Source organism: Mauremys mutica, chromosome 10, assembly GCF_020497125.1.
Source record: "Mauremys mutica isolate MM-2020 ecotype Southern chromosome 10, ASM2049712v1, whole genome shotgun sequence".
NCBI lineage: Eukaryota > Metazoa > Chordata > Testudines > Geoemydidae > Mauremys > Mauremys mutica.
Window position 1 is genome coordinate 82,032,581 of NC_059081.1, and position 486,535 is coordinate 82,519,115.

General features: G+C 46.6%; 1 protein-coding gene across 4 annotated transcripts; it reads left to right on the forward strand.

Moving 5' to 3' along the window:
• Positions 1 to 102,744: 102,744 nt before the first annotated feature.
• Positions 102,745 to 374,308, forward strand: ADARB1 (adenosine deaminase RNA specific B1). 4 transcript variants are annotated; one of them, XM_045032826.1, is made up of 12 exons: positions 102,745 to 102,876; positions 191,904 to 191,940; positions 216,293 to 216,475; positions 288,497 to 288,571; positions 297,084 to 298,015; positions 318,327 to 318,441; positions 324,890 to 325,058; positions 325,808 to 325,956; positions 326,733 to 326,901; positions 338,921 to 339,102; positions 366,516 to 366,694; positions 370,067 to 374,308. In XM_045032826.1, exons 4-12 carry the CDS (start codon positions 288,544 to 288,546, stop codon positions 370,241 to 370,243), a joined length of 2,100 nt encoding a protein of 699 aa, XP_044888761.1. In that variant the 5' UTR covers positions 102,745 to 102,876; positions 191,904 to 191,940; positions 216,293 to 216,475; positions 288,497 to 288,543; the 3' UTR covers positions 370,244 to 374,308. The 4 variants fall into 4 exon arrangements, with proteins under 4 accessions (XP_044888761.1, XP_044888764.1, XP_044888763.1 ...); XM_045032829.1 differs by having other exon boundaries at positions 370,702 to 374,308; XM_045032828.1 differs by having other exon boundaries at positions 324,890 to 325,013.
• The last annotated feature ends 112,227 nt before the right edge of the window (positions 374,309 to 486,535 follow it).

Below are 486,535 nucleotides of genomic sequence, written 5' to 3' on the forward strand. Positions count from 1 at the left end.
TTTTTTTTTCCTTCTTAGTGGAAAAGTCCAGGTGTGGGGGGGTGGGGGTGGAGGGGGGTGGAATGAAAAGGAAGAGAACGTAGCCATAAGGAACAGAAGCTGCCCTGATCTCCCACCCACTCACTGAAAAGCCAAACGTTGAAGGAAAGTAGAAGAATATTGAAGGGAAATCAAACACATCTTCGCCCTCTTGCTTTTTGCTAGAGGTGGGACCTGAACTAAACGCTCCAAAGCCCAAGGAAGGACAGATCTGGAGCTGAACTTTGCTCCTCGGGCCCATATCTGTTCCTAGCCAACCCATCCAAAAACAGCCAGTCACCATATGCAGTGCCTCTTTTGCTTTATTCCCCAGGACAGAGATCAGTAACTTCTTTAGTCTACTGAGAAGCACAAGGAGAACGTGTTTAAAATAAACTTATTTTTATTCTCCTCAGTGTATCTTGCTGGGCTTGCAAAGAAGAGATCCTGTCCTCCATTTCTTCTGTAACAGCCATTCAATCTTGTCCTTCTGAAAGCTACAATCCTTTCTTGGCTTCCAAACTCCACTTACAAACAGCATGTCCTCTGGGAGCGAGCCGTTGTCTCACTGTGTGTTTACGCCAAATACCCTGACGCAGAGTCCGCAGGAAGGTTCAAGTTTCCAGCTGCCCAGGGCACCACTCTGGGCCATACACTCACCCCGCTAGATAACACAGAATTCAAACCTCTTACTTTAAAGCCAAGAGTGTGACTTATTTCTCAGAGGTGCCAGCATCCATTAGGCAGTAAGGGCTCCTCCTCTGCACTTAGTGGAATTTGTGGAATGAGTTGTCCTCCCGGGGTTGCTGACTGCCCCTGTCCCCTGGTGGTAGCTGCCAGGGCTGCCCTAGGCTCTTGCTCAGATGGTACAAAACATCGCGCTGGGAGAAGCAGAGAGCACTTTTGTCTGGAATCCCTCTCTGGCTGCCTCCGCCTCCATAGTTTCCCTGGCTGCAACTGCTTCTTTGAGCCTCATTTGAAGCCTGCCACATTTGAAACTCCCGGTCCTTTGCCTTCTCTGCTGCTTCCAGTCTGGCCAGCTCTGGCTTTGTAGCTGCCTCACTGGTCGTCATTTTTCTGCTTTCTTGTGCTTATTTCCCTCACCCGAAATAAACAAACAGAAAATAACAAACCTGTGACCTCCTCCCGACTGTTCTTAGCTACTGCACTTAAGCCTCACTTAAAATCACAAATATCAGTGCTTAAAGTGTGGACTCCACTTGGTGTATGTGCAGCTTGTTACTCCCTGCTCACTGCACCACTGTGATGTTCCCCTGGTGCTATCTGGACCGGTGATCTGCGAGGTCACTCCAATCCTTGACTCTGGGAGCCAGTCTCACTCTGCTCTGCTGTGAGAACCCCCACTCCTGGGCTGTTCATGCACAGCCTCTGGTATGTAAGCTGCTCCCAGCACTTTGGGCCAGCTGCTGATTGGATTGTGCAACCAAATGACGCTAGCCAATATCTCCAGTCCCAGACACAACCCTGGAAACTTCCATCTTGCAGTGTCCAGTTATGCCCGCTGGACGCTGCAAGCTTATATATGAGTTCATCTGTTTAACAAATAAATTGATATGTACCAGGCTTGTTATCCCAAGGGGAGCCTCTGAGATGCTTCAAACCAAACACACTGCTTCAGGTAGAATAAACAAACAAATTTATTAACCACAAAAGATAGATTTTAAGTAATTATAACTCAAAGCACAAGAAGTCAGATTAGGTGAAATGAAATAAAAGCAGAACACATTCTAAGCTGCTCATAACACTTTCAATGCCCTTACAAGCTTAGATGCTTCTCACCACAGGCTGGCTGGTCGCCCTTCAGCCAGGCTCTCCCCTTTGATCAGCGCTTCAGTCGCTTGGTGGTGGTGTCTGTAGATTAAGAGAAAGGAAGAACATGGCAAACGTCTCTCCCTTTTATCATGTCCTTTCTTCCTCTTAGCTTTGCCCCCCCACTTCAGGGTCAGGTGAGCATCACCTCATCGCAGTCCCAAACTGACCAAGGGAAGGGGGGGTGACTCACTCGAGAGTCCAACAGACCCTTTGTTGCTGCCTAGGCCAGTGTCCTTTGTTTCTGTGAGGCTGTGATGGGTTTGTCCCATACATGCCCTGATGAGGTGTGAACTGCCCCTCTGCTCCTGGAGAGTTTTGCCTGGGCTTGTTTTAAGCCATGAGGACACATTTTCAGCCTCATAACTATATACCTGAAATTACAACCTATAACATGACTATAACAACAATGCTCAGTGCATCATGAGCCTGCTGCAGACACCCGACATGACAAACTTTGCATTGGATACACACAATCATATAAGAATGAACATGGGGGTGCAGGGTGTTCATGATAATTCTTGGCATTCCTTGGTTAGAGTGGCAGGACCCATGTATCTCCTGGTGACGGAGGAACATTAGCTTCTCCTCCAAATACTGTCAGAAAGCTTGCCTCCAGTGAAGCAACCAACCCCCAAGAGATGCACACTCAGGTCCCCAGGATGGGAGGAGACCCTTGGAAGCGGAAACCCAGACAGTGGGCAGCTAGCCAGACAAGAGTGGCTCCAGGCCAGAACCTCATCATCTCTAACAAGTACCGTAACTTACGTGGAGGTGTTCAAAAAGAAAAATGCAAACTTACTACTCCCATACGGATTACAACTGCCCGACAGACCTACAGCCCAGAGCACAGATGCCCTACAGATGGGCATGCTCCACGACCGAACCAGGGCTGGAGGTGCTCCATGGGTATATCCAGGAAAACCTTGCTAAGAGCTTCATTGGGTGAGCTGCCTGAGGACTGCCAGGGACTTCACAAAACTAGATCTTTGGAGGGCATACAATCTAGTGCACATTAGCCTTGGGGACGAATGAAAGGCTATCCAGGACCAGTGTGTGATTATCTACCTCAGCAATATAGTGGTATTTCCTGAGAAACCAGAACAGTACCACCCCCATGTCTGGTCTGTCCTGGGGAGTCTATGGAAGCATGGGTTGTATGCTAAACTGGAAAAGTCACCTTTCACCAGGCCACCATTGAATTTTTATAGTGCCTTATTTCCCTGGGGATAATGCAGATGGATCTGCAGATGGTGGAAGCCATTCACAACTGGACAGCACCCTGGACCCTCTGGGAACTTTAGCACTTTTTGGACTTTGCAGATTTTTATAGCAGATTCATAGCTTACTTCTCCCAATTAATAATTCCCTTGACTTCCCTCCTCCTCAAAGCCGTGCAATTCACTTAGTTGCCCAAAGCCTTGCTTTTGACCAGCTAATGATGCCTTTCACCAGGCCCCGATCCTGGCACACCCTGACCCAACTGCTCCATTTATAGTGGGAGCAGATGTGTCCAATCTGGCCCTAGTGGCTGTACTCTCGCAGAGACTCAGACCTCAGTCAGTTCTGCACCCTCGTGCATTCTATTCTCAGAAACGCACCCCTGCCGTGATGAACTATGAAATATTGGACAAAGAGCTGATCCCTATATAAACTGCCTTTGAGGAATGTCATCACCACCTTGAGGGAGCTCAGCACCCAGCACAGGTCTTCACTGACCATAAGACCCTCAAGTAGTACCTCAAGCCCGAGTCTTGAACCAGCAGCTTTTAAGATGGGCCTTGTTCTTTTCTTAGTTGTGTTTAGAATTACCTACCATCCAGGAAAGTGAAATGGGAAAGCCAATGCATTATCATGGGAGAGGAAATACTACCGGGGAAGCAAAGAACCAATTTCTGAGCCCCTCTACTTCCTCAAGCCCAGTAACTTTGCTAATGCCACAGTTCGGCAAGACCTGCTCTCCTCTATCCAGTCCTTCCCGAAAGAAGACGCTCTTGCCTGAGGGACACAGTCCATGCCATTTGGGGGTTAAGATGCACACTACAGTGTGGGAAGAGATAACGTACTCTGGCAAGCATATATATCTGCCCCCAAGGCTGGAGGTGCTTCAGCTGTGCTATGACACTCTAATGGCAGGGCACTTTGGCTGCCAAATAGATCTCCCATGTGGTTGCACATTTTTTGTCTGGTGGCCCCACATGCTGAGGTCCAAGTGTATGAGGACTCCTGTGAGTGCTGTGCACGTAGCAAGCCACCCCAAACCAGACCCCTTGGCATCTTAGAACCCTTGGAGACTCCAGCTAGGCTTGGTCTGCCATCAGCCTAGACTTTATTGTGGAACTCCCAACATCTGCTGGCCACACCGTAGTCTTAACGGTTGTGGAGCACCTGACCAAAATGGCCCACTTCATCTCATACAACCAGCTGCCCTCTGCTGAGGCTACCACCCACTCCTTCAAAACGTGGTCCGGCTCCAGAGACTCCCAGACCACACAGTTTCCAATCAAGGCCCACAGTTTACCTCTCATTTCTGGAGCAGTGTGTTTCGGCTACTGGACATCTGCATATCCATCTCCACTGCCTACCGCCCCGAACAGCTGGACAAACTGAATGGGTGAACCAAGCCCTGAAGCAGCACTTGAGGTGTTTTGTAAATTATCATCAAGATAACTGGTCCACCCTCCTGCCATATGCAGAGTCTTTTACAACGCTGACCATGGCTCTATGCCCCTTCTTCACTAATTACGAGTTCCACCCCCTTTCCGCCCAATGTTACCCGCAGCCTCTCTGAACCCTGCCACCACCAACTGGGTTCAACAGATCCATCTCGTTCAGGAAGAGCTCAAGAACCCCTAGAAGAGGTGGTGAAGGCCTACAAAAGGCATGTGGACCATTGGCTACAAAAAGCTCCAGTATTTACAGTAGGCCTGGCTTGCCAGACACCTCCAGACCAGTGACCCTCCTGCAAATTGGACCACCGTTCCTGGTACCCTTCCCAATATGCCAGCAGATTAACCTAGTTATCTTCAAACACGAGCGTCCCCAGTCCCACAAAATACACCCCCTGTTTTCCGCGTCTCCCTTCTGAAGCCCTGCACTGAGAACCCCTTCCCTGACTGAACCACGCTGTCACCTCCACCTGTCGATAGCCAGTGTCACGAGGAATACGTAAGTCATGCCATCCTCAGCCCCTGATGGGCACACAGCCGCCTCTACTGCCTGGTGGACTGGGAAGGCTACGGCCGTGAAGAATGCACATGGGAGTCTGCCTCCCATGTCCACAGCCGGTGGAATTCCGCCAGGCTCCCCCAGACAAGCACCTCCCCAAAGGGGGCCTGAAGGGGGATGGGGATGAAGTTAGACTCTGCAGGTTTAGAACCTGGGGCCATGTGGGTTCTGGGCCACTAATGCCTCCTCATCACCACAGCAGGCGTAGGCTGGGCTCCCCTGGGAGGACCCCGTGAGGCTGGGCTCGGCAAGAAGTACCACCCAGCAGGACCGGAGTGGTGGCCCTCGCAACCCCCTGGTTTGGCCTCGACTTCGCTATTCGATTACTGTCTGTAACTTGGTGCCCAGCCCGCTCTCCTGGTAACCTGGCCCTGCCTGCCTCCTGCTGTCTAACTCTCCGTTTGCCCTCTGGCCCGTCTCTGACTCTTGCTCCGACCGCTCGGTCTGCCCACCCTCATCCTGGTCGTAACAACCACCAAGCAGCCGTCACTTCCTCTTTCCTGCATGCCCAGTGACAGATCCTGCACTGTACTGCTGGGACACAACACAACAATCCCAGGTCAGCAGCCTGAGCTTGGCGAGCCATGCCTTGGGGGACCTCCCTTTGCTCTCCTACCGTGTCTGTGCGGCCTGGTCTCCCGCCGCTGTTCCAGTTAACGGCAGTTCCTTTTCGATGCAGTCACTGGGCTTAATGACCGGATGATGAGGTGTCTGCGGAGAAAAAATTGGCCAGTGGCTCGGTCTGCACTGTCTGGAACACTCCCAAGGTTGTAATGTTCCCAAGCCAGTCTCCTGGACCCCGGGATTATTAATAACACCATGGGCCTCAGGGCAGCAGGAAACACAGCTTGTATTTTGAATACAAAGTTGTATTTAACTGTCTCCATTTCCTTCCTCTCTGAGCTCTGAGGACGGAGGAGCCCCTGGAGTGTAAGGCAGGCCAGGCCTTGCTGCTGTTTATAACATGGGCATTGTGAAGAGTCTCTCAGGGCAGCTCGCCCAGACTGGGGGCCAGGCTGCTGTCTGGATCTCCAGTCTGCCTCCTTGAGGCAATCCCAGGGCCATGGTGCAGTCCAAGCAGCGCAGGCTGCAGCCACTCAGCAGGTCGAGTCCCACCGCAGGCAGGTGATGCCCGGCAGCAGCAGAATTTGGATGCTTACCTACCTTACGCAGCTCTAGGGAGCAGACTCCTGGGACATGTCTACCAGCCTTTTGAGCCTGCATGAGCGAGCTCCCCAGCCTGGGCCGACGGCGGGGCTCGGGCTAGCGCTCTAAAAACAGCTGTGTAGACAGCCCTCCAGGCTGCTCAGCCTGAGCGGTAACTTCCCCGCGCGCTCTACGCTGCTCTCTTTGGAGCGCTAGTGTGAGCCCCACTAGCCCAAGGCTGCCAACCCGGGCTGGGAGACGTGCTCATCCAAGCTTCAAAATGTTGCGTAGACGTACCCTGGGTGAGCCCCTGAATCCACCTCCCCAGCAGGCTCTGTAATGGATCCTTCCCACCAGCCCCCTACCTGGGGATGTCCTCTCCTCCCCACAAAAGGGTGCTGGCCCGTTAACCCAGTCCAGTCTTTGAAGGATGGGCCCATTCCCCACACTGGTCTCTCTTGAGGGCCATACTTCCCCCTACACCCCCAGCTTCCTTCTCTTCCCATTCAAACATGAGAAAAACAAGGCAAAATGGCCTGTGTCAACCCTACCTGCTGCTTGGGCACGGTCCGCTCACCAGAGACCCTGCAGCCTGTACCAGGTCACTTCAAGCCACTCATCAGTGATACAAAGTGAGATCTGCTCTGATGCTTTTGCTGATGTGGAGATAGTGTCGTAAGTCACAGGCTGTACAATGGTGACATTTGCCTGATGCAAAGAATTTTGCCCATTAAATGTTTTCAGCCACTCCAGGAACCCCAAATGAGGCAAGCGTCAAGTGCTTTGACTTTCACAATGACTCTTTGTCAAACAAACAGCAGCTCCAAGTAATTTTGTTCCATAGTTAAGTAAATATAAATTTTCCGATTAAAATCAAACAAGCAGACCCCCCCCCAAACCGCAGAACAGAATATCAAACTTCTCCAGGAGAGTTAAATGGTATTAAGAATGGATTTAGGTCTCTGCTCCTAAATGCTTGAGGATTTTCTTAATATGAAGTAGGGCACATAAAAATATAATCCACGGATTTGCCTCTGCTTAAACAATCATCTCAGAGCAATAATGGGTGAGTCTGTATTCAACATTCAGTTCTACGACACCCTGGCTGAACTGGCTGCAGCTAGAATGTGAGGAGGACCTTGTATCTCTCAGACCGCTCTGTGTATCGACTGTGTGGAAAATCTTCTCTATGCATTTGCTAAAATTGCATTTGCTGTCGGACTCTGCAGTCATTTTCTGTAAATAGAAGATTGTTGTGGTATATAACCAAGAGGACAGGTCCCTGATAAAGAGCAATCTGACTCCCCGGGTAAGCTGGGTGCAGTCAAACCACATGCACTATTTAATCATGCTAAATGTAAGATTGTACAATGAAGAGCAAAGAATGTAGGCCATGCTTGTTAGGATGGGGATTGTCTGCTGGAAAGCACTTATGAGTGATGGTACATAGGCAAGTGACCATGAGACACTGTGGCAAAAAGGGCCAGCATGACCCTTGGCTGTTTAAACTGGTGATTATCGAGTAGGTGTAGGGAGGTGCTATTCCCTCTGCCTGTGGAACGGGTGAGACTGTTACTGGAATACTGTGCCCAGTTTTGGTGTCTATGCTTTTAAAAGCATTTTTCACACTGGCACCTGACAAATCGACTTGGGATGTATTTTGTTTAGTAGGAGGTAAGAGTAATGAACCGTGTCTAGCTTAGGGTTGATCACTCTAAATAACTGTAACAGTTTGCATGACTGATCTCATTTATCAACTGCACCAGCAGCACAGGAAACAATGACAAAGAAAATATTCATAACAGGAAGTTTCTCTAATGAGAACAAATGTCACCATGTACGTGAGCCAATAAGGCGAAGGGTAAATCATGCCAGCATATTTGTCTGCAGGAAGATGGCTGAAGGAACAGATAAACTTTCCAATCCAATGCACATATCCCGTTTCCCCACACTAAATTCAAATAATTGAGACAGAATTAAACTGAAAAGTTTATGCAGGTGCCTTGATCTCATGGTAAATGATGTGCAGAAATTTGGATCTTTATTTAAAAAACACATTTCGTGTGTGTGTGTGTGTGTGTGTGTGTGTGTGTGTGTGTGTGTGTGTGTGTGTGTATCACACCAGCCACTTGGAAACTACTGACTTTCATGTCCACCCTTCCTTCAGTCAGGATGTATACTGACCGCAGGAAGTAAAAAAAGGGAGTTTATTGTGTTTAAAGCTGAAAGAAAGTGCAATATGGCCAACTACAACCTTACTTTGGCTCCGAGATGCAGTGTCTCCAATTCTCCTGATTGTATTGCGGGTCTTGTGATATTTGGTATTTTTCTTCAAGCCCTAGCTCTTGGAGTCATGGGAATATGTATAGCTCTCAATTTTCATTAATAATGCTAAAGTAAGTGTCTAGCCCTCTTTGGGGAGAAAAGCTTGAAACTGGGACCTAAGTGTATGCTAACAGCTCAGAAACTAGAAGGAAATGGAAATGAACCCAAAATGTAATGTTAAAAAACAATCTGATTTTTTTTCTAGGCCTGACTCATGATTCTTGATTGGGTGGAGTTGATGATACTGTAGAGGTATCTATTGGAGCTTTGTCACAAGCCCTGTGTAATAGGAAGCACTTAACTGTTTAACGTTTTCGGTTGGAGAGCATTGAGAGGCTGCTTCCTACTTGAGGAAAGGGGTAGGTAGAGTCCTAGTGGAACTGATGATTTTAATGCTGCTGAGGTGTAATGGAACTGAATAGACTGTGAGTATTTCTGCTGAGGTGCCTATAACCTTGGATAGGAGTCTTTATTATTTTGGTAAAACAAAATAAACAGCTGCATTACCACCGGGGCAGACCTGGTGCCAGACTCCGTCACAACTTGCATCTTGATTTCCGCTGGCCCAGGGCAGGAAGGGGAGAGGAAGAACCTCGTGTTAACCCATTCCCCACCCCTGGCTGCAGGTGGGGGAACATAACAGCCCTGCAGAGTTTGCTCTTCCCTCCACACTGCTACCCTTGCATGGGCGTTCAGCACAGGCCCAGTGTCCGTATCTCCCGAATCATCTGTGGGGAGGTTTCTGTCACAGTCGGCTCTGAGATGTCCCCGTTTGCTCACCAAACCCTGACTCCCTAGTGAAATCTCAAGGCACTAGTGCTTCCATGTGATCCCCAAGGATTGCTGAGCCCTGTCCGTTCCGCCACATAGCCCAGCCCACTTTATATAATTATTCTCACTCGTGCAGAAAAAAATGTTTAACTGCTAAACAGGCTCCATACTGGGTTGCAGTGGGGATAAAGGCATTTCCCACTGTGCCTATTATGTCAGCATGTCTCACACGGCCACACGCTGCATTTGCAGACGAGCTGAGATGTACTCTTATCCCGTGTGGGGAATGTTTCAAGGGAGCGAACACTCCGGAAGCCGGATGTACAAAACGACTGTTTGGCGGCCCTAAAAGACCTGCCGGAGGCTGTGCCAGGCAGCAGACCAGCCTCTATGGAGACATGGGCCAAGATTTTCAAAAATGGGCACCCAAAATTAGGCTCCAAAGATCCTGGCGAGCCTAGCCTTTGGTGCCCGTTTTGGACAATCTTAGTGGCAGGCAGGCTCGGCTTGGGCTGGGAGCTGTGGGTATCCAGCCTGCTCCAGGCAGCACCAGGCCTGCGCTCCAGGACCTTGGGCCTGGTCTACGCTATGCAGCTTTACTGGCAGAAGTCCTACCGGTGCCCTGCTACCCTCACCGCTCCATCACACGTCGCTGCCTGCGACAGGGCAGTGGGCAACCCGTTGCGGGATGCAAAATCTAGCGTGGGCTGGGGGCTGTCATCCAGGCCTGGGAGGTGACTCAGCATGTCCTGCTGGCCAATGGGCAGGATTGAATTGATGGATTCAATACAATGGACTTGCCTGACTGCGGGGCCCGGGTCTGGGGCAAATTGCCCCACTTGCCCCCCCCTCCCGGGCAGCCCTGGCTCTCTGGGACCGGGGGGTGGGGGTGGGGGAGGGGGGCATTTCCACGCTTCCACAAAACCTGCTCTGAGCCAATAAAATGCAATTTCAGGGTAACAAAATGAAAGCGCTTGCAATGGTTTTTAGCAACAATGAAACCGAGAGCTGAGCGTGTTCAATACGTAGCCTGCCTAGATGGAGCTTGGCTGCTTCCTTTTATATCTTGCCTCCAGGCTGAGCGTGCCCAGCAGAGGTGAAGGGGTGTGGCTTCCTCAGCCCGCAATGCGCAGTTAACCCCTGCAGAGGCAGGGCAGGGTAGGTGCACCCTGCCACAGGAATGTTTGGGAAAGTCAAGCTGGGATAACAAGATTTGTGCATATCGTTTTCTATGAATAAATGACAGATTTATACGAGCTTATATTGTCTAGGGGGGTGCTGGGCAGTACAAGGCACACATTTCTGGGGACGTCTGGGACGGGGAGTTTGCTGATGTTGCCCTGCAGTGTCATGCATGGCTCTAGCGCTCAGACAGGATAGCTGGGGGTGATTTACATGCTGGAAGCTAGCTGTGGGCAGACCGGGAGTGGTGGCTCTTACAGCAAAGCAGTGTAAAAGGCACCCCAGGTTGGAGGACTGAGGGGACCCAGCAGCCCAGATTGTACCCTGGGTAATGTCACACCAGTGCACGCAGGCCTGATCCGAGGGAGCAGTACCGGTCGTGGGGCGATGTCACACAAAGAACTGGTTTCACTTCAGTGGCAAAAACCGGAGGGTTTGGCAGCAGGACTTGAAACTGAGCGTGGCCGCATGCCCAGCTGAGCTAAGAGGAGGCAAGGCTTTGTAGTGTAGGACAAGCCTCAGTTTACATGTTTTAAAACCTAAAGGCCAGGCCTACGCTAGGAAAGTTTGTGGTGAAGCCCGGCCAATGAGCAACTTCTAGAATTGCTGCTGGCAGAAGAGTGCTTTTGCCAGGATCGCTTATGCCAGTTCCACGAGTGAAATAAGCTGCACTGTCTAAAGCATTTCTGTGCCGGTGTAACCGTGTCGGAACTAGCGCCGTGACGGGTACAGAAATGTTGCTCAGAAAACCAATCCCTCCCCCCTCCGCCAACAGACATTATTAAATCGACAAACGTTTCTCGTGTAGACCTGACATGTTCTGCTTGGGAAGAAAACCTGGGCCACGTGACCCGAGTGTAGCCAGAGCAGACCTGAGTCTGGAACAGTAGCTTTGAATGGTGGCCCCACTCCTCTCAGCCGGTGTTCTCTCAGGTGCCTAGTGAGGCTAATATTGAAATGTCAGCACTGTTAGCTCTGCTATTCCTCGGGTGAGGAGAGCGCAGAGATCTGCACCATTTACTGAGCGTGACGGCTGACCAGCGGGTGGTGTTCAGGAGAGGCCACCACTCTCCCTCCCCCCAAATCAAGAAGGAGCCTTGCAGAGCCCTTGGCCCTGTTCAAGCCCGAGCCAAGTGAAGCAGAGTCATATTTTGAACATCTGCACAATCCCCTGTGAGCAGCGTCGCACTCTGGGGATGCTTGTGGATGGAGCTTGTTAGTGGGTGGAGTTTGGCAGAGCACCACCACCTACGCCACCCTCCGTCATGGGCTTAAATCTGCTTGGCTTAAACCTGAGGTAAGTCCAGTAGGAAGAGGGCCTGGCGCCTCCCTGCAATCCAGACCCGCGTGCTCCCCTTCCTGAGCAGTGCCTGCTTCCTGAGGCTCTAGGAGGGTGGGGCAGGATGAGAAGCCGTGAGTAACAGCCACTTTCCTGGGTGCCCTGGAGCGTGGGGAGTGTTCGGAGCTGGAGATCTCCCTCTTACGTTGGGGAAGTGATGAGAACCAGTAACCTCCAATCCCACGGACCGGTCAGTGTTAGAGCTGAAAATGCAGTAACCCATTTGAACAAGGAGATAAACATAGGACCGGCCGGACTGGATCGGAGCCAAGGTCCATCTAGCCCAGTGTCCTGTCTGTGCCTGGGGCCAGGCTAAGGAAGTGGGCTAATACGGGCTAACCTGGCCCTCGGGGCTTGTCTGTCCCCAGCCCCTTGGCTACAGGTTGGGTTATAGCCTGAACCACGAGGGTGAATGTCCCTTCCAAACTTCTGTATAAAACTCCTCTCAAATGTAATGTAACGAATGTCACACTGGCCTCTCTGGAGAATCCTGCTCTGATCTTGGCCGCAATGGTGTCTTGCCTCTGGCCCCTCCCACTCCTGCTGCGCGCCTCCCCCCCCACCCCCCCCAGACATAACGCACGTCGGTTACCTGGCTGCTGCCTCGCCATAGCAGTGAGAGAGAGGCTCGTTCGAGCTGCCTAGTCCCTGTCATGCCTCAGTGTTGAGCCCACATCCCAGAAGCACCGGGCACCGGGCGTATCTCTTTGTAATCGATCTTTTCCAATCAATGTATACGGAAAATAGTGCTACTCAGCCAGCTGCGGAGCTCAGCTAGGACAGGTGGCTTGGAACCCTTCTCGCCGGGGCAACCGGGAGAGATCCTTTGTGTCCATTGTTTACGCATACTGCCAAGTTACATTTTGGCTGCAGTAACGTACAGTTACAGGCTGGGATCTGGTCAAATCTCAGAGCAGAGCTGGCCTCGTCACTGCTTGACTGGGAGTCCATGGGAAGCTGAGGGCACTACAGGAATTCAGGAGGTGGCACTGTCCTCTGAGTCAGTACTGAATCAATTCCCCAGCAGGGGCTGCTGTATGGGACACAGTGTCGTAGCATCATAGAATAGCAGGGTTGGAAGAGACCTCAGGAGGTCATCTAGTCCAACCCCCTGCTCAAAGCCTGACCTTAAAAACCTCTAAAGAAGGAGAGTCCTCCACTTCCCTAGGTAACCCATTCCAGTGCTTCACCACCCTCCTAGTGAAATAGTGTTTCCTAATATCCAAATAAGCTTGACCCAGAAATTACTGAGTGAGGTTCTCTGGCCTGTGTTATGCAGGGCACTGGACTAGGTGATCAGTATGGTCCCTTCTGGCCTTGAAATCTGTGAATCAAAGTGAATAGGAAAACCGAGGGCCTGGCCCACGTGGCGGTGTTAAAGATTCGAGGCAGGGGCTTACTGCCAGAGCAGGTGTGTTAGCCCTCAGGCCTTGAGAAATGCCAGCTTGAGTAATGCTACTAGGCCTACCCAAAAGCCGCAAGGCGGTCGTGTGAGTACTGTTAGTCTTCACTTTGCCCTAAGCCGTGGTGTAACGTGGCTGAGTGTGGTCAAACAGCTGGGGCACCTCCCAAAGCTGGCTGCATCGCAAGCCGAGCGATGCCTTCGGGTGTATCCCGGTGCTCCTCGGTGCAGGGGTCTCTGCCACAATCACAGGCCTCCGGCTGAAAGGTGCTGAATGCGCTCGAAAAGAGCCGGACTCCGGAGAGCCCATCTCACCCCGTGCTGCACTGCGGGTAGACGAGCTGTATGGTAGGGTATGGCTGTGAGCGGGGCTGGAGGGCTACGTGGCAGGAATGTATGTATTGTATGAGTGCCCCCCGTGGAGACTGTGGTTTTTAATGCACAATTAGAGCTGGAGAGAGCTTCGCTTCCCTGCCTGGAAGCAAATGGTTACAATAATATCAAGGCTATTCCAAGGAGCAAATGTTCCTTTACACTTTACAGTTATTTCAGGTACGTTATTTCACAGCTCACAGTATTAAGGTTCGTCTGCCACTTTAGTCAGTAAAACAACTTTAGCTCTGCTCAGAACCACAGCCGGGAGTTTGGGAAGACACGAGTGTGGAGGGGTTCCTACAGGCTGGCTGCTGAGCCGTGCAAAGCCCGTCCAGGTCCCTCTGCTCCCAGCCCTTCCCGGGCCCGGACTGCACAAAGGAAGGGGCTTGCGCAGTTCAAAGCTCTTTAAAGCAGTGTGTTGATTAACAGCTTACGCAGCTGGGAAGTACTGCAAGCCCCGAACCACGACCAACACGCTCGAGCGCAGCGTCTGCCTGCCCCCACCCGCCGCCACTCCTCTGGGCAGCAGCTCTGAGCATTGGTGCTGGTTCGACCTTCGCAGGCCGGAGAGCTCAAAGAAAGTTCTAGCAAACACACAGAGGCAATGTCACGCCCACTCCTTGTTCACGTCCCCATCCGCATTGTGCTACGTTCTGGGTCCGTTATTTTAACTGCAGCTGGGGATTTAGAGTCACTTGAACAAGAGGCTGCGTGGGACTGAGGGGCAGCTATGCCACAGCTGCCTCCAAATATGCTGCTACTCACTTGTGTCCCCCTAAATGTAATACAGCCACTGCCCACTGGCCCGGCTCCCGGCCCTTGTTTATGGGTGTAAAACCAGGGCAGCCTGCTAGGCCACGCAGTCCACCCGTCCCTAAGCAGGGCAGCTCAAACGCAAGTTAGCGCTGGGGGAGTGCTCCAGCCTACGGGGGCTCCTGGCATGCCTCCAGGCTCGGGCCCTGCACATGCTGAAGGCGGGCAAAGGCCTGGCTGTCCCAGCCTGTGGATTGGGGGGCTTAGGCAGGAGGCCCAGAGGGAGGCAGCTGTGCCGAGGCCCAGAGGCTACATGGGAACTTTTACTGCGGCAACTTTGGTGCTGGGTGAATGTCGGCGCCCGCAGCGTCAGCCGCGGCGGAGTGGGAGTTCTGGGGCTCGCAGCAGGACGTAGGCACCTCAGTACCTTTGTGGATCCCACCTGTCGTTTTTACCACAGGCCCAGTGCACATATTCCCCAGGGCCCGGCTCTCCCCTTGGGCAGCAGAGATACGGCCAGAGCGGGCTGATCCTTGTGCACAGAGCCCTGAAGCCAGGTCAGCTGGTCACTGCAGGATCCGTGGGTGGCAGAATGAGGCTGTCCCAGCGTCTAGGTCACACCTCCTCCCTGCAGCCAGCTCGGGGGAGAAGAGGTGCGTGCCGGGACAGCTCACATGGCTCTTCCAGTCCTTGCTGTCTCCTGCTGTGGGTAGCACACGCCTAGACAGTCACTCAGGGACACTTTCCAGCACTTGTGCATGAGACATATTCCAGGCACGTTGGAGTCACAACAGTGGCAAACTGGCACCTGCAGTGCGGAGGGCACCAGCCAGCCCTGGCTGGATCTGCCTCCTATCCTGGCACTGCAGCTCTCCCTTGGGCCTGCACTCTTCCAGCGCAAGGAAGGGGAGGCTGACGAACGCAGTGCAGCCCGGTGCTGCATGATGCCAAAGCACCAGAGAGAAAGACCCTGGCAAGTAGGCTGCAGCAAGGAGCCTGTATTCCCCCAGGCTTTGCTGCAGCAGGTTCGCACAGCTACCAGGCCCAGGAGCCGCTGTGCTCTAGGGTTTCCATGCCTGGTCAGGCCTGCTAGTGGAGAAGGGAGGGATGATCCCTCCTGCAGCACCTATGGGCATTAAGAAAGTGTAAAGGTGTATCAGCTCAGGGAGGCAAGTGCCAGCACCGGCTTCCGCTGTCCCCCGGCAGCCTGGTGGCAGAGGCAGCCATGGCAAGAGGAAGGCCACTGCACTTCAGCATGCAGTGCTGTGCAGCCAGCAGGGAGCCTGAGCTGTAATGGGCCTGGGGAGTGTCAGCTAGGACACGGCTGTGACGGGTCCCCCCCCGGGTGCCAGCTGGAACTGGGGTACCACTGAGCCGTCTACCCCACTAGCCTGGGCTCCCTCTCACACTGTGCTGCTGTGAGAAGCTACAGACGCGCTCCCAGGCCTACACTGCCACCAGCATTTACACGGGTAGGGACCCACCCAGGTGCAGTTACATGCAGGATCTCTGACCAGCCACTGCATGAATCAACAGGAGAAAGGCTACAGGCAGGGTAACTCTCAGCTCCCCAGGCACGCACCCCCTCTGGAGTATAAACCCCGAATGATACCGTCTTGCACTGCGCAGGGATTTGTACAATGTCTGCGCATAGAGTTTGCCCCCACCAATGTGGAGAGGAATATGCAACAGCATTTGCCCCTTGAGCTACAATTTCCCAGGCATTTCACTCAAACCCACTGGTTTAGACAAAGCAAAACCAAGTTTATTAACTACCAAAGATAGATTTTAAGTGATTATAAGTGATAGCAAACAGATCAAAGCTGATTACCTAGAAAAAAAACGCATACTAAGTCTAACATACTAGAAAGATTGGAGATGAATTAACAAATTCTCACCCTGACTAATGCTACCAGCAGGCTGCAGATTCTTACGGGGCAGGCTGCACTGGCTTTACAACTTGGAATCCCCAGGTCTTTCATGCTCAGGCTGGAAATCCCTTTAGCCTGGGTCCAGCACTTCCCCCAGTTCAGTTTTTGTTCCTGGGGTGTTTCAAAGAGTCTTCTTGTGTGGGGAGTGAAGAACAACAGATGATGTCAGTCACTGTCTTATAGAGCTTTAGCGTATGGCGGGAACCCTTTGTTTCAAAACTTGTGGCAAAATACTGACATCCCAAGCTGGAGTCCAGAGACATGTGGTCTGGTCCCTTGCTCTTGCAGTGTTATAGCAGCCATTGGTTACAGGCTGGCCAAAATGCCCATTGGAAGGTTAAGCTATTCCACAGTCCATTGTCTTTGCTGATGGGCCATCAGCCATATCTGGCTTCTTCATTGTTGTACCAGAAAGGCTGGTTGTGGGTGTTTTCCAGAATAAGCCCATTTGAAATACAGATCTTGAGTCAATTCATAACTTCAGATACAAAAATGATACATGCATACAAATAGGATAATCGTATTCAGCAAATCATAACCTTTCCAACGACACCTCACACGTCCCGTCTTGAACAATATGCATCATAATTATGCCAGAACCATATTATAATAATATTACTATGACAAATATGGGGTGCAGTGTCACAACGGCTAGTAGGGAGGAGGGTCTCGTTTTAATGATAGCGTAGCTATCTAATCATGTGCCAAGAAACAGCATGGTCTCTGTTCTGGCTATCTCAGAGCCTTCCTGGCTGAACACAGACACACAAACCAGCCCCATTTCTTATGGCCAACCCATCAGCATACTCCAGGCTGGGAGGTCACTTGGTCTGGCTGCTGCGCCCACAGAGAAGTGTTGTGAAATGCTTCTTTTTAATCTCCCCAGCACGCTAGAGCGGCATGCAGCCTGCGAGGCCATGCCAGCCCCGCTACCGAGCATGCCGGCTTCGGGGCCCAGGTGCTGCACAGCAATCCCTGTGCTAATCACAGCAGGCGAAGGCTGCACTAGCAGAGTTCCAGCTAGAGTCAGGGCCTTCCCAGCACGCCGTGCAACCAACCAGGGCCTTGGACAGATGCGACGACTGGGAATGTTTGTTCACTGCAGCGAGGGAAGGGAAACATTCACATGCAGCCGTGTGCCTCGGCCTGGCGCTTGGAGCTGCCTTTGGGGCAGGTTCCACTCCTGTTACTCTGCTTGAGAAGTGCAAAGGGGACGGAAATCACCCTGATGAGGATTGCCCTGGTGGGGAGGGCGGGGAAGGAGGGAAATCAGCACAGTCACATGCACCTCTGTGCCTGCGACCCCTAGCACCAGGGGTGGGGCTGTGGCCTGAGCGCCCTAGCTCATCCTGGGGCTGGGACGGAGAACCAGGGAGCTGTAACTGATTGTGGGTTCTCAGTTATTCATCCTTCCCCCTCTCCTGGGCTGCCATGCTTGTCTGTGGGGGGGACAAGAGCCATCCTTTGCGAGGGGCTCCCCCTAGGCTCAGGTAGAGCCCACTGAGCCCCTCCCCTCCTCCCCCGGGGGCATCCACAGCCCTGCAGGGAAGCAGGCATGGAGCAGCCAGAATGACCCTCTTCTCCCATCCCTGCGAAGCAGATGAAGGGATGGCCGCTACTCTGCGCACTCCTGACTCACTCCAGAGCAATGCCCCCTACGCTCCCTGCAGTAGTGGGGCTGATTCATACACGGCAGCGGAACAGCCTCAAGGTGCAATGCAGACATTTCAATTCATCATCAAATACACATTTTCTTCAACATGCTCACTCCTGACAGCTGCAGTTCAGAGCCTTGAGGGGCTCAGGTTGGATGTACCTGACATTGGTCAAGAGAATCAAAATTAAACAATGGAATTGAAAAGCAGAACATTCAAAACTCAGGACTGTCTCACAGAACGCAGGATTAGACTGTGGAACTCACTGCCACGAGATGGTGAGACCAAGTACTCAAGGCAAGATTCAGAGACTGAATTCTTATATGGATAACAAGAATATCTGGCGTTATAATAGTTATTGCTGACAAAAATTTGTTGAAAGGGAGAGAAAACTCTTGCTTTGGGGCTTAAGGCAATCTCTAACTATTAGGAGACCTTCATGGGGTGGGTGGGGAGATTACCCCACATCTGCCTACTGTGGGGTTTCTTTCACCTTCCTCTGAAGCATCTGGTGCTGGGCACAGTTGGAGATGGGCTGTTGGTAGGGCCCTACCAAATTCACAGCCATGAAGAACGCGTCATAGACTGTGAAATCTGGTATGTCATCATCCCCGCACCGCCCCCGCCCTCCCCCAGTGAAATCTGGTCTTTTGTGTGCTTTTACCCTATACTATATAGATTTCGCGGGGGAGACCATTGTTTCTCAAATTGGGAGTCCTGACCCAAAAGCAGTTGCAGGGGGTGTCACAAGGTTATTTTAGGGGGAGTCATGGTATTGCCACCCTTACTTCTGCGCTGACTTCAGGGCTAGGTGGCTAGCTCTGAGGGCAGCGCCCCACCAGTTGCAGTGCAGAAGTAAGGGTGGCAATACCATACTGTGCCATGCTTACATCTGTGCTGCTGTTGGCGACGGCTCTGCCTTCAGAGCTGGGGTCCCGGCCAGCAGCCGCCGCTCTCCAGCTGCCCAGCTGCCCAGCTCTGAAGGCAGCGCTGCCGCCAGCAGCAGCACAGAAGTAAGGGCAGCAGTACTGCAACCAACCTTGCAAACCCTCCCTGCAACTCCTCTTTGGGTCAAGACCCCTACAATTACAACACTGTGACATTTCAGATTTAAATAGCTCAAATCATGACATTAGCGATTTTAAAAATCCTATGACCGTGAAATTGACCAAAATGAACTGTGAATTTGGTAGGGCCCTCGCTATTGGACTAGCTGGACGCTGGGTCTGATCCAGTCTGGCCACGCCTGTGTCCCCAGGTATATGCTGGGTGTGTGAGTGCTGCCCATTACCCAGTGGTCAGCACACAGCCTCTGCATGGCCTTCTGCAGAGTGTTTGGGGCTCAGAGCAGGAGGCACACAGTGAGGCTGGGTCTCAGGAGACAGCTGGCTCCTACAAACCCCCAGTGGCTGAGCCCACAGCTACAGCCAGGTACCCAGGCAGCCTGCATGCCCAGGTCACGGCCACGTTTTCAAAATCCAAGCACCACCCACGGATGCCCTTGAAGGTGCCCATGATTTCCAGTGTCCAAAGCCAATGGCACAAATTTCATGCTGCAACCCAGAGCTCCCCTGTGATGGGATGCACCAAAAAAGGAGCAGTGAAAGTGGGTCCTCCAGGCCTGCCTAGAGAGCCTGCCTAGAAGCAGCCAATCAGATCCCAGCAGGCTCAGATAAAATGAGCTGCAGGGGCTGAGCAGGTCAGTTCCTGGCTGGGACCAGAAGGGGAGGATGGGCTGGGAGGTTGCAAAGCTCTCCAGGCAGGGAGGCTTGGGAGAGACCCTGCACAAGCAGGGAACAGATGGAGCGGCCCCCAGGGACTGCATCCCTCAGGTAACAAATGAGTCATGGTGATGGGACCCAGTGGGAAGCAGCCCAGGGGATGCAGCAGCAGCAGCAGCAGCAGCCTTGAAGGGAGCAGGACATGGCTGCTACTGACAAGGCTGCTGTGTTGGGACCTGGAGTAGGGGGCAGGCCCAGGTCCCTGCACTGGACAGACTCGTTACTGAAAGCCCGGCTCAGAGAAGGGTCAACCATTGGTTGAGTTTTGTTACGTCCGTTCATCTCTTAGCTGTGGGACTTGGCTGGAGGGCTGAGCCACCATAGACCCACCAAGCGAGGTCAATGGAGCATCAGGAGCAGGGGAAAAGAGACCCCAGCACCACTCACAGCAGACAAGCAGTGCTCACGAGTGTTGCCCCATCACGTGCCCCTAGGATCATCCACCTGCATGTCCACTGAACATCTGCTGGGCACTGTGTGTCCATCCCAGATCTACTGTGGTGCCTGCAAGCCAGCAAAGAGCTTTAGACAACTAGCTCGTTTTCTCTGGAGCCCATCAGGACTGGGAGGCAGGGCTGCAAAGGCAGCGAGTGGCTGTTTCGCAAGCGCAGCTCCCAGAAGTTTGCAGCAGCAGCAGCACCATTTAAACGCTTGCCCTGCTGCTGCCCAGCTGAGTAACTGTGTGCCCCTGTAGCCAGCTCTGCCCTGGCTAAATCCTCAGCAGCCTCCGATTAACACTGAGGTCAGAGTTCTCCAGTGGGCACAGACAGGCCTCGCAAGAGAAACCAGAATCAACCTTCCCTCCGCCCTCCTCCAGAAGGGAGCTCCAGTGACAAGGCGAGCAGGCAGAAATCTAGCTGCTGGCCTGAAATGGTGCTGACAGATTCCTCCCTCTTCTGAAAGCCAGCCAACTGCGAGCTGTGAACATGACAAGCACTCCCTCCTATTTCCTCCCTCGGTCCCAGGGTGTAACCCTCTGTCTGCCCCTGTTTACATTAAATCAAGTAAGTGTGTGTGTGTGTGTTGGGGGTCCTCTGCAGAATTCACCCGCCTGTGTTGGTAGAAACAAGCTCTGGCTGCACCCAGAGCACTTGCTCCTCTCTAGACACCTGGGGGGGGGGGGCGGCACTGCACAGGGTGCTTCTGTCCAGGTGGAGAGAGAAGCAAGTGGCCAAGCAAAGGAACGTCACAGATACTATTTCCAAACAAGTGTCTGTGGAATGGGCTGGGTATTCCTCCAAGGAGACACATAGGCCTCAAATGCGGCTGGATTTGATAGAGAAAAACTGTGCAGATAGCTACTGGAGGGCACGTTTACCCCCGCTCCCCTTCCCTTCTGCGTGTGGTAGTGCTGGACTCGGTTGCCTTTCTGCCCTCGCCTTTGCAGTTCAATCCACCAAGCGTCCAGTGTCTTCTAGTTGTGAGGAGAACGTTCCGCATACGACACAATGCCGGGGTCTCTTCCCGAGCCCCCGGGCGCCAACGTGAAAGACCCACTCCCTGGGGGGGAGGAGCTACCCCCCTCCTCACTAGTGCTGCTCCTAGTGACAACATTTGTAACAGCAACACACTTTGCTGGCGTCAGGTCCTCTGGGGCCTCAGGGAGAGCCTGGGGTCACGGGCTGAGTGTGGCTCTAGCTGGGATGCATCAATACATGGACATTTCCTCCATGCTAGAGCTGCCTCATTCAGTTTGGGGGGAAGCCCCAAAGGGCCTTCCCAGAGAGGCTGCTCCCCATCCATTGTCCCCGGGCCTCGGTCTGACTGTGCAGCAGGCCAAAGGCGAGGCAGTAGGACGATTGGGACTGCAGGGTCCGCAGTGAGTGGCCGATCCCAGTTCAGTCACACCTATTCCCAGAGCCCAGAGCCTCTGTCAGCCCGGTGCTGGGGCCAGCTGCATAACCCCAAAGAGTACGTGCATTTCGGCATGGGGCCATCATGAACGTTCCAGTCTCTGTCTGGGACGTTGTCCTGCATCGCCAAGTGCACCGTCCCAGGGCTGGGATGCCTAGCGGGCATCTGGAATCAGGCTCGTTCCAGCTACACACACACATTGCCAGTTGGCACATTTAACCCCTGACTTTCCTCTCATACTGGGGAGCAGCACAACAGACCCCACAGACTTCACCTGCCTCCCGGAGAGAGGCTGAGCCGTCCCTGGAACTGAGGGAAGGCCAAAGAGGCCATGGAACCCAAGTCCTGCTCTAAAGCCCCTGACGCGGCCTGGGGCCCTGCTTGGCCTGGCTTGGGACGCAGGCCTTCTGCGGCCAGGCGCCGGGGCATTAGTGAGAAAGGGGCGCATGGTCAGAGGCGTCAGAGTGTTCTGCGACAGGCCAAGGTGCCAGTGCTCCGGGGGGTCTTGTGACGTAGGATTCCTGGCGCTTCCCATGACAGCTGGTAAATACCCGTGAACACATTTATATTGGACACACAAACCCCCCAAGAACTCCAAGGGTGGGGGGGCGGCTTTTCTCAGCTGGCTTGTGGGCGTTTGGGCACTGAGCCATTCCTTGTTTTCTGCTCTAACGTTGTGGGTGTGAGGCCGAGTGCGTCTCAGGCGGGGTGTTAACAAGGGTGTGAACGTGCTCCCAACATCCCTGTCTGCTTAGCGAACGCTGTCCCTGCTGCTGGGCCAGAGGAACTTTTCACGTCCACCTGCCTTCACCCGCAGCCTTAGCCGAGCCTCCGCGGCTCAGGGTGTTCCTCGGCCCGAGTCTGGGCTGGCCTGGCTGCAGTGGGTGGGGCTGGGGCCGCTGTACCTAACAGAGCCCTCGCCTCGCTTCTCTTTTCTCGGTGTGTGGCTGGTCGATTGAACAAACCATAGGTGTGTAGGGGGGCCTGAGGACAGCCTGGCTCAGACCTCGTTACTAACATTGTCATTAACGTATCAGTCGCTCCCTCAGAGCTTCACAAAGGAGCCAGTGCTACCAAGTGAACTGTTAAACAGCCCTTCCAGCACATCGCTGGCGGTCACCATTGAACAGGGTAAAAAAAGCCCCCAACAAGCCTTGCCTCGGGGGGCAAAGCAACCTCCAAACAATGCCAGCGCTGGGGCCCAAGGCCTGGCCCCGGGGTAACTAGCTCGGATGTGCGGGGTGCTCTGTGGCAAGCAGCCTCACACCTCCCTAAGTGGCCGGCCTGCGCTGCCCACTCTGTTCGCTGCCAGCAACACACACACAAACCTGGCCTGCTCTGCCTGACCCTGTGCCAGTGCCGCCCCCGCTGTGCCAGGCATGACCTGTGCAGCACTCAGAGCTACCAGCCTGTCCTGCGCCACGGCTGGGTCAGCCCACAGGGGATCCCTTGCTGCTGCTGCCAGGCTCCGCGGGAGAGGCACAGCCTGGCATCTGGCATCTGCAGTGTGACAGTCCCAGAGCGAAGGGGCAGGGATTGTTCAGTGGCAGGGCCCCTTCTGCAGCCCCTGCTGTAGCTCCGTTCACGCCCAGCCCTGGGCTGCACAGACTCATGTACTTGGCTTCCCATTATGATGCTCAGAGGCCTGTGTCCAGCAGCCTTCATGGCAGTGCATAGGTGTAATTTGACATCTATATTTGGGGGAGGCGGCTCCAGTCAGATCAACGGGGCTGTGTGGGGGGAAGGGACAAATTCTGTGCCTACTCACAGGGACACCATTTCGGATTTTCGGGGAAGGGGGCAACTTGAACCATGAGCCCAGGGGCTACTTAGGCAACTGAAAACTCCAGTGTTTTTGCAGATAACAACACAGAAATAGCTGACAGGAGCACTATATCTAATTCCTATATGAAGAAAGAAAATTAAATAAATATTAGACCCACTCATCTCCAGTACTAACATGTTCTGACATCTTGTGGCAGGTCACTTATGGGACACTGGTTAGGTTTAAAATTGTTGTTAGGTGTAAGAAGTATAAACTGTTTAATATGTTGAATTAGTTGTTTAATAAGGTGTTTATGAAGTAAATCACTGGCTTTAAAATAAGATTCAATCTGGAGCATATGAACTATTGACCCCTGGACTCCATCTCTGAGAGGGGACTTGTTTACCATCGGGACACAGGCTCAAACCAGTCAAAACCGGTTTTTCCCGCCAAAACCAGCCCTCAGCGTTCCGTCTCCTCAGCACTTTTCCCACCACAAAAGTGATATAAGGACGTGTTCAGGGCCTGCGCGGGGCCGTCCCCCCCCAGCGACGGCCCATCCACGGTCGGGTCTTCCCAGTTCTCCCGAGCTGGAGAGTGACGAACCCCCTCGGTCCCGCCGTGAGACTGAGGAACAGGAGGCCTGTCACCACCATTCCTGCCGTCCTGCATCCCTGGTGTCCAGCCTCCCACAGGGCCTCCCGGCCAGCGACGAAACCCACCCGTCGTCTGGACTCCCCAGTGCTCCTCCTCAACGGCTCTAAACCAGCCGGAGAGTGGAAGGTCCTGGGCCTCGCGCCGGCCCGTGGGATCCACTGCACCTGCACAGTGGGAAAAGGGTTCTGTGCTGGGGCATCATTTAGTGTTTTCCAGTTTCCAAGGGAGGGTTTATGGGCCTGAGCGTTAAGCTCCCAAAGCCAGTCGCTGTTTCATTGTATTAACTGCGTTTGCATTTTTCCCCTATTCCCCCAGGTTTCTGTACCTTTACCCTGACTACACTTACCTTTGTTTGTGCCAAACCACCTTGTCTCCTCTTTATTTTATTTACACCTCACAAGGAGGGAGGCTAAATCCACTGGTGATAGAGACAGGAGGGAGTCGAGTTTGTATCTTCTGAGAAAAGGGGCTTTTCCTTTCCTATTTCTCCCCTACCATTTCTAACGTTTTCCTTTGAAGCGTTGCTTTGTTCCCTCTGAGGTAACATTGTAATGTATATTCTTACTAAAGTCAGAAGGGACCATCATGATCATCTAGTCGGACCTCCTGCACATTACAGGTGACAGAACCTCACCCACCCACTCCTGTGATAGACCCCAACCTTCTGCTGAGTTACTGAAGTCCTCAAATCATGGTTTAAAGACTTCACGTTACAGAGAATTCACCCTTTACACTAGTTTAAACCTGCAAGGGACCCCAGGCTGCAGAGGACAGTGAAAACCCCTCAGGGTCTCTGCCAGTCTGACCCGGGTGGAAATTCCTCCCTGACCCAAAATATGGCGATCAGTTCGACCCTGAGCATGTGGCAAGACCCACCGGGCAGACACCTGGGAAAGAATTCTCTGAAATAACTCAGAGCCCTCCCCGTCTAGTGTCCCATCTCCAGCTGTTGGGGATTTTTGCTACAGGCAGTAACCATTGGGCCACACGCCATTGTCGGCAGTCCTGTCATATCTTCGCCTCCATAAACTTATCAAACTCAGACTTGAAGCCAGTTAGGTTTTTTGCCCCACTGCTCTCCTTGGGAGGCTGCTCCAGAGCTTCACTCCTCTGATGGTTAGAAACCTTCACCTAATTTCAAGCCTAAACTTATTGATAGCCAGTTTGCATGTATTTGTTCTGGGATCCACATTGATGCTTAACTTAAATAACTCATCTTCCTCCCTGGTATTTATCCCTCTGATGTATCTATACAGATAATCCTATCTCCCCTCAGCCTTCTTTTGATTAGGCTAAATAAGCCGAGCTCTGAGTTTCCTCTCATAAGACAGGTTTTCCATTCCTCAGATCAGCCTAGTGGCTCCCCTCTGCACCTGTTCCCCTTTGTATTCATTGTTTTTAAACATGGGAGACCAGAATTGCACACAACACTCCAGATGAGGTCTCACTGGTCCTTGTGTAATGGTACTAACACGTCCCTGTCTTTACTGGAAATACCTCACTTGCTGCACCCCAGGACTGCATTAGCCTTTTCACGGCCACATCACACTGATGGCTCATAGTCCTCCTGTGATCAACCAATACACCCAGGTCTTTCTCCTCCTCTGTCACTTCCAATTGATAAGTCCCTAGCTTATAGTAAAAACTCTTGTTATTAGTCCCTAAATGCATGACCTTGCACTTCGCACTGTTAAATACCCCATTTCTATTACTCCGGTTTCCAAAGTCATCCAGATTTTCTTGTATGATATTGGCAATACCTCCCAGCTTTGTCATCTGCAAATTTTATTAGCGCACTACTACTTTTCGTGCCACGGTCAATAATAAAAATGTTAAATAATATTGGTCCCAAGTGTGATCCCTGAGGAACTCCACTAGTAACCTCCTTCCAGCCTGACAGTTCACCTTTCAATATGACCCGTTGTTGTCTCCCCTTTAACCAGTTCCTTATCCACCTTTCAGTTCTCATATTAGTTCCCATCTTCTCCAATTTAACTAATAATTTCTCATGTGGAACTGTATCAAATGCCTTACTAACATCCAGGTAGATTTAGATCCTTTGTCTAAAAAATGAGTTATCGTCTCAAAAACGATATTAGTAACTTTGTTACCACTTCTTGAATGCAACAATTGTAGACAAAGCTACAATTACTTTCTATCATTTGGGCTACTTACTTTTTGCAATTCACCAGGCTTGGAACAGATCATTTAACTTTAGAAAACATTCTAACAGCCCTTTCTTGTCTCAATCACCTGTTAATCACTGTGTTTATCAACAAAATTCAGACTCCCTGCCTCAGGGGCGCAAACTGGAAGCAGCGTCTCCTGCAGAACTCATTACGTTGCACACAGGGCCGGTGCAAGGAAGTTTCGCGCCCTAGGCAAAACTTCCACCTTGCGCGCCCCCCCCACCCTGCAGCAGCTCCCCGCCCCCCCCCTGCCCTGAGGTGCCCTCCACCTCCACGGCAGCTCCCCCCTGGGGAGCTGTGCAGCACCTCCCCACCCCAGCTCACCTCTGCTCTGCGTCGTCCCCGAGAACGCCGCCCCCGCTCTAATTCTCCTCCCAGGCTTGCGGCGCCAAACAGCTGATTGGCGCCGCAAGCCTGGGAGGTGGGAGAAGCGAAGCAGCAACTGCGTGGTGGAACCTCCGGGCTGCTGGCGGCGTGCTGACCCAGGGGAACCCCCGGGCTGCTGGCGGCGTGCTGACCCAGGGGAACCCCCGGGCTGCTGGCGGCGTGCTGACCCAGGGGAACCCCCGGGCTGCTGGCGGCGTGCTGACCCAGGGGAACCCCCGGGCTGCTGGTGGTGGCTCAGATTCCCTCACCCTCCCAGTGCAGCGGCTGCTGAAACGCTTTTAAAAAAATTTGAGGGCACCGTTTTTTGGCGCCCCCAAATCTTGGCGCCCTAGGCAACCGCCTAGTTGGCCTAAATGGTAGCACCGGCCCTGATTGCACACTTGGGCTGCCTGACCCTGAGGCTTGTAGTTTGCTTCTCCCAACTCCACCCATGCGCATAGGTACAACCTGCTGGAAATCGGGGTGCCTGCCTCATGTGGCGATGGAACAAACCCTGCCACTGCCAGAGCCACAGTGCTGCCCCCCCATGCCCTGGCTGCCCTCTGAACAGTCACCTCCTACTCCGAGAATCTGCCCACTCCTCGCCCATGAAAGGAATTAATTCCTTTTGCCTCAGCCCCAGTCTTCAGCACGGTCATTTGTGGACGTGCTGCCCCTGTGTTTGTAACAACATCATATCCAAGGTTCATACAAGGGCTTTCACAGTCAGTAGGCATCAGCCATTCCAGCAGGAGGTAAATGGAGAGTCCTGGTTAGGTGTCACCATTCAGGCACTGAGTGTGAATAGCAGCTATGCTAGATTACAGTGCTATTTGTTATCTTACAAATCAAATATTGAAATGCTGCATTATTGAAATGACTAATACACACAATGTAGAATTGAGTTACATGGGGTGGGATATATATTTTCTATGTCTGTCCTTGCAATCAACATCATTTAAATGGCAAACACTTGATACCCAATAATAACATGGAAACAGTAGCATGCAAGTGTGAGCAGCTGTGGGAGGGTGCTGAATAATTAAGGTACTGACTTTTTTTATAAGAGTGCAATGACCTGAGATTAGAAATATCTGGCTTTAGCTCTATGCTTCTGTGACGTTGCACTCCATATGCTTTAGAAAAATAAGTTTATAAGTGTGAATATAATGTAACTGGAATATGCTGCATGCAAAAGGTCTCTTGTACAGTATCATTACAAAGCTTATAATCTACTGAGTGTGTTCATCCTGTTTGTATGAATGTATCATTCTTGTATCTGAAACTAGAAATATGAAGTATTACTCTGAAGTCCTGTTGTAATTATGCAAAGTGTGGGCCATTAATGGTGGCTTGGAATCTAGATGGCTCCCAGTAACCAGGACAATTGGTTGTGAATGGCTCTGTTTACTTTCTGGGTACGTGCCGGCCAGCCTTGGAAGAATGGAGACTAGGGGGACTCATAGGACATGTGACCATGTCACATGATACTGGAATCCATCTTAAACCTGGTGCTTTTCCATTTAGAAGGAGTGGTGGGGACCCAGAGACAAAGGATTCCTGCCTTGTGCCAAAGCTACAAAAGGGGATGGAGCAGGACAAAGCGGGGCCCAGTCATGAGAGAGCCGCTGCTTACCATCTGAGATGTCTGCTGGAACTAACAAGGACTGTACCTGCGAAAGGATCGGGCCCACACTAGGAAGGTGTCTAGTCTGTGAAAGAAGCTTATTGGAACATCTCTGAGGGTGAGCTATTACCTGTAAACAGTTTCTTAATGTATTAGACTTAGACTTGCGTGTTTTGTTTTATTTTGCTTGATGACTTACTTTGTTCTGTCTGTTATTACTTGGAACCACTTAAATCCTACTTTTTATACTTAATAAAATCACTTTTGTTTATTGATAAACCCAGAGTAAGTGATTAATACCCGAGGGAGCAAACAGCTGTGCATATCTCTCTATCAGTGTTATAGAGGGTGGATAATTTTAAGCTTTATACAGAGTAAAACAGATTTATATGGGGTTTGGATCCCATTAGGAACTGGGTGTCTGGGTACTAGAGATAGGTGACCTGCTGAGCTGTTTTCAGTTAAGTCTGCAGTTTTGGGGGTGTGGACCAGATCCTGGGTCTGTGTTGCAGCAGGCTGGCATGTCTGGCTCAACAAGACAGGGTTCTGGACGTCCCAAGCTGGCAGGGAAAATGGGATCAGAGGTAATTTCAGCATGTCAGGTGACAGTACCCAGGGGGTCTCTGTGACCGAACCCATCACACTGGGATCAGAGAGGCCACCACAGGCAAAGAGTCCCCAGGGAGGAAGTCCTGGTGGTCCAGCCCCATACCAGGGTTGAGAGACAGTTGAAAGCTAGCCCGGCTGGGGCTGCAGATGTTAGTAACTAAGGGTCCGGTGATAGACCCTATTGCATTAATTAAGGACTGAGCCCAGGCAGAGGGCTGCAGATAAAGACATTATCAAGGGCACGGAGAAAGGCCTAACCCTCTAAGGAGTCCATGGTGTTTGTGCAGATACAGACTGTGGGTGACTCGGCCAGAGGTCTGAGTCAGTGAAATCTACCTGAGACACTGCCCACAGACAGGGCTGCCCAGAGGATTCAGGGGGCCTGGGGCAAAGCAATTCTGGGGGGCCCATCTATTAAAAAAAAGTTGCAATACTATATTGTCATGGGGGCTCCTGCGGGGCCCAGGGCCTGGGGCAAATTGCCCCACTTGCCCCCTCCCCCCCTCGGGGCCACCCTGCCCACAGGGGCCACAGCAAACAGCACAAGCTAAGAAGAGTGCAGGCGCATGCACACCCGGCCAGCGGCGCTCGCGTGAGGTGAGCAGCACCCAATACAGTTGTATTAGCAGGAATACTGTAAGCACGACACGAGAAGTAATTCTTCCACTGTACTCCGCACTGATTAGGCCTCAACTGGAGTACAGTAACTCCTCACTTAACGCTGTAGTTATGTTCCTGAAAAATGCAACTTTAAGCAAAACGATGTTAAGTGAATCCAATTTCCCCCTAAGAATTGTAAATGTAAATGAGGGGGTTAGGTTCCAGGGAAATTTTTTTCAGGAGACAAAAAACTAATATATATACACACACACACACAATATAAGTTTTAAACAAACAATATAATATTGTACACAGCAATGATGATTGTGTAGCTGGGTTGAGGTGGTGGAGTCAGAGGGTGGGATATTTCCAGGGAATGCCTTACTGCTAAATGATGAACTAGCATTCGGCTGAGCCCTCAAGGGTTAACTGGTTGTTAATGTAGCCTCACTCTACAAGGCAGCAGGAATGGAGGGAGGGGAGAGAGAATAGCAGACAGAGATAGAGACACACACCATGTGTGTGAGAGTGAGAGAGCCACATTTCCCCTTTAAGTAGCTGACCCTACTCTTAAGTACACTGCCTTGTTAATTAGATCAGCTTGCTGAGACCACAGCTGCTGCCTGGAAGCTCCCTCCATCCTGAACCCTGTTGTATGTCCCCCGTGCTCTATGGAAATGGGGTAAGTGGGGTGCAGGAGCAGGGGGAAGGGGGACACCCTGAGAGCCCCCCACTTTGCCCCTCCTCCCATACAGCAAGCAGGAGTCTCAGGAAGCAGCTCCAAGGCAGAGGGCAGAAGCAGCACATGGCAGTAGGGGGAGGGACAGCTGAAAGCAGGCAACTGGTAGCCTGCTGGGCAGCTGCAGCACAGGGAACTTAGGGGAGCGGGGAGCTGACAGGGGGGCTGCCGGTCCACCCTGATTCCAAGCCCCCACCAGCTAGCTCCACTGGGCTGCTCTTCCTGCAAGCAGTGGACAAAGCAGGTGGCTGCCAAACAACATTATCTCTAGCTTGCTTCTTGCTTGCATACAGGGGCGGCTCTAGGAATTTGGCCGCCCCAAGCACGCCGGTCCCGCGGCTCCGGTGGAGCATCCGCAGGCATGCCTGCGGGAGGTCCACCGGAGCCGCGGGAGCAGCGGACCCTCCGCAGTCATGCCTGCGGGAGGTCCATTGGTCCCGCGGCTCCGGTGGACCTCCCGCAGGCGTGACTGCGGAAGGTCCACCGGAGTCGCCTGCCGCCCTCCCGGCAAAATGCCGCCCCAAGCGCGCGCTTGGCGCGCTGGGGTCTGGAGCCGGCCCTGCTTGCATATATATATACCTGCCCCTGGAAATTTCCACTACTTGCATCCGAAGAAGTGGGTATTCACCCACGAAAGCTCATGCTGCAAAACGTCTGTTAGTCTATAAGGTGCCACAGGATTCCAGGGCCGCCCAGAGGGGGGGGCAAAGGGGGCAATTTGCCCCGGGCCCCGGGCTCCGCAGGGGCCCCCAAGAGAAGAGCGGAGGCTCCCGCCTCCGCCCCTCTCCTGGAGCCTCGGCGCATCGAGCGCCGAGTCTCCTGCCGAGCCCCTGAGCCCCGCCCCGAGCCGAGCCGCGGGGGGGGGGGGGGGGGCAGCGGCCGCCGCTCGGCGTGGAGCTCACAGCCCCGCCCCCTCACCACGCGGCTCTGAGCGGGACGAAGCTCAGGCCCCTCCGGAGACGCGCTCCGGTAAGGGGGGGAAGCGGGAGCTGCCGGGGCCGGGGCCGGGGCCGGGGGTGGGAAGCGGGACCCGCCGGGGCCGGGCCGGGCCGGGCCGGGGGGGGGGGGGGAAGGGAAGCGAGACCCGCCGGGGCCGGGCCGGGGGGGGCGGGGGGGGCAGGGGAAGCGAGACCCGCCAGGGCCGGGCCGGGGGGGGGGGGAGGGAAGCGAGACCCGCCAGGGCCGGGCCGGTGGGGGGGGAAGGGAAGCGAGACCCGCCGGGGCCAGGCCAGGGTGGGGTGGGGGGGAAGGGAAGCGAGACCCGCCGGGGCCGGGGGGGGGGAAGGGAAGCGAGACCCGCCGGGGCCGGGGGGGGGGAAGGGACGTGAGACCCGCCGGGGCGGGGCGGGGCCGGGCCGGGGGGGGGTGGAGGGAAGCGGGACCAGCCGGGGCCGGGGTGGGAAGCGGGACGGGCCGGGGCGGGGAGGGGAAAAGGGGACCCGCCGCCGCTGCCGAAGCGCAGCCCGGTCTTCGGCGGCGGGGGGCCCCTTCTGAAGACTTCGGGGCACTTAGGCGGCAGGTCCCGGAACAGAAGGGGCCCCCCGCCGCCGAAGACCCCGGGCCCCCGGAATCCTCTGGGCGGCCCTGCAGGATTCTTTGCTGCTTTTACAGATCCAGACTAACACGGCTACCCCTCAGATACTTAACATTAGAAGGGAGCATTACACAACTTTAAATGAGCATGTTCCCTAATTGATCAGCAACGTAACACCGAAACAACATTAACCGGGACGACTTTAAGTGAGGAGTTATTGTATTGTGTCCAGTTCTGGGTGCCACATTTCAGGAAAGATGTGGCCAAATTGGAGAAAGTCCAGAGGAAAGCAACAGAAATGATGAAAGATCTAGAAAACATGACCTGTGAGAAAACATGACCTATGAAAAATTGGGTGGTTTAGTCTAGAGAAGAAAAGACTGAAAGGGGACATAACAGTTTTCAAGTACATAAAAGGTTGTTACAAGGAGGAGGGGCTTTTTTTTCTCCTTAACCTCATGTGACAAAAAGCAAGGGGCTTAAATTGCAGTCAGGGAGGTTTAGGTTGGACATGAGGAAAAACTTCCTACTGTCAGAGTGGTTAAGCACTGGAATACATTGCCTAGGGAGGTTGTGGAATCTCCATCATTGGAGATTTTTAAGAACAGTTTAGACAAACACCTGTCACGGAGGGTCTAGTTATTATTTAGTCCTGTCTTGAGTGCAGGGGACTGGACTAGATGATCCATCGAGATCCTTTCCAGTCCTACATTTCTATGATTTTTTGGTGACAAAGATGTCCATGGCAACTACTAAACGGTATTTTGTTAATCCATAATTAGGAGACCAAACTCTGCCTGAAGGGAAAGTTAAGATACCCTGTCCTTACAGGGTGTGTTAAAAGTGGTTTGGGAACAAAGTGTGTTGCCTGTAATACTGTAATCTGAACACTGGACTCTTTGATCCCTGTTGATTGTCATGGAGAAAGCATAGGAGGGAGCCTATTAGGAATGCTTAGAAGCAGCTGTTTCTTTTTGCCTCTCATTGTGCAGTTCTTCACATATTGGGTCAAATTCTGCCTTGACTGACACAAGCTGGGGACCCCCACTGGCTTCGACACAGTTACACAGGAGGAATCGGGGGAGAATTTGTCATTTTATAGAGCCTAAAGTCTGCAAAGCACCTAAATGCTCTGTGGTTCCTGACAGGCAGACAGCAGCACTGCTCTGGCTGGGGGACCCGGGCTAGTGGGATTGCAGGGAGAACAGGCTCTGCAGCAGTGGGGCGGGGGAGGGAGGGCTTTCCCTTTTACCGGTATGCTGGAAAGGAGTCCGATGGCCAAACCAAAGCCTGGTAGAGCTCTGTATTGAGAGCAAAGCCCTGGCCCAGGGAGCTAATGAGCTGTGCTGAGAAGTGACTGCCAGAGGGCACTGGCCAGCTTCCAAGCGGGTGTTCATGCCATGAGGAGGCAGGGTCTGAATGAGCTCCCCTGCCCTCCGTTGATGAACTGGGGGAAGAGCCTGCAGGAGCAGGCCGTCTTTGAGCGGCCACACCTACCTGCTTTAGGTGGTGAGCAGACAGGGCTGCTTTGCCAAGGTGATCAGTTCTGGCTGCGGGACGTGGGTTCAAATTCACTTGCTCTTGAACACAGGTACTGAAAGGTGGTTCTCCTTACAGGATGGCTAACGGGCTTCTACCTCGCTCTCTGAGCAGGGGGAGCGATGCCAAGTCCAGCTACAGGGCAGTGGAGGGTAGATGTTCCTGTCCAGTGCTGTGAGTTGTGGGTGGCATTTACCCTTCCCCCGGTAGGTAAAGACGGAGCCGATCAGACACAACTGTGCATCCTTGTGGGCACTAGAGTACAAGCCGCTGAGGAGCAGGTTCCAGGGCTGTGCCTGAGCATGGGTGTGGGGACAGTGATGTGGTCAGAGACAATGCAGAGGGTGCAGCTGCTGGGAGGTCCCTGGCTACCTAGTGAAAGCCCCAAGCCTGGGCTAAGTGGTGGAGCTGCAGAACATGGCATCGCCGCTAGCAGCACAAGCAATGGCAGAGATGAGCAACGGGTGGGTCGCGGTAGGATCGGCAGCAGAAGCATTGCATGACCTCTCCCCCCACCCCGCCGGTGGTGGGAAGAGAACCCAGGGGAGTGAGTGAGGGGCACGGAGCTGTTCTCCTGCAGTTTCCCCTGAGGCCTCCAGAAGCAATGCCTGGGCCTTTAAAAGTGCCCCCATGGGAGGCGTGATGGGCAGGGTGGAGCAGCATTCCCTGCTGCTCAGAACTAGCCCCACCAGCCATCTGGGGAACTGCAAGGGTCGGAGCAGCAGCCGGCAGAGGCAGAGAGGTCTGGGGAACGGATGCCAGGAGGGTTGGGGCTGCAGGTGGGAGTGGTCACATGGGGAAGTGGGAGGAAGTGTTTAGAGATAGGGACACTCAAAGGGTACGTCTACACTGCAGTCAGACATGAGAGTTCTGCTCATGTAGTCACACCCATGTCCGTTTTAATTTAACTGGCATGGCTAAAAATATCCATGAAGACACAGCAGCACGGACCCTGCCACAGGCTGAACAAGCTTGCTGGGCATTTACTTGTGTTGCTAGCCCAGGCCAGGGTCATGACAAGTTAGGAAATGCCGGATTTAAGCCTGGCTGTGCAATCTGCCCCCTTGTGCATCTGCATTATGAGGCAGCCGTTAATTACATGATCACATGCTAGCTTTCCGACCGGCCCCTGCCTCATGCAGTGCACAGGATGGTCCTTTCTTCTGGCATTTCCCCAGGCTGAAGTGCCTGACTCTACAACTTCAATAATGCTGTTAGAACCGAGTTTTCTAGATGCATTAATGACATTGTGCCAAAGTGTGTGTGAATATTTGCACACAACCAAAACCAGGAACAGACTCCTTGACCTCTGTGTCCAAAGACAGCTAACCCAAGGCATGAAATTGTGGATACTCGCAACGAACTGCTTGCACACGAACCTCCAGACCGAGAATAACCAGTACCAATTATTTGGAGAATCATTTCAATGAATGCTACAGTCAAGACCCTCATAAGCTGCTTATGGGAAATTCAAGAAAAGGAGGCAAGGTTTGCTGAATAAATCATTTGCTGCAGACTATTCACTCCTCTCTAAATATAGCTCTGCACTCCCTGCTAATTGCCCTTTGCTATAACACACAGCATTAATTATTGCATTTCTAAAAAATGATGTAATACCTAAATGTAATCTGTGCCATGCAAAACAAAGATTATATGTGTTCCCTGCTCCGAAGCCCTCCTCCTCTAGTGCAGGCCAGAGGAAAAGTCTCAGGAGAACAGCTCCCGGGCAGGAGTGTGGCATTATTGTTGAGGAGAAGACCGATTGCTGGAAGGTGTGAGTTTAAGGAGGGCTCTGGAGAAGGCGAGAGCGGGGGCACTTCACTGATGAGCACTGCGAGGCTGTTCTGGCAGGATGGGAAGCACAGAGCCTGATGGGAATGGGCGCAAGGCAGCACAAGCCTGGGGAAAGCAGAGGAAGGAAGAGAGCCGAGGGAATGAAAGCAGAGCTGCAGGCAGGGGCTGGTAAGTGAGGGTGAGATGCGTGGGTTTGATGCAGTAAGAGGCAGGAAGGTTTACAGAGCAGGAGGTGAAGCTAGGGTTGCCAACTTCCTAATCGCACAAAACCGAACACCCTGCCCCACCCCTGCCCTGAGGCCCGTCCCTGCCCCACCCCTACTCCAAGGCTCCACCCCATGCTCACTCCATCCTTCCTCCCACCCTCACTCACTCACTTTCACTGGGCTGGGGCAGGGGATTGGGGGGCTGGAGAGGTGTGAGGGCTCCGGCTGGGGTTGCTGGGGTGGGGCCAGGGATGAGGGGTTTGGGGTGCAGAAGAGGGCTCTGGGCTGGGGCAGGGAGTTGGGGTGGGGGGGGTATGGGCTCCGGGCTGGGGGTGTGGGCTCTGGGTGGGGCCAGAAATGAGGGGTTCCGGGTGTGGGAGAGGGCTCTGGGCTGGGCCAGGGGGTTGGGGTGGTGGGGGTATGGGCTCCGGGCTGGGGGTGTGGGCTCTGGGTGGGGCCAGAAATGAGGGGTTCAGGGTGTGGGAGAGGGCTATGGGCTGGGCCAGGGGGTTGGAGAGGTGTGAGGGCTCCGGCTGGGAGTGCAGGCTTGGGGCGGGGCCGGGGAGGAGGAGTTTAGGGTGCAGGAGGGGGCTCCCGACTGGGGAAGAGGGTCGCAGTGGGGGCGGGGGAGGGCTGAGGCTGGGTGCGTGGGCTCTGTTAAAATCCTGTTAATTGTCACTGTGTTTCTCAGCATTAAAAAGTGGACAATGAACAGCAAAGGAAAGGTAGACAGAGCAGGACAAGACAGTGGCTGCTGCTAAATACACCCCTGAGGAACGTGAGTCCGGGATTTAGTGGAACTCAGGACCAAGGAGCAGGGCCTTACTCGGTGCCAGTAAGGGTGGCAGAATTGGGCACAATTCTCTCCAGTGTTGCTCCAGTTTCATGCGAGGGTGACTCCCGTTTCCGTCATGCAGCTCTAGCCTAAAAGTTGCCTCGTGTGGTGGCGAATCAAACCCTGATGTTTGTGGCCTGGCCCAGGGTTTGGCATAACTCAGCCAGCAGCTGCAAAGCAATGCTGAGGAATATGGGGCGGCGGGAAGACAGGGTTTTTGAAGAGTGAAAACCAAGTTTTCATGAAAAGGGGAACACAGGAATTTTTCCCAGACATAAGCGCTGCGCAGGGAGAAAGCAGCCAGCCAGATGCTCACACTGGGCAAGCGAAGCAGTAAAAACACTGAAGTGCTTCCTAGAAACAGCCTCAGGTAAGGCTTTAAATGCAAGGTCTCCAGACCCAGGGCCGGCTCCAGACCCCAGCGCGCCAAGGACGCGCTTGGGGCGCTGTCCCAGCGGGAGGGCGGCAGGCGGCTCCGGCGGACCTCCCGCAGGCATGCCTGCGGAAGGTCCGCTGGGACCGCGGCTCTGGTAGACCTCCCGCAGACGTGCCTGCGGAGGGGCCGCTAGTCCTGTGGCTTCAGTGGAGCATCCGCAGGCACGCCTGCGGGAGGTCCACCGGAGCCGCGGGACCAGCGACCGCTAGAGCGCCCCCCGCGGCATGCCGCCCTGCTTGGGGCGGTGGAAATCCTAGAGCCGCCCCTGTCCAGACCTGCCTTGAATGTGGATTGGGAAGAGTCCGTGCAGGTTAGTACGAGAGCAGGGTTCATGCCTGGGGGCAGGAGTGCAGCGAGCGGTCAGCACCGCCGTCCTGCCCTCGCTCGCCAGGCCTGGGGCACAAGCTAGAGGTGGTGACCAAATGAAACTGTTCCCCTCCCAGTGGCCCCAGTCAGAGCCCCTGCTCCCCTCCCACTCCAGTGACAGGCACTCCTACACTGCCCTCTCCCCCAGCGGCCTGCCACTCCAGCAGAGCAGCGTAGAGCCCAGGAGAGAGAAGCAATAGGTTCCCATCTGTAGCTGCACTTATCCGGCCCTCTTTGCCATAACACCGAAGCCCTACACAGTCAGGAATGGGCTTTGTCCTCCCAGCACTCCTGGGCGGTAGGAAGAGCCAGGCCCCTTCTACAGATGGAGAACTGAGGCACAGGGTTGATGAAGTGACTTGCCCAAGGCCACGCAGGGAAACGAGACTGGTAGATACGGTTGCCAACTGTCTAATGGCACAACCCAAACACTCTTGCCCTGCCCCCCTTCCCCAAGGCCACGCCACTTCTCCAAGCCCCACCCCCGCTCAATCCAGCCTCCCCCCTGCATCGCCCACTCTCCCCCACCCTCACTCACGTTCCCTGGGCTGGGGCAGGGGGTTGATGGGTTTGGACTGTAGGAAGTGGCTCCCGGCTCAGCCTGAGGCAGGGGGTTGGGATGTGGGAGGAGGTGAGGGGTTGGGCTATGGGAGGGAGTTTGGGTGTGGGAGGGGGGAGGGGTGCAGGCTCTGGGAGGGAGTTTGGGTGAGGGGTGGGCTCTGGGCTGGGGCAGGGGGTTGGGGTGGGTGGGGGTAGGTGAGGGGTGCAGGCTCTGGGAGGTAGTTTGGTTGCAGGGTGCAGGCTCTGGGCTGGGGCAGGGGGTTGGGGTGTGGGAGGGGGTGAGGGGTGCAGGCTCTGGGAGGGAGTTTGGGGGCAGGAGTGTGGGCTCTGGGCTGGGGCAGGGCAGAGTTAAGGTTACACAGGTTACCTTAATTCCAGCATTTCCTAATTTGTAGAGATTGACTTCACACCCTTAATGGTCTTTTAATGTAGTGTTCTGTATGCAACAGCATTGGAGGGGCCCCTCTCAGGTTAGTATGAAGACCCTTGAAAAACTGTAGAACTAATTATAGATTCCAAATGCTGTCTTTAGAAGTGGATCTGCTTTATGGCCTGTGGTTTGGTTAATGGGAGCTGTCCCTTTAAGACAGAATGGGGCGCTTGATCAGAAGCTAGGTGGAAGTTCTCTCCAGGTTCTCCCTCCCCCCTCCAAGACTTAGCCCACCTCAAAACAACCTTCTGCAGCAGAGTGCAAAGCCATGCCCCATGACCCTTAGCTGTGGCCTGCTGCCATTATTGTCTGGGAATGAGACAGACAAGCCCAGCCCCAGTGACTCTTACCCACAGTGTCTCACTGCAAAGGGAAACTGCTGTGCACCTGATGCCCATCCTGGGTTGTATTCACCGCTGAGAGTTCTCTCTGCCAAGGTAAAACCATGGTGGGGCAATAGCACGACACCCGGACGTCTACCAAGCAACAGGAGGTGTCAGAGACGCGTTAGAGTGCTAGGAGACAAGGGTGTGCTAGATTGTGTCTGCAAAGGGTGGTGCCAGAGCTCAGAGACTGGCTTCCCAGCCTTTCTAACCACGGGTGGAGAGGTCTCCTGGTGGGGAGAAGCGACGGGAGGGCACAGGCTCTTTCAGTTTGATCTGCTCCTCTGGTCCCTCCTTCTCAGGAGTATCTTCTCCTGCCAGAAGAGATGAGGAACTCCCTTCCATGGCACTGACTCAGACCCTGTGGTAGGGAGCCGCTGAGTGCTAAGATCAGCTCACCTAAGCCCTCACTGCCTGCAGCTTCAGCCTGGCACCTAAGGGAAACTAGGAGGGAGGTGAAGCACTGGAATGGGTTCCCTAGGGAGGTGGTGGAATCTCCTTCCTTAGAGGTTTTTAAGTCCTGGCTTGACAAAGCCCTGGCTGGGATGATTTAGTTGGGTTTGGTCCTGCTTTGAGCAGGGGATTGGACTAGATGACCTCCTGAGGTCTCTTCCAAACCTGAGATTCTATGATTCTATGATTCAAGGTCCTTTGGCAATGTGGAGACAGGCCTGGATTTGGCACCGAGATTGTGTTGGTCAATGGGTCTCCTCCTGATGATGGCTGACTGAGGCAGAGCGAGGACTTGAACGTCCTGGTCCTACAGTTCAGGTGAGTGCCCTGCCCAGCAGGCTGTTCTTGAGGGGTGCCCAGTCAGCACTCTACCGTCTGCTTCTGGCTAGGCGTTGCGCCTTTTCCACCGCTCACCAGGCCTTTGTCACCTCAAGGCCAGACTATTGCGACGTGCTCTACATGGGCCTTCCCCTTAAAACCAGTCAGAGATGGGTGCAGGTGCAGAACACGGTGTCTGCAGACTGAGTGGGGTGTCTCGCTGGGAGCGCAACCCCTGTGCTTCGGGATCCACACTGGCTGCTCGTTGGTCTCTGTGGGGAGTTCACAGTGTCAGTTATGGCCCATAAAGCCCTAGCCGGCCTGGGGCTGGCCTGTCTGAGGGATCCCCCTCTCTGCCCAGGCCACATTACCTCAGCAGGGGCACCTGAGCCAGCTCCCACTCCTTCTCAATGAGGGGTGGCTAGCAGGGCCCTCTCTGTGAGGGGTGTGAGACTGGAACGTTCCCCCCACCATGGGCCACAACAGCCCCACTTTGGTGACTTTCCAGGCACACCGCAAAAGCCAGCTGCTCCCGAGAGGGCCGAGTGAGTGATTGTATTATTGCAGCCTTAGGAGCCCTGGTCATGGACCAGACCCTGCTGTGCTCACTGCTGCACAGGGCAGGAGGAGACAGACAGACTGCTGAGGGGGGTTACAAAGGGACAGTACGGCTCAGCAGGATGGGCAGTGGTCTCAGCGCAGCAGCCTAACTGGGATCAAGTTTTTGTCTGCTTGAAGAGGTGATCGGAGTTTCTGTAGGTGGCTGGCTGGCTGGCTGAGATCCTGCTGGTGTGATTGCTTCAGCGCTGCTGGGATTTTACAGGGTTCGTGATGTTATAAATCAAATGAAACCTCATGGGAGGGGAGCTCAAGCAGTGCCTGGGCACTGGCACCACGCTGTTCCCTAGCATTCAGTTATTCCAACGCATAGTAAATAGGTGACTTTTTTCCACGGCGCCTGCTCTGTCCCTGAAATCTGCACTGATGGTACACACAGAGGAGGGGAGCTCATCAGAAACGTCTCATCCCCCCCTCCGCTGTCTGGAATGCATCGTGTTTGATCAACAGAGCTATCATTGTGCCTGAAGCCTGTCTGGTGCGTCTGCAGAATTTTCTGACTGCGTTTGGATTCCCTTCAGAAACGCTGTCCTGCTCTGAACCTCACTGCATCAGCTGTTCAGAACAGGAACCAGACCTCCCCACCCCCAGTCAGGCCATTCCTTCGGTACACCGAGCACAGAAAGATGGAGCGTGTCAGGTCTGCATGAGCCTGGGAAGAGCTCAGCCTGGGACGGTTCCCGGCAGGGTATCTGATCTTGGGTTTGGCTGTGCTGCACCCACGTCTTCCGGCAGTTCTGCGGCGGTGGGGGAGGGAGGAGCTTTCCTCCCCTACCCCATCAGCACGGTTCCCAGAACGGCAGCTCTGGATTTCAGACATTCTAAGGCATGCAAGGGCCATGGTGTCCTCTAGTCCGACCTCCTGCATAGCACAGGCCAGGGAATGTCACCCAGGGACCCCTGCCTTGAGCCCAGAAACCTGCGGCCGAGCTAGACAGTATTTTAAAAGGACATCCAGCCTGGATTGAAAGGCTTCCAGGGACGGATCTCTCCGTGATCCAGTCTAATGGGTAATTACCATCGCCGTTAAGATTTCCAGTTTAAAGCTGTCAAGTTACAACTTCCAGCCACTGATCTTATTCCGCCCTTGGCTGCTAGATTTAGGAGCCTTATCTATTAGAAATCTTCTCCCCATGAAAGTACTTCTAAACCGTGATCAAGTCACCTCATGAACTTCTCTTTGATAGACCAAACAGGCTGAGCTCCCTCAGTCTCAAAGTAAAGCAGGTTTTTCAGACCCTGAATCATTCTGGACTCCTCTCAATTTTGCAACATCTGTTGAGAAGTGTAGACACCAGAACAGGACATAGTGTCCCAGTCTGGTCTCACCAATGCCATATGTGACAGGGTGCTTGCTGGGCCAGCCGGTATGCCTGTCTACCTGGCCTGTTTCCATGGTCCCTCAGTCACAAATACATCCAGGCTCTCAACACATGAGCTGTTATTCCTCAGTTCTCCAGCAAACACAACATGGCAGAGGTATTCCACCGCAGCAGGAGCCTTCCACACAGCTCACCCTCTGAGCTCCTCCCCCTGCTTCCTGTTCCTCCCAGCTACGGCCAATTCATAGAATCATAGAATCTCAGGGTTGGAAGGGACCTCAGGAGGTATCTAGTCCAACCCCCTGCTCAAAGCAGGACCAAACCCAACTAAATCATCCCAGCCAGGGCTTTGTCAAGCCTGACCTTAAAAACCTCTAAGGAAGGAGATTCCACCACCTCCCTAGGTAACCCATTCCAGTTCTTCACCACCCTACTAGTGAAAAAGTTTTTCCTAATGTCCAACCTAAACCTCCCCCACTGCAACTTGAGACCATTGTTCCTTGTTCTGTCATCTTCTACCACTGAGAACAGTCTAGATCCATCCTCTTTGGAACCCCCTTTCAGGTAGTTGAAAGCAGCTATCAAATCCCCCCTCATTCTTCTCTTCTGCAGGCTAAACAATCCCAGTTCCCTCAGCCTCTCCTCATAAGTCATGTGCTCCAGGCCCCTAATCATTTTTGTTGCCCTCCGCTGGACTCTCTCCAATTTTTCCACATCCTTCTTGTAGTGTGGGGCCCAAAACTGGACACAGTACTCCAAATGAGGCCTCACCAATGCTGAGTAGAGGGGAATGATCACATCCCTCGATCTGCTGGAAATGCCCCTACTTATACAACCCAAAATGCCATTAGCCTTCTTGGCAACAAGGGCACACTGTTGACTCATATTCAGCTTTTCATCCACCGTAACCCCTAGGTCCTTTTCTGCAGAACTGCTGCCCAGCCATTCGGTCCCTAGTCTGTAGCAGTGCATGGGATTCTTCCATCCTAAGTGCAGGACTCTGCACTTGTCCTTGTTGAACCTCATCATATTTCTTTTGGCCCAATCCTCTAATTTGTCTAGGTCCCTCTGTATCCTATCCCTATCCTCCAGCGTATCAACCACTCCTCCCAGTTTAGTGTCATCTGCAAACTTGCTAAGGGTGCAGTCCACACCATCCTCCAGATCGTTAATGAAGATATTGAACAAAACCGGCCCCAGCACCGACCCTTGGGGCACTCCACTTGATACCGGCTGCCAACTAGACATGGAACCATTGATCATTACCCGTTGAGCCCGACCATCTAGCCAGTTTTCTATCTACCTTACCGTCCATTCATCCAGCCCATACTTCTTTAACTTGCTGGCAAAAATACTGTGGGAGACTGTATCAAAAGCTTTGCTAAAGTCCAGAAATAGCACATCCACTGCTTTCCCCTCATCCACAGAGCCGGTTATCTCATCATAGAAGGCAATTAGGTTAGTCAGGCATGACTTGCCCTTGGTGAATCCATGCTGACTGTTCCTGATCACTTTCCCCTCCTTTAAGTGGTTCAGAATTGATTCCTTGAGGACCTGTTCCATGATTTTTCCAGGGACTGAGGTGAGACTGACTGGCCTGTAGTTCCCTGGATCTTATCCAGGGAATTGTATCAATAGCCTAGGAACCGCCACCCAGGTGCTCATAATCCTCCAACAGAGAGTGTTTAATTGCTCCCAGCTGAGCCTGCAGCCTTTTCTGTGCTGCAGCAACGTCCGTGGTCAGGGTGCTGCTGCTGTCACCTCATAGGCCTTTCTACTCCGCCTCAGTGCTCTTCTGTTTAGACATCCAAGGAGCATGTTAGCACTTTCTTTCTACAGCGTTGTCCTAAGAGCTCATGTTCGGTTGATTTTGCACAGTAATCCTCTAAATCCATTTCAGAATCCCTGCTTTTCAGGATACAGTTCCCCATCCTGTATGTGTGACCCACAGCCTTTGTTTCTAGACATAGGACCTTGCATTTAGCTGTGTCAAAATGCATGTTGATTGCATTCAGCTTACCAACCAGTTCAGATCACTCATGGGACCAGTTCTTGTCACTATTTACCACCCCACCAATTTTTGTGTCATCTGCAAACTTTATCAGCAATGACTTCATTCTCTTTCAGATTATCAATAAAAATATTGAATATTGAGTTGAGAAGCAGTCCCTGGGAGACTCACTAGAAACATCCTCAACCCGCTGATGATTCCTCATTAACAATTTTGTTTTGAGCTCTATCAGTTAGCCAGTTTTTAAACAACTTAATATGTACCATGCTTATTTTGTGTGGTGCTACTTTTTAACCAGAATGTTGCGCAATCTGAAGTCAAGTGCCTCAAAGATATCAAATTATGTTAAACGAACACATTTGCCTTTATGAACCAAACTTGTAATCTCACTGAGAAACAGTGTTAAGTTGATTTGACAAGACCTATTTTCCATAAAAACCACACTAACAGCCTTTAATTCTTTTTATAGAGGTGTGATAGCACTTCCACATAGGGTTGATTTCAATATTTAATTTAAAACAGGTGTTCCACCTTTGTGTTTAAAAATGAAATCCAGCTTTAATTTAAGCACCACTGCATCTCCATCATATAGTATCCCTCCCCTGCTTTTAAAAGATGATAGTTGCCTCTGAGTAGCAGGTGATATTTGCTAACTCAGACATGCCAGAAAACTGTTAATTGTGGGTCAAATTCAGAAAGTGCACACACAAGGCCCATGAATTGTGTAAATCAAACTGAACTTGTTACAATATGGGTGGCAGTGTTACATGGGTGAATCTAAAGTGGCAGGAAGAACATAACTTTACATTGTTTGGGGATTTTTTTTTACAAATATGATGTAATCTTGTGATTAAAGACGGTGACATGATCTATATATAAAAAGAGTGACGCTGGCATGTTCAGCCTTAAGAAAGGATCAGAAGCCTCTACCATCTTGCACTGTGGAAAAGATGAAGAAGGCAACATCACGCACCTCAGAGCTTTCTGAAGAGATGGAGTCACTACCAGACCAGGCAGCATAGGGACTCACGGAGATGAAAACTAGACAACGTTTCAAAACCTTAGTGTAGACCAGGTGTAGATTTATTTACACCTGGTCTAAATCTGGATAATTATAATTTATTTACACCTGGATAAATCTCTTACCTCTCCATCATCTGGCCACATGTCTGCCTCCGTTTCCCCTCTTCCAGGTGGCAGCCTGCCATCTGATCTGGTGAAGAGCCGAGGGTTTGATTTCTGCCTCACTGTAGCGTCCTCCCTCTTCTGATAAGAAATGAAACAAAGACAGTCCCCAAACAATACTGCCCTCCTTCCCTGTTGGTGCAGGGCCAGGCACTAGTTTAACTTTAACCCTGCTGGTGCAGGGAAGACTCCACCCCGGCTCTAGGTTAGCAGTTTCTGCAGGCTCCTTCAGGCCTGGTAGCTCTGAGTCTGCCCTAGGCCACAGCTTTCACCCCATTAGTAAATGAGTCTGCACCACCCCCATAGGTGCTCCCTTACCCCTCCTCGACTTGAAGCTCCGGTTGTGCATCCTCAGACTTAGCACTGTCCTGACCTCTATCCTCAGGACCATTTCTTACAAAGCTTTTCCAGCTTCCCAATTATACCAGCTCTCTGCAAGGTTTTGTGTAGCCCCAGCTCTAGGCTCCTCCTCAGCTGCCTTTCCTGTGCCACATGCTTCACTTCCTGTCCTCTGGTCCCACGGGTCCCTCCCAACCATCAGCTACCATCAGCTTTTTTTCCATAGCAAGTACAAGCATCTCTTCTTCTACAATGGTTCTTGCTGTGTCATATGACCCTGGGATCACATCTCCCATAATTCCCTGGCTTTAAAAGCCTGAACCCTAGTGAGCCCCAAACTAATGGTCCCCATTCCTAAAGGTCCCCTACAAAGGGCAAGTTGGATTTTAACTCGTGTTAGCTGATCAGAGTCAAACCTAGTCTCTGCCCTGTGGTTCCCCTTTGCAGTGTGTGGGAATTGTGCAGTATCCCTTTAAACAGTTACAAACTCTCCCAAGGGGCCCCTGGGTTTAGAAGCCAGGCAGAACAGCGGTGTGTCTATGTAGCTAGGCCTGGCATGTTGTTAGAACAGTTCTGTGGACATCCCTCTGCCTGGGTGGTACCGTCCTGGTATGCTGTGTGAAGAGCAAAAGGCACAACAAACTTGTGCTAAACGCCAGCCACGCTAGGGTTTGGAAATGTGTTAGCGAGCGCAGTCCCAACACACACCTTCGGGAGCCAGGCACCACATTCAACAGGAAGAGGTGAATACGTGTGGAACAGCAACTTTCCTTGTTAAGTGATATCTGAGCGCTCTGGCATTGCTCATGCTGGGTTCAGTGTGTGTGAAAGGAACCAGTCAGAGGTCGGGAGACTTTTCTTATACGATATTGCTATCGCCTGAACGTGGGAGAGAAATGTTCGTTACAGTATCCTGGCTGTTCAAACCTCCTCAGGATATGCTTTACAGTCCCTTGGGGGACTCTCAGAGAGCAATCTGCCCATTGTCCTACAAGCTTTGTTACACCCCAGTGCTAAATGCTGTAGTTATTGTACTGTAACAACAGTGTCAGCGGTATGGGGTGATAATAGTACAGGCAGGTATTGATTAATATTAGAGCTGGGGCTATAATGACAATAGTTATCTGTCAAACCTTTAAGATGTCCCCAAATCCATTGAAGAGCATGGTCAGTGAATATACGAGAGAGTGTATTACTAGTTCTTCTTCGAGTGATTGCTCATATCCATTCCAGTTAGGTGTGTGCGCGCCGCGTGCACTTTCGTCAGAAGACTTTTACCCTAGCAACCCCAGTGGGTCGGCTGAGCGCCCCCTGGAGTGGCGCCATAACGGCACCGCATATATACCTCAGCCGACCCACCCGACCCTCAGTTCCTTCTTACCGCCCGTGTCGGTCGTTGGAACAGCGGAGTGCAGCTTGTCTGACCTCCGCTTCCCTAGCTTCCTCATAGTTTCTCTGTTAATATTTGTACATAGTTCTTATCTTAGCTTAGGTTTTCTTGTTTTGATAGTTTAAAATCAGTTTAGTGTTAGATAGTTAGCGGGTTCGGGGGTTAGCCCCACCCGCACCCGGGACCGGAGCGTATGCCCGGCTCCCCGGGTTTCAAGCCATGCTCGGCCTGCCGCAGGCCTATGCCTACAGGAGATCCTCATAGCTCCTGTTTGAAGTGCTTAGGAGAGTCGCACTTATCTACTAAGTGCCCAATTTGCAAGGCTTTCAAGCCTCGCACTAAGAGGGAAAGAGACATTAGGCTTAAACAGCTCCTAATGGAGGCAGCCTTAACCCCTCCGGCCGCGGCACCGCCCGCTGTCCCGACGGACTCTCGCAGCGCCGCCACGGCGCCGGGCCACTCTGCGGTGCCACCGAAAGCGCCATCGGCACCGAAACCGGCCCAAAGACGCTCTCTCTCGCCGAAGGCGAAGAAGGGAAAGGCCGCTGCCTCCACGGCACCGCCGGCTCCGAAGCACCAGAGTGCGCCCCGTCCGGACCGCCTGGCACCAAAACCTGCCGCGGCACCGGTTCCTCTGCCGCAGATGCTTCTGCCGGCACCGGCGACTCCGGCCCCTGAGAGGCCGTCGAGCCCGGCACCTGTAACCTCCCCGGCTCCGGCCGCGGTAGAGATGCCACTGCCATCGACTCCGGAGACCTTCGAGGCAGCACGGGACCTCATTGCGCTGACAGAACCGGCTGTGCCACCGCCCCCGGCGCCGCCGGTGCGGGCGCCCCGCTCCATGGGCAAGCCGTCCATGTTTAGGCCACCTGCTGGCACCGACTCTGACTGGCACCGAACCCGTTCCCGTTCTCGACGCCGCTCCCGCTCCCGCTCTCGGCGCCGATCCCGATCTGGCCGTCGATCGCACCGCCGCTCGCAGTCCCGGCACCGCTCAACCACACGGCACCGGTCAGACTCGCGGCACCCGTCGTTCTCTCGCTCTCCAACCCGTCACTCCCGGCACCGATCAAGCTCTCGGTACCGATATGGCCGCCGCTACTCACGGAGTCGCTCCCGGCACCGATCATGGAGATCCCGGTCGACCTCCCGGCACCGCGCCGGTCGCAGGTCCCATTCTCGCTCCTGCTCTCGATACCGAGATGCCTCCTGGCACCGTTCACCACAAAGGCGGGAAATGAGATCTGTGGGCACTTCGGCGCAAGGCTTATCTGCTCCACCTTGGCCCTCTCGACACACTTCGGCCTCTTCACACGCCGACAGCTACTATGTCGATGACCACGACTCTCAGGTCCCTTCGGGAGTTTTCCGGCAATCCCATCCTGCGGAACAGGACCCAGATCAGTGGGGTTATTGGACCCCTTGGGCCTACCACCAAAGCCAAGGCCCTCCTGTGCCTCCTCTGTGCACCGTATCGCATGAGCCACGCGTCCCAGAGGCTACCGTAAGCCGCCCCCCAGTTGACACTGAGGTACCATCCGGTGCAGACGAAGGGACTCAGCCTGCCCAGGAACCTCTGGGGCAGGAACCTTCACAGGGGCCGGATGCTGACCAAGACGCCATCCTGCCCAGCACTTCTTCCTCCTCCTCTCCCCCGGATGAGGCGGTGGCAGGCTCGTCGTCAGCGGGTCCCCCGCCAATTGACTTAAGGGTGCACCAAGAGCTCCTTCGCAGGGTGGCACTGCGAATGGATCTGCAGGCTGAGGAGGTATCGGAAGTCAGTGATCCGATAGTGACCATTTTGTCCGCGGACGCTCCAACCCGCATAGCTCTCCCCTTCATAAGGACTATCCAGGCGAACGCTGATACCTTGTGGCAGACTCCGTCGTCTATTGCGCCCACAGCCCGAGGGATGGAACGCAGATACATGGTCCCTTCCAGGGGATACGAACATTTGTATGTGCACCCTGCCCCCTCGTCCTTAGTGGTGCAGTCAGTCAACGACAAAGAGCGCAACGGCCAGCAAGGCCCGGCTCCTAAGTCGAAGGAGGCCAAGCGCATGGACTTGCTTGGTCGCAAGGTCTACTCTGCCGGTGCCCTACAGATCCGTGTGGCTAACCAGCAGGCCTTGCTAAGCCGCTACGGCCATGACACTTGGGCTGAGGTAGAAAAATACAAAGAGCTCCTGCCTCAGGATTCCCGACAGGAGTTTGCAGCCTTCGTAGAAGAAGGCAAAAAGGTAGCACGCACCTCCTTACAGGCCTCCTTAGACGCGGCTGACTCGGCGGCACGTACTGTAGCCTCGGGTGTTACCATGCGCCGGATCTCTTGGCTCCAGAGTTCGACGCTTCCTCCTGAGGTTCAATATACCATTCAGGACCTTCCTTTTGATTCGAAGGAGCTCTTCTCAGAAAAGACGGACTCCAAGCTTCAAAATCTAAAGGACAACAGGGTTATCATCCGCACTTTGGGGATGCATACTCCGGCTACCCAGAGGCGTCCGTTCCATCCGCAGTTTAACCGCCTTTACTATATGCCTCGCTACAGGCAAGACTCTGGTCGGCGGCGGGGTCGCGGGGGCCGTGGGCGACGGCCTGGCAACCAACCGTCCCAAGGGCGAACCCCCTCTAAACCACCGGGGCCTAAACCATCTTTTTGAAGATGCGCCCGGGGACGGCATACCGGATCTCTCTCCAGATCCCTCCCTACCTTTTTCCAACCGCCTTTCCTATTTCCTCCCGGCGTGGGCCCGGCTGACCACCGATGCCTGGGTCCTGCACACTGTGGAACGTGGTTACCAACTCCAATTCGTTTCACCTCCACCTTCCCACCCTCCTTCCCGGTCCCTCTTCAGGGACCCCTCTCACGAGCAACTCCTCTTACAAGAGGTGCACTCGCTCCTAGCCATCGGAGCGGTCGAGAAGGTTCCGGACGCGGAACGGGGCAAGGGGTTTTATTCCCATTATTTTTTGATCCCCAAGTCCAAAGGAGGCCTTCGACCCATCCTCGACCTGCGAGGCCTCAACGCATACATGCTGAAGTTGAAGTTCCGCATGGTATCCCTCGGGGTCATTATCCCTACTTTGGATCCAGGAGACTGGTATGCCACCCTCGATATGAAGGACGCTTATTTTCATACCGCCATCTTCCCACCGCACAGACGCTTTCTCCGTTTCACAATCGCTCACCTACACTTCCAGTTTGCGGTACTCCCCTTCGGCCTCTCCACGGCCCCAAGGGTGTTCACAAAGTGCATGGCCGTTGTCGCCGCCCACCTCCGTCGACGCGGCATCTCCGTTTTTCCCTACCTGGACGACTGGCTCATCAGGGGGGACTCGCAGGCCACGGTCCAGCAACTTGTCGCAGAGATCAAGGACTTATTCACGCGCCTAGGCCTACTTCTCAACATAGAGAAGTCCACCTTAGTTCCAACTCAGAGGTTGGATTTTATTGGCGCGACCCTGGACTCCTCTCTAGCCAGATCCTTCCTTCCGCAGCTCCGGTTCCAGGCCCTTACGCAGCTAATCCGTGACCTGCAGGCCTCTCGGATGACCTCGGCCCGTGCTTGCCTCCGCCTCCTCGGTCACATGGCGGCTTCCACACACGTCACTCCGTTTGCCAGGCTCTGCCTCCACCCGCTTCAGCTGTGGCTCCACTCCAGATACCGCCCACACAGGGACCCTCTGGATACCCTACTCACCATCCCAGCGGCTGTCCTTCAATCCCTGGATTGGTGGCTGACCCCGTCCCACGTATGTGCGGGGGTCCCATTCCAGGCTCCTCATCCTTCCCTGTCCCTGACAACGGACGCCTCGTCCCTTGGATGGGAAGCCCATCTTGGCGATCTTCGGACTCAAGGCCTTTGGTCGCTGCAGGAATTGAACATGCACATCAACGTCAGGGAGCTCCGGGCAGTACGCCTGGCCTGCCGAGCGTTCCAGACTCGCCTCCACGGCCGTTGTGTCTCGATCTTTACGGACAACACAACGGCCATGTACTATATCAACAAGCAAGGCGGGACCCGCTCATCCCCCCTCTGCGATGAGGTGATGCTACTGTGGGAATTCTGCATAGCCCACTCAATACATCTGGTGGCGTCGTTCCTTCCTGGCGTCAAGAACACCATCGCGGATCGCCTGAGCAGGTCCTTTCTCTGCCACGAGTGGTCGCTGAGAGCAGACATCGCTCATGCCATTTTCCGACAGTGGGGATTTCCCCACGTAGACTTGTTTGCGTCCCGATTGAACCGCAAATGCCAGGAGTTTTGCTCCTTTCAAGGCCGGGCACCGGGCTGTCTGTCGGATGCGTTTCTCCTTCCATGGACTCATCACCTGTTCTACGCCTTTCCTCCATTTCCCCTCATACACAAGGTCCTGCTGAAGCTCCGACGGGACAAGGCACGTCTCATCTTAATTGCGCCAGCGTGGCCCAGGCAACACTGGTTCACCACGCTGCTCCGTCTATCGGTAGCCAGCCCAATTCCTCTGCCGCTTCACCCAGATCTTATAACGCAAGATCACGGCAATCTCCGTCACCCGGACCTGCCGGCCCTCCACCTCACGGCGTGGCTCCTCAGTGGCTAGACCAGACGGAGTTGCGCTGCTCTGCTCCCGTGCAGCACGTTTTATTGAGCAGCAGAAAGCCTTCCACTCGATCTACCTACCTGGCCAAGTGGAAGCGCTTCGCTTGCTGGGCTCAAGCGCGTGACGCTATTCCTTCGGAACTCCCGCTTCCGATGGTCCTTGACTATCTCTGGTCGCTAAAACAACAAGGTCTTGCACTGTCCTCCATCAAAGTGCACTTAGCGGCCATCTCCGCTTTCCACCCCGGTGAGGGGGGATATACGCTGTTCTCTCACCCGCTGACTACTCGCTTCAGAAAGGGCCTTGATCATCTCTACCCCCAGGTGCGTCATCCGACTCCCACCTGGGACCTCAATCTGGTCCTCAACAGGCTCATGTCTCCGCCCTTTGAGCCGCTGGCCACCTGCTCCTTGCTGTACCTCTCATGGAAGACGGTTTTTCTCGTGGCTATCACATCTGCCAGGTGGGTCTCTGAGCTCAAGGTGCTCATGGTGGACCCGCCATACACCGTTTTCCATAAGGACAAGGTACAGCTACGTCTACATCCGGCGTTTCTCCCGAAGGTAGTGTCTGCCTTCCACAATAACCAGGATATCTTCCTGCCAGTTTTCTTTCCAAAGCCTCACGCATCTCCGAGAGAGCAATGACTTCACTCCCTCGATGTTCGCAGGGCGTTGGCTTTCTATGTTGATCGGACAAGACCGTTCCGCAAATCCCCGCAACTGTTTGTGGCAATTGCTGACCGGATGCGAGGTCTTCCTGTCTCATCGCAGCGAATCTCCTCGTGGCTCACAGAGTGCACTCGCACCTGCTATAACTTGGCTAATGTCCCCTTGGGCCATCTCACCGCCCACTCTACCAGGGCTCAGGCGTCCTCCGCTGCCTTTCTGGCGCAAGTACCAATACAAGAGATATGCCGAGCGGCGACCTGGTCGTCCATCCATACTTTCGCCTCACACTACGCCCTGGTCCAACAGTCGAGAGGTGACGCAGCCTTTGGCTCTGCGGTTCTGCATACCGCCACGTCTCACTCCGACCCCACCGCCTAGGTAAGGCTTGGGAATCACCTAACTGGAATGGATATGAGCAATCACTTGAAGAAGAAAAAACGGTTACTTACCTTTGTAACTGTTGTTCTTCGAGATGTGTTGCTCATATCCATTCCACACCCACCCTCCTTCCCCACTGTCGGAGTAGCCGGCAAGAAGGAACTGAGGGTCGGGTGGGTCGGCTGAGGTATATATGCGGTGCCGTTATGGCGCCACTCCAGGGGGCGCTCAGCCGACCCACTGGGGTTGCTAGGGTAAAAGTCTTCTGATGAAAGTGCACGCGGCGCGCACACACCTAACTGGAATGGATATGAGCAACACATCTCGAAGAACAACAGTTACAAAGGTAGGTAACCGTTTTTTCTAGAAACTGGGTGAGTAAAGAAACAAAAATAGCCATCAGCTAGTCTGAAATTTGAATCAATTCTTCCAAGAGTTTCCGTCTCCGAACTCAAAACACAATTACTCATAAGTGCCATGTAACTTATTACTCATAAGTGTCATGTGACTTACTCCTAAGTAGGTCATTGCCTCGAGGTATGCCAGGACCCGCAACGTTAGGAGCTGACATCAACTGCACTTGCAGCTCCCAGGCCTGAGAAACAAGTGGGAACAAGAAAGGGCAGATTCGAGTGCCCTGATGCCATCACTATGTAGGCAGAGGGCCAGGCAGCTCCCCACCATGGAGAGGGGTATGTCAGACTCCAGACCTGGGATTGCTCATTGCCCAGCTGCATCATGTGGATATGAAAAAATTGTGAAAACCAAGCAAGGTACGTTGTGTCCCGGGGGGCTGTGTCCCGGGGGTCAGTCACGGCACTGGAACTCAGTAACGAGGTACTCAGCACATCTGCACCGTAAAGGTATTCGCAGAGGACTGGCTCACCCCTCCGAGCCTTGCCCCAGCATGCAGGAGGCAGAGTGTAAATAGGGCCAATCCAAATTAACCTGAGGTTGCCTGAGAAGCTCTTCAGTGAGACACGTTTGTGTCCTTCTTTGCACCCTCCAGTCTGAGTGCGTTTGCCTTGACAGCTGGAGGGCCTGGGCGGGGAGCGGCGAATGCTGCAGGGGAGGTGTCTGCTACTTGGGTTAGTGCAGGGCCTTGGAAAAGAGCAGATGGAGGTGTCCTGTTGTGCCCCTGCCAGGGCCTTGCTAGATCCACCCCAGTAGGCTGAGTTTATGGGCACAGTGCTCTCAGTCAGCAGAGAGCAGCACAGAGGGTGGGATCCAGGCAGGTTCTTCGTTACCTGATCCCCAGACTGAGGCCCCTAAATCTCAGGTTTTGGTGACTATGTCCCACTTTTGGCTCCACTGGGATCTCCAAAACTCCTTGTAGGTGCCTAAACTCCCTCGGTGCCCATGTTCCTGCCGCTGAGCACGCACACTGCTGCTTCCCTCCAGGCGCCCGGTGCCCATCTCCTACCTATGCCCCAGAGTCATTCACAAACTGAGGGATGACAGGCGTGTGGTAGGCATGCTCAGGGGCCCTCTACCGAGCATCCCTGCAGCCTGCCCCGAGGCATCTGACCCCCAAGAGAGGGGCAGGGCTTACCACACAGCCCGTGCCTCAGCAGCTCCCATTGGCTAGGTTAGGCAGCTCCCCGCCTAGTCTGCTGGCATTTGTGGATGGCATGGTAAGGTTGTCACAATGCTACACAACGCTCTCCTCTGCGTTGTGTAGCAAGCGCTGGTGCCTGACTCAGGCTTTGTGGCTTGCAGGGGTGGTCCTGTGATTTTCTAAGTTAAAAGGTAAGTGTTGCAGGACCGTGCCGAAGGTCCTATGAGGATCCCACCCATCCTGCCCAGCAGCTGACATTGTAGCATGGGTAGAAACCAATGCACTAGAATTGGTGGAGCCCCGTCGCTTAGGTAGGGTTGCTAGGTGTCCGGTTTTGGACTGGAACATCCAGTCAAAAAGGGACCTTGGTGGCTCCGGGCAGCACCACTGACCAGGCTGTTAAAAGCCTCATTGGTGTGAGGCTGGCAGGCTCCCTACCTGGTTCCGCATGGCTTCCGGGAGCAGCCAGCATGTTCTTCCGGCTCCTAGGCGTAGGGGCAGCCATGGGGGCTCCGCACACTGCCCCCACCCCGAGCGCCGGCTCCGCAGCTCCCATTGGCCGGGAATCCATTTAGCTTGCTAAGTTAGGTATTAGTTTGCATTTTATGTTTTCGTCACCAATTCTGACTTTTATGCCTCATTACTTATAATCACTTAACATCTATCTTTCTGTAGTTACACGGAAAAGATAAAGCTATTCCATCATGTGCAATTACAGCAGCCCTCCATAGAGCAGCAGCAGCATTTGAACCCAGCACTTAGAGCCAGAGCCTTACCACACGAGCCATAGGAGGCATTCTAGCAAGTGCTGGCAATGGCAGGCTGTTATTCTCACTCTGCACCAGCCAGCACGAAGGACATAACACACAAGGTTGTTTTATGTCTATTCGCTAGAGAGCAGTAGAATGTTGGGGATTGGGAATCCTGGGCTCCGTTCCTGGCTCAGGTTGGTGGTGCAGTCTAATGGATAGAGCAGTAACCTGAGAATTAGAACTCCTGGCTATTTTTTGTTCCTTAATGATGCTTTGCGTGTCCCCATTGCTCACCCATCTGTGGGTTTCAAAGCAGCTTGCGAAGGTGGATATGCAGGGCTAACACCATGTTATAGGTTGCATCGCAAGGCACCTAGATTTGGTCCTTTCCTTCTGGGCATTGCTGTGATTAAGTGGACAGGACTGAGCTCTGCTGTGCTAGAGGCCTGACTTCTAGACCCAGTTTTGCCAGAAGTGACCTTGTGTAACCTCTCACGCCCTCCCCAGGGCAGGAGGAGGAAGGCGGGGAGAGGGGAGGGATGACACTTGCCGGCCTGTGAATGCTTTGACTTATTTTTCACTAACATTCTTTGGAGCAGCTGCACTGGTTTTGCCCAAAGTTATAAACATAAATGGAGGCTGAGGCTGAGAGCAGCATGGATAATCTCAGCACTAATCCTTGCATTGTGGCACATTTATAAGCAGAGCTGGTTGAAGTTTTTTGAATTCTGTTTCTTAATGTAATTTTTTTGTCAACGTTTTGAATTTTGACTCCCCAAAAAGGCATGAATTTTTCACAAACATTTTCATGAAAAATCCATCCCATTTTTAATCAGCAATATAGATGGCTAAAAAAATCAAATTTCAAAACATGACTGAAAAATAGTGTGAAAATGTTAAATGCCGATGAAAAAGAGGAGCAACTAACCCTCGGCCTAGCGATTGGACTCCGGAGCCTTGGCCTGGATCCCGCATGACGCTGTGCCTGGTGAGCTGTTGCACGTCTCCAGGGTGTGTCTCATGTGGAATTAGCAGCACTCGCTGCTGCATACTGGCTAACCACAGGCAGAACCGTAGTGATGATGCCTATCGTGAAGGTCACCTAACGTTTCACATTATAACCCTGATTTGGAAAACAGAGACAGCTGGACAGCACAGATTGCACCCTCCCCTCGCCGCCATGTGTCAGGAGGATCCTGCATGTTGGGGGATTCCCGGCTGGAGAAAGGTAGGCAGTGACTCCATCGGCACCCTTCCTCTGGGGTTCGACCAGGGAGATGGTGCTTTGTGTCCCACAAGGTGCTCTGTAGGAGCCTGTCACTGGAGGTTGAATCTGTGTCGAATTGAGTCGCTAAAGCTGGGCTGGAGAAGCAGAGCATGCCCCCAGTAGAAGAGCGGTGGATACACAGCTAGCCATTGGCAGCCATAGAAATGAGCTGAGCCCTGCCCCTACGCTCACACCTGTCCCTCTGGATTGTCCAGTTAGCCGTGACCTTGCATCCAGCATTGAGGCCATGTGCCAGGGCAGGGGAGGATGTCTCACAGTGACTGGCACCACACAGGGAGCAGCAGGAGAGGCAGGCCCTCCCTAACGACTGCCAGCTGGTGCTTGTTAGGATGCAAGACAAGAGTCCACGGCCCCTGCGGCTGCTCTGCGTCCCAGCATGCTGCAGTGCACTCTGGAGCGATCCTGTGTGGCTGCGGGGAGAGGAGGGGCACCACAGGCCTTTCCCACCCTTGTGCGCCAGCCCAGCAGAGGGCAGAGTATGGCAGGACAGTAGCCCTCACGGGGTGAAGCATGGCCTGCAGGACTCAGCGGCTGTAACGTGCCCCACTCTGCCTTGCATAGGCTGCCCATACTGCAGGCCCCAGCCCAGGAGGGAGAGCAGCCTCCCCGGCAAGTGGGGGGGGGAATGAGCAGATCCCTCCCCGTGCTGGCCGTCACCGCTGAGATGGAAAGGCCTGGCCTGCCCCCAGGGGCAAGGGGGAGCCAGGCACCGAACTGTGACCGTCTGAGGCACTGGTGGAGTCCCGCGCACTTGTGCTGACTCCACCATTGGGCCCCCGGTTCATGGCCCTAACCATGGCCTCAGGCAGTGGTTTTAGGGCCGGATTCCATGAAAACCCATCTGGTTTCTATGACCGTTTGAACAAAAACATGGAGCCTCCAGATGGCATTTCTGGGAGGACTCACACAGCCCAGACACCAGCTGTTTTCTGTTAACTGGAGCCTGGTGTCTGCTCTAAGCTTCGCACCTGAGGGGCTCTGGGTTCGCACCCTGAGCGGAATGAAGAGGTGGCTCTGTGGCACTGCGGGTTGGGGGCGGGGGGTCCCCGTTACTGAGCTCACTGGGTACTGCAGGAAAATCAGTGGTTGAGCACCACAAAACTAATTAAAAATGGTACAGAAATAAAAAGAGGATTGACAGCAACTAATGTTGTTGAGGAGAACTTTTAAAACCAGGCTGAAATCTTGGCCTAGTCTAGCAAAGTATGCTAGACACTAAGAACAATCAACACTACAACAATCTGTAACCCACTAACACCACCTCCCCAAGCTGCTCCCCACCTTCTTTTCCTCCCTGTGACTGGAGGGGTGGTAAGGGGTGACTTCACCTTGAACGGTCCCTTGAATTATGTGTTAACTACTTATGCTAAACAATTTATTCTGCCTTGTATTTAGCTGTGACACTTTGGGTTAGTTTCCCAGACCTGAGGAAGAGCCGTGTGTGGCTCGAAAGATTCTCTCTCTCACCAAAACAAATTGGTCCAATAAAAGACATTACCTCCCCCTCCTTATCTCACATATATAACCTCTGTATTTATGGAGCAGCAGCAGAAAGTGTAGGGGAAAAAATGGCATCATCATGTGGGACTTCAACCAGAAGGCCACATGATGGACTTTTCATGGTGTCCATAGTAAAATATCCTTGGAGTTTCTGCAAATTATATATAATAATTTTCTAACATCATTAATATTGCACATATATTGAATACAGTATTAGACCTGTATTTCTAATGTGCTTGCTTCTGGGAAACACCAACAAGGTGTTTAGTCTGCACATTGTGAAGGAAGTATTCAAGTTAAGCGGCTCATCAAATGGACACTTAACTCACAAAGCCCATCTACACTGAATGGACGTGAACATTCTATCTGGGGTATAGGTGATGGCTTCTTCTGTGACTTGCCCATGTGACTCCAAACTCCATCTTTTACCTGTGATTTTCCACTAGCAGTGCTGAGGGCTTTGTTTGAAGCAATGAGTTTCCCTCCACATGGAAGAAGCTATAAAAGGCCCTGGAAACATCTCCATTTTGCCTCTTTCCTGCTCAAATCTCTGGACTATGGACTTATACTAATGGGAGCATCCTAACCAAGGGACTGAGGACCTTCCAAGGATTTGAAAGCAACCAGAGACTTGACTTAAGCCAGCAATTTATTCCATCAGTGCTACAAGCCTGAACCAAGAACTTTGCAATTATTGTATGTATTTGATTCCTTTAACCAATTTTAACTCTCACCTTTCTTTTGTAAAAATAAACCTTTGATTTTAGATACTAGAGGATTGGCAACAGTGTGATTATTGGGTAATTCTGAGTTGTATATTGACCTGAATGTGTGGCTGGTCCTTTGGGATCAGAAGAACCTTTTATTTGATTACATTGGTTGTAAAGAACCACTCATCTTTAAGTCTAGTGTTTTTGGTGGTGATACAAGGACTGGAATTCCTAAGAAGTCAGAAAAGCAGTTTCCTTGTTAGCCAGCATGGTGAGACAGAAGTTTACTTTTGTTGCTGGTTTGGTATATCTTATGGAAGATGAGCCACCAGTTTTGGGGTGTGTCTGCCCTATTTCTCAGCAGTTTGTCCTGAAATTGGTATTCTCAGTTGTGACCCACAAAGGCATGGTTACACCTAGGCCACAAAAATCACAAGTGCTTCCTTGCAAAACTTGATTTCATTAAGCATTATAGTCCAGAGCATAGCAACATATATTACTGGTTCTCATCTTCAAAGTGTTTCCTCAAGCCTCCCTGTTTTGAATTGCCTCCTATTGTGCCTTTCTAATAGCTATGGTATCTGGCTGCTCAAAATCAGCAGGCAGGCAATCTGCCTCAGCAGTCCACCCCTGCGCAAACTTTTCACCCTTTTCTTCACAAATATTGTGCAACGTCCACCATGCGGCTATGGCCATGGGAATATTATCCTCATTGAGGTCTAACCTGCCATAAAGGCAGCACCAGCAACCCTTTAATCTGCCAAATACACATTCCGTAGTCATTGTGCACATACTCAGCCTATTGTTGAACAGCTCCTTACTTATCCTTAACACCAGTTTCCTGTGTAACACTTCATGAGCCATGACATTAAGGGGTATGTCGGGTCTCCCGGGATGACTATGGGCATTTCAACATCCCCTGCTGTAAACTTGTGGTCTGGAAAGAAAGCCTCTGTTTGCAGCTTTCTGTACAGGCCTGTGTTCCTGAAGATACGTGCATCATATACCTTTCCGTACCATCCCACATTGACGTCAGCGAAATGCCCATGGTGATCCACAAGCGCCTGCAACACCATGGAGAAATACCCCTTCCTATTGATGTATCACAAGGTGATCCAGTTCCAAAATTTGAATATGCGTGCCATCTATTGCCCCTCTGCCATCCACTATTTCACGCACATTGCCAAGAGTCGCGGTCCTTCACAGCAGGATGCGATTAATGGCCCTGCACACTTGTGTTAACACAGCCTCAACCGTCAACTTCCCAACTCCAAACTGTTTTGCAACCAGTCAGTAGCAGTCTGGAGTTACCAGCAAGCACCATGTGCTTCTCCACCGAGAGGGCAACTCTCATGCTGGTGTCCTTGCACTGCAGGGCTGGGGCAAGCTCAGCATGCAGTTCCAGGAAGGTTGCTTTCCTCATCTGAAAGTTCTGTAGCTGCCGCTCCTCATCCCAGAGCTGCATAACGATCTGATCCCACCATTCAGTGCTAGTTTCCCAAGCCCAAAAGCAATGGTCCACCGTGTTCAGCTGTTCTGTGCATGCCAAAAGTAATCTAATGTTACTGCTTTCCATGCTGGACAGTGCGTCAGGCAACTGTGAATCCTACTGAGATAGAAATTTCACGATTAACTGCGCTGCCATTTGTGATGTGTTACTGACAGCTAGCAGAGCACTGGAGAGCAGTGCGGGATCCATTCTTTCAGACACAGATGGCGGGGTGAGCAGCAAACAAGGGACATTGAAAAATGCCAAGATGGAAGCACATGGAACCTGGACCCATGATGCGCTGCGATCCACTCCGCCTTCCCACGAGACCCAGCAGCAGAAGGTGAGAGACTGACCTGTGGGATAGCTCCCCATAGTGCATTGCTCTCACTGTCAATGCTACTGCCCCAAGTGTGGACGCGCTCTGCCGACAGAGGACAACAGTGTGAACATGCAACAACAGTTTTCTTTTAGCGCTTTTTCATCGTCAACCAAACTTTTGGTGAAAAAACTCTGCCAGTGTAGACATGGCCTAAGAGTTAAGATCATGACAGAGTTTAATAGGGAGATAGTGCTCCTTCCTATGTGCCTGTGTATCTGCCAGCATAGCTAGGTTTATCACTGAAAAGCACAAAGTCAGGTCTACACACAGTTTTTGAACCAATTTAACTATTTTGGTTAGTTTTGCTAAAAATATCGTCTGCAAAATCAGCTGATTTTCATTGCAATTGAAACCTCAATCCTAACCTGTTTTATTTCATCCTTAATTGATTGTGCAATCAGTCACCTACCTGAGACAGCTGGGCCTGGGGAAACTGTGAGAACCACTTGATGAGGAAGAGGAATTATTTAAGCTCAGTACCAATGTGGACACAAGAACAAATGGATATAAACTGGCTACCAGGAAGTTTAGACTTGAAATTAGACGAAGGTTTCTAACCATCAGAGGAGTGAAGTTCTGGAACAGCCTTCCAAGGGGAGTAGTGGGGGCAAAAGACATATCTGGCTTCAAGACTAAGCTTGATAAGTTTATGGAGGGGATGGTATGATGGGATAGCCTAATTTTGGCAATTAATTTGTCTTTGACTACTAGCGGTAAATATGCCCAGTGGTCTGTGATGGGATGTTAGATGGGTTGGGATCTGAGTTACTACAGAGAATTCTATCCTGGGTGCTGGTGGGTGACTCTTGCCCACATGCTCAGGGTTTAGCTGATCGCCATATTTGGGGTCGGGGAGGAATTTTCCTCCAGGGCAGATTGGCAGAGGCCCTGGGGGTTTGTCGCCTTTCTCTGCAGCGTGGGACATGGGTCACTTGCTGGAAGATTCTCTGCACCTTGAAGTCTTTAAACCATGATTTGAGGACTTCAATGGCTCAGACACAGGTTTGTTACAGGAGTGGGTGGGTGAGATTCTGTGGCCTGCGTTGTGCAGGAGGTCAGACTAGATGATCATAATGGTCCCTTCTGACCTTAAAGTCTATGATTCTATGACTTGCTTGACATGGGAAAAAGTGGGGAATATCATGAGAAATGTCGGTGGGTCTTACCAGGCGGCTGTCCCCTTTAAGAAGGAGCAGGGCCCTGTGCACCTGGGATGATTAGCTGCCGCCCCATTGGTTTTAAGGGAAGGCGCCTGGGCCATATAAATGGGGGAGTCAGCCGGGAAGGGAGGTTGGGGAGAGTTGCCTGAGGGGTGCTGCACAGGAGAGACCCTGGGAGTAACAGGAGCAGCAGAGGAGCGCTGGTGGGAAGAGCCAGCAGTGAAGAGAGTTGTTGGTGAGTGCTGGTCACAGCCGGGGAGAGCTTGTGCAGAGGCTGCTGGGCAAATGGCACGAAGCTGAGCCTGAGACAAGAGGGTTGGTGCTGGAGGGTGGATCCCAGGACAAGGAGGGGTAGGACCCACAGCCAGGGAGGCCTGGCTGAGTGGAAGCCTATGAGAAACCACCATGCAGCTGGCCTGAATGGAAGCCGAGCCCAGGGCCTAGGGGGTGGCCCTGGAGGGATATTCCTGGAGCAGGGGTAGAACTTGTGGGTGAGGGGAATGCTGGGGAGCTCTCTTGTCAGAGACCTGACTCGGGGCTCCCGGAGAAGAATTATGGGAAGGAAGTGAACCTGGGAACTCCCTGGAACAGGTGCAATGGAAACTGACTCTTGAGTGGGCAGCCTGCATGCAGTGTCTGTGGGGAGGTGGAGAACTGCTGTGACTGCACCTGTTGCACTCTGGGCTTTTGCAAGGATGGTTTTATCAAAAGGGTTCGGTGGACTATTTAATAGTATCATATCAGTGTAGGGCTGTCAGGAACCTTGAGAGGCTGTGAGGCAAGACCAAGTGAACCTAGACCATCCCTGACAAATGTTTAGCTGACCTGTTCTTCAAAACCTCCACAACCTCCCTTGGAAACCTGTTCCAGTACTTAGTTATGCTCAGAGTTAGAAAGTTTTTCCTAGTATCTAACCTAAATCTCCCTTACTGCAGCTTAAGCCCATTAATGCTTGTCCTATTCTCGGTGGACACGGAGAACCATTGATCGCTGTGCTCTTTGTGGCAGCCCTTAACATATTTGAAGACTGTTATCGGGCCCTCCTTAGCTTTCTCTTCTCAACACTGACCATGCCCAGGGTTTTAACCTTTCCTTACAGGTCGGGTTTTCTAAACCTTTGATCATTTTTGTTGCTCTCCTCGGGATTCTCTCCAATTTGACCCTATCACTTCTAAACTCCCAGAATTGGACCCAGAACTCCCGCTGAGGTCTCACCAGGGCTGAGACCAGCAGGACAGGTACCGTCAATGGCTTACATACAACACCCCTGTTAATACACCCCAGAATGCTATTAGCCTTTTTTGCAACTGCTTCACATTGTTGGCTCACATTGAGTATTTGATCTACTCTACCCTCTGGATCCGTTGCAGCAGTAGTGCTGCCTAGCCAGTTATTCTCCATTCTGTAGTCCTGAATTTGATTTTTAATTTCCTAAGAGCAGTGCTTTCCACTTGTCTGTTCTGAATTTCAGCTTGTTGATTTCAGACCAATTCTCCTCTTTGTCAAGGTCTTTTTGAATTTTAGTCCTGCTGCCAAAGTGCTCACAACCCCCCCAGTTTGGGATGAGATGCAGATTTCAGAAGCACTCTCTTCACTCCAAGACATTCATGGAAATATTATCCAGTGCGTGTTTCCATGACTTGCATATGCCCAAAGGTGGCTTGGAATTGGACACTGGGACCCCATTCCTTTCTGCGGGTGAATGAAGGGGGAAAGCAGCCAGTTGTACTGGCTGTGCCGTGGCCTGCCGCAGGGAGGCACCCCAGGTGGAGGCTGCCCTGCCAATGGCGCCTTCTAGTGAGAGCTGGGGAGGAGACATGGGTATGCTACACGTAGGTCCCAGTGTGCAGGGACCCTGTAGCGAGGCCGTGGGGTCCCCCACAGCCCCGCTGAGGGACAAACCTCCCCCAACCCCGTGGTGGGTGGGGCCACCGGGTCCTGCGCCCGCCCCTCAGAGGTCACGGTGCTGACCCAGAAGTATAAAAGCGGACCTGCAGAGCTCAGTAGAGGCCCAGCCACCGCAGGGGCCAGACGCTTGCGGCCGTGGTGCGCCAGAGCTCCCACCTGGCCAGCCGAGCCTGCCCCGTGCTCGCTACCCCGAGGAGGACTGGCCGGGACCACCCTGCTCCAACCACTCCGAGGTGGAACCGAGCCTGCCCCTCGCCAGCTACCCCGAGGACCCGCTGAGCCTGCCCTCGAACACTTACCCTGAGGAGCCAATGGTGGTCGAGACCGCTGGTGACACCACAACGACACAGGTACTCGATAAGGGGGAGAGTGGAAGTAGCCCGGGGGTAGCCGACCCCAGTCTGGCTGCAGCACTGCCAGAACCAATGTCAGTGTGTTGTGGCCTGGATCCCCACTGACAGCAGTGGGTCTCCGCCACTGCTAGGGCCCCGGGCTGGGACGCAGTGGAGTGGGAGGGCCTGCGTCCCCCTCCCGCCACCCAACTCCTGGGTGGCGGACTCCCCCTTTCCCCTGGCCCTGAAGAGGCCGAAACCTCATATTGCTGCTCAGCCCTGCCTGAAGGCCTGAGCCCATTGACTCTGTGTATGTTGCCCTGCCCTGACCTAAGGGCTGGGCTTATAACCATTGCTGCTCAGCTATACCTGAGGGCCTGAGCATATTGACTCCGGGTCTGTTGCCCCGCCCTGACCGAGGACCGAGCTTCAGGCTATTAGTAGCGAGGCCGTGGGGTCCCCCACAGCCCCGCTGAGGGACAAACCATGGCCGAGCCGCGGTACAGGCCTGTAGGAGAGAGAGCCTAGAAGCTAACTGTAGATGGTAGGAGAGAAGCTTGGGTCCAGGTCCTGCATGGCAGCCTCCTCTGAAATGCTGCTGGTTCCATGCTAGGGTCAATGTGGCAAGGGAAACTTCCAGGCTACAGTGCATGGTCGAGAAGCTGTTGTCAAGAGAAGGCAGTGAGAAGCGTTTGGGGGGAGTGAGAGCCTACACAGAATGGATGGGCTGCACCTTTGCCAAAGTGGAACCAGATGTTGGCCCAAAGACACCTGCTAGGGTTGTCAGTGATAGCTAGGTACCTTTGGGTATGTCACACTGCAAAAGAACAAACCCCACAGCAGCAAGTCTCAGAGCCTCACTCTGACTTGGGCTCATGGGGCTTGCACTACGAGGCTAAGATCGCCGTGTAGACAGTCCTGCTCAGGCTGGAGACCAGCGCTGGGAGGAGAGCCTCAGAGCCTGGATCCAGCCTGAGTGGGAACGTCTGTCCTGCTATTTTTAACCCCATACCAGGAGCCCCACGCGCATGCATCAGTTGGGCCAGGGTCTGAGACTCGGCTGTGGGTTATTTTTTGCAGTGGAGATGTATACTCTGTCTCCTGTAAAGGGTGCACTGAACAGGTCAAGATCACAAAGGGAATTTCTGTTAAACCAACAAGGTGAGAGACTACAGGGCTAATTAAAGCAGGCACATAGTCAAAAATATAGACCACCAATGTCTACATATAAATGTGAGACATATAAAAACAAAGGTAGGGGAACTAGAATGCCTGGTAATGGAAGAGGACCATGACATAATGGGCATTACTAAAACATGGAGGAATGCCAAAACTATGGCGGGATGCCACATTACCTGGCTATGAACTGCACAGGATGGACAGACTGAGTGGAAAGGACGGGGCTGGGAATTAGCACTGTATCGAAAAGCTTCCGTAGACTCTAGCGAGATAAAAATGTTTAACGGCAAGGACCACAGAGTTGACTGTATAAATACAAATCCCAACCTGAACGAATACAAACATTCTCCTACGGTTAGACTGCTCACCCCCAGATCAGGCAAAGGACAGTGCGTGCACAACGCAGCCAGCAGTCAAAGCAGCAGCAAAGTCTAATAAGACAATAATCATGGGAGACTTCAGGTACACACATATAAACTGGTCAAATGTTGCAATGGGACACGGTTCAGAGAAGCCATAAATGGCTGGTTCTTGGAACGGCTACATCTCGGGTGCAGCGCTCTATCGTCCCCAGGCGTAGCAGTCCATGCCCCACGGGCATCGTACACACCCGCCAGTGACTCCAGCTGGGAGTCAAAGCAGGGACAACTGCGCTGGGGAAAGGGACAAAATTGGGCCCAGCTGAGGCCCCCCATCCCTAAGCATCCCCCTGGACCCAGAACTGTGCAGGCCAGGAGGACCCAGGTGGTGCCTTCCCTGCCCCCACCATGTGGCCTTGGGGACATACTGCTGGTGGATCCAGCCAGACTCCAGCCTGGAGCAGCAGCCGAAGCAGGGACCTCTGGACATGGGGAGAACTTGCTGCAGTCTGACTGGCCTGTGCTGGACTGGCCTGTGCTGACTGGCTGTTTGCTCCAACTCCCGCCCCTCAGCCGCTCCCACTCTCTCCACCTCAGCGTCGGCTCCACATCACCTGTTCCTCCTCCCTCTCATCCCCCCACCCTTTCCCTTCAGCTGATCCCTCCTAACTAAACCCACCCAAAGGGGCTGCCATCGCGCTGTTCACTCTGCCGGTGTGTTCTGCGCGTCCCCCACCCTGTCGCTGGCTGGTGTTGGCCCAGTGCCAGCTCTCCGGAGCAGGGGCCGCTGCTGTGCTGTGTCTGGGCGATGCCTGGCACTATGGGGGCCAGGACAATGGCCGGGCCTTAGGCACAACCCTAATAAACCTCACTCATAATGCGGAAATCAACCAACCAAAATGAGGCCTAACTAGTGGACCAACTAATGAAGGGACGGGCTAGTCCATCCATCGCTCCCTTTGGGGGTCCTGAATGCGCAGCCAGTGGAGCGAGCGTCACCATCACATCTGCAGTCCTCAGCGTCTGCTGGGAGCCCAGAGCTTCTTTCACCTACTCCTGAGAGGTGTCCTGGCCACACCGGCCCACCACGAGGGAGCCCGATGACATTGCGACTCCATTGGCTCCAGCTAAGTCCTCAACACTACCTAGGAGGTGAGGCATTGTCACTTTCCCCTGCCCCCAACCACCCAACCCTCCCCTTCTCCTCACTTTATTTCTTCTCTTTCTTCTCCTTCTCCTTTTTCCTTCTGTCCAAAACGAGGCTGGCTTAGCCGGCCAGGGCTGTATATTTTGCAGCACTGCTGTAAGCCTGTGACCAGAAAGGGGCAGCTAAAAGCAATGCCCTAAGCAGCCCAATGCTGGTCTGAGTTTGTCAGGTGTTGGAGTGGCCGATCAAACCGTGAGCTGGGCCTCTGGTGCCCCAGCCGTGATGTTGTAAGCGAGAGTCAGCACGTGCATTTTCGATCTTTGCTGTTCTTTTCTCTCCCCCGTTGTGTGTTCAGCTTGTCTTGTCTCCCCAGGCAATGGGACTGGACTGCAGCAATGACAGCTCCAGCCCATCTCTACTAACTTGTCTTTGCCCCCAAAGTTAGCCCCGTCTCTGATACCGTCTCAGAGGCTGCCAGACCAGGGGCTTTTTCCTTCTAGGAACTCTCCAGTGCAAGGGAAAGGGAAGAAGGGGCGCTGTTACAATGAAATCTTCACCTAACACTTTACATTTCCAAAGCTGACACTGTTTTTTCTTCTTTGCTGTATCTTTAATGCCAGGGTTGTTAATGGCGCGTTTGCTGTGATGCTAAGCAGGCCACGGGCTCTGTGTACAAACCCTCTTTAACACTGTTTCATGTTGGCCAGTGACGGGATCATGTTAACACCCTTGACTCTGTGGGCCCATATTGTCCATCGGAATTAACATGAGAGACAGGCCCTGCCCACAAGCGCTTACAGTTCGGACAGGACGAAGGGTGCGAGGGGACACAGAAGGACAGAGAGTGGAAGGGACCAGCCCCAGGTCACAGAGCAGGTTATTGGCAGAGCCAGCAACAGACCCAGGTGTTCAGAGTCCCAGCCTAATCCTGTACCTATTAGACCTTAATGCCTCCAAGAGCAAAGAAGTCCCCAGTCTCCGTTTCCCGCCTGGCAGCCATCCCTCTGGAACGCTGCATCCCATGGGCAGAGTGAATGCCGAGCCGCATGTGCTGCATTCCAGTGGCAGAACTCACATGTTTCACCCACAAACTCCCCAGGAACTGCCTGTGTCTTCGTCTGGCCAACATTTACTGCTCTCTCTTCTCTGGTCCACCCTTTCAAGCTGGCAGTTTTAACCCCTTGGCTGCACAGATACTGGTTCTGTTCCATGTCATCAAGAGTCGTGGGAGGACACTCAAAGCTTTCCCAAACAAGCATCCCCTCGTTGTGTGTCTGTGGTGCACTGCTGCTGCCAAAGCTGGCTCCACTGCACACAACTGTGCTGCATGCTCTGCTCCAGTACAACAGCGCCTGCCTGTCGGCTATTCCCGGTTTGCAGACCCACACTCACAGCCGTCTGGTTCCAGCCTGCATCTCCCTTCTCTTCTTGTGCTAATGGGCATGACCGGCTGCTCCTTCCCCACAGTGCCCAGGGGTCTCCAATCAGCCACAGCCAGAGGGGCAGCAAGTCCATTTCTGCTCTTCCGCAGGAGTCCACTTCACTGTTGTTCATGGTTTTAATCGGCACACAAGGGGTGGCATCCTGGTGTCGCTGACTTTCCTCCGAGGTACACTGCTGCCTTTACTCTGGCTTTGCTGCTCCCGCGTTAGGCAGGCGCCTGGATCTCCCTATGCTGGGGCGGGCAGCAGAGCCAGCAATCCCCAGGATCTTTCACTCCTTCCTCTGGACCCCACTGAGAGCCCCCCCTGGGGGGATGTCTGTCCTGATCCTCAGTCAGCAGTATATGTGACTGGCGGTTCCAATGATTATTATTGCAATTACAAGCCAAGATAATTAATTCTCAGGCCTGCTTTCCCCTCTTCCACGCTTGGGAAGTGGCTTTCTCAATGCCAAAGTACTATTCCTCCAAAGGCTTTAATACATCGGCTCAAAAGGTTCAGTCCATGCACTAAGACCTCTGCTCTGCACCCAGCTGGGTCTCCATAGGGTACAGCAGTACAGCCCCAACCACCAATGTTTTTATTCTGTATGTTAATTTTAGGATTAACAGGGTCTGGTAGACTTTCCTGTGAATTTCCCAGTGTTTTTATTTTTCCTAGCAAGACATCGATCATTTGGTTTATGTCACTGAAGTGGAATTAAAGAATGTAGTTTTATACTTGCCAATTTTGCTGTTGACTCTAAAATCCCAAATATCTAGTGTTAAAGTCTTGTAGCTGGGATAAGATAAGGAAATGCAGACAGACATTCCCAAAAGCAAAATTACACCAACCAAGAGTTTGCATGAGTACAGCCCAATGGCAAACCATCTCCAAAACAGGACAGAAAAAGAGATTATTATCCTTCTACAGGAGGAAATGTAAAAATAGATTGTTGATTCTACTGCAGGCTTTCATTGCATTCAATTTTTATTTGTGTGTGTGTGTGTGTGTGGCAAACAGCGTAAAAGAACCGAACTCAGAGCAACCAATGAACAGAGAGGGCAGTAGGTGAAACCTTGCTGCTTTACATGTCCCAGCTTCAGACTCCCAGCGAAGCTGTATTCTGTACAGAATACAGTAAGTATGGCAAGAAAGAAACAAAATAGAATGAAATAATATGATGTCTGATAGCAACTTAAAGGAGTTGCTAGTCTAAAAAATAGGCAGGAAAAGGTAAACGCCAAAGAAAAAAAATGTTTATTTTAGCAATATCTAGATAATAGATTTGATACAATAGTATTTATAATCTTTATTTGATTTTTATACGACACTTCTCATCATGGTACATGGGCACATTACAGAAATTGACATGAGGAACGGTTGCCAATTATTTGTTTAAAGTAACTGATACTTAAAGGAACATCATCAACTTACATTTACTTTTTTTTTTTAATGACTGCCTATTTAGAATCTCTGCCCAATCTGCAATGGACCGTCCCTAACTATGGGCTAGACTGCAAAGGGATGAGCTAACCATTAGTTAGGCATCTGTAACTATTATTCATCACATTCTGATTCACTTGACCTGACGTGGTAAAGATTCAGCATGATGTATAAGGAATAAGTCAGGCAGCTGCATCCCTGTGCCCCAGCTCACGTCCCCTACGTGGCTGCCTCACTCAGTGGGGGTCTTGACAACAGCTGGATGAATCAGCTGATTTTTTTTTGGTTTGTCGGCAGGTCCTGAAAACAAAGCCTGTTAGAGTCTAGCTGAATGTGAAAAATGTGTCAAAAAACTCCAGTTTGGGTCAAACAAAGCATTTCTCTGGACCTGAAGCACGTTGTTTCCAGGCGTTTTCTTAGTGGTCTGGAGAAGGAGGGAGCAGCTCCCTTGTAAGCGTTAGCCCAGGAGTTATGGCACTCGCGGGGGAAGTGGGAGATCTGAGTTCACCCGCCCCTACTGTCTGCTGCGGAGACGGGATTGAGCGGATGGAGAGCGCCTTGACCACCGGGCTATGGGTCATTCTGAGGTGGGCATCTCCACTCTTCCACTGTGTATAAATAATTAAGCAGTCACTGGGCCAGAGGGCAGAAGTGAACAGGTCCATCTACCCCCTGCTGCAGGGAGCGACCCTCCTGGCCTGGCTAGATAGACTCCTGCTAGTGAGCTCAAAAGAGCCGTGTGGACGATGAGGCTGCAGCAGCCTGGGCTCTTAATCCCAATGCCCACACTAACGTCAGAAACAACGAGGAGTCCTTGTGGCACTTTAGAGACTAACACATTTATCTGGGCAGAAGCTTTCGTGGGCTAGAACCCACTTCATCAGATGCATGGAGTGTAACAGACAGTAGGGAGGTATAAATACACAGCATATGAAAAGATGGGAGTTGCCTTGCCAAGTGGAGGGTCAGTGCTAACGAGCCAATACAATTAAGGTGGAAGTGGCCTATTCTCAACAGTTGACAAGAAGGGATGGAAATCACTTTTGAAGTGTTAATGAGGCCAATGTAAACAAGGTGGCCCATCTCAAACAGCTGACAAGAAGGTGTGAGTATTTAGCAAGGAGGAAATAATTTTTGTAAAACCAACAAGGATACCAACAAATTGATTTAGTTTCACTTCTTCTTTGGAGACTCCCAGACAGTAAATTACTAATGAAGCTGAAATGGGCAGCAGCAGCTGGAGTTAATGTTGCCTAAGTGTTTCTATTATAGAAACTCTTTGTTCAGTGATGATGACGCCTCCAAACTGTCACTTTGGGGGTGTGTGTGACGTTTTCCATTTCTAGTCTCTGCCGAAGGGTGGAGTTCTGTGGAGGGTTTCTGTGGGTCAGCACTGCCATCTCCAGAAACTCTCCCCAATGCAGAGCAGATTTAGCAGACCAGAGACTCCAGCCCTGTGTATCTGGAGGAGCTGCACTGGGAGGTAGCAGACGCTGATGCATTGCACAACATTTTCCTTTAATTCCTGACACAGGACTGCACTGTCCAGCCACAGGCACTTGTATGTAATGTATTCTGAGCAATGGGAACTCAAGGCTTGGCATTTCCCCACTTAAACTAAACTATAATCTATGATCCCAATGCAGTTACATAAGAACATAAGAACGGCCGTACCGGGTCAGACCAATGGTCCATCTAGCCCAGTATCCTGTCTACCGACAGTGGACAATGCCAGGTGCCCCAGAGGGAGTGAACCTAACAGGCAATGATCAAGTGATCTCTCTCCTGCCATCCATCTCCATCCTCTGACAAACAGAGGCTAGGGACACCATTCTTACCCAGCCTGGCTAATAGCCATTTATGGACTTAGCCACCATGAATTTATCCAGTTCTCTTTTAAACGCTGTTATAGTCCTAGCCTTCACAACCTCCTCAGGTAAGGAGTTCCACAAGTTGACTGTGCGCTGCGTGAAGAAGAACTTCCTTTTATTTGTTTTAAACCTGCTGCCTATTAATTTCATTTGGTGACCCCTAGTTCTTGTATTATGGGAATAAGTAAATAACTTTTCCTTATCCACTTTCTTAACATCACTCATGATTTTATATACCTCTATCATGTCCCCCCTTAGTCTTCTCTTTTCCAAGCTGAAGAGTCCTAGCCTCTTTAATCTCTCCTCATATGGGTCCCTCTCCAAACTCCTAATCATTTTAGTTGCCCTTTTCTGAACCTTTTCTAGTGCCAGTATATCTTTTTTGAGATGAGGAGACCACATCTGTACACAGTATTCGAGATGTGGGTGTATCATTGATTTATATAAGGGCAATAATATAATCTCAGTCTTATTCTCTATCCCCTTTTTAATGATTCCTAACATCCTGTTTGCTTTTTTGACCGCCTCTGCACACTGCGTGGACATCTTCAGAGAACTGTCCACGATGACTCCAAGATCTTTTTCCTGACTCGTTGTAGCTAAATTAGCCCCCATCATGTTGTATGTATAGTTGGGGTTATTTTTTCCAATGTGCATTACTTTACATTTATCCACATTAAATTTCATTTGCCATTTTGTTGCCCAATCACTTAGTTTTGTGAGATCTTTCTGAAGTTCTTCACAGTCTGCTTTGGTCTTAACTATCTTGAGCAGTTTAGTGGCATCTGCAAACTTTGCCACCTCACTGTTTACCCCTTTCTCCAGATCATTTATGAATAAGTTGAATAGGATTGGTCCTAGGACTGACCCTTGGGGAACACCACTAGTTACCCCTCTCCATTCTGAGAATTTACCATTAATTCCTACCCTTTGTTCCCTTAATGAACATAAGCAAACCCTTGCACCTATCTGGATTGAAGTCCGTGCAGATGCACAGGAACACCTGAATGGATCCGACTGCAGGAGTGGGGCCTACCACTTTGCAGAGCTGCAGTCTATAGGAGAGAGAAGATCTGGCTGCTTGCTATATAGAAGGTGGCATTAAATAATCCCCATGCTATGGTAGCTCCCTGAGGTGCACATCCTAAATTCGCAGACGAAGAAGAGGCAGTTATAGAGGTACTGGCCCTTTAAGATCTGGCTGCCAAGGTCACTGCAAGTACCTGGTGAGGCAGAAGCCGTGACTCCAGGGAGAGACTGAGAAGGTTTGTGAAGGGTTTGTCCCTTCGGTAGCCCTGGTAACCGGGAGCTGAGCAGATGGTAGTTACCTCTTCCTGCAGCTGTCAGTGCTGGAGCTCTGTCCCAGGTGCCAACTTCTCAGCTGAGCCAGTAACAATAGACTAGCTATCGAATTTCAGTGTTGAGAGAATAACTGAACTGAGAGTGTTTAATCATCGTTCTGTCAAACAGGGCCATTAATGGGCTGGAGTCTCACGGTGAGAGCCAAAGTCAGGCTCCTTTTACGAGATATTCTAATGATGGGATTTTGATTAAATACGTCTAACGCTGCACATGAATGTACACACACACACACACACACACAGAGTTTGCTGCCGGCGGGGTGTGTGGTTTTCTGAATGGAGCTTTTCAGTGCACAGATTTACAATAACTGAAAATGTTTGAAATGCCCCATTCCTCTAGCGCTGGAAGGACTGAATGATGGCTTTATGATCTACAGATATTGGATCGGCAGATCCTGGCGTTCTGAAGTGGGAGTGATGGATTATGACTTTTTAAATGTGTGTCTGACTCTGTAAATTACTGCCCCCATCCATATATCAATACACTTTTTACAGGTGAAAGGCTGAACATCACATAGCATCCCTCCTTGTAAACTCAAAATAAAGGATCCAGAAAGCTGCTCTAAACACTATTCTGACTCAAGGGCTTTTGCTAATCTGCCCTTCCCCCTCCTTTTCGTCCCTTTGCCAATGGCGGGCTGAAGATTGACAGCCAGGGCTACCAGCAGTGTCTTTGCCTGCCACATTGCAGCTTCCGAACTCTCAAACCTGGCAGGCTCTCAGGCCTGATTGGTCCTGGGGATGAATGCGCTCTGGGCATCTGATAGCACAGGGACGACTTGTTTTGGAAACAATGATAATTAAAAAGCAATCCTCTTTCTTTCCTGCTTGTTCATGGAAAGCACAGCCATCAAGCGTGACGAGATGTGGCAGGCATTTAGGCAAAGCAAGAACGATGAGCAATGATCAGGATGAGTTAACTGCAGGGCGTAAAAAGGTCACAATTAAGCATCCTCTTAAAACCAGAACTGAACATAGTACAGCAGAGCTAAACCCTCTCCTTTAGTTGAAATATCCCCTCCCTTTGAGCTTAGCTGATTTAATTAACAACTCTCTCCAGTGCCGTGCAGGCTGGATATCTCCTTAGCACCAGGAAGGTACTGAGATGTGTGTTTTCAAGGTTTTTTTTAATCACAGTTGGTATTTGCAAGTCTAGTGCCATCTTCCCGAAAAGCAGGGTGAGCTCCATATTTAGGGCTGTTGTATCCATGTGTATATCTCAGTCACCCCAAAGCCTGTAAATGGTTATGATGCAGGGTGTTAGTAAGGGCTTCCCTGCTGAAGAGTAACCTCCTCTGTGACCCAGGCAGAATGAGAGCTCACGAGAAGAGAGTGTGAGTCTCTTGTCAATCTGCTTTTGTAGTGTTTAGGCAGAAAACCAAACAAAATGTTTAGTTTCCACATACAGTAGAGTGTCTGGCCCGGGTGCAGCAAAGCACTGCAGCACATGCCTGCCTTTAGTGCATGAGTCGTCCCACTGGCTGGACTGATTTTTAACCAGCATTAAAACAGGTTGGAAACTAATTTTATGAGCGATGATGGGTAGGGTGTGGGAATGGACCATGAAGTACCGTAAAAGCCAAGACAAATAGTTGGAGGTAGCGAAAAAGGAAGCAAGATGAGTGAGTTCACCATGGGCTTGTCTACACTGTGCATTAGTCTGCACTAGAGGGATATATACATTCTAGGATGTTGCGCACTAGCGGGCCCATGTGGACCCTGCTGGTGTGCACTAAAAGTTCCCTAGTGCACACAAGTGTTTGAAATTTGACCACACAAATAAACACTAGGGAACTTTTAGTGCATGCTGCCAGAGTCCACCTGGACCCGTTAGTGCCCCACATCCTAGTGCAGACTAATGCACCACGTAGACAAGCCCAAATTCTCACATTTCAGCCAGGACTGGGAAATACTCCTGCTTTAGATGGAAACAACAGAAGCACAATGCAATAATCAGTATTTTCTAGGCCTTTACTTGCTTCCGTGTTTTCAGAAAATTGGGGGAGGGGGGTGTTGTTTTTTAAAAAGTCACACTCTGGTTATAAGGAAATCATGACGATGAAAAATCCCATTGAACAAAAGGAAAAATTGGAAGGAATAAAAGTATCCAGTGCTAAGACTATCGGGGCCTGCAGACAATGGACAAAAGGGAAGCAAATCAGCATTACAATGGCACAGCGATGACTAATGAATCTGCAGGCTCACCACTGTGTGCTGCTGCTGGGTGAAAATTCAACCCTAAAAGAAAATCCCGTATTGCAATTCCTACAAGTCAGAGAAACCATAATGAAAAAATCACGTCACAGGACTGTCTCAAGAACAATAATATCAAAGATTAAGAAATCTACCTATCTTGCCTATGCTTATGTAAATATTGGAGGCACTTACATAAGACACTTTGGCTAAGAAGAATGAAGCACATTCAGAAGCTAAAGCACAAGCTTTCTTGACAGAGTAAGGAATGTACTAAGTCACATAGATTACTATTCAGGCTAACATCTCCTGTCTAACATATACTCTTTTTCTATTTGTGTGTCCATTTATGAATGACTGGCAAACATCAGATCTGGTGTGACACTGCACTCACATCAAAGGAACAGAGCTCTGCAGTCATTTCATACTGACATCATGGGCCATCATAGTCACTTCATATTCACATTCCTCTGTGGTCATTTAGAAGAAAGATCACAGTCAGAAAACGCAGGAATCTAGGAATTGCCAGATTGGATCAGGCCCAAGGTCTAGCTAACCCGACAGTGGCCAGTGCCAGATGTTTCAGAGGAAAGTGCAAGAACCCTGAACTCAGCAGATGTGGGATAATCTGCCCCATATGAAAGTCTCATCCTAACCCCTAGTAGATTTATTTAAGCCATAAAGCAGGAGGTTTTTACCTCCCTTCCAAAACTCAGGATATTCTTATTATTTATATAAACACCCAACAACTCTTTGAATCTTGCTAATTTCTTGGCCTCAACAACATCATGTGGCTTTGAGTTCCACAGCTGAATTATGTGTTGTGTGGAAAAAGTATTTTGTTTGATCACTTTCGCTTTTGCCACATTTCAGTTTCACATGCTGTCCCCTTGTGTTTGTGCTGAGACAAGGTGAATGGAAATTCCCAATCTACCTTCTCTAGACCATTCATTCCTTTGTATACTTTTATCATGACTCTTCTTGTTTGTCTCTTCTCTAAGGTAACGATCTTTTCAATCTCTTTTCATATGAGTTTTTCCAGGTCTTTAATCATTCTCATCCCCGGTACCTGAACCACCTCTAATTCTGCAATATCCTTTGAGAGATGGGGTGACCAGTACAGCACTCGGTATTCCACATGACAGCAAATCAGTGGTTTTTACAATGGCCTTATAGTATTTTCTGTATTAGTCTCCATCCCATTCCTTACACATCCTACCGTGTTCTTTGTTTTCTTTGACTACAGCTGCAAATTGAGCCCTGGTTTTCATTGAGCTGTCTACAATGATGCCCAGGTCCTTTTCCTGGTTTATATTCTTAATTTAGAACCCTTTCAGTTGTATGAGTTCAATTTCCCTCCTCAAACTTGCATTACTTTACATTTGTCCTCACTGAATTTCTTCTGCAAATGTGTTACCCATTCACGAAGCTTGGTTAGGTTCCTCTGAAGTTCTTCAGAGTCTTCTCTGGATTTGACTCACCGAAATAATTTGGTGCCATCTGCAAATCTGGCCACCTCACTGCTCACTCCCCTTCACCCCAAGGTGTAGCTGCTTTAGTAGCCTCTTGTGAGGGTCTTTGTCAAGGGGCCTCTTGAAAATTTAAATAAATTGTCAACTGGTTTTCCTATATACATGCATTTATTCACATTGTCAAAAAATGTAATAGATTAGTGAGGTCTGATTTTACTTTGCAGAAACATAGCATACTCTTCCAGGTGTCTTATGATTTTATTTTTACTTATTTGTTCAATCAGTCTATTTGGGACAGGGGTAAGGCTTACTAGTGAATATTTGCCTGGATCAACCTAAAGCCTTTTTAGGATAGCTGCAACATTTACTACCAAATAATTCTCTGGCATTAACAAGAGATTGCACATCTGTGCTAACAGCTCTGCTGTTATGTTTTTAAGCTCCTTCAGAACTCTTGGCTGGGCCTGATGACATTTATAAATATATCAGTTTGTGTCAATACCTCATCTTTGTTACCAGAAAAGAGCCGGCCCAGGGTAGGATTTCCCCAACATCCTTTGTGGTGAAGTATGATAGGTCTGCTAAGCAGAGAAATACAACTCCCATCAGTCTCTCCCCACTGCACAGCCCCATCCTACTGGCCAGGTAAGGGAAAAGGACCTGAATCAGCAAGTGGCCGGGCTCTGTTTGGGGACAATGGCTGCATGGCTAGCCAGGAGTTGCAAGAAAGTTGAAGCAGCAGCTGAATGGCAAGCAGGGAGCTGGAGAGAAGCTGATTTCAGAGCAAATCCTCAGGAACTGTATGCAGAGCTGCATGTAGAACAGGCTGTGACTGTCAGACATTACAGCTGGGTGCAGGTCCAAATGGGTCTTGTGGGAGTAGCAGTGACTGGGCAGGGAGCCAGTGCAGAGGGTCCCCAGGGGAAACACTGAGCCTGGCTTGGAAACCCCCAACACCTTATTTGCTTGAATAGAGACTTGATTGGAGAGAATACCCCAGGCACGAGGTCTGGAGAGTCCTGACTCTTCATCGGACTGCCTCAGAGACCCAAACAAGAACTGTTCTTTCTCACTTTGAACTGTAACTATTTAAGCTTCTATATCTATTGTATTTGCAACCTTTCCTTTTCCGGCCAGGCCTAGTAAAATACCCTTTCCCATGGTCGCCTGTCTGAGTGGTTACTGGGACCCACCAGGGCTAGTGCCTCTAGCTGCTGAAGCACGTACAGTGCTTGCTCCCAAGTCATGATACACCTGGCATGTGTATCACGTGCCCTAGGGACGTGACGTACTCAGCAGCTACAATAATTACAAAAAACAGTTGCAAATTTTTTCAAATCAGTATTTTCTCAGGAAAATGTTCCGTTGGAAATTTTTGACCAGCTCTAATTAGATAGCCTTATCTTAATCTGAAATTGATTGATTGGTTTCGTTATCTGGGATACTGAGGAATTTAAAAAAATCTATAAGCAAGTTTGCCAAGTGAGTGTGCAAATCTGTGGAATCTGGCCATCCTAAATGAGAGGCAATAGATAGTATTCACTGGTTTGATTTTCATTCCCTCTGAAAGCCTGGTGCAGATTCAGAGCAGGTGGTACAAGGAGCAGGGAGGTGAGGTGACTAGGGATGACAGGGGGTAGGGGTTGCTCTGAAAGGGGGGTGTGGTTGAATGGGGCTGGAGAGGAGCAGGGGGAGATTCGGTGCCTGGATAGCAGGGGGATGACAGCCTGTTCTGGGGAGAGGGCTATACTGGGGGGGCTATGTTGGAGGGTAGAGTTCTGGAGTGGGAAAGCCCATCCCTCTGCACCAGGGAATGAGTGCCTGAAAGGCTCCCCCTGGCAGTGCTGCACGCAGAGGCAGCACAGCTGGGGGAGCTGGGGCAGGATGAGGCAGCCTGTGACATGCAGAGACACTGGGACTCAGGGTCTGGTCTCTATACCCCAACCCACCATCACATAGCACTGGTCTCCCTAACACAGCTCCTGTCCCCTCCCCACACACATCTCTTCTTTCCTCCAGGCCCAAGCACATGCTTCCTCCCAACTGCCCCCCATCTACAAGCTTGCCAGAATGAAGCCCCTTTATCCACTAAGTGTGACCTCCTGTCTTTCTTCCTTGATGTAGGACCTTGCTTCTGCCTGTGTTAAAACGCATGTTGTAGGGATGAGCTCTTTCCCAAGCAGTCCAGTTTGCTCTGGATCCACAACCTCACCTCATCGTTACTTGCCACCCCACCAAATGTTGTGTTCTCTGAAAAGGCCACCAGCAATTCATTTATATTTCTTCCAGATCACTACTAAAGGTATTGAACAAAATTAGGCTAAGAACTGATCCCTGCATAAACGCTCTGGAAAGACTCTCATTCACTGATGATTCTCTAACCACAATATTGTGACACTGCATCCCATATTCTTCATAAAGATATTGTTATGATATGATTATGGCATAATTCTGATGTATTTTAAGCAAGATAGGTGATGTGAGATATCATTGGAAAGGTTATGATTGAAGTGGAGGTAAGTGCTGGCCTCAGACTGAAGGGATTTTTAGCCTGTGAATGAAACACCTGGGGATTCCAAGCTGCAAGTTAGTGCAGCTTACTCTTTAAGAGCCTGCAGCCTGCTTGCATCATCATTTAGGGTAAGAATTTGCTATTCATATCCGATCTATGTAGTATATTAAGCTTAGTTTGTGTGTTTTGTTTATTTGCTAGGTAATATGCTTTGATCTGTTTGCTATCCCTTATAATCACTTCAAATCTATCTTTTGTCGTTAATACAGTTGTTTTTGCTTTGTCTAAAACCAGTGTGTGTGGAAATCAACTCGGGTCAGAAAGCTGTTGTATTTTTCCTCTCCACATTGCGGGAGGGAGTGAATTTCATGAGCTTACACTGTACCGTTCTCTCTGCAGTGCAAGATGGTATAATTTGGGTTTACACTCCAGAGAGGAGATGCATGCCGTAGGAACTGGGAGGTGCCCTTGCTGTGCCTCCCCACGCAGAGCTGATCACGGCATCTGTATGTAACTGCAGCTGGGTGTGTCCCTACCTGTATGTCTGCTGGTAAAGGGCAGGCTGGTCACAGCAGCACAGTGTGAGAGGGAGCCCAGGCTGGTGGGTCGGGGGGCTCAGTGGTACCCCAGTTCCAGGTGGCACCCAGGGGGAACCCATCACAATATTTTTAGATAATCAAACAATTTTTAATCCTTCTGCTATGTGCCAAATTGACTTTGTACAGTGCTCATTCTGTAATGAGACTGTTCTGTGCTACAAGTCAAATGCTTTAAAGAAGTCTACGTGTATTATGTTTGCTCACTTACCTTTATTAAACATGGTTGTAATCTATAAAATTACAAGTCTGGCTGATAAAGCTGTTGACATAATATACTTAGACTTCTGTAAGTGTAAGTATCTATATGTAAGATTTGGATATTAGTCGTTTATTACTTGGCTTACTCAAAATCTGATTTCTTCAAATGAGATCTATGCACGAGTTTTCAGTGAGCTTTAACTCTATGGAAAGTTAGAGTCTGTGGCCTGGTCTGTACTATCAGAGTTACATCCACCTAAGTTGACTTGTACTTGCATCCGACGCAGTGGGGATTCACCCACGAAAGCTCGTGCTCCAAAACGTCTGTTAGTCTAGAAGGTGCCACAGGACTCTTTGCTGCTTTTACTTTACTTTTGCATAATTAACATCTAAATTTGTCTCCTGCCAATGTGGGCCACCTGTTACATTGACCCATTGGTTCTGTGTTGTTTGGAGAGGTGGTGTTAAAGTCACCTACTTCTGTCAATGTAGATTCGGTATTACTTGTGTGGACCCTAACGGTCCTCCAGCAGCTGACTCAATGTCTCTGTCCCTGAGATAGCAGCTGCTCCGCTCACGATTTTGAACTCCACTGCTCAGGGGTCACAGATACTGCCCCCCCACTCCTTCAGTAACGCCAAGATGTTTATGAAACGGCTTTTCCTGGCTGCTCACCTTGGCGAGCACACTGTGACAGAACAAAAATGTCCCTGTGTTCACACTCTACACAATATTGTAATAACCTTGGTACAAAGTATGTTTGGTGAGGTAGCATTTGAAAACTCATAATGTGCTGGTCAGTATTGTCCTCATGGGTGGTGGATGACGCTTCCCCTTGGAGAGGCTGGCTCCCACTCCCGCCTCTTCCACCCATGGCTGCCCACGCTCCTCCCCCACTCTGCCCCAGGCCACGCCCCCTCACTACTCCCTGTGTCCTTCCTCAACTTCTCTCTCTCTGCTCACGTCCGCTTGCCTCCCTTCTCCCATCAGAGCTGCACAATTCTCCCCCTGCCCCCTGATTCCCCTCTACTGCCCCATCCTCCATGCAGTGCACCCATTGCTCCTGCTCCCATCCCATCCTGCCTTCCCCCGCCTCCTGCCCCTTCAATCCCCGAACACCTGCTGTGCGGATTGTCCCTGCAAGCGGTAAATGGGGCTGCCCTGCTTCAGAGCACACGGAGTGCAGGATAAGCCCCGGAAACGGAGAAGGCTCAAGAATACCACTTTGAAAAGCAGCCGCAACTTTTCATTTCGATTCAGAGCACGGGGGTTTGGTGGAGGAAATTAATCATCAGCAACACTCTGAGAACCCGCTAGGAGTAATTGTTTCAATTGGTCTCCTCCTTCCCCTACCCCAGTAAAGCCACGCTCCTAAGAGACGTTTTTGTTCGCCTGTGTTGTGCCCCAACCTTCCCCTCCCTCCCTCTCTTTCCCCCTCTTCCCTGTTTAGAAGTGGCGCCCAGCCCATCCGTGGTGCTTACAGAATAAAGGCAGAGACTCTTGATTCTTCACTTGACTTTTAGAACCAGATCAGTGTCCTGTGCTTGGACAGAGGCAGAAGAAAGAGGGAGAGGGGACGTTTGCTTTTCCATTCTTTGGCTTGTTGTGCTAGGATGGATGCCACAGTTCTCCCCTCCATGGGGTACCGTGTTTATCTGAACAGGGAGGTCCCTTTTGTCCTCTTGAACGATCTTGATGAAATGCTCATGGAGATACTCTGCAAGTCTCTCCCAAACATTGCTAGAGATAACAGCCTAGGTTCTTCCTCTGCAATGGGAGACATTCCCACACCACTCCATGATGAGCTCTGCTGGCACCATCCCAGGAACCAGGCTAGCAGCATATGGGCCAGGACAGCTATGAGGCGCCAGGAGCAGCAGAGGTCTCTGGGCCTTTGTTGCACTGAGGAGTGACGTATCACCCCAAATCACTGCTGCCAGTAAAGCTATTGCCGATATGCACTGCATTTCCCTTACATCCAGACCTAGAAGCATCCAGCAGCTAAACCTCCCATGCAACAATCCCCCGATCCCTGTGCTTCTCCATATTCACCATGGCTTGTGCTGTCACGCGGTGCTCCAAACTGAAACTGCCAATTAGCATTTTTTACTAAAGATCTTTATGGGAACAATGTAAGGGAGTTGGAGACTTTTCTTTCCCTTTCTGTTATGACTGTAAATCTAGCAGTGTATTTGTCTGTTTTTATCAGCATCCTCTGACTTGGTGGCCTTGAGACATGCTCCCTCCACATACCAGGTGAATGCCTGACCCAAATCAGGTGACGATGGAAGTGGACCAGGGAGGATATGTTCTCCGAGAGCGTCTAGTCGTCTCTAGCTGCTGACTCTGAACACAGGGCTTGGAGGGGCCGAATGGCCAAGAGCAGGATGAAGGATCAGGAATGGAGAGATGAGATGCTAGAAGAGAGGCAAAGGGCCAGAGGTGCACCAGGACACAATGGCTTTGCTCAGGCAACACCCACAGATGGTGCAGAACATTACTGAGCTAAATCCCCATACATAGCAGCCTTTCCCATCCATGGAAAACTCCGTGATCACTGCTCCTTATGGCCCCCAGCATCACAGACAGCAGCCTGGCATGAGCCCTTCCCTACCATTCCATACGAGGGTTTTATTGCTTGAGAATTAGAGCATATTTATGTCTTAGTTTGTGCCAAGCAGACATGCCACATTGCAAGCACCACCCCACCCCCAAAGTTCATGATGGGCATTGTCATAAACAGATCAGGGTTAAGGTCTCTTTTACCTGTAAAGGGTTAACAAGCTCAGTAACCTGATGAACACCTGACCAGAGGACCAATCAAGGGACAGGATAATTTCAAATCTCTGTGGAGGGAAGGCTTTGTCTGTGTTCTTTGTTTGAGGAGTGTGCTCTCTTTGGATCTAAGAGAGGCCAGACATGTCTCCAAGTTCTCCTGGAGTATTTCCTACTATCCAGTATAGTGAGTATTAGTTAAAAAGGCGGACTAGTCTTATAATTTAATTTCTGTATTTGCAATTGTGTGTTTGCTGAAGGAAATTCTTTATTTCTGTTGCTGTTACTTTGATTATGCTGAGGAGGAGGGAGGGGAAGTCTCTCCAGTTTTTATAAGTTAGAACCTGTATTTTTGCATCCTGGTAATACAGAGAGAGTGTACTTTTTTTTCTTTCTTTAATAAAATCTTTTCTTTTTTAGAACTTGATTGATTTCTTCCCTTGTTTGGATTTTCAGGGGAAGGGGAGGGGGAAAAAGTGAATCCCTCTTTCTTTGATTCAAGGAGTTTGAATCCAGGTTTCTCTCCTAAGCACTAGGAGAGGGGAGGAGGGAAATGGATTATTTCCCTGTGTTGAGATTCAAGGTGTTTGAATCTGTGTTCCCCAGGGGAAGTTTTTGGGGGAACAGGGAGTGTGTCAGACACTTAAAAACTGACTGGTGGCAGCGAGAACCAGATCTAAACTAGGATTTTAGTTTAGAGGAGTCCATGCAGGTCCCCATCTTGTGAACCCTAAAGTTCAAAGTGGGGAATAAACCTATGACAGGCATCAATAATCCCCACCCCCACAGTTAAGATCTGTACACCTGACAGCACAGGGCGCACATGCGTCACACAACAGTACTATGGCTGACTGTTCCAATGATATTTTAAGTCCTCCCTCAATTGTATCACTCCATGGTTGGCTCTTCTAACAGCCCTTGTGTCTGGCAGTTTAAATTCAGCAGAGAGCCAGTCCACCCCCACCCCCTGCCTGCCCGCCAGTAGCCATTCCCCTTTGCTTCACAAATGGACAACAGGCTGCAATAATGACAGGACCGTGCTCCTGGGGGCGAGTAGGAGCCTGAGGTTTGTGCTGGGGAATGGTAGTACCGGCCTGTGGGCTCCCTCGCTGCACTAGGGTGCTGATGTCGCTCCCCACCGGAGAGCACGCACACAATGCCAGAAGAAGATGGGGCTGTAGGAATGAGAGTGAGAACAGAAGCTAGTAGGGATGCTGGAGAGGCCCAGGAGGCTGACTGTCGTCTCCACATGGCCATCCACTGCAGCAGCAGGACAGGCTGAAATCATGGGACAGAGGAATTTTTGCATTGATCCCACTGAACATAACTTAGCTGATATTTTGGCAGAACCAATCTCCAGGAATCCACATCAGGCACAATCAGAATAGTGGATACACTCAGAAACCCAGGCTGAGCAGCAGCCTGACTCAGTGAAAAATACACAGGGAGCAACATTCACCAGATTAGGTGAAAGCCATAATTCCATTTTATTCTCCCCACCCGCCATGTCCCTGTGCTCTGACTGTCCATCCCTCAGGTCCTGCTATCTCATTCTCTCCAGTAATGCCTAAACCCGTGGTCTCAACCTATTTACCACTGTGAGCCACACATGCCGCTCTCTGTGTTATGTGGGCTGCACCCACACAATAGATATGCTACCTGTATGGCCCGTGTCACATGGGCCACAGCCGTGTGCTGATTTGGCTGCAGGCGGCCTGCGGGCGGAGAACCGCTGCTTCTCTCTACCTTTACCTCTTTTCCCACTTTTTCAATCACTCCATTCCTCCACCTTGTCTTAGTCCACATTTCTTCTCTACCCTCTGCTCCTCAATCCATATTTCCTCGCTCGCCTGTTCTTCCCCTGGGGCTAAGTGGTGCAGTGCCCTCGTCTCTGGGGATTTATGTTTGAATCCTTCCCAGGTCGCAAATAAAACTGTGTTCCCTTGTCTCCCAGGCCTCAATTTGTACATGTCAGAAAACCCACACACAATTCGGCTCGCCTGGCAAGCTGCCCGAATGAGAGCCAGGACTGGAGGAGCAAGAGGCTCTGCAGGTTACCACAGCAGAGCTAGCGAGGTGTTTAGACTAACAGGGTGTGCTGCGGGTCAGGATTGCAGTGCACTTTCAGAGCTGTATGGAGAAGGAAAATGTGTGGGCAGTTACTTGCCTGAGTCTAGCAAATGCTACTGATTCTTCAGTGCCATCATGAGTGCTAAGGTCAGTGGACATATTTTTAAATAGAAACATAAAAGCCTTCCCAGTACTCTGCCATACCCAGCAGAAGAGCCTTGTCCCATTTGCAAGCTCAGCCTGCTTCACTCAACTGCCCCATGATTTTCTGAAGGAGGAACTGCTGAGCTGGCGGACAGGAGCCTGTCTCTGTCTGTTATCTGTTCGAGCTGGGGAAAGGGAGTAAAGACCCTGGCAAGGCAGGTGTGATCAGGGTGATGTTTACTGGAGATAGGGGCCAGGGTTTTTATTTAGGTCTCTCATTTGTTTTGAATTCCCATTGAGGGTCTGGAAGAGGAAGAGACCGGTAGAGACTTAGATAAAAAGCGCTCAGGCAACCTCAATGCTGGTGGTCCCTGACTTCTGAATGTTTGCCTTTGCAACCAGCTAACGGTCCTTCAAAGCAGGGGTTTGAAAATGTCATTTCCTAGGTGGTTGTAAAAATGCAAAGATAAATTTCATTTTGTGCAACTGTAAAACTTCTCTGTCTCTCCTGTTGGAGCTGTTCCACCTGGTATAAATAACTAAATATTAACTAGGGCTCCCATCTTGGGAGATGGTTCAAGCCCCTACTTCAAAGGAGGGATTTAAACCTGGCTCTCCTACCACCTAGAGGAGTATCCTAACCACTCCTCGTGGTTTGGGGGTGGTGTAGCGCCTCTCACATAAAAAAAAAAATCAAAAGTTCTGACGCAGAACAAAAACAAATTCTGAAACATCAGAATTTTCCACACAACGGAACTCTTGTTTTCTGCACAGCCCTACCTAGGGCAGATGTTCTGGGCACAGGCAAAGCAGCAGCAGCTACTTTCTCTATCAAAATACCCTTGGGCCTGGCGCCCTAAGCTGATTTGCACTGGACTGTGAGACAGGAGCCAGCGAAGTCAAGTCTCATCTCTGCTACTGTCGGGGGAATATTTCTGTGTTCTGCACAACTCGTTTGCAAAGGGAATTCTGTAGGAAATGTCAGTTATCTAAATACCCAGGGTCATTGTAGGGGGGCAGCTGCCCCACTCCTGCAGAACAAGGGTTAAAAGCAGCCCTGGGGAAAGGCAGTGAGAGCAGCTGAGGGAGTCGCTGACCACAGGCGTGGCCAGCTCGGTCAGGGCCCAGCTGGCCCTGAAAAGGGGGTTGGAGGGCTAGGCGCTGAAGGAGTCTCACTCTAGGGCTGGAGTAGGAAGGGCCTGGCTGGCTGAGAGCGAGGGACCTGGGGCGGGGCGGGGCTGGGCCGGGCAGGGCAGGGCGGGGCGGGGCTGGGGTTAGGCAAGAGGAGCTGGGAAGCTCCAGTCTGGCAACTCCCCAGGCGGAGGCCTTGTTAGAGGCCCAGGGAGGTCCCGGGGCTGCAGAGGGGCAGCCTGGGGATGGGCAGAGGCAGCTGGCCCAACCCCCTGCCGACGAGGAGTGGCCATGACAGACTGCACTCGGCCCCGGTGAGCGGGGGCTAGATGGTGACTGGCAGTAGCCACTGAGGCAAGGTGGGGTTAGAGGGTTGCGGGTTCCCCTGGGAGGGGAGACCCAGAGTCTGGGGGCACTGCTGGGGCAGAACCCTGAGATAAAGGGCACTGGGGTCTGGGAGGGACACGGGGACCTGAGGCAGGCGAACCACCGGCCAGCAGAGGGCGCTCCGAGGCTGGAAAAGAGCTAATTCCCAGATGACCAGCAGGAGGCGCCGGTGAGTCTCGACCCTGCTACAGTCATGCACACTAGTGGTGTAAATAGTTACACTAGTGCATGTGCACATCGCCTTGCACATAATGAAGAGAAGGGGGCTGGCTTAAGGCAGTAGCACTGGTGAATTCAGTGTGCAGATTCCTACCAAGTCTAGACATGTGTCTAACCGCTTCACTGCCCCAACATACTGCCTATCACTGTGCTCTTCTAGAGACTCCATGGGACAATTCTCTTCAAAGGAAATGGAGAGGCAAAAATAATTGTCTGTGCCCCTGTGTGGCCGACGATGTCTCCCTCCTGTAGTGAAGTATGAGAGGTTATGTGCAGCTGAGGTGGGAGAAGAGCTGCTAGTTTCTTACATTACAATTAAATACCAAGGAGTCATCTCTCTTTTGCTAGCAGACACTTTGACTGGGATGGAATGAGGTTATCACAAGGGGCTGAAAACTGAGGTTTAGCTTCCCTAGCATGGAAACAAGGCAGAGAGGCTGTTGAGTATTCGAGCCCATCTGCATGACAATGAAACAACAGATGCGTCTTTTCTTAATCCGTTACAACACTGCTCCATTGTGTGGTGTAGATGGGACCTAGCCATGCTAGAACCGTACTCAGGCTTCAGCACCATTAGGGAATGTGGTCGAGATTCTGTCTGCGGGAAACAGTGGAACTGTGTCCATGCTGCAGTTAGATCAGAGGACGATCACTGTTGTAAGGAAACCTGACAACTGTCGCTCTACTGCTAAACGTTACGACTGACGTAGCTGGCTCCCAAAACTATCTAAGACTTAACATCTTCACCTCCCTCTGTTCATGGTCAGGAAAGCAACCGTTCAAGGTTCAGCCTTTTTTTAAATCAAAGTGGCCTCCAGAAAAAAGAAGAATGTTAACCCCTGACATTTCTAATATTAAAAAGCTCCATTCTCACTTTATTTTTTACTCAGATGGGGAATCATATTTCTGAGACCACGGACACATCATTAATGAGCAGCAAAGGACACAAGGATATTTTCTGACATGCAGTTTACCTTTAAATTCTAGAGTCCCTACACTCTTCCATTTTTCCCACAGACTATGCCTTTGGCTTGATGTCTGCGAGGGAGACACGGGGAAAATCTTGCAGGCTACACAATGGAGACGATCACATCAGCAGTTCCTAGACCTGCAGGTACATCAGCTTTGCTCATAGAACTTCCCTCCTCCGGTGTGTGAGCAGGAATCCCTGGGGACCCTGGCCTTCCCAGATCAAGGGCTTGGATATGGATTCCCAGGAAGTAATGGGAATGGTGGGGGCTGTGGGAATGAGCTTGGAATGACTCCTGTGCTCCAGCCTGGCTTCCTGCCATGGGGAAGAGCAGAGCTGCCTTATCCTGGCTGGAAAGGAAAGGCAAAGGCATTCACTCACTGAGCCACTTCAGAAAGCAAAGACACAGACAGAGGAACAGCTCCCGACATCCTGCTGCAGCAGCTGCCTCTGGATGGGAGAAGGAGAGGGGCTGCTTGGAGCTGAGGCAGTGCCACTTCAAACTGTCAGCTCCACACCAGATGGGAGTGAGTTGCTGGAGTTCCCCATTGCCTGGGTTCCTCCAAGGCAGGCTAGGCAAAAGCTGCTTGGTGTGTGCTGCTGGAGGGGATGCGCCCATTGGGTTGGATCCAAAGCTCTGCAAAATCAATGGAAGAGGCACTTGTGGTGTTTCTGTGAGAAGTGCTCTCCATATTTAGAAATGGAAAAGGTGATGCAGCCCACCCCCTGCCACGGCATGACTGTGCCCTAGTGTCTGTCAATCTCTCCATGCCTGATGCAGTAAGACACCCGCCAGACTGTTCTGCTGTCTCTAACAGCTCACTTCCCCCCTAAGACCAGGAACATTACAGTAACTCTTAAAGAGCCCCATTGCACCAGGCACTATACACACAGGGCAAGAGTCTTTGCCCCCAACAAAATTAGAGTCTAAATGGACAAGCGAGACATCGAGGAGTGAACTGACTTGTCGAGGCTCAGTAGCACGGCCAGGTATGGAACCCAGGTCTCCTAGGCCACAGGTGAGCACCCTAACCACAAGCTCACCCTGGCATGCTGCAGCTAGGCGGAGTGCGGAAAGATGCACAGAGGGTGCCGTACGCGGGTATAAATGAGTGCAATGTGCAATGTGCAAGGCAGCAGAGAATCAGGTCACTCTACTCCAGAAGGCAAGCGATGACCTCACAGAGCCATTCATATCCCCCATTAGTCAATACTGAAGGCTTGGGGAAAGTAAGTCTATGTAAATATATGCACCAGTGCTTGGTGCAAAGTCGTCTACAGCTGAACTTTATTTCAATCATCCTTCTTACAGTAACAGTTAAACTGAAAATAGAGCTGGAGCCAAGCACTGCCTTAATGAAGACAGTTGTCTGGTGCGGAGCTCGCAGATCAGCCTGCACGGGTACAGTCTGAAATCATCACTACCTACTTACGGGCAGGTCAATCCACCACACCTGTGAGAGATGCACAGGCTGCGGGAGGAGTTAAAAGGAGCAGACCCACCCACTGCCAGGCAGGCCAGGGAAGAGGAAGGATCTTTACTGGGCAGCTCCTGAGGGCGGGCAGGCAGGAGCTCTGGAGAGGAGCTGCAGGCAGGTCCCTCCAGGAGGGAAGGGAGACACTCTCCCTCCCAGACGAACTCAGTTGGTTTGTGTTAATTCCCTGGTTTGGCTTAGGGACTGCCCCAGCAGGGGAGAGCCTTGGCTCTGACTTGGCTGCAGGGTCAAGGCACAGGAGCAGGCAGCTGCCACCCCAAGAGAGAGAACGGCCACGAGGAGGCACCCAATGGGGAGCTGACCCCCTTGCTACAGGCCGTGAGCAATAGCGGGGTGGGATGTGGCCCAGGGAGGGCAGCCTTAAAGTGCTCCTGGGTGTCAGACCTTTGATAGCCATCACAGGGCCCTGGCCTGGAGCCTGCTGGAGTGGGAGGGCCCCGGCTCCCTTACCAAACCACCCCTCCGCACCTCCAAGGGACAACCCCCCCGTCCACTAGGCAATGCTTCCTGTGAGCTCAAACAGTCACCGTGCAAAATAAGTGTGATGCAAATTTTGATTGCACAAGTGCTGCCATTTGGATGGAGATTAGGGTTGCCAACTTCTAATCGCACAAAACCGAACACCCTTCCTTGAGGCCCCGCCTCGGCCCTGCCCCTTCTCCAAGGCCCTGACCCTGCTCACTCCATCCCCCTCCCTCCAACTGAATTGGCTCTTTAGCACTGACCCCTCCCCCCTTGGTAAGGCAACTCCAATCTTTTCATGTGCTGTGTATTTATACCTGCTACTGTATTTTTTACTCCATGTATCTGATGAAGTGGGTTTTAGCCCACAAAAGCTTATGCCCAAATAAATGTGTTAGTCTCAAAGGGGACTTAGGCTCATAACTGCAATGCTTAATGGGCAGGTGCCCTTCTGCTTAGTGGAATCCATAGCTGCAAGTTTGGAATCCTAGAAGATCAGGGCTGGAAGAGACCTCAGGAGGTCATCTAGTCCAACCACCTGCTCAAAGCAGGACCAACCCCAACTAAATCATCCCAGCCAGGGCTTTGTCATGCCGGGCCTTAAAAACTTCTAAGGATGGAGATTCCACCACCTCCCTAGGTAACCCATTCCAGTGCTTCACCTCCCTCCTAGTGAAATAGTGTTTCCTAATATCCAACCTAGACCTCCCCCACTGCAACTTGAGACCATTGCTTCTTGTTCTGCCATCTGCCACCACTAAGCTCCATCCTCTTTGGAACCCCCCTTCAGGTAGTTGAAGGCTGCTATCAATCCCCCAGATGTGGCCTCACCAGTGCCGAATAGAGGAGAATAATCACTTTCCTCAATCTGCTGGCTACTCTCCTACTAATGCAGCCCAATATGCCATTAGCCTTCTTGGCAACAAGGGCACACTGCTGACTCATATCCAGCTTCTTGGCCACTATAATCCCCAGGTCCTTTTCTGCAGAACTGCCGCTTAGCAAGTCGGTCGCCAGCCTGTAGCAGTGCATGGGATTCTTCGGTTCTAAGAACAGGACTCTGCACTTGTCTTTGTTGAACCTCATCAGGTTTCTTTTGGCCCAATCCTCCAATTTGTCTAGGTCACTCTGGACCTATCACTACTCTCCAGCATATCTACCTCTTCTCCCAGTTTAGTGTCATCTGTGAACTTGCTGAGGGTGCAGTCCATCCCATCATCTAGATCAGGGATCTCAAACTCGTATCACCCCGAGGGTCACATGAGGACTAGTACATTGGCCCAAGGGCCGCATCACTGACACCTTTTCATACAAAGATACAAAAGCCCCTGGCCCTGCCCCCACTCCACCCCTTCCATGAAGCCCCACCCCCATTCCAACCCTTTCCCCAAAGTCCCTGCCCCAACTCTGCCCCCTCTTTGCCGCTGCCTCCCCTGAGTGCACCACATCCCTGCTCCCCCCCTCTCCGAAAAGTCCTAAGCGCTGCCAAACAGCTGTTTGGTGGTAGGACGCGCTGGGCGGTAGGCGGAGGAGTGGGGATGCAGGGCGTGCGGGGGGTGAGGGGAGCTATAGCAGGCTGCAGGAAATAACTCCGCAGGCCGCATGCTGTGTGTTTGAGACCCCTGATCTAGTTCATTAATGAAGATGTTGTACAAAATGGGCCCCAGGACCAAACCCTGGGGCACTCCACTTGATACCGGCTGCCAACTAGACATCGAGCCGTTGATCACTGCCCATTGAGTCTGACAATCTAGCCAGCTTTCTATCCACCGTATAGCTAGGTGCCCAGGCTCCCTGTAACAGTGCCTGGGCAGAGTTAGGAGCCTAACAGCGGGAGTCACAGAAACCAGCGCGCTGAGCGGGGAGATGCTAAGCTAGCCAGGGTAAAATGCAGGGAGGGAGTTAGGTACCTGTTGAGGCACAAAATACATAGCCAGTGAAACTTGAGTGTGGGTCTCCCAGGTGAGTGCCTTACCTGCTGGACATGCTCACGCTGTTTGTGGCCCAATAAGGAGTCAGTATTTCATACAAAGTAAAATGGAGTTAGGCACCTAACTTCCTGGGAGAAGTGGGACTCAGGCCACCCCTCCCACCCTGCATTTCATGCCTGGCTAGCTTAGGCGACTTCCTGCTCAACTTGCCGGCTTCTGCAAATCCCAGTCTCGGGCACATAATGCTGCCCATCCATTGTATAGGGAGCCTGTGTACTTAGCTGTGTCTTTAGGCACCTAAATACATTTGAAAATCTAGGCCCCCGTCTCCAACTGTCAGTTTTCAGCAAGAGGGTCGGAAATGCCAATGGTGTGAAAAGCATTGGGCCTAATCCTACAAGGCCTACATAGGACTCCCAATTGACTTCAGTTCTTGTAGGACTAGGCTCTTGGGTGTTGGGGGTGAGAGCTCCTCCTCACGTGAGCTTTTCTGGGGGTGGGGGGAGCCCTAATAGACATGTTCAGAGTAGGGCAACCACACATCCCAAATTGGGCGGGACAGTCCCGAAATGCAGAGTTCAAGTCCTGGTCCCGGCCTGAATGACTCCAGGACAGGATTGGTCCTGGATTCCTGAGGTGCTGCTCCACACTTGCCCAAGGCTCAGGAGACGCGCCAGCCTCTTCCCCGTGGGGAGGGCTGTGGTTGGCTTTAGCCCTCTTGGCCACAAGGCCCTGTCCCCTGCTCCTGCTCTCTGGGGTTGCCGTCCTTACGGGTTTTCTGGGGACAGTCTGGCTTTTGGCTTCTGTGTCTGGGTGCTAAGTCCTCTTCCCTCCAAGGCCCCATCCCTTGGCTAGGCTGGAAGCAAGAGCCGGTCTGTGGTAAGAGCTGCCCAGGGAGCCCAGGCTGCTGTGGGGAGCCCCAGAACCTCCACCTGCCCTGGGGGCAGGGATATGGGCCAAGGGCTGCTCTCAGGCATCCTGGTCCCCCGTCCAGGGTAGGTGGAAGGTCTGGGGCTCCCTAGGGTTGCCCCCTGCCCTGTCCCTTCCTGAGGCCCTGCCCCCACTCCCTCCAGCCCCCCTCCCTCCATCGCTTGCTCTCCCCCACCCTTGCTCATTTGCACTGCATGGCTGTGGCATAGGAAACTGCTGCCTGTAGGAATGTGCTACTCCCGGTGCACTGCGCATGCTCAGTCACATCTGCTGAAGCCACTGCCCTTCACCCTGCCCTTGTTAGCCATACGATTCTGCAGGCTGCTTTCTACAGGGGTTAAAAAGCGGCAAAGGGGGCGAATCAGAGCAGGCGGGTGGCCAGGGACTGAGCAGGGGGCAAAAATTGACTGGCAGGGGGGTCAAGCAGCTGGAGGCAGGGTTAGGAGAGGGGCTGAAGGCAGGGGGGAAAGTAAAATACAGCTCTTACCGGTACGGGTCCCACTCTCCCGCCACCCCCGGAAGGGGCGGGGCCTCAGGCAGAAGGGGCGGGGTCAGGGATGGAAGTAAGTTACATTCCTTACCAGTACAGTCCAAACACAAGCAACCCACCTCTCCTACGTACTTCATGGATCCCTCCCATTGCATGATTTAGATATAGAAAATAAAGCTACTATTACTACTCTCAGTACTGTCTGTAATAAAACTTTACTATTGGAATAAGCCTGAAAAACTGAAAACTCACTGTCACATTTTTCTCCTTGTCCTCTGTCGTCGTCCTCCAGCCAGGCTGCCCAACGCGGCTAGGCTCCGCGTTCTCCCAACCCCCACACTCAGCAGGGGCTTCAGGGGCTCCCCTCTAGCTTGTAGCAGGGGGACTGGCTGAGGGAGAAGCCTCCCCAGGTAGCCTGCTGCCTGCATAGGAACAGTTTAAACTTAGCTGTTCACTCTGTGGTCTGAACCACAGGATTTGGGGCTGTTTCTGGCATCCTTGTTAATTTCACTCAGGGTTGTTGAGGGGGAGGTGACCAAAGCTGGGGCAGTTCTTTTCTGCCTTCTGGATGAGTACTGAATATAAATGAACTATAAAGTATCTACCGAGATGGGACGGATCTAAGTAGTGAGGCTGGTGGATTCCTTTTGCTGCTAAGTTCAGAGAAGACAATCACCGTTCTCTCTTGTATGTCTACTGTTGAAACCACTTGGGTCATTAAACAATGCCATCCAGGCATCTGCTACAACAGTAATAGATCTCTGTCCAGCAATGGAAGCTACACTTGGATCAAGAGCTAACCATTGAAAATGTACTGGAAGAAACAAAGACTTCCGTTCAGAAGTTGACTAATTAGGGCACTTATATTAACTCCTTAAATGAAGAAGACAAGAAGAGTTTGTTACGGCAGCTCAAAATAAAGTACACTGACTTGATTCTTACATCTCTACAACTACTACTTTTGGATTCCAACAGCCTCTATGTAGCTTTTACAGATGCCTGTCTTATAAAACACCAACAATTGAGTGGAGTGAGGCACTGCCAGCAATGGGGCTGCCATATGATCAGGACAGAATAGAGAATTTGAACAGAGTAGAATATCGTACAATGAACCAATGTAGATTTGATTTCAACTTCTTCTTTATCGTCACTGATGGTTCGACCCAATTTTTGTTCTGTTTCCTGGGATGAAAGAAGTAGGAATTCATCTCTTGCTACTCCCAGTCACAACAGCTACCGTTGAACGTTCTTTTTCATCATTGACTAGAATTTTGTGTTCTGAAAGAAGTCGCCTTCTGCCTGATCATGAGCACGATGTGAAGGACTGGAAGTACCTGACACATGAGAAGCCACCAAAATGAATGCACTGCATTCGAGAAATTCATTAACAGAGTTGTGCAAAATTACAACAAGAAACCAAGAAGGATGTAGGTATAGTGCTTCATAGTAGGCTTGTGTAGCCAACTTTAATTTGTGTGATGATTTAAAAACACGAGTTAAATCTAATAAAATGGTCATGAAACATTTTTCAATGTTTACTATGGTGCCGTACAGCCCACCTTTGCCCTCACGCCTCATGGATCCTCCCCCCCAGCCCCCTGTATTTTTTAACACACCCTCCCTAATTTCAATGTCTGTGGAAAACACGGCAGTGAAATATATTTTCTGTGCGATACATGTTAATATCACATTCTGTCAGCAGCAGGATTCAGCATCAATTCTCCTCCTAATGTAAACAACAGGGTAGGGTGGTATATTTTGCTAGGCTGCTTCGCTGGCTCATTTGTTCGTGGGAGAAGCCTGAAGCTCTGAAGAGCTATTCACCTCACCGAAAACACCACGTCAGCTTTTTAATAGAACTCCATGCCTCCCCATCAAGGTTTGTCTGAGTTTGAGATCCTCAGTAGCAACAGTTATAATCATCCTATGCCATGATTTATAGAGATCATGAGCACTTTACCGACGGCAGGCTCAGCTATGGCTCTAAAGCTTGAGCAGTGGTGTGGAGGAGGAGAAGGTGGCACATCTTCAGGCAGTGGTGGTAGGAGGGGTGTTTGTGCTGGTGGAGGCCGGGGAAGCCCTGGGGCCACCGGGAGCACTGTGGAGTGAGGGTTGCCCTCATGAGTACAGAATACTCAGAGTAGCAGCACACACTCCCCACAGTGCCTGGCTCCTCTGGAGTGCTCAGTACAGCTGGCAGGGCCTCCTGCCCCTACCTGTTTGCCATCAGGGTATTTAGGCAGCAGCAATATGCATGGGAGTGTTTGGGGGAGGGAAAGGACATTTTGACCCTCTTCTCACCTCCACCACCACTAATGCCTCTGTGTGGTGGCAGCCATATTTTGACCCTGTAATAAATAGATAGGAACTGCTTCTGCCAGGAAAAATTCCAGGTGAGCATAGATGGCCCTCAGTAAGGGAAACAGGAAATGAAAAATAGTTCCCTCTCCTTTTTACCCCCCCCAAAGAATAACATAGAGCTGCATGGAGACAAACCCATCTGACTCATCTTTACCCTACAGACTTCAAAATCTCTTTCTGAACAAGCTCTTGCTTCTCCGATGAGATATTACCCCCAGGAGCTTGCTGGAATCTATGCTCCCTTTGATCAGAAACCTCTCTCGGTCAAGGCAACAGGACAAGTGCATTGCTGCCTGTGCCTGCCTGCTGAGTTGATGAACTGTAATGGTCAGAGATCGCACCAGCATAGAAGTATATTGAAGGCGAACCCTAAGGGAATTAAGGCAGGGTCATTTGGAAGCTGAAGACTTTATGCTTCCATCCCACACCACTGTCGAGTTTTAGCAAATTAGGACAAGTCAGCAAATAAGAACAACCTTATGCTCTTGGTGGTGAAAATAACACAGCAGGGCACAGATTATCCAACAAGTTCTTGGAATGTACTGGAGACAATTTTTTATTTCAGAAGGTGGAGAAATCTACTAGGGGAGAGGGTGTTCTAGATTTGATTTTGACAAATAGGGAGGAACTGGTTGAGAATTTGAAAGTGGAAGGCAGGCTGAGTGAAAGTGATCATGAAATGATAGTGTTCATGATTCTAAGGAATGGTAGAAGGGAGAACAGCACAATAAAGACAGTAGATTTCAAGAAGGCGACTTTAGCAAACTCAGAGAGTTGGTAGGTAAGATCCCTTGGGAAGCAAGTCTAAGGGGAAAACCAATTGAAGACAGTTGGCAGTTTTTCAAAGAGACATTATTAAGGGCATGAGCAAATTATCCCACTGCGCAGGAAAGATAGGAAGTCGGGCAAGAGGCCAGCCTGGCTTAACCAAGAGATCTTCAATGATCTAAAACTCAAAAAAGAGTCCTACAAAAAGTGGAAACTAGGTCAAATTACAAAGGATTAATATTAACAAATAACACAAGTATCTAGGGACAAAATTAGAAAGGCCAAGGCACAAAACGAGGGATCAAACTAGCTAGAGACATAAAGGGTAACAAGAAAACATTCTACAAATACATTAGAAGCAAGAGGAAGACCAAGGACAGGGTAAGCCCATTACTCAATGAGGAGGGAAAAACAATAACAGAAAATGTGGAAACGGCCGAGGTGCTTAATGACTTCTTTGTTTCAGTTTTCACCAAGAAGGTTGGTAGTGTTTGGACATCTAACATAGTGAATGCCAGTGAAAATGAGGTAGGATTACAGACTAAAATAGGAAAAGAACAAATAAAAAATGACTTAGACAAATTACATGTCTTCAGGTCACCAGGGCCTGATGAAATGCATCCTAGAATACTCAAGGAGCTGACTGAGGAGATATCTGAGCCACTAGCCATTATCTTTGAAAAGTCATGAAAGACGGGAGAGATTCCAGAAGACTGGAAAAGGGCAAATATAGTGCCCATCTATAAAAAGGGAAATAAAGACAACCCAAGGAATTACAGACCAGTCAGTTATCTTCTGTACCCAGAAAGATAATGGAGCAAATAATTAAGCAATCAGTCTGCAAACATCTAGAAGAAAATAAGATAAGTAACAGTCAGCATGGATTTGTCAAGAACAAATCATGTTAAACCAACCTGATAACTTTCTTTGACAGGGTAACAAGCCTTGTGTATAGGGGGGAAGTGGTAGATGTGGTATATCTTGACTTTAGTAAGGCTTTTGATACTGTCTCGCATTCCCGTCTCATAAATAAATGAAGGAAATGCAGCTTAGATGGAGCTACTATAAGGTGGGTGCAAAACTGGTTGGAAAACCATTCCCAGAGAGTAGTTATCAGTGGTTCACGGTCATGCTGGAAGGGCATAACAAGTGGGGTCCTGCAGGGATAGGTTCTGGGTGGGGTTCTGTTCAATATCTTCATCAATGATTTAGATAATGGCATAGAGAGTACACTTATAAAGTTTATGGATGGTACCAAGCTGGGAGGAGTTGCAAGTGCTTTGGAGGATAGGATTACAATTCAAAATGATCTGGACAAACTGGAGAAATGGTCTGAAGTACATAGGATGGAATTCAATAAGGACAAATGCAAAGTGCTTCATTTAGGAAGGAACAATCAGTTGCACACATACAAAATGGGCAATGACTGCCTAGGAAGAAGTGCTGTGGAAAGGGATCTGGGGGTCATAATGGATCACAAACTAAATATCAGTTAACAGTGTAGCACGGTTGCAAAAAGAGCAATCATTCTGGGATGTCTTAGCAGGAGTATTGTAAGCAAGACACGAGAAGTCATTCTTTCGCTCTACTCCACGTTGATTAGGCCTCAATTGGAGTATTGTACCCAGTTCAGGGCGCCACATTTCAGTAGAGATGTGGACAAATTGGAGAAAGTCCAGAGAAGAGCAACAAAAATGATGAAAGGTCTAGAAAATATGACCTATGAGTGAAGACTGAAAAAATTGGGTTTGTTTAGTCTGGAAAAGAGAAGACTGAGAGGGGACATGATAACAGTTTTCAAGTACATAAAAGGTTGTTACAAGGAGGTGGGAGAAGAATTGTTCTTAACCGCTGAGGACAGGACAAGAAGCGATGGGCTTAAATTGAAGCAAGGGAGGTTTAGGTTGGACATTAGGAAAAACTCATCGGGGATGGTCTAGATAATACTTAGTCCTGCCATGAGTGCAAGGAACAACAAAAGAGTGCAGGGGACAAACTGCTATCTGTAGGAATTTGCTACATCAGATAGCAGTTTTTTATAATAGCAGCTTCTTACAATCCATTGCACATGAGTAACTGCTACAGGCAGCACATTCCTACAGGGAGCAGTTTCCTATACTACAGGAGAGCAACAGCTCCTGCTACTCACCTCACAGCACAGGTGGGGAAAGTGACTGGTTCAGGCCATACAGGCAAAGCAGGGGCTCCAGCTGGGGACCTGGTGCTGAGCAGCTCAGCAGCGTCAGGACGTAGGTGGTTGTGAGCATGCCCACTATCAAATTTAGGGGACTTTACCGGTTGAAATGCTCACGTGGCTAGGATGCAGCTCAGCAGGGGGTTTTGAGGATCTAAACTTTGATCATGGATAGCTAAGGTGGCCTTTAGGCACCTAAATCCCTTTGGGTCCCTTTGTTGACCAGTTCAGGTGCTTCTGATGATCCCTGAAGGCCCCGTCTGTATCTGTAGCCACCTATATATATTTATGGATGTGGCCCTAGATACTATTGTAAACAGTTTCCATAATATTAAGTTAAAAACAGAAGTCTTTGCTATATAACTATTTAGTTTAACTATTGAAAAGTTAAAGTTTTTGTGGTTGCTAAAGGGGTACTGCCAACTTTAATCGCATGCAGCCAAAATTTCTTTTTTCCTACTGTTGGTTCAAGAAATAACAATTTCTGTAACTGAGACTTGAGAAAGAAAAATATTTTTTCTCTGTTTTGCAGTATTTATTTTGTTCGTTTGACAGCATTTCCTGTATAGTCCATCTTTTCTTCCTGTTTGACTGGATTTTAATACAGCAACAGGGGGACAGACAAGCATTTAAAAATGCAACTGTAATGCCATAAATATTGGCAGGAACGGCAATTATCTGAAACTACTTTTGACTTATCAATACGAGTAGGAATCAAGTTAACAATATTCCATTAAACTGGGTTGGAAACTATTTTTTAAATATATATTAATTTTATAATTCTTTTAGGTTTGTTCTTGTTTCAATTTTCATACATAAAGAATTATTTGTCAGTTTAAAACAATAGTTTTGCCTGATTTCCTCCATGATCCATTTTCTTTACATTTTGCTTTTCTGTTTTGTACTGTAGTCTGTACTGTGGTTATATTCTGGATCATAGAAATGCAAGTCTAATATTCTTCTGATAAAACACTCTTTAGAGTGATTACGCCCTGTGAACAGCCTCAGCAGGAATCAGGGTAATTTACTCCTGTGTTTAAGAAAAAATACCAATATGATCTGAACCTCAAATACTCTTTCCTTTGATATGCTTGATAGTGAATTCACTGTACTGACAGTTAGTGATGTTTGCCCTAAGGGGCTAAGAGTTCACTGCTGCAGAAAGGCTAGAGATAGTGGGGCTGACTATACTCACTGGAGAAATAGCAGTTGCAATAAAGGTTAAATTGGAATATGAGTGAAGCATCTTGAAGACTGCAGGAGTTAGTGAAGGGGGAGGGATAGCTCAGTGGTTTGAGCATTGGCGTATTAAACTCAGGCTTGTGAGTTCAACCCTGGAGGGGCCATTTAGGGGAGCTGGGGCAAAAATGTATCAGGGGATTAGTCCTGCTCTGAGCAGCAGGTTGGACTAGATGACCTACTGAGGTCCCTTCCAACCCTGATATTCTATGGTTATTGTATCTATGATGTTAATGAGCTATATTAACAAAAGATAGAGTCCAAGATGCAAAGATTTGAGCTGAAAATAAGGAAACAGACCAAAAAATCTACAGCAAGTGGATTTTCCCCATGAAGTAGACACTATGGAATGGCTGATCAAGAGTGATAGTAACAATAAATAGCAAAACCATGTTCAAGAAAAAGAAATAACAGATACTTCACAGAAAATAGTATTACGTGGTCCAGCCACTGTTTAGACAGACTGCTGAGCTGGTCTGACCACTTCCTAAGCCTCCTTTCGTTTCCTGTTCTATCAGGATATTAGGCTACTGTTTGCAATGTATCTAGGCTTTTAGTGCAGTAATGGCCTTAGGTTTCAGTGGAGGAAGGAACTACAGTTTAGCATAATTTAAGGATTATGTTCTAGCAAAATATATAGACTCCTCAGCTAATTTTGAAATCCATCTTAAGTCTCCTCTGCTGTTACAGATGTAATCTCTTAAAGAACATTGCTGACTGTCTAAGGGTAGGTCCATACTTACCGGCCGGGTCGACGCGGAGAGTTCGACTTCTCGGAGTTCGAACTATCGCATCTAATCTAGACGCGATAGTTCGAACTCCGGACGTGCTCCCGTCGACTCCGGAACTCCACCACCGTGAACGGCGGTGGCGGAGTCGACGGGGGAGCTGCGGACTTCGATCCCGCGGCGTCTGAACAGGTAGGAAATTCGAACTAAGGTAGTTCGACTTCAGCTACGCTATTCACGTAGCTGAAGTCGCGTACCTTAGTTCAACCCCCCCCCAGTGTAGACCAGGCCTTAGAACATTACATTTTGTAGGATCCTATGGTCCATATATTTTCTGACTCTCCCAGAAAATTCCCCGATATTTTCTAAATTGGACCTTTATCATGGACTAATACATTCTTTATTTAGCTAGCCTTATTTTGGCAAATGACTTACTCTGAAGTATCTTTTTAAACTGTGCAATTTAAATTTAAATTTTCTAAAGCTCAAACTCATTGGCCATAAAATAGCTAGTTCCCAACAGATGGTTTGGGCCAAATTTACCTAGCAGAGTCACTGGAGTTACACCAAGGATGAATTTGGCCCCAAAAATTTAAAGTTTGCATGAATAGTCTCCTGGAGAACTAGTTAAAATGACAACTTTATCTTTTTCATGAGGAAAAACTGAATATGTTTAATGTCATTCATCTTTAAAGTAATGCAAATGAGGGAAACAAGATCTCTTTTCTTAAGTTCTACATCATAAAAGAGTAAATAACATAATACTCCTTCCATTTCACTAATATTTCAGGAGGATGTTAAACAGCAGCTACAAAAGTTACACATTTTTTAAATAAGCGGGTCTGGAGCACGTGCATCCAAGAATTTAAAAAGAGCTGGCCGAGGAGATCACAGGACTGTTAATGTTGATTCTTTCAATAAGTTTTGAGACACTGGGAAAGTTCCAGAAGACTGGAAGAAAGCTAGCATTGTGCCAATATTTTAAAAGGGAAAATGGGATGATCCTTGTAATTATAAGCCTATAAGTCTCATGTTGGTCCTGGGCAAGTTAATGGAGTGGCTGATATGGGACTTAATAAAAAGTTAAAGGAGGGTAATGTAATTAATGCCAATTAACATGGCTTTATAAAAAATAGATCCTGATGAATTAACTTGATATCTTTTTATTGATGAGATTACAAGTGTGGTTGGTAGAGGTAATAATGTTGGTGTGAATATACTTAGACTTCTGTAAGGTGTTTGACTTGATAATGTGTAACCCACATACTTTCTGGGTGTGGTGTTCTGTCCCATTTAGTGGCACCGAGGCGATAAAGAGATTAATAAGTTTGCTCTACAGCCTTAGCTAACAATCATATATAGCTTTTAGCTCACACAGTAGAAGCTCATGCACTAAGCTCCAGAGGTCCCAGGTTTGATCCTTCCTGCCAATGACCGAGGTGTGTCGGCGTTACAAGTGGGGACTCGTCCAGGATTTCAACTGGGAAGTCTCTGAAGCTCAGGACGCGGCGCCTCAGCTAGGGGAAGTATGTAACACGCCTCCTGGGTATGGTGTTCTGTCCCATGGAGGGGGAGGGAGGGAGAGCAAGAGCAATCAGTGTGCTCTACAACCTGGCGGCTTTTAGTTCATGCAGTAGAGGCTCATGCACTCAGGTCCTAGGTTTGATCCCACCCAATGACTGGGGTCTGTTGGTATTACAAATGCACAATGTTTTGCTTAAAAAACTAGAATGGTATTAAATTAATATGACATACATTAAATAGATTAAAAGCTGGCTACCTGCTAGATCTCAATGTAACTGTAAACAAGGAAACAATATTAAGCGGGTGTGTTTCTAGTGGGGTCCCACAGGGATTGAGTCTTAGTCCTAGACTATTTAACATTTTTATCAATGACCTGGAAGAAAACATAAAATCACTACTGAGAAAGTTTGCTGATGAAAAATTGTGGGAGTAGTAAATAATGCTGGGTCACTGACACAAAGTGATCTGGATCGTTTGGTAACTTAGGTGCAAGCAAACAATATGCGTTTTAATATGGCTGAATGTATACAGCTAGGAAAAAAGAATGTAGGCCTGACTTAGAGGCAGGGGCGGCTCTAGGATTCGGGGCGCCCCAAGCAGGGCGGCGCGCCGTGGGGGGCGCTCTGGCGGTCGCGGATCCCGCGGCTCCGGTGCACCTCCCGCAGACGTGCCTGTGGAGGGTCCGCTGGCCTCACGGCTCCGGTGGACCTCCTGCAGGCACGGGTCCCAGTGGACCTTCCGCAGGCATGCCTGCGGGAGGTCCGCCGGAGCCGCCTGCCGCCCTCCCGCTGGGACGCCGCCCCAAGCGCGCGCTTGGCGCGCTGGGGTCTGGAGCCGGCCCTGCTTAGAGGAGGGGGGATTCTATCCTGGGAAACAGTGACTGTGAGAAAGATTTGGGGGGTCATGGTGGATAATCAGCTGAACATGAGCTCCCAGCTGGCCCCAGGAAGGGGATTCCCCACCCTCTATGTATTTTGTCTCTTTACTCTGAAGCATCAGAGATGGCTACAGAGATGGGGAGGGCCAGGGTGCTGAGATGGTGTAACCCACACCCCCCCGGGTGTGGTGCTCTGTCCCATCTAGTGGCACCAAGACTTTTAGCTCATACTGTAGAGGCTCACGCACTAAGCTCCAGACAGTGGCGTAGCCAGGTTTTCAGTGTTGCACCGGCCGGCAAACGCATCTTCCGTGCCGGCCTGCAGCCCCACAGCTCCTCCGGCTATGTGGTTGGCAGCGCTGCTTCCGCGCCGGGCTGCTGCCCCGTGGCTCCTCTGGCCGTGTGGGTGGCAGCGCCGGCCGGCAGTCGCCGCTTCCGCAGTGGGCTGCCGCTGCCGCCCCGCGGCTCCTCCAGCTGTGTGGGTGGCAGTGCCGGCCGGCAGGCTCCGCTTCTGCACTGGGCTGCCGCCCCGCGGCTCCTCCGGCTGTGTGGCCGGCAGTGCTTGGCTCTCAGGTGCTTGGCTGGTTGGTTCTTGTTTGCATGCTCAAGGTCTAACTGATACATAGGGTCAGGAAGGACTTTTCCCCCAGGTCAGATTGCCAGTCACCGTGGGGGGTTTCCAACTTCCTCTGCGGGGTGGGGGTGGGTCACTTGCCAAGTTTAGGTGGGTGTATCTCACTTAATCATTTCCCTGCTAATGCATGGGCCTAGGTCTCTCCTATTTAGTCCCTGTGGCACATAATTCTTTAGCCTCTTGTGGCCTGTTATTCCTTGTTCCAATTTCAGGCAGTGGTGTAGTGTGCCGGTGCCGAGTGCTACCTGTGACCTGTGGTCTACAGGTGCTCAGACCAGATGATCTTATGGTCCCTGCTGGCCTTAAATGCAGTGACTATTTGTGGGACTAGTGACAAAAGCGGTGGCTGCTAGTGAAAGTTTGAGCAAGCAGTGTAAAAACGGCAGCAGAGCTGTTTAACACCCCACCCATCGCAGACCCGGCCGGGGGAAACGAACGCCAGGCCCCGTCAGTGTGCAGCAAGCCGGGAGGCGAGGCCCTGACCCCCTTGCAACCGGGCACACGCTGCAAGCGATAGGTTAAACCCCCCCCCCCCGGTAACGGCACCGACATGCACAGCGACCCCGCTGCACGAGCACGAACCCCGGTCCGGGGCGGGGGGGGGACCCTGCACCCAGGACATGACCCCCGGCCCCAGCCCGCAAGGGGGCCCCGCAGCCGCGGGCGGGAGCAGCAGGGCAGGGGCCTGTCGCGAGCCGCACCGGCCCGAGCGCCCCGCGGCGCCTGCACCTGCCGCCCACCCCGCTTCCCGCTGGCGCTGGGGCACGCGCCCCGCGCTCCCGAGCCACTCTGCAGAGCCTCGCAGCCGGGCGAGGACGGGGAAAGGGCGCGTGCACGGCTCCGTGCCTCCCTCCAATCAGCGGCCGGGTTCCTCCCTCTGACTCCGCCCCTCGGGTCGCACGGCGGCCTCTCTAGCTTCGGCGCGCGCGCCAAGGCCTTCCCCCAGCCCCCGCCCATGCCCGCTGCGGCCCAATTGGCCGGCGGCCCTGGGTGGCGCGCGGAGTCTGAGGCTGGCGCGTGAACGCGCAGCCGGCGCGTTGGCGGGCTCGCGCCTGCGGGGCTGTGGAGCAGCGCGCGCGCGCGCGGGGCCGGTCGGCCTGAGCCGAGCAGCGCCGTAGCCGCTGCCGCCCGCGCTCCGTGTCGGCTGAGGGGAGCGCGAGGCCGCCGCCGGCCGGCCAGTGGCGGAGCGCGGGGAGCCCTAGGAGCCGCGGCCAGGTGAGGGGCGGCCCTGGCGGGGCTCGCGGCTGCTCTCTCGCCCCCGCCCCGCCCCGCCCCGCCGGGACCTGTCCAGGTCCTGACGCTCCGTGCCCGGGCCGCCCGCCAGCCTCCCTCCCGCGGGCGCCGAGGGGATGGGGGCTGCGGCGAGCCGGGGCGGCGGGCTCCCGGCGGGGAGCGGGTGGGCGCGGGGCTGCGCGGGCCTGGGTCCGGGGCTGGGGCGGCGGTGGCGGCGGCGCGGGGAGCCGCGCGGCTGCAGGTGCGGGGCCGCCGGTCTCGTTTCCCTGGGCACCGAGGGGTGCGGGGGGCCCCGCGCTGAGGGGCCGGTCCGGCCGGCGGCTCGCGGCTGAGGCTGGCCGCTCCCCGCATCGCCCCCAGCCGCAGGACGGTCTGTCCGGAGAGCGGGACGCGCTGGAAGCGGCGGTCTGGATTCAAAGCGGCCGAGGAAGCCGCCTGCAGCCCTGGGCTCTCTGGGGAGGGGGAGGGAGGCTGCGAATTGCTCAATCCATGGAGCAAGTTGGCTGGAGGGTCCGGCTCGCTGGGCTGTCGCCTGACGGTGTCTGGTTTGCGTGGCTCGTTCTGGGGCTAGTTCTCAAACAAGGCTGATGGCTTTGGGCCTGAAGGTAACTGATTGTTTTCGGGTGGGTGTTAGCGCGACCCCCTAGCCAGCCAGCTGCACGGTGACTGCAGGCAGCTGCACCGAGGACCGTTCATAGTGTCCGTTTCTATCTCCCTACCATTCCTGGCATCTGGTTTTGTGCTATGCTAGTTAAACTCGACTTGTATTAGTTCTCGCAATTTACATCATAGGTAATTGCCTTTAAAATCAATTCTGTAACTATACTCACTTCTCTCCACTAAACGTATCCATCGCTAAAGCTACAGTTTGGATTTGGTTTCTTGGTACTTAACTAAAAGGCAGTTTAGGAGCCTAACATGCAAACATACCAATGGCTCTGTTTTGGGATTAGAAAATAGTATCATTCAGTCACATTTCTAACACTGATTTAAATACAAAGGATCGAAATGGGTTTAAAGCATTCCATGTTCACTAAAATTACCTTTTGAAATTTATCCTTTAAAAAAGTTGATGAAATACTATAAAAACTGACCAGGATAATCTAATCTTTAAATGTAGTTCATTGATGCGTGAGTACAATATTTTCATGCTTAATCTTCCACGGTGCAATGGTCTTAAGGAGTGGGTATGGTGAGGGGCTTCCCCACTTTAAAATGTATTTTTTTTCAGCAGTGGGCTCTTGCATTCCCTAACTGTAGATTTATTTAGAGTTGTTTATGCATAGGCACTAGTTGCTCAGGGTTTGTCTACACTGCGAAGTTGTCAACAGAACTTTTTTCTTTCACGGGTACTTAAAAAAGCCCACCCTCCCTGTGAAGAACAAAAGTTTTGCCGATGCAAGTGGCAATGTGAACGCGGCTTTGTCGGCAGGAGCACTATCCTGCTGACAAAGCTGCTGCTCGTGAGGCTAGAAGTATTTTGTTGGCAAAAGTGCCGACAAAGTACCGAAAAAGAGCGTTTACACACGCTGAGTTTTAGTGACAAAGCTGTGTTGACACAGCCGTGTTGCTAAAAGCTGCGTGGTGTAGACAAGCCCTCAGAGTGGTATTACTCTAGCAAACTCAAATTCAAGAAACTAATAGAATTGAGGGATCCTGTCTGTAAAGAGCAACAATTAGAGAGGGATGGAGGGGCTGACTGAAGAAGATGCAAGCACAGACATACATCTCAACCAGCAGACAATAGTGATGTAAAGAGAAGCACAATGCCCTGTAGAGTAGTTGGTGATGGGGCATGTGGTTTAACTAATTACAGAACTGAAAACCAGGACTACCAAGAAGATTTATGCTGTGCAATTTGAAATGTGATTAAGGTATTTGAGCATTGGGCTAAATTAAATAAATTCCTTAAATTACTTGTAATTTCAGAATTTCATTGGGGTATACAATGTTTCTTTTGGAGTGGCCCAAAAGGGGTGAGAGCATCACAACATTTTAGTTATTAACAAGTATATGTTCTCCTAGTGGCTGAGATCATAGAATATCAGGGTTGGAAGGGATCTCAGGAGGTCATCTAGTCCAATGCCCTGCTCAAAGCAGGACCAATCCCCAGACAAATTTTTGCCCTAGATCCCTATGTGGTCCCCTCAAGGATTGAGAAACAAGCACATGCGTAGTAGAGGATGGTTTCGATCCATTGACCTCTGGGTTATGGGCCCAGCACACTTCCACTGTGCCACTATGCTATGATTCTATTCTGTGAGATAGTTGTACCTAAATGCTTAATTACACTTTTGCATACCTAATGGTCAAAGAACCTTTAAGTTTCTACTTTTCCAGTTCTATAATCTTAAAATTGTAAAATAGTTTAGTGCTACAAATTCAAGGTTTACTATGTGGTTTGAATGTCAGCTGATGTAAGAAACTATATTTCTAAAATCTTTGGAGAAAATTAAATAACCCAACAAAGTACCGTGGTGAAGGAGGAAAAGGAAGTCTTTTTATTACTGCTAAATATGTTTTTTAGAACTAACTTCACAAGTCTGCATTGGGAATTTTATTGTCACAATGAGTGCTCTGAATTTGTGATGTCTCAGGATAACTGAAGTGTGCCACCAGCAGGCTGCTGCATGTTGACTTCCAGCTGCATAGATTTAATTTATATATTACAAATTATAGTCTACAAACCTCAAGGACACTCCTTACTAAAAAAGGGAATAAAATCTATTCTAACTATCATCAGCTTATTAATTTTTTCATTTGATTTCTGAAATATTGTGGTTAAAGAAATTAATTATGCTGGTATGTTAACATTTACAGTGAGGTGTATTTGTAGTCCTACCTAATATACATGGTATTATTCTACAGTTATTAATTGCTTAATGTAATTGCTCTTCTTTACACCCTTACAGTAAAGTTTTATGTTCTGAACAACCATGTTTTCAAAGTAAATATAGTGGACTTGAAAAGATTAGCTTGTAAGCTTCTTGGGATAGGGAGAGTGAAATGTATGGAGCTGGTTGTAACACTTAACAAATACCAGCTATTACTAGACAGTAAAGTGTTCTGTTTCTTTGCGGAATAAGTATGGCAGATGCAAAACAAACTTCCCCATTCTGTCCAACTTGCGTTGTACTTCTGTTCTAGAGATTTCTAAGAACACTTATGGTGCAGAGGGCAAATTAGTCATCTTGGACATTAATTGATTGCCCTCTTAGGCCTTGTCTACACTACAGGGGAAATTCGATCTAAGCTACGCAATTCGAGTTACGTGAATAGCATAACTCAGATCAATGTAGCTTAGATCTACTTACTGCAGGGACCACACTACGCAATGTTGATGGGAGACGCTCTACCGTCGACTCCCCCTACTCTTCTCGATCCGGTGGAGTACAGGAGTCAATGGGAGAGCGATCTGCGATCGATTGTAGTGGGTCTTCAGTAGACCCGCAAAATTGACCACCGATGCATCGATCACTGCTCGTCGATCTCCTGGTAAGTGTAGACAAGCCCTTAGAGATCAGCAAGAGGCCTGACTCAAAATGTTTAATAAATACCAATCTGTCCGGATAAAAAAGATTTTAAAAACATCCCATTTTTAATTTAAAAATTGTTTGCTTCAGTTATTAAATGAAAGCAGATTTTTATTTGCATGTTTATTTACTTTCTTTCCATTTTGTAGTTTTAAATTGCTAAACTGAGCTTTGTACTTTAGTTCCCTAGAATTTCATATTTTACATGGAGGTATCACATTTAAAATGTTCATTATGCTGGAAGAGAAAAGTCCAGGGCCTCATTAACATAGTTATTATAGAATCATAGATTATTAGGGTTGAAACGGACCTCAAGGGATCATCTAGTCCAACCCCCTGCTCAAAGCAGGACCAATCCCCAAATGGCCACCTCAAGGATTGAACTCACAACCCTGGGTTTAGTAGGCCAATGTTCAGACCACTGAGCTATCCCTCCAGTTGCAAAATAGTGAAGAAAATAGCCTATGCTGTATTTTCAGTCAGCGTCGGCTGCTGATATATCAGGCTTCTACAAATCAAGAAAGTTGAATTGCTTCATCCAAGCTATGCTTCTTCATCTGAGTTTGAAGTCAGTGAGCCTTGTGCCACTAGTTTTAGTTCTTCAGAAAAGTCCACCTTTAGGTGCTTAAATATTCTGTTTTTTGAAAATGTTGGCCTCTTTATAAGAAGTAGTTCACAATAACTGTTGATTTATGGAAAAACTAAAATTTTCATTGTTAGCACTATTGTACTTTTATTTTGATTTGACAAAGATTCGCCGCCACTAAGAAGTTTTTAATAAAAATACAATTTTAGCCTGTTATGCACTGAATGTTAGGAAGATACAGGTATTTAACTTTAAGCACATTGATAGCCCCACTGAAATCAGTGGGGCTAATCATGTGAGTAAAATTACATATCTGCTTAAATATTTGCAAGATCAGAGCTTCAGTTGTAAGTATTTTGTTTTTTTTTCTTGTGGCAACCCAATAAATTCAAATAAGATACACCCTCAGTAGTATGTCTTTATATGCTTAGTTAATTATAAATTAGTTTTAAAAAGGTTCAGCCTCAATTAAATCAAAGATTTTAAAAAAGTTGTTTTTATATTGCTTCACCCTGATCATTAGATAACTCATAAGTACTGGTCTCATCTGGATGTGAACCGCTGACCTAGAGGTGCAAAGTTCTATGAACAGTTGCTGATCCTTGAAATGTTCACTTCATAGAAGGTATATTTTAATAACTTTTTGGAGTTAGTTGCTGTGTGACTAGCTGAGATCTATTCCCTGTCAGTTTTTCAGACTTTATGCTGTCAGGAGAGCTGTTGCTAGAAAGGTTCTGAATTGCTGTATCCATTTCTACTAATAATTTCTACCTACTCTTCAAAATTTCATTTTTAATATCTTGGACTCCTGTTTGGTATTGTTTTCTTTTGGAGAGAAGTGTATGTGTTTATAGAGTAATTACTGTCGAATAAAGAGCACCATGGCTGCTCTTTGAGGTGAAATGGCATCTTGCTTTGTTCTCTGATTGGTTAAAACAAGCTACATGGATTTTCCTAACATGGGTTTGCCATCTGTTTCTCTGGCCTGTGTACACTTAGGTTTCATTATTTCTGGAGTATTTGGTTGGGTCTAGTTGGATTTTAAATTGGCTTCATTTTTTTTTTGGCAGGCCAAGCTGTTACATTTTAATTTGGGTAAAATCTGTTTGTTAAAGGGTTTTTTGTATTTAAAATTCTTTGAACCGTAGCTAAAGTAAGTTAACATAAGCAGTATACCCATTTGGCTTTTCAGTTCTCTCTCAACTTAATTATTATGGCAGATAAAAACTAATTGTTTGACGCTGCTTTTTCTCCAGACCAGTTTTAGATGATAGGAAATGTTTTAAAGGTTTGAAGTCAAAACTGCCATTGTGATGGTATCAGATACTGAATCAAAACAATATTTTTTGTGGAATTCCTCACAATGTTGCTGCAAGTGGTGTTCAAATGTATGTAATTAGAAACAAATCACTTTCCATTGGGGCAAGCGAATAAATGTAGTAGTTAGCTCAGGGTCTCTTATTAACATTTCATCATTTTTGCATATATTTGAACTTCTATTTCCATCCCTGAGCATTTCTTGATTTTTTTTTTTTAAATTACATGACAAGAACAAAGCTAAAATAGATCAGGATTTTTCAACCTTTCCCCCCCACGTACAGCCCCCAAAAGAGCTGCTATTTGCTTCCAGGTTCCTAATCCCACAGTACTTTGTAGCTGCATGCATCCTACACCCTTTTTAGATTGGTTTCAGAGTGGTAGCCGTGTTAGTCTCTATCAGCAAAAACAAGAAGGAGTTCTTGTGGCACCTTAGAGACTAACACATTTATTTGGGCATAAGCTTTTGTGGGCTAGAACCCACTTCATCAGATGCATGGAGTGGAAAATACAGTAGCAGGTGTGTGTGTGTGTCTATATATAGATAGATAGATAGATAGTACATGAAAAGATGGGAGTTGCCTTACCAAGTGGGGGGTTAGTCTAACGAGACAATTCAATTAACAGTAGAATACCAAGGGAGGAAAAATCACTTTTGTAGTGGTAATGAGGTTGGCCCATTTCAAACAGTTTACAAGAAGGTTTGAGTAACAATAGGGGGAAATTAGTATGGTAAAATTAGTTTTTGTAATGACCCATCCACTCCCACCCAGTTTTTATTCAGGCCTAATTTGATGGTGTCCAGTTTGCAAATTAATTCCAGTTCTGCAGTTTCACATTGGAGTCTGTTTTTGATTTTTTTGTTGTTGAAGAATTGCCACTATTAAGTCTGTTATTGAGTGACCAGGGAGGTTGAAATGTTCTCCTACTGGGTTTTTGAATGTTATAATTCCTGATGTCAGGTTTGTGTCCATTTATTCTTTTGCATAGAGACTGTCCGGTTTGGTCAACGTACCTGGCAGAGGAGAATTGCTGGCACATGATGGCATATATCACATTGGTAGATGTGCAGGTGAACAAACCGCTGATGGTGTGGCTGATGTGGTTAGGTCCCTTGAATAGATATGTGGACAGAGTTGGCAACGGAGTTTGGTTCCTGGGTTAGTGGTTTTTATTGCGTGGTGTGTAGTTGCTGGTGAGTATTTGCTTCAGGTTGGAGGGCTGTCTGTAAGCGAGGACTGGCTGTCTCCCAATGTCGGTGAGAGTAAGGAATCGTCCTTCAGGATAGGTTGTAGATCCTTGATGATGTGCTGGAGAGGTTCTAGTTGGGGGCTGTAGGTGACGGCTAGTGGCGTTCTGTTACTTTCTTTGTTGGGCCTGTCTTGTAATAGGTGACTTCTGGGTAGCCTTCAGGCTCTGTCAATCTGTTTCTTAACTTCAGCAGGTGGGTATTGTAGTTTTAAGAATGCTTGATAAAGATCCTGTAGGTGTTTGTCTCTGAGGGATTGGAGCAAATGCGGTTGTATCTTAGAGGTTGGTTGCAGACAGTGGATCGTGTGATGTGGTCAGGATGGAAGCTGGAGGCATGTATGTAAGTATTGCAGTCAGTAGTTTCCTGTACAGGGTGGTGTTTATGTGACCGTCGCTTATTAGCACTGAAGTGTCTAGGAAGTGGATCTCTTGTGTGGACTGGTCTAGGCTGAGGTTGATGGTGGGGTGGAAATTGTTGAAATCCTGGTGGAATTCCTCAAGGGCCTCCTTCCCATGGGTACAGATGATGAATATATCATCAATGTAGCGCAAGTAGAGTAGGGGTCGTAGCGGATGAGAGCCGAGGAAGCTTTGTTCTAAGTCAGCCATAAAGATGTTGGCATACTGTGGGGCCATGCGGGTACCCATAGCAGTCCCTCTGACTTGAAGGTATAAATTGTCCCCAAATCTGAAATAGTTGTGGGTGAGGACAAAGTGACAAAGTTCAGCCAACTGGGTTTGCCGTGACATTATCGGAGACACTATTCAGCCTCATCAACCTCAGCCTGGACCAGTCCATACAAGAGATCCACTTCCTAGACACTGCAGTGCTAATAAGCAATGGTCACATAAACACCACCCTATACCAGAAACCTACTGACCACTATACATTCCTACATGCCTCCAGCTTTCATCCAGACCACATTTTTCATTCAGCTGAGTGCTATAAGCAAAGGAACCATGTCATCTTAAACTTGTCAAAAGCATGAAATAGATGTGTGTCGTTTTGAGCAGTGTCAGTCATAAAGTTGGATGAAGTCTTTAAAAGCAAAACTGTTGTTTGAGCTGTGCTTTCCATTAGCTCTTCATCTAGGTGCTAAATAGCAAAGATAAGAGACATTCCACGCACATGATTCTAAGCTAGTCTTTTTATTTTTCTGCTAGCAACTTTGAAGGCTCAACTAGCACCAGAGCCAATGTGATGCACCTAGCATGCACCATGTTGGAATTTCCCGTTAGCTTTGAGGCTACTGAAGAAGCATAGAGATGAGGCTTGGGGGGGCTCTGGGCAGGGGATAGATGACATAGTGGTAAAAATGCATGAGCAATGTCTACTACTACCCCTGATTGAGGGCTTGTCTACACTATCATGTGGGTTCGATCTAAGATACGCAACTTCAGCTACGTGAATAGTGTCACTGAAGTTGACGTACTTAGATCTACTTACCATGGTGTCTTCACTGCGGTAAGTCGACAGCTGAAACTCTCCTATTGACTCTGCTTGCGCTCCTCGTGCTGGTGGAGCACTGGAGTCGATGGGAGAGTGCTCAGCGGTCGATTATCGTGTTTATACTAGACATGATAAATTGACCCCTGCTGGATCGATCGCTGCCTGCTGAGCCGGAAGATAGTGTAGACAAGCCCTTAGTTTTACCAGTAGTGATTAAAGGATTCCATTTTTCATAGTGTAAACAGGACCTAATGGTTTGAGTTAAGTATGTGGTACAATTTTGCTTACTTGAAAACACAGTAACACATTTGTCATGCTGTTTGGCCCCCTATGACCTTGCTTCTTCTTTAATCAGTAGACTGATCTACAGTACAACCTCAGAGTTATGAACTGATCGGTCAACTACACACCTTATTTGGAACCAGAAATATGCAATCAGGCAGCAGCAGAGACCCCCGATCTCCCCCAAAAAGTGCAAATACAGTACAGTACTGTGTTAAACATAAACTATTAAAAAAAAAAAGGAAAGTTTAAGAAAAAAGATTTGATAAAGTAAGGAAACTGTTTCTGTGCTGGTTTCCTTTCAATTAAGATGGTTAAAAACTGCATTTTTCTTCTGCATAGTAAAGTTTCAAAGCTGTATTAAGTCCTTGTTCAGTTGTAAACTTTTGAAAGAACAACCAGAACGTTTTATTGAGACTACGTAACTCTGAAATGTTCATAACTAACAACCTCCATTCCTGAGGTGTTCATAACTCTGAGGTTCTACTGTAGATGTTAAAATGTGTCATGTGACAGGCTGTAGTGTCAATATGGGAGCTGGCTACACTTTTGGGGATGGAAGCAGGCCAACGTTTGGGAAGCAGAACATGTTTAGAATAATTAATGATGAAATACCTTTTTAAAACTAATTGTTTATCTAGCGCTCACTTGTAGTGCTAGCTACCTACCTCTGAAAATATGCAGACCTCCTGTGTAATGAATCTTTTACATAAACAGTCATGTCTTGAATGACAGTTGATATTTTTGGAATGTTACTTACGTACTGTTGCAAACTTTTGTGATTTTTATGACGAGTAATATGATGTAGCCTCTGCTGTAGACTGTCTTGCCATGGTGAGACGCTTTCGCCATCACAATTTTGAGAAACAACCAGATTGAGAGAGACTTCTCCAACAATTCCCTGCTAGCCCAGAGATCATGAGTTCTCGTCCTAGTTCTTCCATGGACTGATGTTAATATTTTTGTATACCCTTATGAGAATATGGCTCAAACTGCTGTCTGGTGGGTATAACTGTAATTAGCCTATTTCAGAGATAAGATAGCTAAGAGCTTGCACAAGGTCACTACAGACACGGGAACAGAACCCCAGTTCCTAATATAACAGAGCAAATTTACCATACCGTCTTTGAGACTAGGGGAATCTGTAACGCATGCTAACATAGTTTACATGTTAACTAAGACAAGAGATCAGATTCTTCAGTTCAAGTGGTAGAGGTTCATGCTTTTACATCTAGAGGGCCTGAGTTCGTTCCCCAGAGATTACCAAAATAGGGGCATTGTTACATTTAGTTATGCTATCTGTAACTACAAGACCACAGTCTGCTTCTGGAACAGGCTGAGAACTTGATTTGATAAGCTTATTTTTCAAAAACAAGCCTCATTCTCAAAGATGTAACATTAACAATTATGGGGAGTGAATGTCTTAAAGCTTTGATAATGAACTGTAGAGGCTTTTGCCTGTCTGTCACCAGTTTTGAATCCTGCCGAGTTCAATCAGGATGAATTGTCCTTATCTAATGGAATTTTGGTAGCCCATGTATGAAATAGTTTGTGTTTCCTGAAACAGGGAAAGAGCGAGAGCTAAGGCTTGGAGCAGAGATACTATGGATCAGAGCTGTTTGCAAAAGGATGGATGAGGATTGAAGTTCCACTTTAGAGAACTTTATGATCCGGTCTACAAAAATTCCTTCAGCGATCCTGCTTCTGCCACTTGAGTTATGATTTTTCTATGTTGAGGGGCTTTGGCAAAAAAGTTAAATGTATTTTGGGGATTAACAACCATGTAATGACTTTTTTCCCTGTTTTAAGGAGATTATGTTTATGCCTTTCTTCCTTTCTGGAGTGGTCCATTCTAAGGTCATTCTTTTCAAGGGATTTTTCAATACAACAGTCAGCTTTGTCCTTTCCAACCCACGTCCCTTTAGAGAGATGAATGAGCTGAGAGTTTGGATCTGATATTTGTAGGAACATTGATAAAATTCAGGTATGTCCTCAGTGCACTCATTCAGGAAGGGATAGTAGGAATAATCAGAATCTGAATACTTTAAGAGTGAGTGGAAAATGGGTGATGAGTTTGGGGACCAGTTGCAGTGTCCGACTCGGAATTTCACACAGGTTTGTGCTTTTTGTTTTGAAAGTCTTGAAGTTGTGAGAACAATTTTCTGTGGTTTATAACTAAGTCAAATCTGGATAGACTTTCACAGGGAAAGTAAATGGCATCTCTCTGACTTCAGGACAGTCCTTCCAAATTTCAGCTACTTACTCCAACCACAGATACGCTAGAGTTGTTACATTTTCTATCTGATTTTTATTTTTCACTATATTAATGTAACTTTGCCAACCTAATTTTTGCAAAGGGCTGAACTGATTTAAGCTTGAGCAAAAAGGTGGGGGGAAATATCTAATCTGAGGCAGACACCAAACATGGAAAACTTCTGCTCATGCCGTTTGACAGTTGTTATATGTTTTAGTTACAGGTATTTTTAGTAAAAGTCATGGACAGGTCACAGGCAATAAACAAAAATTCATGGCCCGTGACCTGTCCATGACTAGTACTATATACCCCTGACTAAATCTTGGGGGAGGGTGTGTGGGGTGGTGGGATGGCAGGCTCCTTACCTGGCTTCATGCTTCCCCAGAAGCAGCATCCTCCCCCTCCCTCTGCTCCTAGGTGTAGACGTGGCCAGGCAGCTCTCTGTACAGCCTCTGCCCTAAGTGCCGGCTCCACAGCCCCCATTGGCCAGGAACCGCAGGGGCAGCTCCTGCAGGTGGAGGCAGTGTGCAGAGCCCCTGGCTGTGCCGCTGCTTGGAGCCGAGGGATGTTGCTGCCCAGAGCCCTCACCCCTTCCCATGCCCCAGCCCTGAGCCCCCTCACACACCCAAACTCCTGCTGCTGTTGGGGGAGGGAGGTGTGGTGGCCTGAGACTGCCCCAGCAGCAGCCAGTGCGGCTAGCCTGGGGGCTGCTCAGGCGGCCCACAGACCAGCTTCACTGGCCACTGCAGAAGTCATGGAAAGTCACAGAATCTGTGACAATCTCACAGCCTTAGTTATAAGCAACTGAAAATGGGGTTTAAAATGGAAGGTCCCTTCCAGTTCTAGGAGATTGGTATATCTCCAATTTTATATATATATATATATATATAAACTAAACAATTTAACTTATGTAAACTTAGTTCACTTGTTGACTCTCACACACTAGTCATGCATTTTTCTAATTTAAACAAATAATTTCCCTTACAGTTTTGCAAAACACATTTTCCCAATCCATTTTTTAATCATGAAAACAGTGCAGTTTTGTAAAAGCTCTTTCCCCTAGCAATACCTGTTGGGTCAGTTCAGGTGTCCCCTGGAGTCTCGCCTCCATGGTGCTGAATATAGGGCACTGCCGACCCGCCACCACTTCAGTTACTTCTTACTGCCTGTGATAGTTAGCTGGAACGCTTGTTCTTTCTTGCTTCAGCAAGCTTCTCTCCTTAGCAGTCTTCAGACTTCTCCTGTAACTAGTTAAATTAGTAGTTAGTAATAGTAGTGGTTAGTGTATAGTTAGATTTTTATAGGATATTGTTTAGGGGTACTCCTTGGTCCCCGGGGTTTAAACCGTGTGCAGTGTGTGAAACCTATGCCCAGGGGTGACCCCCACACTTCCTGCTTAAAGTGCCTGGGGGAAGTGCATCAAAAAGACTGTTGTAAAATCTGCAGGGGATTTCGCCCCAGGACCCAAAAGGAGAGAGATCAGTGGTTGAACATATTCCTCATGGAAGCTGCCCTCCATCCCCACTCAGACCTGGGGTCAGCTGAGCTGACGCCGAGCACCTCAGTACGTAATGCTCTGGTCTTGATGAGAGAAGTTTCAGCACTGAGGAAGGACTCAGACACCCTCGGCACTGAGAGAGTTCCCTGCACAGGGGTTCCGTGCAGGGCAGTGCGCGCCACTGTTCCCAGTCTCCCATGCCCCCAAAAAAGAAGCATGATGAGGGCGCTCACCCATGCCGGCACGGAAAGATTCCGGCACATTGAGACCTGTTTTGGGCCACGTAAACATGGCACCGCCTAGTCGGACTCCGTCGACTCCTGCCCCACCAAGGGACCAGTTGAGTCCAGGCCTCCAAGACTCCCCTCTCTGGGAAGGTCGCGAACAGGTGTTGGAGTTGCCATCACACCGGAGACGTTTGTGGTGGCCAGAGAGCTCATTGCCTTTGCAGCACTGCCTTCTCCAGCTAGGTGAGACAGCACTGAGCTCTGCAGCAGTGGCACCCGCGAGACCTTCGGTGCTGTCCTGAGGCAAGCCAGTGATGGTATGCGGAGGTTGCCATCCCCTCAGCGCTGGTTACTGGCACCTTCTAGCAGCAGACGGGCAGGGGAGCCACATTGGTCCCCACGCTCCTGGCACCGCTTCATGGAACCGGTGGGCACTGCTCCCCCATGGTCCTCCCACAGTGAGTCCTCCCAATCAGAGTTGGAGGCGGATTCCTTTCGGTCCTAGTGAAGCAGACATAGACCGGCGTGCAGACGCTCCAGGTCGGACTGGGAGAGGCAGCAATTCCACCCAATGCTGTGGCCTGTGCAATGGCAGGCTCCAACCCTGTGGGCCTTTTTGGATTCCCTGGGCATTCTACCAAAGCCAGGGGTCCCAGTCTAGGAGATCGGCGTTGGTGGCCTCAGAATCCTGCACGCCTCCTCCATACACCTCGGCATAGGCCCAGTCGCCCCATGCTGCACCGGTTGCTCTATCGGAAGACCCGGCATCACGCCATCTCCTCAGTGCCAAAGGCCAGGAACAAGAGCCAGTCCCTGTCAGAGCCTCATCCGCATCTTCACCAGACGAGTCAGTGGCTGGAACCTCCACGGCTCCTGCAGTGGAGGACAATAGGGTCCTCCAACAGCTCCTAAGCAGGGTGGCCCAGAACCTGGGCATCCAAGTTGAGAAGGTCGCAGAGACATCAGATCCCATGGTGGATATCCTGTCCCCCTTGGGCCCCTCTCAGGTTGCCCTACCGGTCATAAAGACTATACAGGAGACCACCAAGATGCTGTGGCAGACCCCTGCCTCCCTGCCACTGACAGTGAAGAGGACAGAGAAAGTATTTTGTTCCCTCTAAGGGGTTTTAATATTTTTACACTCACTTCCCCCTGCCAGATTCCCTAGTGGTAGTGGCGGTAAATGAGCGGGCACGCCAAGGACACTAGGCCCATCACCCAAAAAACGTGATGCAAAAAAGTTGGACCTCCTTGAGAGGAAAACTTACTCTACTGGGGGCTCCAGCTTCAAATCTCAAGCCACCAGGCAGTCCTCAGTAGATACAGCTTTAACTCTTGCAGGACTATGTCTAAATCTACAGAGCTTCTGCCACAAGAGTCTAGGGCAGAGTTTTCTGCATTGGTGGAGGGGAGGGCAAACTGATTGTGAGGGTGTTGCTACAGGCAGCCCTGGATGTGGCTGATTGGGCCGTCTGCACCATGGTTTCAGCGGTGGTCATGATGGGGAGCCCCTGGCTTTAGGCATCAGGGCTCCCGTATGTGGTCTAACAGACTCTCCAGGACCTCCCTTTTGAGGGGTTTTTAGTTTGGGGTGTACATTTAAATTGAGCCTCTATTATGGTGTCTTCAAAAAGTTTCCATGGAGATTGCAGGGATTTAACTTTTGGCACTGTACTTTTTAATTTCTGTTTCACTAACTTCCTCATTTTTGTGTAGTCCCCCTTTCTGAAATTAAATGCTACAGTGTTGGGCTGCTGTGGAGTTTTCCCCACTATAGGGATGTTTAAATTTAATTATAGTATGGTCACGATTACCAAGCGGTCCAGCCATATGCACCTTTTGGACCAGATCATGTGCTCCACTTGTGGGTTCCAGGACTAGCTGCTCCAAGAAGCAGTCATTTAAGGTGTCAAGAAACTTCGTCTTTGCATCCCATCCTGAGGTGACATGTTCCCAGTCAATATGGGGATAATTGAAATCTCCTAGTATTATTAAGTTTATTTTTATAGCCTCTCTAATCTCTCTGAGTATTTCACAGTCACTATCTCCATCCTGGATGGGTGGTCGGTAGTATATCCCTGCTGCTATATTCTTGCTGTTGAAGTATGGAATTACTATCCATAGAGATTATATGGTAGAGTTTGGTTCATTTAAGATTTTTACTTCATTTGACTCTCTGCTTTCTTTCACATTTAGTGCCACTCCCACACCAGCACAACCTGTTCTGTCCTTCTGATATATTGTATACCCCGATGTTACTGTGTCCCATTGATTATACTCATTCCACCAAGTTTCTGTGATGCCTATTATATCAATATCCTCATTTAATATGAGGCACTCTAGTTCACCCATCTTATTATTTAGACTTCTAGCATTTGTATATAAGCAATTAAAAAATTGTCACTTTTCAGCTGTCTGCCATTTTGTGATGTAATTGAATGGGACTCCTTTTTCATTTGACTGTTTCTCATCCGATCCTATCCTTATTTTATCTTCCATCCTGTCCTCCTTACTAGGACATAGATAATCTGCATTAATAGATCCTCCCCTAAGGGATGTCTCTGTCCAAACTATGTGCTCCTCCATACCTGTTGGCTTTCTCCCAGCCCCTTAGTTTTAAAGCGGCTCTATGACCTTTTTAATTTTAAGTCGCATCCAAAGTTAAACAGTGTTAAACATGGTCTGGGGTTTGGTATACAGAGACCCCAGCCTGCTTATCACAGTATCAAACACACCATTACAAATCTTTTTAACCTTTTATTACAGATACAGAAGAGAGGGAAGAATCGTTTTTGAAATGTAAAATATGAAATAGGGCTTCATTTTAACATTGCTTGTTCCCTTTCCCTTTAGCTATGGCTAGTTTTTAGAAGGAGAATCCCACTGTTGTTTGACAGTCTCGTAAACGGTATCAAAGAGGGCAATAATTATCTCAGGTGGTGTTTGGGATTCAGCTAGATCTGGAATGGATGACTATGTCATGTGGGTCCTTCCCTCTGGCACGTTCTGGTCAGGACATTTTTCAGGATCGAGACAACGAAGGTCCCAGGAAACAGTGGGAGTGAAGGCAGACATGATTGTGAAGTTCACTTCAGTAGCCTTCCTGTTTGTCTGTTCTTCTTAAAATTTCCTCACAAAATCTTTCTTTTAAGGACCCATTATTTTATCCACCAGTTAGGCCTAATATTGGACGTACCAATTTTGGATCAATAACTTCTGGTTCCACATCTGCTGTTTTTAACAAGCGTAATTTCAACACAGTCCTTGAATCATATCATCTTGCCTCTTTGTTTAGATCAGTTCAGTTATTCTGTCTCCCTTTTGTATCTTTCCTCATCAACATTATTTGTTACAGGTTATGAACTTTTACATACTTTTTACAGTTGAGTTCATGATCTAGGTAAATTTGAGGACCAGTTGTCACAACAGGACCAACTAAGAAAAGAGACATAAGTTGCTTCATTCTCCCTTGTCTGAGGCCCAAGATGAGTCCCTTTGGCACCCTGAAAGACTCATTACGAAGCTGTGGTGCTGGTGAAGAAGCAGCTTCACGCAGCCTCCACCTTTTAAACCACAGTTTGAGGCTTTTGATACGGGCATGAGCTTTTTCAATACTGATGTCTTCAGCACCCTCTATTAGTAGGGTGACCAGATGTCTCGATTTTATAGGGACAGTCCTGATTTTTGGGTCTTTCTTATATAGGCTCCTATTACCCCCCACCCTGATTTTTCACATTTGCTGTCTGGTCACCCTATCTACTAGTGCTGTCAGTTTCCCACATGTTGCTCATGGCAGCAAGGTTCATGATACCAAGTGATCTCAAGGTATCAGCACTGAGTCACCCCCCTCAGTACTGGCCACTAGCCTGACTTCAGTACCGAGTACCTCTGCAGCTCAGAAAAGGAACTCCTGTGCCGCATCCTGGGGCCCATGTAAAAGCTGCCTTTGCTACTTCTACTTCTCAGCTTCAGAACATAATGGAGAGAATTTGCCTGAGTACTCTCCAGAACCCCACTCTGTTTATGACCCCTATACCTCTGGTAGGGATTCTCGGTCTGTTACCATCACCGCAGACACGGGGGATTTAGAGGATCAGAATTCTTGGTACTCACCCCCAGCTCCTTTTATCTATGATACCTTAGCTTGGCCATATTAGGCCCCATGGAGACTGCAACTCACAAAGCTCATTTTGACTGCCCACTTCAGAACCTGGTCTCCATCTCCAGTAAGCTACGTTAGGGTGTAGCAACATCATCTGCTCCAGGGGTCACACATTGAGTCTCATCAGCAGCCATCTGATGAGGAGCACCAACAGACAGCAACTAGAATGAGTTCTGCAATTTCCTCTTCATCGTCAGATGAAGTCATAGTCTTTCTGCACTATCCCATCCTGATGAGTACAGAACTTTTCTAGATCTACTCGCTAGGTTGGCTGACACTTGAGAAATCCTTATTGAGGTAGTGCAGAAGAAGCCCCATAAGCTTCTAGAAATTCTCCACTCTTCAGTACCAGAGAGACTGGCCATGCCACTCGACAATGGCCTGCTAGAGCCAGTATAAACCCCCAGGGCAGACAATAGCATTGATTCCACCTATATCCAAGCAAGCTGGCGATACCAGCTGCCTCAGTTTGGTTTGGAGTATTTTCACACACCTGCTTCCTGGCCCTCTGGTTGTGACAGCTGCCCCCAAAGATCAAGACTATACTCAAGAAGAGAGAGCCTAAACTCCTGGACTTGTTTGGAAGTGTTACGCTTCTGCTAGCTTCAGCTCAGAACTATCAGCTATCAGGTGGTGTTGTCCATGTATAATTATCTTACTTGTCATAAGGTGACTGAGTTTGTAAAGAAGCTCCTACAAGAATCCAGGGATGAGTTTTAATTTTTCATATCGGAAGGATAACTGATGGCATTTACCCCCATTCCAGCAGCAATACCAAGTCATTAATAAAAATATTGACTAGTACCAGGCCCAGAACTGACTCCTGTAGGACCCATTAGATATGCCCTCCCAGTTTGATAGTGAACCATTGATAACTACTCTTTGAGTACCATCTTTCAACCAGTTGTGGAACCACTTTATAGCAATTTTATGGAGACCACATTTCCCTAGTTTGTTTATGAGAATGTCATGTGGAACTGTGACAAAAGCCTGAATAAAATCAAGATATATATTACATCTACTGCTTCCCACCTATCTATTAGGCCAGTAAACCTGTCAGAGAAGGAAATTAGTTTGATTTGGCATGATTTGTTCTTGACAAATCCATGTTGGCAATTCTTCATTACTCTTGTTATCTTCCAGGTGCCTAATGATTAAACAAAAAGGATTGTTTAATGCTGGTAATTTGTTCCAGTATTTTTCCAGTTATCAAAGTTAGGCTGACAGGTCTCTAATTCCCCAGGTCCTCTTTGTTCCCCAGATTAAAGATAACAACAGTACTACGTTTTCCCTTCTCCAGTCTCCTGGGACCTCACCTGTCCTGCATGAGTTCTCAAAGATAATTGCTAATGATTCTAAGATTGCTTCAGCTAGTTCCATAAATACTCTAGAATTAATTGTATCAGGCCATGGGTGGCTTGTTTATCAATGTGGAGGAAGATATGCACAGCTTTTTGCACCCCCTCCCCCAAGTTATGAATTGCCCAAACTGAGTTTATAGAAAACAAAAATGAGTTTATTATTACAAATAATTGATTGTAAGTGATAAGGGATAGCAAACAGATCAAAGTAGATTACTGAGCAAATAAAGCAAACGCGCAAACGAAGCTTAATACACTAAAGAAACTGGCTACAAGTAGTAATTTCTCACCCTAAATGTGGTTTTAAGCAGGTTGCAGAGATTCTTGAAGACAAACTTCTGCGTGCAGCTTAGAATTCCAGATATTCCTTTCACAGGCCAGACACCTTCGAGCCTGGGTCCAGTTCTTCCCCAATTCAGTCTTAGGTGTTTTTAGCAGTCATCTTGGACAGGGATCCAGTAAAGAAGTGACCTTGATTAACTGACTCCCAAGCCTTAAATAGGATTTACATATGGTGGGAATCCTTTGTTTCCCAGTTTGTTTCCACCCCTTTTGTGGAAAAATACTAGCAGGCCAAGATGGGGGTCTAATACGAAGTGACATGATCCTGCAGTGTCAAAGCAGCATCATAGACAATCAGGGTTGGAAGGGACCTCAGGAGGCTATCTAGTCCAAGCCCCTGCTCAAAGCAGGACCAGTCCCCAGACAGATTTTTGCCCTAGATCCCTAAAGGCTCCCCTCAAGGATTGAACTCACAACCCTGGGTTAAGCAGGCCAATGTTCAAACCACTGAGCGATCCCTCCTAGGAAGTGTCTCAGGAAGGTGGCAGATTAGCATGTTCAAAGACCTATTGTTCTCCCTAATGGTTTGACTAACCAGCCAGACTGATTGCATTTTGTCTGGTGGGTGTTCCCCAGGTGCAACACTTTTGCAATTGATATATAGTCAATATTCCTAACTTCAGATACAGAAATGATACATGCATACAAATAGGATAATCACATTCAATAAACCATAACATTTTCAGTGATCTCTCATGCCGCATCTTGCATAAAACATATCTTAGTTATGCCATATTCATATCATAACTATCTCATATTTACGTGGCCCCAAATGCTCAGTTATGTGGCCCAAAACAGGTCTCAATGTGCCGGAGTATTCCTCATATTACTCATTTTCCACCTCAGTTGGAGACTGCTTATTTTATTTGCTGGAGGTCTGGAAACTCATCACTTTGGACCATGAGATCCTGAAAAATCATCAAGGTGGGATATTTGATACAGTTCCAGAGCGGCCTTTTTCTCCTTCACCACTCCTGTACAGGGACTTCTCCAATGAGAGTCTGCTACAGCAGGGGATGTTCTCACTTCTGATTCTTAGACCAATAGAAGAAGCTCCACTTCAATGCAGGGGGAAGCATTTCTATTGCCGTTTTCTCATTTCCAGAAGAAAGGAGGATGGTGCCCAATTGTGGACTTAAAGAAGACTCAGTACCTTCATTCACTGATTCTGGTTCAGGATGGTACATGGCTGCCTCCTAGATCTACAGGACAGGCTTGTGGCTCTTAACCTTTAGGATGTATTTTTTTAATATGATCACACATCTGCTCAAAGGAAATATCTAAGATTGCAGGTGAGGAACTCCCATTTTCAGTGGAGTCCTATTAGATTATCTGATAACCTGAACAAGAGTCTTCAGAAAATGTCTGTCATTAGTGGTGCAGAGCTAAGAAGAAAGGGAGTTCAAGTTTATCTGTACCTTGATAGTTTGCTCATTCAAGGAAACTCATTTTGGCAGCTTCTGAATTCCATTCATCCAGCTCTTCACCATTAGGAGTGAGGATCAACAAAGAGAAAATTTCCTTAATGTCAACCCACAGCATAGAATCAATGGGCGCCGTCCTAGTCTTGAACAAATGAGAGCATGCCTCCCTCAAAGCAGATTTGAAGTCATGGCATATCTCAAAAATCAATTTTAAAACCATCCTCAAGCATCCATAAGAATGTCTGAATGCTCAGGTACATGGCCTTCTGCATGTACATAATTCAGCAAGCCAGATTTCACTTCTGTTGCATGCCAGAATGGTTGCAATGTCTGCCTTCCAAGCAGGCACCACTTAGACATGATAGTACAAATTCCTCAGGTGTTCTTCTTATTAAATTGTTGGAATGACCTTGTGACAAGGTTGGGACTCACCACCGCAGTGCCTCCTGCTGGACGTCCTTGGGAATTAGCTCAGTCCAGTGGAGCGCTCTCTCTCGGTGGTGTCCCGCTCGTTGTCTTGCCCTTGGTTGGCGTCTGAGCCCGCGTCGCTGTCCACTCATGGTGTCCTCTTCGGGGCCACTGCCCTCCGGCAGTGCCCCTTAGTCCATCTACACCCCCCTCTGGGGGTCTGTGCTGATCAGCAGTCTCTCTATGCCCCAGCCACCACGTCCAACCCCCCACCCCCCAAAGTCTAATCCCTCCTGTCAGGGATCTGGCGTAGTTTGTGATGGCCACGCCCCATGGCTGATGGCTCGGTGTACTGCAAGGGAGGGGGGGAGACTCAGGCCCGCCCTTTACTCTGGGTACCGGCCCAGGGACCCTCTGGGAGCAGCCTCGCTGTCCTCCTTCTCTCCCTTCGTCTGTCCACTTCCCTGGGCCGCTTCCCCTTCAGTCCCTCGCACCCGCTAGGCCTTTCCCCTAGCGGGAGGGATAGCTCAGTGGTTTGAGCATTAGCCTGCTAAACCCAGGGTTGTGAGCTCAATCCTTGAGGGGGCCACTTAGGGATCTGGGCAAAAATTGGTCTTGCTAGTGAAGGCAGGGGGCTGGACTCGATGACCTTTCAAGGTCCCTTCCAGTTCTAGGAGATTGGTATATCTCCAATTATTACCTTATTACCCCTCAGGGCCTGCAGCCTGGCAGACACCGAGCTGGAGTTCCCTTCTGCTCCCCCGTGCCTGCCCAGCACTGCGCTGTCCCTGGTGCTAGTCTCCCCGCTCTGGAGACAGACCTTCCCCTCTCAAAGGCCTGGGACAGACTGCCTGCTGCTGTTCTGGGCAGCCTTTATATATGGCTGAGCCCAGCCCTGATTGGCTATCTCCAGTCTGGGCCCCGATTGGCTCCCAATAAGCCCTTTTTCTATTGGCTGTCCATCTGCGCAGGCCCACTGGCCTGCTGCAGCCTAAATTCTCAGGGAGTGGGGCAGCTGCCCCACTACAGACCATGATCACGTAGGCAAGGAAGTACCATGTGTACCACCTCTGCCCATGAAAACTTCAGTAACATGCTTCCAACCGTGGGTGGGCAGCACACTTAAGCAATCAAATTCAAGGATGTTGGTGTCTCAGAAGCATTTACATATAATTAAGGATCCAATTTCATCATGGATTCTGTGATTTTAACAGACCTCTTAGACTATTTTGGCTGTCAGCCCGCCCTGCAGCGGGCAGTGGGGCTTCCATGAATTTTTCTTTATTGCCTGTGACCTGTCTGTGACTTTGTCACAGTTATTTTTAGTAAATCTTAACATTACATATAACGTATTAGAGCTAAGATGATTCGATTACTCTGTATGACATTTTCCCCATGATTCGGGATATGACAATTCACATTGAGAGACAATACCATCATGACTGTGCTGGTTCTTGAGATATCCAAGACTGAGTCATCTTATTCCTTGCCACCAGCGTGAGAGTCTTGTGTGTGCTTAGCTGGGTGTCACCTTCTAACACCATCAGCCTGTTAGCCCCACAAGCACTCTGCCCTTGGCTGTGCTGGCCCGTTCCTTGCAATTTAGCGATAAGTGAACCACAGTCCCCAAGTCCCTTTGAAGTATTCCTTTGTGATATCCAGCCCCTAACATTGGCTACTTACAGAACTACCAGGTCCACTGTTCCCAAATGCACAGAACATACCAGCTTGTAAGATTCAACTCAGGATCAGCTCTTTACTTAACAACACACCACTTTGCTGTATGTATAGCAAAAACAAGAATAAGTTTATCATCGCTTGAATCTTTGATAGTGAATAAGACTGAAAAAAAAGATTACATATAAAACAAAATCATAACATGCTAGTGCATGGTATGTGTTTACTTCCCAGGTGCAGGAAGAGGAGGTGTCATCTTTGCCTCCTAGATAGACTCCCTAAGTTAATTGTCTTTCTCATAAAAAGGATAACCTACCCATGGCTCGGTTTTTTCCAGTGTGCTGCTTCGCTATTGTCTTCACATCTCTTTAACATTTGACTTAGTATGTAAATAACCATCCGTTGTGTTAGTTTACAATGTATACTTTACATTGACAGAGGTTCACATTTTTTACCTTCCGTCTAGAGGAAAACCTGTTTTATATCTTTGCTGGTAACTAATACCTTGATATACAGACTTAAGGGGGGGCACCCTGACCCCCCATACTAAGGAAAAGCATGGGACCCACCACAGTAGCGTCAGTCATTTGCCACAAAAGGTACCCTGTTTAGGCAAAAAGAGCATTGTCATAGGCAAATGTGGTGCCTATTTCCTCATTCTCAGAATAACAGGACTTGATGCCTGCTGTTGACATGAGGCTCCTTCCTCAGAGACAAGCATTTTCATGGGGTCATTGAAGTCCATTACCAGATGGTAAATTGCAAGGGAATATATCATCATGTACAATATGCAGATTTGCCCTTAGTATAATGCATTTACAGATTCCCTTTATTTTCCTATTCTGGGGCATTTTACCAATGCCATGCAATGTTTTTCAGCTTGGTGTTGATAAAGCATCATTGGTGCCCTGTCAAGTGTTCTAATATCATGGAAGAGTTGGTAATACCATGTAAACACGATGTGATTACTAGAAACAAGCCTTCATTAGTTTTCATGAAGTTTTACACATTAAGTAAATTCTCATTCTAATGTTAATATATACTTTTGATCTAGGGTCATCTAATTACAGGCTATACATAAAGTAATGCGATTGTAAAGAACAAGTTAAAGGTAAGTGAACTATTCCTTTGAACTATAACAAAAAGTGAATTGGCCTGATCGCATTACAGTGCCTTTTGACACGTCCTAGATTCCTATTAGCATGCAAGTGAATTAGCTGGCAATCTGCTAGACAGCATCACAGATGTATTTGCAAACTGATGCAACCTGATCATCGAAGCTTAGCAACGAGTTAAACAGAACCCCAAGGATTCTTTGACAAATTCAGTGGAAGGCAGAAACATCATTGGCTAGCTCTTCTCAAAGTGTTTCCTGTTTCTGACCAGCATCACTTCCATCTTGCCTGTGTTCAGCTTCAGCTAGTTGTTTTTTATCCAAGACCTAATTTCCTGTTGGCATTCAGACATTGAAGAAATGGCAGTTTTTGTATCCATTGAGAATAAGGTATAGAGTTGAGTGTCATTTGTTGCAAAGCCCTTGGTGTCCCACTGTCTCACCCAGTGCCATCATGTAGATATTGAAGAGAAGCAGGGATAGTATGGATCCCTGTGGGATGCTGCACATGATGGACCTGAGGAAGGAGCAATCTAATTTCTGCTGTATAGGAACGATTGGAGCCACTGCTGTGCTGGGCTGTCAACCCCTTGTGATGTTATGTAGGTGTCAGTAGTACCTTGTGTGTCCCCTCTGTCAAAGGCCGCAGGTCCAACAATATGAGAATTGTAATCTTAATTGTGCCCATGACCATGAGGTCATCTTTTTATTGCCACTTAGGGCTGTCTCTGTGCTATGCCCCGGTCTGAACCCTGATTGTGAGGATTCAAGGATCTTGAATGATGTCACAGGTTGGGCCTTTGTTTAAATTAGGTTGTCAGTTTATCCAGGAACAGAACTCTGGAGATGAGATGGTAGTTGGAGAATTGGCTTCTTGAAGATTGCATTTTTGAGGAGTTTGGTAGGAGTCCTTCTCTGAAGGCAACATTGATTATTTCCATCAGTAATGGGTATATTTGTTCTTCACTGGCTTGTATAAGCCATGAGAGAACATGGATCAGTGTCACAGGTTCTGACTTGATAAATTATATTCATTATGTGTGACGGTGCCAAAATCAGTCAGGATGGTGGGACAGATTTGTTGGTTGATTTTATCAGTGAAGTATGCTGACAGCTGTTCAGTGGTTAGTGTTTGGGTCTGCTGTCTGGGCTGTGAATCTGCAACTTAATGCCCTGACTTTTTTGGAAAACATAACTGTGACATCTTAATATAGCTGTCTGAAATAACAATCAGAATTAAATGGTAGTTACACAATATTGCACCCACTAATTACATGATACAGCCAAGTGGACATTTAGTTGGCATCCAGATAGAATGCTCAGGCATTGTTCAAATTGAAAATAACTTGGTAAGCAATTGGAAGAGTGGCAATAGCGATTATAAAAATACCAGCCAGAGGGTGCCAGAATATCTGTGGTAGTTAGGACAAAGCGGTTTGAACAGATCAGGCCTGCTGATGGTGGCAGGAGGAGCGACAGACTGTGGAGTCTGAGGGGAAGAAAGGAGGGGGCAACGGAGACAAAGTAATGGCTGTAGGAGCTCTCCATGGTACCCTGGGATGAGAGAGAGATTCTGCTCAGTATTCTTGAAATGGGATTTGAATCCTAGTATTATAAAATTAAAAACTGGCAAATCTTAAAATGAAAATAGAAGTCCAATTTGCATAATGGCAAATATATAGACAACTCTAGCTTTGCTCTAAAATCCTTTGATCAAATTATAGCCCTGAAATCCAGTTGACTGATTCATAAATACATATTGTGAGATATACAGGGCACTCACTTATATAATTATTTAAGGCATGGTAGAACTCCTCTTCTTCCTGCAAAGACTTTTTTGGTAATTGAACAGAAATGCAAGAGGAAGGAATAGGAAATGAACTTATCTTACTCTTTTGTGCAACAGCTTATAAAAGCCGGTTATATTCACAGCAGTGCTGCTTAGTTATTGTGACTCATAAGTATTAATAATTGTACACCAGAAATAAGTCCTTTGAGCAAATTAGAACTTAGTTTGGCTTTTAGATGATTATTTCATTCTTTTCATCCTGATGGTGTGCTACTTGTGTTTCTAAGAGCCTTCTCATTCTTCAGAAAGGGATGAACTCTTGATAGTAAGCCTTTTTAAAGAATTATCCTTGATTGCATGTGCCACATTCTGAGTAGCTTGGTTTGCTTTATAATATTTTCTCACATTCTGAAACAATATCTGGGCAGTTAGAAAACAGTAAGCATTCAAATAGTCAACTTAAATATCATTCATGGTTCCCAGTCCACTTGTTTTAATCTTTACAACATCATTGACATTAAACACTTAAATTTTTTCATGACACAGAAGCTTAAATGAAATAAGTTTTTAAAATTTTATTTTACTACTTGGTGAAATGTTGAAAGGGTGAGAGGAGTTGATAGACATACATTCGTGGATTTTCCTCAGACTTTATTAAATGTAAAAGGCTACATTAATGAATCCTTAAGGATGAAAAATTAAAACAGGATCAATAAACTCAAAAGTTAAAGATCTTGCAACTCCTCTAACTCAATCACATTGAATATTATATTAAAGATATACCTGCTTAGGCAGAGAGAAGATAGTATATGCAATGTAACCATTAATATTGCTGTAGAAGTCTGCTTTTTAATCTTTGTGTTTAATTTCTTAACTGGAATATTGAGTTAATGTAAATTTTCACATTTATTGTGTTTTTGGTGAAAATACATATATGAAATGTAAATGTTGAAGAGCAAAACCTCAGTTGTGCATAGGTGAATAATTTGCAATGTTTATTTTCCTACATATGCAAATGTGAAGCAAATAATTTGTTGATACTAAATAGCAAATATAAGAATTGTTATATGATCCTCCTGACTGCCCCTCACTTTGTAGAATGAAAGATGGAAGAAATAGCATGATAGCTCCTTCTACTAAGAAGCAAGGAGGAAAAGAATGGACAATTTCATTGTCCCCCAGTCTCTTCTTCCCAGTTCTTTTGCTACCTTTTATGTGAAAGAATGAAGTCTTCACCTCTTTTTTTTTTTCTACTCTATTTCTGTTCCCTCATATCTCTTCATTCATCCTTTACTAAGAAGATAGACAAATATGTGACAATCAGATTTCTTGCACTCCATACATCTCTTCCAGCTGGGGAAACTTAAGCAGAAAGGGAAAACAGAAGACAGGTTTTCATTTGAGAGTCAGTCATTACCCTTCTATCCGCGATTTGATACTGGAGATGACAGACATCCCACTTCTGTACAGGGAGCGGACACTGCCTCCAGTAGTTCCGGCCCCTCTCTACCAGGCTACCAGAAAACATGCCAATATGGCATGTTTTCATAGATCTGTTCTTCCTGCTCTGCTTCAGGTTATGTCAGCTACCATCTGCTTTGAGATCCAGTTGATATATAATTGACTTGGATGATCTCAGTAATGGAAAAAAACCACTATCCAATCTTTCAGTACAACAATACAATCACTGGAAACTGATGCATAGGCTATATTCAAGGAAATTAAGTTGTGCTAAAGAAGTTTAAGCAATTGTATTCATGTCAATAGCTCAGGTCTCAAGTAGTGTCATTGTGACATCAGAGGTAACACAACGAAATCACTCTTTCCTTCCAGTTTTCATACTGTGGTTGTGTTGACTGAAGTGAGTCTGAGGGGACCTGTACAAGTGTCAAAAGTTTTCACTGGCAGACTACTTGATCATCTGTTCACAAACAGAATACTATATTGCTTCTGAGCCTGTGGCATAGAGAACCAGGCCATTGCCTATCCCTTTAGAGACAGCAGAGAGAAGTACAGCAGCAGCTGTCCTTTATTAGCAGTCTTCAAACCTTCATCCTTCAGTATACAATGGTGTAATCTGTGGTGTGAGAAGAGGGAGGTGGAAGCAGCATCTCCGCAATCCCTGTGAAGAAGGAGTAGGTGGCAGAATTATTGCATCACAGAGGTGCTTCTCCTGGTATCTTTCCCCCAAAGTAATAGAATTTTTTGACCCAAGTGGAATAGAAGTGGAAACTAAAAGGGCTGAAGAGACAGGTGGAGAATCATGGAATTCATGACATCCAAAGTCATCATTACAGTGTGTCACCAAGTCTACAGTTTAATTGTGGGAGAGGCTGTTGCCACAGCAGCTGTGCAGCATAGCCCAACACAGACAGCTGGACTGACTTTCTGTGTCTCTGGAGACTTTATCAACTCTACGGATAGTCTAAACTCCCCAGGATTTCCTCCACTGCCTCAGCTCAGAATATCTGCACAGCTCCTGTGTTTCACATGCTTTTTGTGTCCCATCCACCAGAACCTATAGCCCTCATGAGTACTTGGCTAGCTTCCCTGAGTGATCTGTTTCCCTGCTTCTTAGCTTTCCCAGTGTGCAAATATTTTGCAATAGGGGCAGTTTATATAATCACTGGTGTTTAATATTCATAATGAGTCTGAAATACGGCAGTCTGGTAGTTGCTGTTACAGTAGCCTTCAGAAAAATATTCAGTTGCTGCCCTCTAGTGGACATGCCTGAGGAATGATGACTGGAAGCATAATTCTTGCTACATCGTGGCATTGCATTGTAAAAACACAATATTTTTGAGAAGCTGTAGAAAACTAACAGTGCTTATTAGTCTAGACAAGTTCATTTTAGATATAGAGTAAGTATACAAACAATATCTAGAGGTATGATGGAAGTAGGCTGTGTTTTGCAATCTATTGAAGCTTGGGGATTTGATTAATTTGTGCTATTCAGGTCAGATGCTAAGTGAAAAAGATGAGTATTGACCTGAAAGGTACCGTGGACCTAGGCTCAGAAGGAGAATTTGTTCCAGGTGGTACAGCAGTATCGGGGAGACACTGAATAGCTTATAGTTGAGGGACAAGGATACAGAAAGATAGTGGTATCTGGGGGAATTTAGGAATAGGCTGAAGGACGGGATGCGCTGAGGTTAAGGCAGAATCCATTAAATGTGGTGGGGGTGGGAGTTGTACTTGATCCTTAAAAGAAACCCAGTAAGATATGAAGACGGTCCTCCTAGGTGGCTATTGGCTGCACTTGGGCTAGATTTAAAAAAAGTTAGTATTTAATGATATCATAAAGTACTCAGCACACTTGTTGATCAGACAAAGTAGGCAGAAATGATCAAAGACTGGAGGGTGCCTTAGGTGATTGGGCAGATTTGCAGACCAAGGAACTAGCTGTTGAGTTGAATGACTGACTCGTTCTTCACAACATGAGTGAATTGGAGATGGAAGATGTAGAGCTCTTGTAAAAAGCTATCATAATTGGTCTTAAGTTTATTTTACTTACCATAATGACCTAGAATGCTTTGGTATATTCTTTTAGTAAATGTTAACATATAGAATACTGGGGGGAGGGATAATCGCTCAGTGGTTTGAGTATTGGCCTGCTAAGCCCAGGGTTGTGAGTTCAATCCTTGAGGGGGCCACTTAGGGATCTGGGGTAAAAATCAGTACTTGGTTCTGCTAGTGAAGGCAGGGGGCTGGACTCAATGACCTTTCAGGGTCCCTTCCAGTTCTAGGAGATAGGTATATCTCCTATTATTAAAAATTACATGTGGAATTATTTTGTTTTTCTAACATGATCTCTTATGTGTAGGAAACATCCAACCAGTTACTTGTCTGGCTTTGGCTTTATGGTGCTTGAGCTACATCCAGTTATAAATAAAAATTTTAATTATCTGAGATTACACTTTAAAAGAAAAATCAAAAGAAAAATTAGCATGCAGTTCAAGACACTAGCTTATAATTGTTCCGCAGGCAACTTCACTGTGTATACCATGTAATGCACTAATAGCACTTGGTGACTACAAATTTGCCATGTCTGATTCCTTGGTGTGAATGCAGTATTTTTTTAAAATGTAGGTACTAAACATATTTTAGATGATACAGTATTATTGGGTAGGTATTATTAGTAATGTAAACTATTGCATATAAAAGAGAGATACTGTAAAACAAACAGCTGCACTATATATAGATATATTGGATGGTAGTGTTATTGCTACCTATAAACGATTCAATGGATTACTGAGAAACCCAAGAATGAAAGCTGTCAGGCAAAATATAGACTCATAGACTTCAAGGTCAGAAGGGACCATTATGATCATCTAGTCTGACCTCCTGCATAATGCAGGCCACAGAATCCCACCCATCCACTTCTATAACAACCCCCTAACCTATGTCTGAGTTATCGAAGTCCCCAAATTGCGGTTTGAAGACCTCAAGCTGCAGAGAATCCTCCAGAAAGTGACCCGTGCCACATGCTGCAGAGGAAGGCGAAAAACCTCCAGGGCCTCTGCCAATCTGCCCTGGAGGAAAATTCCTTCCCGACCCCAAATATGGCGATCAGTTAAACCCTGAGCATGTGGGCAGGACTCACCAGCCAGCACCCAGGAAAGAATTCTCTGTAGTAACTCAGATCCCAACCCATCTAACATCCCATCACAGACCACTGGGCATACTTACCTGCTGATAATCAAAGATCAATTGCCAAATTAATTGCCAAAATTAGGCTATCCCATCATACCATCCCCTCCATAAATTTATCAAGCTTAGTCTTAAAGCCAGATATGTCTTTTGCCCCCACTACTCCCCTTGGAAGGCTGTTCCAGAACTTCACTCCTCTAATGGTTAGAAACCTTCATCTAATTTCAAGTCTAAACTTCCTAGTGTCCAGTTTATATCCATTTGTTCTTGTGTCCACATTGTTACTAAGCTTAAATAATTCCTCTCCCTCCCTAATATTAATCCCTCTGATATATTTATAAAGAGCAATCATATCCCCCCTCAACCTTCTCTTGGTTAGGCTAAACAAGCCAAGCTATTTCAGTCTCCTTTCATAAGACAGGTTTTCCATTCCTCGGATCATCCTAGAAGCCCGTCTCTGAACCTGTTCCAGTTTGAATTCATCCTTCTTAAACATGGGAGACCAGAACTGCACACAGTATTCCAGATGAGGTCTCACCAGTGCCTTATATAACGGTACTAACACCTCCTTATCTTTGCTGGAAATACTTCGTCTGATGCATCCTAAAACCGCATTAGCTTTTTTTACGGCCATATCACAGTGGCAGCTCATAGTCATCCTGTGATCAACCAATATTCCGAGGTCCTTCTCCTCCTCTGTTATTTCCAACTGATGCGTCCCCAATTTATAACTAAAATTCTTGTTATTAATCCCTAAATGCATGACCTTGCACTTTTCACTATTAAATTTCATTCTATTACTATTACTCCAGTTTACAAGGTCATTCAGATCTTCCTGTATGATATCCCGGTCCTTCTCTGTGTTAGCAATACCTCCCAGCTTTGTGTCATCCACAAACTTTATTAGCACATTCCCACTTTTTGTGCCAAGGTCAGTAATAAAAAGGTTAAATAAAATTGGTCCCAAAACTGATCCCTGAGGAACTCCACTAGTAACCTCCTTCCAGCCTGACAGTTCACCTTTCAGTACGACCCGTTGTAGTCTCCCCTTTAATCAGTTCCTTATCCACCTTTCAATTTTCATATTTATCCCCATCTTTTCCAATTTAACTAATAATTTCCCATGTGGAACCGTGTCAAATGCCTTACTGAAATCGAGGTAAATTAGATCCACTGCATTTCCTTTGTCTAAAAAATCTGTTACTTTCTCAAAGAAGGAGATCAGGTTGGTTTGGCACGATCTACCTTTTGTGAAACCATGTTGTATTTTGTCCCAATTACCATTGACCTCAATGTCCTTAACTACCCTCTCCTTCAAAGTTTTTTCCAAGACCTTACATACTACAGATGTCAAACTAACAGGCCTATAGTTACTCGGATCACTTTTTTTTCCTTCCTTAAAAATAGGAACTATGTTGGCAATTCTCCAGTCGTACGGTACAACCCCTGAGTTTACCGATTCATTAAAAATTCTTGTTAATGGGCTTGCAATTTCCTGTGCCAGTTCCTTTAATATTCTTGGATGAAGATTATCTGGGCCCTCCGATTTAGTCCCATTAAGCTGTTCGAGTTTGACTACTACCTCGGATGTGGTAATATCTACCTTCATATCCTCATTCCCAATTGTCAACCTTCCATTATCCCTAAGCTCCTCATTAGCCTTATTAAAGACCGAGGCAAAGTATTTATTTAGATATTGGGCCATGCCTAGATTATCTTTAACCTCCACTCCATCCTCAGTGTTTAGTGGTCCCACTTCTTCTTTCTTTGTTTTCTTCTTATTTATATGGCTATAGAACCTTTTACTATTGGTTTTAATTCCCTTTGCAAGGTCCAACTCTACATGGGTTTTAGCCTTTCTCACTTCATCCCTACATGTTCTGACCTCAATAAGGTAGCTTTCCTTGCTAATCCCGCCCATCTTCCACTCCCTGTAGGCTTTCTGCTTTTTCTTAATCACCTCTCTGAGATGCTTGCTCATCCAGCTTGGTCTACAACTTCTGCCTATGATTTTTTTCCCCTTTCTTGGGATGCAGGCTTCTGATAGTTTCTGCAGCTTTGACTTGAAGTAATTCCAGGCCTCCTCCGCCTTTAGATCCACAAGTTCTTCAGTTCAATCCACTTGCCTAACTAATTTCCTTAATTCTTTAAAGTTAGCCCTTTTGAAATCAAAAACCCTAGTCCCAGATGTATTTTTGTTTATCCTTCCATCTAGTTTGAACTGAATTAACTCATGATCACTCGAACCAAGGTTGTCCCCTACAACCATTTCTTCTATGAGGTCCTCACTACTCACCAAAACCAAATCTAAAATGGCATCCCCCCTTGTTGGCTCTTCAACTACTTGATGAAGAAATCCATCAGCTATCACATCCAGAAAAATCTGAGCCCTATTACTACTACTAGCACTTGTCCTCCAGTCTATATCTGGGAAGTTAAAGTCTCCCATGATCACACAATTCCCATTAGTGTTTACTTCATTAAAAACATTAAAGAGGTCTCTATCCATCTCCAAATCAGATCCCGGTGGTCTGTAGCACACCCAAGCACTATCTCAGGGGAGGCTCTAGTAGCTTTCTTTCCCAATGTGATTTTTGCCCAGACTCTGTCTTATCCATTCCATCCCTTCTTATTTCTTTACAGTTAACCTCATCATTGACATACAATGCTACTCCACCACCTTTGCCTTTATTTCTGTCTTTTCTGAACAGCACATAGCCTTCAATACCTGTACTCCAGTCATGACTACTATTCCACCATGTTTCTGTTATCCCTATAATATCCGGTTTCACTTCCTGCACCAGTAGCTCTAGTTCCTCCATTTTGTTTCCTAGGCTCCTCGCATTAGTGTACAGACAGCTTAATTTTTGCCGTTTGGCTTCACTGACATTCTTTATCTGGTTAGGCACAGACATTCTACCACCAGTATCACCTATTAGACTGGTATCTACACTACCCTTCCTCCTTATGTCCATTCTTCTGCTCATGGCTGTATCCTCTCTTACTTTGTTTTCTTCCCTCTCGGTATTAAATTCCGGCGTGGAGATTACCTGGACATCTCCCAACCATCTCCCTCAAATTCCTAGTTTAAAGCTCTCTTAATCAGTTGGGCGAGCCTCCATCCTAGAAGTCTATTTCCCTCCTTACTCAGGTGAAGTCCATCCCGAGAGAACAGTCCTCTCTTCATGAATGCTTCCCAATGGCCGTACATCCCAAAGCCCTCCTTATAGCACCACTGCCTGAGCCATCTGTTGATCGCCATAATCTTGTCACACCTTTGTTGCCCTTCTCTAGGAACAGGCAGAATCCCACTGAAGATCACCTGAGCCTCGATTTCCTTAAGCTTCTTCCCCGGCCTGGCATAGTCTCCCTTGATACGTTCCAGCGAGAACCTAGCCGTATCATTTGTTCCTACATGAAGGACAATCAGTGGATTCTTTCCCGCTTCTGTTAGGATCCTTTTCAGCCTCAGGTCCACATCCCGTATCTTAGCGCCCGGCAGACAGCACACCCTTCTGTTTTCCGGATCAGCTCTAGTTACAGGCCTGTCTATTCTTCTCAGTAAGGAGTCTCCAATCACGTAGACCTGCCTTTTCCTGGTGACAGTATAATTCTCTGGTCTATCCCCTGCTCCCACTGGCTGCAAGTCCTCTCGATTCCTGTTCACCCTTGCAATCCTCCGCAACCCTTCCCGTATCCTCCTGGGGGTCATATTTGGTGTTGTCTCCATTGACTCTTCCCCTCTTCCTGTAGGGCTAGCTGCTCTTCTCTTTTTCCTTGCCCTCTCACCTTCAGTGACCACCTGCTGTGTCCCTTCATTTTCCAACTCTGCAAACATGTTCTTGAGCTCTATTTCTCCTTCACTGGCCTGTCTTTTCCTCTGCCTGGTTCTCTTAGTTACATGCTTCCACCGTCCACTTTCCTCACTCAGCAGTCTCCCCTCAGAATTCTTTGGTCCTGCTTCCATCTGCAAGTCTGAGATTATCCCTTCAGCTGCCTCATTTCTTTGCTCCATCATCTGCTCGAACCCCTTTCTAAACTCGACCTGAGTTTCCACCTGCATCTCCAGTCCTCGGATCTTTTCTTCCATCAGCTCTATCAGGCGGCACTTCATGCAGACGAAACTCTTTTCAGGTACCCCCTCCAGGATCATGTACATGCTGCAGCTTCCACATCCGGTCATCCTCGTGTCTTTCACTGCTGCCTCTGTATCGGTCATAGCCTTCCTACTGAAAACCTGTTAGTCACAGAAACAAAAACCAGAACAAACCCCCAGCAGGCACCAGAACACTGGCAGACCACCACCCCCTCCCTTCACTAGCCTGTCAGTGGACACTTCCTATGAATTTTTAAGTCAGAATTCACTGATTAAGTCAAGTAACGTTGAGGAAGATCCAAAACTTCACTCCTGTATTCCTGCTTGTTACACAGCATCTGCCCCAGTAGTCTGTCCATAATTCATAATGTCTTCAATTACTCTTCCTCTACCTACTGGCTCTCCCTCTCTGTCCCTACGGCTGTCCTTCCTACAGTGCTCTCCCCTCACTCCTCTTCTTCCAGATTCTGATTGAGTCAGCCCTATCTTTTCTTTCCCGTTCCCTACCTGTATCCTAGGTAAAGTTACTTTTCATGTGGACAGTACCCTTGATTCCTTCTGCCTCTTGCTTTCTCTTCCAAACGTCATTTGAGTTGAAACAGCTAATCGAGAGCTGTAACTTGGTATTCACATAGAACATTTCTCACTGATCTCTCCTGTGCTGAATTACCTCTTGATGATCTCCTAATCTTAAGAACATAAGAATGGCCATACTGGGTCAGACCAAAGGTATCCTGTCTACCGACAGTGGCCAATGCCAAGTGCCCCAGAGGGAGTGAACCTAACAGGTAATGATCAAGTGATCTCTCTCCTGCCATCCATCTCCACACTCTGACAAACAGAGTCTAGGGACACCTTACCCATCCTGGTTAATAGCCATTAATAGACTTAACCTCCATGAATTTATCTAGTTCTCTTTTAAACCCTGTTATAGTCCTACCCTTCACAACCTCCTCAGGCAAGGAGTTCCACAGGTTGACTGTGTGCTTCATGAAGAAGAACTTCCTTTTATTCGTTTTAAACCTGCAGCCCATTAATTTCATTTGGTGGCTCCTAGTTCTTGTATTATGGGAACAAGTAAATAACTTTTCCTTATTCACTTTCTCCACACCACTCATGATTTAATATACCTCTATCATATCCCCCCTTAGTCTCCTCTTTTCCAAGCTGAAAAGTCCTAGCCTCTTTAATCTCTCCTCATATGGGACTCTCCTCATACGGGGGTTGGACTAGATGACCTCCTGAGGTCCCTTCCAACCCTGAGAGTCTATGATTCTATGACCCGTTCCAAACCCCTAATCATTTTAGTTGCCCTTCTCTGAACGTTTTCTAATGCCAGTATATCTTTTTTGAGATGAGGAGACCACATCTGTACGCACTAGTCAAGATGTGGGCATACCATGGATTTATATAAGGGCAACAAGATATTCTCCATCTTATTCTCTTTACCCTACCATCCTTCTTATGCAGGTGATTGTGGAGGCTCCTGGAGGGCGGTCAATAATGGAGGTCAGCAGCTGTTTGTAGTATGTCTAGTTCATTGGTACCTTGATCTTACAGTTGCATGGCCTTTTCTGGAAGATTGCTGGTACCATGATTCTTTTGTGGCCACCCAAAAGAATCCTAATTTAGCACATAATAATCGGTAAGAATGACCACGCAATAAGGTCAGTGTTCTTTCAGGAGAAGTTGTATGTTTACTACCATGCTAACCTTTAGAAAAAAGGACTTAAAATACAAACTTTGCTGTCCAAAAAGGTTCTAGAATAAAAAATAAAATACTTAGGCTGTACATGGAGGCTTCTTTAAAAAAACAAACCCGTAAGCATCATAAACTGCATGAATATCCCTGAACAATGAAGCAAGAAGCCCAGAAGTAAGCCAATATGTCTAAGTGACAAGGTTCAAGTGAAAGTTGTTCTTCAGAAAATGGAAATTGAATCCAATGGGAAGGAAAGTAAACTATAGTAAGCAATATGTAAGATAAAATTAGGAAGGCAAGAATGGAATTTGCAGAGCAAAAAGCAGAAATATATATATATATAAAAAATTCACTGTCTCCCAGATAGGAAACCTACTCTTTTTATGAAGGGTAACATACTTAAATATGTCTAAGATTTGAGCAAATCTACAGCATCTGACAGTAAGGTAGAAGGTATATTATAAAATGCTTGAAAAGGGCAACTTTCATATTTGTTAAAACTCCCATCTTAAGTGAGGTAACACACTCAGGCAAAGCCCATCCCAGTAGCTAGCTGAGCACTGTACTGCCTCTATCTTATACATCTTAGCCCCTGACTGAGCTCAGTCCTAGGGATTATGGCTCATTCTGAGGGTAGGGAGAGGTTGGACAGAAGGTGGAAGATGGTATAGATTAAGGGCATTATCAATAAGGCTTTGAAGTTTGCTGCAATGAAGGCCATGGGGGTTATGTACCATACTCTTTGGCACTTGCCTGCTTATATTCTACAACTCTCTGTTCCCTTTGATCTCCACCTCCATCCTCTCCCATCCTGCCCGGTCTGTAATTTATAGCACATTGCAAGGCTCGTCTTTCCACTTGGCCTGTAGGGAGTTATGAGATAGATAAGATTGGGAAGTTGTTAGACGGGGAGATATTAAATCTTTGTTGTTGCTGGAATGGTGTTAACAGGTAATTGTTCTTTTATTTTATGAGTGCCCTTATGTGTAAGATAAATTTGAATAAAAAATAAATTTATTGCAGTTTGTGGTCAATTTAAAGGATAGCCCAAGAAGAAACCAATTACATTAATCCTAATTTTTGCTGCCTAACATTATAGTGAAGCAAGCTCCCCCTTCCGTATAAAGGTCCACTATTGTAAGTGCTCTAAATTCTGTATGCTTGCTTTGATTTTCTTAAAATTGGCTGTCCCTCATGGGTTTGAGAGAGAGGGTCAGTGGTCCAAATTTGGGGCGATTTGAGCAAAGGATTAGTAAAATACAGCCTCCCTAAGAACAGCTTTTTACAAACATCACGTGGTTCTTGTAACTTCTTTCCCACATCCCTGTGGCTCAGACAATGGCTTTAATTAATGCCTCAAGAGATCTATGTTGCTTGGTATTTTTCTCAGCTTGTGAAAGGAACCCAGGCCCTTTTCGGGGAGCAATGTTGGAAAAAGTTGTTAACCTTACTTTGGAACTCTAGGTCAGCATGGGCCATAGAGATTGAATTGCACATGTGCAGCAAGATCAGGGTTCTGTTAACAGCAACAGGGTTTCCAGGAAATCTCTCTCAGTATTTGAGTGGCTCAAGATGACATACTGTGATCACTGAATCTGAACACCTGTGAACTGAGAATTTGAATCCTGTCCTTTGCAATTTTCATGGAATGTGCATATTCCTTGCTCTCAGACTACATTTTGCAAGGGCTCCTTTTCGAATCTTGGCCTGAGACCAGCATTTCTGGTTTAAGATGAGACCTCGCTAGACAGGGTGCTTGACTCATGACTTCACCCATTTTCTGAGCAATGGAACTGAGTATAATCAAAGGAAAGCAAGTCACTGAGTCCTTGGTCATGGGGTTTCTGATAGCCATGTATGAGCCAGGATTTGGGAGAGACTGCCTTTTTGGGAGGTCCGAGCCTCTCTCCTTGCCTCCCAAATGTAAGCTGGGGTCTGAGCCCCTCTCTCTGCCCCCTGTGTGTCCCTACTCCTTGGGGTTGGCGGGGATGAGTATACTGAGCCTGTGTGAGCTAGGATGTTGGGAGGAGAGAGTCAGCCATTCTCCATCCCCCAAGTGATCTAAGGGGATTATTTTGTCAAACCATCTTCATACCAGCAATATCTGATGCCACTTTTTCCTTCCTGGTAAAATTCAGGACACAATAGGATATTTATTAGGGCTGTTGATTAAGCACAGTTAACTCACGTGATTAACTCAAAAAAATTAATCATGATTAATCTCAGCTTTAATCACACTGTTAAATAATAGAATACAAATTGAAATTTCAGTTACAACACAGAATACAAAGTGTACACTGCTCACTTTATATTATTTTTATTACAAATATTTGCACTGTAAAGATGATAAACAAAAGAAATAGCATTTTTAGTTCACCTCATACAAGTACTGTAGTGCAATCTCTTTATTATGAAAATGCACCTTACAAATGTAGATTTTTTTGTTACATAACTGCATTCAAAAATAATACAATGCAAAACTTTAGAGCCTACAAGTCCACTCAGTCCTACTTCTTGTTCAACCACTCGTTAAGACAAACAAATTTGCTTACATTTATGGGAGATAATGCTGCCCACTTTTAACTTATAATATCACCAGAAAGTGAGAACAGGCATTCACATGGGACTTTTGTAGCCAGCATTGCAAGGTATTTATGTGCCAGATATACTAAAACATTCGTATGCCCTTTCATGCTTTGGCCACCATTCCAGAGGACATGCTTCCATGCTGATGATGGTTGTTAAAAAAATAATGTGTTAATAAATTTGTGACTGAACTCCTTGGGGGAGAATTGTATGTCTCTGGCTGTTTTACCTGATTCTGCCATATATTTCATGTTATAGTAATCTCAGATGATGACTCAGGCATGTTGTTCATTTTAAGAACACTTTTGCTGCAGATTTGACAAAACATGAAAAGGTACCAATGTGAGATTTCTAAAGATAGCTACAGCATTTGACCCAAGGTTTAAGAATCTGAAATGTCTTTCAAAATCTGAGAGGTATGAGGTGTGGCACATGCTTTCAGAAGTCTTAAAAGAGCAACACTCCGATGCGGAAACTACAGGACCCGAACCACCAAAAAAGAAAATCAACCTTCTGCTGGTGGCATCTGACTCAGATTATGAAAATGAACATGTGTCAGTCCACATTGCTTAGGATTGTTATCAAGTAGAACCAGTCATCAGCATGGACGCATGTCCTCTGGAGTGGTGAATGAAGCATGAAGGGACCTATGAATCTTCAGCGTAGCTGGCATGCAAATCTCTTGCGATGCCGGCTGCAACGGTGCCATGCGAATGCCTGTTCTTACTTTGAGGTGACATTGTGAACAAGAAGCAGGCAGCAAATGTAAACAAACTTGTTTTGTCTGAGCGATTGGCTGAACAAGAAATAGGACTGAGTTGACTTGTAGGCTCTAAAATTTTACATTGTATTATATTTGAATGCAGTTATTTTTTTTGTACACAATTCTACATTTGTAAGTTCAACTTTCATAATAAAGAGATTGCACTACAGTACTTGTATTAGGTGAATTGCAAAATACTTTTTCTTTTTTTTTAACTGTACAAATATTTTTAATCAGAAATAAATATAAGGTGAACACGGTACACTTTGAATTCTGTGTTGTAATTGAAATCAATATATTTGAAAATTTAGAAAACATCCAATATATTTCTATTATTGTTTAACAGTGCAATTAATCACGGTTAATTTTTTTAATCGCTTGACAGCCCTAATATTTATTAGAATTTACAAATCCATAGTACTATGCAGAGAAATTGATAGTCTCTCCTTCACATCCCAAAAAGCCACACCATGCTTAGTGGTGGTCCCAAGTGAGTGTAATATAACCAGCATGTGAGAACAGCAGTTAGAGACTCAGGATTTTGGGGGATGTAAATGTACAAAATAACCTGTCTGAATATTTACCTTACTGTTGTTGTTAGGGATATTTACCATATATTATAAAGGTAATGATTTTATATTCCAGTTTTCAAGTTCTTTTAAGAAAAAAGCTTTCTAAAAGGATCTTGGGGAGGAACATATCTCATGAAGCTAGTAGCTATACAGAAAATGGAAGATGGCATATGTAAAATAAGACACTAACCTTTTCATTTAACTCTAAGATTTGGAGGGGCCACTTATGTATTCTGATTCTAAGACAGATCTTACTAGTTAAGAGCCATAGGCCCAAAACCTGTGAGCATAAGCAAGCCAAGACTAGAAAACTGTAGAAGACAGCTTTCTGCTCCTAGATCATTTTTTCATAAGAACAATGCATTAGTAGATGGGTTTTTACTTTAAGCCAAAAGTTTAATATCTTTTTGAGTTGAAAAACTTTAATTGCCTGTTACAACCGATTTTTTTTACCCCTTTCAGCTCACATTCGTTTTAGAAGAGGAAGAGACTGTAATAGACTGTACAAAAATTTTCTAAAGAATTCTTATTACAAAATTACAGCAGCAATTGCTGGTTAAACTGTCCTTTCATGTTCCAGAGGGCTTTTCATTTTGAGTTCAGATGAAATGTAACATATGCCTTTCCTGATATTAAATCATTACTTGTGGCTGAGCATTAAAAACTGTTTCCAGTAGCCTAAGGTAGTGATGCATGGTTAACTTAAAACATTGGTTAGGGTGGAGTTTAGGGTGGTAATAAAAGAGCAGAGATACTGAAGCCTTCACTATTTTTCTATTGTATCTAAATTATGCAAAGTAGCTTCAGTGAAAATCTTGAGAAGATAGATCTGAGAAGACAGAGATTTGATGGCAAAACTGGTCATTCTTTCATTCATGGACGTTCCAGACACTGAGAGTGGAACTGTTTTTTAGCAACCATGTATTGCTTTAGCTATAAAAATCACATTTTGGTTGAATAAAAATTGCTGAAATGTGGTTAATTAAAGTGCCATAATGAAGAATAGAAATAGAGCTGTTTAAAATGAAATATAAACATTGTAGAAGAGATTAAAACTATTCTACTTGTAATTGAACATAGAACTTCAGCGTATGCTGCAGGAGGAATTGAAGCTTATGGCTAGTAGACTACTTTGTGTCTCAAATGTACTTTGGAAAAAAGTATCAGCAGAGCAAAAGCTCTTGGGGCAGAGTTAAAAATAGCTCCAAGAGCAAAGTGAATGCACTAGAATGTATCTGTGTGAGACAGGCAACCAACTTCTTTCAAGAAAACCAACTACTGCAATTTAATGAGAACGTATGGATTGCTTTTGTTTCCTCTAGATGGATGGAGAAAGTAGTACTTCTTCTTCGAGTGCTTGCTCATATCGATTCCAATTAGGTGTGCGCGCGCTGCGTGCACGTTCGTCGGAAGATTTTTACCCTAGCAACTCCCGGTGGGTCGGCTGGGCACCCCCTGGAGTGGCGCCGCTATGGCACCTGATATATACCTCTGCCGACCCATCCGCCCCTCAGTTCCTTCTTACCGCCCGTGTCGGTCATTGGAACAGTGGAGCGCGGCTTAGCTGACCTCCACTTCCCTAGCTACTCATAGTTCTCTCTTTCCTTGTTGTGTATATAGTTAAAAACTTTTATATAGTTCACTTTAGTTTATTACTTTATAGTATATTTAGTATAATAATAGTTGAGGGGGTTGGGGAATAGCCCCTTCCCCGCACCCGGGGCCCATGCCCAGTTCACCGGGTTTCAAACCGTGCTCAGCCTGCCGCAGGCCGATGCTGACAGGAGACCCACACGACTCCTGTCTGAAGTGCCTCGGGGAATCGCACCTAACAGCTAAGTGCCACATTTGCAAGGCTTTTAAGCCAAGAACAAAAAAGGAGCGGGACATTAGGCTAAAGCAGCTCCTCATGGAGGCGGCTCTCACCCCTCAGCCTTCGGCACCGAGCGCTGGTCACTCTTCGGACAGAAGCACCTCCTCGGCACCGGACCGCACCGATACGGCCAAGGCTCCTTGGCACCACCTGTCGCCGGCACCGAGGCCAGCTCGACGCCGTTCCCTCTCCCTGAGGTCAAGAAAGACTAAGACTCCTGCTGCTTCCGTGCCACCTGCACCGCAGCTAGAGAGCTCGTCCAAGTCAGACCGCCCGGTACCGACACCCGCCGCGGCATTGACGACGTCTGCACCGTCGATTCCGGTCCCGCAAGGGCCGTCGAGTCCGGTACCTGTCAGCTCCCCGGCTAGACCCGTGATAGAGCTTAATATCCCGTCCACGCTGGAGACCTTCTCAACAGCGAGGGATCTGATTTTGATGACAGAGTCGATGCTGCCTCTGCCCCTGGCACCACTGGTGCGGGCGATACAGTCTATAGGCAAGCCGGCTTTGATTCGGCCACCCTCTGTTGGCACAGCAGACCGGCACCGTTCTCCTCTGCGGTACTGGTCACACTCGCAGCTCCGGTCGGCATCCCGGTCACCGGCCCTTTATTCTCGGCACCGCTCCAGCTCCCGGCACCGCTCCAGGCACGGTGACTCCCGTAGCTGCTCCCGACGCCGAGCCTTGTGATCACGGTCGACCTCCCGGCACCGCTCCAGTCGCAGGTCCCGATCTCGTTCCCGGTACTGGTATGCCTCCCGGTACCGGTATCCGGTGCCGAGTAGAGCTAGGCCTGCTAGAGACATGGACTCTGCTCAGGGCCTCTCCGCTCCTTCATGGCCTTCCAGGCACGCTTCAGAGTCGTCCCACGTGGGCAGCTATTATGCACAGGACCGCAAGTCTGATGTGCCCACCGGGGTCTTCCAAGAGGCACAGGCCCAGGACCTAGGCCCACACCAGTGGTTCTTCTGGACGCCTTGGGCGTACCACCAGGCCCAAGGGGCACTAGTAGTCCCATCCCGCTCAGCACCATCAGAGCACCGGGTGCCAGAGGCGACAATCAGCCGTCCGCCTCCCGCTGGTACGGAGGAAGCTCCAGTCCACCCACCGGACTCCCCAGTCCCACTGGAGCAGGAGGTTGCTCAGGAGCAAGAGGCCACGCAGGACCCTCTCGTCCCAGGTGTCTCCTTTCCTCTTCTCTAGACGAGGCGGTGGCAGGGACATCCTCCTCGGGCCCTCCTCCAGTCGACCTGGAGCAGCGAACAGCAGAGAGGCAAACAGAAGGAGTTTGCCTGGGATCCCTTTGAGCAGAGGTACGCTAAGTGCTGCAGTAGGGGGACTGCACTGGTGAGTATCTGAGTGTCTGTTGGGGGCGCAGTTTGGCAGTTTGACTGTGTGCTTCATTGTTTGATTGCTTGTTTGACCAGTGTGACCTGGGAGTGCTTTGTTCCAGCTGGGCCTGACTGTTATAAAAAGTCAGTCAGCTGCGAACCAGCTGAGCAGCGAACAGCAGAGAGGCAAACAGAAGGAGTTTGCCTGGGAGTTCGCCTGGAGAGAGCCTACTGAGGCTCCCCTCTCGCAGGTTTCTCTGAGTAGAATCTGCCACAAGTAAGGAAGCTCTTAGAAGGAAGAGACCATGGATGCTGAGCGATCTGCCGTTGTGACCTGCACAGGATGCGCCATGTTTGTCTTCCTTCCACAGGATAGGAGCGACTTTGTCTGTACAAAGTGCAAGCTGATCTCCATCTTGGAAGAGAAGATTCAAGGTCTGGAGAAACGAATAACAACCCTGCGTTCCATAAAAGACAATGAGGATTTCCTGGATAGACGTCAGGATCAGCTTCAGCGGGCACAATGTTCTGAAGATTCAGAGCAGGCTACGCAGCGGGGACAGAAGGCCAGCGAGGATAATTGGCGGCATGTGACTTCCAGAAGGGGAAAGAGTACCAGAAATGTCCATGTACCAGAAACACAGATACAGGTGAGCAACCGTTTTCATGTTCTCTCCACAGGTACTAGTGCAGAGAGTGGACTGGATGATACACCTGAGGGAACAGAGCAGAAGGAGACTCCACTGATTGGAAGGCATGAGATGCACCGTCCTAGGGATGGGGGTTCCACGACCACCACTCCCAAGAGGAGGAGGAGGAGGGTGGTGGTGGTTGGGGACTCTCTCCTCAGGGGGACTGAGTCATCTATCTGCCGCCCTGACCGGGAAAACCGAGAGGTGTGCTGCTTGCCAGGAGCTAGGATTCACGATGTGACGGAGAGACTGCCGAGACTCATCAAGCCCTCGGATCGCTACCCCTTCCTGCTTCTCCACGTGGGCACCAATGATACTGCCAAGAATGACCTTGAGCATATCACTGCAGACTACGTGGCTCTGGGAAGAAGGATAAAGGAGTTTGAGGCGCAAGTGGTGTTCTCGTCTATCCTCCCTGTGGCAGGAAAAGGCCAGGGTAGAGACCGTTGAATCGTGGAAATCAACGAATGGCTACGCAGATGGTGTCGGAGAGAAGGGTTTGGATTCTTTGACCATGGGATGGTCTTCCAAGAAGAAGGATTGCTAGGCAGAGACGGGCTCCACCTCACGAAGAGAGGGAAGAGCATCTTTGCAAGCAGGCTGGCTAACCTAGTGAGGAGGGCTTTAAACTAGGTTCACCGGGAGAAGGAGACCAAAGCCCCGAGGTAAGTGGGGAAGTGGGATTCCGGGAGGAAGCACAAGCAGGAGACTGCAAGAGGGGAGGACTCCTGTCTCAGACTGAGAAAGCAGGACAATCAGCGAGTTATCTTAAGTGCCTATACACAAATGCAAGAAGCCTGGGGAACAAGCAGGGAGAACTAGAAGTCCTGGCACAGTCAAGGAATTATGATGTAATTGGAATAACAGAGACTTGGTGGGATAACTCACATGATTGGAGTACTGTCATGGATGGATATAAACTGTTCAGGAAGGATAGGCAGGGCAGAAAAGGTGGGGGAGTTGCGTTGTATGTAAGAGAGCAGTATGACTGCTCAGAGCTCCAGTATGAAACTGCAGAAACACATGAGAGTCTCTGGATTAAATTTAGAAGTATGAACAACAAGGGTAATGTCGTGGTGGGAGTCTGCTACAGACCACCGGACCAGGGGGATGAGGTGGACGAGGCTTTCTTCCAGCAACTAACAGAAGTTGCTAGATCACAGGCCCTGGTTCTCATGGGTGACTTTAATCACCCCGATATCTGCTGGGAGAGCAATACAGCAGTGCACAGACAATCCAGGAAGTTTCTGGAAAGTGTAGGGGACAATTTCCTGGTGCAAGTGCTGGAGCAACCAACTAAGGGAAAAGCTCTTCTTGACCTGCTGCTCACAAACAGGGAAGAAATAGTAGAGGAAGCAATAGTGGATGGGAACCTGGGAGGCAGTGACCATGAGATGGTCGAGTTCAGGATCCTGACACAAGGAAGAAAGGAGAGCAGTGGAACAGAGACCCTGGACTTGAGAAAAGCAGACTTCGACTCCCTCAGGGAACTGATGGGCAAGGTCCCCTGGGAGAATAACATGACGGGGAAAGGAGTCGAGGAAAGCTGGCTGTATTTTAAATAAACCTTATTGAGGTTGCAGGAACAAACCATCCCGATGTGTAGGAAGAAAAGTAAATATGGCAGGCGACCAGCTTGGCTCAACAGTGAAATCCTTGCTCGTCTTAAACACAAAAAAACAGCTTATAAGAAGTGGAAGATTGGACAAATAACCAGGGAGGAGTATAAAAGTATTGCTCAGGCATGCAGGAGTGAAATTAGGAAGGCCAAATCACACTTGGAGTTGCAGCTAGCCGGAGACGTTAGGAGTAACAAGAAGGGTTTCTTCAGGTGTGTTAGCAACAAGAAGAAAGTCAAGGAAAGTGTGGGCCCCTTGCTGAATGAGGGAGGGAACCTAGTGACAGAGGATGTGGAGAAAGCTAGTGTACTCAATGCTTTTTTTGCCTCTGTCTTCACAGACAAGGTCAGCTCCCAGACAGCTGCACTCTGCAGCACGGTATGGGGAGGAGGTGACCAGCTCTCTGTGGGGAAAGAAGTAGTTCGGGACTATTTAGAAAAGCTGGACAAGCACAAGTCCATGGGGCCGGATGCACTGCATCCAAGGGTGCTAAAGGAGTTGGCCGATGAGATTGCAGAGCCATTGGCCATTATCTTTGAAAAATCATGGCGATCGGGGGAGGTCCCGGATGACTGGAAAAAGGCTAATGTAGTGCCCATCTTTAAAAAAGGGAAGAAGGAAGATCCAGGGAACTACAGGTCAGTCTCACCTCAGTCCCTGGAAAAATCATGGAACAGGTCCTCAAGGAATCAATTCTGAACCACTTAAAGGAGGGGAAAGTGATCAGGAACAGTCAGCATGGATTCACCAAGGGCAAGTCATGCCTGACTAATCTAATTGCTTTCTATGATGACATAACCGGCTCTGTGGATGAGGGGAAAGCAGTGGATGTGCTATTTCTGGACTTTAGCAAAGCTTTTGATACAGTCTCCCACAGTATTCTTGCCAGCAAGTTAAATAAGTATGGGCTGGATGAATGGACAGTAAGGTGGATAGAAAACTGGCTAGATGGTCGGGCTCAACGGGTAGTGATCAATGGTTCCATGTCTAGTTGGCAGCCGGTATCAAGTGGAGTGCCCCAAGGGTCGGTGCTGGGGCCGGTTTTATTCAATATGTTCATTAACGATCTAGAGGATGGTGTGGGCTGCACCCTTAGCAAGTTTGCAGATGACACTAAACTGGGAGGAGTGGTTGATACGCTGGAGGGTAGGGATAGGATACAGAGGGACCTAGACAAATTAGAGGATTGGGCCAAAAGAAATATGATGAGATTCAACAAGGACAAGTGCAGAGTCATGCACTTAGGACGGCAGAATCCCATGCACTGCTACAGACTAGGGACCGAATGGCTGGGCAGCAGTTCTGAAGAAAAGGACCTAGGGGTTACGGTGGATGAAAAGCTGAATATGAGTCAACAGTGTGTCGTTGTTGCCAAGAAGGCTAATGGCATTTTGGGTTGTATAAGTAGGGGTATTTCCAGCAGATCGAGGGATGTGATCATTCCCCTCTACTCAGCACTGGTAAGGCCTCATTTGGAGTACTGTGTCCAGTTTTGGGCCCCACACTACAAGAAGGATGTGGATAAATTGGAGAGAGTCCAGCGGAGGGCAACAAAAATGATTAGGGGGCTGGAGCACATGACTTATGAGGAGAGGCGGAGGGAACTGGGATTGTTTAGTCTGCAGAAGAGAAGAATGAGGGGGGATTTGATAGCTGCTTTCAACTACCTGAAAGGGGGTTCCAAAGAGGATGGATCTAGACTGTTCTCAGTGGTAGAAGATGACAGAACAAGGAGTAATGGTCTCAAGTTGCAGAGGGGGAGGTTTAGGTTGGATATTAGGAAAAAAATTTTCACTAGTAGGGTGGTGAAGAACTGGAATGGGTTACCTAGGGAGGTGGTGGAATCTCCTTCCTTAGAGATTTTTAAGGTCGGGCTTGACAAAGCCCTGGCTGGGATGATTTAGTTGGGTTTGGTCCTGCTTTGAGCAGGGGGTTGGACTAGATGACCTCCTGAGGTCCCTTCCAACCCTGAGATTCTATGATTCTATGACCTGAAGGCCCACCAGGACCTCCTCAGGAGGGTAGCACTCAACATAAACCTCCAGGTGGAGGAGGTCCCAGAGGTGCAGGACACAGTAGTGAGCATTCTGTCGGCTGATGCTCCCACCAGAGTGGCTCTACCGTTTATTCGTACCATTCAAGCCAATGCAGACACTATATGGCAATCGCCGGCCTCCATCCCACCTATGGCCAGGGGAGTTGAGCATAAATATATGGTGCCCTCTAAGGGGCACGAGTATTTATATGTCGATCCTCCTCCCTGCTCACTGGTCGTTCAATCAGTTAATGAGAGGGAACGCCATGGCCAGCAGGCGGCAGCCCCAAAATCTAAGGAGGCTAGGTGAATGGACCTGCTCGGCCGTAAGGTGTACTCGGCGGGCGCCTTACAGCTCCAGGTGGCGAATCAACAAGCCCTCCTCAGCCGCTATAATTACAACACATGGGCGGAGGTGAGGAGGTTTACGGAACTTACTCCCTTAGGATTCCCGCCAGGAGTTCGCAGCCTTCTTGGAGGAAGGAAAAAAGGTGGCCAGAACTTCCCTCCAAGCCTCGCTCGATGCAGCCGACTCAGCAGCCAGGACTCTGGCCTCAGGTGTTGCCATGAGGCGTATCTCATGGCTTCAGGTTTCCAACCTTCCACCCGAGTTGCAGTACACCATCCAGGACTTGCCGTTCGATGGTAAAGGCCTCTTCTCGGAGAAGACTGACCTTAGGTTGCAAAGCCTGAAAGACAATAGGGTCATAATGCGTTCGCTAGGCATGCACATGCTGGTGACCCAACGCAGACTCCTCCACCCCCAACCTCCCCGTCTGTATTTTGTGCCTAGAAACAGGCAGGACTTTGACAGCCGGCGCGGCCGAGGTAGGCGTAGATGCCAATCAAGACCCCAAAGGGGCCAAAATCAAGGTCCCTCGAAACCACCAGCAGGACCAAAATCTAACTTTTGAAGGTGCGCCCGAGGATGGCGTACCAGTTATAGGCCAGGATCCTTCTCCTCCCTTCTCCAACCGTCTTTCCTACTTCCTCCCGGTGTGGTCTCAGTTAACCTCGGATCTCTGGGTCCTACGCACGGTGGAATATGGATACCACCTCCAATTTGTTTCAACCCCGCCCTCCCATCCTCCCACCCCGTCCCTCTTCAGGGACCCCTCTCACGAGCAATTCCTCTTGCAAGAGGTGCGGTCGCTCCTTGCCATGGGGGCTATAGAGGAGGTGCCAAAGAATGAAAAGGGCAAGGGGTTTTACTCCCGTTATTTCCTAATCCCCAAGTCAAAGGGTGGTCTCAGACCCATCCTAGACCTGCGAGGACTCAACCAGTTTATGGTAAAGTTGAAGTTCCATATGGTATCCCTGGGGACCATTATCCCGTCCCTGGATCCTGGAGATTGGTATGCCGCCCTCGATATGAAGGACACACATTTTCATATCGCCATTTTTCCTCCGCACAGGAGGTACCTCCGTTTCGTAGCCGACCATCAGCACTTCCAGTTCACAGTCCTGCCCTTTGGCCTTTCCACAGCCCCAAGGGTATTCACGAAGTGCATGGCCGTGGTCGCTGCATATCTCTGCCGACGTCGGATACACGTGTTTCCGTATTTGGACGATTGGCTCCTCCGGGGGACCTCTGAGACACAAGTCACCCAGTATGTGGGCGTCGTCAGGGACCAATTCACTCGTCTAGGCCTGGTGATCAATATAGAGAAGTCCTCTCTAGTTCCCACACAGAGGTTAGACTTCATAGGAGCGACCCTAGACTCCAATCTCGCCAGGGCCTGCTTACCACAGCCGCGGTTTCAAGCAATGGCAACAATCATCCGCGGTCTGCAGAATTTCCCGACGACCTTGGTCTTGGTCTCTTGGGCCACATGGCGGCATGCACGTTCATAACCAAGCACACCAGACTCCACCTGCAAACTTGGCTCAACTCGGTGTACCGCCCGAGCAGGGACTCAATAGACACAATAGTCATCATTCCCCCGAGCACTCTAGGCTCTCTAGACTGGTGGCTGACTCCCTCCCTGGTGTGTGCAGAGCTACCGTTCCATCCGCCTCAGCCCTCAGTGTCCCTGACGACGGACGCGTCTTCTCTCGGCTGGGGCGTGCACCTCGGGATCCTTCGTACGCAAGGCCTCTGGTCATCTCAGGAGCTGACACTTCACATAAATGTCCGAGAACTGAGAGCAGTCCGCCTAGCGTGCCAGGCGTTCCTGCAACATTTACAAGGCCGCGGTGTCTCAGTGTTTACGGACAACACAACGACCATGTACTATATAAACAAACAGGGAGGGACTTGATCTTCCCCCCTTTGTCAGGAGACCATCAGACTCTGGGACTTTTGCATAGCCCACTCGATAGACCTGGTAGCGTCCTTTCTCGCGGGGGTTCGGAACATTCTGGCGGATCAGCTGAGCAGGTCATTCCTCTGCCACGAGTGGTCGATATGCCCGGATGTTATTCATTTGGTTTTCCAGAGGTGGGGATTTCCCCACATAGACCTGTTTGCTTCCCGCGAGAACAGGAAATGTCAGATGTTCTGCTCCTTCCAAGGCCTCTCACCGGGGTCGATCTCGGACGCATTCCTGATGCCGTGGACGAACCGGCTGCTTTATGCCTTCCCGCCATTCCTGCTGGTTCACAAGGTCCTGCTGAAACTCCGCAGGGACAGAGCGCACCTAATCTTGATCGCTCCAGCGTGGCCCAGGCAGCACTGGTACACCACGCTACTCGATCTGTCACTAGCCAACCCGATTACCCTGCCACTCCACCCAGACCTCATAACGCAGGACCACAGCAGACTTCGCCACCCAGACCTGCAGGCCCTTCACCTCAAGGCGTGGCTGCTGCATGGCTGAACCAGTCAGAGTTGTGTTGCTCTGCCTCAGTACAGCAAGTACTCCTGGGTAGTAGGAAGCCTTCCACCCGTTCAACGTATCTGTCCAAATGGAAGCGTTTCTCCTGCTGGTGCGGGTCACACAGTGTTACCCCCACTGAGGCCTCGATCCCAACCATCTTGGATTACCTCTGGTCTCTCAAAGAGGAGGGCCTGGCGGTATCTTCATTGCGGGTACACTTGGCGGCCATCTCTACCTTCCATCCAGGGGGGAGTGGCCGCTCCGTGTTCTCACACCCTATGGTCTCTAGATTTCTTAAGGGCCTGGAGCACCTATACCCACAAGTACGACGTCCCGCCCCAACATGGGACCTCAACCTGGTTCTAACCAGACTTATGTCTCCCCCATTTGAGCCGTTGGCAACATGCTCATTGCTATACCTGTCCTGGAAGACAGCTTTTCTCGTAGCCATTACATTGGCCAGGCGAGTCTCCGAGCTTCGGGCTCTCACGGTGGACCCCCGTATACTGTGTTCCACAAGGACAAGGTGCAGTTACGTCCACACCCAGCATTGCTCCCTAAAGTGGTATCAGCATTCCATGTCAACCAGGATATCTTCCTTCCGGTCTTCTTCCCGAAGCCTCACTCATCATGATGGGAGCAACAGTTGCACTCCCTGGACGTCCGTAGAATGCTCACATTTTATATCGAGCGCACAAAATCATTTCGTAAAACGCCCCAGCTCTTCGTCGCAGTGGCAGACCGAATGAAGGGTCTACCAGTCTCATCCCAGAGGATCTCATTGTGGGTAACGGCATGTATCTGTACTTGTTACGACTTGGCTCATGTACCCTCGAGCCACTTCACCACACATTCTACCAGGGCTCAGGCTTCATCTGCCGCCTTCCTGGCTCATGTACCTATCCAGGAGATACGTTGTGCGGCTACCTGGTCTTCGGTCCACACCTTTGCTTCACATTATGCTCTGGTCCAACAGTCCAGAGATGATGCAGCCTTTGGCTCAGCAGTTTTGCATTCTGCGACATCTCACTCCGACCCCACTGCCTAGGTAAGGCTTGGGAATCACCTAATTGGAATTGATATGAGCAAGCACTCGAAGAAGAAAAGACGGTTACTCACGTTTGTAACTGTTGTTCTTCGAGATGTGTTGCTCATATCCATTCCAAACCCGCCCTCCTTCCCCACTGTTGGAGTAGCCGGCAAGAAGGAACTGAGGGGCGGATGGGTCGGCAGGGGTATATATCCGGTATATACCCCAGCCGACCCACCGAGTGTTGCTAGGGTAAAAATCTTCCGACGAACGTGCACGCGGTGCGCGCACACCTAATTGGAATGGATATGAGCAACACATCTTGAAGAACAACAGTTACAAAGGTGAGTAACCGACTTTTTTATCATTTGTAATAGTATAGAGAATGAGAACAAGGTAATTTCCAAGATGGGAACATCCATTCTATGAACTTAATATGGAAATAAGCATATGCGATTGTTTAAAGATTGCATCATAGTGCATACACACAAGGGTGCCAAAATAAGGTTGTACAGGCAACTTTAGTTCTCACATGTGATTAATGTCCACAGAGCAGGCTCTTACTATCTCTGACTCATTACTTATTGTAAATAAAGTGTGTATGTGTGCGCATGCGCGTGCAGTGGGGTGTGTGTGTGTGGGATAGGGTGACTAGATGTCCCAATTTTATAGGGATGGTCCCGATTTTTGGGTCTTTTTCTTATATAGGTTCTTATTAACCCCCACCTCCTGTCCCGATTTTTCACACTTGCTGTCTGGTCACTCAGGCCAGGGGAGTGAAATACTTGGTTTGAACCATATGAGAAATGAGGAGAAAAGTAGAGCCCAGTTGTTTGTTGGGTCTCTGCACAGTTGCTATCTCTTACAAGTTTTCACTGGACAGAAAGGAGGCTTCAATATCTGACATTATTGTTTAGGAGGAAAATTTAAAATAAACTTTTGATAGAGTTTAAAAGTGACACAAAGATTGGACTGGTAGATTAATTGGGAATGTTGTTTGATAGTGATCTGGAACACTTGGTAAGAGGAGTGTTTTAATATGGCCAAATGTGAGGTCATACAACTAGGAACAAAGAACATAAAGCCCACACTTATAGGATGGGAGATGTATTGTGGAAAGCAATGACTAGGAAAGGTCTTGAGTGTCATAGTGATCCGTTAACACCTCTGCAGTCATAAGACAACCCACTTTTGTCCTATGACTGCAGAGCTGGTAATGGGCCACTCTGCCTTGAGTGGTCCCTTTAGAATATGTGCTAACTACTATGCTAAACAATCCTTTCCACTTTGCATTTAGCCTTGAAGCTCTGAGTACATTTCCCAGACCTGAGGAAGAGCTCTGTGTACTTTGAAAGCTTCTTTCTCGCCAGTAGAAATTGGTTTGTAACGATGCTGCCTTTGGTGGGAAACAACTGAGAGTACCAATTCAGGACAAATTGCTTAGAGCAGGGCAGTTACAGCCCAAGGCTGGGGTTCCTTTGCACACCAAGGCAAACCAAACCAGCCAAACAGAGAAGACTTCAGTTTTACCCCACTGGCTACCCGGAAGTCACACAAGCAATTCCCTTAGACACTCCAGTTTCCCAGTATCACAACCAGTGCCACTTGTTATGGGGACGAATGGTTATGAAAACCAATACCTCAGTAAACGAAAAAGGTTCTCCCGATCCCAAAGGCCCAAGCCCCAGACCCAGGTCAATATACAAGTCAGATCTTACCCACAAATCATGCTGTTGCCAATCCTTTAGAATTTAAAACCTAAAGGTTTATTCATAAAAGAAAGAAATATAGATGAGAGCTAAAATTGGTTAAATGGAATCAATTACATACAGTAATGGCAAAGTTCTTGGTTCAGGCTTATAGCAGTGATGGAATAAACTGCAAGTTCAAATCAAGTCTTTGGAGTACATCCACAGCTGGTATGGGTCGTTCAGAACTTCAATTTGTAGCAAAGTCCCGTCAGAAGCAGGAGGCTAGACAAAATGGAGGGATTTACAAGGCCTTGTATATCCTTTGCCCTGTGGATGGACACCCCTCCGTTCTTACTGTGGAAATCATAGCAGCAAGATAGAGCCTGGAGTCACATGGGCAAGCCACATATCCATGCATGACTCAGTTCTTTACAGGCAGATGCCATTGTTTACATGTTAAGTTTGAATGTTCCCAGGTGTGACCATTCTCAGATGTGGATTGGCGTCTCCCAAAATTCATTGTCAGCCAAGTGTTTCTTGATAGGACTATTCTCAGTAAGTGCCCATTCTCAAGAAGCTGACCAAATGCTTCACTGACGCTACTTGGAATCAAATACATTTGAGATACAAGTACATAGCCCATATTCATAACTTCAAATACAAAAATGATGCACACATACAGACAGCATAATCATAACGAGCAAATCATAACCTTGTCAGACACCTCAGACACCTCACACAACAATCTTTGTATAATATTTGCTGCAAATATATAACATTGGTTGCAACAGTGATTTATACGGTCACAGTTCATGTCAATAATGTCCAATAAAAGTTATCAAGAAAAAACACTTGCACAGCTTTTGGTGCTCTTTTCCCTCTATTTGCTCTGAGGGAGACCCAATGAGGCATCTGTAGAAGTACTAAAAGTGTTTTCCCACAGCACTTTCTTTCACAAGAAGTTACAACTGCTCTTCTCCACCAGGGGGCAATATACTAGATGTCAAATAAATGACCTAAATTTGTTGCCTGGTAAGACAATGGAGCTAAACTCTTCACATTCCCCCAGATTCCCCCAAAGTCAACCTCAGCAGCAAGGAGAGTGGAATGGGAGAAGAGGCAGGAATGAGGAGAAGGGGAAGGTCCCTTCCTTTCTTTTGCTCCTAACATTTACTTGTCAGGACTAACTCAAAACTAAGGTAATGTTGATATGAGAGGTGAGATACTAGTTGTTTAGGTAACTCTTGATATCTGCAGATCTTGGAATGAGGTCTGTCCTTTGTATCAGCCTTGCTAGTATTTGGTCCTTTAGGTTTCTGGTTAGTTTTTCCAGGTCTTATATAGGATATTGCAAGCAGTTGAACTTAAAGGAATTAATATTAAGGACTTCACTCTTGATGTGTATAAATGGTACTGTCAGAGAAGTCTAAATATAGAAAGCAGCTTCTGTATCTGAGAAGTAAGAAAATGTGGTTTTTGGAATATTGCTTGGGAGGACAAGAAGAGGGAAAGCTTAGTTTTCCTTTTCTGTATAGAAGCAAGATGCTCTAAATATTATTTTTTGAAAGTATTGACATTATGTACTAATATTATGTCTGTAAGTGTTTATCACTGCAACATGCTCAGTAGTGCAGACAGGTTGAATATTGCCATGGCTGGCTAAGAGTCCACTTACTCCAAAGACAAGCTGACAGCAGGAAATTCATTCCCTTCTGGATTAAAATTCATAGGTTTTTTTTAGGCCTAAAGGAACTAATGATCTTCTAATATGGCCTCCTGCATAACACAGGCCTTAAAATTTCATGCAGTAATTCGTTCAACTACCCAACAGCTTGCTGTTGAACTTTGCATATCTTTCAAGAAGACATGCAGTCTTGATTTAAAGGTTAAGTGATGGAGAATCCACCATATCCCTTGGTAATTTTTTTCAACAGTTAATTACCCTTAGTGTTTAAATGTGTGCCTTATTTCCAATCTGAATTTTTCTAACTTCAACTTGTAGACATTGAATCTTGTGATGACATTTTCAGGGGTTGTAAAGAGCCCTCTGCTCTCATCATCTCTCCAAGCCAATACTGGATCTTGATCAAGTCACCTATTAACCTTCTTTTCAATGAACTAAGGAGACTGAACTCCTTTATCTCTCGCTGTTTTCCAATTATTTGCTCATTCTTGTGGGTCTTTTGTAAACATCCTCTTCAGTTATTCATCCTTTTTGAAGTGTTCCGGATACCAGAACTGGCAACACTATTCCAGTAGTGGTCTTGCTAATGCCATGGATAGAGGTTATACCAATATCCTCTCCTCCTTAATGTTGTTCTGCAATAGTATTAACCCTCTTGGCCACATAGCTGCACTGGGAGCTTGTTCTTTTGGTTATCCATCATAACCCTGAAGTCCATGTAGGAGTCAGTGCTTTCCAATATATCCTTCTCTGTCTTGGAAATATGGGATTGCTTTGGGCTTGCATTCTATGTTCCTAAATGTTTGATTTTGTATTTGACTGTATTAAAATGCAAACTTCAATCTGTTATCATTACTGCCGACTATATCAGCAATGACTGTTTTATTCTAGATCATGGATTAAAATATAATTTGAGAGAATATTAAAATAGCACTTTAACTTGGTGGGGTGATTTTGTTGGGGTTGGTCCTGCTTTGAGCAGGGGGTTTGACTAGAAGACCTCCTGAGGTCTCTTCCAAACCTAATCTTCTATGATTCCATGACCTAATGGTCATTTACATTGTCAATTCAAGAAGTATATTGGCAGTGTACTTTACCTTTCCTGTGGGAGGGGAGACTGTGTGAAGAAAAGTGAAGGGAAGCATAGAATTGTCAGGGATGGAAAGGACACACCTTCCCAGAGGCAGGTAATATTTTTAGCTGCAGAATGGTGACCTAGCGTGCTAATGAAACGTTTCAGAGGACTGATGTGTAATATAAACACGTAACTTCCACCTGAGTGTAATGGTGGCATGGCACTTAAGTGTAATGAGAGGGATTCAGAAAAGAGGTGACTAGTTTCAGCACCCCGGTGAAGTTCAGAATGCTTTAAAAGAGAGAGGTTGAAATATTCTCTTTAAGGGTGCAGAGAAACTGAACTAAGCTGAGTGGCTTTCTAGATTTTTACTTACTTTTTTTAGGACTCATATGAGTGGATTTGAGGACTAAAGTTATGTTTTGGTTTTTTGTTGGAGAGAGGAAATACTCTTAGTATATTTAGGTAGTGCCTTGTGGTTTTTTGAACTAAATGTTAAATGTTATTGTTTTCTGATATATTTTTATAAAGGTGATATCTTTAAGACATTTATTAAATGTGAAATACACATTTAGAGCACTCAGACCTTAACTCTTCCCTGTAGTGACACAATGAGAATGGGAAAAAATCTTCAAAGATCACTTTCTTCTAATGCCTTGATCATAATCATACTGTTGCATTGTGTCACTGGAAGAATGAGGTAGGGGTGTTTAGGTGCCTCTATTGTGCATTTCTATATCTTAATATGTTTAGATTTCTTAAGTGCGTTACCTCCAAATTTACTGGGTTAATGCTTGGTTTGGGATAACATCAACATTCCTGTAATGTATTGTAGTGATACACATTCTCAACTGTAACTCCATTTTAAATATAATTTTTGTCTGGAAATTCATGCATTTAAGGGTGCAAAACACCTGCTGTTCTCAACTGCTGATAACTTTGATGAACTCTAGCTGTTTTGGGGTGAAATTTTCCATGTTTGTGTTTTGACTCATTTTGAATCGTTGGGAAGTTTGAGCAAAAATAGTTCAACCATTTTCAAGGAAGAGATTAGGGAAAAATAAGTAGTCTTGGCAATGGTAAATAGTTTATTGGACTGTTAAAATATCACTAGTATCTCAGAGGTTTGCAGCAAGCACTTGAAATTTGCCAGGGGTTTAGTCCTGTGGTCACAGGGGTGCTATTTTGCTATTCCTTTGAAAAAATGACTAAGTAAAAATAAATAAAAAAAATTCACCATTTGCACATGCACAATAAAGCTTGTTAGAGGAATGCTCCTAAATTCTCAGAAATTTCCTTGTCCATTGAAGAATGTTCCCCAGACCAGTGACTCTCCTGAAACTGCCATGCAGACAGAACTGGGTCTCGATGGGACACAGATAACAAATCTTTCTCATCATGTTCCTCTCAATGCCACTGCCACCACCACTGCCACTGCCAAAATGCTTTGCCGTGGGAGTGAGGAGTCCATGAGTTTTAATCTCACCTCTTCTGCTCAATTGTGTAAAGGATGGTGCACTTTAAGGCCTTGCTCAGTGAAAAGGGTAACATCTCTTTCTCCGAAGGGAGGCAAATGTCAACTGTACAAACCATCCCATTTTACAGAAATATACAGTATCTTATTTACTCTGACAAAGAAGTTCACTTCTATCCTAGTTGGGCATAGAGCACAAACCTCTAATGTGGCAGACCCAAATCTTATCTGCTTACGCATACTGCCTTTAAGAATGAATGTTAAATCTTTGTGCTTGGCTATACTTTGTGAAATGGACCTACTCACTACAACCTTTCAGTATTTTGAGTCTCTACAGAAAATAACAGCCTACTTCTGGTGTCAGATAAGGATGCTAGCTCAGGAGTCTGGGCTGCATTGCTGATGGTCTTGGGTTCAAACCCTGCTGATGATCATGAGAGGAACACATGAACTTACATTTTTCTTTAAAACAAAACAAAAAACCACCAGCACATCCACACCTTGGAATTTGTATCTTAAAATATGCTACATTAAAAGAATGTTAAGTTTGCAAAATCACAAACTCAAAAGTCAGGAAATTTAAAAAGTTAAGGTTTCCTTAATTCTTTTTCCCTGTATGTATGTATATATATATATATATATATATATACATTATGATGGTATGTCATCATGTCTTTAAAAACTATTTTTAACATAAAATCCTGCCTCATTCTATGTCTGGGACGGACTAACCAGGGTAGTGTAGTGAATGAGGCTGAAGTATTAGGACTCTCACTACATTTTCTGCAAAAGCTGGATGGTGTGTATTGAATGAGGCAGGAAGTGAGAGGATGGTCTTGTGGTTAAGGTGGTGACTGACTCGTGAGAACTGAGCTCTATCCCAGAGTTTGCTACTGACTTGCTATGTATTCCTGAGCAAGCTGCTAAATGCACTGATTGTGTGATCTTTGTGTTCTGGGTGCCCAACTTGAGACATTTGGGGTCTGACTTTTTCAGAAGCAAAACCAGAGGGACTATCAAACCTCTTATCAGAATTAATAGAAATAATGTCCTGGGCAGAGAGAAATAGAGTATCTTTCAAGGAAGGTCATATAAAGGATACACCTCAGCTGCTGCTTTTTTTCCTCTGCTTTGATCTTAATCCTAGTTTGCTGCTGTCCCAGAAGGCATTGTTTTCAGACTTTACAAAACCAGACAAGGAACCTCATTTGCACATGCGAAAAAAGACCCAGACCTTATGAATCAAGGGTCCCTTCTTAATCCTGATCCCTAGAGTATTTGTAATTGACAGCTTGGGTAACAGAAGAAAAGTGTAATTCACCAGTGATTCTCTGTTAGGGTCATTGATATGCTTTTAGCATCCAGATGGGACTCAACTATGAAAGCCTATTTATTCGTTTGGTCAGCTTTTACTTTTGGTATGAGGGGAACAAGAATCTCACAGGTCTGGGCATCCTGACTGGATGAGAGTTTCTTCAGGATGATTTCAGCAGACTCCTGTAAACAAGCAATATGTAGCAAGGAAAAAAACATCCCTCAGAAGTATACTTTATGCAGGCTCATCAGCGTCCTTAACATCCACAAGACTCCTTAAAAAGGCCAGAGCAAAAAGACTGCGTGTAAATCCTGTTTCCTAAAATCAGATGTTTCTGGGTATCTAAACTCTGGCAGCTACTTCATACTATCAATAGATCAAATTCTGCTTTTCTAGAGGCTATCTTCAAAATACTGGTTTTGAACAGTGGAGTGATTTTAAATTCAATTTTAAATCACTTTTAAAATCCTCAACGCCTCAACCTAATTTGAAAACTCATGCTATTCCAGTGGAAGACTAACATTCATAACAAACTAAATTATCAATGCTATTTTTAAACGTCACCTAGAGTGGGGGTATCTCATTTGAGGCTTACAAAATTTCAGTGAACAAAATATTGGAAAATTTAGGCCTTGATCCTGTGGAAACACTTATGCACAAAATAACTTTACGTACATGAATAGTCCCAGTGACTTCAGTGACACTGCTTGTGCTTAAAGGTAAGCTAGTGCGTACATATTTGCAGGATCAGAACTTTCTCTTTATAACACCAAAGTGGCATAAAATCTTTGACTACAAAACAAAATTACTTCAGTATTAACAAATGAAAACTGGGACTTGTGAATTTTTTCTTATACACAATCTCAGATGTTACTAAATATTTTCATAATGCAGCATTTTAAACATAATTGGAATCCTGGTCAAAAATCAATTAAAACTGAGTCTGTTAAATTTCATTGAGGGTGCTTTTAAGTCAATCAGAATAAGAATTCTTGAAAAGGAAAACCGGCTTTGAAGCATGATCTGTTTTCATGAAGTTTCTAATCTTTGGGTGCCTCAGGCCTAATGATGAATGTACTTATTGGGCACCTGCAGAAGAAGCCACAGCAGTTAATTGCTGAGATGTTACTTTAATGAACTGCACCTTATCTAAATGCAGTTTAGTAAAAGTTTCTCAGTCTTCTTGAATTGAACAAGAATTCCTGTGCACATAATATAGTGCCATTGCTACCAATTTCAATATTTAGATAAATTCTGCAGAAAATCTCCTCAGACCAATATTTTTTACCATATGGAAGTCTGTTCTTTTCATTTAATTTGGGCCACTTTCTAATTTACTTTGAGACAGTATGTATGCGAAAATATTCCACTTCATTTCTCGAGGCATGACAAATGTATGACATTTATCCTGTTTGAATTTGGCAGCTACTGGAATATAGTTAGTAACAAACTGAAATTTTTCTTCTAAAGGGAGATGTGTATATATATACATGTGCACTTTAAAGATAATATAATTTCAAATTCTCTTAATGGTAAAAATAAAACAACCCACATTTGTTACTCCAGCAATGAAAGAACTTAGCTGGTGGCTAAAAATATGGGGCAGGAGCTAGTCCTAGGGCCCCAAACAGCACCTGGCTGCCTCTGATTTCCACAGAGAAGAGGCACAGTCCATTCATCCATAAAGAATTAGTGGAGAAGCTACTAACAAGGAAATTTATGGTAAGAAACTTTCTCTTCCATCCTCTTTTACCCACCCAGCTTGGATGGCCAAGAAAGTAAGGAAGGACTGGGTTTGTTTCCTCTTATAACATTATGCTGGCCTTGTAGACCTCGTTCCTCCCAATTGATGGTGTCATGTTGTGCTCCTTGGAAATGACCTCTCTTCAAAGACCTGAAGAAGAAACCAGTATATTGTGAATCCCTGGACAAGTTCAAGCTATAGCCTGGAATTTAAGTATGAATCTTCTAGATTTCAGGTACTCCAAACAGCTACTTGATATCCTACACTTCTGAAAGCATTTTGCATCTAGGGCAGAGGTAGTAAATTATTTTTTGTCAAGGTCCAGACCCCCACCAAGTTCCACTCGCCTCCCCTAACCCTCCGCTTGTCCCCCCTCCCCAAGCTCCCTGATGTCCTGCTCGCCCCCTCCAAATGTTCCTCTGTGTCCCCAATTGAGCCAAGAAGCAGAGAAGGGGCAAGGGGAGAGGACTGGGTATGGGCTGGGATTTGGGTAGCAAAGCAGGGTGTGAATTATGTGTGAGTACTTTTGAGCTTGAGGCCAGGAGGCAAAGCTGTGTTGGACTATGATCCAGCTAGCAGTGTGATGCCTCTTTGGTGGCTAGGATAAAAGAGGGGGTAGGAAGGAGGCTCCAGGAAGCAGGAGGGACCAAGGAGACTCCAGATAGCACCCTGGGGAGATGGGGGGGAGGCTGGGATGTGGCAAAAGCAGGTGACTGGAGGCAGATTGGGGAGGGAAAGAGGCCGGCTGGGGGAGAGGGGGAAGGGTTGGAGAGGGTTGGCCTCGAAGGATGGGGGTGGGAGGACATGAGGCCAGGGTGGATTGCTCTAGGGACTGCTCAGGAGCATGTGGTCAGGGTGCAGGGGGGTGGGCTTTGGGGATGGAGGACACAGGAGTGGAGCTGTGGGCTCCAGGGACCACTTGGAGCACAAGCATAGCTCTGCGTGGTTTCAGTCCCAGCTCAGCTTCAGCCCATGCACAGAGGCGACATATAGCTGTGACACCCACTCCCCTCATCGCCATATGGCCCTGCACCCCTCCCCCGGACCAATGTGGCTCTGTACCCCCCCATCCCCATGTGGCTCTGTACCCCCACCCAGCCACTCCCCTGTCCCTATGTGTCCCTGTTCCCCCTCCCTCTGTCCCTGTGTGTGTCTGTGCCCCCACCCAGCCACTCCCCATCCCTATGTAGCTCTGCACATCCTCCCCATCACCATGTGGCCCTGCACCTCCCTCCCCGCTGTGGCCCTGTGCCTCCACTCCCATTCAGCCCCTGCCCCAGTCTGTCCTCCCCCACTAGCCCTTATGAGCCCTCTCTGACCCTCCCCAGCACCCCATACTGTCAGTCTCCCCATAGCCCCATCGCCTGACCTGGCCTGACAGGCACTGTGAAAAAGGCAGGCTCTTTCTCTTCCCTCTTCTCTTGCCACAGCACCCTCTGGTGGGCAAAAGGTGGAACTGCAGCAACATTTTGGCAGAAGCTTTTTTCTGCGCAAATATGCATGAGTCATTAAATATATAAATATATAAAATAAAAATATGCGTGACTCATTAATTATGTGTGCACACAGTAGCGCAGAATTCCCTCAGGAGTATCTCAGTCCTACTTCTTGTTCAGCCAGTTGCTAACACAAACAAGTTTGTTTACATTTATGGGCGACAATGCTGCCTGATTCTCATTTGCAGTGTCACTTCAGAGTGAGAACAGGTGTTCATATGGCACTTGTGTAGCCAGCATTGCAAGTTATTTACATGCCAGATATGCTAAAAATTTGTATGCCCTTTTATGCTTCGGGCACAATTACAGAGAACGTGCTTCCATGCTGATGACGCACATTAAAAAAGTGCTAATTAAATTTGTGACTGAACTCCTTGGGGGAGAATTGTATGTCTCCTGCTCTATGTTTTACCTTGTCTGGGGTGTCACCTGTTGTGCTGGGGTCCCACTGGTTCTGCCCATTCCACCAGCCTGGATTTCCTCACCCTGTTCTAGCTGTGGCAGGCCCTCAAGCCCTCTCTAGCACGCACACAGGTAATGCCACACCCAGCTGCGGACACAGACTGTAATCAGCTCTGTGTGGGAAGATTCAGCTTGAGGATTTACTCAGCACTGACATGCATACCTCCTTTGGAGTGTAAACCCAAAATAATAATGTCTTGTGCTGTATTAAGAGATCTGCACAGCGCAAACTAGTAAAAATTGCCCCCCTCCCTGAATGTGGAGAGAGAGATGCACAACTTTTTGCCCCCTCCCTTAGATATGAATTGTACAAACTGGGATTTGTCATAAACAAAAAATAAGTTTATTAACTACAAAATGTAAATTTTAAGTGATTAAAGGGAGCGCAAACAGAACAAAGCAGATTACTGAGCAAATAAAACACACAAACTAAGGGTAGGTCTATACTTACCTGCCGGGTCGACGCGTAGAGTTCGACTTCTCGGAGTTCGAACTATCGCGTCTAGATTAGACGCGATAGTTCGAATTCCGAACGCGCTCCCGTCGACTCCGGAACTCCACCACCGTGAACGGCGGTGGCGGAGTCGACAGGGGAGCCGCGGACTTCGATCTCACGGCGTCTGGACGGGTGAGTAGTTCGAACTAAGGTGGTTCGAGTTCAGCTACGCTATTCACGTAGCTGAAGTCGCGTACCTTAGTTCGACACCGCCCCCCCAGTGTAGACCAGGCCTAAGCTTAATACACTCAAGGACCAGGTTACAAAATATAATTTCTCACCCTAAATGTTGTTTTAGGCAGGTTGCAGAGTTTCTGTAGCTTAGAGTTTCACTTATTTCTCTTTACAGACTGGCCCCTGTCTAAGCCTGGATTCAGCCCCCTGCCTTTCTGTTCAGGTGTTTTTAGCAATCTCCCTTCTTGGACAGGGAGGCAATGGAGAAGAGCCCTGATTGATATACTTCCCAGCTTTAACTAGAATTTAAATAAATTGGGAAACCTTTGTTTCCAGTGGAAAAATGCCAGCTGTGTCCAAAGTGGTACTTCGTACCAGGTGACGTCATCTGATGACCCTGCAGTGTCAAAGCAACATCCCAGGAAGCTCTTCAGGACAGTGGGAGATTAGTATCTTCAAAGTTCTATTGTCCTTTTTAAATGTCTCATTCAGGCTGATTGCCTAATGTCTGGTGGGCATTCCCCCAAGTACACACACAGTTGTAATTGTTACATAGTCAATATTCCTATCTTCAGATACAGAAATGATATATGTATACAAATTGGATAATCACATTTAGTAGATCATAGCCTTTTCAATGATATCTCACATGACCCATCTTGCATAAAACATATCTTAGTTATGCCATATTTATATCATAACAATATTTCTATGAAGAATATGGGGTGTTACGTCACACCAGCCATATATTTCATGTTTTAGCAGTCTTGGATGATGACCCAGCATATGTTGTTCATTTTAAGAACACTTTCACTGCAGATTTGACAAAATGCAAAGAAGGTACCAATGTGAGATTTCTAAAGATAGCTTCAGCATTCAACCCAAGGTTTAAGAATCTGAAGTGCCTTCCAAAATCTGACAGGGATGAGGTGCGGAGCATGCTTTCATAAGTTTTAAAAGCGCAACACTCCAATGTGGAAACTACAGAACCCGAATCACCAAAAAAGAAAATCGGCCTTCTGCTGGTGGCAGAGCATGCATCAGTCCTCACTGCTTTGGATCATTATCGAGCAGAATCCATCATCAGCATGGCTGCATGTCCTCTCGAGTGTTGGTTGAAGCTTGAAGGGTCATATGAATCTTGAGTGTATCTGGCATGTAAATACCTTGCGATGCCGGCTGCAACAGTGCCATGTGAATGAGTGTTTTCACTTTCAGGTGACATTTTAAACAAGAAGTGGGCAGCATTATCTCCCGCAAATGGAAACAAACATGTTTCTCTGAGTGATTGACTGAACAAGAAATAGGACTGAGTGAACTTGTAGGGCGCTAAAGTTTTACATTGTTTTATTTTTGAGTGCAGTTATTTTTTGTACATAATTCTGCATTTGTAAGTTCAACTCACGATAAAGAGATTGCACTATAGTACTTGTATAGGAGAATTGAAATACTATTTCTTTTGTTTCTTTTTTACAGTGCAAATATTTGTAATAAAAATAAATATAAAGTGAGCACTGTACACTTTGTATTCTGTCAAGTATCAGAGAGGTAGCCGTGTTAGTCTGGATCTGTAAAAGCAGCAAAGAATCCTGTGGCACCTTATAGACTAACAGACGTTTTGCAGCATGAGCTTTCGTGGGTGAATACCCACTTCGTCAGATGCAAGTAGTGGAAATTTCCAGGGCCCCTGGAAATTTCCACTACTTGCATCTGACGAAGTGGGTATTCACCCACGAAAGCTCATGCTGCAAAACGTCTGTTAGTCTATAAGGTGCCACAGGATTCTTTGCTGCTTTTGTATTCTGTGTTGTAATAGAAATCAATATATTTGAAAATGTAGAAAACATCCAAAATATTTAAATGAATGACATTCTATTATTGTTTAACAGCGCGATGAATCATAATTCATATCTTTAATCACTTGACAGCCCTATTATACTTACATTTATTTAATCTTATTGTTTAAATCAGGATATTATGTTACCTTCATGTTGTCCTGGTCCACCTTACTCTTATGAAGCTGTAGCCCCGCCTGGATTTCTTGGGCCATTAAATTCTATTTGAACCAAACAACATTTTCTGGAAAAATGGTTTGTCAGTTTAATTCTCTGGCAAGAATAAAGGCCCTCTAAGCTTTGAAAGCAACATACAGTTTTTCAGTAATCTTGTGTAGCAGTTGAGACTGAAGAATTCTGGAAAATGTCGCCATCTAGCCTTAGAACACATTCTACAAGATGTACTCCCCTTCCTGAACAGAGAAACAGATTTGTGAGAGGGAACTAGAAAAGTAGTTGTAATCCACATACTTGTGCTGCAGAATTTGATTTTTTTTTAGCTTAAAAAAAAAGGGGAGCCAAGCGGTGGGGGAGAAGGAAACATGGGTTTTAGTTAAATCCTTTCTTTCTGCACCTGTGCAGAGAGCAGGGCAGAGCACTTGGTTAAAAGAGCCCAGAGGCATCTAGAGGAGGGGTGTAGTTACTGGACATGCTCGATAACTGTTTCTGAAGTTGTACGGATAGATTCCACTAAGGGAAAACAGTCTTGCAGGCTTCCTACATTGACCATCTGAGAAATGAGGCAGTGAGAGTTCAGGGGAAAAGGTTATGCATTTAGGAGCTGGAGCTAGCCCTAGGGACTCAGCACCTGTTTAATGCAAAACCAAAAGAGATCTTCTGTGAAGACTGCATCCCAGTACTCGACTACTTTATATGTGGGCTAAAGAGTCCCTGATTTGCTAGGCACCAAAGAAATAATCAGCTATTAGCTGAGGGATTGAAATTTGCTGCTGGCTGAAAGAATCTTTGGATTGTTTTGCTTAAGAGGTTCTGAAGTGTTTGGAGGGGAGCCAGGAACCATTCTCCTGAACCTGTGGGGGAATTCAGGAGAGATACAGGTTTTGAGGCTATGCTGTAGACCAGGGGTAGTCAATAGGTGGACCACAGGCCAAATCCGTACCACCAGATGCTTTTGAACTGCAAAGTCTTACTTACTTACTTATTATCATTCTTGTTGTGGTGTGAAAAGTGTTTTTCTGAAGTCTGGACCTTGACTATACCTTGATCAAGAAACTTGGACCTTGAGAAAAAATAGACTATCCCTGCTATAGACACAGAAATTGTCTCTGTGAGAAGATCAGAGGGGAATATGTCTACAGTATAAAAGTGTACATGTTCTGTTGAAACCTTGCATTGAAATTGAAATTTTGTAACAGCAACAAGATGGAGAAGTGTATAAAGAACACAAGTAGGCTTATTGCCTAATAGTTTTGTTTTGTTTGCAAGTATTCCAAATACCAAAAATGCTCTTAAATCATTACACCGTAAATGTATCATCATCCTCAGATATGGCACTTGGTCATCGGGTTCTGCAGCCTGTTGTCCTTGACTTTTGTTGCTACTTCACTTGCTCCATTCTATGTATCCGATGAAGTGAGCTGTAGCCCACGAACACTTATGCTCAAATAAATGTTAGTCTCTACGTCTACACTACGGGATTATTCCGATTTTACATAAACCGGTTTAGCAAAACAGATTGTATAAAATCGATTGCGCGCGGCCACACTAAACACATTAAATCGGTGGGTTGCGTCCACGGTCCAAGGCTAGCGTCGATTTCTGGAGCGTTGCACTGTGGGTAGCTATCCCGTAGCTATCCCATAGTTCCCGCAGCCTCCCCCGCCCCTTGGAATTTCCAGGTTGTGATCCCAGTGCCTGATGGGGCAAAAATCATTGTCGCGGGTGGTTCTGGGTACAGCTTCACCCCTCCCTCCCTGAAAGCAGCAGACAAGCGTTTCGCGCCTTTTTTGCTTGGTGAACTGTGCGGATGCCATAACACAGCAAGCATGGACCCTGCTCAGCTCAATACCGCAATCGTGAATGTTTTAAACACCTCGCCCACTCTCGTGCAGTCTATGGTGAACCAGGACCTTCAAACCGAGGCGAGGAGGAGGCGGATACGGCAGCGCGGCGATGACAGTGATGAGGACGTAGACACAGAATTCTCTCAAACCGCGGGCCCCTGCGCTTTGGAGATCCTGATGGTAATGGGGCAGATTCTATCCATTGAACGCCGATTTTGGGCCCGGGAAACAAGCACTGACTGGTGGGACCGCATTGTGTTGCAGGTGTGGGACGATTCCCAGTGGCTGCGAAACTTTCGCATGCGTAAGGGCACTTTCATGGACCTTTGTGACTTGCTTGCCCCTGCCCTGAAACGCCATAATACCAAGATGAGAGCAGCCCTCACAGTAGAGAAGCGAGTGGCGATAGCCCTGTGGAAGCTTGCAACGCCAGACAGCTACCGGTCAGTCGGGAATCAATTTGGAGTTGGAAAATCTACTGTGGGGGCTGCTGTGATGCAAGTAGCCAAAGCAATCACTAAGCTGCTGCTACGAAAGGTTGTGACTCTGGGAAACGTGCAGGCCATAGTGGATGGCTTTGCTGCACTGGGATTCCCTAACTGTGGGGGGGCGATAGATGGAACCCATATCCCTATCTTGGCACCGCAGCGCCAGGGCACCCAGTACGTAAACCGGAAGGGGTACTTTTCAATGGTGCTGCAAGCACTGGTAGATCACAAGGGACGTTTCACAAACATCCACGTGGGATGGCCAGGGAGGGTTCATGACGCTCGCGTCTTCAGAAGCACTACTCTGTTTAAACGGCTGCAGCAAGGGAATTACTTCCCAGACCAGAAAATAACAGTTGGGGATGTTGAAATGCCTGTCGTTATCCTGGGGGCCCCAGCCTACCCCTTGATGCCATGGCTCATGAAGCCATACACAGGCAGCCTGGACAGTGGTCAGGATCTGTTCAATTACAGGCTGAGCAAGTGCAGAATGGTGGTGGAATGTGCATTTGGCCGTTTAAAGGCGCGCTGGCGGACATTACTGACTCGCTCAGACCTCAGCCAAACCAATGTCCCCTATGTTATTGCTGCTTGCTGTATTCTCCACAATCTCTGTGAGAGTAAGGGGGAGACCTTGGGGTGGGAGGCTGAGGCAAATCACCTGGCCGCTGATTACGCGCAGCCAGACACCAGGGAGATTAGAAGAGCACACCAGGAAGCGGTGCGCATCAGAGAAGCTTTGAAAACGAGCTTCATCAATGGCCAGGGTACAGTGTGACTGCTGTGTTTGTTGATGAACACCCAACCCCCTTGATTGACTCAGTCCCTGTAAGCAACTCCCCCTCCCCCTTCGAGTACAGCTTACTTATGCAAATAAAGTCACTCTCATTTAAAAAGCATGAATTCTTTATTAATTCATTATAAAAAGAGGGAGAGAAGTAAGGGTGTGGTTTGGGAGGAGGATAGGAGGGATGGAGAAGGCCATTAAAAAAAATTCACAGTAACGACAGCCTTCTGGTTGGGCTGTCCACGGGGGTGGAGTGGGCGGGTGCACGGAGCCTCCCCCCACGCGTTCTTACACGTCTGGGTGAGGAGGATGTGGAACATGGTGAGGGTTGAGGGTGGTTATACAGGGGCTGCAGCGGCATTCTGTGATCCTGCTGCCGTTCCTGAAGCTCCACCAGACGCCGGAGCATGTCAGTTTGATCACGCAGCAGCCCAAGAGTTGCATCCCGCCACCGCTGATCTTCCTGCTGCCACCGCTGATTTTCCTGCCGGTCTTCCTGCCGCCACCTCTCATCTCGGTTGTCCCTCCTGTCCTCACGTTCATCCCTCCTGTCCTCATGTTCACTGGCCTCTTTCCTGTAATTTGATACCACGTCCTTCCACTCATTCAGATGAGCTCTTTCATTGCGTGTAACTTCCATAATATCCGAGAACATCTCATCTCGCGTCTTCTTTTTCCTCCGCCTTATCTGTGCTAGCCTTTGGGATGGAGGAGAGATGGTTGAAAAATTTGCAGCTGCATGAGGGAGATAAATATTTAGAAAGATACATTTTACAGAACAATGGTTATACTCTTTCACAGTGAACAGCACTATTCACCTAGCTCATGTGATTTCCCTACAAGGTCGCATTTTTCATCTTAATAGTGAGTGCTTGCAGCTCTGGAGTTACAGATCTCACAGACACAGGTCCAGACATCAGAATTCAGCTTGCATGCGGCCATGGTAAGCCACTGTCTTTCGGCTTCTGTAGTGATTTACCCCTCCCCCCCAACGCATGGCTAATACCACGCTAGCTCCCTGCTAATGAACAACCTTCCCACTCCCCCACCCACTGCGTGGCTGGTAGCTTGGGGAAGATCGCCGGTGACCAAACACAAAAAAGATCATCGGCATTTCACTCCTCCCCTCACCCCGCTTCGCTACGTGCAGGAAAGGTTTTTTTTTAAGCTGCTGCAGTCCACGAACCCAGTAGAAAAATGGCCACCCCCCTTACTTAATTTCCTGATTTTTAACCAGGTTATCCTGAACGATATCACTTTGCTGAGGATAACACAACAAGATAAAGAGTGGATGCTTCTTGAATGCCAGCAGTCACCGGGACCATACGCTGCTATGCTTTGCCACGCAATGATACCTGATTACTTGCTACATGCATGGCGTGGTAAAGTGTCCTACCATGGTGGGCGGAACAAGGCTGCCTTGCCCAGAAACCTTCTGCAAAGGCTTCTGGAGTACCTACAGGAGCGCTTCATCGAGATGTCCCTGGAGGATTTCCTCTCAATCCCCAGACATGTTAACAAACTTTTCTAAGTAACTATACTGTCTGCGAATGCATCCCAAGTCCTCAGGGCAAATCAATCATTAAAAAACGCTTGCTTAAAAAACAATGTTTGCTATTTGCAAAGGTACACTCACCAGAGCTCCCTTCCATGGCGTCATTGTCTGGGATAGTTGCTTGTGAGGGCTGGGAGGAGGGTAATTCCGTCAGGGTGATAAAAAGCTCCTGGCTGCTGGGGCTCACAGAGTGCTGTGTGCTCTCTGCTAGGTCTTCCTCCTCTTCTTCATCTTCATCTTCCCCGTCTGCATAATCCTCAGCCATGGCAGAGATTACAACCCCCACCTCGGAATCCACGATCAGGGGTGGGGTACTTGTGGCGCAGCCCCCTAAAATTGCATGCAGCTCAGCATAGAAGCGGCATGTTTTTCGACCTGCCCCGGACCTTCCGTTTGCTTCTTTGGTTTTCTGGTAGGCTTGTCTGAGCTCCTTAACTTTCACTCTGCACTGCACTGAGTCCCTGCTGTGGCCTTTATCCGTCATAGCCTTAGAAATTCTTTCAAATACTTTTTCATTTCGTCTTTTGGAACGCAGTTCTGTTAGCACTGAATCCTCTCCCCATATAGCGATCAGATCCAGTACCTCCCGTGCAGTCCATGCTGGGGCTCTTTTTCGATTCTCAGGAGACTGCATTGTTACCTGTGCTGATGAGCTGTGCGTGGTCACCTGTGCTGATGAGCTCTCCATGCTGGGGAAGCAGGAAATGAATTTCAAAAGTTCGCGGGGCTTTTCCTGTCTACCTGGCCAGTGCATCCGAGTTCAGAATGCTGTCCAGAGCGGTCACTGGTGCACTGTGGGATACCGCCCGGAGGCCAATACCGTCGATTTGCGGCCACACTAACCCTATTCCGATATGTTAATCCCGATATTAGCGCTACTCCTCTCGTCGGGGAGGAGTACAGAAACCGATTTAAAGAGCCATTAAAATCGATATAAGGTGCCTCCTAGTGTGGACGGTTGTGGCGTTAAATCGGTTTTACGCTCCTAAAACCGATTTAAACGCCTAGTGTAGACCAGGCTTAAGGTGCCACAAGTACTCCTGTTCTTTTTGCGGATACAGACTAACACGGCTGCTACTCTGAAACATTTCTGTGTTAGGCTGCTTCCTAATTCCTAAAAGTCCATTTCAGACTGATGGATTGCCTGTGTATGACAGTAAGACAACTTTGTCCTTACTTGTACATTTATCTTCTCTGAATGAGGAAATTCATCAGTTTTTATTTTTTCCACCTACTTGTGACAATATATTTTAGGCTTATTATAGAACTTCACGCATTGGAAGCGATCTGCTGGGCCTGTGATGCTGATTTGGTTTGTACAAGGGGAGCACTTGGGTGCCAGACCTTCTATAATTGAACTGTCTCCTAACTGCTTGTAGATGAGCTTACCCAACAGTATCATCCAGACTGATGTCATACATTTTCTGATCTGAGAAGGCAAATTTACAGGTCAGGACCAAATTGTCTTAAACCCTTTTACTAATCTTTTAATATATAGAATGGGGTCAACATTTGTTTTATGTATTTCTGAAAACGTTTTGACTTTCCATCTTTGTTGGTGAACTCTGGCAAAGTTTGGAGGACTAGAGTGGTAGCATCAGGATAAGCTGAAGCATGAATGCAGATCTGTTGTTGTTGAGGGGGAGATAATGTTGAGTGCTGGGTAGTCAAATTCAGTGTGAATTATTTGAATGCAGTTCCCTCTTACTGTAGAACTGGGATAATTGCAGCCCAGGTTTCAGATTAGTAGGTCATTCCAGTCTCCCTTCATTAATTTTATTGGAGGGAAGTCAGGACTTAGGTCTTTTTTTTTTTTTTTTTTAAAGTCCTCCAAAACCCAACCCTTGCTGAAGCTGTCTTTATAAGCAAGAAAGGGCATAACATTATTATTGTTTTGTAGTTTATTCTTTAGAGTTTAAGGTGGTTTGAAATTTTAAGCTTCCATAAGACTTTGTCAGCTTAGCACTTACCTTGCTGTAAGTGCTTAGCCACCTTTTATCCTGAAGACAGTTTAAGCAGTGAAGGCACCCCAAAGCTAAAGAAGTTACAAACACCCACAACCTTCTTACTGATTTTAGTTTTGAGTTGACCTAGAGAGAACTATCTTCACATACACATCTTTAAATCTTCATATCATAAATAAATTTAACCAATTTTCTCCAGATTTGGAATATTTCTTTTATTTTATGAATATTGTAAACAACTAAAATGTGAAGTTTATAATTTCTGCCATTTGAAAGTTTATATCTAAGCAAAAATTTTTTAAAAGGTGGGCAAAATATTTTAATATTTCAGTATTCAGTATGAATGGATGAGCTAATTTTGTACATACATTCAGTGGGTTTTTAACTATAAACAAGTGAGGAAAGTTTCAACCTAATAATTTGAGAAAGTTATATGAGTAACTCACAGAGGGTGAGGGGGAAAGAGGGTTGGAATGGAAACACTTTCAAAATTGCAGCCATGATTATAGTTACAAATGCTTTAATAGACACTGATTTCTTTAATGAAAGACAACTGAATAATTCTAGACAAAAAGTTTTAACTCCATAATCAAGGCTTAGTTGAGTTTTGACTTAAAGAAAGGATTCAGCAGCTCTGACTTCATGTATGAAAAATAGTGTGTCCTTCCCTAAATTTATGAGTACAGGATGCATTTTATGAAGATTTACAAATTGACTAGTTTGAATTTCAAAGAGGATGAAGCTAGGCTGTTCTCAGTGGTGGCAGATGACAGAACAAGGAGCAGTGGTCTCAAGTTGCAGTGGGGGAGGTCTAGGTTGGCTATTAGGAAACACTATTTCACTAGGAGGGTGGTGAAACACTGGAATGGGTTACCTAGGGAGGTGGTGGAATCTCCATCCTTAGAAGTTTTAAAGGCCCAGCTTGCCAAAGCCCTGGCTGGGATGATTTAGTTGGGGTTGGTCCTGCTTTGAGCAGGGGGTTGGACTAGATGACCTCCTGAGGTCTCTTCCAACCCTGATCTTCTATGATTATTTGATTCTATGAATTTAAAAAATAAATAAATGACTCCTTTAAGAGATTTGGTACTCTGTGTAAGGTCTTTTTGTCCTAATACTATCTTAATGGAGTAATGCAGATTTTACATCCTTCCCATGTAGTTAAAACCCACTGAAATCTTGTAGGTAAGCTACATTTGAAGAACTTCTTTTTGAAGTAATGGTCAATTTTATCCATTATTTTTCATAACTGACAGTTTCTCCTTCAGCAGAGGTCAAGAAAATAGTTCTGCTTGAAAAAATTCTATGAAAAACTGTCCATTTTCAAAATGGCTGACATCTCCTATAACTGTCAATAATACTGAGGCCACACTGCCATCAGAAAAAAATAATCCATGCCTCCATTCACTGTATTGTCACAATGCTCTCTTTCACCTCCTGAGAGCACAGAAGGCCTGTTATATTAATTTCAATAGAATAAACAGGCCCAGAGAGTCAAAGGTATTCACATGACCCTGTCAGTGTACAATATTAAACAGTTATACAAGGCCTGGGATACAGAGACTTGACTTGCTTAGTCTTATGGCACACACACTATTAATAAAAGGTTAAAAAATTCAGAAAAGGAGAAACTGTTAAAACATTTGAAATGTAAAGTGCAAAGGAAGCCTTTTGTTTTAACAATATTCCCTTTAGTTGTAGAGAGGTTTTAGAAGAACCCTCAACCTCTTGTGAAAGTCTGTCTTTGATGAGATTAAAGAAGGTGAAAACTGTCCTTTGGGGGGGGGGAGGTTGGGGGAAGAAAAATATTCAGATGGGCTGGAGCTGTTGTTTCTGTTGCTGAAGTCCGTCCCTATTTCCTACAAGGTAAACACAGAGTGAGAGAGAAGAGAACAGCAAAGATAGCAAAGCTTTGGGCAGCTGCAGAATGGCATAACCACTGCTGATAAAATTTGTGGATGACACACAGATTGGTGGAACGATAAATGATGATCAGGCAGTCACAGATCCATCTGGATTGCTTGGTAAACTGAACCCATTCAAACAAAGGGCATTTTAATATAGCCAAGTGAAAGGAACAAAGAATGAAGACCATACTTACAGAATGTGGAGACTGTATCCTGGAAAGCAGTGGGTCATACTGGACAAACAACTGAACATGAGCTCCTAGTTCAAAGCTGTGGAGAAAAGGGCAAATGTGGTCCTTGGATGTTTAAACAGTGGAACCATGAGCAGGAGTAGGGAGGTGATTTTATCTCTGTATAAGGCATTTGTGAGATAGATACTGGTCTACTGTGTACAGTTCTGGTTTCCACATTTTAAAAAGGATGTTGAAAAATTGGAGAGGGTGCAGCAAAGAGCTGCAAAAATTATTCTAGGGTTGGAGAAAATGCCTTACAGTGAGAGACTTAAAAGAGTTCAGTCTGCTTTTAGCTTATCAAAAAGATTGAGAGAGGACTTGATTAGAATTTAAGTACCTTTACGGGGAGAAAATACTGAGTATTAAAAGACTCTTTAAACTAACAGAGAAAGGCATGGCTCAAGAACCACTGTCTGGAAGCTGAAGCGAGACAAATTCATGTCGGAAATGAGGCACGGATTTTTAGCAGAGAGGGTGACTAACCATTGGAGCAAACAAATAGAAATGGTGGAGTCTCCATCTCTTTATGCGTTCACGTAATAAGTGGATGCCTTTCTGGAAGTCCTTCAAATGAGCTCCCTATGTGGATTCCAACCATGGGTATGCATGTGCACCATGCACTGGAGCAGGAACTGTTCATAGTAGTGTCCATTGACCCACACGTGCATCGACCAGATGATGTGTCCGAGGCTTTAAGAGGCTCTGCTGGTTGAAGCTGCTCTAATTCCTTCTTACTGCCGCATGGTCACAGTCGGAACCCCTATTCCTTGGGGCTTTTAGCTTGCTAAGAGAACTGTTCTTTGATCATTGTCTGTAGATGGTTTTTCTAGTTGTATATAGTTGTCCATTAGTTCGTTACTTTAAGTCTCCTTTTTTGGACTTCTCCCCTTGCGGGGCTCCTCCCCAGCCCAGGGACAATACCCCGGCAAGCTGGGTTTAAATATTGTGCTTTATTCCCACACTCCTTCTCTGTGAGTGTTGAGCACCAACGTTGCCTCTACTGTTTGGGTGAAGCTCGTATTGCTACCCACTTCTCCATCTGCCGCTCTTTCCCGGCTCGGACTTGAGACGCTAGGGATCTTCACCTTCACAAGTTCCTTACGGAGGAGGCAATGTGCTCACACGCACAACTGGATCTGGCACTGACGCATCTGGCGGAGTGCCACTCGTCCCAGTGGTGAGCACCGTTTTGGGCCCTTCCTAGCCAGCACCAGTGGCACGACCGCAACTGCCCAACACCCACCATGCTCACAGGAAGCACAGCCATGGGCAAAAAGGTGTCTTTCCGATGGGGACTGCCTCTAAATGCAGCATTGCCTCCCCAAGCTGTGCTAGGCCGGGTGAGAAGTTGTGCGTTAACCTGGATGCTCCAGCACTGAAGAAGTCCCGATCAGAGCATAAGAGGTTACTAGTGGAGTTCCTCAGGGATCAGTTTTGGGACCAATCTTATTTAAACTTTTTATTACTGACCTTGGCACAAAAAGTGGGAATGCGCTAATAAAGTTTGCGGATGACACAAAGCTGGGAGGTATTGCCAATGCAGAGAAGGACCGGGATATCATACAGGAAGATCTGGATGACCTTGTAAACTGGAGTAATAGTCATAGGATGAAATTTAATAGTGAAAAGTGCAAGGTCATGCATTTAGGGATTAATAACAAGAACTATTGTTATAAGCTGGGGACACATCAGTTGAAAGTAACAGAGGAGGAGAAGAACCTCGGAGTATTGATTGATCACAGGATGACTATGAGCCGCCAATGTGATATGGCCGTTAATAAAGCGAATGCGGTTTTAGGATGCATCAGGCGAGGTATTTCCAGCAAAGATAAGGAGGTGTTAGTACCGTTATACAAGGCACTGGTGAGACCTCATCTGGAATACTGTGTGCAGTTCTGGTCTCCCATGTTTAAAAAGGATGAATTCAAACTGGAACAGGTTCAGAGAAGGGCCACTAGGATGATCCAAGGAATGAAAAACCTATTTTATGAAAGGAGACTCAAAGAGCTTGGCTTGTTTAGCCTAACCTAAGATGGTTATGGGGGGATATGATTGCTCTTTATAAATAAATCAGAGGGATACATATTAGGGAGGGAGAGGAATTATTTAAGCTTAGTACCAATGTGGACACAAGAACAAATGGATATAAACTGGACACTAGGAAGTTTAGACTTGAAATTAGATGAAGGTTTCTAACCATTAGAGAAGTGAAGTTCTGGAACAGCCTTTCAAGGGGAGTAGTGGGGGCAAAAGACATATCTGGCTTTAAGACTAAGCTTGATAAGTTTATGGAGGGGATGGTATGATGGGATAGACTAATTTTGGCAATTAATTTGGCAATTGATCTTTGATTATCAGCAGGTAAGTATGCCCAGTGGTCTGTGATGGGATGTTAGATGGGGTGGGATCTGAGTTACTACAGAGAATTCTTTCCTGGGTGCTGGCTGGTGGTTCTTGCCCACATGCTTAGGGTTTAACTGATCGCCATATTTGGGGTCGGGAAGGAATTTTCCTCCAGGGCAGATTGGCAGAGGCCCTGGAGGTTTTTCGCCTTCCTCTGCAACATGGGGCACAGGTCACTTGCTGGAGGATTCTCTGCAGCTTGAGGTCTTCAAACCACAATTTGGGGACTTCAATAACTCAGACATAGGTTAGGGGTTTGTTACAGGAGTGGATGGGTGAGATTCTGTGGCCTGCATTGTGCAGGATTTCAGACTAGATGATCATAATGGTCCCTTCTGACCTTAGTCTATGAGTCTAAGTCGAAGCACTGTGCTCCATTGGCCCTGCCACTTTAACTCCTGGTCCCATCCACTCCACTGGGACCATCTGGACTTGCATGCCTGGTCCCTGCATACATTGGGGCACTTGTCTCCTCTCGTGTCAGTGGTTGAACTGATGTTGCCATATGCCGGCTCTCCTCCATGCTCTGGGACTCGTCACTTCCAGACTGCTGTGTCCCGCAGATGAGCCGCTTCTCCAGCAACCTGCTCCCCTCTCTCTCTCTCTCTGCTGGGCCCTTCTACAGAGGAACCATTTGCTCTTGGACTGTCCAGCTTTGTTTCATCCAAGACTGATGGTGAGGCAGTCCCGACGGCTCTGCCCCTACCGGACCTGCCTTCAGCCTCCGAGTGATCCTCTAAGGCAGACTACGCCTTCATGCCCGCATGGTCGTATAGCTTGGACCCACAGCGCCACCCATATCAACCGATGTATGCTCCGCTGGTCGACCCATGCTTCCACTATCTGCAGGCATCGCCGATGACTGGTGATCTCTATGCTTGGCCATACTGGGCCACTTGGGACCCCTACCGTGACCATGGGGGGCAACCATGCCCTCATCATCGCTGTCCCCTATGCACACAGTCCCTCCCTCTGTCTATGAGGAGCCCCAGGATGTTCTGGTACTGCTGGCACTTACGGTACCGGTGGTACCATCAGACCCACCAGTCCCTATTTGCACCTCTTCCTCCCTGGACAATGCACTTATTCTATCCTTACTCTCTCTGCCCTCCCCCCCCCCCCGACGGCCACCTGAAATACCAGGATCTGCTTCAACGGATGGCTACAGCCTTCAGCCTGCCCATAGAAGACATACAGGACCCCCAGAGCCAGTTTCTGGGTATATTACACCCCCCCCCCGGGCCTTTCCTTACCTCCCTGCCTATTCACAAGGCCATTTTACAACTGGCCTAGATGGTCTGGCACACCCGGGCCTCTTGTGCCCCTATTCGCAAGGGGATAGAGCATCGTTATTTCATGCACTACAAAGGGGCAGGCTTTCTGTTTACACACTCGCCACTGAACTCTCTTTAGTCCACACGGTGACTGAGCGCAGCCCGCAACAGCATTTTAAATCTATCCCCCTCACCCGGATCACGCCGCCAAAATGCTGGACCTGCTGGGCTGCAAGGTCTGCTTTTCTGTGGGTCTCCAATTCTGCATAGCCAGCTAGCAGGCCATCCTGGCCAAGTGTGACTTCCTCTCATACTTTGAAGCTTGCAGAATTCCAAGACTTCCTCCTTCCAGAGAAGCAGCAGGACTTCCAACACCTTCTGGACGAAAGCAATTTGGTCACCAAGGTGGTTCTCCAGGCAGCGGTTGATTCTGCTGATACTGCGTCCCTCTCTCTGGCCTCGGGGTTTGTCCTCCGCCGTGATTCCTGGCTGCAATGTAGTGGGTTTCCAAAGGAGGTCCAGACTACACTCGAGGACCTCTCCTTTGACGACAGCAAACTATTTAGTGAAAAAATTGATGAATCCTTGCACTCCCTTAAGGACTCGTGCCACCCTTCAGTCATTGAGTATACATACCCTAGCCCCAACACACAGGCAACAGAGGTTGACCTTCAGACCCTACCCTTGAGCCACTTACCAGCCCTATCCTCAATGTCCATTGGAACTGTCTTGGCATCACCTGTGCTCACAGTGATCCCGCTTTTCCGCTCCTGCTGCTCCTGCCACTTCTGCCTTCCTGCAACGTTCCTCCAAGTAGTCCTTTTGACTCCTTCCCCGAGAAGTGTGAACTTCCAGTCACCCTCCAGGTTGTTTTCGGGGGTCGTCTTGCCCTCTTTGGTTACAACTGGGGTGCGATTACCACCGATCTCTGGCTGCTGGACATTGTTCATTGGGGTACCACAGAATTTCTCTCCTTTCCACCCTGTCACCCAACCTGGGGACCTCCCGGAGATACCTCCCAATACCATCTTCTCCAAGAGGAAGCAGGTGCCCTCCTCCAGAATTGTGCCATAGAACCTGTTCCAAAGTGCTACCACAGCCATGGTTTCTGTTCTCTTTACTTTCTCGTACTGAAGAAGGGAGGTGGTCTCCATCCCATTTTGGACCTCTGGTTGTTCAATAAATTTATCCACAGACTCCATTTTCGGATGGTCATGCTCCCCCTTCATCATACCTTCTCTTCCCCCTTGAGCCTGGTTCATGGCTCTCAATATGAAGGATGCATATTTCCATATAGACATCCACCCCACTCATTGCAAATTCCTCCGCTTCATGGTAGGGAGTTCCTACTAGCAATTCCAGGTCCTTCCCTTTGGGATTGCTACTGCCCCCTGCATATTTACAAAGGTTTTCGCCATCATGGCAGTCCACATGCGTCTCCTGGGTCACTCTGTATTTCCCTACCTTGGCTTCTTGTGGCACCATTCTGGGCCCACCTCTTCACCATTATCTGGACCCTACACATCCTCCTCAACACCTCCATGACCCCACTCTCCACTCCCTATTTCATCTCTGGTGCACGCCATGCTGGGACCTCTTCCAGCACCGGAGAAACACAAGCTTCCCCACTTTTGCTCTAGGGACACCCTCGGACTGGGTTCCCAGGGCAACACCCTTCTGATCCCGTGGATCACTGACTTCCGCTATGCCTTTCCCCCCATCCCCTTGCTTCCCCAAGTCCTGCTCTAGGTACACCATGACCAGGCAACAATCATTCTAATTGTCCCTTCCTGGCCTCACCAGTATTGTTACATGGATCTCCTTCACCTTTCAACTCGCCCTTTGATCCGTCTTTCAGTCCTCTTGGATCTCCTCACGCAAGCTCATGGTCGTCTGGGTCACCCCAACGCAGGCCCTCTCCATCTCATGGCCTGGTATTTGGATGGAGTTAGTGCGTCGACAAGTTCTTCTCTGCCCCCCTCTGTGACATCCTTACGCATAGCCCATGCCTATCCACTCAGGCCTGCTACCAGGTCAAGTGGTGTTGTTTTATTACACGGGCGTGCTGCCACCATCACCCCATTGACTCTGTCTCTATTCCTTTTCTATTCTATTTCCTTTTCCTACCTCCTTCACCTACACCAGTCGAACTTCACCAACTCCTCCATCTGCATCTACCTGGCAGCGCTTAGTGCTTTTCTTCCCCCCTGTGGATGTGTTCTGTCTTCTCTCACCCAACCACATCCTGCTTCCTTCATGGCCATCTCAATGCTTTCCCCACTGTGTATAAACCTACCCCCTCTTGGGACCTTAATCTCATTCTCTCCGCCTTAACCTTAACTCACCCTTTGAACCACTCACAATCTGCTCCCTTGCCCACTTTTCCATGAAAGTAATCTTCTTGATGGCCATCACATCCATGAGGTAAGTTAACAAACTGCGGACCCGCCATTCACCATCTTCCTCCGTCTCCATCCCAAGTTCCTTCCCAAGGTGGCCCCCCCATTTCACCTCAGCCAGTGCGTGCATCTCTCAGTCTTTTCCTGTAAACTGAATGCCTCCTCCTGTGAGTGTGCGTTCCACATTTTAGATGTTCGCTGGGCATTGGCATTGGCCTTTTATCTCCAACACACCCGCGCCTTCCAAGTGTCTCCTCGACTCTTCTTCGCCGTTGCAGAGTGCTGCCGGAGTCGCACTCTCTCTTCACAGTGACTCTCCAAGTGGATCTCTTGCTGCATCACAGACTTCTATACGCTCTCCCATGTCTTCCTTCTCTCCCTCCCCCCCACCCCCAAGTCACAGTACTCTCTACCCGGGCATATGCTGTGATATCAACTTCCTTGTGGTTGTTCCCTGGAATGACATTTGTAGGGCGCCCACCTCACACCTTTTCCACCCATTATGCCATTGCCCTGTCTTGGCATTGAATGCTGCTGTCGGTCCTTCGGACTGTGTCTTCTGGTGAGCCCTCACGCCTGCCTCCACGCTGAGCACTGCTCGCTACTTTCCCACATTTGGAGTCCACATAGGACTGTCATTTGAAGAAGAAGAGAAGGTTACTTACTGTATCTGGAGGTTCTTTGAGATGTGTGATCCCTGTCTGGATTCTAATCCCACCCTCCATCCCCTTTGCTTTAGACTCCTCTGCTTCCTGGTATGGGGGAACTAGAGCATTGTCGACCCTCACAGCCTTTTAAAGCCTTGGACGCAGTTGACACATGTGCGGGTCAGTGGTCACTACTATGTACAGTTCCGGCTCTGGTGCATGGCGTGAATGTGTACCCACGTTTGGAATCCAGATAGGGACCACACATTACAGAATTTGACATCAGTTGGCTGTAATTTGAGATGAAGTGATCCCCTCTATGTGTGTGCGTATGTGTTTGTGCGGTATTTTTATTCTGAATGAAAGGCCTATATAAGTGTGTGTTAAAGTTAAATAAGCAGAAGAGCTAATTTGATTTGAAATAGTGTATGGTATACCATTTGAAAAAAAGTTGGCAACTTTAATAAATTGAGTCTCAAACCTTTTGAGAAGTAGTGATTTGAGATTGTTGTAAGTTAATATTTGAGCAATTTAAACTTAGAAATTATGTGCATTTCAAATTTGATTCCACACTAAACTAAAATATCCATACTTGGTGGATACAATTTTAGTTCAAAATTACATGGTGTTTTTTTAATTCAAACTATAAACCATATTTATATTGAAATTATTTATGAAGCTAGTAGACATTCTGCTTAGTCTTCAGTGCCCTCAAGTGGTTACCTTTCATTTAGCACCTGTTGAAGTGTGTGTAAATGACGGTAGTCTGTTTTTATAGCATGCTTGTATATGGGGTTATAATATGCACCACAGCATTTCATATTCTTTTTCACTTAAATGTTGTTTGCAAAATGAAGTGTACAGATACTGGACAGCTGACTGAGGAGACATCCTTTAGCCCGTGGGGTTGGCAGGCTGGTGTCTGTCATGTCCTACCCCTGCCAACAGCCACCCCCTGCTGTGCTGTGTGTGCTGCAGAGTCAGAGGGGCTGTGACTCACTCCACAGCACAGTGAGGTGGCAGTGGCCAGCAGAAGTGGAGCACACAACTGCTACCGCACTGACCCCGTAGGCAGGAGAAGGAAAGCAGATCTGGCCTGAACCTAGGAGGGGAAGGTTGTTTTCTGACCCGGCCTGAATCCAGCACTTAAAGTTGGGTCCCACTGGATTCAGGTCAGGTTGTGCAGGGCTCTATTGTCTCTTCTCTTTCTTTCCATTTAAAATATCCCTTCCTAACTAACCCCCTCACCTCCAAAAATAAATTGTGGAACTAACATGACGTTAGCCATCATATTATTTACTCTGTCTGTGTTTTACCCCTTTGCCCACCCTCTGTTTGTCATGTTTATTTAGACTGTAAGCTATCTGGGGCAGGGGCTGTCTGTCCCTTTGTATGTACCAAATACAGTGGAGCCCCATTCTTTGTTTATGGCAATAAACTTGTCTGATATAATTATGCTTCTGTAACTACCTGTGTGGACACTCTTATTCCAGAGTGGAGTGCCTTTTTCTCATTTCATTTGTCACTTTAAAAGCACTATAAATTAATCTGGAAAAAAGGTACTCTTACTCTGTAAGAAGTGTGTTCACATAGGTAGTTATGCTGGTGTAACTGCAGCATATAATTATACGAGTATAGTTATGCCTTTACATTTCAGCATGCAGGCATACGCTAAAGTCTGCAGTGTTGAGTAATATGGTCAGTCTTTATATGACTAACCTGAACCCTGTCATGGTTGTAGGATTAATTTTTCTGACTTTGCACTCCACGGCTAGTGCTATATTTAGGTTTGGCAGAATTCAATTTTTATAATATTGATGTTTATTTTTAAGTATTCTATTTTTATCATAACGTTTACAGTTGTGGGGAATTTAATGGTAGTAGATGTTGACATTCAGAAAGTTAAAGTTTTATAACTGTTAGAACACAAATGATCAACATCAGATGTCAAAATATACAAGGTAAATATCCTTTAATCAAACTCCAAATTATCAAACATCATTTTTCTTATCTTGCCTATATGTAAATTTCAGTTATAATTGATGGAAATATTTTTTCATAGATTTGTGTGTATATATGGGGAAATAAATATTAGTAAATAATCTATGGATAAAAATCTAAACCTTCCAGGCCAAGCTATATTTTAGGATATCTATCATAACCATTTGAGATGTAAACCTTCTATACTTTATTAACTTCTCTGTGTAGCACATAGTTAACTTACAAATCAATTTTGTTTTCTACATCTTTAAGTTACGATGGTAATGTGAAATTTGATTGCAGTGTCAACAAGGTTGTGATGACACAGTTAAATAGATTGCAATCCAAAAATTTTCAGCTCACTTACAAACTTGTAATTTTATTAAATCAGTTTCCCCGCAACAAAACAGAAATGAAAGATAGAAGGAAATAAGTATGCTCTGTTAGTTACATGAGACTGAAGCTTACATCAGAATGAAGATTTTACTCGTCTCTTGGACAGGGAGGAATCAGACCTTGTTCATAGAATGGGAGATGACATCAGTTCGACAGGTGAGGTTTCCCTCCCTCTCCCAGCAGGGTCAACCAAAGTAGTGTTTAGATAGTGGCAGAGATGCATCCAAGATTGCTAGGGCACATTGTCAAAGCCCAATGGACACCATGGTCTGAGGTCAGGTGACTTGACACCCTTTAGCTTTGCAACTTCAATGGAAAATAAGAAAAGGGCCAGATGCAAAAGTAAGTCAACAAAAGCCCCTCCACCTCCTAGCCTCCGCCTAACACTTTTCATCATGAAAGTTTCTTGTGACTTTTCTTTTCAATAGCTCTAACACTTCCATTGTTTGCAGCAAGCCTTTGAAATTTGCCCAGGGGTGTGGGGTGGTGGTGAGGGAGGAGCAGCTAGGGATATGGCTTTTGCTAATTGCAGGTAAATCCATTCAGTTCTAGAGCTCAGTGCATGCACCATTCCCCAGTACCTCACTGCAGCATTCCACTAGCCCCATCTTGACAAGCAAAGGGTTGTTCCCCCCCCCCCCATCATGTTAGTTCAGTGAATTGGGTTAACATAGTATCATAGAAATGTAGGGCTGGAAGGGACCTTGAAGTAATCAAGTCAAGCCCCCTGCATTGTGGCAGGACCAAGTAAACCTCGACCATCTCTGTTTTTGAAACTTTATTATTGTTTTTATTTAAAATATAAACATATAATGAAAAAAATGTAAATATATGCACAATATGGAAATACCATATGAATAACAAAATTCAGTCTTCATTATTTGTAAAACATCCAATCTGTTTTTAAAAATTCCAGAGATGGGGATTCCGCAGCCTTCCTTGGAAACATCTTACAGAGCTTAACTACCGATAGAGTTAGAAAGCTTTTCCTATTATCTAACCTAAATCTTCCTTGCTGGAGATTAAGCCTATTATTTCTTGTCCTACCTTCACTGGACATAGTGGACAATCGATCACTGTCCTCTTTATAACAGCTCCTCACATATTTGAAGACTGCAATCCGGTTCCCTTTCAGTCTTCTTTTCTCAAGACTAAACATCCTCAGATTTTTTTGGGTTTTCCTTACAGGTCAGATTTTCTAAACTTTTTATCATTTTTGTTGCTCTTCTCTGGGCTCTCTCCAGTTTGTCCACATCTTTCCTAAGGTGTAGTGCCCAGCACTGGACACAGCACTCCAGGGGAGGCCTCACCAATAGTGAGTAGACAATTACTTCCTGTGTCTTACATACAACACCTGTTAATACACCCCAGAATATTAGCCTTTTTTGCTTCTGCATTACATTGTTGACTTATCCACCTCTACCTCGATATAACGCTGTCCTCGGGAGCCAAAAAATCTTACTGCGTTATAGGTGAAACTGCGTTATATTGAACTTGATTTGATCTGTGGGAGCGCGCAGCCCTGCCCCCCCGGAGCGCTGGTTTACCACGTTATATCCGAATTCGTGTTATATCGGGTGGCGTTACAATGGGGTAGAGATGTATTCAATTTGAGATCCATTATAACCTCCAGATCCATTTCAGCAGTTCAACCGTGAAGGTAGCTACCCCCGAGTTTGTAGCTGTGCATTTGATTTTTCCCTCCTAAGTGTAATAATTTGCATGTTGATTTTAGACCAAATCTCTTATTTGTCAAGGACATTTTGAATTCTAATCCTGTCCTCCTAAGTGCTTGCAACCCCTCCTAGTTTGATGCCATTTGCAAACTTTATAAGCATACTCTCCGTTCCATTGTCCAAGTCATTAGTGAAGAATACTGGACCCTGGACTGACTCCTCTGGGTCCTCACTAGATATATCCTCTCAGTTTGACAGTGAACCACAGATAACTACTCTTAGAGTATCATCTTTCAACCAGTTGTGCACCCATCTTATACTAATTTTATCGAGACCACATTTCCCTGGTTTGCTTATGAGAATATCATGTGGAACTGTGTCAAAAGCCTTATTAAAATTAATATATCACATCAACTGGTTCTCCCATCTACTAGGCCAGTAACCCTGTAAAAGAAGGAAGTGAGGCTGGCATGGCATGATTTGTTCTTGGGAATCCATGCTAGCAATTCCTTATAACCCTATTATCCTCCAGGTGCTTACAAATTGATTAAGTTCCAATAACTTTCCAGATACTGAAGTTAGGCTGACTGGTTGTCACTGTGCTTTCGTGGGTCACAACTGAGAATACCAAATTCAGAACAAGCTGCTGGGAAAAAGAGCAGACACACCCCAAAACTCGTGGTTCATCTTCCATGAGATGTACCAAACCAGCAAGAAAAGTAAACTTTTGTCTCACCATACTGGCTAACAAGAAGTCAGAAATGCAGCCTCCTTAGGTATTCCAGTCCTGGATTCAACACGCAGACACTAGACTTAATGATGAGTGGTTACTGAAAACCAATTTAATCAAACAAAAGTTTCTTCTGATCCCAAAGGGCCAGCCATATACCCAGGTCACTATACAACTCAGAGCTTACCCAATAATCACACTGTTGCCAATCCTTTAGTATCTTAAAATCTAAAGGTTTATTTATAAAAAGAAAGAAAGAAAGAGAAAGGTGAGAGTTAAAATTGGTTAAAGGAATCAAACACATACAATAATTGCAAAGTTCTTGGATCAGGCTTATAGCAGTGATGGAATAAACTGCGGTCTTGTTAAGTCTCTGGCTGATTCCAAATCATTGGAAGGTCCTTAGTCCCTTGGTTAGAATGCTCCCATTAGTACAAGTTCATCATAGTCCAGAGGTTTGAGCAGGAAAGAGGCAAAATGGAGATGCTTCAAGGGCTGTTTGTAGTTTCTGCCAATTGAAGGGAATCCCATTGTTCTCACTGTGGAAAGTTACAGGTAACAAGATGGTGTTTGGTGTCACAGGGGCAAGTCACAAGTCCATGCATGCTTTGCTTAGTCATAGTAGAAGCCATCACCCATACTTTAGTTAGAATGTTCACAGGAAAATCCATTAAGCTTAGGTAGGCGTCTTCCATGGTCCATTCTGAGTCAAGTGTTCTTTGATGGGCCATTCAACTCAACTAGTTCCTTCACAGTGTGCTGGCTAAATACCTTGTTGGTGTAACCACATGAACAAACATTTGCTAGACAGGTACATAGTTAATATTTATAACCTGAGATACAAAAATGATACATGCATACAAATAGGATAATCATATTCAGCAACTCATAACCTTTCCATAGACACCTTACTTGACATACTTTGTACAAGATTTGTCGCAATTATATAACAGTGGTAGCAACGATCTACATGGTCATATTTTAATCAGATAATGTAACACTGGTCTATTATTCCCTGGGTTCTCTTTGTTCCCCCTTTTAAAGATAAGTACTGTGTTAGCCCTTCTCCAGGAGTTCTCAAAGATAATTACTAATGGTTCTGAGATTGCTTCAGACTTGAATACATCTCACTTATCTAATATTCTTTAATCTGTTCTTTCCCTATTTTGGCTGGTGTTCCTTTCCTTGTTAATATTAATTGTGTTAAGTATCTGGTCACCATTAACATTTTCAGTGAAGACTGAAGCAAAATAGATATTTAAACCCCTCAGCTTTCTTAATGTCATCAGTTATTAGCTCTCCTTTCCTGCTAAGTAGAGGATCTATACTTTAATTCATCTTTCTCTTGCTTGTAATGTATTTAAAGAACCTCTTCTTAATACCTTTTATGTCCTTTGAATGATTGTGAGGCAAAAACAGATTATAAAGAAAATATTAATATGTCAGGTGAGCGTCCGTGTTTGTATTTGGGAGTAGCTGACCAACTTTTTTGTGGGACAACAGAGAATTTTTTGCTGATCAAGCTTTTTTGGCAAGGGATTGAGTTGCCAGAATGTGGCACAAATATTTTTGAAAAATTTGAATTAAATACTTTTAATATTTTTTAAAGTTTAAAATGTATATAAAATTAAAAACATAAAGGATCTTATGAAACAGTTCCAGGCATGAAATCCCTATTGCCTGATTCTGATCCTATATATTTATGTAGTCAAGTATCAGAGGGGTAGCTGTGTTAGTCTGGTTCTGTAGAAGCAGCAAAGAATCCTGTGGCACGTTATAGACTAACAGACGTTTTGCAGCATGAGCTTTCGTGGGTGAATACCCACTTCTTGGGATGCTTGCATCCGAAGATGTGGTTTTTCACCCACGAAAGCTCATGCTGCAGTATGCTTTCGTGGGTGAATACCCACTTCTTGGGATGCTTGCATCCGAAGAAGTGGGTATTCACCCACGAAAGCTCATGCTGCAAAACGTCTGTTAGTCTATAAGGTGCCACAGGATTCTTTGCTGCTTCTATATTTATGTAAGCATCTATGGCGGGAAGTAGCTTATATACTTTATAAATGTTAAATTGTTTTAAATTTAGACTAGATTCTTAGCAACTGTATATCAGGTTAGCTCCACTGAAATCAAGGGAAGCTACATTAAATGACAACAGCTGAAAATATGGAATAAATTTCTAAATATTAAAAAAATAACATTTTCTTAAGAAAGGACACCAGAAATATGTGACAACCCAGTATTGGAAACTATAATTTTATATAACAATCGGAACTGTCAGAAGAAAAAATGTTTGTTTAAAAGCAAGGTTCCACTGAGATGTTTGAATTCAAGATAAAGTATTTTCTGTGAACTAAAGACAAAAGAGTCAAATATATGTGTGCAAAATCAACTGAGCTTTGTGTCTATGGGACTATTTGGGGTGGGGAGGGGATTGATGAAGGGGCACAGGAAATGGCTGATAAATCTAATCCAGTGTTCACTGAAGTAAATGGAAATCTCACTGACTTCAGTGAATGTTAGACTTGGCTTTGTCTCCATGTCACTTACTTCCTTGCATCATCATCTGGGGAATATCCTTAAGATATTCTGTCACTTCAACTGTGCTTGTATCTTCCAATGATTCTGAACATCATGAAGTGTTTTAAAAAAAATCAGATGTGAATTAACCAGACTGTGGGTTTGTCTACCTGGGGACACTCAGGAAAATTAACCCAGATTAATTTTTAAAGTGGATTAGTTAAACTACATTAAACCCCAGTGTGAATGCTCTTATTTGGAATTTAAATGCCCTTAATTTGGTTTAGTTTAATTGACTGAATTAAAGCTAAACCAATTTAAGGCCACTTGAATTCTGAATAAGAGTATCCACACAGGATTTTTATGTGGTTTAACTAATCCATTTTAAATTCACACCTTTCATTAATTCAGATTAATTTTCCTAAGTGTCCTCATAGAGACAAGCCCTGAGTTAATGTAATATTTAAAAAAATGGCTCTTGCCTTTAATTTATTTTAAGTGATCTTATGTAGTGCAGCATCTCCCTCTTATGGACAAAACTAGCATTAGAAATATTATTCTAGTTTATGAATAAGAAAAGAAATTAAACTTGCTTAGTAGAAAAACATTTATCCGAATACCGAAGAGGTGATGTTCAAATTGTACTTCTGCAGCAATACATAATTTCTGAATTCTTGATTGCACAGCTGTTTAACCACAAACATTACTGTGGAAATAGTTTCTATGGTTTATAGAATCACAGAAGATTAGGGTTGGAAGAGACCTGCTCAAAGCAGGACCAACTCCAGCCTGGCGATCCCCACAGCCATTTTGGAATTTGTCAACATAAACAGAAAAAATATTTTTAGGCACAGATGCAAGTATTAAGATCCAACTAGATTTTTATTCTGTATAGGTGACAGTCCTGCGGGCTTCATTTTTCTAGGTTATTTTGGTGGTTAAAGTTAAATATAGCTTGCAGTTGTGTGCCCTGGTGGGCCAGATTCTCTTCTGCACTCTTATGTTAGATGCAGGAGAGCATGAGTGGATCTGTTAGATGGCCAGTTATAGCTCCCTCATTCTCTGCCCAGCCCTGGCTGCAGGTTACAGTACCCTCAGGAAAAAAAACAGGAGTACTTGTGGCACCTTAAAGACTAACAAATTTATTTAAGCATGAGCTTTCGTGAGCTACAGCTCACTTCTTCGGATGCATAGAATGGAACACACAGACAGGGGATATTTATACATACAGAGAACATGAAAAGGTGGAAGTATGCATACCAACAGGCAGAGTCTAATCAATTGAGATGAGCTATCATTAGCAGGAGGAAAAAAACTTTTTGAAGTGATAATTAAGATGGCCCATAGAAGGTGTGAGGAGAACTTAACATAGGGAAATAGATTCAATTGGTGTAATGACCCAACCATTCCCATTCCCAATCATTACACCAATTGAATCTATTTCCCTATGTTAAGTTCTCCTCACACCTTCTATGGGCCATCTTAATTATCACTTCAAAAAGTTTTTTTCCTCCTGCTAATGATAGCTCATCTCAATTGATTAGACTCTGCCTGTTGGTATGCATACTTCCACCTTTTCATGTTCTCTGTATGTATAAATATCCCCTGTCTGTGTGTTCCATTCTATGCATCCGAAGAAGTGAGCTGTAGCTCACGAAAGCTCATGCTTAAATAAATTTGTTAGTCTTTAAGGTGCCACAAGTACTCCTGTTTTTTTTGCGGATACAGACTAACACGGCTGCTACTCTGAAACCTGTCAGTACCCTCAGGGGCTGCTCTAAACTGTGCCAGCTGATAGGCATTCCAAGAGGTTCTCCCCCAGCTGGGGATTTCCAGAGCGAATTGTGCCTCTACTGGTGCTGTTCCTAGTCCCCTCCCTGCGCCTGAGGGCTGCGCAGTAGTTGGCTCTGGTAGCTGTGTCTGCTGTGCGGACTCCTTAGCTGGCAGCTTGTGGCCAGTCTCCCTCCCTTTGTGCAGCTAATAATTGTATGTTGCCACCTCAGACTGTACTTAGTGATTATGGGCCAAATCACCACCAAAGCAGCTGTGTCCCTTTATGGACAAAAAGTTGCCATTTACTAAATGGAATGTGTTTATTATTGGAAGAATCTAAGTGTGGTTGTGTTTTGTTTTGTAGGTTGCAGGACCAGCACGGGCTTCTAAGAGTTGAAGAGGTAAGCAGTCAGTGAGCCAAAATTATTACTGAGAGGTTGTGTGGTTTCTAATTGATATACATTCAAGTTTTTTATGGAAGAAAATTTGTGTGTACACAGAATGAATTCTTCTGTTTTAAAAAAAAGTATTAAAAAATCAAACATTTAAAACACTTGTTTATAAATTCATTGAAGATTTAAAAGGTACAACTTTTTAATGTATAAAACCAAAAACAAATGTTTCAGTACAATAAAATCCTGAATCAGGACTGAAAATAAGAAACATGATCCTGAAATACCTGATATCTCTATCAAGTGAAACTGCGTTTTAAAAATGTACTAGTTCACTTAGTCCTGATCCTGCAGATCAGTGTTTATCTCATAAATAACTCTTATTCACACATTGACTATAATGAAATTACTTGTGAGAGCAAGGACTTCTCCTGTAAGAGAGGTTTGAAAGATTTGGGCCCTAGTTTGGTACAGTATATTATAGCAATTAGCATCAGAATAGTCAGTGCAAATGATTTTGGAAGATTTAGTGGTAAACTTGTGACATAATCAATGTTTTTTGTTTTGTTTATGAACTAGAGGCCCCATCCTGCAACCTTTTCATCATAGAAATAAGACCTGTTAGCCTACTGTAACGGGTACCAATTGTACCCACTGTAGTAATGTTTTAAGTCAGTTTGCATTCTAGTGACTTGTTTGAATACTTTTTTGTTGGTTAAAAAACATTCACCTTTCAGGCTGAAATTTTCCAAGCAAGGTCTGTGGCTGAAGGTGAATATTTTCATTAGTGTTTGAGAAAAATCCCATTAGCAGTTCTTCTGGTATGGGAAAATAGACAAAATACTCTTTCAGTTACACCATTCTGTCCTTTTTGCTGTTCTTTTAATAGTAAGCCTCTATCCTTCAAAACCACTTAAATATATATTAATACGGTTCTACTCAATTTGCGATATTGTGGAAATTACAAATCTCGCAATATTAAGCTTTGACTGCAATTTTGACTGCGGGAGTCCCGGCTATCAGCTCTGGGCAGCTAAGAGCTGGAGTCCCCACTGTCAGCTTTTCCAAATTACTGCAAATAATAAGGGTCATTATTATTTTTCCGCAGTTTTCCATGTCTTGCCTGCAACTCAGCTGCAATTATTTGACAATCGTCCTGCGATTCAAGTAGGGCCTTAGATATTAATTCAACTGAAATACTTAAACTACCCTTATTTACACAGCAATACTTGGCTGTAGCTAGTTTATATTTTTTTCCCAAAGTAATACAATAAAATGCCAACAATACTCACCCAAAGATCCAGAATATTCTGGTTTCCTGGCTGAAATGGTATGTCATCCTTGGCTACAGCAGCACACTTTCAAAATGTTGTTTTCTTGGTTCCAAGCCCTACATCTCTATTTTTTCCATCTGGCAGTATATTGGGGGTCAAGAATTGGCAGAGGTCTTTCATGTAATTAAAGGCTGTGTGGTAATATGCAAAGACTTGTATGCAATCTTAACTTTAGCTTTCCTGACTTCTGTGTACTTAATTTTAATGCTTTAACATAATTTTTTAAATGGAATCCTGAGAGTGGTGTTAATTATATGCAATGTGATTGTGTTAATTGTCCTTTTTAATTTTATATATATATATATATATATATATATATATATAACCTTCCCTTTAAGAGACAATTTAGCTAGAAGCAGTCTTTTCAGATTCAGGTTTTTTTGAACATATTACTATAGAAATAAGTTTAAGACATTTTAGGGAAAAAATAAAATTTTAGAGCTTTTTTTCACTCATTGGAGCATTACAACTGAAATACAGTTGTGTATCTAGTCTGTAACATTAGAGGGTGCTGTTGGATTGCACTTCTGTATTTCAGGATTTTAACAAAACATGCTCTGTAGTCTATCATTTACAGTACTAAATCAGTGGGTTTACTGTACAGTTCAGGTATTCTAGATTAGTGACATGAGAATTTGTTTTACAGTGCAAATCTTATTTGGTCTATTACAATGTTTAGCATTGTACTAACTTACTGTAGTAAGACTGCATAGATCTGGAGTCAAGTGAGCTGGCTGACTAGAATAGCAGGAAGGTTGGTGCTGGTGTAGTGTAATGAAACATATGAAACCATTTTCCTTTATTCTGTTGTGAAAAAGTGATGGAACACTTGGTTAAATAACTCAGTCTTGGATTACCGGTATATTGGTCCCTTTGACGTTGGTTATTATCGTATTTAACCCATTATCGTAGTTGGTTTAACTTTGGTGGGAATGAATAGAAGCAAGATAGTAGTGGCTGAACATGCAAGTGAGAGTGAAACTTATTGATTTGTGGAGATATACGCCTCTACCTTGATATAACGCTGTCCTTGGGAGCCAAAAAATCTTACCGCGTTATAGGTGAAACCGTGTTATATTGAACTTGCTTTGATGCACTGGAGTGCGCAGCCTCCCCCCCCCCCCCGGAGCACTGCTTTACTGCGTTATATCCAAATTTGTGTTATATCGGATGGCGGTATATCGAGGTAGTGGTGTATTACATATGCGCTCAATCAAACGTGAAGTGATATCCTTTTGCTACATAAGTTTCCAATTCTATCTTGATATTGCATCTAATTCTCTTTTCTGATTTAGTGGTTCTGTACCTTAGTTGAGAAAATAAGTGTTTATCAGTCTTGAGAATTATCAGGATATAAAATTTGAACCCAACCTTTCTCAAAATTAAATCATTCCAGGTGACTGTAGGAAGCATCCAGTAATTTCATACCTCTAATCTTCCCATTGATTTCAATATTTATCTTTCCATCATTCTAGCTACTCTCACCTTCATTGTGAAAATTGAAGTTATTGAGGATTGCGTTCTATCTAGTATTCTAGCTTCCTGCATTCATTTTCTTGTTTCATCTTCAGCCGTAGATGTGTTTTCCCACTCAGTGAACACTGAACCTTCTCTGATCTTTTCATAATCAAATACCCTTTTTATGACCATCAAATCTTCTTTAACGGCCCACTTACCACTGAAGTGGGTTCCCTTTCCGTCTCATTTTTCTTCAATTCCTTGTCCTACTCATCATCTTCTCTTCTGTTACCTAGTGCGTCCACTGCACATTCATCACCATGGACAACAGAGGTCTAATGGGAAGTTAGAACATCAGAAAGGGGAACAATATTAAAGGGGTAACTTTTTAAAATCCACTTTTCATTTATTTTATTTAAACTTATGTAAAACATAAACAAGTACCTCTTAAGGGCTCTGGCTGCCTTTGCCATATAATCAGTTTTAATATAAAAAAGAATCAATTCAACAACCTGCTCAGAACAAGAAAGAAAAGAGGTACTCCCTCAGTGAGTAAACACCAGCCTTCAACACACTCTTCCTTTGCGAGAACACTGAGAAAAGAGATGGGTTTTGCAGTGTATCACAGCCGTTTTCCACCCCAGGAACAATCTGTTGTTCCCTACCCAAGGATTGTTTTCTGTCCCACCTCTTCAAGGGTCAAGAGTCAGGGTCCCCTGTGGCAATACTCCAGTTTCCACAGTAGGGGGAGGCAGTGGATTTGCCTCCATAGCCACTGACTCTTGCCTCTGTGTGTTTGCACTTAAGCCAGTTTGGCACACTCAACCTGTAGGGGAGTGGGCAGATTTTCTCCTTGCTTCCCCTCCCAACATGGGTCCATTTGTATTCTCACACACACCTTAGGATACTGCCCAGGTCACCTCCTTGTCATTGGAAGAGGGAAGACATCTCCGACCTACTTTTCCCAGATAATTCATTTGTATTCTTACATCCTTCAGCTGCTGTGAGTGAATAGAATTGCCTGAGATTGCTCCAGTAGCAGGACTGGACCCTGGCTCAGACTTACAACATCATTCCCCAATAAAATATTAAATGGAATATCCTCTAATGTTTCCCCCACCATCATTCTAAAGCCTTCCTGGCTCTTTACAGAGATCAGGGCGAAAGGCAAGGCAAATAGCTTTACCCTTGGAACTTTTATCTATATCTGGCTGCCTTCCAGAACCTGATTTGATTTCATCACATGGGGCTTGACTAGGGTCTGAGCAGTGCCTGTGTATCTCCATTCCCAGAATGTCTCCCCATTAACTTTCACATGTTGTTCCCATTGGGGATCTGGTGTTTCTGTTCCCATTAGAGTGTCTGAGGAATGAACTCAGCCCCATGTATGTTTTATGCCTCAGATGAGCTGACTAAGTCACACAGTTAACTCCATAAATTTGAGGTGTAGCCTGGATTGCTGATATGTTAGTCCATTGTGGTGCACTGTCAGCTGCTTAATATGTGGTTCCTGAGCAGTTAGCTCACTTATTCTTTGTTCCTTGATGGTTAAAACGCCTCAGATCTTTGGGATTTCTCCGAGGGGGTTAGCTTGGAGAAGTAGCTGCTTCCATTTTGGAATTAACCATTTTCCATTGCTGGGATGCACCTGCACGTTCCCACTCCTGGGTCCCATACTTGAGCACTTTTCTATTGGGCTTCCTCCCAGAACCAGACCTACTGTCCCCATACTTGTCTGCCAGGCACCTTGTGGCCCAGTGGCCTTTTGGCTTCTTATCCACTGCCTACATTTTAAAGTCATGGAAACACAGACCATAAAACTCTCACAACACAACCATTTCATACAACCCATCTAAGGTAGTGACTCGCTACTTTTGTCCATTTGTGGCGGTAGTCCCCAAGTCCATATAAAATCATAGAATCGTAGGACTGGAAGGGGTCTCAAGAGGTCATCTAGTCCAGTCCCCTGCACTCATGGCAGGACTAAGTATTATCTAGACCAGGGGTCCCCAATCTTTTTAGGTCCAGGGACCGGTTTCGTCTGCCGGACCCTCCGCAGTCGTGCCTGCGGGAGGTCCAGCTGAGCCGCGGGACAAGCGCTCCCTCCGCAGTCGTGCCTGCGGGAGGTCCGCTGCTCCCGGGGCTCAGCTGGAGCCGGTGGACCTCCCGCAGGCGTGCCTGCGGAAGCTCCAGCTGAGCCCCGGGAGCAGCGGACCTCCCGCAGGCACGACTGCGGAGGGAGCGCTCGTCCCGCGGCTCAGCTGGACCTCCCGCAGGCACGCCTGCGGAAGCTCCACTGGGTCGGTTCGCGGCCCGGTTTCTAAGAGGCCGCGGACCGGTACGGGGCCGCGGACCGGGGGTTGGGGACCCCTGATCTAGACCATCCCTGACAGGTGTTTGTCTAAGCTGCTCTTAAAACCTCCAATGATGCAGATTCCACAACCTCCCTGGGCAATTTATTTGTGCTATTTGTTTACATTCATCCTTTTTAATTTGAGCTGGTTTCCACTTTCTATAGAACTCTCTTTTGAGTTTCAGATCATTGAAGATTTCCTGTTTAAGCCAGGGGGGTCTCTTGCCATATAACTTTTCTACACATTGGGATAGTTTGCTCTTGTGCTCTTAATAATGTCTCTTTGAAAAACTGCCCACTCTCTTGAACTGTTTCCCCCCTTAGACTTGTTTCCCATGGGATCTTACCTACCAACTCCCTGAGTTTGCTTAAGTTTGTCTTTTTGAAATCCATTGTCTTTATTGTGCTGTTTTCTCTCCTACCATTCCTTAGAATCGTTAACTTTACCATTTCATGATCACTTTCACCCAAGCTGCCTTCCACTTTCAAATTCTCAACCAGTTCTTCCCTATTTTTCAAAATCAAATCTAGATATAAAGCATCCTCTTATTCTTCTGAACCTCTCCCCCCCCCCCCCCCCGAAAAAGCCCCTCTTTCTTTAAGCCTCTGGAGTCAGTTAAAATTTAAGGAACAAGGCCATTTTATATTGGCGCATATTAAATTGATTGAAAACTGGTCAACTGATAAGTCTGATAGTATAATTGTAAATGGGGAAACATCACTGAGCGGAATGTTTCTAATGAGGTCCTACAGCAGAGGTAGGCAACCTATGGCACGTGTGCCGAAGGCAGCATGCAAACTGATTTTCAGTGGCACTCACACTGCCTGGGTCCTGGCCACCAGTCCGGGGGGCTCTGCATTTTAATTTAATTTTAAATGAAGCTTCTTAAACATTTTAAAAACCTTATTTACCTTACATACAACAATAGTTTAGTTATATATTATACACTTATAGGAAGCGACCTTCTAAAAATGGTAAAATGTATGACTGGCATGCGAAACCTTAAATTAGAGTGAATAAATGAAGACTTGGCATAGCACTTCTGAAAGGTTGCCGACTCCTGTCCTACAGGGACTGGTTCTTGGCCCTATGCCATTCAATATTTTTGTCAATGTATGGCGGAAAACATGAAATTGTTTTTGATAGTTTGCGGATGACACAGATTGGGGAGTGGTCAGCAATGAAGAGAACAAGTCACTTATAGAGTGGGTGCAATATGCATTTCAGTTTGGCCAAATGTAAGATAATATACAACAAAACAAAATGTAGTCCATACTTATAGGATGGGGGATTATATCCTGGAAAGCAGTGACTATGAAAAAGCATGGGAGTCATAGTGGATAATCAGCTGAACATTAGCTCACAGAATGATGATGTGGCTAAAAGGGTTTGTGGGATTTGTCTGGCTGTACTGGAAGGAGGACAGGCTGGATATGGTTTTATTAAGCTCCACCTTTATTATTAGATGTCTGGGACTACTCGGCAGATAAAAGTGTACAGGACAGGTAACTCCATCATTTCAAAATTGACCTGGAGGCTTCCGTCAGCTCCCCCGCCCTCAGCCAACCTGCTGCTAAGACCTTGCCATCTCCCCACTCCCTTGAATGAGAGTTGAGGTTGCGTATAAAGGTGCCAGTCATAGGCACCCTAAACACCCTGTGTTCTACTCCTTTAACAAATACCTCATTTAAATCCTTTACCAAACCATTTGTCTGATCACTGTAGTCCCTCCTTATGGAGTACCTGCACAGGACATCCACCCCACATTTACACAATGAGTTGTGATATCATAGCCTAACTCCTGTTCCCTACTCACCCTAACAAAGCCCCCAGCCTTCAACCTGCTGCGGGGAATGTGAAAACCGCCCCAAGTCCCCCTTGGCCAATCTGGTGGTGAGGGAAAAATTCCTTCCCAGCCTCCCTGAGAAAGGAGCAGCTTGTAGAATGCTCACAGTGGGGCCTGACCAAATCTGTATTTTGCCATTTCCAAGGGTGGGAGGGTGGGTGCTGCTCTGCCTGGTTTGGGGAAAAGGCCTTGTCCTTTATCATCTCCCTTCCCTTCCAGTTCCTGGGGAATGAGACAGCATCACCATGCTGATCCTCTCTGCTTCTGCAGCAGTGTCCGTATCTCTCTATTCCACTCCCAATCCTAAAGCAGTATATCCCTTCCCCTAGCAAGCCAGACAAAGGCATGTCTGCTTAAGGTGTGGTGCAGTCACTTTGGATGTATATATGGGGTGGAGGGGGAGATAGACATTGATATCTCACTGCATTTGAGAAGGCTTGTGACTTGAATCAGGTTTTTGCTGCAGCTCCATTTTCAAGGAATATTGAGTAATAATAAGGAGGATTTATTATCTCTGTTTTGTACTGGTCTATAGTAATAATAAGAGATATACCAATCTCCTAGAACGGACCTTGAAAGGTCATTGAGTCCAGACCCCTGCCTACACTAGCAGAACCAATTTTTTTTTGCCCCAGAACCCTAAGTGGCCCCCTCAAGGATTGAACTCACAACCCTGGATTTAGCAGGCCAATGCTCAAACCACTGAGCTATCCCTCCCCCTGACCACTACTGGAATACTGTGTTCAGTTCTGGTGTTCTCAATTCAAAAAGGATGTTCAAATATTGGCAAAGGTCCAGAGAATAGCCACAAGAAAGATCAAAGGAAAGAAAAAAATATCCTATAGTGAGAGATTCTAGGAGCTCAATTTACTTATCAAAGAGAAGATTAAGGTGTGACTTGATCATAGTCTAGATGTATCTACGTGAGTGCCAGAAATGTGATTGTCTTCAGTCTAGCACAGTGGTTTTCAACTTTTCTTCATTTGTGGACCCCTAAAACATTTTGAATGGAGGTGCGAACCCCTTTGAAAATCTTAGGCATAGTCTGCAGGCCCTCAAGGGTCCGTGGACCACAGGTTGAAAGCCACTGGTCTAGTGGACAAAGGTATAACAAGATCCAGTGATGGGAAGTAGAAACAGGGCAAATTCAGACTGGAAATAACGTGCACATTTTTAACAGTGAGGGGAATTAACCACTGGAATGAATTACCAAGGGTTGTGGTGGAATCTCCATCACTTGCAGTTTCAAAATCAATATTGGATTTTTTTTCAAACAGGAATTAATTCAGGGATGTCCTACAGTCTGTGTCATGCAGGAAGTTGGACTAGATGACTGAAGTGGCCCATTTTGCCCTTAAAATCTATGAATAAAATCTATATTAGAATCATAGAAGATTAGGGTTGGAAGAAACCTCAGGAGGTCATCTAGTCCAATCCCCTGCTCAAAGCAGGATCAACACCAACTAAATCATCCCAGCCAGGGCTTTGTCAAGCCAGGCCTTAAAAACCTCTAAGGATGGAGATTCCAGCACCTCCCTAGGGAACCCATTCCAGTGCTTCACCACCCTCCTAGTGAAATGGTGTTTCCTAATATCCAACCTAGACCTCCCCCACTGCAACTTGAGACCATTGCTTCTTGTTCTGTCATCTGCCACCATTGAGAACAGCATATTGCTCATAATCCCCACAGTCTGTACCTTCCATTTGGTTATAGCCCCCTGTGGTTTTTCCTACCAGTAATGGGATTAGAAGAGGGAGCCAATCTGCAAAGAAAATCTGATTCAGATGAAAAGCCTTCTCAAACCTCTTATCAAAGGTGATGCGATGGGCTTTAATACCTTCCTTCCTTAAAGTGGGGCATCAATTTAGCACCTGTGCTCCCTGTGGAGTTGGCATTCTGTGTTCCATCCCCAATTATTGGGCCACCCAATCTCTGGCTTCTGTTGCTCCAAGTTCAGATCATGCTGGCACTCCTCATGCTTTCATTGATTCTCCTGCTCCTGGTCTGCTAATCTCTGTCTCTCAGGTGCAACTTTTCTTTCTCAAACTGCAGCTTTTCCTGCTCCAGCTTCGGCTTCTGCCACTACAGATTTTGCTAATTTTGGGGAACTAGGCCTGGATGTGGAGGTCAGTCTTTCCTCTGGTTGCTGTTTACACTCATATCATCCTTCCTGCCTTCCTCTGGGAACTCATCATCTTCTCAGCCTTCCTGTCATTGTGGCCTCTATCTCCTTGGACACCTGCATGGCCTGCAAGAAAACTGGAAACCTCATCTAGGTCCTGGTCTGGGGCTTGTACCCCATTCTGCCTCTGGTCATCTACACACAGCAAACACACCCTTTCTGTCTTTTCATGATCAGCTGTTGGCAGATTCTTCTGCAAGCACAAGCTAATCTTTTTAGGGGCCTTGTAATTCACATTGCTATCTGTCCTATGAACAGACTAAAAGATCCACTTTCTGTTTTCAGTTTAAGAGCAGTGGTTTACTTCCTTGCAAAAGCATCCTTTTAAAAAGTTTTACCCATCATCATACTTATTCCACAACACTGCCATCAATAGGTTACAGTCTGGCCCAGTACCACCTTCTGGATGGACACCACTCTGCTGTGATTGGATCCAATGGCTGACTCAAATGTGCTTTTAATCCCCCTGGGTCTTGGTAGTGACTAATCACTGATCCTCCTTCTGGGGCTCTCTGGTACAGTCCTGGTTTCTTGGACAGTGGGACTCCAGAATCCAGCCACCTAGACCTTGGAACCAGTGTCACAGTCCTCCTGAGCCCCCAGTTGTTTGTTCACCCCCAAAGTCCATCTGATATCCTAGTTACACCCTTCAGGGACAAGATGGCAGTAAAGCAAGGAACAAAGGCTTAGCAAAGGAATTTCTTAACCACAAACACTTGACTCTTAAAGCACAAGAGAGTTACAGATCTATGGAAAAGTCCTGACAATCTGATCTCACCCTGTCTGAGAATCCTGGTTCTGGTCAATGTCTTTAGGCAAGGCAGAGTCACTCCTGGCTTCTCTTCTCTCCAGCCTGGTCTGCTTACACATGCTGATGAAATGGCTCCTGGAAGCTTCCTTTCAAAATAGTCTATCTAATTTATGTTTATGCGCTTTGGCTAGGGTTGAGGTGTGCTCCAGCTCCATGTGCGCCTCCATTGGCTTCTGTGTAGAGTCCATTGTCCCAAGGAAGTGCAATGGTCATTGAGCCATTCAAAGGCAATGGCAGTGCTAGGAGAACACCCAGTGTTCCAGTAAAAAAGAGTCATTCATTGTTGATGGTCCTTGATAGCTATCTCGTTGTACTCTTCAAGGTGTTCCATCCCCTGCCCTAAGCACACAACATCCAGAATAGACCCTGTCAAGATTTGAGTGGCTTTCAACACCACCTGGATGTCTTAACCTAAGATGGAGGTTACAATGCAAGGTGAAGGGTATAATTGAAAATGGCATTCACCAAACAGTTTGTGACAGACATAACCCACAATCTGTAACAGAGTGTTTCCCCAAGGACAGTGGATTTGGACTGTTTTGGACAAAGGGGAATCTGGAATGAGTTCCAGTGTTCAGGTCCCAAAGAGAATGGCCTGCCAGCAGCTCTCCCCTAAACTGGAGGAGATTGAACACCTATACTAAAGCTAACTGCAACAGTGTTGCAGCAGCGGAGAGAGGCAGTCTGTGTTAGGCAGATTCCAAGCCATTTAGGGTTTTATAAGTAAAAGGACCTAAACTCTGCCTGAAAAACAATAGTCAGCAAGGTGAGTTCTGGGTTGTTTTTCTCACCTAAGAAGAAAGTAATTCAGAAACTGCCAGAATGCAGATAGAGACGAGTCAATTGTCAAGGGACTCAAGTCAGTCCCTTATTAAGATAACTGTCCTGGCAAATTTTCATGTGTTGCCAGCTATGTACCGGGGGGGAGAGCAATGAAATCTGGGTGATGAACTAGGGAAAAAGTGAGGGTGGTCTAGTGGATTGGACACTGGACTGGGATTTGGGGGACCTGGATTCTACTTCTAGCTGTGTGCTAGACATGCTGTGTGAACTTACACAAGTTACTTTACCACCCTGTGGTTCTTTTCTCCTCCCAGCCTTTGTCTTGTCTCATTTGGGACCTTGAGGTGCTACTGTAATACAAATAGATAAGGGGAAGTAATGAGAGAGGATGGGAAGAGATCTGGGAAAACTGATAGAGAAGGGGAGACAGGTCTAATAGGCAGGATTATTTGACATGCATGTAAGAGGATTGTGTAATCAGGAGATTATCAGTATCAGTGTTTGACCCCATCCTGATTATCTGTGTGTATTGTCATTCTCTGCTCTTCTGCATACTAACCCCCATGCCTTGTTTATGCTGTGTGTGTAATTGCCAAACCAGGGAAGAGAGAAGTAAACTGGATGATATAGGACTATATAAACCTCAATAATGCTATAAGATGAAGAGCTGGCTGAGTGTTTAAATCCTTCTGTCCTGAGGCATTTGTCATTCTCTTTAGGTGACATGCTTAGCTAGTGGTCTCTAAGAAACCTGAGGACCTCTCACGAGCCAGGCAATACTCCGACTGTGAAGCATAGCTCTCATTCCAACCTGCTCCCCAACTATTCCCCCACATTCTTGAGTTGTGCCTAAAATCAATGAATGGCACTACTGTGGGGTCAGGGTTCTCCACTTATCTATGTTTCAAGTCTGCACTTCAAATACTGTGTTAAGATTAAGTAAAACAAATTAATATTTTTCAAACAATACCTGCTGAAATATTATGGAAGTGTAGCTCTAGCACCTCCTATTCTATTTGATATCACGGAAGTTTTACACATTCTGCTTTGACCCCAGAGTCACCCTACCAAATTTCAGCCCCAAAAGAATTTATTTGAATGTTTGAGAAAGTGTGAACGAAAAGGCTTATAATGGTAACTGAGATAAAAACTTAATTTACCTTATGTAATGGCATAAGCAAAAATAAAACTTGTCAAACTGGAGATAAGAAAATGTTATACAAGTACTTTCATTGGAATTTAGAAACTTAATGTATACTGTTAAGCAAAACAAATAGAGTTTAATTTATGTTATGTACTTAATGTTTAAACTGAAGTTAAGTTAATCTTAGTATAAAGTGACATCTGAAGCAGTAAATCTTGTGTATCTTATTACAGATCTCTTGATCTTGTGAACTGTACATAGGGCTTGTTCTTATTCGTCTTCGAGTGCTTGCTCATGTTGATTCCAATTGGGTGTGTGCGCACCACGTGCACAGTCGTTGGAAGGTTTTACCCCTAGTGCCCTTGTCAGGTCTGCTGTGGAGCCCCTTAGAGTGATGCTTTCATGGCAGTGAATATAGGGCCCCGCTGACCTGCCGCCTCTTCAGTTCCTTCTCACCGCCAGTGACGGTCATTGGAACTGTGGTCGCTTGCCTTAGCAAGTGCTTTCCCTAGTGATTGTAGTTGAGCTTTCTGTAAATAGTTTAGTTAGTGTAAGTTAATAAGTTAGTTAGCTAGGAGTGGGGGGCCTTCCCCACCCCAATTTGTCTCCCCTTTTGGAGTTTGGAGCATGCCTTGATTCCAAGGGTTTAAACTCTGCGGAACCTGCCACAAGCCCATGCTAAAGGCGATCGCCATGGCTCTTGCCTCAGGTGTCTGGGGGAGGTGCTTCCAACAGATTGGTGCAAGATCTGTAAAGAGTTCCACCCACAGACCAAAAAAAATGGGACTTCAGGCTGAAGCAGATCCTGATGGAAGCGGCCCTCCATCCCGAGATGGCTCCGGGCTGGCAGGAGCTGGCATTGAGCACTTCTGTGCAGAGCGCTTCGGCCTCCATTCGAGAAACGGTGCCGAGGAAGGACTCTGGCCATAGAGATCCTCAGCACCGACACTCCCCGGTGCTGAAGCATGTGTAGACAGCATGGCACTGCTCGCATTATCTGGTGCTGCATAAGTGGCACAAGAAGGCAGACAGAGGGTGTTTGCCCACATCCAGAGCGGCCGGGTCGGACAGCGTCACCGGGGTGCGGCCCATGCATGGGCACTCAGCGCCGGTCTTGCAGGAGCCGTCTCCATCAACTTTGGACCCGCAAGGGGGTCTGTCGAGTCCAGTGCCATTGGACTCCCCTGCTAGAGTGTGCCAGGTGGAGACGCTGGAGCTGCCTTCCACCCCGGATACATTTGAAGTGGCCAGGGACTTGATTGCTATGACGGCTCCATAGTCCCGTCAGCAGCACCATCCAGAGGAAAGCCTGCAGTTATGAGATGCTGCTCGCCGTCCCCGCGGCATCGTTCCCTGACACCGCCCTAGCAGCACCGTTCTCCGTGACAGTGTTCTCCGGCACTGTCTCACTCGGCACCACCATGGTCTTCATGCTCTATGTCCCAGTCATCGGACTCAGAGATGGAGTCCTACTATTTGCAGCGCAGCAGGCACTAATCAGACTGGCACAGACACAGGCAGGATGTGAGGATGGTGCTGTCGCAGGCACAGTGGCAGGGGCCCGCGCAATGGCCATTCTAGATCCCCATGAGCCTACCATCAGGTCCAGGGCACACACTCCAGGGTTTCCCAGTTTGAGGTATCGGAAGGACATGTGCCCCTGCCAGCCAGCGATCATCCCACCCCTCGGGGCTCTGAAACAGCTTTAGTGAATGGCACGGAACCATGTCCAGGTCCTGAGTCCATGACCAGTTCCGAGGCCACGGTCAGCGCCAAGAAGCACTGCACCAAGCAGGATGAGTCCAGGGAGCGGAGGGCCAAGAGGGCCTGGTACTGCCTTTAGCTTCGTTGTTGTCCTCATTGGACAAAGCGGTAGTGGGGTCTTCATCCTCTGGGCTATCCCCGATCGATAGTAGAGCGCATCAGGCACAGGCGCCGACTTTCCAAAGTGCCGGGGGGTGTTAAACCCCCGGCTCTGTCATGGGCTCTGCTCCCACTCCACCTCTTCTCCCCTCGCCCCCGCCCACCTCTTTCCTCTCAGTTCCCCTCCACTAATCCCCAAAGCCAAAGGGGGTCTCAGACTCATCCTCTATTTGCAAGGTCTCAACAGATTCATGAAGAAGTTGAGGTTTTGCATGGTCTCTCTAAATGCAATCATTCTGCCTCTGGATGTGGGAGACTGATACCTGCCCTCAACCTCAAGAACGCGTACTTCCACATCTCTATAATTCAAGCCCACAGATGTTTCCTCAGGTTTGTGGTCAACCACAACCATTACCAATTTACGGTCCTCTTGTTTGGTTTGTCAGCGGCCCCTCAAGTGTTTACCAAATGCATGGCAGTCGTAGCCGCCTTCCTGCAATGAAGGCAGGTGCAGGTATTTCCGTACCTTGGCGACTGGCTGCTCAGGGGCCTATCAAGGGAGCAAGTGGAGCTCCATGTCAGCTTGGTAAGATCTACCTTTGACAGGCTGGGTGGTCTTCTCAATGAGTACAAGTCAACCCTATAGCAGCGTGGTTAAATTTACCTAAGTCCCCATGTAGACAGCACAAGGTCCATGGTGTTTTAAGTGCAGAGCAGACCTGAGTAGCATGAGAAGTGGATATCAAATCAAATAATTAGCAAGAAATGTTCACTGCAGTTCTGCTTCCAAGAAATTAACACTTCTGTTCGTTCAGCCTGCGGGATTGAGTTAGAGTAATTGTCAGTCTTAGTCCTGAGAGGTTTTTAAGGTCAGGCTTGACAAAGCCCTAGCTGGGATGAGTTAGTTGGTGTTGGTCCTGCTTTGAGCAGGGGGTTGGAATAGATGACCTCCTGAGGTCCCTTCCAGCCCTGATATTCTATTATTCTATCCCCTACGCAGCGGATAGAGTTTATTGGAGCAGTGTTAAACTTGGGTCAGAATGACAGACAGACATACAAAGCTTCAAGCAGTGCCCCACCACCACAGCGAGGAATTGCCTGAAGCTCCTTGGTCACATGGCAGCGTGTATATATGTGGTACAGTGCGCGAGGTTGAGGCTCAGACCTCTCCAGACCTGGCTGGCATCAGCCTGTCGGCCAGGGCGCAACAGTTTGGACAAAGTGATCACCATCCTGGTGTCAGTTCTTGAATCTTTCCACTTGTGGCTCAACCCACAGAAGGTCTGCGTAGGAGTTCCCTTTGCCAAGGCCCAGCCCACCCTGTCCCCGGTGACAGATGCCGTCAGCATTGGTGTGGGGTGCTCACCTGGGAGACCTTCAGACCCAAGGTTTCTGGTCACAAGACGAGCTTTCATTCCACATCAGTGTCAAGGAGTTGAGAGCGGTCTGCCTGACATGCCAGATCTTCTAGGCCCACTTGCAAGGGAAATGCGCCCAGGTGATGACAGACAACACAACTGTGATGTTTTATATAAACAAGCAGGGTAGAGCTCATTCCTGTCCCCTATGTCAGGAAGCCCTCAAGCTGTGGGACTTCTGCAGAGCCCACTCAATTCACCTGGAAGCACCCTACCTCCCAGGTTCTCAGAATGAGTTGGCGGACTATCTCAGCAGATTCTTTCACAATCATGAGTGGTCTATTCGCCCGGATGTGGTGAACAACATTTTCCAAACTTGGGGAGTTCCCCGAATCGACATATTCGCCACAAAGAGCAACAGAAAATGCCTCCAGTTCTGTTCCTTCCGGAATCATAGTCTGGGCTCCCTTGTGGACACGTTCCTCCTCCCTTCATGCCATTTCCATTCATTCACAAGGTTCTACTCAAGGTCTGCAGGGAAAGGGCTGTGGTCATTCTGATAGCACCAGCCTGGCCCTGCCAGCACTGGTATGCCATGCTTTTGGAGCTATTGGTGGACACTCCAATCTCATTGCCCCTGCTTCCACACCTGCTCACCCAAGAGCACCGCTGCCTCCATCATCCCAGCCTTGAGTCTCTTCACCTCACTGCTTGCAAGTTTCATGGTTAATCCCAACGGAGCTAATGTGCTCTGAGGCCATTAGGGAGGTCCTACTTGGCAGTAGGAAACCCTCCACCAGGGCCACCCACCTAGCCAAGTGGAAAAGATTCTTAACGTGGTGTTCTCAAGTTCACACACTCCTGATGCAGGCACCTATACCTTTCATCTTAGATTACCTATTACATTTGAAATAGCAGGGCCTCTTGGTATATCTCTCAAGGTCCACCTGGCAGCCATTTTGGCATTCCATCTGGGAGTGGCCGGCTGTTCAGTCTTCGCCAACCTGATGGTCAGTCATTTTCTGAAGGGTCTTGACAGACTATACCCGCAGGTTAGACAACCGATCCCGATTTGGGACTATAATCTGTTCCTGTCCAGACTAATGCCCCCTCTCCCCCTTCAAGCCCCTAGTGACTTGTTCATTGCTCTACCTATCATGAAAAGTGGCATTCCTGGTCGCCATAACAGCAGAAAGGAGAGTGTCTGAGCTTAGAGCCCTAACCCCCAACCCTCCTTATACCATTTTTTATAAGGACAAGGTGCAACTTAGGCCTCATCCAGCCTTCCTTCCAAAGGTTGTCTACCAATTCCATGCAAATTTTTCTACCGGCCTTTTACCATAAGCCTCACGTGGATAGTCGAAAACAAAGACTACACTCCTTGGACGTTTGATAAACACCGGTTTTTTACATTGACTGCACGAAGACCTTCCATAAGTCGAACCAGTTGTTTGTGGTGGTTGCAGATAGAATGAAAGGCCTCCTGGTGTTGTCACAGAGAATTTCATCATGGATCACGTCCTGTATCCGAGCATGCTACGATCTGGCAAAAGTTCCGGCCACTGCACTAACAGCGTATTCCACAAGAACGCAGGCCTCCTTGGCAGTGTTCCTGGTTCAGGTATTGATTCAGAAGATCTGCAGGGCAGTGACATGGTCCTCGGAACACTCTTTCACCTCTCACTATGCTATTACCCAGCATGCCAGGGACAATGTGGTATTCGGCAGAGTGGTGCTCCAATCTGTAATTCCATAAACTCCGACCCCACCTCCTACTTAGGGCTTGGGAATCACCTAATTGAAATTGACATGAGCAAGCACTTGAAGAAGAAAAAATGGTTACTCACCTTCTCGTAACTGTTGTTCTTCGAGATGTGTTGCTCATGTCCATTCCAAGGTCCACCCACCTTCCCCTTTGTCGGAGTAGCCAGCAAGAAGAAACTGAAGAGGTGGTGGGTTGGCAGGGTCCTATATTCACTGCCATGAAGGCACCACTCCAGGGGGATCCACAGCCAACCCGACGGGTGCTGCTAGGGGGAAAAACCTTTTGATGACTGTGTATGCGGTGCACGCACACCCAATTGGAATGGACATGGGCAACACATCTTGCAGAACAACACAAGAAAGTGAGTGGTTTTTTTCCTCACCTTCTCCTAAGCCAAAATGAGTTTATGTAAATGTACCCCGGAGGCAGGTAGTAGTAAAGATACACATTTAGGAAATAACCTAAATTATGGGAACTCTTTTGAGAAATGGATCTGAAATAAATTAATGCACAACAAGAGAGCTGATGAACCATTAGATGTAATCTGCAGTTCATGGCACACAAATTTAACATAATTAGGGTACTGCTTGCTTTGACATGCTGATAGATTTTTAAATTACTCAGACTTTCAATAAAGGAAAAAAATATGGCATTTGGGAAGATTTACTGTGTGTTCTTCCTCCTCAAATAATGCTGGTCAATAAGGGACCAGGTTGTCAGTTGGGGAAGCCAATGGAGTGATGTCTATTTATACCTATTGAGACTCTGGCCCAACATACCGGTATGCATTTATGGGTTAGGGAAGAAAATACAGTGGGCTATATTCTGAGCTTAGTTACACTCTTGTAAATCCAGACTAACTCGTGTAAATCCAGTGTTACTGTAAATGATGTAAGAATCTAACCCAGTACATCTTGATACTGACCGTAAAATGAAAACCAATTTAGAACCAAGGATTGTAATGTATGTTCTTGCTGCTGCTTCTTAGCGTATGCGCAACATGCCTCAAGTGCACATGATCAGGATTCATCACCGAATTTGGTCCACTGGTTGGATCATTAGCTTCCCCGGTGCAGGCTGGGTACTGATGCGGAGATGCTGATCCATGCCCTGCTATGTTCTTGCTTAAATAACACCTCCTTTTCTTTTTTGCTTTTCTTTCATAGATCTCATAGTGCTTTACAGAGGTCAGTAATATTATCCCTATTTTACAGATGGCAAAAGTTAGTATTCTAGTACTTTACCATAAGATTAGTATTAAATATAGATTCAGTATTCCTTTTTTCTAAACTTATTACTGCTTTTCATAAAGAGGATTTTTAGTCTAGTTTTCAGTTTTATTTTTTTATTCAAGAAGTACAAGTTTTACAAACAATCTGTTACTGAGGAGAACAATTGCACTTGCACTTGAAGACACAAGGCAGAAGAATCTTTATATATATATATGAACTTTTTTCAACAATGGGTAACAATAGTAACATATTCAAAGTTTTCTTTTTACTAATACAGTACATGCCCTCAGTAGTAGCTACTGATCTGCATGTAAGACTGTCTTGTAAGTGATATGAGTGAGAGAAGTATAATGCTGAAATTGAGTAATTGACAACTTGAGTGAAAAAAATTATTCTTGTGCTAGAAGAGATCTCTAGAAGAGAGCAGCTATTAAATATAAATCACTCCATTTTGGGCAAAGGGTGATTTACAAAATATTTTCCTGTATCAGTTCCTTTATGGTCATTACCCCCATCTAATGAAATCTTCTATTGAGGGGGAGAAAAACTGGCCTCTCTAAGTATAAGATTAAGGCACTGGAATGGGACCTACAAGACTTGGACTAAGTTTCTGAATCTGTGTTTAGACTTTCTGTGTGACCTTAGGCAAGTCGTTTACTGTGTCTCTCAGTTTCCATCTATACGATGGGGATATTACTTCCTGTCTTTTGTCTGTTTTGTGTGTTAGACTGTGAACTCATTGGAATAGGGACCGTCTCTTACCATGTGTCTTTCAGTGCCTTGGGCAAAGCAGCTGGATTGGTGCTACTATAAAGCAAATGAGAGCAAACTCTGTTATCTGTATGCCACTCTCTGCTAACTGAGATAGTGCTTAAACAGGAAACATTCAACCTCATAGGAGAAGATTCTCTGCTATGAAGCAACTTTACTCAATTTGTAGCCTGTTAGGTTGAGCAGATTTGTGTGAGTATTTGGCCCTGGATCCTGGGAGAAAGGGGTAGGGATCTTGGCAGAAATCACGGTTTTATATTTTGCTAGTTCTGTGATATCCAAGAACCAGATTCAGAAGAGGATGGCTGGGGACCAGTAACCCAATTTTGGCTCCCAATTTTAGGTAAAAGCTTGAGGGGCTGAAGCAGGGCCAGCCCCAGACCGCAGCGCGCCAAGCGCGTGCTTGGGGCGGCGTGCCGCGGGAGGGCGTCAGGCAGCTCTGGTGGACCTCCCGCAGGCATGCCTGCGGAGGGTCCGCTGGTCCCGCGGCTTTGGTGGAGCATCCGCAGGCGTGCCTACGGGAGGTCCACCGGAGCCGTGGGACCAGTGGACCCTCCGCAGGCACGTCTGCAGGAGGTCCACCGGAGCCGCGGGACCGGCGACCGCCAGAGCGCCCCCCGCGGCGTACCGCCCTGCTTGGGGCTGCGCAATTCCTAGAGCCGCCCCTGGACTGAAGACAGGTCAAGGGGCGGGGGTGGGGGTGTCAAAATGAAAATGAGAACCTCCCAGTGTAAAATACAAGTATTGCGATGAGGATAAGCATTCTTCAGGAAAGACGTCCTGCTGAAAGTACTGGAAGATGGATCTGGAAGCTTTGATACAGAATTTCTTCCTTAGGATCAACTTGGCTGGACAGTGCAGGTATAGGACAGGATATAACTCACCTGTCCAGTTTTGGATGTGGACATACCATGAGGAAAACACCTAGTCCCATTATTGAGAAGGAATAAGCAGGTTGATTTGTTTTTTGAAGCACCAAGATATCTGATCTGGAGGGCAGAGGGCTTATTGGGATCACTGGGCTAAAGGATGGGATGGAAACTTAAGGGATGAGAATCCAGGAGAAACACTACTGAGAATTCAAGAAATCACCTCTTGAAGTTGAGGGTTCAAGGCCACATTTCTACAGAATAGAGAAGGAGGCCGCTGTCTGGTGGCAGTTTGTCTAAGGGCGGAAGAGGCAGTGGCTTGGGTTCAGTACATTTGCTTAGAAATAAAGGCAAAAGGGGTTGTATGGGAGTAACCCTGTAGGTGGACTTTGAATTGGCTACACAAGGAAGAAAGTAAGCAACAAAAGTCAGTGGTGGCATTGTTAGGGTCCATCGGAAGGTCCCCAAGAGATGGGAGACCCTTTTCTGAGAAGCCCAGCAAAAAGAGGCAGAGGGCTGCCTTACTACAATTAACTATGTGTCTTGACAGTTTTATTGCCTGTTTCTTAATCAGTTTGGTTTTTCCCTAGTTAGGTATCTTACTTTTTTCTGATTGAGTAAGGGTTAATTGGTTTGTGTTTATTACTTGGACTATTATGGTTCCTTAGCAGATCAAAACTTTAGTCGGGGGTGTGACTGTCTTAGCTGTTTGGCCTTTTTCTGATGATTTGCCATGGCTAATACTTACAAGAGGGGAGGGTTGTGTATGTTGTGTAACAGAACTCCATGCTTGCTGCCACTGTGTGGTGTAAGGGCATATGCCAATTTCCTAGCTGAGTGCTCCGATTTTGTGGGCTTCAAGTCTGTAGCCCAGAAGCAGAGAGATGTGCTAGAGGCTTTACTGTTTGTAAGGTGCATTCAAATTGAGCACTATAGATTTGCCTTGTTCTGGTCTGATCTTGCTTGTAGAATTGGGTAATCTAACTCTTTGAACTTAGGGGCAAGTCAAACAATAAATATGCAAGCTTACAGTAGTTCTTTCAAGACTGTACAATATGTATATTTACTAACCAAAGGAAAGGTGAATAAGATACCCAATTTGGTAAATATTACTAAAGATTATGGTTTTGTAACTCCTACTTAAAAATGAAGCCAACAGCCCTGAAAACTTGCCAGTTGGGATGGATTGCAGCAGACCATTGCAATGTATCTCCCTCTTTGCACTAGCGCCTCACTGAATACAGTAATATTTAGTTGTGATATTTGAAGTCCTCTGTGGGTTTGGCCCAAACTGCCTGAGAAGATGTTTAGGGCACAACTGTCTATTACTGTGTGTTTTTTACAGTAATTTACACAATGGGGCCTCTGCGTGTGACTGCAACTACAAATTAAATAATAAGTTTAATATTTACTGACTAAAATAAATCATGGCTGTTTATTCTGTTTAATGTTGCAGAGTGAATACAGTTGTGGGGGAGTAAGATTATATTTTGGTTCATGAAACAACAGATTTGTCAAATTTAAGTTCCATTTACAGAGTCTCTATTATTAGTGGTGGTGTATAAGGCTATTATTTTTATGGGCCTCTTACCTTTCATGTGAAGTTGCCCCTTTTCTATGTAGAACTGTAAAATCACCTTTTCAGAGATTTTAGAGAAATTCAAACTTTCTGCTAGTGTTTCACTGTTATATGTGCAGAGACAAGCCTGAAAGCTGTGGATGGGACTTAGTTGTCTCTCCAAAGTAGGGCTGAGCCTTCAGGAGGGAGGGAGGTCTGAGGCTGGGGTGGAGCCAGCTTGACCTGCTCTTGAGCTCTCAGAGACTTAGGGCTAGTCTACACTTACCTGCCGGGTCGACGCGGTGAGTTCGACTTCTCGGAGTTTGAACTATCGCGTCTAATCTGGATGCGATAGTTTGAACTCCCCGCGCGCTCCGGTCGACTCTGGTACTCCACCACTGCAAACGGCGGTGGCGGAGTCGACCTTGGAGCCGCGGACTTCGATCCCGCGGCGTCTGGACAGGTAAGTAGTTCGAACTAGGGTACTTCGAGTTCAGCTACGCTATTCACGTAGCTGAACTTGCGTACCCTAGTTCGACCCCCGCCCTTAGTGTAGACCTGCCCTTAGTCTGCAGTTCATATCCTGAGAGCAGAATGGAGAAGGGAAAAGAAAATGCAGGAGCTGAGAAGAGAGGGGGCACTCATCTCTCTCAAATAAAATGGTACTGGTTTCTCATGTGGACAGAAGGGCTGGGTCCTCTTTCTGCTAAGTTCTTGTTCTTCATGTAGTGTCTGTATGGGTGCTCCACTGTAGGTGCATCTGTGCCCCTGCTCCTCTAATTGGAGATTTTAGGTAGCAGCGTCCGTTCGGCCTGTGCATGTGCCCTCCCTCCCCCATGGTTTGCCTCGAGGCTATCTAGTGCTGTGCAGGTGAATTGCCCTCAGTTCCTTCTCTACTGCCTTTGGCCTTGAATAGAGTAGGTAGTTCTCTTCCTTTTTCTGTGTCATAAGAATAATTATGCAGTAGAACCTCAAAGATACAAACACCAGAGTTAAGGACTGACCGTAAAGAAATCTGATGAGATTCAACAAGGACAAGTGCAGAGTCCTGCACTTAGGACAGAAGAATCCCAGGCACTGCTACAGGTTGGGGACCAACTGGCTAAGCAGCAGTTATGCAGAAAAGGACCTGGGGATTACAGTGGACGAGAAGCTGGATATGAGTCATCAATGTGCCCTTGTTTCCAAGAAGGCTAATGGTATATTGGGCTGCATTAGTAGGAGCGTTGCCAGCAGATCGAAGGAAGTGCTTATTCTCCTTTGTTCGGCACTTGTGAGACAACATCTGGAGTACTGTGTCCAGTTTTGGCCCCCCCCACTACCGAAAGGATGTGGACAAATTGGAGAGAGTCCAGTGGAGGGCAACAAAAATGATTAGGGTGCTGGGGCACATGAGTTACGAGGAGAGGCTGAGGGAATTGGGCTTATTTAGTCTACAGAAGAGACGTGTGAGGCGGGATTTGATAGCAACCTTCAACTACCTGAAGGGAGGTTCCAAAGAGGATGGAGCTAGGCTGTTCTCAGTGGTGGCAGATGACAGAACAAGGAGCAATGGTCTCAAGTTGCAGTGGGAGAGGTCTAGGTTGGATATTAAGAAAAACTATTTCAGTAGGAGGGTGGTGAATGGGTTCCCTAGGGAGGTGGTGGAATCTCCTTCCTTAGAGATTTTTAAGGCCCAGGTTGACAAAGCCCTGGCTGGGATGATTTAGTTGGTGTTGGTCCTGTCATGAGCAGGGGGTTGGACTAGATTACCTCCTGAGGTCTCTTCCAACCCTGAGATTCTATGATTCTATTACCGGTCAACCGGACACCATGGGGAACTGGAAGTAAGCTATCAGGCAGCAGCGGAGACAAAAACCCCCACCACCAACAAAACAAACCAGCAAATACTGTACTGTGCCTATATTGTACCTTAAAGGTAGGCACATCTGGGCTGACTGTCCCCACCCTCACCCCCTACTCCCCAAGGCGCGGGACAGCCACTTACAAGAAGGAGGTGGTGAACACTGTTTTCCTGTCTCCCTCCCTCCCTGGCTGGGAGGGGGACAAGCTTGCAAGCTCAGAGCCCAGGAAAACATTTTTAGTTGCCATTACCTCAGGTTGAAGGATAGGAGAAATAGTGTCCCTGATGGCATACCTGCCCTTCATGGTCTTTTTTAAAGACAAAGTCACATTGAGGCCGCACCCCAAGTTTCTCCGTAGCCTCCTCACCTTTCATATGAATCAACTAATCTATCTTCTAATTTTTTCCAAAAATATCATTGTAACAACAGGGAGCCAATTCTATATACGCTATATGTAAGAAGAGCCCTACCATTTTATTTGGACAAGACTAAGGACTTTAGGAAGTCTCCTAAACTCTTCCTTTCATTCGCAGAAAGATACAAAGGTTCTGCAATAGTAGCTCAAAGACTCTCCAAATGAGTCTCCGGTTGCATTAATCACTGTTACTAGGTGCGCAACCTGCTATTCCTGTTGGGAACCTGCACACACTCCATGAGATCAGTTTCTACCTTAGAAATGTTCTCATCTTGGGAATTTGCAGAGCAGCGACCTGGACCTCTGCCCATGTGATCACTGGAGACTCAGCCTCAAACGCCATCTTCAGCTCCATAGTACTGTCTTCAATAATAGACCCCACTCTGAAGCCACAGTCCTCCATAGGGGATGCTGATCTGAAGTCACCTACATTGAAGCAACCATAGGAGCACTACTTGAAGAAGAAGTTACTTACTTATACAGTAACAATTGTTCTACCTGATGTGTCCCTATGGGTGCTCCATAACCCTCCCTCTTCCCCTCTACTTTGGAATTCTCGATAAGGGTCTCTGCGGTAGAGAAGGAACTGAGGTTCATCCACGCAGCGCTAGATCGCCTCGAGGGAAACCATGAGGGCACATGCGTGGGCTGAACAGACACTGTTACCTAAAATCTCTGATTAGAGGAGCAGGGGTGCAGATACACCTACAGTGGACACACATCTCGAAGAACCATTGTCATTGCACAAGGTAACGTCTTCTTTTCTTTTCCAGATTCCCACTGCTGTGATCAATTTAGAAGAGAGTCTCCCAACCACTGTTAACAAATAGTATCCATCTTCTGTGAATCGATGTGGGAATTCCCTTCTCACAAATAGTTTTTCCTCTTCTACATTTCTGAATGGTTTAATCCTCCTCAGGTCCATACAGACGTTAGCTATCTTCCTTGCTCTCCAGGTAAGCGACTACTGACATACTTTTAAATTGAATGTTGCTGTTCAGTGTATGAAAAAATTTAAGTTAACCTTTTTGAGTTATAAGAAGGTAAAAATATTTTCCTATTCTGAGTAATACATCTCCCTACTTTCTTCTCCCCTCTCCCCATGTGTCACTTATTGTGAACTCTGATAATTCAAATTTAGCCTGGAATAATTTACTAGTAAAAAGTAGTTCCGTAAGTTCAGGGCTTGATTTGGGTGGGGAAGGTGGGAAAGTATATTGGTAGTCCTAAGCTCTGGCTTTTTCTTCCTCTTTTAAAATAAGGGACATGGGAGTGTTTCTAGTCCTCATGGTTGTGAAGGAAAAAACTTGAGAATGTAAACTGAATGTAACTAATGCATGATGTCTGCCTGAGCCTGCACACAGCATTTAGCAGAGGGGGGAGCAGCAGCCCCTGCAGTCAGAAAGAAAACTACCTGTCCCAACTCTTACTGCCAGAGAAGACCAGGCCTCTGCTGCTCTACAATCATAGAAATGTCCGGTTTGGGGGGACCTCAAGAAGTCATCAAGTCCAGCCACCTGCACTGAGTCAGGACTTAGTAAACCTAGACCATCCCTGACAGGTGTTTGTCCAACTTTTTCTTAAACACCTCCAATGATGAGAATTCCACAACCTCCCTTGGAAACCTATTCCTGTGCTTAACTGGCCTTATAGTTGGGAAGCTTTGCCTAATATCTAACCTAAATCTTGCTGCTGATTAAGCATATTACTTCTTGTCTATCTTTAATGGACATGGAGAACAATTGATCACCATCCTTTTTATAATGGCTTTCAACATATCTGAAGACTTATCAAGTCTCTCCTCTGTCTTCTTTTCTCAAGACTTAACATGCTCAATTTTTTTTAACCTTTGCTCATAAGTCAGGTTTTCTAAATCTCTTATCATTTTGTTGCTCTCTTCTGGACTCTCTTCAGCTTGTCCTCATGTTTCCTAAAGTGTGGCATCCAGAATTGGACACAGTACTCCAGCTGAGGCCTCATCGTTGCCAAGTAGAGCAGGACCTCCCGTGTTTTATGTACAACAATCCTGTTAATACACCTCAGAATGTTAGCCTTTTCACAACCGCAGCACATTGTTGGCTCATATTCAATTTGTCATGCACTATAACCCTCAGCAGCACCTAGCAGTTAGTCCCCATTTTGTAGCTGTGCATTTGATTTTTTCCTTTCTTAGTGTACTACGTTGGACTTATTGCTATTGAATTTCGTGTTGATTTGAGACTAATTCTCTTATTTGTCAAGGTCATTTTGAATTCTAATCCTGTCCTCCAAAATGTGTGCATCCCCTCTCAGCTTGGTGTCATCTGCACATTTTATAAGCATACTCTCTGCTCCATTATCCAAGTCATTAATGAAAATATTGACTAGTACTGGACCCAGGACTGACCTCTGCAGGACTACAGTAGCTACGTTCTTGCAGTTTGACAGCAAACCATTGATAACTACTCAGACTACTGACTTTCTACCAGAATGGATGTGGTCAGTTTAGGAGGGTGTCTTAGATGTCTCTCTGGGTTCTGTGATGTTGACTTCTCCTTAATGGGACTCAAATGCCCTTCTGGGCTCCTCTGGTCTTTTGGCTCTAGGATTCAGCTGGGAGTGGTGGTGGGGAAGTGTGGCGGTTCCCTCATGCATCATCCGTGTGTTGCACCAAAATGAGAACTCTTTTATAATAGATTGTTCCTCTCATTTCTTACAGTCTTTGATCAGTAGTGAGATAATGAAGTGCTCATATTTAAATAGTCATCACTGGGCATGCAAGTTAATGCTCCATTGAGAGAAATGGGAAAGTTCACACTAATCTTAGTACTAGTTTTCGGCTTTCTGCAGACCCAGGTAGACATCACTATGTTAGTTACATTCATTTAGTTTGAAAGTTTCCTTCTGAACCATAAGGGTTAGAGCCTTTATGAATAATAATAATAATAATAAATCTGAGATTCTGGAGAACAAGATTGCAACCTTAGGGGGGAAAATTGCATGATTGTTGACCTACTCAACTTGAGCCTGAATAATTTTTATCAGAGTTTTAGGAAAATTTAAAGATGCCAGTGAGAGAATGCACAGTAAAAGAAAACATCATTTGAAAGTGCATGCCTATCAAAATACATACTATCAAAATAGTTTTTCAATTACTTAAGTCATCTGTTCATTTTTGTGCTCATTTTTGGTAACATGTTGGCTACCAGTTGGCCAAAGCTTACCTTATCACAAAATTATGATCTGTAGTTGTGTTTGGGTGTTGGGGAGAAGGATAGGAATGACACGTATTTCATAGTGACAGAATAATGTGGTAGGAAAATGTAGGGCAGCCGCTGAAGAATTTAGTCTCACTGTGTGTGGGGTCCTACGTAATCCCTCTGATAGCATATGTTATCTGCTCCTGTAGTGCTTTGGTCTATGTAGAGGATAACAGTTTACTATTGCTATTAGTTATTCTTTTAGTCCAGGGGTGGGCAAACTTTTTGGCCCAAGGGCCACATTGGGGTTGCAAAACAGTATGGAGGGCCAGGTAGGGAAGACTGTGCCCCCTCCCAAACAGCCTGCCCCCCACCCCTTATCCACCCCCTCCCACTTCCTGCCCCCTGACTGCCCCCCTAAGAACCTCCAAACCCAGCCAACCCCTCTGCTCCTTGTCCCCAACCGACCCCCCTCCATCCACCCCCCCCACCCCCTGACCACCCCCTTCCAGGACCCCCTGCCCCTGACCGCCCCCTTCCAGGACCCTACCCCTTATCCATCTCCCCCCCCCCCAGCCCCTTTCGGAATGTGGCCCCGCAAACATGGGCGGAGGACTCAACAGGAGCAGGGGCAGCCGCACAGCCAGAGAGAAGCGGCGGTTTCCCCTTCAAAGGGCCGCTTCTCTCTGGCCGGCTGCGTGGCCTCCCAGTGCTCCCCCTGAGTCCTCCGCCTGCGTTCCCTGCGCTCCCGCCATCTGCACCGCCCGCCTGCATATGATTTCAGTGCAGCCAGTGTTGAGTTGCCCGAGTGCCCGGCCCTGGGTCCCCCTGTTGTTGGGGGGCCTTTGCCAGGGCACCCTGTGTTCACTTGTAAATCTGCCCCTGCACCGCGCCGCCCAGCCCCGGAGCCAGCCAGGATGCCGCGCTGCCAGCACAGCAAGCTGAGGCTGCGGGGGAGGAAGGACAGCCGGGGAGGGGCCGGGGCCAGCTGGGAGCTCAGGGGCTGGGCAGGATGGCCCCGCAGGCCAGATGTGGCTTGCAGTCCGTAATTTGCCCACCTCTGCCCTATCCACACCCCCGCCCTCTGACCACCACCCCGAACTCCTCTGCCCTCTATCCAACCCCCCCTGTCCCCTGCCCCCTTACCACACTGCCTGGAGCACCGCTGGCTGGCGGCGCCACAGCCACGCAGCCGCCGCCACCGTGCAGCACAGAGACTGGGTCAGGCTGGGCTCCGCAGCTTGCTGCCCCAGGAGCTCGCAGCCCCGCCGCCCAGAGCATTGCGCCAGCGGCGGAGCGAGCAAGCTGAGGCTGCGGGGGATGGGGGATAGCAAGGGAGGGGCCAAGGGTGAGCCTCCTGGGTCAGGAGCTCGGGGGCCGGGCAGGACAGTCCCGCAGGCCGGATGTGGCCCGCGGGCCGTAGTTTGCCCACCCCTGTTTTAGTCTGATGTGGATATAGGGCCTGTTTTCAAACCTTGTTGAATTACCAGGCGTCGGGTTTCAGTATAGTTTCACATGCTATAAACCCTGTTTTCTTCAGTGTATGTAATTTTCTAGCCTTTTTATAAACAATGTTAATGTTGCAATGTCCAGCACTCAAAAGTTAGAATCTGTGTGTAGTGTTAATCCATCTACTAACAAAGTGTCTGTATACATACTCATGTTTATATTATGTTCTTCGAGTGATTGCTCATGTCGATTCCAAGTAGGCTGTGGAGCCCCCTGAAATTGCATTTTCATGGAGGTGTATATAGGTCCCTGCCGACCCACCGCCTCTCCAGTTCTTTCTTACTGCTAGTGATGTTCATTGGAGCAGCTCCTCTCTTGCTAACAGCAAGCAATCCCCTAGTGGACTTTTTTCTCATTGTTATCTGTAAATAATTAAAATCGTAGAGTTAGTTAGTTCAAATAGTCTAGTTAGTTTCACCCCCAGGCAGCATCCGACCCCAAGCCCGGTACTTTGGTGCAGAGCGTGCTGGCCTCAGTAAGAGAAACCATGGTGCCAAGAAAGGACTCTGGCTCCAGGGACTCTCGGCACCGCCATTCCCCAGCGCTGAAGACTTCCTCCAGTGCGAGAGCCCGGCACTGTTCCCTTCACCGGTGCTGCACAAGAAGAAGAAAATGGAGAGAGGTCACTCTCCCACTAAAGTAGTGGAGCGAGGAAGCACCAGTGGGGTGTGTCCTGTGCTGGGACACCCTGCTCCAGCTCCGACTCAGCTGGTACGGTTGACTCCAGCCTCACTGGGAGGTCTGTTGTGTCCAGTTCTAGTGGACTCCCAAGTGTGGGAGAGTCGGGAGGAGGACATAGACCTTCCTTCTACACCGGACACTTTTGAAGCAGCTAGGGACCTCATTGCAATGACGGTGCAGGCACCGGCGCCGCAAAGAGGCACCGTGCCCTCTAGGTGCAAGCTCATGATGATAAGGCACCATTCATCCTCACCTTGGCACCGCTCCCTGGCATTGTCTCGTTCTGCACCACCTCGGTTGCTGAGGTTGGAGTCCTCATCAGACTCGGAGCTGTAATCGCCTCTAGGCGAAGCCAGCACTGTTCCCCAGTATCACTCGAGGCAAGAGGAAGGGCAGCTGCCACCCATGATGTCCTTATGGACCCCGAGGGCCTACCACCAAGTCCAAGGTCCAAGGTCCTTATGGACCCCGAGGGCCTACCACCAAGTCCAAGGTCCAGGGTCCAGATCTTTGTCAGTGCCTTCAGAGGCATGGGTCCCTCCGTCATCGACTTAAGTAGCCTGTGAACCTCCGCAAGGGCAGGAGATGGGCACGCAGGTTGACACTGAGACTGCTGCGGGACCTGGCACTGGGGGCGGTACTGAGACGGGTGTGGGCCTGGGAACCAGCACTGCCCCCGCACGACATAGGGCCTTTCAATGCAAGGGGATCCCCACGAACCAGAGGGGCAGGAAGACTCAGTGCCCCTGCGGGCATCTTCCTTATGCTCCCCAGATGAAGCGATGGCGGACACCACCACACTGCCTGCCATGGACCCCAGGGCACACCAAGAGTTGCTCAGGAGGGTGGCTCAAAACTTGAGCATGCACATGGAGGAAATCTCAGAGGAGACTGACCCTATGGTGGATATTCTGTCCCTGAAGGTCCTTCAAGGGTGGCTTTGCCCCTCATTTAGACTATCCATAACACCACTAAGGTGTTGTGGCAAACACCTGCCTCTCTTCCCTCCATGGCGAAAGGGGTAGAGAGAAAATATTTTGTGCCCTCCAAGGAGTATGAGTACTTGTTTACCCATCCTCATCCGGGTACTCTGGTGGTGGAGGGGGCCAACCAGAAAGAAAGACAGGGACAACTGGGGCCGACCCCTAAGCAAAGAGTCCTATACGGACCGCTATGAAGGTTCGACTCCAGGGGGCTCCACAGCCGACCCGATGGGTACCGCTATGGAAAAACCTTCCGGCGACTGTGTATGCGGCGCACAGACACCTACTTGGAATGGACATGAGCAACACATCTCGAAGAACAAGTTACGAAAGGCGTGTAACCGTTTTTTTACAGCTATCCATATATACACATAATATATGCATATTTATTTGTGTAAAATATAAGCATATACATATCTGTGTGTGGTATATAAAGTTGAAAGCTCAAACTACACTAGCACTGCATTAAGTTGGAACAGTTAAAATGAATCAACAGAAGTCAAAATGAAGATTCATGCATGAACCTTAATATGTTGCTTATGCCTATTGTGTAGTGTTTTTGTTTTTCTTGCCACATTATACCTTTAATATATTGTTCAGATAATTGCTATAAAATATAAAGGAAGGGGTACAGTCTGAGTTAACCTTGCTGTTTTGGGTTTTCTTGCTTAATTTTACTGTAATGGTGATATAGGTTATTTCCATTTTATAATGGTGAAAGGAAAAGACAGACTGTAACTAGTTGGTGTGTTGTTCCAGCCATGGTATCCTCATGGCTGGAAATACATGTTCAGTTTCATAAACCTGTCCCTCCTCGCTCTCTCATTTTCAAAACAATATGTAAGGGTTAACTGTCACATGTGCCTCTTGCGGATAGTAGGAATGAACTGCAGTGTTTAGTGTACTGTGCAGTTAATCCTGCAGTTTGATGAATGGACCTTGAATAGACAGAAGAGTTTGTAGTCCTGACATGTTAACACAGAGTTAACTGTTCTCATTGCTTCTATGACTTACTGAAATAAATCACTGTATTAATACAGTGAGTTATTGAGACAGAGCGAGATTTAGCACTCTGGCAACCTGAGCTGACTGTGGATTGTAGCACTTAGCCTGCATGGCATCTCTGCTAACTGGGACTTTGAACATGGGGTCCTTCTTCAGCATTGTGAGGCGTCGCTATAAAAGGAGGCGTAAGAAACGTTCTGAGAGGAAAGGTAGTATATTAATTTTTGTACTGTCAAAACAGAATAGTGGTGAGCTTTTATAAATAGAAAAATGCATTGTAGAAATGTTTTCAGATTATACTAAAATGTAAATACTAAATACAATTTTTTTTCATACGTATCTTTAAAACAATCAATTCTGTAACACTTTTTTTATTATGTTTGAGTATTGAACACCAAAAGCAATAAGCTTCAAATGGAAATAAATTTTCCAATATATTTCACTTTGCTTCCAGGCTTTCAAAATTCAAAGTATTTATTTTTAGACAAATATGTGGAAGTCTTAAAGTTGCACAGCTTTTTGTATTTTACTGCTTGTTTTATCCCTAATGAATTGTTTCATGGGTCGGACTGTAAGCTGTGTGTCTTGTCACTGGATTTTCATTAATCAGTTCATAAACGGAGCTTTTTCTGTCTTTAAAATTAGCCTGTCTTGAACAGCAAGTATAAATCAAGAGCTACTAAAAGTCTCCTTTATCTTTTAGCTAAACTTGTAAGAAATCTGTAAAGTATCAAAACTATTAAAATCTCATTTAGATTGCATTGCTATTCATCTAGCTACACCTTTGCTGTTTAACACATTTAGATTAGGTAAAGAAGGAATTCTTTTATTCCTTAAAATCTGTCAATTAGTTACATATCTCTTGAAAACAAAGTGCATTAATGAGAACCCTGGTATAGGCTTGTTATAATTTCTTGAAGTATTTTGTACTGTTTGTATTTTTGTATAATTGGAAAATACTGAATTGTCTCTGGAGAATAATATGATATCTGGAAAAACAGAACATTTCATATATGGCACTTCATAAAAATATAGAAACCTTATAGAAAGGTGTAATTCCGCTGCTGTAAATGTTATTTTTCTGATTCCATTTGTATCTGTGAATATCTGTAACTCTTCTGGATGTCATTTTTGTATCTGGCTGATCGATATGGCTGGCATGTAATGTATTTAGAATTACAAGCATTCTCGTCAAATGCTGCTATTAGTATTTTAGAATATGGCAGTAGATACAGCCCTATACAGATGACATTAACCACAGTAACTGTATTTACTTACCATATCTATTTTGTGTTTGTGATTAAATATATCAAACAACTCTAATACAGTGATCATATTATATCTGATAAATATAGCAGAAGACTTTACTAACTGAAGCAATATTTCTAGGGAAAAATAATGGCTTTGCAAACTGTAATTAGGTTTTTCATCATTTAGATTCCATAAGTGGTAATGAATTTGTATAAAAACTGAGTAACTCAACCCAAATCACTAACACAGTTGAGTATACTAAGAGCCGGCATGTTGGCTATATCTTATGGTACCTGTACCTTACTTCAAATCCCTGCTAAGCAAATAACAGTTACATTTTTTCTTGACTCTTGTCTTTTCTTTGAAAATACATTTTTTCACAGTGCTTTCAAAGTTTAGTATTCAAACATTATGGATCATATTTTAGAACAGGCAGTAGGGGAAAAATTAAGGGGAAGGCTAAGGGACGCATCCAGACAACTTACATGGGCTTTGGATCATGCCTATAGTGAGAAGATAATGATGATCTAACAAGACAGCTTGAATCTGGGTAGGACTCTGCATTTTGTCACTGAACAAATTTCACTAAAAATCACTGACTGATAAAATAGATCATTTTTAGTTTTGATTCTAGTGCATGTAAGTATTACTCATTTTTCAGGTTCTGAAAGCTCTCTGGGTTAGTAGTGGCTTAGTAGGATTGCATGAAGTGCATATTCCCTATTGCACATACATTCAAATTGATCCTGAAATGGTTTTTTATTAAGATCCTTAAAATAAAATGTGAACATTGTATTGGAAAGTCCAATCAAGCTATGTTAGTTTTTTCTCTCATGTGTCCCATCTTTTAGATGTATTTAGAAAAAAAATGTTTATCAAAGTAGACTGGTGACATGATCAAAGAATCTTGTAAAATAATACATCTGTTTTAGCCACACTAGAACTGTATGGAAGGAATATTTAAGCTCTGTGAATAACTGTATAGGGATGAAGAAATAAAACAGTTAAAAGATTAAAGCTTCAGTGAATAAAGTGCTATAGAAGATAGACTAGTTAAGGGTTCAACAAAAAATACTTACTTTTTACCAAATCAACACACACTTCACTTAAAAAAAAAAAAAGCCAGAGATTTCTAAATCCCTTTAGAGACCTGCTAACAAGACTAGATTTATTGTACAGTGTTTTTTCAAATAATGTTAGGGATTTCTAAAGAGCCAAATCTTGGTTCCAGTGAATTCAGTGGACGTTTGTCATTAACTTCAGTGGGGCTCAGATTTGTCTAAATGTATCCTTTGGTTCTAGATGTAATTCTTCATATGCCAGTAGCTGGTAATGTTTTTATTCTGTTCTTGAACATTTGTTTACATTTGACACCAATGAAGTGGAAATGTGAATTTCACAAGGTGGACGTTTTTTGTTCTTATATAATTAATAAACAGTAATTTAGATTCCTCAGTCTTTTAAATGCCAAATTAATCTACCAAAACATTTTTATATTTTAGGAGATTGTTACAAAATAGTTAATTATTTTAAGTAATGTGATTGATTAGAAGACATGATAAATCAAAATGTTGTTCTTCAGAATGTAATCTGAATCAAATTTGCTAGTGGTTTGAAAATTGATCAAGTTTGGGTTTGTTCAAAAGGGGAGCTGATTCGGGATGGTGGATGGCTTAATTTTAGGCTTCTGTTTCTGAAACCTGTAATCCAGATTTCCCAATGTCTGTAGCACTCACCAGCTACTGTTCTCAGTGGGATCTGTTGAGTGCTGAGCCGTCATGAAAATCTAGCCCTTATGGCCCAATCCTGTTTTGACTGAGGCCAGTAGAAAAACTCCCATTGACTTTGTTGTGAACTGGAAAGCAAAATTAGACCTGTAGTCATACATACTTTCCTAAACCATGCTCTTTACTGTCCTGCTCTATTAATTTCAGAGATCAAGAGTTAAAGGGTGTTGTAAAATCTGTCCAGGGCCCAACATGAAACAGCGTTACAGAGGTTTGGATTTTTTTTTCTACGTAAGCCTTGGTTTCACTTGGTTCCTTGCCAAACACCCAAAAGCATTAATTCTAACGTTGAAATTTTATCATTCAAACACAAGAAAGAATAAGCAATTAAAACAAGCATGTATATTGAAACAGGGAAATTGAGTGATTATGGAAAACAAACAATCATAACCTTTAAAATCTCTCTCCGTTTTGGAGGCAAAATATCAGTGTGTCATTTTCAGAACAATCTGTCTCTGATGAAAAGGAAAAGGATTAATTCTACTTTTAGTCCTGATGGTTAAAGTGCATTCACTTCTCTTGTTTCTAACAAACACAGCAGAGAGAGGATGGGGGAAATATAGCTTTTGTTGATGTTTTTGGAACAGTGGCTGGTCAGTCACAAATGGATGCTTTGGCTGGCGGGTCAACTACAGCACCTGTTGCTTGGACCCTGGTCCCCATTCCAGTCAGGGATGTCATCTGGTTTCATCGTTTCTTCTCAGATAGTGCTGGGTTGTGGTCATCTCATCGTGCTGTGCTGAGGTAATGCAATTGATTTCAGGATTTGATGGAAAGCCTAGAGAGAAAGATAGGCTGGGAGGAAGAGTGAAGGGGTGGGGGTGGAGGGACCAACATAAAAGGAAGGTAACAGAACAGGCCCTTATATGTCTTTGTGGTACTAGTAATTAGGTATCCCCACTGATGGGCTGAGAACTGGATGTCATGATGTTGTGATGTTTGCAGTGTTGTAGCTGTGTTGGTCCCAGGATATTAGAGAGACAAGGTGGATGAGGTAACATCTTTTTATTGGGTTTAGCTTGAAAGCTTGTCTCTTTTGCCAACAGATGTTGGTCCAGTATTACCTCACCCACCTTTTATCTCATGATCATGTAGTGATTTTCAGAACTCACCAGTGAACAAAGTTCTTTGAACAAGAACAAGGCCTAATGGCCTTCCTCTCAGGAAGAAAATCTTTGACTGGTCTGCTTATTCTGTCTTGGGGCCAGGGAGTATGAGACAAGACAGGCTAGTATATAAGGTGGGATGAGAGATGATAGTGGTTTTTTTCAGTCTCTTTTTAAGAATCCCAAAATGGGTAAAAGTGGGTGGCATAGTTCATCCCCCTTATTATTTTATCCACCAATTAGGGTTAATATCCACCACACCCATTTTGATTCATTAATTTCCGGCTCCACATCTTCTATTTTTACCAAGTATGATTTAAACAGTCCTTGAATCATATCAGTCGCCCCTTCTTGTTTGAACGAATCCACTTTCTCTGTCTAGTTTTCTTATACTTGTTCATAACATTCATAACTGAAAACAACTTGACCTTTTTTTCCATAGTTAATTTTCAGACAGACAAAAAGTTATATATTGTGTCATTTTATGAACTTTCACTGACTTACAGAATCACAGGACTGGAAGGGACCGTGAGAGGTCATCTAGTCCAGTCCCCTACGCTCATGGCAGGACTAACTATTATTTTAATAAAGTGTGCAGCACTGCACTTACTATTGCTGTTTCAGAGAGATCAGTGTCCCATTGTGCCTGGTACTATATAACTAAATAAGACGGTCGTCGTCCCAGAGAGCTTATAAATCAGATGTTAAACAGGACACAACAGATGGACAAAATAGACAGATGTGGATGGGAGAGGGATGAAGTAACAATAAAACAAGTTATTATAAAAAGCAGAAGTCAGATCTTGCCACTTGCATAACTTTTTTTTTATTGGCATGCTGAGAAGTATTACAGGAAATTAAAATGAATAGTCAATTAGCAAACTAAATGAAGCAAAATACATTTTGTGTGCATTATTCTTTTTGTTTTGTTCAGCTGTTACTTCACAAAATTCATGAATTCCCAATAGGTCTGCCAGTGGTTAGGGTGAATTAATGAGGTTCTACTGTAATTTATAAACTCCTTGTTCTAATGAATATATTGTCATATTAAATGTTGTAATGTTGCTGAGTACAATTAGAACTAGAATATTTTGAGGCTTCTTTGTAGTATGAAAGTGTTACTCAGATAATTCCATTGTTTAACTATATGTTAAATGACAGGCTTCAAAATATTAAAATATGGACAAGTAATCTACATTTTTAAAAGATCAGATATCTATCTATATATGATTGGTTGTATCTTCACTCAATCATTAAAACATTTCAAAATGTATGGTTATGTAATTGAGATAGTAATTAATTCACAGTTTAAAGCATGTTTTCCTTCTATTAAAATTTAATAAAGAGGAAACTAAGTTTTCTAAAGAGTCTGACTTAACTCCTCAGGAGCAGTGAACTTTTGAGTGATGCTGAAATTTTATTCTTCGAGTGACTGTCCACACAGATTCCACTGGTCTGCATACTCCCATGCACATGAGATCAGATTATTTTGAATAGCAGTGTGCGTGGGGCATGCACTTGTATCCTGAGTGCTGTCTCACTCCCTATAGCTGAGGGCATAAAGGGTGGTGTCACTGCAACCAACATTCAGTTTCTTCTTACCACTCTTGTCTTCGAGACTGAACCCTGTAGTTTTGCTCTCAGTAAGTAGTTTAGTTGTTCTTCAGTTTAGAAAGTTTATTAGTTTTAACTCAGTACTGATAAGTTTTTTATTTGCCAATTAACTTAGTTGCTTAACTTTTAGAACAGCATGGTGATAGGATTACCTGCTGTATGAGGATGTTTCCCTGGTATAAAACACACTGCACAAGAGTCTACCCCTTTTCCTCCCGAACAGAAGCCTAAAGTGACTGATCCTAAGGACTAGTCTACAGTAGAAGCACTACAGTGATGCAGCTGCGCTGCTGTAGCGCATCTAGTAAATACACTCTATGCCAATGGGAGAGGGCTCTCCCATTAATATAATAACTCCACCTCCACAAGAGGTGGTAGCTATAGTGGCGGGAGAAGCTCTCCCTCTGACATAGTGCTGTTCTCACTGGTGCTTAGCTTGGAGTAATTTACGTGAATTACGTCACCCAGGGGTGCGAATAAGTTATACCAAAGTAAGCGCTCGTGTAGACCAAGCCTAAGTCATTGGGCTTGAAGATCTGCCTGTCCTGTGATGCTGCTATGCCCATCAATAGTGGGCATTCTCAGTACCTGCTGTGCCTTCGTGAGGGCAATGCCCTGGCACACTGCTTGATCTGTAAGACCAGGAAGGTGAAGCTGAAGCTCTTCTTCAGTGAAAGATCCAGGCAAGCCTTATCAGATGTGGGAAGACTATCAGAGGAACTTGGGTCATTCTCATGTGGACAGCACCTTAGTTAGCTGAAATGCCTCTTCAGGCTCCTGGGCTGCATTGCATAAGCCCTACTTTTCAGCTGAAAGAATGACACACTCGGAGAGAGGTTGCAAGCAGCATCCCTATGGAGGATGAGAGCAGGCACCGATCCCCCTCCTCAGGACAGAAAACCTCAGATCTGGCTGCTGAGATCTTAAGGTAGAGTTCCATACCAAGAACAGAAATCTCTGCCTGGTTCAAAAACAGTGCTGCTTCTAGTACAAAGAAGTCGTCTTTGTCCTTGGCACTGAGCAAGTTGATGCCAAGCACCTCTACACCAGCTCTGCTAACACTGAGTCATGGTGCACCCACACAAAGATCCTGCACTGGTCACCTCCTTGGCACTGTTAGTCTTCTGTTCCAGCAGTACACAAACAGTCTGTGCTGGCATTGCTACCATACATAGTGCTGAGACACCTGTGTCGGATTGGTACCAGACACTGAGACAGAGTGCGCTGGAGAGATCTGCATCTCCTTTTGAGGAGGCTTAGTCTTTGTCCTTTCTCTCAGAGGCTCCTTCCTGGAGCATGTCACTTCCAGACCATGAGTGGCACAATGAAGGTCTGCCAGAGAGTCCGGGGTGGACTCTGAAAGGAACAGGAAGGTAACTGGGAACTCATCAGGATCACCCACCTGATATTCACCTATGTGCCCTCCTAACTACCCATACCAATTCTGGCCATACTGGTCTAATTGTGTAATTTTGATTACAAAATTAACCAAAACCTATCAAAGTCTCTTCAGAGAGAAGGAATATTGATTAGTCTGTTATTCTGTTAAGAAGTTCTTCCTCGAGGGGAAGAAAGGAGTTGGTTCTGTTCAGTCTTTGAGTCAGGAATGCTAGTTGCTTTTCTGCTTTTAACAAAACAGACAGACACAAGGGAGAGAAGAGATAGGATAGTAAAGCTAGAGGCAATTACAGCTTTTGTTGTTGTTCTCAGGATACAGGGTAGCTAGTCTGTCATGGACAGATTTTGGGCTGGCAGTTCAGTCAGCCGTAGTGTGAGTGGAGTTGAATTGGCTGTCTCCTCTAACTATGTTGGTGCAGTTGATTTCAGTGTCAGGTAAAAAGCTGGGACAGGACAAGAGGAAGATAGTGGAGGACAGAAATGGACACATGAGGGAGGGGAAGACAGCACTTTTACCGTGCTGTGGTCCTCACTGGTGCAGCGGTGATTCTTTGGTGTCCCAAGTGATGTGTCAAGGACCGTGTATTATGATGAAAATCCTTCCACTCTAGCCTTCAAATTCCCTTTTTAAGGACTCCAGAAAGGGGTGATGGGTGGAATAGCTCGTCCTCTGATTAGTTTGTCTACCGATCATTTAAGTTGAGCCTTTATTATGGTGTTTTAAAAAAGTTTCCATACAGCTTGCAGGGATTTCACTTTTGGCACTGTACCTTTAATTTCTAACAAATTTATTTGGGCATAAGCTTTTGTGGGCTAGAACCCACTTCATCAGATGCATGGAGTAGAAAATACAGGAGCAGGTATAAAATACATGACAAGATGTGATTAGCCTTACCAAGTGTGAGGTCACTCTAACGAGACAATTCAATTGACAGCAGGATACCAAGGGAGGAAAAATAATTTTTGATGTGGTAATGAGAGTGGCCCATTTCAGACAGTTGACAAGAAGGTGTGAGTAACAGTAGAGGGAAATTAGTATTGGGGAAATTAGGTTTAGGTTTTGTAATGACCCAACCACTCTCAGTCTTCTGAAAGGCTGCTGACCCCCTGGTCTATGTAGATGTCTCGAGAGATCCGCAACCTTTGCACCAGGCAGGCAAGGCACCATGCGATTCTCCCAGTCATTGCAAACCCAGCTATCTATGCTTCTAATGATCGAATTACCCATAAATATTACCTGGCTCTTCCTAAAAACTGGAAGCTATTATGTGTATGAAATCAGATTCTTTTGAATAGTTATGGGGCTGCACTTGTGCTCCAAGTGCCCACTCAGTCCCGACAGCTGAGGGCATAAAGGCAGGGCAGGCACAACCTGCAGTCAGTTCCTTCACGAAGAATCCCCCAGGGGTAGGACTCTGATCAGCAGGAATGGAGGGCAAACTCTGGAGTTCATGCATACAACACATCTCAAAGAACCAGTTACTTACAATAACTGTTCTTTCTTCAAATGATTGTTCACGCGTATTCCACTCTGGGTGACTGACAAGCAGTTACCCTAGTGCCAGGAGGTGGGTGAGCACAGGTCTTCTTGTAGAATGCGTATAGGACTACCCTCTCAAAATAAACATTTGACCTGGCAGCTTGCATCAAGGAATAACAAATGGTAATAATGTGGATCAAACACCTCGTGGCTGGTTTACATATTTCTGATACAGAATGTTACCCAAGCAAGCCACAGGGGCTGCCTGAGCCGTAGAGAATGAGTTCAACTGTCCAGGTGGGTATTTTAGCAAAATCTGGAAAGCTCTGACACAGTGTGAGACCCAGTGACTCTGGCTGTCCCTTTACCCTTTCAGCAAATGCCATGAAGAGTCTAGGTGTACACATGAATGACTTGGCCCTGTCCAAATGAAGCTCTCACAACGTCCAATGCTTGAAGTCTCATTTTGCCTGGAGGGTGGGGAGGAATGTGGGTTAGGGAAGAAAAGTGGGGGTGGGGTGGGGAATAGACTGATGTGGGAGTCTGAAACCATCCTGTGACGGGTTGGATCACAGACTGCCAACTGAATGTGCTGAGACTACCTCTAAGCCCATTTTCCCTGCCAGCTTGGGATTCCAGTACCTTGCCTGGTTGTGCCAGACATGCTAGCCTGCTACAAACACAGACCCAGGTCTGAACCACATCCCCCAAAAGCTGCAGGTTTAACTGAAAACAGCTTAAGAAGTGCTTCTGTCTCCAGCACTCAGATACCCAGCTCCCATTGGGGTCCAAACCCCAAATAAATCTGTTTTACCCTGTATAAAGGTTATAGAGGGTAAACTCACAATTGTTCGCCCTCTGTAACCCTGATAGAGAGAGATGCACAGCTGTTTGCACCCCCCCCCGATATTAATACATACTCTTGGTTAATTAAGTAAAAAGTGATTTTATTAAATACAAAAAGTAGGATTTAAGTGGTTCCAAGTAATAACAGACAGAACAAAGTTAATTACCAAGCAAAATAAAACAAAAACACGAAAGTCTAAGCCTATGCAGTAAAAACTAAATGCAGGTAAATTGGAGGTGTTCCAATAGGCCTCTTTTACAGACTAGACTTCCTCCTAGTCTGGGTCCAGCAATCAGTCTCACACCTGTAGTTAGTGTCCTTTGTTCCAGTTTCTTTCTGGTATCTCCTTGGGGTGAAGACCAAATGGAGGGGTTTTACCAGGGGCATATATAGTCTCTCTCTTGTGGGTGGAAGCCCCTCTCTCCCCCTGTGTAGAATCCAGCTACCAAAAGGAGTTTTGGAGTCACATGGGTAAGTCACATGTCCATGCATGGCTCTGTTTTCTACAGGACGTTCCCAGGAAAGCTCAGATGTGGATTGGCGTCTATCAAGGTCCATTGTTAACCAATTACTCCCAATTACTTGAATAACCCCTTCACACTATGTTGACCAAATCTGCTTTAGGTGCTTTCTACAGCAAACACTTTAAATACAAGCATAGAGCTAATGCTCATAACTTCAGATATAAAAATGATACATGCATATGAATAGGATGAATACTCGCAGAAGAACATAACCTTTGCAAAGATATGTTACATGGCATATCTAGCATAAAACATATTCCAGTTATGTCATATTTACACTCATAAGCATATTTCTATAAAGCATTATGGGGTGCAACATCACACATTCTAATCCTAACCATCCATAAACGTCAGGTGAGCCCTGAGAGCAACTGTATGTAAGACCCTATATGGGGGGCCTGCCGTAAGGCCCTGAGTCTGTCCTATCCTAACTGATATCATGACCACCAAAAAGGCAGTCTTCATCCACAGCTGGTAAAGAGAACAAGTAGCTAATGACCCCAAAAAAAGGGAGGCTCCATCAGAGCAGCCAACACCAAACTGAGGTTCCAGGAAAAGATGTCTTGAACTGAAGCAGGTACCAAAGGTGTACCTACCTCCTATATGCTGTCATTTCTCTTTGAAGATTGGCTATTTCCCCTGTAGCTGGGAAAACACCTCAGCAGCCTGCTAAACAACCAGTGGGGCCACTGGACAATCGAGATGCTAAAGGAGCACTCAAGGAGGATAAGGCCATTGCGCAGAAACTAAATTAATTCCTAGCATCGGTCTTCATGGCTGAGATATGAGGGAGATTCCCAAACCTGAGCCATTCTTTTTAGGTGACAGATCTGAGGAACTGTCCCAGATTGAGGTGTCAATAGAGGAGGCTTTGGAACAAATTGATAAATTAAACAGCAATTAAACACCAGGACCAGATGGTATTCACCCAAGAGTTCTGAAGGAACTCAAATGTGAAATTGAAGAACTACTAACTGTAGTCTGTAACCTATCATTTAAATCAGCTTCCGTACCAAATGACTGGAGGATAGCTAATGTGATGCAAATTTTTTAAAAGGTCTCCAGAGGTGATCCCGGCTATTACCAGCCGGTAAGCCTGCCTTCAGTACCGGGCAAACTGGTTGAAACTATAGTAAAGAACAAAATTGTCAGACACATAGATGTACATAATTTGTTGAGGAAGAGTCAACAAGGTTTTTGTAAAGGGAAATCATGCCTCACCAATCTACTAGAATTCTTTGAGGGGGTCAACAAGCATATGGACAAGGGGGATCCAGTGGATATAGCATACTTAGATTTCCAGAAAGCCTTTGACAAGGTTCCTCACCAAAGGCTGTTACGTAAATTAAGCTGTCATGGGATAAAAGGGAAGGTCCTTTCATGGATTGAGAACTGGTTAAAGGACAGGGAACAAAGGGTAGGAATTAATGGTAAATTCTCAGAATGGAGAGGGGTAACTAGTGGTGTTCCCCAAGGGTCAGTTCTAGGACAAATCCTATTCAATTTATTCATAAATGATCTGGAGAAAGGGGTAAACAGTGAGGTGGCAAAGTTTGCAGATGACACTAAACTGCTCAAGATAGTTAAGACCAAAGCAGACTGTGAAGAACTTCAAAAAGATCTCGCAAAACTAAGTGATTGGGTAACAAAATGGCAAATGAAATATAATGTGGATAAATGTAAAGTAATGCACATTGGAAAAAATAACCCCAACTATACATACAATATGATGGGGGCTAATTTAGCTACAACGAGTCAGGAAAAAGATCTTGGAGTCATCGTGGATAGTTCTCTGAAGATGTCCACGCAGTGTGCAGAGGCGGTCAAAAAAGCAAACAGGATGTTAGGAATCATTAAAAAGGGGATAGAGAATAAGACTGAGACTATATTATTGCCCTTATATAAATCCATGGTACGCCCACATCTTGAATACTGTGTACAGATGTGGTCTCCTCACCTCGAAAAAAGATATATTGGCACTAGAAAAGGTTCAGAAAAGGGCAACTAAAATGTTTCGGAGTTTGGAGAGGGTCCCATATGAGGAAAGATTAAAGAGGCTAGGACTCTTCAGCTTGGAAAAGAGGAGACTAAGGGTGGATATGATAGAGGTATATAAAATCATGAGTGATGTGGAGAAAGTGGATAAGGAAAAGTTATTTACTTATTCCCATGATACAAGAACTAGGGGTCACCAAATGAAATTAATAGGCAGCAGGTTTAAAACAAATAAAAGGAAGTTCTTCTTCACACAACGCAGAGTCAACCTGTGTAACTCCTTGCCAGAGGATGTGAAGACCAAGACTGTAACAGCTTTCAAAGAAGGGCTAGAAAAATTCATGGAGAATAGGTCCATCAATGGCTATTAGCCAGGATGGGCAGGGATGGTGTCCCTAAGCCTCTGTTTGCCAAAAGTTGGGAATGAGCCACAGGGAATGGATCATTTGATGATTACCTGTTCTGTTCATTCCCTGTGGGACCCCTGCCATTGACCACTGTCGGAAGACAGAATACTGGGCTAGATGGACCTTTGGTCTGACCCAGTATGGCCGTTCTTATGTTACCACTTCCATTACCATTTTAGCCATGAAGTTATCTGCAGTAGTAACCAGAATATATAATACCCTCAGTTTCAATATCTTTGGGATTATCCCTCTTTCCCGTTCAACACATCATACTCTGAACTCTGGGGTACAGATGTGGGGACCTGCATGAAAGACCCCCTAATCTTATATTCCACCAGCTTAGGTTAAAAACTTCCCCAAGGCACAAATTCCTTGCCCTAGAATGGTATCGCTGCCACTACCAAGTGAGTTAGACAAAGATTCAGGAAAAGGACCACTTGGAGTTCCTGTTTCCCCAAAATATCCCCCCAAGCCCGTTCACCCCCTTTCTCAGGGAGGCTTGAGAATAATATAATTAGGAAGGCCAAAAAAGAATGAAAGCAAAGTATTGAATGAAAGCAAAGTCCTCTACATACATAATTTTCTAGTAACCTGAATGTATTTTGCTTTAGAGACACATAGGCCTGATTAACAATTATTTACTGACATCATAAGGTGCATATATAGCTTCATGCTTTCCCTCAATAGCCCTTGTCTATGCCAGTAGTTCCCAACCTTTTCTTTGCAATTGCACACCTTGAGACCTTCATTTATTTTGAGGTATACCACCATATTGTCTCCAAATAAACTCGCCCTCTTATTGCCTCGAATGAAGCTGTTGACTACTTTTGCCATTCACAGTCTGTACAATATAGTTAACGATAGTATAGTCTAACCTCACACCAGTTCTGTCCTCAGCTCCACCCAGTTTGGCCCCGCTAGTTCTCTCACCAGTTCTGTCCCTCTTAGCTCCCCCAACTCACCCCCCAGCCCCCACCCCCCTTCGCCTCACTTCTGCTTCTCCGGGGGTTCTTCCCGCCTCCCAAGCCTGGTGGCTGCAGTGGGGTCCCTGCTCCCCTTACAGTCTGGGGAGAGCGGCTCTAGGGGCTCTTCCCTCTGCCCCACCCCCCAAGGGGGTCAAAATAAAATTTCTGCACATGGCCCTGCTTCCTACTATTCTTGACTCTCAGCATTTGAGTTAAGATGCTTCCTTCTTGCTTCCTGTATTCCAGAAAAGTGTAATTGAGAGTGTGCTTTTAGTATTTCTGTATTGGTCACAAAGCAGTCCCCAGCAGCCAGGAGGAACAGTTGCTCAGAAAGTCCTTGTCAGTTTTTACAGCCCTGGGATAGAACATGCTGCGTCTTTCTGTGTGGATGATGCATGTGCTTTCTAGTTGCTACGTAGGAGCTGTGAGGGAATGGAGCACGCTGAGTGCAGATGGAATCTTCAGCTAACAGGTTTCTACTGAACATGTGTGAACTGAGATTTTTCTCTAACCTTCTACTCGGAAACTGTACTTCAGCTGTTTTAGCTGAAACTTTAGAAAAGAAAGCAGATGATGTTCGTCCATCGTTGTCGATGAAGACCTCAACAACTCATTCGTTCAATGACCGGGCTCTATGCGTCCAAAGATGACTGATCAGTCTGATTCGGGCGTGGAACGTCCTGTCACACGTCGGGCAGAGATGTGATGGCACTGTCGATGATGTGCGGGCAGCTCTGGACTTGCGCAGCTCACGCTTTCTTTCAGCCTCAGCAGTACGCCTCGCCTCAGAGGTATTACTGCCTGTGTGAATGAGGCTGCGCCATGCTGGACGGTTCAGTGCGAGGGTTTCCCATGTGGCGGTGTTGATCTCGAGGGACTTCAGAGAGGTCTTCAGCATGTCCTTGAACCGCTTCTTTTGTCCTCCATGGGAGCGCTTTCCCTGGGTGAGTTCTCCGTAGAAGAGCTGTTTAGGAATGTGCTCGTCTGACATTCTCACGACATGTCCAGCTCATCTGGTCTGGGCTCTCATCAGCAGTAGATACTCAGCATGAAAAAAACGTGAACGGTTAAAGTTTGGTGAAGTCATAAGCAACCAGAAATTGGTGTTATAATAGAAAGTGCTGGCCACATTAACTACAGGCATCACTGTTCTGATAAATTGGTATTCGATGTTGATAGATTGGAGAAGGTTCAGAGAAGAACCATGAATGATCAAAGGATTGGAAAACATGCCTTATAGTGATAGACCTAAGGAGCTTAATCAATTCAGTTTAACAAAGGGAAAGTTAAGGGCTGACTTGATCAGATTATAAGTACCTACATTGGGAACAAAATATTTGATAATGGCCTCTTCGGTCTATTGGAGAAAGGTATAACGTAATCCGAAGGCTGGAAGTTGAAGCTAGACAAATTAAAAAATTAAAGAAGTTGCAAATTTTTGCATGAGAGTGATTAGCCACTTCAATAACTTACCATGAGTTGTGGTGGATTCACTGTCAGTGGCAATTTTTAAATAAAGAGTGGATATTTTTGTAAAAGATCTTGCTACTTCAAACAGGCATTAATTCAGGGAAGTCCTCTGGCCTCTTAGGCAGGAGAGCATTCGAGATGATCACAGTGGTGCCTTCTGACCTTGGAACCTATGATTCTGCTGCAGCACAACTCACCACACACCCATCCCCTGCGCCTGCCTGCAAATCCAGCCCCCCCAGACCTCACATCTGTGCCTTATCATTGGTTCCTCCTGGTTCACTTGCTTATTGGTTCCTTATCTTTAAGTCTGTCCCTGGAATGGATATAGTAAGGAGGGGGAGAGAGAAGATGCAGTGATTAAGACTTTGAATCTGGGATAGGAAGTGTCATGAACATACAGCTAAGGGTAGCATAAAATCCCTCCTTTACTTGTAAAGGGTTAAGAAGCTCAAATAACCTGGTTGGCACTTGACCAAAAGGACCAATAAGGGGAGAAGATAATTTCAAATCTGTGGGGGAAGGTTTTTGCTTTGTGCTGTGTGTGTTGTTCTCTCTGAGACAAAGAGAGAGACCAAGCAAGTAATCCGGCTCCTACTGAAATGATGCATCTGATATTACAGAAACAGTAATAGCAAAGAAATGCATTAGATTATCTTTTGTTTTAGCTTGTGAATTTTCCCTATGCTAAGAGGGAGGTTTATTCCTGTTTTTTTGTAACTTTAAAGTTTTTCCCAGAGAGGAATCCTCTGTGTTTTAAATCTTATTACCCTGTAAAATTACCTTCCATCCTGATTTTACAGAGGTGCTTCTTTTACTTTTTTCTTTATAATAAAGTTCTGTTTTAAAGAATCTGAGTCTTGTCTGTGCTCACCTCGGTTACCTATTTGGTTGGTATATTATTCTCAAGCCTCCCTGAGAAAGGGGATGAACGGGCTTGGGGGGATATTTTGGGGAAACAGGAACTCCAAGTGGTCCTTTTCCTGAATCTTTGTCTAATCACTTGGTAGTGGCAGCGATACCATTCTAGGGCAAGGAATTTGTGCCTTGGGGAAGTTTTTAACCTAAGCTGGTGGAATATAAGATTAGGGGGTCTTTCATGCAGGTCCCCACATCTGTACCCCAGAGTTCAGAGTCGGGAGGGAACCCTGGCAGGAACTTTAGTAAAATTGAGAGTGCAAATAGAAAAAAGAGGGGAAGGAGAGGTATTATGAGGAAAAGAGGAGCAGTTCATGTATGAAAAGATACAGTTTGAGATTGTCTGGAGTTTGAAGAAGAGATGACAGAGCAGCAGCTTGAAATGTGAAACTGAACAAGTGGGGGAAAGGTCAGATAGAGAGGTAGATTTGATAACCATCAGCGTAGAGGTAGTGATTGAAATAATGGAAGAGGCTGTGTATACCAATAGAGACAGGAGAGAAAGAAAATGAAAGAACTAAAAACTAAACCTTGGAGGATAACAACACATGAAGAGAAGATAAATAACTGTTAAAGAAGATGATGGAGGAATGATCAGGAAGATAAAGAATCAGAAGAATATAGCTGTGGAAACAGAAGAGAAGTTGCAATGGGAAAGTGATCAACCATATCTGAGAAAGCAGACAAACCAAGAAAGTTAAGTAGGTGTGGAGGGATAACTAACATTGGGAATTTAAAAGTTTGGAAAGCATGGGATGAGAGATGGGATCCCTGGGGCGCAACCTGGGCCTGTGGGACCTCTGTGCTCTCTTAACCATCCAGCTAGGGCTCACTCTCACAATGCTTTGCTAACCCCCACAAAGCAGCAAACCCCTCCAGGCCCTGTTATCACTCAGCACAACAGCACTTGGAGCCACACACCCAGCTAGATCAGAGCCACTCATGAATCACACAGAGAAAGGCACCAGTCAAATCCCCTGAACTTCCAGCACTATACCTCAGGAATATACTGTCTTGCAGTGCTCAAGACTAGCAGTGCAAATTTACTAATTGGTTCACCACTTCATCAATGGAGAGTGGATATACACTAGCTTTTGTAAACTGGAGCAGATTTGCCATATGCTTCAGGCAGACTCACTGGTAAAGATAAACAGTTAAACAAATTTATTGAGTACAAAAGATAGATTTTAAGTGATTATAAGTGATAGGCAAAAAGTCAGCGTAGTTACCAAAATAAAATATAAACATGCTGTCTAAACTCTCAACCCTACTAGACTGGGCAACATCGAGATTAAGCCGTTTTTCTCACCCCACTGGATATGGCAGTCCTTAGTATACAGGTTTGTCCCTTAAACCTGGGCCAGTCTCCTCTGTTGGAATCTTCAGTCTACTGAGTGTCTTTGTTTCTTGCAGCATAGGTAGGGGCAGGAGAAAGGCCAAGCCTGGGCCCCATGTTCTGTTTTATAACCTCAGTCCCATGTGCTTGGAGAGCACAAGTTAGGCATGTCAGTGGGCGTTGCTGAGTCCCCAGGCAAGGTTGAGCAATCCCCCTGGTGTGGCCTCATGCAGGTGAGTCATTGAATTGTAGCTCTCTTGCTAGACAATGGCTGTTGATGGATTGTTTGACACCCTGCCTGGGCGTTGGTTACTTTCCTTGCTGTTGTCTCTGGGGAGCTAATATCTGGCTGATTCCCCAATTTACAGCATGTTTTAGTGGCAAAGGAAGACCCTGTGATGCACTGTGGTTGTTAATCCCCTTTCTCTAGGCTTGTGAACTTATCACAGAATCTAAGTGTAATGTAACTAAGGAAGCCATCAACCTCAAAGATGTTTGGAGAATTTTTCTGAACTCATGTGACAAAGTTTGGATTGGGCTGATCAAGGCTACAATAAATTTGGACTCATAGAACCATAGGGTTAGAAGGGACCGCAAAGGTCAACTAGTCTAACCCCCTGCCAAGGATTTGTTAAATGCTTTGTGTAGTGAAAAGGGGATCTGAACTGGAACACTGAACACCAAACACCTGTCAATGTTGGGAAGTTAGGATTTGAATCTAATTCCAAAACTCAACTTCAAAACTCAGATTGCTACCATTGTAATCTTTCACCCTTTTATGAGCATCTGACAATTCTTTGTAGTTTATCCATTTCCATTCTCCCAGGTAGCTGAATTTTAAATATGCTTTGAATATGGTATCTCTGCTTCTAATTACCCAAAATCAAAGTGTTGCCCTGTTGTCAGTCTAGAGAAATTAATTTTCTATTTACTTAACTGTGAGGACAATTACATTACACAATGTGATAACAGGTAATCTGGTTGGTCATGGCATTAGTATATTAAGAGTATTATTATAGCCTCATTAATATTTATACAGTCAAGTGTAATTACCCAAGGCAGATATAAAAACTTCTCAGTGGTGTTCCAGAGCAAATTTAGGAAGCTGTGTAGGTCAGACAAAAGCTTTAGCTTGTTTTCCAAAATGTTTATTAATTTAGGAGGGATAGCTCAGTGGTTTGGCCTGCTAAACCCAGGGTTGTGAATTCAATCCTTGAGGGGGCCACTTAGGGATCTGGGGCAAAAATTGGTCCTGCTAGTGAAGGCAGGGGGCTGGACTTGATGACCTTTCAAGGTCCCTTCCAGTTCTAGGAGATTGGTATATCTCCAATTATTACCTATTTTTTCATGCCTATTGACTTAATACAGGTGAAGCTCAAGTGGAGAAAACGTGATTTGGGGAAATGTTTTCCATATACTGGTTGTCAATGTGATGTATCTTTCCTTGGCTAATTTAGTTTTAAATATTCAGACACTGCCTGTGACCTGAAACGTGTGTCACCTTAATATAGATAAAGAGATATATATACAACTTAGGATTGCACTGCTGAAATATTCCTCTTTGATATAAGTGTTTTTATATTTACATATAATCATAAGTCCAAAGTTTGAGTTTTTTGTTTAGTGTTTATTTAGGTTACACTCATTCCTGAATCTGGCACACACTCACTGACTTCAGTGGGAGTTCATTTGTGTGAGGCCTGAGAAAAACCTGATAATGAACCTCAGCAGTTTGATATTTTCCTACATCTGATTTCTGTATGTTATTAATATATTGAATCTATCATGTTATTACTTATTCCTCAAGCCAGTTCCTAGGCCTTAGTGACATATGTTTTACCATGATGCTTTGGCTCCTTTTTTTCTGTACCTTGTAGTTCCTCTTCTTTGAGTGCTTGCTCATGTCAATTCCATTCTTGGTGTGCGCGGCCATTAGAGATTTTTGCCTTAACTGTATCCGTAGGGTCAGCTGTGGCACCCGCTTGCGTGCCGCGCTTCTGCATCAGTATATTAGGCACCAGTAGGCCTGCGCCCTCTCAGTTCCTTTTTATCGTCCATGGTGGTTAGTCGGAGTGCCTTTCCCTTGCCTAGCAAGGGTTAGCGGTTATTCTTCAGTCTTTGAGCCTTAGGGCCTTGCAAATAGTTTGTTTACAGTAGTTAGTTAGTAAGTAGTTGTTAGGTAGTGTAGTTAGAGATAGAGTCCCAGTGGGGACTTTACCCTAGGCGGGGCATGCCCCGGTCTCTGGGTTTTAAGCCCAGTACTGACTGCAACAGGCCTGTGCCTGTTAGTGACCCCCATAGCAGCTGCCTCAAGTACTTGGGAGAATCACACGTGAAGGTCTGAAGGACACCTGGGCCACCCTTCAATCACTGCAGTCAGCAAGGAAGCAGTTCTGGCCGCCCCCACCGCCAAGGCCTTGGCAGCCTCGACAAGGGCCTGCAAGGAGACGGGAGAGACATGAGTTTTAGTCATTGCCACCCTTCTTCCTCCCTCTCAACTGTGCAACCCAGCCTGGCAAAGCATCACGGGGGCCAGAAACGCTCATTTTAAGGGTGCGCTCAAGAGCGACGCCCTAGTCAACTCCCCGGATCTGCCTCGTTCTTTCCTCAGTCGTCTTTGTCCCTACCTGTTTGCGGGTCACCTTGGACCATTGGGTGTTAGAAAGTGTATCTTGGCACTATACCCTGCAGTTCTCCCTCCACCAGAGCGACCTACCTGGCCAAGTGGAAAAGGTTCACATGCTGGACCTTGAACTGGGTTATCCGGGCTGAGCAGGCCTCGCTGCAGGTGATCCTGGACTACCTTCTGCACCTCAAGCTGCAGGGTTTGTTCCTGTCTTCAATCAAAGTCCACTTGGCCGCTATTTCGGTCTTCCACCCTCTGCTCCAGGGCAGGTTGGTCTTTGCTCATGACATGACGGTTCGTTTTTTGAAGGGTCTGGAGCATCTCTACCCACATGTCCGTGATCCCATCCCTCTTTGGGACCTGGATCTCATGCTGTCGTGGCTCATGGGTTCCCCCTTTGAGCCTCTGGCTTCCTGGTGCCTTCTTCTCTTCTGGAAGGTTTCGTTCCTGGTTGCAATCACATCTGCCCACAGGGTCTCTGAGATTAGAGCACTTACTTTGGGGCTGTCCTATACGGTGTTCTACAAGGACAAGATCCAGCTGCATCCATTTCACAGTTTCATACCGGCCAGGGCATATGCTTATCTGACTTCTTTCTGAAACCGTGAACTTAGAGCCTGCCTCTATGGTTTCTGCTTTTGAGTCACCTAGAATGGAATCGACATGAGCAAGCATTCAAAGAAGAAGAACGGTTACCTAACTTTCATAACTGTTGTTCTTCGAGATGTGTTGCGCATGTCCATTCCATTACCCACCCTCCTGTCCCTCTGTCGGAGTTGCCAGCAAGAAGGAACTGAGAGGGTGTAGGACCTGCGGCACCTACTATACTGACGCTTCAGCGTGGCAGTCAAGGAGGCCCCACAGTGGACCATACGGATACCACTAAGGCAAAAACCTCTGACAGCCGCACACATGGATGCACACACACCTAGAATGAAATAGACATGAGTAACACATCTCGAAGAACAACGGTTACGAAAGGTAAGTAACTGTTTTTTCTCAAGTCATTGGAGCTGGTGCCTGGATGCCTCAGTGCATTAAAGTATCTGAGCAGGGACTAAAGATGCAGATGGGCACCTAAAGTCATGTTTTAGAAGTGCCTATCTCCAGTTTTAGGCTCCTTAATATCTTTGAAAATTTGGTTCTAATTGCTTCAGGGCATTCCATTCTCTGCCTCCATGTTTGAAAGCTTAGTGCTTTTTAAATTATTATTTGTACTGCGGTAATGCCAGCAGACCCAGTCGTGGACCAAGTCCCCGCTGTGCTAGGCATTGTACAAAAAGACAGTGCTTGTCCCAAAGAGCTTGCATGTAGTCTGGTTCTAAACTTACTGTATGGAGTTTTGTTGTAGCTGTGTCGATCCCAGGATTTTAGAGAGATGCTGTGGCTGAAATAATATCTAGATGGTCCAATAAAAGATATTGCCTCACCCACTTTGTCTCTCTATACTTATTGTGACAGAGTGCAGGGAGTTAACAGGTGAGTCTGCGCTCTGATCAGTGTGGCACTAATTGGCTCCGCCAGAGAAGCCTGATTGGAATGAAATCTAACTAATCAGGATAGCAGGCTGACTGAGCTAAAGGGTTACTTAGCCCATCAGCTGAGGACTGATTTTAAAAAAGGGAATATGAAGGAAGTATGGGCTGGAGGAGCAGGGCTAGCTGAGCGTCAGGGAAATCACAATGAAGGGAGACGTATCTCCTCTTCGGCCCTGGGGAAAGGGCTGAGGATATAAGGGGCATTTGTAAATGATACTGCTGCACAAAACTGCAAAGGTGTGTAGGTGAAGGGAGTCTAAATAAACAGGATAGAGTGGCTATCCAACCAGTGGCGTCTGCGCTGGTTTTATGTGATGCAAGAAGGCAAGAACAGACTGTGCCCTGCTACACTCACATAATATCAAAGTACCGGGTATAAGACCCTCACACGGATGCCTTGAAGCACTGAGGAACAGGCATGAAGGCCTGCAGTAACCTCGGTGCAGCTTTAAAGCAGGAGGAAAAAAAGGTGTTCATGCAGAAAAGAGTACTAAGAAGGCTCTGAAGCACTAGGCACACCACCAAATGGACCACCCCTCTGTACTGTAGCCCTGTGTCATAACCCTGTCCCTACCACATTTGAAGTGGCAGTGACATCCATCCTTCTCCAGAGAAGCAGAGGCAATATATGGGGCCCCCTTCTTTATAGAAGTGACAACAGCTCCCATACCCACAGGAACATCTGGACTACAGTAGGGGGACTCCTAGTACTTACTCCTGCAGACCAGGATGTATTTGTTGGGTGGATAGATAAGCCAAGCCTGGTATACTTTTCAGTTCCTGCCACATTTACAGTCTTGCGTATGCCTCAGAACAGAAGGTTTTGACATTTACATCCCACGGAGATGAATGGAGATGTTCCCTCGCTTTCTCAGAGCTATTGTGTCATGTTGCCTGCAGACTCAGGCAGTCATCACTGCACTGGTCTCACTGTAAAACTTTTCTGCACAATTAGGAGGCCAAAAAATATACCTTTTTGCCATGAAAGCTGAGGTTCTGAAAACCACATCTCCAGGAGCTGGGGCCCTTCGTGCAGTCCTGTAATGCATATGCCTTACTTTGGCCCTTTGGCACTGCAGCCTCCTGAGTAGCACCAATACATAAACATTAGAGCTATGGTTAGGTGCCAAAATCAAGCCCACAGTGTTCAGACTTGGCTTGAAATCCTGTGGTTTGAAAAACTTAATTTGTTTTTATCCAAATCTGTATTCTTGGTTTGTGTTCTCCCCTCCCCAGTCTCACAAAAGAATTTCTGACAATAGCAATAGAAACTCTGCTATACATTGCAAAGTGTGCATTCGTGCTAAGAGCAAAAATTTAAACGAGGATTACAAAAATGCTTCTCAGCATAATGAGTTTTGTAATTTTTTTGCTTTAAATGAAATATTATAGTTTATGTCAATCTTCATGGAATTTATAAGGACTCCCAATATACTAATCCAGAATTTCTCAGTGAGGAGTGTTTCTTTCAGATAACTGTAATAATTTGAAATCTCCTGTGTGAGAATGCTTGAATTAGTTTACAGGGCATAACAGTTCACAGCCTTTATTTTGGAAATAATTTCAGGAGTAAGTGACATTGCAAATAAGAAGATTGCTTATAATTAAAACAGATTGACTTGCTCTGTTTATTTTTCCCTTTTTTTCTGGCATAGGAGGATTTTATTTCTTGTCAACCTGGATAGAAGTTTAATATAATAGGTAAACAATCAGAACTGAACTTTATAACTAAGAGCAAATTTGTTTTTTGTTTACAGTAGCTTTGCCAACAGTTTTTAAAATTTATTTTAAAAAATGACAGGTATAAAATTGAAAATACCTCTATATCTTGGAGTTATGCCACAATTGGACTGATAGCTTCAGTTAACAAGGCTCAATAATGCTGTCAAAAATTTTTTGGTTGAATATATCACTGTTATAGCAAGAAGAACTATAGCTGGTGACAAAAACAAAATGAATGTTTAGCTTGAATGAGATGACAGCATTTTTTGTTCCATATTGAGTAGCATTAAGCAACGAAGGCAATGGGAACCGCCCTGTGCACAACATATTCTTTTCTCATGATGGGCCTGATCCAAAGACCATTGAAGTCAGTGTAAAGACTCCCTTTGACTTCAGTGGGCTTTGATCAGACCCTAAATCATACCTGAGAGACACGTAGTTTGAGAATTCTTATTATGATAATTAGCCTAAGAGAGTCTGTTCACAGCATAAAGCATTATCTTTATAAGTATATGGTTGTAGAGGATTTTATTTCTTGTCAAGCTGGAAGGAAATTTAATACGATAGTTTATAAGTAGTGTGCTAAAATGGTACACAGCACCGGGGTGGATAAAAATCTGGCCTTAAAGATGATCCTTCAAATCATCCAAGAAGGTTACATCATTCAATTCCAGTCCATACCAATACCTCATTCTCCTACCCAGACCCTCTTCAGGGACCATTCTCTTGTGTGTCTTGTGAGACTGTTACAATTCAGTGCAATAGAACTAGTACCTCTAGAATTCTGAGGAAAGGTTTGCACCTATTGTCTTATCCCAAAAAAGAAAGAGAGTTGGCAACCTATACTAGATCTCAGGTAGCTAAATGTGTTCATATGTTACAAAAGATTTTTCATTGTAACTCTCACTGCTGTCACATCCTCACATGTTTGGTTCATCACCCTTAGCTTACAGGATGTATACTTCCATGTAGTCCTATATCCAGCACAAAGGAATTTTCTTTGCTTTGTGTTGTTAGGGAACCATTTTCAGTTCTATGTGTTTCCCTTCCGACTGTCAACAGCCCCACAGGTGTTCACAAAATGTCTTCAGTCATCGTGCTTTATCTTTGAAGGTAATATCTATGTGTTACTTCTTATCTAGCTGATTGGTTAATTTGAGGGAGATCAGCTCTTCAAGTAACTAATGCAGTCCAAGTAGCTCTTCGGCTGTTTGTTTTTTTTGGCTGGGTCTGAAATAAAACCTGAACAAATCAAGCCTTATTCCATCTCAGTCAACCAAATTCATTGGAATGGTTATAGACTCTACAGCAGCAAGGGCCTTCCTGCCACAAGAGAGATTTCAGAGCATCGTACAGATAATCTTGGGGTTGCAAGTTTGTCCATGGATGTCAGCAACAGTGTCCCTCAGGTTACTGGGGTACGTGTCATCATGCAATTTTGTAAGCCTGTTTGCCGGACTTTGATTAAGGTCATTTCAAGCCTGGTTGAAGTATCTGTCTCACCCAACCAACATGTCCATGAAGGTAAGAGTTGCAAAGCACATCTTGTCCCGTATTTGGTGGACAGACCCACAGAATGTGTCAAGGGATTCCTTTTGCCATACTGATTCCCACTAAAACTTTGGTTATGGATGTTTCAACAAAGGGTTGGGGAGCTCACTTACATAAGTTTTGGACTCTCAGCCTATGCTATTTCTTGCATACCAAAAATCACAGCTAGAACTCAGGGCCATTAGACCAACTATGAATCTATGAAAACTTGCAAATCTTTTCTGCCTCGTCTCACGGGTACCATGACATAGGTGCTGACAGATGACTCCAGGGAAATGTTTTAAATAGGCAGAGGCTTTGCAAGATCGAGCCCTCTGTGTCAAGAAGCCGGTATGCTGTGGACTTGGTGCTTTGTGATTCAGGTTAACACTGCATCTACCAGGAGAAATCAATTAGCAGATCACCTAAGCAGGCAACTGTCATCTTCTTATGTGTGGTCCTTGAAGGACTCAGTTCTGAACAATATTTTTCAAGATTGGGGAAATCTACAGGTGGACCTGTTTGTATCCAAGAAAAATAGGAAATGTCCTCTGTTCTGTTCTCAAGGTGGGAGAAGTCTACATCAATAGAAAATACTTTTCTGATGCCATGGTCAACATACCTGATGTAAATCTTCCCACTGTTTCCATTAATTCACAGAGTGCTGAGGAAAGTCAGACAGGACAGGGTCCTGGTTACACTCATAGCTTCAGTGTAGCATTACCAGTTTTGGTTCTCTGATTTGGTATAGATGTCAAATCTCTCCTTTATAACATTGACATCATACAAAGACATAATTTCTCAGAATCAAGGTCTAATTTTCCACCCACAGCCAGTATCCCTCTACCTGACACCTTGGATGACATCAATGGATAGGATGTCCAAAACGTCCTTGGATGTTCAAAATATCTCGTTACAGACTAGAAAACTCCTCTACTGGAACAACATACTTGTCCATAGTGAGAATCACTTCCGTTAGGCTTTCACACCATGGTGGGGATCTGGTTAGAACATTAATTCCATTTATTTGGATTTTTAATTATTTGAACAATTAGGTCGGTCCTTTTGTGCCATCCATCCTCAATTCATTTGTTTCTGTCACTTAAATCAGGAAATAGCCTTCCCTTGTTCCTGCTACTGATGCAGCATTCTGGAGACTCATCCTGTGGGCAGTCTTTGTTGTCTGATATAGGATAATCAATTTTAAGACCAGAGGGGGTATTACAATAATCCAGTATGACCTTGTGCCTAACTGGCTAAGCGGCCGTTCTGCAGAAAAGGACCTGTGGATTACAGTGGATGAGAAGCTGGATATGAGTCAACAGTGTGCCCTTGTTGCCAAGAAGGCTAAAGGCATATTGGGCTGGATTAGTAGGAGCGTTGCCAGCAGATCAAGGGAAGTTATTATTCCCCTCTATTCAGCACTTGTGAGGCCACATCTGGAGTATTGCATCCAGTTTTGGCCCCCCCAGTACAGAAAGGATGTGGACATATTGGAGAGAGCCCAGCGGAGGGCAAGGGGGCTAGGGCACATGACTTACGAGGAGACGCTGAGGGAACTGGGCTTATTTAGTCTGCAGAATAGAAAAGTGAGGGGGGATTTAATAGCAGCCTTCAACTATCTGAAGGGGGGTTCCAAAGACGTTGGAGCTAGGCTGTTCGTAATGGTGACAGATGACAGAACAAGGAGCAATGGTCTCAAGTTGGAGTGGGGAAGGTCTATGTTGGATATTAGGAAAAACTATTTAATTAGGAGGGTAGTGAAGCACTGGAAGGGGTTACCTAGGGAAGTGGTAGAATCTCCATCCTTGGAGGTTTTTAAGGCCCAGGTTGACAAAGCCCTGGCTGGGATGAGTTAGGTGGTGTTGGTCCTGTTTTGAGCAGGGGGTTGGACTAGATGACCTCCTGAGGTCTCTTCCAACCCTAATCTTCTATGATTGTAACACTGGCCATAGAATTTCAGCCTGCAATTCCTGCATAAAGCCCATGTCTTGTGGGTTACCTAGTACATCTAGTTATAGAATCTTTTAGAAGGACATCTTTACATGCTATGTAAAATAAACTAATAGCAGAAATCTTCTCCCTGTGTAGGTATTTGTAGACTGTGATCAAGTCATCTCAGCTTTCTCTTTGATAAACTAAATAGATTGAGCGGTTTAAGTCTCATTGTAAAGTATATTTCCCAGAACTTAGATAATTTTTGTGACTTTTTTTCTGAACTCTTTCCAAATTTTTCAATATCCTTTTTAAAGAGTGGACTTCAGAACTGGACACATTATTCCAGTAATGATTTTATCAAAGCTCTTTACAGAGGTAGTACCACTGTCCTACTCCTACTGGATATTCCCCTGCTTATATATCTGAGGATGACACTAGCCCATTTAGTCACAGCATTGCACTGGGAGCTCATATTCAGTAGATTATCCACCATGACCCCAAGTCCTTTTACAGTCCACTCTTTCCACAGTGAAGTCTTTCCTCCTGTATGTATGACCTACATTCTTTGTTCCCAGATACGACCTTGCATTGGCTGGATTAAAAGGGATCTTGTTGTTTGTGCCCAATTTACAAAGCAATCCAGATCAGAATACAATTGACTTGTCCTTATTTACTATTCCGTTTTTCCTGAAAACGATAATGGTTGGTATTCTTTATGCAATCGTCCTTTCATTATTTACTAACTTAATCCTGTAGCAGCCATTCCATGATTTTGTGCAGGTTTATATCAGGCTAACTGGCCTAGGGTTACCTGAGTTATCCCATATAACTTTTTAAAATATTTTCCTTTGTCCTGGAAATTCATCAGTATTCCAAGACATATTGATAATCAACATCAGTGGCTCAGGCAATTCCTTAGACAATTCCTTTAAAAGCATTGCGTGCAAGTCTTCCAGTTCTGCATCTTTTAAAATGTTTAACTCTGGAAGATAGTGTTTAACAATCTCTCTAGCAATAGCTGGACTATCAAATATTTCGTTGTTACTGCCTTCTCTCTCCTTTTCTTCTCCTCTTACTCTGAGCAAATCAGAAGTTACTTCTAAATATATACAAATCAGCTACACAGGCCCCAGCATTCTAAATTTGTGTTCTTTTCCTGTTCATATGAAATTTGTAGCTAGGACCCTAATTCACAAAGATCCATTCATAGGACAGAGAAGGGATAATGTATTTGTCACGTTATTGTTAAATTATATAGGCCTTTTCTCATACTAGTAACATTACTTGTTGTTAATTTGGAAAAAAGTAGTATGTTGGTATTTAGTGGGTGTTTGTGACACTTCCCGGGAGTACCCAGGGTTGTGAGCCACCTTGCTACTGCCTGCCCGTAGTGTGAGGAAGCCTTGTCCATGCCTGCTGTGGGTCACCTCCCTGTCTCCCCTGGGCATGAACACAAGTACACCCCTCTTGGCCTATGTCAGCTCCACTGTCCCTCTGCAGGTTAGCGATAGGCACACACGCCAACCCCGAGCCCTCCAAGTGTCTCCCTGGGGTGTCCAGCCTCTGGCACTGGGCATTCACAGAATTCACAGATCTGCTTCTCCCAAAGGAACAGTACACCCCATTTTACCAGCTACAATTTAGGATCACTGCACTGCTTAACACACAGCATTTAGATATGTTTATAGTGAAAACAAGTAACAGTTTGTTTAACATAGTATAGAGGTTCTATAAGTACCAAGTGAAATTATTAGAAATAAATTATTACATGTAAAATAAAACCATAACACCTTTTACAGCCTAGATTTAATTAACAAGATACAGTCTTGTCTAATGAAGTTCAGGTTTCAGAGTAGCAGCCGTGTTAGTCTGTATCCGCAAAAAGAACAGGAGTACTTGTGGCACCTTAAAGACTAACAAATTTATTTTAGCATGAGCTTTCGTGAGCTACAGCTCACTTCTTCGGATGCATAGAATGGAACACACAGTCAGGAGATATTTATACATACAGAGAACATGAAAGGTGGAAGTATGCATAACAACAGGAAAAGTCTAATCAATTGAGATGAGCTATCATCAGCAGGAGGAAAAAAAACTTTTTGAAGTGATAATTAAGATGGCCCATGAAGTTCAGTTCACCCAAAGTTCTTGCAGCATTTTCCAGCCAGGTTGGCTATGACCCTCCTTTCATAAGACAGAACATGCTGGCAGTTTGTCTCCTGGGTGAAGGATAATGTCTTCTTGCCATCCCAGATATATCAGAACAATCCTTTGATTTTTATTCATAAATCAGGCCCCCTCCTGCTGTTTGTTCCTTTCGGTAGATTTTGTGATCTCTGATTGATTTTGCAGTCTTGACTAGTTGGTGGCTCGTGATGCAAATAGACTTTCATTGTGAGACATGCACTACACAATACACACCTGCCAAGACAGAGAGAGCAGCATTTCCTGCCCATTGCCTGAACAGAAGATGTCCAAAGCCTGTCACCCCTGGTGACCTGCTGTTAACTTCAAGGCTTTAAGAACATAATTGCCAGTATATATACTTAACTGCTTAAATGTTATCCATACATATATTTTGCAGTGATTATGATTACCAGTAAATTACTGGCTCTTGAAAGAGATCTTACATACCACCCTTTGGTGAATTATTATGCATGTACCCGATCCAGGGGATCCCTGTAAAACCCCTGTTCCCTGTCTTCATTGATATATTCATGTGATGTGCTTTATTTCTTAAATACATTTTGATGCACAATATTCATTTTTCTATTGCTTTAAGACCTTTGTGTGATTTTCCACTTTCTAGGAACTTGAAAAATAAATAACAACCATTGAGCAAAAAACATACCAAAAGAAAGGACTGTTTTGGCCCTAAAGCTTGTTTTAATCTTTTGCGCACTTGTATTTCTTTTTTTGCAGGGAAAGTCTGTAGATCAATTGCATGCATTGCTCTTGCTTATAGCTCCTTGGAAGCGGAATAAGCCACACCCCAAAAACCTAACCAGCCAGTTCATTCTGACTCCATCATGTATAGGTAGGTTTTACCAGATCTTCTGCTCAGAGCAACAAGAAAACAATCCAAAACAAATGGAAAGGGATCCTATTTATTCTTAATATTCAGTGTATTGAATTCTAAGGGTTATTGGCTGTTGTTTAACGTCTGAGGCTCTCCAGCAAACTTGCTGGAAACACATCTCTCGATACTGAAGTAGTTGGCTGCAGCGTCTTCCAGTGCAACATGTCTGCGAAAGTTGCTCAGGCAGCTTCACCTCTCAGGCAACCAAGTAAATAGGCTGGCTGACAAAAAAAAAAAAGGGCACAAAAATGCCTGGGTTACCTGGATGCTGCATGCTGACCATGCCCAGCTGATTGGGCTAATACCCAAATCCTGCTCCCACCAAGGGCTGGACGTGTCCTACCACTTCTTCACTCTCCATAAAACATTTCTCCTGCCCCTACTCTTCCCCGCCCCCTGCCCCATGAATCTGAGAACTTGGGAAAGGAGGGTAACTTGCATCAGGAGAGGATACTACAGATTTTGGCCACAGGTGTCTCTTCTCCACAAAGGAAATTTCTAAGGCTCTGGTTTCTAGCAAAACTAGGACCAAGAAGTGCAGGGACTCTATTCCTTTTCCAATTCTCCGTAACACAAACTTTTCAAGAGAGGGCTCTTCAGATACATATTCCTTCGAGGACAGGTAACTTTTTGAATTGGGCCCAGAGTCCACAGATGAAGATTCTCAGAATCATTTTTTTTGGAGAAATATTTTGAAGTCGTTCTTAGGAAAAGCAGGTAGACTCTTTATTCCTACAGATGAACATAAGAAGAAGTGGGAGAGAAGGGGGAAGTGAAACAACCACAAATAAATATGACCTTGCTATACTCCCAAAATTGGATGCAACCCTCATGAATTGTTAAAGAAATAGAATTTTTTTATTTAAAAAAAATATAAAGCTGCCTCAGCAGCCCTTCATGCATCAGATTCCCTATTGCCAGCTCTGCCATTCAAGATCGTAAAATCCTTTTGACTAAGAGCCATTTTGATAGAGATTTCCATAGCGGCGGCTGTCATGGTAAACCACCTTTGGAGAACACAAGCTTTAGAGCAAGAGCAATAAGCTCAACTCTGTCTCATCACCAGCTTTGGCTAAGGTTCATGGAAAGCTGATCCCCAACAAAAGCAGATACTGTCATCACTACATATCTGAGAGCGAAGGATCTTCACTGACCCTGTAGAAAGAGCTGCCATTGAAACCTCTTTTAAAAAAAAAAGAAAAATCTTGGAAGGTCTTCTCAGTATCTGGTGCATCCAGCTAGCTGATTGAATAACACACCAAAAGACATGAGAGACAGAGAAGGTACTATAAGAAGACCCTTTGCATCCATCAAGCATCATGACTGCATGCTTACCCAGTCTGATATGGTTCCCCCAATAGAGTGAAACTGGGAGGAAATTTTAGTGTTGGATCAATACAGAATAAATCTTAAACAGACATGTCCCAGCCTGCGTTAGTCCTTAGACTGAACGCAACTCCAATCCATGGTCAAGTAAATCCCCTTCTTCCTCCAGCTGATGCCACAGTTGGAACTCTGCAATATATCAACTGTTTCAAATTGAGGTAATTGAATTCCTAGGGAACCCAAAGGCGTGGCACTCTAATTCACCCTCTTCCTAATGCCCCTGCATTCCAAAGACAGAGGAGTGCCAATCTGAAGTTTTTGAACAGATTCCTTCTGTATCACAGTTCAGGATGGAGATGCTAATTTCCACTAAAGCAACAATTTCCCAAGGGGATTTTATCTATAGTCAGTTGAACTGAACATCTATCTACATATTATATGATCCTCCCATAGGAGATATCTCAGCTTCACATGCATCAGACAACATTCTCAGTATGTTGTTTTATCTTTTAGCCTATCTGCCCCTCTTTAGGGGTGTTTGCCAAAGTGCTAGCTAATATTGTGACTTTCCTTGGGCAGAAAAGGGTTCTTGTATAAACATTCCAAGATGACCAGCCCATCAGAGCACCCTTCCTGGGGAAGGCACACAAAACAGCTCCTTCTCTGGAACAACACGGATTGCTCAACTCTGAAATGAATGGAATAACTCCAAGAAGTCTATATTAATACTGGGGAGAGTCATAGATACCAAATGCCACACAAGATTATTTCTATAAGAGTTTTTCAGATGCTGGTGGCCACAATATCATCCATTCTCCAGTCACTTCTAACAGGGCTCTGATGTCTCGTCAGGATGATGGTCTCTTGCAAAAACAGACTGTTGTGAGGTGAAGTTTCACATGTTCTGTCCAGAATTTTCTTATTTTCCTGAGCTCATGAGACCCATTATCCCTGTCCTATATGGTCCCAGTCCCAAAGCAATATTGATATCTTTCTCTTGGCAGCTAAAAGAAAGCAGGTACTCAGAGAGCTGGGGTGAGTCAGTGTCAAAGAGGGTAGATGGAGACAATTTATGCAAGCTTCAACAGAAGGGAAGCTCATTCAGGAAACAGTTTCATCTGAGGATAATGGCAAAACGGAGCCCCAACAGTGTATCAATTGGCTCAAGCACAGGGCAGTCATGTGCTCTAAGAGCTGTAACACCAGTCTGCTCAGCCAACATATACTGGTGATGTTCTACGACACTGACAGTGGCTTGTATCAACAAGGAAACAAGTTTCAGGTCCTCAGACCTGCTATGAGCCTCTAATGTGCTCTGTTCCTAGGTGAAGAAAGAAAAGAAATAAAATTAAACAAAATAACAATCTGCTGTCTTTCAAAAACTAACTTAAAGAAATAAATATCATAGCAGCTCATTAAGCAAGCAAAGTTTAGATCCAGGAGAGTGGAGAGTCAGACCCTGGGATGCCTGGCCATCAGTTGACTTACTTGCATCATCCAGCAAAGGCGTGTGTGTGTAGTCTGTCATTTCAACAATGACATTTTCATGCTATCTCTTTTTGTGGATTCTGGAGTGACTCTGAAGTTCAAAGCGTGAGCAGATCAGGCAGACAATGTCATTGATGAGCCTCTTGGTAGCTATAGCAGTAGTATGATGTTTTTCCCTTCCAGCTAACAGTCAATTATTTTTGTCCTCTTCAAAGGCTTGAAAAGCTCTCAGTGTTGTGTGTTGCCCTGCTGATCTATTTAACACAGCCTTCTAAAGTCTTCTGGTTTTACTGCACCAAAGTGTATGCTAGGTTTCAGAGTAGCAGCCATGTTAGTCTGTATCCGCAAAAAGAACAGGAGTACTTGTGGCACCTTAGAGACTAACAAATTTATTTGAGCATAAGCTTTCGTGGGCTACAGCCCACTTCTTCGGATGCATAGAATGGAACATATAGTGAGGAGATATATATACACATACAGAGAGCATGAAAAGGTGGGAGTTGTCTTACCAACTCTGAGAGGCCAATTAAGTAAGAGTAAGTATGCTGTTCTTGATGCTGTCCTTATAGCGCTTTCTGGGGCGGCCTTGATTCCAATGTTCTTGTGCCAATTCTCCATAGAATATGTATCTAGGAAGTCGATATTCAGGCATCCTAATGATGTGTCCAACCCAGTGGGCTTTTATCAGCATCACCTCAATGCTGATAAAAGTTTTGGAGAACCTCCAGATTGGTAATTTTGTTCTGCCAGTGGATCCCCATAATGGTGTGCAGAGACCGCATATGGAAGGCCTCTACGTGTTTGATATGCTATTTGTATACTGTCCAGGTCTCACACCCGTAGAGGGGAGATGTGAGCACAAAACCATTATAAAGTTTTATTTTTGTTGAGAGGGTTATGTTGTGGGATTTCAGACCCTGGTTACATAGCTTTCCTAATGACTGAGAAGCTTTCTGTATCCTGTTCATGATCTTTTTGTCAAGAGATCCATCATTGGAGATGTTGCTGCCGAGAGAGGTAAAACTGTCAACTTACTTTAGTTGGATTCTACTAATGGATATGATAGGGTATATGACACAGAGCGGTGAAGATGATTGGTGCAACACCACAGTTTTTTCCAGGCTGATTATGAAGCCAAACAATTGTGATGCTTTAGTAAAGTGATCTGTGATGCACTGGAGATCTTCCTCTGTGTGTGCTAGAAAGGCACAATCATCCGCAAAGAGTGCTTCTCTTAGTAGTAGTTTTATTACTTTTGTTTTTGCTTTAAATCTTATAAGATTGAAGACTGAGCCGTCATATCTGTATCTGATGTATACGTCTCTGTTGAGCCCATTTGTAGCATGGAAGAGAACTTGGGTAAAGAAGAGGTTGAACAGTACAGGGTCAAGGACACATCCTTGTTGGACTCCATTTGAAATGGGAAAGCAGTCAGTGAGATCTCCATTAAAAAGTGCCTGATGTTGCATCCCCTCATGAAATAAATGAAATGGTCTTTACCAGTTTTGGTGGGCAACCAAGTTTGCTGAGGATCATCCATAATCCTTCTCTATTGACTGTATCAAATGCTTTTGTCAGATCAATAGAAACACTGAACAGATTCACATTTTGTTCTATACATTTTTCTTCTATTTGCCTGATACTGAAAATCATGTCTATGGTGCTATGGCCAGGTCTGAATCGGCACTGAATCTCAGGTAGATTGGCTTCTGAGACAGATGAAATCAGTAGGTTCAGGGGGACACAAGCAAAGATTTTTCCAGCAACAGATAGGAGAGAGATCCCGCGGTAGTTATGACAGATCATTTTGCTGCCTTTATTTTTAAATAAGGGAATAATTGTGGCATCTTTGAAGTCTTGTGGCATTTCTTCGTTGTCCCAGATGTCAGTAAGAATCTTCTGGAGTGTTACCACCACCTTTGGAGCCACAGATTTATATATGTCTGTCAGTATTCCATCTGTGCCCAAGGACTTTCCTGAGCTCATCAAACTGATTGCCTTTTCTATTTCTTCAAGTGAGGGTGGTGAGTCAAGGTGGTGCTGAATAGGCTTTTGAGATATCTGATGAATAGCACTTGTTGCAGTTGAGGATGGTCTGTTCAGTAGCTGGCTGAAATGTTCAACCCATCTCTTTCCATGCCATGTTTGTCTTTGATGACTGTCCTGCCATCAGCCATCAAGAGCGAACCTGTGCCCATCTTTGAAAGTCCATGGACTAGCTTCAAGGAATCAAATAACTTCTTTGTTTCATTTGTTTCTGCATACATCTGAGTGTCTTCTGCTACCTTCTCCCACCATTTATCTTGTATCAAGCGTAGTTGTCTTTGTGCCAGCAAAGCTACAAAAGTGACAAATCTGAGGAACTGTCACAGATTGAAGTGTCACTAGAGGAGGTTTTGGAATTAATTGATAAACTTAACATTAACAAGTCACTGGGACCAGATGGCATTCACCCAAGAGTTCTGAAAGAACTCAAATGTGAAATTGCGGAACTATTAACTAGGGTTTGTAACCTGTCCATTAAATTGGCTTCTGTACCCAAAGTCTGGAAGATAGCTAATGTAATGCCAATATTTAAAAAGGGCTCTAGAGGTGATACCGGCAATTACAGACTGATAAGTCTAACATTGGTACCGGGCAAATTAGTCGAAACAATAGTAAAGAATAAAATTGTCAGACACATAGAAGAACATAAATTGTTGGGCAAAAGTCAACATGGTTTCTGTAAAGGGAAGTTGTGTCTTACTAATCTATTAGAGATCTTTGAAGGGGTCAACAAACATGTGGACAAGGGGGATCCGGTGGACATAGTGTACTTAGATTTCCAGAAAGCCTTTGACAAGGTCCCTCACCAAAGGCTCTTATGTAAATTAAGTTGTCATGGGATAAAAGGACTGGGATTGAGAACTGGTTAAAAGACAGGGAACAAAGGGTAGGAATTAATGGTAAATTCTCAGAATGAAGAGGGGTAACTATTGGTGTTCCCCAAGGGTCAGTCCTAGGACCAATCCTATTCAACTAATTCATAAATGATCTGGAGAAAAGGGTAAAAAGTGAGGTAGACAAGTTTGCAGATGATACTACACTGCTCAAGATAGTTAAGATCAAAGCAGACTGTGAAGAACTTCAAAAAGATCTCACAAAACTAAGTGATTGGGCAACAAAATGGCAAATGAAATATAATGTGGATAAATATAAAGTAATGCACATTGGAAAAAATAACCCCAACTATACATACAATATGATGGGGGCTAATTTAGCTACAACGAGTCAGGAAAAAGATCTTGGAGTCATGGACAGTTCTCTGAAGATGTCCACGCAGTGTGCAGAGGCAGTCAAAAAAGCAAACAGGATGTTAGGAATCATTAAAAAGGGGATAGAGAATAAGACTGAGAATATATTATTGCCCTTATATAAATCCATGGTACGCCCACATCTTGAATACTGCGTACAGATGTGGTCGCCTCATCTCAAAAAAGATATACTGGCACTAGAAAAGGTTCAGAGACGGGCAACTAAAATGATTAGGAGTTTGGAGAGGGTCCCATATGAGGAAAGATTAAAGAGGCTAGGACTCTTCAGCTTGGAAAAGAGGAGACTAAGGGGGGATATGATAGAGGTATATAAAATTATGAGTGATGTGGAGAAAGTGGATAAGGAAAAGTTATTTACTTATTCTCATAATACGAGAACTAGGGGTCACCAAATGAAATTAATAGGGAGCAGGTTTAAAACAAATAAAAAGTTCTTCTTCACACAGCGCACAGTCAACTTGTGGAACTCCTTACCTGAGGAGGTTGTGAAGGCTACGACTATAACAGCGTTTCAAAGAGAACTGGATAAATTCATGATGCTTAAGTCCATTAATGGCTATTAGCCAGGATGGGTAAGGAATGGTGTCCCTAGCCTCTGTTTGTCAGAGGGTGGAGATGGATGGCAGGAGACAGATCACTTGATCATTACCTGTTAGGTTCACTCCCTCTGGGGCACCTGGCATTGGCCACTGTCGGTAGACAGATACTGGGCTAGATGGACCTTTGGTCTGACCCGGTACGGCTGTTCTTATGTTCTTAGTTTTATTTCAGGTGATGAGAGTAACAGGCCATAGCCAGGATCATGCACTTTCATCAATGGCCCAAAACATTGCTTGTATGTCTTTAGTTGTTGCTGCTCCTATATAGAATTCCATAGGAAAACTTTAAAAAAGAGAGACAGAGAGAGAAAGCAGAAGTGGCCCCATGTTGTTGCTGGTCCTCAGATCTAATTCAGGTGGGCCCCACCACTCCATTACTCCTCTTCTGCAGGAAGGCTCATCTCTCAGAAGGATCATTTTGGCACCGAAGCCCAGAGAAATTGGATCTAGCTACATGGTAACTAAGAGATGCCAATTAAAATAGGTTATTTGGGTGTGTTCATAAACACCCATTTAATCCTGAGAATGTATTCCACAAAAAGGGCATTTTCAGGGGCTTGTTCTATCTGTAAGGCATGGTGCAAGATCATTAGCATGGGTCCAGTCACGTCCTGAGTGAAATGTATTTTTGGAGTATATAGAGTAAGGTTTTCATGTGGGCCTGAATCTTCACAATGTAATAAACCAAGTGATGGCCATTTCTAGTACACTAGAGAGCAAGTGGGTGTAGGATTTTGTTTCACCTGGATGAAGGAAGATTTGTTGCCTCATTCTCAGCCCTGTGCCAAGAAGTCCTTCTTGGGATCTAAATTTTGTATTAAATGCCCTGACCAAGCATCTCTGTAATCCCTTGTCTGATATGCCTCCCTCCCAACCCCCTGCTATGTTTAAAGTTGTCATCCTGGTTGTAGTCACTTTTCAAGGATCATTTTGGAGTCCTGTCCTCTCATGACAGCAAAGTTGTGCTATGACTGACTAGAATCCTTAATATCTAACTAAACTCTGCCCAACAGGTCACAAGAAACTGTCTTTCCCCCCATCTTTTGCCACATACAACCCCCGCCACATACACACACACATAAATCACCCTTCTGGCCTACTCTGCATATCAGGAGACCTGTAAAAATCCACATTGGATGTTCTCCGTTGTTCTACACCACTCATAAAATAAAAACGCTGCCAAGGCTTCTGTTTTTAGATCATAAAATTGGTACATTTTAGAAACTTTCACAGCTAAAAGGCCACTTTCACCCCCTAAAAATATCTGTGTTCATTCATCCAGGTCTATGGAAACCTGAAGGATAATATGCAACATATAAAGAGATGTAGGGTGGCTACCTGGGCATTTTTTGGCACCTTCACTAAGTTGTACAAATGAAACAGGCATGCCTTATCAGTCCCTGGCACTGGAGGGAGAGCTGTGCATACTATGCTCACCCGGTAACACTTCAAACAATACAGAACAATACAAAACTCTACTCATGTGTTTTTCTTTTCATGTCTGATAACCTGTTAATGCTTAAATGAACTAGCTCCGTGGAACAACTTTGGAAGTATCTCAGACTGCCTTGTTCTCTGGGAGTGGTGTCACTCCTAGCCTGTCTTGATTGACAGGACCAGTTCTGTCTCCACAGAGCTGCAAACTGGGGTAAGACCCATTGTAAGGGAAAACTTTTTAGGCAAGTTAAGAATTTTCCTACCTATTTCACACACTTACCTCCATCATAATAATCTTATACAAACACTGCAATCCCTATGTGCATAGGGAGGGACACATGCAGGCTGCAGCTTTTTCCCCAGGATTTCTGCCTCCTCTAGAAAAAACACTGGTAGGGGGATTAAGGATGGGCGGAAAGTGAGGGTCTCCTTGCAACATTTCCTTTAACCCATTTTTAGCTGATTGGGTCTCTTGCTCCCCAACGGAACGGATTCCTCCCCTAAACCCTGCAGCTCTCTAGGGATCTACTGAAGGTAAAGTCTATCAACATGGAGACATTATATTTTTGTGTTGGCCTGGAGTCCCTCTGTGGCTCCTGCCTATCTCTACCTTCTTGGTTCCAGTATAGCCACACAACAGGCTGTATTACCTTTTAACAATTAGTGGGGTTGAAGGGGGGAAACAAGGGCAATGTACATTCCCTCCCCTTGTCTCATCTCAGCTTTCTAGTTCCTAATCCCTGCACCACACAAATCCTGACCCCAAAGAGAGTGACAAAGTGGGTATTTATCCATGAAAGCTTATGCTCCAGTATGTCACAGGACTCTGTCACTTTTTACATGAGTATATTTGTATTGTGCATTTGATACATTTATTATATTTATATATTATTGAAATTGCAACACCCTGTGAACTAATTAGGTAGTATTACCTCATTTTACATTTGGAAAAACGGATGCAGGTAGAATTTAAATGATTTGCCTACATTCACACAGCAATGACTGGTAGAGGCAGCCAGGGATACAGCCTAGAACTTCTCATAAATCCCATGCTTAACCATTGGACACACTTCCCTTAAAATTTGTTTTGTTTTGCCAACAGAGACTGTGCAGTTAGTACTTCTTCCAGACTTTTACTTATGCAATCTTCATACACTGACACACATTAAATAGATATTTTGAACATGACAGTTAAAAGGTCTCTACTAAGGGACATATCCTGACCCCTCGATACACAGCAGTAGGAGGCCCCTAATTCTCCACAACAGCTTATCCACTCCCAAGGATATCTAGGCTGCTACTGAAGATGAATGTGGCATCATGCCAGAGGAGAATTTTATGGCAGGATTTGAAGAAGGGCAAAGTGATTGCTTTGCAGAAGTAGCAGCATAGGAGAGAATGTGAAAGTGTTGAAAAATTTTACAAATAATCAGTGAAGACTGGCACCATTTGGGGTGCAAAGGGGGCAGTTGTCAGTGTCTCTCTACATATGAGATGATACAAGTGTGTGGATAGGCCATAAAAACCTTTGAGAGCAAGTACAAGTAGCTTTGTGTTTGATTCATTGGAGTGCGGGGAGCCAGTACAGGGATGCAAAAGGGATGTGTGAGAGACAAGGTTGAGGTGATCAGCCAGGATAAAGTCTTGCAGCAGCATTATGAATAGATGTAAATGGGGCAATATGGGATTTTTTAAAGGCCAGAGAGAACTTTGCAGTGGTCAACATGCAAGGTGATGAGGGCATGGGTGAAAGTTCATTATCATGCTAGCTGAGCTCCCCCTAAAATAAGTTGCCACTATAAGATATATTTCACATATGCTCTTTGCAGATAGATGAATTCTCCGTCACCTTGTTCTAGAAATAAAAAGCATCATTGCCTGGATTTCTTCCAGTCATTTTTGAGGGTTCTCATTATACATAAGAGTTTCTATAAATAGGTCACTAGCATGCTGGGCTTTTACAGATGATGGAATTGCATTCTCTCCTTAGTCATTTGGTTACAGTTAGTGTTCTGCCTAGAAAGAAAATGCTGAATTTGGTCTCCATTCCGCTTTTCTATTTATATGGTTACTTTCCACAAATAGAACTGTGTATGTGATTTATTATCCCATTTTCTGTGGTGTTCAGGTTTTTATTAGGTACAACAGATGTGCCTCTGGAAGGTTAACTGATATTGTAGAATGGACAAAAGCCTTACTGTAGATAGGTAATTCTCTGTGGTCCTAATTTTGCAACATTACACAGTGTCTTTTTGACCTACACGGTAAATAACTTAGCTGAATTACAGTGGAGTCGCATCATATGCGCATTTAACTTACACGAATTCAACTATACGCACTTGGCAAAAAAAGAAAAGAAAAGAAAAACAATGATTCTACCCACCATTCCACTCAATGAGCTTGTGCCCCGGAGTGAGTGTGAGATGGGAGACGTGAATCTGCTGTTCCCTCAGTCTGTCTCAGGGTACATCTACACTACGGGATTATTCCGAATTTACATAAACCGGTTTAGCAAAACAGATTGTATAAAATCGAGTGCGCGCAGCCACACTAAACACATTAAATCGGTGGTGTGCGTCCACAGTCCGAGGCTAGCGTCGATTTCTGGAGCGTTGCACTGTGGGTAGCTATTCCGTAGCTATCCCATAGTTCCCGCAGCCTCCCCCGCCCCTTGGAATTTCCGGGTTGAGATCCCAGTGCCTGATGGGGCAAAAATCATTGTTGTGGGTGGTTCTGGGTAAATGTCGTCAGTCACTCCTTCCTCTGGGAAAGCAACGGCAGACAAACATTTCGAGCCTTTTTTCCCTGGATTGCCCTGGCAGACGCCATAGCATGGCAATCATGGAGCCTGTTTTGCCTTTTGTGACTGTCACCATATGTGTACTAGATGCCGCTGACAGAGGCGATTCAGCAGCAGTACACAGCAGCATGCATTTGCTTTTGCATGACAGCAGAGATGGTTATCAGCCATACTGTACCATCTACCATGCCATAAATTGGCAATAAGATGATCATGGTTACCAGTCCTTTTGCACTGCACCATCTGCTGCTGTCATAAGTGCCCCTGGCTGAGATCAGCCAGGGGCGCAAAAGCCTAAATTGGGAATGACTCCCTGAGTCAATCCCTCCTTTTTGGTATCTAAAAATAGAATCAGTCCTGTCTAGAATATGGGGCAAGTGTACTAGAGAACCAGTGTATCATAGAACCAGAGAGCACAGCTGATCTGTGTCAGATCCCGCAGAAATTATGAGCTGTATGCTATTCACAGGGAGTCCTCCTGCAACAACCCCACCTGTTGATTCCATTCTCCCCCAGCCTTCCTGGGCTACCGTAGCAGTGTCCCCCCACTTGTGTGAGGAAGTAATAAAGAATGCAGGAATAAGACACAGTGACTTGTTAGTGAGAAATGAGTGGAAGGCAGCCTCCAGCTGCTATGATAGTCCAGACAGGACATTAAGCAGTGTGGGGGAGAGGAGCCCAACATCCCGCTGCTAGTCCAGGGACAATTGAATCTTTTCTTTACACATGAAGGGCGGGGGCTGATGGAGCTCAGCCCCCTGTTGCTATGATGAAGACGGTTACCAGCCATACTGCACCATCTACCAGAAAAAATCAGGAGTTTTTTACACAGGCGCCCATGGTCGACCTCACTGGATGCTAGTCGGCATGGTTACCAGTCCTTTTGCACTGCCCCATGTGCCAAAAGGCTGATGATGACGATGGATATCAGCCATATTGCACCATCAGCCACCCATGGCGGGTGGGGGGGTGAGGATGTTGGTGTTGACTGCTGCAGCATCGCGTCTATCTGCAGCATTCAGTAAAGATAGGGTGACATGTAAAAGAGTCAAGAGAGGATTGTTTTCCCTTTCACTTCTGGGGGTGGGGGTGGGGGGCGTAAATTGCCGAGCTATGCCCTGAACCACCGCGGACACTGTGTTTGACCCTAGAAGCATTTGGAGCTCAGCCAGGAATGCAAATGCTTTTCGGAGACTGCAGGAACTGTGGGATTGCTTGAGTCCTCCAGTCCCCGCTCCCTCCCTCCATGAGCGTCCATTTGATTCTTTGGCTTTCCGTTACGCTTGTCACGCAGCAGTGCGCTGAGTCCCTGCTATGGCGTCTGTGTGGAGATTTTTTAAAAATGATTTTGAAATTCGTCTTCTGTAACGGAGCGCTGATAGAACACATTTGCCTGCCCTTACAGAGATCACATCCGCATGGTCCATGCTGGAGCTCTTTTTTTATTTTGATTTTTAACTGCATCGCCACCCGTGCTGATCGGAGCTCCACGCTGGGCAAACAGGAAATATTCAAAAGTTCGCGGGGCTTTTCCTGTCTACCTGGCCACTGCATCCGAGTTCAGATTGCTGTCCAGAGCGGTCAGTGGTGCACTGTGGGATACCACCCGGAGGCCAATACCGTCGATCTGCGGCTACACTAACCCTAATCCAATATGGTAATTCCGATACTAGCGCTACTCCTCTCGTTAGGGAGGAGTACAGAAACCGGTTTAAAGAGCCCTTTATATCGATATAAAGGGCCTCTTAGTGTGGACGGGTGTGGCATTAAATCGGTTTTATGCTCCTTAAACCGGTTTAAACGCGTAGTGTAGACCAGACCATAGTGTGAGCATCTCGCCATGCTGAGTGTGATTCTAGTGTTTAAAGATATTGTCAGAGGTGAAAGTAAACCAGTACGATCCAGTACGGCGTACTGGCAAGAGCTGGTATGCTATGCTGGACCAGATCGGCTTCCCCAGGTTGGCAATTTAAAGGGCCTGGGGCTCCCCACAGCAGCTGGAGCCCCAGGCCCTTTAAATGGCCGCCCGAGCCAGGCTGCCGGAGCCTTGGGGTAGCGGCGGCAGGGCTCGGGCAGTGATTTAAAGAGCCCGGCGCTCCCTGAAGCAGCTGGAGCCCCAGGCCCTTTAAATTGCCGCCCGAGCCATGCTACCGCTACCCCGGGGCACCATTGGCGATGTTCTTAGTGTTCCTTTTCTGTGTAACTAAGCTGAGAATACCTTATCTAGTTTAGCTTTTGGAAAGTGAAAGAGAAAGGAAGAGAGTTAAATTATTTGAAAATAATAGGCTTTCCTATTAACAATTTTCCCTATTCTCTTTCTTTTTAGTTTTATGGTGATTTATAGGAGAAAACTCCTGCTTGTCTTTCTATTGATGACATTAAAGATGGCATTCACAGTCCTTTTTGGAAGGAAAAAAATAGTTTAGATGGTCTTAAACAGTTGTTATTGATGTAATCCAACCGTGCTTCCTTTAAAAAGAAACAAGACAAACACATTAAATAGGAGGGGAAAGGATAGCAAAAGATAGAGAATGCAGCATCTGTCTTTGCTTACTTTTCCTTGCAGCCTTGCTGTTGGGAAATTACAAGCAGGATGCTTGGTCTCAACTCTGATACCTAGAAAACTGTTACAAGCATTCGGCTGTATATATTGGGCTTTTTACGGCACCATTGCTAAAGATGGAGTTGTCTGAGCTGACTCAGATAGACTCATGTTCGACAAAAAGAGAGAAAGGTAGGAAAGAGGACAAATAAGGTAGGGAAAGAAAATGACATACTATGGAGGAAATCCCTCGGGTTCACATTTTCAGGATTTAACAAAATCCATGGGAGGTGACGTAATCTGGCTCTCCTCTCTTTGGCCTAGTCTGGCTCTATTTAAAGACAGAGCAAGAGCCCAAAAGAATACCATTTTCTTTACAGTAAGAGACATTATGTTTGTACATTTGTTGTACATTTGTACGAGTTTATTTGATGAAATACTAATTATGTTTAAGTTGTATAACTATCACACAGGCTAAACGAGTATGTGAAGAAAAGAAAATGTGACACCATGCTGTTAATATAAGTCCCAGTTCTGTTTGCCTTTGACTTACTTCATTGTCCATTTTCCTCCAAGCTTTGTGAGAATTTTCCACTGTAAAAGTTATGTTTAGACATATTTAATACAAAAATTAGAACTTTCCTTTTAATAGTGCATTTGGGGATTTTAGGCAGTTATAGTTCCATAGGATTAATACCCTTAATAACACTCAGTTATTTGTTCTTCATCCTACCTCATTTAGTTTACAGTGATGGTGGGTCATAGGAGACACTTGGGATATGGCTTGTCACTCTGCCATGGCAGCCATAACAGTGAGAAGGCCTGCATGGCAGAAGTGGTTAAGGCTGCCTGTGGACATGCAGGTCAGATTAGAAGGCCTCCCTTTTGAAGGACTTGATCACAGTCCATGAGGACCTATATGGGGAACAAATACTTCATACTGGGCTCTTCAGTCTAGCAGACAAAGGTATAACAAGATCCAGTGGCTGGAAGCTAGACAAATTCAGACTGGAAATAAGGTGTTAATTGTTAACAGTGAGACTAATTAACCATTGGCACTGTTTACCAAGGTCATGATGGATTCTCCGTCAGTGGGAATTTTTAAATGAAGATTGAATATTTTATTAAAAGATATACTATAGTTCAAAAGGAATTACTTTGGGGGAGTTCAGTGTCATGTGTTTTACAGGTATGAGGTTAGAGTAGATAATTTAGGTCAGACTAGATTATCACAATGATCCCTATGAATCTCTGAATCTGTAGAACTCTCACATGAGGCCCTGGAAAAGAAATCTCTAGTACTTATCAATCTTTCTTAAAAAAAATTAATAAAGATGCTCTTCAGGTACCACATACCTCATTCAGCTTCCTCTCAAGATCTTCCTGTTGTTCTGGCAGAAGAAAAAGCTAAACCACATTGCCAGAAAGATGTGTTATCCTTCCTTTTTACTTCAGCTCTTTGGTGTCTTCTAAGCAAATGCTTTGCTGGTACATTTGAGAGCCCCAGATCAGTTCATGTGAATTTAAATCTCATTGAATATACTACTACTTCTTTTGGGGAATGCCTTTCTTTCCTTTTGGAATTATGGAGTGAAATTACCACCAAAAATTGGGTGCTAGATATAAAAAATGGATAAACCGTTGAATTATGTTCCTTGGTTCTGAATCATCCTCTCTCCCCTTCCCTGTTCAGAGATTCTTCTTACGAGATTCTACTCAGACATAAGATCAACTCCTTTTCAGACTTAGCGAGCAAAAGGTTTCTATTCCTGTTACTTGTTTATCCCAAATAAATCAGGAACATTTTGTGCCATTTTGTATCTGAGTACTCAGAATGTACAGGTGCAGACACTGCATGGTGACCCTGGTCTCCAGTTTTTGTTCTGAAAATCTGCAAGACTGGTTTGCAACCCTCAGGCTCAGAGATGTTTATCTCCAATATATTCATTACCCCTTCCCAAAGCCTCCATTTCTACATTGTCAAGGTGCATTGTCAGTACAGAATCCTACAGGTTGCCTGTCTGCTATAGAACAAATACTTACCAAGGGTCTCAAAGTGATAACAACACATTCATGTGTTGCACATCTCAATAGCTGGCTCATAAATGTAGTCACTCTACAAAAGACATGCTCTCTTTTTCAGCTCCTAAATTTGAGGATAAATCTGGAACAGTCACAGTTTATATCAACTCAACTGATTGCATTCACCAGGGCAGTTGTAGATGCCATGATAAGAAGTCTACCTGCCTCTGGCAGATTCAGGATATTCTCTGCACTATCCAACCGACAGAGTCTCTGCGTCATAGAATCATAGAATATCAGGGTTGGACGGGACCTCAGGAGGTTATATAGTCCAACCCCCTGCTCAAAACAGGACCAATCCCCAACTAAATCATCCCAGCCAGGGCTTTGTCAAGCCTGACCTTAAAAACCTCTAATGAAGGAGATTCCACCACCTCCCTAGGTAACCCATTCCAGTGCTTCACCACCCTCCTAGTGAAAAAGTTTTTCCTAATATCTAACCTAGACCTCCCTCACTGCAACTTGAGACCATTGCTTCTTGTTGTGTCATCTGTCACCATTGAGAACAGCCTAGCTCCATCCTCTTTGGAACCCCCCTTCAGATAGTTGAAGGCTCTGGGAGACCATATCAAAAGCTTTGCTAAAGTCAAGGAGTACACATCCACTGCTTTTCCCTCATCCACAGAGCCAGTTATCTCGTCATAGAAGACAATTAGGTTAGTCAGGCATGACTTGCCCTTGGTGAATCCATGCTGACTGTTCCTGATCACTTTCTTCTCCTCAAAGTGCTTCAGAAATGATTCCTTGAGGACCTGCTCCGTGATTTTTCCAGGGACTGAGGAGAGGTCTGTAGTTCCCCGGATCCTCCTCCTTCCCTTTTTTAAAGATGGGCACTACATTATCCTTTTTCCAGTCATCTGGGACCTCCCCCGATCGCCATGAGTTTTCAAAGATAATGGCCAATGGCATCCGGCCCCATGGACTTGTGCTTGTCCAGCTTTTCTTAATAGTCCTGAACCACTTCTTTCTCCACAGAGGGCTGGTCACCTCCTCCCCATGCTGTGCTGCCCAATGCAGCAGTCTGGGAGCTGACCTTGTTCGTGAAGACAGAGGCAAAAAAAGCATTGAGTACATTACCCTTTTCCACATCCTCTGTCACTAGGTTGCCTCCCTCATTCAGTAAAGGTCCCACACTTTCCTTGACTTTCTTCTTGTTACTGTTAACATCCCTTGCTAACTGCAACTCCAAGTGTGATTTGGCCTTCCTGATTTCACTCCTGCATGCCTGAGCAATATTTTGATACTCCTCCCTGGTCATTTGTCCAATCTTCCACTTCTTGTAAGCTTATTTTTTGTGTTTAAGATCAGCAAGGATTTAACTGGTAAGCCAAGCTGGTCGCCTGCCATATTTACTATTCTTTCTACACATTGGGATGGTTTGTTCCTGCAACCTCAGTAAGGATTCTTTAAAATACAGCCAGCTCTCTGGACTCCTTTCCCCCTCATGTTATTCTCCCAGGTGATCCTGCCCATCAGTTCCCTGAGGGAGTCCAAGTCTGCTTTTCTGAAGTCCAGGGTCCGTATTCTTCTACTCTCCTTTCTTCCTTGTGTCAGGATCCTGAATTCGACCATCTCATGGTCACTGCCTCCCAGGTTCCCATCCACTTTTGCTTCCCCTACTAATTCTTCCTGGTTTGTTAGCAGCAGGTCAAGAAGAGCTCTGCCTCTAGTTGGTTCTTCCAGCTCTTGCACCAGGAAGTTGTCCCCTACACTTTCCAAAAACTTCCTTGATTGTCTGTCAACAATCCAGTCTGGATTCCTGTGCGTCTGTCAACACCAAGTCAATCATCTTAAAGTTACTGAGACTAAGGTTGGGTGAAATTTTTCAGACTAATATTTTATTTACCAAAGAATGCAAACCCGTAAATCCAAAACTATTTGCAATGTTGATGTGAATTCACCAAATAGTTGCAACCAAAAACAGCTAGAGGAGGAACTGCCTCCCCTATCCCCTTTTGCCCAGTAGCTAGGGCGCTCAACTGGGATGTGAGAAGCATTGGTTCAGTTCCCCGTCTCTGCTTGATGTGAATTGGGGATTTGAACTTGGGTCTCCCATCTGCTTGGTGAGTGGTGTAGCTGCTGGACTAGAGAGGGTCATTGTCATGTGCTTTCCGGCCAGTGACTACTCAAGTTATTTTATACAAAGTGGATCAGCTTTAACAGGAGAGAATGAGACACAGCCACCTCACGGTATTCTCTAGCCCAGTTATTAGTGCACTCATCTGAGAGTGTAATATAGAAGTTTATTTAAATTTACAAAGCTATCGGAATCCATCCTATGCTCTGGAGACTGTTCCCCTAGCTGATATATTTAGTTTTGGAGTAAATTTTTAGAGCCCTGATGTCATTTTTTAAAGTTTTGAGTCTAAATCACTCTCTTTAACTTCGGCCGTGTTAGAAGTGCTATATTGATAGGCAGGCTACTCTGAGTAACTGGACTGCTGCTTTTCATGTACTAATTGTTGAGAAATTGTATAGTCAATTGATTGACCACACTTTGATTTGTTTTGAAATATACTGGAGAATGAATAACCAATGTAAATCAGGTTTATTAATATGGTATAGGAAAACAATTTTATACGATGCCAATCTCCAAGGAGCAGTCCCATGCAGTGATGTTACATTCCTCTTAGGCAGAAGGTGTGCTCCCCATGTTACACATTTCAGCTGGTATTAGTTATATGATGATTTTTACAAGTTATACCTCCTTACGTGTCACTGAAATCTAACCCATCAGTTTGTCCAGTTCTCTAACTTATTGTTTTGTTCCTTACTTATCTTTGTTTTGGGTACTAGCATTCCACGTACTGGCCAGTGAAGGTACTATGACATAGAACAAATGCATCTTGATTTTGACAGGTTTCCTATCTGCTTGTTTGAAATTCTTGCTTCAACAAATGCAAGGTGTTATGGGATACTTAGCATAAATGAATAGGTTTACGGTATAGGCCACTTTAGCCTATATCATTGTTTCAGTATTTGTGCTTGTTATTGGTGCTTAATGCATACTAATATATGTATGGTGCTGATAACACATATTATTAATATGATTTATATGTATATGCTACCCAGCATATTAGTCCACATGATACTATCGGCAATTTGATCCAGAGTCACCAGTTATGCTATTTTTATAAAAACTATTTTAAAATAAATCTCAGGGCCCTTATTTACCAGGTATATGTTAATTTTTCCTAAAAATTAGAGATACTCATAGGAATTTATCCTCCTCTGTATAGGTCTGATGTGCCTCAGTGAATTCTACACCCTTCTACTCCAAGGTTTCTCAGTATGAATAAGATCAGTCTCTGACTTGAGGCTTTTTTCACTCACATATAGCTACGTACATATGGTGTTGATACAGTAGTTTTATTTTGCTGATCTGCCTTGACCTATAAAAATTTTGCAACTGCAGGAGATTGCGGGAGGAAAGGGTGGGAAGATGAGACAAGGATTTTCGAAGTTAGTTCTCTTTCATATTCTGTTTATCACTTTCTAAATTTAAAATATTATATTTCAGCTTCTAGACTTTGTTCTCATCATGTTTGTGTACATGGCCCAGCATGTGAATCATAGAATCATAGAATCTCAGGGTTGGAAGGGACCTCAGGAGGTCATCTAGTCCAACCCCCTGCCCAAAGCAGGACCAAACCCAACTAAATCATCCCAGCCAGGGCTTTGTCAAGCCTGACCTTAAAAACCTCTAAGGAAGGAGATTCCACCACCTCCCTAGGTAACCCATTCCAGTTCTTCACCACCCTACTAGTGAAAAAGTTTTTCCTAATGTCCAACCTAAACCTCCCCCTCTGCAACTTGAGACCATTATTCCTTGTTCTGTCATCTTCTACCACTGAGAACAGTCTAGATCCATCCATGTGAGGGATGAGGAATGTGCAAAAGCTTTCAGAAAGCCAAAGTAAGCAGTGTAAACAATCCTCTTTATTGCAGAAGGTAAATGAAAAGTACTAATCACTGTATCTCGATATTTAAGCATTTTTGCTTTTTTAATTAAAAGGACTGGTTTTACACCTACCCTAACAAGCACATGAGATACAAAATGAAATTATGATCATTCATCACTGTAGTTGTTCGTTGATATAAATGAAGCAGAGACTGTATTTTTTTCTTCATTTTTTAAGATACCTACTGATTAATCTTTAATACACTAATAATTGCTACTACATATTTGCTGTCATCCTCCAATAGCTCAGATAAATTTGGACATTTAGATTAGTAGGTAAAGGTAGAATATGATAAATGACCCCCAAAAATACGCATCAGCCTTCATAATAACACTTAAGTCTTATTGTTTTACCATTTACCATTTAGAAATCTCATTGTGTGGCTGTGAATACAAACACCACACTGTAGTACTAATATTCACTCTCAAACATTCTGCTGTTAGATGTCAGCACTGGAATAAAATAACTTTTGGAAGCTTTCATTTTTCTTGAAAATGAAAGTTTTCCCCATTTTGTCTCCCTACGTTTCGGAGTGGAGCGAAAAAGAGCTCAGTCAGCATTCTGTGGGCTACATTTTCTAAGCCAGTGGTCCCCAACCTTTTTGTGGCCAGTAGCACATTCATGTTTTCAGAAGAGTGTGGTGGGCATCAACAATTTTTCAAGGCTTATTTTGTATTTGTACATTAAATAATACAAAAAAATCATATTTAATATTACATAATATATGACTCCATAAGATAAAAAGAATAATTTTACATGTAAAATGTATTAATTAAATTATTCGGCAATTACTCTTTCACCTTACCATGTGAGTTTGCTCTTTTTTATCTACCTGTAAGAAAAATTAAGGAGTTTTATAAAATAAGTATCATAAACAGTTTTCATCTTATTTGATTTAAAAAAGTAAAACATAGTTGAACTGCTGGTCCAAATATATTTATTATTCTTACTTTAACATAGAATGAAGCCTGCAGCCCCGGAGTTCTGTCCCCAGCAGGTCCTGGCTTCTCTCCCATGCTGGGCAGTAGGTGGGCCCCGCGGCTGCTGGGGCCCGAGAACACCGGTGCCCGCAGCCTGCAGCCCTGGAATTCTCTGTCCCCGGCAGGCGCAGGGCCCTGGCTTCTCTCCCATACTGGGCACGAGGCAGGCCACACGCCTGCCGGGGACAGAGAACACCAGCGCCCGCAGCCTGCAGTCACGGAGAAGCCGGAGAGAAGTTGTGGCCCTGCGCCTGCCAGGGACAGAGAACACCGGCGCCCGCAGCCTACAGCCCCGGAGTTCTCTGTCCCTGGCAGGCATAGGGCCGCGGCTTCTCTCCCCTGCTGGGCACTAGGCGGGCAGACATAAATGCCCCGGCGGGCGCCATGGCGCTCGCGGGCACTGCGTTGGGGACCACTGTTCTAAGCCATTCTTTGGTTTACTTGGTACGTTATTTCCAGTAGTGATTGGATCCAAAATTGCTACCATTGGTTAACAGTATACTGACCCAGGTAGATACTGGATTGTTTCTCTAAAGAGTAGTACCCCAGAGAAGAAGTGAAAAAGAGAGATGGATGGGATTAACTGAACGCTTCTCAGAAGATGATTGAATAGTGCTGATAGATTAAAGAGCACTGTAAGAGTATGGATGTTAATAGTGAATGGTAGCTGCTGTCCATTCTGTACAACTAGAGCAAGGGCACTGGGTTGAGCCCTCTGGTCTTTCAGATGTCATGTATAAGTGTTGTGGGATGTTTGTTTGGTGCATGGAACATGCCCGTTCTGTCTCAGTTTGAGCTTTGGAAAAAGAGTGTTTCTTTATGGATTCTTTTTCCAGAAGAAACATGAAGATGTCTTACCACTGTGACCTGTGAGGATGTGCGCTGGAGCAGGCCTGTTGTGTGGATGTCATTTGATGCTTGTAAGAGTAGCTGACAATGGTATCATTATACTTGTGTTCATTGGGCCTGGAAGTACATGAGAAGCTGATGGACCTACTATGTGATGGAGCAACCTCTTTGGTGTAAGGGGAGTGTTCATTGTGGCTCAATATGGCCAAACTCCAGAGTAACTAGACTCCCTTCTGAAGGGAGCTGAAATATTCCAAGTAGCCTGTTCACAAGCATAAGAATCGTCTTGGCATTTGAAATGTTCCAGAGTGAATTACCTAGAGATGGGTGGCTTCTTTATTACCTGAAGCCTTTAGAACATAAGAATGGCCATATTGGGTGAGACCAATGGTCCATCCAGCCCAGTAGCCTGTCTTCCAACAGTGACCAATGCCAGATGCCCCAGAGGGAATGAACAGAGCAGGGAATCATCAAGTGATCCATCCCCCATCACCCATTCCCAGCTCCTGGCAAACAGAGGCTAGGGACACTTCAGAGCATGGTTTTACATCCCTGCCTATCCTTGCTAATAACGATTGATGGACCTATCCTCCATGAACTTATCTAGTTCTTTTTTGAACCCTCTTATAGTTTTGGCCTTCATAACATCCTCTGGCAAATAATTCCACAGGTTTAAATCAAGATTGGATGGCTGTGAGATCCAATTTACAAAACCAGTGATCTTCCCCTTCAGAATTAAGGTCTCTGAGTCTAGGATGGGCGTAGAGCCTTCTTGATTTATTAAGTATTAAGAAATTCCTGCAATAATACCCCTTTCTCTATTTTGCTTAGGAATATTATTTGACAGAAAGAACTGGGTTTCTTGCTGTTTCTCCCTGAAGTTGCTGTCCTTGAGTGCATCTCAGGGAGGGACAATCTGAAGGAATCTTTCTGAAGTGTATTTTGTATCCATACCGGATAACACTGAAGACCTATATGTAAAATAACCAGAAATAGGGCAAAATGCTATTAGTATCCCTGCAAATGGAAAATTCTCTGAACCAGATAAGGCCAAAGAGAGGGGACCATTATGCTCATCTTGTCTGACCTCCTGCATAAGAAAGACCATAGAATTTTGCCCCATAATTCCTGCATCGAGCCCAATAACTTGCGGTTGAACTAGAGCAAATATTTTAGAAAGATATCCAAGGCGAAATTTTCAGAAGTACACAAGTGAATTAGACTCCTAAGTCCCATTTTTCAAATTTGAAATGTAATCAGTTTGTGACATCTGTTTTTGTTAAGTCCATACTTCCTTCTAATAACAAATCAGTCCATTTGTGAATCAAGCCCATTAGGTGTCTAACTGCCTCTTTAGGCGTCTAAATTGAATATTTAGGTGCAAATGATGTTCTCAAAACCACCACTCAGCTGCTGCCTAAACCTGTAGGTGCCTCTATTCCTATAGGCATCTAAGTTTCTGCTGGTGGATATGCACAAAGCTACCTAAATCTTGCTGACATCCACAGCTGCTCAGAACCCTCATTCTGTCCAGAGTCCTGGCAAGATTCTCAAACTCAATGTGTGGAGGAGAGCGGACCTTGATACAATCCTATTTTAAGACTTCTGCAACCAAAAAGCCAGCCATGGAAAAGCCAGCCCAAGAAAACCCAGCTGCCACCCCTACTTAAGTTTAGCGTAATTGACACGGTTTTATACTGCATTGCATTTACTATATTAAAATGTTCTATGTGTTCGAATGGTGTTAGTAGGATTCTACATTATTGTATTCAATGTTTTATGTGTAAAATGTGTACTGTGTAACCTGTCGTAAAAAGGTACACTGTTTAGACGAAACGAGCATTGTCATAGGCGAGTGTGGTGAAGTTGTGAACACATGTCCCCTTATTCCATTATTTCTTATGGGGAAAAATTCCCCGGTATACATCATTTCGGTATACATCGCCCTTTTCAAGAACACAACCCCAACCTATACAGGGGACACCCGTAAATAAATATTCTTTTTTGAGAGATTGCACATGTCCATTCCACGTTAGGTGTGTGTGCGCACCTCAGAGTCAGAGGACGGTGCAAGTGCCCTCTCCTGACTTGTGTTGCTGCATAATGATATAAAGAGTGGAGCTGCCCTAGACCTCCCTCTGTTCCTTCTTACCACCCATAACTGGTAGTCAGAGCCTGTCAGCTTGCTGCTGTGATTTTTCTCCCTCTAGTAATAGTTCTGTAAATAGTTAGCACTATTCCTTAATTTAAGTTAGTGTTGGTATTCTTTGTTATTTCTTTGTTATTTCTCAACTTTTGGGCATTGGATCTTTTCTATACAAAGTGTGCCATTTACTGTCATCAGGGTATGCCTCAGTCTCATGGCTTTAAGCCTTGTGGCAGCTGCAAAAAATCTGTGTGGGTGAGTGATCCTCATTCCAGGTGCTTAAAGTGCCTTGGTGAGGATCACATCTGAGACCATTGCCAGATCTTCAGCAACTTCAAACCCTGGCCAAAAAAAGACAGAGGTTCAGACTGCATCACTTTCTCATGGAGGCCATCCTGCATCCTCCTCTGAACCTTCCCATTCACAGCACACGACCAAGTACTTCTACCTCGGTTGAACTTTGTGGAGAGTCAGCATTGATCCCATTTTCCAGTACTGAGGAAGAAGCCTAGACCATAATCCTCAAAGTAGCCAAGCTCCTCTACAAGTTTGAGGCCCTCAGTACTGTCCACCAGTAAACAAGCAAGAGGACAAGGTAGAGCATCCACTGGGAAGAAATGCTCCTTGTTACCAACCTTTTCATCTCATCAAGTGTCATCAGCACCAGTGCCCAGGCTATTGAGACCAACCCCCACTGTGGTACCAATTCCTTTGACACAACAACAGCCACATCAGGGAAGTTTCTCAGTACTGATGATCCTGGAGTCTATGCAGCAGCATGGGACCTGCTCTATCTGTTGGTGATGGATTCTCCAGTAGTGCAGGAGACAGACAAACTGGTACTGCTTGATCCTCAGACTTCATCTACAGCCTTACCTCCAAGAAAGTTTCACCCCTTGGTGCTGTGAGCGACTACTTCAGAGTGTCCAGCACTTTGGCACACAGTACAGTCAAAGGGTAAACCCAACATGCTATCCCCAGTACTGACATCTCTAGAGGGATAACACCAGATTTCAGCACTGCCTCGTACAGCATCTCCGTGGTCAGGTGACTCAGGGTCCTCCTCAGAGTCTGAGCTCGGGTCCCATGCCCCTCGCCTCCAGGATAGAAAGTGACACCTTCATCACAAGAATTGTGCTTCTGATACTCATTGGATGTCCTGAGATGTTCCAGAGACTCTGCTCCTTGGAGCAGTTGAGGTTCTATATTCTACCAATGGCCTTTCTGGGAACCAGTGGGGCTTCCATCCCAACCACCACAGTCCTCCATGGTTCTGCCTTCATCTAGATTCCCAAGCAAATACCACATGAGGAGGTTCATGACCGTAGCCCAGGTACTGAGCAGGAACCTCAAGAGATCAGAGATCAGACCCTTGATCCAACTCAGTACAACCTCCTTTAATTCCTCCTCATCATCATAATCATCATCACCTGTTGAGGCTGTGGTGTCTGGGGACTTTTCACCTGCGCAGGACGACTACAGGGCCTACCAGAAGTTACTGAAGGGAATAGCTACCTTTCTTGCTATTCAGGTTGAGGTGGTTCTGGAGAGTTCCTATAGGCTGGTGGATATACTGGGTTCAGCAGGACCTTACTGAGAGGCTCTATCTATAAATGAAGCCATTCTAGAACCCACAAAATCTTTGTAGCAAACTCAATCATCTCTGCCACCGACAGCTAAGAAGACTGAAAGAGGGTACCATGCCCCTTTCCAGGTCTATGAACATTTTTATACACACCCAGTATATCCACCAGCCTATAGGAACTCTCCAGAACCACCTCAACCTGAATAGCAAGAAAGGTAGCTATTCCCTTCAGTAACTCCTGGTAGGCCCTGTAGTTGTCCTGAGCAGGTGAAAAGTCCCCTAAGATTCTTTAGCTGTCTTGGCAGTGAATGAAAGTGCACATCATGGATGTCTTTCTATCTCAAAGAGACTAGACTTTTTTGGTAGAAAGGTTTATTCCACAGCTGGCCCACAATGTCATACATCTCTAACCATCAAGCCTTGCTGGCCAGATATGACTTCTCCCCTGGGACAATGTACTGAAGTTTGCATACAGGTTGCCAGAGGATGCCAGGCAGGAGTTTGAGGTCTTCTTAGAAGAGAGCAAACTGGTGGCTAGGATCTCTTTACATGCTGCATATTTACAGCCAGAGCCATGGCATCTGCAATAACTATGCAGAGATGTGTGTGGCTTCAGTTGTAGGGCCTCCTGTCCAAGATCTTCCCTTTGAAGGTCCTACACTCTTATTGCAGAAGATGGATGCACTGTAGTGGCAAGGATTCATGGGCCATGCTGAAATCACTGAGAATTTATGGTCCTTTCCCTAAAATAAAGCAATTCTTTGCTCAGTGTCACCAAAGATACCCATTTTCCCATCTGTGTAGCCTGACTACCCAGAAAATGGGGGGTGGGGGGGAAACAGAACCACAGTGAAGACCTCAACCTCCTCAGTTTTCTTCTACACTGGGTCATTCAAGACAGCCTGGAAATCCCATGCAGTCTGCTTGACTGCCTTGTTGAAGACAGGTTTCAGAGTAGCAGCCGTGTTAGTCTGTATCCGCAAAAAGAACAGGAGTACTTGTGGCACCTTAAAGACTAACAAATTTATTTTAGCATGAGCTTTCGTGAGCTACAGCTCACTTCTTCGGATGCATAGAATGGAACACACAGACAGGAGATCTTTATACATACAGAGAACATGAAAAGGTGGAAGTATGCATAACAACAGGAAAAGTCTAATCAATTGAGATGAGCTATCATCAGCAGGAGGGAAAAAAAACTTTTTGAAGTGATAATTAAGATGGCCCATAGAAGGTGTGAGGAGAACTTAACATAGGGAAATAGATTCAATTAGTGTAATGACCCAACCATTCCCAGTCTCTGTTTAGGCCAGAGTTAATTGTATCTAATTTGCATATTAATTCAAGTTCAGCAGTTTCTCTTTGGAGTCTGTTTTTGAAGTTTTTTTGTTGCAAAATTGCCACCTTCAAGTCTGTCATTGAGTGGTTAGAGAGGTTGAAGTGTTCTCCCACTGGTTTTTTAATGTTATGATTCCTGATGTCACCATCAACCTCAGCCTAGACCAATCCACACATGCGATCCATTTCCTAGACACTACTGTGCTAATAAGCGATGGTCACATAAATACCACCCTATACCGGAAACCCACTGACCGCTATACTTACTTACATGCCTCCAGCTTCCATCCCGGACACACCACACGATCCATTGTCTACAGCCAAGCTCTAAGATACAACCGTATTTGCTCCAATCCTTCAGACAGAGATAAACACCTACAAGATCTCTATCAAGCATTCTTAAAACTACAATACCCACCTGCTGAAGTGAAAAAACAGATTGACAGAGCCAGAAGAGTACCCAGAAGCCACCTACTACAGGACAGGCCTAAAAAAGAAAATAACAGAACGCCACTAGCCATCACCTACAGCCCCCAACTAAAACCTCTCCAGCGCATCATCAAAGATCTACAACCTATCCTTAAAGATGATCCCTCACTCTCACAGATCTTGGGAGACAGGCCAGTCCTCGCTTATAGACAGCCTCCCAACTTGAAGCAAATACTCACCAGCAACCGCACACCATACAACATAAACACTAACCGAGGAACCTATCCTTGCAACAAAGCCCGATGCCAGCTCTGTCCACATATCCATTCAAGTGACACCATCATAGGACCTAATCACATCAGACACGCCATCAGGGGCTCGTACACCTGCACATCTACCAACGTGATATATGCCATCATGTGCCAGCAATGCCCCTCTGCCATGTACATTGGCCAAATCGGACAGTCTCTACGCAAAAGAATAAATGGACACAAATCTGACATCAGGAATCATAACATTCAAAAACCAGTGGGAGAACACTTCAACCTTCTAACCACTCAATGACAGACTTGAAGGTGGCAGTTTTGCAACAAAAAAACTTCAAAAACAGACTCCAAAGAGAAACTGCTGAACTTGAATTAATATGAAGCAGCAAAGAATCCTGTGGCACCTTATAGACTAACAGACATTTTGCAGCATGAGCTTTTGTGGGTGAATACCCACTTCTTCGGATGCAAGATTCTTCTTGCATCCGAAGAAGTGGGTATTCACCCACGAAAGCTCATGCTGCAAAACGTCTGTTAGTCTATAAGGTGCCACAGGTTTCTTTGCTGCTTCTACAGAACCAGACTAACACGGCTACCCCTCTGATACTTGAATTAATATGCAAATTAGATACAATTAATTCTGGCCTAAACAAAGACTGGGAATGGTTGGGTCATTACACTAATTGAATCTATTTCCCTATGTTAAGTTCTCCTCACACCTTCTATGGGCCATCTTAATTATCACTTCAAAAAGTTTTTTTTCCTCCTGCTGATGATAGCTCATCTCAATTGATTAGACTTTTCCTGTTGTTATGCATACTTCCACCTTTTCATGTTCTCTGTATGTATAAAGATCTCCTGTCTGTGTGTTCCATTCTATGCATCCGAAGAAGTGAGCTGTAGCTCACGAAAGCTCATGCTAAAATAAATTTGTTAGTCTTTAAGGTGCCACAAGTACTCCTGTTCTTTTTGTTGAAGACAGAGTATCACATTGTTACATAGTAGCTTCTCCTACCCTGTTTTTTCAAGCAGATTGTCCAACTTTCTCTGTGCTTGATCCAATATTACCATGGCTGAATGAGTTCTCTGCACTGTGGAACAGGGATACATCCTGCAGTTTATTTCCACCTGTCCCTCGTCAGGGACAACTCTCACAAGGCTGTCCTCCAGGAGGCCTAGTTTCTCCTCTGTTGGAAAGCTGTAAGGTTCCCCCTCTCCATCATGCGAAAGGTTTTCTATTCACGTTACATCCTGATCCCAAGACAAAAGAAGGATTCAAACACATCCTAGGCCTGCGGAATTTGAACAAATATATAAAGAAAATAAGGCAATGGTTCTCAACCAGGGGTGCGTGTACCCTTGGGGGTATGCAGTGGTCTTCCAGGGGGTACATCAACTCATCTAGATATTTGACCAGTTTTACAATAGGCTACATAAAAAGCACTAGTGAAGTCAGGACAAACTACAATTTCATACAGACAATGATTTGTTTATACTGTTTTATATACTATACATTGAAATGTGAGAACAATATTTATATTCCAATTGACTCATAGACTCATAGACTTTAAGGTCAGAAGGGACCATTATGATCATCTAGTCTGACCTCCTGCACAATTGATTTATATTGTAATTATATGGTAAAAATGAGAAAGTCAGCGATTTTTCATTAATAGCGTGCTGTGACACTTTTGTGTTTTTATGTCTGATTTTGTAAGCAAGTAGTTTTTTAGTGAGGTGAAACTTGGGAGTATGCAAGACAAATCAGGCTCCTGAAAGAGATACAGTAGTCTGGAAAGGTGGAGAGCCGCTGAAATAAGGCTTCACATGATCATCCTAGCCTCCATTATCCCCTCTCTGGATCCCAGTGCCTTGTATGTTGCCTTCTATTTCCATGTGACGATCCAGCAAAGCCATGGGAGATTCCTAAGATTTCTGGTTAACAACACCCATCATCAGTTTACAGTCCTGCTCTTTGGCATGTCTGCTGCCCCGCAAATATTTACAAAATTCATGGCAGTAGTAGCTGCATTCTTAAGGAAAGCAGGGGTGCAAATATTTGCTTACTTGGATGAGTGGCTAGTAGGAGGACAATCCAGGTTCCAAATAGAACTCAGTCAAGGCAGGATCTGATCTGTCTTCAGTGTTCTGGGTCTGATGATCAACAAGGACAAGTCTTCTACCCAGTCAAAGAATAGAATTTATAGGGGCACCCCTGGATTCTACAGTAGCCAGGACACTCCTACCTCAAGCCAGATTCCAGACAATGTTAAACATTTCAAAGCCTATCCAATCACAACAGTAAGAAACTGCCTCAGACTACTGGGGCACATGATTTCCTGTACATATGTGGTTTGGCATGCCAGACTTCTTAGAAGGTTGCATAGCTAGTTAAAGTCAGTGTGCTCCCTGGCTCATCACTTCTTGAATATGCTGATTCAGGTATCTACAGGATTACTAGTCTCCTTGGACTGGTGGATCCAGCCAACTTGTGTATGGGAGGTCCCTTCACTCCTCCCTTGCCCACATTGGTTCTGGTTACAGGCACTTCTTCTGTAGGTTGGGGAGCTCATCTATGGTCTATGGTCTCATGAAGATTTGGCTCTCCACATAAACATGCAGGAGTTGTGAGGAATTCATCTATCCTGTCATGCTTTTCTCCCTCACATCAAGGGAGAGGCTCTGCAAGTCCTCATGGACGACACTACAAACAGACCGGGAGGGACCAAATCAGATAGTCTCTGTCAAGAGGTGACACATCTTTGGGAGTTTTGTATCACCAGTGCAATACATCTCAGTCTCTCATCTTCCTGGTTTTCAGAACAGCTTGGTGGTTCACCTATGCAGATTGTTCAGCAGAGATCACGAGTGTGATCACAGAATGGTGTTTCGCCAGTCCTGACCCCTGTCCAACAAGTTTTGGACTACTTGTTCCACCTGGAACAACAAAGCTTATCAATTAGTTCCAATCAGTCCAATCAATCTGTCTCCAGCTTTCCACCCTCCTATAACAGGTCACTCAATATATTCCAATCCAATATCAGACTCTTAAAATATCTGGACAGGTTATACCCCCATGTCATGGATCCCATTCTTGCCTGGGACTTAAATCTGTTGCTAACAAGATGATGGTCTGCCCTTTGAACCAGTGGGTACCTAATCTTTGCTGCATCTCTCTACGAAAGTATCATTTTTGGTAGCTCTTACCTCCATGAGAAGGGTGGCAGAGTTCTGAGTGTCGGTGACTGACCCTCCTGACACAGTTTTTTTTTTCCCCCAGGTCAAGGTACTCTTATGTCTGCATCGAAAATTCCTGGCTAAAGTAGTTTTGGAATTCCACCTCAGTCAAGACATATACTTACCAACATTCTTTCCTAAGCCCCATTCTCATAAGGACAAGGAGAGGCTCCATACTTCGGATGTTAGAAAGGTGTTGACTTTTTACTTGGACAGGACTAGGTCTTTTAGGTGGTCATCCGAGCTCTTTGTCTCTGGTGTGGACAGGATGAAAGGACAGGCTTCCCACTGCTGGATTTATTTGATCAGCCCTTGGGGCTCCCACTGTCTTTCCAGATACTCCATTGATATGGTTGGTTTCAGCCAGTCATTTAAGGACCCATTCATTCCACCACAGACAGTCAGGTGATCCAACATATCATGTCATAACCCTATTATGTCCACTGGGTAGCAATTCTTAGTCAAGTAAGTCACTGTCATTCATGAAAATATTACAGAAGATTCCCTCTGTCACACCACGGTAACTCATTCTACCAGATCTGCAACTTCTACAGCGTTTTTGGCTCAAGTACTTATAGCAGACGTTTGTAGAGCTGCAACTTGGTAATCAGTGCATACTTTTACTACTCATTACACTATATCTCCACATTCCAGAGATGATGCCAAGTTTGGACAAGTAGTTCTTCAGTCCTTATTCAGGTAGACTTCGAAACCCACCTCCGTATGAAGTGCCTGTGAGTCTCCTAAAGTGGAATGGACATGTGCAATCACTTGAAGAAAAAAAAACAATCTGTGCTTTGAGATGTGTTGCAAATGTCCACTTCATGACCAACCCTCCTTCCCCTCTATATTGGAGTCTTTCTGGTACTGAGGGACGTTGGGGGCAATTCCACCCTTTATACCATCATGCAGCAGCATACGCTGCCCTGACAGGTTCTGCTAAGGGAAAAATCTGACTGGCTCACTGGGCACACTGACTTCTAAAGTGGAATAGACATGTGCAGCACATCTCAAAAAGCAACTGATAAAACAGGTTAGTAATCACTTTTTTACTGGAGCAGGGACTTGAATCTGACTCTCTTACATCCCAGATAAATGCCGTAGCTACTGTGCTACAGAGCCTCCCTCTGGCCCAATGAATATTTAGTTATTTATACAAAGTGGAATAGCTTCAACAGGCTAGAGGAGAGAGAGCCCCCTCCCCAAATACCCAAGCATCAGGGCAGTCACTTGGGATGTGGGAGACCTGAATTCAAGTCTGTGCTCTAACTCAGGCAGAGTGGGGATTCAAACCTAGGTCTCCCACATCCTACAGGAGTGCCCTAACTACTGAGCTGTTAGCTACAATACAGTAGGGTTTTACTGTCTCTCTCCCACTTTCTTTGGGGTGTTTGGTGGTGGTTTTTGTTTTTGTGAGAAAGGACTGACGTGACTTAGGTGCCTAACTCCAGGAGAGGATTCATGGCGGAGAATCCTGAGTAGAGAGAGGCTCTTTCCATAAGCCCATAAGTCAGGTGCATAAAGGCCCCAGCCCTTTTCTCTGCATTTCACTCCTGATTTGTTTAGGTGACTACCTGCTCAGTTGCTGGCTTCTGAGAATCCCTTTCTTAGGTGCTGAGCTTTCCCCATATAATGCATAGGGAGCCTGAGCACTCAACTTAGGGCAGAGAATTGCAGTAGGCAGCAGGATTCCTGGGAGCTGGGTGTTTCTGTGCTCAGCACTGGAATACCTACGTACCTTTGAATCTAGCTCAACATGCTGATAGGGTAAGATGGCCTTTGGTTACTTTTTTTCCACTTAAGACTTCAACCCAGGATGTAGGCCTAAATTTACTTAGTGGATCTAACTAAAGATGGCAGTTAAGAGACTGGATGGTGCTTAAGTTTAGCACTGTCTGTTCTCATGTTTAATAGACCTGCTTTGGGGTTGCCTGACACACGGTGGTAATACTGCAGCTAATCTAAATACATCCTTCTCTGTTTAGCAACTATGGCATGTAATGGTAGTTTTGGGGTGGGGGAGAAGACATCCTTCAAGGAAAGGAGGATGATACTATCACATACACACCCAGAAGAGGAATTTTGCCTCAAATGCTGAGAGGAAAGGACATGGCCCTGTGAAACCACTGCCACCCCTTTCCTGCCACGTGTAAAAGATTCAAATACTGCAAGTTGCTTTGTCCTCATTTCCATTTTAAAAATAAAAAAGACCTTTAGCACTTACTGTGGCCTCCTCTCATTTCTCTTCCTATATGTCATTGTGGTCTGGCTCCTTTCCTCTGCTGCAGCAATCTTTGGAAAGCGTGCTAAGTTTCCACTGTCCCTCTAAGTGCTACAGTCTCTTCTCTTTCCCCTCCAGCCTTTGCTCTGTGTGAAATTCTCCCCTCCCCGCCCCAATTTTCTTTATTTACCCCAACTCCTCTAATGACGCCTCCCTCTCTCCAACACCACCTCTCTCTAAGCTTTCCTTCCTTCCACATCCCAGTCTCCTGGAACACCTAAAACTTCCCTAGTCTCTCCTCCTTTTCCTCATACTTGCCTCATTCTCTCCTTTTCCCACCAAACCCCTCATACTGTCCTATTCTCTGCAAATCTGCCAATCTCTCCTTTCAAAATACCTCACCTCCCAGCCTCTTTTTCTGCCCCTTACTCCTTTTTTCTTCTCTTTCCCCACATTCACCAGTCTTTCCTCTCTCTTATCCCAAACCACCTTACTCTTCATTTTGATTTTTCTGCTATTTTATTGTTTGTTGTTATACTGCACTAATCAATGTGATATTCCTCCTTCTCCCCTAATTCCTCCAGTCTCTCATCCCTCTCCTTCCAAACCACCTCATTCTCCTCACTATGCCTAGTGTCTCCTCTCTATCCAAGACTAACTCCCTCAGTCTCTTCTTTCTTTCACAAATCCAGCTCATTTTCTTCTCTTCTCCAACCCCCTCCTTCTCCTCTCCCTCTCCCTAATGGCCTCTACTGGTTTTATTTTAATGCTGTGGACATTGTATGGAGAGCTTCACACGGTTTTTTTCAAGATGAAGTACAAGGAACCATATTTATTATTCATACATTTTCATTTCCTGCCTTTATAAGAAAATGTGTGTACTCTTTGATTTGATCAATACATGCATTTGTTAGGTGCCTGTATCACTGTATCAAGTTACAACGACTTAAGCGGTAGTGTAGACCTTTCCATAGACTTTAAGGTCACAAGGCACCATCGTGATAATCTATTCTGACCTTCTGCCCATCATAGACCGTAGAACTTCAGTTATCCACTCCTGTAATAGACCCATAACCTCTGGCTGAGTTACTGAAGCCCTCAAATCATGATTTAAAGACTTCAAGTTCCAGATAATTCACCATTTACTCCATTTCAAACCAGTAAGGGACCCGTGTCCAAGTTGCAGAGGAAGGCAAAACAAAAAACAGGGCCTCTGCCAATCTGACCTGGGGGAAAATTCCTTCCCGACCCCAAATATAGTGATCAGTTAGACCCTGAGCTAGTCACCAGGGAAAGAATTCACTGTAGTAACTGAGACCCCTTCCCATCTAGTGTCCAATCTTCAGCCATTTGAGATATTTGCTACTAGCAGTCACAGATGAGCCACACGCTTGGCCTGCTGGTGAGGGATGGGTGCTCTGTTCTGCTGCTGCTGCGCTTCCCCCTGCCCCCGGCACTTCCAGGTCGCTCAGCCCTTCCCCTTGGCAGCCGGGCCTGGGCAGGAAGCTGAGGGAGTGGTACAGAGACGCTTCTCATGCCGGCTGATTCCTCTTAGGTTCTCTGTGAGAGAGCCCGGCTTCTCTCCCCGCTCGGGCCCAGCTCTTGGGGACAGGGGCTGAGTGAGTGGGAAATGTGCTGAGGAGGGGAGTCTTACGCTGATTTTTTAGCATAATTAAATGTCTGGAAAGCATAGAGAAGATACCACGCGCTGTAAAAGTGCAAAGTAGTAGTATTTTAATGGTCTTGTCTCTTGTTGTAATGTGATGTCTATAGACTTCCCTGGCCTGGCCTGGCCTGGCCTGGCCTGATTTTCAAAGACACTGAGCATCCATTGCTCCCATTAAAGTGAATGGGTGCTCAGCACTTCTGAAAATCCAGGCCATTATTCTTACAACATAACCTCAAGTATTGCAAGTAACACCAAGAGATTCAGGCAGTCCACATGTAGGGAAGAGACAGCAGCATCTGTTTCTCTCTCCTGCGGATATGGTCTTCACAATCGCTATTCAGCAGCACAGTTTCTAGAAGGAAGTCAGAGTAAAGGCTGGCTGTCAGGGTTACCTCCCCACTCTGAACTCTGGGGTACAGATGTGGGGATCCGCATGAAAGACCCCCCCAAGCTTATTTCTATCAGCTTAGGTTAAAAACTTCCCCAAGGCACAAATCCTTTCCTTGTCCTTGGATGATATTGCTGCCACCACCAAGTGATTTAGACAAAGATTCAGGAAAAGGACCACTTGGAGTTCCTATTTCCCCAAAATATCCCCCCAAACCTCTTCATCCCCTTTCCTGGGGAGCCTTGAGAATAATATACCAACCGTTTGCCTTTCATAAATGTATAGACCAGATCCTTTATCTTTAGGACACTAACATCAATCAGGTTCCTAAAAGAAGAATTTTATTTAAAAAAGTAAAAGAATCACACCTGCCAAATCAGGATGGAAGGTAACTTCACAGGGTAAGTAAAAAGATTTAAAACACAGAGGATTCCCTTCTAGGCTTAGCTTAGCATAGGGAAAATTCACAGGTTAAAACAAAAGATAATCTAATGCATTTCCTTGCTTTTACTTACAATTTTTGTAATCTTAGATGCTCATTTCAGGAGATGTTTTTTCCTGCCTGCTCCCTCTGTCGTACAGAGAAATAACAAACAAAGAGAGCACTAACAAAACTCTTCCCCGACCCCAGATTTGAAAGTATCTTTTCTTATTGGTCCTTTTGGTCAGATTCCAACCAGGTTATTTGAGCTTCTTAAACCCTTACAGGTAAAATGATTCTGTACCTCTGTCTATACCTCTGGCCAGGAGAGATTTTATGTTACTGCATACATAAAGGTTGTTACCCTTCCCTTTATGACACTGGCTTTATGTATACAAATGTCTATTCAAACCCAGTCTTTACCACAAACCCCCTCTTTCCAGGAACTGTCCTTTTAAGTAGTAGTACCTGCTCTACCCTGCACATGAATTGCCTGGATTTTCTTGATGTTACCTGCAACATCAAGTTGCCAGTATTTTGACTTTGTCCTTTTTCCTCTGGCTTGCTGGAGGGGGTGGGGGCATCTCTTCACTGAACCAGTTCCAGAGGTGCTGTCACACGTTGTTTAAAATAGTTGTTGCAATAGACAAGGAAATGACCAAATTTTCCAGTGAGAGTGCATAGTTTATATCTTGTAAGTACATGAACCAGGGAAAGTACAACAGATTAAAAACAGTATGCACTTCTAGACAGTCTGCCATCTCAAAATGTAAAAATGCTTGTAAACATTAATGGGTTCTTAGCATCTCTATACCTTTGCGCTAGAGAAATAGTATTACCCTTTTGTGGGGGAAAGACATACAGGGAGAAAGAGTTGTCTATGACTGCACATGAACATATGAGAGAGAACCATGGAAACAACCCCTTTCTCCTGACTCCCATGCCTTCATCATGTGGGCTCTTGCATTTTACATTATATAAGCTTAAAACACCCACTCTCTATCTTTCAGATAGAAGCCATCTACGCCAGTCAAGAAACCAGCAAAAGTATTTCACAATGGATATAGATGATGAAGAAAATATGAGTAAGATGTGTATATTTACATAATAAACAATATCGTCCTTTCTGCAGGAGCCATTTTCCTTGCAGCTGGGTGGCATAAGGAAATGATGTGAATTCAGTGAGAGGAAATTTCTGTGTGTATAGTTCACTTTATATGTGTGTTCATTAAAGAAGAATTTCCGTACTGGGAAAGCTTTCAAATACATATGATTAACACATAATCCAGTTACCCTTCACGTGATTTACATCTTCATACCATGATCACTAATCATCAAAGATATTTGTATTTCAAAACAGCATGTTCCCTCTTAGCCTGTTTTCTCCTACAGTGAAGTAATGATGATTAATTAATACATCTAGGGTTTGCACTGAAGAAATGGGCGGGGTGGTATACTGTATTGATACAACATGCACACATGTATCCTGTGTAGCATACTGTCTCCTACAAAAAACATTTCTAGATGTCCCAAAACCCTAGCTCTATGTACTTTCCACCTAATATCTCCAAATGCCAGCCTGCAGAAGAACTGGAAGTAGAGATTACAGGACTATCCTAAACTTATATGAGGTCTGGGTGAGTGTAAGAGAGGAGCTCCTGCCTCTTACAGTCTTCCAGCTAGATTACAGGCTGAACAGAGCTCTTAGCTGCCCGAAAGATCAGAGCCTTTGTGCGCCAGGAGTGTGCCTGTAGCTGGCCAGGCAATAGGTGGAATGAGATTTGAAGGGAACAGAGATCATTATTACTTTTGGGGTGTACCTGGGGAAGGGGAAACTAGGTAAATGGGGCAAGAAAGAGAGTTTGAGAAACCTGGGAAAGGGACAGGAATTGTGAGGACATGGGATACAGGAGAATGGAGGGAGGGAGGATAAAGGAGATCAAATATAAGGGTTTGTGAAACAAAAAAGAGGGAACGTATAAGGAGAGAAATCAAGTAATGGAGGAAAGAAAAGGAAGAAGATTGTATAGTGCTCTGGTCCCCAGCTATTTAGAGTAATAGATTGTTCTCATTAAAGGTTGTCTTGCTCTGGCACAGATCCAGGAAAGCATTTAAGCAAGTGTGTAGCTTTAAACATGAGTAGCCCCTTGGCTTCAGTGGAACTATGCAAGAGCTTAAAGTTAAGCACGTGTCTAAATGCATTGTTGGACTGGTGTGAAAGTACTCAGCCTCGTGCACGGTTGAGCCCTAATTACCTACAGAAAGAAATACCGCAACCATATTATTATGCAGTTATCTCATTTTAAAGGTATTTGGTCTTTTAACCATCCTTATTTTTTGTGAATGATAATGAAGTAGCGTGTATGTGTTGCTCTTGAAGTACTGTGCATGAAAATCTCCTATGCTTTACTGTAAATTGTTCAGTGCTGTTTAAACACGAGCATTTGTTTATTCTGTCCCCGAATTGTAAAGCTAACATATATCATACATTTTCTTTGACAAAGGTACTGACATCCTAACAGTACAGCAGGGCCTTGTATGGGAAAGATACAGTTTTACACAGGAAGTTACAGTGCATTTTTATTGGGAAATCAAGAAGCTGGACTGCTGTAAAATGACTTCATTTTATTAAAATTCATTCTTCTGGCCTGTTTTTCTTTAATTAAATTACTAGCTTGAGTTGGCCTGTGTTTGCTACGTATGCAATATCATAGCCTCCAATTATAATATCTATTTTACCTGCAGAGACTAAAACTCACATCAAATTGGTTGTGCAAAATTTAAATGCAATGGTTATATATTTTTTCTAAAATACAGAAAAAATTGAAAAAACATTTCTTGGGATTTCAGGTGAAAGTGGGTATAGTGCCTTTTTTTCTTTTATGCATTGAAGGTGTGGAGAAGGTGGTATAACAACAGAAACAGAGGAAACAGTTATAATTTATTTATTGATTTGAATTTTTTACTGCTCCACATTAAGTCCATCCAGTGCTCTGAGTGTCCTTGGCAATCTCTTAAAAATGTTCATAATAATAAAAAGACCCATCAATTACCTCGTATAAAATCAGATAACCCTGAAACAGAATCAAAATATCAAAAATTATTTGACCTCCCCTCAAAATCCCTTCTCCCCCACAAAATCCATCCCATTGCCCAGACCTATCCATCAGTTTGTGGCTGAGGGAGAAGAGACAGGCCTTGCAGCACACCCTGCATTTGAACCAATTCAGTTTGATGGATCCCCTTGTTGCTGTACTGATCTCTTTCTGTTTTCCAAGTTTCTTCCCACAAAACTCATCCAGAGAGTGCTCACACATGTGTAATTGGTCTCATCACTGCTCCACATGCCTGTTGCAAGGGAAGTTGCCTTGCTAAGAGTTCCCCAAGAAAGTTAATGAGAACAGCAATAAAGAGGATGACAACATTTTTGCTAGCTTTGCCTTAACCAAGAGGATGAAATTTAGGCAAGGGAGGCAGAACACAGTGAACATTATTTCTCATCAGATGAGGGGACTGCCCCCATGGACCACCTTACCTGCATGCATATTAACTATGTCTTTGACCAGGAAACTCTCAAAAATAAACAAGCACACTTGTAATGGATGTCTCCTCTCTTCAAAGAGGTAAATGTTTTCTTTGTAGCACACCTTCCTTCCTTGCTCTGGTGCCTTATACTTAGTAAAGCTCCGGGGAAAGAAAGTTTCAGTGGCAAAACTTGTTTCTTCTTCTGCTGAAAATGTCAATGGCTGATCCTATCAGACTTGATTTTTGACAACTCAGATACTACAAAAATGCCTGAAATCTCCTGTCGACCCTGGAATATTTTTAGTGTACATAAAACAAATTAGCTTGTCTGAGAAATGGCTCATGCTCAAGTTATCTGTGGCCAAGATTTCCAAAAGTTGGATCCTGCAGAGTGCTGTTGAGATCCAGAGAGGTAGCACAGTGGTTTGAGTATTGGCCTGCTAAGCCCAGGCTTGTGAGTTCAGTCCTTGAGGGGGCCATTTAGGAACCCAGAGCAAAATCAGTACTTGGTCCTGCTAGTGACAGCAGGGACTGGACTTGATAATCTTTCCAGCTCTATGAGATAGACCTCTCCCCCTATTTAAACTAGTTTGCAGAAGTGCTGAGCACAAACCAGCTCTCATTGACCATAATGTGAGGTGTGCAGCACTTCTGAAAATCAGGTAGATGCTTAAATACATGTTTAGAGTCTAACTTTTTGAAAATCTTGACCCGAGTGGTTAAGTGACCACTGGAAGAGTGTGTATCCTCACCAAGGAGAGGTTCAAGTAGACATCTTTCACCTGGTCAACACAAAAGCTGATTTTAAAGAAGTTGTATCCATTTTGCTCAGTGCGGTGTTTTAACAGTTCAGATAGTGAAGCCTTTCTTTCAGTCTATCAGCTAAGAATTGTACTTGCCAGTACAGTTGTGGGTATTGATATTTCTGAGCATGCTGCTGGTTCTAATGGATATTTTGTTGAAAACTGTGACACCAGCAGCACAAGATCTGTCCGGTTATAAACCAATTTCTTCTCATCATGTTTTAGTACCGGTTTCACATTCAAATGAGTTAATTTAGAGCTAGATTTTCAGAGGATCTCAGCTGCCGTTTAGGCACCTTTATGAAGTGACCAGCTTTTCAAAAGCTTCCATTTAGGACAATAGGAGCAGCTGTAGGCTGAGCACTTTTGAGCACTTTTGAAATGCTTACCACTTCATATAGGGGTCTGAGCTTTTTTCAAAATCTGATCCATAATCTTTAAATAAACATTCATACTTAAATATAAAAGGTTTTGTTTCCAGATTAAATTACAGTAGAGCCTCAAAGATACAAACACCAGAGTTACGGACTGACCAGTCAGCCGGACACCCTGTGGAACCAGAAGTAATACATCAGGCAGCAGGGGAAACAAATTAAAACCAGCAAGTACTATACTGCTTCAGGGCTTTAGCCCTGGGACGCAGGGCTTCAGCCATGGGGGAGGGGAGGGTCCTGTAGTCGCAGGGTGGGGGTCAGGGCTCCAGGTTGGGGCAGCCTCAGGGCTTCTGACTCTCGGGAGCACCGGGGCTCAGGGCTTCTGACCCGCGGGGGTTACTGGGGCTCAGGGCTTCAGCCCCACGGGGGGCACCGGGGCTAAGGGCTTTAGCTACGAGGGGAGTGCCAGTTTCAGCCCCAGCACTTCCCCCGTAGCTAAAGCCCTGAGCCCTGGCACACACAGACTCCAGCTGAAACCAGGAGCAGAGCCTTGGGGAACCCCAAGCCCTGGCACCCCCCACAGGGCAGAAGCTGGGAGCGGAGCCGCAGGGCTGAAGCCCCAGCACTCCCCCCAGGTTTAAGGCCCTGAGCTCTGGTGCTCCCTCGGGGTAGAAGCCCAGACCCCCCTCCCTGGAGCCCGAGGTGTCTGTAACCCCAAGGTTCTACTGTAATATTAAAGACAATTAGATCCACATTCTCCTTCACAACTTCCTGCAGGAGTTGGTCTTTTTTTTTTGCTACTGTTGGCTACTGTTTTAGAACCCTTAATGAAAATAAATTTATAGATGGAGGCCATGATATGGTATTATATATCTAATCATTTCCCTTTCGTTTATAAATTGTACCATTTGATAGCAAACTCCTGATGCCACGATACAGACCAAGTGATCAAAAAATATGGTTCTAGAGAAGATACAATTTTCAAAGGATCACAACTCCAGCTAAAAAATCCACTGTTCGTTTAGTAGTTTTATTAAATTATGTTACTTAAATTCCCTCAAAGCAGTACTACAGTATTATAAATGAAACAAAACTTCATGAATTAACATGTTGTGTTGACTATTATAATTCACTAGGATATATACTGTATACAATACCATTTGAGGTTCAGCTTCAGAAATCCTTTTCTGATAAAATGAATTGCCAGAGCATGTTTCTAAAGATCAAACTATTAGTAATTTGGGAATATGAGTGTTCCCCAACAATATTTATTTTACTTCTATTTGCCAATATTGTACCTATCTTTATTGTCCAATACCTGTTTGTTAACAACATGTATGTTTCTACTTTGGCTCTTTCTTTTGATCTTTTATTCTTTTCGAGCACCGAAAGGAGTAACCTATCGAGCTTTTGCTGGAGGATGTTATAAATGAAAATTTAGTAACCATTCCATCAGCTTTGTAAACTGTGTGAAGTGGTGTGTGTGCACCAGTATTTGGGGAAATTAAGCAAAAGTTTGAAATCCATCCAAGTGCAAGAAAATTTCCATTTTGTTTTGTTTAAATTCTGGATTAATTTGTATAATCTGTTATCATTGAGGGTGTATTATATTGCTAGATATTTGAAATCTTTAAAACTGAAAGGCTGGAAACTCTTAGACTACTAAAATTGCATTTTAGTTTACATAGACTAATATAAATTCAAACTCTTTATTTACAGCGGTTTCTTCACATAATAAAAATTAGGATTTAAAAGCTGTAGCAGGAACAATTCTTTGAATCAACTCATAGTACGATATCACCACCCAAGTTCCTAATTTCAGAAATATTTTGTTAAAGTAATTTAATAATTTAATTTGTTTTTATATAAACAAATCAGTACCATGACTAATTATCAGTGTACAACATGATTAATTTGTCAGGTTTAACCTGAACATGTATTACAAATCTTGCTTTCTAATACTATTTTAATAAAGTATCAGAGGGGTACCCATGTTAGTCTGGATCTGTAAAAGCAGCAAAGAATCCTGTGGCACCTTATAGACCAGGGGTCTCAAACATGCGGCCCGCGGGCCGCATGCGGCCCACGGAGCTCTTCCCTGCGGCCCGCGGAGCTCCCCAGGGGAGCTCCGCAGGGGCCCCCAAGAGAAAAGCGGAGGCTCCCACCTCCGCCCCTCTCCTGGAGCCTCGGCGCATAGAGCGCCGAGTCTCCGTCCGAGCGCCTGAGCCCCGCCCCGATCCGAGCCGCGTGGGGAGGGGGCGGGGCGGGGGGCTCGGGGCTGAGCGCTGCGCTCGGCGTGGAGCTCCCAGCCCCGCCCCCTCACCACGCGGCTCTGAGCGGGACCGCCGGAGACGCGCTCGGGTAAGGGGGGGGGGAAAGCGGGACCCGCCGGGGCCGGGGCCGGGGCCGGGGGGTGGGGGAGGGAAGCGGGACCCGCCGGGGCCGGGCCGGGGGGGAAGGGAAGCGCTCAGGGCTGGGGCAGAGGATTAGGGTGCGGGGGGATGAGGGGTTCATGATGTGGGGGCGCTCAGGGCTGGGGCAGAGGATTAGGGTGTGGGGGGATGAGGGCTCTGGCTGGGGCTGAGGATTAGGGTGCAGGGTCCTAGTGCCTGCCCTCCGCCAGTACTGGCAAGGCAGGCTTCCCTTACCCTGAGCCTCTCCAACCCCAAACCCTCAGCCCCAGCCAGAGCCCTCATTCCCCCCGCACCCGAAACCGCAGCCCCCGCCCGGAGCACCCCCACATCATGAACCCCTCATCCCCCTGCACCCTAATCCTCAGCCCCAGCCAGAGCCCTCATCCCCCCACACCCTGAGCGCCCCCACATCATGAACCCCTCATCCCCCCGCACCCTAATCCTCTGCCCCAGCCCTGAGCGCCCCCACATCATGAACCCCTCATCCACAGCCCTCACCCCACACTCCAAACCTCTTCCCTAGCCCTGAGCCCCCTCGCATCATGAACCCCTCATCCACAGCCCTCACCCCACAGCCCAACCCTCTTCCCTAGCCCTGAGCCCCCTCGCATCATGAACCCCTCATCCACAGCCCTCACCCCACAGCCCAACCCTCTTCCCTAGCCCTGAGCCCCCTCGCATCATGAACCCCTCATCCACAGCCCTCACCCCACAGCCCAACCCTCTTCCCTAGCCCTGAGCCCCCTCCTGCATCATGTACCCCTCGCCCTCAGCCCCACAGCCCTCACCCCTGCACTCCCTCCTATCCCCAAACTCCGTCCCAAAGCCTGCACCCCCACCCGCTGCCGCAGCCTGGAGCCTGCATCGAGCACAGAGCCTGCATCCAGACCCCCTCCCCCACCCAAACTCCCTCCCAGAGCCTTAGGCAGTAAATCTAAGTGCGTGTTTTGTCCTTTGAGTGAGGTGCATTACTGAGTGTATATATTTATTAAAACCGCGCGCTTAGGGGAGGAGGTGGAGAAGAGACAGGGCAGGGGCGGGGCCTCATGGAAGGGGTGGATTGGGGGTGGGGCCAGGGGCAGCAAGGGGGCGTGTCAGTGATGCGGCCCTCGGGCCAATGCACTAGTCCTCATGCGGCCCTCGGGGTCATTTGAGTTTGAGACCCCTGTTATAGACTAACAGACGTTTTGGAGCATGAGCTTTCGTGGGTGAATACCCACTTCTTCGGATGCAAGTATTCACCCACGAAAGCTCATGCTCCAAAACGTCTGTTAGTCTATAAGGTGCCACAGGATTCTTTGCTATCTTAATAAAGGATTGCTGTGTCTTAATGGGGATGTTTGGAATTGGAACTCTGTCTAAAATAATAGCAATTGCTTTTCCTTTGCAAAGAATTATAAAGTTGTGTGTAAATGAAATATTCTTCTGGAACAACATAATTTAAGAATTGATTTTTTTAACAGAATTCTGAGGAGAGATGAAGTATGTCTATTACAGACTTTACTTCCAAGTTTTGAGGATTGATATCAAAAGAATAAATGTGGGCACTGAGTTTGGCTCATTCCACTCTGCAGGGCATGTTTACAGTCTAATCTAACTACCTTTGAAGTCAATAGAAAGAAAGAGTCTGACTGGCTTCAGTGGGAGTTGGTTCAGGCTGTTAACAAGTCATCATGGTTGGGTGAAAAGCTCTAGTTTCTTGTTGGAGTCTTCTCGGATGAAAATGTAAATGATTCTAGATTAGTGCCCAGTTACCAGAAGTTAGTCATTTAAATGAGCAATGTTGTTAAAATGGACACAGTTGAACATCTATATAGGTGATATATAAGTAGGGCTGTTTCAAGCAAATGAAAAGAAGTAGGTATATACAATATTTATGCACTCTTAAACCAGTGAACCTACAAAAAGAGCATGTTATTTTTATTAAATTAATTAAATTACTCAGATTTTATATAACTTCTCTTTTTTAAATAAATAAAAATCATGTAAGATGCCTTACTTGAGCCACAACATGAGCTTAAATAAAAGTGAAGCGGTTTTAATTAATATGAAAACATATATCTCATTTGTACTCATCTTAAATGTTCATTTTATTAGTTATTAATTGAAAGATTTTGAAATATAAGTATCAAAAATGTTGATTAAAATTATAATCTTTCTGGGTTTAGAACATTTTTCAGAACAAAAGTAATTTTAAAATAGATCTTTTGTCTCAAAAGTAATTTAAGTGCAAAATAAAAATGGTGCAAACATTTAATCCCAGTATTAATAAAAATGTCAAATGCATAAATTGTAACTCAGACCTGCACCTGATATTTCTTGGGTTATTAAAATTATGGTTTTCTGTTTGTCCTGCAAAGACATAAACCTGTAAGCACACATCACTTCCAGTTACAAAGATAGATAAAGGAATCTATAAATTTTGCATTTACAAGATCCTGCAACGAAGGCATTGTAAGTTACTCTTTCTGGGCACCACAGGTTCAAGCAGCACTGATGTTAAAGAAAACCGCAACATGGACAACGTTCCACCTAAGGATGGCAGTGTGCAAAATACCGGGGAGGGGTCTCAACTCTCCAATGGTGGTGGTAGCAGCAGCAGAAAACGCCCATTGGAGGAGGGCAGCAATGGACACTCCAAGTTCCGCCCTAAGAAGAGGAAGAAAACACCAGGGCCTGTTTTGCCAAAGAATGCTCTGATGCAACTGAATGAAATTAAGCCTGGTTTACAGTACAAGCTTCTATCCCAAACAGGACCAGTTCATGCCCCTATTTTTGTGATGGCAGTTGAAGTTAATGGACAGGTGTTCGAGGGATCTGGCCCTACAAAAAAGAAGGCAAAGCTTCATGCTGCTGAAAAGGCTTTGAGATCGTTTGTTCAGTTTCCAAATGCATCTGAAGCACATCTAGCAATGGGGAGAACACTGTCTGTAAACACAGACTTTACATCTGACCAAGCAGACTTTCCAGACACACTTTTCAATGGATTTGAAACACCAGTTCAGACTGACAATTCCTTTTATTTGGGGTCCAATGGAGATGGATCCTATAGCTCCAGTATAGACTACAGTCTGTCCTCATCCACTGTTGCTGGTAGTCTTATCCAGTCCCCTCTTCCCACACCATCACCATACCCATCCACCAGTGGAAAGAACCCTGTGATGATTCTGAATGAGCTGCGGCCAGGGTTGAAGTATGAGTTTCTCTCAGAAAGTGGAGAAAGCCATGCTAAGAACTTTGTGATGGCAGTGGCAGTGGATGGTCAAACTTTTGAAGGATCAGGAAGGAACAAAAAGCTTGCAAAGGCTCGGGCTGCTCAGTCAGCTCTTGCATCCTTATTTAACATGCAGCTGGATCAGACGCCATCTCGCCAGCCCATTCCCAGCGAGGGTCTCCAATTACATTTACCACAGGTGAGAAACCTATGCATTTTTCTTTAATATGTTTAGACAGTTTCTAGGAATATATCAGCTACTAATTTTTGAAACGTTTGAAAGAATATTTCTGGTGTTAATGCTCTTTGTTTCATTATGTGATTTCTCCACTAATGATCTACCAGTGTGGAATCATTTTATTCAATTAGAAAGAAAAAATGCCACATTGTTGATTTTGTTGATCTTAATTGCATGCTGTAATACAATTCAAATTCTAGTTTAGTGGTGGCTGGTGTTAAGGGAATCTTGGAACAATTGTTTTGTCTCTTGTTCTGCTGCAAAGCCTGGAGTGTGAGTTGAAGTGAGGATTTATTGCTCCAGATTGTTTGACTACCTGAGAACAACTTTTACCAAAGAAGAAAATCACTTTCAGCTGCAACAAATGCTCAGAATGAAAGGTGTTGAATAGTGGTTCTCAATGAGAGATTAAAATACGAGGGAAAATAAGGTTAATACAGGAGTTCCTTATTTTGACTATTTGACTAAAAGACAAAATTTCAACACACAAGACCAAAGAAATCTTGAAATATTTATGGTATAAATGGACTGTGCAATCAACTACTATAGCAGTTACAATGAAGTTTACAATTGCCTTCAAAAATATGTGTAAAGTAAATATTTGTAACAAAATATCTAATAGGATATCCTAAGTATTGAGCATACCAAAAGTAGTACAGTTACATTTGGTAACTGCAAAGGTAACTTTATTGAGCTATCAATGAGAAAGCTAAAAGAGAGTCTACAGTCCTGGAGACTAAAAATTCCACTTATTTCCTCTAGGTCCAGCAGGATGAATTCATTGAACAATATTGAGGTTTTGAAAATAAGCTCCTTCCTTCAGGATAGATGAAACTAAGTCTTTAAAAACTATATAATGATAGATACCAACAGTTCCAAAGGACAGGTTTTATGAACACATTTTAGCTTTCCTTTTTAGTGGGGCTTATTGTGTAAGGAAGAAGCTTGAATGGTCTGCCTCTTGTTAGGTGCAATATTGTTGTAGCTGTGTTGGTCCCAGAATATTAATGAGGCAAGGTGGGTGAGGTAGTATCTTTTATTGAACCAACTTCTGTTGATGAGAGAGGCAAGCTTCTTCCCAAAGATCTCTGTGTAAGCTTGTCTCTCTCACCAACAGAAGGTGGTCCAATAAAAGATACTACCTCACCCACCTTGTCTCCCTAATTGCTTTCCAAGAGCAATCGCTCTCCTTGCTCTCCAAGTCTTGGCCGAGTCAGAAACCAGGTTGGTATGCTACAAGCACAGGATATCTCTTCCCCTCATAATGCTGATGATTGTGGCTACTGGATGCAGGTGTATCGTACTGAAAGGGTTTTGCTGGGGGCTGGGTGCGAGTGGCCTAGTTTGCTGGGACTCAGGAATCTCCTTGACCAGAGTTTAGAAATTTATACTGTTCTTGAAAATATTTACACTGTTCATCACGGCAATTCGCTTAACATTGAACTTCAAATTATGTGTGTCAGAAATTAGAATCTCCAGTGTTTTCATTGTTGTGAAAAGTTAATTATATAATAGTTGCCAGTACTTAAACAATATCACAAAGAGGTTAATATTTGTCCTTCAGGTGATTCCTTCTAACTAATTCTGAAAGGGATTTGAATCCCATTCTTTTTCTGAAATAAGCAGTTTCTGTTTCCAAGTTCAAGAGGAACTAGAATGGTTTAATGAAGTTAAATGGAGAAAATACCATACTTTGTTACCTCCCCTCTCAGTCCATTATTTTCTGTACTTTCATAGTGCAGTTGTAGCTTGTTAGCATGTCGGTATTTAAGGTATTGGTGTTAGGTCATGCTTTATTTAACTTTTTCACTTATAGTCTAGAACAGTGATTTTCAAACTTCAGGTTGCGACCCAGTACTGGGTTGCGGTGTGCAAAGCACTGGGTCACCTTGCTCAGCACCCTAGTAGTCCCTACCTGCTCTGACACCGCACTGTGCCCTGGAAGCGGCCAGCAGCAGGTCTGGCTCCTAGGCAGGGGGGCCATGGGCCTCCGCACGCTGCCCCTGCCCCAAGCACTGGCTCTGCACTCCCATTGGAGGGGGGGTGCCTGCAGGCAAGAGCCACATGGAGCCCGTTCCAGGGCGCAGCGTGGTCCGCGGTGCCAGGACAGGCGGGAAGCCTGTCTCTGCACCCCATCTGCACCGCTGACCAGGAGCCGCCAGAGGTAAGCCTGCACCCCAACCCTGTGCCCCAATCCCCTGCCCCAGCCCCTGAGTCCCCCCCAACCCCTCATCCCCGGACCCACCCCAGAGCCTACACACCCAGCCCAGACCCCTCAGAACACACGAAATTTCACTGAGTAAACATGGGTGAAAATCAACAATTTTTAACTATCTTCATCCCAGTCTCCATTTTTCTCAGCACAGTTTTATACCCACAAGTCATGATACCGACATCCTTGCAGCTGCAGTGAACCTAGGAATATTACTACTGTAATTAGAAATCTAAATACTCGTATTTGCACCTACTGTTCATGTTGGCAATTTGCAGGTGTAAAATTGCCTCTGAAACAAAAAAGAGGCCAGCTTTGAAAATCAGGCCTTTTGCGTTTCTCCCCTGGCAGTCCGGCAGTGTTATCAGAGAACAGGTCAAGTCAGCCTAATCAGTGAACACTTTTATTGGTAAGAGCTAAATTCTGTAAATTAAAAAAAAATCAGTTTTTTAAGATTACCACCCATATTAGCAATAGGCCAAACTATATAAAATATTAAAAACTGTAGATCTTTTGCAGTTCAAATTACCTTTATTTCCATGTCGGAAAATACTCACGTTTCATCCTCTTTCAGTTGATATTAGTGTCTTTGAAACTTTAAAGTGCATGGCTTATCATAAATCTGTAGAACTGGCAAGCAACTGAAGCTGAAGAGAATTGAATGGAGAACTCAGCAGTTCTAAGATGTGTGATTAATACGTTGAGATTACCTCAGAAGGCAAAAATGTCAAATCTTTGTGGTCAAAGTGCAGGCGCTAACATTATTAGATATTTGAAAATTGTGAGCATACGTTTTGGTATCTGATATTAGAAGAAATGAATGTGTTCAAGCACCAAGACCTAGGCTTATAGGAATTGAACATTTCATGAAGCAGTGACATGAAAAGTTTTGTATTTGTAATTGTCTGCATTTCAGAGGGTTGACAAGATAGGAGGAAACAAGTCTTATTCGTCTTACTAGGGTTATGTTTCAGCACACAAATGGCCTACAACTGCAGTGTAATACTTTGCTGTTGCAAAAAGTATCTGAACCCCCCAAAGGTCCTCAGTTAATAAATAGCTAGCCATAGGAGTTTTCATACTGTTTTTTCTTTTATGCATTATTATTCTGCAGTACCCAGAAATAAAAAACATAATTACTTCAGATATTCTTACATTGAGAGCAGTGAGGATGTTGACATCATGCTGAACACGTCTATAATTTGTGTCCTCTTATTTGTTTCTTGAAATTACGTAGGGTTTTCTAATTTATTGTTAAAAAATGTTGACGGACAGAACAGCTGCCTAATTACCTAATTTCTTTGGTGTTGTCAAGATATTTATTCAATTTACTGGTAAAAGTATATCACATTTGGTCAGAAATAGAGTGGAGAGCAGGCCTGAGGGAATAGACAATGTTTCTGTTTGGGGCTGCACGATCTGCAGCCGGTCCGTTTTCAAACCGCGCCAAGGAAACAACTCTACGCGCTCGTGCGCCACACCGTTCACTTCCTCACCCTCGTGTCCCGCCCCGACACCAAGTGGCGGGACCTCTTGCCACCTGTGGAGGGTGAGGAGCCCCGGTGGGCCAGCCTGTATTCCACCCTGGTCCCAAGGCCCGCCGGGGATATCAGCTGGCGGCTCCTTCACGGGGCCGTGAGCACGGGCGTGTACTTGGCGCGGTTCACCCCTGTCCCGGACACCTGCCCCTTCTGTGGCGTGAGGGAGACCCTGGCGCACATTTACACAGAGTGCGCCAGGCTGCAGCCCCTATACCGGCTCCTCACCAATCTCCTCTTGCGTTTCTGGCTGCACTTTTCCCCCCACCTCCTTCTCAATGCACTCCCTATCCGTGGCCCCACGAAGTCGCGGGACCTCCTGGTCAACCTCCTCCTCGCCCTGGCGAAAATGGCCATCTACGTGACCAGGGAGAGGCGGTTGGCCAGCGAAGACTCCTGCGACTGTGGGGCTTGTTTCCGATCCTTAGTCCGTTCACGTCTCCGGGCGGAGTTCCTCTGGGCGGCGTCCGCTGGCTCCCTTGACGCCTTCGAGGAGCAGTGGGCGCTGTCCGGGGTTCTCTGCTCGGTGTCCCCGTCAGGCTCCCTTCTTATGACCCTTTGACCACACTCCTGTCCCTGTTCTTTTATTAGTTGTCCCCCGCAATTAGTGGGTTTCAAAAAAAAAAAAAAAAAAAGAACTAAGCTGTTGATCTTTCAGTGCAGTAAGAATAGTCTCTCTCTCTCTCTCTCTCTCTTATTTTAGCTCTGACTTATTATTTATGATTGGAAATCTGCTTTTAGTAATCAACCAAAAGAGTGGTGGTAAATTTTCTCTGCCTAGAGTAACTAAAGAAATCACAGAAATCTCAATCTAAAAGAGCATATCCTGCCTATGGCCTTTATTCAGCAAAGCTTTCCAGCACGTTCTTAAATTTAACCACAAGTGTAAGTCTCATTGATGTCAATGGGTGTAAATGGGAAATTAATTTTTCCATATAGTGTTACAATATGAAGCTTCAGTGGAGCTGTGCCAGTTCACACTAGCTGAGAATCTGACCTATGGTTTTCAGTATGTTAGACATAACTCAGCAGCTCCGTTCATCAGGTCTCTCAGTTGAGCTTTCCATATAATTATGAAGACCAAAGGAGAGAAATGGAAAATTTGTGAGCAGCCTGATGTATCTAAGAGCCTTATCCAGCAAACATTTACTCCAGTGCAGTTGCTAGTCGTGTGTACTGTTCCATTAACTTTAATCTGCAAGTCAGGTAAATATGGCCAGTGTAGTGTCTCTCTCCACCTGGTGGAAATACAGGTTGGAGACTGAGTGTTTTATATTGGCAGCAGATAAAATGATGTCTGGGTGGCAAGATGTGTGGATTATCCCTCTCTGCTTGGTATTTCCATACTTCAAAGATTTGGATGGGCAGGTAGTGCCCCAAAAGACCTGCTTGTAATGAAGATCTTGTTTCTGGGAATATACCTGTAGCATAAAACTGTTTCCTGATTAGGAACATCGGAATTGCCACACCTGATCAGATCAGCGATCCATCTAATTTAGTATCCTAACTCTTACCAGTGGTCAATACCAGAAGCTTCAGAAGGTGTAAAATCCCATAACGGACCACTGTAAAATAACATGCCTATTGGAGAAGTTTCTGATCCTCAAGCAGTGAATCTTAACGTTGGGCAACGAGCAGGGTGGATAAAATTTGATCAGATTTTTGTAGTTTTTATAAATAATATTAATTTAAATCAGGCTTTTTATTTAAATACAGGTTCATTTTTGTGTGGATGAAGAGGAAAGCTCACATCTTAGAGAACTTATGTAGTAAGAAGCAACATGATTTAGAAACAGCCTGGATTTGTAAACTTAGAGAGTATCAGAGGGGTAGCCGTGTTAGTCTGGTTCTGTAGAAGCAGCAAAGAATCCTGTGGCACCTTATAGACTAACAGAAGTTTTGCAGCATGAGCTTTCGTGGGTGAATACCCACTTCTTCGGATGCAAGCAGTGCTTGCATCCGAAGAAGTGGGTATTCACCCACGAAAGCTCATGCTGCAAAACTTCTGTTAGTCTATAAGGTGCCACAGGATTCTTTGCTGCTTAAACTTAGAGAGGTGACTGAGTCAAAACTGAAGCCCAGGCTATGGGTCTGAGTGACAGGTGGCATGGGGATGTTATGATGGTGGTTTTCTCCACAGTAACTGAGGAAGAGATGAAGGGGAGGGCTTGGCAGGGTAATAATCACAAGCTCAGTTTGGAACATGTTGACATTATGCTATCAGCTGAAGATCCATAGAGAAAAACAGGCAGAGATTTTACTTTGAATGAAAGGAGACAGGTCCAGAGTAAACAGGTAGATTTGTGATTCATCAGCATAAAGATGATAGCTGAAGTGTTCACATGCATGTAAGATGTAGCAGGGGAAGAGGAAGGATCCCCACTGAAGGTTGGAGGGGAGAATATCGAGGATCTTCCAGATCAAACAGTGAAGGAGTGATTAGAGAGGTAAGAGTAAAATGAGGAGAAGACTGAGTCACCAAAGTTGAAGTAGAACAAGATCTACAGATGATCACAGCTCTGTCAAAGGCATCTGACAGTCAAGGAGGATGAGAGTGAAATATTCTGAAAAGGGCATTATAGACTTTGGTGACAGCAGTTTCAGTGAAGCATAGAAAGTGGAGGCCAAATTGGAAAGAATCTAGGATGGAATTGGAGCAAAGAAATTCCAGATAGTAGTTATAGATAACACTTTCAATGAGCTTAGAGATAAAGAGAAGAAGGGAGACAGAATCGTAATTGGAGAGAGTGTCATGGGTGAGTGGTTTTTAAGGTGAGGAGGAATGAAGAATGCTTGTATTGAGAGGGGAATTACCCTGAAAAGAGGGAGAAGTGGAGAGCGCTGAGGGAGGAAATGAAAACTGGTGTCAAGCCAGGAGATGGGGTGGGATAGGGTCAATGAAGCAGGTGGGGCAAGAGGAGGAAAGTGAATGACAAACCTTGGTTTCTGTGACACAGGAGAAGTAGGAGAGAGTGATAGAAGAGGGAAGCTGGTAGCCATTTCAAACCTTCTGTCAGCATGTATCCGTGGGTCATGACTGAGAATACCAGTCACATACCTAGGTCAATATATAACTCAGATCTTACCCAGTAATCACACTGTTGCCAATCCTTTATTATCTAAAGGTTTATTTATAGAAAGAAAGAAAGAAAGAAAGAAAGAAAGATGAGAGTTAAAATACATACAATAATTGCAAACTTCTTGGATCAGGCTTGTAGCAGTGATGGAATAAACTGCTCGCTTGTTAAGTCTCTGGGTGCTTCCAAATCATTGGAAGGTCCTCAGTCCTTTGGTTAGAATGATCCAATTAGTACAAGTTTATCATAGTCCAGAGGTTTGAGCAGGAAAGAGACAGAATGGAGATATTTTCAGGGCCTTTTATAGCTTCTCCCAAGTGAAGGGGCACCCATTGTTCTCACTGTGGAAAATTACAGGTAACAAGATGGTGTTTGGAGTCACATGGGCAAGTCCCATCTCCATGCCTGATTTCGCTTAGTCATAGCAGAGGCCATCACCCATACTCCAGTTAGAATGTTCACAGGAAAGTCCATTAAGTGTAGATAGGCATCTTCCATTGTGAGTTAAGTGTTCTTTGATGGACCATTCAACCAGTTCCTTCAAGATGTGCAGGCTAAACACCTCGTGGGTGTTACCACATGAGCAAACATTTGCTAGACAGGTACATAGTTAGTATTCATAACTTCAGGTACAAAAATGATACATGTATACAAATAGCATAATCATATTCAGCAAATCATAACCTTTCTATTGACACCTTACTGGCATAAGATTTGTTGCAATTATATAACAGTGGTAGCAACAATGATCTATGTGGTCATGTTTTAATCAGATAACATCACTCCTTCTCAATACATCTTTTGAGAAAATCAGTATGAGCAGACAGGGAAGTTAAGGGAGACGGGCTTAAGGAGAGAATTAGAAGTGGTGAATACGTAGCTGAGGTTTCAGGTGGGAAGTCAGTCAGGGTGGAGAAGCATACTTGGCCAGGAAGATGGCAAAACTGAAGGCTGAGAGAACAAGTTTATAGCTTGGAAGTCAGCCTGGTCCAGGACTGCCATCACAGAAGACCTACTTCATAAAAGCAAGAGCTGAGGAAATGGAATTGCTTGTTTGTTTTTCTCTGCATGTCTCTTTATGCTCTAAATTCCCTCTTTTATCTTCTAAATTCCTGTTTAGATTTTATTTGCCATAGTTTATGTTTAGAGCCCTACCAAAGTCAGGGTCCATTTTGGTGAATTTCACGGTCATAGGATTTTAAAAATTCTAAATTTCATGATTTGAGCTATTTAAATCTGAAATTTCACAGCGTTGTAATTGTAGGGGTCCTGACCCAAAAAGTAGTTTGGGGAGGGGGTCGCAAGGTTATTGTGGGGGCTTGCAGTACTGTTACCCTTACTTCTGCACTGCTGCTGGCAGTGGCACTGCCTTCAGAGCTGGGCAGCTGGAGAGCAGCAGCTGCTGGCCGGGAGCCCAGTTCTGAAGGCAAACCTGCCACCAGCAGCGGTGCAGAAGTAAGGGTGGCGTGGTATGGTATTGCCACCCTTCTGCGCTGCTGCTGGTGGACGTTGCCTTCAGAGCTGGGCGTCCGGCTAAGAGCTAACACTCTCCAGCTGCCCAGCTCTGAAGGCAGCAGAGAAGTAAGGGTGGCAGTACTGCGACCCCCATACTTTATAACTTTGTTATCCACTGCCCTGCAACTCCCTTTTGGGTCAGAACCCCCACTTTGAGAAATGCTGGTCTCGCCTGTGAAATCTGTAGAGTGCAGGGTAAAAGCACACAAAAGACCAGATTTCATGGGCCATGACGCGTTTTTCATGGCCGTGAATTTGGAAGTGGCCCTATTTATGTTCCTTACTGCTCTCTTCACTCGGCTGGAATTTCTTAAACCTAGCTCTTTGCCATTTAACCCTACTTTTTTCTCCTTGCCTTCCTTGTTCTGCTTTGTTTAGAAGATTGCATGTCTTCTAGCTGTGATTAAATAACTTCCATGCTTATCATAAAGATGTTAATTGTTTATAGTCTGTCTTTGGTATATTTCTAGGTAGCTTCCTCATTTGTAAACCTCTGCCTTTCTGAAGATTGAGTGTCACAATGTTAGTTTTTGGTTTAGCCCTTCCCCAAATCAGGGATCTGGATCAAATCCAGATTGGCTCTCTCTACTACAATATTCTGGCAAGCCTTTCAAGCTTCTAGGTCAGTCAGACGGCTTATTGTGCGGGTATAGTTCAGTGGATTATCTTCCATATGATATATCTGCAGGTATTTCTTCCCTCAGTGGGGAATTGTTGACTGGCGACATCACAGGAAAATCATTATGCCAGCTGCAGTCCTTCAGTCCTTGGTATTGTGGACCAAATCCAGAAATCTTTCCAGAGGGAAGCAATTGATGAGAATTCTAATAGTCAGGATCACCACAGACATGTAACTGATTGACTGGGTGCGTACAGGAGGTCCCCACTTGTCCTCCGTGGAAGGCAGGAAGAGTATAAACTGGCTGGAGTTACAAGCACTTGGCAAATCCTTTGCCCTCAGTGTCTTTACACTTCTCTCCCACTGCAAAATATACCTTGGCTTGTTCTCCACATCCTCTCCCTCAGCTCCTGCCCTTGGAAGCTGACTGTCTCTGGCAGAAGTCCAATAACTATGCCGACTTTCACCCTGCAAATTTGTTCTCACTTCCAGTTGTGACATTTTCCTGGCCAAGCAACTGTACATCTCCACCCAAAGAGAAAATTGATAAACTCCTACATGACTCCTCATCTCCTCTCTCCACCTTCCTTCTCCCCTTCCTTCCTATCACACTTAGTCCATCCAGTCATGAATCTGGCCCTGTCTCTGACTTCTCTTCATAGATGACCAGCCATTATATTAAACTCTAAATGGCCAAAACTGAGCTTTTGATCCTCACACCTCAAGTCTTCCTCTTTTCCTATTCTCTCCATTGATATGGATAACACCATTCTTTTCCCAGCTATTCAGATTTTTAATCTGGGCATCACTTTTAACTTAGCTCTCTTTTTTCACCCACACATCAAGGCCATTTCCAAGTCTTGCCTTTTGTATCTACATAATATTTCTAAAATTTTCTGCCTGTCCTAGACTCTTTTTCATGTATGCCCTCATCATCTCTTACCTAAGACTGATCTAGACATAAAATTACCCCAGTTTAACTAAATTGTGATATTAAACTAGTACAGTTTTGTAAGTGGCAACACATCACTTAAGATCAGGTTTATGTCAGTTTATCTTACATTGGTAATTTGATGCAAATTAATTACAGGTATATCAAATCACTCATGTAATTTACAGGTGCAAGCTAAATTTACATAAGTCAAGTTTAAACTGACGTAAGAGTGTCCACACACAGATTTGCACCAGCTTCATTGAATCAGTTTAACATCATACCTTTAATAGAACATACAACTTTAATGCAACTTGTGCATGTAGACAAGACCTCAAACTATTGTAATTTCTCCGGCCTTCTGACCTTGACATCAGCCACCAAGTCAGTTACAGAATGCTGCTGCAAGGATCATGGATTCCAAGGCCAGAAGGGACCTCTGTGATCATTTAGTCTGACCTGTTGTGTAACCAAGGCCATAGAACATCCCCAAAACAATCCCTAGAGCAGATCTTTTAGAAAAAATCCTATTTTGATTTAAAAATGGCCAGTGATAGAGAATCCACCATGACCCTTGGTAAATTGTTCCAATGGTTAATTCCCCTCACTGTTAAAAATGTATACATTTCAGTTTGAATTTGTCCAGCATCCACTTCCAGCCATTAAGTTGTGTTATACCTTCCCCTGCTAGACTTGTCCCCATGTAGGTATATATAGACTGGAATCAAGCCACTCCTTAACCTTCTCTGTGTTAATCTAAACTGATTTGAGCTGTTGAGTTGATCACTACAAGGAATGTTTTCTAACCCTTTAATCATTCTTGTGGCTCTTCTCTGGACCGTCTCCAATTTATCAACATCCTTCTTGAATTGTGGACATTGTGTTCCAGCAGCAGTTTCTCTAGTGCCAAATACAGAGGTAAAATAACCTCTCTCCTCTTACTTAAAATTCCCCTGTTCATAGAATCATAGAATCTCAGGGTTGGAAGGGACCTCAGGAGTTCATCTAGTCCAACCCCCTGCTCAAAGCAGGACCAAACCCAACTAAATCATCCCAGCCAGGGCTTTGTCAAGCCTGACCTTAAAAACCTCTAAGGAAGGAGATTCCACCACCTCCCTAGGTAACCCATTCCAGTTCTTCACCACCCTACTAGTGAAAAAGTTTTTCCTAATGTCCAACCTAAACCTCCCCCTCTGCAACTTGAGACCATTACTCCTTGTTCTGTCATCTTCTACCACTGAGAACAGTCTAGATCCATCCTCTTTGGAACCCCCTTTCAGGTAGTTGAAAGCAGCTATCAAATCCCCCCTCATTCTTCTCTTCTGCAGACTAAACAATCCCAGTTTCCACAGCCTCTCCTCATAAGTCATGTGCTCCAGCCCCCTAATCATTTTTGTTGCCCTCCGCTGGACTCTCTCCAATTTATCCACATCCTTCTTGTAGTGTGGGGCCCAAAACTGGACACAGTACTCCAAATGAGGCCTCACCAGTGCTGAATAGAGGGGAATGATCACATCCCTCGATCTGCTGGAAATGCCCCTACTTATACAACCCAAAATGCCATTAGCCTTCTTGGCAACGAGGGCACACTGTTGACTCATATTCAGCTTTTCGTCCACCGTAACCCCTAGGTCCTTTTCTGCAGAACTGCTGCCCAGCCATTCGGTCCCTAGTCTGTAGCAGTGCATGGGATTCTTCCGTCCTAAGTGCAGGACTCTGCACTTGTCCTTGTTGAACCTCATCATATTTCTTTTGGCCCAATCCTCTAATTTGTCTAGGTCCCTCTGTATCCTATCCCTACCCTCCAGCGTATCAACCACTCCTCCCAGTTTAGTGTCATCTGCAAACTTGCTAAGGGTGCAGTCCACACCATCCTCCAGATCGTTAATGAAGATATTGAACAAAACTGGCCCCAGCACCGATCCTTGGGGCACTCCACTTGATACCGGCTGCCAACTAGACATGGAACCATTGATCACTACCCATTGAGCCCGACCATCTAGCCAGTTTTCTATCCACCTTACCGTCCATTCATCCAGTCCATACTTCTTTAACTTGCTGTCAAGAATCCTGTGAGAGACCGTATCAAAAGCTTTGCTAAAGTCCAGAAATAGCACATCCACTGCTTTCCCCTCATCCACAGAGCCGGTTATCTCATCATAGAAGGCAATTAGGTTAGTCATGCATGACTTGCCCTTGGTGAATCCATGCTGACTGTTCCTGATCACTTTCCCCTCCTTTAAGTGGTTCAGAATTGATTCCTTGAGGATCTGTTCCATGATTTTTCCAGGGACTGAGGTGAGACTGACTGGCCTGTAGTTCCCTGGATCTTCCTTCTTCCCTTTTTTAAAGATGTTTATGCATCCAAGGATCTCATTAGCCCTGGAAGCTCATGCTTAGTTGATTATCCATCACAAACCCCAAATCTTTTTCGGAGTTTCTGGTTTCCAGGATAGAATCCTCCATCCTGTAAATGTAGCCTACATTCCTTGTTTGTAGATTTGTACATTTCCATTTAGCCTATTAAAATGCATATTGTTTGCTTGACCCAGCCTACCAACCGATCCTGATCGCTGTGTATTAGTGGCCTATCCTCTTCATTATTTACCATTCCCCCATTTTTTCTGTCCTCTGGAAACTTTATCAGTGATGATTTTATGTTTTCTTCCAGGTCATTGAGAAAAGCATTAAATAGCATAGGGTCAAGAGCCTAATCCTTCAGGATTCCATTAGAAACAGACCTGCGCAGTGATAATTCCCCATTTACAATTACATTTTGAGACCCATTAGTTAGCCAGTTTTTAATCCATGTAATGTGTTCCATGTTCATTTTATATTGTTCTGGTTTTTTTAACCAGATGTTAAATGTTGTATGGTACAAAGTCAAAGACCTTACAGAAGTCTAAGTATATTACATCAACACTATTACCTTTATCAACCAAACTTGTAATCTAAAAAAAAAAAGGATATGGAGTTAGTTTGATAGGATCTAATTCCATAAATCCATGTTGATTTGCATTAATTACATTACCCTTCTTTAATTCATTACTACTCAAGTCCTATAACAGCTGCTCCATTATCTTGACCAGGATTGATGTCAGACTGACAGGGCTATAGGTTCCTGGGTCATTCCATTTACTCTTTTTAAAAATTGATGCAACATTAGCTTTCTTCTGGAACTTCCCCAGTGTTGCAAGATTTATTGAAAATTAACATAAATTGTTCAGTTAGCTCATCAGCCAGCTCTTCTAAAACTCTTGGGTGCAAATTATCCTCACCTGTTGATTTAAAAATGTCTAACTTAAAACTTTAGTAGCTTCTGTTTAACATCCTCCTGAGATACTAGTGGAATAGAATCATCATATGATATGACTACGTCATCTGTTTTTTTCCCAAATACAGATCAGAAATATTTATTGAACATTTCTGTCTTGTCTGAATTATTATCAATAATTCTACCATTTATGTCTAGTAGTAGACCAAAACCATTGTTAGGATTCTTTTTGCTTCTAATATACGTTTAAAATTCCTTCTTGTTGTTAAGTATCAGAGGGGGAGCCGTGTTAGTCTGGATCTGTAAAAGCAGCAAAGAGTCCTGTGGCACCTTATAGACTAACAGACGTATTGGAGCATGAGCTTTCGTGGGTGAATACCCACTTCGTCGGATGCATCCATAAGCATTCAAGAGCATTTTCTTGCTTGTTATTAGTGACTCACTAGCACGTAATGCCATTTTTGATCTAGCGTGCTACTTCGCCTCCTCTTTTGTCTACTTGATCCTTCCTAAACAGGTTGTAACCACCGATTTTAGTATTCCAGTCACGTAAATCATCCCACCAGGTTTCAGTAATGGCAACTACATCACATTTATGCTCATAAATGAGCAATTCTAATTTTTCTTGTTTATTACCCAGGCTCCTAGCATTGTTGCATAGGCAATTAAATAATTTCTTCTCTTCGTTTTTTTGGCTCATCCCTGACCACATCACTGGCTCTTCATTTCTCTCCATTGGCCCCTTCTCTTCACCACATAAAATGTAAGTGTTTTGTCTTTAAGACCCATAGACACCATTCTGTTTAACTGATCTACTAGTTTATTGAGCTGTCGACCCCAGCCTTCACTTTGCTAAAATGCCAGCTTCAGTTTATTCACTTGTCCCTCAGACACCCCCAGGCTTTCTCCCATACAGCTCCATGTGTGCGGGAAACTTTCTGTCAAAATTCGTAAAGTTGCCACTTTATCCTTTCATAAATACCTCCTTAAAACTTCCCTCTGCTGTGATGGCTACAAATCACTGCCAGCTGGCACTAGTCAGGCAAATGGTGACCTTGACTACTTCTTCTCTGATAAACTGTATTCATTTTTATTCATCTCATCCATTCAATTAATTCCCACTCCATTTGTCTTTTTGTCTACCTGTTCCATTCTCTGTGACATGTAAATTCAATTGTGAGCTCTTTGTCTTTATCTGAAGTCTGAACAGTGCCTAGCAGAGTTGGGTCCTGAACTCTGTGTCTCTGAAGCAAAGTCATTAAATGCTTAGAAATCCTGCTGTGCAAACCCTCAGCAGGTCCTGTGTGACTCAGTGGGGGGCTCAGGCAGGAAGTCCTAGAAAGCTAAAAGTATTGTGTATGATCTTTGCACTTTGCTGCTGCTGCTCATAACCCTCACATAGCTACTTTCTAGCCATCAGTGCCTGCACCTTATGCTGCAATTAAAAACATGTTTCACAAAGGGCCAGCTATTCACATCCATGAGCCTTGGTGAACTCTGTGATTGCATATGGCTGCTGTTCTCTGGGGTTCTTTGCTCAGTCCCCTTTTCCAGATTCCTTGTTTTAGCCTTTTTACCTCACATCTGTCTGTTTTCTTTTTATGTGACCCACAATGTGTATTTGAAATCATGTTTTTGTCACCACTCCCCTCCATTGAGGTATGTGTTCAGGTCCTGTGGACCCACACCAAAATCATTTATTTGGTCATTCAGTGATTTACGGTTTAGTATACTGTCTGCACAGCAGCATTCTCCAGTTTCCATCACTATCTCTGCAACACCTTGACAACTGAGAACTTTTACACAATCTCAAATTTACTACTTTTTGTATGGCTTAACCTGGGTGGAAAAAAAAATAGTGACATTCAGAAATATGTTCCATATACTTTCCAGATTCTAAAACAGAATGAAACACAGTTAGAAAAATACAGACTACTAGTTCATATTGCAACACACAATAACAAACAAAAAAATTCTACAGCATGAGATTGTACAACGGAGGACCACAAGATAACAGAGAAAGCAGTGGGAAAATCGCTTGCTACAGTGGTTTTAGGAACACCACCCTGGCAGCTCTCCACCCAGCCAGTGGCATGTGATGGTTCATGGCTTCTCAGAGGTGTAGTGGGACTTACAGATCTTTAGTTCCCATTCCGGTTGTAACCCATTCAGTTTTGTTTCCTCTTCCTTTCTGCTGGTTAGATCTTTTCCCTGCCCGCTAACTGTTGTCTTCAGGTGTAGCCATTTTTTATCCAAATAGGCATGGCCCTTCCACAGGTATTGAAAGGTTCCCAGCTTTGTATGGCAGCTGAGGGTACTGAGCAGTAGATGTGGATGTTGTTTGCCCTTATTTGTGCCTGAGCACCTACATGTGTGCCGATCGTGCAGTGATGTTCATCAGTGCACAACAAGCTCATGAGGAGACTATTGTGTGTAGCAAAGTGCTTCCTGGGTAAACAGCTCTCAAGGGATCCCCAAAGTACCAGTGTGTTTGTGGAAGGAATACCCCTTCACATTTTGAGACAACTGATGTGATTCAATCTGATTATCTAATGAATGACAGGCTAGCTGTCATTTTGCAGTCTCATAGAGGCTGAGTGCTGGTGCAACTCATCAGAGGATTCATTACTCCCTTGCTCTATCTGTGCCCAGCAGATACTGTACATGGGACAAAGATTACAATGTGTGATTCAGACATTTAACGTGTCAGCTGCACTGCTCTTCCTCGGTGCCATTTTTTTGCATTAGACCTTCTTTCCTACTTTACCATTTGCTGCTCTTTGTAGCTGCGTATCTGGGTCATCACTTACAGTTTTTTATCCCGTGCTACTGTGTTGCTGCATCCTTTGGGATGTTCTTACACATTTATGCAATGGTACTTGAGGAGACAACCACCAAAAGTGGGAAATGAGGTAGCTGTTTAGATACTTTTAGAGAGTGTGATAGTGGCTATGTTTTTCAAGTGTAGATTGTGACAAGAGATGATATGCTTGAAGAACAAGCAGTGTTACTCAGCCCTTTTTCATCAGCCTTAGCTGTCTTTCCTTGTCTGGTTGTTAATATGGGGAGAGGCAAGTCTTTGTGATTTGCAGATATTTCACAGTGATTAGGGACTGCTCTGCCAGCTAGACTAAAGCCTGAGTTCTTTGTGTGGGAATTGAGACGTGCCCATATTTGGGGAATCCATTGCACAATTCCATCCAGCAGTATTGTGCTCTGTCATAACATCAATATGTGTGACAGAGCTTCCTCTCTGCCTCGGTGGGTCCCGCACTTCAGTTTAGCGGTGGGCTGGGATATTCCTCTTTTCCCTTGGGATTTTCCCCATGCCCCTGGGTTTACTGTCCACACCCTGCCAGGGTAGTGTTTGTCCCGGCCTCCTTGACGGGGATGCACAGGGAGCCTCTCAGTCTCTGGTAGCCCCTCTGGGGCGTGGTGGCAACAGACCAGACACCTGGTTCAGTCTCTCCCCTCTGGCGGGGTCTCTTCCCTCAGACCTCTGGGGCCCAGAAGGGCCGTCCGCCCTGTTGGGCAGGGATCTCCTGTCCTTTGCCTCTGTACCTGTGTGGCTTCTCTCCTAATGCTTGTCCTGAGGTACAGTGACTAGAGTGAAATCCCTGCAAGCTGCATGCACACTTTTCAAAGACACCATAACAGAGGCCCAACTCAAATGTATACCCCAAATTTAAAAACACAGTAAACGAACTAAAAAAGAGCCACCGTGGCTTAACAACCATGTAAAAGAAGCAGTGAGAGATAAAAAGACTTCCTTTAAAAAGTGGAAGTCAGATCCTAGTGAGGTAAATAGAAAGGAGCATAAACACTGCCAAATTAAGTATAAAAATGTAATAGGAAAAGCCAAAGAGGAGTTTGAAGAACGGCTAGCCAAAAACTCAAAAGATAATAACAAAATGTTTTTTAAGTACATCAGAAGCAGGAAGCCTGCTAAACAACCAGTGGGGCCCCTTGATGATCGAGAAACAAAAGGAGCGCTTAAAGACGATAAAGTCATTGCGGAGAAACTAAATGGATTCTTTGCTTCAGTCTTCATGGCTGAGGATGTTAGGGAGATTCCCAAACCTGAGCCGTCCTTTGTAGGTGACAAATCTGAGGAACTGTCACAGATTGAAGTGTCACTAGAGGAGGTTTTGGAATTAATTGATAAACTCAACATTAACAAGTCACTGGGACCAAATGGCATTCACCCAAGAGTTCTGAAAGAACTCAGATGTGAAATTGTGGAACTATTAACTAGGAAGCCACCATGGCAATGCGGATGGCCTGTCACAGGTACCCTGTCTGATGACCCAACACCAAGGTGTTGAGCAGGAAAGAGGGAAATGTGATGGGGTCAGACCAGATGGCTACAGGAAAATGCTGGAAGGGCGATATATTAGCCCCAGGATATGCAGGTCCCTTTTCCCTTGGTAGCTGAGCAGGGGTTACTCTAGGTTAATTAGGACATCTGGGGCCAATTAAGGGCCTGCCAGAACCTGTTAAAAGCCTCCTCTCCAGCCAGATAGGGTTGCGTGATAGGAGGTAAGGGAGGAAGGTGAGCTACTGGAAAGCTGGGCAGTGCAGACACTGAAAACATAAGAACATAAGAACGGCCATACTGGGTCAGACCAAAGGTCCATCCAGCCCAGTATCCTGTCTACTGACAGTGGCCAATGCCAGGTGCCCCAGAGGGAGTGAACTTAACAGGTAATGATCAAGACGAATTTCTTTGTGCACGTGCCCAGCTTTCTCAATAGCAAATCCTGTTCTTCATAAAAAAAGCCATAGTTGTAATAGCTATCTTGTTTTAATCTATTGTCATTATTCTTCATAACTGAATCCTTATGTGCAATGGTTAGCCAGCAAAAAGCATAAAAAAGTGTAGTTTTCAAAAAGAACAAATAACAAGTAGGCCTTAAATTTGCTGGATATATCCCTCTCATCTGCTTTGCATATATGACTACTGGCCTTCAGACTTTATTGTCAGTGTCTATAACGACAGAACCAGGACTGAAGCTAGCAACAAATGCAGTTTTCTCTGAGTTTTAGCCAGCGCCACTCACCAAGATTTTGGAAAAGGTCAGAGCTTAGGGTATCGCATGCAAGCTGGACTCATGTCCTCCTTGTCCAGTAAAGTCAGCCAGGAAGGAAACAGGCATTGAGAATTCTGTTAATTGTCACATTATTTCTCATCACTCAGTTTCCAAGGAAGATTGTTGAGAAGATTGTGGTGAATCAACTCTGACAATGTCTGGAGCCCTTGGGTTTCCTTGACCTATGAGAATCTGGTGTTAGGTCTGATTATGTTCTCATGTCCATGTTTTTTATTTTAGATCTGTCAGCAACTTTTGGTATTGTTGACCATACGGTATTCATGAATGCCTGTGATCCTGTCTAGGATAGAGAGAACAGCTCTTGAGTGGTTTTTCTCTTCCCTGATAGGACCCAGAGGGTAGTTGAGAACAAATGCTTCTTAGCCCCAATAGCTCTCTCATGGATGGGACCTCAGGGTTCCATTACTTCACCTCTCCCCTTGAGTGTTAAGTATATATGATCATTATGTAAGATAGGGTGGAAGTAGAGCTGCATTGTCTTCAATATGCCCATAATAAACAGCTCTCTATTTTGTCACATCTTGATGGCATGGTCTATCTGCTTTCCCAATGTCTAGCCAAGATGGAGCTTAGATGAGAGGTAGCTTGCCAAGGCCCAGTCTGTCTGTATAAGGAACGATAATGATGATAGTAAGCGGAGAAGACTATGAGAGAAATTATGGAGGTTATATCCATTCTCTCAAATTGAGAGAGCATGCTCGCCAATGCACAGTCAGATTCACAATTTGTGGGTCCTGTTACATCCTCCACTGCTTCTGGATGTCTAAGTGGTAGCTGTGGCCAAGAATGCCTTTTTGCCAACTGCATGTTGGCTAGAAGGTTTCAAGCATTTCCTTTGAACATGGAACTTCCATAATTGTCCATGCCATTGTCATCTCCAAATTGGATCACTGCACTGTATTCTGTGGAACTGCTGTACATATGAAAACCATTCAGCTACTTCCAAATGCAATACTTTACATATTTAGCAATATTTTTAACAAATAGCATCATTGCTCCATAGTCAGCATTGGCTTCCAATTTGTTTCTAGTTGAAATTCAAGATGTTGATTTTGACTTACAAACCTCTAAATTCTGTGTTTTCTGGCTACCTTAAAGACAGCTTCTTTCCTCACATGATAATATGTTGAGATCAGCTGTGGTGCTGGAACTAAAAATCTCGCGATTTAAACAAGCTGGTAGTAGGTCATTTTCAAGGAGTTTTCCTTAAATCTACAACTAGTCTTTACTCGCAGTCTGACAGACCATACGTTTATTGATGCTCAGGGAAAATTGAAAAGCCTTCTCTATTATTCCAGGCTTTCATTAAAGGGATACTACTTCTTTATTTTCGATGGCTGTCATTGAATTTTATTTTGAAATTGCCCATTTTAAAATGTGAATGTTTTTTGTAATAAAACAAAATAAAATAATGTATATTCACCTATAGCTGAGGGAAGAGCACATTTTTATAAATGTGAAAAATAAATTACTATTTCTGGTGTAATAAAGGATTTTATATGTTAGTCAAGATGACTGATTTTTGTTGTATTTTGGTATTATTTTCAGGCCCAGTGATTAGGTCACTGAAATTAAGTATTTTTTAGATACAAGGATAAAAGCATTGACTCTTGTTTAGGACTTTAAAATGATGTATGTTGAGATAAAAGCATTGAATCTTTCTGCCATTCATTTGTTCACCCAGGCCCAATTTTTCAAAATTGTCACTAATTTTGGGTCCTTCAGTTTTCAGGTTTTCAATTTAAGGTCCAAGAAACAAAACTCCAGTTGAGGTCATTAGGAGGTGTTCTGTGCAGCATCCTGGAAAATCAGATGCTAGATATCTCAAGCAGGGCACCAAGAGTTAGTGGACACTGGGAAATCTTGGCCCTAATCAGTGGAGGATAAAAAATTAACAGTGTGGATGATTTTTTTTAATCCATCATATTAAATGCCAGTATTTAATAGTTGTTTCTTGTTTGATTCTCTCTAACATGTATTTCTGTGATTCTGCAGGTTTTAGCTGATGCTGTTGCACGCTTGGTTGTGGATAAATTCAGTGATCTGACTGATAATTTCACATCTCCCCATGCACGTAGAAAAGTTCTTGCTGGAATTGTCATGACAACAGGTAAAAAAACTAATCAGTACTACTTTTAAGTGTTCAGATGCCACGGTAATGGACACAATATAAATATCTTGATAGTTAGAAAACATTTATCTTTACACTTAATTTTTCTTTCCTCAAACTGCTCTGGGACATTTTTAATGCATAATCATAATGATGGAGTGAACAACAGAATAACTGAAGTCAAACCTTTGCAAGGTCTTTATTGTAGGCACTGCAGCAAAGTTCTTCTCGTAGTATCCCTGTAAAAGCTCCACTTCAGTGTGCATGTGCCACCAGTCGCCTTCTATCAGAGATTTTCAGTAGCAGTGCCCCTTCTGCCCACACTCGCTCTATGCACATCCTCATGCTCTGTACTGAGAATATATAGAGCTGCACAGGCAAACTTCCCTCAGTTTCTTCTTGATCACCTTCAGCCTGAGATGGAACATCAAGCATGCTTGCTTCACTTACGTGTAGTTAGTTAAACATAGTTATTTCTGTTTCTTAGTTTAGTTTAGTTTAGTTGTAGTATTTAATTCAGGGAGTCTGTTGTTGCTTTTTCCCCATTTGTTCTTGAGGGGTTATTCTGGAATATGGGGTATGCCAGGATACCCAGGTTTTGAGCACTGTCTTTCCTTCTGGAAATCTATCCTAATCAGTGACAGACACTCTCGGCTCCTCCGTTGTTTGGGAGACATCCATAGACAAGCCAAATATAAGCTCTGCTTCTCCTTCAAAAGCAGATCTTGTAAAAATAGAGAAATAAAATTTAAATTGTTAATGATGAAGCAAGACTGGCCACCGACCCAGGCTCTGAGAATCCCCCTGTACACCAATCTCCAAGCACATTTAGTGCCCCTCTACCTCTGGATCCTGGTCACCAAGACCCTCGATGGATACAGCACCTGTTTCTGCATCTGTGGTATCAAGAGGCTTGTGCAGTAAGACTGTGTGTTCTGATAAGAGGAGCAGGAATGTTTGGTCTCCTACTAAGAAGTTTCATTCACCAATTGAAAAAACAGGTCTGGAAACCTCAGGTCCCAAAAGCTGTACTGTTGAGAATTTGAGTGGTTCCAGTACCGTGAAATCATCTAAGGCTTCCTCTAAAAGCCACTCTATCAATAAGCTGAATTTTGTACCGAAAACTTGTTCAGCATTGGGTGGTCATGTTCATTCTAGTAGACATTCAACTTCAAAGAAGTCTGCACCATCAGACTCTACTGTATCTTTGATATCCATACACTGTCCCTGACTGCTCTATTGGTACTGCCTGAGTCTGAACATACTCAGTGGAAGCATTTAGTGCCCACAGCACCGATGCATTCTAGATAAGTCCCTACCTTGGTACCGATGTCAGTCTCCACAGGATCCTTCTCAACTCCCATTCACATATATTATCACTACTGCAGGAGTTAGATAGTTAAGAGATCCTTTTATGTTGGCGTCTCCATTACGTAGTGGTACCGAACAGTTATCTGTACCATGATCTTCTGAGTTACAGACTTCACATTTTTCATTGAGACCTCATGCTTCACCAGCATCAACCATCTAGGGTGAAAGTTATTACCGTCTCTGAAATATGTTGAGGATGATTCTTCTGACTCAAGTTTCAGTTCAGGGATCTCCTCTTTACTCTAGACGTCACCACTCTGCTACTTAGAGACTGTTGGGGACAGGCAATCTTGACCCCAGTTTAGTTGGTGTGACCAGTGATGGGTGCCTTTTCCTATGCTCTGGAGCCCTCCCAATGACCTCATTGGTATCCCTGGGCCCTATATCACCAACAATTCTTAAAGGTCCCAAGTCCCTCTCAGAGGGAGCACAGGTAGAGGCATTCTCCTACATCCTCGCTACCACTTCATCAACCTGAACCATTAGAGAACTTTGAAGAGCAGGAGACAAGGGCTGACAAGGAAGTAACACTTCACGTAAGTATTTCTTCATCACCACCAGATGAGGCTGTAATGCCTCCCCCATCTTCCATTGCAGATGAGTTTAGACAATTTCAAGAGCTGATGAAGGACATGGCTCCAGTTGGCTAACTTCTCTATGGAAGTACAAAGTACTGTTGAGGACCTTCCTTTTGATGAGTCAAGCTATTCTCTGAGTCTGATGATGAGTTTCACACTTTGAAAGGTTTGCTCAAAACTCTTAAATCACTTACTCTACTGGAGCCTACAGTCTCACCCTCCTTTCCCAGCCCCCTTTTGGATACCATGTTTCCCATTTCCAACCTACATGGGAGAGAATAATATCCAACAAATGGGTTTTGGTCACAGTGCTTGATTATTCTATCCATTTCATCTCCATCCCTCCCTCCTTCCCCATCCCTTTTCAGGGACTGATCAATTGCTGAGACAGAAAGTTGCCTTTCTTCTATGCTTAGGGCCCACAGAACCAGCTCTAGTCTAGCACAGGAAAAAGGATTTCTATGACAAGTGCTTACTGGGTCCCAAAAAGAATGGAGGAAGGAGACCAATATTAGCTCAAACTGCATCTAAACAAACATCATGTGAAACCACAAAAATTCAGGATGGTGACCCTTGCAGCTATAATTCCTTCCTTAGATTCCAGTGATTGGTTTGTGACCCTTGACATGTATTTTCATGTCACAAGAGGTTTCTTCATTTTACAATCAACCACGATCATTCCCAGTACCATGTGCTCCCATAGACACGTTCGCAACCCTAAAAAAATCTCATTTCAAAGATTCAGGTAAGTCCTTGAAACTCGGCAAGAAATTGCCTCCAGCTATTAGAATATATGGCAGCTGCTACCTTCGTAACCCAACACACCTGGATACATCTTCAATGCTTCCAGGGATGGCTCAAGGCAGTTTATATGCCAAGCAAGCAGTCAAGACAAACAGATGTCTGTTCCCCGCTGTGTTTTGGACTCAGTCAATTGGTGGAAGGATCCCTTTAAAGTCTGTGCAAGAGTCCCTTTCATTCAACCTCCTACTACCATGATTATAAGATTATATGTGTCCCTTTTGGGATGAGGAGAATATCTAGGGTGTCATACCATTCAGGGCAAATTGTCTTCTGAAGAGCATCTTCTTCAAATCAACATTCTAGAATTGAGAACAGTCAGAAATGCTTGCACTCATTTCCTTCCACTGATGAGAGTCAAATTTATCAAGGTCATGACAGACAACATGGCCTGCATGTTGGACATCAATCAACAGGGCGGGGCATGCTCTCCCTTGCTTTGTGCCAAAGGAATAAAACTCTAGGTTTTCCTGCTGGTGCGCTCAGCAGCAGGTGGCACTGCTCCAAGCTTCGATCCCATGCATCTTGGACTACTTGATGTTCTTAAAGGATCAGCACCTAGCCTTTGGATCCCTTAAGGTTCACCTTGCAGCCATCTCTGTGTTTCACCCAGGCGCGGCCGGGCTCTCAGTATTCGCACACCCGGCCTCCTGAATTCTGGAAGGGTCTTCTGGAGTGACTGGAAGACTTCCCATGACATCCCTATTCTCATTGTGTAGTAGCTGGGCAAAAATGTTCTCTGCTGCTTACATAGCTAACTGAACCTGGAGTTGGAGACAGTTGAAACTCCCCTGCTTGGTAGTTATTTCAGGACTCAACGGTAGGAGTTATTCCTGCCCTACTGATGAAAGATGAACTCCACAGGAGTTATTCCTGCCCTACTGATGAAAGATGAACTCCAAGGATTGAAAAGTTGTAGGCAAGAGAGTAGCCATCAGGTAAAATGCTCCTGAAAATCACAGACCACAGAAAACATCACAGATAAGGGAAGATTCAGAACAAAGGGCTACCCATCCCCCTTTTGAAATGAACTCTTAAATGGGTTGAGTTCCAGAGTTCACTTGGGGTATAGTTGAGGCTGTGGGAGAACTGCTAAGTTACAAGAAATTTGTCACACTGTCACATCACATGATTTGGGGAGGGGAAGTTTCAACTTCAAAACGCTATACAGAACAGCAAGTCTTTCAGTACATCATAAAAGACGTTACTTCCTAGAACTTGTCTCATATCTCTTCCCTGTCCAGCTAGTTTAATACAGTGCCGTGAGAAAGGATCCTTTATAGATCAGCTTTCCTTCTTGCTGGTCTGTAATTGCAGAGTTAATATTTTAAACAAACAAATAGGATAAAGACTTATTTTACCTGTTTTGTTTTTGTATTTGTAATTTAAAAAAAAAGTGGGAGGTAAGTAATCTAAAGCAGAAGAGCACTCTTTTACAAATTCCTATAAAACAGGATGAGCACACCATCACCTACTCCAGGAATTTCCAGTATCCGTAGCTGTGGAATTGGAGTCTCAAGAGATTAAGGCTTAAAAAACATATACACAATAATCAGTCAAACACAATACAGAACATACAGCGCTTGGTTCGCCTGGGTTCTCTTGTTATAATTGTATAGCAACCACCCAGCAACTTCGATGTTAGCTAAAAAACAAAAAGCAATACTAAAAATATATAAACAAGTGCAAAAACAATGGCATCAAGGATATAAATTTTGGACTTGGACATATATTGTCTGTTATTAAACAATCTTAACAAAAATAATTTGATTAGGCTAATTAGTATTACAAAAGATGATTCCCGTGCTTATTCTGAAGAAATTACCTTTATTAGGAATTAATTTGTAGGGTAATTCCTGTGCAAATTCTAACATTCTAACTTTAACGGCATTACACATCTACAATGTCTGTCTCAGAATCAGCAAGAAGATATGCTTTATCTCTTGCAACATGTGCTGTATATAGCCAGTCGGAGTCTGCCATATGTGATTTTACTTCAGGATACAAAGACTGTATGGTAGAGCATAGAATCATTCTGTATTCCTCATGACAGCAGCAAACATTAAAATATTTGCAGACAAATCAACACAAATAGAGTGCTGCTCAAAAACTCTGAACTGCTGAGCTGCAGCAGGAGCTGGGGACAGATTCTGGAACCTTCCTGAGTTAAATGGGATTAAGTGTATGAATAAGGACACCTTACAGCGTCAAGGTTTCAGGATCAAATCTTTGGCTCCTTCTGGTAGGTTTCTGTATACTCCCAAGAAGAGAATAAGGGAAGGAAAGAACCTAGGCAGACGGAGGGGGAGATGGACTCATAGTGCAGAGAAGCTGAGAGATGGTGTCACTGATAAAACTGAGTGTGATTTCAGGCATCTAATCTGAAATGTATGTCTGAAATTATTTGTAAAATAGACAGTAATAACTATCATAATGAATAACCCCTTTTCCCCAACCCTCCTGCACCCCCTTCTCTCCTGACCCCTGCACTCCCCTCCTGTGCCCCTTCTCCCCCAAACCCTTCTGCACCCCTTCTCCCTTAACCCCTCCTGCACTCCCTTCTCTCCTGACCCCTGCACTCCCCTCCTGTGCCCCTTCTCCCCCAAACCCTTCTGCACCCCTCCTGCACCCCCTTCTCTCCTGACCCCTGCACTCCCCTCCTGTGCCCCTTCTCCCCCAAACCTTTCTGCATCCCTCCTGCACCCCCTTCTCTCCTGACCCCTGCACTCCCCTCCTGTGCCCCTTCTCCCCCTAACACTTCTGCACCCCTCCTGCACCCCCTTCTCTCCTGACCCCTGCACTCCCCTCCTGTGCCCCTTCTCCCCCAAACCCTTCTGCACCCCTTCTCCCTTAACCCCTCCTGCACTCCCTTCTCCCCTAGCCCCTGCACCCCCTCCAACGCTAGGTGCTCCTTGTGTCCAGATCACTTCCCCCACGTGGGCGGCATAAGGGAGGGCAGGAGAGCAGCTCCTGATGCTACACAGCCCAGGTGGGGAAAGTGACCTGGACGCACAGAGAGCCTGGTATTGCTGCTCATCCCCTCCTCTCCCAGTCCAGAGGAACATTCGGGGGGTAGGCGGGCAGCAACACCAGGTGCTCCAAGTGTCACCGCTCACCCCCCCCCCGAACACATTCCTCCATGGGGAGGAAGCAGGAAGAAATCTGGGTGTACCCCCCCACACACGCATTGCCTCTGTGAGTTTGGGAGTGGGACAATGCCCCCTGAAACTCCACCCATGCGCAGCACTCCTTGCTGTCACTCACTGTTCCAGGTGCTACCCTTCCCACCAGCAGCACACACCTCTGCACTGCGCACGGCACCCCCTGACCACAGCACCTGGGCGGTCACACACCCCTAAGGCCAGCCCTGCTGCCCTTTACCACCTTAGTCGAAACCACGAGGCAATGTAAGGGCACATGCATGGACTCACGGACATTACTACTTTGAAAAGCTTTGGCTCTGGGCATATGGCGCATGCACCTTACCCTCAGTGGAATACAGATAGGGACCACACATCTCGAAGAACCTCCAGTTCCAGGTAAGTAACCTCCGCTTTCAGATTGAAGCTTTTTTTATAAAGAAAATGTTTGAAGAAAAATACTTAATTTTTTGGAATTCAAACACGTTCTTTTAAGAAAGTCAATTATTAAATTTGTGCGCAGTTAATTACATTTTCTTTCTGAAATTTGTTTCCCAGGTACAGATGTGAAGGATGCCCAGGTTATAAGTGTTTCCACAGGGACAAAATGCATAAATGGAGAATACATGAGTGACCGTGGTCTTGCATTAAACGATTGCCATGCAGAAATTATATCTCGCAGGTGCCTGCTTAAATTTCTTTACACACAACTTGAGCTGTTTGTAAGGTAAGCTTAAGGAGGCTGAGATTGTGCTATGAACATCATGTGTCTATCTGATGATTACTTGAATCATAACACAAAGCTAAGGAGTCCCATTGAAAAAAATATCATAAAAAATAGCTGAAGCTACTGAAATTTTAAATTGAAAACTCTGGTCCCTGTCATACAGTGTGAGTTTAACAAACAAAGACTCATTTAATGAGGAATATGTATAACTATATTGAACTCTTATATTTTTATTATGGTTCAGAAATAGTGAGTTATGAGTTAATCATGTAGTTCTTTAAAGTGTAAACACATTTTAGTTGTTCAACTGTTCTTTGAATTAGTGGAAATAAAATTAAAATGCCATCAAATGGACTAAAAGCAGCAAAGAGTCCTGTGGCACCTTATAGACTAACAGACTTTTGGAGCATGAGCTTTCGTGGGTGAATACCCACTTCGTCGGATGCATGTAGTGGAAATTTCCAGGTTCTTCATGAGGTTGATGGATTTCCACTCTATGGACTAGCAAATGGATAGTTTTGTTTCATTGACTAATGGTGCTTTATAAGTTCACCGGGCAGTGTCAAGTACTCTTTATTTCTTGTTTCTAACTTCTTTCCTTTCTATATGGTTTGTAATAGCTCTCAGGTGCCACATTTGATGCCTTACTTTAATCATTTTAATGTATAGTAAGTTAGACTGGGCTTAATCTCCAGCATTTGTTTCTCTTCAGGTTTTGACTACAGTTCTCTTCTTTGTTTATATTCCAGTAATAAAGAAGATCAACAAAAATCCATCTTTATCAAGTCTGAACGAGGCGGATTTAAACTGAAAGAAAATGTGCAATTTCATCTCTATATCAGCACCTCTCCATGTGGAGATGCTAGGATTTTCTCACCACATGAAGCAGCACAAGAGGGTATGATTCTAGCTATAAAGGAATTGCTTAGAGTTTATTTGATTACAGACGAATGGTAACGTTAGAAGTAAGCAGTCATTTTAATTCTGGCCTTTTGTATATGGATTTTTTTTATTATTATTATTATTTTTGGAAGGAAGATCTCTTCTTGGAAATCTGGACCATTTACTTTAAACTAAATATAAACAGACAAATTGACCATTTAGGCTAGAGCCAGGAAGATTCTGGATTCTGTTAAGGATAAGCCAATAACTCACAGTGAGTCTTTATGGAACTCATTGGGCTTCCTCATTATTGCTGCCTTTTAATAATTTTTGTTGCTCTTCTCTGAATTTCCTGATTTGTTAATGAGACAAAGTCAATGAGGTCATATCTTTTATTGGACTGATATCTATCAGTGAGAGAATTGGTCCAATCATAGATCCACCTTGTCTTTCTAATATCCTGGGACCGACATAGCTAAACTACACTGATTTGTTAATTTCATTCTAGCACTGAAATGCCCAGAACTGAACTTCAGAACTGAATACCATATCTGAGATGTTCTTTCCTGAAAAGCTTGGTTTAATAGCAAATGTATTTTGGATAATATTGTATACAAGAAAGATATTTGATGCTGTAGCTAAATTTAAATGAGTAATTGAAATTGGTACCAAACTTTGTGACCTTTTCCAAGATGGTTACCAGCATAAAAATACATTGCCTTCTCTCATTTCATAACCACTCCTTCTGTACAGTTGTTTCTCAATTGACTTAAAACAATTTTTGTCACTTAGATCAGGGAGACAGACATCCAAACCGTAAAGCAAGAGGACAGCTACGGACGAAAATAGAATCTGGAGAAGGGACAATTCCAGTGCGATCTACTACTACCATCCAGACGTGGGATGGAGTGTTACAGGGAGAGAGACTGCTTACTATGTCTTGCAGTGACAAGATAGCGAGGTAAGATATTAAGTGTTTGGCTTCTCTTCCCTACTATTCTGGGTTTATTCTGAAAATGGGGACCCTGGTTACAGCTTGCATCCTAAAACAGAGGTCGCTGGAGGGCGTACTTCATATCTGCTTTCCGCACAGCCTGAGCATCTGGATGGATGGAAATTCGACATTGTTTTCAGACGTCACGTTGACAGTGTCTTGTCTGAGTCACTCATTAGGGACCCGTGAGGTGACTGTAGAGGCTTGTGGTCTAGCCCCCCAGCATGAGATTAGATGCTCTGATTCTGCTCCCATTGAAGTCAGTGACAACATTCCCATTGGCTTCAGTGGTGAGGCTCAGGCCCAAGAAGAATAGGAATCAACTTATCCCACAAGCATATTTTCTCTCTTCAAGGTGCTAGAGGGCCATATACTCTAATTTACCAAATTTGCTACTTTGTTATATCTGCCTCATTTTGTATTGTTAATATCTTGATGATGATTGATTAAAACATGCAGTTTTCATCAGACATAGTATGGTATTGGCAAAATATAAAATTCATTAGTATGTTGTGTAAGTCATACTTGTATACAACTTTTATCAAAATATAGACTATTCCAATGTGTTGTAGATATATGTCTACATACTGCATATGTAAGTGTAAATGTACACTATCATTTTAAATGGCAAAACATCGTTAGTGAAGAACCTATTACTTGGTTGATACAGTTAAAAGTGACCTTTTAAAAAAAAATTGAATGACTGGAAAATCTTTCAATAAAAGTAGTGGTTTCATTTGTGAAAATGTGACACTGATTTTTTTTTTTTTAGTTATTGTGCTCTTTCATTAGTTAAGGATTTTGTTAAAATTTAAACAGACAAGCTCAACCAACCCATGCCCCCAAAATTAAACAGCTGTATCCTCTGAAAAGTGTAGCAACCTCAGGGAAATTTCAGGAAAATGCAAGCTGGCTTTTCAAATCAGCCCTACATTTTCACAGTACCCCATAGGGTCCCACAAATCACATAAAAGAAATGGCAGCCTTTCTTAGTTGAGGATATTGTTCATGTCCTTTTATTTTTTTAATAAAAAGTAGTTTATGCATTTTATCAAACCAAGATTAATAGATTAAAATATTGTTAAATACATTTGTAAAATATAAAGTGGGTTGAACCTATTCACTGTGCTGTGTAAGCGCTATATGAGAATTAAAACCACAGAGAGAGGTCTACTTGCTTGATTCTCCATTCTCTTTGTGGGAGAACCATCAGGGTTCCTATAGCGCATGAGAAAAGTATGATTTTATATATTACATTTCTATGAATAAGTCCGGACCTGTTGGGAGAGGGTAAAAGCTCCATTTTAAAAATGTTACACTACTTACAAACCTCCATTCCATACTGGCTCCAGAATATCCACTGATTAAAATATGGTTACACACTGAAAATTGATTCCATAAGAATGACATGCATTCCTTATTTATTCTTTATAATGACTGGCCAAGCAAATTTCCTAGCTCACAATTCAAGGTGGTATACCTAACTGCCAACTCCGTAAACTCCATCTGAGACATGAAAACTGTGTTTGTATTCATCACCAGTTAAAAACCAAAACAGATTACTCAGCCAGAATTCATTTGACTATTTTGTTGATTCTGGGTGACGCAGAACAGAACCCAGGTCACTCTCTCATAGCTAGTTGTTGTAATTTAGGGGGGTAACCAGAGTAAAAATTTGAGTGTGTCACTAAAGAAAGCACATGCAACCCTGAGACACATAGAGGAGATGCTGTATGAGGAGTAAGGAGGCCCAGTGTTTACATTTATAGTCATGTTCTGCCAATTTCACTTTAATGGGTTCATTACTATGTAATTTCCAGTATTCAGTACCATACCATTACTAACAAATTTCAGATGCCATTGGGTTTTTATTGGGATTTAACAAAAGATATGACACTATTTGCATTATTGAAATAATTTAATGCATAAAAACTGTTCAGTAATGATACAAAAGTAACATTATGTTCAAACTTGATGTATTTTGGTAAAGATAAAGATTACTTGCATAGTAAATCCTCTAGTCTGACAAAGACTATTGAGTTAACTCTGCCCATAAAAGGTCATACAGGCAACTCATTGATTAAACTTTCTGGCTCCTGAACAGCTCCCTCTGTATATTCTAAACTAAGCTACAACATTATAGCCCTGTCCTCTGCCTCTGGTCCCTCAGTAGCAGCTTGCTACTGGGCTGGCTCAGCTATGAGCCTGTTAAGAATGCTGCAGGCCTCTAGGAAGTGCTGCTTTCCATTCATGCTTTTATCCTCTTCATTCTTGTCTTCTCTCCGGCCTTCACAATGAAGAAATCTGGAGCGGTCAGTGCTGCAAACTCAGTGCAAACCTTTGACCATATTCTGTGATGGTGGGGAGCTAGCCCCACCACTCATCAAAATTAGCTCACCTCACTTACACCTGCCCGAGTCTCTCGAGCTACAGATATTCCGTTCCCAACCTCGATAACTCTTTGCTCCATAGGGATATCCTCCCAAGGAGATCTGAACATCCAAAGACTCTTTTGTATTTGAATGCTACTCACAAGATCATATTGTTCTATATCAATCCTCTGTCATCCTACATCCATAGATTAAGAGACAAACAGCATGATGATGCCCACTACTGTGAAGCAAAGAGTTGTGAAGCCCTGCCCCTGATCACTTAGCCTCAGCCAGAAAATCCTCTTACTGACGTTGTTTGCCTTTTCTCCTGAGTCTCCTATTCTTTCCTTCCCGCTGCCTCTTTCACTCTATTTCCTTGTTTCAGGGTCACTAGAGAAGAAAAGGAGGCAAGAAATCTTGAGAGCTCTGCTTCAGGCTGGAAGGAGAGGGTGAAAGAGCAGAGCTCCGAGCCAGGACACCCAACCTTAATGCTACCCTGTAGTGACACCATGAGAGGAAAAGATATGAAAAAACTGAGTCTTTAAAAATCAGGTTAATGCAGTCTGGGATCACAGACACTAAAATGGATTGATCGTAATCATATGGTTATTGCATGGTGTGCTGTACTGCAGTGTTAAGGTTGCTTGGGTGCCTACGCTGTATATTTCTTTACAGTAACATGTTTAGATTTCTTTTAAGTATAACCTTAACACTGAATTTCCTGGGTTTGTGAGACTTCTTTTGGGATAACTAAAACATTCTGGTAGTGTTTTTTACCCTTACAATACTGCTATATACATTGCACCATAACTGCATATTCATGTAGGTTTTTTGTCTGCAAATATCAACGTATAGGTTCTAATAGGACTTTACAGATACTAATGAGACAGGCCTCGTGATCTCACTGAGACAGGGAAGTATTTGTGTCTCTGTTTTCATGATGGTGAGGCTTAAGCACTGAGAGGTGGAGTAAGTTCAGGACCTATTTCCCTTGTAGCTTCCCTGTTGCCCATATGGCACCCCCTCCCTTCTCTGGAGGAACCCTTGTTTTTACACTAGCGGTTTGTCTCTCTGGACTGGTGGGCTTCTCCATCCACCCTTTCTTTCTGCCTTCTCTTCATCCCTCACTTCTGGATTCCCCACCAATGTGAGACTCTTGGGCTGGGGTGACACAGTAAACAGATGGCCATCCCAGAGTCACTGGTCCATGGAGCAGTGCAGGTTGAGTATCGGTCTTCTCAAGCTCAACCTTTCATCTTGCTCTTCTGCCTTCGGAGCCCCTGGTACTTGAATTATTACATCCTGTTCCACTGTGACAGTCTAACTGTGATGACTTCTGTCACCTGCCAGGGTAATTATCAGGGTACCCCTCTTTTCACAGGTTATATTTCTGGGACTTTCTCTCCTTGATTCCCCTATATCTGGATGGCTGCAAGAACGTCTTTGCATACTCTCTGCTCTCAGGAGACCTCCAGCAGCCACAGTGTCTTGCAGTCTCACAGTAAGGAATGCCTACCTTTTGAAGTTACTGCATGTAATGTCTGCGGTCTGGACTTTAATCCACTTCCATTGGATAGAAGAAAATAGATACATATGGCAAGAGGATATTACTTCCTATTAATTCTGTTTGTCATCTCCTTTCCGTTTGTCATAGGTTGGTGCCATTGCTTATTTGTGAATTATTTGTCTCACTGCCTTGCATACTGTTCTTAGTCTGCAGGTCTCTTTAACAAGAGTGATGGGGACTGGCTGAGGCCTATATAATCAGGAGTGGGAGCGCACAACACTTTATCTCCTTGCTTCCCAGTTGGTGGCACCATAAGGCTTAGAGGAGTCTATCACAAACAGAATTACTAGTAAATCATTTTTAGGCTCTTTCCCTTATCATAGACTCATAGAAGATTAGGGTTGGAAGAGACCTCAGAAGGTCTGACCTTAAAGTCTATGAGTCTATGAGTCATCCAGTCCAACCCCCTCTCAAGGCAGGACCAACCCCAGTTTCTCATCCACTGTAATCCCCAGGTCCTTTTCTGCAGAACTGCCACTTAGCCAGTCGGTTCCTAGTCTGTAGCAGTGCGTGGGATTCTTCTGTCCTAAGTGCAGGACTCTGCGCTTGTCCTTGTTGAACCTCATCAGATTTCTTTTGGCCCAATTTGTCTAAGTCACTCCGGACCCCATCCCTACCCTTCAGCATATCTACCTCTCTCCCCAGCTTAGTGTCATCCACGAACTTGCTGAGGGTGCAATCCATCCCATCATCCAGATCATTAATGAAGATGTTGAACATAAGCGGCGGCAGGACTGACCCCTGGGGCACTCCACTCAATACCGGCTGCCAACTAGACATTGAGCCATTGATCACTACCCGTTGAGACCAACGATCTAGCCAGCTTTCTGTCCACCTTATAGTCCATTCATACAATCCATACTTCTTTAACTTGCTGGCAAGAATACTGTGGGAGACCGTATCAAAAGCTTTGTTAAAGTCAAGGTATATCACAACCACTGCTTTCCCCATATCCACAGAGCCAGTTATCTCATCATAGAAGGCAATCAGGTTGGTCAGGCATGACTTGCCCTTGGTGAATCCATGTTGACTGTTCTTGATCACCTTCTTCTCCTTCAAGTGCTTCAAAAGATTTATCACATTTATTGATCACATTTGTTGATCTCACAAATGATATTAACAAGAATAACTTTGAGCACTGGAAATACCACTTTTTATCAAGTTTTTCATTCTATGGTAAATATAATGTCATTGTTCAACCAGTGCTGTTTCGGCATTAGACTGAGGTCTATAAACTGTTTCGGCATTAGACTGAGGTCTGAGATAAACTCTCATACTGCACATTCTGAAGTTATGAATGTTAATTGTGTAAAGCAGTTCCTTGTGTACTTCTATTACTGTACAAAGAACAGGATGTTAGGAAGAGAGTCGTGAACATTATACTTTGTCATCTGCTGCAATTACACACCCTCATTCCTGTTAGTTCTAACAAGTATTCTATATAATCAATTTTTAAAAATTGCAGCATAAATTCCCATCCTCTTATTACAGCAAGTACACTGGCAAAGTCTGTGCTAGTGTATTGATGCAGAATTAGGCATATATTTATCTCTCTCGTGTTCAGAGATGAAATTGGTTTAAATAAATACATTCAGAAATGTCAAGCGCTTGCAGCCCACTTGGCCATGGGCATATATTAGTTTGAGGCAGAAATTTGACAGCATAGCAGGGAAACCAGGACTCTCCTCATTTGAAAGATTCTGATGTGAACCTGTGGCTTCCCTTCTCTCATATTAAATGTGAAAAGAGTGAAAATAGAAAACGTGTGTAAGGCTGAGGCAGTGTTAGTAGCACAGATAAAAAGTGCATTCTGAATAAAGGGAAAAGGAACGTATATGGCAATTCTGTAAAGTTCATCTAATGTGCCGTAGAGAGAAAATTCTTCAAACTGAGTAAATATTAGAATTTTTAAAAAATTAATTTGTAATGTCAGTGATACAAGAGCAGTTATATATGTTTGTGTATATATATTAACTGCTTGTCTGATCAAATCCTTGAAACAACTGCACTGACAGCAACAATCAGCTGGTAGGAGTTTAATTATGTATTAACTGGAAACTCTTTTCCTTTGGGCTGAAAAAATGACTGACACATAGAAGGGTCTTTTCAAAGGAGGTGAGAGGGGCACTCTATAGCAGGAAAGAGCCAGCACTCTCTTTTGCACACCCTGAACATGAGACTGATTTCCAGAGGGTATGGAGGGATCTCAGAAGCAGGACAAATATGAACCCTGTGGCCACACTGCCACTAGTCCAGCTGAAAAACCAGTCCAGAGAGGAGAAGGGGACATGAGGCACCTGAACTACAACTCTCATGAGCTTCTGCGGCAACATTTCTAAATCAGTGTTTTTCAATTTTAGATGAAAATTTTCAGGTGTTTGTGGCGGGGGGGCGGGTTTGATGGAACATCATAATTTCCCATAGCAAGAAGACATTTAAAAAAAATTCTTTGAGCCAAAAAAACAAACTTTCTATCAGTACAAAAAAAAAAGAAAGGGGAGATGGAGAGAGAGAGAGTGAGAGAAAAAATTGATGGAAAATTTCCAACATGCCCTAGTTGACAGTATAGCTGATAACAAAGATAAAAGCTGTATTACAGGCTATGCAATTCTTTCTTCATAAAATAAACAGTGATTATGGAACTTTATTAAATCAGATAATAATAAAGAGGTAGGTCATATGACAGACCAGAACTAATTTCTACTCTCAATCTAAAATCTAATCTTGCATCTCCTTGTTCAGTTGAGTAGCCCAGTTGAAATCAGTGGGACTACTTGCATGAGTAGGAATTGCAGGTTCAGCTGTTCTGTAGTTCTAAAAGCTAACTTTAAAGCGTGAATCATACAAGCAAATCACCTTAATCTTTGCCTTGTGCTTGCAAACTCCTAATTGTTGGATCTATTCAGTAACCAGATTTCTAAATAAAATGGCATCACTTATGTTTATTTTTTCGAAGAGAAGCAGCAGCAGCTAATAAACATAGTAGTGAGAACAATGGTAAACTCTTAACCAAAGTGGTGATAGTGAGAGTCACTATAATGCAACTTGCAACCTCTTATCTGTGAAAAAGTATGCCCAGTGGTCTGTGAAGGGATGTTAGATGGGATGGGATCTGAGTTACTACAGAGAATTCTTTCCTGGGTGCTGGCTGGTGAGTCTTGCCCACATGCTCAGGGTTTAACTGATCGCCATATTTGGGGTCGGGAAGGAATTTTCCTCCAGGGCAGATTGGCAGAGGCCCTGGAGGTTTTTCGCCTTCCTCTGCAGCATGGGGCACGGGTCACTTGCTGGAGGATTCTCTGCAGCTTGAGGTCTTCAAACCACAATTTGAGGACTTCAATAACTCAGACATAGGTTAGGGGTTTGTTATTGAAGTGGATGGGTGAGATTGTGGCCTGCATTGTGCAGGAGGTCAGACTAGATGATCATAATGGTCCCTTTTGACCTTAAAGTCTATGAGTCTATAAAAAGGGCTGGACTGCTACTTTGAATTGTAGCTTTTAATTTCCATTTTCATGTTTAGGCACCTTTTCTAATTGTTTCTAGGACAGGATTTCAAAGCAGTGGAAATTCTGATGCCTGATCAAACAGGTTTTTTAAACATAACCTTGGCTAACCTTGGTGATTATTAAAATGAATGCCTGACAAATGCCTCCTATCCACTGAGTGCTCTACATCAGTATTTCTCAATGGCCAGTCCCTGAGATCTCCATGACACAGCTTAGGAAAGCAGCAAGCCAGTCCCCTGTATCAAAAAGGTTGAGAAACACTGCCTACCTCATGAAAGGCTGGTCAGAAATTAACATCAGTTCTTAATCCCTTCAGGATATGCTTGCATGCCAGTATTTGAGGGTAGCACTTCCCCGTGTCAGTTTGAATTGCTTCACCTTGCATTGTGTGTAACTCACAAAAGTGCAGAGTTGTAGTTAAAGAAATGTTGCATATTGCCAATTACTTTACCTTTTCGTATGACTGCACAGATGTTTAAAATGGAAATATATGTTTAAAATGTCATTTCTATTTTATAGCTTTAGAAATGCTCATGAAAAGGGGTTGATTGCCAGCCCTATGAACTTAAACACACAAGCACCAGCAGCGCAGGTTTTGTGCACTGCCCTGCTAATGTGCCTAAGGCTGTTCCACAGAAACCAGCTCTTAGGTTGGGAGGAGGTCTTCATGCCCATTGAGGCCTCTGTTCAGCAAAACATGAGAACACATGTTTAACTTTCAGCACTTGAGTAGTCAGTCCTATTAACTTCAGTGGGATACTCGTGTGCTTGAAGGTAAGTATGCACTTAAGTATTTTCCTAGACCAGGGCCTCAGTCCTCATTCTCTCTGTTAAGGGTGAGAAAGGATTGAAGGACAGAGGTAGCCATGTGTTTGTGACTTGGCTCTCTGGCCACTAAGAACTGAACTTTGATCACCAGTTTATTCCACATAGGCTTTGTGGACTTTTGCTCACAGCTAAACTGAAATGAATTTGAACTGATGACCTAGTGGTGAAATATTTATTTTTCATTACCAATTTCATGAGCCATCCAGTCCCCCTAAATATAGCACTGTGCCCTTGGGCCAGATCTTGTGTCTTCCATACTACAATGTGTAAAATTGAAAAGCTAATCAATTATTATAAACCTATTATTATAAACCTATTCTTAAGCCACATGGGAGAGGGGTAGGTTTGTGTTTGGTTTGTAAATCAGGTGCAAGGCCACCTACATTTTTAAGGCCCGGCTTGACAAAGCCCTGGCTGGGATGATTTAGTTGGGGGTTGGTCCTGCTCTGAGCAGGGGGTTGGACTAGATGACCTCCTGAGGTCTCTTCCAGCCCTGATATTCTGTGATTCTATGATACATTTGGTTTGGAGGCAGCCACTTTCTCGTAATATTTTATACATTGATTTGAAGAGAGCAATTTTCATAGACCCCATAATACTACAGGGACATGATGCATCCTGTGAGGTAACTAAACTTCTCTGTGGCTAAATTTTGCTCTCCCACCTTTGTAACCTCATTGTTTGCAGTGAAGATGAATGGATGTAGATGAGGGGAGAGTTTTGGCCTGTTAACTTCAAAATTTGTGGAGGTTGCACAACACCATACTGGGCCCTAAATGTATATATCCATGAAATAACATATTTCATGGTTTCAACTGCATTCCTACAGCTACAGAGTTTAAAATCAGAGGGACAATCCACATGACATTGCATTGAGGAGAAGATGATTGTGACCTTTTTAAAAAATAATACTACAGTATATTTAGAAAATGAGAAAATGTTAATACGTGATGTCATGTTTGTGTTAATGAGAGTGAAAACAAATAGTATTAACTTCAAAAGCAAGTATAGTGTGGAAATCAGCTGTAAAAACTTTCCCCACGTAGCCCTGCCATTGTGTCTTGGTTACGACCTACAGTATTTCCATTCAAGTCCTATGTTTTTCTCACATAGAACCAGCCAGGCATGCCTGAATCATAGTATATTGCTCAATGATTTTAAAGTATTGAAAAATATCCACAAGTGATTCTGATGGGACTAGTATGACCATTATTAGTTGTGATCTAAATCAAATTTGAATCTAGTTTTCTAGGAGCAAACACATTTCGTTTTGCTTTAATCAATATACTTTTTAAACCAGCGCAGATGTTAGTTTTCATCGTCTACACTGGTTAGGATCACCAAATTGTGTAGTTGAAAAACTAGAGATACTTAACAAAGGCAATGAGAAAGGAGGCAGGGGAAGGTTTTGGTTAGGGTCACAGGGGTGTGCACAGGAAGGTTTTGGTTAGGGTCACATTATGCATTCTGGTCTTCCTGGTAGTGTTTTTGAAATCTAAATGTAATAGGCTGCGCTTGGGGAAACTGTTCTTAATTTGAGTGCACATAGATTACAGGTGCAATTATAAGACTAAAATTTACATTCTTTGCCCTTTAATTCATTTCAGTTTTGTATTAAATAGCGCTACATCTGTATTTGCAGTAGTCCATATACTTCCTTGTACTTGGTATTAGGAATACCGCAAATATTGAGGCAACTGGAAAATTGGTAAGGAGAACCATTATGAGGTATTTGGTCATCTAAATATCTGCTTGTGCCAGGAAAATTCTAATTCTAGTAAAGTCTGGAAATGTTCTCAGTGGGTCTAATTCTAAAATTGTGACTGACTTCTCACATATAAAGATGATCATTAATGTAGTCTTTTATATATAATGTGTATGTAAAGTGTTATTCTGTTGTAAACCTTGTTTAGCTTTAAAACTAATTAAATAGATTTGAAATAATTTTCTCACAACTCCTTTATTTTTATTTTCCAATATTTGGCTGGCAAATAGAATGTCAATATAATATAAAATATGACTTAATCTTTCCCTTACACGTTTTGCATTACTGCAAAATGCTACTTGCTCTCCCAGTAACCTGGGACAAACATTTTTAATGACGGGTGAGTAAACTGGTATATGGTGTTTCTTCTTCGAGTGATTGCTCATATCCATTCCAGTTAGGTGTGCGCGCGCCGCGTGCACGTTCGTCGGAAGACTTTTACCCTAGCAACACTCAGTGGGTCGGCTGGGCGCCCCCTGGAGTGGCGCCACCATGGCCCCGGATATATACCCCAGCTGACCCACCCATTCCTCAGTTTCTTCTTGCCAGCTACTCCGACAGTGGGGAAGGAGGGCGGGTCTGGAATGGATATGAGCAACACATCTCGAAGAACAACAGTTTCAACGGTGAGTAACCGTCTTTTCTTCTCATCCTCATTATAGTAAGGGTATGTGAGTAGATTGTTGCCTTGAGCTTTTTTAGTAATTTTACAAGGCTCTTATACAGTCTTATACGTTTATTATTTCTTTGACGCTTTTTAGCAATGTGTTCAGTTTGGTCCTGTAATCTCTGGCCTGTGCTGAGAATGTGGTGGAGCTGTGCCATCCCAGCAGGAGCTCAAAGAAGTACTGTGCCTCAAGTGTGTGCTTCCCTCTGCTGCCCCAACTGTTCCTGTTACTAAGGATGGCTAGCACTGCAAGTCCCATGCTCAGATGAGCACAAGAACTGCAATTGTAGCTAGTTCCTATGCAAGGGCACCAGAGGAAACCTGACTGAACCTCCCCTGCTTCTTCATCCACTCGGAGGCCATTATGGTTTAATTTGATACATTAATTTTGCAGCAGTATTCTGCAGGTGAACTGCAAGACAGAGACTGACTCAAATACCCCAGAATGGGGATTGAGGTTCTTTAAAGTCTTTTAGATGCTTGGCAGTCATCTAAATCCTGATGCTTTTGAACATGGGTGTTTACTCCTTCACATATTGGTTCCCTACCAACCTGACCTACCCTGAGGATGGTCAGACCAATGCAGACAAGGCTTCCCCAGTCAAAATCTGTGAAGCTGCTGAAAAGGGCAAAGAATGTGTGCATATGAGCTCCTAGATTAGAGAATCCCTGTGCAGAGCCCATAGACACTGCCGCAGCTGTGGAGTTGTAGTTATCCGTTCAAAGCAGCAATAGGGGAAAGGCGATTTGTGGGTGAAGGGGACAGAATTGTCTCTTATGGGGAGGAGGAGAATCTTTGGGAAGTGTCCTGTCTCTCCTGCATGCCAACCCTGGGAAAGGGGACTTCCCCACTGATGGATCTGTTTTGAAGACATCAGTGCTCACTTCAAGCTAAAGAGCTCTCATCCTGTCCTGTGTGACTGACGTTCACTCAGCTGGATAGATCTCATCCCTCTCCCTACACTAGGATGTTTGGAGAGGCCCCACTAGCTGTAGCAGTGGGGAACTAGAGTCATGGACTCTGCCTATGAAATTGGGCCTTGGCTGCTGTATCGGAGATTTGCAGCACCTGCTGATGTTTGGGATTCCAATATGTGCGCCACAGGCATGATATAAAGCTATGCTGTGGAACTCTGGCTGGGTACACAGCTACAACAAAGTCAAGCTCTGGGCAATAGGGCAGATTGAAAGTCTAGTCCATTGAGATTGTCTCCTTTTGTTTCTAGTAGAGGTTACTTGTTCCGTTAAAAAGAAAGTGTTTTTTTTCCTTCCCCTTAGGTGGAACGTGTTGGGTATTCAAGGATCCTTACTTAGCCTCTTTGTGGAGCCAATTTACTTCTCTAGCATCATCTTGGGGAGTTTATATCATGGGGACCATCTATCCAGAGCAGTATACCAGCGGATAGCAGAGATAGAAGATCTACCACCTCTGTATACGCTCAACAGACCTTTACTTAGTGGCAAGTATCTAATGGAGAAGGCTGTACGGTAACTGAATCTGTTCCAACAGTAACATAATTTTGCAATTCTCAAACCTTTGCAAATTATGTACTGTGAGCAAGTTGTTTCATGACTACAGCAAGGAAATTATGACCCAAGCCTGAAATTAAGCTATAACTAGCTAGAATTACTATTACAGGGCCTTCTTTGTGTGTTCCAAGATCCTAACAGGAGTTTCTGTGAACTCTTCTATATGAGCCATTTCATGTGGCTGTATTTATCTGCTGTTTTGAGAACGCAGGTGCCCCAGCAATATATTAGCAAAGATGAAAGCCTGGGTTTGGTGAAATCGCTCTTCCTTTCCCACCCACGGAACAGTGTGAGGTTTCAGAGCTACTGCTCTTGCCATTGCAGTTGTTTGTTGAGCCATCTCCATCACGTTAGCAGTGTGCCAAGATACACGAACATTTGTTTCTCGATTCCTAGAATGACAGAGAAAACGTCCCAGCTGCCATTGGTTGCATTTTCTTCCTGTCATCAGGCTCTGCTGGATGCAGCATATGTTTTAGTTAGCATGGCGCTCCACTTGCCTGCATGGCCCAACTACCATAATAATATCACTTCCACCTCATAGCTTGGTGCACAGATGCTGCATTTGGAGCCTAACAGCACATCCCTTAGGATTACCTTTAAATAGCTTGTCAGATTTCTGTTCATAATCTCCAGCTACCGTCATTAGCTAATGTTGCAGTTGTTTGTTCCAGATATTGTTTAAGCCCTTGAATATTGTTTTTTATTTAGAATGTTGTTAAGTAGGATTAAGCGGAATGGCAGCATTTGAATTTTGCATTCATCTCTATTTAAAAAGAAACTGTTAAGGTATTTTTTTAACCCTTTTAAAAATGATGGTCTCTATTAGTTACAATAATGCCATGACAAGTTTAAAAGTGAAATGTTTCCCTCACAACATGGGTGATTCCCCAGTGCTAGTCACACTGCTTTGTTTTATAGCACTTGGTTTCCAGCCTGTGTTTCTTTATTTTTCAGAAAAAGCCTAATTTTTAAAGCATGTTTAACAAATTGCATGAATTTTGCATACAGGCATAGGGGATGGGAACAGGTACATCAAATTAACCACTATCCATTTAGCTATAATGAAAGTTCATTAATAAGGGTCACACAGCTTAGGATACAGTAAAACAGGGGCAGGCAAACTTTTTGGCCTGAGGGCCACATCAGGTTTCGTAAATTGTATGGCGGGCCAGTTAGGGGAGGGGATCGCGGCCTGGCCCCCACCTCCTATCTGCCCTCCCCCGGGGACTCCTGCCCCATCCAACCCCCCCGTTCCCTGACAGCCCACCCCCCCGGACCTCTGCTTCATCCACACCCCTGCTCCCTGTCCCCTGACCACCCCTGGACCCCTGCCGCCCCATCCAACCCCTCCTCTCATTCCTGACGGTTCCCCCACCCCGGGACCCCTGCCCCATCCAACCACCCCTTCTCCCTGTCCCCTGACTGCCCCTGGACCCCTGCCGCCCCATCCAACCCCTCCTCTCATTCCTGACGGTCCCCCCACCCCGGGACCCCTGCCCCATCCAACCACCCCTTCTCCCTGTCCCTGACTGCCCCTGGAACCCCTGCCCCTGACTGCTTCCTGCCGCCCCATCCAACCATCCCTCCTTCCTGACTGCCCCCCCCGGGACTCCTGCCCCCATTCAACCCCCTGTTCTCGCCCCAACCCCATCCACACCCCTGCTCCCTGACCACCACCCTGAACTCCCCTGCCCTCTGTCCAACCCCCCCGCTCCATGCCCCCTTACCACACTGCCTGGAGCACCGATGGCTGGCAGCACTACAGCCGCGCCACCCGGCTGGAGCTGGGCCATGCCGCCACCGCACAGCACAGAGCACCGGGTCAGGCTGGGCTCTGCAGCTGCACTGCCCCAGGAGCTCAGAGCTCCGCCACCCAGAGCATTGCTCTGGTGGCGGAGTGAGCTGATGCTGTGGGGGAGGGGGAACAGCAGGGGAGAGGCTGGGGGCGAGCCTCCCGGGCCAGGAGCTCGGGAGCCGGGCAGGACGGTCCCACGGGCTGGAGTTTGCCCATCTCTTCAGTAGAATGTCAAATGATGGACTTCCCACAAAGATTAGTATGTAATAATAACTAGTAGTTACAGCACACTAAATCCTACACAGTCAATTGTTTTGACCATAATAACTGACAATTATAGTTGCTGTCTGATTTCATGTATGCTTTTCTGATTCCATATTTAGATTGTAAATTCTTTGAGATGGAATGTTTGTTGTCATATTCTCTGTAGCAGTGGTCCCCAACCTTTTCCGGGTGGCGGGCGCCGGACGACAAGCCACCAAGGACCGTGGCCAGCGGACAAGCATCCGCTGAAATGCCGCCGAGAAGCGGCAACGTCAAGAGGCATCGCCGCCGAAATGCCGCTGAAGTAGGATCATCAAGAGGCGTTGCCTCCGAAATGCCGCCAAAAATCAGCAGCATTTCGACACCGCTTTTCGGTGGCATTTCGGCGGTAACACCTCTTGATGACGCTGCTTTTCGGCAGCATTTCAACGGATGCTTGTCTGCTGGCCGGTACGTGGGCGCATATAGATGCCCCAGTGGGCACCATTGCTCCCGCAGGCACCGTGTTGGGGACCACTGCTCTGTAGAGTATTTAGTGCATTTTCAGCTCGGTATATTCCAGCTGTGGGATTTTAAGGGCAATCTTCATGTATCTGACATAAAATAGTTCTATCTGTTTTAAGACTCCTATCAGAACTTTATCATTATTATTCATAGATAGAAGTCTGAAATCTTCTGGGCTGTTTGAACAGCATTTTCAGAGAAATACCTTTCAGACTGGATATGAAACCACAAAAAGAAAATGAGTTAGATTAAATAGATTCATGGATTTTCTTTTGTTTGGGGCAGCAGTAGTGTTCAGAGCCCAGCACAGTTGGATTCAGATGGTGTATCTGTTTAGTCACAGATCCACTGGCCAGTCCACACCTCTCCTAATAACCTCCTCTCTGGAGGTGCAGATGAAGCCACATAGGGCTGTGCAAACCTAGGCCCCCCAATCCTGCCTCCCCTTGCTCAGTTGGGTGAAGGTTTCAGTTGTATTTTGAATAGCGAGAATATAGTGGTTTGTTTCAGAGGCAAAATGATCTCTTCAGTGATAGTGTTTTCTCTCCACACTCACGCTCTGACCTACCTTTCTGGTAAACACAATTTGTATTAAGTCTCAGTTAATGCCAGCAGGGATAGCTGGAGAACACTGGAATCAAATGAGTTTCATTTTCCGCTCTTCCATTAGAAATCAGCATTGTTGTCAAAAATAAAGATCTTTCTTTATCCATAGGCGCCTGCTGTGAAAATTTAGTGAGCAGAAAGGTTAAACCTGAATGTACTGTCTCGAGTGCCTTTCCTTTAGTTGGTAGGAACAAGAGGCCCATGCAGTGGATACTCTGTCCACCACTAAGACCCCTAAAATCTTGACTGCACACCCCAGCCTTTCAGGATGGAGGAGACGCCTGCAGAGCTATAGCACGGGGGAACATGGGCAGTCACAGAGAGTCAGCATCCAAAAACTGAGAGCAGTCAGGTTGCCTCTTCTGGTCTTCCAGTATCATCGGAGAAAGAAGCACACTGCCGTTCAGACAACATGACCATTGTATATATAAATCAACAAGCAGGCACAAGAAGCTGAGATCTAAATAGTAAATCAGCAGAGTCTCTTGTGGGCAGAAGCTCGCTTAGCCTCCATGAAGGCAATCAATATAAAAGAGACACTGAGCATGACAGTGGACTGACTAAGCTATCAGCAAATAGACAGATTGGAATGGCCCCTGAACCCAGCTACCTCAGGTGGACCTGTTTGCCTCCAGACAAACGTGAAGGTCAGGCACTTCTTCACTAGGGAGCACAACCACTGGCAATAGAAATTTGAGTGACTGTTCACACGATTCCATTCTTGATGTGCATGTACTCCATGGTCTTTTGCCAGCAGCCTCCACAGGGGCCACATTTGCAACCTAGGTGCCCTCCCACCGCCCCCTGATCCCCAAGTGAGATCATAAATGAAGGAGAAGTCTCAACCATCCCTCAGTTCCTTCGTACCATACATGACTGCAAGACCAAATACTGCAGTGTTCACTTTTTCTGAGCATTGTGTTATTTTTCCTTAGCTTTGTATATAATATTTACATAGTACATATACAACTACATTCTTCTTTAGTAAATAAGGTTTTTGGCCTACGACTTCCCACTCCTCACAGTGGTACTAGCGTTATGGCAGAAGTCAAATCAGCAGCATTTGAGACCTGTCCCTCATGTGATTCTTCAATTAGTATTAATGATGGGCACTCCTGGTGTCCGATGTGCCTGTGAGAACACATCCCAGAGCAATGTGCTGTCTGTTGCTCTTTTTCCAACCACGCTCAGAGAGCAAGGAAAGCCTGCCTGAAGCTGTTCCTCCTAAAAAAATTAATGCAAATCTCTTCAGGCACTAAATGGGGATTCTATTCTGGGAAGCAATGAGTCTGAGAAAGACTTAGGTGTCGTGATGGCTAATCATCTGAACATGAGCTCCCAGTGTGAAGCTGTGGCCAAAAGGACTAATACAATCTCTGAACGTATAAGTGGGAATCTCAAGTAGGAGTAAGGAGCTAAGTTCCCTCTAAGCTGTGAAGCCACGCAGCATCCTATTAAGCACTGTGCAGGTGCTCAGGGCTGCGGCGGGCAGAGATGCTTCTCCCCCAATCCCGGACCTGCCGCAGCCAGGGAAGAGGCACCCCTCCCGCGGCCCAAACCCAGCCCGGCCTGGACCTGCGGACAGGGAAGAGGTGCCTATCCTGCAGCCCCAACCCAGCCCAGACCTTCCATGGATGGGGAAGAAGCACCAATCCTGCGGCCCCAACCCACCCCAGCCCGGACCTGCTGCAGCGGGGAGAAGTGCCTCTCCCCCAAGCCCAGGCGCTGCTGCAGGGAGAGAGAGTTGGGGGGAGAACTCTCTCCCCACCGTAGCCCCAGGGAAGTCTGCACCCCAAACCCCTCATCCCCCGCCCCACCCCAGAGCCCGCAGCCGGAGCGCTCACCCCCCACACTCCAACCCCCTCTGCCCCAGCCCTGAGCCCCCTCCCACACTCCAAACCCCTCAGCCCCAACCCCCGCCACATGAATTTTGTTATGTGCACCAATATGGAGATGATTTGTCACGAATCACCTCCATATTGTTGCACATAACAAAATTAATTCCGCACATGCGTGGAAAAAATTAGAGGGAACTCTGGTAAGGAAGTCGTTTTACCTCTGTATTTGACTACTGGAATACCGTGTCCAGTGTTGTTGTTCACAATTGAAGAAGGATGTTCATAAATTGGAGGGTGTTCAGAGAAGAGCCACGAGAATGATGAAAGGATTAGAAAGCATGCTTTATAGTGGTATGCTCAAGGAGCTCAATCTGCTCAGTTTAACAAAGAGAAGGTGTGATGGTTTGTACCAGGCCCTGAGGCCCCCTGCTGGAGGCCTCGTGGTCCTATCACACTCCATCTAAGAAAGGAGCAGTAGAAAAGTCCTCAAGCCTGCTTAGAATGGCTGCTGGAAAATCAGCCAATCAGAGAGGCTGCTGGGAGCAGCCAATCAGGGACCGCCAAGCCCATATCAAGGGAGCTGCAGTGCAGAACAGAGGGCAGTTGCTGCCTGGAGCTGGAGGAGCATGGCTGGCTGAAGGAGCTACAAGACTACAGATAGAGCAGTTGCTGGCAGGGACATGAGGAGCAAAGAAGGAGCCCCTCGCTGGCTCTGGGACTTGGTAGTTGTAAGCCCTAAGGTAAGGGTGGAGAAGGGGAAGGGGCCACAGAAAAACTGTGATACAGCCCTGAAAGGGGAACTGAATTGTTTAGTGGCCCAGCTGGAGAGCTGGGGCCAGAAAAGCCCAGAGAGGCGAAGAGTCTCCAGGGAGGAAGCCCTGGGAACATGGCCCCATAGCAGGGCCAAGGGACTATTGGACTGATGGTGAGGCACGGCCAGTGAGGGCTACAGAGACATGCCAGCTGAGGGGTACTGAGATAGTCCCCTGTTGGACTGTTTGCCCCAGAAGGGGTTTGATTTGTATTTTGCACAGACTGTGTGACACAGCCAGCGGCTGAGTCGCCGAAGACCTACCATAATTAGAGAGAGTACAGGCAAACACACGCGGCCAGGGGGCGCTTCTGCATTACAGAAGTTTAAAGGGTGACATGATCACAATTTATAAATGCCTGCATTGGAAACAAAAATTTGATAATGGGCTTTTCATCAGACAACGGTATAACAAGATCCAATGGCTGGAAGTTGAGGCTAGGCAAATTCCGACTGGAAGTTGTGCTCATTTTGTAGCAGTGAAGGTAATTTACCATTGGAACAAATTACGAGAGTTGTGAAGGATTCTCCATCCCTGGCAATTTTAAAATCAAGATTGGATCTTTTCCCAACAGATCTGCTTTAGTTCAAACAGGAACTAATTCCAGAAAGTCCTATGGCCTGTGTTATACAGGAGCTCAGACTAGAACTCTTGGAATCTATGAGAGGTTATACAACCAGGACTCAGCCATTGGTTCAGTCTCTCACTGTAATTGCCCTGGGGAGCTGTGATTTCATCTCACGCTACCAGTCCACAACTACTTAGAAGCCCTGTTCATCTGCCACTACATCAGCATTGACATCTTCCAGGGGCGGAAGGAAGCACTGCTCTGAAGATGAGCCATCCCGGGCATCTGATAAACTGAGATAAAAGGGTCATCAGATACATGACAAGTGCCCAAAGCCTGAAAAGGCCCCTTCTGGTACGCCAGTACCAATTTCCAAGTCAGCACATACAGTTCTGTGTAAATCTCTGCACTGCACTTACCCTGGTACTGACCCTTCAGCACCAACCCCAACACCGAGTACCTTATTACTCAGAAGCCCAGCAATGAGTGCCTGTGATGGTAGCCCTCAGTCCTTCCACCTGAGTGCCAACTGTTTCTATGGTGCCTGTGACATCTGATTAAAATATGAGCATGTAGATCATTGTTGCTACCACTGTTATATAATCACAGCAAATCTTATGCAAAGTATGTTAAGTAAGGTGTCTATGAAAAGTTAAGATTTGCTGAATATGATTATCCTATCTGTATGCATGTATCATTTTTTGTATTTGAAGTTATGAGTATTGGCTCTATACCTGTATTTCAAATGTGTTTGCTTCTGGTAACACTTACAAGGTATTTAGCCAGCACATTGTGAAGGAATTAGTCAAGTTCAGTGGCCCATCAAAGAACACTTAACTCACAATGGACCATGGAAGATGCCTATCTACACTTAATGGACTTTCCTGAGGATGTTCTAACTAGAGTACCGGTAATGGCTTCTGCTATGACTAAGTGAAGCATGCATGGACATGTGACTTGCCCATGTGACTCCTGTTTTCCACAAACTAGAACAATGGGTTTCTTTTCACTTGGCAGAAGCTATAAAAGGCCCTGGAAACATCTCCATTTGGCCTCTTTCCTGCTCAGACCTCTGGACTATGATGAACTTGTACTAATGGGAACATTCTAACAAGGGACTGAGGACCTTCCAGTGATTTGGAAGCAACCAGAGACTTAACAAGCCAGCAGTTTATTCCATCACTGCTACAAGCCTGATCCAAGAACTTTGAAATTGTTGTATGTATTTGATTCCTTTAACCAATTTTAACTCTCACTTTCTTTGTTTTTATAAATAAACCTTTAGATATTAGATACTAAAGGATCGGCAACAGCATGATTATTGGGTAAGATCTGAGTTATATATTGACCTGGGTATGTGGCTGGTCCTTTGGGATCAGAAGAACCTTTTTGTTATGAAATTGGTTTTAAATAACCGCACATCGTTAAGTCTAGTGTCTGGGAGTTGAATCCAGGACTGGAATACCTAAGGAGGCTGCATTTCTGACTTCTTGTTAACCAGTGTGGTGAGACAGAAGTTTACTTTTGTTGCTGGTTTGGTATATCTCATGGAAGAATAACTACCAGTTTTGGGGTGTGCCTGCGCTTTTTTTCCCCCAGCAGCTTGTCCTGAATTTGGTATTCTCAGTGGTGACCCATGGAGGCACAGTGACAGTGCCTGTTACCTCGACACCAGCTATCTCAGCCCTGAAACCATAAGTGGTACTGAGTACTGTCGGTGGGCCCTACACCAGAGTCACCTCTCCTTGAGAGATGGAGAGTGATGGTATCCAAACCACTAGCTTTGGAGTCACTGATATGCCAGGTTAAAGAAGTGTATACCTGGTACTGACCTCTCCTATGCTAAGACATGGCACACCTGACAAAACTGTCCCTTTCCCTGGAGGAAGCATATTCTTTTTCCCCTTCTTCTGCTGAGCATTGTAGAGACTCATATCCTACATGTCCACCTTCCCTTCTCTGGGTAGCTCATTGGGAGTCAGACGGGGATCGTAGGGAGTAGTCCATGAGGGTAGTAGTTCATAAGGATCAATCTTCCTGGTACCCACCCCATGTGCCCTCCACCACAATACTCATATCTGTGACCACTGTGACCTTACTGGCTGGCCTGGGGTGTACAGCCTTTCTCCCGGAAGCCTGCAGTAAATCCACTCATGCTGACTCAATATGGGAATTCAAGATATTCCAGGACATGATGAAGTGCATCGCAGAGACCTTGGATATACCTCAGGAAGGAATCTAAGAGAAGCAACACAAACACTTGGACGTTCTACACCAGGGAGACTTGCCATACCCATTAACAAAGGTCTACTGGAGTCTGCAAAAATATTTGGCATCCACTTTCATCCATCCCAGCCCTGCTGAAAATTGCTGACAGGAAGTACCAAGTACCTGCTAAGAGATTCAGCCTGTTTGGCTGCAAAGTGTATTCATCAGATGAGGGTGGTTAATACTAGACCCCCTCTCAAAATATGGCTATTTAAACTGGGACACGTTGCCTCCGTTTATAGACAAGCTCTGAAAGGAATATCAGGAGGAGATGAAGTCTGTCACAGCTGAGAAACAGCTGACTGTCTGCACTTCATTATAGGCTACTCTGGACATTGCACCATGCACTGTGGCCACTACAAAAGCTATGAGGAGGTTGGTACGGCTCCAGGCCTCTGTGATCCCCAGGGAGGTCCAAGTAACAATTAAGAACTTCCCATTTCAGAGTAATGAACTTTTTTACAACTGAATGGATGAGACCCTCCGCTCCTTGAAGGACTCACATGTGACACTGTGCTCTTTGGGTTTGTGTGTCCCAACCCCAGGGAGTAAGTCGTCACACTAGCAGCTGTCCTTTAAGACAGTGTTCTCCTGTCCAGTATTTGGGGCCATACCAAATTCACCGCCATGAAAAGCGCGTCACGGGCTGTGAAATCTGGTCTCCCCTCGTGAAATCTGGTCTTTGGTGTGCTTTTACTCTCTACTGCACAGATTTCACGGGGGGAGACCAGTGTTTCTCAGTTTTGAGGTTCTGACCCAAAAGGGGACACAAGGTTGTTTTAGGGGGTCGTGGTATTGCCACCCTTACTTCTCCGCTGACTTCAGAGCAGGGCGGCTGGAGAATGGTGGCTGTTGGCCGGGTGCCCAGCTCTGAAGACAGCGCCCTGCTAGCAGCAGCACAGAAGTAAGCATGGCATCACTTGACAGGGGATGGATCACTTGATGATTACCTGTTCTGTTCATTCCCTCTTGGGCACCTGGCATTGGCCACTGTCGGTAGACAGGATACTGGGCCAGATGGACCTTTGGTCTGACCCAGTATGGCCGTTCTTATGTTCTAATACCATACCACGCCACCTTTACTTCCGCGCTGCTGCCTTCAGAACTGGGCGGCTAGGGAGTGGCGGCTGCTGACTGAGGGCCCAGCTCTGCAGGCAACAGTGCAGAAGTAAGGGTGGCAATACCATACTGTGCCATGCTTACATCTGTGCTGCTGCTGGCGATGGCTCTGCCTTCAGAGCTGGGGTCCCTGCCTGCCGCCACCGCCCTCCAGCTGCCCAGCTCTGAAGGCAGCACCACCACCACCAGCAGCCCAGAAGTAAGGGTAGCAGCACTGCAAACCCCACCCCTACAATAACCTTGCAAACCCTCTCCCCACCTCTCCCCAACTCCTTTTTGGGTCAGGACCCCTACAATTACAACACCCTGAAATTTCAGATTTAAATAGCTGAAGGCATGAACTTTACGATTTTTAAAATCCTATGACCATGAAATTGACCAAAATGGACTGTGAATTTGGTAGAGCCCTACCAATATTACTGTGACAGATATGGCAATTTCCTGTAATATCCTTGAAAAACTTTATAGAATTAAGTTTAAGTATCTTTGGTGACCATTGTATTTTAATGTATTATTGTGAGCATGGGTGATCAAAGGACTATATTGAACAATGTGGCAGACAAGAATGGTCTTTTGGGACAATACGCATGCAGTGGATTTCCTGGGAAATCTCTAAGAGATAAATGCAAATTTCCCACCTCTAGTTATGCAAAAACCCAGCCTTTTGAAGCTATATCCTGAGGGAGGGGACCATTGTCTCCTGATTGCCAGTTCCCAGAATCTGAAGATCAAAGGCCCAAGCTATATAAAAGAACGATGGAACTATTCATGATTGTGCTCTTTCTGAGCCAAGGCCGTTCCGAAGTTGTTTGCACAGAAAACCCCCTTTGTGAGGTTGAAGGGGCAACTCCTATGAGTGTCCTTGTTGGAGTTGGGAGATCTCCAGTAAGCTTATAAACATGGGTCTAAGTTCTTTTATTGTTTTTTATATCTTTTCTCTGTAACGTTTTCACCTTAAGAATAAGTGTGTTTGCTTAGCAAGGGCTGTGTGGTAACTTATAACTGCTGCCAATCACTATTCATAAAACATCGGAGAGAGAAAGCAAAGCACAGATGCTGGCCTGTTTAGGCCCTCTGGCTTGTTGGGAATAAGACAGTGTACATAGGGAACTGTGCAGCTGGAAAAATCCCACACAGAAGGGAGAGAGACGTGGGTCTCTGCCCAAAAGAGGTGATGGCTGAGGAATTGGAAGTCTAGAATTGGGTGCCCTTGGTGGACAGCGGAGGAGGAATATACGTGCAGTTGCTGTCACCCTTAGAGAATCTCAGAGCCACCAAGGAAGAGACAGATTCCATCATAAATTACCCACTGCCTCCTCTTCTGCTGCCCAACAGTCTGGGGCTTCCAACAGGCAGCATATTTGAGACCAGTGTTGAGCACCTGATAGGGCCACCTGAGAAACTTTCCATTCAACTCCTTCTTTGGCAACTGTCTCTCTTACTTTTAGAAGCTTGGGTTGGGATTACCTTGGACTGATGGATCTTGGAGATCATAAGCACAGGGAATTATGTTTGGTTCCAGTCTATTCCCATCTCCTCCCCACTTCTTCTTCGAGTGATTGCTCATGTGTATTCCACAGTAGGTATGCATGCTCACCACATGCACCGGTGCCAGAAGTTTTTCCCTTAGCAGTACTTGTACTGGGGGAGCGCCGCTGCAACCCCTAGAATGGCGCCTCTGTACCGCGCTATAAGGGGAGCTGCCCTCACCCTCAGTTCCTTCTTGCCACCAGTAAAGGTAGTCAGAACTTTGTGCTCCAGCTCTGCTGTAGCCTTTCTACTTGACATTATTGGTACTGTTCCTGGAATTGTTACTTCAGTTGTTAGAGTGGGCTCGGGGCATGCCCCATGCCCCAGGCTTCAAGTCATGCGACTCCTGTCGCCATTCTATGCCTAGGAGTGACCTGCACGCTGAGTGTCTCTGCTGCTTGGGTGAGACTCACATCAACGAACGTTGTAAGATCTGCATGTCATTCAAGCCACAGACCAAGAAGGAGAGAGACATTAGATTCCGTGCTCTCCTGATGGAATCGGCATTGGCCCCAACTCCGACACACAAGGTGGACTCGGCACCCAGCGCCGCATCGTCGGTGCATAGCAAGGCCCCCTCTACCAGCCGGCACTGCTCGCCCTCCAAGAAACAGGGAAAGAGCCCTACCTCGCAGCGGCGCCGAGATAAGGAAAGAGGGGAGGCTGGTCCCACATCAGGCAGCCCGGTACCCCACATGAAGGCCTCTGACTCGTGTTGAGTGGAGCAGCCCGGTACTGTCTGCCCGCACGTCTCTGCCGGTATGGATGCCGTCAATGCCACAGGCTATGTGGGCCGCGAAGGACATTATGAGTCTGCAGGTTCCAGGCGCGCAGCCAGTGACGACTCCCCGGTCTCGGGGCAAGCCCCCATTGGGTGCCCATCAGACCTCTCCTGTGGGTCGCAGTTCCCACTCCGAGGGCCACTCCCCGCACCGTTCGGCGCGCAGCGACCGATCGTCCGGCAACTCACACCCTCCCTCGATGCCAATAAGGCCATCCCAGTCATCACCCGCACAGGAGTCTTGAGACCCTCTATGCCGCCTGCCAGCAAGCACAGGCATCGAGAAAGGCACCAAGAACCTTTCCCTTCGTGATGCGACTACCTCAGCCATTCTCAACGGGATAGACGTCGTCAGTCTTGTACCAGTTCCAGCTCAGCTAGACATTGCTCTCAGGATTCCCCTCGTGATGACTCAGCACCGGGGCACCGGAGTTCCCGCGGCCGTCATGGGTACCGAAGTAGCATTTCAGGCGGGTACCAGTCCTCGACATCGAGGTCCAGGTCCCGAGGGAGGCAACATCGCAGGAACCGCCACTCATAATGTTCCTGTGAGACCGTGCACTCGACGGTGACCTCGGCCTTGGCACCCAGCTGCCCATCCCCGGCCCGCACAGACCAGCTGGGGCAACTACCGCCACCAGACCCTCAGCCAGGTCAGTGGCAAGGAGCCCCGTGGCAGGGACATTGGAGCCAGTGGGCACCGTGGCCGCCAATGGCCGCCCAGACAGGGGCCAGCTCAGTCACCGGAGTGTGTCAGGCCCCATCAGCCTCGTCCGGCCGTCTAAGAGACAGATCGGCGGGCCATGAGTCGGCGGACCCACGCCCAGTCTCTGATCTGGGGCTCAACCCGCCAGTACTGGCCCAGGCCCACAGCTCCATGCCAGCCTTTTCCCTGGCAATGGACAACACCATAATGGCTCCCCTGCCATCAATCCCTCAGGAGGACTTTAAGGCGCACCAAGACCTGCTAAAGCGGGTGGCATCCAGCCTCCAGCTGCAGGCCGAGGAAATGGAGGGCCCTTCCGTTTCCCTCTTTAATGTGTTGTCCCCCTTGGCACCGGGCCGCATGGCTCTGCCCCTGCACCAGGGTGTAGCCAACATTTCCAGCAAACTTCTGCCTCCTTGGCCCTAATCTCCAAGAAGGCTGAAAGGAAGTACTTTGTGCCGGACAAGGACCATGAGTACCTCTATTCCCACCCGGCACCTAACTCGCTTGTGGTAGAGTCGGTAAACCACAGAGAGCAACAAGGTCAGCCCGCGCCTACCCCAAAAAATAAGGACGCCAGACGACTGAACTCCTTTGGTAGAAAAATTTACTCCTCGGCAAGTAGCCAATCACCAGGCCTTGCTGAGCAGATATGACTTTAATTTGTGGGAGTCTCTCCTTCCAGACCAGGACAGGAGGGACTTTAAGGCCCTGTTGGAAGAGGAGATGGCAGCGGCGAAAGCGGCCCTGCAAGCGGCGTTGGACGCAGCCGACACTGCAGCCCACTCGATGGCTTCCGCGATTTCCATGTGCAGGGCGTCATGGCTCCTCCTGTCTGGACTGTCGACAGAGGTCCAATCCCTTATGCAAGACCTCCCATTTGATGGGAAAGCGCTCTTCACAGACCAGACGGATGTCAGGCTGTATGGGATGAAGACCTCGGGCCTCTACGTCCCTCCAGCTAAGGACAAGGCCAAACCGCAACCATCAGCTCAACCTGCATGGAGCAGATACGAGCCCCTGTATAAGAGACCAAGAGACCAGAAACGCTGGTCTCAGCAACAGTCCCGCTCCAGCCTGCAGCCTGGGCCCTCTAAGGGCTAGAGGCAGGGAAAGAGGCGGTTTTGACTGTTTGCAGGGGGGCACTGGGTCAGTTGCCAGGGAGACCCCCTGATTAATAAAGTTTGTGTTCTGCAACCGTTTGTCTGCCTTCCGCATGGCGTGGTCCCATATAACATCAGACCAGTGGGTCTTCAGAATCATTTCCAAGGGCTACATGTTGCAGTCCACCTCCCCCGCTCCAAACCACCCGCCCTCCCCGGTAGACCCGGAGCATGCCTACCTCCTAGGGCAGGATGTGGATTGTTTACTGCACCTGGGGGCAGTGGAAAGAGTACCAGTAGAATTCCAGGGCAAAGAGTTCTACTCCCGGTACTTCCTGATCCCGAAGGCCAAAGGAGGTCTCAGGCCCATCCTGGACCTCCAGGGCCTAAACAGTTTTCAGGCCCGCTCCAAGTTCCGCATGGTGTCCCTGGCCTCAATTTTCCCCTCCCTGGACCCGGGGGTCTGGTGTGCATCCCTGGACCTCCAGGATGTGTACTTCCACATCCATATTTTCGAGGGGCACAGGCGCTTCCTCTGCTTCCTAGTGGGGTCAGTTTGCGGTCCTTCCATTTGGCCTATCCACGGCACCCAGGGTTTTTCACGAAGTGTATGGCTGTGGTAGCAGCCTACCTCAGGTGGGAAGGGGTACAGATCTTCCCATACCTGGACGATTGGCTTCTCAAGGGCGACTCCCGTTCTGAGGTAAAGACCCACGTGGAGCTGCTCCTCTCGACATGCACTGGTCTCGGCCTAGTGGTGAACGAGACCAAATCAACCTTAGTTCAAGTTCAGCGCCCAGAGTTCATTGGGGCGCTGCTGGACTCCTCGAGGGCCACAGCCTCTCTCCCCCCAGACAGGCAAGGTGGGACTCACTCCCTAACCCTCTGCTGGGAAGCCCTGAGCCTATAGGAGTTCTGTATAGCCCACAATATCTCCCTGAGGGCCGTACACCTCCCGGGACGCAATACATAAGCAGACCACCTCAGCAGGGTCTTCTCCCCCCAGTACGAGTGGTCGCAGCACTCAAAGGTCACTCACCGGCTCTTCCGAGAGTGGGGCGTTCCCCAGGTCGAGCTCTTTGCAACCCGCCAGAACTGGCGTTGCCCCCAGTTCTGCTCCAGGGGAGGGATGGGGAGAGGCGTGATCTCTGATGCATTCCTTCTGCAGTGGTCAGGCCGGCTCCTTTATGCTTTCCCACTGTTCCCCCTCACCGACAAAGTAAAAGGTAAAAGCAGACAAGGCGAGAGTCATCCTCATAGCCCCGGCATGGGCCGCCAACACTGGTACGGGACCCTCCTTCGCCTCTTGGTGGCCCCCCTGAGGACGCTGCTGCTTCACCCGGACCTCCTCTCCCAGGATGAGGGCCACCTTCTCCAACCCATTCTAGCCGCGCTCCACCTGACAGCGTGGTTGCTCCGTGGCTAGACGAGGAGGGGCAGGTGTTCAGAGCAGGTAAGGTGGGTCCTCCTGGAAAGCAGGAAGCCGTCCACGCGCTGTCCATACATGGCAAAGTGGTCCAGGTTCTCCAAGTGGGCAAGTGAGCGGCGAGTCTCCCCCTCCTCCACTCCTCTCCAGCTTATCCTGGACTACCTCCTGTCCCTTATGACCCAAGGACTGGCACCCGCCTGGGTCAGGGTACACCTGGCGGCCATATCGGCCTTCCACCTGCCGGTGCAAGGGCACTCGGTCTTCCCCCACTCTATGACCTCCCGCTTTCTGAAGGGCCTTGATCGTTCATTCCCATACGCTAGACCCCCCGTGCCACAATGGGACCTGAACCTGGTTTTGTCCCATCTCATGGGTCCTCCATTTGAACCCCTGGCCACGTGTTCCTGGTCTCAGCATTCGTGGAAGGTGGCCTTCCTTGTAGCAATCACGTCGGCCCGCTGTGTCTTGGAACACAGGGCCTTGACCTCGGAACACCCCTATACGGTCTTCCACTGGGATAAGGTCCAGCTTCGCCCACACCCGGCATTCCTCCCGAAGGTGGTCTCCACGTTCCACATGGAACAGAGCATCTTTCTTCCTGTGCTCTGTCCTAAGCCCCATTCCTCCAATGAGGAACGCTGCCTTCACATGCTCGATGTACATAGAGCCCTGGCATTTTACCCGGATTGGATCAAACCATTCCAGAAATCCTCACAGCTTTTTGTTGCCTCGGCTGAGCGGGTGAAGGGGCAACCTATCTCCATCCAGCGTCTTTCCCGCTGGATTACCTCGTGTATACGCACATGCTATGACCTGGCAGGGGTTCCCCCACCACCAGTCATTAGGGCACACTCAGCGAGGGCTCAGGCCTCATCAGCTGCCTTCGTAGCCCATGTCCCTATCCAAGACATTTGTAGAGCGACCAGTTGGGCCTCGGTTCACACGTTCACTTCGCATTACACAATCGTCTCCCAGTCTAGGGATGACGCCAGGTTCGGCAGGGCAGTACTCCGTCCCGGTCTATCGTGAACTCCTACCTGCCTCCAACAGGGATAGCTTGGAATCACCTACTGTGGAATACACATGAGCAATCACTCGAAGAAGAAAGGACAGTTACCTTTTCCGTAACTGGCATTCTTCAAGATGTGTTGCTCAGGTGTATTCCACGTCCCGCCCTCTTTCCCCTCTGTCAGAGTTGTCTGGCAGGAAGGAACCGAGGGTGGGGGGAGCGCGCAGCTCCCCTTATAGCGTGGTATAGAGGCACCACGCTAGGGGTCGCAGCATCGCTCCCCCAGTACGAGTACTGCTAAGGGAAAAACTTCCAGCATGGGTGCACACCTACTGTGGAATAAACCTGAGCAACACATCTCGAAGAACACCAGTTACAGAACAGGTAACTGTCCTTTTTCCATCCTTACTCACAAGAGACTGTTTAGAAAATAAGTAGACTCCCTTCTACAACTGGAGGAGGGATGTGCCCTTTGTGTTCAGGGGCAGAGATTTTATTTCCATTACTTTCTCATCCCAGAGACGAAAGGTGGTTGGCAGCCCATCCCATATCTTCAACATCTCAGCATCTTCATCTGCCCTTTCAAGTTCAGGATGGTGACTCTAGCCTCCCTAATCCCCTCAGAACTGGTTCACAGATGTCTGCCTGCAAGATGCATATATCCATATATCAATCCATCCAGCCCATAGAGAATACCTCAGATTCCTGGTGGGAACATCTCACTACCAGCACAAGTTCCTGCCCTTAGGTCTTTGTACAGGACACAGAGTATTCACCAAATGCTTGGAAATCATGGCAGCTCAACCAAAGAAACACAGAATCCAGGTCTATCCTTACCTCGACGACTGGCTGATTCGAGGAAGATCACCCCAACAAGTGACTGACTCCATTTAATTAATTCTAAAGCTCTCTACCGCACAGAACCTCAGAGTCAACAGAGAAAAATTCATACTGACTGACTCAGAGCACAGCATTCCTAGGAGCACTGTGAAACTGCAGGATAGCAAGAGTTTATCTTTCACAGGAGAGATTCCAAACCATAGTAGATCTTATCAACCAACTTCAAGCACACCTAAGAACATCAGTGAAAATATGTATCAGACTTTTAGGACACATGGCCTCATGCACCTATGTGGTGCCATTTGCTAGGCTTCATCTATGCTTCATGTGAAGGTGGTTGAAATCAGTGTATCCACTCAGCAGACACTGCATGATGGTCACAGTCCTGCAAGAAGTCCTCTTCTCATTAAAGTGGTGGAAAGACCCTCATCAGGTGTGCAACAGAGTACCCGTTCTTTGCATTTCTACCTAGCAAGACACTGGGTGACTCTACTCAGATATGGAGAGCTCATCTAGATAGATAGTCTTAAATTCAGAGCCTGTGGTTGTCTCAAGAAACCTGCTTCCATATAAATGTCCTGTTGCTCAGAGCTATCTGTCTGGTATACCAAGCATTTCTGCCTCCTCTTCTGGGTTCCACAATACAGGTGCTGACAAACACCACAGCTGTGCATCACATTAACTGACCAGATCATCCCCACTCTGTCAGGAAGCCATGCAGCTCTGGAATTGGTGCATTTAAAGCAGCAGCTTTAAAGTTTTTTGAAGAACTTGCAAACCTTAGCACCTGACCCAGAACTGAAGACTTTTTCATTTGATAGAATCTGCCAGACAAGCCCAATTATGGTTTAGGCAGGGCCAGTGCAACCCATTAGGCGACCTAGGCAGTCACCTAGGGCACTAGCATTTGGGGGGCGGCATTTCGGGTCCTTCGGTGGCGACCGCAGTGGCCGGATCTTCGGCCGCCCCAGTCATCGTCGGCATTTAGGCAGAGGGAGCTGGGGTGGAAAGCCGCCTGCAGCAAGTAAGGGCGGGGGTGGCATGCAGGGGAATTCCCTGCCCCAGCTCACCTCTGCTCCGCCTCCCCTGAGCATGCCACCCCACTCTGCTTCTCTCCCTCCCAGGCTTGCGGTGCCAACAGCTGATTGGCACCGCAAGCCTGGGAGGCGGGAGAAGTGGAGCGGCGACGGCGTGCTCAGGGGAGGAGGCGGAGCAGAGGCCGGGGGGAGCTGCCGCGGGGGAGTGCCTCAGGGCAGAGTGGGGGAGCTGCTATGGGGGGTGTGCCTCAGGGCGGGGAGGGTGTGGGGAGATGCTGCGGGGGGGGCACCTTAGGGCGGGGGAGCTGCCACGGGGGGTGGGGGGCACAAGGTGAAAGTTTTGCTTAGGGCGCGAAACATCCTTGCACCCTCCCTGAGTTTAGGTGTACATTTTTGAAAGATTCACAGGGTTTTTGAAATGGGAATCACATAGTGGAAATGAGCTTTGAAAATGCTGACAGAACAGGGTGGATTGATTTAAAGCAAAGTGACCTGAATCACCGATTACAGTCATGATTTAAATCAGCAAGCAGGAAACCTTGATTTAAATCATAGATTTTAATCTTGTATTGCATTTATATTGTTACATTATTTTCCTAAAGTAAGGTTGATTCTCATTGATTGGTATAAATTGGTACTATTTTTTGCTAACCAGGAGACTACATTTTATATATATATAAACATTTATTTAAGCACCTATGTAACTTAACATACATTCACTCAGATTCTTATTTGTTACAGTTTTTATTGTTAGAAAATGGTGAATGACAGGTACATGTCTTATTTACTAGATGATTTTTACTAGTGATTTGTGTCAAGCTTCACTTGGATGGAAATTGGAATTCAGTTAAAATGTCCAAAAATACCATTTTAAAACTGATTATTAATTAAATAAAACTAACTCACATGTGCTGGGTACATAAACTTACTTTTTTATTAAACATGTTTTGCATTTAAAACTAACTAATTTATTAAACAGAGGAAGTAGTATCTGTAATTAGTTAATTGAACTGATTATGTCCAGTCTCCGTGTCCTTCAAGGTTTTAGAACCAGTAGGACTCATCCCCTCACACCTGATTTTTGTTCATAGTTTGGAAGAGGAAAATAAACATTTGTGCTTTTTCAAACCCCAATTGTTTTCTCAACTTTGAATGAACTAGTTATTTAACTGAATTGGTTGAGTAAACTGAAATATTATCTCTGCAGAAGAGGCTAGTCAAAAGCTGGGTTAGCACTTAACAAACTCTGGTTTCAGGTTCTTAAAGATTTCTGCCAGTTCAGTGGTTTGACTTTCTTTAAAACTTTGACAGCAACATGAAAGGCTTGAATATTATTTTATTTCCTTAAAATAAATGATTTCACTAGATTATAATACGTTTAGACCTTAACTTACATGGTCATAATTTCAAATTTAATTTTAAATAGGTTAATTTTCTTTAAAATAGCACATTAATGTAAATAAAATTATTTACATAAAAATCCAACTTTTAATATTTTTTTAAAAGAATCATTGATTTGTATCCAACATGAGACAGGAGATAATGGATACATCTAGAAGGTAAGTTATAATCATTTTTGTGACCTGTATAAAAGTTGCTGTGCCTAATCCTGTCTCTCCAAAGTCAGTGGAAGCAGGAACCTTGTTTTGGGGAATTTTTATAATGTGTGCAAGCTAAATTTACAGTAGTCAGTAGTTCTTATGCATGGTTGTCTATACACTCTTTGCAGCGTAAGAAAGAGTAGGCCTTCTTTGTTGATATGTATATGGAAGATATGTTATATAACTGCTAGTATCTGTTATGCTCCTGAAGCATATTACAGTAGCTATTTAGAAGTTGTCATGTCCAGTGTGTGCCCCCAAGTTGCAATCTTACATGGGGAAATGGAGGGAGTGAAAAGTCCTCTTACCCACAGGAAGTTTGAGCAGATTTTTGCTCAGGTTTTGCTCTGAGTAGTTCTGCTGCCTGTGTCAGCCACCAAGAGTAGGGAACCCTGAAGCTCTGAGCCTCCACGGGTGGTGGGGGGCCCCAAAGCTCCCAGCCAGCCCCCACAGCTGCCTAGCAGCTCCCCATTTTGTCATGGATACTTTTAGTAAAAATCAGGGACAGGTCATGGGCTTCTGTGAATTTTTCTTTATTGCCTATGACCTGGTCTGTGACTTTTACTAAAAATATTCGTGACAAATTGCTGTCATCTACTGGGAGAGCAATACAATTGTCATAAACAGATAGTTAAGGGTTAATGCCTCTTTTACCTGTAAAGGGTTAAGAAGTTCACCTAGCCTAGCTGACACCTGACCTGAGGAACCAATGGGGAAACAAGATGTTTCAAAAGGAAGGAGGGAAGTTTTCCTTTGTTTAGAGTTTCAGTTTCAGCCGGAGTGAAAAAGATCAGAGTAGTAAGTTTTAGAAAGAAATAAATAGGTTTATGTTTATTTTCTTTGTAACTTGTCTTGGTATCATTAAGGGAATTATCAAAATTGGGTGTTTGGGTATTTTTTTGTGTAACTAAATTTGTGCCCAGGGGAACATCCTCTGTGTTTTAAATCTGTTGTCTGTGAGAGTAGCTGGTATGCTAATCTCTCCCAAAGGGTTTTCTTTTACCTTTCTTTCCTTTAATTAAAAGCCTTTTTCTTAATACCTGATTGATTTTTCCTTGTTTTTAGATCCAAGGGGGTTGGATCTGGATCCACCAGGAGTTGGTGGGAGAAAGGAGGGGGGATGGTTAATTTCTTCCTGTTTTAAAATCCAAGGGGTTTGGATCTGTGTTCACCAGGAAATTGGTGAAGTCCCTCAAGACTACCCAAGAAAAAAAAAAGGTAGTGCTTGGGGGGGGTGGCGGCGATACCAGATCTAAGCTGGTAATTAAGCTTAGAAGTGTCCATGCAGGTCCCCACATCTGTACCCTAAAGTTCAGAGTGGGGAAGGAACCTTGACAACAACACTGCACAGACAATCCAGGAAGTTGTTGGGGACAAAGAGGATTCAGCTAGACCGTTCTCAGTGGTGACAGATGACAGAACAAGAGCCAATGGTCTCAAGCTGCAGTGGGGGAGATCTAGGTTACAGTATTAGGAATTACATTATTAATATTAGGAAACACTTTTTCACTAAGAGGGTGGTGAAGCACTGAAATGGGTTACCTAGGGAGGTGGTTAAATCTCCATCCTTAGAGGTTTTTAAGGTCAGGCTTTACAAAGCCCTGGCTGGAATGATTTAGTTGGGGTTTGTCCTGCTTTGAGCAGGAGGTTGGACTGGATGACCTCCTGAGGTCCCTTCCAACCCTGATATTCTATGATTCTAAGATCTTAGCCTTAATCATGAATGACCATGAGTGGCCTAGATCTCAGTTTTAGGTCTCTTTTCAAGACAGGTAGCTCTATCCCATGAAGCAGTAACTCTGAAAAAGATTTGGGTGTTGTGGTGGATAATCAGCTGATCATGAGCTCCCAGTGCAACATTGTGGCTAAAAGGACTAATTCAAAACTTGGATGCATAAACAGGGAATCTCAAGTAGGAGAAGAGATGTTATTTCACCTCTGTATGGCACACGTGTAATTGCTCCTGGAATGCTGTCTCCAGTACTGGTGTCCACAATACAAGAAGGTTGTTAATAAATTGGAGAGGGTCCAATTTATCAACAGGAGAACCACGAGAATGATTAAAGGATTAGAAAACATGCTGTCTTCTTTGAGAAGTGTTATTTTGGGTGCACCTGTGCCTTTGATTGGAGATTTTTGATAACAGTGCCCATGTGGCCTATGCATGTGCCGCACACATCCTTGTGCCCCACACCAAGGCTATATGGGATTGTGTGGGTGAACCACTCTCCATTCCTTCTTAATCACTTTGGGCCTGAGACAGAGTTTACCTGTGTCTATTCTCTGTAGAATTCAGCAACTAGTCACTCACCATATCATTAAATACCTTTTTAGTGGTTTTAGTTGTAGGAACATTTGTTTACCCCCCCTCCCATAAAAAAATTATTCATAGATATAGTTAGATGGTGGTTAAGATTTTTCCCTTCATAGGCGTCAGTCTTTGTTTATTTACATGAGAATGCTGGGCTCCCTGGGATTCAAAAAGTGCCTCGCCTGACATGAAGCTATTCCATTCCTAGTGTCTCCGCTGTAGGGTGACCAGATAGGAAGTGTAAAAAATCAGGACAGGGGGTGAGGGGTAATAGGTGCCTATGTAAGAAAAAAGCCCCCAAAATGGGGGCTGTCCCTATAAAATCGGGACATCTGGTCACCCTACTCTGCTGTTTGGGTGATACTCATATCCCCAGTAAGTGCAAGACCTACACGTCCTTCAAGGATAGAGCCAGAAAAAATAGGGAGATCAAATTTAAACTCCTCATGATGGAGAAAGCTTTATGATCAGCTTTGGATCCATGGTGAAGGCCCCTGCCCCACATATGTAGACCCCCCCGAGTACCACTAGTGCCCTGTCAACATCAAGATCTTAGTCACTGGAGGCTGCAAGACATATACATGGTACTGCAGCACCAAGTATATCTACAGTACCACAGACCTCAGCCTCAATATTTGGCTCTAAGAGGAGGTGAGGAATAAATCTTCAAGAATATATCAATCTCCGATGCACAAGCAGACTATGGAGACCTCAGATCCCGAGAGGAGTTCCACACAGGCTCCAAGTGATGCTGGTACTGCAAATGCAAAGTGGAGTCAGTTATCTTAGAGAAACTCGGTATCTAGCTTGGGTATTCATACCCAAAGTGGCAGAGACACAGTTGAGAAAAGTTCTGGGTCCATCCCTGAACAACACTCCGTATCAACAACCAGAAAGTCAGTGGTACCAAAGACTGCTCGGCTACCTGTGGTACCAATGGAATTGGAGCTGACACACTCCCATGCCAACCACCTGCATCACAACTGAAGACATCCTCCACAGGTCCGTGCTCGACCCAGTATTTGATACCATCAGTTCCACAAGAATGTAGGTACCCTAAAGGCCTGATGGTATCATCGGAGCCAGAATCTCCTCTGTTAACAAGTGCTGGGGGTTATCAGCATCAAGATTCTCTCACCCCTCTGGCTCCTAGAATACCGTACTCACCCTCATCTACTTTGCAAGTGGAACAGCTATCTGCCTCCCCCCCTTGTAGTATGTGGAAGAGGACACCTCAGACTCTCACATATTGGTTCAGGGATCCCCTCTCTATTCTAAGATTCATCTCTCTCCCTCCAAGCTGACATATTAGAGGAGAATAGACCTCAACTGGCATCCACATGAATACTTCCATCTATGTCATTTGCCCCCCTGAGTGGCCTTGACGGGATCTTTGGGTGTTCTGTCATCAACAGTTTGCAACACAATCTTCACACCACCTGAGGGAGCAGAGAAGGGCCCATTCTCCTCAACATCCTCTACCACCACCTGTGCCAGAGGAGGAGACCTTTGGGGAGCAAGAAGCAGGAGTGGATAAAGAGGTGACACTTCTTACTAGTATTTCCTCCTCCTCACCTGATGAAGCTGTGATGCCTCCATTACGTTCTATGGTGGATGACTTCAGGTAGTTTCAGGAACTGCTGAAGCAAATTGCTGACATTCAACAAATTCCTTTAGAGCAAGTTCAGGAGTCCCACCATAAACTGCTATATACCTTACACACCTCCTCATCTATGAAGATTACCACTCTGGTCCATGAAGCTCTTATGGGGCCCACTGAAGCTGTTTGGCAATCCCCAGCTACTGCACTGCCTACCTGCAAAAAGCATTATGTCCCTGCCAGAGAATCAGAGTTTCCATTTTTGCACCCAGCTCCAAATTCCCTGGAAGTGGAGTCCATTTATGAACAAGGCAGACAGCATAGCTCAAAGTCCACCCCATACACAGGAGTCTTACTCTTCAGTTACACTTCAGTTCAGAATAGCAAATCATCAGGTGCTCATGGCCAAATATGACTATTTGAACTACAAAAAAAATTAGTATTTTATTGAGCACCTGCCAGAGGAACATTGTTACCAATTTAAGGTACAACAGGGTCAGTTCCTGGCAGACATCCATCCAGGACTCCTTGGATGCTGCAGATACTGCAGCACAATCTGTATCCACTGCAGTGGTCATAAGAAGAGTGTCTTGGTTGCAGATCTTGGGCTTCCCAAGAGGGGTTCAGAGTACCATTGAAGACCTCCCTTTTGATGGTTGCAAGCTCTGTGCAGACTCGATGGATACATATCTCCACACTTTAAAGGACACACTGTGATCCTTAGGGATTTATATTCTTGTAAATAAGAGGCGATTTAGTAGGTCTCAGATGGCACAGAGAGGACACCAGCCCCATATTCAACTTGTCATAGACCAGCTGAGCCCCTCTCCAAAAGGCGAAGACACTCTAAAAAGAAACCTCATTCAACTGTAGCTACTTCTCAGCCATGTGCATTCTCCAAGCAACAGTTTTGATGGATTGATTGAGTCTCAGCTAGGGCTGTCAAGCGATTAAAAAAATTCATCACGATTAATCGCACGATTAAAAAAATTAATCACAATTGTGCTGTTAAACAATAATAAAATACCATTTAAATATTTTAAATGTTTTCTACATTTTCAACTATATTGATTTCAATTAAAACACAGAATACAAAGTGTACAGTGCTCACTTTATATTTATTTTTAATGCAAATATTTGCACTGTAAAAATAAAAGAAATAGTATTTTTCAATTCACCTAATACAAGACTGTAGTGCAATCTCTTTATCAGGAATGTTGAACTTACAAATGTAGAATTATGTACAAAAAAAATGCATTTGAAAAAAAAAATTAAAACTTTAGAGCCTACGCTCACTCAGTACTACTTCTTGTTCAGCCAATCACTCAGACAAACAAGATTGTTTACATTTGCAGGAGATAATGCTGCCCACTTCTTGTTCACAGTGTCACCTGAAAATGAGAATAGGCATTTGCATGGTACTGTTGTAGCTGGCATCGCAAGATATTTACGTGCTACATGCGCTAAAGATTCATAATCCCTGCATGCTTCAGCGACCATTCCAGAGGACATGCGTCCATGCTGATGACGGGTTCTGATCAATAACAATGGCAAATCTCTCTCCATATATTGGAGATCCTATGCTTTGCTGGGACCTAAACCTAGTCCTTAATTGCCTTATGAAGCATCCTTTTGAGCCGCTAGTTACATGTTCTTTGTTAGTTTATTCAGTGAGGACAGCCTTCCTGGTGGCAATCACTTCTGCCCGAAGGGCTGGGGAATTAGGGGCTTTAATGCCCGACACCCACACACACATTTATGGTATTCATCAGAGAGAAGATTTTGTTATGGGCCCATCCAAGATTTTTACCTTGAGTGTCCTCAGAATGAATTAATCATTGATCTCCTGTTTTTCCCCAAAGCCACATCAGACCCTAGATGTCAGGAGGGCATTAGGTTTTTACTTAGATAGGACCAAACCTTATAGAAGATCTGCAAGACTATTTGTATCCTTTGTGGACCGAAACAAGCATTCTGTTATTTCAAAACGGGTTATCAAAGTAGATCTCTGGATATATGAAGATCTGTTACAACTGAACTCATTTTCAATTCCTTTGAGAGTGATTGCACATTCAACAAGAGCACTATCTGCATCTGTATTCTGACTTAAGGATGTACCAATTGCAGACATCCAGAGAGCGGCAACTTGGTCCTCTGTTCATACTTTTTCTATCCATTATGCCTTGGTCCTTGCTGCAAGATATGACACTGCTGTGGGCAATGTAGTTCTCTCTTCTGTATTGGACTCTGTTCCGAACCACCTGCATCCTTAGCGGGGTCCTGCTTAGGAGACACCTGAAGCAGAGCACCCACAGGGATGCTATTCAGAGAAGGAGGAGAGGATACTCACCTTGTACAGTAGCTGGAGTTCTTTGAGATGTGTGCCGCTGTGGGTGATCTGCTACCCAGCCTCCTTCTCTGCTGCTTCGGCGTCTCCCTTTTGGGACTTTGCAGAGGAGAAGGAACTGAGGGAAGTTGGTCCACACAGCCCCATATAACCTCAGTGCGGTGCACAAGGATGTGTATGAGGCATTGCTATGATCAAAGGCGCAGGGCACAGGCACACCTGAAGTGGAGCACTCACAGGGACACACATCTTGAATAACTCCAGTTACTGCACAAGGTGAGTAACCTCTCCTTGTAGACTCAAAGAACTCAAGCTATTTAGCTCAACAAGATAAGGTTAAGGGGTGACTTGATTCCAGTCTATAAATACCTTCATTGGGAACAAATATTTCATAATGGGCTCTTTGGCCTAGCAGAGAAAGGTCTAACATGATACAATGGCTGGAAGTTAAAGCTAGACAAATTCAAACTGGGAATAAGGCATACTTTTTAACAGTGAGAGTACTTAACCATTGGAACAATTTGCCAAGGGTTGTGGTGGATTCTCCACCACTGACAATATTTAAATCAAGATTGGATGTTTTATTATGAGATCTGCTGTAGGAATTACTTTGGGGAAGTTCTCTGGCTTGTGCTATACCGCAGGTCAGACTAGATGATCATAGTGGTCTCCTCTGGCCTTGGAATCTATGAATCTCTGATAGCTGCAACAGCACTGTATTCCTTGCACCAGGAGTGGGAACTGATTAAGGACATTAATTCTACTTAATAATATTCAGACATGTACAGTACAGGGTTGCTAGTGAGACTCTGTGGAACCTGGGCATTCCTCTATTCAGCTACTCAATTGGCCCAAATCTGCTTAGTTTATGAGCTAAACTAAGATCAACCCAAGGTGTATTGCATACTGTGATGCTCCAGTATTACTGTTTAATGTGATCTTGTTACAGATCTGTCTATAATCTCTTTATCTTCCCTACCATCACCAATAGAAGCGTGCATGGATTTTCAGATTTCTGATCAAGCAGACATGCACAACTGAGCCTGATAGCAGGAGATGACATTTTAGCTGCACATTCCCCATAAATAGTAATGGAATGGACATGGCTAAATCCTGAAGTAGCTGTTGAAAATCATGGAGGTATTTTAGAACCACAGCTATAAGAATGCCTAACAGTATGATCTGTATAGCACTATCCAATCACTCCTTCATCTATAAACAACTGAGCAGGAATTTTCACATTTTCATTATTATGTACCTCTTCCCTTTCAGGTATTAGCAATGCAGAAGCCCGCCAACCAGGAAAAGCACCGAATTTCAGTGTAAACTGGACAGTAGGAGACACTGGTCTTGAAGTTATTAATGCCACAACTGGCAAGGATGAGATGGGTCGTGCGTCTCGCCTTTGTAAGCACGCTCTGTACAGTCGCTGGATGCGTATTCATGCAAAGGTACATGTCCAAAGATAGGAGTATTTTTTTACTGTTGGGTTTCAATTTTGCTCAGTCTCATAACCACCTTTCTAATAAAAGATTGTAATGTGCTGGCTTATTATGTGCTGGTTAGTAATTGGGTAAAAATGGAGAAGAGAGAGATGTCTTTGTTCCACATTTTCTTTAATATGATAATTTCTAGCGTAAATGTATGTGAAGATCTAATTACCTGCCTCTAGAACAAGTGAAGTGAAAATGTTGACTCCTTTGAGCTTTGCTTATAATTTTAATGTACCGGACAAGACTGACTCTGTTAGTAGCTCTTCTGGAGCCCAGCCCACAGAATACTAAGGTTACAAACCAGGAAGGCTAAGATTTGCCAGATCAGACTCTGAGTCCATCCTATGACATATGAGGCAAGGCAGCCACATCTGGGGGGGCTGTCGTTTAGTGTGAAGAGGCACTCCTGTGGGTAAAATCCTAGCCCCATTGAAGTCAAAGGGAGTGGCTTAAGTGCGGCCAGGTTTCTCCCCTGGTCTTTCCCAGGAGGTGCAGGTAAAGGCCAAAGAATTGCTTTTGAACATTTGGATTTCTTTGCCTCATGATAGTTGATCCTTTATAAAAATGGAAAGGTACAAGCAGTAAACCATGATCCTTAGGGTTCTCCCAGTCCTCTCTTCAAAGCATCTGTATTGATGGAAGCAAACAGCACCTTGGGCAGAATCAGTATTCCTAGAACAGTCCTTTGGAGTCTGTCATTTCTTACTGTAGTGCAGCAAGGCACTGAACTACTGCAATATAGACAGCCGGGTGCTGAGACCGTAGCATAAGCTTGTCAGTCACTTTCACCCCATGCCATCTTCTTAGTCCCCTGTCGCTGTTCAGAGATCCTTCTCACCAGAATATGTGGAAGGAAGACGTTTCTGTCTTTTTAAGGGCAGTAGAGCAGGCAGGATTTTGGGGGGGAGCCTTATTCAGAAAAATAATAACCCCTTAGGTTTAAATGTTTTTCATCCTCCTCTCCCCAACTTTGTTAACGTGTCACTCTGAAATATTTTCATGAACAGATATGAATGGGTGGGGTCACAAGTGATGGCTTGACAAAGTGGTGCTGCCTAGTGGGTGGAATCCACTATGACTTGGTGTTGGTGAGAGAGGATTGGGAGGAGTTGTGAAACATTATGCGGTATTAATTCACTAGAATCTAGAAACTTCTGCAGAGTAGACAGGGTCCCTAATAACATGCATTGGGCCAGCTCATCTTAGTTTTCAGTCTTCACGGTGCTGAATTGGCTAGGTGGCTGTTTCTCAGTCCTACTCTAGTAAATGTGAAAGCTCTAAATGTCAATACTGCAAAGGGCTCGTTAGTCTTTAGAGATCAGCAGACATAAGGACATTAATTTAACTGGCTGATGCTGAGGGAAGTGGTAGGAAACAAGCAATTGAATAAACTAAAGTAATGAAAACAGATAATTCTTCCAAAGTGAAAGGTAACCATTGCCGAATGTGTAAAATAGCATGTTAGAAAGGATTTGTGCTTATCTCAGAGAATGCAATAAATATTTTTCTCTGGATTCTTCAAGATTAAATGTGCCATTGAAGGAAACTATGTTGAAATAGAAGAGCAAAACACTGATGAGTTTACTGATTGTGCAAGTGAGAAATTTGATGCTATCATCGCCATCTAAACTTATTCTCACTGATAATTTAAATCTATGTTCCAGTCTTTCCAGCAGCTTTTTAACATAAGCCTTGTTCAACAGTAATCTCTGTCCTTCTTTGACATCCCAAAGTAGACCAGTCAGTTATTGTGCTATACAACAACTGAAAAAAGGCAGATTTGGACTTGATAAGAAAGTTGCAACCTTCTTTTATGCTAACAACTTCACCTTCCGTGTAACAGAAGATGAACAATTTAAGAAACGATTAAAGCACTTCACCCTGGATGTCTCTTCCAGACAGATATAAATTCTCACCGATCCACTCCTGCATGCTGCAAGTGAAGAAACACTGGAAAAATTAAAGGGAAACCAAAAAGAACTACACTGACTTAATGAAAGATGGGCTAGTTGGCTGAACATGAGAAACAAACTGATAGCTTCTAGCATCAGTTCAGGAGAAAATGCTTTCCTATCCATGCTTAATGGTATTAATTCTACATCTAGGGAAAAATGCAGAATGCTGTGTCCAAATTGCTGAAGATATCATCCTGTAGCACAGAAAAGAGTTGCCATTGCCTCACAGAACAATAAAAAACATGAAAAAGATAAGAGACTTTCTCGGGTCCAGTTATCCCCAATATCTGACACATGAGTTTTCAAAGCACCATTTACACCTCTTTGAGTAAGAAGTAGTAATGAACAATCCTAAAGAGGGGGATGGAAGGGAAAATTCTCCTGTGACCATCATCACCCTTACAGTTATCTGTTTGAAGGAGGAGGATTGGTGCCCCAGCATCCCCAGGAGAGAATTCTCAGGAAGTCTCACTTGTGTCCAGCTAGGTTAAAGCTTGAACTGAGCACAAGAAGTGCCTTTGTCAAAGGCCAGTGTGTATTTTACACAGTAAAGAGCTACAGAGAGTACAAGGGCAATTGACAGGTTTCAGACAGACTTGGCAGATTAGTATGATCTAGATGATCTGATGGTCCCTTCTGACCTAAAACTCGAAACGTTATTACAGCCTTGATTTTTCTGAGCAACAGTTGACCAATAATCTAGGTTCACCAAAAACCAGTGAAATTCCCTGAGATGACGCTAACTGAAGTTCCACTCCTGCAGAGTTTCTACATTCTGCAGGAGCAGAACCGACGGCTTTGGGGAGCTTCTGTTCAGTATTTCGCTTATTAATCTATCCTGTAAAGCTGCAGAGCTGCTTCAGCTGGTCCTGCTGTAATGCACCCCCCTTTCATGGGGCAGGGAGACTGACAGGAGGTTACACGTAGGCCTTCCACCCGTGCTGCACAGGGTATGTGTATCTCCTGCTTAAGGCCCTGGAATACGGCTTCCCGCCCCCAGCCCTGCTGTCAGGGGAGCCTTTGCAATCACAAAGGTGGGTGTGAACTGTCCCGTGAAGAGTAGACGGGGTGGGTTTCAAAGAGAATTCCAGCCAGTTGGTATCAAGCAATATAATGATGGTTTCATTTTGACCTTCAAAGTGCTTATGGAAATGAGTAGCTCCTCAGGGTTCCCACTGGACCAATAGTTTTGCCATGAGCTGTGAAGTGATCCGTAGTTGAATACAAATCAACAGTAATGTTCTATCCAAAAAAGGTAGAATACAGTGTTTGTTGTTCTTTCAAATTGCTGCACTCATTCTCTCGTTTTTATGATTCTGGTTCCTGGAATGGCTTTGGGTAATAGTTTGTTTTCTTTCTTTTTCTATTTGTGCAGCTTTCCTCTAGCCTGCGCTCGAAGATCCTCCAACCGAACCTGTACCATGACACTAAGCAGGTGGCCACTAAGTATCAAACTGCCAAAGAGTGTTTGTTTAAAGCGTTCCTGAAGGCAGGGCTTGGAGCCTGGGTGGAGAAACCAATAGAGCAGGATCAGTTTTCTCTCACTGTCTAATTCATGGACTGCACATCACTTTGGAACAGGGGGTCATTCTGGAAATCCTGGCGTCCGGCATCATTTTCTGGCATCAGCTGTCAAAGCATCTTTTTGACACTTTGAAACTAACTAGCAAATTTATGTTATGTTTTGCTCAAATATTGGAAGTCAATGATAAGTTGCTACAATAATTCTATATTTTGTTATAAAAATCATTTTGGTTTACTTCTCTAGAAAATCCTTTTACTGTAGAAAAAAATTCAGTAAGGCTGTCTTTAACAGTACCAGATGACTCATCTTTTTCTGGGTTAGAAATAATTCCCTTTTTTAATGCAATATAAGCAAGTGCATGAAAACATGTAGATTGCATTAGGTTTTACACTGCATTTTTTTTAGTCCGTTGCTTAATTTAATCAAAAAAAAGCTACAAAGTTAATTTCTGCTCTTCTGTTAGCTTGTTTTTTTTTTAAGTGCAGAGGTTTAATTGCAGAGCATATAGGTGACAAAGCCAGAATGGATTTTGGACAGCTAGCTTTTCCCTTCTTCCTTGCTCTTTAAAACCAGCTGCTGCAAACTTTATGTCTTTGATGTACGTATTTATTAGTCTGTGACCTAGTTTTTAACATACAGCTTTTTATTCTGTTTTTTAAAATACCTTTACCTCCCATTTACATGCATTGTAAAGTCATCATTTTGTACCACTGTAAACTGGAAACAAAAAATAAGTATTTGTAAGTTAAGAAATTTAGTCTGTAGTGTACAAAACCTGTTTAGAAGTAGGCAATTTGTATATCCCAGGAACTCATGCGAACACCACCATAACATTAACAGTAATGTGGCAACTTCGAAAAAACAGTTGTTCATTTTGGGGAAATAATTCTGATTTGCCAAAAATAACCAATTCATAAAATATTAATTACAGGTTTTCTCAAAGAAATTAGAGGCCTACGAAAGATGAAAGAATTGTTAAACTTCTTTCTTGTGGTCTTCAGAGACTTAACCACTGGACTGTTGTGTCCCCTGAAGATTGTATTGCCTGTAGCCTCACATACATGATGATCTAGAAAAGTCTTAATTCTAAGTTTTGTTTGCTCTAGTATATATTTAGAATGGTATTTTATTCATAAAAGCTCTTTTACGTTAAAATTTTCACATATGCTAAATGTAAAAATGAAAAATAGCAGGGAAAATACTGTCTGTTAAGTCAATGGGTGCATAGACAGCACTTTTAGAACAATTTGTAAGCAAGATGGAAGTCGGACAATGGATTGGAGAAATCCTCTTTTTCTCAGCATACCAGGTATAATTCTCTAGTTACGTCCAATATGTCTAAGTACATGATGTGACCTGTGTGTATCAAATATATTGCATGTAAAAATTCTGAAAAAACACCTCAAAGTATTTTTAAGTCCTATTTTTAAAAAAAATAAATTAATAATAGCAGTAACTACCTCAGCACCGGGCATTTCCTGGAGAGTAGTGGCTCCATGGGTGTTGTGGAAAGTGATGCAAAAACTCTTTCCATCCAGTAATCAATGTGCTGGAAATGCCCTGTCCTGCAATCATTATTGCTCAATTATGAATCAAAGTGAAAAAAAATTATCAAGACTAAAAGTTGCCTGAATATTGTACTAAACCTCCTAATTAGAGACTTAGTAGCAATACATTAATGTGTAAAATAAACTCTGGTAGGCAAAAAACATTCAGAATGTGTAAAGGCAAGTAATATCCATGCTATTTCAAAATACAAGATTTACATTGTATCTGTCTTTGCAAATGTGTTTGGCCCTGAACCTGCGAACACTTTTGCAGTTGCTTAAAGTTAAGCACAAGTAGACCCACAGAACTGCTCATGTGCTCAAAATGAAACGTGCATAAATTTGCAGGATTGAAGCCAAAATGTGGAGAACTGTAAATTAGAGCAACTTGTGAATTTTCTAGCTGGTCTAACCATGTGGATTTTCTTTAAATTAGTCTTACTATTAAATGAAATCTCTGTTTTTAAGGGACTCTGTCTCCTGATGATTTCACTTTGGAATCTTTATCTATTTTTACCAATCTTTTTAAATTTCTCATTCAGATTCATTCAGAGCTTTCTTCAGATTTTATTTTGAAGTTCAGGCAGTTATTAGATGAGATTATTTTTTTATTGATGAAGTCCTGAATGTGAGTAATATATTTAAGTATTATTATAGGCATAAATTTTAAGACATTCAAATTTACTATGAATATATGGAAACTATAAGTGAAAGTTCCATGCAGAATTCTTTTTGATAAAAGAGCAGCATTTGATTGATATGAGGAATGAGTTCTCATTCATTATAGTTTCCAAATGTTTTCAAAAATGTTTTCAAAAATGTTTTCCAGAATCATGTGCAACCCATATCTGTCATCTAGGAGCCAATGGCTTTCCACACACCTGCTTATTCATTTTTGTTCAGTAATATGTGAAAATCAGAAGTTGTAGGGGGGGAAAGTGTTCCTCTAAAAGATTTATTTGAGATTGTTATATTCAGCTAAATTCTGCCATGTCCCTTTTTTGTTATTCTGTGCCCCTTTGTATTCTTTGTAATATTCCTATATTCTTTACAGATCACCATCATCGAGCATGGATGGCTTTTTAAGCATTTAACTTTAAAGGCAACATGGCTGCCAACAGCTGTTGAAATTTGGGGTTGACCTTTCTCTATCAAGCATTTAGCTTGGCATTTATTTTAAAAGGTTGGATGGTCTTTTTGAATATCTTCATTGTGCGATTTAGTATGTAATGGTGGTGGTGGCTAATCTTAGCAAGGATTTGTTATTCTATCCTGGGAGTTCTTGGGTTTTTTTAGGTTGATATAAGTGTATATCTCAGGTTCATCACAAAATTTAAATGAGTAACAACTTTAAAGTTAATAAATACTTGAAGAAATATAATTTAAGATGTTTTTCCAAATTACATTCTAGCTACAATAAAAGATAATAGGTTAGTAACATAGAACACTGTAAATGTAGGGATTTTTTAAAAATATATATATTCTGTAGGGGTGTAGAAAGGAACTTGGACCCGGAGGTGAAACTTGAAACATTTGATTATGTCCGTGCTCAGGATTTAATACCCAATAGAACATTTCCTGTCACTTGCTGATGATGAATCATACTATACAGAGTTCTTTAAGTTAAAAACTCTCTTCACATTAATATGCTAGCTCTTTCCTATCCCCCACAAAGCTCCCAACCCTTTAGTGTAGTTAGTGATAGTTAAATAGTGTGCAACTTAGACATGTACAACAATGGGCTCCCTGCACAGGGGACAGTTTTAGTATCTTCCTCATGCTAGATAATACAAACACACTATTATAGGGTAGAAACTAATTCATGGGGTAGCAGCAGATCTTTATATGGTGCCTCTCCTGTGTCATCATTAAAACCTAAAACAGCTCACAACTGAAATTTCAGGCACCTTAGAGCTGCATCACTGGTGTTTTGTTTACCAGTATGCATCTCGGATTTTAAGTATTTTATCCACCTAGAAATATAAACAATCTTCCAACTGGATATCTTGTATATACAAATTATAATGCTTTCTGCTGGCGAGGGAGTAAAATTATTAGTTGTAGGCTGCTGATCCCAGCTAACACAGTGTTGTGCACTCAATTTGCATGTCTGTAATGGAAGAGTAAAGGTGACATCATGAAAACTGTTTTCTTTCCCATCTCTCCCAAAGACAAATTATTTTTCACAGGGAGAAAGACTTGAGTCTTGGGACATTTTGAGTTGAGGTTGCCACATAACTGAAGTGGAACTAACCTTCTTTTTTTTTTTTTTAAATAACATGCTGAAGGTTCTCCATACACTGAAAATTATCGGTTTGCCTTTTGCCAAAGCAAGCGTTTTCACTCCGAGGGGATACTTTCAAGTCTTTGCATTTTTATCATAATAGAGTGTCTGTTATAAAAACCATCCTGAAGTTTTTTGAACGGGAAGGTGAGCTGTGATTCAGATATGTGATGGGAAACAAAATGTTTAAGTTATTTAAAACATAAAAGTGAGCCCACAGAAATAAAATGTATACAAAATGTATAAAATATATTATCCTGTCTCCAAATTGCTGTGTGGTTTTTGGTTTTGTTTTTTTAAAAACAGGCAGCCTTATAAAATAACGTATGATATCAGCTGAATTGAAAGGTTTTTGGTGCAATTTACAATAATACTTGGGTACAGTCCCAATCAGATATAGACTGGGCATGATGAAAACTGCTGCATAAGAGTGTGATATGGTTGTTATTTACTTATTTATATGCATGTTAAGAATATCACAGAATCATAGATTAGGATTGGAAGATACCTCAGGAGGTCATCTAGTCCAACCCGCTGCTCAAAGCAGGACCAGCCGCAACTAAATCATCCCAGCCAGGACTTTGTCAAGACGGGCCTTAAAAACCTCTAAGGATGGAGGCAACCCATTCCAGTGCTTCACCACCCTCCTACTGAAATAGTTTTTCCTAATATCCAACCCAGACCTCCCCCACTGCAACTTGAGATCATTGCTCCTTGTTCTGTCATCTGCCACCACTGAGAACAGCTGAGCTCCATCCTCTTTGGAACCCTCCCCTTTCAGGTAGTTGAAGGCTTCTGTCAAATCCACCCTCACTCTTCTCTTCTGCAAACTAAACAATCCCAGTTCCCTCAGCCTCTCCTCATAAGTCGTGCTCCAGCTACCGAAACATTTTTGTTGCCCTCCGCTGGACTGTCTCCAATTTGTCCACATCCTTTCTGTAGTGGGGGGCCCAAAACTGGACGCAATACTCCTCACCAGTGTCGAATAGAGGGGAATAATCACGTCCCTCGATCTGCTGGCAGTGCTCCTACCAATCCAGCCCAATATGCCGCTAGCCTTCTTGGCAACAAGGACACACTGCTGACTCATATCCAGCTTCTCGTCCACTGTAACCCTTAGGTCCTTTTCTGCAGAACTGCCGCTTAGCCAGTCGGTCCCCAGCCTGTAGCAGTGCATGGGATTCTTCCTTCTAAGTGCAGGACTCTGCACTTGTCTTTGTTGAATATCCAGAGTTATCATAATTACACCTCTACCCCGATATAACGCGACCCGATATAACATGAATTCGGATATAACACGGTAAAGCAGCGCTCCGGGGAGGGCGGTGCTGCGCACTCCGGCGGATCAACGCAAGTTCGATATAACGCAGTTTCATCTATAACGCGGTAAGATTTTTGGGCTCCTGAGGACAGTGTTATATCAGGGTAGAGGTGTAATTAAGCAGTTTTGGAAGGGATATTAAATCTCATGCTTCAAAGTTTAAACCAATTACAGATTAGGATGAGCCCTACGTGCTTTGAGGGTCAGATTACCCCACGTGTGCTACTCAGGGTTCTTACACCTTCCTGGTATCTCCCGTTGTCAGAGACAGGATACCGGACTGGATGGACCTTGGGTCTGGCCCCACCTGGTAATGCCTGTGTTCTGTGCTAGTGGGAGTTCAGAAGCCACAGCGCAGAGACCAGAACTCTGGAACTTGGTTTTGGAATTCATTTGTCCAAATTAGGAATTGAAACTTTTATATCATCTGACCTATCGTGCAGCATCACTCATCATTACATTATAGCACATAGCTCAGCAGGCATCCGCCTTCTGATAAACAAGCAGGAAAGGAACCAGAGCTGCTCTCATAGTTATGTGCCTGGCAGCATTTATATTCAGATGGTCCTGTGGGTTTATTTTGCACAATGTTATTATATAATTCTGCCATATACTTTTAAGGATGTTAATTTTTAAAATAAGTTTTCATTGTAATCTTCTGCATAAAATTGACAATGTCACTGTTTGTGCTGGGCAGAAGTCTTTTATGACAAGCACAGAGACTGTCAGAGGAAGGTGGCTCAATTTCAAACACTAGATTTGTTGCCTAATCAGTTTCTGACTGAAACAGACAAAATAGAAGGAAGTTCTTGTTTTTCTTCCTAAAGCACAAATGGCCTTATAGGATGTAACATTCATTCCTCCCTGCACTGTCAGCTCCCAAAATGTATCAAAGGAGGTAAGTGCTATTAGTGTAAAAAATACCTTTGAAAATCTGGCCCTGTGTCTTTTATAAACTGTGTAAAGATTTTTTTTTCCCTCCACTACTTCTGTAATGGCTGAATAAGCTGTACTGACAACAGAACTAGAAGAACATTATGGGTGTTATCCTGGCTCCATTGAAGTCAATGGCAGAGCTCCCATTGAGTTCAGTGAGTCCAGGATTTCATCCTATACATTTAAATATTGTTGACTTTAATAATGAAGCAAAACAAAATCATTTAAATAAACATCAAAAGTAACACGGATTTTGAAATCCCTGTGTTGACAATTTTGTACTCTTGCTGCTAATCATGCCAACAGTACAGCAGAAGGCTTTTGTGAGGGGTCATGCTTTGTTTTTGTTTAGTGAAACTATAAAACAGATATAAGAAATGTAATTTATGTACATAACAATCTAATCCATTTGGAGACAGCAGTTGTGACATTTTAAAGAATTTTTATCTTTGAGTGACAGAGTCTGTAGCCTAGGAAGCCCAAAATGTCATCATGTTGCTTTTTAAAATGTTTTCAATATTATCATGCACAGACCAGTTTAGTTGCAGTCAGCAGATACATGGTTAGAAAATTAAAATACAATGTAAATAAATTGCTCTACGTTATTTGCATGAAGCAGTTACTCTTGCCCTATTTCTGACTTTGTGATGTTGTGAAGACAACACACCTGCCTTTACTAACTGCTAAAGGGACATTAAAAGAGCACTGTCAAATACTTCCATGACGATGTTTATTTCTGGTTGTCCTCTCCATCCTTCCTAATCCCTCCTCAGAATATTCACCGTAGCAGTGTCTCTAGAAATGTTATTTGCCTTGGGGTACAAACACTCCCCACTCCACCCCATACTGCTACTGAAGCACACTCCACTGATTATCCTAACTAATGACTCTGCTTTGCATACTACCTTGCTTTGTTTAATTATAATAATTGGAGATATACCTATCTCCTAGAACTGGAAGGGACCCCAAAGGGTCATCGAGTCCAGCCCTCCCTTTAATATTTGTACAGAGATTTGAAAATACATAGTTATATAAATACTAAGAATTATTATTTGTACATCACTATTGTCAGTGTCAGAAAAATGTATCCAGATCAGGAAGCTGTGTCCCTTTTCAGAAGCTCTAGATACAACACACCCAGCATAAAACATTGTGTAGGTCCTTCCAATGCCTAGTTATCATGTTAGTTACATCATGAGGAATACACCACAACAATTTCAGGGCGCAAATTGGGTTGGGTCTCAGTACATTTTTTGAGGCTACCATCTTGTTCTCTGTAATCTCAGCTTTCATTTAAAACAAAAACTCAAAACAAATAGTAAGGGCTTATTTACAGTTGGAAATTTACAAAAATATCTGTGCCAGAGCAGTGCCCCATGATTGTGGAATAAGAGGGCCTTTTTCTGATTTAGCTTAATCCGTGTCCAAATCCACTATGGAAGTGGATCAAACTAAATCAGAAACGGGCACTCTTAGTCCAAAATAAGTGTGTCCACACAGAGCTATTGCGGTTAATTTCCAGCTGTAGACAAACCCTGGGTCTCTTGCAAGGAAAACCAGAAAATGTGAACCAAGTACATACCAATATCCTTGATGTGTACAACCGTAATCTGTAGAGAACCTAAAACAATAGCTGTAAGAAGTGTGAACTGCCCCTGTGCCCCAATGGCATGCTGACACAAATGCCTAATTACAGTAATTTAAGTACCAGCATTACTGAGAAAGAGAGGGGAGAAACTCACACACAGATCTGCACATCTAGCCCAGTATCCTGTCTTCCGACAAGTGGCCAGGGCCAGGTGATGCAGAGGGAATGAACAGAACAAAGCAGTAATCAAGGGATCCATCCTCTGTCATCCAGCCCCCGCAATCTGGCAGTCAGAGACTTAGGGACATCTAGAGTATGGAGACACATCCCTGACCATCTTAAATAAGAGCTATTGAGGGACCTGTTCTCCATGAATTTATCGAATTCTTTTTTTAACCCTTTTATAGTCTTGGCCTTTACAACATCCTCTGGCAACAAGTTCCACAGGTTGACTCTGCGTTGTGGGAAGAAATACTTCCTTGTGTTTGTTTTAAACCTGCTGCCTGTTAATCTCATTGGGTGACTTCTGGTTCTTGAGTTATGAGAAGGAGTAAATAACACTTCCTTATTCACTTTCTCCACACCTGTCATGATTGTAGAGACCTCTCTCATATCCCCACGTAGTCGTTTCTTTTCTAACATGAACAGTCCCAGTCTTTTTAATCTCGCCTCCTATGGAAGCTGTTCCATCCCCTTAATCATTTTTCTTGCCCTTCTCTGTAATTTTTCCAATTTGAATACAGTTTTTTTGAGATGGCCCCACCAGAACTGCATGCTGTGGGTGTATCATGGCATTATGATATTTACTGTCTTATCACCTATCTGCCAGTCGTCTGGTCCAGAGGCTGATTTCAGCCATAGACTACAGACCACAGTCGGAAGTTCTGCAGTTCCATATTTGAGTCCCTCCAGAACTCTTGGGTGATACCATCTGGTCAACTTACATGGGGAGTTGAGGTTGGCACCACTAGGCATAGGGTCCAGGGGGCAGAGTTCAAGCTGCTTCTCCCACCCACAGGAGCCCTGCTGCTCCGGGGTTCCAGAGGTGCCCCGGGAACACGAGGCCCTGGTGTGCAGCAACGGTGACCTCAATTCCACCTTCAAGCACACCAGTGAGCCTGGCTGGCAGGGAGCTTGGCCAGCTCCCTTGCACCAGAGCAGATTTACTCTTTCCTGGATAGGGTTGAGCATCTTTGCAGACAATATTAGCCACTGCTGTGAGTCTCGGGGAGTCTGACTAGGGGTCACCCTGAACAATGGTGCTCCAGAAACAGCTACTCCCAGAGAGCACCCTGCAAACCTGAGAGCCACCCCCTCGTCCAAGAGAAAAGCTTCATCACCACTGACTATTAAAATATACACTGCAGCCCTCACCGACACTGTCAAGCCATCCCCCATCTTCCCGCTGTTTCCACGGGGATAAGCCGAGCAGCGTGGCTTGCACAGGACGCCTGCTCAGGGACCTGAGTGCTGGGAACCATGGGTAGATCTCAGAGCAGACACTGTTACCAATTTAAAATAGTTAATCGGCGCACTGCCCTGATCCACAGCCCTGCAGCTTCCGGCGCAAACAGCTCATGTGGTCCTGATGAGGCAGCTGTGTGCACCCCGCGTCTGTTCTCTCTCCTTCCACCATAAGGGGAGTCAGGGCTGCGACCGCCTCCTTGCGCTTTGACTGGCCCATACCTGGCTCCAGGGAGCCCTGGTGCCTGCCTGGGGCACTGCTGCAATGTGAATAATGACAGCAATAGTTCAGACCAGAGCCACCCACTAAGAGACCAGAACTGAACCGATCCCCATGCAGCGGCATGAGCCCCACCGTTGTTTTTATAGGGAGCGGCTTCTCTCTGCTTGTTTTTCTTCCTTCTTTTGGGCTGTGGCTTTGTCAGCTGGCCAGCAGGTACAGCTACTGCAGCCCCAGTCGGCCCGTGCCGACTCGCCTTCTCCATCTCCATAGGGGCTGTGTGAGCTTTCCCGGTCACACCGACGTCCTGCTGGAGCTGTGCGAGAGACCGGCTCAGAGCTGCACGGTGTAAATAACACCCAATTGCGGCACTGCCTCTGAGTGTAGGATTTCCTGGGTTTCTGCTCTCACTGCCTCACCTTTGGCCCAGCCCTAGACCCCTCCTCTCTGCTGTTCTGCTCTTGGAGAGGGATCGTGTCTGAACCAGCTTTCTCCTATGATTCTTAAAACCCAAATACGAGCAGACAGGTTATTGCTCTTACCACTCCATTTTCTTCCCACTATGCTGTACACAAAAGCCAAATTTTGTAGGTTGTGTGAGGCTTTCATCCCCCTCAACAGCACAGAGGCTGTCAGACCAGGGGTGGGACCATTCTACTGTGTCCCGGAAAGTCTCATCTATGTACCTCTCTGTCTCCCTCAGCTCCTCCAACTCAGCCACCCTGGTCTCCAAACCTGTACACGGTCTCTGAGGGCCAGGAGCTCCTTGCACCGAATGTACACATACGCCCTCGTAAAACTCCCCTGTTAGCCACTCTTGTTCGCTAGCTCCCCTGGTCGCTTAGGAACGGGCTTTTTAAAGCCCTGGTCTCCCTGAGTGGCCCCGCCCCGGCTAAGGGCTGATGGTGCTAAAAGGCTGAGGGATCAAGGCCTCGTTAAGAGGCTCTCAGCTCTCAGCCGTGCCTAGCAGGCCACTTGGCTCAGCACCCACACGGTCAGCACATGGTCTCCTGAACAAACAGACCACACGGTATATTTCAGTCCAGCAGCAAGCGCACAACAAACAAAACACACACACAACAGACAACAAACTTACCCCAAGGGTCACAGAATCGCTCCTCCTTCACCTGGAGAAGTCCCTTGCAAAACTCCCCTGGTAGCCCCTCCTGTTCGCTAGCTCTCCTGGTCGCTTAGGAACGGGCTTTTTAAAGCCCTGCTCTTCCTCTTTAACCGAAGATGCCTCTCCTCTACCCTGTACCCTCTGCTGAGAGAGGTTCCTGCTCTCTCCAGGCCAGGGGAGACCAGCCCAGGAGGAGGCAGCCTGGGCACTGGCTGGAGGCTGGAGGTAAGCAATCGCAGGGAGGCTGGGCCTATCCAAAGGGCAGCGAGTGATCCAGGAGGTGGAGTGCCAGGCAGGTCACTGAGTCAGGTATGTGGAGTCAGTGTCCATACAACACCTATGTCCAGAGTCACACTCACCACAGCAGTCTCAGCGGGAGACAAAACAAGTGGGGGAGGGGAGAAGGAGGCCCAATGGGATAGCCTAGCTCTGCCTCTCACTTGTCTTTTCCCAGGTGTCAATACGATGACATCTTTGTAAATCTAGCTCCGTAAAAAGCCGCGGCATGGGACTAAGGTGCTTGACAGCCACATTGGGCATCATTTCAGCTGCACGTGTTGCAGCATGAGTCACTGTTCACTTTCTCATGGAAACTCTAGATTGGTTCATTATTTTGTTAATCTGTGATAAGGCAATTTCCTCCTGTATTTCCTAAATGCTGTGAAATGTTTCCTTTTTCCCTTGCAGGCACCCACGCACCATCAGAGCTCAAACCAACTCCAGAGCAGCTCCCCCAGAAGTTCTGAGGGGTCCATGTTTTGTCTGCATTTCCCCAGGTTCTGAAAATGTGCTCTCGCACCTCGAGGGCCTCTGGGGCGGTGCTACCGAACAGCCAACAGGGAAGCACTAGAGGCCAGATTTCCACCCTGGATATCCTGTATGGTTGGTCTGGGACTTGAAGGTCCCACCTTCTACAGTGCCACACCCATTGTCTAACGTTCCTGATTCGGCCTACGAGGCGACCTAGATCGAGACAGATCAGTGGAGCGGAGCATGGGCAGGTCACAGAATGGGGCAAGGGCCTGGGTCACCCTTGGAAGTAGAAGCAAACAGTATGGTTAGGGCCTTGCCAAAGTCACGGTCCATTTTGGTCAATTTCATGGTCACGGGATTTTAAAAATCGTTAATGTCGTGATTTCAGCTATTTAAATCTGAAATGTCGCAGTTGTAATTGTAGGGGTCTTGACCCTAAAAAGGAGTTGTGTGGGGTTTGCAAGGTTATTGTAGGGGGAGTTTGCAGTACTGCTGCCCTTACTTCTGTGCTGCTGCTGGTGGCGGCGCTGCCTTCAGAGCTGGGCAGCTGGAGAGCGGCGGCTGCTGGCCGGGAGCCCAGCTCTGAAAGCAGAGCCACTGCCAGCAGCCGCGCAGAAGTAAGGATGGCATGGTACGGTATTGCCACCCTTCTGCGCTGCTGCTAGCAAGGCGCTGCCTTCAGAGCTGGGCTCCCGGCCAACAGCCGCCGCTCTCCAGCCGCCCTGCTCTGAAGTCAGCGCAGAAGTAAAAGTGGCAATACCACGATCCTCCCTAAAATAACCTTGTGACTCCCCCTGCAACTGCATTTTGGGTCAGGACCCCCAATTTGAGAAACACTAGCCTCCCCCATGAAATCTGTATAGTAGAGGGTAAAAGCACACAAAAGACCAGATGTCACAGGGGGAGACCAGATTTCACGGTCCGTGATACAATTTTTATGGCCATGAATTTGACAGGGCCCGAACCCTGAGGTGGAGATGGGAACGTCGGATTCGTTTCAGCGTGGATTGGGCAAGGGGAGAGGAAGCGCTAACACCAGAAGACCTACCTGTGCACCACAGCATACGTTTGGGGGTGGGACCTATGTCACACCACTAGTGTTGATTGGCCAGGGGGCAGCACTAAGAGGTGGTGAAAAGTTTGAGTCACACAATACCCTTGTGCCCCCTTGCCCCAGATGTTCACTTTCACCAAAGGCTGTGCCTGCAGCCTGAGGCTCAGGCTTTCTGTCTGGGTCCGAGCCTCCCGGGGCTCAGGTGCCCAGTCCTGAGAGCCAGGGTCTGCAGAAGTCCTTCTCAGTGAAGACGATTTGCTGTAAAGGGTGCGCTCTGTTGCCAGGGCTGGTTTTAAGGAATTGAGAGATGCATTTCACCCTCCTGAATGGGGCACGTTCCATAAAGGGTCAGGATTTTAACTGAAGCTGATGGACTCCCGTATATTTTTATTGTGATGATAAGGGAGGGGAAGACTAGCTCAAAGCAGAAGGAGACACTTGCATTTTGAGAGCTGACAGGCATGTTTAACCAAAGCCCGAGAGGGATGACCTTCAAGCCACAATTTGCTTTTCCTCTTACCTAGAAGCTAATCAGCTTAGCTCCTGGTTGGGTGAAGGAGAGAGATAGGAGATCTCTGTATTGGTGAAGCACCTTTAGAAACAGGCTTTTTGTAAGAGGCACTTATCTGTCACTCTGAGCCTTCCTCACAAACCGCCAGCGTTAATACAGGGAAATCAAAGGCCAGGCACGTGCCAGGTTTCAAACCATGCAACAGCAAACACCATCAAAATGATAGTATTTGGAATATTTCTGTTGATTAGAAGTTGGATATTGTCACCTGCCAACTATTATGCTCCCCAACACCTTAATAATTCTTATCTGCTCCATCCACATGGCAATTAACACTTGGCAAATTGGGGGATATGATTCTGTGTCATATCAGCACCCAGCACCTGTGTTACATAAATGAGACAGAAAGTAATCTCTCCAGGATTACCTGTCTGGATGTACACTGGAGACTAGCAAAAAATGTCGTGAATAAATGCTGGTTCCTGGTGACAAAGAAGGTAATTTAAGATAGTGCTGATTAATAGTGAGTAGACGAGTCTATGGAGAAGAAACCCATTAAAAAATTCTTTTTTGTCTCCCTTTTCTTCTCCATACTTGTACTGTCTGTTCCCTTTTCCCTCCCCTTCAAAAAACTGAAACGTCCTGAAATTGCTCACAGGAATTGTGCAGGGAGTGGAGCAAACTGGATTAGCTGAGACACATCATGTAACTAAGCCCCTGTGCTGCTGGAATTCATTTAAACTGACAGTTTATTTATATTTAATCGAGACTGGAAATAGTTTTGCAGATTAAGGACAAAAGTGCCGACATTTTTTTGACCTACGGGAGTGGGTAGGAGCAAGCCGGCTAGAGCAGCCAGGACTGCTGTGTGCAGTGCTGAGCAATCGTCAACCAGAAGGAAAAAGCAAACGGCTGTTCAGATTTTCCTTCCATTCCCTTGTGACAGCTCCTGTCGACCCGCGAGGACGAATCACTTTAACGGGGCATTTCGGGTTGGATTTCTCAGAGGGATTGGGATGTTTTGGGAGGTGGTTTACTTTGGCCTGGGACCATTATTATTATGTCTTAGCTTTATTGCAGGAGCACGGTGGAGCCCCAGTCAAAGGTCAGTGACCCTTTGGGCTAGGAGCCGTGCAGACGAAACAGACAGTCCCTGCCCCAGAGAGCTCAGATGTTGCACCTCAGACGGGTTGCAACAGGTGGATGTAAGAGCCCAATGGAGGGTAGGGGGAACTGGAGGCTGCGTAACAACAAAACCGAGTTTAACAGAAAAGTCCCAACTCGCCACCTGCCCAGCCAGTGCCAGCTGGGAGCGAGTGGTGAGGGCAGGCTCCCTCACAGGGCTCAGGGCTAATTAAAAACAAAGGGGGAGGGATAGCTCAGTGGCTTGCACATTGACCTGCTAAACCCAGGGTTGTGAGTTCAATCCTTGAGGGCGCCACTTAGGGATCTGGGGCAAAAATGGGTCCTGCTAGTGAAGGCAGGGGGCTGGACTCAATGACCTTTCAGGGTCCCTTCCAGTTCTAGGAGATCAGTATATCTCCAATTATTATTATAGGGCTCTGAAACCATCAGCAGCTGTACAGTGGCCTGACCATGGGATCACATCTTTGGTTTTCTTCTCCTTCCCCCGCCTGCACTGCCCTGCTGTGTTCTCAGATCAGATTGCAAACTCTTTGGGGAGCTTGTAGAGGGGAACAGAGTCGACTTAGGTGGGCTGGAGCGGCTGTTGTGAGAAAACGCACACAGAGGTTAGAAAAAGGATAACAAGGATCAAGGATGCCGCATCTATTTGAAATGGTAGTTTAGCTGCTGGGAAACACAGACCCAGCCCAGGGTCGTACTTTTCCCAGCAGTGGGCGTTGCTTTTAGCTGTTTTTCTGGTCACAGGCTTACAGAGTGTGGCACACGGGAGGAGCATCTTGGCTGGCACAGCCAGACTCTTGTTAGATAGAGGGACAAGGAGAGAGAAAAACGAGTTTAGACACCTTTTGTGCCAATGTTTCTGTTCCCAGTTCAGCCTTGTCCTGCCCTTGCACAGTGTTTATTCCAGTGCAAAGATGTTCCAAACTAGCACCATCATCCTCATCATCATGAACAGAGGAGGAGGTGCCTGTTAGGCTGATAGTTCTAATCATATTATTATAATGCTAGAAGAACCAGGAGCTCCGGTCAGGAACCAGGACCTCACTGAGGTAGATACTGGACCAACAGAACAAAACGTCTCTGCCTCAAGGCGCATTTTATAATATCAACGAGCTGAAACACCAGAACGGTTCCTGTCTTCAGAACCTGCTACAGGATTTCCCGGCCTCCGGACAAGCTCCCTGCCCCTGCCAGCCAGTGGAACAATAGGCGGTCGGGCCCGTTCTGGCCCTGTCTAAGGAAAGGGGTGGAACTGGCCCTGGGCTGCTGCTATCATCTATTACCGGGCTCCACACTGCTCCAAGGGAGCAGATACCCATCCTAGGTCGCCGTCCCTTGCTGGCCAGTTCAGGCTGTTCCCAGGGCCTGTCCCAAGCACGCCTGGCTTTTTAGTCGCCAGTTCTACATTTCACAGGAATAGGTTCTTCACCACTTTCTCTGGGAGACTCTTCCGTGCGCCAGCAGAGCCCGGCGCTAGCGGCCCATTTCACTCACCCGGGCTCCGTTTCATCGCAGTATCGCTAGTTACCTGTACTTTTCTCCCTCAGGCCCTGTCTGGAGGTAGCTACCCCACCCTCCTTAGTGGCCAGCTGGCCAGAGATCGTCTGTTCTTCTGTTCCTTGTTGAATAAGTGGGTTCCCCTAGCCTAGGATGACCAGACAGCAAGTGTGAAAAATCGGGATGGGGGGTAATGGAAGCCCATATAAAAAAAAAGCCCCAAATATTGGCCCTGTCTGTATAAAATCGGGACATCTGGTCGCCCTACCCTAGCCCCAGCTGGAGTGAGGGCAGGAGGTTGGTCAGTAATGACACAGGATTTCTCTGCAGCAAGCAGCCAGCTCCATCAAGGGCCATGAAGGTCTTGTAGAAATTCCCTGCTGGGATGGGGGATGCTACCCTTTCCCAAGGTTAAAGCTGTTTTTACACAACCCTGGAAACTGGGCTGTGTGTTTTCCTGTAGTGAATTCCCTAATGGGGAATATGTAAAAATGTGCAACTCAACTCTCCTGTGGAAAAGGCAGGTCAATGGTTTTTAATGATCGATTGCATTGGCAAATATTGGACGAAGTCTCTTTCCATGGGTGCAATAGGAACTTTTAATTTATTTCTTCTACACACTTTCCTATGTAGTCTCTCACAATCAAATTATACCTTGCAGAGCTAGACAATGAATTTCACTGCCAGACTTTGCAAATCTCCGGTGTGCAGTATTAGTGCAAACCAGACATATTTCTCTGGCCGTCAGTGTTAGACACAGCGATGGATCCAGCCCCTCCTGTGCTGATAACATCTCTGGCTGGGGCTGCTTGCTGAAGGGATGGGCACACTCCTGGCCAGCATGAAGACTACCTAGCAAGCTGGCTGTGTTAGCGGGACCAGGCCCTTCGGCTCGGTCTAGACAGCAGGGGCAACGTAAAGCCCTGCAGGTCGAGAACCTGGGGCGGAGGAGTTGCCAGGCAGCAGACAACTCCATGCTCCCACCCCACAGCAACTGCAACTAATCTGTGCTCCGCTGCAGACACGGCTCCAAGGGAAGTCCCGCCTCCGGGGTCTGACAGGCAACAGCCTCCTAGCTACGGATTGGCTCCCCTCCCTATATAAACCCAAGGGACATTCTAGGACGCGTCCAGGCAACAGTGTGGTTCTCATGTCGTCGCTCTGGCTATTCCTGCTCTGGAACTTCTGGCTTTGATTAGGCTTGATTTGGACTTTGCCTCCTGAGCTGGATCCTGAAACCTGAGTCAGACTCTGATCCCTGGTGTTGAGCCTGGCCTGGAACCTGGCTACGAACTCCTCTGCTACTCCCAGCCTCAGGGTTGGCCCTGCTCTGACCCTTGGGCCTGACTGCCCTTGTGTGGCACTGAGAGGTGCTGAGCTGGGGAGGAAAACTTGGTGAGATGCCCCTTGTGGGGCTTGCCCCACGTCAGTGGCTTGCGGGGGGTGGCGGAGGGTCTGTGTTTGGAATAAATGGAGGGTTCAGACCCTCAACCCAAGGGCCTGCAGTGCTTAATGTGTGCCAGGGATGAGCCCTGGCAGTTCAGAGCCCCAGCCCCTCTGGATTGGCTGCATCAGTTATGAAAGTAAAACAATTGCTTCAGCCCTGGCACCTCTTTCCTTACAAGTTAAGCCCTGGGCCCCACCTAACACCTGTGTTTTGCCAGGGTCTCCTCAGCCCAGCAGGCCAATTGGAGTGGAAGCCCTGGGCCTCTGATCTGGCTCCCCAGTGCCTGCCCCACCTCTGGATCCCAGGCCGCAGGGCTTCATGGAGCTGCATTGCCAGAGCGTGCTCCGGTGGCAGCTGCCCTTGTTCATGGCCGTGCCCAAGGATGCTGTGGGAAGGCTAATGCAGCTGAGCCATGGCCAGTGGAAGGATGCAAAATGTCTCACCAGCTCATAAAATGTGGTGGGTGCTGCCTATGGGGTGCAGCCTGTGACGTGCCTCCTGTGGGGTGCAGCCTGTGACGTGCCCCCTGTGGGGTGCCTCCTGTGACGTATCTCCTGTGGGGTGCCCCCTGTGGGGTGCCTCCTGTGACATGCCCCCTGTGACATGCCCCCTGTGGGGTGCAGCCTGTGACTTGCCCCCTGTGGGGTGCAGCCTGTGGGGTGCCTCCTGTGACGTGTCCCCTGTGGGGTGCCCCCTGTGGGCTGCAGCCTGTGGGGTGCCTCCTGTGACGTGCCCCCTGTGGGGTGCCCCCTGTGACATGCCCCCTGTGGGGTGCAGCCTGTGACGTGCCGCCTGTGGGGTGCAGCCTGTGGGGTGCCTCCTGTGACGTGTCCCCTGTGGGGTGCTGGCCGCCTGTGGGGTGCAGCCTGTGGGGTGCCTCCTGTGACGTGTCCCCTGTGGGGTGCAGCCTGTGACGTGCCGCCTGTGGGGTGCAGCCTGTGACGTGTCCCCTGTGACATGTCCCCTGTGGGGTGCCCCCTGTGGGGTGCACTTTGCCATGCGTAGCCTGGGCACGGAGGGAGGTTTCATGTAGAACTATGGGGCACACGCTGCTCAGTAGTTTGAGTTCGGGGAGAGTAACAAACTTCTCAGGCTTGAAGCATTTCCAAGCACACAGTTTTTTTCTAGGAACAGCTGTCACCAAACTGGTTGGAATTTGAAATGCAGCCAGAATCTAGCCCACATGAAGGAGCAGCGATGGCTCCAGGCACCAGCGCTCCAAGCGCGTGTCTGGGGCGACAAGACACGGGGGGGGGGTGCCCTGCTGGTCCCTGCAAGGGCGGCAGTCAGGCTGCCTTCGGCGGCTTGCCTGCAGGAGGTCCGCCAGTCCCACAGATTCAGCGGTAATTCGATGGTGGGTACATCAAAGCCGCAGGACCGTCGGACCTCCCGCAGGCAAGCCGCCGAAGGCTGCCTGACTGCCGTGTTTGGGGTGGCAAAAAAGCTAGAGCCGCCCCTGTGAAGGAGCGGCCCCTCTGCTTGGGGAGAAAAATAGGGGGTTGGATGTAACCAGCTGAGGCATGTTTGACAATGGTGAATCGAGCATTTGCAGTAGGAAATGTCACTAGCTCAGAGTAACACAAATACAGGTCCTCTGTGCAATTAGCTCGTGCACGGGGGATTCCTCAAGGGGACGCTAGAAGATCTACCGGCAAAGCCGTCACAGTGCGTCAGTGCCACCAGCCATTTGCTCCGGGTGCATTGGGTCTCATGGTCTGGTTTTAAAAAAAAAGGTTTTAAATTGTATTTAAATGTTTATTGGACACTTTTTTCCACAGCAGACTCTCAGCTCAGTGACCTTTCCCATAGGCCAAGGGTGTTTTGATGACCTGTGGCAGCAGGGTCGCCTTTGGAGCTGTAATTCTGCACAGCTGTTTGGCGGCAAAGCCAGGAGGTGCCGCTGGGCTTGAGAGCACACAAAGTGCAGTTGGAATTTTCAGAGAATTTGAGCATGTGTCTAAGAAGTTTTACTGAGTATGTGAAAATGGAGTGGGGAGTTTCCCTGTGTTTCATAAGGCTGGTAAAAGGCACCTCTTTGACCCCAGGACTATCCCCTGCCAAATTTCAAGTTCCTGCTCCAGACTCCTGAGGCATTCACAAAAAGAAAGATTATTTACTTCCTTTATTTTTCACTAACCTTCCTCTCAGAAAAGGCTGCAGGGTTTTTGTACAACTTGAGGCCATGGGCGGCTCCACTTGTCATTGTGCCACTGGCATCAATGGAACCAGGCAGACTTACACCAGCTGAGGACTAGCCCACGTGTCTAGTCCTGTGTGGAGGCGAGATACACAGGAAGATACAAAAAGGTGAACTGAATTTTCTCCAAACCTTGTGATCGAGGCCGGGGGGGGAGGGAACAGAGCAGGGAAGTGGATTGGTTACTTCCTCTGAACTTCTTTGTCCCTCTCTAGCACATATAAAACAAGCAAGAACTTTGAGGCTATTTCCACTGAAATTCCTGAGCATGGAGGAATCCCGTGTTTTATGTCATAACTGAGTCTCTGCACAGGATCAGTAGGAAACCATTGTTTAAAACAATCCAGGAGCATGTTTTTGGAGAGACTTGGCAAACAGATGGGCCGTGGAGCCACATTCTGCAGTAGCCCTGAGTAGAAACAGGAGATTTAATTTGTCACAGGCAGTTTCTTGCAGGATCCAAAGTTCATTAGTTAGCTAATGTGGTGGCGAGGAGTAATGGACTGGCCTGCGTGAAAACATGGCACTTTGTTACCCTAGCAGAAATGTGCAGGCGTAGGACCAGCACCACAATTGTGCTTTCTAGCTACTTCTTCAAACCGGAGACTGAATTTACTAGCCTGTCAATACATTTCTCAGACATGGATTTTATTAGCTTTTAATGTAACTCTTTCCTCTACGGCCCAGCCAATGCCCTCGGCAAACACAACTGTTCTGCATTGTTGAGAATCTAGTGCAAATCAGAGCAATGTTCTGCCAAAGAAAAGCACCCTGGCTCACTGATGCAGTCGCTCCCGTGCTCCCTGGCTTTCACGTTTGTCTTTTCATTTCCCCAGGTATGTTTTGGAAAAAGCAGTGGCTGAGATCTAGCCCTTAAAAGGTGCCGTTTGGATTTCAAGTGTGCAGAGCAGCAGCCCTGCCAGGCGATCCCCCCTGAGTGCTGTGGAATGTAATGCTCCCACGTGCTGCGCGCACCAATGCACCTCAAGACTGGCACGGAAGGGACTTTGGAAATGGTAACACGGGGAGTCCTGGGAGAGGAAAGTCACCATGTCGCCGGAGGGAAGGGGGTGCCCCTTTTACTGCTTTGTTTGTTTTGTTTTCATTGTCTGTGGAGCACAGGGTGACCAGACAGCAAGTGTGAAAAATCGGGACAGGGGTGGGGGTAATAGGAGCCTATACAAGACAAAGGCCCAAATATCAGGACTGTCCTTAGAAAATTGGGACATCTGGTCACCCTAGTGGAGCAACTTCACACATAGCCAGAAAAGACACCACAAATTCACAATCTAAAAGGGGAGGAATTGCTGTGCCAACAGTGAACCAAGAACTGGTCAGAAAAGGGAACAAGTCCCCAGCTGACCCTGTTCCCAGCTCCCAGGGAATGATTTTTAATTTTTTTAATCAAAAATATTTTCTCAACGTTTGGAATTTGCATTGTATTCTTTTCTCCTCCTTTTTTACCTGTGAATACAACCAAATGACAAAGGACCAGGCTGTGTGTGGGAGGAGAGGCACGTTTCCCTCTGTTTTCCCCTCTGCCTTTTCCCCTGCTGGAACTTTTCAGAACTTCTCTCACTTTGGACAGCTTACAGAGCAGCAAACCCAACACGGCACAAGCCTTGGGTGTCATTGGTTCTGCTGCATTCACTGGGGAATGGGGGAAACCCAAAAGTTTGACACGTCCAGCACATCTCAGTTGTCCCAATTTGAAACTAAATGAAGATCTCGATGCAAAACATCCAGAAATGAAATTTCTGTTCAAAGATTTAGTTGAAAATGAGACTTTCCCCCCAATTGTCAACACAACCCCACTTATCTTTGAGGATAGGGTTTTCTTTTTTCTTAACAAAAGATTTCAAGCAGCTCTAGGCTAAACAAATAAATCATTGGCCAAAAGAAAGCCCAAGAGCCAGAGGCTGCGGCCAGATTGTGGCAACCAGGACGGGGATTATGTGGCTTGAACTGGCTCATTTGCCTGAATCGAGACTCCTGTACTTTACATCAATCCCGGAAACGGGGCCATACTCGGGGGGTCTCTGTGCCACTCACTTTTCGGCCAATGAGAAACTAGCCCACTCTGAGTCCTTCAAAATGGCGTGTGCTTGGCGAAGAGGCGACAGGTCATCCTACGGCTGGGTGTCCTTGGCTGTGTCACCACTAACCCAGAGTCCTGTAGCTCCAGCCTGTTGCCATTTGGCGCCGATGCTCCACCTCCTTCTGGAGCAGCCTAGAGGCCTGCGTGGGGCTCTGTCCTGCCTCCAGAGCACATGCTGACTTCTCCCCTGCATGCTGAAACAGCCGCGATGGGCTGGCTGCAAGAATCGCTGCGTGACACCCTCTGGCCTAGGTTAGGCAGGAGTTCAGACTGGCCCCTTCTACCCTGCAAACATATGACTCTGTCCCCTCTTTTGTCTTTGTCCCCAGGATTATTGTCCCTCACTCCTTGCCTTTCTCCACCTGTGTGGGACATGTCCCGAGCTCCCAACCAGCAGGGTCCGGCTGGGTGTAGTAACGCGCTCCCATTACCTCGCACACTGACTGAACTACACATGTCTCGTGCATGTTCTTTAAACCCAATCACTTGCCGTGCAAGGGGAGCTCCTGTCTTCTGGTGCTCCGATCGGGTCACACATTCGATCCTTGGCCTTAGTTCTCATACTCCGCTAGCTCTGGTCTCTGAATGAGTTCACACCGGCGAGCAAACGGCCAGTCAGTAACACCCGGGCTGGCGTGCAGCCAGTGACCCGTGGAGGCTGGGTGCACCACTGGCAAGTCCTCGGAGCTAGCCTGGCCCATCCAGAGCCCCGTCACGTACACAGCTGCCAGCAACTCCTGCTTTACATTGATTGAGTCGTATTAATACTGGTTTCTGAGCCAGTAACTGGGAGAAGAAGCTGAATCCTACGCACATGGCGAGGCTCAGGACTACAATCCCCGGGCCAGACTCATGCCAGGTTTCTGTGGTCTCCGACTCCTTTGTGGAGCAGGGTTAAGAAGATGGTAGAGTTTGGGACAGTGCGAACAGCAGCTCGAGGAACGTGCCTGAGAGGGAGAGGGTCTCTGAGTCTGTGAGCCACTCCAGGCGCCCAGTGAGCTCTGCAGGGCGGGTGACAGGCGCCCCTCCATCCAGTTCAGATCAGCATCTCAAAGTGGCCTCAGGCTGAGCACTTCCCCAGCTCAGCGCCTCTCCTGGGCTACAGAACAGCCGCTGCCTGCTCAGCCGCAAGGAGCCAGGGCAGGTCGCACAGGAGTAGTGATCAACCCCCCCGAAGGGTCATGCTTGGCTGGGCTGCAGGTTCCCCACCCAAACTGCGCAGCTTCTGTTCTGCAGTTCAAACGCTGCAGGAAACATCTTCTCCACGTGCTTCTCTCCGTCTCCTGGACCCTGGCCTCCAGCGCTTCCCCATCCCTTCATCTCCTGTTGTGCCCCCTACCCAGGGGAGAGGCGCCTACTTCTCCAAGAGTCCCCTCGCTCTCCCTCCTGTGCCATTTCAAACCCGCTTCCTACCTGCTCTCCTTTGGCAGGAAGCTCCCTGGCCCTCCTTCAGGCCACATCTGGAGTATTGCGTCCAGTTTTGGTCCCCCCACTACAGAAGGGATGTGGACAAATTGGAAAGAGTCCAGCGGAGGGCAACGAAAATGATTAGGGGGCTGGAGCACATGAATTATGAGGAGAGGCTGAGGGAACTGGGCTTATTTAGTCTGCAGAAGAGAAGAGTGAGGGGGGATTTGATAGCTGCTTTCAACTACCTGAAAGGGGGTTCCAAAGAGGATGCAGCTCGGCTGTTCTCAGTGGTACCTGATGACAGAACAAGGAGCAATGGTCTCAAGTTATAGTGGGGGAGGTCTAGGTTGGATATTAGGAAACACTATTTCACTAGGAGGGTGGTGAAGCACTGGAATGGGTTCCCTAGGGAGGTGGTGGAATCTCCTTCCTTAGAGGTTTTAGAGGCCCGGCTTGACAAAGCCCTGGCTGGGATGATTTAGTTGGGGGTTGGTCCTGCCTTGAGCAGGGGGTTGGACTAGATAGAATCATAGACTTTAAGGTCAGAAGGGACCATTATGATCATCTAGTCTGATCTCCTGCACAACGCAGGCCACAGAATCTCACCCACCCACTCCTGTATCAAACCTGTGTCTGACCCATTGAAGTTTCCAAATCATGGTTTAAAGACTTCAAGGTACAGAGATTCTTCCAGCAACTGTGACCCATGCCCCAGGCTGTAGAGGAAGGGGAAAACCCCCCAGGGCTTCTGCCAATCTGCCCCGGAGGAAAATTCCTTCCCGACCCCAAATATGGTGATCAGTTAAACCCTGAGCATGTGGGCAAAACTCACCAGCCAGCACCCAGGAAAGAATTCTCTGTAGTAACTCAGATCCCATCCCATCTAACATCTCATCACAGACCACTGGGCATACTTATCTGATGATAATCAAAGATGAATTAATTGCCAAAATTAGGCTATCCCATCATACCATCCCCTCCATAAACTTATCAAGCTTAGTCTTGAAGCCAGATATGTCTTTTGCCCCCACTGCTCCCCTTGGAAGGCTGTTCCAGAACTTCACTCCTCTGATGGTTAGAAACCTTCATCTAATTTCAAGTCTAAACTTCCTAGTGTCCAGTTTATATCCATTTGTTCTTGTGTCCACATTGGTACTAAGCTTAAATAATTCCTCTCCCTCCCTAATATTAATCCTTCCGATATATATATAAAGAGCAATCATATCCCCCCTCAACCTTCTCTTGGTTAGGCTAAACAAGCCAAGCTCTTTGAGTCTCCTTTCATAAGACAGGTTTTCCATTCCTTGGATCATCCTAGTAGCCCTTCTCTGAACCTGTTCCAGTTTGAATTCATCCTTCTTAAACATGGGAGACCAGAACTGCACACAGTATTCCAGATGAGGTCTCACCAGTGCCTTGTATAACGGTACTAATACCTCCTTATCTTTGCTGGAACTACCTCACCTGATGCATCCCACGACCACATTAGCTTTTTTAACGGCCATATCACATTGGCGGCTCATAGTCATCCTGTGATCAACCAATACTCCAAGATCCTTCTTCTCCTCTGTTACTTCCAGCTGATGCCTCCCCAGCTTATAACAATAGTTCTTGTTGTTAATCCCTAAATGCATGACCTTGCACTTTTCACTATTAAATTTCATCCTATTACTATTACTCCAGTTTACAAGGTCATCCAGATCTTCCTGTATGATATCCCGGTCCTTCTCTGTGTTAGCAATACCTCCCAGCTTTGTGTCATCCACAGACTTTATTAGCACATTCCCACTTTTTGTGCCAAGGTCAGTAATAAAAAGATTAATAAGATTGGTCCCAAAACCGATCCCTGAGGAACTCCACTAGTAACCTCCTTCCAGCCTGACAGTTCCCCTTTCAGTACGACCCGTTGTAGTCTCCCCTTTAACCAGTTCCTTATCCACCTTTCAATGTTCATATCGATCCCCATCTTTTCCAATTTAACTAATAATTCCCCATGTGGAACCGTATCAAATGCCTTACTGAAATCGAGCTAAATTAGATCCACCGCATTTCCCTTGTCTAAAAAAATCTGTTACCTTCTCAAAGAAGGAGATCAGGTTGGTTTGGCACGATCAACCTTTTGTAAAACCATGTTGTATTTTGTCTCAATTACCATTGACCTCAATGTCCTTGACTACTTTTTCCTTCAAAATTTTTTCCAAGACCTTGCATACTGCAGATGTCAAACTGACAGGCCTGTAGTCGCCCAGATCACCTTTTTTCCCTTTCTTAAAAATAGGAACTATGTTAGCAATTCTCCAGTCGTACGGTACAACCCCTGAGTTTACAGATTCATTAAAAATTCTCGCTAATGGACTTGCAATTTCATGTGCCAGTTCCTTTAATATTCTTGGATGAAGATTATCTGGGCCCCCTGATTTCATCCCATTAAACTGTTGAAGTTTGGTTTCTACCTCGGATGTGGTAATATCTACCTTCATATCCTCATTCCCATTTGTCATCCTACCATTATCCCTAAGCTCCTCATTAAAGACTGAGGCAAAGTATTTGTTTAGATATTGGGCCATGCCTAGATTATCCTTAACCTCCATTTCAGCCTCAGTGTTTAGCGGTCCCACTTCTTCTTTCTTTGTTTTCTTCTTCTTTATATGGCTATAGAACCTTTTTCTATTGGTTTTAATTCCCTTTGCAAGGTCCAACTCCACATGGCTTTTGGCCTTTCTCACTTTATCCCTCCATGTGACCATAATGGCCCCTTCTGGCCTGAACATCTCTGAACGAGGGCTCTAGTTGCGCCTTTCCCTTCCCAGAGCCCTACCCACCAGGCTGTGCCCTGCATTTGTCATTTCCTCTTCTCCCCCCAGGCGGGTTGGTTTTGTCCACTCAATGTGTCTGCAGAGAGAGCGGTGACGATGGCGCTGGCATTATCGCCTGTGCAATATCACTCTGCTGTTGATGGAGGCTGCACAAAGCCAAACAGTGAAAAGGCCGGGTGATCAGTTTGTCCCCAAAGTCTGTGTCATGCGCTCCCCCAATCGGGGATTGGTGCGGTCAGTCCTCTGGGAGGGGGTGGGGATGAACGACCACGTATACTTGGTGCCTAATGGATTGTGCCAGTTATTTCTAGCTGGGTGGATGTAGAGGAACGGGCTCCACAGAGGCATACAAGGACTGAGCTGCTGCTCTATACGACCCTCTCGTAAATCCCTCGCTAATGAGGTTCTGAAATTCTGTGCCTGGCATCAGCGCATACCTCTGCACAGCGGTGCTCTAGCTAATCGAGGATTATAGAAAGCCTCCGCGGACCAGAGAGACACTTCACGTTGCAGTGCAAGGTCTGTCAAACCCGCTGGCTTGTGCTGATAACCTCAGCCTGGCCACAAGGACAGGAACTGGCAACGTCCCTTGGCCTGTATTGTATTTAAGAAGAGTGCAGTGCCGTAAGACGGTATTTCCCAGGACGGGTCTAGACGGGGCACCGTGCCCAGGGCTGGGTTAATCCCTCACTGGGCTCTAGCCAAACCTACACTTCTCCCAGCCCAGTGTGGAGGGGCGGCCCGGGGGTGGGAGGCATCGCAGAGCAAGCCCACCCTGCACGCACCCCACAGCAGCAGCTCCTGTCCCCTGGGCCTCACGCCCTGCTCTGGGGGTGGTGACCCCCTGGGCCTGGTTCCTGGGCTCTCACAGCCGCGCCCCTTTTTTGTTTTGTTTTTTTGGTTTCCTCCCTGCTTTGCAGCTCTGGCCCTGCCATTTTTTTGTTTTTTGGGAGGGGTTCCCCCTGCTTTGCCGCTCCGGCTGTGCCGCAGGGCTTTTTGGGGGGGTTGGGTTCCCCCCCCCCCCGCTTTGCTGCTCCGGCCGCCCCCCTTCTCCCCCCCTTTTTTTTTTTGCTTGGGGTGGCAAAAAAGCCAAGGCCGGCCCTGCTTCCCCGCACAGCGTAAGCCCGGGGACGGGGAAGACGGCGATGGGAGCCGCTGAGTGCTTGGTGCTCTGGGAGGCCAGGCCACTTTCGGATTTAGGGCCTTCGCTTTCGGTGACTATTTTTTAAACTTGTGGCTCGTAATTTTAAAACAGACTGAGGTGAAGCACAGACGAGCACCAGATGGGCAAACAGCTGAATCTGAGTAATCGTCATGGCTTGCGGCTCCTCTGCAGGTGAGCACAGGTGAGAGAATTTCCCAAAGTCCTTACAGGGAGAGCAGTGTTGTGATAAAAGGGTTTTTGTGTTTACACTGTGTCTCTTGTGGCACTGGCAGACCAGGGGCCAGTGCAATCCACGCGCCTAATAGGGAGCGATCTCGTTAAGGGATTTATTGGGGGGGGCGGAGAGGAGTGAGCTGCACCTGGGTTCTTATTGCTAGGCCGGTGGCCAGTTAGCTCTCCACATCCAGAAGCTTCTGGGATTGGGTGTGGTAGTTTCGGGTCCAATCTGTTCCCTTGCTGGGGAGGGCAAGGAGTCAGGGCAGGTGCTTTGCAAAGCCAAGTGCCCTGTGTGAGCTGGGAGAAGCTGAGCCCAGGAGCAGAGATCAGGCGGTTTTCCCTGACTCGGAAGCATTTTGCAGCAGGTTAGTGATACTGTTATAACCCTCCAAGCCCTGGCAGCGTTCGTCATAGAAAGGGGAAATTGGGAGGGAAAACGAATTTCTTTTATTGTCATTTGATTTTAGCCGACGTGTTTTAGTTAAATTGTCTCAACCAGTGCGATTCGCCGACTTCTCTTCAGTGTGATAATGGGGAAAGAGTCAGTTATATTTTGCTGGTCTCAGTTTTATAGTTTCTTGTAACTGGGTTTTTTAAACCTATATGCTTAACTGAGGGCTTGGGTCATTCATTAGCTGCTGGCTAACTGAGGCCGGGCCTACACGACCCCTGAGGTCGGTGTAATGTTTGTCACTAGGGTGTGAATAAGCCACGCCCCCAGCGATGTCAGTTGTGCCGGCGTGAGCAGTGCTATGGCCACAGGAGAGCTCCTCCTGCCAACACGGCTACAGCCGCTCACGGAGAGGGATGTATTGTGCTGGTGGGAGCTCTCTCCTGTCCGCATAGAGCATCTCCGCCACACGCGCTGTGGCGATTCTAGCCTCAGTCTACACTACACAATTAAATGGACATAAGGCAGTTTAGGTTGACCTATGCCAGTGTACACACTGCAGCCTTGCTCCTGCCACTGTAAGCGCCCTGCTGTGACACTCTGCAGCCCATATTCACCACAGTGCCATGACTATGATGTGCTTATGATGCGTCTGGTACTAAATAGGTCATGTGAGGTGCCAATGGAATAGTTGTGGTTTGCTGAATATGATTTTCCTATTTGTGTGCATGTATCGTTGGTGTATCTGGAGTTATGAATATTGACTTGGCATCTGTATTTCAAATGTGCTTTCTCCTGGGTAACTCCTGCAAGTTAGTGTACATCCAGGCTAGCCAGCACACTGTGAAGGGGCTATTCAAGGTAATGGCCCATCAGCGAAAACAATGGACCATGGGAAAAGCTCATCCTCACCTGATGGGTTCTCCTGTGGAGACTTCAGCCAGTATTAAGTGATGGCTGCCATGACTCATCAAAGCATGCAAGGGCATGTGACTAGATCATGTGATACTGGACTCCATCTTGTGCCTGTACTTTTCCACAAACTGTGCTGGGGGCTTTGCTTGGGACAATGAATTTCCCTCCACGTGGAAGAAGCTATAAAAGGGGGAAGTGACATCACCAGAGCGACTCCTTCCCCCTAAAACTCAGCACCTGGAAACACCTTAGGAACAAAGACTGGACTGGGGAAGGGGGTCCCAGGCAGGAAAGAAGTTGGCCTTGCCTGTGTAGGGAAGATTGGTGAACTGTTTGTACCACCAGGGTGAGACACTGCTTGTTTCAAATCCTGTCTAGTTCATAGAACTTAGATTGCGTTTTTGTTTTATTTCTTAGGTAATCTGCTTTGATCTGTATGCTCAGCACTTATAATCACTTAAAATCTATCTGTAGTTAATAAATCTGTTTTATATTTTTCACCCAAAGCAGCATGCTGCTTGAAGTGCAGGGGAAATCTATTCAGTGAACCAAAACTGGTGCATGTCCTCTCCACGTTGAGGGAGGGGTGGACTAGGTATTAATCTTACACTGGTCAGGCTTTTGACCAGGGCAGGACGGTACAGTCCAGGGGTGCAAGGCTGGGGAGCTGTGGGGAATTGGCTAGAGCCTCTCTATTGTTGGTTCATGAGTGGCTGATGAGAAGCATTCATGAAACTGCAGCTGGGTGTGTCCCTGCCTGTGTAGATGCTTGTGTGAGTGCAGGAGCAGGAGCAGCCTGCAGCTTGTCACAGCCTCACAGTGTGAGGGGGGCCCAGATTGGTCTGTCAGAGGGCTCAGTGGCACCCCAGTTCCAGGCTGCACCCTGGGAAAGCCCAGCACACCTACTACACTGACATCATAACTCTATCTCCACAAGAGGCATAGGGCTAATGTCGGAGTAGTTAGGGTGACGCAATGTCTGTGTGGACCCTGCGGGTTACTTACATGGGCTGCTGCCCCATGGGATCCCAGCTCTCCTCTCCAAGCTGGGAGCCTGGCTGCACCAAAACTCCTGGCTCAGAGCCTGACTGCCCCCCGGGCTCTGGGTTCCCCACTGGGAGCATGGCAGCCGACCTAACTCTGGGCACAGATCTCCCTGCCAGAGGCAAGAAGCCCTGGCTCTCAGATCCCTCACTGCCCCTCTTCAGTCGGTGGAAACGCTTCTGGTAAGGACGTGCACCACCGACAGAAGGAGGGTAGCGTGGACATCAGCCACCACAATAATTACTGTGGTGGCTGTAAGTCAACCTAACCTAGGTCGACTTAAGATTGTCATGTAGACAAGCCCTGAGTGACTTCAGCAGAGGAGGAGGAAGAAACTGCATGGATTCCAGCTGAAAATTTCTACAAGCAAGTGGAGGGAAGTTGTTGCTTTTGACTCAGCAGACTGTATAGATTTGATGATCAAAGTCTCTGAGACTCAGGTGGACTTTTGGGAACTCTGAGTTTCCTCTCACGGTGTTTCTGTGGAGACTGACCTGTTTAGATTTAATTTACCTTCTTTATATATGTTTATGTATAACTGTGTAGATAATGATTATAAAGTAGCCATGTTAAATTGTTGTTTGCTTTCTTAAGACTTTATAAAGTCGATACTTAAGAATTAAGTTCATTCCTTTCACTCCTTTTGCGGCTTGAATGTGGGGAAGTTGGCCCTGTACAATCCTTGCTGAAAATCCTTAGAGACTGAATTCTGGGTCCTCAGCTGCTTTTCTTCGGGAGTTGGGTTTTTTAGGCACTGGAGAAGGGCAATGAAGTAAACTAGCCCACCGAAAGGTTACACCAGCTCTTGCCAAGCCTGTAGGCATCAGCTGAGCACTGACAAATTGATAGCTGGAAACCAGGCCAGCTCACCTGTATGCTCTCGGCGTTAGACTTGTAAGGGTGAGTTTTGTACTTAGACTCTATGAAATGCTGGTAAGTTGCTGGATGCATTAATCTTACTGATAGTGTCTGTATCACATGCTATAAGGTAATACGTACGTTTTGCTTTAGAACTGTACACATGCCTGGTCTGAACTTGTGAACTCAAGCAGGAGAAGGACTATCAAAACTAAGTGGGCCATTGGGAAGCATCACAATGCAAAGACTGGCTAATGGTGCTCTCCCACTCATGGAGGTGCTGCGTTTAAGGAAGCTTGTCCCATCAACTTAAATTCTGGAAGAAGGAACTAACGTTAGCTGACATGAAAATCCTTTGTCTCCTGGCTGTTTGGACCCTCACAGGGCTGGAGCTAGGAAACAAAAGCAGAGATACCCCCCCACCCCCCAGGGTCAACCTAGGTTAGCTCCAAAAGACATTCAGTGCTGCCAGATTACTGCAACGGTCACCTTTTGGAACCATAGATTGTAACTCAGGTGTGTGTATGTTGCCTACTTTAACCTTTCAATAACTCTCTCGTTTCTTGTGCCTAATTCATAAATCCTTAATTAACGTAGTACAGGATTGGCTACAAGTGTTGTCTTTGGTGTGAGATCCAAGGTGCAAATTGACCATGGGTAAATGACTGATTGCCTTCTATGAGGAGATAACCGGCTCTGTGGATATGGGGAAAGCGGTGGACGTGATATATCTTGACTTTAGCAAAGCTTTTGATACGGTCTCCCATGGTATTCTTGTCAGCAAGTTTAAAAAAGTATGGATTGGATGAATGGACTATAAGGTGGATAGAAAGCTGGCTAGATTGTCGGGCTCAACAGGTAGTGATCAATGGCTCAATGTCTAGTTGGCAGCCGGTATCAAGCGGAGTGCCCCAGGTGTCAACATCTTCATTAATGATCTGGAGGATGGTGTGGATTGCACCCTCAGCTAGTTCATGGATAACACTAAGCTCAGGGAGAGAGGTAGATATGCTGGAGGGTAGGGATAGGGTCCAAGTGACCTAGACAAATTAGAGGATTGGGCCAAAAGAAATCTGATGAGGTTCAACAAAGACAAGTGCAGAGTCCTGCACTTAGGACAGAAGAATCCCATGCACTGCTACAGGCTGGGGACCGACTGGCTAAGCAACAGTTCTGCAGAAAAGGACCCGGGGGTTACAGTGGATGAGAAACTGGATTTGAGTCAGCAGTGTGCCCTTCTGCCAAGAAGACTAATGGCATTTTGGGCTGCATTTAGTAGGGGCATTGCCAGCAGATCGAGGGTAGTGATTTATTCCCCTCTATTAGGCACTGGTGTAGCCACATCTGGAGTATTGCATCCGGTTTTGGGTCCCCCACTACAGAAAGGATGTAAACAAATTGGAGAGAGTCCAGCAGAAGGCAACAAAAATTATTAGGGGGCTGGGGCACATGACTTACAAGGAGAGGCTGAGGGAACTGGGCTTATTTAGTCTGGAGAAGAGAAGAATGAGGGGGGATTTGATAGCTGCTTTCAACTACCTGAAGGGGCGGGGTTCCTAAGAGGATGGAGCTCGGCTGTTCTCAATGGTGGCAGATGACAGAACAAGGAGCAATGATCTCAAGTTGCAGTGGGGGAGGTCTAGGTTGGATATTAGGAAAAACTATTTCACTAGGAGGGTGGTGAAGCACTGGAATGGGTTCCCTAGGGAGGTGGTGGAATCTCCATCCTTAGAGGTTTTTAAGGCCCAGCTTGACAACGCCCTGGCTGGGATGATTTAATTCCTGCTTTGAGCAGGGGGTTGGACTAGATACCTCCTGAGGTCTCTTCCAACCCTGATCTTCTATGATTCTATGACTGGTCTCTTGGAATGGGAAGCAACCCGAATAAGTCAAGATAGACTGGAGTGCCCAAGGGGGCTGTCTGTGACTCCATGGTAAAACTGTTGGAGTGCTTCAGGAGTTTGCAGTTGTTACTGAGTTGGTGAAATGTAATTACAGACCACGCCGCCCAGTGTGGGGCTCTGCCCTGAGGCTGGCACTCACCCTCATGAAGCACTCTAGGCAGCGGGACTAGAAACAGCTGCAAAGGGGTAACTGGCACTGCTTGCCCTCCATGCTGAGCCCTCTGGCGGGGAGTGACCGGCCCTGATTAGCCTCGCACAATCCTCCTTGCCTCTCTGTTGGAGCTGAGTAATGGCTTTGGTGGGTAAGTAAGGCCTGTGTCTACACTCTCGCTTATGTCAGCAGAACTTGCATCACTCAGGGGTGTGAAAATACACCCCCGAGCACACACGCTGTCCTGCCAACACAGCTGCCGCTGCTCATTGAGGTGGTTTTATGATGTCTGTGGGAGAGCTCTTGCCGTCAGCATAACACGGCTACACCAGCGCTCGCACGGCTGCACCAGGACAGAACACACGCAAGTTCACTAGTGTAGCCATGGCCTAAGGTAGCCTTGGTTTTCTAAAGGCTTGTCTCTGTCGCGCCAAGCTGGGGTGCGACTCTACAGTGCGCTAGGTGCTGTGCTCCCGCCTAGACGTTCCCAGTGTGCCTTGATGAGCTGCTGCTCGAAGCAGGGATGTCGACGCACGCTCAGGAAGTTGAATGAGTGGGAGCAGGGTCCATATGGCCAGATAGTGCGCGGCAGGCCGGTGCGCTGTAGATTTACACCCCAGATTGCTGCGTGCTCAGCTGCAGTGTAAACAAGCCCTCAGACTCCACGGCCATCATGGGAACGTGCAGCTGGCTGGACGGTGCTCCTGGGCTGGTCCGTGAAGATGGACAGAGCTATGGGCACGTGCTGTGAAGTGCTTTGGTACCCATGAACAAGCAGGCCAAGGCTGGCGTGACGTATATTCCAGCTACGTACTTGAAGACAAGAGGTGGCATGGTCAGAACCAGCCCTGTAGCCCTAGCTGTTGCCGTTGTGAAACCACTGGCCGCTGGTAGCGCTGCTGGATTCACTGCAGGCCCTCAGCCTCGGTGTGAAAACCTAAACCATCAAACACACGCATTGATGTGAGGCCCCAGCACGATCCATCGCAGGAGCCAGTGTAACGAGAGGGCCCTTGCTCTAGGCTGGTCCATTCTGGGTGACTTGGATGAGTTTTTTCAGGCTGATTGTCTGCTAAGCCCCTGATTTTCCGAGGCTCGGCACCCACATTCAAGCCCAGAGTTATAATAATAATAGGAGATATACCAATCTCCTAGAACTGGAAGGGACCTTCAAAGGTCATTGAGTCCAGCCCCCTGCCTTCACTAGCAGGACCAATTTTTGCCCCAGATCCCTAAATGGCCCCCTCAAGGATTGAACTCCTAACCCTGGGTTTAGCAGGCTAATGCTCAAACCACCGAGCTATCCCTCCCCACTGGGGGCATGCAGGGTGCTGAATGGCCTTGGAAACTGGCCATGGGGTCTCTGGGAGCTTCCAGCTCTGGGAACGCCATCCCAAAGGAGGAGCTGAGCCCTGCTCCAGTGGGGACAGGGGACTGGTTCCAAGCCAATCATGCTTCTCTTTCAAAACAGTGGAATCTGTGTCTAAAACCGGAGGAATCTCTTCTTTGTGTGCTTGTAGTGAGGCGGACAGGCCTCCCTCCTCCGGGGTGAGTGAGGGAGTATTACACACCCCTTGGAGGGCGGAGCCTAGACCCCACCCCGCCCCCGCTGGAAGGGCAGGGGTGTGGCCAGCAGTATAAAAGGCCAGACCCGCAGCCCATTCAGGGGGAAGCCTGCAGAGGGGAAGGACGTCCAGCTGGTTCTGAAGTAGTACGGAGCGGATCCCCTGCCTGGCTCGGCCCAAGCCCCGGACGTGGATGACAACTGGCCCAGAGTGCCTGCCGCCGCTTACCCAGAGGAGCCGGACGACGACTGGATGTCAGAGGTACCCACCCCAGGGGAGGCAGGAAGTGGCCCAGGGGCAGCCCCCGGAGGACTGGCTGCAAAGCCCCGGGCCCCCGGGTTGGCATGTTGCGGTTGGATCCCCGCCGACTCCGGGGCATCTGATTCCGCCCCTGCCAGGGCCCTGGGCTGGGACGCGGTGGAGTAGGGAGGGCCCGTGTCCCCCTGCCCCCTCTCCCCCCGGGTGGCTGACCCTCGTGCCTCTGCAAGGGGCGCTCGCTCTGAAGACGAGTGGCCCCAACCCCTTGAGACTGTTGTTCGCCGGCTGCTGGAACCCAGGCGGGCTCTGGCCCTAGTTAAGCTGCGACAAGCTTGGCGGCGGGCTACTGCCAGCCCTTCAGTGACCTCCCTCCTCCGGGGTGAGTGAGGGAGCATTACGGTGCTTTGTGCCGCTCTGATCTACCGTCCTCCGCCAGCCTGGGCCACGGGGGCCACGGGGGCGATTACGTGCGTCTCTGCGAAAGCCGGCTGAAGAAGGGGCTGCATCCAGCTCTTGTAGAGAATGCAGATCACAGAGAATTTAAAAATCAATTAGCCCATTTCCTCACCTCTCTGCGGAGAACTGAAGTGATGATGATGATGGTAGCGAGAAGCTTTCATTGTTCGTCTGTATATTGAACACATTGTTCCATATATTGAACACAGGAAGGAGGTTTTGTTCCTACTGCATCTCCTTTTGTGACTTCCCACTCAGGCCTGGCCTCTGATCAATGGCTTTATTACAGTAATGGCAGCGGATCAAATGCAAACCCTGGTTTTGTCATCTAATGCCTCTGAGGTAAATTGATTCCGTGCTGCCTCGGGCAGCGTTTGAAAACCTTTCCTTGCGCTCCTGGGTACACTAAGGGAAGTGTCGAAAGACCTGTGGTGGCCAGGCAGGCTTCAAAGTGACAGGTCAAGATCAGCACTACGAAGCCTGCAATGGGCCCTACGCAGCAATGCCATTAGGGCAAGAATCCCCAGCAGCCCTAGGGCTGGGTGCAAATTCTGTAGGACCCTCATTAATGGCTGCTGCAGCCCAGCACCTGCGCCGCAGGGCACAGCTTGACTCCAGGGTGCCGCAGACCAGGAGTGAGGCTGGGGGGCTGTTACTTTCATTTAACTGCCTTAGCAATTGCAGCCTGACCGTTTTTAGTGTTTCCTTTCTGCTCTCTGGCCTTTCTAAAGCTCCTGTGGCACAGTACCTGGGGAATGGGGTGGAGAGGGGGGATTGTTTTAGGCAGACTCAGTTCTGTTGCTCAGCTGCACTTGTGAAAGCGATGGAGCCCAAGTTTCAGTTACATTCCCACAGGAAATGGTGAGTGACTGACTTCAGTGGGAGATAGGAGCTGGGCATTAACCTCTAGGCTTCTGTTACAAGCCAGTGCAAGTTAGAGCAGCTGCAAGGCTGCTCTAATTCATGCTGGGGGCGGGACAAACTGAGGAGACTAAAGCTGGTGCAAGGCCATACACATTGAACACGGGCAACCAACTTCTGATCCCAGTTTCACTACTGAACTGGAGGGGCTTGCTCTGGATAGCCTGGGAAGCCCAGTGTCTCTGCTGGCTACAGGAGCGCTGGGACACACTCAGCACCACACTGGCCCCCTGGAAAGAGAGAATGGAGCCTGGATAGGTTTGACTCAGGTGATTTTCAAAGAAGTGCTGTGGCGCCTTGCATGTGTCATCAGGAGACAGGTGCAGGGAACTCAGTTGCCCTCTCACAGGGGTAGCTCTTCCTTCACACTGTGCTGTATTGGCAGGACAGTATTTGGTGTGAGAAAGGACCCAAGGTCTCCTGCCCTGTAGGTCAGAGGTGACCAACCCATCCATCCCTGGGGGTGCGATTCCTTTATTCCTTTCTGCAGTGCTAGACTGAGCCTGCAACTAACCAGCTCTTCTCTCTCCAGTCTGAGCTCCGCACAAGTACAGCAGGAGGTGGGATCTGGGGTGTGATTCCCTGCAGCGGCTTTGCAGGGATAATGGGTTAAATGGCAGGTTTCCGGCGGCTCTCACCCCCTGGGGATCAGGCTGCTGGAGATTTTGAGCCTTACCAATTTTGTTTTGGCAGTAGCAATAATTAAAATGTATAATGGCATTTTTACTCCTGGGTTCTTTTTGATTGAAAAGGTTATTTGTGATAAGGTCCCTCTGCTCTCTTCCCCTGCTTTTCCCGGCGTTAGTGCTCACACAAAGCGGCTGCGTCATAGCTAAATGCCGTGTCTGTAATTCCTCACTGACACGTTGGTTGGTATTGACCATCCAAGGCTGCCCACGCCTGAGCTCCTGTGAAGAGCGGTGAGCAAATCAGAGCCCATACACCACAGGCTCCAACCCTCACCGGGGGATTAGCCAAAGGCAGAGGGAATGTCAGCGCTTGGTGGGAGTTGTAGTCTTAATGTCTGTCCTGTGCCAATAAACATGCTGACTGCACAGTTCTCGTCCAGTAGGCGGCAGAAAGAAGCCTTTGCGTTTTGGTTGAATATGCAGCACCTGAGCCCCAGAGCAGGAGTCCCCTGGGGTGGTATTACAGGGCAGACACAGCACTCCTGCTCTTCTCTGCACGGCTTACAGCCTTTGAGGGGGTTGCAGATGAAGTAATCTTGTCTCCCATTAATATAGCCTGTTCAAATCTGGGTTTTCTGTTCCCCGCCATCTTGTCGGTTGCTAGACTGTTTGCACTAAAATAGCCTATGCTGAAATAAGTCCTGGTGCAGAAGCGGCCAGTTTTCTTCAAGAATCTTCTAGGAAAGTCTCGTTACTGCTCTGCAGACGAGGGAGTCTAGGCGCTATTTTCCCTTTGAAACCCCCCCCTTTGGCTCTCACTCCACATTCACCCTGAGTTAGGGGCTTGTGCCCCCAGTGCCCTGCAGGCGCTATCAGCCATGGCAGCTGTTGCTCAGTGTGACCTGGGCGGCAAAATCCCTGGAAGACCTTATTGTGTCAAGTGTGTGTATTACAGTGGGCTGGGATTGTATGTAGCCTCCTGAGTGGGGAGGTGACACAGGCATGAGACCGGGCAGTTCAAAAGACTCGATTGAGAATGTGCCAGAGCGAGCGGTCTTTGGGGGCAAGTGGATTTCCTGGGGAATCTCTAGGCGGAGGCGAATGCAAATTCCCCATCTCTGGTTATTCCAAGATCCGCCCTACAGGGAGTGGTTAGTGTCCGCTGGTCGCTCCAGGGCCCAGACTGTATAAAGGGATGGCTGATCTGTCCGGTCTCAACTCTGGCTCTGGATCTGAGCTGGATGAACATGTAACCCAGCTACAGCCAGCGGGACTGCACCTACCAGAGCCCTAGCTGGAGTTGGGGTGATCTCTGGAACGCTTTCTCGCCTGCATGTCGGATGTTTTATGGTGTAAATGCTTTTAGCTTAAGAATGGATGTGTGTGCTTAGGAGCAGTGTGGGAACTCATAACTGCGGCAATACACGGGTCATAGGCCATGGTCAGAACACAAAGTGCAGGCGCTGGCCTTCTCGGCAGCCTGCCTCCCTGGGGAATTCACAGTGTAGGCGGGGAGCGATGCAGCCTTGGAATCCCTGTTCAGGAGGGAGAGAGGGACACAGGTCTCCACCCAAGAGAGACGTCGTGCTTTGGAAAGGTTCCCCTCGCCAGCATTGGGCACTGGACACTGCAGGCCTATTTGCATCCTGAGTCAAGGCTAAATAAGAGACTGAAATCTCCGAGCCAGGAAATCTACAGGCTGAACCACACAGCAGGGGGTTCTGAATAAAGACAAAGTCTGGGGCTGGTATATCGGAGTGCAGAGCAAGGCACTGGGTCCTTCCCAAGAGGCTAAGCTGGCAGCATGCGTGTCTCTGGGAAGGAGGGTCGCAGCCAGCTGGGCCATAAAGCCCTGCGTGGACTTTGGGTCAGTGCTGTTGTCAGATGTTGGCTGCATGTGTGTTCTCGCTGCCGGCTGCACTGGCTCTGGCCCAATAGCCCGGACAGCAGGCTCCGATCGAACTGCACAATAGCCACAGACCCGGGTAGGTTTATTGGCGATGGATCATGGTATTAGTGCCTATAATTGCTACAAGTACCCTTATACACGTATGCCCGGGACAATGGCTGCAGCTCAGCCCTGGTCTACACTACAAGTTTAGGACAAATTTAGCAGCATTAGATCGATTTAACCCTGCACATGGCCACACGACAAAGCCATTTTTGTCAACTTAAGGGGCTCTTAAAATCGATTTCTGTACTCCTCCCCGACAAGGGGATTAGCGCTGAAATCGACCCTGCTGGGTCGAATTTGGGGTAGTGTGGATGCAATTTGATGGTATTGGCCTCTGGGAGCTATCCCAGAGTGCTCCACTGTGACCGCTCTGGACAGCATTCTCAGTTCTGATGCATTGGCCAGGTAGACAGGAAAAGCCCTGTGAACTTTTGTATTTAATTTCTTGTTTGCCCAGCGTGGAGAGCTGATCAGCACAGGTGACCATGCAGTCCCAGAATCGCAAAGGAGTTCCAGCATGGACCGAACGGGAGGTACGGGATCTGATCACTGTATGGGGAGAGGAATCCGTGCTATCAGAACTCCGTTCCAAAAGACGAAATGCCCAAATATTTGAAAAAATCTCCAAGAGCATGAAGGACAGAGGCTATAACAGGGACCCGCAGCAGTGCTGCTTGAAACTTAAGGAGCTCAAGCAACCCTACCAAAGAACCAGAGAGGCAAATGGCCGCTCCGGGTCAGAGCCCCAGACATGCTGCTTCTATGATGAGATGCATCCCATGCTAGGGGGTGCCCCTACAACTACCCCAGCCCTGTGCGTGGACTCCGTCAATGGATTCTCACGCAACAGGGATGTGGATTTTGGGGACGAGGAAGATAGCCCACAGCATGCAAGCAAAGAAGACATTTTCCCCAACAGCCAGGAACTGTTTCTCACCCTGGACCTGAAGCCAGTAACCCCCTGAACCCACCCATGGCTGCCTCCTGGACCCGCCAGGCGGAGAAGGCACCTCCGGCACATCTGGTTGAAATAGGGGAATTTTATTAAGTGGACATTCAGAGGTGACCGTTCCTGCTGTGCTGTTTGCCTGTGGCTGAACAGAAATCATCCCCTCTGTGCGCCACGTGGTGGGGGAGGGGTGAAGCGATCATCCCTGAGAATAGAGGGTGTGGGGGAGGGGGTTATTTGGGTTTGTGCTGCACATTAAACCAAAAACTGCAGCCCGTCCTTTTAAATGGCCAACCCAACGGGTGCCTGGTATGGGAAATGAGGGTGCTGCTGTTTGAAACCATGTAATGTTAACAGCTTGGTTCACCGTGAAAGAGTCTACCCATTGTTCTCTAAAATGTGTCTTTTTAAATACTGCTCTCCCTTTCTTTCCTCCCGCCCGCAGCTGAAAATGTTTCAATGCTCCCCGTATCATCTGCGTCCCAGAGGTTAGCAAAGATTAGAAGGCGAAAAAACCGCACTCGCGATGAAATGTTCTCTGAGCTCACGCAGTCCTCCCGCACTGAAAGATCCCAGCAGAATGCATGGAGGCCGACACAGTCAGAGTGCAGGAAAGCACAAAATGAATGCGAGGACATGCGGCGGGATCAAGATGATAGGTGGCATCAGCGGGATGAGAGGAGGCAGGATGCAATGCTGAGGCTACTAGAAGATCAAAGTGATATTCTCTGGCGTATTGTTGAGTTGCAGAGAAGGCAGCAGGAGCACAGACCACCGCTGCAACCCCTGTGTAACGAACCGCCCTCCTCCCCAAGTTCCAAAGCCTCCTCACCCAGACACCCAAAAACGCAGTGGGGGGGCCTCCGGGCACCCAGCCACTGCACCCCAGAGGACTGCCCAAGCAATGGAAAGCTGGCCTGTCAATAAGTTGTGAAGTGCAGTGTGGCCTTGTCCTTCCCTCCTCCCCTCCTCCCCCACCCCTCCCGGGCTGCCTTGGCAGTTATCCCCCATTTGTATGATGAAGTAATAAAGAATGCAGGAATTTGAAACAACAATGACTTTATTGCCTCTGCAAGCGGTGATCGAAGGGGGGAGGGGAGGGCGGTTGGCTTACAGGGAAGTAGAGTGAACCAAGGGGGCAGGTTTTCATCAAGGAGAAACAAACGGAACTTTCACACCGTAGCCTGGCCAGTCATGAAACTGGTTTTCAAAGCTTCTCTGATACGCAGCACTTCCTGCTGTGCTCTTCTAATCGCCCTGGTGTCTGGCTGCACGTAATCAGTGGCCAGGTGATTTGCCTCAACCTCCCACCCCACAAACGTCTCCCCCAGTAATAACAATGGGAATATTGGTTCCACTGAGGTCTAACCGAGTCAGTAACCTGCACCAGTGCACTTTTAAACATCCAAATGCACATTCTACCACCATTCTGCACTTGCTCAGCCTATAGTTGAACAACTCCTGACTACTACAGTAGGGGCATTTCCAGCAGATCGAGGGATGTGATCATTCCCCTCTACTCAGCACTGGTGAGGCCTCATCTAGAGTACTGTGTCCAGTTTTGGGCCCCACACTACAAGAAGGATGTGGATAAATTGGAGAGAGTCCAGCGGAGGGCAACAAAATGATTAGGGGGCTGGAGCACATGACTTATGAGGAGAGGCTGAGGGAACTGAGATTGTTTAGCCTGCAGAAAAGAAGAATGAGGGGGGATTTGATAGCTGCTTTCAACTACCTGAAAGGGGGTTCCAAAGAGGATGGATCTAGACTGTTCTCAGTGGTAGAAGATGACAGAACAAGGAGCAATGGTCTCAAGTTGCAGAGGGGGAGGTTTAGGTTGGACATTAGGAAACACTTTTTCACTAGTAGGGTGGTGAAGCACTGGAATGGGTTACCTAGGGAGGTGGTGGAATCTTCTTCCTTAGAGGTTTTTAAGGTCAAGCTTGACAAAGCCCTGGCTGGGCTGATTTAGTTGGGTTTGGTCCTGCTTTGAGCAGGGGGTTGGACTAGATGACCTCCTGAGATCCCTTCCAACCCTGAGATTCTATGATTCTATGAGATTCTATGATTCTACTGTCCAGGCTGCCTGTGTACGGCTTCATGAGCCATGGCATTAAGGGGTAGGCTGGGTCCCCAAGGATAACTATTGGCATTTCAACATCCTCAACGGTTATTTTCTGATCTGGAAAGTAAGTCCCTTGCTGAAGCCATTCACACAGACCAGAGTTCCTAAAGATGCGCGTGTCATGTACCTTTCCTGGCCATCCCATGTTGATGTTGGTGAAACGTCCCTTGTGATCCACCAGTGCTTGCAGCACCATTGAAAAGTACCCCTTGCGGTTTATGTACTGGCTGCCTTGGCGCTCCGGTCCCAAGATAGGGATATGGGTTCCGTCTATCGCCCCACCACAGTTAGGGAATCCCATTGCAGCAAAGCCATCCACTATGACCCGCACATTTCCCAGTGTCACTACCTTTGGTAGCAGCAGCTCAGTGATCGTGTTGGCTACTCGGATCACAGCAGCCCCCACAGTAGATTTGCCCACTCCACATTGATTCCCAACTGACCGGTAGCTGTCTGGCGTTGCAAGCTTCCACAGGGCTATCGCCACTCGCTTCTCAACTCTGAGGGCTGCTCTCATCTCGGTATTCCTGTGCTTCAGGGCAGAGGAAAGCAAGTCAGAAAGTTCCACGAAAGTGCCCTTACGCATGCGAAAGTTTCGCAGCCACTGGGAATCATCCCAGACCTGCAACACTATGCGGTCCCACCAGTCTGTGCCTGTTTCCCGGGCCCAGAATTGGCGTTCCACGGCATGAACCTGCCCCATTACCACCATGATGTCCAAATTGCCAGGGCTCGTGCTTTGAGAGACGTCTGTGTCCATGTCTATGTCCTCATCACTCTCGTCACCGCACTGCCATCACCTCCTCGCCTGCTTTTGCAGGTTCTGGTGCCGCATACACTGCAGGATAATGCATGTGGTGTTTACAGTGATCATAACTGCCGCAGCGATCTGAGCAGGTTCCATGCTTGCCGTGGTATGGCGGCTGCGCGGAAAAAAGGCGAGAAACGATTGTCTGCTGTTGCTCTCACTGATGGGGGTGGGGGAGGAGACGACATGTACCCAGAACCACCCGCAACAATGTTTTTGCCCCATGAGGCATTGGGAGCTCAACCCAGAATTCCAATGGGTGGTGGAGACTGCGGGAACTGTGGGATAGCTACCCACAGTGCAAAGCCCCGGAAGTCGACGCTAGTATCAGTATTATGGATGCACTCTGCTGACTTAATGTGCTTAGTGGACGGACGGACGGACACACACACACACACACACACAGTCTCTCTCTCTCTCGACTGTATCAAATCGATTTCTAAAAAATCAACTTCTATTAAATCAACCTAATTTCGTGGTGTAGACATACCCTCAGTCAGTAGCAGGATTCTCCACTGCCCCCCGCGGCTGGCCAAAGACGCTCCCTCTGAGATACAGCTTTATACATAGATACAAACACATTACATATTGCCCCTCTGACCTGGTTAGTTACCACCCGTTACCTTGTACATGTTGGTTTGAGCAAAACAGCTCTACCCAGCTCGCTGTCATCCTGCCCGTCTCTTTGGGAGGGGTCAGTGTGTCCCTGTTAGCTTTGGGTGGGGGCTGTTTGTACCATACTTGGTAGGGGTTGCTCTGGTACAACCCTGCTGGAAGGTGTTTGCACAAGTGTCCTGTGCCTAGCAAGTCTCAGGAATGTGTTTTTGCAGTACCTGCCCTGTTCTTGCCAGGGTCTGTGAGCTTGCACGCAGGCATGTTTTACAGCAGGGCCTGCCTTGTGCTCACAGCCTGACTTTTGCTATCGTTGCTTTATATCAGCAAAGCTTGCCCACTACTTTAGCTCAGGCCTCAGGCCTCAGACCAGGCCTCTGGCTCAGGCTCTCTCTACTACAAGCATTACGCTGCAAGACGTGAGGTAGCTAGGTTAAGTCTAGGCTATAGAAAGCATGTTATGATTTTATTTTATAGGTAACCCACGGGTGGGCAAACTACAGCCTGGGGGCCACATCCGGCCCTTCAGCCATTTTAATCCTGCCCTCGCGCTCCCACCAGGGAGAAGGGGCCGGGCCTTGCTCCAGGGAGCTCCAGCTGGGGAGTGGGGTTGGGGGCTTGCCCTGCTCTGTGTGCACCGTGGCTCCACGCAGCTCCCGGAAGCAGCAGCACGTCCCCCGCTCCAGTTCCTACACGTAGGGGCAGCCAGGGGGCTCCGCATGCTGCTCCTGCCCCAAGCGCCGCTCCCACTGGCTGGGAACCACGTTGGAGATGGGGAGGGGGGATGCCGCTGCTTCCAGGAGCTGCTCAAAGTAAGCGCCACCCAGAGCCTGCAGCCCTGGCCCCCTCCCAGGCCCCAACCCCCTGCCCCAGCCTTGATACCCCTCCCACCCTGTGAACCCCTCATCCCCCCCCCCAGCCAGAGCCCGCACCCCCCCACACACACACACACCCTGCAACAGACACTGTATTTCTGAACTAGCCAATCAGGACCTTTTGAGACCCATCCATCCCACACAGGGAAAGCAGCCAGTGTTATGCCTCCATTGTCTGGGAAACGCTCAGCTACTGTGCATAAATGTCTGTAACCCACACCCACTCCTTGTGGTGCTCTGTCCCCCTCTAGTGGACACACTGGTGTCTGTAACCCACACCCAGTCCTTGTGGTGCTCTGTCCCCCTCTAGTGGACGCACTGGTGTCTGTAACCCACATCCAGTCCTTGTGGTGCTCTGTCCCCCTCTAGTGGATGCACTGGTGTCTGTAACCCACACCCACAACTGTGGTGCTCTGTCCCCCTCTAGTGGATGCACTGGTGTCTGTAACCCACACCCACAACTGTGGTGCTCTGTCCCCCTCTAGTGGATGCACTGGTGTCTGTAACCCACACCCACAACTGTGGTGCTCTGTCCCCCTCTAGTGGACGCACTGGTGTCTGTAACCCACACCCACAACTGTGGTGCTCTGTCCCCCTCTAGTGGACACACTGGTGTCTGTAACCCACACCCACTCCTTGTGGTGCTCTGTCCCCCTCTAGTGGACGCACTGACGTCTGTAACCCACACCCACTCCTTGTGGTGCTCTGTCCCCCTCTAGTGGACGCACTGGTGTCTGTAACCCACACCCAGTCCTTGTGGTGCTCTGTCCCCCTCTAGTGGACACACTGACGTCTGTAACCCACACCCAGTCCTTGTAGGGCTCTGTCCCCCTCTAGTGGACACACTGGTGTCTGTAACCCACACCCACAACTGTGGTGCTCTGTCCCCCTCTAGTGGACGCACTGGTGTCTGTAACCCACTCTTGGTGGTGCTCCGTTCCCCCCTCTAGTGGCGACACTGAGGTTGACCCAGCTATAGTGGGGGCTTTCAGAGCTTGGCCTGTGCTTTAAGATCCCAAGGTTTCAAGACCAATCTCAGCTGCCAACAGGGCACACTGGGACCTGGTGACACATGGCCAGTGATGCAGAGCAGGCACTCAAACTCCTTCCTCTCTCCCCATCAAGCCCAAAGGCCGAACCCTACACCCAGGCTCCAGGCTGCCTCCCACCACAGAAATACTGCCTGGAAATAGGTTTTTAAGAGCTGCATTGGAGACAGGAGAACAGTCTCTGCTGAGTGACAGACGCCAGGACTTTAAGCCTAAGGGAAACAACCCAGCAAGAAAGAACAAGTGTAAAGGCTCCATGCTAGTGAGCTGCTTGCGTGCTCCATGGCAGAACCAGCTTGCCCTGACCCAGCACGCCAGTAACGTGAACAATGCAGAAAGCAGAGCTGCCCCCTCTGGTCAGCTACCTGCCACATCCCCCCCAGGCATGCACAGCGGTGTGAGACGGTGATACGGCAGGCAGCCTCCATGCGCCTAGTGCCACGACTCCACTCCCTGGCTCTGGCATGGCCCAGCCAGCTGCTTTTTGTCATTATAGTAAAATGTTCAGGCTCCCATCAGCCTTTATTTGCAAATTCAATTTGCTGCCTTCACTCCTGCGGCCTGGAGGTTCCCCCCTTACAGGGAGATGGTGGGACTTTGCATGGCCGTGGCTGGGCAGTAATGGTAGGGTGGAGGGTGAAGCACAACGCTGGACTTTACCGATGATTGAGCGTGTTCTGGCACCTGAACGAGGCTCCCACTGGCAGGTGGCGGGATCCTTCGTCTGGTTCCATGAAGGAACTGATCTGCTGCCACCTCAGCTTTGCACATAAATCTTCAGCTTAACAACCGGCAAAGGGCCTGTCTACGCTGTAGGGTGGCACCTAGCGCCTGTGGCAGGAGCCGGTTTGCAGCAGTGGCTCCCTCACGCCGCTGCACTCTCCAGAGCAGACAGGGCAGCCGTTGGGTACTGAATTTTAAAACGCCATCTGTAGGGCTTGTGAGCAGTTTACTTACAGGGTGCTGGACTGAGACAGGCTGCTGTTCTGGGCAAACCACAGCATTTATATGGATCAGCTTCTGAGAGCCCCATGCCTTAAATGGCCCCACTGAACGAATGGATCGAGTGCAGGGCGAAGGTACCACGCAGTGTGAGTGTATCAGAACCCGGCCCATGGCGCTTTATCAGACCAAGCGCTCTGCAACCAGTAACTAGGTAATCCCACAACATCCCCTACTAAGGAAGTAGGCTAATATTCGCTCTCTTACAGATGGGGAAACTGAGGCACACAGCGGGCCTGATTTGCCCAAGGTCACACAGCAAATCAAGTAGTGCAAAAGGAATGTCACCATCCCTTCAGCACTGGGTTTACACACCGGGGATGGGCTTCCACAGCTAAATGGCTCCCTCTTTCAACAATCAGTTCATGGCCCACTTGGGACAGGTTGGGTTTTCTGCCTTTTAGCGCGTGCCGCCTCACAGTCGCTGCTCCTGGCCCAGCCATTGGCTCTGGTGTGAGGGTAGATCAGTGCGTCTCATGGAATTTGCTCTCACCATGTTTGCTAGGAGTCTGTGTGTTGTGTTTGTCCTGAACAAAGCAGGATTTGCTAGTGGCTCGTGCTTGTCACTTCATTTCCTGGGGAGAGATTTGAAGTAATTGTTGCCTGTAAAGCAGGCGGCTCGGAGCCCCTCAGGGCTGAGCAAGTGACATTTCTCACACTGTGCCATGTCCCAGAGCTGGAGACAGGGAATGTTAGCTGCATGCGTGACCTTCTCACGGCCGTTCTCCAGCGTCGGCACCTGGTCAGGTTCTGCAGCCACACCGCTAAGAATCACCCACAGACACCGCGGATACAGGCGGGAAAAGTGACTGGGGTGTAGGACACTGGCTGTGCCGTGTGACTGTAAGATGCTGCTGCCAGCCCAATGAGCTGAGGGAAACAGCCCAACGTTGACCTGCCACAGAGTTAGGTTCTGGGGGCTCAGGGCCAATCTTGGAATATTTCATTCATGTGACTTGGCACAACTCTCGCCTGCGTTGTGTTGTCATGGAGCAGCCGCGAGGGGAGAGCAGGCATGCAGGGGGCTCTCTCTGCTCCCCATCCACCCCTGGAGCTGGGCGAGCTCTGAGCCACAGGCTCCCTCTGACAACTGGGTCAGTCTTTCTAGCTTTCTGGCCCCTGGTGCTTTTCCACTGTGGGCAGGCACCACACTGCCCAGACTGATTCTGGCAGAGTGAATAAACACGTGCCTGAAGCCCCCCGAGTCTCTTGAGACTGTCAGCAGCACGTCCAGGCTAGAAAGAGGGTCTGGGTGAAAAGATCCACACGAGCTGTGAGTGCAGGGCAGATTTGTGCCGGGTTTCTATGGAAGTTGGGGCTCGCTCCACACTGATGCTCCCCTTGCCGCTCTCCTCTCTGCAGGGCGGGTTGTTTTCTAGTAGTCACAGAGAGGAACACAGGCAAAAGGGCAGGACACGGTCACTTAATTTGCTTTAAAATATGCAGAAGTAAATGTCAAGCCAGGTTCCCTCGCCGCCCCTGTAAAGGGGGCCTAGACCGGCCTTTCACTCGTTAAAACCGCCCTGTGGGCAGTTCTTGTGCACAGCAGTGCGAGGATTTCCCAGCTCTGGCCCCTTTGCCATGCACACGAAACTGAGGCAATCCAGCCATGGGTGTCGCCTTTGTTTGAGCAGAGCCGGGTACGTGAACCCCTTAACTTCCAGTTCATTGCCTGGGGGGCTGTGCCGGCCAAGCACGTCGTCGTCACATGCTGACCTCTAAGCACCCCAAGAGCCCCACTGACACATGTGAAGCTCGGCCTCTGCTGAAGTGGTGGTTGGCATGGGCGGCAGGTTTGTAGAAATTTTGGTGGTGCCCAGAACCCGCCCCCGCCCAAACTCCGCCCTGCCCAAACTCCGCCCCCCCACCTGCCCAAGGCTCTGGGAGGGAGTTTGGGTAAGGGAGGAGGTCTGGGGTGCAGGAGCGGTGCAGGGTGCAGGCTCTGGGAGGGAGTTTGGGGATGGGAGGGGATGTGGAGGGAGGGGGTGCAGGCTCTGCGGGGGGGAGAGAGAGGGTGCAGGGGTGGGGCTGGGTTTGGGGTGGGGCTGGGAATGAGAGGTTTGGGGTGTGGGGTGAGGGCTGGGGGTAGGGCTGGGGATGAGGGGTTCATGATGCAGGAGGGGGCTCAGGGAAGTCGGTTAGGGTGTGGGGGGATGAGGGCTCTGGCTGGGACTGGGGATAAGGTGTTTGGGGTGCTGGAGGGGCTCCGGGTGAGGGTAGGGGTGTGGGGGATGAGGGCTCTGGCTGGGGCTGGGCATGAGGGGTTTGGGTGTGGGAGGGACTCAGGGCTAGGGTAGAGGATTGGGGTGTGGGGGAGGAGGGCTCTGGCTGGGACTGGGGATAAGGGGTTTGGGTGTGGGAGGGGCTCAGGGTTCAGGCAGAGGGTTGAGGGTGCGGTGGGGGGGTGAACGCTCTGGCTGGGGGTGTGGGCTCTGGGGTGGGGCAGGGCTGGGGATGAGTTTGGGGTGCAGGGTGCTGCTATGGGACAGAGGCCACAGAGGAGGACTCCCCCCAGCCCTTTCCCTGCCGGCAGCAGCAAGCTCTGGGAGAGGAGCCCCCCTTTCCCACCCCCCCCCAGCAGCACATTCACCCCTACCACTGTCACTGCATGTGCTCCTAGGGCCTCTCTCAGGTCAAAGAATGTCCCTCACCTCCTCCATGGTGGGTGCCGGGGGGTGCTGCATACACCTCCTCCCCTGCTGTTGCCCCTGACTGTAGCCTCACTGGGGGTGGTGCTGCCTCCTTGCCCAGCCTGGGGCAGGAGCAGTGACTTGGTGGGGGGCTGTGCTGATGTAGGGTCCTGCCAGAAAAGGGAAGGGTCTGAGGGGGAAGGGCAGGCTCAGTCAGTCTGCCCTGGCAGTCGATGTGGGGGGCACTAGGACCCTGTGGCAGCAGGGAGGCAGCATGGAGCTGCATAGAAAAGGCAGAGACGCTCTGCTCCCTCCGGGGCCGGGGACGTGCACCGGGCCTGCAAGGGGAAGCCGGGGGACACTTGGGGGAGGTGCGGGGGGTGGCTGGTGGGGCCGGAGGGGGGAGACCCAGCCCCAAACATTGGTGGACCTGGGCCCCTGGGCTCTGAATATTGCTGGTGCCCCGGCACCACGTGGGTATATAACTCGCCGCCCATGTTGGAGCAGGTCCAGTGATCAGCCCCTTGCAGGAACAAGCCCTTGATGCCTTGCTAAACCCTTTCCCAATTAGCACTGGGCCTAATTTGAGCGGGGAGATTCCTGTGAAAGAAGAAAACCCTCACCGCTATAGCCTGCAAATGCCTGGGGAGAACGCCTCGTGCACCGACAGTGCAGGCTGGGGCTGGGCGCTAACACAGAGGACAGCTGCAACCTTGAGTTCTTTCACCTCTAGAGCCTGAGATTGCACCTTGGGAGCCAGATGAACCTTGCTCCTTCTTATACATGAGCAAACGACACAAAACTGCCTGATCCGAGTAGCAGTGGAACATGCTCGGCGGCATGGCAACCATACGCTGCATTTGAGAACTTGCCCACCACAGTCCTGCAATTCGTTCTCCTGCACTGTGTCCCTTTGCAGCTCAGGGGAGCTCCACTCACAGGCTCCCTGACCACGGCGCCAAGCAAAATCCTCCTCCCGTGCCACGTTCCCCTCCAAAACCAAAACAGTCTTTTCAGCTCCTGGCTGCTCACGCAGAACTGGGCATGGATTAAAAGCCTGGTCAGTTTTTCAAGGATCCCGAATGAAACTCTTTGGCTAAAGATGTAATAACTAACTTCCTCCATGCCAACACCTTGTTATGTCCAGTACAATACAAAATACAGGCAGCCGGGCTCTGTCCAAAAGGCATCAGCAGTGGGAGGGGCTGGGGTTGGGCCAAGGAAATTAGCCTCTTGCTGACTTTGCTCTGTGGTATCAAATCTGACAAATAATGAATGAAACAAAGACATTTCCAGGCAATTGGCAAATGAGTGGGCATGTGAACTGATAGTCCGCATGGCTCAAAGACGCTGGAGGTGTAAATATTTCCACCCCCAAGTTAATGGGGATGTGAGTAGTACTGGGTCTGCAGCAAGACACACTGCGCACATGAGCGTCAGTGTCAGCTTCATCGCTCTATACACTAACAAGAAATGAAAGTGTTTACGTAGGTTCCAAACATTTAAAATCCTCACAAACAACGAGGAGTCCGGTGGCAACTGAAAGACTAACAGATTTATTTGGGCATAAGCTTTCGTGGGTAAAAATCCCACTTCTTCAGATGCATGGAGTGAAAATTACAGATACAGGCATAAATATACTGGCACACGAAGAGAAGGGAGTTACCTTACAAGTGGAGACCCAGTGTTTAAAATCATGGGGCCGAGTAGAGGGAAATTGGAAAATTAAAGCTGATTTGCCATATTCCTAAGCTCTTGCTAGTCACTCGTTTGCACAAATGTGCCAACAATGTTTTGTTTGCCCCAGGCTTTGTGAAAAAGCTGAACTGTGTGTGGCTTGCACACAAACTTTATCGTGTGACTGCGAAACAGACTGGTTTCAGCTGGAAGTGGGAGTGGCAAACCAGACACTTGAGCCAGCAGAGTTGAATGTCAAAGCTAAACTCAGGCACATCAAGTAAAGCATGGCCCTGAGTGAAGCCACATGGTCCGCCTGACGGGCACAGCATGGCCCAGCCATTCGTTTGTCCCATGGGTGGGTCTCCTTAGCAGCAATTCCAGGGGGGCCTGGCCTTTCCGGCTAATCAGATGTGCTGCCCTTTGACACAGTGGAGTCCAAGGGTCTCACTACAGCTCACATGTGCTACAAGTTACAGACACCATCAAATGCAGCTGTCAGACAGGCTGATCACCCAACACATGAGCAGCCCTGAAGCGTAGCCAAAGATACAGACGGCTACAACGGGCCTGTGGTCTAGTGAAGCTAAGACACGAGCCAGCCAGTTCCGCCGCGCTGACTGGCAGTGGTGCGAGGGCGCTGCCCGGCCCTCCGGAAGAGAATCAAACGTCTTGTCCACTTCCACCTTATTACAGTTCCTATTATCCAGCTAGGGAACAGAAACGGTACCATGGGACTAGCCTCACCACTCTCATACCTGGGGCCCTACCAAATTCCCAGTTCACTTTGATCAATTTCACAGCCACGGGGTCTTAAAATTGGTCACATTCACGACTGCACATGTTTACATCTGAAATTCCAGGGTGTTGTAACCGTGAGGGTCCTGATCCAAAAGCTGCTGTAGGGGGGCTGCAGGAGTCCCATGCTCCCTTCTGTGCAGCCTTCGGAGCCCAGCTCTAATGGAAGCAGCTGTGGAGTTTCCTGCAGCTGAAGGAGGCTCCTGGAGGTGGAGGTAGGTCTGATCTCCCCAGAGCTGCTGGGAGCGACACAGCCGGGGGCTCCTAGCTGCTAGTCAGGGCCAGGGGTGGATTAACGCATGGGCCCACAGGGCCTGTGCCCAAAGGCCCCAGACAGTTTGAAAAATGGATGCCCCAATCCCCGGCAGGAGCTGTGGGGTGGGGTGGGGGATGCCCCAAGCCTGGGTGGCCCAGAGCCTGGGCAGGAACCATCGGGAACAGCAGCCCTGAGCCCGGGCACCCCAAGCTCTGGCTGGAGCCATGGGAGAGGGGAGAGTAGACCCCGGAGCTCGGGGGTGGGGAGGAGTAGCATTGTATATCAGTGATGAGGTTAACTGTAAAGAAATAAGAAGGGATGGAATGGATAAGACAGAGTCTGTCTGGGCAAAAATCACACTGGGGAAGAAAGCTACTAGAGCCTCCCTTGAGATAGTGCTCGGGTTGTGCTACAGACCACCGGGATCTGATTTGGAGATGGATAGAGACCTCTTTAATGTTTTTAATGAAGTAAACACTAATGGGAATTGTGTGATCATGGGAGACTTTAACTTCCCAGATATAGACTGGAAGACAAGTGCTAGTAACAATAATAGGGCTCAGATTTTTCTGGATGTGATAGCCGATGGATTTCTTCACCAAGTAGTTAAAGAACCAACAAGGGGGGATGCCATTTTAGATTTGGTTTTGGTGAGTAGTGAGGACCTCATAGAAGAAATGGTTGTAGGGGACAACCTTGGTTCGAGTTAATTCAGTTCAAACTAGATGGAAGGATAAACAAAAATACATCTGGGACTAGGGTTTTTTATTTCAAAAGGGCTAACTTTAAAGAATTAAGGACATTAGTTAGGGAAGTGGATTGGACTGAAGAACTTGTGCATCTAAAGGCAGAGGAGGCCTGGAATTACTTCAAGTCAAAGTTGCAGAAACTATCAGAAGCCTGGATCCCAAGAAAGGGGAAAAAAATCATAGGCAGAAGTTGTAGACCAAGCTGGATGAGCAAGCATCTCAGAGAGGTGATTAAGAAAAAGCAGAAAGCCTACAGGGAGTGGAAGATGGGCGGGATTAGCAAGGAAAGCTACCTTATTGAGGTCAGAACATGTAGGGATGAAGTGAGAAAGGCCAAAAGCCATGTAGAGTTGGACCTTGCAAAGGGAATTAAAACCAATAGTAAAAGGTTCTATAGCCATATAAATAAGAAGAAAACAAAGAAAGAAGTGGGACCACTAAACACTGAGGATGGAGTGGAGGTTAAGGATAATCTAGGCATGGCCCAATATCTAAACAAATACTTTGCCTCGATCTTCAATGAGGAGCTTAGGGATAATGGTAGGATAACAAATGGGAATGAGGATATGGAGGTAGATATTACCACATCCGAGGTAGAAGCCAAACTCGAATAGCTTAATGGGACGAAATCAGGGGGCCCAGATAATCTTCATCCAAGAATATTAAAGGAACTGGCACAGGAAATTGCAAGCCCATTAGCAAGAATTTTTAATGAATCAGTAAACTCAGGGATTGTACTGTACGACTGGAGAATTGCTAACATAGTTCCTATCTTTAAGAAAGGGAAATAAAGTGATCCAAGCAACTACAGGCCTGTCAGTTTGACATCTGTAGTATGTAAGGTCTTGGGGAAAAATTTGAAGGAGAAAGTAGTTAAGGACATTGAGGTCAATGGTAATTGGGACAAAATACAACATGATTTTACAAAAGGTAGATTGTGCCAAACCAACCTGATCTCCTTCTTTGAGAAGGTAACAAATTTTTTAGACAAAGGAAACACAGTGGATCTAATTTACCTCGATTTCAGTAAGGCATTTGATACGGTTCCACATGGGGAATTATTAGCTAAATTGGAAAAGATGGGGATCGATATGAACATTGAAAGGTGGATAAGGAACTGATTAAAGGGGAGACTACAACAGGGCGAACTGAAAGGTGAATTGTCAGGCTGGAAGGAGGTTACTAGTGGAGTTCCTCAGGGATCAGTTTTGGGACCAATCTTATTTAACCTTTTTATTACTAACCTTGGCACAAAAAGTGGGAATGTGCTAATAAAGTTTGCAGATGACACAAAGCTGGGAGGTATTGCTAACACAGAGAAGGACCGGGATATCCTACAGGAAGATCTGGATGACCTTGTAAACTGGAGAAATAGTAATAGGATGAAATTTAATAGTGAAAAGTGCAAGGTCATGCATTTAGGGATTAATAACAAGAATTTTGGTTATAAACTGGGGACACATCAGTTGGAAGTAACAGAGGAGGAGAAGGACCTCGGAGTATTGATTGATCACAGGATGACTATGAGCCGCCAATGTGATATGGCCATTAAAAAAGCTAATGCAGTTTTAGGATGCATCAGGCGAGGTATTTCCAGTAAAGATAAGGAGGTGTTAGTACCGTTATACAAGGCACTGGTGAGACCTCATCTGGAATACTGTGTGCAGTTCTGGTCTCCCATGTTTAAGAAGGATGAATTCAAACTGGAACAGGTACAGAGAAGGGCTACTAGGATGATCCGAGGAATGGAAAACCTGTCTTATGAAAGGAGACTCAAAGAGCTTGGCTTGTTTAGCCTAACCAAGAGAAGGTTGAGGGGGGATATGCTTGATCTTTATAAATATATCAGAGGGATAAATATTAGGGAGGGAGAGGAATTATTTAAGCTTAGTACCAATGTGGACACAAGAACAAATGGATATAAACTGGACACTAGAAAGTTTAGACTTGAAATTAGACGAAGGTTTCTAACCATCAGAGGAGTGAAGTTCTGGAACAGCCTTCCAAGGGGAGTAGTGGGGGCAAAAGACATATCTGGCTTCAAGACTAAGCTTGATAAGTTTGTGGAGGGGATGGTATGATGGGATAGCTTAATTTTGGAAATTAATTGATCTTTGATTATCAGCAGGTAAGTATGCCCAGTGGTCTGTGATGGGATGTTAGATGGGATGGGATCTGAGTTACTACAGAGAATTCTTTCCTGGGTGCTGGCTGGTGAGTCTTGCCCACATGCTCAGGGTTTAACTGATCGCCATATTTGGGGTCGGGAAGGAATTTTTCTCCAGGGCAGATTGGCAGAAGCCCTGGAGGTTTTTCGCCTTCCTCTGCAGCATGGGGCACGGGTCACTTTCTGAAGGATTCTTTGCAGCTTGAGGTCTTCAAACCACAATTTGAGGACTTCAATAACTCAGACATAGGTTAGGGGTTTGTTACAGGAGTGGGTGGGTGAGATTCTGTGGCCTGCATTGTGCAGCAGGTCAGACTAGATGATCATAATGGTCCCTTCTGACCTTAAGTCTACGAGGAGCTGCGGGGGCTGGCACTATTGGGGGTGACAGTCCATAAACCACCCAGAGGCTGCAGTTAGTCTGAAAAATGAAGTATAATGAACAAACCTACAAAAAACATATCTAGAGCCAAAAAGCTTTGCCTAAGTCATGTGACCAGCTCTACGTCACACACTGCTTATGAATGACACATTAGACTCACAGATCATGTCTACATCAGGGCAAATCATTGGCTTAATGGGCACAACTTCCATTGGATTCCAAACCCATTGAGCGAGAACAGTCCTCGGCATAGTTCACCGCCATGGTAAGCAGCAGGGAGTGGACTTGCTCAGCTGATCGATGCCCTTGTGATTTGACCAGACGTTATGACAGGAGAAATTTCCATGGCTGATGAGCGCTCTCACGGTGCAAGGCGACAGCACACCAGCCTCTGTCAGGACTTGTTACCCAGCTGTTACCAAAACACGTAACTACAAATATTGTACACAAGTGATGCTGTGACACATGACAAGGTGTCTGCTACGTTAACCACAGACAGCTCAGCTAACTGAAGCTACTGGGCCTTAGGTTTAATAACTCACATCTTGAGTTGCAGTCCAGCTGCTAGAAATAATGGTGCCCAATGTCAGCAATGTAATCTATGTAGCTATGTAACTGTAATGGTGTTAATCTCCTACCCAGCACACCTCTAAATATCTAGGAGTCTGCTGGTTGCACAGACAGGCAGCTATTTTGCATTCAGTTCAGTGCAGCTGTCAGGGGAGATGCATGCACTATTAGCTTTCTAATGCAGGCATTATTTTTGTTCTTTCTTGCTTTCTTAATTTAGAATAAATCACTGGTCAAGAGGATCGGTTTGTGTGTGGAGAACCATAGCCCCCAGGCTCAGAGGAGAAACTGATCTGAGACATGTGGGAGTTGGGGAGGGAGATGCCATGACAAACTTTTGAAGTGAGGAGTCTTTGTCCTTCAATTAAGGGATGGGAGGGAGGGACAGCTCAGTGGTTTGAACATTGGCCTGTTAAACCCAGGGTTGTGAGGTCCATCCTTGAGGGGCCCATTTAGGGATTTAGTTGGGGACTGGTCCTGCTTTGAGCAGGGGGTTGGACTAGATGATCTCCTGACGTCCCTTCCAACCCTAATAATCTATGATTCTATGAGGTGTATGTTTGTGCCCAGAATGGGGGCAGGACAGGGAGCCTGCATGGCGGGGAAGGACTGTCTCTCTCGTTTAAATACATCCACTCAGTCCCACCACTTACATTCTGTCTCGCAGAAAACGCTGGAGTTGATGTTAATCCTCAGCTGCCTCCGACTGGGGGTTGTGTCACTGCCTGGCACCCCCTAAATCAGCAAGAGGCTTAGGAAGGAATAAAGCACCTCAGGGACCCTTTTAAAATCCTGGCTCAACATAACTGCCTGCCTCGTGCTGGAGCCTGTACTGGAAGGTGTGTGCAGCAGGACCAGCCAGGCCTGACCTCCTGCTTTTCTGAACAGCTGACACCTTTCCAGGCAGAAGTTTGCCAAAGTTACAACTACAGCGAATGCCCAGCTACCTGCCATAGGCTGAGCAAACCCTGAGTGGTGGCTGATGGACCCGGTGCTGCAGCTATAAAAACGCCTGGCACAGAGGGCTGAAGAAAATGGAGGAATGCTACACTGGAAGTTACGAGCCTGGAGAATATGCAGCTGTGACAACACAGCCCAGGGCGCTTCAGCTAAGGAGCAGGTGGCCCTTGGCTGGACCTAGGCCAACACCCAGCAAGTTCCCCAGGAAATAGTCAATGACTCAATGTTTTTGCTGAAATAAGTTTGTATGAACAGATTGATTTGAGATCACAGAATCATAGAATATCAGGGTTGGAAGGGACCTCAGGAGGTATCTAGTCCAACCCCCTGCTCAAAGCAGGACCAACCCCGACTAAATCATCCCAGCCAGAGCTTTGTTAAGCCGGGCCTTAAAAACCTTTATGGAAGGAGATTCCACCACCTGCCTAGGGAACCCAGATGTTCATGATGGGTTTTTTCCGGATGCAAAAAGCATAGGAAAGGCCCCCAGCTGGAAGCCACAATTTCTCAGCCCCGTGCTCAGCTTCCAGGCTGCCCCCTGTTGGTGTAGCACCACAATGTCAATGCAGCGATGCCAATTCTGCTAGCTGGGAATCCGGCGCAATGCGCAGCAGATGGCTTCTTTGCCCCTGGGTGTAGCGTGGAAGCCACATAACTACAGGGTTTTACACTCCCCTCTGTACAGCATCAGGGGCTTTTAATTCTTCGTTAAGGCTAGAGGTGACCACTGTGACCAGACACCTGCATGACACAAGCCAGAGAACCACCCGGCCTATAATGTGTGTGAGCTAGAGTGCAGCTTGTAGCAAGCATCCAATCTCGTTTAAAGTCTCCCGCGATAGTGAATCCACCACCTCCCTTTGGGGGCTGTTCCACGGGTTAGTTACCCTCATCGTTACATTTCCAGTTCGAACTCTGCTGACTTCAGCTTCCAGCCATTGGCTCGTGTAAAACCTTTGTTTGCTAGATTAAAGAGCCATTTCGCTGTGTACGTACTTATAGCTCATGGTCAAGTCATCTCTTAACTGAAACTAACTGGACTGAGCTCCTGGAGCCTTTCACCGCAAGGCAGGTTTTTTGGACGGCGAATCATTCTTGTAGCTCTTCTCTGAGACCATTCCAAGGTTTCAACATCCCGAGTGTGGACGCCAGACCAGGCCATGATAACCGAGGCAATAGCTGAGGTAACAGCACCGCCTCACTGCTCCATGTTATTCCCTTGCGTGTACATCTGAGCCTTGCATCCGCCCTCATAGCCACAGCATTGCCTGGGAGTTCAGAGGCTGGTGGTTGGCAGCAAAGATCCCTCATTCCTTTCCAGTGTCACCACTTTGCCGCCCCGTCTCTTCTGCTTTCCTGCAACAACCAGGACACATCAGAACTGTAGAAAGACTACAGAGCGGGTTGACATTTTATACATGAACAATTATTTTTTCATCCAAAAATGGCCTTTTAGTTCAAAAAGCAAAACTTTTTGTGGAAAATTGTCACTATTGTGAAGTTTGTGGGAAATGGCTCTGAATGCTGAGCAATGGAAACAAGGTCACATTAGTTTGCAAAATCATGTTCCGGTTTTCAACCTGCTATTGCCCTTGGGCGGAAAGAGGGAAATCTCCACCAGGCACCCGCAGGCCCACAGGCCTCACTCCCAGACCCATCACTTTTCTGACCTGCAAGGGAACAATTGACCCACCGGAGCTCGACTAATGTAGAACATCCCAGCTAAGCTCTCAGTCCCTAGCGCAGCCAACTGGCGTGTGCAGCCAGGTGTGGGGAAATTGTTTCTGAAACCTCTGTCTCATAGTTTGAAAAGGGGCCTAAACATTTCGTCTCTGCATGATGTTTCTGGAGGGTGGGTTTATGCACATGCACATATTCTTGTATGCACAGTCACAAAATGAATGCTGTGCAGTGTGCTCCATTTTCACCTGGGCCCGTGTTTTCTGGCTGTTATGTGGACAGATGGAGCAAAAGTTTTGACCATTTGGCACCTTGTATTTCTCTCACACCCCTGCTTGCCAGTACAGCATGCCTGCATTGCCAGCTGCAGTTTTCTCTGGCATGGCTGCTGCACGGCCTGACAAAGCTGTTTCCTGGACTCGTTCTTCCCGCTGACTGCACCGCTTTCCGTGGTGCTTTGACCCCCATGCAGAAGGCGGCCCGCCAGCACTGGAGCAGGGATGCCAGAGGAAGTCCAGTTCTGCCACAGTCTCCTTGGCAACCAGCTTACCCACAGGAGTAGCCCAGCAATTCCAGGGCACGTTCGCAGCAGCGAACGCCAGTCAGGCAGCCTGACAGCCAATCCCATTCATCGACTCTTCCCCACAAGACTGATTTCAGCCAGACGTCTGGGTTAGTTCTGGCACAGTGTATACTGGAGTGTTCCCTCTAATTTCATTTCACCCTGCTGAGTGGCTGGAAGGGCGACACGGTGACAGGTGCAGGCTGGGGATTGTGAAGGGACAGCCAAGAACTGAAGGCGCTACACAGCGTGACAATCTAGCGTTGGGGTTAGCGAAAGAGAAGCCAGGCCAGGCCAGGCCAAAACAAGCCATGCAGCGCTAGACAATTCTCTCGCTGTCTCGCTCGTTCTACTTTGAGAAGCCGCAGGCCAGAAACACGACACGGAGGCAGCCCTCAAGACCTAACCAGGAGAAGGTGCCTTCCTAGGTGCAACAGTGACTCCCTGCGCTTTAGGTACCAACTGGCTACGGGCTGGAGTCTCAGCAAACGCTGTTAATTCCCTGCGTAAAGCTCTGATGTCTGCCCCTAGCTTAGTACTGACCTGCTTTAAACACCTCTTTTTCTCACCCACCCCATGTTCCAAACGTGCCAGCTCTCCCTTTTCCTAGATCGGTTTGTCCTTCACACCACAACAGCTAGGTTTAAGGAATGCTATTTAGGCTGCAAAGTCATGCACGACATCTGTAGTACGCAAGGTCTTGGCAAAAAATTTGAAGGAGAAAGTAGTTAAGGACATTGAGGTCAATGGTAATTGGGACAAAATACAACATGGTTTTACAAAAGGTAGATCGTGCCAAACCACCCTGATCTTCTTTGAGAAGGTAACAGATTTTTTAGACAAAGGAAATGCAGTGGATCTAATTTACCTCGATTTCAGTAAGGCATTTGACAAGGTTCCACATGGGGAATTATTAGCTAAATTGAAAAAGATGGGGATCAATATGAAAATTGTAAGGTAGATAAGGAACTGATTAAAGGGGAGACTACAACGGGTCGTACCGAAAGGTGAACTGTCAGGCTGGAAGGAGGTTACTAGTGGAGTTCTTCAGGGATCGGTTTTGGGACCAATCTTTTTATTACTGAACTTGGCACAATAGTGGGAATGTGCTAATGAAGTTTGCGGATGACACAAAGCTGGGAGGTATTGCTAACACAGAGAAGGACCGGGATATCATACAGGAAAATCTGGATGACCTTGTAAACTGGAATAATAGTAATAGGATGAAATTTAATAGTGAAAAGTGCAAGGTATTAATAACAAGAACTATTGTTATAAACTGAGGAGGCATCAGCTGGAAGTAACAGAGGAGGAGAAGGACCTTGGAGTATTGGTTGATCACAGGATGACTATGAGCCGCCAATGTGATTTGAATGCGGTTTTAGGATGCATCAGGCGAGGTATATAAGGCACTGGTGAGACCTCATCTGGAATACTGTGTGCAGTTCTGGTTTCCCATGTTTAAGAAGGATGAATTCAAACTGGAACAGGTACAGAGAAGGGCTACTAGGATGATCCGAGGAAAGGAAAACCTGTCTTATGAAAGGAGACTCAAAGAGTTTGGCTTGTTTAGCCTAACCAAGAGAAGGTTGAGGGGGGATATGATTGCTCTTTATAAATATATCGGAGGGATTAATATTAGGGAGGGAGAGGAATTCTTTAAGATTAGTACCAATGTGGACACAAGAACAAATGGATATAAACTGGACACTAGGAAGTTTAGACTTGAAATTAGATGAAGGTTTCTAACCATTAGAGGAGTGAAGTTCTGGAACAGCCTTCCTAGGGGAGTAGTTGGGGCAAAAGACATATCTGGTTTCAAGACTAAGCTTGATAAGTTTATGGAGGGGATGGTATGATGGGATAGCCTAATTTTGGCAATTAATTTGGCAATTGATCTTTGATTATCAGCAGGCAAGTATGCCCAGTGGTCTGGGATGGGATGTTAGACGGGTTGGGATCTGAGTTACTACAGAGAATTCTTTCCTGGGTGCTGGCTGGACTTCAGTAACTCAGACATAGGTTAGGGGTTTGTTACAGGAGTGGGTGGTGAGATTCTGTGGCCTGCATTGGGCAGGAGGTCAGACTAGATGATCATAATGGTCCCTTCTGACCTTAAAATCTATGAGTCTATGAGTTAGGAAATGCCACTTTACAGCCGACCACACAACCAGAATTCTGGCCCCTTGTGCATCCAGCCTCCTGAGCACTGAATGAGGCAGGGCCCATGGAAAAATTCATATCTGATCATGTGATTAGACACTGGCTCGTAATGCACACATACAAGAGAGGGGTGAATTAAGCTTACACCAGCAACCTTAAGGCTGGCATTTCTCCACTTCTGAGTGCTTGACTTCGCCACATAAATAACAACATTTTAAACAACAGACAGTCCGGTGGCACCTGAAAGACAAACAGATTTATTTGGGTATAAGCTTTCGTGGGTGAAAATCCCACTTCTTCAGATGCATGGAGTGAAAGTTACAGGTGCCAGCATTATATAATGACACATGAAGGGAAGGGAGGTACCTCACAAGTGGAGAACCAGTGTTGACAGGGCCAATTCGGTCAGGGTGGATGTGGTCCACTCCCAATAATAGATAAGGAGGCATCAATTCCACGAGAGCCAAAGCTGTTTTTGTGATGAGCCAGCCACTCCCAGCCCCTATTCAAGCCCAAATTAATGGTGTTAAATTGGCAAATGAATTTTAGTTCTGCAGTTTCCCTTTGAAGTCTGTTTCTGAAGTTTTTTTTGTTCAAGTATAGCTACTTCTAAATCTGTTATAGAATGTCCAGGGAGACTGAAGTGTTCTCCGACTGGCTTTTGTATGTTACCATTCCTGATGTCCGATTTGTGTCCATTTATTCTGTTATGTAAAGACCAGTTTGGCCAGTGTACATGGCAGAGGGGCATTGCTGGCACATATCACATTGGTAGAGAGCCCCTGACAGTGTGACTGATGTGGTTGGGTCCTCTGATGGTGTCGCTAGAGCAGATATGGGGACAGAGTAGGCAATGAGGTTTGTTACAGGGACTGGTTCCTGGGTTGGTGTTTCTGTGGTGTGGTGTGTAGTTGCTGGTGAGTATTTGCTTCAGGTTGGGGGGCTGTCTGTAAGCGAGGACTGACCTGTCTCCCAAGGCCTGTGAGAGTGAGGGATCGTTTTCCAGGATAGGTTGTAGATTGTTGATGATGCGCTGGAGAGGCTTTAGCTGGGGGCTGTAGGCTACGGGCAGTTGTGTTCTGTTATTTTCCTTGTTGGGCCTGTCCCGTAGTAAGTGATTTCTGGGTATCTGTCTTCTCTGTCAATCTGTTTCCTCACGTCCCCAGTGGGTATTGTAGTTTTAAGAACGCTTGATAAAGATCTTGTAGGTGTTTGTCTCTGTCTGAGAGATTGGAGCAAATTCGGTTGTAGACAGTGGTTCGTGTGATGTGGCCTGGATGGAAGCTGGAGGCATGTAGGTAAGTATAGTGGTCAGTAGGCTTCCTGTACAGGGTGGTGTTTATGTAACCATTACTTATTTGCACTATAGTGTCCAAGAAGTGGATCTCTTGTGTGGACTGATCCATGCTGACGTTGATGGTGGGGTGGAAATTGTTGAAATCATGGTGGTCCTTTTCCATGGGTCCTGATGATGAAGATGTCATCAATGTAGCGCAAGTAGAGGAGGGCGCTAGGGGACGAGAGCTGAGGAAGCTTTGTTCTAAGTCAGCTATAAAAATGTTGGCATACTGTGGGGCCATGCAGGTACCCATAGCAGTGCCACTGACTTGAAGGTATAAGTTGTCCCCAAATCTGAAATGGTTGTGGGTGAGGACAAAGTCACAAAGCTCAGCCACCAGGCGTGCTGTGGCCTCATCAGAGATACTGTTCCTGACAGCTTGTAGTTCATCCTCGTGTGGAATATTGGTGTAAAGAGCTTCTACATCCATGGTGGCCAGGATGGTGTTTTCAGGAAGATCACCAATGGATTGTAGTTTCCTCAGGAAGTCGGTGGTGTCTCAAAGATAGCTGGGAGTGCTGGTAGCGTAGGGTCTGAGGAGAGTGTCTAAATAGCCAGATAATCCTGCTGTAAGAGTGTCGATGCCTGAGATGATGGGCCGTCCAGGGTTTCCAGGTTTATGGCTCTTGGGTAGCAGATAGAATACCCCTGGTCAGGTCTCTGGGGGGGTGTCCATGCAGATTTGTTCCCGTGCTGTAGCAGGGAGTTTCTTGAGCAGACGGTGTAGTTTCTTTTGGTACTCCTCAGTGGGATCAAAGGATATTGGCCTGTAGAATGTGGTGTTGAAGAGCTGCCTGGCAGCCTCCTGTTCATAATCTGACCTGTTCATGATGACGACAGCAGCTCCTTTGTCAGCCCCTTTGATTATAATGTCAGAGTTGTTTCAGAGGCTGTGGATGGCGTTGCGCTCTGTATGGCTGAGGTTATGGGGCAAGTGAAGCTGTTTGTTCACAATTTCAGCCTGTGCACGTCTGCAGAAGCACTCTATGTAGAGGTCCAGTCTGTCATTTCGACCATCAGGAGGAGTCCAGGCAGAGTTCTTCTTCTTGAAGTGTTGGTAGGAGGGTTCCTTGGGTCAGTGCGCTGTTCAGTGGTGTGTTGAAAATATTCCTTGAGTCGGAGATGATGAAAGTAGCTTCCAGATCACCGCAGAACTGTACCATGTTCATGGGGATGGTGGGGCAGAAAGAGAGTCCCCAAGATAGGACAGACTCCTCGGCCGGGCTAAGTGTTATGGTTGGATAGATTAACTATATTGCTGGGTGAGTTGAGGGCACCACTGTTGTAGCCCCCTGTGGCATGTAGGAGTTTAGATAGTTTACTGTCCTTTTTCCTCTGTAGAGAAGTGAAGTGTGCGTTGTAAATGGCTTGTCTTGTTTTTGTAAAGTCCAGCCACGTGGAAGTTTGTGTGGAAGGTTGGTTTTGTATGAGAGTCTCCAGTTTTGCGAGCTCATTCTTGATCCTCTCCTGTCTGCTGTACAGGATGCTGATCAGGTGGTTCCTCAGTTTCTTTGAGAGTGTGTGGCACAGTCTCTCACCATAGTCAGTGCAGTCTGTCAATTGCAAGGGATTTTTTACCTTCAGTCCATTTGGTATGTGTCCATCTGTTTGCACTTGGAGAGAGGTGATGTCTGTCTGTATCTGTGCGGGTTTTTTGATGAGGTTGATGGATTTCCACTGCATACGGCACTTTAAACGTGTGTGTAATTTCCTAGGGTGTTTTTTTTTTTAAGAAATATGTAAAAATTAAACTAAAGTTCTGTTAGCGCCCATCTACCAGTTGGGTCTGAACCCTGAGCTTTCACTGCAGTACACACGGCTACGACTTGAGCTACAGGACTGATGCTGGCAGCTAGTAGCAGGCGAAGGCTGGTGTTCTAGAGCAGTGGGTGGGTAGCTGGGTCCGGATGCCAGGTCCAGCAGGTGGTCAGGGGAGCTCCTGCCCCATGAGGTACTCCCTGAGGCGTGGGAGTTCTGGGTGCTCCCCTCCTCTAAAAACCAGGCCTCTGAGTTGGGTGCTTAACTATGGACTTAGGAGTTCAGCGTCAGGCTCCAAAGCTGAAAATCTTGGTCTAAAAAGTGCCAAATTTTCACAAGTGCAACCATGCCTGACTGACAGAAGCCACGTGTATAACGGGGGCTTGCCCACACACACATGCCTCCGTGTGCACACACGCCCAGGCTGCAATACATCAGGGTGCGCATATGTTTAAGTGAGGGGGTGGGTGTGTGTTCACACACATGTGCATCGTTGCACATGCAGCTTTGACAGTCAGGCCCATGGCAGACAGTGCAGCAAACCTCCTGCTCCCAAAAGGTGCTGGGAACCAGAAGAACCTTGCAGAAAGCCCTGATTGTCGACACACACCCGCTGAATTGGGCCAAGGAGGGAGTGGGCTGCAGAAAATGCCCTCGCACCAGACCACGTGTGTGTAAATGGAGGGGATGTCAGAGAGACCTCGTCGAGCTCCACTTTAGAGGGGCAGTGTCTCACATCTTGAGCACCCAACCCACAGTGCTACTCGGGTACTCATGTGGTGTGCGCCCCAGGAGAAGCTCCATTCTGCACTGCCGAAGATTTTGCAGTGGTTCTGAGGACGAGGAGTAGACCCCCGAGCCAGGGCCGGCTCCAGGCACCAGCGCAGGAAGCAGGTGCTTGGGGCGGCCAATGGGAAGGGGTGGCATGTCTGGATCTTCGGTGGCAATTCGGCGGCGGGTCCCTCAGTCCCTCTCGGAGGGAAGGACCGGCCACCGAATTGCCGCCGAAGAATGAAGGAGCGCGGTAGAGCAGCCGCCGAAGTGCCGCCGATCGCGGCTTCATCTTTTTTTTCCCTTCGCCGCCTGGGGTGGCAAAAAAGCTGGAGCCGGCCCTGCCCCTAGCTGCCTACAGCACTAGCGAGGGGACACCTCAAACATCTTGCCAAGAGCAGATAGTGAAAGCAACGTTCTTGGCTCCTGCTCCACCCTGAAACTCTAGTCGCGGGTGAAGAGCCCGTAGGACTGCTAGCTGGCAAAGCTTCGTACTGAACGGGCTGCAAATGCGATGGGCACCATCTTGGCTGCCCTGGGGACATGAGCGGCTCCAGCCTGCATTAAGAAGTGGCCCCGGGGGCAGTAGCAGCTCGTATCCTTTGTGGCTCAGCACAAAGGGGGCCCTGTAGCACACCCTCACCAGTGGATTACACACATCCCGAGGGGCCCTAGGCAGTGGGCTGAACTGGAGCTGGCCATTTCCCCCAGCCCCAGCATGGCCTCTGCCTCAGCCCGGTCACTCTTAGCCGGCCCCTCACTGAAGCTGGGGAAGGAACTCGAGCTGGACCCTGGTGGTGCTGAGACCCGGGCAGACCCCCAAGCCCCCAACCATACCCAGTGACAAGCTGGATGACGGAGGAGGAGCCTGCAGCACTCGCGGGAAGCTCGCTGGGCCAATGGACACGCCCCCAGCAAACAGTGCTGTGGCAGAGGCTGCTGCTGCTCTCGGCCTGCTGTAAGGCAGGGTAGGGGCAGGGGACAGCAGAGCCTGGCTGGCCGTCACCCAGGGAGGGGAATTTCTTCCAAGCCAGCCAGGCGGACACAGGAGCGGCTCAGAGAATTGCCAACAGCTGTTCTCGGAGGGGAACTTCTCATTAGGCACATGCACTGACACGGGGTCGCCGGGGTGCAACCTGGACTGTGGGACCCCTGAGCCCTCCAAACCCACCAGCCTGGGTTGTCCCTCACACTGGGATGCCGTGTCAAGCTACAAACCTCTGGCAGGCCCTGCGCTCACACAGCCATCCACAGGCAGCATAGGCACCTGGGGCGAGGGCTGTCTGCCCAGTGCCCTTTGCAGGTACGTGGCCAATGTGCTTTCGGGAACATGGATGTGCAATAAACTATCTGGTCACAAGCCTGAGGGGGTGCTGGTGATCCAGGGACAATGGTCACCTCTTACGGCAGCATCTCCTGAGAAAGGTGCAGAGGCAAAGCCCCTCCCCGGCTTGCCCCTGAGCCTTCACATCCCACTGGACTGAGCAGTAGTGGGTGACATCCTGGCCCTAATGACATCATTGGAAGTTTTGCCGGTGGGGGCTGGGATTTCACCCATTTGCCTTTGCCATGGAGGCAGTGTCACTTCCTGGCAGCTTTAGACTAACAGGCAGCAGATGGGATGTTGACACCAGGGGTGACAGGAGCCTCAGGGCGGGTGGGAGGACGATATTTTTAAAATAATAGCTTCTGAAAAGCCACCAGTAGCCCCATCTGGACATTTCTGGAGCCGTGTGTGTCTCTGCTTGGCTTGGCGCAGTGCCCCTCTCCCATGCACAAAACGGCAAAGAGGCGAATCTCTCAGCCATTGCAGGGTGAAATATGGCAGTGGGGACGTGCAGAACTCACCTGCCCTCTGGGCACGCAGACTCCAGCTAGCAGGGCCGGGCACAGAAACTGGCTTTGGGCTGAGTGCATGTGCAGGTCCCTTTGCGGTGTCGGCGCGCTGGCTGCATCAGATCAGTCTCTGACTTTAGGGGTGATGGGGGGCGGAGGGGTGAGACACTCACCAGCAGCTTTCTTGCTAACCAACACTGCCTGAAAGAGCTGCATGAACCCGCGTGACAAGCTCACAGGGCAGTGGAAAGAGTGAGGCACTTTGGGAATAAAGCATGAATCTGAATTCCCCAGCCACACCCCCAGGGGCACGTTCCACCACCCCGCCCCATGGCGATGGGCAGCACGAGAGGGAAGGTGAGACGCTATGGGCCAGACCCGCAGGTCTGCCAGCGCTGCATAGCTGGCCGGGGGGGCTAGGTGGTTTCCTCGCCGCTCAGGTGTGGGATGACTGGGTGGGGCCAGCTTTGCGCCCGGTATGCAGCCCCAGGGGCTGCGCTAGAATCATAGAGTGTAGGGTCAGAAGGGGCCACCAGGTCATCCAGCCTGACCACCTGTATATCTGTGAGGCCCTGTATCTCAAAGCAGCGGCTTTCAGCCTTTCCAGATGACTGTTCCCCCTTTCGGAAGCCTGATTTGTCTTGCGTACCCCCAAGTTACACCTCACTTAAAATCTGTTTGCTTAAAAAATCAGACTTAAAATACAAAAGTGTCACAGCCACACTATTACTGACAACTGGCTTCCTTGCTCATGGTTACCAGATCATCAGTAAATAAATGGACTGGAATAGAAATAGTGTACTTACATTTCAGTGTGTAGTATACAGAGCAGTATAAACAAGTCATTGTATGAAATTTGAGTTTGCACTGACTTCGCTAGTAGCCTGTTGTAAAACTAGACAAATATCTAGATGAATTGCTGTACCCCTGGAAGACCGCTGAGTACACCCTGGGGTACGCGTCTCCCTGGTTGAGAACCACTGCCTCAAAGCAGCAGCCTGGAACCCCTATATTCACCACTGTGATATCATTATATGTTCTTTATCTTCTGAGGTATCATTCTTGATCTGTTGGATTGTACGTGCTGTCATTGTATGTGGGCTGGAGTATCACAGGGAAAACTTAGTGGGTACTTAGCACCCACTGGCAGCCAAGCTCCCCTCACCCGCTGCCGCATCCCCGCTCCTCCACCTACCTCCCAGCGCTTCCCCCCAGCTGCCACCAAACAGCTGTTTGGAGGCGTGCTGGGGGGGAGGAGCAGGAACGTGGCACGCTCAAAGGAGGAGGCGGGGCCGGGGCATGGGTTTGGGGAAGGGATTGGAAAGGGCGCAGGGTAGAGGCGCATGGAAGGGGTGGAGAGGGGGCGGGGTCGAGCGCCCAGGGGAAAGCAGGGCCATCGGCGCCTATGTATGTGTGTATTACAGAAATATGTTGTGAGGTTGGGAACACCCACAGGGTCAGGAAGCCTTTCAGTTGGAAGAAAGGAGAGCCCAGACAGCATTAATGGCCCATCTGATGGGTTTGGAGGTCTCAGTGTTCCCACAGTCCAGGTTGCACCATGGGGACCCCATTACAATATCACAGGCCACCAACTCCACACTACACCCTACAACATCAATTAGCCCAGAGCCAACTAAATCATCCCAGCCAGGGCTTTGTCAAGCGGGGCCTTAAAAACCTCAGGAAGGAGATTCCACCACCTCCCTAGGGAACCCATTCCAGTGCTTCACCACCCTACTAGTGAAATAGTGTTTCCTAATATCCAGCCTAGACCTCCCCCACTGCAACTTCAGACCATTGCTCCTTATTCTGTCATCTGGTACCACTGAGGGCAGTCTAGATCCACCCTCTTTGGAATCTCCCTTCAGGTAGCTGAAAGCAGCTATCAAATCCACCCCCTCCCCCAATCTTCTCTTCTGCAGACTAAACAATCCCAGTTCCCTCAGCCTCTCCTCATAAGTCATGTGCTCCAGCCCCTAATCATTTTTGTTGCCCTCCTCTGGACTCTTTCCAATTTTTCCACATCCTTCTTGTAGTGTGGGGCCCAAAACTGGACACAATATCCAGATGAGGCCTCACCAGTGCTGAGTAGAGGGGAATGATCATGTCCCTCGATCTGCTGGCAATGCCCCTACTTATACAGTCCAAAATGCCGTTAGCCTTCTTGGCAACAAGGGCACACTGTTGACTCATATCCAGCTTCTCATCCACTGTAACCCCTAGGTCCTTTTCTGCAGAACTGCTTCCTAGCCATTCGGTCTCTAGTCTGTAACAGTGAATGGGATTCTTCCATCCTGAGTGCAGGACTCTGCACTTGTCCTTGTTGAACTTCATCAGGTTTCTTTTGGCCCAGTCCTCTAATTTGTCTAGGTCCCTCTGTATCCTATCCCTACCCTCCAGCGTATCTACCACTCCTCCAAGTTTAGTGTCATCTGCAAACTTGCTGAGAGTGCAGTCAATGCCGTCCTCCAGATCATTAATGAAGATATTTAACAAAACCGGCCCCAAGACCGACACTTGGGGCACTCCGCATGAAACTGGCTGCCACCTAGACAGGGAGCCATTGATCACTATCCGTTGAGCCCGATGATCTAGCCAGCTTTCTATCCACCTTATAGTCCATTCATCCAGCCCATACTTCTTTAACTTGCTGGCAAGAATACTGTGGGAGACCGTATCAAAAGCTTTGCTAAAGTCAAGGAATAACACATCCACTACTTTCCCCTCATCCACAGAGCCGGTTATCTCCTCATAGAAGGCAATTAGGTTAGTCAGGCATGACTTGCCCTTGGTGAATCCATGCTGACTGTTCCCGATCACTTTCCTCTCCTCTAAGTGCTTCCGAATTGATTCCTTGAGGACTTGCTTCATGAGGTGAGGCTGACAGGCCTGCAGTTCCCCAGATCCTCCTCCTTCCCTTTTTTAAAGATGGGCACTACATTAGCCTTTTTCCAGTCATCCGGGACCTCCCCCATTCGCCATGAGTTTTCAAAGATAATGGCCAATGGCTCTGAAATTACATCCGCCAACTCCTTCAGCACCCCCGGATGCAGCACATCTGGCCCCATGGACTTGTGCTCGTCCAGCTTTTCTAAATAGTCCCGAACCACTTCTTTCTCCACAGAGGGCTGGTTACCTCCTCCCCATACTGTGCTGCCCAGTGCAGAAGTCTGGGAGCTGACCTTGTCTGTGAAGACAGAGGCAAAAAAAGCATTGAGTACATTAGCTTTTTCCACATCCTCTGTCACTAGGTTGCCTCCCTCATTCAGTGAGGGGCCCACACTTTCCTTGACTTTCTTCTTGTTGCTAACATAATCCTGGTAAGTGATCAGCACACATGTGCTGCAGAGGAAGGCACCTCCCCCTCCTGGTCCCTGCCAATCTGAGTTTGGGGGAAATTCCTTCCCAGCCCCACCTATGGGATCAGTTAGACCCTGAACATGGGAGCAAGAACCAGCCAGCCAAGCACCTGGGACAGAGCAAGCGCGGGGCCGCCTCAGCGCCCTGGCCCTCCCCATCCAGTGTCCCTTATTCATCCGTGGCCACCCCGGACCCTGCAGAGGAAGAAGATTAAAAACAAACGGACCCCAGGATACCTTTGGTGGGGGGAAGGAATCGCCTTCCTGACCCCTGCAGGTACTCGGCTTGAAGCCTGAGCTTTAGGAACATAAGACACGACTCAGAAGTGAGCCCCAAGCTGCTGAGCCCTGCCCCCACCCTCACAGCAGCACCAGCAGACAAGCACATTCACAACCCTGTCCACCTCGCTCGTTAGCTAATTAAATTATTTGCCCCCACAACTCCTACTGGGAGGCTGCCGCAGCCCCTCCCCCATGGTGGTTAGAAACCCCCTTCCCATTTCTAGCCAGAACATGTTCATGGCCCATTACTGCAAACTCTTGTGCCAACATTGTCCATTAGTTTCACTGGCTCTTCACCCGCCCTGGGACTCACCCGCTGTCAGAGGTGTATCGGCACCTCCCCGTAAGCGCCCCGCCTGGCTTGTTCGTGTGGTCTCCTAGCCACACGCACACCCAGGTTCCTTCACCATGTGTGCCCTGAACCTTCAGTTCCAGACAGGACACAGCAGCAGATGTCACGCTGTTCCCCAGCACCCGCTCTGAGCCCCCTTCTTATGGCCCAGTCCCTCCCAAATGCAGCCTCCCAATTACTGAGCCAACGGCCTCATTAGCCCAGCAACTGCGCCCAGCGGGCAGCAATTCCCAACAGACATGCGTTCATTAGCTTCAGGGAAGCCTGCAGCTGTCCCAGTGCCGTAGCAAACTCAGTGACCAGGGATTCAGACCTGGCATGGTTCTAGCATGGGAATGCCGCCGTTTGAGGGGAGGGATTGTCATGCTTCTCACTGGCGGCTGGCAAAGCGAGCGTATGCCATGGGCTCTGTGGGTTGCATTGCCACTGCCCTGCAGCCTGTACTGTCATCTCCACCTGTGCCCCAGGATTGGGAGGAGGTGGGAGGTGTGACCCATTGTCATTGAGCCAAACTCTCTATCTGGCCTTTTCTTTGCACTACCAACTGGGTCTGCTCAAGCTGCTGCTGGCTGGGCAGAACTGCCACGACTGGGCTCAGCACCCGCAGGCATGGAAAGAGTTACGGGGCGGGTGGGGCGCGATAGACTCCATGAAATTCATGCGCACAAAATGAAATTCTTCGCCTTTGCTGGGCATTTGCAAAAAAAAAAAAAAAAAAAGCACCTGCTCCTACATTATTCGCATCTGATTGCCCTTAAAGCCGGTGTATTGTAAGTTAATTGGTTGTGTCGCTCTATCCCTGAACAAATGGCCCAATTTAATTATCTAGATTGCTGTCACGCTGAAAGGAAAAAACTGTCTCTGCAGGAGCTGTAGAAAAACGGAAACCTTTATCTTGGAGGTCAGGCCGCCGTTCCCGCCGCAGAAGCCTGTCAATGGCCTTTGAAGTTGACAGACTAATTAGAACATCAAACTGCTGTCTCTATTCATGAGGCAAAAATTAAACAGGCCCAATTTGCATCATGACCTTCTGGATGCTCTGGTGCAGCTGCCCTTTCCCACGTCGCACCGGGGAGCCAGGGCTGGGGGGGCAGTTTAAACGTGCCAGCACAGGAAGAGACAATGGAAAATGAACAAGGTTAAAAAGGAGAGATTAGCTGGTTTCTCATATAGAAGTCAGCTCAGACTAAGCAGATTCCGCCTCAGGCAGCCCTTATCGGTGGCTTTGTTTTCTGTCTTCATTATGTAAATTCCGTCCTCCCAGCAGCCTGGTTCAGTGCCAGTCACTGGTTCAAATCCCACCAGCTAGACAACGGCTAAAAGTGGTTCCCCTGGCGCTTACTTGAGACTATCACAGCGGCATCCTTGGTGTGCAGGGCCTGCCTGGCTCTCAGCACACAGAGGCCAAGGATTAGACCATCATTTGACAATATTCGGCTACACATTTCACCTCTAGAGGGTGGCTGCTCCCGGCCCTGGCTAAGGTTTATTAGTGGGGAGAAGGCCATGCTTGGTCTTTGCTGTGAAACAGAGAGACGAATTCTCTAGGGCTGCCAATCTCCTCATTTCACACCTCAGAACCTTCCTCAATGCCCTGGTCCCCTGCAGCAGAGCAGCTCGAAGCCCAGCTGCGTGCTCTGATTCTTTGGTGATGGCTGCGTCGGACTGTCGCTCTCACCACGTGCTGTGGCGAACACCATCCTGAGACCAGCATACTGCTCCTGGCCACACGCAACCTCTCCTCTCTCATCCCCCAGCAATACCTTCCCTCCTTCTCCTTCCTGTGTTTAAGCTCAGTAGCACGTGTTTTACTTAAAGCCCCAGCTCCCGGAGGCCTATGTTTAGGTGAGAATTGCAATGGTCATTTATTTAAAAAAAGTTTCTAGCCTTTGTGTTTGTGGATCAAAGCTGGACAATGTCACCCCCCAAGGCTCACAAACCAGAAGGCAAAGAAGCAGCATCCACAACGTAGATTTTAAAAATCTCATGAATTTTAAGTAAATCTCATTACTGACTCGGATGCTTGGGGTCAGCAGTTCTCCAAAACTCACTGTTCCTAATGTAACATAACAGGCCTCGAACTGCAGCATTCTGTTCCCTGAGTGAACGCTTGGCCAGCTCCATTACCTGCAGCAATGAAAATATTTAGCAAGGTGGGCTGTCTTTTGCTGCTCTGACCAGTCCAGGCAGATCCCCTTTAGTTGCCTGAGGTGACCCAGCTCCCAGAAAAGCTGGACAGAGTTGCCCACAGCTCATTCAGAGCATCACAGGTGACGTAACGTTCTCCATTGACATGGCCACTCAGACCGTCTTACTGAAAGGTTGATGGCCATCTACAGGCAGGTTATTCTGAAGGGCATGACAGAGGGGCTGTGCACTAGGGTAAAGGCAGACCTAGTGTGAGTCAGGCTGGGGGGGCTAAGGGCGTACGTGCTGCCTGCAGGGCTCGTGCTCAGTGTGGTGACCCTGCACTGGGGTGTGGGACCAAATACACAGCAGGTAAAACGATAAGGGAATGGATGAGTCTGAATAGCCAAGTAGACTGGATTTTAGCAGCTCCTTCCATCCTGAGTGGCAAACAAGCCCTGCTACAGTAAGGCAACCTCTCTTGTGGCACTGCATGGTTGTTTTCCCATGGGCAAGCCACCTCACTGCCTCAGTTTTCCCATCTGTAAAATGGGGATAATGATTCTGACCTTCCTTTGCAACTTGTTTTGAGAGATGGGGATGAAAAGTTCTCTAGGAGAGCCAAGGACTAGCTTCTGACCATGTTTGCTAATGATTCAGCAATTCCAAGGCCAAAAGGGACCTTTGTGATCATGGCGCCTGATCCCCTGTATAACACAGGCCAGAGAACTGCCCCACACATGCCGGTCTGAACTGGAGCATGTCTTTTAGAAACACATCTCACCTTGATTTATGAATTGCCACAAAACTGCACAGCCATGATTAGATATGGAGCCACTAGATCCGGATTAACAACAGACCAACTCCGGTTTGTATAGTTTGTTAGGCAAATCAGTCTCCCCGTGGCCCACTGAGAAGCTAGGACACAGACACTGGCCTCTCTGGAGCCAGGCTAGGCTGGGTTCGTGCTCGGCAGGAGAGTGTGTGTTGCCCTGAGTCAGTGAGAGTCTGACTGACTGAACAGATGAGCAAGATGGAGGATATGGGAGGTGGGCACTTCTCTGGGTCCCTTTGCCTCTGGGGACAAGCCAGCGACTATTGACTAGCAACTGTCAATCCCTGGCAATGTAAGTTTGTCTGTTTTAATCTAGGGAGGCAATGTTGTTTCCTGCTTCCCCTGGCCTGGAGCTCTTTTATGGATGGATTCTTTCACGTTTTTGGATTTTCGGAATTTTCCTGGGCATGGCATTAGCTGAGGGTTTGTGTGGGTAGGGTGCAGCAGGGTCTTGCTATGTCCACCTCAGTAGTGGAGTGTAAGGAAAGAATCTCAAGTAGGGTCTGAGGCCAAGTCTACACTACAAACTTTGGTCAACACATTACGTTGGCATACAGCCACTGCACTTAGTACGGCGCTTGTGCGGGCGTGTACTTGTGCAGGTGCGCCATCTGTTGGCGGTGCACGTACTTGTCAGGAGTGCTTGTGTCGCTGCGGAGTGCAGTGCACCATGGGTAGGTATCCCAGTGTGCAACCTGTCACCGTTCAGCACACTGTCTTTGGGGAAGTTTTGACAATACATGGCAGGGCCGAAACGAGCCACGCAGGGGTGACTGGGTGCATGGGGTCAACTTCCCAGTGTCCAATGGTCTCCATCCCCTAATGTTAGCTGTCTCCCATAATTTGCGCACCTTTTTGTAAAATCCCACAGACCTGCCTGGCCCTCCTCGCTGTCCGTCATCTCCGACAGAAGCATGGAGCCCTCACAGCTCTGCAGTATGGTCAGAAGTGAAGATTCTGTCACAGGTATTTCTAGTAAAAGTCAGGGACAGGTCACGAGCACGAAACAAACATTCACGGAAGCTCGTGACCTCTTCCTGACTTTTACTAAAAATACCCTAGGGGGAGGCCAAACAACTGCCCAGGTTTGCAGCTGCTCCAGCCCCAGGAGGGCTGACTCAACCCCAGTCACTGCTCCAGAGGCCCTGGGGCTGACCACAGCCACTGTTCCAGCGGCCACTGCTTTACTGGCCTGGGGCTGGCACCGCTCAGCAGTTCTGGCACACACTGTCCCCCAGCCACTGCTCCAGCAGGCTGATGTAGCCTAGAGGACTAACCTGCTTGCTCGCATAGGTCTCTTTTCTTATAGTTTAAGTATTTGGTTTATTGTAATAGGTTTATAGATTTATATTAAAGTAAGTTTGGCTGTAATGCAAGAGACCTACAGGCCATACCCTGTATGTTAAGCTAAGGCAAAGTTAGCATATCTAGGTTAAGACTTTTTACTCAGAAAGCAAAGTTGACCTATATCTTGGTTACCTAAACAGCTGAGTACCCACACCTATGTCCATGACCTTTTATCTAGACTAATAGACAATGGAGAATGGCATAGGAGGGTTTTCAATGTTGTACCCACAGACTTAACAAGTACACCACAAGAGACTGATGTGCGTACATACCTGTCATCCATATGCACATACATACTAGCCTAGGGGGTAAGTGTACCCTAACACTTCTGTGGGTGTGGAATGAAATTTGGGCATAAGAGGAAGGATTTCCGGCATTTCCCCTATAAAAGAGGTAACCACCTCAACAGAGTATCTCCATTTCTCACTTTACCCCAGTTCTATTCTTACTTATTCTCGATCTATTCTATCTACGATGACTGCTGCTCTTAGTAGGCTGGACTTGTTTTTCTTAAACTTTAAGTTTCAAGGGAACTAGGCTAAGCTTGGTTTCCCTAAGTTTTATTCTTAGTTTGTTTATTAAGTTTTGATTTAAGTTTGGATGCACAAGGTCACCTTCCTGGCTCTGTGTGCCAAGCTTCTCCCAGCCCTCCAGCACAGGAGCACAAGAATGCACGCTGCATTGACAGTGGGGAAGTGAGTGGTGATTGCACTGTGGAAACTTACAGTGCCAGATTACTACTAGTCACTGGGAAATCATTTTGCAGTTGGTAAATCCAGTGCGGTGACCATTGTCAAATAAGCGTGCAGGGCCATTAATCGCCTCCTGTTAAGCAGGACTGTGACTCTGGGCAATGTGCAGGAGTTCTCAAACTGGGGTCATGAGCCCTCAGGGAGTCGCAAGCATAGACCTGGGAAGTTGGGGTGCAGGGGTGTGCTGCAGCACCCCCATGTTTTGCGCCCAGTGTCCCAGCTGGCGGCTCCATGCCCCTGCTGCCTGGGGTCCCAGCCACTGGTCCCACTTGGCTGCCAGCCCCAGGGTCCCGGCTGCCGACCACATTTCCCGGGCTCTGCACCCACCCCTAGCTGTGGCCTTACCCCGTCAGTGTCCCTCTGCGCGAACAGAGATAAGAGGGGTGCAGCTCCGCACCCCCACAACAAAAACTGTTCCAGCACCATGGATCGCAAGGTGGTTACATGGGGGTCACAAGCTAGCAGCTCTGTGGGGCTAACAGCCCCGAGCTCTCATTGCATTAAATTACCCACACCCCGTTTTAATTTATAAAGGGGGTCACGCACAGAGGGTCACCAATACAAAACGTTTGAAAACCACTGTCACAGTGGCTGGATCTGCAGCAATGAGGGTCTCCGGCTGCAGTGGAGCAGCAGACAGCATGCAGATCCCTATTTTGACACCGGGCCACTTTGCTACAGAAGGTGCTTGACGCTCGCATTTTTAAGGACACGGGACTGTTCAGAAAGCCGCAAGCAGGGACGTTCTCTCCCAGCTGACGGATTGCTAACCCTAACCTTGCTCCCCACCTCATAAAATGTACACCCGGCACCTTCACCTACCGGCTCAGCAGGTGCAGCATGACAGGTGACTGTGCTTTGGGTAGACTGAAGAGATGCTGCCATTGCTTGCTCACAAGGTTGGATCTATATGAGAAAAATTATAAAATCACAGGGTTAGAAGGGACCGCAAGGGTCATCTACTCTAACCCCCTGCCAGGGTGCAGGATTTGTTGTGTCTAAACCATCCAGGACAGACAGCTATCCATCCTTCTTTTGCAAACTCCAGGGAAGGAGCTTCCACAACCTCTCTAGGCGTCTGTTCCATTGTCCTTTGTTCTTAGTTAGAAATTATCCCCCGAGATTTAATCTCAATCTGCTGTGCTGTAGTTTGAACCTATCGCCTCTTGTCCTGCCCTCTGGGAGGAGAGAACAAGTTTTCCCCATCTCTCTTATGGCAGCCTTTCAAGTATCTGAACACCATGGTCATGTCCCTCCTTAATCTCCTCTTCCAAACTAAACATACTCAGTTCCTTTAGCCTTTGCCCAGGTGGCTGGTGTTCCACCCCTTTGATCATCTCTCTCACTCGCCTCTGAATCCTTTCCAGTTTGTCTACATCCTTTCTTTACATTGGTTACCAAAATTGGAAACAATATTCCAGAGGAGGCCTAACTAGCACTGAGCAGAGGAGTATTATCACCTCCCGTGACTTGCACCCTATGTTAATGCAACCTAAAATTGCATTTGGGTTTTTTGTTTTTTTGTAACAGCATCACAGTGCTGACTCATGTGGAGGTTGTGATCCACCACAGCTCCCAGAGCCTTCTCAGCCGCGCTGCTGCCAAGCCAGTTATCCCCCATTCTGTATTTGTGCATTCGGTTTTTCTTCCCTAAGTGTAGCTGTAAGCGTGCCTCAGTGGGACACAACTGAGGATGCCAAATTCAGGACGAGTTGCCGAGAAATAGGGCACATACACCTCAAGACTGGTGGCTAATCCTCCATAGGAGATACCAAACCAGGAAACTTGTGTTTCACCCCACTGGCTTACAAGTCATAAAAATAGTTTCCTTAGGCATTCCAGTTCTTATACCACCACCAAAAACACTGGGGGCAGAGATGAGTGGTTCTTTACAACCAGCCTCATCAAATTAAAGGATCTTCTGATCCCAAAGGACTAGCCACACACCAGGTCAATATATAATTCAGATCTTAATCAAAAATCACGCTGATGCCAATTCTTTAGTATCTAAAACCTAAAGGTTTATTCATAAAAAGAAAGAATCATAGAACCATAGATTAGGGTTGGAAGGGATCTTAGAAGCTCATCTAGTCCAACCCCCTGCTCAAAGCAGGACCAAACCCAACTAAATCATCCCAGCCAGGGCTTTGTCAAGCCTGACCTTAAAAACCTCTAAGGATGGAGATTCCACCACCTCCCTAGGGAACCCATTCCAGTGCTTCACCACCCTCCTAGTGAAATAGTGTTTCCTAATATCCAACCTAGACCTCCCCCACTGCAACTTGAGACCATTGCTCCTTCTTCTGTCATCTGCCACCACTGAGAACAGCCGAGCTCCATCCTGTTTGGAACCCCCCTTCAAGTAGTTGAAGGCTGCTATCAAATCCCACTTCACTCTTCTCTGTTGCAGACTAAATAAGCCCAGTTCCCTCAGCCTCTCTTCATCAATCATGTGCCCCAGCCCCTTATCATTTCTGTTGCCCTCCGCTGGGCTCTCTCCAATATGTCCACATCCTTTCTGTAGCGGTGGGCCCAAAATTGGATGCAGTACTTCAGATGTGGCCTCACCAGTGCCGAATAGAGGGGAATAATCACTTCCCTCCATCTGCTGGCAATGCTTCGACTAATGCAGCCCAATATGCTGTTAGCCTTCTTGGCAACAAGGTCACACTGTTGACTCATATCCAGCTTCTTATCCACTGTAATCCCCAGGACCTTGTCCGCAGAACTGCTGCTTAGCCACTCGGTCCCCAGCCTGTAGCAGTGCAGGGAATTCTTCTGTCCAAAGTGCAGGACTCTGCACTTGTCCTTGTTGAACCTCATCAGATTTCTTTTGGCCCAATCCTGCAATTTGTCTAGGTCCCTCTGTATCCTATCCCTACCCTCCAGCATATCTACCTCTCCCCCAAGCTTAATGTCATCCATGAACATGCAATCCATCCCATCATCCAGATCATTAATGAAGATGTTAAACAAAACCGGCCCCAGGACAGACCCCTGGGGCACTCCGCTTGATACCGCTGCCAACTAGACAGCAAGCCATTGATCACTACCTGTTGAGCTCAATTTTTCAAGGAATCAAATACATACAATAATTGCAAAGTTCTTGGTTCAGGCTTGTAGCAGTGATGGAAAAAACTGCTGGCTTAAGCCAAATCTCTGGCTGCTTCCAAATCATTGGAAGGTCCTCAGTCCCTTGGTTAGAATGCTCCCATTAGTATAAGTTCACGGTCCAGAGGCTTGGGCAGGAAAGAGGCTGAAGCAGGATAGAGGCAAAACATAGGGGTTTCCAGGGCCTTTTATATCTTCTGCCATGTGGAGGGAAACCCATTGTTCTTACTGTGGAAACGTACAGTAACAAGACGGTGGTTGGAGACACATGGAAAAGTCACATGTCCATGCATGAAGGTTTGGACACAGTAGAAGCCATTACCTACACCTCAAACAGCACGTTTGCAGGACAGTCCATTGTCAGTCAAGTGTTTCTTGATGAGCCACTCAATTTGAATAGTCCCTCCAAGACGTGCTGTCTAACTACCTTGTGGGTGTTACCCCAGGAGCAAACATTTGAATCCAGGTATAGAGCCAATACTCATAACTTCAAATACAAAAACGATACATACATATAGATAGCCTAATCACATTCAGCGAGTCATTATCTTTCTATAGACATCTTACTTGCCAACCTTTTGTACAAATTTTCTTGCAAATATATATCAGTGGTTGCAATAATGATCTACATGGTCATTTTAGTCAGATAATGTCACAGTAGCACCTTACATGTGTCTTTGTTGAATTTCACTTTGTCATCTATAGTCCAGGTCCAGGTGCACCTCCCCAAATGGAGGAGTCAAGTGCCACCCATGAGTCCCCCATCCTCTAAGAATGGCCTACACTTTTTGTTCCTAGATGGATACATTTACATAAAACACCACTCTCCCAATCCTTGTGTCCTCTGCAACTTTTATCACTGATGATTTCACTTTTTGTTCCAGGTCATTGATTACAAATGTTAAGTAGTGTAGAGCCAATAACTCATCGCAGCAGGATCCCAATAGAAACACACCCACTTGGTGATGATTCCCCAGTTACAATTACATTTTGAGACTTGTCACTTAGCCAGTTTTGAACCCATTTAATAGGTGACGTTCATTTTGTTTCAGTCTAGCTTTTTAATCAAAATGTGGGCGGTACCAAGTCAACAACTTACAGGAGTCTAAGTATATTACATCAACACTGTTACCCTTACCAAACTTGTCATCTAATAGAAAAAAAAGATACCAAGTTAGTTTGGATATATTTTCCATAAACCCATATTGATTGGCCTTAATTATATTACTCTCTTGTAATTCTTTACTGAGTTCCAAGACTGGCTGCCCTGGAGGTATCCTAGAGGAGGTAGCAGTTTGGCGGGTACATTAAACTTTTATTTTCTTCCATTGACTTCTTGCACTCACTGTGGCAAAAGTGACTGAGTAAGGAGAAGGTGGGGGATTGGCAAGGGAGTGCCAGGCATAGGAGGCAGCAGGGGAAGAGGCAGAGATGGAAGGAGATGAATGGCACCACTGTGGGATCCATGGTACAAGGCATGTGTGTCATTGTTTCACTCCTAGAGATGAGTACAAGAGGCCTCAACTTAATGCAGCGCACTGCACAATGGTGGGAGGAGCAGTGAGGCCTGGTCTACACTATGCGTTTATACCGAATTTAGCAGCGTTAAACCGATTTTACGCTGCACCCATCCACACAACGAAGCCCTTTATATCGATATAAAGGGCTCTTAATACCGATATCTGTACTCCTCCCCGATGAGGTGAGTAGCGCTCAAATCAGTATTGCCATGTCGGATTAGGGTTAGCGTGGCCGCAAATCGACGGTATTGGCCTCCGGGCGATATCCCACAGTGCACCATTGTGACCGCTCTGGAAAGCCATCTGAACTCGGATGCACTGGCCAGGTAGACAGGAAAAGCCCCGCGAACTTTTGAATTTCATTTCCTGTTTGGCTGGCGTGGAGAGCTCATCAGCACAGGTAACAATGCAGTCTCCTGAGAATCGAAAAAGAGCTCCAGCATGGACTGCACGGGAGGTACTGGATCTGATCGCTGTATGGGGAGAGGATTCCGTGCTAACAGAACACCGTTCCAAAAGATGAAATGAAAAAACATTTGAAAAAACTTCCAAGGCCATGATGCAGAGAGGCCACAGCAGGGACTCAGTACAGTGCCGTGTGAAAGTTAAGGAGCTCAGGCAAGTGTACCAGAAAACCAAAGAAGCAAACGGAAGGTCTGGGGCAGGGCCGCAAACATGCTGCTTCTACGCTGAGCTGCATGCAATTCTCGGGGGGTCCGCCACCACTCCCCCACCCCTGTCCGTGGATTCCGAGGCGGGGGTAATCTCAGCCATGGCTGAGGATTCTGCGGACGGGGAAGAATAGGAGGAGGAAGAGAAGGACGAGCTTGCAGAGAGCACACAGCACTCTGTTCTCCCCAACAGCCAGGAGCTTTTTCTCACCCAGACGGAATTGCCCTCCCAGCCCTCCCAAGCCACTAGCCCAGACAATGAAGCCATGGAAGCGACCTCTGGTGAGTGTACCTTGTAAATATAAGACATGGTTTAAAAGCAAGCGTTTTTTAATGATTAATTTGCCCTGAGGACTTGGGATGCATTCGCAGCCAGTAGAGTTATTGGAAAAGTCTGTTAACATGTCTGGGGATGGAGCGTAAATCCTCCAGGGACATCTCCATGAATCTCTCCTGGAGGTACTCCAAAAGCCTTTGCAGAAGGTTTCTGGGCAGGGCAGCCTTATTCCGTCCTCCATGGTAGGACACTTGACCACACCATGCATGTAGCAAGTAATCTGGTATCATTGATAACAAAGCCTAGCTGCGTATGGTCCGGTGTTTGCTGGCATTCAAGCAACATCCGCTCTTTATCTCGCTGTGTTATCCTCAGGAGAGTGATATCATTCATGGTAACCTGGTTGAAATTCAGGAATTTAATTAAGGGGACAGAGATGGGCATTCCTACTGGGCTGTTTGCCTGTTGCTTAAAAGAAATCCTTCCTTGCAGGTAGCCAAGCGGGGGGGGGGGTGATTGGCACTGAGCTTTTTCGCGTTTGGCTAGCAGGGATCTTCCCTGCTACCAGCCACACGGGGGTGAGGGGAGAGGGGTGTTTAGCAGTGATCTTCCATGATACCAGCCACACGGTGGGGGGGAAGGGTAAAGCGATCATCCCAGAGAATTGGATGGGGGGGTGGTTTCTGCTGCTGCATGTTAACAGGAAAGAAGCAGCACTCAACGGGCTTTGCTTGCTATTTGGTAAAGGAGGGCGCTGGATATATGAAGACTGCAAAAGCCGAAAGACAATGGCTTACCATGACCGCATGCAAGCCGAATTCTGCTGCCTGGACCTGCGTCTGTGAGATCTCTAATACCAGAGCCGCAGGCACTCAATATTAAGATGTAAAATGTGACCTTGTAGTGAAATCACATGTGCTATGTAAGGTGAATAGTGTTGTTCACCATGAAAGAGTGTAAGCATTGTTCTGTAAAATGTATCTTTTTAAATACTTCTCTCCTTTTTTCCCTCCCTCATGCAGCTGCAAATTTTTCAAGCCTCCCTACTCCATCCCAAAGGCTATCTCAGATAAGGCGGCGGAAAAAAAAGACACGAGACGAAATGTTCTCGGAAATCATGGAAGTGACCCGCAATGAAAGAGCTCATCTGAATGAGTGGAAGGACGTGGTATCAAATTACAGGAAAGATGCCAGTGAATGTGAGGACAGGAGGGACGCTCGAGATGAGAGGTGGTGGCAGGAAGATCAGAGGAGGCATGATACAACGCTGGGGCTGCTGCGTGACCAAACTGACATGCTCCGGCGTATGATGGAGCTTTAGGAACGGCAGCAGGATCACAGAGTGCCGCTGCAGCCCCTGTATAACCCCCCTCACCCCTCACCATGTTCCACATCCTCCTCACCCAGACGTGTAAGAACGCGTGGGGGGAGGCTCCGTGCACCCGCCCACTCCACCCCCGTGGACAGCCCAACCAGAAGGCTGTCATTATTGTGAAATTTTTTTTAGTGGCCTTTTCCTTCCCTCCTATCCTCCTCCCAAACCATACCCAGGCTACCTTCTCAGTTCTCTCCCTCTTTTTATAATGAATTAATAAAGAATACATGATTTTTAAATGATAGTGACTTTATTTCCTTAAGCAAGCTGTAATCGAAGGGGGAGGGTGGGTTGCTTACAGGGAATGAGTCAATCAAGGGGGTTGGTTCATCAAAGGGAAACAAACACAGCAGTCACACCCTACCCTGGCCAGTGATGAAGCTCGTTTTCAAAGCTTCTCTGATGCGCACCGCTTCCTGGTGTGCTCTTCTAATCTCCCTGGTGTCTGGCTGCGTGTAATCAGCGGCCAGGTGATTTGCCTCAGCCTCCCACCCCGCCATAAAGGTTTCCCCCTTACTCTCACAGAGATTGTGGAGAACACAGCAAGCAGCAATAACATAGGGGACATTGGTTTGGCTGAGGTCTGAGCGAGTCAGTAATGTGCGCCAGCGCGCCTTTAAACGGCCAAAGGCACATTCTGCCACCATTCTGCACTTGCTCAGCCTGTAATTGAACAGATCCTGACCACTGTCCAGGCTGCCTGTGTATGGCTTCATGAGCCATGGCATCAAGGGGTAGGCTGGGGCCCCCAGGATAACGACAGGCATTTCAACATCCCCAACTGTTATTTTCTGGTCTGGGAAGTAATTCCCTTGCTGCAGCCGTTTAAACGGAGTAGTGTTCCTGAATACGCGAGCGTCATGAACCCTTCCCGGCCATCCCACATGGATGTTGGTGAAACGTCCCTTGTGATCCACCAGTGCTTGCAGCACCATTGAAAAGTACCCCTTGCGGTTTATGTACTGGGTGGCCTGGCGCTCCGGTGCCAAGATAGGGATATGGGTTCCATCTATCGCCCCATCACAGTTAGGGAATCCCAGTGCAGCAAACCCATCCACTATGGCCTGCACGTTTTCCAGAGTCACAACCTTTCATAGCAGCAGCTTAATGATTGCTTTGGCTATTTGCAACACAGCAGCCCCCACAGTAGAATTGCCCACTCCAAATTGATTCCCGACTGACCAGTAGCTGTCTGGCGTTGCAAGCTTCCAGAGGGCTATTGCCACTCACTTCTCCACTGTGAGGGCTGCTCTCATCTTGGTATTCTGGTGTTTTAGGGCAGGGGAAAGCAAGTCACAAAGTTCCATGAAAGTGCCCTTACGCATGCGAAAGTTTCACAGCCACTGGGAATCATCCCAAACCTGCAAAACTATGCGGTCCCACCAGTCTGTGCTTGTTTCCCGGGCCCAAAATTGGCTTTCAATGGCTAGAACCTGCCCCATTACCAGCAGGATCTCCAAAGCGCAGGGGCCCACGGTTTGAGAGAATTCTGTGTCCATGTCCTCATCACTCTTGTCGCCGCGCTGCCGTAGCCACCTCCTCCTCACCTGGTTTTGCAGGTCCTGGTTCAGCATAGACTGCACGAGAATGCGCGAGGTGTTTAAAACGTCCATGATTGCTGTCTTGAGCTGAGCAGGGTCCATGCTTGGCGTGCTATGGCGTTTGCACAGTTCACCCAGGAAAAAAGGTGCGAAACGGTTGGCTGCTACTGCTTTCACGGAGGGAGGGGTGAGGCTGTACCCAGAACCACCCGCGACAATGATTTTTGCCCCATCAGGCACTGGGATCTCAACCCAGAATTCCAAGGGGCGGGGGACACTGCGGGAACTATGGGATAGCTACCCACAGTGCAATGCTCCGGAAATCGACGCTAGCCTCGGTACATGGACGCACACCGCCGAATTACTGTGCTTAGTGTGGTCGCGTGCACTCGACTTTATACAATCTGTTTAAAAAAATGGTTTCTGTAAAATTGGTATAATCCCGTAGTGTAGATGTACCCTGAGCCATGGGGGAGGGAGAAGGATTTGATTCTAATGGAAATATGGAGAAAGGTGAAACATGCAGACATTTGGTGGGCAAAGCAAGTGGATTTTGGTATCACTCAGCTGTGTTTTTCACATCTCTCTCACGGAGAACATTTTTCGTTAAATGTTTTTAAATGGACACCTTGGCCACATCCCCATCTGGTGAAATTGGATAAATGCAGATATTGATATAACAGGCACCACAGAGACTTGGTGGAACTATGATAATCAATGGGACATGGTAATCTGAGGGTACAAAATATATAGGAATGACCAAGTAGGTCAGGCTCATGGTGGTGGCACTGTATGTGAAAGAAAGCAGAAAGTCAAATATAACAACAATCTTAAATGAACCAAACTGTACCATAGAATCTCTACGGAAAAAAAATCCATGCTTGAGTATAGCTATAGGAATATACTAGTGACCACTGACCAGGATGGTGATTGTGAAATGCTCCAAGAGTTTAGAGAGGCTTCAAAAAACAGAAAAACCCAGTAATGGAGGATAGGTCCATGGATAGGTTTCGTGGAGAGCAGGTCCATCAATGGCTATTAGCCAGGATGGGCAAGAATGGTATCCCCTAGTCTCTGTTTGCCAGAAGCTGGGAATGAGTGACAGGGGATGGATCACTTGATGATCACTTGTTCTGTTCATTCCCTCTGGGGCACCTGGCATTGGCCACTGTCGGTAGACAGGATACTGGGCAAGATGGACCTTTGGTCTGACCCAGTATAGCCGTTCTTATGTAATAATGGGGGATTTCAACTATCTCCATATTGACTGGGTACATGTCACCTCAGGACAGGAAGCAGCGATTAAATTTCTAGACATCATTAATGGCTGCTTCTTGGAGCTGCTAGTCATGGAACCCACAAGGGGAGAGGCAATTCTTCAGTTAGTCCTAAGTGTTGCACAGGATCTGGTCCAAGAGGTGAATATAGCTGAACCACTTGGTAATAGCGACCACATTTAAATTTAACATTCTTGTAGAGGGGAAATACAAAAGAAACTCATCACAGTAACATTTAACTTCTGAAAAGGGAACTTCACAAAAATGAGGAAGCTAGTTACATGGAAGTCAAAAGGAACAGTCACCAATGAGAAATGGCTGCAAGCTGCATGGAAACTTTTAAAAAATACCATAATAAAGGCGCAGACTAAAAGTATACTCCAAAAAAACCCAACCAAACCAAAAAACCAATAGTGAGAGGACAAAATAAATAAATAAAAATGCCACCATCACTAAACAGAGACAGAGCAGTTTGACACAAGAAGACATCTTTCAAAAACTGGAAGTCAAATCCTACTGAGGAAAGTAGAAAAAGCATAAACTCTGGAAAGCCAAATGTAAATGTACAATTAGCCGGGCGAAAAAAGAATTTGAAGAGCGACTAACAAGAGACACAAAAACTAACAGCAAAAAACGTTAAGTACATTAGAAGCAGGAAACCTACCAAAGAAATCAGTGTGGCCATTGGATGATTGAGGTGCTAAGTGAGCATTCAAGGAAGAAGAGGCCATTGTGGAGGGCTAAATGAATACTTTGCATCAGACTTCACAGCAGAGATGTGAAGGAGATTCTTACACCTGAGCCAATGTTTTTAGGTGAAAAATCTGAGGACCAGTCCCAAACTGAGGTTTTAATAGGTGAGGTTTTGGAACAAAGAGATACATTAAACAGCAATAAGTCACTCGGACCAGATGGTATTCACCCAAGAGCTCTGGAGGAACTCAAATATGAAATTGCAGAACTACTAACTGTGGTACAGGTTTCAGAGTGGTAGCCGTGCTTGTCTGTATCAGAAAAAAGAACAGGAGTACTTGTGGCACCTTAGAGACTAACAAATTTATTTGGGCATAAACTTTCGTGGGCTAGAACCCACTTCATCAGATGCATGCAGTGGAAAATACAGTAGGAAGATTATATTACACACACACACCATGAAAAGATGGGGGTTGCCATACCAACTCTAACGAGACAAATCAATTAAGGTGGGCTATTATCAGCAGGAGAAAAAACCTTTTGTACGGATAATCAGGATGGCCCATTTCAAACAGTTGACAAGAAGATGTGAGTAACAGTAGGGGGAAGAAATTAGCATGGGGAAATAGTTTTTAGTTTGTGTAAAAACCCATCCACTCCCAGTCTTTATTCAAGCCTAATTTAATGGTGTCCAGTTTGCAAATTAATTCCAGTTCTGCAGTTTCTCGTTGGAGTCTGTTTTTGAAGTTTTTTTGTTGAAGAATTGCAACTTTTAGGTCTGTAATTGAGTGACCAGGGAGATTGAAGTGTTCTCCGACTGGTTTTTTAATGTTATAATTCTTGATGTCTGATGTGTGTCTGTTTATTCTTTTCCGTAGAGACTGTCCGGTTTGGCCAGTGTACATGGCAGAGGGGCATTGCTGGCACATGATGGCATATATCACATTGGTAGATGTGCAGGTGAATGAGCCCCTGATGGCGTGACTGATGTGTAATTAGTCCTATGATGGTGTCACTTGAATAGATATGTGCAGAGAGTTGGCAATGGGCTTTGTTGCAAGGATAGGTTCTTGTTGTATGGTGTGTGATTGCTGGTAAGTATTTGCTTCAGGTTGGGGGGCTGTCTGCAAGCGAGGACTGGCCTGTCTCCCAAGGTCTGTGAGAGTGAGGGATCGTCCTTCAGGATAGGTTGTAGATCCTTGATGACACGCTGGAGAGGTTATAGTTGGGGGCTGTAGGTGATGGCTAGTGGCGTTCTGTTACTTTCTTTGTTGGGCCTGTCCTGTAGTAGGTGACTTCTGGGTACTCTTCTGGCTCTGTCAACCTGTTTCTTCACTTCAGCAGGTGGGTATTGTAGTTTTAAGAAAGCTTGATAGAGATCTTGTAGGTATTTGTCTCTGTCTGAGGGGTTGGAGCAAATGCGGTTGTATCTTGGAGCTTGGCTGTAGACAATGGATTGTGTGATGTGGTCTGGGTGAAAGCTGGAGGCATGTAGGTAAGTATAGCGGTCAGTAAGTTTACAGTATAGGGTGGTGTTTATGTGACCATCGCTTATTAGCCGTGTGGTGTCCTGGAAGTGGAGCTCTTGTGTGGACTGGTCGAGGCTGAGGTTGATGGTGTGATGGAAATTGTTGAAATCATGGTGGAATTCCTCGAGGGCTTCTTTTCTATGGATCCTGATTATGAAGATGTCATCAATGTAGCACAAGTAGAGTAGGGGCACTAGGGGACGAGAGCTGAGGAAGCCATAAAAATGCCATAAAGATGTTGGCATACTGTGGGGCCATGCAGGTACCCATAGCAGTGCCGCTGACTGGAAGGTATAAATTGTCCCCAAATGTAAACTAGGAGGGGATGGGTAGCTCAGTGGTTTGATCATTGGCCTGCTAAACCCAGGATTGTGAGTTCAGTCCTCAAGGGGGCCATTTAGGGATCTGGGGCAAAATCCATACTTGGTCCTGCTAGTGAAGGCAGGGGGCTGGACTCAATGACCTTTCAAGGTCCCTTCCAGCTCTATGAGATCAGTATATCTATATAACTGTGGTACATAACTTAGCTCTTAAATCAGCCTCTGTACAAGATGACTGGAGGAAAGCAAATGTACTGTCAATTTTTTAAAAAGGCTCCAGAGGTGATCCTGGCAAATACAGGCCAGGAAGCCTGACTTCTTTACCAGGCAAACTGATTGAAGATATAATAAAGAACAAAATTATCAGACACAAATCACTGAAGGCTCTTTAGCAAAGTAAACTGTCATGGGATAAGAGGGAAGGTTCTCTCATGGATCAGTAACTGGTTAAAAGATGGGAAACAAAAGTTAGGAATAAATAATCAGTTTTATCAGTGGAGAGAGGTAAATAGCTCGATCCCCCCAGGGGTCTGCACTGGGACCAGCGCTGTTTGACATATCCATAAATGATCTGGAAAAAGGGGTAAACAGTGAGGTGGCAAAGTTTGCAGATGATACAAAATTACTCAAGATAGTTAAGTCCAAAGCTGACTGCAAAAAGTTACAAAGGGATCTCCCAAAACTGAATGATTGGGCAACAAAATAGCCAATGAAATTCAGTGTTGATAAATGCAAAGTAAGGCACACTGGAAAACATAATCCCAACTATACATGTAAAATGATGGGGTCTAAATTAGCTGTTACCACTCAGAAAAGATCTTGGAGTCATTGTGGACAGTTCTCTGAAAACAGCCACTCAATGTGCAGCAGCAGTCAAAAAAGCGAACAGAATGGCAGGCACCATTCAGCGAGGGATAAATAATAAGACAAAAAATATCATAGTGCTACTATCTAAATCCATAGTCTGCCCACACCTTGAATACTGCGTTCAATTCTGGTTGCCCCATCTCAAAAAAGCTATATTAAAATTGGAAAAATTACAGAGAACAACGACAAAAATAATTATGGGTATAGAACAGGTTCCATATAGGGAGAGATTAAAAAGACTGGGACTGTTCAGTTTAGAAAAGAGACGACTAAGGGGGGGCTATGATAGAGGTCCCAAAAATCATGAATGGTGTTGAGACAGTGAATAAGGAAGTGTGATTCACCCTGTCACATAACACAAAAAACAGGGATCAACCAATGAAATTAATAAAAGTATAACTGGGTTAAAAAAGAACTAGATAAGTTGATGGAGGATAGACCTATCAATGGGCATTAGCCAAGGTGGTCAGGGATGCAACCCCAAGCTCTGGGTTTCCCTAAACTTCTGACAGCCAGAAGCTGGGGCTGGACCACAGGGAATGGCTCACTGGATAATTGCCCTGTTCTTTGCGTTTCCTCTGAAGCATCTTGCACTGTCCACTGTCGGAAGACAGGATCTTGGGCTAATTGGACCATTGGTCTGACCCATTCTTAAACCACTGGAGCTCCACTGAAGCCAATGTACAGCAGCTGAAGAAGTGGTTCCTTTGTCTCACTTCTAGAGCTTGCTCTGACTGAGCAGATTCATCAGCTTTTCAAACCAAGAAACTCCAGGAGCAGGAGCAACTGGGGAAGTGTGTCTACAGCCAAGGGTAATCTGCTCTTCTCCCATCTCAGCTGCCTTTGGGGAAGTGTCATCCTTTTCCCAGCCTCACAGCCACCCTGCAATAAACTCTCATCAAAAATGCCCACTGTTTGGGTGCTAGCACAGGAGGAAGGGACAAAGTCAGTCAGGGGCCTGAGAGAATGAAACACCAAACATTTGTATCAGCACCTTTAGACCTCTCTGATGCTACGGGCGGAATGATGTCTTGCAGAACAATTAACATGTGTAGGCTAAGAACTGAACTGTTGAGTCAACAGAGCCCTTTTAAAGTCCAGTCTAGAGGCATCTTTTCTTTCAGGGTTTCTCCTGTACAGTAACAGTGGTTTGTATGGAGTGCCGCCTGATCTAGGAGGAGGGGGATCTGTCCATCAATAAGGGAATCAAATGACCATCCTTGAAAGCACACGCTGATGAGAACATGGCAGGAGGGAGCTGGAGTAAGCGAAGCTGTGAAGAGTGTTGACATTCCCAATGCACTCCCTTCTGAGCGTGGCGGAGCATTTTAGCAGGTGTCCTCCAAAAGCTACTCATTTTTTAATCTTCTGAGGCTGTGCCGATGGACTGTCTGCGCACTGGAACATTTGTCATCAGCTTCTCTTATCTACAACCATTAAATAGACATGTTGGCTGAATCTTTGTTTCCAGGCATGGAAACATATTTAATATGCAATGAAGTCTGTGAACTTTCATGGAAACGAAACCAAAGGCAATACCCTGAAATGACACTAATGTAGATACTCTCTCATCACACCTACACTGCCTCATTCATGCTCCACCACACAAGAGGGGTCGATCAAACAGCAAGGCTATGCATTCAGTCCGGGGCACTGGGGCGTTTGGGTTATGACTTGATTACTGGATATTGCTGAGGAGGGGGAGATTGGCAAGGTGCTTTACGGGGCGTGATACTGGAGGTGCTATTTAAGAAATGCCCAGCCCTTTCTGGTCTGAGAATCAACCAATCAGCACTAACTTTTATTATATAAAATAATTAATAATAAATGGCCACAAAAGGGAGGGAGAGTCACTAATAGCTTGATTCATCCAGATTCTTATGGCATTAAAATGACAAGAGTCTAAGGACTGAACTGTCCTTAACTCTCTTAGCGGAACCTGGTGCATATGAAAATCGCATGCAGGACGCCACAGCAGTGCATACGTTCCAGGAGACGTATACTTCTGCTCCCCTAGGCCTTTTTAAATCCCAACTCAGAAAAGTCAATGAAGCCTCCTACCGTTTGGTAATAGATTTTTAATGTAGGGCAGCTGTTTATGGGGTTATTTATTGTTACTTTGTAAAACAATGTGATGTTTGAAGGCCACATACACAGAATAAAAAGTGGAAATAAAGATGTGGATAATGTGAATGTGCACGGAAGAAAATGGGATCCATTACACATTTCCAGGGGTTCCCTTGCACTGTGTAGATACAAAGTGAAGCTGATGGGGTTTTGGAAACATTACAAAGCAAAAACTCTGCAGTTGTGGCAGATGTGACAGATATGGGGAACACCCGGGTTTTGTTGCCCATCACACCCTCGGTCACAGATTACCATGTTTTATTATAAAATCTGTTTTAAGGGCATTTCCTCACTATGTAAATTAATCAAACAAGTTTCAAAAAGGGGAGAGAGAGAGAGAGAGAGGAGAGAGCGCTGAAATTCTCTCATGTGCAGCTATAAGGTCCCCACACGGGTCAGCAGCAGAGCATGAATCCTGGACCCCTTAAAAGGCCAAACCTCCACTACTTCAGTTACAGCAATAACCACTGTTCTCTGAGGAGCAGCCGCTAGCCAGGGATGCCACACACACTGTGCCAGGGGGTTACACAACCATTTCTAGACAGGAGCAGAATTCTGGGACTCCTGGGTTCTATTCCTGGCTGGAAGGGGAGGATGGTCTGGTGGCTGGCATGTGGTAATAACAGTTATCACATACATAGTCCAGCGTGCAGCTGGGGCAGATTTTTCCTGAGAGGCCGGGTGGCTGAAAGTGGGGTCTGCTATATTACAGTGCTGGGTTCTAGTCCCAGCCCTCCCAGAAATGGCCTTGTGCAATTTCTTAGTTGACTTATTTGCAAAATTGCCTGATTGATTCTTCCCTCACGCCTCAGGGGTGCGAGGCCCTGCTCAGGGAGAAGGGCTGGGAGGTGCACACACACTGGAAGAGCAGTGAGTGGAAGGTGTGAGGTTTTAACGCCTCATCTCCCAGCTCCGTGCCCTCTCCCCAGACTGCCCTCGCCCATCCTGTCTCTTTTGGGAGCTTGGTTCAGGGGAAATACGGTACATGAGAGCTTTGCTGCCCCAGCCATGGCAACCACCTCTTGGCTCCTTTGTGTCCAATGAGACTGAAGCCACAGTCTGTTTCTAGGGCAGATATTAACCCTACCCCCACCTTCCATGGCCTGCACCCCCTCCGGCTACCATCACATGAGACACCCAGGGAATTCCATACACAAACCTCTAACCAAAGGGGCTCAGGCTGGTAAGTGGGACACCCCCTCACAACTCCTGGAACGCAAAGCGGTGCCAAGTGCAGGGACACCTCCTCACTGCTCTCACACCACACACCCCCTGACAGAGCCAGACGGATGAAGATATTCCACACCCTCTGTGTTTTTCTTCCTCTCAGGGCACAAGCGGTGACTGTCCGAGCTAGGGTGACCAGATATCCTGATTTTACAGAGACAGTCCGGATTTTGGGGTCTTTTTCCTATATAGGCTCCTATTACCTCCCACCCCCTGTCCCGATTTTTCACATTTGCTGTCTGGTCACCCTAGTCCAAGCTGACATTAAGCCAGTGTTACTGCTACGCACTAATATACCGTCTGACCAAGCCACTTTCTTTCTGTTTGTCACTCCTCTTGGCTCAGCTTGTTGTGTCAGGATTTGGATCCAGCCCTTTCTGCCTGCTCAGCAAGGCAAGTCTGGAATGGATGTGTCCATTAATCATGCTATTGCCAAGCCACTGGGCGCTGAGCATGCCCAGGCCAGCGTGGGCTTCCAAGGCCAGGAGTTGTCAGTCCACAGCTCTGCCTGCTGAGGGCATCTTGATCTCCAGTACCATCAACTGGGCCAGAACCCACTGCTCCCGAACACGACACTCATAGCCATAAACACGAGGCGGTGGGGAGTGGAGATCTCCGGGCATCATTAAACATGAGCTCATTCTGGCCCCTGTAAGCACATCAGAGAGCTGGCCAGGGCTATTTCTGTACAGGTTCAGAGTTTATCTGAATTTGAAGAGTCCATGCACTGGGTCCTTTGACACTGCAGGCATCTGAGACCAGCGCGATGCTAGTTCAGCCAGAAAAACAGACCTTCAGGAGTAATTCACTGGAGAGCCCTTACGTTTGAATTGCAGGCCCTTTGCGCTTGTTTGATCTGCTAGGGAGTTTGATGAAGATTTGGATTTTCTGGAGTAGAAAGACCGACTGGAAATGCAATTATTTCCTCTCGGCGGGGGGTCACGGTGTGTTCCGTGGCATTAGGACTCATGATCGGTAGCATGAGTGCTCCCCTCCCTGAAAGCAGTGGGACAAGTCTTAGGGAAAGACACAGCTTAACGCTGCAGTATTTTGATAAACACTCCGAAAACACAGCCCCCATGTGTGTCCAGAACTGTCCGGCGCATTTCTGGGTCAGCAGAGCCTTATCACTTACCCCTCTACACCTGTAACCAGGTCCTGGCCTCCATGCTCACACCACTGCAACAGAAGGTTAGTTAGGTGGTTCTCTGAGTGACAGTCCAAGCGTAATAGACCCATTTACAGAGAGTGCTGAGTAGGATCTGTAGGTCCCATCGCCTGGCCCCTAAACCTATTACTGAGCTGGGATCCAGGGTCTGGTACTGGGATGTCGGCACACTAGCCTACCCACTGCCCCGACACCCTTTCTTAAGGCCTATTGCTCCTGTGACACCCATGGTGAAGTACCGGGCTAACGGAGGCAGGGGTTAGTGAATCACTACAGCATCTTGTTCACTTACCTCATCCTCAACAACTATCGACACCAACGTGCAGCTGTGCTGGCCTCCTTGGACCGGGAGTCACCCTGGCGATTCAGCCCAGGAGACCCCTCAGCTTCAGGCAGCAGGCAGCCATGGAGCTTGTGACCCCACTGCCATGAACTGGTTGGTCTTCCATGTCCTCTCCAACATGGAGGGACCCGTGGCTGTGATGTTCCTGGACCAGCAGGTCTGTGCTAGGCAGCAATACAGGAGATAGTGGATAATCTCTGTCCTTGGGGCAAAATCAGAGAGAGGCTGCCAAGCCCTCACAGCCGGTACCATCAGCAACTTTCCCCAGGCCCGTCAAGGAAAAAGAAACGTGCGTTACAGAAGGTGAGCCGGCCTGGCATTCTCCTTCACATTTCAGGCATGTGCATGATCACAGCTGAGATCTCACCAGCAGTCTGTCTTTACCATCTCTACAATCAGTCACATGGCCAGCATTCTTGTCTTCACTCACTAACGCCGTTGTCCGGAGATCACTGTTGCCATATGGAGTTTTATATGCAAAGGCATGTGTTTGCGTAATTATGTCAGCACCATTTATGGTTTTGTTTTCTGCTGGGGGATAGGGGCCCCTCTTATTAGTGCAGGTTCTCTCAAGCTGTTTCTCAGGTAAATACATTTGTAGAGCTATCTCACGGGATTTCCAAGGGATCCTTGTTTTGGCATCACTTCTGCAGAAAGGCAGCAATGTTAGCACAAACTGCTGTAAAATACCCTTCTGATCGCTGATTATCACCTGTGATTTCTTCAAAAATAGCGTTAACCCTTCCCTTTTCCTTTTTAATATAACTTCCTCTGTCTTAAAGAGCTTTTACAACAAAACTTGAATGGGCTTTTCTTGAATAATATTAAGAGTTCCAAACTAAATTATAAATTCAAAACCATACACAACAGCAGCATGAGAGTAGCTAACAGGCAGATAACACAACATCCACCAGGAGTAAAAGTGCATCCAATCCCTGGAGTGAGAATTACAAGCAGCAGCTCTTACATGTGCCAATGTTAAAATATTCATGTCTGCTTTTTAGCTGAGAGATCAAGCTTTCAGACAGATTTCCAGGCAGTGCTGTGAGGTTCAAAGGCCTGCGTGAGAGAGGAACAGGATTCTTCACAGTGGGATGTTTCTTATGTAAAGACCAGTCTGATTTTGACTTTCAGTGTCTTGAAAAATTGGCCTAACATTAAAAAAACGTGAGAAACAAATCCACTTGTAAGCAGTGACCTGTACAGAGAAGACAGAAAGGAGGCAGAATCATTACAGACATAAGCAGGGGAGGGTTTGTAGTTTTTTGGCAGAGGAACGGCACTGTCAGAGCCCTGAAGAGGGAAGATGGTCCTGGCAGAGTTGTGTTAGATGGGTTAGAGGAATAAGAGAGACGATTGGATTAACAGGCGTAGAACTGGGGAGTGCAGAACATTTCAATTAAAATTTTAAAATGTTTTGCCTTTGTTGAAATTTTCACCACAATTTATGAATTTTCAATGACAATTAATAATTAAAAAAAGCAGACAAAAATTGGCCAAAAGTTGAAAACTTTTCTCTGACGACCACATATTTCTATCTAGAGATGCTATTGCAGCACCTCCTGGGAGCTATATCTCCGGGGCTTCTTGTCCCCATTCTCCTCTGCGGGCTCGTGATGCTTTGCTGAGCCTCCGTGGTGCAACATGGGAGACTCTGGCCACATTCCGCATGAGAGATGTAGTCCAGCTCGGGAACCCAGCCCATAGAGGGGAATGGGGGAAACGACAACTCCCATGGGGCATTTCTGAATGGAATTTGGGGGGTGTTGAACCATATTTTGGGGGTTTTCAGTTGCAAACTAAAAGCTTTTTGGTTTTCAGATATTCGGTTTTTGATTTCAAAGTTTTCCACAGCAAGCAGACATGCCACAAAAAATGGCGTTTAACTGAAACCCAGGGGTGGTTTTTTGGGGTCAAAAAACAGTTTAAACAGAAAATTTGTGACCATCTGTATTGGTGAGTCCATAGAGGAGGAAGGTAGGTAGTTGAGGTGGGAACAGAGCCTATGCCAGAATCAGGATAGCACGGAAAAGAGGAAGGGAGACGCTGTGGAGATATCACACAGAAAGTGAAGCTGCAGTGGAGTGAGAATGACCAGATCTTCTAAAAATGAGAGGGAGAGGCCTGGAAAAAAGTCAGGTTGAAGGATGGTGAGACTGGACAGAGACTGGGCCCTATCCGACTTCCTTTGAAGTCAACAGGAATCCATTAGCTATTACCCTGCTTAGGCAAAAACATGGATTACCCAAGATATTTGATGGATGTACTCCCCCAACTATCCAGCTCCAGCTCCCAACCCATGCGCCTTGCAAGGTCAGATTAACAAATATATTTTAAAAGCCTTTGATTGCCTGGATGGCAGGGACTAACCCTGCAAAGAGATGACTGCACAATAAGCTGCGATACTGATTAATGCAACAGCAACATTGCTAGGTTACCGTACTATTTTCTTAGCAATTGCTTAAAAAATATTCACAAAGTGCACAGAGTGTACAAAACCCCAGAGCAACAAAACTAGAAAGAGACAATCACTGAGCCAGCCTCATGAATCAGCCTTCGCTGCTAACTTGCAAGATCAGAGATGACAGAATTGTCAGACAGCCTAAGAATTCGACAGAAGTTCTTACAGCTTTGGACATATGCATCTGCAAGACTCGTCTACCTCCCTTGGCAGTCTAGTCGGTAAGGCATGCAGGGAAATGTGACCTTTCCCAGGGTCACCGTGGCCACATGGCAGCTAATGAGTATTATTATTGGCATGTCAGTGCAGCTTAGGGTCACCAGACAGCAAGTGTGAAAAATCGGGATGGGGGTGGGGGGTAATAGGAGCCTATATAAGAAAAAGACCCAAAATCGGGACTGTCCCTATAAAATCGGGGCATCTGGTCACCCTAGGGCAGCTTGCAGCTGCTTAATACGCCCCATTCCCATCCCTATGTTTGTCGCTCCAGTTCAGAGCCCTCCTCTTGGTTTGGTTCTTCCCCAGAACTCTACAGGAAGATTTTTGGTTAAATGAAAACAAGCAATGACCCCCCCACCACCACTGGACACATGCCTATTAGCACAACACATGCTCTTTCTGCGGGTAGCAGTGGAGTGATCCAGATACAGATGCTGACCTGTAAAAGTGCTCGGGTCCCTGCCGACGGAGAGCGCAAACCAGAAAGATGGGCATCTATTGACTGTCTGAACCCCTGAGCACAGGGAAGAGAAGTGGGATGAGAATGCCACGCTCTCCTCTCTCTGGTTCCAGGCTCCTCCTCCTTGTTCTCTCCCTGTCCTCCTTCACCTTCATACACACGAGGCCAAACTCGACACTGGCAGAACTGGCTGCAATCAGGTGACTTCACTACAGCTGCACCTGATTGTTCCGGCATGAATTGAGCCTACACTCTCTTTTCACCCTTTGTCTCGCCTCCAGTTTCTGTCCTCCAATTACAGTAACAACCTCCGTACATTTCTAAGGGCTTAGAACATTCTGAAAAATGTTTTCAAAACTCTAGGCACAAATTCGTTTATATAGGTAATCTCGCCAATTCCATCTGCCAAGTGGGTATTCATGCCTACCAATACATGGGCAGCCATTCACTGAAATGGTGGTTTGCACAATGTCATTAATTGCACACACAAGTTAGCTGCCTAATGGCACATTTTTCAGAATCAGAGCTCTTTTCTCCTGAAGGACCCTGAAGTGCTCTGTGCCTTTGACTCTCTTCTAGACCTGGCTGTAAGGCTGCTTGGAGAGGGACTAAACCCAGAACCTGGTTACAAAAAAATGGCTATGGAAAAACCACTGCCAAGGGTGACTTCTTATTCATGTCAGTGTTCAGACTCTAGGGTAGAGGTGTGTGACAGCAGCCCTGAGCTTTACCATTCAAACAAGTATTTGCTAGCAACACAAGGGGCCGTCCTGTCACCCTGGCTTCATGCCAGCTCTGATAAATGTGGGAACGTTTTTATGATTCCTCCGTTTCCCTCTGCGCTTTGCATCGCTGTGTACGAAGTGAAAAGGGAAGGATGAGGGGCTGGATTCCCGTAGCAGTCTGGCTGGAGACCAGAGCCATTAGCAAACTGAATCAAGTCTCCCATGTGAATGGAGGATCAGGAATGGACAATGGAAACACACATGGCCGGGACACGCATATCTAGCGACTGAGAGGCAAGAGGAAGGAGATTCCCACACACCCCTCCGGGGAAGCAGAGCACAGCTCCAAGCCAGAGAACAAAGGAAAAAGGTGTCAGGTGCAGATGCGCCGACTTCCTCAGTTCCCGGGGGGTGCTCAACCCCCGCTCTGCCCCAGGCCCTGCCCACACTCCACCCCTTCCCCCAAGGCTCCAATCCCACCCAGCCTCTTCCCACCCCCGTGCTGCCCCCCCTCCCCACCCCCATGCTGCCCCCTCCCCCCAGTGCCTTCTGCACACCACTGAACAGCTGATCACCGGGAGAAGGGAGGCCCTGGAGGGGAAGGGGAGGTGCTGATCCGCGGCACTACCGGTGGGTGCTGGGCACTGTTACCCGAAATTGGTCCAGCTAGGAAGCTTAGGGAGGACTAATGACCCACCAGAATTTGGCAGAAGACAACACATTTATTATACTGATAGCTAAGCTCAAAATAAGGGAGCGGGGGGTGTATCACACTCACAGTCTCATACTCACACTCCCAGGACAGACACGGCAATGGAGATGTCAGGATCCTTCAAGGTAAGTGTCCCACAGCGCAGCGATGGACGGGGCGATGAAGGTAAGTCTTCCCGAGGCACCATGGAATGTAACACAGCGAACCACTGGCCAGGCGGTCCTGGCGAAGGGCCTTCACAGGAGGTACAAGCTTGTGAGTGATTCCTGAGCACATGGCCCCTTCTCCTTTTAAGGGCCTGCTCCTCATGGCCTGTGACTAGAGAGGACTTGGCCACGTCTGGTTGGTCACACTCCACCACGGGCAGTGTCCGTGCATTGGGCATGTGATCGCTGCCTAATCAGCGTGCCAGACACCTTGTCTACCGAGAAGCTCTTCTGATCTTCCAGCTGCTCAAGCAGCCCATTCACCCCACCAGCATTCTAGGAGGAAGGGGGAGCGGGAAAGCCACTTCACAGGTATTCAAGGAGAGAGAGGAGACAAAAAGGGTGGGGGAAGGTGTAACAGACCTTCTGAACCTACCAGTCATACAGAGCACAGAGATCACTGCTGCTCCTACAACAAGCACCCACTATTTTTTTCCTGTGGGTGCTCCAGGGCTGGAGCACCCATGGAGTTGGCGCCTGTGGGATGGCTGGGTTAAGAGCTGAGCTCACAGCCACAGGGCTCACCTGGAACTGACAGGGAAAGAGAGAGAGTGGAAGAAACCAAGGTGGTTCCTAGAGCAGCGTGACTCAAGGGAGGCCTGGCTTTAGCCAGTACAGACTGTGTCTTAACCTGTGTGTTTCTGTGCTAGCCCAAGGACTTCCCAATGCCACGTTCCAGGGGACTATCAACCCTGCTCTGTTTTGAAAGGGCTGCTGGGTGTCACTGCAAATCCTGGCTGAGGTGCCTTGGTCCCTGCCGAGTGTGAAAGTCTCTGACCTGGCGTCTGTCTCAGTTGGGCAGAGCTCGCTGAGCAGAGTTCGCGGTGTGAAGCAGGAGGTGCTGAGCTACCTTTAAGGAGAAGTGGGAGCCCTTGGCGGGCCTGGCACACTGAAGGGATCCTCCAAGAGACTGTCTGAAGGCTGGGGGGGGAGGGCAGCATGGATCCTGCTGCTCTGAGACACCTGCACAGGGAGTACAGGGGTGCAAGGCAACCCCACACTCCCCTGCACTTGTCACTTGCACTGCAGGGCAGGTAGCAAGCAGTCCCTGGGAGGTTGGCAGGGAGTGAGCAGAGTCTTGACTCCACTTCTGCCTCACAAAGCACTGACCAGCGCTAGGGAAAAGGGCGGGCACAGATTATTTCTGTGCTTGCCTAGCTCTGAGCAGGGCAGTGCCTGGCCCCTCAGTGTCCTGCACCCAGTGCAAGCCACCTCCCCAGGGGAGGTGCCCAGGCTCCCCATCCCATGCCTTCAGAGTCCTTCTGCCCAAGCAAAATCAGGCAAGCCCCATGCCCTTCGCCCTGACCCAGGCCGAGGTGATGCCATTTTAGATTTAGTATTGGTAAGTAGGGAGGGCCTCATAGAAGAACTGGTTGCAGAGGACAACCTTGGTTCAAGTGATCATGTCTATCAGGGATGGTCTAGACAGTATTTGGTCCTGCCATGAGGGCAGGGGACTGGACTCGATGACCTCTCGAGGTCCCTTCCAGTCCTAGAATCTATGAGCTAATTCCGATTAAATTGAATGGAAGGAGAAAGAAAAATAGGTCTGCAGCCAGGGTCCCTGATTTCGAAAGGGCAAACGTTACCAAATTTAAGGAGCCAGGGAAGTGGACTGGGCCGAAGAACAAGGATCTGAATGGTGAGGAGGCTTGGAATTACTGAAAGTCAAAGTTGCAGAAGCGATCTGAAGCCTGCATCCCAAGCAAGGGAAGGGTTGCAGACCAAACTGGTGAGCAAGCATCTCAAAACAGGTGATTAAGAGAAAGCAGAAAACCTACAAGGGAAGGAAGATGGGAAGGATCAGCAAGGAAAGCTACCTCTTGGCAGTCAGAAAGTGTAGGGGAAAAGTGAGAACTGCCAGAAGCCAAGCAGAGTTGGACTTTGCAAAGGAGATTAAAACCAGTAGTAAAAGGTTCTAAAGCTGTATAAATAAAGGAAAATAAGGATAGAAGTGGGACCTCTAAGCACTGAGCAAGGGGTGGAGATTAAAGATAATCTAGGCATGGCCCAACACCGAAACGAATATTTTGCATCAGTTTTTAGTAAGGGTAATGAGGAGATTAGGGGCAGTGACAGGGTGGCTAATGGAAATGAGGATGTGGAAGCAGAAATTACCACACCCGAGGTGGAAGTCAAACTCAAGCATCTTCATGGGACCAAATCAGGGCCCCCCATATAATCTCCCTCCAAGAATATTAAAGGAACTGGTACATGAAATTGCAAGCCCAAGAGCAAGGATTTTTAATGAATCTGTAAACTTGGCGGTCACACCCACTGACTGGAGAGTTGCTAATATCGTTCTGTGATGCTGGCAGACCAGGTGCCAGCTCTTGCCAAGGTTGCAGGCATTAGCTAAGAACTGACGGACTCATAGCTAGACACCAAACAACTTCACCTGTATGTTAGCTATTCTGAGCAAAACCATTAGTCTTATAAGAATGTATTAGTGCCTAGACTCTATGAAATGCTTGTAAGTGGCTGCGTGCGTTAATCTCACTGGTATTGTCTGTATTCCAGGCTATAAGGAAATACGTAAGTTTTGTTTTATAACTTTAAAAATGTTTGCGCTGAACTTGAGAACCCAGGCACGGGAATTGCTCCTCCCCCCCGCCCATCCAGAAGGTCTATCAAAATTTAAGTGGACCATTATAAGACAAAAGCTTTGTCAATTGCCTCATCCACCCCTGGAGAAATAGGCCATGAAGGAGGCCTTGTCCAATTGCTTTAAATGCTGGAAGAGGGAAATAAAAGTAGTTGACATGAAGATTTGTCATCTCTGTGTGTTTGAACTCTCATGGGGCCAGAGAAACCAAACTGAAGGCAGAGATCCCCAGGAGTTCTCTCTTGTGTTCTCCCTGAAAGACACTCTGAATCGACAGATCTTTACAACTTTGTCACTCTTAGGATTTAGATGTGTGTCTGTGTCTGTGTGCTTGCTTTGTCCTGTAAATAACTCATTTCTTTTTGCTAGTTAATAAACCTTTAAATAGTTTATTACAGGATTGGCTACAGCCGTTGACTTTGGTGTAAGATCTAGAGTACCAATTGATTCTGGGTAAATTACTGGTTTCTTGGGACTAGAAGCAACTAGAATATGGTTTGATTTTTGGTGTAAGTGGCCATTGATCACTAAGTTCAGTTTGCCTGGGTGGCAAGATAGCCTGGAGAGTCTGAGGGGACTGTCTGTGATTCCATGGTAAGACTGGTACAGTGATCCAGGAGTTCCCATTTGCTACTGGCTTGGTGAAATCAAATTATAGAACATACCACCCGGTTGAGGTGTCTGCCCTGTTTTGGACAGTCTGCCATGAGGTAAGCACTCACAACTGTGAGCCACTCCAGACAGCATAACAAGGAGCTAATTTTAAGAAAGGGAAAAAAGGGACCCAGGAAACTACAGGGCCCGTTAGTTTGACTTCAGCTGTATGCAAGGTCCTGGAACAAATTTTGAAAGAACATAGTTAAAGACAGAGAAAAATAGAAATTGGGATAAAATACAACAGGGTTTTAGAAAAAGGTAGATTGTACCAGACCATAGAATCCTATACAATTAGGGTTGGAAGAGATCTCACGAGGTCATCTAGTCCAGCCTCCTACTCGATCTCTTTCTTTGAGAAGATAGCTGGTTTTTTTACACAAAGGAAATGCAGTAGAGCTAATATACCTAGATTTCAATAAGACATTTGATACAGTTCCACAGGGAATATTATTAGTTAAATTGGAGAAGAAGCTGATTAATATGAGATTTGAAAGGCAGAAATGGGATTGGTTAAAAGGGAGACTACAATGGGTCACACTGAAAAGTGAACTGTCAGGCTGGAGGGAGGTACTACTGGAGTTCCTCAGGGATCAGTCGTGAGACCAATCTTATTTAACATTTTCATTCATAACCTAGGCACAAAAAGTGGGAGTGTGGTAATAAAATTTGCGGATGACACATTTGGGAGGTATTGCCAATGCCAAGAAGGACCAGAATACTATAGAAGAAGATTTGGATTACCTTGAAAATTGGAGTAATAGAAATGGAAAGAAATTTAAGAATGCAGAGTGCGAGGGACTAACAACCAGAATCTTTGCTAGAAGCTGGGGACGTGTGAGTTGGAAGCCACAGAGGAGGCGAAACACTTGGGTGTATTGGCTAATCACAGGATGACTACTAGAGACAGGGAAGTGTTAGTACCATTATACAAGGCACTGGTGAGACCTCATCTTGAATACTGAGTGTAATCTTGGTCTCCCATGTTTAAGAACAATGAATTCAAACTGGAACAGGTGCAGATAAGAGCTACTAGGATGATCAGAGGAATGGAGAGACTAATTTATGTGAGAAGACTCGAAGAACTTGGCTTCTTTAGCCTAACCAAAAGAAGGCTGAGGGGAAATATGATTGTTCTCTATAAATACATCAGAGGAATAAACACTAGGGCAGGAGAAGAGTTAAAGTTAAGTGGAAATGTGGACACAAGTACAAGTGGAGATGAGATGGCCATGATGAGATGGCCTACAATGGCATGTGGCTGATCTGCAACTGTTAGAGCTGGAGATGAAACACTAGATGGGGAAGTCTCTGTGTTACTACAGAGAATTCTTTCTCCGGTGTCTAGCTGCTGGGTCTTGCTCACATAGAATCATGGAATCTCAAGGTTTGAAGAAACCTCAGGAGGTCATCTAGTCCAACCTCCTGCTCAAAGCAGGACCAATCCCCAACTAAATCATTACTCCTTGTTCTGTCATCTGCTACCACTGAGAACAGTCTAGATCCATCTCTTTGGAACCCCCTTTCAGGTAGTTGAAAGCAGCTATCAAACCCCCCCTCATTCTTCTCTTTTGCAGACTAAACAATCCCAGTTCCCTCAGCCTCTCCTCGTAAGTCATGTGCTCCAGGCCCCTAATCATTTTTGTTGCCCTTCGTTGGACTCTTTCCAGTTTTTCAACATCCTTCTTGTAGTGTGGGGCCCAAAACTGGACAGTACTCCAGATGAGGCCTCACCAATGTCGAATAGAGGGGAATGATCATGTCCCTCGATCTGCTGGCAATGCCCCGACTTATACAGCCCAAAATGCTGTTAGCCTTCTTGGCAACAAGGGCACACTGTTGACTCATATCCAGCTTCTCATCCACTGTAACCCCTAGGTCCTTTCCTGCAGAACTGCTGCCCAGCCATTTGGTCCCTAGTCTGTAGCAGTGCATGGGATTCTTCCATCCTGAGTGCAGGACTCTGCACTTGTCCTTGTTGAACCTCATCAGGTTTCTTTTGGCCCAGTCCTCTAATTTGTCTAGGTCCCTCTGTATCCTATACCTACCCTCCAGCATATCTACCACTCCTCCCACAGAATCATAGAATATCGGGGTTGGGGAAGGGACTTCAGGAGGTCATCTAATCAACTCCCAGTTTAGTGTCATCTGAAAACTTTCTGAGGGTGCAGTCCACACCATCCTCCAGATCATTAATGAAGATATTGAACAAAACTGGCCCCAGGACCGACCCTTGGGGCACTCCGCTTGATACCGGCTACCAGCTAGACATGGAGCCATTGATAACTACCCATTGAGCCCGACGATCTAGTCAGCTTTCTATCCACCTTATAGTCCATTCATCCAGCCCATACTTCTTTAACTTGCTGGCAAGAATACTGTGGGAGACTGTATCAAAAGCTTTGCTGAAGTCAAGGACTAACACGTCCACTCCTTTCCCCTCATCCACAGAGCCAGTTATCTCATCATAAGCCATGCTCAGAGTCTAACTGATCACCCTGTTTGGGGTCAGGAAGGAATTTTCCCCCAGGTCAGATTGGCAGAGACCCTGGGGGCGGGGGGGGCTCCCTTCCTCCACAGTATGGGGCACTAGTGTAAATGGTGGAGTCTCTGCTACTTGAAGTCTTTAAACCATGATTTGAGGACTTCAGTAACTCAGCCAGAGGTTCGGGTTCTATTACAGGAGTGGGTGGGTGAGGGTCTGTGGTCTGCAAGGTGCAGGAGGCAGGACTAGGTGATCCCTTCTGGCCTTATAGTCTATGATCGTAATGTTCCCTTCTGGCCATAACATGTAAGAATCTAACACTCACATTGAGCCAAGAGTTTAAAATACGACGACTGGTGGTTTTGGATGCCCAACTGCAGAAATCTTAAAGGTCCCTGATATTCAGACGGTGGGTGCTCAAAAGGTTTTGAAAATCAGCCCCCTTTGATGCCTCTCAAGCAGGGAACCCCAAAACTAGGGCCCCACAATCCCCAGTCACTTTTGAAAAGCTGAGCCAGAGCCAGTAAGAGTTTAACACCAATGAAAAAAAAGGAAAAGAAAAATCTTTCACCATCCCTGTTACTAGCTCCTCTCTCCCTCCTCTCCTGAAACGGAGGGTGTAACCAATAAAGGTTATGGTCATCTCGGTGCAGTGCCATGGGGAGCCCGTACTAAAGAGGCCCACTCTTTGTCCAGCATGTTCACACCCAGACTCTAATGAGACTCAGGCCCCGAGAAGTGGAAGATCATCACTGCAGAGTGAGCCATCTCTGGTTCAGTGCAGCAGCCAATCCCTCTCTCTCACCCCAGGTTCTGTGTGTTATCGGGTGGCAAAAGCTATAACATGTTGTCTGACTGAGTTGAAACGAATGCTTTTGTACAGCAAATTCTGCAGCGCAGCGCTCGGCACATCTCCCGGCTTCTCCTTCACGCTGACCGGGATGTAATTGGAAGAGATGTCTGACGTGCTGACAGCAATCTGCAGGACAGGAGTCTCGGTTCACTGCCCTGACCTTGTCAACACGAATAGGAAGATGTTTTTTTAAAAAAGGAGGAAGAGCCCAAGGAAAGAGAGTCCTCTATGTATGGGGCATCTGGAGCTTTTCTCCTGGTTCTGATTTGGTAACAGATCATTGTATCCTTGCCCCAAACGTGGAGTCAGCTCTTGACAGGTAAAAGAAAGTCAAAATATCAGATTAGAGGCTGACGTGTCCAATTAAGGATGCTGTGGTCTCCACAAAGCTGAGAGGGACCCCAGCTTGGAGCACCTAAATAGAACACAACCCCCGCAGAGCTTTCAGTAGGACATGGCTGCATTGTAAGACATTGTGCTCTCTTGAAGCTGTAGATAGAATGTGATGGTTGTTAAACAATCATTAGCAGCCCAGTCGGGAAGGGCCCGATTCTCCCCTGCCTCCCAGTCAGAAGGGCTGCATTTTACACCCATCCTGCACAGGAGTCAAAGGCCATGCGAGGCGATGAGGAGGTGGTCATGAAGGTGCCAGAAAGCTCAGAAGACAGCCATTCTTGGGAGATTTCCAGCTCTGTTTTGTAGGTGCAAGGGGTTCTTTGGCCCAGTCTCTCTGCAGTGCTGCAACTTGTGCAGTCATTTACACCTGTGCTACGGGAGTGCAAAGTGGATGCTATTACTCTGACTTGATACTACTTTGTACTGAGGACTGCACAAGGTGCCTGTGACTGAAGAGGTTTGGGTTTTTACTGGGATTGAACCAAACTCTTGAAATTTCCCCATCGTGGATGCACCTACTCACGGATGAGCCCAGTGGCAGACACCTGCTGTCCCAGGCTTTCCACTGATGCGCAGCACAGGGAACCCCAAAACTAGGGCCCCACAATCCCCAGTCACTTTTGAAAAGCTGAGCCAGAGCCAGTAAGAGTTTAACACCAAAAGGGTTTCCTTTGAGAAAATCAGATCTTGCGGTACTTCCATGTCCGAGGGCTTGGGTAAGTTTGCCAACTCCCAGATGTTTAGCTGACTTGGAAGATTTCCCATCACTTCTGGTTATCTAGGGGCATGGAACTGCCTCTGTCACAGAGCATGGGAATAGGCATGGAGATGTTGTTTAACTGCAACTAAAATTTAGAGTTCAAATACCAGCTGTTTGAATCTAAACTGGCAAGTCCTTCTACGCACAATGTCATTTCTGTGTTGTAGAAAGCCATGGAGCATAGAATTTACCTCTAATCAGATATAAAGCCACCATCCTGGCAAAATCAAAAATGCAATTAGCTGTTGCCTCTTGAAATTAACAAGAATTGTTTTTCCGTGCCCTTGAGTGGAAAGGGGAAGTTATCTGCTCATCGTCAGAACCTCTGAGTCTTAAAGGGGTTTTGGAGCATGGCTGATTATTTTGAGAATGCAATGCCTGCTGGTATGCTACTGAGCGGCCCAGTGGATACAAGGGTAATATGAAGTGTAGTACAATACAGTATATACACCCTGAGCACCATTATAAATGAAGTACCTAGGAGCAATGATCAGTGCCTGCAAGAGAGACCTATTCATCTGGAATTGGGATTTGAGAAAGAGGGTGGCTTCTTGGTGTTCATACTGATCTATTCTGTTCTATATTGGTTCTTCCACTTCCATCACTGACCATCGCTGTAATATCAGAACACCTTCCAGCAGAGCATGATGTGAATAATATCTGTCCCGTGTTTGTTCTCTCATTCTCTCCCCTCAGGGAAGGGTGTGTGCAGTGGAGTATCTTGTAACATGTTGCTTTATGTTTATGTTAGAGACAGCAAAGTCTAGGAAATGTGCCTGGCCCTTGGAGTGGAAGGTGGGGAGCTTTGTGATGGTCCTTGGTTCCTGGGGGCAGTTCATTTCACCGTTTGGTGGGACCAGCCCCTGAGAAAGTTCTCTTTGCCGCACAGCCAAGCTTTACGCTTATTACTGATAAGGTGCTACGTTTAAAGAAAAAAAACAAATGCACAAATACAGAATGGGGGACAACTGGCTTGGCAGCAGCACTGCTGAGAAGGATCTGCGAGTGGTGGTGGATCACAACCTCCACATGACTTAGCAGTGGGATGCTACCAAAAAAGCAAATGCAATTTTAGGCTGCATTAACAGAAGCCTAGTATGCAAGTCATGGGAGGTGATAGTACTACTCTACTCGGTGCTGGTTAGACCTCAGCTGGAGTTGTGTGTCCAGTTTTGGTCACGGTTATATAGTAAGGATGTAGAGGAAGGGGAAAGAATTCAGAGGTGAGTGACAAAGATGATCAAAGGGGTGGAACACAAGCCATCTGGGCAAAGGCTGAAGAAACTGGGTATGTTTAGTTTGGAAAAGAGGAGATTAAGGGGGGACATGATCATGGTCTTCAAATACTTGAAAGGCTGCCATAAAAAAGATGGAGAAAAATTGCTCTTGCCACAGAGGGCAGGACAAGAGGCAACGGATTCAACTATGGCATAGCAGATTTAGATTAAATCTCAGGAAAAACTTTCTAATTGCAAGAACAGTAGGACATAACATCAGAATGGCCATACTGGATCAGACCAAAGGTCCCTCTAGCCCAGTATCCTGTCTTCTGACAGTGGCCAGTGCCAGGTGCGTCAGAGGGAATGATCAGAACAGGGAATCATCCAGTGACCCATCCCCTGTCGCCCACTCCCATCTTCTGGCAGTCAGAGGTTTAGGAACACCCACAGCATGGGGTTTCATCCCTGACTATCCTGGCTAATAGCCATTGATGGACCCATCCTCCATTAACTTATCTAGTTCTTTTTGAACCCTGTTATATTTTGGCCTTGACAACATCCCCTGGCAATGGAACAAACTGCCAAGGGAAGTCATGAAAGCTCCTTCACTGGAGGTTTTCAAAAGGAGGCTGGAGCCATCTGTCTTGGATGGTTTAGATGCAACAAATCCTGCATCTTGGCAGGTAGTTGGACAAGATGACCCTTGTGGTCCCCAGTGATTTCCCTACACCCCGCTAGGTGTACCCCTCCTTGAATTTCCCCAATACCCCCTCCCCCCAGTTTTTTGAACTAGTTACATGCCAAACCTGGTGGCTGAACTTTGCGACTTTGTTCTCACCCACAACTATTTCACATTTGGGGACAATTTATACCTTCAAGTCAGTGGCACTGCTATGGGTACCCGCATGGCCCCTCAGTATGCCAACATCTTTATGGCTGACTTAGAACAACGCTTCCTCAGCTCTCGTCCCCTAATGCCCCTCCTCTACTTGCGCTACATTGATGACATCTTCATCATCTGGACCCATGGAAAAGAAGTCCTTGAGGAATTCCACCATGATTTCAACGATTTCCTCAGCCTAGACCAATCCACACAAGCGGTCCATTTCCCTGACACTACTGTGCTAATAAGCGATGGTCACATAAACACCACCCTATACCAGAAACCTATTGACTGCTATACTTACCTACATGCCTCCAGCTTCCATCCAGGACACACCACACGATCCATTGTCTATAGCCAAGCTCTAAGATACAACCCCATTTGCTCCAATCCCTCAGACAGAGACAAAACACCTACAAGATCTCTATCAAGCATTCTTAAAACTACAATATTCACCTGATGAAGTGAAAAAACAGATTGACAGAGACAGAAGAGTATCCAGAAGTCACCTACTACAAGACAGGCCCAACATAGAAAATAACAGAATGCCACTAGCCGTTACCTTCAGCACCCAACTAAAACCTCTCCAGCGCATCATCAAGGATCTACAACCTATCCTGAAGGACGATCCCTCACTCTCACAGACCTTGGGAGACAGACCAGTCCTCGCTTACAGACGGCTCCCAACCTGAAGCACATACTCACCAGCAACCACACACCACAGAACAAAAACACTAACCCAGGAACCTATCCTTGCAACAAAGCCTGATGCCAACTCTGTCCACATATCTATTCAAGTGACACCATAATAGGACCCAATCACATTAGCTATGCCATCAGGGGCTCGTTCACCTGCACATCTATCAATGTAATATATGCCATCATGTGCCAGCAATGCCCCTCTGCCATGTACATTGGCCAAACCAGTCAGTCTCTATGCAATAGAATAAATGGACACAAATCTGACATCAGGAATCATAACATTCAAAAACCAGTAGGAGAACACTTCAACCTCTCAGGCCATTCAGTAACAGATTTAAAGGTGGCAATTTTGCAACAGAAAAGCTTCAAAAACAGACTCCAATGACAAACTGCTGAATTTGAATTAATATGCAAATTAGATACAATCAATTTAGGCTTAAATAGAGACTGGGAATGGCTGAGCCATTACACACTGAATCTATTTCCCCATGTTAAGTATCCTCACAGCTTCTTGTCAAACTGTCTGAAATGGGCTTTTTTTTTTCCTCCTGCTGACAATAGCACATCTTAATTAATTAGCCTCTTAGAGTTGGTTGGGCAACTCCAACCTTTTCATGTTCTGTGTATGTATATATATCTCCTCACTATAAGTTCCATTCTATGCATCCGATGAAGTGGGCCAACGAAAGCTTATGCTCAAATACATTTGTTAGTCTCTAAGGTGCCACAAGTACTCCTGTTCTTTTTGCGGATACAGACTAACACGGCTGCTACTCTGAAACATGCCTATTTAGTGACTGTTTGGAAATTTGAATTGAAATTGAAACATTGATACACACTTTAAAAGCATATACAGTGTATGATAAAATATGTTTATCTGAAAGTCTAATAGATTTGAAAAGTATGAACATAGACTAGCTTCCTTGTACAGCTGTTGTTTTTTATGACAATGTCAGTGCATTCATTTTGGTGATGTTGGCCAACCTAATAATTTCAAATTATGATTTGTAAGCCAAGTCTAAATGAGCTCTCCCTGACAGCTAATGATGAGGAGGAGGGAAAGGCTTCAGGACCAGATTGTATTTACATTCACACCTAATCTACCTAGATATCCAGCAAACAGAGCTGTGTTGCCCAAGTGATAGATTTTGCCTGGGGTTGGGTTACAAATCACTTGAATGCGGGGGGGAGGGGGGGAAATGGGGAATGAAATGTTGTTGTTCCTATTGTATGAGTAAAGGGAAGTTGAACTGTACTTAGCCTGTGCTGATTGAGGGCATCAAGAGAGAGGGTGGGGACCTGTCCCTCTCCACTGTTTAAAGACAGAGCTGATTAGGCTCCATAGAGAGTCTTTTGTTCTGTTAAGTGACCACTGCAGCTGAAATCACTGACAATCAGGTCTAAGTGCTTAGTCCTGCTGTGGGGACAGTGTTTTTGTGGAACAGACGGTCCAGTCTGCACTCCCAGCAAGGGTCCCCCACTGAGAGCTCAGCTGAAATCACTGAGAGCTGGGTGGAACCTCAAGAGACCAACTCACAGAGGTCACCGACAAAATGCTCCATTTCCATCACCGTGTACGAGTGCGGAGCGCAGAAGAGCAGGACTTGGCCTCGTCCGGTTACACAGGCTGTGACCTGGTGGTGCTTTTAGGATGAAAACGTCATAAGTGAATGGGCAGGCCTGGAAGTCAGACTAATTCTCCTGCAAAAGGCAAAGCTGGTGAGGACCATATTGTTACAGGGGTTTTCAGTTGTGGACTGTGTGTTCTTTCTGCGCACTGCACTGGCTGTGGACAGGCAGCCAGTACAGCATGCTCACATCAAACTGCTCTAGAAGACCACAGGCTCTGTTCAGTTGCAAAGGTGCTCAGCCAGGTTTATTGCCAACGAAGCATGGCACTAGCACCCTGCAGACTCTACGTGGGGCCACTAAGACACTTATGCCCATGACAATGGACTCGGCTCAGTGAACGGTGGGACTTCTTGTTCTCCCCTCGACTGGACAAAGATACCCCCTCTTTTATACACCGATACAAACATGTTACGTATTGCTCCTTGTGACGGGGTTCACTCACCACTGCAGCACCTCCTGCTGGCTGTCCCAGGGATTAGCTATGTTTGCCAGTGCGCCCTCTTCTGATGGTGCCTCTCCGCTGTCACATCAGCTCCAGGACCCACATCACTCCCAGGACCTCAGCGTCCTCTTCATGACACAACCCTCCGGCCGGGTCACACTCTGTTCCCTTCACCCCTTTCTGGGGGAACTGCAGTCCACTGTTCAGCCACTTCCCTCAGTGGTAAGGAAGCAGTGCGGGGGAAACCCCAGGCCCACCTGCTACTCCAGGTCCCATCCCAGGAACCCTGGAGATGACCACCACTTGCTGCATCCCCTCCAACTCCTCAGTTCATTTCCCTGGGCCACTTCCCTGTGATCCCCAGCACTCTCTTCACCTTGCCTCAGTGCCTTAGCCTGAAAATCCCTACAACCAATCCGGAGCTGTCTTTAACTCCATCCCCTGGTCGCTGCTAGCAGCACTGCTCTGTCCAAGGTGCTAGTTCCCTTTAGCCTGGCCAGGAGCCTGGTCTTCCCTCATTGAGCTCCAGTCAGCTACTGAACTTACTCTGTCCTACAGCTCTTCTTATATGGCCCTGCCCAGCCCTGATTGGCTGCTCCTTGCAGCCCCTTTCCTATTGGCTGCTTTTCACCCAGCCACCCTAGGGCTCTATTAACCCCTAACAGGCCAGTGTGGGGCAGGCAACCCATCACATCCCTCTGACGTGGTTAGTTACCACCCTTTATCTTGTACATGTTGGTTTGATGAAAACAACGCTATTCATCACCCTGTCATCCTGACCTTCTCTTTAAGAGGGGTCAGTGTGTGCCTGAATCATACACCATAACCTTGACTTGGGGTGTTCTGGTACTACCCTTCTGGAATGTGTTTATGTGACTACTTAGTGCCTAGGAGTGCTAGTGCTTTTGCAATGCAAGCCCTGTTTTTGCCAAGTTCATGTATCAGATAGTGAACCTGCAAGTAGGCATCTGCTTTGTAACAGCTTTTGCTCCTAGCTCCACTCTTGCTAACTTTGCTTTATCTCAGCAGGGCCTGACTTTAGTTCAGGCCTAAGGCCTTACACAAGGCCCCTTATACTAGGCCTTATGTCTCCGGCTCTCTTTCTAATAGAACAGGATTGTAGCTAACACCCTGCCTGCATGTCTGCATAAAGATTCAACCACCGAAGGTAGCGTGGGACCAGTGAGTCAGTATTATAGGGCTTGTCGAAGTCTTCAGAAAGGAAAAAACTGAGAAAGAATGGTAAGAGTTGAGAAGAGAAAATAACTTGGTTCTATATGGACCCCTCCTTGATGCTTCACCTTTTCTTGTCTCGTTCTGAATGACTTTGCTTTGCAAGAAAATACAAATGTACAACTGTATCAGAAACATCACTTTTGCAAAGCTATTCCTCACATAAACCCTTTGCATGCAAGTCCTTTGTTCTTTTGTGGGTTGTTCTGAAGGCTGTGACCTGAAGAAGATACCGGAAACCAGCTGTCCCCAGCAATTCTTTTGAGGTGATAGCTACCTGCATGGTGTTTTCGTGGCTGTTCAGTCTTCTTAGCATGCATGCATGTTACTACTGCTGTAGCACCATTGGTGTGCATGTGCCTTCCCTGGCAACAGATAATTTAGACCCCATCTTTTCATATGTATAGTTGGGATGGTGTTTTCCAGTTTGCGTTACTTTGCATTTATCAACACTGAATTTCATCTGCCATTTTGTTGCCCAGTCACCCAGTTTTGTGAGCTCATAATGAGCTCTGGATTTAATTATCTTGAGTAATTTTATATCATCTGCAAACTTTGTCACCTCACTGTTCACCCCTTTTTCCAGATCATTTATAAATATGTTGAGTGGCACTGGTCCCAGTACAGATTCTTGGGGGACCCCACTATTTACCTCTCGTCACTGTGAAAACTGACCATTTATTCCTACCCATTGTTTCCTGTCTTTTAATCAGTTACTGACCCATGAGAGGATCTTCCCTTGTATCCCATGACTGCTTAATTTGCTTAAGAGCCTTTGGGGAGGGACCTTGTGAAAGGCTTTCTGAAAGTCTAAGTACACTATGTCCACTGGATCACCTTTGTCCATGGTTGTTGACCAACTCAGATAATTCTAGTAGATTGGTGAGGCATGATTTCCCTTTACAGAAGTCATGCTGACTCTTCCCCAACAAGTCATGTTCATCTATGTGTCTGATAATTCTGTTCTTTTCTATAGCTTCAAGCAATCTGCCTGGTACTGAAGTTAGACTTACCGGCCTGTAATTGCCAGGATCGCCTCTGGAGCCTTTTTAAAAACTTGGTGTTACATTAGCTACCTTCCAGACATCTCGTACAGAGGCTGATTTAAGCAATAGGTTACATACCACAGTTATGAATGAGAGCGACCGAGGGGGAGAGCGCATGACAGCACGTCGGAGGAGGAACGAGACCTAGGGGGAGCGCACACGAGAGCGTATTGTTGTAGGAATGAGAGCGAGCAACGGGGAGCACGCACAAGAGTGTGTTGGAGGAGAAATGAGAGTGAGTGAGGGGGCATGCGCACGAGAGCGCCTCAGAGAGGGAATGACAGCAAGCGACAGGGAGCATGCACAACAGGGTGTTGGAAGAGGAATGAGAGCAAGTGAGAGGGAGCATGCACGAGAGCATGTCGAAGGATGAATGAGAGCGAGCGACAGGAGCGCGTGTCGGAGGAGGAACGAGAGGGAGTGCGCAGGAGAGCGTGTCGGAGGAGGAACGAGAGGGAGCGACAGGAGCGCGTCGGAGGAGGAACGAGAGGGAATGCGCAGGAGAGCGCGTCGGAGGAGGAACGAGAGGGAATGCGCAGGAGAGCGCGTCGGAGGAGGAACGAGAGGGAGTGCGCAGGAGAGCGTGTCGGAGGAGAAGGAATGGGAGCAAGCGGGGGGGAGCACCCACAGGAGCGTGTTGGAGGAGAAATGAGAGTGAGCGAGGGGAGCGGGTCATTGAAGGGCTGAGATGATGACTCCACAGGAAACACATGTAATATATTTATTAGTCCATGTGATCTGTGCCAGAGTTACAGCCCTGGAGCCTTCTATTTATGGCCCATCTGCATGGCCCATTCAATCACTTGGTCTCTGCTGACATGGACAGCAAGGGGCCCATTAGCACTGGCTCAGCGACGTAGTCGCTGTGTGGAACCAGACCAAGAGCTCGCTGCAAAGGTGAGGAATAATGGAAAGGCAGAGGGGGCAAAGGGTTATGGTTAGGGCCCTACCAAATTCATGGCCATGAAAAACACATCATGGACCGTGAAATCTGGTCTCCCCGTGACATCTGGTCTTTTGTGTGCTTTTACCCTATACTATACAGATTTCACGGGGGAGGCTAGCGTTTCTCAAATTGGGGGTCCTGACCCAAAAGGCAGTTGCAGGGGGAGTCACAAGGTTATTTTAGGGGGGGTCATGGTATTGCCAACCTTACTCCTCCATTGCCTTCAGAGCTGGGTGGCTGGAGAGCAGCGGCTGTTGGCCTGGCACCCAGCTCGGAAGGCAGCACCCCACCAGCAGCAGCGCAGAAGTAAGGGTGGCAATACCATACCACACCACCCTAACTTCTGCGTTGCTGCCTTCAGAGCTGGGCGGCCGGAGAGCAGAGGCTGTTGTGAAGGCCAAGACCATAATAGGGTTCAAAAAATAACTAGGGAAATTGATGGAGGATAGGTCCATCAATGGCTATTAGCCAGGATGGACAAGGATGGTGTCCCTGGTTTCTGTTTGCCAGAAGCTGGGAATGAGTGACAGGGAAAGGATCACTTGATGATTCCCTGTTCTGTTCATTCCCTCTGGGGCACCTGGCATTGGCCACTGTCCGTAGACAGGATACTGGGCTAGGTGGACCTTTGGTCTGACCCAGTATGGCCGTTTTTATGTTTTGATGGGAGGGTAGGGACACCACCACCTGTCAAAATAAATTTGGCAGGTAGCATTCTCCCTAACTATTTCTGGGGAAGGTTTCCGCTCCATTGCTGCTAAGGAAAAGACCTTACTGCTGCAGAAGAAGCAGAACTCATGGGCTTTTTTTTCTGCTGGGCTGATTATTATTATTTTGTCAGTTGTGCTGTTCCCTTTCTGCCTCTTCTAGACTCAAACTTTAAGATCAGAAAGGATCATCATGATCATCTAGTCTGACCTCCTGCACATTGCAGGCCACAGAATGTCACCCACCCACTCCTGTAATAGACCTCTAACCTCTAGCTGAGTTACTGAAATCCTCCAATCATGGTTTAAAGACTTCAAGTTACTGAGAATCCACCATTTAAACTAGTTTAAACCTGCAAGTGCCCCCTGCCCCATGCTGCAGCGGAAGGTGAAAAATCCCCAGGGTCTCTGCCAATCTTACCCGGAGGGGAAATCCCTTCCCAACCCCAAATAGGGCAGTCAGTTAGACCCTGAGCACGTGGGCAAGACCTTACTTTTGCAGGCACCAACAAATTGGCAATGGCAGATTCTATCCAGTTCATTTTTTAGCTCCTTAACGCAACGAGGAATCTAAACAAATGCCCAAAATACTATTTGGGTGGAAGTGGGGAGACAAAGCTGAAGACAAGTGCCCTGTAAACTGTTCAGGAACATTTGCAGTTTACTCAGCCTCCATTTGTGGGAAATGTATCAGAGCATCGTCTCTGAATGGCGCCATCCCTGCCTGAGCAGCACCTCCAAACTGAAAAAAATAAAAAAAATGGATCTCTGAGTTCATTGCTATTCCAGTTCACTGCTCAAAAGGAGTAATGCTCTGCACATCACACGGGAAGGAACTTCAGCCTCTTGGGTGATTTGTTTTTTATCTGACTGGGGTCAGAAATCCATTGATGTAAACACTAAAATGCACTTTTCCAAGGATCACTGAAAAACTGCAATATTAAAATGTCAGCCATGAATATAATCACACAGGCAATTGCTGTACCATTACAGCACAAAAAGCATCAGTCACAGATCTAATCATGCAAGCCAGCTCTGTACAATTACAGCATAACTGCCATCAGTCGGACACCATTGCTTCGGCTAATTCCATATTATTACTGCATAAAAACATCAGACACCCAAATCAGACCACTGCAGCTTTACGCAGTCCAGCAGGACAGGCCAAAGTCTACTAGCTAGGAAAGTGTGTTTTGCTCTAATACTATCTGCACCAGATTCTCACCAGAGCTCAGTAGCACAAAGCTGCTGGAAGGCCCCGTCCCCTAACGGTTTTCACCCTTGAAGACAGCAGACACGAGGCAGAATGTGAGTCAGCCTCCTCTCCCCTTTGGCTGTCGCAGGCCATCTGCGTGGGAAGCAAAGACCGCAGAAAGCTCTGGGCAGGTCGCCATTTTTCACCTGAAAAGGGTTTTTGACCAAAAAAAAAAATGACTGTTTTTGTAAACAGGAAATTGTGTGTGGAAAATGTATTTTCCTTGAAATTTTTCAGGCTTTGAGAAAAAAAATAAAATAAAATAAGCGCAGACCCCTCCAGAATGAAAAATTTCAATTCTCTTTTCATTTTCATCCAAAAGTTTGAACACCCCCCCCACCCCCCGCCATGTTCATTCAACCAGCTGTAGCACCAAAGACGCCAGGCCCGTGCCTGAGAGCACTGGGAAGCCAGGCTGGGAGGAAAGCATCCCCCCCACCCCCCCGAGGGAGGGAGCGTCCTGCCAGGCCATGGCTGCAGAGAAGCAGAACTACAGCTCAGCAATTTGCTCTGCTCTAACTGTCCCCTCTATGCAGGACTCTCCTCCTGAGGAGACAGCAGCTCCAGGGCATCCCAAAGGAACAGGAAAGGGTGGTGCTGGATCCTGTTCAAGAACATGACTCCTGTCAGGCCCTGTTCCTTCACAGCCCACGTACACCCCCCACCCCCCACCCCAATGCTCTTCGAGTCCCCCGAGCCCACTCCCTGCCTTTCCCTCTCCCCGAAGCTCTGTTAACACCTTTGCAGCTGCCCAGCGGGGTAGCAGTAGAGATGCACAGAAAGGGGCCGTACCCTCCTGTGCTGTGACATGAAGCGTGTCTCATGGCAAACTCTCTTAGCACTACTGGTTCCCATCTCTCCCTCTCAGGAGATGTGTACTTAGCCTTGTTTTCCCCAGATGTCCCTGCACTTTCCCCAGCTGAATCTAACTTTTATTTTCAGTCTGTTTCCAATGTCCCAGCTCGCTGTGTATTCTCTTTTGCCTGTCACAACTCCTCCCGATTTACTGTGATCCGTGGGTGTCATTTATGTTGTGGGGAGAGGAGTTACATCCGAAAGGGCC

What these genes read in the sequence shown, in the direction of transcription:
- ADARB1 (XM_045032826.1), top strand. Translation starts at nt 288,544, where the DNA reads ATGGATATAGATGATGAAGAAAATATGA. An exon ending in AGATGATGAAGAAAATATGA is followed by an intron (nt 288,572 to 297,083) that starts GTAAGATGTGTA and finishes TGGGCACCACAG; the next exon opens with GTTCAAGCAGCACTGATGTT. An exon ending in CAACTTGAGCTGTTTGTAAG is followed by an intron (nt 325,059 to 325,807) that starts GTAAGCTTAAGG and finishes TTTATATTCCAG; the next exon opens with TAATAAAGAAGATCAACAAA.